The sequence below is a fragment of the Schistocerca serialis genome, chromosome 11, assembly GCF_023864345.2.
Source record: "Schistocerca serialis cubense isolate TAMUIC-IGC-003099 chromosome 11, iqSchSeri2.2, whole genome shotgun sequence".
NCBI classification, from domain to species: Eukaryota; Metazoa; Arthropoda; class Insecta; order Orthoptera; family Acrididae; genus Schistocerca; species Schistocerca serialis.
The window spans coordinates 111,101,422-111,678,137 of record NC_064648.1 but is presented as its reverse complement, the minus strand read 5'-3'; the positions used below and the strand labels follow the sequence as shown (position 1 = coordinate 111,678,137).

General features: G+C 42.6%; 2 protein-coding genes and 1 pseudogene across 4 annotated transcripts; all 3 read right to left on the bottom strand.

The window, feature by feature from the left end:
• Window positions 1–47,349: 47,349 nt before the first annotated feature.
• On the bottom strand, window positions 47,350–155,068 carry LOC126426880 (GA-binding protein subunit beta-1-like). Of its 3 annotated transcripts, XM_050088925.1 has the most exons (8): window positions 155,002–155,068; window positions 140,857–141,045; window positions 138,056–138,225; window positions 137,891–137,938; window positions 97,687–97,762; window positions 77,376–77,525; window positions 69,858–70,007; window positions 47,350–47,880 (listed from the first exon to the last, which is right to left on the bottom strand). In XM_050088925.1, the coding sequence occupies exons 3-8, from the start codon at window positions 138,144–138,146 to the stop codon at window positions 47,370–47,372; spliced, it is 1,026 nt and encodes a 341-aa protein (XP_049944882.1). In that variant the 5' UTR covers window positions 138,147–138,225; window positions 140,857–141,045; window positions 155,002–155,068; the 3' UTR covers window positions 47,350–47,369. The 3 variants fall into 3 exon arrangements, with proteins under 3 accessions (XP_049944882.1, XP_049944884.1, XP_049944883.1); XM_050088927.1 differs by lacking the exon at window positions 77,376–77,525; XM_050088926.1 differs by lacking the exon at window positions 140,857–141,045 and having other exon boundaries at window positions 155,002–155,064.
• Window positions 155,069–250,217: 95,149 nt separating this feature from the next.
• Window positions 250,218–517,905, bottom strand: LOC126426813 (phosphatidylinositol phosphatase PTPRQ-like). The gene is made up of 16 exons (XM_050088816.1): window positions 517,806–517,905; window positions 492,821–492,958; window positions 466,878–467,015; window positions 447,244–447,368; window positions 435,923–436,121; window positions 410,429–410,499; window positions 404,663–404,885; window positions 385,976–386,097; window positions 371,190–371,379; window positions 364,563–364,874; window positions 331,803–332,041; window positions 330,056–330,128; window positions 286,258–286,472; window positions 269,487–269,704; window positions 269,106–269,232; window positions 250,218–250,550 (listed from the first exon to the last, which is right to left on the bottom strand). Exons 2-16 carry the CDS (start codon window positions 492,885–492,887, stop codon window positions 250,392–250,394), a joined length of 2,478 nt encoding a protein of 825 aa, XP_049944773.1. The 5' UTR covers window positions 492,888–492,958; window positions 517,806–517,905; the 3' UTR covers window positions 250,218–250,391.
• Window positions 517,906–569,754: 51,849 nt separating this feature from the next.
• Window positions 569,755–569,872, bottom strand: LOC126427490 (5S ribosomal RNA; annotated as a pseudogene).
• Between the last annotated feature and the right edge of the window lie 6,844 nt (window positions 569,873–576,716).

Genomic DNA, 576,716 nt, shown 5'->3' with positions numbered 1-576,716 from the left:
TTTGTTTCAGCTTTGTTATCTAAGTAATACAAAAATATAGCATTCCATTTTGCAAAAAGTAATACAGTTGAAATGGAAGTCCATTTTATCATTTAAAATCCTGTTTGAATATGCTACCAAATTTTACTGCATTGATCCTGTTGAGGAATTCCATATTCTCATATTGAGCAATAGGACTGTTAAAATGAAAGAGTTATGTACCAAAATTTACACTTCAATATGAGGAGTACGATTGTAAGTTTCTGAATTAAGGGTTCTGTTCTTACTTGAGTAACAATGACTATATTTCTCATTTCAGCAAGTCGTTACTGTAAAAACTACATACAGTTCTATTATTACTAAAATAAAAGATCCTCCAATAGAAAATTTGGCAGAAATCTGCAAATTAGTAGCCAGACTGAGCATTGTAACAAAATTATTATAAGGAAAATTAACACAATTTAAAATCTATACATTTTCAATGCCAGTCACGACCAAAATTTATCATGTGTGTATGAAGGACGAGAATACGTAAACAACAAGTAAATCAACAATATTCATATATTTAAAAGCCATTGTAATACTACAGATAGAAACACATTGTTGTGTTGCAAGAACCATAACGACAAAAACGTTCTAACCTCACTAGCTGAAAGCATTTGAAAACTGAAAAATGCCCATCACTTAACAAGTATCTCAGGTTGATGAAATGACAAAATGTAACGAACCACATGTTTTATATCAGCAAGAAAAACACAGGAAACCTAAAATTGACGAGAACAGTAAACATTTCGAAATATAATACAATCATAGTGAGAAATTTCTGAACATGTCGCATTTAATCACAAAAAATATACACTGTTTAATCTACACAATAGATACAATTAAAAAGAAGACAAATAAAAACAAAGCTATTTAAAAGAAAGATCATTTGTTGTAGTTACTTATTACATTAAAAATGTGCACTTGATTATGTTCAGAATCTAGTTATAATGCCCAGAGCTCTTTCAAATATCCTTGTGTTCTGTACAAACAATTGTAATTACTATTTAATTCTAAATCAGGTAGTATTTTCCAATTTATTTTTGTCCTCCTTTAACACAGTATCAAAAACTAAAGAAATAAATAAGATTTGAAGTATAAAACCAATCTTCCTTACATAATACCATGTACAGAGCTTTGGAACACACACAAATAAATACAGCTCCTAGCTTGACAGTAGAGTGTTAATATGAAGTGTAAACAAGCATGATAAATAAAATTAAACAAATGGCAGCTTATTACAGCCTGGTGCCTGAGTATGAGCATCGTACAAGTTGTGAATCTGACGACTGTTCATGTGCTACTATCGCTGACAATAGCCCCTAAGGAAGTTGGCTGATGGATGATGAAAGCACAGGTTGATGACAGGGTTTAATACACTCACACCTTTTCAATGAACTTTAAGATAAGAGGTCTGCCCACTCTGTACAGTAAGATGAGCAGCAATCTGTGGTAAATATGATGATGGAAACAATATGGTACAGACTCAAGTGTCCAAAACCACACAATTCAGCTGACACTGTTGAGTGAGAGTGCTCAAAGCATATAAGGCCTTATACTCATAGGTTGATCCAACAACACTGTCAATTACAATAGCAATGAAAATCGCACCATCAAAATTGGATTGCAAATCAATGGAAATGTGTCACCTTTTCAGATAAGCAACACTCTTTGTTACACCAGGTCAATGATGGAGCTGAGGTACACCATTAATGAGATGAATGGTTGCTCGCAATATGCGTAAGACTACAGAAGCAAGAAGATGGAGGCAGTTTATGCTGTGGGTGACATTTGTCTGGACTACTATGGAACATGTAGTTATAACTGAAGGTACCATGACAGCTGTGAAATACACGAACATTACTGCAACCAATGTGCCACTTAATCCTTGAAGTCCTCCCTGATGGTGATGGCATCTTCTAGGAGGATAACTGTCAAAATGTCAAAGAACCGCACTAAAATGGTTTGAGACAAACACGGATGTCCTGGCCACCCAATTCACCTCATGAGAAGCTGATAAAACACATCTAGGCTGCTACTGGGCACCAGCTATGTATTCACAAATCACTGGCCCACAATTTATGGTAATTATGTGAATTTTTTGGAGAAATATAGTCCAACATACTACTTGAAACCTAGCGAAGAATTTTTGAGTCCACATCACTCTGAAGCACTGCTGTATTGCATTGGAAGGTTGAGTAAAATGCTACTATGCAGATGATTACAATTTTTGACTTATCCCTGCATATCTGCCATTATCAATCATATTGTAGTGGAGGATCAGCACAGAAAACAGATACACTATGTGATCAAAAGTATCTGGACACCCCCAAAAACATACGTTTTTCATATTAGGTGCATTGTGCTGCCACCTACTGCCAGGTACTCCATATCAGTGACCTCAGTAGTCATTAGACATCGTGAAAGAGCAGAGTGAGGTGCTCTGCATAAACTCACGGACTTCAAACGTGGTAAGGTGACTGGGTGTGAGTATTGGGACAAAAGGGTTTCTACACACCAAGTACCATTATCCAAGATGACGGTGAGACATCATCCAAGATGGCAGTGATGACGTCATTCAAGATGACGGATTTTGGCGGGAAGTTTGAATTTTGGCAGGAAGAAGGTCAGTTGGGCTACCTCCACTTTCCTAACACCCCCCCCCCTCGAAAAAAAAAATGACGGGAAGTTCAAATTCCAACAGGATAATGCACAACACCCCAGTTATCCCTACTAAGCAAAGAAAATCGCGGGAAGATAGCTCACTTGGGCTACCTCCACTAACCTAAGTCACTTCTTCCTATGAACTGACATCAAATTTGAATTTTGGCGGTAAATAAAGCTGACTTGCATATAGCTGTGTAATTAGGCCCAATCTTTGTGATTAATTGCATAATTGGGATCGATCTTTGTGTCAGTTTCCTGACGAAAATAAATAAAGTACACTAACCTAACTTTCCTCTCCTTTCCCACACCTGGACCAGTTCAATATGTTGGGGGAGAGGGGGGGACACTTGAGCTTTCCATCCAGTAGAATCAGGTTCTGAGTCGCAGAAAGGGCACAGCCATTTTTAATATCCTGTCAATTCCAAGCCCCCCGGGGGGTTTAATTGTGTTACGGGGTACACTTGAGCTTCCGCCCTAGAGGATAAGGGTTGGAGTCCTAGAAAGGGAATTGCCAATTCTATTTTCCAATCAATTCATAGGTGGGGGTGGTGTGGGTTGTCAGCACAGCCCTGGGACAAAGAAATTCCCGCCAAAATTCGAAATTCCCACCAAAATTCTAAATTTCTGCCTATAGGGCAGGTTGGTGAAGGGGGGAGGTGTGGGGGAGGGAAGGGGGGAAGGGGGAGGTACTGGAGCACACATGCAGCTTGGAAAAACATGAGATGTCATCTGGAGGCGTTGGTGGGCGTGGTCAGGGGAAGGGTGGGTGGGAGCAGCATGATTAATTGGTCAATTTAATTAATTTGCATATCAACTTGATATCAAAATTGCGCTCATAACTCCACTATACAACTACTACTGTATTCGCGCATGTTAGTATTAGCACACATATAACCCAGTTAATTAGCTTAGTGGACAGTTACAATTTTGCAACATCAGGGTTGTTGGGATTGGTCTCAGATTGGAGGACATCTAGAGCTTATACTGCAGGGATTTTTACACAACTGTCCAGCTGAACCCAGACTTTTTTCCTCTCTGGGGAAGTTCGATTAAGTGGAAATAAATATATTGTAGTAAACCTTAGTTAAATTCATCAAATGAGGACTGGTGCATAGATAGTTCATTCGTTCTAGTCCATTAAAAACCCAGAGGCAAGTGTGGTTAGACACTATACTATAAACTTACAGTATGTTCCAAAATTATCTCCCCAACTTTGATCATGTATAATTCAGAAGTGGAAATAGTTATACCGGTGCTGCATAATGTTCACACACACCTAAAGGTGATTTTTTTTCCTTATTTCCCCCCTCCCATTTGGCCACCTCCAGCTTTTGGCACAGAGTGTGGTATGGTTTGGTACAGGCCAGACCTGACGTCCAGGTCCTGCAGAACCTACTAAATTTCTTTTGTTTGGGCGAGACCTGCAGGAACTGCGAGCTCGCTTCAGAGCAGCAACAGCACACGTGGACGGTGGCACTCTCACCTGGGCATTCTGTGTGTTACGGGCGGCTCACGCATGTGAGATGACGATATGAGGCACCTGTTCCCCCCCCCCCCCTCCTCCTCCCTCCTCACCCAGTCACCTAACCCGCCCGTTTTTTCGTGACAGTCACGATTTTTCCATCTGCAACGTATTTTTTTCAACATTTTTTCAAAATTCATTTGAGACACCTGTTTGCCTGCCGGTGTAGCCGAGCGGTTCTAGGCGCTTCAGTCTGGAACCGCACGACCGCTACGGTCGCAGGTTTGAATCCTGCATTGGGCATGGATGTGTGTGCTGTCCTTAGGTTAGTTAGGTTTAAGTAGTTCTAAGTTCTAGGGGACTGATGACCTCAGAAGTTAAGTCTCATAGTGCTCAGAGCCCTTTAAACCATTTTTGGGACACCTGTTTGTTCCAGCTTTAACGGTTACAAAAGGATTTATTCCAGAGTAGATGTTTATTACAACTGTATCAGAATTTTGCTCCTGAAAGGGCATTTTTCCAAATAAGTAATGTATGGAGCAGTGAGTAAACATTTCGTTTCAGAACCTACGAAAGCAATGTTTTTGACTAGTGCGATGGTTCAAATGGCTCTAAGCACTATGGGACTTAACATCTGAGGTCATCAGTCCCCGACACTTAGAACTACTTAAACCTAACTAACCTAAGGACATCACTCACATCCATGCCCGAGGCAGGATTCGAACCAGCAACCGCAGCAGCAGTGCGATTCCGGACTGAAGCGCCTAGAACCGCTCGGCCACAGTGGCCGGTGACTAAATTATCACCCAACTTGAGTTAAATGTTTCCATATGCTGTTGAAGAATACAGACAAGCTGAAGAAAATTTACAGCGCTGATAAATACAGTATGTCTGGTCGCTGTCCTTCATCTTGGAAGGTGGTAATAAAATACAAATGAATATATTTTCGTAACAAGTGAGAGTGATGGTTTGCATTTATAACATTTTTGACGTATCAGATTTTTAATGTGTTCCGCACTTGTCTACAAAGTAGGTGACCTTAACACACTGAACTGTGTCAAGCGTCTACTAGAACTTTCGGTGTTATCAACATTATGCCGCAAACCGTACGTTTGTCTCCCTCTCTCTCTCTCTCTCTCTCTCTCTCTCTCAGTTTCTGAAATATTTATGTAATCGAGGATATAAGGGTAGTTTTGAAACACTCTTCTTTATTGAAACTATTAGAGACCGGCGACAATGGGCGATCGCATGCACCGCCGCGCTGCCCCGCTCGCCAAGTAACCGAATATTGTAAACATCACTTGCCTTCTACTCGTTGGCCTATATGAAAAGAGACTAAATTTACGTTCATATTCGGTTCTACAAATGACTTCTACGCTTGTTCTTTAACGTCTGTACAAAGCGCTTTCACAGGTCCGCGTTGCTCTCGCGTGTGATTTGATTCGCTTCTGCTGGTCGCTAGGAGGTGCGCGACCGCTAGCGTTGGCTGCACTGAAACGCCAGGAAGGAAACAATCCCTCTGTCACGTCCTCGCTCCCCGCCGTATATGGGCATATCGGCCATCGTATCGTCTACAGCGACTGTGTGCCCGGGACAAAAATCGTATTTGACCCAGATGTCCGGGGTTTTCGAAGTTTTTGTGTGGTGTCGGCAATTCAAGTGATGGCAGGCCTACCCCAGTAGTAGTAATTGAGCTTAATTAGTTACGCGTTAATGGCGCTGTGAAGAACTTAATACACAACAGTATATGAATCAGTTTTAAACGATGAAAACAAAAATAAATCCACGCAGCACATAATTAAACGAACGTGTGTAATGTTTCTCTTGACGCGATCGCCGCGCGGTATTAGCCGAACGGTCAGGGGCGCTGCAGTCATGGACTGAGCTGCTCGTCCCAGCGGAGGTTCGAGTCCTCCCTCGGGCATGGGTGTGTGTGTTTGTCCTTAGGATAATTTAGGTTAAGTAGTGTGTAAGCTTACGGACTGATGACCTTAGCAGTTAAGTCCCATAAGATTACACACAGAATTTTTTCTCTTGACGTCTACATACCCCCTGAGATAAGTCTTCACTTACCTCTTGGGATGACGGTTCAATCCCGCGTCCGGCCATCCTGATTTAGGTTTTCCGTGATTTCCCTAAATCGCTCCAGGAAAATGCCGGGATGGTTCCTTTCAAAGGCCACGGCCGACTTCCTTCCCCGTCCTTCCCTAATCCGATGACTTCGCTGTCCGGTCTCCTCCCCCAAACCAGCCAGCCAGCTAGCTCTTGGGGGTAGGGCCACCCTCTGGCGCTATAATGTAGCACTGCTTTAGTTCAGCTAGCGAAAGCACAGCAGGCTGGTTTCACTCAGAAAAACGGATAGCTCGGTCAGCGAAAACGCTAAAGAATGGTTTCAGCTGACAGAATGAATACAAGCGACAACCAACAGAAAAACTACTGACTTTTCACTTGAAAAGAAATTCTCAAAAAAGAAATTCCTGGAGGATGAAAACGGTGCGCCAGACCGAGACTCGAAATCGGGACGTTTGCCTTTTACAGGTAGGTTGTCTGCAGACTGAGCTACCCAAGGACGACGCAAGAATCTGTTGCTAGGACACTCGCCCGCAAAAGGCAAAGATCCCCAGTTCGAGTCTCAGTCCGGCACACAGTTTTAATTTGCCAGGACGTTTCATATTACGGCAAACTCCACTTCAGAGTGGAAATTTCATTCTGGAAGAATGAGTAATCCAGTCAATATTCAAATCTACAAGGGTGCCGAAACTTTTCATTCGGTTGCACCCACCGACTAATTTCAGTCAAAAGAATGAATGAATAATTCAACCGATATGTAAAAGTACAAGCGAATGAGTCGATTGTATTCCAACTGAATCGGTTGTTCTCATTCGGTTGTTCCCAGCAGCATCGTCCCTTTCATAGTAATTGACCCCTGACTTAGAGCTCATATTCTGCTCACGCCGCATGACAAACATCAACATATTCTACTTTGCCGGTGTAGTGGAGTTGTCTGCTTTTAGTTGGTGTGTGAAGATTACGCTTTAGTGGGAATGGCGGCGGTATATGCGATAATATTTAAGAGGAAGCATGCTTTTTAGACTATTTCCTGGCGAGTGTCAAATTTGAGTCACGGAAGTCAGACCGCAACTAGGAGAAACATTTCCTTTGCACAGTTTAAAGATACAACCGTTCTCCACTTCTTTAGAGGATTTGATTTTGCGTTTCTATGCACTGCGTGCTCGCGTCTGCCATGTTGCCGGCCCTCTGAACAATATTTCCTCCGCGCGGTTTGAGGCGCCTTGCCAAGGCTCGGGCGGCTCGCCCCCTCGGAGGTTCGAGTCGTTCCCAGGGCATGGGTGTGTGCGTGTTGTGCTTAGCGTAAGTTAGTTTAGGTTAGACTAAGTAGTGGGTAAGATTAGGGACCGATGACCTCAGCAGTTTGGTCCCATAGAAGTTACAACAAATTTCCAAATTATTTCCACTTCATTGTTCACATCTCGGCTTCGCGTGAGATAAGAAACAGTCGTGCTCCCATTCGTTGTTGTGTGTTCTTGTGAGACAGTGCCCGTAACATAATTACCTGCTTTGTACTTGTGTGAAAACATGGTTTTACTGAGAGTACAGTGAAGCGAATTTCAAGAAAATATAGAGAAACTTCGTGTCTCGTATCAGCAAAAAGTTCTGGCAGGCGACAGAAGTTTGTATTGGACGAGTATACACACGGAGTCATACGGATTAAAATCCACTACACCTGTGTGGAAAGGCAGTCTGCAGCAGTGGCAGCAGTGTTCGAAAAGTTGAAGGAGGATTTTCCTGATATCAGTGTAACAACCCTTTGGCGTGCTACTCGAAAATTGGGCTTCAGATACAAAAAAGTTCAACAAGAAACCTGTCCTGATGGAAAATAACCAAGCAGCAGGAAGAAGAGACGAGTTATTGCGGGAAGTAAGACACATGGGCTACATTGGACGGACTATTTATTACACTGACGAGAGCTGGCATGGAGCAAGTCATTCCAGAAAGATTTGTTGGCAGGGACAAAAAATGGCTTAGGCATCAGAAAATGTATACGGTTATCACAGAGGAATTGTTCGTGTGGAATGGCTGGAACAGAGGAATTCAAACACTGTCCGTTTCTGGACGGATTGTAATGTGCCACATTGGGAACGAAAATGAGTTCGTGGAAAATGCTGGCTTATTTTTAATGGGCAGAAAGGGACGTGCAGATTATCATTCTGAAAAGAATCCTAGACACTAGGAAGAGTGGTTTCGGGGCGTTCTCGAAAAATTACCGAACACATTGTTTTAGAAGAGGTTGCATATCGCATAGTGGTAAATGCAGTATCACGAAATCCACCTACTAAATGGAGAAAGGTTTCTGTTACTGAATGGAAGAAAAGGAGTAATGTAGAGCTGCCATCTAATGTTACACTGTCCGCAGCTCGTGGTCGTCCGGTAGCGTTCTCGTTTCCCACGCCCGGGTTCCCGGGTTCGATTCCCGGCGGGGTCAGGGATTTTCTCTGCCTCGTGATGACTGGGTGTTGTGTGCTGTCCTTAGATTAGTTAGGTTTAAGTAGTTCTAAGTTCTAGGGGACTGATGACCACAGATGTTAAGTCTCATAGTGCTCAGAGCCTAATGTCACACTGTATGAGGAATTTACCTACTGGAGCATGCGCGACCGCGCTTAAGGACGCAGGAAGGGTGATGCGATCACTGGACAAGGAAACTGAACTTCTGTGGTTGCCTGTGGCGGACTGCGAACTGAACGGCAGTGAACTTATTTGGGCATTTGTCAAGAACAAAGTGGAAAAGTGGAACAAGAATTTTGAAATGTGTGATACTTTGCAGTTGTGTCGCTCAGCTGTTGAAAGTGTCCCCCCGAGGGTCTGGAGGAATTCAGTTGAGTCACGTACACAAACTTGAAAACAGTTATGCAGAAAGAGCCCACTGCCTTGACATAGCAAGAGAACCGTTGCTGAGCCACGTAGACGACTGCAATAGCAGCAACGAGACCTCAGCCAACAGAGAAAGTGATTAAGGTCGGTCTTATTTATCGTTCTTTACTCCAAAATTTATGCGACGTAATCGACTTTTCCACTTACTGTTGAGACGTGCCACAGAAACGTTGATTACTGTGAGCTGCTCGCACACGGAGCACTTGCCTGCGGTTCCCCGCATTATTCCCGCCTGCCCTCAGCGAGAGCTGGACGCGGCCGCGCTGCACTGGGACGCGACCACGGAAGCCGGCGCTCTCCGCTGGCGAGCAGCCGCCTACGGCGCACCACAGCAGAGGCGGCGCGCCGGGGCGGCGACCACGAGGAGTGTTCGTTAGTAGAGACATGTGATGCAACCAGCAAAAGCTGACGTTTCCAACATCAGTGCCTTCTCCGTCACAATAGCTACAACGGTAAGAACACTCGCAGCGTCTTGCGTTTGATGTTGTAGCGGTGAAACAAGTAATCAGAAAATAACGAAAATTAGCATGTAAATAGAACAAAGTTGTATGTTTAAAGCATGCAAAGAAATTTTTCTCCTAATTACGGTCCGATTTTCATGCGTCCTTGAAGTTTTGACTCGTGAAAAGAAGCTAGAGAAATCACTGTCTCTTAAACACAGAGTGTTTCACGAAGGACTTGACAACTTTAAAAATACATATAAATTTATTGAGAGAAGGTATAGAGCTGGGTTTAGTGTTATTTTGTAAGGAAATGCGTCAAGTCTCGTTACCTTAAACTAACAATGTAGTATGTACCTTCCGTTGGCTATTCCGCACACATCCCATCAGAAGTCAATTTCTTCCCAAATTCGCTGTAGCATTGCAGGTGTAAATTGCTCAGTGGCTGCGTAATTTCTTGCTCCAAGTTCAGGTAGAGAAGCCGGCACAGGAGCTACAAACACGATACCCTTGATGAACCCCCATTTAAAAAATCGAGTGGTGTCAGGTCGGGGGAACGTGGGGGCCATGAAATTGGCGCACCACAGCTAATCTATTGACCTGGAAAGCGGACGCTGAAAAAATCGCAGATGTCAGCCAGGTACTGGGGTGGTGCACCATCTTACATGTAGTAAAAATTTCGTTCTTGGTAATTTTCATCAATCTGTGGTATCAAAAATTGTTGTGTTATCCAGTTACACTACCCCTTTGATGGTTGTCTCACGGGGCCATACACTTTGTTGTTGCTCAGTGCTCAGTAAACGTTCAGTTTAAGTCAATCACGAACATGTTGCAATGTTTGATCTGGATTTTCAGTGCCCCACATCCTACAGTTATGTGTGTTAATCTTGCCACTCAACTGAAAAGTCGAAAGATGATTTTGGGCAAGAAATGTTCATCTTCACATAATCGATGTAACATATCTGCACAGAAGTTCCTGCGAGCAATTTTATCAGTGTCTTTTATTCCTTGTACGGTTTCATAGTCAAACGGCTCCTCAACTCGCGCCAAACGGTCGTATGTGAGAACTGCAGTTCACGATATGCGCGCCAGGTCGATTTCGCAGCATTGTTCACAAAATGTTGCCTCACTCGCTCAACGACGTCGTCAGATGTGCTTGGACGACCTGATGATTTCCCATGTCTTACCGAGCACCCTGTTTCTACAGCACATTTATGCCACTCATAAACTGAAGGTCTACTAGGAGAATCTTTAGCGTACTTGGTATGGAAAGTACACTGAACTGTTGTCGCCCAATTGGATTCTTCAAACCAAAACACACAGGTAGGACGCTCAGGTCCAGTGAAGGCAACCATCTTTAACGCAGCTGCCGCTAGAGCAGTGCATTTCAGCACTAGCGAAATACTCAAGGCAAAGTTGATGTATTTCCATACAAACTGACACTACAATGACCTCTATAAGTACTATGAATTTTTTCTCAAAATTGTTCTCTTTGGAATACCCTATGTATCGCTCCCGTTTCAACTAAGATGTAACATTCATGCACAAAACAAAAATAGATATTTCCACGATTCCGAGAAGGTGTAACACATCGATGTTCGTGGATCCGTGGGAACAGAATAGGAGCTCAGTCTGGGGTGAATGACAGTGGAAAGGGTAACAGTCGTCCGCCGGCAGGGACGCCAGGGGTCGCGCACTCGACTCCCCGTTACGCGGAGCAGACGACGTCACGTGGCGCCGCCTGCCTGGGGGTGGGGGTGGGGGTGGGGCGAGGGGCGTTCCGCTGTGTCCGGCGGCCGACGCGGCTCTGCCTCCCACCCCCGGAGTCGAGGGACGCAGTACCAGTGTTTACTTGTGTGTGTGTGTGTGTGTGTGTGTGTGTGTGTGTGTGTGTGTGTCGAGGTGGAACAGCGGTTCTGCCCATTTGCTCGTCTGTGCTGCTATGAAGACAATAAATAAGCGAATAAATAAAATACTGAAAAGAATACTTGATGTGTGTTGTTAACACTGGTTAATACGAAGAAAAACTTACTCTTACATTAAGTAACTGTGTGACATGACGATATTCACGTAACTGCTATAATTATTTATGGATCAATAAAGAAATTTAACTGGAATGATCACTACTACTACTAGACGTCAGATCCACCAGCTGCGTGAACAACTCTTTTTGCATTTGTATTTATAATCCCAAACATTTTTGAGCACGTTTTTGCTCCCGTCACTGGGTACTGTTTATTCGAATCCGGATGTTTTCAACTGGCAACTACGCTACGAACACTGGGTCTGCAGACAGTTTCCGGCTGCCGTTGTCGTTGCCTCAGTGTTCCTCCACTGCTGCGTCACGCAGGACCCTCCGTAGTCTGACGCACGCTGGCAGCGCGCCACCTGTTTATCACTGAGCGACCAACGCAGAAAGCAGAACCATCTGCTGGTGGCCTACCAGACAGCTTCCAGCGGCACAAAAAATTTGGTCCACAAAACTTCGTGTGATTACTGAGCGAATTCAAAAATTAAAAATGCTGTCAACACTCATTAAGTGATATAAACTTATTTTAATAGTTCAACGCGGAAATGTGTTACAGTCAAAAACCAATTGTCCTCTTGAGGCAGTATAACTGCCACGACTTTCTTCATCCAGTATTTGAGAATGACAACTTAGCAACTCCCAGCAAACTTTACACACAATTTCAAACCTTCTTTTTACAGAGACTGACCCCCTCCTCCCTCCCTCCCTCCCGCAACACACCCAAATTTACAAAAGGAGAGAACTTTATTGCTTACTGAATTTTCGCTGTTCCTGCAGTAAAACTTAAACATCAGAGATACTATTTTCAATTTAGTGGTCTATTACCGGCTCTGTTAGCAGCGCAAATGCAACACTCAATGAACGTGCAAACTTCTATCCTCTTACCCATCAATGCGGTGGGGATGCAGTAAAGCACCAAAGAAACTGCTATAGACATGCGTATTCAAATGCAGATATATGTAAACAGGCAGAATACGGCGCTGACGTTGACAACGCCTAAATAACACAACTAGTGTATGGCGCAATTGTTTAGATCGGTTACTGCTGCTACAACGGCAGGTTATCAAGATTTGAGCGAGTTTGAACGTGGTGTTATAGTCGGCGCACGAGCGATGGGACACAGAATCTCTGAGGTAGTGATCAAGTGGGGATTTTCCTGTACGACCATTTCACAGGTGTACTGTGAATATCAGGTATCTGGTAAAACATCAAATTTCCGATATCGCTGCGGCCGGAAAAAGATCCTGCAAGAACGGGACCGATGACGACTGAAGAGAATCGTTGACCAATGACGACTGAAGAGAATCGTCGACGTGACAGAGGTGCAACTCTTGACAAATTGCTGCAGATCAATGCTGGGGCATCAACAAGTATCAGCGTGCGAACCATTCAGCGAAACACCATCGATATGGGCATTTGGAGCTGAAGGCCTACTCGTGTACCTTCGATGACTGCACAACACAAACCATTATGCCTCACCTGATCCCATCGACACACACATTGGACTGTTGATGACTGAAAACTGTTACCTGGTCGGACGAGTCTCTTTTAGAATTGTACCGAGCAGATGGATGTGTACGGGTATCGAGACGACCTCATGAATGCATGGACCTTCATGTCAGCAGGGGACTGTATAAGCTGGTGGAGGATGCTCTGTAATGGTGTGGGGTGTTTGCAATTGGAGTGATATGGGAGCCCGCCCCCCACCCCGATATGTCTTGACACAACTCTGACTGATGACACGTACGTATGCATCCTGTCTCATCCACTGCATGCATTCATGTCCATTGTGCACTCCGACGAACTTGGGCAATTCCAGGAGGACAATTCTACACCCCATACGCCCAGAATTGCTAGATTGGCTCCGGGAACACTCTTATGAGTTTAAACACTTCCACTGGTCACAAAACTGCCCAGACATGAACATCATTGAGCATATTTGGGATGCCTTGTAAAATGCTGTTCAGAAGAGATCTGCACCCCCTGGTACTTTTACGGATTTGTGGACAGCCCTGCAGGATTCACGGTATCAGCTCCCTCCAGCAATACTTCAAACATTAGTGGGGTCCATGCCACGTCGTGTTGCGGCACCTTTGTGTGCTCGCGGGGGCGCTACACGATATTAGGCAGGTGTACCAGTTTCTTTGGTTCTGCAGTGCATGACGTCATAAACACCGAAATGCATGAAAAACATGCTTTTGGTTAACGTAGCGCTCAGATTCCCCTGGCTGTCTTACCTAGTGTTTCATAATGACGCGACGTATATACCTTGAGTATAATTTCAAATGTTTTCTAAATTTTTTGTCACTTACGTGCTTACAGCCGGATATTTGACATATTAACTCACTTGCAATGTAATGGGAAGCTTAAAGCTGTTTTATACATGGAAGTGGATTCTTTAAAGAATCGGAGGTTTGGTGGTTACACACTAAGACAGACAAACTGGGATGAAGTGCCTCACAACACGTTTCACCCATACATGTGATCTCACGAGGTTGTCTATGTTCAGCTATGAGAATGGACTCGATAAGGAACCTGAGGTATCAGTATTCAGTATCTAACATGCATAACACTGTGTGAGTGTTGTATGAGTGACGGTTTCACTGTCATTTAAGCCCTCAACAGATCGTTACATGACAAACGTAAAACTAATAACATTTGGATGAGCTAACTGACTGCGTATTTGCATATGAAAAAGTACAGTAACAAATGAACCTGTAACAAGGAATACCTAAGCTATCTGACTACGTTTTTGAACAAGAATTTGGAAGTGATACAGAATCTGGTTTGTGAAACGGAATTTACTGGATTAGAGTACATGACATGTTGAGGTGTGTCAGTGTCTCTGTTTGGGCCCTGAGTTTGATCTCACCCCTATAGATGACTGCCTTTTTCCATGTGGTTTACAGCAATTCACAGCAGCAGCGGCTGCAGCTTATTGTCACTAAGAATCAATTTAATAAAACTGAGTTTGCTTGGGTTTTGTTAACTACTAAATAACTTGCAATAAGGGATTTCACAAATTAAGTCTATTTAAAAACTTTAGAAATCATCGTGACCAATAACAGACAATGACAACTAAATATCAATAATGGCTGAGTGCCAGATTAACGAATTATTTCGATTTCAAAGTTACATTAACATTGAATAATCACAGCATATTTATCAATTAGATGTGGAGAATAATTGTTATTATTCGGGGGATAAGGAGGTTTCTTTTTAACTCACAAGAAAAACGTGGGATTGTTGCAAACTCGGTCTAACAATCAGGAGCCTAACCCTGCAATTATCCTTTACACTATGCTTGTGAATTTTACCCTGAATTCCATTTTCAAGCGTAGTTAAGCCATCTAATTCTCTCCTGGCTATGTAAATGAAAGGGCAGCGTGACACGTCTTCTGTCTCTGAGCTCTCCAACCACACTACTACTTCCACTCCCGCAGACAGACCTCGTCTCACAACAATTCTTAGAATGGCGCTCCCGTGTTTCGCCCTCAGACTGTTACTATCGATATCTGAGTGCTTATTTATTTCCAATCTTACACGACGCAAAGAATAGCGTTAAGTTGGCTATATTGTTTTCAATGTAATGGAGAGCTCTGACACACTTCCTACAGCTTGTGGTTGTTCAGGCATTTTTAGAAACTGATGAACACAGGTGACTCAGTGGTCCAAGTATAGTGCATAATTTGGATATAACTGGGCCGAAGACCCGAATGCCCACCATTGTTTCACTATCATTCACAACAACGCCCACTGAACGGAAACTATAAACCAATTCACTGAACACATATGTCATCAGTTGCTAAACGATATATTGACCACGAACTGTTTACAATTGCCGCAAAAGGGATCGACTTAGGAAACAAGAGCAGGTGGCATTTGCAGATGGACAGTCGTCTTTGACGTTGCAGTGGCCATCAGTACATGGCAGAAGATCATTAAAAAACCTCGCGTCTCTCCAAAGTTATGACTGAATGAACAGCTTTGTCATGTACCCCATGGCAACGCCAGTAAAGACACACACATACACACACACCCACACACACACAGGACGATCAAATGGTGAGTGGTCTGCCGTCCCACACTCGACAATGTCAGATTTGGGCTTCTCTGACTAATCAAAGGAATATGTACTGATTTGTAGCCCACACAGTCAGACTGGTAGATGAATGTAGACAAAAAATACCGGAGACACAACAAAATTTTGGTCGAGACTGGAGCACTGTATTTCAGTGTATAATTCTGATAAGACGGTAAAACCTGGAAGGCTGGTTGGACTGTCTACATTGTAAGATGGCAAGAACTATGCCCCTTACATGAAGTCATTAAAGATCACCTAACTCACGCTGAGCACACAGTAGGGCCGAACAAAAATGACTGACAAGGCACAATGCATCTTGTAGAGGGTATAGTATTGACGTATTGGAGTAATTAATGTTGGGTGATGGTTTTAAAGTAATTCACACAACATGAAAACTTTGTGGAAACACGTCGATTTACTTGAGGCTAGTTTATCCCTGGGAAGTATAGAGATTTGACCATAGCCGGCTGGGGAGCAGTGAAGGGTAAGCAACAATAGGCAGCTTAGGGTAGCTCAAGCTCTGAGAAAGCTGTAACAGGGCGCAGCCTCCAGCTGCCTTAAGATGAGTGACAGTGAGTGGGTGGTTGATCCCATGCTGGTGTACCGGGAAGCAGATGTGGAACTTGTACGCCTGTTGATAAATGTCCGTCATCCCATTTTCAGTGAAACATGCGAGAAAGCAATGCAAAGCCACGGTGGAGCAGTCAACAGAGGCCAAAATATGCGTGTTCGTGACTATAGCAACTTCACACTGAATTCACACTCCACAGAGTCAGAAGTAAATCAGGTGAAGAGCGACAGAATGAAATACGCCGGCCTCCAATGGGAACATAGGACCAAGGAATTTGACGTACTCTTCTGGGAGTCAGAAGTCCGAAAAAATTGGTGTTTTGTGCAGACACTAACCTTGATGGGTGGCCTGGGAGGAGCTAAATAGCAGAAGTTGAGAAGAAGGGAAATTTTGTGGGCATTTGTTCACTTCCCAGAGCAGGCATTGGTCGGCGCTGGGCAGCGATGCATAATTAACACGAGTTGCGCTGCAATTGGCGTAAGTGATTTTTCTGGAGGGGAAACAGAGGTGAAGAGTGGACTGGGTGAAGTCTCCGTAGAGGTCTTCCGTTCCCAGCTTGCCTAGAGTGCGGACATGGCGTGCTTTACTCACCTTGCCTGAGAGAGAGTCAGCATCTCTGCAGTTAGCAAATAGAACGACTGAGCTTGGAGATAGAAAGTTTTGGTTCAGCTATGTACTCAGCAAGATAGCTAGGAGTGAATAGACGAGCACAGTCTTGCAGCACCACGACGCCAGTCGACATCCTCACAACGACGCTTCCCCGCCACGCTGAATTCGGTGATATTGCACCCACTCCGGCTTGAATTAGGCCACATTAATTTGTTGGATCACGTCGGCAAAGTTTCCATGAGGATTTCATGGGCCGTGTGTTAGGGAATTCTTCTCGCACTTCGCATTACACCTGGGTCAGTCAATAGGAATTAATTTTGATTTATCGCGCTTTACTCCACGTAAATGCAATTTATTACCACTGCCTGATAGGAGGGTCATTTAGTGTGATGATGGAAGGTTGGGAGTTAAAATAAATTTGTGATAATCGACTGCATCTGTTTTCAATCAAGTAGTTGAAATCCCAAGCCATTTCCTTAATTAATTTTATGTTCAACCTTTGCATCTGGTGTTCAATTGTTGAATATAGCATCAATGTGCACCCGTTTTTAATTAAAAGTGATCAATTCTGAATCAATTAATGAACACTGCCTCTGCGGTTTAATCAGGAGTCACAGGGCCTTATTACTTTCTTTACGTTATCTGATATTGCGGCAGTTCTGCACTCTCTGTTGATCTGTTAGTCAGTTAGCTGGGGTGAACACACACCAAAACCAGATAAGTGACAGGTGGTGCGTTACATATGGCTGACCCATGCCAGGATACGATACTTCGGGTTTTGCTAGGAAGTAGTCTTGAAAAAGCAAATTTTTCCACATGATCCATTACTTAGCAAATTTTAATTGAAACACGAGTAGCATTAGTTACAATAAGTTACATTGTCTTCTTCATGTGCTGTCCTTTCAAATTGACATTTATAGGTGCCTGTGCAATGTATTTGTGATTTGTTGGAGTACTTATGATGTGCAGTGACGTAATCAGCCGATGCTGAGCACACAGAACACAATAATTGGTACTAGCCTTTTTGGGGGAATGCTTCATCAACCGTTTGTCGGGTCACTGCTCACACCCAGTGCATCAGTTTGTGTCCTGATATATGTTTTGCATTACCTAATTATTGAGAGTAAGGGGTACCTTGGTTTTGAGTTTTCGTGTAACATAAAAGTGCAAATGATAACGAGGGGAAAAGCCAAGACAACGGCAGAATATAATCAGATTGTTACTCGGGAGAACGTGGGTGATAGTAGGGATAGCTCTACCGATGAGCGTGACGAACGAGAGCTGCAACTTCGTGACACTGGGTCTCATGACTGGTTTAGTCCGCTGAATAGCAAGGACGTTGATTCAGGCAGTAATACTGAGGGTTCGGGGAACGCAGGGAGTACTGGATTAATCCATAAGTATGGAAGATCCAGCCTAAGAAGCCAGAGTGATCCGACAGGGGTGCGAAGACGGTACTTGTCTAGATATGGAAGGGTTCTTCAGAACAGAGGAGAAGTAGCATTTTCAACCACAAAAGGACGAGGATCAAAATGCGGCTACTCTCAAAATCATTACGGACCTGTTGCAACAGATGCAAACTGTGAACTTAGAGCTGAGCGCCAACCTTAATGCTGAAATGAAAAAGGCGAATACGGAGCTGAAAGAGCAGAGCGCCAACCTTAATGCCGAAATTAAAAAGGCGAATTCGGAGCTGAACTATAGGCTCACAGAAGTTCATAGGGAAGTAAAAGAGGAGGTAAAGAATCTCGGCGTCAAAATAGAGAAAGAGATTGCCATCATCAAACGAATGGCAATTGAAGCCAGATTAATTGCGAAAGGTGCAAGGAAAATAGCGAGAGAAACTCGGGACTCCACGCAAAGCACGGCAAAAGTAGGAAAGGTCATGTTATCAAGGCTACAGAACCGGATAAAACGCGCTGAAGAAAAGCAACAAGAGCAACTGGACATAAGGCCTAACGAGATGTTGAAAGAGGAGATGGCGATATTAAAAAGAAATTTAGAGGACGAGGTAAAACGTCTCATTACAGAGACATCAGGAAAGGAGAAGGGTGTAATTACTGCGTCGACTGAATCGCCACTTGTTGGAACACAGATAACTGCTTCACGGTGTGACGAGGTTGACACTATAAGCAACGGCAGCCACGCCTTGATTCACAGCTCTGAGGCAACGACAGAGGTAAACACGGACAGCGCACAGCAGTCCAGTGAGCACAATCGCTGTCAGCTGATTAGATGTACCGAACGACTGTCGAAAATAGAGGGGGGAGATGACGATAGCGTGTCGGAACGAATTAGTCCACGTCCCGAAGTTCATACGAATCGTAAGAACGGGCGAAATGATAACTGGAATGATGACCGGTTTGACTACAAGCATTTTGTATCAGTCCGATGGTTCCATCACTACAAGGACGAAGGTAATAGCTTGCATCCAAAAACTTTTATGGGACAATTCGAGTTATCTTTGCCCCCACACTGGCCATTGATGTACCAGCTGGATTTTGTGTGCTCCCGTATGGAGGGCGCGACCGCTGAGTACATGAGAAATGTAGCGAAGACGAGCGTCTCGTTCGAAGAATTCAAAAATTCCTTCTTGGGCCAGTATTGGTCTAAAGAAACCCAAGAAAGGATCAAAAAAGAAATTATGATTTCCAGAGATATGGAAGGGGCAGGGTACCGGAGTCCGGTCAAATTTTTAGAAAATATGACAAAAAGGAACCAGTACCTAGACAACCCATGTAGCAGTGCGGAAATCATCAGATTATGCTACATGAAACTTCCCATCTCGTATCAACAATCACTTGCCGGTCGTTGTGGTAGCGATACTGAGGTATTTAAGGGCATTTTGCGTGAACTGGAATTAGCATTTCAAGAGGAACAGGCGTGGGAGAAACGCCGACAGCGTGAACAAAATAACAACCGTCGCAATAATGGACCTCAGTGGGGTAGTAGGCCAGTGCCGAACTACAACGGCCACAATCAAGATAAGAGTAATGGAAACTCGAAAAGAAGGTACACGGAAGATGAGCGACACCCTCCGGTGCAACATAATAAATTACAAAGGACTTGGGGCGGTAATCAGTAATCGGGAAGGAACAGGAATAATAGTTACCAAAATAACAACTACGAAGAGGTCGAAGTCCGCCCTCCGAAGCCTGGTCCATCCCACCTTAACGGGCAGGATTACGAATGACTAGACCAGAGCGCGGACAGGAGTTGCAAAACGTCCGTAACCTCGGAACTAGTCAGTAACATAAACATTATCGAATACGACGATGTCACCGAGTTACTCCTCGAAGAAAAGGAAGGGCAACAAAATAAAGAAATATACCCCGTAGTCAAAATCGAAATAGGTGACTTAACGGTGGGCGCTATAATTGATAGTGGAAGGCAGCTTTCAGCGATCTCAGAAGAGGTATTTAAGACGTGTAAGAATGTGCTGAACCCACCGACTCTTGCCACACAAAAGACGAAGGTCAGGGGTGCATTACTTGGAAAGAGTATAGAAATATCTCACCAGACACGTTTAGAATTCAAATGTCAGGGACATCAGTTGACTGCTAATCTTTTTGTCATTCCTAAACTGTCCACCGATATTATCATTGGTATGGATTTCCTATCAACGAACAAAGCCATAATCGATTTGGGTCGAGGAGAAGTCACATTAGGAGAGGGTGGCAAAATCCGTCTTCGTTTCGATGAACAGACAATCCCAGGGCAGGTACAAAAGAGCTGTCTCAGACCACCGTTTCCAAACCAGGAGGAGTCAACAGGTGAAGCCGACGGCGGACAGGACAATCGAGATAGTACTTCGAAAGAAGCACAGTTAGTAGAAATACATAAGGAAATAAGCGAGATATTGCAGGGCACAAAAGGTCATAAGAGACGCAGACAAAGAAGGGTTACACAATGTGCTAGGATCGAATATTGAAGTTTTTCTCCCCAAGACGGGCTCCATAAAGGGCTATCAATATAAATTTGACGTAAAGAGGCACAAGTCGTTTCGAGTACCGCCGTACCCGATTCTGTGGTCGTACGGAGATCGTGTTTTTATCGAACTCCAGCGAATGCAGAGGGAGGATGTGATAGAGCCAGCAAAGTCGCAATACAACAGCCCCCTCAGGATCGTAGACAAAAGGAACGGGGCAATTCGACTTGTGTTAGATTCCCGTCAGATCAATATGATCATAGTTCCGGAAACCGACAGACCCGAGAGGCTCGATGAGTTGCTGCAGAAATTCCGTGAAGTTTCGGTGTCTCCCTCTCTGGATTTGTAATCCAGCTTGTGGCAAATCGAGTCGGATCAAGAATGTAGAAGATGTACGGCGTTCATCGCATTTGGTAGATGCTATCAATTTAAGAGACTCCCTTTTGGCCTGAATATTTCGTCTGCAGCATTTATAAGAGGATTAGGAACAAATTTGGATGAGGGGTTAAGGGAGAGAATAACATGTTACGTTGATGATATCCTCATTGCGGAAAAGACATGGGAATCTCACAACAATCTTCTAGGAGAAGTGATCTCCAAATTAAGAAAACATGGGGTGACGGTAAATATAAAAAAGTCCTGTTCTGGAGGAAGACAAGTACATTTCTTGGGTCATGTCATCTCAGGGGAAGGAATTATGCCAGACCCAGAGCAGATGAGGGCAATTGCAGAATTTGCAACGCCAACCACAAGGACACAGCTGAGAGGCTTTCTCGGTGTAGTGAATTTTTACAATAAATTCATATATGTAGAGGCATTGGCGACACCACAACTGTGGCAATTAACCGGAAAGAACGCGGTGTGGGTATGGGACAATGATGCAGAAAGCGAATTCAGTATGCTAAAATCAGCTCTGGCAAAGGCTCCGATTCTGTCACATCCTGATGTGGCGCATGACTTCTGTATGGCCACGGATAGCGCGAAAACTGGGATAGGCGTAATGGTCTTCCAAGAATATGAAGAAGATGGAGTAAAGATACACAAAACGATCGCGTTCGGGAGTCGGATGGTGAGTAAAAGCGAAAGAAACTACTCAGTAACCGAACTGGAGGCCCTCACGGTAGCATTGGGGTTCCAGAGGTTCAAGTACTTTTTATTCGGACGTAAGACACATGTCTATACCGATCGTAGAGCTCTGAAGTTCTTACTTACTGCCAAATTAACGCATTGGAGGCTTGCGAGATGGGTTGCTGTCCTCCAGGATTTCAATTTCACAATAGTCTACGTACTGGGACCCAAAAATGTAATAGCGGATGCGCTTCCCGTTCCCCTCTGGGGATAAGCGATTATCAGGCTGAAGAACTGGAACAAGAATATTTCTCCTTGTTCTATCTACGAAAAATGGCATTTGAAAATTATATCACAGTGACAATGCGTAATATTGGGCGAGAACAAGACAAAGATCCTGTGCTGAGAGGAATAAAAGAAAACTATAAAGACAGAACGCAAGCCAGGCTTAGGCAGCATTATCTGTTAGGAAAGGGTGTCCTGTTTTACAGAAGAAATCCGGGTGAGACGTTGTGGGTCGTGTGTGTGCCAGAGGAAGTAATAAACAAACTCATCTGGTATACACATCTCAGTTATGCTCACTTCGGACCCAGGAAGTGCTTTGAAACTAAAAAGCGTTTGTCACTTCAAAAACATGGAGAGACGAATACGCAAGGTTCTCGCGGTATGTAAGAAGTGTCATAAGGCGAAAACAATTACTGTAGCCATGCAGCCACCTCTGTACCCCATTATTCCGGAGAAATTAAGACAAACAGCGGCGACGGACTTGATGGGTCCGTTATCAACCACACAAAGGGGTTGTAGATACATCGTGGTGGTCTTAGAATTAACGTCTAAGTATGTCACCCTGACACCATTGAAAAGAGCAACCGGGACAACGGTGAGCAGGGCGCTACGTAGAGATTTCCTGGCACAGGTAGGGCCAATAGAGTATATTTTGTCAGACAATGGGCCACAGTACAGGTCGGAGGTATGGAAGAGAACACTTGAAAGTCATGGAATTAAACCTGTTTTCATATCCCGCTTCCACCCCAGTTCTAATCCCTCCGAAAGAACAATGAAGGATTTACTTAACCTTTGCAGATTGTACTGCATCTTCATCAAAGATATCCAGGAAGTAATTAATCAGATACCCCACAGCACCACCCTGTTAGCTCCAATCACGGTACTAAAGAACCGGGACCCGCCGGACAGGCTCCGTCTGTTAGTGGAGTTTCCTCCAAAAAGACGGCAGCGACATGGGAATGTCGTGTAGAAAGCCCTACAAAATATACGACGTGCAGGCAAGAAGCGCAAAGCACGCGCGGATAAAGGGGCGCGCGTACGACAATTTGTAGTTGTGGAAAAGGTACTCATGAAGACACACCGACTGTCAAACAAGCAAAGGAAGTTGCGCCACAAATTCTTCGCCGCGTATAGTGGGCCTGTGCGGGTGTGGAGAATAGCGCATGCCAACGCATTGGAAGTAAAATCCATAAAAACAGGGAAATCGCTGGGAGTGCATCCGATAGCACATGTAAAGGCATTTGTGGAATGATGAACTGCAGACTTTGTACATGGAATTGTAGTAAATATAGGCTTACAATAAGGATTTTTGTTAAAGTGTCTTGTTTGTTTGTGTATATACTGATCTTAGTGGTAGAATGTCTAATTTATATGTGCCGATATTTTGCGTTTTCATTATCAATAATGATATCTCGCCTCTCGATGTGGTGAAAGTAAAGTGCAGTAGAGTATTTTGTAAAAACACATGATAAAACAATGGAAAAACAAGTATTTCTTGGTGTACCCCTAAAAAAAAGATTTATTAGGAACTCCGTAAATTACAGAAAAGTTCCCCGTAGTTGTATCTCTGCCATTGGAGAACGTATTTAAGGGGGCCAGTCCCATAGATCGTTACGAGCGCAATCGCAGTCGAGCAGCCGACCCGAGCGGAACGCTGCTCTCTGCATCTGGCGTAGCTGCCCGCTGATAGCTCCTCGGAGTGGTCTCTAACAAGCTGCAACTGGCGTAGCTGCCAGTGACGCTCTACTGAGCGGCACGAACCCGCGCAAGCCGCTTAACGCTTTCGGGCGCTAAGTGTCAAGAGCTTCGGCACAACTTCCTGCAACTTCGGTTGTAAATCTCCCCAGCGGGACTCTCCCGTTCTTTGGTAGGGTAATCTCAGTGTCAGGGGCCCGTTCACGTCGGATAACCCCGCGCACTGTAGGCCGCTCTCTTCAACCCGCGCTCTCTTGCGCCGCGCATTGCACTCCGCGCAGATAGGTCGTAGGGACACCCCTCTTCTGTAGGAACACGATACACAGCGCTTTCGCTAAAAAGCAAATATTGCCGCTTCTTGAAAAAGAGCAAAATTGTCGTGCATCCATCCTTCCCTATCCAAATAAATAAATACTCCCGAAACAGCAAAGATGTCCGATCTTTCCTGTGCTTCCCCACCACTCACCCGCAGCAAAGCTGCAGCACAAGAGGCGGTAATGCCGGCTACTCCCGCCATCATTTCCGTCCCACTGTCCACCTTCCAAGAGCAGGTTGCCTTGAAGGATAAACAGATCGCGGAACAGCTGGAGCTGATCGCAGAGCTGATGGGCAGTGAAAACACACAAACAGAAACACCCACACCACACACACAGGCACCTGCTGAACAACAGAAGGACATGCCCCCTATTTCACCTCTGGCGGCCCAGGCACCGACGGAACCGGATCCAGAGCCGACAGAGGACACAACAAACACAGACGAAGACGGGCCGTGGCAGCAGGTCGGCCCAAGGCGCAAACAGCAGCCAACTACGCAAACAAGTGAGCCCACAAACTCACGAGGCAACGGCCGAGCGCTGCTGCCAACACCATCTACATCGAGAACAAACGACAATAACAACACAGGGACCAACACAAACAACCCTGCGACTGCAGCAACCACAAATATACAAGCAGCTACGCAGAACACAAACAACACCGCGACTGGCTTCCCACCGGTCATCATCCACAACTACGGAGACCTAAGTCTCCTAAACAAAGAATTTAACAATCAGCACAGCCCCACAACATACTACTCTAAGCTCACCGGGGAACACGCCGCACTGTACGTGGCGAACAAGGCAGACTACACAAATCTACTGGACTTTCTCAAAGAAAGGAAGGTAGAACACTTCACGTACAGGACTGTCCTGGAAAAAACACAGCAGTACGTGATAAAGGGGATAGACTCACGAACCCCGACCGACACAGTACACAATGAACTCTCTGCTCTCGGGTGGGAGTGCATTCGGGTAAACCGAATGTCAGAGTTCGGCACAGCGAGACCGTCTCATAACTACATGGCGGAGTTGGCCGACACGGCCAAATCCCGCGACCTGCTGAAGTTAAAACTATTTCTTCACATGGTCGTAAATGTAGAAATTTACAACACGCCGCGCACCCCCCAACAATGCCACAACTGCCAACGCTATGCGCACGCGGGTATCAGATGCGGTCTCACACCCCGCTGCCGCATCTGCGCTGGCGGTCACACAACCCAACGCTGCAAACTCCCCCATACAGCACTTCGCAAGTGCGCCAACTGTGGTGCTGCCCATCCGGCAAACTACAGAGGGTGCATTGCTTACAAAGCAGCTCTGAGGCGCAAAATCGCGAAACATGCGAAACCTACTGCCATCACAGTTCCAAAACCGCCCCCGCGCCCAGTAAGAAGTGGAATATCCTTCGCTGGAGTGGTCGCTGGCAGCCCCAGCAGCGCGGGACGGTCAGAGGAGCCCCAGAGCTCAGAACACGCTCAGCAAACACCCCCAGCAACAGACACACAACAGACAAGCACAACATCTGACACCACACCCGCACCGGGCACACCACACGAAACAGGCAACAACACCGCCCTAACCCCTGAGATTGCGAACTGCAGCCCACCACAGGCTACAGAAAACGCACCTACACAGGGACAACCACAGCGGCAGAGGAGGAGGAGAAGGAGAAACAGCCGCAGCACGAGGAGCACGACCACACCACAACAACCACACAGGCAACAGAACACCAACACCCACGAACACATCCCGGACACCAACTCAACAACTCACATTACACACCCACTCACCACAGAGAATACACAGGCGACCACAACTGCCACACGAACAACCGACTCGCAGGCCAGCCCTCACCAAACGCCAACACTGGAACAAGCGGCCGCTAACACGACCAATAACTCGCAAGGCCGACATGACCAACATTACGACAACATTCCAGACAATAATGGAAACATTATTCCCCGGACGCACGACCACCGAAATAGTCACGAAGATTATGGGGTGTGTCTCACAACTCTTCATGCAGTTCATGTCGGGTACGCTCAACTGGACTAGCTTCCAAGCCACTATCACACCGCTTTTCACACTACTACATGGATAATACACCACACCACCCCCGAAACGCAGACTTAAACACAATCACACAGATCCTGTTTTGGAATGCCAACGGGATCGCAAGCAAAAAAGCCGAGATGGCCGCGTTCATGGAGCGAAAGGGTATCCGAATCGCTCTTGTGAACGAAACACTGCTTACGCCTCGCAAACAACTAAACTTCCCAGGTTATTGCGTCTATCGTACCGACCGAGCGGATGGCAGGAGGGGAGGCGGCACGGCAATCATCGTACACAGAGACATAGACCACACGAACATCGAGCTCCCAGCACTTGAAAGACTAGAGGCTACGGCCGTCAGGGTCAAGTTCAACGGAGCCAACACCACACTGGTATCGCTATACAATCCTCCTAATCACATAGTAACACGCGATATCAGCACAGTACTCAACATAGCACCGCGGGTAATAGCAGCTGGAGACCTCAGCGCAAAACACCCTGATTGGAACTCACGATTACGAACCTCCAACGGCAAGAAACTGTACGAACACGCGCTAGGCCGAAACTACATTATACTTGGACCGGACGTTCCCACGTTCGTGCCTACACCCGCCCGACATAGGCCAGACGTGTTAGACATAGCCCTCATAAAGGGCATTACATGTACACTCAACCTAACGGTTGAAAACGATCTGGACTCAGACCACATGCCTGTAATACTGCACGTGGAAGAGACACTGCAGGACATCGAACCACGCAGGATGCTCAACTACAAGCGTGCGAATTGGACACTGTTCAAGGAAACGCTTGATAGTCGCATTCCTGACACACACGAAATTAACAACACACAGCAAATTGATGAGGCTGTGGAGGCTCTCACAACTGCCGTCCAAGACGCAATGACTGACGCCAGTCCATTTACAACACCAAGACAACACTCGACGGCCGTGCCCCAGGAAATCCTGGGCCTTATCTCAATGAGGAACCGCCTCAGAAGATACTGGCAGCGTACCAGGCGCCCGTTCTATAAACTGCACGTCAACAGACTCCAGGGCATAATACGGAATAAAATTCAAACATTCAGAAACGAACAATGGGGACAGAAACTCGCTGGGCTGGATACCACACGTCCTGGCGTGTGGCAGCTAGCCAGACACTTCACCAGGGAGAAACATTACATTCCCACGTTACAAGGACCAGACGGCCCAGCCTACTCCGCGACGGAGAAGGCAGAGCTTATGGCCACAACACTTGCAGCGTCTTTCATGCCGAATCTGGTTCCTTCAGACCCAGCATTCACACTTGAAACGGACCAGGAGGTTACACGACTTGTAGCCCAGCCCTCGCGCAACAAAATAAGACGTGCTAGCACAAATGAAGTCACATGGGCTATCAAGCACACCAACGCTAGAAAAGCCCCTGGGCCTGATGGCATTCAAAACCGTGTCCTCCAGGAGTTCACGGATAAAGCCGTAGAATACCTCACACACTTAACGAATGCCATCCTGACACACCAACACTTCCCTGACTTTTGGAAGGCGGCCAAGGTCCTGATGTTCAGGAAGCCAGGGAAAGACCACTCCCTCCCACAAAATAACCGACCTATCAGTCTGCTGTGCTCGCTCAGCAAGATTGTTGAGAAGGTAATACTAAAACGTATCACTAGGCATTGCATCGCCAACGACACCCTAAGACCGGAGCAATTCGGCTTTAGGAATCACCACTCGACAACACAACAACTCCTCCGCGTAGTCGAACATATAACACACGGCTACAACATGAACAAAGCCACAGGGGCCGTGTTCCTAGACATCGAAAAGGCTTTCGATCGTCTCTGGCACAACGGACTCATACGCAAACTAAGCGAAGCTGGTTTCCCGGACGGACTCGTGCGTCTCATACACTCATATCTCACTAACAGATGTTTCAACACTAACGTGCAGGATAAACAATCAACACAACACGGTATCCAAGCTGGAGTACTCCAAGGAAGCATCCTAGGGCCCATCTTGTTTAACCTGTACATTAATGACTTCCCAGCGACACGAAACACGACGTTAGCCGTCTACGCGGGTGACACAGCCATCCTCGCGCAAGACTGGAAACCATCGAACATCAACTCACGAATACAGACAGCACTCAGAACAGCTGAGCCTTGGCTGGAGCGATGGCGTATTAAAGTAAACGTCGACAAGTGCGAAGCAGTTCTGTTCACACGCAGACCGAAACTACTGCGCAAACACCAACACTGTAGACCGATAACACTACATACACGCCCAATACGTTTCCGAGAGAAAGTCAGGTACCTTGGTGTCTGGCTGGACCGGAAACTTACATGGGGGGAACACATCGAATACGTTGCCAACCGAGCGCACGCGAGGCTCAAACAGCTCTACCCAATGCTCAACAGGGCAAGCACACTGAATAGGAGGGTGTCGAGGTCCTTATACATGACACTGATTAGACCTCTGATGACGTACGCAGCTCCCGTCTGGGGATATGCAGCTCCCACACGACTGCGCCGCCTGCAGATCATACAGAACAAGGTGCTACGAATCATCAGCAATGCTCCACGCTACACACGCACCGTGGATCTTCACCATGAATACCGCCTTGATACCCTCAAGGAAGTATTCAAGAAACACGCCACACGACTATACAGGAACTCGAGACACTCAAACAATCCTTTCATCCTCACTCTGGGAAACTACGATCACAACCACAGGTGGAAACACAAGCGGCCAAAGACACTGCTAGCTAGGGCATAGCCACCTATGGTTAACTAACATACGCAAACAGCGACAAACGTCGGCAAGCCCCTGCATATCAGCGACACTGACTGGCAACTACCAGCTGCTATTAGAGCCAACCAACAGGCCACAGCAGGGACACCGACGAGCTCGCCCACAGACGCACGAACAATCTGCCAACACTTCCTCACACTGTACCTCCGGTATATGACCTATCGGACACAAGACCGATAACAAACCTAACTGTTGCAGGTTGCAGGACGCTGAACGAGGACTCTGTACCAGCGCCAGCCGCCGAGCAGCACAAACGCACAACGTCAAGGTATCGACATGCATGATACCCACTACTAACAAAGCCTATCCTTACACAACCTATCGCAGGCAGCAAGACAACCGCTACTGCTCTTGCCGCCCGACCTAACTTTCGCAGAGGTTTTTTTCCCTTGGCTCTTGCTTTGGCACTTTTTTTCCTCTGCCCTTCAAACCGCTACCCTTCGTCAGATTTCGACCAATCTGTCTCCAGATGAGCGCGTATTGGTTAATCCTAACCAGACGTATGCAGACATCGCAGTACCCACATCCTGCGACACATCACTTTAGTGAATACTAACCCTTATGCAGAGATGGCAGTAGACCTTTTGTGTTGGCCATCATGCCGGTGTGGGCGTGGAGGGGCTCCACCTCTTAAAAAAAAAGATCGTTACGAGGACGCACTGACGCATCTCGTATGCCCCTGAATACGTAAGAGGTGGACAGCTATGCGCAGTAGCGTGAATTAGCGCACCCAGTGCATGTTAATAAAGAACCGGATGTAATCATCTACAGAGAGAACAGCAGCACTGATATGCCAGAAATACTTGTTGATACCAAGATAGTGTAACAACTGAGAGTGTGAGCAGTGGTCAACTCAGCAGCCAAGGAGAGATGACATCCAGCACCTCTGTGTACGATAAAGAGGTCGGTCCTGGTCTCTGTACACGGTACAGATCGGGGACAGCAATGAAGAGGTCCAAGAAGGTTTCTATATTTGTTGCTTGCGACGTCAGGTGGAGCGACAGCCCAGATAACGTTTCGTGCGTAATGACACCAGCTTTGAAGGCCTGAGCAAAAAATAGGCTCTTGTCTGATCACGGTCCCTCCCTTGCCCTAAAACGTCTATCGAAGGAGCAATGACCTGTGGCTGAGCCGGGAAAGGTCACCAATCATAGATGCACCGATGGGGTCTTGTGCCTGTCGGACAAGATGTCAACAACGAGCTCTTAGGTGAGAGCCATCCTGCCTCAAGAAGATGCGGGCGCCTGTGGCGCCATCTCTGTAATCGATGTTGCTCTCTTCTCAGCCATTAGCCATCCCTCAACGTCTTAGTCAGAGCTAATGTCACTTCCATTCCTGCAAGAAACTTGTGCCGTGTGTGTGAGTGTGTCAGTGTGGATTCAAAAGAATAATATGCTCCACAACGAACGTACTCATTTGTTCTGTTTATGAATTATGTTATAAGAAGGTTATGATTTTATAAATATGCCATCTGTTAAAACGTCATATATTTGTCATGCCACATCTGTTTGTGTTAGAATAAGATTTCATACTTATACCTTGTTACAAATACACAACAGTGGTTGCTTAATACGCAATGATTCTTGTCATTTTACTTGTGTTATATATATATATATATATATATCACTGACAGACACTGTATCTAAAGTTAAATTCAGGGGAGAAATCTCTGAACCTTTTCTCATAAAAACTGGAGTACGTCAAGGTGACGGGCTATCTCCACTTCTGTTTAATATAGTCCTGGATAAAGTCATTAAGGAATGGGAAAAAGAATTAAAAAATCAATCCTACTGGAAACCAATCCATCTTGGTAGAACCAAAGACAACGTGGAGATATCTTGTTTAGCATTCGCAGACGACTTGGCCATACTTGCAGATGATGAAGAAATCGCCACCAAACAAATAGAGTTCCTTAAGGAATGCGCGGATAAAGTAGGTTTACAAATTTCGTTTCAAAAGACAGAATTTTTCTGTACGAAATTCCATATACACAGTTTGAACACAAAATATGGAAAAATAAATAGAGTAAAACGTTTTAAATACCTAGGTGAAATTTTGGAGCCAACCGGAGGAGAAAAAGTTGCACAGAAGATCAGACAACAGAAAATGAAGAGAGCATATGGTATGACACATGAAATATACAATAAAAAATGCATCTCCTCGAACACAAAAATCAGACACTACTGCGCAGTAATTAAGCCAGCAGCACTATATGCTAGTGAAACGCTCACACTCCACACAAAATGTGATTTAGAAAAAATACTAAAAGAAGAACGCAAAATTATGAGAAAGATTTTAGGTCCAAAATTAACAGAAGAAGGATACCGGATACAATCAAGAAGAACCACAGAAACTCTGTCAAACCTGGCAGCAGTCATAAGAAGGCGAAGATTAAAATTTTATGGACATGTCACTAGACTTCCCCCCACACGACTAACCAACAGAATTCTCACTTACATAGAAAAAGTCAAATCAACAACACCATGGATTAGCCAAGTAAAATTAGATTTACAAAAAGCAAATATTGAACTTAAAGATGTCAAAGATAGAAAAACTTTTAGAAATAAGGTGGAAAAGTGGATTGTATTGTCGGAGAAGGAAGCACAAAAGAGACCAGGAACAAAATGGACAGAAGAAAGAAGAAGAAAACATGGAGAACGAATGAAAGCAGTATGGAAGAAACGACGTCAGAAAGCTTTGCGTGATCCTTCTGGGTCCATTCGCGATAAGTAAGTAAGTAAGTATATATATGCCGTTTGCAGGAAATTCGTGAAACGAGATTTACCCTTTCAAACATCCAAATGAATCATCAAAAAGTCTTGCCTCTGATTGCACCTTTCAAAAAATAAAAGCAAAATATGTGTAGCCTGACAAAGTTCATTCATTCTCATTTCAGTCAACAGTTACCTAATGCTTCATTAAAAATCTCCACGACCAATAGTATTTAAATTTATCAAATACCCATATGCGAAAGTCCACACCTTCCCAGAGTTTCTTCAGTATTAGTAAGTCTTACCAAGGATGAAATTATGCGTACAGCAATAACCCACCAGGTCAGTCCATGTTCACCTACCATTTTTCTTTCTCTTCGTATAACAGAATTCCAGCCTGCATCACAACAAAATTTTCGTCAATATTAAACTCTTGAATAATTTATCTCAACATACACTGTCCACGTCTCTCCACCAACTGCTGAGCTAGCAGGTTTACGAAGTTTTTCTCCTTTGGTTACATTGATACATACCTCGTCCACGATGATTCATTCGCTCTGCTGCTCGAAGTAGCTTACCTACATTCTAATTTTCTTATTCATTATTAGACCTGTTCCTGCATTAACTCCGTTAATTTAGTGCTGCTGATCCCATACTGACCTGACTAGAAGTCTTGATCTTCACTTCTGTCACTACATCCAGCGTTTCAATTTCTCTAACATATCTACCCACTGAAGAGCACTAACACTTCACACTCTTACCTGTAGAATGCGAGTTTCGTTCTTCTGACTACGTCGCACTTTTCAGTAATCACAGTCTGGAGATTGGTGTGGGCGATTACTTTACCTTTGTAATATTTTAACTAAGACTGTACCATCACCATTTAAGCATGCAGTAGAGGTACATCTTCCTGGAAACAACAGCTGCTATAGTTTCTTCTCGTTTTGAGACATTCGCAGTAGCAACACAGCAAGGCCATGTTGGCTGATGTTACAAGGCAAGACCAGCCAACCATCCAGACTGTTGCCTCTGCAGCCACTGAAAAGCCTTCTGGCCTAATTAGAAGCCACATGTTAGTCTGACCTCTTCACATATACTACCACAATGTGGTTCCACGTACAGTATGGCTATGGTAGATGCACGCAAGACATTCCACCCCGGGAAGTCCACGGTCCATATAACCTACAGATTTGATCATTTATGTTTTGTACCACACTGTATACAGACAATAAGTAATAATTTGTTAACTGCCATTCTTCGTAGTGTTTTTATTTTAGTGGACAGCACACTGAAGGAGGAACAAGATACTGATAAAACCTGGAGCTAAAGAGTCTTGCGCCGCCAGGAAGAGAGAACTCTATGTACTAAGGCCCTTTTTTTTCACCCTCCAATCGCTTAGTACAGAAGCTACGCAAGCGGTGGAAAGTGGATATGCGCTGTAGGCTACGGCGCAACTCTCGCACTGCACACTCCGCCATTGCCGACCTCAAGGGCTTCAGACTGCGTTGTACTACAGCCACGTAAACATGGCTGCCGTCGTTGTTGCTCCCGCCAAGTGTGAATTACGAAGTGTAATTCGGTTTCTGCAAGCACAAGGGAACAGAGCAGCAGTAATTTATCGGAGAATTAGCAGGGTGTATGGTGATAACTTCATGACTGATTGTGTTATGTGTGAATGGTGCCGAAAGCTTAAAGATGGCCGAAACGACGTGCGTGATGAAGGGGGCCAAGGACGCAAGTCTGTCGTTACAGCCGACCTTGCTGAACGAGTTGACAGAATGGTTAGAGAAAATCGTAGGTTCAGCATAACTTCTTTGTCTATCGAAATTGTGGAAGTTTCAAAATCTGCCATACACTCTATCGATACTGAACATTTAGGCTACAAAAAACTTTGTGCTCGTTGGATACCTAAAATGTTCACTGACGCCCACAAAAGTCACCGAAGGGCGTCAGCTTTGAATTTCCTTGACTGTTATCACGATGAAGGAGACACGATTTTGAAATGAATTTTTAGTGGAGATGAAACTTGGATCCAACACGACACACCAGAACCAAAAGCGACAATCATAAAAAGCGATGCATCCAAATTCACCAAACAAACACAAAATATTCAAACAAACGTTTAACAACGGAAAGGTTATTGCTACCATGTTTTGGGACCAAAAAGGTGTGTTGCCTATAGAGCTTATGCAGCCTGAAACCACCATAGGTGCAGCTGCTTATTGTGAAACTTTATGACGTTTGCGGAGAGCTAAACAAAAAAAAAAAAAAAAAAAAAAAACAATGAGGATTGCTAGAAGGAGATCCTCAATCTACAGCGGAGTGTGCGCTGATATGAAACTTCCTGGCAGATTAAAACAGTGTGCCTGACCGAGACTCGAACTCGGGACCTTTGCCTTTCACGGGCAAGTGTTCTACCATCTGAGCTACCCAAGCACAACTCACACGCCGTCCTCACAGAGAGTTCTAGTCTGGGTCCAGCACACAATTTTAATCTGCCAGGAAGTTTCAAAGAGGAATGCTCACTTCAGGAATTGTGTTGATACATGACAACGCTCGTCAAAACACTGTTGACTCAACCCAACGGCTCCTTGAACTATTTCAGTGGAACATTTTCGATCATCCACCGTACAGTCCTGACCTGGCACCTAGGACTTTCACATTTTCCCTTAACTGAAGACTGGGCTAGGAGGGCAGCACTTTCAAACCAAAGAAGATCTTTAAAATAACGTCAATGCTCATTTGAAATCATTGGCGGCGAAGCTTTTACACGGGTACGATAGATGTCTCAATCTTTTGGATGATTATGCTGAAAAGTAACCATAAGTGTAAAAAAATTTTGGTACAAAAGTAATTGTTTTCTGTGAACTTGTCTTTTATTCGTAGCCTATTGGAGGTTGAAAAAAAAGAAAAAAAAAGCGGCCCTGGTAATTCCGTGGGCAGGCTGTAGAGGAGAAATTCCGTAATGTGCAGGGCTGCAAAATCCTCCAATAACAAAACCGAACGACGCACGAGTTTCAGATTTATTCTAACAGACACGGTGTATACCATCGACAGTCATTCATACAAAAGTTACGCGGATCGTTTGATAGGCGAGGTCAATTTTTACATCTACATCTACATCTACATTTATACTCCGCAAGCCACCCAACGGTGTGTGGCGGAGGGCACTTTACGTACCACTGTCATTACCTCCCTTTCCTGTTCCAGTCGCGTGTGGTTCGCGGGAAGAACGACTATCTGAAAGCCTCCGTACGCGCTCTAATCTCTCTAATTTTACATTCGTGATCTCCTCGGGAGGTATAAGTAGGGGGAAGCAATATATTCTATACCTCATCCAGAAACGCACCCTCTCGAAACCTGGCGAGCAAGCTACACCGCGATGCAGAGCGCCTCTCTTGCAGAGTCTGCCACTTGAGTTTGCTAAACATCTCTGTAACGCTATCACGGTTACCAAATAACCCTGTGACGAAACGCGCCGCTCTTCTTTGGATCTTCTCTATCTCCTCCGTCAACCCGATCTGGTACGGATCCCACACTGATGAGCAATACTCAAGTATAGATCGGACAAGTGTTTTGTAAGCCACCTCCTTTGTTGATGGACTACATTTTCTAAGCACTCTCCTAATGAATCTCAACCTGGTACCCGTTATTTCGTAACACATAGCAGCTGACACAGGCTGAGTTTAAACCGAGAATACAAACCAGTGTCAGGTAGCGATTAATATAAATGTACAGGGAATTTTACATCACATCAGAGACGAAAAAGCTGACAAAACGTGAATCGTGAGTCTTTGAAGTGTGCAAGTGGAGGCGGAAACCATTTCGTTAGCTGATACTCCGTTGAGCAATATACATACAAAACAATGGAAAATCAATTTCATTGGGAGTCATAGTACTTTCTTTTCAGTCCTTTTACTAGGCATTAAGGATGAATCTTTTGGTGAGTAAAATTATGATCCGTTGCCCTTAAACACTTGAAACTGAGTCACATACAATGTCAAAATATTTAAGGGCAACTGAATATAAATTCATGTACAAAAAGATTAATCGGTAAGGCCCATAAAAAGCACGCCGAAAGAGAAAACTATAATTCGCAATAAAATTACTGTAATACATTTTAACCAGCAGTGCATATCGCACAATGATTCGGACATGACATATGAAACCAACTGAGAGAACTTAGAAGGCAAGTGGACAGTTGGCAACTAACCTATAAAACCTGTAATGTTGCTCATACAATGTTTCACACTGCTACAGTAAGTTGAGAAAGGTGATGCTGTTCTATTCCTGTAACAAGGAATCGTGAGATGGACTATTTTGGTCCTGATCTGGCGAATTCTATGACTTTTCTGTATCTCTGAAACTAAGGATTCTCTTATTTCCCTATGAGAATCTCAGTTAAAACTTTGATTCTCCTATAATAGTAACTAATGATTGAAATTTGCATTACAATTTCCGTTTTAACATGAAGGAGCGAGCTGCAGACATGGATGATATGTCATAAACAACTGCAAAATTTATTGATTACACTACGTTTAATCCATTAATGGATGAAATATCCATTGGAAACAACGTAAATTTCATGCCTAAAACAAGATTCACAGGTTCTACATTCATTTAAATAACAATAGGCCTTTATATTCAGAAGCAAGACAATACGATTGACGTTATTATCTTTCTGCCGCTCTGATTTCAAGTCAGTGCACTTATGGTATGATCTGGTGAACTGTGCACATTGCGAGGTGAATGTCACTTATATTTAATTACTATGACATGATTTTTCTCGTGTTAGATACAGACATTCTTTTTTTCTTTCTTTTTAGTGTAGTCTAAGAAATGGCTTTGCATCTGTGATGTTCTGATGTTCTGTGATTTAGAAACCATATTAGGCTCTGACTCACCTCTTCATCTTCACAAGCAAAACAGTAAGCATGTACAGTTTCTGAATTTTGCTTGTGGTAGTACAATTTCTGTTCTCTGAAAAGCTCTTCCCCTCTCTTGTGTAGGGTATTATTTTTTGTCAGTGGTGTACAGTAGTGTGTAGCACTCTTTAATGTTGCTCAATGAGAAGTGAAAGTGAAGACACAGTTAATATATGCTTTAGGAAATTATTTGTGTTGAATTTTTTAGTAATTATTTTTCCCTTGCTTGATTTTGCGTTGTTCTTTGCTTATATTGCTATGAGTAGGAGACGAAAGCTCAAGCTGCCACAGTCTGCATTGTTGTCAAATTTGTTCAAGATGGCAGCTGCCCAAATTGGTCTCCTCACCTCCTCTCCATGGGGAGTAGACGTGGTAACATCACACCAATGACATCATCTCCACCATTACTCCCCCTTCCCCATTTCCCCACCCTTCACCCACTTGGGAGTTTGCGGGAAAAACACCAGATCTATGTTGAGCTACTGGAAAGGATTTAAGGCATTGTATTTATTTATATGTAGATTCTGGTCAGTTACTTTCCCTCCTCCACTTGTGAAGTGCTGGGTAAAGCTCATTGAGCTATTAGTGAGTAAGGTTTTGTATGTGTACACACTGTGTACGATTGATGAGATATAGATATCGAGCTGAGAGCACTTCAATAATCATATTACCTGTAAACATGGAGCTGTGGACTGTAACCATGGCTTCATACTTGATAGTTGGAATTCAAACTTGGCACTAGTTTGTAGGGGGAAGTGGAGGTTGGGTGACTTAGGTAAGTGGAGGTAGGCCAAGTGATCTATCTTCCCACGATCTTCTTTGCTTGGTAGCGAAGCCGGGGTGTGATGCAGTATCCTGTTGGTGTTCAAACTTGGCACCATTTTTCTGGGGGGGGGGGGGGGAAGAGTGGGTTAGGTTAGTGGAGGTTGCCCTATTGACCTTCTTCCCGCCAAAATTCAAACCTGCAGCCAAAATCCACTGTCATGGATAATGGTATGTGCATCATCAGCTGATGTCATGGCCACCATCTTGGATGATATCATCGCCACCATCTTGGATGATATCATCGCCAACATCTTGGATGATGTCACAGTCGCCATCTTGGATAAAGGTACTTTGGGGCTATGACCCTGTTGCTCCAGTACCAAGGTCACCAGTGTGTAGAAGCCTGCTCAAGATGTGTTATGAAAGCTAAAGTTGGGACATTTGGATCAAGAGCCAATGTGGAGAGAAACTTTTAAACCATTTGCTGAACCTATTGATTAACTCTCAGCAAAACTAGACAAGGAAGTTACAGTTGCAGGTTGATTAACTGTCACAGTAGTACTAGAATAGACGAAACAGTCCATGTCAGTGTAGAAAAACCATATATGTTGGACAAGCAGCCTGCAGGTTTAAAAGTAAAAACATTACAGCTATGTAATAGTGAATTTAAAAGAACATATGGACTAATGAACCTTACTTTTCTGTATCCCACAAAACACTGAAAATTATTCACCCAAAGATCTGGAGATGTATTGTGAGATAAGGGAATTGACGAGTGTACATAGGGAAGTCGGAAACCAGCACAATGCGAAACATAGAACTATTATAAAACGTAGACGTGATGCTCAATACAGCATTGGCAATGGTATTGACATTCAGCATAAAAGAGTCAGCAATCGACACATATGGTATATGAAGTACGAAGATAGCAGTAAACCTGTAAGATCGACTATGACTGCTCATGGTATCAGCTGCTGCTGGTAAAACTGCTCATTCAAATGAGCTTAGAGATAAGAGGTATAATCAAATAATAGTTCAAGAAATGCACAAACCAGCATGCAAACCAACGTTGTGGGCATGTTATGATTAAACGTTGGATAACTTATGGTAGGCTGATCTTGTAGATATGTGGGTATATTTACTTTCAAGTAATGGATTGAAGTGTATTTTAATGGGGCATTGATACATACACTAAATTCGCCTCAGCATTACCCATCAAACAAAAAAAGGGATGAATATATGTCAGGATAACCTCAAAACCGGTTCACAGTGGAGTTTTAAAACAGGTATTTCAAGGCTGTGACTCAGCAGTATGAAATACATCGCTAGTCAGCATTCACTGGCGAGTACTGTGGAATTTTTGAACAGAGCTAAAAATGCTCAAATGTGTATGCTTTTTAATCTTCACAGTTCATACAAATGAATGGATATTCTCCCAGAAATAACCATATAGTATAATCAAACCAAACATAGCAGAATATAAATGAGGCTAATTGACGTTGATGATAACAGACTCATGGAAACGGTGTACTGTCCTATGAAAACGTTAGATCAACGTAAAAATGTCATGTGGTTGATTTGGTCAGTTGGTTGGTTTGAGGGATGAAAGGACCAAACTACAGTGGCATCAGTCCCTTGTTCCAAACACAAACAAGGCTCAGAGTAAAACAACTCCCAAAGTACGTTTGGGAAAGTAAAAGGGGAAAAATGAATGTGGACCCATAACTAAAAAGAAAACGTATGATACAAACAAAAAATGGGGAAAAAGTACACCACAAGGAAAAGTAGAAGATTGTATTAAAACTATAGAGCAAATGGTCTGGGCTGGCTGATCATATGAAAAAAAGGGGATGAGCTAGCCACTCTGCAACACATTAAAATGTCCAGCCAAAAACGACAAGGCGAGATGAACACACAAATGGAAGAGACAATAACCAAGACAAACTAATTCAAAGAAAGTTTGACAGAGAGTTAAAAGGGAGGGAGGGAGGGTGGAGACCCCAGAGAGAAGGTCAAACGCCCACCCTTAGATGGTATGATAAAAACCCCTGTAATGAATAAAATGTAAAACAAAATCTGCCATTGAGGCATTGTCACCCAACACCAAAGGTAGGGTGTTGGGAAGGTTAAAAATCCGCCGCAGAGCGGTAAAATTGGACAGCAAGATGTGCATGACAGTGAGAACGGAGCTACAGCATCACCAAGATGGGTACTCACAATGGAGAAGGTAACCATGCATTAGCCACATATGGCCAATGCGGAGCTGGCAACGACAACAGATAACCTGTGAGTGGCTATACATTGTCTTCTTGATAGCATGGAGTAGATAAGCCCAGATCTAGGCTGCCATTGCAGGAGATGGACCACCGTGTTGGGGAAAAGAAGGCAGTAATTTGTACAGCGAGGCGAACTATGTATGTGGGCGGTATAATTTGCGCAGTGGAGGAACGCCAGCTTCCACAAGTAGGCTGTTCACGGGGCTAGATCAGAAGGCACCCGTCGCGAGGCAAACTCCATAGTGGTGGATGGGGTCTAGTAGACTCAGTGTAGAGGGGGCAGCCGAACCATATACCACGCTCTCATAATCAATACCGGACTGTATGAGGGCTTGGTACAGCTGTAGCAGTGTACAAAGATCAGCACCCCAGTCGGTGTGGCTCAGGCATTGAATAAGATTAAGGTGCCGCCAGCACTTGTCCTTAACTGATGAAGACGGGGAAGCCAACTAAAGCGGGCGTCGAAGACGAGTCCCAGAAAGCAGTAAGTCTCCACTACATCTAGTAGTTGGTCATCGAGGTAAAGTGGGGGTGGATGGTACAATGACGATAGAAATGCATCACGCAAGCATTTCCTCAGCTGGATGTTCAGTGAAACTACATCTAGTGAGAATAACCAGCAGGAAGAAGGAGACGGTCTTCATTGTATGGTGTTGGGTGAAATTACCTTGTTTGAAGATATGGGTCATCATCAGGATCAGGACCCTGTTTGGGCCCCCATTAAGCCACATGTGTTGTCAGGAGAGCTGTTGGATGAGTATGTTGTTAAGAGTGGTATTCTCTGTAAGATGGTGGGAGAGGCTAAGCTATGCAGGATCTGTTTTCCTGTAACTTTGGTGCACCCGGTTTTTCGTTATTTTCATGATTCGTTGGTCGGTGGCCATTTGGGTACTTATAAGACTCTCCAAAAAATCAAGGAGCATTTAACTTGGCCCTCCATGAACCGGGATGTAAGAGAGATGATATCTCAATGCCGCTGGTCTAATGTAGCCAAACGCAAGAATGCTACTCAAACGGGTTTGTTGGGTTCTGAACGAGAATCGTGTCCTACGCACAAGCTCTTTATTGATTATTTAGGACCTTTACCTCGTACTAAGACGGGTCATTGATATGTACAAGTTATTATCGATGCATTCTCCAGATTTACTTGGCTCATCACGACCCATAACGTTACCGCTGCCACCACTATTTATCATTTTACTAAAATTTTCAATATTTTTGGCCCACCCAAGCAGCTTGTTAGCGATAATGCTCCTGCTTTTCTTTCATCTCCTTTCAAGGCTGTCTGTTTTCATAACGGTGTCAGGCATATCACTATCACCCCATATTATCCCTATCGGTCTTTCGCGGAGAGAGATAACCGAAATCACAAGACCACATTGATTATTTATGATCAGAAAACCCCAAGTAAAAGGAACTCCAGTCTTCCCTTGCTTAGTTTTGCCTTTAAAACCGCCAGTCATGAAGCCTTGCGAGATACGTCCTCCTCCTTGTTCTTTTCCTATCTGGTTAATTCCCCTTTTTCAAACTTATGGGGAATTCAAGATCTTATTCCAGCCGATATTAGTCCTCGTTTTATCAAGGAAAACTGGAACTGGGCCAGGTGCAATACACTCAGAGCCCATAGTAAATAATCTGAGCATTATAATAGCAATAAAAATACCTTTAAGGGTAGGTCAGTGGATCATGTTTATGTCCGCTATTTACCAGGGAGGCAGGTGCGTGGCGGGAATCTTAGTAAATTAACTCCTAGTTTCCTGGGGCCTTGCACTATCATGTGTTTTTTAGGCGAGGTAAACCTGTTGGTCAAGGAGAACAGTTCAGGTAAGCAGTATCAGGTTCACCTTAGCCAAGTTACGTTCAGGTAGCTCAGGGGTTGAATTACCCCCATCCTGCATTAAGTTTGAGGGGGTGAGATTGAGTCGTTGCTGGCTCAGGCTATGTGCTGGATTAAACCACCGTTGCGATTCTGTGTTTAGTCCCCTGCAGTTATTGCGGTTATGCTGTTATCCTCTCCTTCTGCGGGTGGCAGCAACAGTGTGTATCTATGTTCGCACCTTGGACTATCTTTGACCTGGCGCTTATATTTTCCATCTGGCTGATGTGCGACCGGTCGGTCGGTTGGCGTGGAGCAGCCAGGAATTCTCGGTGGTGCGTTGTTTGGCCGGGCCTGCTGGCGGTCTCTATGCAGTGTCATAGTGTGAGGCGTTCTTCCCATTGCTACGAGGACCATGGATCATCGACCCAGGACACGAAAGTTGAGTTTCGATTTAACCTACCAGCAAGTTAAGACTGTTCACATTGTGTCGTTTGGAGTTCGTTGTCGCTGTTGGGGTATTCCCTTGAGCAACAACATGGTTTTCAAGTCAGAAAACTCTATTCACCCTCCGGTGGAGCATCACTGTATTTGGTTATTTGAATTGAAGTTCAGCAGTGGAATCTTTTGCCTTGTGACCGTTAACGTTCCGATTACCTGCTCTAGCAGTTGACGTAAATTTCTGGCAGTGTAGTTTCCTCATTGTGTTGTTGTTGTCCAGTACACTGTGTAGTTTGACTGCTCCATGTATGATTCGTTGTCGTTTTTCTCTTAAGGCCTTCAGCCGAGTTTAAAATGTTGTTTCACGTTAGTCCTTTGGTTTTTAAAAATTTTAATGTTGCAGAATTTTAAGTTTTGGTCCTTCAGCCGATTTCTAGTTTGACTTGTGCGTTTAAGGCCTGCAACCTAGTTTAAAGTACTGTTTCACATAAGCCCTTTGGCATTCTAAAACTTTTAATGTTGTTGAATTTTAAGTCTTGGGCCTTCAGCCGATTTTGAGTTTGAGTTCTTTTGCTCTTAAGGCTTTAAGCCTAAATTAAAGAGCTTTTTCACGTAAGTCCTTTGGTATTCTCTAAAAAAATAATGTTATGGAGTTTTAAGTCTTAAGCCTTGAGCCGACTTGAATTTAATTTGTTTGCTTCAGCCTAACTAAAGAACTATTTCAAGACAAGGCTTGCCTGTTAAATTTCTGATTATGGTTGCGTCTGAAATTACTGGCCTTCAGACATTTTTAAGTTAAAGTAGCTTTCAGCCGGTAAGTAAGTCCCAAGGATAAAAGCTGTGAGTATTTTTTTTTTTGGGGGGGGGGGGGTAATCTTGTAATGTTTGATTAAATAATAAAGTTGTATGTTTGAGTGTAGCTGACAGCCCTTATTTTGGCCCCTTTCCACAATTTAGACTATCTGTCCTGTCCTGCAGGATTAGCAGGGCGTCTCACTATTGTCTTTGTCCCATTGTAAACGTGTCAGACGAAATGGACACCCCACCATTCTAAATTGGCATGTAGCTTTTCATCAGACTGTAACAGGAGGTTGCGATGAAAATTAATTCCCGGCACCATATTGAGGCTTTTGTGGGGAGTGACTGAAAGCTGAATATCACCCAGCTTTCCAGAGGCGAGTAACGTCTGGGAGTGGGTTGGGGATGCCATCTGAACAAAATAGACCCATTGTGCATTTTGGACAGTGCTGGCACATTCACAAACTTATCCTCTAAGTACTCAATAAAAACAGAGGTTTCGTTTCGAGAAAGGGGTACCCATCAGTTTTGCTGCCTAAGTAACATGGTGAATATTGATCCTGTCACTCTCAAGCACTATGTTGCTCCCAAGGTGTTCCTAGAGAGGGGAACGAGTTAGGGTCATACTTGTCAGTGTTGTAATCAACCTTTCCATTTTTAGAGATTGACGGGGTCATTCAGTCCCCAGCAAATGATGACTTAGCCTGCTTCATTGCAAGTCATCCATCCTGATGACACCATCGTCGATCAAGGGCTCTCCCCACAGGTGCCACCCAGCCATAGCAAAGGCCACCTGGAATGATGGGTGTTGATGGGAGTTCTGATGCCCCATGAAGACAGTCACATACTCCTTGGCATACATGGGGAGTTTACAGCTGAGGCATCAGCAGTGTTTTCATGGGACCACCACCAAATGGGTACATGATGGCCCCAACCCAACAGACTGGCTACTGTGCTGGATATTAGGCGCAGAGGAATCCTATAGTGTCATGGGGTCGAAAGAGAAGAGGAGACGACGGAAATAGATGACATACCCCATAAAATGTCCTCACCCAGTTTCAAGAAGAGATGCAAAGCCATGATGACAAGAGATTCAGGAGACAGAATCTAAGGGCACTATAGATAACTTGTGCCCCCATATGATACGCACTTCTGTGGAATTTGGAAAGTGGAAGGTCAAACCATAGAATGGGACCTGAACATATGGCGAAAATGTGTGTGACTCCTTTTAGTCGCCCCTTACGACAGGCAGGAATATCTCGAGCCTATTCTAGCCCCTGGACCTGCTGGTTGAAGTGATTTGGTATTTATCTCGAAACATAAGACACCAAATGGGAAGTCTTACCTACCAAACTGCTCGAGTGAGATATTCGAAAAAATGCAAAGGATAAATACTAGGACTTACATCTTAAAGGATAGAAGTGGCACTGAAATTGACGGATGCTTTTACTCAGAGGAATAGAGCTCAGAACCACATGTATTTCTCAAAGTGCACATCACAAATAGTTGAGGAAATAAGCACTAGTTAAATACCTTAGTTTTACTGCAACAGAAAACGAATGGACTGACGATGAGGATTTGCTGTATAATGTGGTGCACAGAGGACAACCAGCACAGCAGCTTAATATGCTCAAAAGGATATTTATTATAGGAGATGGTGGTGTTCTCGACAAACTACGAGTCGAATTACACGTTCTGTGGTATGACAACAGCAGAGATGGTACAAAGTCTCATAAACGTTTTCCTCATGGTGATAAGGAGATTAAACTCCTTGCTGAGGCGTGTTTGGAACATGACACTTTATATGCAGGAGATAAAGGTCTTCCAAGCCGTCATGCTGCAGACCTTACGTTAGCCTATCAAGCCAAGGTAATAAGTGTGAGAAAAGATATTGTTCTAGGACACTGTAGTACAGAATTTTTAGTGGCTACAACGATGCATGGTAAAAGCAAGTTGGGCATGGATGTGAATTTCAAGCAAGTTATGAACGCTGCACATCGTGCTCTGAACTTTAAGAAGAAGAAAACTATGATGAAGAAGAAGAGGCTAGGGCAGATGTGTTCAAAAACTGTATCCTGCCAGCAATGTGTGCAGCGAAAAGAGCCCTGAACCGTAAAGGACTGGTTAGAGCACCAGGGTTCTACTGATACATCAGGAGGTGTTATCCCCTTCCTATTTCCTGCATTTCTGTCCTCTCAGGTCTCTCAGCGCTAATTTCACTGGCTGGTGGTGCTGCAGCTATTGCCAGAACAGTAAAGAACGCACAGAACCCCCATGAGACATAACTACATGATGGAAGTGGCAGCCATCAGAAATGGACCAGACCAGAAACCATATAAGGAAGCATTAGGGCTCTTCATAAATTGAAATAAGGCTCATTAGCTATCCTACCAGACAGGGTGCTTAGAAATTCAAACCTTCTGAGGTTTGTTAAGAAAAAATTCAGGGTTCCTAGATTCTGTGGTGTGTTTATGCAGTATATTTTACCAAAAACTATGTGGAATTTAAGATAATGTGGGAATGTGAATGTAGATATTACCAGGCCCAGGATGCAAGTGGGTGGCATATGCTAAGAAATTAGAAATAATGTCTACTAATACTATTTTGGAGAGGTGTAGCCATCAGAAGAATTGCAAAGATACTTCACAAACAGAAGACGTTTGCTCTACAGTCTTCATCGATACCAAGATATTAATACCAGTGTGGGCATCTGTGAATCATATTCCCACTACTTCTCACCAAGAAGGATATATAAGGATGTGTGTTAAACATCCACTCATCAGTTGAGGTTCAGTGGGAATATAATCTGACTTTAAAATAACGATCATCTGTATTACTGGATGTGGAGTATTGCACTGATTGGATTGGAGACGCACAGCACCATTCAGAATGTTAAGGATGTTGACAATAAACTTCATTTGGAAATTAATGATAGAAAATAAATTGCGGATATACAGCATGCTGCAGTGGATGACTGCTACCTATGGATTATGGCTCGGAGACACCCTGACAGCATCACTACCATGTTGTGCGCAATAGGCTGCATGATGCGCAACTCCACTCCCAACATCCATGGCGAGGTCTATCTTTGCAACCACAACACCATACAGCACGGTACAGATGGGCCCAACAACATGCCAAATGGACCACTCAGGATTGGCATTAGGTTCTTTTCACCGATGAGTGTCGCATGTGCCTTAAACCAGACAATCGTCAGAGAGGTGTTAGGAAGCAACCTGGTCAGGCTGAACGCTTTAGACATTCTGTCCAATAAGTGCAGCAAGATGGAGGTTCCCTACTGTTTTGGGGTGGCATTATGTGGGGCCGACGTACATGCCACAGGTGGCCGTGGAAGGCGCTGTAACAGCTGTACAATATGCGAATGCCATCCCCAACCTATAGTGCATTCATATTTGCAGCACGTTGGCGAGACATTCGTCTTCATGGACGAAAATTTGCGCCCCCATCGTGCACATCTTGTGAACGACTTCCTTCAGTATAACGACATCGAGTGGCCAGCGTATTCTCCAGACATGAACCTTATCGGGCATGCCTGGGACAGATTGGAAAGAGCTGTATATTGACAACGTAACCCATCAACCACTCTAAGGGATCTACAATGAATGGCCATTGAGGAGTGGGACAATCAGGACCAACAGTGCCTTGATGAACTTGTGGATGTTTTGCCACGACAAATACATGCATGCATCAATGCAACAGAACTTGCGACTGGGTATGAGAGGTACTGGGATGTACACCAGTCTGGACCACCACCTCCGAACGTCTCGCTCTATGATGGTACAACATGCAATGTGCCATTTTCATGAACAATAAAATGGGCGGAAATGATGTTTATTTTGATCTCTATTCCAATTTTCTTTACTAGTTACGGAACTCTTGGAGCTGTGGTGATGCATACATTTTTTGATGTGTTTATCTGTACTGCAGGCACACCAATAAATTCTGTCTGGCATCTGAATTAGTGTAGTGTGAATACTTCTAATAATATGACATTGTAACTATGGGCACAAATTATTGGACTATCTGCCCAGCAGAGACACAGGAAAACTCCTTTCTAAGCGTACTGCTTACATGGCAGTAATATGTATGTTGTGAAATTTACAGCAGTTTCACATAGCACCTTTGCTGCTCCTATCAAGTACTCTTCAGTAATTATGTGTTGTAGAGACCTGGTGTATTTTTCGGAGTCTCTTGTTTTCAAGAATGGAATCTTGCTTCTGACGACTTGCATTACTTTGTAAATATCTTACGTTGTTAATCTTGTCTGAGTTGGGTTGGGTTGATTTGAAAGAAGAGACCAAACAGCGAGGTCATTGGTCTCATCAGATTAGAGGAGGATGAGGAAGGAAGTCGGCTGTGCCATGTCAAAGGAACCATCCCAGAATTTGCCTGAAGTGATTCAGGGAAATCACAGAAAACCTAAATCAGGAAGGCCGGACATGGGATTGAACCATCGTCCTCCCAGTTTGAGGCCAGTGTGCTAACCACTGCACCACTTGAATCGGTCTCTTGTTCTGATGTTAGTGGAGTAGTTAGATGTAGATAGAAAATACAGTTACAAAGAATGTCTGCTGATTTAACATTTTGCATATTTTATTTTAAAGAGAAGGAAAAATCATGTATCAAAGCTTTATTTAGTTCACATCACAGTCGTTTGTTGGAATGCTAGATAGGATTTCTACCATCCATTGCCGCTTGTTCACTCTTGCTAAGTCCAGCGCAGTGTTCCCTGCGTCCTCCTTGGCGTCCCTATCGGCCCCTGCATCCAGCAGAGCCTTCGCCGCCTCTGCGTTGCCGTAGGGTGCCGCCCAGTGCAGAGGCGTCCTACCCCACTGATCCTTGGCATCGACGTCGGCCGAGGACGCCGCCAGCAGCCGCACCACTGCCGCATGGCCTTTCCATGCAGCCAAATGTAGAGGCGTCTGCCTCACATCGGTCCTGGCATCCACTTCTGCCCCATTCCCGATCAGACACCTCACAATATCAGTATGTCCCTGCTTCGCTGCATAATGTAGAGCGGTCCACATGGTCCATCCTCTGTACCCCACATCAGCACCAGCCCCAAGCAGTACCTGCACTTCCTCCATTAACCCCCGTGTAGCTGACTGGAGCAGCCCCCTGCTGTTCATGTCTGCAGGAAGGGTCCTGCAAGAAAGAGAGAAGTTCTCGTATTTTTCTCCATATATACACTGTTTATGAGGTAAACTATAACGACTAGTTCTAAAAACATGTCAGAACAGTGAAAACTAATGAATCTTCAAATTTTCCCCCTCTATCATATAATACAGAATAGTGGAAAAGTGCCTCTCCATTGAAGTACAGATATACAATCGCATCATCCTCACAAAGCTTCACTCACTCACCATAAGAAAGTCTTACATTCCATCACTCCACAAATTCAGATGTTACATTTTGCCACATAGATTCCTGATTGTGAATTCATATGAGCTCAGGATGCTATTGTTAATCAGTGTTGGCACTTCACTGAAAGAGATGATTAACGCAGACTCTACTTGTCCTCTACACTCAGCAAATCATCCTAATACTAGCAATTGCAACTAAAAAAATCACTTATTACCGTATTTAAATAAGATTTCCTATTGTGGGAGAAAAAATTTTGAATCTATTTACTAGAAAATTTACTGACACAGCCCCTTCAAACAGAGAAAGATAAATCACTTAACATTTCCAGGCTGAGATGCTGTGGTCTGTACCTAAGACTCTCCCCTGATGTTTCGCCTTCGACTGCGGAAGGCATCCTCCAAGAACAATTGGCGAACTGCCCAGTTGGCAGTTCGCCGATTGTCCTCGGTGGATGCCTTCCGCAGTCGAAGGCGAAACGTTAGGGGAGAGTCTTATGTATGGACCACGGCATCTCAGACCGGAAATGTTAAGTGATGACAATAACTGCCGTGAAAGGCTTCATTCTATTAGAGAAAGCTAAAATTTACCAGCAAACCTTTTAGACGAAATATTTCAGGTATGGCTATGACACTAATTCGATTCCCCTGCCCCTACACACAAACACATTTGATGGCACATGCACATGAGTCCACATGCACAGATAAACACAACTGCACAGTAACGAGCAAGCACACATGCATTCAGCACACACACAGATACACAGGCACACATGCAGATTCTCACTCACACACACACACACACACACACACACACACACACACACACACATTCTTAACCCATGTTCTTGTCGGTGCAATGCACCAGAAAGCAGCTGAGAAGTCTGCAGTTTATGAGACAAAATTAATGCTTCATCTACAGACCTGAAGTTAATCTAGAAGAAGGCGTTAGCGACCCTAATGTCGTTGTGGCTTCTATGTCAGTGGAAGTTACAAAAAAGGTAAAGAAACAGCGTAGAGGTTTCTTGTTTGGGATTGCAAATAAAAGTGTCATTAATGAATATCTTCATTGTCAGCTCCAAGCTTTCGCCGTGGGACACAAAGACATTGAGCATCTTTGGTCAGAATTTAAAGGTACTGTCCACCACGTGCTAGAGAAGTGTGTGCCTAGCAGATATGTAGGGGAGGGAAAGGCTCCACCTTGGTGCAACAAACAAATTAGGAAGTTGCTGAGAAAGCAAATTTTGCACAGTCGTTTTTAACGTAGTCACTGCCCCACTGACCAACAGAAATTATGTGAAATGAAAGCAGCTGTCAAAAGATCAATGAGAGATTATTTTAACGAATTTGAAAATATTTCATCTGCAGATTCTAAAAACAATCCCAAAAAAATTTGGTCGTACGTAAAATCTATGAAGCCACAAATAATTCAATATCTTCTCTTGGTGACAGTACAGGTAATGTAATGGATGATGGTAAACAGAAGGCCAAAATTCTAAACCTAGCTTTCAAAAACTCGTTTCGGTAGATCACTGCAGCACCTTTCCCCCTTTCAACTATCAAAAAAACACAAGGATGGCTGACATATTGTTTAGTGTAGATGGGATTGTAAAACAGTTAAGATCCTTAGACGCCAGGAAGGCACTGGACCAGACAGTATCCTTCTAAGATTATATGTTGACTATGCTACAAATATAGCACCGTTCTTATTCATCTTCTATCAGACATAATTGCAACAGAGGAGTGTTACACAGTACTGGAAGAAGGCTCAGGTCATAGTAATCAATAAAAAGGGTAGAAAATCAAATGCACATAATTAATGACTAATTTCACTGACATCGATTTGTTGTAGAATCATGAACATATTTTGTGTTCACACATAATGAACTTTTTAGACTCCGAGAAGCTCACCTGCTGAAACCAGCACAGTTTTAGGAAACAGCGGTCATGCGAGACACAGCTGGACCTCTGTGTGCATGATATACGGCAGGCTCTACATACCGGCTCCCAGGTTGTTGCCATATTTCTCGACTTTCGAAAGGCGTTCGACTCAGTTCCTTACTGTCACTTGCTGCATAAAGTGCGCTGCTTTCTACTATTTACATAAACGATCTGGTTGATGGTACTGACATCGGCATTAGACTGTTTGCCGATGATGCTGTAGTTTACAGGAAAGTAGTATCACACGAAAGTTGTGAACAAATCAGTCAGGATTTGCAAAAAATAAATGTGTGGTGTAATGACTGGCAGTTATCTCTCGGTATTAATAGGTGTGATCTACTGCTTATAACAAGGCGAAAATCCCCATTAATGTACGAGTACAAAATAAATGCCCAGTCTTCAGAAGTGGTAATATCCGTCAAGTATCTGGGTGTGACTATTTGAAATGATCTCAAATGGAATTATCAAGGAATGGTGAAGGCGATTCCTAGATTGCAGTTTATTGGTAGAATCCTGAAACGATGCAGCCCTTCAACAGAGGAAATGGCTTACAATACGTTAGTTCGTCCAGTCTTAGAGTATTGTTCGTCAGTATGGGACCCTTATCAGTTGCGTCTTATTCAAGAGATTGAGAAGGTCCAAAGAAGAGCGGCAAGATTCGTAACTAGTACATTTAGCCACCGCTAGAGCGTTACAAATCTCATAGAAAGTTTGAAGTGAAACACACGACGTGCTAAACGGAAGGGGCTGCTCACTAAATTTCGAAATCCAATCTTCGCCGAGGATGTAGAGGTTATATTATTACCACCAACTTTCAGATCCCTCAATAATCACCATTCAAAGATAAGGGTAATTAGGGCTTGTACAGAGGCGTTCAGACAGTCGTTTATTCCTCGCGCGATCGGCGAGTGGAACAGAAGGGAGGGATGGGGGATATGACTTTGGCGCGGATTGTGCACTCTGCACACACCGCTTGGTGGTTAGCGGAGTATATATATAAATGTAGATGTGGATGTACATGGTAATCTGAAATATTGATGCAAATAAACTCCAGTCTCCTGACACACTGTTGACCTCACAACGATGATGTATGCCTGCACACCATTTCATTCGCATGTGACAGCATCACTATAATGTGGCTAAGATGTGGAGCAAAATTTTTTATATGTTAAAGAAAATTAAGAACAAGTAGTTTCTCTCATTCCGCCAAGTAAGATGTTACGGCTGATAAAACCAATTTCCATCAGTCGATGCAGCACTTGCCCTCTTTTTCTGCAAACAACAAAATCATAGAGTTCACATACTCAAAATAAACCATAATACTCTGTCAGATGTGTGAGACCCTCCTTGATCTCTCCTATGGAATGAAGAAGTAGCAAATGAAAATTCTGAATTACCATAAAATCGCTAACAGCTAGTATGTGGTTCTCAGCCACGCGGGAATAGCCGAGCGGTCTTAGGCGCTGCAGTCATGGAGTGTGCAGCTGGTCCCGGCAGAGGTTCGAGTACTCCCTCGGGCATGGGTTTGTGTGTTTGTCCTTAGGATAATTTAGGTCAAGTAGTGTGTAAGCTTAGGGACTGATGACCTTAACAGTTAAGTCTGATAAGATTTCACACACATTTGAACATTTTTTTTTTATTTGTGGTTTTGATGCTCACAGTGCTACACTAAGCTTGGACTTCGGCGAGGTACTTCCCTTTCCCAGCTCCTGGTTTGTGCATCGGTTCACACATACCCACAGTTTGATGAGGAATTCTCGGAATAATGCTACTTAGAGCGGTCAAAGTCATGTCTAGAGATTCAAAGAGTCCAACAAAATAGAAGGGAGTGCACTTGTACACTTTACTACAGAACAACCTAGATTATCCACATTCAGACATTTGGCTGTCACTACTCGTATTGTAAGGAACCTGATGCAAGCTGATTAGGATTAGGGACATTGTAAGAGTCACCTCACTCCATATTCTTTCTATTAGTGCACATTTTATTATCAGCTGGTTGCCTCACTATCACTTCCAGTGCAAGAACTTTCCTGCTGCTGTACAACAGATTTTGTGGATGGCAGAGCTACTCGAATCCTGTATTCTCCTAGGGCAGTTATATATGCACATCTGTGCCTCAGTGTTTTTTGGCCATTTGAACATGGAAAACACATGTTGTCTTCAGTGGGACGAGATTCTGCGATGTGTAAGTGTTGTTGCTGGTTCCAACAGTGACGTCAAGCTGTAAAGGTGCCCTTGAGGTGCAAACTCTGGACAACATCCTGCTACATACAAGTGATCTGTGACAGGACACGGTGTGCCAGTCTGTCTGGTGAATGGCGGTCCTCGCACTGACGTCAGTAAGTATAAAGAACGACTTGTCATCCTGACGAAATATTACGCTTCCCACATGGAAATCTATTAGTTTCTCAGGAACTACTCTGCAATTTTCCTCTACGCAACATATATATGAACTTCATTAATGGCAGTGATATACTCCAAAATACTGTCTGCCTCTACATGTTACTTGCTACTCTGACACATTTTGGATTGGTGTATGTGCAGTTATTAATAGGACACTGCTTAAACTTATGATTTTGTTAGAAAAATACCACCCACATTAGGTATGGAAAGAAGTTTGTTATACATAATGTAATTTTAACTTTATGATTCTGGAAAGATGTTTATCACTTGTATTTTTATCTTAGTTTCCACCATTCTCAGAAGAAAATGTTACAGTAGTAACAGGGATTTTCTCTGCCTCGTGATGACTGTGTGTTGTGTGATGTCCTTAGGTTAGTTAGGTTTAAGTAGTTCTAAGTCCTAGGGGACTGATGACCATAGATGTTAAGTCCCATAGTGCTCAGAGCCATTTGAACCATTTTTTTGAGTATAATATTGTTTACAGTATTTCTTGTAAACACCTAGTATCCATGCAGTACCGTAGAATACAATCTATTTTATGATTTATCTGGCCCACATTGATCGAGATGTGGGGTGCGCGTGGAATAAAATGACATTTGGATGTAGTACCATGGTTGTTTTGCAGTGTTTCCTTGTTTTACATGTTATTGAGCACCATTCTTTGACCACCAACATCTGTGACTAGCAACAGTATTTGGGTTCATGATAGAGTTATTTTATTACAGGCAGTCTGGGAAATATCGTCATGCTGGCCGCTGTGGCCGAGTGGTTCTTTGCGTTTCAGTCCGGAACTGCGGTGCTGCTACGGTTGCAGGTTCGAATCCTGCCTCGGGCATGTATGTGTGTGATGTTCATAGGTTAGTTAGGCTTAAGTAGCTCTAATCCTAGGGGACTGATGACCTCAGATGTTAAGTCCCATAGTGCTCAGAGCCGTTTGAGCCAATACCGTCACGTCACACAAACTGAAGTACCATTGCCCATGTCCTGTTCCCAAATTTGGTGGACAGTGGAATAATTGCTGCTAAATAATTAATTCTACTGGTGATACATGCGATCATGAAGTATACCAGTTCGACATTATCAGATACTATTGTGTCATAGTCCTTCCTTGTTTCAAGTTTTTTCTTATGTTTATGCTCCCAATAAAGTGAAAGCATGTTTCTCAGTTTGGAAAAAGAGTGTAAGTACGAACACCACTGTCACGACAGCCAATGTTTATCAGGGACAAGGGTATCGTTGGGGAAGACTCATGGAAGTGTGATGGGACTGCTTTTGCACTCTTTATATGGGAATGATCTGACAGAGTAGCAACCTGCGACTAATTGTTGATGAGGCTGTAGTGTACGGGAAAGTGTACTCGTTTGATGACTGTAGGAGAATACAAGATGAGTTAGAAAGAATTTTTGCTTGATGTGATGAATGGCAGCTAGAAAAATACGCGTTAATGAAGATGAGTAGGAAAAAATTCCTCTAATGTATGAATATAATATAAGTGAGAATGTCTTTTGACAAAGGAACGTCTACTAAATATCTAGGCATAATGTAGCAAACTGATACGATATGAAACGAGAACGTAAGGACGTTATTAGGGATGTCGAGTGGTCGACTTCGGTTTACTGACAGTATTATAGGAAACTGTTTCTCACTTATAAAGGTGACTGTGTATAGAACACTAGCTCAACCAATTCTTCGATACTGCTCGAGTGTTTTGGATGCCCACCAGGTCTTATTAAAGGAAGTCATCCAAGCAATTCATAGGTGTGTTGCTAGATTTGTTAATGGTAGTTTCGATCAACACACAAGTATTGTGGAGATGCTTCGAGAACTCATACGGCTATCCCTGAAGCGAAGAGGACACATTTTCCGCGAAACACTAAGGAAACGTAGAGAACCACTCTTTTCACCTGTCTATGTATCGGTTCTACTACTGTCAACGTACATATTGCGAAAGGATCACGAATGAAAGCTACGAGTAGTTATGTCAACGTACATATTGCAAAAGGATCACGAAGGAAAGCTACGAGTAGTTATGGCTCTTATGGATGGATGTGTACAATCATTTCTCCCTCGCTCCATTTGTGAGCACACAGGAAATGAAATGACTAATACTACTGGAACATGGTATCTATCGCTTTGCGCCGTATGGTTACCAGTGGAATATGTATATAGATGTAGATGGATGTACATGTCCACTATATGGTACAAAGCACGCAGACACTCCCAAAAACTTACGTTTTTCATATTAGGGGCATTGTACTGCCACCTGCAGCGACCTCAGTAGTCATTTGACATCATGAGAGAGCAGAATGGGGCGCTCTGCAGAAGTCAAGGTCTTCGAACGTGGTTAGGTGATTTGATGTCACATGTATAATACGTATGTACGCGATATTTCCACACTCATAAACATCCCTAGGTCTACTGTTTCCGATTTGATAGTGACGTGGAAACGTGAAGGGACACGTACAGCACAAAATCATACAGGCCGACCTCGTCCAAGCTGTATCAGTACCACTGCAAGTACTATGACAGTAGCGGGAGGTGAAAGAACTTGGATTTCACGATCGGGAGGCTGCTCATAGGCCACACATCATGCCACTAAATGCCGAACGTCCCCTCGCCTGGTGTAAGGAGCGTAAACAAGGACGATTGAACAGTGGAAAAACATTGTATCGAGTGAAGAATCACGGTACAGAATGTGGCGATCCGATGCCAGGGTGAGGGTATGGCGAATGCCTGGTGAACGTCATCTGCCAGCGTGTGTAGTGCCAACAGTAGAATTCGGAGGGACTTGCCCCCCTTGTTGTTTTGCGTGGCATTATCATAGCACAGGCCTGTATTGATGTTTTAAGCACCTTTTTGCTTTCCACTGTTGAAGAGCAATTCGGGGATGGTATCTGCATCTTCCAACACAATCGAGCATCTGTTCATAATGTCCGGCCTGTGGCAGAGTTGTTAGACGACAATAACATCCTTGCAATGGACTGGCCTGCAGAAAGTCCTGACTTGAATCCTATAGAACACCTTTCAGATATTTTGGAACGCCGACCTCGTGCCAGGCCTCGCCGACCGACATCGATATATCTCACCAGCGTAGCACTCCGTGAAGAATGGGCTGCCATCCCGCAAGAAACTTTCATATTGAATTCCAGCATTACCGGTGGAGGGCGCCACGAACTTGTAAGTCGTTCTCAGCCAGGTGCCCGGCTACTTTTGATCACACTGTCTAGATACCAACTCATTAGAACTACAGTGGCAATATGTCAGACCGGTTGCTGAAATTTGCAGATATATTTTGTATCTTGCATCACTCTATGAAGTTATTGAAAACAAACGTTACTGAACAACATTATGAGTATAATGGAAGTCGTTATTCAAAAGCAATCACCAGAGACTAAAGCACAAGTATCCCGCTGTCCCATTGTTTCACGAGCCGAATGATTTCCTGGTTCTGGACTTCCTGTAACGGCGACAGGAGCCAGTCATACGCTGTGCCCTTCAACACATCGTCAGAACTGAAACGCTTTCAGTTTTAATTTTTCTTTTTTTATTGGACCAAACACTTGGAAGTCGCAGGCCGACTATGACCGAGGGGTAGGGTAGGTGACCAAGCTGCTGCCACATGACCTTGGCTATTACATTTCGTGTGACGTTGATGACGTGTGACTTGCGTTACCGTGGCGCTGAATCGCTCCCTCCTACAGCAGCCCAGGCTGTATGCTCTGGATGGACTTGCGTAGGATATGTAGTGTCTCACAGTACACGTCACTATTAATGGCTTTTCCGTGTCCGACGGATTCGGTGAGTACCGGACCACGAACATCGAAATAGACTGTCAACTTCTCCTTGCAACTGACGGCACAGCTTTGAATTTTTTATGGGGGGGGGGGGGGGGAGATGACGTTACATTCGCACCCCTACAGGTACCACCACGTTTTCCCAAGGTGGCAGATGCATATTTCAACTGTTTGGTTATTACAACCTTTTTCTTCTTTTCATTTGAACACTCCTCACACAAATGACAGCTTTTGTGAATTTGTGTAATTGAGTTAAAGACAACTATCTACTAGAAAGAGACGACAAGGCAGTGAACGTGTAGCTCAGAAGAATATGGCTAGCTGAAAAGATTATGGAAGGGCCCTCTTTCTCCACCTGCTGTACAGAGCATGATGAAGAAGTTTGTATCAACTGGAGAACTGGGCGTCGCTCTGGGAAGAGGCCGACACCACCACAGGTGGTTGATGAAATCGCTGGTCCCATGGCAGACAACGCTGCACACATTCCTAATCGTCAGGCAGTGCGTGTCTTGTGTCATGAAAGTTGAACATCCAGTGGTCCACTATATGGAAGGTGCTTTGAACCAATCTCTGAGCATGAAGTTCCTCTGTATGGTGAACACATCACTGTTTGGTGTGCCTTCATGGCCATACTCATCATCGGCCCATTTCTTTTTTGAATAGATTGGCGCTCAAGGACCAAAGACATGCAGTGTCACAGGCCAGCATTCCTGTGATATGCCTCGCCATCATGTTATGAACTCAACAGTTTTCACGCAAGATGGTGCCCTACCTCACATCGCTCGTGAAGTTCACCTGCTTCTCCGAAACACGTTTGGAAACGATCAAGTTATCATGCTATCGTTTCCGAATGCTTGGCCGGCACGATCACCTGATCTCACTCCCTGTAATTTCTGGTTGCGGGGCTACCTGTAGGACAGGGTTTACCAGTGGAACTTTTAGACTTGTGCTGATCTGAAGCCAAGCATTCCAAAAGCCGTAGACACCATATCTATGAACATGCTTCACTTTGCTGTTCACAATGCAATACTGTGCTTTCAGACTCTTCTGGGCACTGATGGGCACCATATTGAGCACCTTTTGCAGACATAATGGTACCAGTACGTAATGGTATGCTGTACCGTAGCAGCACATTGAAAGTGTTTTAATTCAGGTGATTTTGCGTTATTTCTCTTCTCCATGTCCCTGAAATTGATGCTACCAAGTTTGGTCCTCGTACGTTCATTAGTTTCTGTGCTATAACGAGTTGAATAGGGAAAGACTAATTACAACCACCCAGACACAAGGGATGTGGGAGTGCAGGCTGTTGACACATGGTTAATGACATGTGGACCTTTGGGTCTTGCTTAGGTAGCATAATGGCAACCGCTGGCGATAAACGGGAAATACGGGTTAGAGTCGCAGTCTGGTACAAATTTTCGTTGTCGTCATTCCATCATACATCTAATGGTTGTCCATATTCGCAACTGCAAATACATTTCATGTGTATCAATTACCTGCTAGGTCTATGACCAAAATGGGATTTAACTAATGGACGACAAACATTATCAACATCGTTATAATTTATGAGGCGTCCGGAGGCAGTGTTAATGGCAGAATTGTCACAAAAAATGCCACTTCGACAGAGATGACTACTCCCAGCAATGTTACACGCAACTGACGTGGAACTACGTCTCGAAACATAAAAAGGACCCCAGGTGTCTGGCGTGAAAGGGTACATCAGAAGAAATCTCACGAAATCAGGTTGGTAATCAACGATAAGGGATATTTTCAGAAAATCAACCAAATTTTAAACGCACGTCTAAGCGACAGAAACAAAAATAAACTATCGAATAATCCCAGGTCATGGAACTGGTCTAAACATTCGCCATCCCTACTAACGTCCCTATGTTCTCATTTCAGTTCGCATCACTTTGCGACATTGTCCCTTGATATTTAATCGACGTTGAATAACATTCTATGGTTTTGAAACGTCAAACCCAAACACCTTTAGCTGTCTAAATTTTCAGTTACTTTATTTGAGCAACCAGTTTCAGCACTACCCTTTCTCAAACAGCATCCCCATTAATACTGTGCTCTTGCATTGACACACAATTTTCTAGCTGTTATTCATCACATCAAATAAAAATTCTTTCTAAGCCATCTTGTATAATCCTACAGGCATTATGCGATGACACTTTCCCATGCACTACAGTCTCATCAACACACAGTCGCAGATTGCTGCTGTCAGATCACTTACATATAAAGAATACAAAAGCGGCCCCATCACGCTTCCATGAGGCTCTCCTAACTGTAGCCTCGTCTCTGCTGAAAACTGGCAGTGGAGGTCAACACAACTGGTCGGCTCTTTTCACCCTTCTTGTACACAAGAGTCACCGGTGCTTTATTCCAGTCCCTCGTGACTTCGATGGTGAAGAGCGATTGGCGTTAAGTGCTAGTTAATTAAAGGGACAATAAAATGTACTCGCTGTAAAATTCCATCCAGACCTGGCGACTTACTTGTTTTCAACTCTTTCAGATGATTCAGTACGGTGGGGGTGGCAATTGCTACGTCCTCCATACGGGCATCTGAGCGCCGTCAAACGACAATATGTCAATATAATCTAATATGGTCTTCCTGTGTGGCTGATATCCTGTACGCGAAATTTAAAACTTCAGCTTTCATTTTCCTCTCATTTATTGGCACATCGCACTTGTCAATGAGTAACTCGATTGAAACCCTCGATCCATATAATGATTGCACTTATTCCCAACTTAAGTCATGTTCTGTGTTAGATATTTAGCTAAGGCCTGGCTGTGGAGTTTGTTGTGTGCTTCGTACGTCGATGTTGTGACATATATATGATTTGCGACTAACTTTGGGTTGTGGACATTGCTGAGCTCTTTTCTGATCACTCTGCCATCCCTCAGCATTTTCCGAGTTTTATTATTCAACCATGGTAGGGCTTTTACATCCTTATTGCATTTATAGGCACATTTACGATTTGTACAGAAACCAAATGACAGTTATAAGAGTCGAGGGGCATGAAAGGGAAGCAGTCGTTGGTAATGGAATGAGACAGGGTTGTAGCCTATCCCTGACGTTATTCAATCTGTATTTTGAGCAAGCAGTAAAGGAAACAAAAGAACAATATGAAGTAGGAATTAAAATCCATGGAGAAAAAATAAAACCTTGGAAGTTTGCCGATGACATTGTAATTCCATCAGAGACAGCAAAGGACCGAGGAAGATAAGTTGAACGGAATGGAGTGTCTAGAAAGGGGGATATAAGATGAACATCAATAAAAGCAAAACAAGGGTAATGGAAAGTAGTCGGATTAAATCACTGGGTGGTGAGGAAATTAGACTTGGAATTGAGACACTTAAAGTAGTAGATGAGTTTAGCTATTTGGGAAGCAAAATGAATGATGGTCGAAGTAGAGAAGATATAAAATGTAGACCTGGCATTTACTAGGAAAGGGATTCTGAAGAAAAAAAATTTGTGAACGTCGAGTATAGATTTAAGTGTCAAGAAGTCTTTTCTGCTAGTATTTGTGTGCAGTGTAGCCATGTACGGAAGTGGAACATGGACGATAAATAGTTCAGACAAGAAGAGAGTAGTAGCTTTAGAAATCTGGTGGTACAGATGAATGCTGAAGATTAGATGGGTAGATCATGTGACTAATGCTGAGAAGAGTAATTTGTGGCTTAACTTGACTAGAAGAAGGGGTCGTTGGTAGGACACGTTCTGAGGCATCAAGTGATCAGCAATTTAGTACTGGAGGGAAGCGTGGAGGGTAAAAATGGTAGAGGGAGACCAAGAGATGAATACACTGAGCAGATTCAGAAGGATGTAGGTTGCAGTAGTTACTCAGAGATGAAGAAGCTTGCACAGGATAGAGTAGCATGGAGAGCTGCATCAAATCAGTCTCAGGACTGAAGACAACATTACCTCCCTTGTACGATTTACAGTCAATCTATACTTTGCTCTGATTTGTCTATGTCCGCTCAATACGGACTAAAAAATCTCTATTAATTATCTGAGCAGGATGCTAACAATTGTACTAATTCATTATCTGTCCATCTTTTTGATGAACTTCAGTTATCATTGGCGTTGCAATGACCTAATGATCGCAAGTATCTCTAATGATACGGCCCATAACGTCACACCCATCTTTAGTTTCGAGGTCTAAAATTCTTTTTCAGAGCTGCTTTAGCCTTCTCTCTACTCGGTATCAGGGACAGCCTCTGCATAGGTTTGCACTACCTCCAAGGGATACTGCTGTTTAACTGCGATTGATTCTTGAGCTTTCTACACAAGTAAAAAAGTTGTGTGCCATTTATCCTGTCTGTAGTGTCCGTGCACTGAGCACCGAAAGCGGTGTTGTGGAACTAAAATATGCTGTCAGTGACTTGGGTTGCCCTGGGTATTCAAACGTGGACCCAGACGTTCCAGAGTGGTCGAGTGGGGGGGGGGGGGGGTGGAGTATGGAGGCAATTCTTGGCAACAATCTACTGGACCCTCCTGGTAGTTGAAGGTGAAGCTGGGAGTATGCGGAGCAGCATTCGCTCCCAACATGTGCACGGACATGACCTACTTGTCACACAGCGAGTATGACTGGATAAGTGGACACAAGCTGTAAAATTACTTGTACTTCAGACATTCATTGCTGTGATCACCATTTGAATCTCATTACGTTTAGAGCCGTTCCATTTAAAAAAAAGAAAATCTGCGAATATTTTTCATCAGACTTAACGGACTTCCCAGTCCTTTCCAGTACTTCCACAAAGAACAGCACTTCAGAATTTCGAGAAGGGACAGTAACCCTCGTTGATATAGTTCGAAAATGGCCTGCAGCACTTAGCGCGTGCTCATTGGAATTTCCAGTCATGGAGAATATTATCAAGTATGGGAGCATGAAGAAATTGCCAATGGGGAGAAGCTGATGGAAGTATAGTCCCACAAGCCCGCAGCTTACAAGGAAGCCCTCAAGTGCGACTTCGCAAATTCAATCTTTAGAAAGGCTCATTTGAAAGCGTTGTGTTAACAATGACTGGAAAAATATTAGCTGATAATGCCACATCATGTGCATCAGGAGGGAGACAGAAATTGACTGAGCAGGAGGTGCTGACACCAACCTTTTACAGGGTGTGTGTATTCCACAAAATGGAAATAGTCGACATTCAAGAAATATTAAAAGCAAACCATTAACTTCCACCACTAGCAGCAAATGAAAAATGGTGTGCCACAGTGACCGCAGAGGTTCACACCATTACGATTTAAGGCGAACTCCATGGAAGTTGCAAACTGTGAAGAATGTTCAGCTGGGTATCCAGTCTCAAGGAATGCATATCGAATCATATTGGTGTAACCTGGTGATGAGATCTGATGGGCTATGATGACATGTGACCGAAAGTGAAACAGTGTGTCTAGGAGCTTATCGTGGAATTGGCTATACTGCAGACAGTGTGATAATATGTTTAACAGGCTCAGAAAAAACAAACATCCAGAGGCTGTATTTGTTCATCTTGCATTGTCAGACACTTTTCAGAGTGGATACTTCGCGCTAAAGGAGTATGATTATTACACGCAGACCAGGGGTCACACAAAAGCCAGTTATTTTGACCAGTTATTGGATAATAGCAGTGCTCATACCATAGTTGTAGTACTCTTACGCCCATTTTCCCTCTCTTGCTTGGTGTGACGTAAATTTCCGTGTTGCCCTTACAATATCATGCGAACGAGAAAGAATCGCAGGGGGTTTAACTCCTCCAACTTCTGACAGCACAATACATAACTTTCCAGAGTATCTACCATCGAAATTAGCAGTCGACATAACTGAATAAGAGTCTGTTACGGTATTTGATATTGATACAACACCCTTGGTACTTCCAGTTTCCAGGGTTCCTTTCATACACATATCCAAATCCCGAGTGGGCAGAGTTGAAAACGACTTCCTCGCTGAACGATGCGATAAGTTTATCTCATCCACAAATTATTGGGCCAATTTCGCAGTTTGCTGTGCATCGTCAAGTTGACACTTTGCATGAAATTTCGTTATCTTATGTCTTTCATTTTGGTAGCACTCTTTAACATTATGAAACCTCCACTGCACGAAAAGAACTAATCAGAATGGTGCAAAATGATTACAGGATCACTGAGAAAAGAGAAGTAAATTTATAATGAAGACAGAACAACATTTCGTCACAAGTAACAAAATCCACATAATTGTGCAAAATTGTGTTGTACGTTATCTCAGTGTTGATATATGCCACAAGGGGACGTTGAATAATATTCTGTGGTTTTAAAATGTCAAACCAAAACACATGTAGCTGTCTAAATTTTCAGTTATTTTATTTGAGCAAAAAGTACATTGCACCATCTTCAGGACCCCTGACTGACGTATAGGAAGAATCTCATCTCTGGATCAGTCAATACATAGTCCAACATTCATTGACTGGTAACCGATATATATATATATATATATGGTGGTCCATTGTTCGTGACTAGGCCAAATATCTCACGAAATAAGCGTCAAACGAAAACCTACAAAGAACGAAACTTGTCTCGCTTGAATGGGGAACCAGATGGCGCTATAGTTGGCCTACTAGGTGACGCTGCCATAGGTCAAACGGATATCAACTGGGTTTTTTAAAATAGGAACCCCCATCTTTTATTACATATTCGTGTAGTACGTAAAGACATATGAATATTTTAGCTGCACCACTTTTTTCGCTTTGTGATAGATGGCACTGAAATTATCGCAACTGAAAATATGTATCCTACCTCCATGAAAATGTTGATTAGAATACTTTGAACAAATCTGATTTTTGGTAACAACACTTCCCCTTCATGTATATACTTGTCCTTACCCAGTGTCTTCATTTGCATAAACATTCGATACATATAATGCACAAATCTACTCCTTCCTCTCTGTGTCCACCTCTTCTTCCCCCATTTCTCCATCCACCCCATGCTTCCACCTCAGCTGTCTCTGTCTTTACATATCCCACTCCCCCTTCCTGCCCATCCCTTTTGGCCTGTCTCTTCCACCATGTCTCTCTCCCCATGCCTCTGTCCATATCTTTTTCTCTCTTTCTCTGTCCTATTCCTCCTCCACCACACTTTTTCCTGTCATCTCCTCCCCCTCCCCTCCACCTATATCTCCCTCCTCAAATCTCTGACCATCCTGTCCTGCCCCTTCTCTCTGTCCATTTTCTCCTTCCATTTCTATCTCATCCTCCCCCATGCACCAGTCATTCTCCTATCTTTTCCTCCCTTCACTTCCTCACCTCATCCTCTTCACTTCCTACAGGTCACTTTTCACATCGGACTCCTCCTCCTCCAATTTCCATCCATCTTCCGTTGCTCCAACTGTCTCTGTTCCCCTTTTGCCCCTCTCTGTCCCCATACTCCTATTCCTCTCCCTGTATGTCCACTTCTGACCTTTGCCTTGCCCATCCCCTATTAGCGTCATCACTGTCTTTCTCCTACTGGCCCTCTCCATATCCTTCCCCTCCTATGTACACATGAAACCTTCCCCAGCAAGTCTACCCATACATATACCCCCTGCAAAACACATCTATAAAACAGGAAAATATTACAGTAGCCTACTTGTCAGGACTTGACAACTATTTTTGTGCTTGACATGTAGGTTGTTATGTTAAACAGACCGATAAAATCAGTTGTACCATTCCAATAAAACATATCTGTCATGTAGGGTAACTGTTCCCTGCCACCTACGAGTAGACTGTACTGCAAAGCAGGTCAGTAAGGCAGGCTGAAATCGTCCCTATACAACATACTTGTCGTGCAAGGCAGGCAGTATGCCAGAGATCAGGAAAAACACCTCTTAAACCATATCTTGGTTGTTATTGGGGGTGTGAGGTTATAAGCCCCGCAGGGTCAATACTCCAGATGTGTGCTGTTTCAGTGCCACATTAGGTTGGATTGGAAACGGGGTTTTGAAGGATATCCTGGACATATATACAAATTCTCTGATACACACACACACACACACACACACACACACACACACACACACACACACATATATATATATATATATATATATATATATATATATATATATATATATGTGACTCTTATTAAAAATATATGGTCTATGTCCATCTGTATGTTTAACAGAGGATCATGAAAAAAATTGAAGTAAAATATATGTATGTATATTGTAAAGTGTGTGTGTGTGTGTGTGTGTGTGTGTGTGTGTGTGTGTGTGTGTGTGTGTGTGTGTGTGTTTGTATGAGTGTGTGTGATTATGTGTGTGTGTGTGTTTTTGTGCACCCACACATGTGTGTGTGTACGAGTGTGTGTTCTTGCTGTGTTGTGTAAGCAGAATGATATGGAAGTAGTATGATGTCCAAATCAGTGTATTTATTAAAATTAAAGTTTGGGTTCTGAATGTATCTATGAATAACACAGTTATATTGCTCCCCTAATGAGGGTGCTTGGTCTAAAAAAATAGTTACAATGCATCCTCTAAAGAAGCCGTTCCCATGTTTTCTATTTTCCATTCTGAAATTTGTAAAAATATTCACGGCCTTTGCCGTATCACTACCCCTATTACATTTTTTTAAACTGTCGATGTTTCACAGTTCATCTGTAAATAAATTTGTTCTTCCACCCAAATAATCTAAATTTCACACAATGTCACAACTAGGGATTTAGTTTTACTTGGTTTGTACTCATAGTTATAAAATTATATTTAATTTTTCTCTTTAATGGCAGTTTTTTAGAGTTCGTATTTGCTATTTATTTTTAAATTGGTTGGTTTAGGACTTCCATGTCCTGTGATGTGTATATAAGGCCTTCATAGGTCCCTACAATCGTCTGCTACCCACAAAGTGGGATGTCTTCATGTTTTTCACCATGTACTTATGTTATTCTTATTAGTATCATACCTGTCTAGTAATTCCCGACACAAGACCTTCTCTGCAATCTGTTTTTCATGTTTTGTCCTACGTCTTTGTATTTTCTGCTCTAACTGTGTTACTTCCTCCTCTGATTGTTCTCTTGTCGTTTTCTTCAGTTCTTGATAACCTGTTTTGGTTGCTTCCTACACGTGTCACTCAGTCTTTATAATGGGGTTTGTGTGCTGTTAAGTTCTCCCATGTCCATATCCTATTTCTAATTACAATCATCAGATTTATTTCCCACTTTGTTTTCTGTCACAATGTCTACTGAGATTCTACTAAGTTCCCTTTTACTATGTGCTAGACGTTTTCAAGTCTTGTATTGGACAGCATGTAGACTTTGTTTACATATGTGACTGTGTTTAAGGATATGCATTTTGCTGTGACATCTTACTTTCAACTGTTTCTGTCATTTTTCATTTTTACAAAGTAGTCCTGGCTGTGTTCATTTTCTTCGATATCTTCTGCGATACTGGCTTCTTGCCGCTTGTTACCATGCATCTGATGTTGTTTCAAACGTGTCAAGTTTATTTTATGCGGCATATTTGGAAAATACTGGCTACTATAAGACTCCTTCTGCTGTTATAATTTCAACTTAAGGAGAGCCAGATCGATGAAAATGACAGAATTAAGGTTTTGTGGTTTTCTTCCATTATAAAATTATTTGGTATTTACTGAATAAAACAAATCAAGTTTACCCTTCTAAGTGAATTCAAAGTGTGTTTTTTATCGCTGCAAAGTTGATGCACTGCGTAAACGGTTGTAGCTACTTGGTGTGTCATCTCTGGCGGCACCACTCGCTTGCTACAAGCAGGGTATCTTTCCAGAATTAGACAGTGTTTTGTTTTCAACGTTGTATGTCTTTATCTCTGTGACAAGTGACTGCTAATATCAGTAAACATAAACGCTATACTGTGTGTGTTGACTTGTGGAGTTTGCTTTGTGTTGTTTAGCTGTTCATTTTTGCGTATTTCATGAATTTTGCTCTTACCTGCTTTACGTATTTGGTTTGTGGATATCAATATGCCCTGTTTCAGCAACTGAGTGTTTAAGAAAAGGCACAATGAGTGGAAGAAGAAATCTTTTGTCGTATTGAAAGGAGATGCTGCTCAGACTGTTTCACCGACTACTCCAAATTTATGTGATAGAACTACTTCTTACGAGAAACTTCGTGACAGCAAAAAAAAATTGAAAACTGTTAAAGAGACAGTAATGACGTGAATGAAATAATTAACATTTCCTTGCTCTCTAATGTTTTGAAACATTACATATTATGCCAAGTTTGCAAAGAAAGAGGACTGGAATTGAAAATAACTTCACACATTGGCTTGGCATGTAAACTGTTATTGAAGTGTAACAAATGTGCTGCAGAAGTTTCGTTTTCTAATTATAACAGTATTCCTTGTAGTGGTAATAGTGGAAAGACGGTGTATGATGTAAATGTTAGGCTAGTGTATGGCTTGCGTTGCATTGTCAAGGGCAGTGCTTCAGGGACAATGTTGTGTGGAATTATCAACTTGCTAAAACCGCCAACCTAGTTTGGACTTTATAATGAATTGGTGGGATCTTCTGCAGAAGATATTGCTGAAGCAACAACGAAGAAAGCAGTTGAAGAAGCTGTGACAGATAATGGGAATTGTAGAGATTTAACTGTTGCTTTAGATGGCTCATGGCAACGTAGAGGTCATAAATCTCTAAATGGTATTGTGACAGCTACCAGTAGAGACTGTTGCAAACTAACTGATGTTGCTATTCCCTCAAAACGTTGTAGATGTAAGGCCAATACCAAGGACGAATTTAGCGAAAGTTGTGAAGCAAATTTCCATGGCACGAGTGGAACGATGGAAGTTGAGGGAGTGAAAGCAAATTTTTCCAGATCACAGGGGTGGTATAATGTACGATACACTAAGTATCTAGGAGATGGTGACTGTAAGTGATATAGAGCTGTAGAGGAACTCAAACCTTATGGCAATCAAATTCACATTAAAAAACAGGAGTGCATAGGGCATGTGCAGAAGTGCATGGGGGCTCACTTGTGTAAACTTTTAGGATCCCAGAAGCTTAGTGATGGTAAGACCCTTGGAGGAAGAGGGACTATGGGTGTGCAATTAGGCAAAATACAAGAAGCATTGAGCATATGAGGAGAGCAGTGTGGGCATTATTGTTTTTGATACTGTATCAACAAATGAGCACCCACAACATGTACTGTGCCCCATAGGTGATGACTCATGGTGTAAGTACCAATCAGGAAAGGAATATACCCATAAAAACAGTTTGCCAAATGCTGGAATTGATGTAATTAAGGCCATATTCAGAGATTTATCACAGCCGAGTTTATTGGAAAAGTGTTTACATGCGAAAACACAAAATCCAAATGGAAGTGTAAATAATTTAATTTGGATTAGGATTCCCAAAAGAGTGTTTATACAGATAAAAACATTGCATTTTGGAGTGTATGATGCAGTGGTAACATACAATGAAGGAAACATTATCAAATGGTTCAAATGGCTCTGAGTACTACGGGACTTAACCTCCGAGGTTATCAGTCCCCTAGAACTTAGAACTACTTAAACCTAACTTTCATAAGGACATCACGCACATCCATGCCTGAGGCAGAACTCGAACCTGCGACCGTAGCGGTCGCGCGGTTCCAGACTGAAGCGCCTATAACCGCTCGGCCACCCCGGCCGGCGAAACTTTATCAAATGTGATGTGATGAAACGTTTAGGTTTCCAACCAGGACACAAAGCCATTTCGATAATGGGCCTAATTGCTGAACAAAGACTAAGAGGTGCAGGAAGAAGAGACAAAAGCATGCAGCAAAACGGAGGAAACGAACACTGAAAAGGAAACTAACACTGAAAAAAGACGAGGATGCTGGTAATCCATCATATGGGGCAAGAATGTATTAAAAAACTTTGGAAGCCATTTTCGTAACTTTAAAATTTCCATCTTTGAAGAACATTTTCTCAAAAACTGCTGAAAGCATGTCAGTGAAATATATACAGAATATTGTTTGCTTCTTTTCCTTCATTTTTATAACAAATTGTAAAAAAATATTGTATAATTCAAGAATTGTAGTACAAAACGTGTAAAATTTTAGAGACAAAAATATGCATCTGCTTTTTAAAAAATTGTAAAACCAAAACAAATAAATATTTCGTAACATAGCATTATAAATTTGTAGAGAAATATTCACTGAACATGTAGTCCAAATTTCAGACCAATATGTTTAATTCTTTTAGAAAAAATGTTCCTTCTATTTGCTAAAATTAACATGCAGGATATGGATCATTCCATCTCCCCATAAGTGTCCTGCATCTTTGTTGATTATCAATAGCATTTGTTAAATTCTGTTGTCTACCTATGCGTATGAATCTTTTAAATGGACATTGGACCCACGGCTTGCTCACATAAGAGGCTGACCATCTTAGTTAATTAATGTACAAAATCCTTTAATCGCTGTACAGAAAGGAATATGTTTTCTTAAGTCCACTCACACATTTCTGGACCTATGTTAGTACTATCCAAGTGCCAGTTGTACTGCATTTGAATTTAACATTAACAACAATGGATGTGAAGTTGTGTGGCAATCCTATCAATTCACAGTCAAATATCGGTATTTTTTCGTACAGTCAAATACGATGAGTGAAGAAACTGTACTCAGTACACGTGGAAATCCCCGCTATATTCCGGAACTGGGGAAGTGTCCACTGCTGCACACATCTCTACTCATCAACACATGCAGTGGGTGTGTCTGAATTTCCTAATAGTAAGGAGGAGACCTCTTAACCACAACTGCACAGGAGCACACCTACAAAATGGACTCAGTCTGTCATCGAAGCTGATATGTCCATGAAGGCTTTCCGAACACTACCATCAGAGGTTCTCACACAAATCTCTCACAGTAGGGTTAACCACTATCCTCTCACTACTCAACTGTAGTAGTGTTGCTATTCGCATTATGGTGTGGATGAACTTCTGATTGTAGTGTCTAGGAAACAAAGGTGTAAGTTTAAGTGACAGTAGAAGTCTGAGCTAGGTGTGGCCATGAGGTGAGGTGGCCTGTTTACTAAGATGACTATTTGTGATGAGCAAGATATCTCAGTGTGCCACAAATTTTCAATGTTCACTAGATGTGGAAGTGTCCAAAGAAGCCGTTTAAAGATAAATATACAGTACTGATACGAAATTTGAACAGACACCCCACAATATAACATATCCTTATTCCCCACTACATAGTAATTTCTGTCGTTTCCTGCTTACTGGTGTATTCCTTCATTATTTATTTTTGAGGACCAACACAGAAATAGAATTCCATTATTTGTTCCCATAAAGTCAATGTCTCGTGCAGATCCAATGTGTAAAAACCCTATTCCACACCCATTCTCTACAGAATTAATTTAGAAGACAAAAAAACATAAACTGAAATAGAAACTACTTCTTTCACACCGGTACATTCATTGTCTATGGAAAAGAACTTTATTTTATAGCATCTTCCCATATAACCGCAATGAGTGAATCACACTTGTAATCCAAAGAGTATGCTCAGGATCACTTTGACCCACGCCTACTTGAACGTCATAAGTCATGAAAAGATCAACTTTTCCTCAGAACTATAACATCTGCTGCATGGAAAAAAATACAGTAAAGTTAGATCTCAATCTTTTACCATAGTACTTGATTCATGTGTGGTGACAGAACTAACCGTAAGCGAGAGACGTCAGGGTCATCAGGTGGGGGGATCTCGCAGAGGGGCGGGAGCGGCGCAGCGGTGGCAGCAGTCCGGTTCTGCTCGCTGCAGTTGCCGTGTGGCTGGGCGGTGGCCGTGGTCTCGCCGTCTGCGGTGGCTGGCGTGCTGCACAGAGGGACATGACGTGGACACGTGATAGCATGTTCACGTGGAGGCTGGAGCACAGTTTAATACAGACAATACTGGTGAAGGATCTACAACACAACGACAATAACTGCATCATTACCTAGAATGACTTAGCACTGAGCTAATCACTTCATTCACAGCTTCTCCTGAGTTACCCACACCAGTAATTTACATTATGTGATCAGAAGTATCCGGACACCTGACCGAAAATGACTTACTAGTTTGTGGCGCCCTCCATCAGTTATGCTGAAATTCAGTATGGTGTTGGCCCACCCTTAGCCTTGATGACAGCTTCCACTCTCGCAGTCATACGCTCTGTCAGCTGCTGGAATGGCAACCCATTCTTCATGGAGTGCTGCACTGAGGAGAGGTATCGATGTCGGTCGGTGACGCCTGGCACGAAGTCGGCGTTCCGCAACATACCAAAGGTGTTCTATAGGATTCAGGTCAGGACTTTGTGCAGGCCAGTCTATGACAGAGATATTGTAGTGTAACAACTCCGCCACAGGCCGTATATTATGAACAGGTGTTAGATCGTGTTAAAAGATGCAATTGCAATCTCTGAATTGCTCTTCAACAGTGGGAAGCAAGATGGTGCTAAAAACATCAATGTAGGCCTGTGTTGTGACACTGCCACGCAAAACAACAAGGCGTGCAAGCCCTCTCCAAAAAAATACAAACACACCATAAGAGCATCGACTCCGAATTTTACTTTCGTCACTATAAAGTCTGGTAGATGACGTTCATCGAGCATTCGCCATACCCACACCCAGCCATCGGATCGCCACATTGTGTACCGTGATTTTTGTAACTCCACACGACGTTTTTCCACTTTTCAGTCGTCCAATGTTTACGCTCCTTACACCAAGCTTTGTGGCATTTACTGGCGTAATGTGTGGCTCGACCATGAGATCCAAGTTTTCTCACTGTCATAATACTTACAGTGGATCCCGATGCAGTTTGGAATTAGTGTGTGATGGTCTGGATAGATGTCTACTTGTTACACATTACGACCCTCTTCAACTGTCGGTGGTCTCTGTCAGTCAGCAAACGAGGTCGGCCTGTACGCTTTTGTGCTGTACATGTCCCTTCACGTTTCCACTTCACTATCACATCGGAAACAGTAGACCTAGGGATGTTTAGCAGTGTGGAAATCTCGCGTACAGACGTATGACCCATGTGACACCCAGTCACCTGACCATTTTCGAATTCTGTGACTTCCACAGAGCGACCTATTCTCCTCCCTGACGATGTCTAATTACCACTGAGGACGCTGATATGGAGTACCTGGCTGTAGGTGGCAGTAAAATGCATATAATATGAAAAATGTATATTTCTGGTGATGTCCGGATACGTTTGATCACATAGTGTAGTATATGAAGGAACAGATTGTACGAAACTAAACAGAAATGAAGATAACGTACAAGAGAACAATTACACTGAAAGATACAACTAATTGAAACCATACTCCCTGAACACCTAACACCAATAGACGTACAGAAATTAGAACGACAGAGATAAATGTACTGAATGTGGTACTACACTCCTGGAAATGGAAAAAAGAACACATTGACACCGGTGTGTCAGACCCACCATACTTGCTCCGGACACTGCGAGAGGGCTGTACAAGCAATGATCACACGCACTGCACAGCGGACACACCAGGAACCGCGGTGTTGGCAGTCGAATGGCGCTAGCTGCGCAGCATTTGTGCACCGCCGCCGTCAGTGTCAGCCAGTTTGCCGTGGCATACGGAGCTCCATCGCAGTCTTTAACACTGGTAGCATGCCGCGACAGGGTGGACGTGAACCGTATGTGCAGTTGACGGACTTTGAGCGAGGGCGTATAGTGGGCATGCGGGAGGCCGGGTGGACGTACCGACGAATTGCTCAACACGTGGGGCGTGAGGTCTCCACAGTACATCGATGTTGTCACCAGTGGTCGGCGGAAGGTGCACGTGCCCGTCGACCTGGGACCGGACCGCAGCGACGCACGGATGCACGCTAAGACTGTAGGATTCTACGCAGTGCCATAGGGGACCGCACCGCCACTTCCCAGCAAATTAGGGACACTGTTGCTCCTGGGGTATCGGCGAGGACCATTCGCAACCGTCTCCATGAAGCTGGGCTACGGTCCCGCACACCGTTAGGCCGTCTTCCGCTCACGCCCCAACATCGTGCAGCCCGCATCCAGTGGTGTCGCGACAGGCGTGAATGGAGGGACGAATGGAGACGTGTCGTCTTCAGCGATGAGAGTCGCTTCTGCCTTGGTGCCAATGATGGCCGTATGCGTGTTTGGCGCCGTGCAGGTGAGCGCCACAATCAGAACTGCATACGACCGAGGCACACAGGGCCAACACCCGGCATCATGGTGTGGGGAGCGATCTCCTACACTGGCCGTACACCACTGGTGATCGTCGAGGGGACACTGAATAGTGCACGGTACATCCAAGCCGTCATGGAACCCATCGTTCTACCATTCCTAGACCGGCAAGGGAACTTGCTGTTCCAACAGGACAATGCACGTCCGCATGTATCCCGTGCCACCCAACGTGCTCTAGAAGGTGTGAGTCAACTACCCAAACCGTCATCGAACCCACCGTTCTACCATTCCTAGACCGGCAAGGGAACTTGCTGTTCCAACAGGACAATGCACGTCCGCATGTATCCTGTGCCACCCAACGTGCTCTAGAAGGTGTAAGTCAACTACCCTGGCCAGCAAGATCTCCGGATCTGTCCCCCATTGAGCATGTTTGGGACTGGATGAAGCGTCGTCTCATGCGGTCTGCACGTCCAGCACGAACGCTGGTCCAACTGAGGCGCCAGGTGGAAATGGCATGGCAAGCCGTTCCACAGGACTACATCCAGCATCTCTACGATCGTCTCCATGGGAGAATAGCAGCCTGCATTGCTGCGAAAGGTGGATATACACTGTACTAGTGCCGACATTGTGCATGCTCTGTTGCCTGTGTCTATGTGCCTGTGGTTCTGTCAGTGTGATCATGTGATATATCTGACCCCAGGAATGTGTCAATAAAGTTTCCCCTTCCTGGGACAATGAATTCACGGTGTTCTTATTTCAATTTCCAGGAGTGTATTTTCATCAGATGATGGTTTTAGCTTGTGTGTCATAGATGGGTCTGTAGAACACACAGATGGTCAGATCTTAGTTGCTACATATCACTTTGTGTTATTCCATGCCTGGTATCTAAAGGAAACAAAAAAATACATCTAAATTATGAAGAAACCAAAAATAAAAACTGAAAAGGACATATTCTGCCAGACACCTAGAAAGACGACGTCGGTTTTGATCGAATGATGGTATGTGCCAAATGGTGGATATTGGATGTACTGTTAATGGTTTCAGTGTCTTCAGACGGTATATAGCTTTGTGGCGTAGCTAATAGTGTGCCATCTGAGTGTACCCTATAGCAATGAATGCTCCAGCCAGAAGGCGCAGAGTGGTGCAAACGTTTTAAGCAAGCCGGCAATCATGCCACAGAGACACACTTGTTCTCTCTGCAGCTAACTGGGCGAATTTGGGTCAAATTGTGGGCTTTGAGTGGCGGGATTGTCCTTTCAGAGAACTGTCACATAAGTTGGCCATATGGTATCAATTGCATACGATGCAGATATCAGTAGTCAGCTGAATATTCTGACACTCATAGATGAAGTCTTGGAAGGCCATGTGGCACAGACACCTGTCTGGATCATAGTATTGTAAGGGCAGCAGTGGCGGATCATACAGCTAACACACTACAGATAAGAGATCTTGTGAGGCCATGTGTGTCAACACTTGGTGTTGTGAACTGGTTATTTGCAGTGGGACTGCCGACATGCACAACTCTCGTCCATCTTTCATTTGTGAACACCATTGACATGCATGACTCGACTTGTGCTGTCGAAGGATCATTTGGAACATGGAATGGCGCAGATGTTATGGTCTAGGTTGTGACATGCTGCAATTCTCGTTCACCTTAGGCAATTCTGAAAAGGGCGCTACTCAGCACTCAGTACTAGCAGAATGTTGCTAGACCTTTTCTTTTTCCATTCTTGCATCAGGAATATGTTGTGTTATTCCAACAGGACAATGCACACCATCAAGCTGCCTGTAAATCTCAACATGCTAAGTTTTGTGTTCTGCCCACTCATCCAGTTTAGGGTGGCTAGGAAAGCCGCTTCCTCGGATCACTAGACAATCATTGAAGGAAATCATATTAAGGGAATTCATTATAAAACTTACGAGATATTGACGTCTCACAAGCAAGGGGCGAAAGACGAACATAAGCAAACTCTTCAGTATACACAGTTCGTAATGCAAGTGAACAAATACAGTTCTTAAGTCACTGCTGTAGTGTTCGCACGTCGGCTCAACTTCAACTCGGTCTGCGACCAGGCGGAGCGGCGCTTGTATTCTCCTCGTGTATAGGGCGCTCCTGTATCAGTGCCGTACGGCCGTCAGCGTGCTATTGGCTGACGCCGTCTAACAGCCCTCTCTGCCATAACGTTCCTGGCCGACGTGCCGGCGCTTCATATTACGCCGAAACGCTCTGTAAGACACGGAGCAACTTCCCTGCCAGCGTAGTCCCCAGACAAATCTCCTATTGAGCAAGTGTGGGATATGATGGGACACGAAATGAATTATGAGACTCGTCAACTAACAACTCTGACAGTACTACGCGAACAGGTCGAGCTGGCGAGGCGTAACATATCCCAGGACAGTATTCGCTATCTGTTCGATTAACTGGACGTCAGCACCTACATTGGTGCTGTGGAGATTAAAACCATGTAGAAATGTGGGTGTTTCACGCTGGTCGATACCTGGTACCGTAGGGCTATCTGTGTTATTGACCTTTAAATCTAATCATTTCATATACTCCATATGCACTGTTGCAACAATAAAGCTTGAGCGAATTAGAAACTTCTTAAATGGTGCACTATTTTTTTCAGCATTAAAACAGTGATGTATTATGAGACTACATTAGCATATATGACGTCATTTCTTGGGACTACTGGTTGCGTAGAATGTGGTGAAGGACATCCGAGTGCTCTGAGAACATAGGAACTGGCTAATTAGGCCACTTTAAAGCGACAACTGCATATCACATTACATCTTTATCATAGTACTTTAATACCACATGACAACGTGGGTAGGCAGCAAATAAACAGGATCCCTTCAAACCATGACGCACAGATTTCGCATAATATAAAACAAACAAGGCAATAATTTGTTTTAAATGTAAAGAGTAAAAGGCAGTTACTCAATTTTGAAGGAAAGGTATGACATTGAGTGTCGAAACTGAACGCTATTCACTCTATGAATCCAAAGAGCGATGTAGAAACAAAAAAATGAGTAAGTAAATTGTTACCAGGCTCCTATTTCAAAATTCGTAATGCGCTGTCAGACAAAATGTGACTTCCTTCCAGCATAAAATTCAGTCATCAGTTGCAAATATATTTTATGGTGGTTTACAGGTTTCGATAAATTAATTTGTCATCTTTTGAAGCGTATAAAATTAAGGATACCATAAATCTTTAGAACTTGGCTATATATTTATGTGAAGCATAAAATGTGTTTAAAATAATCACACACAATATGCACATTTCTAGACTTACCATGGCAGTATGCTTCTATGAAGGAGAAATTGACATCTGCTAAAAAGACATTAAGTAAGTTTCTGTAATACTAAAGTTTTAAACATGGCTGCGTGGTCAGAGACTGTTTTCAAAGTAAAATTAAAGCAATAAAACCCATCGGTCGCAAATATTAAGTCTTTTGACCTAATTCCGGCACTACCAAGAGTGCCTTTATCAGAAGTAAAACACTCAAACTGGCCTATATCATAAGTACAAACATTATGGGAAAATCGTTTTTGTATAAATGTAAGTACTGACTAGCAGTACAAGAAAGAAACAGTACTTACATAGCATGTACAAAATTAATATGAAGCGATAAAGCTTTAGTCACAAAATTTTTTAAGAAGTATTTTTCTGTAATATACTTTTTATGCTTCTCATAAATGTAGGGTCAAGGTCTAACGATTTATAATATCACTAATTTTGTAGCCTTCTGAAGATAAAAAAATGATTTGTCTGAACTGGTAAACCATAATGAAACTTATTTGCAACTGATGGCTGAATTTTATCCTGAAAAAACAATGCTACACAATCACAAATAAATTAAAAATGAAAGTGATGCATCAAGAAGACTTGGTGCGATGTCAATATAACTTCATACACATACACACCATCAACAGGTATGTAAATAATCATGTGAGTGGCAGACGGCTGAGAGAGAGTATTACTGTTGTTCAATTTTTAGCATTGTTTCCAGGCCGGATAAGGTAGAATAGTGGCATAAACAGCGCCCTCTCTTGAGCGAACTCTGAATGAGATGGCGATGTCGAGTATTCACGTGAAACAGCATTATCCGCAACTGAGGGATTTTAAAGAAGCTTTATTGCGAGTCTTCACTTGCCTGGCTACTCGAATCCTACAATATCCAGATTTTGGGCCATTAGAATGCAATGAGGCCCCGTGTCAAACTGCATGGGGGCATCAGGGCAGGCATTGCCGTCATCATGGATCAGATCGACCATGTCAGACAACAAGGACGTAGCATCGCTGAATGAACACAGTTTTAATCTGCCTAGATGTTTGATATCAGAGCGCAATCCAATGCAGAGTGAAAATTTTATTAACATCCTTCAGACTGTGGCTAAGCCATGCCTCTGCAATACGCTTTCTTCCAGGAGTGCTAGCTGGTCTTGCAAGTTATGCTGGAGAGCATCTGTCAAGTTTGGAAGGCAGGAGACGAGGTACTGGCGGAAGTAAAGCTATGAAGACGGGTTGTGAGTCGTGCTCAGGTAGCTCAGACCATAGAGCTCTTGTCAGCAAAAGACAAAATTTTTTTTTCTCTTCTTTTTTTTTAATGTGTGAAATCTTATGGGATTTAACTCCTAAGGTCATCAGTCCCTCAGCTTACACACTACTTAATCTAAATTATCCTAAGGACAAACACACACTCATGCCTGAGGGAGGACTCGAACCTCTGCTGGGACCAGCTGCACAGTCCATGACCGGAGAGCCTTACAATGCACGGCTAATCCCGCGCGACAGACAAAGTTTCTGAGTTCGAGTCTCGACCTGGTACACAGCTATAATCTGACAGGAAATTTCCACACCCACATTTCACTGAGTCTAATGAAATATCCATTTTCATAACTGGTCATGGCCCACATGCTGAATCAAGAGAAAATGGAGAATCAAAGGTATGACACTCAAACTTGAAACTGAACAAGTTCCAATGTGAAGGTATAAAACGTGCACGTATGGAGACAGAGCTCACTGCAGGCGAGAGACGGTGGTGTCACCAGCTGCAGGGGTGTTGTGGGCGGTTGTCGTCGGCGCAGTTGCGATAGGAGTCCTGCTGTGGTCGCCGTGGTCGCTGTGCGGCAGAGTGCTGGCTGCCAGCGTGCTCTCTGGGGTGGCTGGAACACTGTACAGAGACAAGCAGTGAGTGGAGGTGTACTCATGTGGAGGGCAGGTAGCAGCCTCCCATACACAGTGCTACTGAGGGCTTGTCCAAACACAAAAAAATACAACACATGGTGTGAACGACAATAGTCGCTCCACTAAGATGTACCATTGAGGTACAAGAAATGATTATATGATATTTTTGGCTGGGAGGCCCCATCTGGGGAAGTTCAGCCGCTGAGTGCAAGTCTTATTTCAGCCGACGCCACATTTGGTGACTTGTGTGCTGGTGATGAGGATGAAATGATGGCGAGGACAACACAAGATCCAGTCCACGAGTGGGAAAAATGTCCAAACCTGCCGGGAATTGAACCTGGGCCCACTGCATTGTAGGTATACATGGTACCACTGAGCTAAGCAGTTGGACACCGTTGAGGTAATCAGTTCACACATTTTTCCTCCTGAATTTCCCATACCACCAGCTTACCGTATTAGACCATAGTATGTACGAAATAAACCACAGATAAACGGTATACGCAAAGGTCTATACTTATGCTCCACTGATATAGCAAGTACTGGGCAGCAAAGTTCGAATGCGTATCTGCAATATGAGCAATATTACAATGCCTGTAGCCTTTAAATATACTTCATGTGATACTATCAAATAATGGAAAATGTGGGATGGAATGTAACACTTTCATGAGACAGAAAGTAGCTACTCGCCATATAGCAGAGACGCTGAGCCTCAGATATGCACTACAAAAAGACTCTCACAATTAAAGCTTTCGGCCATTGGCTTTCGTCAACAATAGACACACATATGCATACACACACAATCATGCTAACACAACTCACAAACACGACTGCAGCCTCAGGCAGTCTCCCTGCCCATGGCCTCCTCCTTTCCCCCACCCAGTCGCCACTCCCATCATGCACTGGTGCTGCCGCTGCCAGTGTGGCCTCAGATGCGTGAGACTGCAGTCGTGTTTGTGAGTTGCGTTTGCGTGACTGTGTGTGTATGTGTATGTGTGTCTGTTCTTGACGAAAGCCAATGGCCAAAAGCCTTAATTGAGAGAGTGTTTTTGTATTGTATATCTGTGACTCAGCATCTGTGCTATATAGCGAGTAGCTACTTTCCTTCTCATGATATTGTTAATGTGATATTGTGATCATCAGATGGTCTATGTGGGTTCTGTGTTAGACACCTGGCTGTTAGAGACACGGATGTTAAACAAGGCAGAGAACTTCTTGTATGAAGCTATTCTTATGAAAAAGAAAGATACAGAATTGATTTACGCTGCCCAACGAGAACTCTCACTAAGCAGGTGAACATTGAGCATCAAATGACTGTTAAGTCGGATGAGTATTTGAGGAACTTCAGTAAGGTAAGCTCAGGCTGTGTATGCCTGGTAACTGACAAGAGGGTGTCACTCTGCTGAAATTAAATATTCTGTTTCATTATTGTATTCAGTGTACTTGTACTATCAGACTGTGATTGAGGGATTTCCTGGAGGGGGAAGGAGTCAATATGGTAGAAATTAATGAGGAAGAGGTTATGCAATACAACTATCAAAGCACATTTCAGTAAGGGCATATGAAACAACGATTGCACATAAGAAATCCTTAAAGTAATCTGTGAATTTTGGCAGTGGAGATAGACGCTAATGTCTGGGATGTGAAGTATAACCACTGAAGAAAAAGTGTAGTGTGTGTGTGTGTGTGTGTGTGTGTGTGATTTTTTTTTCATTACTTAATACAGTGAAATGTCATGCGGCTAGGGTCTCCCATTGCGTGGACCAGTCGCCTGGTGTAAGTCTTCTTAGTTGACGCCACTTCGGCGACTTGAGCGTCGATTGGGATCAGATGATATTGATGATAAAGACAACACAATATCTAGTCCTTCAGTGGAGGAAATCTCCGACGAAGCCAGGAGTCGAACCCAGGCCCCTCAGCATGTCATTCTGACGCACTGACTCCTCAGCTATTGAGGCGGACAAATAATGTAGAAAAATTGGGCTATGAATTGACGATTGACACGAAGTGGAGGCTATGATAATTGAACGTTATACGAGACATTGATGTTATGATAAGCAGATGGGCTCCTACCATGCATTAGTGTGTGAAGCCTGAGGCTGTGGTTAAGTTGATGGTTAGGAATACCAACACATATTCTATTTAATTTATTAAGTGCTACTGTGACCAACACTTCTGAATACTGCAAGCATAATAACTACAGGTAATGTGTTGGTGTACCAACTCAGAGTCGTCACCAAGTTTCAGAACACCCACACACACATCTGCTGCTGCTGTCACATTGGGTGGCACTTTGGCTAGTATGACTGTTGCGCCTCTGAAACGAAGCTGCCTGCTGTTGAGTGACCACATGAGGTACTCACTCCATCAGCTTTCAACCAATAGCTACCATGGACGGCGTCTACGCCGCCGGATTACATTGATTTTCCATGTCTGCGTCATCAACAGCAGCGTGTACCCTGTTCGGGAGTTGTGAATCCTGGTTTATCTCTTTGCATGCACAGGAAATGCTCAGTGGCCCTGATCATCAGAAAGGCTCTGGTTATGGTTCAGAAAACGTTTGGCGTTGCCTACCTATGACCAGTTGAATCGCTTAAGGTGGAATCTATGTACCAAACGTTCAGCGCAAGAGTCGTTAGTCCATCCCCTGAAAAAGTGAAGTCAAATAGTGTGTTCAAATTTGACCATATTGCAGTGAGAAATCAGAATGAAATCAGAAAATATTTATTCTTTGCTCATAGACGCTAGTTGATATACTGAATTTCAGCCAGACATACTCATGGGTCCAAAAACATTTGATCCGGGATACTGCAAACCTTTCAGGTAGGACAATCTGAATTTCAAGTACGTTTACTAAACTCATGAAGGGCCCGACATGTCATTTGCTGAAATGTTGGGATTGATACGATAACTCTCAATATGATTTTCTGATTATTGATATACTGAAGAAACTTAAAGAGTGGCGATATAGACAAAACTTCGACGAGATTCTGTATGAAAGCTAGTGTACCAAGCTGTAATCGTGTCGCTATACTGTAGGCTATGTTCAAGTTTGCATGGCTGCAGTGTGCTCATCAACAGAAAAATCGAGACCTTCAGTGTCAGATTAGGATAACTGCATCAAGGCAGCAGCTCTGAAAGGGGAATCCCAGCCGAATGACAGACTCCACTCAAGTGAGCAAATAGTCAGCAAAAGGTTAGCGGTATTGGAGGACATTATCAAGGCAGCAGCTACAACAGTTGAGTCCAATGGCAGAACCCCACAGTAAATAAGTTGCATTCTGTCTCGAAGTTTGATCTGTAGGCAACAGGATACCAACGAAACCCATGGTCCTATAAGTGTTGAAAGCTACTCGCCATAAATTGCGTCTCTGGGGATAGCTGGATAGTGAAAAGTGTCTCTCTGAAACGTTTAGACCCGTAACCGGAAGTATTTAAATGTTCTTGGTGGTGGTGGCGAATTGTGGTAGTGGTAGTAGTAGAAGAAGAAAGAGAAGTAGGAGAAGAAGAAGAAGAAGAAGAAGAAGAAGAAGAAGAAGAGGATGAGGAAGAGGAAGAAGGTGTGGGCAGTCGAAATCATCCCTGTATTTAGGGAAAGCTACATATCAGCTTAACGAAGAACACCTTAAAGACAAGGGTGTGTGAATGGACATCTGGTTTAGTGGACCTAAAACCATCAAACCTTTTAAAGTATTTTCTGAAAGAAAACTATTGCTGACATATTACGTATGATTACTGTACAAAAGCGAACACCCCAAAAAGACCATTAAAAATCAGAAACAATAGGATATACATTAACATTAATAGACCAATGTTAAGCAGTGAATTTCACGTAGGGCATGCCTTTGACATTCAGCATAAAATTCTGAACACATTACCTCTAGAGTATATGTATTACAATGATCCTAACGAAAACATGTATCGACTCCGACTACGGACGGCATCAGCAGCAGCGAATACAGTGCACACGAATGGAATATCCATCATCTCAGAGCTACGAGAAAGTCGCATTGCTGAACAATAATAGTGGAGACAGTGATCCGTAAACTTCACGAGTGCTATCGCAGAATCTTCCAGTGCAGAAGAGCTATAGTACATAATTTGGATAATCTATGACAGGCCGATCTCGTGGATGCAACAGCAAACTCATGAATGAATGCAGGTTGAAATATATCTTAATGATCACAGATATGTTCCAAATTTTCCTGGGCAGCTCCTCTGAAGGCAAAGAGAGGGAGTAACGAGGTGCAGGCGTTTGAACAATTGCTTCAGAACTGTAGGAATTGGTGTCCACACAAACTGCAGAATGATCACACAGGTGAATATTACAATAAGGACATCAAGCTGGTAATGGAGCGATAAGGGATAAACCACTATTCAACATTCTCCCACATGAAAGCGAGGTTTGGAGAGCGTATGAACAGAAACAAGCGCCTTGCCTCAGTGGCAACCGCAGTTCCCGTAAGATCAACGAAGTAAAGCGCTGTCAGGTTGGGCTATCTCTTGGATGGGTGACCATCTGGTCTGCTGAGCAGCTACTTGACTGAGGAGCGACTTGACTGAGAAGTAGTTGCTCTGGCATTATAACCTGATAACGGCTGGGAGAGTGGTGTGCTGACCACATGCCCATCTGTATCCACATCCAGTGACGCATGTGGGCAGAGGATGACACGGTGGCCGGTCGGTATTATTGGGCCTTTATGGGCTGTTTGTGAGGAGCTAACCATTAAGAACCATATGTGGATGGCTTGCACACATGTCTAGACACTCTCCAACAAATTATTGGAGAGTATAATCTAACTGAAGACAGCTGTCCATCCACGTGATAGTGGACTTCTGAATATATCATACAAGAGGATTAAGGTGGTGGATCCACGCAGTCAGAAAGTCATAGTAGGTGATATAGTGCTTATTTCAAAATACAAAATTTTGTCTCAGAAGTCTTACTTTCCTAGCTGCTCAATGGTGACCTTTACAGTGTCCAGAGCACAGGGAACAAATGTTAGAACACACACCTTAAAGAACGGCGCTGGTGAAGAAACTGCAGGAAGTTTTTACACAGAGGAATGGCACAAAAGATCCGGGGTTAAATGAACTGAGGTACACACCTCTTCTGGAAAACGTATGTTCTTCCTAGGCATCATAGCTATGTTGTATGTAAGCATTCAGCGCCTCAGGTGGGTGAGGGGACTGTCACGCGACTGGCTCCCAGGATCAAGGTGGCCACCAGGAGTATCATGGTAGTGTGTGGGCAGTACTCTTCAGGTAGTAGCCAGCTCTTGGCTGGGGCCCAGACCAGCTCAGAACTAACCTATGTTAGCTGCTTGCATGCATAAGACTCTCCAACTAGTGGTGGCTGCTATGCAGTTGCCAGGTTGTGACCACTGCTCATTGCTTCTACAACCTGTGGAGTATTTTATTCGCCACCGGGTGCTAGGTAGCTCACACAGTGCGTTATACTGTGCACCCCTACTGAAACATACCACCACCAGTGCTGTGTGAAGGCTACGCCCATGACACAAGCGTGATAGTGCTGCCACAATGTGGTGGGAAAATAAACTATTCTCTTGCTCGTCGGATACTGCAGACAAATTCTGAGTCACCCATACCTATGAAAGTAGGAGTCAATTCGACGAGGCAGTGATATGTTCCTGGAATGGGTGGTACTCACCTACTTGACAGGTGTCATCTCCTCAGAGCTACTCATGGGTGGCTCTCAACTCGCTATCCCTCCATTCCTTTCTCTCATAATGTATTGAGCAAGCTGGTTAGTGCTTCTCAACAGTTACTGTCCTTTCATTCTTTCATACTGCTGTCACAACCGCTCTTCTTCAACCTAGACCTTTTCAGCATTATGAAGCACTGTGTTGCTGCTTTCAACATAGGTATACAAAGTAATTTCAGCTCTCATCTCTGTGTATGTGTGTGTTACCTTCTTTTATAACTCCCTATCAGATGGCAAGTTTCCTTCTCCTCCACCCATTGCAGTTCTGAGCATCCTGTCGCCTATGTTGAGTGCCATTGCATTTCAGGATCTGGTTAGGCAGCTTTGCACTCGTGAGGAAGGCTTCTGCTTAAATTCTGGTTCATGTGAAAGTGATTACGAGTTTCTCTCCCCTCTCTCCATGTGTGTATGTGCACAGATGTCTAACAATACGCTTTTTATTTCTGCCTTTTGCAGAAATCTTGAGTCAGATCAAGGAATTGGGGATGGATCAAATCTCACAGCTGAGTCCAGTAACAATTGGGTTGACTCCAACTCAGTGTACCATTCTCGTTAGTGATGAAAACAACAGGCAGGAGACACCTTCTGAGCCCACCCCATAATCCATGACACCAAACTTCGAATACCACAGATATGAGCAGAAGTTCTCCTATCACCCAACAAAAAAATTGCATTCTTGCACTGCTAATGGTATGTTTTCTTGTCTTCTTGTAGGCGCACTCAACAATGAGTACCAGGTGAATTTGTTCACCTTTTTCATCAACATTAGCTCATGGAGCATAATGTTGGCCATCAAATAGAGAATATATGAAGTAGGTGTCCTCATTCTTCTTCTATCAACAAACACAACTGCATGCATTGATTACTAATGTTAGGTGTTCTATTCTCTGTTTGCTGGTGAACTCGATGCATGTGTCGAGGTTGACCAACTTTTGTTGGATTGTATGGAGGAGGTGCTGTGTGGAAGACTTGCACATGTAGCAGCAGCAGACCCACTGACGATGGTGCAGGTGGATCTGGCTGTGCAGCAGCCTTGCCCACCATATGTGTTCCAGCAGTTCTCCCGCCATCCATGATGCAGCCTGGCCTGTTGTGAGACACTAATAATTTTGAATGTATGTAGAAACAGTATAGACCCATATATACTCTTTTTCTTGAAATTATGTATGATAATTAATATTGGTTCCTCCTTCTGTCTTTGTATGTGATATGTGGGAGAGGTAGTGTGGTGGACATGTGCGTCAAACAGCAGCTGATCGACCCATGATGTTCCAGCATGCTCCATAGCTGCCCATGACGTACCCACAGCACCAGCAAGAACAGCTGCATCAGTAGCAGCTGGTCATTGCATCAGCAGCCTGCCCCATTGATGACTGTGGTGATGTACTTATGACTGACCACGAGGCAGAGGCATTCCAGGACTAGTGACATCTGTGGTGCAACACTGGCCCTCAAAGTTCCAGACCTGCCTGTCGAACAGCAGTTCAATTCTGGCCTGTTTGCAATTATCTTGAAAGCGCTCTCAACGACCTTGCCCATCTCGCAAGCATCACCACCAGAGATCGCCGTGACACCGAGTCGCGTCTAGTAGCTGCAGTACTCACATCTGTGCTATTAAGGATTAGAGAGTAGATAGTACTGGCGTACTTCACTACTCAATGATCACTGGCACATTTCGGAAATTATCTCATCTGCTGAAACTGACCATCTGAATGTGAGCTCCCGAGATCCTGCCACTTTCCTTCGTGCTTGTCAAATAGTTTTGGAAACAGAGCTCCCTGGATACATCGACAGTATCCCGCCATTAAGTGCAAGGCAGTTCTGTAATGTAAGCTGACGCACTCCCTGAAACACGAAATGGTTTTGAGGAGAGCAGCGTCGTCAAAATATGGAGGTGAACTGTCATCGTATCATGGGGTGAGTCGGTCGCAGAGTAGTTCAGAACTTTTATAAGAGTGTTATGAGGAACCTTTTTCCTGAGATGTAGGGAAGGGGGTCTGGTGAGGCACCCAGCAGCGTACTCCACCTAGACTTTTACTCACATGGCTTTGTTCCAAGTATTGGAGGTCCAGTTACAACTCTTTTCCAAAAGATGTAGCTGCTAAAAATGCGTGCTTTTATGTCTGGAATACTGCCAAAGGGGATGTATATTGCTTTACATTGTCGCTTATGGCCAGCAATAGAAATTACCCTAGTCATGTATATCATTCGAATACATACAAAAGATATAATGTCCCCTGCCATCATAGTGTCCACAGCATTTTCTGTAAATCTGTAGGACATTCCAAAATTTGACATCCAGAATTTCAATTATGCGATTCATGTGTGCACCCTTGGAGATAATAACCCAGAAATGAGCAGACCTTGAATAACAATTAAGTGAACACTAAAGCAATGGGACGACACTACTTCTTCAAGTTAACAGGTAAATGTTCCAGATGCAGAGACCTGTCTCTAATCTCCGAGTGCAATTTGGATAAAACACATGCCACACTTGTTTCTGCCCACGTGTAGAAACACTGTGGTACACTACATTTCTGCCATAGATGTCTCAAGTCATTCACCAGGGGTGAATATCTTGAAAGACACTTCATTGACTCCTCAATCCATGAACTGGTACACGTGGAAAAACCTACTGAAGACAAAAAGTTCTTAAAATGTAAGAACGACCACCACCAGGAGCCATGTCCCTTAGTTATGTACACTGTTCTAGAGTGCCTCTTAGTTCCTGTGACACAGTCTGAAGGCGATCCCCCTGCCTTCCATACCATCTTCATAGAATGGCTTGTACCATATGCAGCTGCATAATACATTGCATGCATGTACGACTGTAGTCCCAACAAATTCAAATGTATGTTGGGGAAAATCCTTCGAGATAGTTGCTCGCTGAGCTCTAAGAACTTATGTGGAAAGCTGATTATGCCTATAGTGACAACGTCCCCCATGACCAACTCAGAGTAGAACGATCCGTAGTATGTCATTTGATTGCTGTATTTGTGGGCTGCTGTTTGATAGAGAAGAGGTATCTCTTCATCGTGGCCATTGTCACCTAACAGGGAAATTCAACACACGCATCTGGAAGTACCAGTTGCCATGGCAAATACCCATCTTTTTACACTATTTGATTGGGTATGATAACCACTTTCTGGTTCAGTACTTGGGTGATTTCTCGTTCAAAGCTGATAAGGTCTATGTCATTCCTGACACTATTGAAAAGTACATCTCATTTTCAAAGAGAATCATGCCAAGAATAATGTTTTGCTTCCTGGATTCACTTTACTCCATGCATCGGTCTCTTTAGAAACATACTGATACAATGCATTTTAAGGATAAGCATATCACCAGAGCCACAGATCCAGATGATCGAAGTTTCACCTTGTGACGAAGAAGAGTGGGTTTCTGCATAAATGGTTCAAATGGCTCTGAGCACTATGGGACTTAACATCTGAGGTCACCAGTTCCCTAGACCTTAGAACTACTTAAATCTAACTAACCTAAGGACATCACACACATCCATGCCCGAGGCAGGATTCGAACCTGCGACCGTAGCGGTGACGCGGTTCCAGACTGAAGTGCCTACAACCACTCGGCCACAACGGGTGGCTTTCCTCATAAATACTTGAATTCGATGGCGTTCTGTATGCTTTCATGCACAGCGGTAAGGTAAGGTGGGCAACAGAGGCAGACGTCAGCCATTGACATAACAAAGTAGGACGGGAGCAGAAGTGGTTAGTGTACAAGTAACACAGCAAACAGAATATTTACTTAACTGTGTTTTCCCCAAACATGCAAAGACTCATTACAAATGGTGGAATAAGATATAGCGTTCAGCTCGAACAATAGCAACAACAGTAATTTGGGAGTTGTGACTTGGCGGAATCGGAGTGGCATCCCTAACGAAGAGGCTCCTAGTGCGAGCAGGCTGAGCCGCTGTCACTAGCCATCCCGTATTGCAGCCGCAGAGAGCGCTCGACGTATGAACACATAGCTCACTGGCCGCGATGGCTGGGTCCACCAGATTCCACAGGATCAGTATTGGCGTCAGACAGTAACTTGAAATTCAGTTGCTGTGACCCCCATGATGTACTGATACGTGGTATCACCAATGGAGAGAATCAATGAAACCACATTGCCAACTCAGCCGCATTCTCTAGTGAATTAACAAGCATTATCACAACGGATGTGGAGTGTGAGTACAAGGCTAATAATTGGCTGGAGTTTGGAGTCACTGATTTAAACGAATATGCCAGTTGATGCGGAATGCTGCTCATGGACATCTTCAAGAAGTTCTGAAATGTACGCATACTGCCTTCCACTTGATGGCACCTGGGCTTTCGTGGGATGCAATGTTAAGGAAGATGTTTGTCAACATTGTTCTGGTGACCAATACTGATATGTTGCTCTTCTTAAAATATGGTATTCACAGGGGTGAATAACCCATAAATGAGTGAGGTGGAGTACAGGCCATCTGGTAATTTAAGTTACAATCTTTACCAGGATCTCAAGCATCTATATGAACAATCCATGTAACGAAGTATACCATTTAAAGGGTTCCAGTGGCTGTCCAAGCAGAAAATGGATAGTTTCTACATCTACGTGATTACTCTGTTTTCACAATAAAGTGCCTGGGAGAGGGTTCAATGAACCACCTTCAAGCTGTCCCTCAAACGTTCCACTCTCTAACGGCGCGCGGGAAAAACGAGCACTAAAATTTTTCTGTTTGAGCCCTGATTTCTCTTATTTTATCGTGAAGATCATATCTCCCTGTGAAGGTGGGTACCAATAGAATGTTTTCGATGGAGATAACTGGTGATTGAAATTTCATTAGAAGATCCCGTCGCAACGAAAAACGCCATTGTTTTAATGATTGCCACTCCAGTTCACGTATCATGTCTGTGACACTATCTCCCCTATTTCGCGATAATACAAAACGAGCTGCCCTTCTTTGTAGTTTTTCGATGTCATCCGTCAGTACCACCTGATGCGGATCCCACACCGCACAGCAATACTCGAGAATAGGGAGGAAAATCGTAGTGTAAGCAGTCTCTTTGGTAGACCTGTTGCACCTTCTAAGTGCTGTGCCAACGAATCGCAGTCTTTGGTTTGCTCTTCCCACAGTAGTATCAATGTGATCGTTCCAATTTCGGTTATTTATAATTGTAATTCCTAAGTATTTAATTGAATTTACAGCCCTCAGTTTTGTGTGACTTATCGCGTTATCGAAATTTAGTTGATTTTTTTAGTGTTCATGTGAATAACTTGACACTTTTCTTTATTTACAGGCAATTGCCACTTTTCGCATCATACAGATATCTTATCTAAATCATTTTGCAGGTCATTTTGATCATTTGATGACTTTACAAGACCATAAATGACAGCATCATACGCAAACAATCTAAGACGGCTACTCAGATAATCTCCTATGTCGTTAATATAGATCAAGAACAATAGAGGGCCTATTACACTTCCTTGGGGAACGCCGGATATGACTTCTCTTTTACTCGATGACTTTCCGTGTATTACTACGAACTGCGACCTTTCTGACAGGAAATCAGGAATCCAGTCGCACAACTGAGGCGATACTCCGTAGGCATGCGGTTTGGGTAGTTTGGTTACAAGTCGCATGTGAGGAACCGTGTCGAAAGCCTTCTGGAAATCTAAAAATATGGAATCAAATTGACATCCCCTGTTGCTAGCACTTATTACTTCATGAGTATAAAGAGCTAGTTGTGTTTCACAAGAACGATATTTTCTGAATCTGTGCTGACTATGTGTCAATAAGCATGAGATCCATGAAGCTGATGATGGTGGTGAGGGGTATGGTCTAAGGGTAGAGCTGGAGTATCCCACCAGTAGTCATGACGAGCACAATGACTTTTTGCTATGTATGAAGAGCCTGGTCCCACGAAATGGCTCCATCCCGAAGCTTTTGACAACGCTGGGGACAAATTCCTTCTATTTTTCCATATAGAAAGTTCCAGCAATGTCTCAGGATCGGATGGAGCTTGTTAGTATCAGCCAAGGAATCTGCTTCAAGCAGTATCCCTGGCTGAAGGAACACAATGGCAACTGATTCTGAGAAAGTCAAATTAACGAATAATTCGGTTTTTGGAAAAGCTTTGGAAAATTTTAGAAAACACTGTGAAATTTATTTTGTATGCTGGTGAGCTGATAGCCTAAGAGGTTACGTCACCATGCCAAATTTTCAATGGACCACCATCTTCAGTGGAGGACTGAGTAAATGACCAAGATTTCAGTGCTCTTCACGAAGCCTGTCTGTATCGGTATGTGTTCTGGACCTCTCGAAACTTCACTAGTCCCGTGTTCACTAAGACTTTGCTAACCAAAAATTCTCCAGTTCCAACTTACTTTATCTGGATACAGAGCGTTTCGCTACTGGTGAAAGTCTGTGATCCATATGAAGCTAACAGGTGCAGCCATGAAGAATTTGATACTTCTGGATACATGCACAATAATTCTTTAGAAATAACACCACAAAACAAGAAGATTATCTTCCTGAAGACGAGGCGAATCGTTTGTAGATCGTGGAGTTTATGGGGCTCGGATCCTGCATGTATGCTTATCACGTAGGCACCCAGAGGTGTGCTTTGTGTATGCATTATGAAGTGTCAAGGGCTCTCACATCTGAAGATTACAATGAGTGGCTTCTTTGTGTGTGCCTGTTTTTCTTAACCAGCTGGTGCTTGTCCATGTTTCTCCTGTATACAGCGTAAACATACCAGAAACCATTAACTAAATACCAAATATATCGTACACCGAAAATATATTGTACATAGAAAGAGCGGATTCACTGAAATGTAAATATACTGAAAGAAATGCTGGATATATGGAATGTACTGATTATATGGAAAATGTAGAATCCAAGTTCTATCATTAATGCAGGTGATAGCCAAAAGTCATCAAAAATAGCACTTTGTAAATAAAAATTGTGTGTCCATATACACTCCTGGAAATTGAAATAAGAACACCGTGAATTCATTGTCCCAGGAAGGGGAAACTTTATTGACACATTCCTGGGGTCAGATAGATCACATGATCACACTGACAGAACCACAGGCACATAGACACAGGCAACAGAGCATGCACAATGTCGGCACTAGTACAGTGTATATCCACCTTTCGCAGCAATGCAGGCTGCTATTCTCCCATGGAGACAATCGTAGAGATGCTGGATGTAGTCCTGTGGAACGGCTTGCCATGCCATTTCCACCTGGCGCCTCAGTTGGACCAGCGTTCGTGCTGGACGTGCAGACCGCGTGAGACGACGCTTCATCCAGTCCCAAACATGCTCAATGGCGGACAGATCCGGAGATCTTGCTGGCCAGGGTAGTTGACTTACACCTTCTAGAGCACGTTGGGTGGCACGGGATACATGCGGACGTGCATTGTCCTGTTGGAACAGCAAGTTCCCTTGCCGGTCTAGGAATGGTAGAACGATGGGTTCGATGACGGTTTGGATGTACCGTGTACTATTCAGTGTCCCACGACGATCACCAGTGGTGTACGGCCAGTGTAGGAGATCGCTCCCCACACCATGATGCCGGGTGTTGGCCCTGTGTGCCTCGGTCGTATGCAGTCCTGATTGTGGCGCTCACCTGCACGGCGCCAAACACGCATACGACCATCATTGGCACCAAGGCAGAAGCGACTCTCATCGCTGAAGACGACACGTCTCCATTCGTCCCTCCATTCACGCCTGTCGCGACACCACTGGAGGCGGGCTGCACGATGTTGGGGCGTGAGCGGAAGACGGCCTAACGGTGTGCGGGACCGTAGCCCAGCTTCATGGAGACGGTTGCGAATGGTCCTCGCCGATACCCCAGGAGCAACAGTGTCCCTAATTTGCTGGGAAATGGTGGTGCGGTCCCCTACGACACTGTGTAGGATCCTACAGTCTTGGCGTGCATCCGTGCGTCGCTGCGGTCCGGTCCCAGGTCGACGGGCACGTGCACCTTCCGCCGACCACTGGCGACAACATCGATGTACTGTGGAGACCTCACGCCCCACGTGTTGAGCAATTCGGCGGTACGTCCACCCGGCCTCCCGCAAGCCCACTATATGCCCTCGCTCAAAGTCCGTCAACTGCACATACGGTTCACGTCCACGCTGTCGCGGCATGCTACCAGTGTTAAAGACTGCGATGGAGCTCCGTATGCCACGGCGAACTGGCTGACACTGACGGTGGCGGTGCACAAATGCTGAGCAGCTAGCGTCATTCGACGGCCAACACCGCGGTTCCTGGTGTGTCCGCTGTGCCGTGCTTGTGATCATTGCTTGTACAGCCCTCTCGCAGTGTCCGGAGCACTGGGTCTGACACACCGGTGTCAATGTGTTCTTTTTTCCATTTCCAAGAGTGTACATATGTTATAAAGAAAATATTGTTGATGAACTAGAACAAACAATTGATTGTAACCCAAAAATACACTGCATGTACGACACAGAAACAAAAGTTTTCGTGATAAGCTGTCAGTTAATTTGTTATACCATCGTTATTATTTGCAGACCCTTTTAACTAGACTCTTGCAGCTGAACTACATACAGGAAACTTTTAGTGATGATTTGCTGTTGTTTGTAACAAACCTGCACCTCTCCACCATGATGGTCAGATATCGAATGGAGACAAAGGTCTACACACAGTTGAGCTAGTTATAAAGGATGATAAGGGAGAGGACGAGGAGAGCTCGAATCTTATTGGTCCATTGTGCTCCCACTGACAGAGAGATTTCAGACCTATTTTACGTCATGTGACCTAGTATCGAGTCCATTTGTATAAGGAGTGTGGCTACGGTCATGTGATGTCACGATCTCAAACATAACTCACACAGTTGGCTAAGTGGTGCCTCTGGGTGCCTTTGATCAATTCCTGGTGGTTCCTCAGAGTGGAGAGGGTGGGGCAGTGAGAAACCTGAGTGTATAACCTGACACCAGAAGTCCTTATCAGTGTAACCTGATACTCAAGGTGAAAGCTGTCTGGAACATACACTGGAAACCTACTCTCATTGACAAGAGCTGCCCAATGACATTTTGCTCATCTACTATTGTTAAAATTACGTAATATGATACTTGTTCCGCGTTCAGTGATGGTAACACAGAGACAGACTAGGATCTGATGCAGGTTGCTTCTCCAAAAACATATTGAAGACGATTGATAATGTATGTACTGCTAGGGTCCAAATATCAGTGAAGGGAACACCAGAAGAATCATACTAGAAGAAAAGAGCTACATAAAGACTAAACTATCCAAATGTATGGTTATGGTCAACATTAACATATTTGTTTCTGACATAAACATTGCATTTCATGAAATTATCGTTTTTCAGTGCGTAAGGAACGTTTTATGCTAAACCGTTATGGATAAGAAGATGAACTTTAGTACAGAATTTATATATGTTATAACACAGCTCTTGTGGCACAAAATTTTTCAAAGTGCGTTATTTTCAAATACATTTAAATTCTTGCAAAATAAAAATTACTGTATCTCTTTCATGTAAACTTAAAAATATTCTGAGAGTTCAAAGAATGACACTAAAAATACAGTACATAGATTTTTTTATCTAATTACTAAGAATGACTTACCACATTTTCAAATGGACAACAATAATATCATTTTAAAAATATTCCTAATGCCATAACACGTACTCTGAAACTACCAAGCAACGTTCTGACCAACCCATTCCACAAAAAATTTAGAAACAAAATCCAGATTATAGACAATTCACAATGACATCTGCAAAATTTAGTTCGATTATCTCTCAAACAGTTAATGTTACAGTAGCTTGTATGTGGGCACCTGTTTTCTCATACATCCACCCTTATGAGTGTATGAATACAGTGGAACCTGTCTTGCTCATTTACTGTGTCATAGGAGCTCAGCTATGGGCCATGTCATAATCGATATTATACAAGTTTCATTAATTGTGTCTATACGTTTGGATGGTTGTGTGCTAAAGTAAAAATTTGTGTTATGGACTAATAATGTAATTCATCTCTTCCACGAATCATGTACTTCGCCATTGGTGGGGAGGCTTGGTGCCTCAGTGATACAGACAGCTGTAACATAGGTGCAACAATGACAGAGGGTATCTGTTGAGAGGCCACACAAACATGTGGTCCCTGAAGAGGGGCAGCAGGCTTTTAAGTAATTGCAGGGGGAAACAGTCTGGACGACTGACTAATCTGGCCACGGTATATCAACTAAAAAGGCGTTGCTGTGTTTGTACTGTGAATGACTGAAAGCAAGGGGAAACTCCAGCCATAATTTTTCCCGATGCAGCTCTGCTGTATGCTTGATCGATGATGGCATCTACTTGTGTAAATTGTTACGAAGACCAGTAATCCCACATTTGGATCTCTGGATGGTACCTACTCAGGAGGATATCGTTATCAGGAGAAACAAAATTGGCGTTCTATGGATCGGAGCATGGAATGTCAGATCCCTGTGGCGGAGTGGTTACACGACAATAACATCCCTGTAATGGACTGGCTTGCACAAAGTCCTGACATGAATCCTTTAGAACACCTGTGCCACGTTTTGGAACGCCGAATTGGTGCCAGGCTGCGCCGACCGACATCGATACCTCTCCTCAGTGCAGCACTCCGTGGAGAATGGGCTGCCATTCCTCAGGGAACCTTCCAGGACCTGATTCAACGTATGCCTCCGAGAGTGGAAACTGTAATCAAGGCTAAGGGTGGGACAACACCATATTGAATTCCAGCATTACCGATGGAGGGTGCCCGGAACTTGTAAGTGATTTTTAGCAAAGTGTCTGGATACTTTTGATCATATAGCGTAAGTGTAAAAGAACGGACTCTGAAAATTACGACCATTAACACTAACATCAGTTGGCTGAAGAATCCATAACGTGTTCTCGGCTGGAATACAGTAAATTTCCTTGAGAGGGGGAAGCTTCTGTCTATAATTCAGCAAGGTTTTAGAAAGCATCGCTCTTGTGAAACTCGGCTTACCCTCACTTACACGAGATCGTGCGAACAATGGATGACGTGAAATGGGCGGATTCCATAGAAACAGATATCCGTAAAACATTTGACACGATGTCACAGTGCCGACTGTTAACGAAAGTACAAGCACACAGAATGGGTTCCTAGGTATATGAGTCACCTGAAGATATTTTAAGTAACAGATCCCAGTACGTTGTCCCCGACGGCGAGTTTGAGGCTGTGATATTGTTAGGAGTGTACCAGAGAAGCGCAATAAGGCCGCTGTTATTTTCTATGTACATAAAAGATCTGGCAGACAGGGTAAACAGCAGTCTGCGGCTGTTTGGTGCCGATGATGTGGCATACGGGAAGGCGCCGTCGTTGAGTGACTGTAGGAGGAGACAGGATGACTTAGACAAAATTTCCAGGTGGTGTGATGAATAGCAGCTGGCTCTAAATGTAGAAACACGTAAGTTAATATACACTGCTGGCCACCGTAAATGCAGCACCAAGAAAGACAAGAGGTAGCACAACAAAATTTATTTTGTAGATAACATGTTGACCAAGTATCAAATGATTACGTTTACAGACGTCTGTGACATGTGGTTCCTGCCAGAATCAGTAGCCAGAGTAGCCGCCATTGTTGGAGATCACCGCTGCCACGTCTCGGCATTGAGTAAAAGAGACGTTGGATGTGTTCCTGGGGTACAGCAGCCCAAGCAGCTTCCACACGTTGCCAAAGATCATCTGGTGTGGCAGCTGGGGATGTAATCTGGGTCACTCGTTGAGCAACCATGGACCACATATTTTCTATCGGCGAAAGATCCGGAGAGCGAGCCTGCCAGGGAAGCAATTCAATCTGATTATTGACGAAGAACCTTTGGACAATGCGTGCCACGTGTGGTCGCGCATTATCCTGTTGAAATATGGCTGTGGCCGAGCCCTGAAAGTAAGGAAGGACAACTGGCTCCAGCACCTCGGATATGTAGCGCCGGCTATTTAAAGTACCGGCAATGCGTACTAGAGGCGTGCGAGAGTAATATCCAATGCCGCCCCATACCATAATACCCGGTGCAAGACCAGTGTGGCGGTGCATAATACAGCTGTCCAGCATCCTCTCTCCACGGTGTCTCCACACTCGAATCCGACCATCGTGGTGCTGTAGACAGAAGCGTGCCTCGTCAGTAAAGACAACGTCATTCCATTCTGCCGTCCACATCCGTCTGTCATCACACCATTGGCGACGGAGACGTCTGTGGTTCTGCGTCAATGGTAGACGAAGCAATGGACGTCTTGCGGACTGACCACTCTGCTGTAAACGGCGTCGAATGGTACGCGCAGACACTGGATGATGCGTTACAGGCGCAATGTGCTGTGCTATGGTTCGGGATGTCACTGAGCGATCCGTTTACTGCCATGCGCACAATTTGCCTATCAGGACGTGCAGTGGTGCACCGAGGTGAATGCGATCGACTACGTCGGTCCGTCGTACCCTCCTGCATCCAACGGTCACATATCCGCATTACAGTTGTTTGGTTTCGTCCAACACGACTAGCGATTTGTCTGTATGATGATCCAAAATCTTGGTAAGCCACTATCCTTCCTCTGTCGAACTCGGATACTTGATCAAAAGATGTCCGCTGTTGTCTACGAGGCATAACTGATCGTCTTGTGAAACAACCACAAGGTAAACACACGTGCCGAACGTATACTCGTCGAAATCGCCAAGCATTAAATGGCGCTATGAGGTGGCGCCACAGGCGCGCGTGATGTGCGTCTGCGCTGAAATTATAATCAGTTGCATATCTCATCGCTGCAAACCCATGGTGTAAATTTCACTTGATTCGGTAGCTTCCTTCAGGGTGTTGCATTTACGGTGGCCAGCAGTGTAGATGAGTAGGACAGCCAAACCCATAATGTTCAATTATAGTAGTAGCAGTGTTCTGCTTGGCATGGTTACGTCGATTAAATATCTAGAAGTAACAAATATGAAGTCGAATGAGCATGTAAAGAGTGTAGTATGGAATGCGAATGGTCGACTTTGGTTTACTTGGAGAATTCTAGGAAAATGTGGTTCATGTGTAAAGGAGGAGTCTAGTGCGACCCATTGTTGAGTATTGTACGAGTTCTGGGATACACACCAGGTCAGATTGATGGGGGATGTCGAAGCAGTTCGGAAACGGTCTGCTAGATTTTTTACCAGTAGGCTCAAACAACAAGCAAGTGTTATGGAGTTGCTTCAGTGTGACCGGATTTAATTCGACTACATTCCATTATCATTGTTTAGCTTTTGTTAATGTTCATCTTATATCCTCCTTTCAAGACACTGTCCATTCCGTTGAACTGTCTTCCATATCCTCTGCTGTGACTGAATTACAATGTAACTGGCAAACCTCAAAGACTTTATTTCTTCTCCATGGATTTAAATTCCTACTCCCAATTTTTATTTGTTTGTTTCACTGCTTGCTAAATATACAGACTGAATAACGTGGAGGATAGGCTACAATCCTGTCTCGCTCCCTTCCCAACCACTGCTTGCCACTGGAGCCTAATATACCTCTAAAAAGCTATACCTAAATCCCCAATACTCGTAGGAGAATACAACTGAATTTTGCTTATGAAATTGCACAAATGCACCTACTGAGTGAAAGAGAAATAAGCAACACACCAGAAATGTAGTTATGATGTGGGAATAGTGATTATTCTGACTGCCCAGTTTATAAGACACAATAAGACTTCCGCACATGACGGTTTACAGCATGGCAGGATATTTTAAGTACGTTACTGGCCTCTATGCAGCCTGACAGAGCACACTGCTGAGTTGCTGGCACTGGTACTGGGTGAAGGACCTGTCCTCACCTTCGTCCTCTCTCTGCACAGCAGGATACCGTTGATAGACATCAAACTGTCAGCGGTATCAGAGATGGCAAACAACAATAAGTTCTAGTCTTCATACAAATGGTCTACAGTGCCCTACACGGGCCACAGAGGGTGGAGCTACACATTCGTGAGCCCTAGCTGCTAACTGTACACGTTACTGTGTTTGCTCTGTTTCTTTGGTTCCACTTCTGGAATGGTTCCTTGTGTGACCACTGCCAGTGCACTTTTCCTCACATGCTTCCCGCGAGAACCAATATAAGAGTGCCTTGAATTTATGCAATTTAACAGAAATCATGACAGCAAGTAGGGTCGAAACAATTTATGAAGCTACGAGAAACTCGGCTCTTATGTGACATTCCTTAGCTAACTTATTTGGTAATGTACACACTTCAATTTCGACATTCGATAAGCCTATTATGAGAAGTCACTTGAAGCATTATGAGCTATCAGAAAATGGCCATGAATGATAGTGTATTTTACAGCACAGACGGACCTAAGGAAACTGAGTGTCATACACTGCAGGCTTCAGAATAGCACACACACCTAGAACTGGGCAACACAGGCGAGTGCCTTCTCACGTGCCTACCTGGTTTCTGTTGCTGGCTCCAGTTCCATGGCCGCGGTGTCCGTAACCTCCTGAGGTGACGCCGTCGGGGGCGATTCTGGAATACGGCGTCACAGGGCAGTTCTTTGTCAGTACACAGATCTGTCCACACTTGTGTGAGCTACAGGCAGATCTATAGCAAGCAACAGTTGGCAGATGTTGTCCATCAAAATGCAATTACAGAAATATCCTTGCGGCATGAGATTGATTCTATATATAAACAGTTGGAAATCTTTAATAATATCACTTAAGGAATTTCCTATTTGTTTATACAAAAAGCCCTGACTTTCTTTCTACTGTTGCTTGCTCAGAAAGTCTTCCTGAATAGAGGTCTAGCATAATTCTAAAAACACCAGATCGAACTGCTGCAGTATTTTATTGAGCTATCCTCCTGAAGTCAATAATTACTTAAGAAAACAACAAAATTTTATGACTAGAGTCGGTATTATTCTGCTTTAATTGCTAATACAGAATGTTTTCATGAAGGGAATGGTTCACATAGGGTACTAATCATCTGATACTAAAATCTGGAATATCTTTCCCGAAAATATTATGTCCATGTAACAGATATTGTTAGGCTGCAACTCATTCTATACACATGTGTGGCAGTCCAATATGACAATGCCCAACCAGGCATAGGACGACAAGTCAGAGCCAGTCATAGTGAATACGACTTCCTTTCAAATAACATACTTGCTTTCGTTTTGTAACTGATATCGTGCCACCACTGTGTTGTAGATGTTACAGACAACAAGATAATTCTCACTGACATCACTTTTCAATCACATTTCTCTTCTTGCTGAATGTATTCTCAGTCGAGTCTATTATGTCCACTTTACTTGGTCATGCTGATCCTCTAAATGAGATTACAAACCACTTTTCATTTAGAACAATTACTAGAACTAAAAATTCTGAGAAACAACCAAGCCCTGGGGCACACAACACTTCCGCCAAACTTACAATAGCTTGAGAAATGCGAACCACGTATCTCTTAAATGCTCGTACCTGTAACACGTATGAAAGGGGAAAACTGCCAACAGGTTTTGAAGAGTTCTGAAAATATCCATCCTAAAGAGAAGTATGATTTAAAACGCGAAATCAGACAAACGCCCAGAAAGGGCTTTAAGTCTTGTGTGAAGTGGATGGTGTCTGTGGGGGTAATTGTTTCAGTGTAACTGTGATGCCTCTTCACCGTTTCCATTTGCTTACCCATACACAAACACCATCTCGGCTTGCTCCTGATGTGGATGCCGGACTACTCTGCTGCTTACAGTACGCTGTGTCAATAACACAGCCTGCAACACACAGGGAATACAACAGCACGTAATCAGAGGGACATCTTCCATTCGTCAGCACCACCTAATGTGACAACGATGCATTTCCGGACATATGTCAATAGGATTTTTACCCTCCATTTCTAGTCAGGGATCCGTCCTTACAACTTGATGGTTTTATTAACGTTCACCATATATTTACACAGTAATCCTACCAGAACGTTTACCTTCAATAGTTATTTTTAATCTATGCAAAGTGGGGGCACTTAAGAAAGTAGTCGAGCAGTTAGAGGTAAATGTGGAAATACAGAAGAAAGGAACAGATACGCTGATGACACACAAGTTTTATCCGAAAGTGGTCTAGATCTCGGCTGTATCTTAAATAAAAAGAATAAAGTTACGAGTAAGAACTACTACACGATAATAAATGAGTAAGTGATGGTCTGTGACAATGGATGACAAACCTGCGTTCGAGTACATGTGCGTGACAGGCTATTGCAATGATTCGTTTATTTAGTTAGACAAAGAGATCACTAGTGGTGCGCAAAACAAAGATCAAATAGGCAGAACTGCCCACAAAACAATGACTTAAAGGAAGGAAAGTATTTAAACGTAGCGGCCAACAAATCGGAAACAGTTTTCTGCAAAATTGTATTTGGAGTGTGGTATTGTGTCACACTGGGACCAGAGCTCTGGCAACTGTGGAAAGGAAGGGACCGGATTCGTCTGAGCAGGGGTGTTGCAGGCGTATCCTAAAAATAAAATGGACTGATACAGTAACATTAAAAGAAGATCAGAGGAGGTGGTTTTATGTAATCAGTATGTATTATAAAAGTAAACGTACAAAGTGCGTGGCGTTGAAACTCAGAAACGGGTCTCGGACCGATCAGGAGAGTTATATGGTGTGGTAGCCGTCTATCCGCCATCCATGAAGGAGGCTCCCATTTTTACCTGAAGGGCGAGGTTTTGAAGATATAATGGCTGGGACGTTCCGCCATATAGAAATTTCTAGAACATTCCTGAACGTTCGAGAGTATTCAAGAACGATACAGAACATTCGAGAGTATTCGAGACGATTGCACAACACTGCAGAATGTTCCACAATGATCCGAGATGTTCTGGAATCTTCAGGAGTAGTATGGCAGATTTCAGAATGCTCGGGAACATGCTGGAACCAGTCAGATCACTGTGGAACATTCCATAACACTCTGGAACGTTATGGAATGTTCTGGAACACTGTTGACCGTTCGAAGGCGCTTTGGTATGTTCTCAAATTCGGCACTGGTGGGGCTACACATAAAGCTAGACCTGTAGTGGGTTTCAACGTCAGGGAGGAACATCAAACGTTCGGCAGTGAGTCGATACACATCGACAGTGAAGTGTGAGTAACTAAACTCATACAGTGATTGAATATAAATAGAAAATAAAGTGTGAAAAGTGTGTAAAACTACGTAACGTATTTGTAAAGCAGGAAAAATGTCACATGATGTATGAAATTATAGTTTATTGCTTCTTTACTAACCACTGTATTGGTGACACACCTCGCAGACAGAATGCACGTAAGTAGTAGGGCAACAAGGACCTCGCTCCACATTGCGGGTTGCCTACATCAGGGACAGGTATACACTCAGAGGCAAACCTATTGTTCTGCTTTGATTGACAGGTTATTAACCTGTTGTTCTCCTTTGATTGATGTCCTTGTTGCCTCGCTATTCACATACAGCACTGGAAGTAACTGAAACATTATATCAGTGTATGACACAACTTAGGAGACATAACATCAGAAACAACGAGATACGTGAAAAACTGCCGCACCATGCATGAATTTAGTAGTTTGTTACTACTAACTCCATTCGCAACACATTGCGCACACCATATTCACATGTTCCGCTCAAATTATGCCATTGTACGACAAATGGTTCAGGCACTGCATGGTATACACGATATGCACAGCTGTAAACAAACACCTTGGTAGCTCTGGGTTTCTCTGCTAGTGCTGTTGTGAAATGGAGTTCAGGCTGTGGGCTATCTACTGAGACATGAGAGGCTGCTAAAACTGATAACACACAGATATATGATCGAACTAAGGACCAGAGGAAGACTACAGCTGAAGTACATGGATCAAACTATAAAAAATGTCGCCTGCAACTCCAAGATAGAAATGGAGAAAAGGGCAGTAAGATGGGAAGACTGAGATTTGCTGTTGTCAGATCTTCAGACTGAACACTGAAGACTTGTCATATTCTAGGGTAGGCAACTTAACAACAAATATTGCTACACTTTACCATTCTCAGTTCCCTGACCAGCTCCAGAGCATCATACATCTGTATTTCAAACTCTTTAAGCCACTTCATATTAACATGTATGTCTCTAGCATCCATATTGTTCTTTACTACAAGCCACATTCCATTCTGGCACGTTGCTTTCCCCTTTACTAAGTCATTAACAGCAATTATAATTTAACAAGAAGTGTGATTTTATCCTTTATGTACAGTGTTTCACATCAGAAGCGAGACACTCAGCATCACTCACTGCACACTTTTCTCTGTAGTCAATAACTACAGCTGCAATCAGGTGTGAATGCACCCGCTTTCTGCTCTTACAAACACCTGTCATGAACTTCAAGAAAAAAAAAAGAGCACTGCATAGTTCCAAAACTATGCTGCGTTCCCATCTGAACACATTATTTATTGAATTAGGAAAGTGCCTCATAAAAATTCATAAAACTGATTTCCTGTTTAATATTGGTGCTTACACTTTGAGAAATTTTTGACACTAACAATGAGTGCCTAATATTACTTTGGTTGTCTTTAGAAAAGAATGCACAGATCTCTCTAGTTAATGGTTGTGGTACTATAATCAATATCATGCATCCATAAATTATTGTAAAGAGTTTTATTTATCTGGGACATAAAAAAAGAGAGAAAGGATAATTAAATTACACTGCTGAAAGACACTTCCAGAATTGTGACAAATCTCTGCCAACGCTTACCCCACACAAAAGTAATATTGTCATCAATCCTGAAGATTCATAGGCAGGATTCCCTCATCCATACTACAAGAAAGGGTAAGCAACTGACCCACTTCATCCTGAACCATGAATTTTCAGCACCAGGCTGCTGAAATGATATAGGTCATTCAAATATATCCACACAAATACGTAGTGTTCATTGCACGTGAGATACTACACAAACTGTGAACCTTGTAGGATATTATAATGATGGTGAAAAATGCTTAAAGTGGGTAGATGTTGACCAGCTCTCGTGTAGTGGCGTTGGTATACCCTGGAGGGCATGAACCCACTCATTTTGTGAGTAGTAGTGCCGCAGGAACTTCGACAAAATATTTTTAGTAATATTGTACTGCAGTTTTCCTTCGGAGGCAGTCAATCACAGAGATGTGGAGGGCAAATGCAAATGAAGTTCTCATGCATTGAGAGGGTCCATTACTTCATTTCACTTACTACAACACCAAAGTAAATGTACAAAGAACTTGTACAGCTTGAGTCCACTTATCTGTGTGGTTTTGCACTCCCTCTGGTGTGAATCGACTCACTGACTCAGTTGGCGAAGATGTTATTTAGCCATTGTTTCATCTCATGGGGCAATCTGGCCCAAACCCCCAGGATAGTGCCAATAGGATGAGGTTCACATTCGAAATGGTTCCATACATCTGCAGACCTTGCTGGCCACTAGAGTGCCTCACATCTTGCAGACATTTCGCAGAGACACATGTATGGCTGAGCATTGTTTAGTTTAAAAGTGGCATCATGTTACATATGACATGTGAAACGTAACACACGAGGTGACAGAATGTCTGTCACGTACCATTGAGCAGAGTACTCACAATCACCACCGGTCATAACCCAAATTCATGAGCAATAGCACTACACACGTTGGCACAATGTGTAACACCTCTATGTGCCTCCAAAACGTTGGAATAATGAAACCTCTACCCAGGTCGCTGCCGTACTCGCTACCAATGGTTTCCAGGTTCTTACAGAGCTGTGATAAATTGCTAAACACCACACAATGCCATTCACTAGCCAGCTGCAAATGTTTCCCCATGGCAGCACCACTCCAGATTCAATCATTTGTGTTGTCATGCTGATGGCATCCTATGCATCGGACGTTAATTCTGTAGTCTTGCTGCAGCTAGTCTCCAGCCAATGATGAGGGATGACAGAATGTCGCAGAGTCAATTACGTTTGCTCTGATGGCAGGTGCAGATGTGAAGAAGTTACAATGTACTTGTTGCACAATATGGCAATCGTCCACTGTGGTGATCAGACATGGTCAAACGAACCTTTCATGATGGGTACGCCTGCACTTAGGTTCCCATGGAGTGGGTCACTGTCCCAGCAGAACGCTCCACGAGTCTGGATAATACACAATAAGATAAGCTGGCCAAATGGAGATCAACACTGAGGCCCTTTCCATCTCTCTCAGTAACTAATAATGCTGGTCCACATGCGCACACAGCGTCTCCATGTCAGTCAGAGTGATCAATCAACATCTTACACGTTAATCCACATGATGCAGCCAGCTAGGCCTTGTAACCACACAAAACAGAAGCAAGTGAAATACGCTCAGTGGCCATTCCACTTGTCACAGAGAACTGCAGCTCTAATCATTTAGATACCTGCAGATGTCGTGTACATTCTTAACATTGCTCTTACATCTCATATCTTCTGGGAGCTTCACTTTTTTTCAGGGAGTCCATGACGACTTTTATGGAGTTCATTACTTTGCAGCATTTTAAGACGATGTGTCATTAATACATGTTGTAGTACGTATCAAATTTCTGTAATAGATGAGCAAAAGTATTCATATGTATGAAAGGCGATTCAATAATGAAACAGGCACATTGGTCTGGGAAAACAACTGTTAGTAGGACATGTTTCGTACTTTTATGGCTACAATTTGCCATCACTAGGATGAAACCAGATCAGCTAATGTTTCAACATTGTTTTGTTTATAACCTCAAAAATACATTTCAAGATGGAGAGTTCGTTTGAGACGTCCACATTAGTTGAACAACGTTCGGTTATTCGTTCTTAACTTACTGAAGGCGAGAAACCCCTGAATACATACCACAGAATGTCTTACGTTTATGCTGAAGGTTCTAGATATCATGCAAATTTTTACAAGGCGATAGAGCAGTTCAAAAATGGTCGCGACTCAGTGACTGACGAACACCACTCTGGCCCACCAGTTGCAGTTTCAACTCCTCAATTGAAAGTCGAACTGATGACATTATTCGTGCCGACCGCCGCGTGACTGTGGAAATAATAGTTGATAAGGTCCAAGACAGTACAGTTACAGTTCATAATATTATCTGTAACAAGCTGAAGTAACGCAAAACACGTGCAAGATCGGTCCCAAAGGAGTCATCGCGGGTACGCTAGGAAACAAGGTTGAGAGTGCACAGAGCTAAAGGAACGTTATGAAACGCGAGGTGCGCACTTCCTTAACAAATTTTAACTTGTGATGAAACTTGGGCTTACTACTATGAGCCAGAACCCAAGCATCAGCAAGAAAAGTCATGTTGACGGTGTTTTGGGATGCTGAAGGTCCAGTTTTTTGTGATTACCTCGAAGCGTACAATGAGTGGCCAGTAGTACTCGAATTTGAAACATCGTGAATCCAGCCATGAGAGAGAGACGACGTGGATCTCAGAGGAGAGGTGTGATTCTCCATTAAGACAACGCACACCCTCATTTTGCTCAGGTAATCCGTGACACCATCGACTAAATGGGCTGGGAAGCACTGCCTCATCCCCCTTACAGTCGTGATTTAGCACCTAGTGACTGCCATTTGTTTGGTGCAGTGAAGGAGGCATTACGTGGAAAGAGATTCCAGGAAAATTAGGATGTGAAAAAGTTTGTGGGAAGTTGCTTCAAACATCAAGATAAAGGTTTCTTTGCAGCCGGAATAAAAAAGGTTGTAGCCCGTTGGAAGAAGTGCATAAATGTTCAAGGACGTTATGCTGAAACGTTTCGTTTTCTAAAAATAAACGCTTTTTCCTCCGGCCCAAGTTGTCTCTTTAATTATTGAATGACCCTCGTCTGTCCACTTTGTAACTGTTCCCCATTCTTTGTACTCCAAGTACACATAATCAGTGGCTGCAGTGTTGACCAGTCATGGAGAGACTGGAGGTGGAGAGACGAATCCACCGCCGGCCGCGGTGGTCTAGCGGTTCTGGCGCTGCAGTCCGGAACTGCGGGACTGCTGCGGTCGCAGGTTCGAATCCTGCCTCGGGCATGGGTGTTGTGTGATGTCCTTAGGTTAGTTAGGTTTAAGTAGTTCTAAGTTCTAGGGGACTGATGACCATAGATGTTAAGTCCCATAGGGCTCAGAGCCATTTTTGAACGAATCCACCCACTAATTCGTGACGACAGAGGAGCAATTTTCAGGTGGGCAGAGGCAAATGTGCCAGTGCAAGCCGCTGTGACTTAATGGAATAAAGTTGCGCCGTCTATTGCCGACACAAGGAATGAGGGAGGAGAAACATGTGACTGCCGGCAGGGCCTTCAGGAACGAGCCAGCTCAGGTGTCTCGTAACGGTGCTGCCCAGACGTCTAACAACATGGCCGACAGGGGAAAGTATGTAGCAGCACACCAATTTGTGCGGCTACATGTTCGCTCTTCTCAATACTGGTGGTCGGCTGGAGACACACAACACCGCACCAGACACATCTATTTGAAGAGCCGAGGCTTGTGCCAGGTGTGACAACACAAACAGGGGGCGCTTGGGCAGGTGACGCTTTCTCGTCTGCCTCTCGCTACTGGGTGATGAACTTTGGCGCTTGGACGTTTAAGCTGCTGGCTGATGGCCCAGCCTCGTTCGCTATGGCTTTCCCCAGGCGCCTGTACACTTACACCCGTGATCGCTTGGTTCGATTACTGTCAGCCCATCATGCTTACAAGAAAGCTTAAACGCTGCTCCCGACCAACAACAGCGAGCAATACTGCACCCTTAACACCCAACTCCATGTCACAACTGTTTGATCCCTACAGAGATATGGAAGGAGAATTATATACCTCATAATTTAATTACGCTGTGTGATCAAATGTATCCAGACACCACCAAAAACATACGTTTTTCATATTAGGTGCATTCTGCTGTCCTCTACTGCCAGGTACTCCATATCAGTGACCTCAGTAGTCATTAGACATCGTGAGAGAGCAGAATGCGGCGCTTCGCGGAACTCACGGACTTCGAACATGGTGAGGTGATTGGGTGGCACTTGTAGCATACGTCTGTATTCGAGATTTCCACACTCCAAAACACCCCTAGTTTCACTTTTTTCGAAATTATAGCGAAGTGGAAACGTGAAGAGAGACGTACAGCACAAAAGCGTACAGGCAGTCCTCGTCTGGTGGCTGACAAAGACCGCCAGCATCTGAAGAGGTTCGTAATGTGTAACAGGCAGACATCCGTTCAGACCGTCGCACAGGAATCCCAAACTGCGATAAGGGTCCACTGCAAGTGCTATGACAGTTAGACGGGAGGTGAGAAAACTTGGGTTTCATTGTCGAGCGGCTGCTCATGAGCCACACATCACCCCAGTAAATGGCAAACGACCCCTCTCTCGGTGTAAGGAGCGTAAACATCGGACGACTGAACAGATGAAAAACGTTGTGTGAAGTGATGAATCACGGTACACAATGTGGAGATCCGATGGCACGGTGTTTGTATGTCTAAACCCTGGTGAACGTCACCTGCCAGCGTGTGTTGTGCCAAGAGAAAAATTCGGAGGCGATGGTGTTATGGCGTAGTCTTGTATTTCATGGAGGGGGCGTGCACCCCTTGTTGTTTTGCTTGGCACTATCACAGCGCAGGCCTACATTGATGTTTTATTTATCTTCTTACTTCTCACTGTGGAAGAGAAGTTCTGAAATGGTGAATGCATCTTTCAATCATAATTCACGGCTTGTGGTGAGGTGGTTACACGACAATAACGTCCCTGTAATGGACTGACCTGCACAGAGTCCTGACCTGAATCCTATAGAACACCTTTGGGATCTTTTGGAAGGCCGACTTCGTGCCAGGACTCACCGACCGACATCGATACCTCTCCTCAGTGCAGCACTCGGTGAAAAATGGCCTGCCATTCCTCAACAAACCTTCCAGCACCTGATTGAACTTATGCCTGCTAGTGTGGAAGCTGTCATCAAGGCTAAGGGTAGGCCAACACCATATTGAATTCCAGCGTTAGCCATGAAGGGCGCCACGAACTTGCAAGACATTATCAGCCAGGTGTTCGGATATTATTGATCTCGCAGTGTGTGTCAGGAGGCCGCAAACAAGGCTACTCTATAGGCAAAAATTAAAGGATATATTCAAGGTTCTTCTCTTTTGTTCATTTTCTACACCTATGAACAATGGTCTATGTGGTTAGCAAAGACGAGCTAATGGGCTGAATTTCTTCTACATATGAACATTCTAAACTTCTGCGAATTTTTTGAATTTCTGTAGGATATAATTATGTACAGCATCTGGCCATATTCCTGGGTAAGGAGCCCTATGTTAATACATATTATGATATGCCCAGCAAATAAAGTGAAATCAAGAATTCAGCTGAATATTTGACAACTTTGTCTCGATTCTCTACAGTATCAATGGACTGAAGCATTGTCGCTTCATCCGGCATTTCGTTATGAATCTGGAAATTGATGGCAGTGATTCATTATGTTTGGCTGCTGATGGACAATAAGCCGTAGATGATTTTTGCAAATCTATGCAATATTTAGGAAAAATTTGTGAATTAGTTCGTCTGTTCGCTGCTGTCATTTTACAGAAGGTTGTTCACAATCTGACACAATGTGTGGATTTATCAATTGCCATTGTCCAATTCCATATACCAAACAACTGGTTTACAAGACGTTCAGTACATGCATCAAGTTGTACACACATATTGGTCTTCAAAGTCTGTTTCAGCAGGTGTGCGATAAATCTGATAATTTGTGATAATGCCGTTTATCAGCTGTCGATGAACACTGTGTAACAGGTAGAATTTGTCAAAACTCACCACAGAATAATGCGGGTACACAAGTTAAAAGCTCTTTATTTACACTCAGATGTTTCACTATACGATGCAGTGCTTACAGTGGTTTTTTGTAGGCTGCATTACATTTTTCCCGTATAGTGGGTAGACATGATTGTGGTACTTTACCTATAGCAGAATATTTGTTAATACTGCATGGGGATGACTCATGCATTTGCATATAAAATTGATATTTCGGTACTAAATGGGCTATCTGGCCAAAATCTAAAACAGATGCTGCAATTTTAGATGATTTAATAACCATGGCAACAGCGCGTGGCGGCCCTGATGGTCACCCACCCGGCCACTCCCGACAGCGCTCAACTTCGGTGATCTGACGAGAACTGGTGTATCCACTGCGGCAAGGCCGTTGCCCCCTGTTTAGCAATAATTGCAATTAACAACATTCTTAGAGACGACCTAATGCATCGATTCAGTGCAAATTGGGGTGTCCTGCGACTGCGTTATCTTATTTGCCAAGTTATAATTTGTTTGCTGATGTGTCCTGAATGCATTAGGTTGGCAATTCAAAGAAAATTAGTGTCTTACGAAACATACCGTCCCTTCACAATGAGAAAAATGCACTTAACGTGTATTTTTTGTTTGTGAAGTACACGTGATCATCGTTTCCAAGGTCCACTCCCAAATGAACAACTGTTTGATGTCGTTCATGGATTTAAAAAAATAAAATACGTCATTCTGTCTCATTGCTACTGACGCAAGCCCCAGCTGATATTGGCCAATTTCGCTGATGGATGCTGTTGCATTTCCCATCCCATCCCATCGCCACCTTTCTTGACACGTCTGCACATGCACTTGAGCCACTTCACCGAATAGCATTGTTCGATTTTGGTGTGTATTTTGTATGTATTTGTGAGGAACGGTAAACACGATACATCTCCATTCTTATGTAATTCAGCATCGTTGTTTCCTAATTTTATAGTGATGGCTTTTCCTCCATCTTTAGCTGATCGTCGGTGTCAGAGTGGATACCAGATATTGCATCTGATAGTCCGGCAGTTAAGTGTGTTGGGTTTCATTTCGTGTATTTCTCATCAGACATGCTTGATGGACTATTTGCTGAGTGAGTCACATGGAACACATATCATAATTTGGTAACGACCTAGAGTAACCTAGTTTTTGTATGTCTGTTCATCTGATTAGAGGTTTTAGAGACTTTGGTCATTCACTTATGCAATAAAATGGAACACCTACAGCAATCCTTACGATGTTATTTATTAAATGAATACTACTTTCGGTGCTCCAATACATCGTTTCCAGGCCTTAACTGGCGCTGAGCGAGTTAACTCCAATGGCATATACGATTCATCAGTGGGATACATTTATGACTACCTGTAAGGACGATGTCATGTTCGCAGTTGATAGTTGGAGACACAACGTCGCTGTTGCAGGTAGTCTGCGAAATCCAGTTTATAGATGTTTCCCATTGATGAATCTTGTATACGAATGGTGTTAAGCCCCTCAGCTTCAGTTAAGGCCAAAAGATAATGTTATGAAGCACCGAAACTGGTAATCATATAATAAATGACATCATAAGGACGGTTACAGGTTCGCCATTCTATTATGGAAAATAGCCGAATTCTGGATAAATGTAGACAACTGGTACACCTACTGAGATGATTTGACCAATATGATCTGGTGGGTGAGTTTTCTATCAACCAAGTCAAAATGTATGCTAATGGCAACCCTCTCTTACGCCACTCAATAGAATGCATCCAACAGCGTCTTTCCATAAACGCGATCCTTTGTAATGAGATCGATTGAAGATTTCAGTGGTAGTTTGAGCACACGTTCTGAAACATCATGACGATTAAATGATGCCTGTCCACTTAATGAAAGTTCTTTCATTTCATTAAAAGTAGAATTGCATGTGACTATAATGAGAAAACTGGGCTGCTCTATGCGCGAACACGTGTCATTGCATGTTGTCCATTCTCACTCACTTGCAGTTCACTCCACGTAGATGTACGCTGCTTAGCTCAGTGGTAACGTGCTTGCCTTCCATGCAGCGGGGCCAGGTTCGATTCCCGTCCGGGTTGGAGATTTTCTCCGCTCGTGGACTGGGTGTTGTGTTATCCTCACCACCGGCACGTGAGTCGTCCCGTGCAGCGTCGACTGAACAGAGACTCGCACTCGGCGGCCGAACCTCCCCGGATGTGGCCTCCCGGCCAGCAGTGACGCGTAGACGTGGCTGGTAGTGTGGCCATTTTTCTCGACTTTTGAGTTTCACATTGAAATAGTGATTTCATGGGATTCATGTTGATGTTGTTAACAACATTGAAAGACCTAACACACTGATACGACATGTCAGAAGGTAAGGTCTAAATTTGAGTGGTGTAAATAAATAACTTTGGTAGAACAAAATCAGCGTACTTGTTGTTCAACCTTAAATAACTTTTTCGTCCAAAGACGACTATGTTGTCTTTTAAAAAATTCTACACGACTGTGAACTCTAATCGCAAGAAGTAGAAAATATAGCTGTTAGGAATTATTTTCAGGGAGAAGAAAGGAAGATTATGGTTCCACATTTCGTCGACAGTGAGGTCATTATGGATGGAACACAAGCTCGGATTGTTTGAAGGACAGGGAAGGAAACTGGCTGTGCCCTTTCATGGAACCATCGTGGCATTTCTCAGGAGACATTTCGGTAAATCACAGAAAACCTAAGTCTGGATGGCTGTACGTAGATGTGAACGGTCGTCGAACTTAATGTGTATTCTTTTCAGAATATATATTCAATAGAGTGGAAGTCAGATATGGATGGTAAACAGTACACGCGCGAAGAGAACAGGAACTTTCCAAATTAATGGTACAGAAGGACGCTAAAAAAAAAAAAAAAGGTCGTGTGACTAGGGCCTCCCGTCGGATAGACCGTTTCGATTCGACGCCACTTCGGCGACTTGGGCGTCGATAGGGATGAAATGATGATGATTCGGACTACATAACACCCAGTCCCTGAAAGGAGAAAAATCTCCGACCAAGCCGGGAATCGAAGCCGGGTCCTTAGGACTGACATTCTGTCATGCTGAGCACTTTTTTTTCATTTTGTTCGTTATTGATCGTTGTGTTTGGTCGTTGCGGACGTCGCGAGACATCCTGTTCAAGTTCGGTGGTTGATCCTTCCACAATTTTTTTTTTATATTTCAGAGGCCAACCGGCTCTCTGATCGAACACGCTGAGCTACCACCACTCAGCTACCGGGGGCGGACAGTAGGATGCTGAAGATTAAATAGGAAGATAGGATAATTCAGCAAGAAAAGCAGAATGGAATCAAAGAGGATTTTTTGGGTACAACTGAAAGAAGAAACATGTTGATAAGACACAGTCTGAAGGATGGGGCTGTAGTTAAACTGTCAGTTGAAGGACCGCGTGGTTTGAGGCGCCATGTAATGGATCGCGCGGCCTCTGCAGCCGGAGGTTTCAGTCCTCCGTCGGACATGGGTGTGTGTGTTGTTCTTACATAAGTTAGTTTACTTTAGTTTAAGTAGTGGGTAAGTCTAGGGACCGATGATCTCAGCAGTTTGGTAGCTGGGAAATTCACACATTTCTACATTTGATGATAGTATACGGATACTTGTGTCTGTAGCAAGCAGACCATATGGAGAAGTAAGTTTCATCTCACAATGCTATTCGTCAGCTAATACACGTAGCAGTTCATTTGCAGGGGAATTAAGAGAGGAAAGGAGTGAACGGTCATCCTAGACACTATCATCACAGCATTGGTCACTTCGTTTTTCGTAAAATCCTTGGAAGATTTTGTATTTTTCGATAGTTCAGAGACAGCCGCTAAAGTGGGAACTGGAATAATGAGCAACTGCTGAGTGTAACCAAGCTAAAACTAGCAATGGGCGCTAGATTGTATGATATATACCAAGAAAATTTGAGGAAAATGCAATCGTTAGTGTCACAGTCTTTTATGCTAATAAATCACAGTAGCTTGGAAACATAGACCATCTCTCTATTGTAAAATCCAGCATACAGCTAACAGAACTGCGGAACATACAACAATGTTAGAGTTTATTTACGTTTTTCGTAATTCACTTCTCGTGCAATGACTGAATGGGGCCCCAAATGAAATTATACAAATTGATCTTGGATATCAACATTTGGCCTCGTTATCGAGGAAGTTTCTGTAAGAGTGTGCAAAAGTTTAACAGGACGAACAGGATGCTCCACTGAGCAGTTTCCGGTAGCGAACTGGGGCTTGCAAGCATGACATCGACGAACAAGATTCTGTTGCACGCTCACAAATATCTCTGGTGTGTCTCGAATCACATCACAGGCAGCTACTATTCTGGCAATAATCCATCTCCGTATCCACTGAGGTCTCATATGCAAGTGACTTTAGATGTCCCAATTGGAAATAATAAGGGGGATTCAGGTCAGGTGACCTCGCAGGCCATGAGACAGGACCTCACCTTCCAGTCCAGTGACCAGTTGAGAGGGCTGCAGACATCCACACTGGAGTGGGGCAGTGCAACATCATGTTGTACCCACATCCCCTCAAGAACAGCCAAGGGGCAATGTAAAAACGATACAACAGAGCCACCTTACGGATAAGTTAAGTAAATAAAACCTGCATCATGCATCCTAGTAATCAGGATCATCCTCGTTTTCTTGAAGGAAATAATAAATGAACATGTAAGTAAACAACACAGTATATGTAAATCTGTACTCATGTTAGTTGTGAATAGTGTGGAAAAGAGGAATGCTACACAAACCGATTGAGAAGTTTATTTCCACATCTCCTTTAGCTGGTTTATCCAACTCCATGTTCCCTACCTCAAATTGTACAGTGAAGCATTCTCTATGTACTGTTACATTTTTACACGCTCTTATGGAAACATCCTGTATTTTGTGACATCTCCATGGTATTCTGGGTGTCGAGTGAAATATTACAAGAGCTTTCCACTTTAGGGCGATCAATAGACGTACTGACCAAACCAGCCGATAGATAATGAGACAATCAGCGACGAAATTTTCGCGTTGAAATAGACTTCAGAAACGGAAACGAGCCAGCTACTATGAGAATCCAACGTAAATTAGCTTTCTTTCAATGTGGGATTATTTATTAATGCAGATAAACTATAGCAGAATGATTCCAGAATGAGATTTTCACTCTGCAGCGGAGTGTGCGCTGATATGAAACTTCCTGGCAGATTAAAACTGTGTGCCCGACCGAGACTCGAACTCGGGACCTTTGCCTTTCGCGGGCAAGTGCTCTACCAACTGAGCTACCGAAGCACGACTCACGCCCGGTACTCATAGCTTTACTTCTGGCAGTACCACGTCTCCTACCTTCCAAACTTTACAGAAGCTCTCCTGCGAACCTTGCAGAACTAGCACCCCTGAAAGCACAGCCTGGGGGATATAGCAGAATGACTTAAGTTATATACAGAAAGGAGAGAGACTTTTTATGAGATAACTACGTATGCGACTGTTGGCATTGAGACAATGAGAAGTCACGGATAAGAACCGAGTGAAAGAATAGCCACAAAGCAAGAAAAACAACGCTACGTTCTGTCAATCCCGTTTCATTAACCACTACCGCCGCCAGTGCGCACCATCCCTTTGCCTCTTGGACTGCCTGCCTCCTTTGGGAGTAGCAGGACTGACGTCACCGTGTAACGAGAGGCTTGTACGTGCCCAGTTCTGCAGGGCACTCTGCCTGAAGGACATGCTGTGCTACGAAATCAGACGTTCCACGCACTAGCCTATCGTCGCTGTGCAGCTGGCGAATACTAAGTAAATCATCAACGTACGGTGTGCTGTCCCAGCTGCCGAAATCTCTCCATAAATTTTTCAAAATGGATGCACAAATTCCTTTAATTTAAACATTTAAGTTTAGACTGGCAACAGCGTCCCAACCCTTTTTTAATAGTATTCTAATGCCATATTAAGAATAAATCCTTTCTGCACTCTCAACTTTCTGAGATATTATTTGTGGAACTTAATGACATTTCTTTTGACTGCTGTTTGCGCAAAAGGCATACCTAGCTTAAATTGACTTGAAATCTGATTAGCTGAAATTCATAGACAAATGACATCTTCCCCTTCAGAAAGCTTCATTTACACTTATTTACTGGCAAGTCATAGTAGCTGAATCTTAAGCAAATGAAACATTTTTTTTTCTTTTTCTTCCGTCACCAGTCTTGTGATTGATGAAAAGTGATAAACAACGAATTCCACTCCGGTGCCAACCTTTTTATCTCAGATTACTAACTGCAACCTACAACCTCAATTATATGTTGGATGTAATTTTCACCATCTACAGCTTCCTCTAGTAACATGGAAGTTATTCCCTTATGTCTTAAAACATTTCCCATCCTCCTGTCACTTCTTCTCGTCAATGATTTCCATGTATTTCTTTCCGTGCCGATTCTGCAGGGAGCCTCCTCATTCTTTACCTCATCAGTCCTGCTAATGTTTGACATTCTTCTGTAGCACGACACCGGAAATGCTTCTGTTCCGGTTTCCTCACAGTCCACCTTCCACTATCATAAGATGCTGTGCTCCTAACATATACGAGGTGTGGCTAGAAAAAAACCGGACTAGTACTGGTGAAACAATAAAACGAATGCAATAGGGCTGAAAGTCGCGTGGCCTGTCACGTGACTCTCGCTCCGCCTACTGCTCGAGTTTCATCTGCCTCCTGCACTCAGTCTGCCCGTGGCGTCTGTTTTAAGTAGTTGACGTTTTGTCTGTGCGTCGGAAAATGTTGAGTGTACAGAAAGAACAGCGTGTTAACATCAAATTTTGTTTCAAACTAGGAAAATCTGCAAGTGAAACGTTTGTTATGTTACAACAAGTGTACAGCGATGATTGTTTATCGCAAACACAAGTGTTTGAGTGGTTTAAACGATTTAAAGATGGCCGCGAAGACACCAGTGATGACACTCGCACTGGCAGACCATTGTCAGCAAAAACTGATGCAAACATTGAAAAAATGGGTAAACTTGTTCGACAAGATCGCCGTTTAACAATCAGAGCAGTGTCTGAGTTAACAGGATTTGACAAGGAAAGTGTTAGGCAGATTCTTCATGAAAGTTTCAACATGAACAAAGTGTGTTCAAAAATGGTTCCAAAGTGTCTCACAATTGAACAGAAGGAACGTCGAAGAATGATTTGTTCTGACATCCTGGAAAACATTGAAAGTGATCCCACCTTCTTACAAAATGTTATTACTTGCGATGAATTGTGGTTTTTTACTTACGATCCCGAAACTAAACGCCAATCGATGCATTGGAAAACTCCTGGTTCTCCACGACAAAAAAAAAACACGAATGTCAAAATCGAAATTCAAGGCAATGATGATTGTTTTTTTTTTTTTTACATCAAAGGGATTGTGCACATTGATTGGGTACCAGAGGGACAAACAGTGAATCAGCATTACTACATTAGCGTCCTGGCTACCCAACATGAGCGAGTACGGAGAAAACGGAACGATTTGTGGAGAAAAAAGTCATGGATCCTTCACCAAGACAATGCCCCAGCTCACAGTGCGTTGTCAGTGAAGACGTTTTTGGCAAAACATAACATTCCCATCTTAGATCATCCACCCTACTCACCTGATTTGGCCCCCTGTGACTTTTTTCTTTTCCCTAAAGTCAAGTCAGCTTTGAAAGGAACTAGATTTGAGACTGTTGAAGCAGTAAAAGAAAAAGCGACGGAAGTAATGTATGGACTTACCGAAAATGATCTGCAGCATTGCAGCATTGCTATGAACAGTGGAAAAATCGTATGGAGCGGTGTAGAGACCGAGGAGGAGAGTACATTGTAGGAGATAACATGAAATTTTAAATAATTGTAAATAAATGTTTTTTCCAGCATCAGTCCGGTTTTTTTCTAGCCGCACCTCGTATTCTTAGAAATTTCTCCTCAGATTAAGGCCGGTCTTTGATACTAGTAGACTTCTCTAAGCCAGAAATGTCGCGTTTATCCTCCTTGCTTTGTCCACCATGCGTTATGTTGATGCCCACTAGCATAATTCCGTAACTTCGTGATCCCAAATTCTGGTGTTAAGTTTCTCGTTATTCTCATTTCTGCTATTTCTCATTATATTCCTCTTTCTTCTATTTTCTCTCAACCCATATTTTGTTCTTAATTTTGTACTCGCTAGACTATTCATTCCATTCAACCACCCCTGTAATGTCTCTTCACTTTCACGGAGGATAGAAAAGTCATCAGCGAATATTATCACTGATACCGTTTCGCACTGAATTTTAATCCTGTTCTTGAATTTTTGTGTTATTTCCCTCATTATTTCTTCCATAAAAATATTTAAGAGTAGTAGGGACGAAAGTGTTAGCCCCTTTTTAATAAGATCGCTTCGTTCTTGGGATTCTGTTCTTATTCCTCACTCTTGGTTTATGTTCATATTGAATATTATCCGCCTATCCCTATGATGTATCCGTACCTTTCTTAGAATTTCGAACACTTTACGCCATTGTAACCCATCGAATGCTTTTTCCAGGTGGACAAATCCTATCGACATGTCGCGATTTTTCTTCACTCTTGCTTCCGTTACAAACCACAGTCTCAGAACTGCCTCTCTGTTGTCTTTAACTTTCCTAAATCCAAACTGACCGTCCGCCTTATTTGACCTTAAGTTGTCCAGAGCTCTGTAAAAGTCCGATTGATACCCCACCTCTTCGCTATCGCCTCAGGTCTCTTGTTCTGTCACGTCATAAGAAAACTCCTCCCCCTCATAGAGGCCTTCAGTGTACCCTTTCCACCTATTCGCTTTCTCCTCTGCACTTAACAGTGCAGTTCCTATTGCACTCTTAATGTTTTTAATTCAATCGAAGACTGTGTTGATTTTTGTATAATCTGTATCAGTATTACCGGTAATCATTTCTTTCTCGACTTCTTCACACTTTTCTTGGAGCCATTTCGAGTAGCTTGCTTGCACTTCCTATTTATTTCATTCCTGATTCATATTTCTGTATTTCTAGGTTTCACTTATCATTTATGTAATTCCTTCTTTGATCGATAAACTGAATTATTTCTTCTGTTACCCATAGTTTCTTCACAGTTCCCTTCCTGGTTAAATTTTTCCTTCCAGCTTCTATGACTGCTGTTCATAGGGATGTCCATTCCTGTTCAACTGAGCTGTCACCTGAGCTATTGATTGTCGCAGAATCTATAGCCTCAGAGAATGTTAAGTGTATGTCTTCACTCCTTAGTACTTTCGTATCCCACTTTTTTCGCGCATTTATTCCTTCCTGAGTAGTATTATAAGCTTCATCCTATTGATCATGATAGCTAAATTGCGACCTGGCTATGCTTTACAAGCCGGTATCGGACTACAGACATGTCTGCCTGACCATGTTGTAATCTAACTGTCATCTTCCTATGTTTACCAACCTTCTCCAAGTACATATCTTCCTCTTGTGATTCTTGAAAAGAGTATTCACAGTTACTGGCTGAAATTCATTGCGGAACTCAATTAGTCCTTCTTCTCTCTCATTTATATTATCAAGCCAACATTCCCCTGTAATCACTTCTTCAACTAGTCCCCCACAATGGCAGTCCAATCCCTCATTAAATATTACACTTTATCTCCTTTTATGAACAGCATTATTATTATTATTATTATTATTATTATTATTATATGCTTCCTCTGTCTTTTCTTATTCTGCTTGCGACGTCGACATGTGTACCTGAATTATTGGTGCTGGTTTGTTGTCAATTCTAACGACAACAACTGCATCACTCAACTGTTCACAATGACTCGTTCGCTGATCTACCATCCTATTCATAACGAATCCTACTCCCATTATTGCTTTTCCCGCTGCTGTTGACATTACGTTACACTCTAAAAACCAGAATTCCCTGTTGTTTTTCTATTTCACTTCACTGACCCTCACAATATCTAAACCGAGCCTTTTAATTTTCTTTTTCAGGTATTCTACCTTCCCTACAAGGTTCAGACATCGGACACTCCACACCTCGAATCCTGGAATGTTAACTTTTAGTCGGTAATTCAACCTTTTTCTCATGGTCACCTCCGCATTGGCAGTCCCCTCATCAAGATTCGAATAGAGGGACTAGTGTGGAATCTGTAACGGAACTGAAATGATGGTGGGCTGACAGTAATTTGGAGCCTGCGCGTCGGAAACGGGCGCGCTGGTGTGAGACTGCCAGGGAGTGCACCCTGATGCCATCTATTGGCGAAACTGGGAATTAGCGCTGTCTCAGACAATGCGCTAAGCTATCGGAGTCAAATGTATTCTTTTTCTTGGTAATTATAAGCTATTACTGTATGATTTAATGTTATAAAGCGCTAGTAGTAAATTATTATGACTGGTATGAACTCCAGGGTAATAAATATAAATATTCTTAAATACTAAATGATTTCGGTGAAAAGGTGGTAGGGGAACGCCCCCACTCTTGGTGATACGAGCGTAGCTAGAGGTAGCTGGAGACACAGGGACTGAACAATGGAATGGCCTGGGGAGTGTTGACGTGAGCGGACGTGCATAACTGTGCTCACGCAAAAGTGACTGTGAAACAGCGAAAAGGCGAATATCGTCGCCGTTCGGTGGAGTGGAACGCGACGAATGGTTGTCGAAGCCGTCTCTATGCCACTGGGGCTGATTGTAAGAGTTCCTGCGCCCAGATTTCATGGCGGACGTGCAGTAGCTTATACGAGTGCTACAGCTCGTAGTTCCAGCCGCCATTAAGGGCCTGAGGCGTGAAGAGCTGCGTTAGCCACCTGCATCTCACCACCAGCACCGACACGTCTACCCAAGGCAAGACTGCTTGAAATTGTTAAGTCGAACTTTGTATACATGTAAAAGGAGAATACCAGTTTTCTTTTGTGCAAGTGCAGAGGACAGAATATAGTAAGGAGTAAAATTACGACGCATGTTGTTCATTGTAAAGTGTAGTAACCTGAAACATAGTGTAGTGAAATCAGACTGAGGCCACCATCGCCTCTTTCATTTACAATTCGTTTGGTTGTAGAATACTTTAGCGTTTAAGAATGTAGAAAAGAGCAATGGTCACACCAGAATGAGTCGCCTATTTATAGTTACTTAAATTTTTCTGAGTAACCTTTCAAGTAAAGTCACTTAACTAATTCTATAGCAATTGTCCAAAGAGTAATATCCCAAAATCATTAAATAAGTTGAAGGGTAGAAGTTTGTTAACCTAAGTTGCTTAAATTGTCTTGGTGGTAATTACCAAGCTAACTCACAGAAATTGAGAGAGTATTTGCTTTGTAGAACCACCTAGAATGATCAGAAATAGTAATATTCAGAATTAAGTTTAAAATTCAACTCAAGCCGTTTCACTTTGAAACGAGCCAAAAAATTGATTTATTCTTTTGCTCCTTCAGAGCTGGCGACCGTAGTTATAAGTATTTTCAGGAGGATTCGACGGTAAGTCTGCTGCTCTCGTCGTGCTGATAGGATTATCTACTGCTGCTAGCAGTGGTGATTGGATACATAAGCTCACTACCAAGTTAAGTGGGTCAGGTAGGCAGTGTTACCGTGTGAACTGTAGGGCACTGTAGGCCGTGGATCGAACCCGTTCAATCATCACAGCTCTTTGAGAAATAGTCCGGTTAGGAGTGTACTAATCCAATAGGTAAATACTGGCGAGTAACGGTCAAAAATGTATACGCAAGTGAATTTAGCAAGGTCCATGTAGCACCTAGTTAATGTGGTGTAATGGCGAGGGTAGGAGTGGAGTAAAAGTGAGCTGAGCTTGTGGCAGCTGTGCTGTCTTCAAAGATTAATAACGCCAGAATTCACTACTAACTCTTACCATTAGGGCTGAGCTATTTACGGTTAAAATACGTAGCAGTAAGCGCAAAGGCGTGACAGCTACAAGTCCGTATTGGCTTTATACATACGGAAGTAGGAAGCGGGTCATTCTGTCAGTGAAGGGGTTAAAACAACGGAGTCACTTGAGAACATACCCCATTTACTGATGGAAAGATTCGGCGGTTCGGTCGCATGTGGCGACCGTGACAGGACTTACCAAGTTTGTAGAATAATGGCTGCAATAAAAGTGTTTTATATAAACTTGTAGTTTCAAGAAAATTTTAAATTTTAAATTCTGTTGTAGACAAATATACCACAATTGGTAAGTTCAAGACGACAACCTGCAAAGCAGCAAAAGAAAGTCCAATAGTAGGAGTTAAACAAGTAATACTTGGTTTAATCAACATTTCAATTAGGCACGAAATACAGCAGCGTAAGATGGAGTCGAATAGTAACAAGCAAGACGAAAACATTAGAAGGTCAGACCCAGAATTAGGGACCATAGATACTGTTGTAGGGTTGGAAAATCCTATAGATGATTCCACACCCACAAAACAGGAGCAACGGGAAGTGAAACCAAAGGTAGTGAAAAGTGAACCCAATGTATCTATGGATGCAAGTCACAAGGGAGAGGATATGGAATTAACAAGTTTGTTAAATAGTATGATGGCGCAAATTCGAGAAGGGAATGCTAGTTTGAAAGCAGAAATGGCTAGTCATATATCCCAACTGGATGAAAACCTATCTGGTAAAATAAAAGCCAATTTAGATATTTTGAATACGCAAAGCCAACGTATCACAGAGGTAAACAAATCAGTAAATAGCATTAGGGCTGAAATAACAAATGTTCAGAGAAAAGTCACAGAAATAGAGAAAAGATTTGATATCGAAATTCAGAAAATAGAGAAATCAGTGGAACCTTTGGTTAGTGAAAAATTAGAACCGATAATTGAAAGTAAATTACAGGTGATAGTACCAGTTGTAAAGAAAGAGATTGTTAAAGAAACGGCAGCTGATATTGAAACACTGCACAATACCATGTTGAGTTTTGATGCCTGTGTGCAGGAGCAGGAAAATACACTGCGTAATGAGATAAAATTGTTAAGTCAGCAAGTTCAGAATCAAACGTTTCTTAACTGTAGTGGTATCCCATTGGTAATGCAAAAATCGGAAATACTGAGTAGGGAGGAAAAATATGATCCTCAAAAGAAACAAGGTGGATGGCATCCAATGGATTTTATAAAAAATTGTGAACGTGTCTTACCAACAGACATGTCAGAAAAAGAAAAAATTAATTTAGTAATAGACGCTTTAGCAGGTCATGCTAAACGTTGGGGATTGAATTTGGATATCGACAATTTGAAGTTTACAGACTTCAAAGAAAAGTTCCTTGAGCAATTCTGGGGCACACAACAGAGGGATAGGTTGTGGAGAGAATTCGTTGTCGCCAGAATGCCAGAACATGGGCGTGGGCTCATGAAAGAATACTGTGAAGGATGGTTCAAGCGTTTGGAGTATCTTAAAGATCGTAGATCAGAATCGGAGATAGTGTGGGAGTTGTGGAAAAAGCTACCTGACGATTCAAAGCGTTATGTAGGAGGCACTCATCGAACATTCGATGAATTTTTAGAAAAAATCGAGAAGGAAGATAGGTGGCGTGAAACTAGAGAGTTTCGAGGTTTCAGAAATCAGAATGGAATAGTAAAAGGTGGTAGGAATGAACCGCAAATTAACATGATGGGAGGAAGAGGTCGAGGAGGTAGCTCTCAGCGAGGGAGAGGACACTATCAGGGAAACGGGATGCATTATCAAAATCAGGAAAACTAAATACCGCGCAGGTCAAGGGCCTAACGCGCGCGGAAAGAAAGAAATGGCCCAAATATAGGGAAGATCGGAGTAGTCAGTACTATAGTAGGATAGTGCGTCGTTCGCCTGAAGAGCAGTTACATAAACGAAACTTTGCGAAGTATAATGCAGGGATACAAACAGAGGAGAGAGAGCAGGGAGGAATTATTAAGGGAAATGAAGTAGGAAAAGAATATCGGTCGGATGTGAAGGCTCACGTGAATGAAATAAGTACAATTCGAGGTCAGAGTGACGAATTGATGAAGGAAGAGTCAGAGGAGGCGTTGTTTGTCGGTAGGGATGGCAACTGTGCAGAGAGGCAGGGGCAAGGTAGGAGTGATGTGACTTATGGTAAAAGGTTCGTACGAATAGTCGACGAATCGCATCGAGAAGTAATTAAAGAGGAAAGGGTGAATAAGAAAAAGGGGCATAGTGCAGAGACGCATGCCGATTCAGAAATTACCTCGTATGCAGAATATGTACATCAGCTCAAAAGCCAGCCAGCACAATTTGAAAGATCTTCCACTCAAGTGATTACTTTGGACCCGAATATGACAGTGTTAGAGAGCCATACCGATTATGATGTGTACCTAGTGACAGCAAGAATACATGACTGTGATGAAGATTCTTTTAAAGAAATTAGAGAAAGTGTATCTAACCAAGAGAAAGAGTGTTGTGATCCCTGTAGTACTGAAGCAAATGAGTTGAGTGAGACTGGAATTCCATTAGTAGGGGAAAATAATGAAAGTAAGAGTGGCGAATGCACTATCCAACAAAGTGAAATTAGAGAAATGGATTATAATTTGCGAGAATTATTTGAATCCGAAGAAGGTAATATTTCTAAGGAGGAGGAATTATCGTCAGAATCATCAGAAAGCATCCAGGGAGAAAAATAAGTAGAGGAAGTTTCCGATTCTGCAACCGAGAGTTCAGGCATGACAGATTCGAATGAGAACGAGATGGCATTAAAGAGCCTAGACGAAGGACTATTGGAAAAAGTGGTGAAAGAATTTAGGATGAAAAGGAGAAAGAAACCTCCAGATGGAATGGTCAGTATAAAAACCGGAAAAATAATATGGCAAGACTTGGCGGTGGAAAAGGATTTATTATGGGAAGATAAAGAAAGTATGAAAGAGGACAATAGGATGCAAACAATCCTGCCCATTAATGTATGTGGGTACGATTTATATGTATTGTTGGATACGGGTGCTCAAATAAGTGCTATTTTGCAGGCATTTTTTGAGATGATCAAAGAGCACAAGGAGTAGTCATGATGCCAGTAACAGGTGTTAAAGTGATAGGGGCGACAGGGAAATGTAGTAAACCTGTTAAACATCAAGTGATGATGGAATTTAAGATAAAAAACAAGCTATTTTCGAATGCATTTTTAGTAGTTCCAGAGCTCAGTGCCGAGATCATTTTAGGCATTGACTGGTTAATAAAACAGAAAGTAATTATAGATTGTGACAAAGGGATAATTGTTTGTAAAGTTGATAGTGCGGTATTAGAAATACCATTTGAATCATCTAGAGTAATGGAAGAGAACCAGCTGAGATGGGTAGAATTTAGAGATGATCATGATTCAGGAATAGGTCAAAAATTCGATTGGTGTCTGGTGAGGCAGATAGTTGAAGATGGAAATAAGGAGACACTCCTTCGAAATGTAGTGGATAAAACGGAAGGACTATCTGATGCCCAAAGGGAGGATCTATGGCAAATTCTGAAAGAAAATCAGGAAGTATTTTCGGACAAACCGGGACGAGTGATAAATTATGAGTACTGCATGGAGGTAGAGGAGCATGAACCTTTCTTTAAACCACCATATAATGTACCCGTGTCTAAGAAAGAAGCAGTTCAAAAGGAAATAGATAAAATGGTTTCATGTGGGGTCATTGAACGGAGTTCTAGCCCATATAATAACCCACTGGTGATAGTAGGTAAGAAGGATGGAAGTGTACGAATAGTGATAGATGCTCGTACTCTGAATAAAGTAGTGAAGAGGGAGTTGGATCGTCCAGAGAACATAGATAATTTATTGCAGAAGTTTAATGGTGTAAAGTACATGACTAGTTTAGACCTAACTGCAGGATACTGGCAAATCCCATTAAGTGAGGAGTCTACAAAGTACACGGCATTTTTATTCAATGGCAAATGCTACCATTTCACAGTGGTACCATTTGGCCTAAATACTTCCGTTTCAGTGTTCATTCGGGCTTTAGACAAAATTTTAGGGAGTGATATTAGTTCGCTAATCACGCTTTATGTAGATGATCTGTTAATTGCTACAAGGACATGGGAAGGGCACATGGAGTTATGCGACAGGGTGTTCAAAGCTATAATTAAAGGAGGAATGACACTGAACCTGAAAAAATGCGAGTTTGTGAAGAAAGAAATAAAGTTCTTAGGTCACATAGTAACACCAGAGGGAATTGAAAAGGATCCCGATAAAGTCAAAGCAATAAGAAATTTTCCGGCTTCCAAGAATAAAAAACAACTAAAGTCGTTTATAGGACTTTGTTCCTTTTATCGTAAAAATGTGGATGATCAGGTGTTCAATAGCCCACATCTGAACAACCTCCTTAAGAAGAACAGTGTGTATATGTGGACTGAGGAATGTGAAACAGCATTCAACCAGCTAAAAGACAATTTGGCTAAAAACATAAAGTTATGGCACCCTGACCTGTGTGAACCATTCCACATGGCAACAGATAGTTCAGATTATGGATTGGGAGTATCCATATTTCAGGAGGTAATGATAGATGGGGAAAAAACTCATAGACAAATAGCATTTGCGAGTAGAACCATGTCTAAGTACGAAAGAAACTATACGGTTTCAGAGAAGGAGGCTTTAGCTATAGTATGGGGTTTTAGGAAATTTCAACTTTTCTTATGGGGGCATAAGACTGTGGTCCATACAGACCACAAAGCTTTAATATTTTTGAAGGACTGCAGATTGTTACATAACAGGTTGACCAGATGGGCGCTGTTTTTACAACAATTTGATATAGAGATCAAGTATGTTAAAGGGAAAGAACATGCAGTACCGGATGCTTTGTCGAGATTACCGGAAGGATGTGAGACACTAGAAAGTGTAAAGAATATGGAAGATGTTTTTGAGGTGAATTACTTCAAAAAAGCGGAAGGAAGAGAAAAAATTAGGGAAATATGTCGGAATATGCGAAGATATCAAAGTGATGATGATGCACTCAAGTCGGTAAAGGTCAAGTTTGACAATCCGGACGCAACTAACATAAGGGCTTCATATAAAATACATAAAGGTGTACTGTATCTTCAAAGATTAAATAATCCAGGGAAGTGGAGAGTATGTTGGCCAGAACAACACACTGAAGTGCTGATAGATTATGTTCTCTTGGCATATGGCCATTGTGGTGCACGGAAGTGTACCGATAAGTTAGATGAATGCATTACCTTTAACAACATGACACGAAGGGTAGCACAGAGGATAAGATCTTGTGATCTATGCCAAAAGGCGAAAGTAACAAATGCAAGTAATCAAGGGCCCATGCAATCAATAAAACCTGATGAAGTAGGGTTTTGTATACATATTTGTAGCAGTTGAACTTTTCTCAAAGTATATAAAGCTATATCCCTTGAGAAAAGCTACTGCCAGAGCTGTGTATGATAAAATGGTGTGTGATTATTTTGTGAAAGTAGGGAAGCCAAAGAGAATACTATCAGATAATGGTGTTCAGTTTTGCTCAAAAATGTGGAAGGATGGGATAACTGAGAAACAGGTAGAAGTGGTACATATCTCAGCTTATCACCCATCAAGCAATCCAGCAGAAAGATATATGCGTGAGATAGGTCGGTTATTTAGGACATACTGCCATAGTAACCACAAGAAGTGGGGCATGTATGTGAGTGAATTCGAAGAAATCATGAATTCATTAACAAACGAGAGCACTGGATTTACTCCAGAAGAAATCCTGAAAAAGACGAGAAGTAAAAGTCTAGTAGAAAACCTACTAGAATTTACAGATAGAGTTGAATTAGATTATGATAGTAAAAAGAACTTAGTAAAAAACAAGATGAGAAAACAAGCAGATGCGAGAATTCGTCGTCATGACGAAAAAGTAAGGAATCCTAAATTCAAAATAGGTGATCTCGTTCTTGTAAAAACACATGAAAAGTCAAGTGAAATTAATAACGAGATCAGCAAATTTAAATATATATATAATGGACAATTTAAAATAGTGTCCATACCCAATGTGAATGCTTATTATTTAGAGTACCCATTAACAGGCAAACGCCTGGGAGTAAGAAACACAGTGGATCTCAAAAGGTATGAGCCCCAAACTCTACCAGATTGAAAATAAATATATAAATAAATATTAAAGAAAACCAATATGTAAATAGTTTTGTTTCTTTTGTTCTATGTGAAAGGTAAATGTTCACTAAAATATGTTGCAGTATTCTAATGAAACTTCTAGTTTAAGTAGAGAATAAACAGACTGGGAAAGACTGAGCTTCTAAGAAAGCCTTAATAGATGTGTAAATAAGTGTTGTGGAAGAGGTAGAAAAGCGAGGAGGTAAAGCAAAAAGGACGGGCTATAAAGTAATAGGCGCATAACGTGTGTTTTACTTGCCTGAGATAAAAGAAGTGTATTTAAAATTTTTGTAAAAAAGATGTTTAAAGTGTACTGTGTTTAGATGTAAGAAAATTGTAAAGAATATATGTAAATCATTTATGTAATGTTTAGCAGGAGAGACAGAAGGAATTGGTATTTAATTTTAAATAAGTAATATAAGTACCGAGGTGTATCAGTAAGAAAGGGAAAACCCTTGGTAAAAAGCTTAACGAAAATTTCAGATTCATTATAGGAGAGCCTTCTTATTGAATTATCACTGTTAGATACTTCAATAAGAAGTGGGGCATGTGTTACGGAATTGGAATGATGGTGGGCTGACAGTAATATGGAGCCCGCGCGTCGGAAACGGGCGCGCTGGTGTGAGACTGCCAGGGAGTGCACCCTGATGCCATCTATTGGCGAAACTGGGAATTAGCGCTGTCTCAGACAATGCGCTAAGCTATCGGAGTCAAATGTATTCTTTTTCTTGGTAATTATAAGCTATTACTGTATGATTTAATGTTATAAAGCGCTAGTAGTAAATTATTATGACTGGTATGAACTCCAGGGTAATAAATATAAATATTCTTAAATAATAAATGATTTCGGTGAAAAGGTGGTAGGGGAACGCCCCCACTCTTGGTGATACGAGCGTAGCTAGAGGTAGCTGGAGACACAGGGACTGAACAATGGAATGGCCTGGGGAGTGTTGACGTGAGCGGACGTGCATAACTGTGCTCACGCAAAAGTGACTGTGCAACAGCGAAAAGGCGAATATCGTCGCCGTTTGGTGGAGTGGAACGCGACGAATGGTTGTCGAAGCCGTCTCTATGCCACTGGGGCTGATTGTAAGAGTTCCTGCGCCCAGATTTCATGGCGGACGTGCAGTAGCTTATACGAGTGCTACAGCTCGTAGTTCCAGCCGCCATTAAGGGCCTGAGGCGTGAAGAGCTGCGTTAGCCACCTGCATCTCACCACCAGCACCGACACGTCTACCCAAGGCAAGACTGCTTGAAATTGATAAGTCGAACTTTGTATACATGTAAAAGGAGAATACCAGTTTTCTTTTGTGCAAGTGCAGAGGACAGAATATAGTAAGGAGTAAAATTACGACGCATGTTGTTCATTGTAAAGTGTAGTAACCTGAAACATAGTGTAGTGAAATCAGACTGAGGCCACCATCGCCTCTTTCATTTACAATTCCTTTGGTTGTAGAATACTTTAGCGTTTAAGAATGTAGAAAAGAGCAATGGTCACACCAGAATGAGTCGCCTATTTAGAGTTACTTAAATTTTTCTGAGTAACCTTTCAAGTAAAGTCACTTAACTAATTCTATAGCAATTGTCCAAAGAGTAATATCCCAAAATCATTAAATAAGTTGAAGGGTGGAAGTTTGTTAACCTAAGTTGCTTAAATTGTCTTGGTGGTAATTACCAAGCTAACTCACAGAAATTGAGAGAGTATTTGCTTTGTAGAATCACCTAGAATGATCAGAAATAGTAATATTCAGAATTAAGTTTAAAATTCAACTCAGGCCGTTTCACTTTGAAACGAGCCAAAAAATTGATTTATTCTTTTGCTCCTTCAGAGCTGGCGACCGTAGTTATAAGTATTTTCAGGAGGATTCGACGGTAAGTCTGCTGCTCTCGTCGTGCTGATAGGATTATCTACTGCTGCTAGCAGTGGTGACTGGATACATAAGCTCACTACCAAGTTAAGTGGGTCAGGTAGGCAGTGTTACCGTGTGAACTGTAGGGCACTGTAGGCCGTGGATCGAACCCGTTCAATCATCACAGCTCTTTGAGAAATAGTCCGGTTAGGAGTGTACTAATCCAATAGGTAAATACTGGCGAGTAACGGTCAAAAATGTATACACAAGTGAATTTAGCAAGGTCCATGTAGCACCTAGTTAATGTGGTGTAATGGCGAGGGTAGGAGTGGAGTAAAAGTGAGCTGAGCTTGTGGCAGCTGTGCTGTCTTCAAAGATTAATAACGCCAGAATTCACTACTAACTCTTACCATTAGGGCTGAGCTATTTACGGTTAAAATACGTAGCAGTAAGCGCAAAGGCGTGACAGCTACAAGTCCGTATTGGCTTTATACATACGGAAGTAGGAAGCGGGTCATTCTGTCAGTGGAGGGGTTAAAACAACGGAGTCACTTGAGAACATACCCCATTTACTGATGGAAAGATTGGGCGGTTCGGTCGCAAATCTTTTGCCACAGGAGAGATCATCATGACGCTTTTACAGTTACAGTCCACATGTCATGTGGATACAAATTACGTGTCTTTAATGTGGTGGTTTCCGCTGTCTTTTGCGTTGTCATACCGTTGATAATTGCTGATTCCTCCGCCTTTTAGGAGCAGTTTCCCACCCCAAGACCAGAGGGCGCTCTGCACCTGTTTTATGCGCCCCTCCACCTACTTTGGCAGTGCTGGTGGCAGGCAGGGTGACTTCTCATCCCAGAAGTCTTCAGCCTCAAGTTCTGATGAGTTCATTCATAATTTAAGCAGTGGCGACGCTCAAACCCTGGTTCCAGGACATTTTAACTACTAGTCAAAGTGGCAACCCTACCTTTTTTCCAGTGGAACTTATGTAGCCTCTAAAGGTAGGGGTTGGGGCAAACTGGTCAGGGGTTGCAACACATGGACTGGAGGCTGTGTCCTGTTCCGTCATCCAGGGACCACGGAGGAGCGGAGAACGAGGAATATGAGTATGAGACACGCCAAGCAGACACGTTGTCACAGGACCATGTGCAGCAGGAAACAAAGAACGCGAGGGGGAGGGAGCATCAGTCCTTCACACTCGTTGGGATGATCTATGTGTACTAGCTCGGATGAAAACATTACAATGGTCGTAGAATAACCGGTACTATGAGTGGAAAGCAAATGGGTGAACTTCTCATTGCACTAACACGCCAACTCCGAGATGCGTTAAGTAAAACACTACAAACAATAATTAGAAGAGAGTCTTCTGTATTTGGGATTGTGGGCAACTGCACATGGAAATTCCAAAAACCGAGGACCTTTTTCTTGCCATCAGCAAACAAGTAGTAAACTGCAGGTCCACAAATCCACGTCACGGAATTTGTCTTCGTTTGTGGAAAGTATCAAAAGTCCTGAGAGAGGAGGGCTTTTAGGGGTGTATGATCAGGAGTCATACGGGCAACAGGGGACAACACCTCTCGCACCAAGAACAAGAAACCTATCACTGATATGGACACCAGGTGGTGCTCGTCCACGTCAAAAAAAAAAAAACAGGCGATAAAAAAGGGGGTGTCTGCAAGGTGAATCGTCTGAAGGCCTCATTGGCACACTTGTGCATAAGGTTCCAGGAAGATTTCACATCAGTGGCTAGATGGTGAGCGCATACCGATCGCCATACGGCACGCCAGTCGACGAGGGGATGCTTCACCTCAGCCCTATCCGGCGTCCTGTTCTGCTGGAGACGTATGAAGGCATAGCATGCCTCTCATACAGTGTGTGTAATGGTGATGTTTGGTTTGTGGGGCGCTCAACTGCACAAAGATCAGCGCCCATACAAAGTCCCAATTTTTACACAGTGCAAGTTTTACACAATCGAATCTAGCCACTGTCACGAATGGTGATGATGATAAAGAAATGATGAGGACAACACAAACACTCAGTCCTCAGGCAGAGAAAATCCACAACCTGGCCGGGAATCAAACATGAGACCCCATGATCCAGAGGCAACAATGCTAACCACTAGACCATGAGCTGCGGACTGATCCAGTGTGTGTGTGTGTGTGTGTGTGTGTGTGTGTGTGTGTGTGTGTGTGTGTGTGTGTATACACAGTCTGTAACACTGAAGTCACGCCATTGAACAGTCACCACAATCTTGAAGGCAGCAAGAGCAGATAAATACGAGAACTGTCGGGTAATCCTTTTAACATTTCACGCATCCGAGCTTCTGACAAGGATAGCATACATAAAAATGGAAAAGGATATTGAGGCTGTGCAAGATGGCGATCAGTTGGGCCAACATGGCAGGTGTAATATCGCAGATGGAATTGGAAGCCAGAGTTATGAAAAAGTCAGGGTACTTTCATAGGATTCTACAACCTAGAAAAAGCTTTCGGCATTGTGAAGTGTTGCTAAATATTACAAATACTAGTAAAACTATGTCTGAGATATAGTGAAAGATGTATAACATATAGTATTTACAAGAACCAAGCAGTTGCTGTACGAACAGAAGACAATGGGAAAAGGACGGAGAGTGTACAGCTAGGATGCAGTATGTCTTCGCTACTGTTTAATCTGTACATCGGTGAAGCAATTACGGCAATAAAATAAGGGTCGATGGGCAGGATTAAAATTCATGGTATCAAAGATTAAGTTCGCTGATGACGTTGTTATCAGAGAAAATGAGGAAGAATTGCAGGGTTTGTTGAATATATGAAGTGTACACAATACGTGCTGAGCTTGAACAAAATAAGGACGTACTGAGGCGTAGCACCTTTGCATCGCACCTACAGCAGTCAGACGAGAGCAGACAGGTTCATACAAATGGCGAGTCACAGTTCTACCATGACACGATAAAGCAAATCTGTTTCTTCCAAGTAGAAACGGCTGTGGACGAATGGTGTCAGCATGAAACAGGTTATGAAATCTGAAGCAGTATAAACAGCGTATTTTGGAAATGAAACTTTATCATCTGCGAATGTTGTATCTTTCATTAAGTACTGCTGATCTAATGTTTTTAGCTATGCGTCTGAACGAGGGTGTGAATGCGAAGTAATTTAATAAATGAATGACTTTTAATCTATTGACTAAGTAGAAGCTAGCGTGTGAATTGTAACTGTATAGACAGAATGAATGATACTCCCAGGGGAATTCGTAAAGTGTAATTCGCCAGCATGCGAGGCCAGAAACTTCCGTCATAAGAAGGCACCCTCACTCTGCTGCCGGCCTTGTTAAATAGGGCGGAGAAACAGACAGAGGATCGAGGCACTCTCTTGTCCTTGCCGTGGGAAACTACCCCTAAGGGCGGAAGAATCCGCAATGATCAACGGCATGAAGTTGCAGGAAGGAATGGAAGCCACAGCATTAAAGACACTTATCATGTGTCCACAGGACAAGTGGCCTGCAATTGAGAAAGTGTCACGATGGTCTCTCCATTGACAAAATATTCCGCAATAGTTCCCCTCTCGGATCTCCGGGAGAGGACTGCCAAGTGGGAGGTGACCACGACATAAAGACTAAACTACCAACTAAATGATAGTGATCTACGAATCGGGGCATGAAATGTCAAAAGCTTGACGTGGCAGGGAGGCTAGAAAATCTGAAAATGGAAATATCACGGCTCAATCTGGATGTAGTAGGGATCAGTGAATGGAAATGGAAATAAGACAAGGATTTCTGATGAGATGGGCATAGGATAATATCAGCAATAGCAGAAGATGATATAACGGGAGTAGAATGCGTTATGAGTAGGAATGTAGAGCAGAGAGTGTGTTACTGTGGACATTTCAGTGATGGAGTTCCTCTCATAAGAACCGACAGCAGACCAGCACTTACGACGATAGTTCAGGTATAGACGCCGATGTCACAAGCTGAAGATCAATAAGTATATGAGGATATTGAAAAGGTATACAGCACATAAAGGGAGATGAATATCTAATAGTCAGAGGGGAATTGGAATACAGTTGTAGGAGAAGGAACACAAGGAAAGGTTTCGGGGAAATACGGGCTTGGGACAAGGAATTTGAGAGGAGAAAAACTAATTGAGTTCTGTAACAAATTTCAGCTTGTAATAACGAATACTCTGTTCAAGAATCGCAAGAGAAGGAGATTTACTTAGAAAACGTCGGGTAATACGGGAAGATTTCAGTTAGATTACATCATGGTCAAACAGAGACTTCGAAATCAGATACTGGAGTACGCAGGAGCAGATATCAGAATGTAGTAGTGATGAAGAGCAAGCTGAAGCTTAAGAGCTTAGTCACGAAGAATCAATACTGAAAGAAGTGGGATACAGAAGCAGGAAGGAATGAAGAGACACTCGTAAAGATCTCTAAGGCTATAGATACAGCAATAAGAAATAACTAAGTAAACAGTAAAGTTGAAGAGCAATGGCCACCTCTAAAAAGTGCAATCACAGAAGCTGGAAAGAACAACATAGTCACAAAGAACATGACTGTAAACAAACCCTGGATGACAGAAGAAATACTTTAGCTAATCGATGAAATAAGGCAGTACAAAAATATTCAGGTCTACAGAAATGCAAGTCGCTGAGGAATGAAATAAATGGGAAGTTCAGAGAAGGTAAGATGAAACGCTTGCATGAAAAATGTGAAGAAATCGAAAAAGAAATGTTTGTCGGAAGGAAAGTCAAAACAACATTCGGTGAAATTAAAAGTAAGGATGGTAACATTAAGAGTGCAACGGGAATTCCACTGTTAAATGCAGAGGAGAGAGCTGATAGGGGGAAATGGTCCATCGAAGGCCTCTGTGAGGGGAAAGATTTTCCTGTTGTGATAGAAGAAGCAGGAATCGATTTAGAAGAGATAGAGGATCCAGTATTAGAATCCAAATTTAGAAGAGCTTTGGAGGACTTAAAATCAAATAAGGGAGAGGGGATAGATAACATTCCATCAGAATTTCTAAAATCACTCGGGGAAGTGGCAACAAAACGGCTATTCACGTTGGTGTGTAGAATGTATGAATTGGGTGACAGACCATGTGCCTTCCGGAAAAATATCGACGTTATTCAGAAGACTGCAATAGCTGACAAGTACGAGAATTATCGCACAATCAGCTTAACAGCTCATACCTAACTGACGTAGTATTTGCAGTAGATCCTGATGCAGTTAGGAATTCCTGTGTGATGGTCTGATTAGACGTCTGCCTACTACACATTACGACCCTCTTCAACTGTCGGCGGTCTCTGTCAGTCAACAGACGACGTCGGCCTGTACGCTTTTGTGCTGTACGTGTCCCTTCACGTTTCCACTTCACTAGGACATCGGAAACAGTGGACCTAGGGCTGTTTAGGTGTGTGGAAATCTCGCGTACAGACAGACGTATGACACAAGTAACACTCGATCACCTTGACGACGTTCGAAGTCCGCGAGTTCCGCGGAGCGCCCCATTCTGCTCTCTCGCGGTGTCTAACGACTACTGGGGTCGCTGATATGGAGTTCATGGCAATAGATGGCAGCAGAATGCACCAAATATGAAAAACGTCGGTTTTTGGTGGTATCCGGATCCTTTTGATCACGTAGTGTATTTGTCCCCAAGAACTATCTCAGATTCCAGTAATACCATTCTGTCGGTCCCAATCTTTTGTCAGTAAACGCCCAGCACTGTACCATTAGTGTATCATGAGCTAGTGACCTAGAAACCCCTCTCACTGAATGAGAGTGTCTGTGCCGTCAGATTAGGTTCTTGCATATTTGTGGGTTGCGTTGTGTGTCACCTTTTGTTTTCGATTTATGACAACAACCTGCTGACAGGTGCTGAGTGTAAATTAAACTAATGCTTACAGAGACACCAATAGGGTAAACGAAAATTGATCAGTTACGGTCCCCAGTAACTTTCTTTCCTGTTTCCTAACTTCTTTGCCATTAGCGTCCTTTCGGTAGACACATGTAAGATCAAACTACTTTCAGTTTCTCTGTAGCGATAAAAACGTAGACGAAACCAAAGTTAGGTATAGTAATGAACTGTTACAGGAGGTAAAAAGCACGAATATCATATAACTCAGATTACAAAGGAACTTGATGACTTGTGTTTCTATCGTTATTGAATAGACATTCATAAAGCTGTCTCTTTTGCTTCTGCAGTTGCCGTATGTGTTATGTAAGTAATTTTAATCAAACTCTTCTCTTTCTCGAGTAATCTTGGTTCTTGAGGAAAATATAGCCAAAGACCTCATGCTGCAAGTAGTTTATTGTAAAGTTGGGCATACTTACCGCTGAATCACAGTTCATAGCATTTCTCAAGAGGATTAGGCAAACGAACACTACTGAGTCACAACGATGCTAACTGCTTTGGTTACACAGTGACTCAAGGCAGTTACTGCACCACGCAGTCGCTCAACGGCACTGAGCAAAAATGGTTCAAATGGCTCTGAGCAATATGGGACTTAACATCTATGGTCATCAGTCCCCTAGAACTTAGAACTACTTAAACCTAACTAACCTAAGGACATCACACAACACCCAGTCATCACCAGGCAGACAAAGTCCCTGACCCCGCCAGGAATCGAACCCGGGAACCCGGGCGCGGGAAGCGAGAACGCTACCGCACGACCACGAGCTGCGGACAGGAATTGAGCACCAAATTACTTTCTTAAGACAAGTCCATTATTCTCGCTCCTCTTTAAATTATTTTTATCTTCCCTTGACTTACTACTACTATTCAACGTTTCTGTTAGGTAGAATTTGGTCTGGACCGTGCCGATGATTATTGCAGCTATACATTTATTATTATTCCAATTTTCCTATTTTGCTTCAGTAATCAGCACCCTCAGTCCATTCCAGACAATATGTTCCAATGTAATTACCTACAACAGTTCAGGACATGTTGACGTAGTGTAAAGTTAGAGAAGGTCCCTATTTTCCTCTGGGAGCTGGGGGAAAGTTCGTAAGTCTTCTGTATGAATAGCTGGCGTGAACAAGTCAACGCCAGAAGGCAGCCTTCCTTCAGTACTTAAAACCGAGTGCCCTGATTGGCCCTGCGGAGCCCCCTGCAGAACTTTGCACAACTGTGTGGGACTCCTCGCCGCTCAGAGGGAGCCCAGGGGCGACAGCTGTTCGCTCTGTCCGGCCAACCTCGTTGGCTGAGCGCGCCTCGCTTTCTGAACAGGCGCCCGGGGCTGGTGAGGTGTCGGCCCTCCACAGAGAAATGACTCTGGACACTGCGTGCGGGACGGGTCTGCGAAATTTCTGGCCGGACACACTCAGACACAGACAGCCGGATGGTACACTCATTTCCATTGGAGCGTGGTCTTAGACACGAAGTCAGGTTAAGATTTTATAAGTTAGGTCATATTTGCACAGGGTAGGATGAGGACTCTAAGGTGTACGGAGAGTGATTAATTTTACTTGTTTTCTCTTTTGCACGTGAAGTTTGTTTTTTGTGGAGGTTAGAATTATGTATTCGCTTTGTTGCGTAATCTTGTAATTAGTGGCGTGGACGCTATGAAACTGGTTACTAATTACGCGCCATTTATCTTTCTAGTGCAGCTGGCCAGCCGTAGTTCCTGTTTCGTTTGTGCGAAATTCAGGGCTGAAGGTTTTTTTTCCCTTGCGTGGTTTCGGATGTCACGCAGTCACTGGCCATTCCAACGCTGACTGTAATTGGCGTTACTGGAAGGACCTCTGGCCCACATGTCTATCCAATCCCACTAGGCACATACCATATCTATAATTGTTCATTTCTGTGGCCATAATGTCCATAGTTGCATTATAACTCATCAGAGTATTTTTATTGTGTTGTTGCAACTGAACACATTGATTTGTACTTACGGTGATTTTCGGTTGATTTCTCTCTTACATCGGGAAATGCCGTATGCTAACACATTGTTGGTTTTATGCGTTAGATATTGATAATTTTGGTCTTATTTTTAGATGTTTTACAGCACTATACATTTCTTATGGTTTTCGCTACCCATTTATATGCACGCATCTTTGTAATGGCAACGACAGAACAAAAATACCCTCAACAAATCAATAATTCCTGGCATTTACTGGCGATTGAGAACAGGCGTTGTTAATTTCCGTGTCTCTGTGATCTCCATATGAGTGGATAATCGTAGGTTTACTCTAATGTAGAGGCTATCTGTCCACAGCTCCAGTGCTAAATTCACGTGGTCCATCCCTGCTTTGGTGTATGTAAGGAAATAAAGTGGAATACACCCGTTCCTAACATAACTTTTTGTATAGAAATAGTCGATGCCAAGTAACTTGTATAGTTGAACAGTATCTCAGCTGTTTAATTAAATGAATTTCATATGATGTCAGGCTAAAATGCATGGAAGTGAAACATGGACGAGAAGAGAATAGAAGCTTTCGAAATGTGGTGCTACAGAAGCATGCTAAAGATTAGATGGGTAGATCACATAACTAATGAGGAGGTACTGAATAGGATTGGGGAGAAGAGGAGTTTGTGGCACAACTTGACTAGAAGAAGGGATCGGTTGGTAGGACATGTTCTGAGGCATCAAGGGATCACCAATTTAGTATTGGAGGGCAGTGTGGAGGGTAAAAATCGTAGAGGGAGACCAAGAGATGAATACACTAAGCAGATTCAGAAGGATGTAGGCTGCAGTACGTACTGGGAGATGAAGAAGCTTGCGCAGGATAGAGTGGCATGGAGAGCTGCATCAAACCAGTCTCAGGACTGAAGACCTCCACAACAACAACATGTCTTTGTGTATGGCGAATCCGTTACAAAGCTTTCTAATAGATATATAGTTTGATAATCGCAGTCGCCTTGCCGTTTAAAATTGTCTACTCCCCTTTGGCTTAGAGAGTGTTTGATTATCCTGGAAGCTATCAAAGATTATGCCAAGTGAATCTGAGTAAATAATACGTCGCTACAAGGTCGGCCGTATCTTCGCGTATCTCTTGCGTTTGCTTGGTAGTTTTTGTTCCTTTTGGTTCGATCACTTAGTTGGTTTGTTGCTTCAATAAATCGCGATCCCGTATGCCACTTGTCTATGGTAATGGGACACCCGTTCCCAACACAACCTTTTTTTATAGAAATAGTCGATACCAAGTAAATTGTATAGGTGAACAGTATCTCAGCTATTTAACTAAATGAATTTCATATGATGTCAGGCAAGAATGCATAAAAAGATATTAACTTGTTACACTCTGCATGTACGGTTAAAATTATCCTTTCTCTTAGAAACATTTGAAATTACTAAATATGTGGCATACCTAAAATTCATATTATTAATTGCACAATCTAACGCTAATTATTAAATTTATTTCTGGATTCATTTATAAAATAATGTTATAACTTACTAATGATTATTCCTTTCACAAGAAAGTATGTAGACGCTTTTGCTTTGTAAACTCTTTGGAATATTATGAGTACCGCGGAATTTCAGGAGTAGTGGGTATGTGTGTGATGGAGGCACACGTATTTCTTTTATGGTCGGCACTAACAACGTAATTTGGATTATTAAGTGGAAATTGTGAAGACAGTGTAATATTGAAAAATGCGACAAAGAATAAAATTCAAGTTATCTTCATCTTTTATTTAGTCATCACGAACCAACAAAGCAAGAGCAAAATTTCGGCCTCAAGAATGTACCCTAGACGCAGAAACTGGAGTCAACAACAAGAGAAAATGAAGATAAGTAAAAAGTTTTTATTTTGCATATCTTACGTCTTTCGAAGTTTTGAAACTAATGAGAACACTAAGAAAAATTAATATAGATATGTGGGAGAGTAAGATTACAACATGCAGTGAACAATTTATCCACCCACGAGGCGAGAGAGGACCAATGGAACCCCACTCGGTGTAGTAAACTACAACCCCATTTCCTGCTGCGGCTCCGTAAGGGTTTGTATATGAAAAAACAGAGCGGAGTTCGTCGTGAAATTAATATGTCCCCCTTTTGACGTATTTACGAATAATGGGAACGTAGCTCCGGTACTTACGTGGATCGTCAGTTCTTAAACGATCGACTGTGGCCTCTGGAACGTATTCTGAAAAATAAATTGATAAAATTTCAGTGGAAAAATAGAACATGTATTTAATCAGCTAATATAAAATTATTGGTCATTGCTATACCGAGACTTCCGTCAACTGCAATAAAACGTTACCTGTTGTGTTGGACTCTGGGTCACTGAAGTCGGTAGCTCTGACTACCGCCATTAAAATGTAGATTAGCCAAATACTGGTTCTGTAGATCATAATGCCGGGATAAAGTTGCTATGTCAAATAAAAAACTCCCTCAAAATATCTTCATAAGATTTTCAGACTGCTGAAGAACCTGTAATTTTATGAATAAATGAGTTAATTTTCTTTCTATATGGTATAATACACTTTAACTTGTGTAAATTAATGTTTCACTCCGACTAGGAACCTTATCACTCTACAAGACTCATATAACTTCGTCCTGTATATATAAGAGATGGGGTGGGGGGGTGTCTTGAGTATAGCAGCAGCTTTTGCCAGCTAAACGAGCCTTGGGCCGATAAGGACATGCCAGCACGCACTTCCGAGCATGGTGCTGGGTGAAACTAAGTACTTGGGAAACTTCATAGCGGCAACTGAGTGCTGACTCGAATTATTATTTCACCGTACATAGTTTATGTCTCGAGAGGCCACAAAATGATCGTCATGGATGTAAGATTATTTTAAACTATTGTACGCTATGTAATCAAAAGTAATCCGACACCTGCCTGAAAATGACTAACAAGTTCGCGGCGCCCTTCGCCGGTAATGCTGGTAATCAATATGGTGTTGGCCGACCATTAGCCTTGGTGGCAGCTTCCACTCTAGTAGGCATACGTTCAATCAGGTGCTGGAAGGTCTCTTGGGGAATGGCAGCCCATTCTTCACGGAGTGCTGCACTGAGGAGAGGTGAGGCCTGGCACGCCGTTGGCGTTGCAAAACATCCCAAAAAGAATCCATAGGATTCATGTCAGGGCTCTGTGCAGGCCAGTCCATTACAGGGATGTTATTGTTGTGTAACCAATTAGCCCTAGGCCGTCCATTGCGAATAGGAGCTCGATCATGTTGAAAAATTCAATCATTATGCCCAAATTGCCCTTCAACAGTGGGATGCACGAAGGTACTTAAAACATCAATGTAGGCCTGTGCTGTAATAGTTCCACGCAAAACAAGATGGGGTGCAAGCCTCCTCCATGAAAGACAAGACCACATAATAACATCACCGCCTTAGAATTTTACTCTTGGCACTACACACGCTGGTAGATGACGTTCATTGGGCATTCGCCATACCCACACTCTGCCATCAGATCGCCACATTGTCTACCTTGATTCGGCATTCCACACAACGTTTTTCCATTGTTCAAGCGTCCAGTGTTTACGCTCCTTACACCGAGCGAGGCATTGTTTGGCATTTACCGGCGTGATGTATGGCTTATGAGCAGCCGCTCGACACGAAATACAAGTTTTCTCACCTTCCGCCTGTGATAATACTTACAGTGGACCCCGATCCAAAAAAAAAAAAAACAAAACAAAACAAAACAAAAAAAAAGGTTCAAATGGCTCTGAGCACTATGGGACTTAACTGCTGAGGTCATCAGTAGTGTGGGACGTCACAGATGGTATTTCAGCGCCAAAATCTGTGTGCATACTGTACGCTCTTTGTGCCACTGGCCTGTTTCCGTTTTTAGGAGTTTCGTCGTTCCGGTTTCGGCAACAGCCGTTCTCGGTAAATTTTTGCAGTGATGTCACGAAAGGTAATTCTGAAATTAGCATCTAGGCCGATAGGTAAACGCGAGAGTCAACACGAACATTCTCTGGGTGCAGAAAGTGTGGCTTGGTGTAATGGAACTGAGCTCAGGCTCACGCTTTAACTTTGTGCACGACTTGTATTCTGAAGGCAGTTTCTCTCATGGACTTTAAAGCACTGCAGCTCTCTGATTATGAGACTCAAGACAGCATCGTTTGCTGCATCTGATGGTCATGGTGGTGATCGGGGCGCGACAGTGGTTGGTGCCAGTATGTTCCAAAAAGCGGCGAGAGAAACTGCGATCCTTCAGGAGGTCGTATCTCGGAGTTCTGTTAATCACAATCGATCCAGTGTTTTAGGTAGCCCTAGGCCTATCTACCGTTTGCATATCTGTCGGAAGAACGCGCATACTGTAGCTATCTTACAGTACAAAAAAAAAAAAAAAAAAAAAATGAAAGCTCCGTCCGAAGAGGCCATGAAGGCCCAACAGTACCGATCGGCAGCCATGTCACCCTCAGACCACAGGCATCACTGGATGCGGATATGGAAGAGCACGTAGTCAGCACACCGCTCTCCCGGCCGCATGTCAGTTTACGAGACCGGTTCCGCTACTTGTCGATCAAGTGGCTTCTCAGTTTCCCTCAGCGCTTGGTAGACCGGATGGTCACCCGTCCAATTGCTAACCCTGTCCGACAGCGCTTAACTTCGATGATCTGACGGGAACCGGTGTTACGACCACGGCAAGGCCGTACGCATCTTACACTACAGGGTCCAAATTTAAACATTACGCACTTCCTCCAGTCCAGGCAAACTGAGCAAATGGGTTGGTTATTTTTGCGCCGGTCGTGCACTAGGATGTACCTTAGGTAGCTTTTAAAAAGACGATTTTTTCAAGTGCAGTTCCTGAGCAAACTCTGCCAAGCTATGATTTTTTGAGCACGGTAAGTATCAATTGGGGGATTGCCACTTCTATCAAGTTAACAAATTCAATAAAATATTTCTAGTAACATTTTTACTTTTTTAACACATCATAAGCTGGGCATTTTCGATGAACAGTGGTTATCAAGCAAAGCACCCAAAAAATGTAAAACAAGAGACTGTGTTTAAACCTTCTATTAAGAGTACTTATTTATGGCTTATATGCATCAAATTATATAAATGAGGGGAAGTACATACATAACCTTTCCAGATTGTACTGACCTGCAGAATTCTCTTTTGTATAAGCAGGACACCGTATTACAGACCAGCAGGAGAAAGCGCCTGTCAGAGCAGAAAAAAGGCGAATATGTTCCCCTTTAAAAGACTTTGACGCGGAGTGGGGAGCCAGCTGCATGAACCTGTGTTCCTCACCAAACGCTTTGGCATGAGAACATGCTCGGGGTTTTTGCGCTGAAACAGAGTAGCAGAGAGATATTGCGCACGTAAGGGAGAGGAGGCAGTGCCAGTGAGGGACATAGAGGAAGAATATAATGATGGTGGAAGACAGAACATGGCAGGGAAAGAGAAAGACAGATTTATGAAGGCGATAACAGTGGGGAAGAATGAGATATTGATGGTCAGTGAGAGACTGCGGCAATAAGACAGATGGAGAGATGGATGGAGAAAGAAACAGTGGAAGCAAAACAGAGAGGAGACAGTGGAAATGAGAAATACAGACGAGTGGAGACCATACACAGCGTTGGAAAGGGGCAGGGTGGGAGGGGGAGGGTTATGTATAGGGAAGGGTACATTTTGAATTGAAATTTGAAACACGTGAGTGAAATGAAAAAGATAGGTTCAACCTTCCAGAAAATTTGAACTTAATTAAGGGGTTCATATACTCTCTCAAGAATAAAAGCTCTTCTGTTTTTGATGGTGTTTACAAAAGAATACTAAAGATTTGTTCCCATTTAATAAGTTTGGTATTGTTTGAAATATGTAATACATCACTGATTCAATGCATTTTCCAAGAGAGACTAAAATATGCCATATTTAAACCGCTCTTTAAGAAAGTTGATAAGAGAAACGTCAGTAAATCCCGACCTATTTCACTGTTGACATCATTTTCCAAAATTTTTGGGAAGATGATGTATTCTAAAAACGTATATCTCACATTGGCAACAATAATATCCCAAATAAATCACAGTTTGGGTTCCATAAGGGTTGCTCTACTGAGAATGCCATTTCCATGTTCACACAACAGATATTACACGCATTAGATAACAAAATAGTACAGACAGGTATTTTCTATGAACTATCCAAGCCATTTGATTGTGCGAATCATAGTATCTTACTAGATAAATTGAAGTTTTATGGGATTGATGGCATAGCCAACGAAGGGATCATGTTATATCTAACCAAACGAATGAAGAAATTCAATGAACGGAATCAAGGGACACAATTCTGATTGGGGAGAAATCACATATGGAGTTCCCCAAGGCTCAATCTTAGGTCCACAACGGTTTCTCATATATATAAATGATCTACCAACTAACGTAAACAAGCAGATTAGCTCTTTTTGCATATGACACCAGTATTGTAATCACTCCCAGTATCCATACAGAAATAAAAGAAATGGTGAACGAAGTTCTCAAAAGTATTACTGACTCGTTATCAGCGAATGGCGTCAGCCTGAATTTCACAAAGACACATCATATTCAGCTCTCCACCTCTAGGGCAACTGCATCAGTGATAAGTGTAACACATGTTGAAGAAATAATACATAGGGAGGAAACTTTAAAATTCTTAGGTGTCCATATTGATGAGAATTTAAATAAAAAAAACACATTTTGGAACTCCTAAAACAACTTAGTTTGAGCACATTCGCACTTAGAATCAGGGCAAATTTTGCGGAGAGAGGCATCAGTAAGTTGACACATTTCGATTATATTCATTCTGTAAAGTCATATGCAATGACTTTCTGGGGTAACTAATCTTTAAGAAAGATCTTCATTGCCCAGAAATATGGTGCTAGAGTAATTCGAGATGCTATCTAAAACTTTCGGGACTGGTGCTGCCATCTGTTGAAAACTTTCCCTTTGGACTAACGGTCACCATCACCCTCAAGTAGTTGCCATCCGCACGTACACACCGGTCCCAGCGCTTCTGCTATGGGTGAAACGTTTTCTGGAAGTCCTGTTCTTTGAGGGTGTTTATCACCGCCAGCAATGCTTCTTGAATCCTCTCAAGAGTGTCGAACCGACGGCCTTTCAGCTTGAGTTTCAGTTTTGGGAATAGCGCGAAGCCACAAGGTTCCAAATCTGGCGCGTACGGTGGGTGGAATATAACCCCCATGTTGTTTTTGGCCAAGAAGGTCCTGGTGAGCAAGGACGTGCGACAGGGCGCGTTGTCGCGATGCAGCAGCCAGTTCCCTTGACGCCAAAGTTCGGGCCGTCGTCGCTGCACGTTTTCACGGAGCCGTCGCAAAACGTCACAGTAGTACTCAGAATTCACTGTTTGTTTGGGTGGGTCGAATTCTTTGTGCACAATTCCCTTGTTATCAGAGAAAACGATGATCATGCTCTTCACTTTGCTCTTCACCTGTCTCGCCTTTTTGGGTCTTAGAGAGCCCGGGCTCTTCCACAGGGACGGTTGTTGCTTCGTCTCTGGGTCATAACCGTAAATACAGCTCTCGTCGACTGTGGCAACCCGTGAAAAGAGGGTTGGATCATCAGATGCGGTCTGACGAAGGTGCTCACTTCAACACGCTGTGCCTTCGTAAAATCTCCACACACCAAACAAAAAGTATTGTGGAAATCAGTGTGGACACGCAACACGTCCCCCCACCTAAATGACACTCTGCACGCTGACTCATCAGATATGCAGCCCTCACTACCTAGTTGTGCAAAGATATACTACTGCTATTTTCCAGTTGGCAGCACCAGTCCCGCAAATTTTGGATTCCACCACGTACGTGGGGCTCACCTGTGATTTTCTTCTAGACATGCCTTTAAGAAGTTGGGCATTCTGACTACTGCTTCACAGTATATTTATTCCCTGATGAAGTATGTTGTAAATAATCCTCTACAATTCAAAAGGAAAAAAAGGTGTGAAACGGGGGCATCACGTTACAACAAAAATTTTTGACGACTTACCCCGTGATATAAAATGTCTAACAGATAAAATTTGAAAATAAATTGAACAAGTTTCTCCTTGACGACTCCTGCTATTCCGTAGAAGAATTCTACACCTACATCTATATCTACATCCATACTCCGCAAGCCACTGACGGTGTATGGCGGAGGGTACCTTGAGCACCTCTATCGGTTTTCCCTTCTATTCCAGTCTCGTATTGTTCGTGGAAAGAAAGATTGTCGGTATGCCTCTGTGTGGCTCTAATCTCTCTGATTTAATCCTCATGTTCTCTACGCCAGATATACGTAGGAGGGAGCAATAAACTACTTGACTTTTCGGTGAAGGTATGTTCTCGAAACTTTAACAAAAGCCCATACAGAGCTATAGAGTGTCTCTCTTGCAGAGTCTTCCACTGGAGTTTATCTATCATCTCCGTAACGCTTTCGCGATTACTAAATGATCATGTAATTAAGCGCGCTGCTCTCCGTTGGATCTTGTCTCTCTCTTCTATCAACCCTAACTGGTACGGGTCCCACACTGCCGAGCAATATTCAGGCAGTGGGCGAACAAGCCTACTGTAACCTACTTCCTTTGTTTTCGGATTGCATTTTCTTAGGCTTCTTGCAATGAATCTCAGTCTGGCATCTGCTTTACCCAGGATCAACTTTATATTATCATTCCATTTTAAATCACTCCCAGATAATTTATGGAATTAACTGCTTCCAGTTGCTGCCCTGCTATTTTGTAGCTAAATAATAAGGGATCTATCTTTCTTCGTATTCGCAGCACATTACACTCGTCTACATTGAGATTCAATTGCCATTCCCTGCACCATGCGTCAATTCGCTGCAGATCCTCCTGAATTTCAGTACAATTTTCCATTGTTACAACCTGTCGATATACTGCAGCATCATCCACAAAAAGCTTCAGTAAACTTCCTATGTTATACACAAGGTCATTTATATATATTGTGAAATGCAACAGTCCTACGACACTCCGCTGCGGCACACTTGAAATAACTCTTACTTCGGAAGACTTCTCTCCATTGAGAATGACATGCTGCGTTCTGTTATCTAGGAACTCTTCAGTTCAATCACACAATTGGTCTGATAGTCCATATGCTCTTACGTTCTTCATTAAACGACTGTGGGAAACTGTATCAAACGCCTTGCGGAAGTCAACAAACACGGCATCTACCTGAGAACCCATGTCTATGGCCCTCTGAGTCTCGTGGACGAATAGCGCAAGCTGGGTTTCACACGATCGTCTTGTTCGAAACCCATGCTGATTCCTACATAGTAGGTTTCTAGTCTCCAGAAAAGTCATTATACTCGAACATAATACGTGTTTCAAAATTCTACAACTGATCGACGTTAGAGATATAGGTCTATAGTTCTGCACATCTGTTCGACGTCCTTTCTTGAAAACGGGGATGACCTGTGCCCTTTTGCAATCTTTTGGAACGCTACGCTCTTCTACAGTACACCGCTGCAAGAAGGGGGTCAAGTTCATTCGCGCACTCTGTGTAAAATCGAACTGGTATCCCATCAGGCCCAGCGGCCATTCATCTTTTGAGCAATTATAATTGTTTTTAATCCCTCTGTTATCTACTTCGATATCTACCATTTTTTCATCTGTGCGACAATCTAGAGAAGGAACTACAGTGCAGCCTTCCTCTGAGAAACAGCTTTGGAAAAAGATATTTACGATTTCGGCCTTTAGTCAGTCATCCTCTGTGTCAGTTCCATTTTCGTCACAGAGTGTCTGGACATTTTGTTTTTATCCACCAACCACTTTGACATAAGACCAAAATTTCTTAGGATTTTCTACCAAGTCAGTGCGTAGAACTGTACTTTCGAAATCTTTGAACGCCTCTCGCATAGCCTTCCTCACACTACATTTCGCTTCGTGTAATTTTTTTTTTTGTCTGCAAAGCTTTGGCTATGCTTATGTTTGTGGTCAAGCTCCGTTTGTTTCCGTAGTAGTTTTCTAACTCGGTTGTTGTACCACGGTGGCTCTTTTCCTTCTCTTACGATCTTGCTTGGCACATACTCATCTAACGCATATTGTACGATGGTTTTGAAATTTGTCCACTGATCCTCAACACTGTCTGTACTTGAGATAAAACTTTTGTGTTGGGCCTTCAGGTTCTCTGAAATCTTCTTTTTGTCACTTTGTCTAAACAGAAAAATCTTCCTACCTTTTTTAATATTTGTATTTTCGACTGAAATTACCGATGCTGTAACCGCTTTATGATCGATGATTCCCTGTTCTGTCTAACTGTTTCAAATAGTACGAGTATGTCTGTCACCAGAAGGTCTAGCATGTTATCGTCACGAGTCGGTTCTCTGTTTAACTGCTCAAGGTAGTTTTCAGATAATGCACTTAAAAAAAATTTCACTGGATTCTTTGCCCCTGCCACCCAGTATAAACGATTGAGTCTCCCAGTAAATTAAAATCTCCACCCAAAACTATAACATGGTCGGGAAGTCTACTCGAAATATTTTCCAAATTTTCCTTCAGGTTTTCTGCCACAACGGGCTGCTGAGCCAGGAGGCCTATAGAGACATACAATTACCAGGTTTGAGCCTGCTTTTCCCGCGACCTTCACCCAAATTATTTCACATTTCGGATCTCCATCAATTTCCTTCGATACTATTGCACTTTTTATCGCTATAAACATGCCTCCCCCTTCAATGTGCAGACTGTCTAAATTTGCAATCTGTAAAAGGTTAATGGTAGGTATTGCTAACTCAATCTGTATTTCCTTGTTTTCATTTTAGTGGAAAAAAGAATTATATGGTGATGTTTAGAGTACGAAGAGATGTACAAATTGATTTGCAGAATGAATGTAAAAGGAGTCGTACCACATCATCACGATTTATCGTGTAAAGTGATCCATGGAGCATGAAAGTTACTATCTATCGAACTACTGAGGTGTGATGAAGACTGTGGCAGTGGGAACGAAAGACAATTGTGTCTCCTAAGTGATGTAGGAGACACTGGCTGTGGGAAGCAGTGTAAATCAATGGGAGGATAGAGGAGCCTAGTCAGAGGAAGACGCTGAGTATGTAGGTATAGCTACAAAGAATGACTGGGTAGGAGGACTGAGGTATCAAGGGATAAAAAATTTCGTACTGGATGGCAGCGGAAATGAGTTCGTGCGCTAAAATTTTTGAAGAGGAAGGCGGGATGAGGATTGACGCAGGTGCTTCAACACTTTTCTGAGAGGATCTTCTAAAGCGGAAGATAATACCTTAGTTATGCTCTGAAAGGAGTATTTTATTGCTAGCAAACAATAATGATTAATATTTGCACCACGTATGGTAAAGGAAGACCTCAGATGGAAAACAAGTTCTAAGCAAAGCAGAATGGTGGAAGTAATATATAGGAGATTTATACAATGGCGATGTACTGGAGGGCAATATTATGGAAATGGAAGAGGATGTAGATGAAAATGAAATGGGAGATATGATACTGGGTGAAGAATTTGACAGAGGAGTGAAAGACCTAAGTAGAAACAGGACCCCAGGAGGAGACAACATTCCATTAGAACTACTAATAGCTTAGGGAGTACCAGCCATGACAAAAGTCTTCCATCTGGTGAGCAAGATCTATGAGAGAAACATTTATGACACAAGCGAAATACCCTCAGACTTCAAGAAGAATATAATACTTTCAATCGCAAAGAAAGCAGGTGTTGATAGGTGTGAAAATTACCGAACTGTTAGTTTAATAAGTCACCTCCAAAATACTAACACGAATTCTTTACAGAGGAATGGAGAAACTGGTAGAAGCCGACCTCAGGGAAGGTCAGTTTGTATTCCGTAGAAATGTTGGAATACGTGAGGCAATGCTGACCCTACGACGTTATCTTAGAAAATAGATTAAGGAAAGGAAAATATACGTTTCTAGCATTTGTAGATTTAGAGAAAGCTTTTGGCAACGTTGACTTTTCAATTCTGAAGGTGGCAGGAGTCAAATACAGGGAGCGAAAGGCTATTTACAATTTCTACAGAAACCAGATGACAGTTGGAAGAGTCGAGGGGCATGAAAGGGAAGCAATTGTGGAGAAGGAAGTGAGAAAGGGTTGTAGCCTATCCCCGATGTTATTCGATCTGTGTACTGAGCGAGCAGTATAAGAAACAAAAGAAAAATTTGGAGTAGAAATTGAAGTTCAGGAAAAGAATAAAAACTTTGAGGTTTGCGCATGACATTGTAATTCTGCCAGAGACAGCAAACGACCTGGAAGAGCAGTTGAACCAGATGGACAGTGTCTTGGATGGAGGACATAAGATGAACATCAACAAAAGCAAAACGAGGATAATGGAAAGTAGTCGAATTAAATCAGGTGATGCTGAGGGAATTAGATTAGGGAATGAAACACTTAAAGTAGTACATGAGTTTCGCTATTTTGGGAGCAAAATGACGACAGTTGAAGTATAGAAGATATAAAACGTAGACTGGCAATCGCAGGGAAAGCGTTAATGGAGAAGAGAAATTTACTAACGTTGAGTACAGATTTGTTGGGTTGTCCTTTCTGAAAGTATTTGTGTGGAGTGCAGCAGCATATGGAAGTAAAACATGGACCATAAGTAGTTTACACAAGCACAGAATGGAAGCTTTCGAAATGTAGTGCTACAGAAGAATGCTGAAGATTAGATAGGTATATCACCTAACTAATGAGGAGGTTGCAAACAGAATTAGGGAAGAGAGTAATTTGTGGCAAAACTTGACTAGAAGAAGGGATCGGTTGGTAGGACATGTTCTGAGGTATCAAGGGATCAAAAATTTCGTACTGGATGGCAGCTTGGACGGTAAAAATCGTATAGGGAGACCAAGAGATGAATACACTAAGTAGATCCAGAAGGAAGTACGTTTCAGCAACTACCTGGAGATGAAGAAGCTTGGACAGGATAAATTGGCATGGAGACCTGCATCAAACCAGTCTCTGGACTGAGGGCAACAACAACAGCAACATAGTAAAGAAAATGTGCTTCAGGACTTTCGAAAGAGTACACAAGGGTTTTCGTAGTTAATACTTTGAGACAGGAAGTCTGCATGTACATGCCCCACTTTTAAGCTGTACTCCTGCGTTTAATTCATTATTATATATTAAGAAATTTTATTTGCATGCTTACTAATGTGAGGCAGCTTTCACTGATACTTGCATAATGTCAGTAAACATTTATCAGATTCGTACTGTTATCCTTTGGTGTTAGACAACATTGTTAGCCACACGGGAATTTATCTTTTCCGTCCACTGCCTCATAACTTGGCTTACTTGCCCGTGAGTACAGAGGCGAGCCAGCCGGCAGTGGACGCCGTGCGTTCGCCCACGGCGCCTCTGTTATTCCGCACGCGCCACGTTTAGGCGCTGCACCCAGGCAGAGGAGTGATACACAGGGTGATTCACGAAGATATGCAAATACTTAAATATGTTACTCTACAAGTAAAACCAAACAAAAAAATTCATATAAACATAGGTCCGCAAGTGTTTAGTTACAGAGTTACGGCTAATAAAAGATTTTGCCTGAAATCTAGCAACTTCACTAATATGGAGCCATCGCAAAACTCTATGAGGTTAAAATAAAGCACGATTTCCATATATTTTGTTGATATTGGTCTGGTGAATCTAATGAAACATGTCCCAGACGTGTGCCTGCAGTGGTTTTCCAGAACATTCAGAGAAGCAAAGACTATTACACAAGTAAATTTGTTCACTTCCCTGAAACGAGCAACAAAATCCGTTCATACCCGCGCAGCTAAATGCATTGAACTCGGTGTAGACATTTTTGAGCATTTATTGTGGATTTATTGTGAAATTGTATGTACACTGTACAACTTCGTTAACACGGAGCTTTTGTTTTTTTCCGGTTTAACATGAATTCACGTGTGCTACGGTATTAATACAAGCAGATTATCTGATACATTCATATAGTTTTACTCAACGTTATTACCTTCATTTTTCCAAATTTATATTTTCTACAACTTCTGTTGAAAACTTTGTGCAATTATCTGGAATTTAAAAAAACAAATTGGGCCAAGTAGTTAATAAACTAAAAGTTTTACGAAATTGCGTCTTCTCTGGATGTTCTGGAAAACCACTGCAAGCTCACGTCTGGGACATGTTTATTAGATTCACCAGACCAATAACAACAAAATAAGTGGAAATCGTGCTTTATTTTAACCTTGGACAGTTTTGTGATGGCTCCATGTTAGCGAAGTTGATAGATTTCATGCAAAATCTTTTATTAGCCGTAACTCCGTAACTATGTGCATGTGAAATTTTTTCTTTAGTTTTACTTGTAGAATAACATATTAAAATATTTGCCTATATATGTCAGCATGGCAGCGTGGTTACATATTCCATCTACAGCGCCAAATATTCGTGTAGCCAGTCCTTCATTTTATAAAGATTCACAGGCTCGGTTTTCAATTTTGTCTATAAAGTTAATTAACCAATTTTCGTCGTCTATATGTATCACGCTATAGCGCTACGTTTATAACTTCTGTTATGAAGAGCGTATCCGTTGTCTGTGATAAATGACGGAATGGGGGGGGGGGGATTCCCATTCATTTTGTGGATGGAGATTATGAAGAATTGTTTATTTACTATCAATATACCACTTCCAACTACTTATGATAAGATACCTACTAAAATAGATAGCTCTAGAATAAGGACCAGATTACCGTCAGATGCCGACCTGCTACCATGTCATCCTCTGACATATGCCAACACTGATTACTTCCTCACAGTGGCAGCGAGCCCTGTACAGACGCATTTGATTTATTTGAGAAGACACTGCTTTTCCGCCAACGGACTTTAGTTTCAAATGTGGAGAAACTAGGGAGATAAAAAAGTCATCAGACCACCAAAAACAGAAATTCTGTTGGATATGACCGAGTGTTTATAGGTTCATCACATCACTTAAGGTTAATAATAATGATGGCCTGATGGAGTTTCTGCTGATTTGATAGGATCACCCCTTAGCTATTTATGTAATCAACGAAGTGGTGCTTACTTCCTGACAGAGTTAAATGTATTATAGGAATAGCGATCTATAAAATTACACATAGCCAGACCATCTTTAACTATTTGCCTGTTTCACTCCTTCCACTCTTTTCAGAATTCTACGAAAAAGTGGCTACGAAAGAGTAGTGACGCTTTTAATTGAGCAGGACTCTTTAACTGCTTCACTGTTTCACTTTGAGGACTTCTCCACAGAAAATGGGATGTAAGGTGATTCATTAGCTAATGTGGTAATTTATCTTGTTGGTGTATTTCGTGACCGGGTGAAAATCTCCGATCGTGAGGAACACAAAGTTCTACTTGGCATCTACATCTACGTAATTAATCTGATATTCACAGTAAAGTGCCTGGCAAAGGGTTCAATGAACCACCTTCAAGCTGTCCCTCTATCGTTGCACTCTCGAACGGCGAGTGGGAAAAACGAGCACCTAAATTTTTCTCTGCGAGCCCTGATTTCTCTTATTTTATCGTGATTATCATTTCTCCCTATGTAGGTGAGTTGCAACAGAATGTTTTTGCTATCGGAGGAGAAAACTGGTGATTGAAATTTCATGAGAACATCCCGTCGCAACGAAAAACGCCTTTCTTTTAATGACTGCCACTCCAATTCACGTATCATGTCTGCGGCACTATCTCCCCTGTTTCGCGATAGTACAAAACGAGCTGCCCTTCTTTGAAATTTATCGATGTCATACGTCAGTCCCACCTGATGCGGATCCCACACCGCACAGCAGTACTCCAAAATAGGGCGGATGAGCTTGGTGTAAGTAGTCTCTTTAGTAGACCTGATACAGCCTTTGAAGTGTTCTGCCATTGAATCAGTGTCTTTGGTTTGCTCTACCCATAATATTATCTATGTGATCGTAACAATTCAGGTTATTTGTATTTGTAATCGCTAAGTATTTAGTTGAATTTACGCCCTTGAGATTTGTGTGACTTATCATGTAATCAAAATTTGGTGGATTTCTTTTAGTACTCATGTGAAATTTCTCACTTTTCATTATTATTGAGCTGTGTTGTAAGTCTAATTCCTCTTCCATATGTCGAGTTTGTCATTCGTATCGGAAGTCATAAGGTGTTACAGTCATGAAACTAACCTCTGACTGAGGGGGAACACGACGTGTGAGTTCCGACAAAGGCCGGTGCTGGGCCCACTCTCGCTCTTAATCTCCATGAATAACCTTGTAGAGACTCTAGCGTGCGGTTAAAAAACTACAGCTCGTGACCCAAGCACACTAATCAAGAATCCAAACTCAGCCCCATAAAACAAGGATGACAGCCGAATATCCGGTTCACAGCTGGCAGTTTGTGAGTCTTAATACCACAGTGAGTCTCATTATGCGTTTCCAAACAAGCAACAGTGACCTACTTGCAGCAGTATCAGTCGTTAATGCTCACAAACCAAATGAAACAGTTTCTGTAAAATTCCTTGGTGTCCAAATCGGTAACAAATTAAAAAGTTGTCAACGAACAGAGACAAACTGATCGAGAACATCTTCGGCTCTCAGAAGCACCTCGCACCCTACTGACCTACAGGCAGGGACCTTTACTCATTTTGCCTCTTGTCACATTGATTTGGGGTAACGTCTCCTGGTGCACTGCACCTAAAGCAGATAAAGTGTTTATTCCGCGGAAGTGGACAGTAAGATTATTGCGGCACGTAGATAATCTTGCTTAACTCTTACAGTTCTTTCACTACTTCCGAATACGTTTATTGTAGCCGACAATTACAATCGGTTTTACCAGAGCACAGGGCGATTCCAAAGACTGCGCAGAAACTGTAACAGGTGCCACAGTTTTTTCGTCGGGAATTGGAGATACGTACACGAGGCTTTTGATACGCCCTTACAAAATTAAAAATAATTTTTGGGGGTCGTCAGATGTGGAGAGCGAGGTGACCATGCACCTGGACCACCTCTACCTGTCCAGCGTCTGAGTTACGTGGAACTGAGTGCGTCACGTACATCAAAGGAAAATGTGCTAATGCTCTTTCTATCCGCCATTTCTGCAATGCACAACATTGTCGACTAAACAGTACACTGCTGAAGTTCAGAGGCATTTTCATTGACTGTCTTGTTGTTCCTGAAATTCCATAGCCTGAGATTTACTTCCAACTGGTTAGGTTGTTTCGTTTTGGCTAACCGGTCAGCTCCTTCGGGTTGTGTGCAGTCTTTCAAATAACTGTACATAACGTAATGAATTCTACGTCCAACTGTCCACAATATTCTTTCTTGTTTTAGCAAAAACATTTATCAGTCCTCAGTGCCTGAAGGTCGGTCAACTGGGAAATAGGGCTTACATATACTGCCACTTTGTGGAAGAAGCTTGCTGCAAGTTTCCGCTGCTCATACTGTTTCAATCTAGGGTAAAATTAGTTCAGACAACAGCTTTGAAAACATACAAGATGCGACGACAGTAAATATTGGTAGTAATGGCACTGTTAAAATTATGCTGTAAGAGTAATCTGCTATTGTGCGTAACTCGTGTGAACCAATACAGGAAGGCATCAGACGAGCTGTTGCGTTCCAGGTCATGGAACATCGCAATAACCAATCAAGATAAAGTTCCTTCTAAATGGTTGAAATGGCTTTCACCACTATGGGACTTAACATCTGAGGTTATCAGTCCCCTGGAACTTAGAACTACTTAAACCTAACCTAACCTAAGGACATCACACACATCCATGCCCGAGGCAGGATTCTAACGTGCGACCTTAGCGGTCGCTCAGTTCCACACTGAAGCTCCTAGAACAGTTCGGCCACAGTGGCGGGAAAAGTTCCTTCTCCTTCTTCCTTAAGTGACCAATGAAACGAACTATCTTTTTAAAATTATAACGTAATGGCATGCGCAGCGAACAGTAACAACAAAATATAAGGGACACGGCATAGCTAGAGCGTTGCTAGTGGCCGAAACGTTGGCTTCTCTCCAGCAGCAGTAGTTTCATCCATGATGACGCGGTACCACACCTAGAAAACGTTTATGTCGACAGACTCTGGCTTCAGAAGCCTATCCAATTATAACTGTATAATGAGTCTGTCCTCTAACATTACCTTTTTTTTATATATAAATAACGGACACCTTGCGTACTATCGATTCTTGCATAGGTTAAAATTATCTCAGCTGTTTCATTAAAAGAATTCATATGATTTTGTATACGATGTAGTCTATGTCAGGCTACAATATTATTTTAAAAATAACTGAAATTGCGAAATTTGTGATATGCTTAAATATTATTAAATGTACAATCTAATACTAGATGTTAAATTTATTTCTAGATTGATTTAAAGAATAATTATATATTTTAGCGAGGATTATTCGTTGGTGCAACACTCCGTCGTCAGGCCACGAGTGGCCTACCGGGACCATCCGACCGCCGTGTCATTCTCAGTGGAGTATACGGATATGAGGGGTGTGTGGTCAGCACACCGCTCTCCCGGTCGTTACGATGGTGTTCTTGATCGAAGCCGCTACCATTCGGTAGAGTAGCTCCTCAATTGGCATCACGAGGCGGAGTGCACCCCGAAAAATGCCAACAGCGCATGGCGGCCTGGATGGTCACCCATCCAAGTGCCGACCGCGACCGACAGCGCTTGACTTCGGTGATCTCACGAGAACCGGTGTATCTACTGCGGCAAGGCCGTAGCCATTCTTTGGTAAAGAAAGTTTGTAAATTCTTTTGCTTTTTTAAACTGTTTGGAATAATGTGAGTACCGCAGAATGTATGGATTGGTGAGCATGCCTCCGATGGAAGAAGAAGTCTTTTGTCACCAACAATCCCGTTATTTTTTTTTCTAATCTAAAAAATGTATAAACGGTGTGATGTTGAAAGATGTGACAAAGAAGAAAATCCAAGAATAATACAGGCAAATCTTCATCGGCTATTTAGTTATCAACAATCTACAAAATCGAAATTCCAGTTGCAAGAATGTACCCCTAGATAAGACTTTGAGCCATCTACAACAAAAACGAGATAATGAAGATAGGTAAAGATAGGTAAAGATAGGTAAAGATAGGTAAAGCTCTCGAAGCTTTCGAAATTTGGGCAAAGACAGATAATTTTAATACTGATGTGTGGGAGAGTAAGATTACGAAGTTAAGAGAGACAGAAAAAAGGACTCGGTCCTTCCTTTACTTCCGCGCATTTTCACTGTGGCGGCTTTTAAGAATGAGGAACACTGATGACAGGAGACTAGGAGGCTGAGTTAAGTGAGGGGCGCGACGCGTCGCACGGCGGCGGCAGAAGTGCGGCGGAGACTCACCGGAGGCGTGCAGCGGCGTCGCAGCTGGCGGAGCAGTGGCGGGCGGCGGCGGCGGCTCCCGCCTTCTCTTCTGGCCTCGCGCCCTGGCCGCGGCTGGGCTGGGCCCGGCTGCCGCCCCCCCCCCCCCCCCCCACTGAGCCAGTGGTCACCTCCCTCCTCCGCCCCCTTCCCCACCTGGCCCCCTTCCCCCATACACACCCACGCCCGATCCCAACAACGAAAGATCTGCAGCCGTTTGACGTCTCAAGTACTGCCGCGCAGCGCCTCACACGGAGGACGTGGGGGCACCTTCGTAATCGGGACAAGGGGGCACCTTCGTAATCGCGACAACTGCGCCGCTCCTCTTTCTCAGCTCGCGGCCTCTCTTGACCCGACTCCATGACGGTCACGTGCTTGCACCCGACTAGCTCTTCATCCTGCTGGTCATTCTCTCCTCCCCCTCTGAAATACTCACTCCGGACAAAAAACTCGTAACCTCAGGTGACGTCACGCTCATATCGCGCCTCTAGTCTCGACAGTGCCCTCATTTTCGTGAAGAATAGAGTCCACGTCGTTTCTGAGGCGTGCCGTATAAATGATAATTGGACCTGTAGAGCTACAGGAACGTGTGTGTTAACAGCAGTTGTCATCTTTAAAGGTGGCAGCGTGTACAGCATAATAATCAACAAAGCTGCAGAGAAACGGCGAAACTTTGACAACGAAAATGTTTAAATAAACGCCGTGGTTAAAGTTCACTGCAACCTCAATAAGTAGGCTCGAGTAAGAAGCACCTTGAAGCTTCACACAACCACTTCCATCCTGAACTGAATCCTCTGTAACTGTTGTTGTTGTGGCCTTCAGTCCAGAGACTGGTTTGATGCAGCTCTCCATGCTACTCCATCCTGTGCAAGCCTCTTCATCTTTAATGCAACACACATCCTTGTACGCTTCCCTCCAGTACTAAACTGGTGATCCCTTCACGCCTCAAAACATGTTGTACCAACCGATCCCTTCCTCTAGTCAAGTTGAGCCACAAATTCTTCTCCCCAATTTAATTTTGTACGTGCTCATTAGTTATGTAATCTACCTATCTACTCTTCATTTTTCTTCTGTAGCACCACATTTCAAAAGTTTCTGTTCTCTTATGGTCTAACTGTTTCTTGTCCATGTTTCACTTCCAAACATGGCTAAACTCCGTACAAATACTTTCAGACAAGCATTCCTGACACTTACATGTATGCTTGGCGCCAACAAATCTCTCTTCTCCAGGAACGCTTCCCCAGCCAGTCTACATTTTGTATAGTCTCTATTTCGACCATCATCAGTTATCTTGCTCCACAAACATCAAAACATTTCTACTTTAAGTGTTTCATTTCCTGATCTAATTCCCTCAGTATGACCGGATTTATTTCGACTACATTCCATTATCCTCGTTTTGCTTTCGTTTATGTTCATCTTATATCCTTCTTTCAAGACACTGTCCATTCTCTTCATTTGCTCTTCCAGGTCCTTTGCTGTCTGTGACTGACTTACAATATTATCGCCAAACCTAAAAACTTATTTGTTCTCTATGGATTTTAATCCCTGCTCCAAATTTTTCTTATCTTTCCTTTACTGCTTGATCAATATACAGGTCGAATAACATCAGGGATAGACTACAACTCTGCTTCACCCCCTTCTCAACAGTTTCTCCTCTTTCATACGTCTCGACTCTCATAGCTGTCATCTGATTTCTGTCCAAATTGTAAATAGCTCCCTGTATTTTACCCCTGCCACCTTCAGAATTTGAAAGAGACTATTCGAATCAACTTTGTCAAAAGCTTTTTCTATGCCTATAAATGCTAGAAACATAGGTTTGCCTTTCCTTAACCTATCTTCGAAGGCAAGTAATAGAGTCAGTATTGCTTCGCGTGTTCCGGAATTTACACAAAATCCAAACTCATCTTCCCCAAGGTCGCCTTTTACCAGTTGTTCCGTTCATGTGTGTAAAAAATTTGTGTCAGTATTTTGCAGCCATGACTTACTACGATAATTTTCGCACCTGTCAACACCTACTTTCTTTGGGATTGGAATTCTTATATTCTTCTTGAAGTCTGGAGGTATTTCGCCTGTCTCATACATCTTCCTCACTAGATGGAAGAGTTTTGTTGTGGCTATCTCTCTCCACGATATTAGTTGTTCTAATGGAATTTTATCTACTCCTAGGTCCTTGTTTTTACTTGGGTCTTTCACTGCTCTGTCAAATTCTTCATTCAGTATCACTTCTCCCATTTCATCTTCATCTATGTCCTCTTAAATTTCCATAATATTGCCCTCTAGAACATTGCCCTTGTATAGACCCTCTATGTACTCCTTCCAACTTTGTTTCCTTTCTTTGCTTAGGACTGGTTTCCCATCTGAGCACTTGATATTCATACAAGTGGTTCTCTTTCCTCCGAAGGTCGCTTCAACTTTTTTGTAGGTAGTGTCTATCTTATGTCTATCTTACCTCTAGTGATATATCCTTCTACACCCTTACATTTGTTTTCTAGCCATCCCTGCTCATCCGTTTTGTACTTCCTGTCGATCTCATTTTTGAGATGTTTGCATTCCTTTTCGCCTGCTTCATTCACTGCAGTTTTATATTTACTTCTTTCATCAATTAAATTCGATATCTGTAAGTAGTGGCTTGAATTCGGAAGAATGATAAGAAGATCGCAGTTTGATGGCACATCGTCACAGAGGTCAATGGAGGCGTGTGGGTTTGCACTAAAGCCTCATTGTGCCCTCGACACCTCGGCACCAGTAGACAAGATGTGAAACTGTGACTTGTGGGAACATATTACACACCTCCAGCCATCTACAGCTCAGCATCTGTGTTGTTTGGCCTGCTGAAGATCCACAGTCTAATAGGGTGCTTGGTCCCAACTCCGTTGCATACGCTTCTCTTGGCAAATATCGCCCGGACACGTTGCGATATGGCCATGTATTCAGTGACGGAAGCTTTCCTTTTTCGATTTGAAACCATCTGTAGTTGACAAGCTGTGGCTTTTGTCGTTGGCCCTAGCGATAAAACTGTTTTTATGACACACCTGCTAGTTGTATTTCTTTTCATATCGATACATTGGACAGCACATGTTCATAGACCTACAAATCGGGGAACTTCAGGCAAGGTGTGGTCAGATTTTAAAGACACCTCCAAACATAATAGCACCTATGTTTTCTTGTGTGAACTGCCCATAACCCGCGATATACTTCTATACAAAGCTACCCTCCAGAAAAGTACCTTTCAGAAACTGCTTCACAAATGTATCTTTTCCAGAAGTACTTTTCACGCTATTCCAATTACGAATTTGGATCTTCTCTACTTCGGCTGTCATCACTTATTTTGCAGCCCAAATAGAAAGTCATCTACAACCTTTACTGTTTCAATTCCTAATCTAGTACCCTAAGCATCGTTTGATTTCATTAGACCATATTCCATTACCCTTATTTTACTTTTTTGTTCATGATCTTTTTAAAATTTCTCCTCAAGACTGCATCCATTCCATTCAACTGATCATACGTTTCTACATTCCTCTGGAAGCCAAACTGATCTTCCCTGATGTCGGCTTCTACACTTTCTTCCATTCTTTTACAAACAATTCATGTCAGTATCTTACATCCATGACAGCACACTGATGGTTTGGTAAAACTGAAACCTTTACTTGCCTTATGTGGTACTGGAATTATTACATTCTCATAGATGTTATAGATCTTGTACACCATGTGGAACAATTTGGTCGTGTCTGCTCCCACAAGGATCCCAAAAACTCTGAGAGAATGGTGTCTACTTCAGGGACCTTGTTTACATTTAAGTCTTTCTGTGCTCAGTCAAATTCTTCTCTGAATATCGTATGACCCATCCTATTTTTGCCACTTCCTCTACTACTTTTCCCTTATATTCCTATGACTACGTGCCAACTATTCACCTAGTTGCGCTTTTATTCCACCTCCATTACACAGTCAATAATGTTGTAATTCAGCTTTCCACTCACATCCGTTCTCAGATACTTTTGTTTATTTTCCTGTCTGTCTATTATTTCCCCGCCTGCATCTGTCCTCTGTTTCAGTATATCATTCTTGATTTACACTGTTTTCTTTTCGATATTGTGATTGTACATTTATATCCCAGTACAATCGATTCTAAAACCAAGTCTCTAATTTGCTCGAAAGGTGATTTCATTCGTTGTTGACGTTTAGTTGGCCTAGAAGAAAGCAGTACCAACTCTTCAATAATATGAAGGTCGTTTTGGTATATTCCGTTCCATGCATTACTTATTTGTCTGTCTTGCCGTTGTCAGGACACGACAGCTTCCTCTGTGGTTGCTGAAGGCAGTCCAGGTGGTTGTGTGGTGCAGACCTCCCTGACTGGCATCTCTCGCTCTCTGCGATTCAGCGTTTTCCGCTGTCCTGATGAACTGCAGCGCTAACTGATGCGCTAGAATGGTCCTATCTACATCTACATCTACATGGATACTCTGCAAATGAAATTTAAGTGCCTGGCCACCTTCACAATTCTCTGTTGTTCCAGTCTCGTATAGCGCGCGGAAAGAACGAACACCTGTATCCTCCCGTGCAAGCTCTGATTTCCCTTATTTTGTCATGATGATTGTTTCTCCCTTTGTAGGTCAGTGACAAAAAAATATTTTCGCATTCGGAGGAGAAAGCTGGTGATTGGAATTTCGTGAGAAGATACCGTCGCAACCAAAAACGCCTTTGTTTTAATGATGTCCACCCCAAATTCTGTATCAATTCAGAGACACTCCCTCCCCTATTTCGCTATAATACAAAACGTGCTGTCCTTCTTTGAACTTCTTCGATGTACATCGCCCCTCCTATCTGGTAAGGATCCCACACCGCGCAGCAGTATTCTAAAAGAGGGTAGACAAGCGTATTGTAGGAGTCTCCTTAGTAGGTCTGGTACAGTTTCTAAGTGTCCTGCCAATAAAACGCAGCCCTCCCCACAATATTTTCTGTGTGTTCTTTCCAATTTAAATTGTTCGTAATTGTAATTCCTAGGTATTTAGTTGAATTTACGGTCTTTAGATCTGACGGAAGTTTAACGGATTCCTTTTAGCACTCATGTGGCAGAACTCACCATTTTCGTTAGTTAGAGTCAATTACCAATTTTCGCACCATACAGATATCTTTTTTCTAAATTCCTCACTATACTAACACTGACTGGATCCTCTCCTTCACTCTCAAGGGTGCTCAGTGCCCCTCCTATCTGGTAAGGATCCCACACCGCGCAGCAGTATTCTAAAAGAGGGTAGACAAGCGTATTGTAGGAGTCTCCTTAGTAGGTCTGGTACAGTTTCTAAGTGTCCTGCCAATAAAACGCAGCCCTCCCCACAATATTTTCTGTGTGTTCTTTCCAATTTAAATTGTTCGTAATTGTAATTCCTAGGTATTTAGTTGAATTTACGGTCTTTAGATCTGACGGAAGTTTAACGGATTCCTTTTAGCACTCATGTGGCAGAACTCACCATTTTCGTTAGTTAGAGTCAATTACCAATTTTCGCACCATACAGATATCTTTTTTCTAAATTCCTCACTATATTAACACTGACTGGATCCTCTCCTTCACTCTCAAGGGTGCTCAGTACAGGTTTCGTTGAAACCGAGTCTGATACTTTCGTAAAATGTGTGAACGCCAAGAAGTGTTAGCCCACAGTCATTAGATTAGTCTACATTTAAATCTACGACTTGCAAGTGCTCCACTGCCCTCCATTCACTTCTACAGTCAGCTTGTTATTTGGCTTCTTTGGCTCTGAGCACTATGGGACTTAACATCTATGGTCATCAGTCCCCCAGATCTTAGAACTACTTAAACATAAGTGACCTAAGGACATCACACAACACCCAGTCATCACGAGGCAGCCCGCCGGGAATCGAACCCGGACGCGGGAAGCGAGAACGCTACCGCGCTTTGGCTTCTTTAATGTTGGCTTTTCCTTTTTCCATGCATTCATCTACATCTACATCTACATTTATACTCCGCAAGTCACCCAACGGTGTGTGGCGGAGGGCACTTTAGGTGACACTGTCATTACCTCCCTTTCCTGTTCCAGTCGCGTATGGTTCGCGGGAAGAACGACTGTCTGAAAGCCTCTGTGCGCGCTCTAATCTCTCTAATTTTACATTCGTGATCTCCTCGGGAGGTATAAGTAGGGGGAAGCAATATATTCGATACCTCATCAAGAAACGCACTCTCTCGAAACCTGGACAGCAAGCTACAACGCGATGCAGAGCGCCTCTCTTGCAGAGTCTGCCACTTGGTTTCCAGAAAGGTTTTTCAACAGAAAATGCCATAAATGCTTTCACCAGTCAAAATTAGAATGATCTGAATAACCGAATACCACACATTGGGATTTTGTGTGATCTCTCAAAGGCTTTTGATTGTGTAAATCATGAAATTCTTCTAGAGAATCTCAAGTATTGTGGCATGAGTGGGACAGTGCACAAATGGTTTAATTCGTACCTAACTGCAAGAGTGCAGAAAGTTGAAATAAGTAGTTCTCGTAACATGCAAAGATCAGCACATTCCTCAAACTGGGGAACTATCAAGAATGGGGTTCCACAAGGGTCAGTCTTGGGTCCTTTGTTGTTCTTATTATATATTAATGACTTGCCATTCTATATTCATGAAGAGGCGAAGTTAGTTCTCTTTGCTGATGATACACGTATAGTAATCACACCTGACAAACAAGAATTAACTGATGAAATTGTCAATACTGTCTTTCAGAAAATTACTAAGTGGTTTCTTGTAAATGGACTCTCACTGAATTTTGATAAGACACAGTACATACAGTTCCATACAGGGAATGGTATGACGCCATTAATAAATATAGACTTTAATCAGAAGCATATAGCTAAGGTAGAATATTCCAAATTTTTAGGTGTGTCCATTGATGAGAGATTAAATTGGAAGAAACACATTGATGATCTGCTGAAACGTTTGAGTTCAGCTACTTATGCAATAAGGGTCATTGCAAATTTTGGTGATAAACATCTTAGTAAATTAGCTTACTACGCCTATTTTCACTCATTGCTTTCATATGGCATCATATTTAGGGGTAATTCATCACTGAGGAATAAAGTATTTATTGCACAAAAGCGCGTAATCAGAATAATAGCTGGAGTCCACCCAAGACATCCTGCAGACATTTATTTAAGGATCTAGGGATATTCACAGTAGCTTCTCAGTATATATATTCTCTTATGAAATTTGTTATTAACAACCAAACCCAATTCAAAAGTAATAGCAGTGTGCATAACTACAATACTAGGAGAAAGGATGATCTTCACTATTCAAGATTAAATCTAACTTTGGCACAGAGAGGGGTGAATTATACTGGCACTTAAGTCTTTGGTCGCTTACCAAATACACTCCTGGAAATGGAAAAAAGAACACATTGACACCGGTGTGTCAGACCCACCATACTTGCTCCGGACACTGCGAGAGGGCTGTACAAGCAATGATCACACGCACGGCACAGCGGACACACCAGGAACCGCGGTGTTGGCCGTCGAATGGCGCTAGCTGCGCAGCATTTGTGCACCGCCGCCGTCAGTGTCAGCCAGTTTGCCGTGGCATACGGAGCTCCATCGCAGTCTTTAACACTGGTAGCATGCCGCGACAGCGTGGACGTGAACCGTATGTGCAGTTGACGGACTTTGAGCGAGGGCGTATAGTGGGCATGCGGGAGACCGGGTGGACGTACCGCCGAATTGCTCAACACGTGGGGCGTGAGGTCTCCACAGTACATCGATGTTGTCGCCAGTGGTCGGCGGAAGGTGCACGTGCCCGTCGACCTGGGACCGGACCGCAGCGACGCACGGATGCACGCCAAGACCGTAGGATCCTATGCAGTGCCGTAGGGGACCGCACCGCCACTTCCCAGCAAATTAGGGACACTGTTGCTCCTGGGGTATCGGCCAGGACCATTCTCAACCGTCTCCATGAAGCTGTGCTACGGTCCCGCACACCGTTAGGCCGTCTTCCGCTCACGCCCCAACATCGTGCAGCCCGCCTCCAGTGGTGTCGCGACAGGCGTGAATGGAGGGACGAATGGAGACGTGTCGTCTTCAGCGATGAGAGTCGCTTCTGCCTTGGTGCCAATGATGGTCGTATGCGTGTTTGGCGCCGTGCAGGTGAGCGCCACAATCAGGACTGCATACGACCGAGGCACACAGGGCCAACACCCGGCATCATGGTGTGGGGAGCGATCTCCTACACTGGCCGTACACCACTGGTGATCGTCGAGGGGACACTGAATAGTGCACGGTACATCCAAACCGTCATCGAACACATTGTTCTACCATTCCTAGACCGGCAAGGGAACTTGCTGTTCCAACAGGGCAATGCACGTCCGCATGTATCCCGTGCCACCCAACGTGCTCTAGAAGGTGTACGTCAACTACCCTGGCCAGCAAGATCTCCGGATCTGTCCCCCATTGAGCATGTTTGGGACTGGATGAAGCGTCGTCTCACGCGGTCTGCACGTCCAGCACGAACGCTGGTCCAACTGAGGCGCCAGGTGGAAATGGCATGGCAAGCCGTTCCACAGGACTACATCCAGCATCTCTACGATCGTCTCCATGGGAGAATAGCAGCCTGCATTGCTGCGAAAGGTGGATATACACTGTACTAGTGCCGACATTGTGCATGCTCTGTTGCCTGTGTCTATGTGCCTGTGGTTCTGTCAGTGTGATCATGTGATGTATCTGACCCCAGGAATGTGTCAATAAAGTTTCCCCTTCCTGGGACAATGAATTCACGGTGTTCTTATTTCAATTTCCAGGAGTGTAGTATCAAAAGTCTGACAGATAACCAACAAGTATTTAAGAAGAAATTAAAAGAATTTCTGAATGACAACTCCTTCTACTCCATAGAGGAATTTTTAGATACAAATTAAGAAAAAAAAATATATTTAAAAAATAAAAAAATAAAAATCAAGAAAAACAAAAAACACAAAAAAATAAAGTTGTTATATTAACTTAAGTATGTTGTTAAATTAACCTAATTATGTCATGTATTAGAAAATTCGACTCGTTCCACATCATTACGAAATATCGTATTCATGATCCATGGAACTAGTATTAATCTAATCTAATCTAAACATCTCCGTAACGCTATCACGGTTACCAAATAACCCTGTGACGAAACGCGCCGCTCTTCTTTGGATCTTCTCTATCTCCTCCGTCAACCCAATTTGGTACGGATCCCACACTGATGAGCAATAATCAAGTATAGGTCGAATGAGTGTTTTGTAAGCCACCTCCGTTGTTGATGGACTACATTTTCTAAGTACTCTCCCAATGAATCTCAACCTGGCACCCGCCTTACCAACAATTAATTTTATATGATCATTCCACTTCAAATCGTTCCGCACGCATACTCCCAGATATTTTACAGAAGTAACTGCTACCATTGTTTGTTCCGCTATCATATAATCAAACAATAAAGGATCCTTCTTTCTATGTATTCGCAATACATTACATTTGTCTATGTTAAGGGACAGTTGACACTCCCTGCACCAAGTGCCTATCCACTGCAGATCTTCCTGCATTTCGCTACAATTTTCTAATGCTGCAACTTCTCTGTATACTACAGCATCATCCGTGTAAAGCCGCATGGAACTTCCGACACTCTCTACTAGGTCATTTATATATATTGTGAAAAGCAATGGTCCCATAACACTCCCCTGTGGCACGCCAGAGGTTACTTTAACGTCTGTAGACGTCTCTCCATTGATAACAACATGCTGTGTTCTGTTTGCTAAAACCTCTTTAATCCAGCCACACACCTGGTCTGATATTTCGTAGGCTCTTACTTTGTTTATCAGGCGACAGTGCGGAACTGTATCGAACGCCTTGCGGAAGTCAAGAAAAATAGCATCTACCTGGGAGCCTGTATCTAATATTTTCTGGGTCTCATGAACAAATAAAGCGAGTTGGGTCTCACACGATCGCTGTTTCCGGAATCCATGTTGATTCCTACATAGTAGATTCTGGGTTTCCAAAAACGACATGATACTGGAGCAAACAACATGTTCTAAAATTCTACAACAGATCGACGTCAGAGATATAGGTCTATAGTTTTGTGCATCTGCTCGACGACCCTTCTTGAAGACTGGGACTACCTGTGCTCTTTTCCAATCATTTGGAACCCTCCGTTCCTCTAGATACTTGCGGTACATGGCTGTTAGAAGGGGGGCAAGTTCTTTCGCGTACTCAGTGTAGAATCGAATTGGTATCCCGTCAGGTCCAGTAGACTTTCCTCTGTTGAGTGATGCCAGTTGCTTTTCTATTCCTTGGACACTTATTTCGATGTCAGCCATTTTTTCGTTTGTGCGAGGATTTAGAGAAGGAACTGCAGTGCGGTCTTCCTCTGTGAAACAGCTTTGGAAAAAGGTGTTTAGTATTTCAGCTTTACTCGTGTCATCCTCTGTTTTAGTGCCATCATCATCCCGAGTGTCTGGATATGCTGTTTCGAGCCACTTACTGATTTAACGTAAGACCAGAACTTCCTAGGATTTTCTGTCAAGTCGGTACATAGAATTTTACTTTCGAATTCACTGAACGCTTCACGCATAGCCCTCCTTACGCTAACTTTGACATCGTTTAGCTTCTGTTTGTCTGAGAGGTTTTGGCTGCGTTTAAACTTAGAGTGAAGCTCTCTTTGCTTTGGCAGTAGTTTCCTGACTCTGTTGTACCACGGTGGGTTTTTCCCGTCCCTCACAGTTTTACTCGGCACGTACCTGTCCAAAACGCATTTTACGATTGCCTTGAACTTTTTCCATAAACACTCAACATTGTCAGTGTCGGAAAAGGAATTTTCGTTTTGATCTGTTAGGTAGTCTGAAATCTGCCTTCTATTACCCTTGCTAAACAGATAAACCTTCCTCCCTTTACTTACATTCCTATTAACCCATATTCAGGGATGCTGTAACGTCCTTATGATCACTGAGTCCCTGTTCTTCACTTACAGAGTCGAAACGTTCGGGTCTGTTTGTTATCAGTAGGTCCAAGATGTTATCTCTACGAGTCGGTTCTCTGTTTAACTGCTCGAGGTAATTTTCGGATAGTGCACTAAGTATAATGTCACTCGATGCTCTGTCCTTACCACCCGCACTAAACATCTAAGTGTCCCAGTCTATATCTGGTAAATTGAAATCTCCACCTAAGACTAAAACATGCTGAGAAAATTTATATGAAATCTATTCAAAACTTTCTCTCAGTTGTTCTGCCACTAATGCTGCTGAGTCGGGAGGTCGGTAAAAGGAGCCAATTACTAACCCAGCTCGGTTGTCGAGTGTAACCTCCACCCATAATAATTCACAGGAACCATCCACTTCTACTTCACTACAGGATAAACTACTACTAACAGCGACGAACAATCCACCACCGGTTGCATGCAATCTATCGTTTCTAAACACCGTCTGTACCTTTGTAAAAATTTCGGCAGAATTTATCTCTGGCTTCAGCCAGCTTTCTGTACCTATAACGATTTCAGCTTCGGTGATTTCTATCAGCGCTTGAAGTTCCGGTACTTTACCAACGCAGCTTCGACAGTTGACAATTACAATACCGATGGCTGCTTGGTCCTCGCATGTCCTGCCTTTGCACCGCACCCGTTGAGGCTGTTGCCCTTACTGTACTTGCCCAAGGCCATCTAACCTAAAAAACCGCCCAGCTCACGCCACACAACCCCTGCTACCCGTGTAGCCGCTTGTTGCGTGTAGTGGACTCCTGACCTATCCAGCGGAACCCGAAACCCCACCACCCTATGGCGCAAGTCGAGGAATCTGCAGCCCACATGGTCGCAGAACCGTCTCAGCCTCTGATTCAGACCCTCCACTCGGCTCTGTACCAAAGGTCCGCAGTCAGTCCTGTCGACAATGCTGCAGATGGTGAGCTCTGCTTTCATCCCGCTAGCGAGACTGGCAGTCTTCACCAAATCAGATATCCGCCGGAAGCTAGAGAGGATTTCCTCTGATCCATAGCGACACACATTATTGGTGCCGACATGAGCGACCACCTGCAGATGGATGCACCCGGTACACTTCATGGCATCTGGAAGGACCCTTTCCACATCTGGAATGATTCCCCCCGGTAAGCACACGGAGTGCACATTGGTTTTCTTCCCCTCTCTTGCTGCCTTTCCCTAAGGGGCCCCATTATGCGCCTGACGTTGGAGCTCCCAACTACCAGTAAGCCCACCCTCTGCGACCGCCCGGATCTTGCAGACTGAGGGGCAACCTCTGGAACAGGACAAGCAGCCATGTCAGGCCAAAGATCAGTATCAGCCCAAGACAGGGCCTGAAACCGGTTCGTCAGACAAACTGGAGAGGCCTTCCGTTCAGCCCGCCGGAATGCCTTTCGCCCCCTGCCACATCTTGAGACGACCTCCCACTCTACCACAGGTGAGAGATCAGCCTCAATGTGGGCAGTATCCCGGACAATCACAGTCTTAGTCCGATCGGGGGATGCGTGGGACGAGCTGGCCGACAAACACCCATCCGGACCCCCACAGTGATGCCCATTGGCAACAGCCTCAAGCTGTGTGACCGAAGCCAACACTGCCTGAAGCTGGGAGCGAAGGGATGCCAACTCAGCCTGCATCCGAACACAGCAGTTGCAGTCCCTATCCATGCTAAAAACTGTTGTGCAAAGAACGTCTGAACTAATCTACAGAGAGCGCAAACCAATCGACAAAATTTGAACGGTTATTAAAATACAAGATTGGCTAGTAAGTGCAGAAATGCTGCTACTTGCGCACTGTTGACACACTGCTCGGTGGCGGAAGGAGACTACGCGATTTTACACTACTCAGGTACAAAAACGCGATGCTACAACTCTCAAATACTATAATACGCCCGAAATTTATGAATTAAGCAATGCAAGTACCAAAAACACGCAAAGAAATTAAGAATTAAACTATGTAACGAATGAGTGAGCCAGGAGTATACGACTTGCTGCTGCAGCTGCTTATCCAACGGCGGCAGGGAGCATTGTGAATATCTAGCAAATTGTGGAGAGTCAGCTGGTACGTTAATAAATGTTTATGCTCGACTGTATCGATCTTTTTAAAGTTAAGCAATTAGACCATTGCTGCAGTATATAGGGAGTCATCTACTCCATAGACATTGTGTGCTTACGTTCTTTAGCATAAATGTTTTGCGATTTATGTTGACCCATCATCATTTCTTGGCGGTTTTTGTTTCTTCACACCACGCATATAGTTATCCAAACCATCTGAGGCAATATGGGCACTGTAGCAATATTTGATTAGCGATTTAATGTTGTCATGTTACATAACCAACAACGATTTTTCATTTTAGAGCACTTAGCTTTAGGAATACGAAGATGCGTAATGATTTTGACACACTGAACTACATTTTAGACTGATCTGAAGACGGCTCGTCAGTGAACCGAAACGGGTAATCAATAAAGAACATTTGCGACCTTAACGTAGCATTTTTATCCACACATGTGTACATCAACAGATCGTGTATCTTCCTCTTGACAACGTCATAGAATAACAGTATTTTTGATTCGAAAATATTGTTTGGAAACTTCCATTTGTTACGAGGCTAATATTACTCACTCAAAGAAAACAAGTGAGACCTAGGCCCCTTAGCCTGTGCATTTCAAAATATCATTTGTTTTCAAAGAAAAATAAAATCAGCGCAAAGAAGAACTGTTTACAAATCAGCAGGTTATTGCATAAACATAACACTACAGCATCCACTTTCAGTTTGTAAGTCTATTACTTGAACTTGTCGGGGAATTTCACAATTCGACCAAATCGGGTAACTTTCTTTGGTGACACTTGGAGGTGCATGTAACTCATTCACAGATGATGTGCTGCGCATGTTATCCTGTTGATCACTGGCGTTTGACGTCACAAGAACGTAGCCAGATTTCACTCAGTTAGGTGGGATGTTCCCTTTCATATCCTGACTTTTTAGAACGAAGTACCCTGTTTTCGCTCCAGGACTTCGTAGTGGCCCTCGTAGGGAGGCCCTAAATTGGCTTTAACTTTGTCATTCCTCCCAAATAGATAAGTCACAGCTGCAAAATACTAACGCCAATTCTTTACAGACGAATGGAAAAACTGGTAGAAGCTGACCTCGGGGAAGATAAGTTTGGATTCCGTAGAAATGTTGGAACGCGTGAGACAATACTGACCCTACGACTTATCTTACAAGAAGGATTAAGGAAAGGCAAACCTACGTTTCTAGCATTTGTAGACTTAGAGAAAGCTTTTGACAATGTTGACTGGAATACTCTCTCTTTCAAATTCTCAAGGTGGCAGGGGTAAAATAAAGGGATCGAAAGGCTATTTACAATTTGTACAGAAAACAGATCGCAGTCATAAGAGTCGAGGGACATGAAAGGGAAGCAGTGGTTGGGAAGGGAGTAAGACAGGGTTGTGGCCTCTCCCCGATACTATTCTATCTGTATATTGAGCAAGCAGTAAAGGAAACAAAAGAAAAGTTCGGAGTAGGCATTAAAATCCATGGACAAGAATTTGAGGTTCGCCTATGACAATGTAATTCTGTCAGAGACAGCAAAGGACTTGCAAGAGTAGTTGAACGAAATGGACAGTGTCTTGAAAGGAGGATATAAGATGAACATCAACAAAAGCAAAACGAGGATAATAGAATGTAGTCGAATTAAGTCGGGTGATGCTGAGGGAATTAGATTAGGAAATGAGAAACTTAAAGTAGTGAAGGAGTTTTGCTGTTTGGGGAGCAAAATAACTGATGATGGTCGAAGTATGGAGTGTAGCCATCTATGGAAGTGAAACATGGACGATAAATAGTTTAGACAAGAAGAGAATAGAAGCTTTCGAAATGTGGTGCTACAGAAGAATGCTGAAGATTAGATGGGTGGAGCACATAACTAATGAGGAGGTATTGAATAGAATTGGGGAGAAGAGGAGTTTGTGGCACAACTTGACTAGAAGAAGGTTCTGAGGCAACAAGGGATCAGCAATTTAGTACTGGAGGGCAGCGTGGAGGATAATAATCGTAGAGGGAGACTAAGAAATGAATACACTAAGCAGGTTCAGGAGGATGTAGGCTGCAGTAGGTACTGGGAGATGAAGAAGCTTGAACAGGATAGAGTAGCATGGAGAGCTGCATCAAACCAGTCTCAGGACTGAAGACCACAATAACAACAGATGTTTACTAACGCGTATTGCTTGCTTCACCTCGTGGGAACATTTTGAAGGGCGTTGTTTATCGATATTTTATCGTAACTGAGAGGTGTTTGGTGGTATGTCTATGTCTTGTTTGCTTCCCGACCTTACAACGAAATTCAATTGGAAATTGTCAGAGTCATGCCACGTAGCATCTCAGCAGCTGTTGAGTTATTTTCGTCTGTCAAACACCAACTCAGCTGTAGAAGAATTGTGGGAATCATGTCATTCCATTTATTTTTACTATCTGCTCTGGCAGCTGCCTTCAGCATTCGATGAGTGTTCTATATTTCTCCATCTGATTGTGGATGGCATGCTATAGTTTGCTTTAATTTACTATCACAAATTTTAGCAAATGAAGAGAATAGCTTTGACTAAAATTGTGCTGCTCGGTCACTCACTGTTTTAGTTATGTGCTGATCCAGAAGTTATAAAACACTCGTACCACTATTCCTGCTAGGACATCAAACAGTGGAGTAACAGCTGTCCATTTCACTGAACCGTTCGGTGGACGTTAAATGGTTCAAATGGCTCTGAGCACTATGCGACTTAAGTTCTGAGGTCATTAGTCGCCTAGAACTTAAAACTAATTAAACCTAACTAATCTTAGGACATCACACACATCCATGCACGAGGCAGGATTCTAACCTGCGACCGTAGCGGTAGCTCGGCTCCGGACTGTAGCGCCTAGAACCGCACGGCCACTTCGGCCGTCTGGTGCACGTTAAGCTGTATATGAATTCTTCTGAGGGAGCCAGTATGCCCATCATATCGATGTGTTCCAAGTGAAACTAATAGCCGAGTGACACGCTTTGGTGCATTCATCCCCTATTTTGTATTTAATCTGTTTAAATTCTTTAACAAAAGTTTCTTTTAAAGAATTATCCCTCAGTGCCTGTCTTACTACCTGCTTCTGTGCGCTCTCGATGGCAGATCGCACCTTGCTGTCAACTTCTATAGTCTTATGTTCTATCCATTCTAGTACGATTTCGCCCATTTTTGGACATCTTGTTTGATGTTTGACAAACAAATCAGCAAGTGAGTTATTTAAAAGGAGACTAAATACTAGGGTGTGTCACCCAGTGGTAATACTGAAAAACTTTAAATTGCTGAGAGTTACACTATGTGATCAAAAGTATCCGGACACCCCCATAAACATACGTTTTTCATATTAGGAGCAATGTGCTGCCATCTACTGCCAGGTACTATATGTCAGCGACCCCAGTAGTCATTAGAAATTGTGAGAGAGCAAAATGGGGCACTCTGCAGAACTCACAGGCTTCGAACATGGTGAGGTGATTGGGTGTCACTTGTGTCGTACGTCTTTACACGAGATTTCCATATTCCTAAATATCCCTACGTCCACTGTTTCCAATGTGATAGTGAAGTGGAAACGTGAACGGAAATGTACAGCACAAAAGCGTACAGGTCGGCCCCATCTGTTGACTGACAGAGACCGCCGAGGGTTGAAAAGAGTAGTATTGCGTAAAATGCACACATCCACCCAGACGATAACAAAGGAATTCAAATCTGAATCAGGATCTACTGCAAGAACTATGAAGAAAGGCGGGAGGTGAGAACACTTGCACTTCATGGTCGGGCGGCTGCTCATAAGCCACACATCACACCCGTAAATGCCAAACAACGCCACTTTTAGTACAACGAGCGAAAACAATGGACAACTGAAGAGTGGACAAACATGTGGCGATCCGATGAAAGGGTGTGGGAATGGCGAACGTCCGGTGAACCTCATCTGCCGGCGTGTGTAGTGCCAACAGTAAAATTCGGAGGCTGTGGTGTTATGGTGTGGTGGTGTTTTTCAAAAATGGTTCAAAAAATGGTTCAAATGGCTCTGAGCACTATGGGACTTAACATCTGAGGTCATCAGTCCCCTAGAACTTAGAACTACATAAACCTAACTAACCTAAAGACATCACACACATCCATGCCCGAGGCAGGATTCGAACCTGTGACCGTAGCGGTCACGCGGTTCCAGACTGTAGGGCCTTGAACCACACGGCCACCACGGCCGGCTTTTTGAAAAATCAAATGGCTCTGAGCTCTATGGGACTTAACATCTGAGGTCATCAGTCCCCTAGAACTTAGAACTACTTAAATCTAACTAATCTAAGGACATCACAGACATCCATGCCCGAGGCAGGATTCGAACCTGCGACCGTAGCAGTCGCGCGGTTCCGGACTGAAGCACCCAGAACCGCTCGCCTACCGCGGCTGGCGGTGGTGTTTTTCATGGAGGGGGCTACCACCCCTTGTTGTTTTGCGTGCCACTATCACAGCACAGACCTACATTGACGTTTCAAGCAACTTTTTGCTTCCCACTGTTACAGAGCAATTCGGGGATAGCGGCTGCATCGTTCAACACGATCGAGCACGTGTCCATAATGCACGGCCTGTGCTGTAGTGGTTACACGACAATAACATCCCTGTGATGGACTGGCCGGAACAGAGCCCAGACCTGAATCCTATAGAACACTTTTGGGTTGTTTTGGAACGCAGACTTCGTGCCAGGCCTCACCGACCGGCATTGATACTTCTTCTCAGTGCAGAATTCCGTGATGATTGGGCTGCCATTCCCTAAGAAACCTTCCAGCACCTGATTGAAGGTAAGCCAGATAGAGCGGAAGCTGTCATTAAGGCTAAGGGTGGGCCAACACCACATTGAATTCCAGCATTATAGGTGGAAGGCTACAGAAGAATGCTGAAGATTAGATGGGTAGATCATATAACTAATGAGGAGATATTGAACAGGATTAGGGAGAAGAGAAGTTTGTGGCACAACTTAACTAAAAGAAGGGATCGGTTGGTAGGACATGTTCTGAGGCATCGAGGGATCACCAATTTAGTATTGGAGGGCAGTGTGGAGGGTAAAAATCGTAGAGGGAGACCAAGAGATGAATACACTAAACAGATTCAGAAGGATGTAGGTTGCAGTAGGTACTGGGAGATGAAGAAGCTTGCACAGGCTAGAGTAGCATGGAGAGCTGCATCAAACCAGTCTCAGGACTGAAGACCACAACAACAACAGATGGAAGGTACTCGAACTTTTAAGTCACTTTCAGCCAGGTGCCCGGATACTATCGATCACATACTGGACGAATGTTAGTTGTTGATTCATCGCTCTGTAATAATCCTTCACTAGGGTTTCCTGCTGTTTAAACTTGAGGTATGAGGACTAGAGGGAACTTTCTCGAGTTTTTCATAGCTCATTTGAGCATCTGCTATCTTATCGTAATCAGTTGGTGGAACGGTGGTCTGATCATTTAATATTAAAGACTACGACCAAGGTGTGGACAGGGCCAAGGAACTGATATATCAGACGTGATTTTACACACAAATAATTTATACATAACATACAATACGTAACACCAATGACGTAAATCCTGCTTCGATGCTTAAAATTGCCCAAAATGGGAGGGCCACCACTTTCGAATTGGAAAGGCTTTAATTTAAGAAGCTAAAACACCAATTTTAATTTTTTTAAATTATAATAGTACAACACATAAGTAAGCGCTAAGTGAACGCACTCTTAAATCTTTAATTATTAATCACAAAGCGTGGGATTTACCAAATTTAAATTCTCATTGCAATATAAAACATAAATACATGAATTCATAACACAGCATGGCTTCAAAATTTCTATCTGGACGACCTATGGTCCTAGAACTTTCGTATTACATTCCAGCCAATCACATTAATAGCTTATAAACACGGTTGGTAAAATAAAAACGTTTGCACTATAATCAATTTTAATAATCCATCATCACTCAAAAAACAACATCAGAAGTTCGATACGGAACATGTAAGCCTGTTTATACAATCTTTCGGACCAAAATAGGCACGAGGGCCACCATAACAGAAGTGCGCTGGTTGCTTTTAGGATAGATGCTCCCATTAGCTTAATCACTGAGCAGATATTTACTTAAGCGACAGGTAAGATAGTTAATGCAAATAGAAGGTACTTCTAAAGTTCTTTTTTCCTTCCTCCCTTTTAACAAGGGGGTTTTAGTAAGGTGGAAATTACACATTGAGGAGACGCAATAGCGATCTAGCGGGCCCGCCTTCACGAGGACGCCCTGGGACTACACACGTACTAAACTAGCGGCGTATCCGCTGTTCGAGCCAAACATTATCAACACAGTTCCATATTCCTGACACCCAAATAGTCGGGATCCTAACAAAACCAAAATCCCAAGAGCGTAAGATCCAGCATAGCTTCAGAACAGATCTTACTTAAGGCGGTTGCCTTCACAAGTACAGGTATCAAAATGAAAACAAGAACGTCTATCAACATTCCCTAATCAGCACAATGTTCTTCTTTAGGTCCTTGTAGCGCTTGAAACGCTGACATGCCAATGTTAACAAACCTCTAAGATAACATCCTCCAACTGACAAGCCGAAACCAAAGTGAACCCTTATCAGCTCCGTGACAGGACTCGAACCCCCACCCCCACTACTGTCAGTGCTACTCACTTGGAATAGATACAGCGCAAATAGTATGGCGGACACATATACCCAGGGATTAACAGAGCAGTAGACTGAAGTAGAATTAACCTTAATAATACAGCACTAGATCTTGGGAGACAAGGAACTAACTCCCCACCCGAAATTCTGCAACCAAAGGGCGGGAGGATGAACTACCAAAACATAGAAGTGCAAACGTACACAAACAACTACCCAAAATACAGCACTACACCGGTTAGCAACGATGCGTGGAGGAATCTGCACTGTCAGAACTGCACCAGTGAACAGAACAGAGGAATGCCACAGCGGTGGCAACAAGGCGGGAAAGACGACTGGATGAACTCAATCCCAAAGGACGATCAACTTTAAACATTCACACTTAACTTCTTTTCTCCTTTCCTTCGGCACACTTCGTCGTTTGTCCGGGACTGCCATGCACAATTATGAGCCGTCCCCAGTCCTCCCGGCAGGCATCGACCCAGCCGAACTGCTCCCGGACTCAAACCCTCGCCGAACGGCGGCTCCACCGCCCCATGATGGTTACTGTTTGTTTGCCTTCGTCGACACAGGCGATGATTAGACAGCCATCCACCTCCCGCGGACAACCAGTGAAGAGCGGACAGACACTACGGGCGGGAGTTCAAACGAAAGGGCTTCTTAAAAGACCAACCCTGAACAACTGCGGAAAACGAAATAGAAGCGAAGCAATAAAGAACAGCAACGAGATGCTAGAGCCCGATCGCGCCCAAACGCTGTCGATTACCAAAAATATTGGCTCCACACGACGCTCAGGAAATGAGCTGTGGAAAGATGGAAGTACACACTGCTCAGTTGGTACTGTTTCTTACAGTCTGGATAGGTTTTCAGTCACAAGACATTGTTCTCTAGAAATGTGTCTGTTTTCTTCGGCAAAATGTCGTACGAACAGTAGGAGGCGGAACTGCACAGCGATTGCCTTATCGTTTCGTTGTCCAAAGGCATCCATCAAAGAAGTATGGTCGATATACGTTGCAAGTGGACGCCTTTACGGAAGTATTTAATAAATCTTATTGCCATTTGCATGATGAGAATTTTCCTACCGTATGTTGAATATTCCATCCGGGATGGCGAGAACTTTTTGGAGTAGAACCCAATAGCTTCCCATTTACCTTCTGCGTGTCGCAGCACTACACCACGTGCAAGACCTCGAGCATCTGTAAATGATTCGCTCTCCATACTAGGGTATGATGAAACGACTGGGTTTGGAGAAACGATTTTGCACTTCTCGAACTGCCTTATTGAATCCTCTGCGACTGAATGCTTCTTTTGTCGTATTTATTGCTATTCTTCAAGTAATCGTTTACCAGATGTAGAAGTATGAAACCGGAATATCCCTGTAGATGGTGCTATCAGTCAGAGGAGGGCCCTTGAGACAGCGTCTGCAGCGCCATCTGCTTCCTGTAACAGCTGACGACGAATGTCAACATACAGTAACCCAAGTTCCGTACATCGGTATCTGTTTCAAACTCGTAAACATGCTTATTTTTGTGCCTACGAACTACGATTTGCCGACAGCGTCGGTTTTTTGCTTTCATTTGACGAAAACTGCTGCAGAATAGCGTCGGACGCTTGTCGCAGCTTTCGGCGAACATGCTATTGCGGAAACACAGTGTTTCGAGTGGTTAAAACAACTCAAAAGTGGTGATGTTGAGGTGAGAAACGACGATCCCGGGAAACCACCGAAAACGTTCGAAGAAAACGAATTGCAGGCCTTATTGATTGAAGACGATACTCAGACTCAACAGGAACTCTCGGAACAAGTGAATGTGACGCAGAAGGCGGTCTCTCTTCGGTTGAAAGGGTGCAGAAAGTGGGAGAAGGCGATGAAAGAGAGCAAGCAACTCGATAGTCGACTTGTGAAGTGCTGCTCTCCAGGTACAAAAGAAAGTAGTTTTCGAATAGCGACAGGTGATGAAAAATGGATACTAAGCGTCGTAAATCCTGGGTGAATCCAGGCAAACCGTCAATATCCACTGCAAGACGAAATCGCTTTGGAAAGAAGACAACGCTCTGTGACTGGTGGGATCGGGAGGGTGTCATCTATTATGACCTCCTAAAACCTCATGAAACTGTTAATACTGATCGCCACCAACAGAAAATGGTCGATTTCAATGGAACATTACGTGGAAAAAGAGCGGAATCTGAAGAAAGGCAACATAAAGTCACATTGGTCAACGAAAAATTTTATTTATTTATTTATTTATTTTGGCGTGCGATTTATAGCCTGCCGGACAGGTGAGAGAAATGTATAAACAGCAATGGAGATTATTTTGAATAAAATATTGTTTATCACATTCGAGCAACAGACGTGTAATTATTGGAACGAAATTCCGAGTTCATACTTGTGCACCTGATGTAGCAGCTTGATTTTTTTCGACATGTTAAAAACGCCTCCGGCAAAAATTGAATATGCGAAGGAAGGAAGTATTTGTGATACAGTTGCTACAAATCAGAAATTAGTTACCACTTGTACTCGTTTTGTGTCTGGTTTGGTACCTCCGGGATCAATCACAAGACCTAAAAGATAATTTCTTGGCCTCCAAACACAGATCTTGCAATAGTAATAATTAAAGCAAAATAGTTCAATTGTCCTAACAGGATAGTTATGTGCTGAGCGTATTTTTCTCAGGAGTAGAGGATATCACTATAGCCTCTAAATATGCAAGATTGAAATCTAAATATCTTCTAAATTCATTACGTAGTCTCAGAAAGGTACCGGCTCCACTCCTGATGCGAAATGGCATGAAACTGAACTCATACAGTCCAAAGGTGTGGTCACAGCCCTCTTTTCCTTATCACTTTCATTTGGTGAGTATGGAAAACGCTTCGAAGAGATGGAGTTGTCTTGCCTATAGGGATGGAATTTAAATCATCTGCAGTGGAAACAGGGTAGCTGTCATTAATATGTACACCATCCAGCATTTGTACCCTGTGCCGCGAACTAGTTCACTAGGCTTTAGAAGGGTGAAATATAAACTGAAGAGTCTAAGAAACTGGTACACCTTCCTAATATCGTGTAGGGTGCCCGCGAACGCTGAGAAGTACGGCAATACAACGTGGCTTGTACTCGACTAATGTCCAAAGTTGTGCTGGAGGCAACTGACGGCATGATTCTTGCAGGGCTGTCCATAAACCCGTACGAGTACGAGGAGGTGCAGATCTCTTCTGAACAGCAACAGCGAAAGCGTTCCTGGAGCCGTTCTGTAGCAAATCTGGACCTGTGGTGTGTTGCACTGTTCAGCTGGAATTGCCCAAGCCCGTAGGAATGCAGAATGGACATGAATGGATGCAGGTGATCAGACAGGATGCTTACGTTCGTGTCACCTGTCAGAGTTGTATCCAGATGTATCAGGGGTCCCATATCACGCCAGCTGCACACGCCGCACACCATTACAGAGCCTCCACCAGCTCGAACAGTCCCCTGCTGACATACACGGTCAATGGATTCATGAGATTGTCTCCATACTTGTACACGCCCGTCCGATCGATACAATTTCAAAAGAGACTCGTTCGACCAGGCAAGATGTTTTCAGTCATCAACAGTCGAATATAGGTGTTGACGGTCCCAGGTGAGGCGTAAGGCCTTGTGTCGTGCAGTCATCAAGCGTACACGAGTGGGCCTTTGGCTCCGAAACCCCATATCGATGACGTTTCGTCGAATGGTTCTCAAGCTGACACTTGTTGAGGGCCCAGCACTGAAATCTGCAGCAATTAGCGGAATGGTTGCTCTTCTGACACGCTGAGCGATTCTCTTAAGTCGTCGTTGGTCCCGTTCTTGCAGGATCTTTTCCAGGACGCAGCGATGTCGGAAATTTAATGTTTTACCGAATTCCTGATATTCACGGTACACTCGTGAAATGGTCCTATGGGACAATCCCCACTTCATCGCTACATCGGAGATGCTGTGTCCCATCGCTCTTGAGCCGACTATAACACCACGTTCAAACTCAATGTTGATAAACTGCAGTTGTAGCAGCAGTAACCGATCTAGCAACTGCGCAAGACACTTTCTGTCTTTTGCCGACCGCAGCTCCGTATTCTGCCTGTTTGTGTTTGAATATGCATGCCTATACCATTTTTTTGCCTCTTCAGTTAATTATGATTCATTAGGAACTAGAATTCTAGTTCACCAAAATTTAGTTTATGTGGATCTAACCTACCGGCTTTTGAGCACACTGGCGGGCCAGAGCTGGTTGTGATATGATGATTAATATCATTCTTAATTTCCTCCTCCCCCCCTCCCCGGTGTAAAGCTGGGTTTCGTCAGATCAGGAAATTCTTAAGTAGTTCACAGTACTACAGTTACCATAGAGTGAAGTAACGGAATCAGACAAACCAACTGCATACTGCTGTTAAGCCACGTGCAACTGATTAGTGCTGGCAGCTAATATTTTCCCACCAGGTCAAAGCCAAACTCATAAAAAATGTCTCCAGCGATTATACATCTTTTTGTGTTGCCTACAATAAAAGGATACTTCAAACTGCATTTTAAACCTTAGTCAAGATTTGATCAATCATACATCCGCAGCATAAAGTTCGTAGCCAGACTTTTTAATCCCATCCTGGGACACGTTGGTATAACGTAATCGCCAGCACCGCTGTCAAGCAGAACACGCAACCCTATCGTTTTATCTCTAACAATCAATCGATTTCGGCGGCTGGTAAAACCGCTACGGCAGAACACTCGGCCGCCGACTGGAGTTTCCCTCACTTTTCCACTGGAGAGGTCGACCACACTCCTCAGGTCTGCAGTTCGAGCTACTGCGAAAATCAAAACAGCAGTACTCTCCTGAACTGTTGTACCTCTGATTGCTGTGGTCTCTGCTACGAGAATGTCGTCGCGATTGACACTGTCGATCCCTAGATCTGCATTTTACAACTTCAGCTTCAAGCTCATCGATCTTTACCAGAAAATCTTTCACTGATACACAGAAGTCACACAACGCAGGGAACACTTCGTTGGAGATGACTCAAGTTCCTGGATGCTTCGCATTTCCATCATCAGACCAGCCATTTGCGCTAGTTTGTCCACATTTTCTTCGGAAACTAATATAATACAGGGTGTATCAAAAGGAATTATCCGATCTGGCACGTCTGTATTTCTGAAACTAATAAACATATACAATGAATTCTGTTTTACGACGAACGGGAAACACAGAAGACTTTTTAAATATCTTTACACAGGTGTTCAATATGACCCCCTTGAAATGCTCGGCATTGTCAATGCAGTATTCAAATTACTACCATACTTAAATTACTCCCACACTGCTGCGAGTATGTCTTTAGTTACAGCTGTCCACAGCTGCTGTTATGCGATGTCTCACTTCATTCATTGTTGTTGGTAACGGAGGCAAATAATAAAAAGAGTCTTTTATACACCCCCGCCAGAAATAATCACATACAGTCAGATCCGGTGACCTTGGAGGACAGTAACGCAAGGCTGAATCATTTGGTTCAGTGCGACCGATCCATCGTTCAGTAGTCCTTTGATTTAAAAATTCCGGCACTTCCACATGCCAGTGTGGCGGTGCCCCATCCTGCCGGTAAATGAAGTAGTCTGAATAAGTCTGCAATTGAAAAAAAAGACAGTTCTCAATCATATACGGATGTGTTTCTCCTGTAATAATGTTCTCGACAAAGAAAAATTGACCGTAGACCTATTCCCATGAAACTTCACAAAACGCATAAAATTTTGTAGAGTCCCTCTCATGTTGTACAGCTTCATATTACCACATTATGATGTTTCACCTCCAGCTTTAAACGCAATATTACCTCGTCACTAAACACTAAGAGTGGAACAAAACTGTCATCCTCCATCTTGCCGAAACGGAAATTACAGAACTCCACACGTTGTTGTTTGTCACCTTCACGAAGAGCTTGCAATAGCTGAATTATATATGGTTTGATGTGTAAACGTTGACTCAACACACGCCAGACGGACATCGGGGTACGTCGAGCCGCGCGGCGAACGGTTTTCTGCGGACTCCTTGTGAAACTATGGAGGATGCGTTCAACGTCCGCGTCAGACACTCGGGGACGGCCCGGCGATTTGCCTTTACACAGACAACCTGTTTCTCGGAATTGTTCGTGCCATCGTCTAACGCTCTGTGCTGTAGGAGGATCCACACCATACCTAGTCCGAAGGCCAACCTGAACACTTATTACTTACCTGCACTGCGCAAAACGTAGAACACGAAACGCTTTCTGTTGTCCTGACACCGTTTTTACTAGAACTGAAGTAGGCGCACACCCCTGCTAGCCGGTCGCTGAGGCCGAGCGGTTCGAAGCACTTCAGTCCGCGTTGCTGCTGTGGTCACAGGTTCGACTCCTGCCTCGGGCATGGATGTGCGTGATGTTCTTAGGTTAGTTACATTTTAGTAGTTCTAAGTCTAAGGGACTGATGGCCTAAGATGTTAAGTCCCATAGTCCTTAGAGCCATTTAAACACAGCTGCTGCCGTGCGTGAACCATGTAAAACTCGATAGCTTGATTTTTCCTGCAGTATGTTGTTCATGCACATCGTACATATCTCAAATAACATAATAGTTATGATTTTTTTAAATCTGATGATTCTTTCTCATACACCCTGTATTTCGTACACAACCACGAAGTTTGCCTAGCCACAAAGTCTTAAAAAATTTTATCTGGAACATTCGTTCCTTCATAACCTTTCTTTCTTCCAATAAATTTACAGGGTTTCATGTCACCAACAATAAATTCGGTAGCTAGTTTCTTAATCTGAAGGTCTTCACTTTCCGGAAAAATCACCAACAGTCTTTCTTTAGCTAAAGCATATTTGTTGCTTTCGTAACTTGTCATGAGATCCCGTATGGTTTCAAGATTTTGGGATTCAAACTGTGCCAACAAGTAATTGAATTAAGTTGCTTTATTCTGGATTCCCGAAATTGTGAATTGTGCCTCAGACTGACAAAACTATATATCAGACTTTTCAGTCCATAACTGTGGAAGTTCCACAGCCGCTTATCCCACATCTATCTTTGTATCACTGTTTGGGATATTACTGTTTCATTTATAATCCTTCACATTCGTTTGCGGCTTAGAGGAACGCAAACCACCCCACCTAGGCAAACGCCATGGTTTGTTTAATCACGTACATTTCATACCACACTGTATAGGGACACAATGTAATCCTTTTGCCGCGTAGAGTGGCTGTGTGGTCTGAGGCGCCGTGTCACGGATTGCGTGGTCCCTGCCGCTGGAGGTTCGAGTCCCTCCTCAGGCAAGGGTGTCTGTGTGGTTCTTAGCGTAATTTAGATTAGGTTAGTTTAAGTCGTGTGTAAGTCTAGGGACCGATGACCTCAGCAGTTTGGTCCCTTAGGAATTCACATCCATTTGAACATTTTAATTTTGTAACACTTTGTTAATTGCTGTTCATTCTTCCTTATATTTTGATTTTAATCTGCAGTAGTATATTTCCTGAAGCAGATGTTGTGTGGGGTACAACGATGTTGCTAGGCAAGACTACTGCTGTACATCGAGTCAAATTTTCGTCCAAAATAAGTTAGGCTAAGATTAATCTGAAGCACTTTTTATGAAATATTGTATAGTTTTGTCAACAGTGAACCTGATTCTTCTAGTGGTTGTAAAGCTGTTTCAGCTAGGTGCATCAGTTACGTAACGAGTGGCTGATTTCGTAAATGAGTATTGTAACAGTGGTTAGGAAAATCGACAGAAAAAGTTTACCAGTGTTATTAACCATTTTCATTTGAATGACTGGGCTGCCGAAAAGATGAAAACTGAGTCGGATCAAATCCGAGGGACTGCAGAATGTCTGCTTGCTGGAATGAAGCTGCAGGCGTATGGGGTCCTGGACACCTAGTGACGTCAACACAGAAGATGGCGAAGGATCTGTAGGTGTCGCAGTTGCCCCTTATCAGTTAGGGGACTGGCACTACAGTCAAGCAAGGTGGGCTGCCGCCCTCCCTTCTACAGCTCATATCAAAACAAAGCCAGTGAATGTAAACGTCATCACTTTCCCCATAAACACGTCACTACTTTGTGAGTATTATGTGACAGAGGTCCACCAGTTGGAAGCAATGTTACTGAGTGTAACACACGGCAGACGCGGCACGCCAGCATAGTCGGACCGGCAGTGTGGACAGACAGCTAGGACAGCCCTGGCCATTACCTATGCTGCCTCTAGCCCAGTAGACACTTTCCGTAGTCTTCTGTAGAAATTTATATCTTATGGGGCGTAACGGCACTTGGGAATTGTGTTGTGTAGTATTGTGGTTCCAGAATGAGTTTCTCACTCTGCAGCGGAGAGTGCGCTGATATGAAACTTCCTGGGAGATTAAAACTGTGTGCTGGACCGAGACTCGATCTCGGGACCTTTGCCTTTTGCGGGCAAGTGCTCCACTATCTGAGCTACCCAAGCACGACTCACGCTCCATCCTCACAGCTTTAGTAGCTGCCTGCTGCCTGTGAAAGGCAAAGGTCCCGAGTTCGAGTCTCAGTCCGGCACACAGTTTTAATCTGTTATTATTTATCATTGTCTTGTAACTTTTATCTAGCTTTTGCCACCACAAGAATTATTGTGTTTCTTGTTGTTCTCGAGTTTGGAAATTAGTGTACGCCAAGAAGGCATTTTAGTTAAATGAAGTGTGTTCATTGTTGATTGTTAGTTCTTTCCTGCCGACTGCAGGACACTACACTTGGTGCCGTGACGCAAAGTGTCTGAGTTTCGACCGAGAGCGCGTCCAGATAAATGAGTAAGGGGAACTTTAGGTCGCGTAATCCAGGACATTCTGGCCACACAAGAGATGAAGCAGCAGAGATAACAACTGCCGAAGGACTTCGAATTCAGCAAAATGAGGAGAAACCTGTTTGTCAGGTAATACTGTGTTAAGGACAGTACACACGACCAGATTCAACATAAAAGTTTATCTAGCAAAATCGGCTCAGGCGCATTTTGAAAAGACATGTACGAGAAAGAGGAACTGGCAATGCTATCACATCGTGAAGCCTATCGGAATGTATAGAGGAATGTGTTCCACGCCGCACAACTGCACCAGCCGCTGCAGCTCACTGTGCAGTCGACTGGGACATCAAACACACAGCTACTCTGGAGCTATGTTTCGAATTCTCGTAAGACTCCATCTTTTTTTTATTTTTTATACAACCGTTCTCTAGTTTTCGTCATATAAAAGCAGGACATCACTTTTTCACATGACAATAGCCTATCACTTGACAGTGGGATCCATTAAACTCCTAGCATATGTTTACTAAACACGCAGTGCACAACACTAACTAGTCCTGCCAAGTCCACGTAGGGTGTCGCCCGGGTTGAATACGTTGATAGGTTTTTGGTGCTGGGTATATCCGATAACCAAGCTGCTGCTGCTCCTGCTGCTCGAGCGTGTGGTGCAGTGCGACCTCAAAGGCGCCATCCCGACAAGAACGTATTTAATAGCGCGGAGCAAGGCCTTCGGTAATAAGGTCGTTGAAGGACTAGAGACGCTCTCCTGACAGAGAAAGCAATTCTCGAAACCGTTCACCAATCACGACCCAAAGTATATCTGTTTAAAAAAGCTGATAAAAATTCTGTTAACACAATTTTAAGAGACAGTCTTTGCTCGTTCCGATCTGCTCATATAAGTGTAGAAAAGCTGTGGAATGTCTTTAAAGAGATAGTATTGACAGAAACGGAGAGATATATATCACATAAATTAATAAGTGATGGCACTGATGCCCCATGGAACACTAAACGGGTCAGATCGTTGTTGCAGAAACAAAGAAAAATGCATCCCAAATTTAAAAGAACGCAAAATCCCCAAGATTGGCAAAGTTTTACGGAAGTTCGAAATATAGCGCATACTTCAATGCCAGATGCTTTTAATAATTTCCTGCCGGTCGAAGTGGCCGTGCGGTTAAAGGCGCTGCAGTCTGGAACCGCAAGACCGCTACGGTCGCAGGTTCGAATCCTGCCTCCGGCATGGATGTTTGTGATGTCCTTAGGTTAGTTAGGTTTAACTAGTTCTAAGTTCTAGGGGACTAATGACCTCAGCAGTTGATTCCCATAGTGCTCAGAGCCATTTGAACCATTTTTAATAATTTCCACAACGAAATTCTGTCTCGAAATATGGCAGAAAATCCAAAGAGATTCTGGTTATACATAAAGCAGACCAGTGGCAAGACGCAATCAGTACCTTCACTGCGCGATGACAACGGTGCAGTCGCCGATGACAGTTCCACTAAAGCTGAGTAATTAAACACGGTTTTCGGAAACTCCTTCACCAAAGAAGACGAAGTAAATATTCCTGAACTCCAATCAAGAACAACTGCCAAGATGAGAAACATAGATGTAGATATCCTCGGTGTAACGAAGCAGTTTAAATCAATAAAGGCCTCTGGTCCATACTGTATACCAGTCAGGTTCCTCTCAGAGTATGCTGATAAAATAGCTCCATATTTAGCAGTTATATACAACCACTCGCTCACAGAAAGATCCGTACCTACACACTGCAAAATGGGTCAAGTCACACCAATACCCAAAAAGCGAAGTAGGAGTAATCCGCTGAATTAAAGGCCTATATCACTAACGTCATTTTGCACTAGGGTTTTGGAACAGATATATTCGAACATTATAAAGTACCTCGGAGAAAACGATTTATGGACACACAATAAGCACGGATTCAGAAAATATCGTTCTTGTGAAACACCACTAGCTCTTTATACTCATGAAGTAATTAGTGCCATCGACAGGGGATATCGAATTGATTCCATATTTTTAGATTTCCAGAAGGCTTTCAACACCGTTCCTCACAAGCGCCTTCTAACTAAACTGCGTGCCTACGGAGTGCCGTCTCAGTTGTGGGATTTCCTGTCAGAAAGATCACAGTTCGTAGTAATTGATGGAAAGTCACGGAGTAAAACAGAGGTAACATTCTGTGTTCCTCAGGGAAGTGTTATACGTCCTCTATTGTTGCTGATCTATAATAACGACATCTGAGTAGACGCCATAGATTGTTTGCAGACAATGCTTTCATTTACGTCTTCTAAAGTCATCAGATGATCAAAACGACTTGCAAAATGATTTAGATAAGTTATGTGTCGGATGCGTAAAGTGGCAATAGACCCTGAATAAAGAAAAGTATATAGTTAGTCACATGAGTAGTAAAAGAAATCAGCTAAATACTTAGGGATTACAATTACAAATAACCTAAATTGGAACGATCATATAGATAATGGTGTGAATAGAGCAAACCAAAGACAGCAATTCATTGGCAGGACACATAAAAGGTACAACAGGTCTACTAAAGAGACTGCCTACACCACGCTTGTCCGCCATTTTCTGGAGTACTGCTGTGCGGTGTGGGATCCGCATCAGGTGAGACTGATGGCTGACATCGAAAAAGTACAAAGAAGAGCAGCTCGTTTTGTATTATCGCGAAACAGGGGAGATAGTGCCACAGGCATGATACGTGAATTGGAGTGGCAATCATTAAAACAAAGGCGTTTTTCGTTGCGACGGGATCTTCTCGTCAAATTTCAATCACCAGTTTTCTGCTCCTATTGTGAATACATTCTGTTGGCATCCACCTACACAGGGACAAATGATCATCACGATAAAATAAGAGAAATCAGTGCTCGCACAGAAATATTTAAGTGCTCGTTTTTGCCGAGCGCCTTTCGAGAGTGGAACGGTAGAGAGACAGCTTCAAGGTGGTTCATTGAACCCTGGGCCAGGCACTTTATTATGAATAACAGAGTAATAGCGTAGATTTAGTTGTAGATGTGGATGTGTCGAAATTGGCTCAAGGATATGGCTGGGACTTACCCGAGATACATCAAAGTGTTGCACGATGAGGAACCGCATCTATATCACTACACGTTAACTCAACACAAGCGACCAGAAAACCGCATTTGATGAGTAGAGTTTTGTGAATGACTTTTTTACAAATGGAAGATAAGGAGTGTTTTATAAATAACATCGTATACACTGACGAATCTACACTATCTAATCAAAAATATCCGGACACCTGGCTGAAAAAGACTCAGAAGTTCGAGGCGCCCTCCATCGGTAATAGTGGAAATCAATATGTTGTTGGTCCACCTTTAAACCGTGATGACAGCTTCCACACTCGCAGTTGTACATTCATTGACATTCTGATAGGTTTCTTGGAGAATGCCAGCCCATTGTTCACGGAGTGCTGCGCTGAGGAGAGGTATCGATGTTGGTCGGTGAGGCCTGGCACGAAACTGGCGTTCCAAAACAATCCAAAAGTGTTCTACAGGACTCAGGTGACGCCTCTGTGCAGGCCAGTCCATTACAGGGATGTTATTGTCGTGTAGCCACTGCTCCACAGGCCGTGCATTATGAACATATGCTCGATCTTGTTGAAAGATGCAATCACCATTCCTTAATTCGTATTGACCAGTGGGAAGCAAGGAGGATCTTAAAACATCAATGTAGGCCTGTGCTGTGAGGTTGTTTGGTTAGTTGTTTGGGGAAGGAGACCAGACAGGGTGGTCATCGGTCTCATCGGATTAGGGAAAGAAGTCGGCCGTGCCCTTTCAGAGGAACCATCCCGGCATTTGCCTGGAGTGATTTAGGGAAATCACGGAAAACCTAAATCAGGATGGCCGGACGCGGGATTGAACCGTCGTCCTCCCGAATGCGAGTCCAGTGTCTGGCCTGTGCTGTGAGAATGCCACGCAAAACTACAAGGGGAGCAAGCGCACTCCATGTAAAACACTACCACACCATAACATCACCGCTTCCGATTTTTATTTTTGGCACTACGCACGCTGCGTAGTTCAACGGGCATACGCTGTACCCATAACCTACTATGGGATGGCGACGATGTGTACCGTGATTCGTCACTCCACACAACGTTTCCCCACTGTTAAATCGTCCAATGTTTACGCTCCTTACAGCCAGCGAGGCGTCGTTTGGCATTTACCAACCTGATGTGTGGTTAATGAGCAGCCACTAGACCGTGAAATCCGTTTTCTCACCTCCCGCCTGACTGTCATAGTACTTGCAGTGGATCCGGATGCAGTCTGCAGTTCCTGTGTGATGGTGTGGATAGATGTCTGCCTATTACACATTAGGACCCCCTTCAACTGTCATCGGTCTCTGCCAGCCGCGGTGGCCGTGCGGTTCTAGGTGCTTCAGTCCAGAACAGCGAGACTGCTACGGTCGCAGGTTCGAATGCTGCCTCGGGCATGGATGGGTGTGATGTCCTTAGGTTAGTTAGGTTTAAGTAGTTCTAAGTTCTATGGGACTGGTGACCTAAGATGTAAGTCCCATAGTGCTCAGAGCCATTTCATCAGTCTGTGTCAGCCAACAGAGGAGGTCGGCGTGTACGGTTTTGTGCTGTACGTGTGCCTTCGCATTTTGACTTCACAATCACATCGGAAGCAGTGGACCAAGGGATGTATAGGTGTGTGGGAATCTCGCGTGCAGACGTGTGATACAAGTGACATCCGATCACCTGACCACGTTCCAAGTCCGTGAGTTCTGCAGAGCTACTCATTCGGCTCTCTCAAGATGTCTAACGATTACTGTGGTCGCTGCTATGGAGCACCCGCAGTAGGTGGCAGCACAATGCACCTAATATGAAAAACGTATGTTTCTGGAGGTGTCTGGAAACTTTTGTTCACTTAGTGCATCTTCACCTGTGAAGATATTTCCAACATCCGAAACAGCCATTACTGGCCGGAACGCAACGCACGTGCCGCGTGTGAATGTGCCCTTCAGCCACGCTTTGGCATGAACCTGTGAGCTGGAATCGCGAGAAGAGTGCTTTTGGGCGCATACCTATTGCCGGACAAGTTGATTGCGCCCCTGTATTGTACGCTTCCTTATAAGACTTTGCCTGACGCATTAGAAAATGTTCCACTTGGTGTTCGGCGACAGCTCTGGTATCAGCACACTTTGCAAGGAATATAAATAACTATTTAAACGAAGCATTCCCAGGGAAACAGTTTGGTCACACAGGCCCAATGTTCTGACTTCCACGTTCCTCGGGTCTCAATCGATTATATTTTAGTGCGTGGGGACACTTAAAGAAATAAGTTTATAGCACTCCACCCATGGACGTACATGACCTAATAGCTCGCACGCATGCCGCTTTGCCGATGGTGAATATAAGTGTGTTGCTTAGGGTACAGCAAAGAACGATCTAGTGAGTGGCGAAGTATTTTAACTTGTTAGATGGTCACTTTGAACATCTTCTCTAAAGTCTATGTTGCTCACATGTGTACGTACTGGCTCAGTAAAGGCTGGGCGTCAAACGTAAGGAATGGTAAATATTATTGAGTGTTGCATGGTGTGCACTCTAGTGTCACCTACCTATCGTGTCTTGCTCTACCTTACTGGGTACAGACCATGTTGATGTGTACACTGTTATTCCTTATTTGCTTTATTTGAGTCATGAAGAAAATAAAGTGGTCCGTAAGAAGTTCCTGTTATCTCCTGATGTTTAAACAAAGGTTACAGAAACACAAGGGAATACGCAAGGTACCGCATTTTGAAGATGTGAACTGGATACAGTTTGATACTTTAACTGAAATGAAGAAGAAGAAATGTCTGGCGCGAATGCTACTCGAACGTTAGCAAGTCTGCATATCCGTTTCCCACGCCATTGTCTCTGCTCACCTTTTTTCTTGCGCCCCGCCCCCCTCCCCACCTTTGGTTGATTGTTGTCGTATTTTTTTTTTTTTTTTTTTTTTTTTTTTTTTTTTTTTTTTTTTTTTACAGGCGGAAATCAGCCCTCTGAGCCATCACGCTGAGCTAACCAGCCAGGATCTGAGCTGGTGGAACAGCAGCTCCGGCACAACGAGTAGCTCATGCTCTCTTTTCTTGGCCATGGTTCAAATCTGCGACCGTAGCGGTCGCGCGGTTCCAGACTGTAGCGCCTAGAACCGCTCGGCCACTCCTGCCGGCTCTTGGCCATGCTGCACGCAGTTACAGCATTGGCAGGAACTTGGTTTCTCAAATCGTATTTCTGTTAAACCTACTGTCGGGATTAGGTTTCGCTAGGTACACCTTTGCCTTGACGTGGGGTGACAAATGGCGTGCCTACCGCCGAAGTACGCCATTTCTTCCTTCACTATGTTAACAAAAATAGTAAATTAATTCTATTGAGAATGTTAGTTTTATCTTTTGTGTGCTTTTAGTGGGTCCTATTGATTAATATTTTATAGCATGAAATTATTTTCCGTTGTTCTTAAGTAATTCAACCAGATGCAATGTTGGAATGTTTTAACACAAAGGTAAATTATATCATTTGACATTGATGCTGAGTGCATATAGACAATCCATAACATGTTTCCCTATTCGGTACCTAACCACATATGTAAAAACCTAAGATAACTTTGGGGGCTGGAGGACAAGGTGCCACTAACCTACAATGCTCCTTGTAGGCTGCTTTGCGCTGGAATAATGAGCTGAAAAATAAGTAACAAGTAGTAGCGCGATGGACGGTTTTGGTTCTGCTCAGGCGGATTCAAAGATTTCTATGTGTCTCTCCAAATGATGATTCACTGAATCCTTTGTAAGAGAATCTCCATAAAAATATTTATTTTTCCTACCACAGTAATGATTTAAATTTGAATCGGGTAGTTTACTAGGGTGGCATGTGATGAACTACTGAAGATTAACTGACTACAATACAGATTAACGAAATGAAAGAGAAGGAAAATACGAGTACATTGATCTCACACACAAAGTTTAGACCCATTTTATGTTTATATAACATCACAAATGCTCAACACATGTTGAATATATTCAACTTTCATTTAAACAAGAAATTATATCAATAAATGAAGCAGATACAGTATCTTTTTTCAAGTCAGTTTCCGTATAGTGGGCTGTTATTAAATGTATGCATTAATAGGTCAACGTTATTTTTGTGTACCTAAGGTCTCGTATTTTTTCTCGTGTGGGGAACTTTTTCTTGTTGTTTATTTTGGTCCAAGAATCTAACTGGTATATGTGATTATGTGATATTCTGTGGTTCAGTGGATCGGTTAGTCTATGAGTTGCTGTGGTAACTGTGTAAAGAAATAACAGTAGCCATTTATACATGTGGAATTTGTCTTGTCAAAGATTAGTTTCTTAACTTCTTCACAGTCTGTGATCTCTATAAAAACCCATATTTGGTCTAAAATGTTTCCTTTTGTTAGTGATGTAATAGTATGCTGCAATATTTTTATGTTGTGTCAAGCAATAATAAGGGAACTGTAGCTAGAGCTAATTATTTCCGTTTTGGAACTGCAATAAGTTTTTATTCCTTTTTCTCCTGCTATATTTTGCCTCGTACCTTTCTTAGGGCGCTAAGATTTCCCTTTAGCTCAATTAGAGCGGCGTATTGCAGGCCATTTATGGCTGTACAGTGTCTCTAATTTAATGAAGTTTGTGGAAACCTAGGTGGGAGATCTGTTTTTGTACTTTTGTGCGTGAAGCCTTCGAAGCAGATAAATCTCTTTACTATTAGATTTAATAAGGAAAGAATTAAAGTCGGTGTCGCTATTTTTAAGAATTAGTGGTGAATTTTACTGGTTAATGACCGGAATAGTTTCTGATTAGGATTACTCGCTGTCTCGCATAACTTTTAGGGGTTCCGTTAATCTAGTGCTGTCCGTTTCCTCGTGTCATTGTCGGTAGAGAGGAGCTGTGATTTTGTTCTTTGCTTGTCTAATCCGTGAGTGGTACAGTATGTGGTTCTCATTGTTACTTCATTTTGAGTTTTCCACGTTCTGTTCGTTTAGTGCTTTTTCTTGTATTAGTTGGGACAGTGTCTGTCAGTAGGCTATTTCCCCTTATCATTACTTTTTAAGTAGCGTTAGTGTTCCTTGAGTACAGTTTGTGTATTTAAATTATTGCAACATGTGCTGGATGTTATCAGTCTCTGCCTGTTTTGCTGTGCTCTACTTCAGTGGTTAGGGTGTCACTCCGTATCAGTTCAGGAATGCGATTGAAGGAGAGGGAAAGTTGATGATGTTGATAGTTCGTCAGTTGTTGAACAGAAACGTTATAAAAATGATACAGAGTTAGTAAAAATGTTCAAATGTGTGTGAAATCTTATGGGACTTAAGTGATAGGTTCATCAGTCCCTAACCTTAAACACTATTTAACCTAAATTATCCTAAGGACAAACACACACACCCATGCCCAAGGGAGGACTCGAACCTCCGCCGGGACCAGCCGCACAGTCCATGACTGCAGTGCCTCAGACCGCTCGGCTAATCGCGTGGCACAGAGTTAGTAGAAACCGTAAATATCGCAGTGAATTACATGAACAGAGAGCAGCGAGAGCGTTCTTCACTTGTTCGGCGCTGCCACTAGTTCACAACTGGATCTCTCGCCAACTGGTCCGACGATTTCAAATCATAGAGCGCATGGTCCAGCTCACTTGTTATCATTGAATGGCAATACTGGCGGAACGCAAATGAGTGTATGGGTTGTGCAGTATGTGGACTTGTCCGTTGTGATTTTATTTTTTTAGAAAAATTATGAATTACTGTGCTGGTAAACCTCTTATGTTATTTGATTTACAAACAGCTGAGCAAAACTCAACGTACTCAGACAGTTTTCTCTTTACTTGTTCTGATCATCATTAAACTGACACACAATATTTTTAGCGCAACGCAATCTGACTTTCAATAATCCCTACAAAAGAATGGGTTTGAATAACAATAATCTATACCTTTCATGATTCACTTACGTTACAAAAATCTTCGTTACTCGAACTACTGCAATACAGCGAGCGCCAATACTGCCAGCTAAATAAAAGATTCTAACTACTGAAGGCACTAACTACTGATAGGCAAGGTTAGCGAGTGAAAGATTTTGATAGAGAACAAACAATGTATCAACCTTGATAATGTTCAAAAGTCATCATATACATATCAGTTCATGACATCTAGTCTTACAAATTTCCTTTTTCTGACGGACACACGTCTAGATCGTCCACTCTCAAAACTCCGCCATCTCTCTCCCCACATCCACCACTGCTGGCGGCTCACCTCCAACTGCTCAACGCTACGCGCTGTTAACAGGTAACTGCCCAACACTACAATAGCGACTATTTCAACAATGCCCTCCAGCCACAGACTGCACACATCACAGCCAGTGATTTTCATACAGAGCGTTACGTGGCGTTACCAACATAAAAAGCTAAACAGCCTACTTACATCTACATCTACACATACACCTACATCGTACTCCGCAAGTCGCCTAGTGAATGGTCTATGGCGGAGGGTACTTTCGGTAGCTCTACTTCATCCCCCAACCCACTCGCTAACAGTGCGTTGGAAGAATGATTGTCGGTAAGCCTCGGTATTGCCTCTAACTTCTCGAATTTTCTAAAAAAAATGGCTCTGAGCACAATGGGACTTAACATCCCCTAGAACTTAGAACTAATTAAACCTGACTAACCTAAGGACGTCACACACATCCATGCCCGAGGCAGGATTCGAACCTGCGACGGCAGCGATCGCGCGGTTCCAGAATGAGGTACCTAGAACCAATCGGCCACTGCGGTCGGCTTGAATTTTGTCTTTATGGTCAATACGTGAGATGAATGAGGGGGGAAGTAATATGTTGTCCGACTCATCCTGAGAAGTGCGGCCTCCAAATGTCAATAGCAAAACCCTCTGTGATGCGCGACGCCTCTCTTGTAATGTCTGCCAGTGGAGTTTGTTTAGCATCTCTGTAACGCTCTCTCGGAAGCTAAACGACCCCGTGACGAAACAGGCCGTTCTTCGTTGGATCTTCTCTATCTCCTCTATCAGTCCTACCTGATAGTGATCCCAGATAGATGAACATTACTGAGGAATCGAGCGAACAAGTGCCATATAAGCCACTTCTTTCGTGGATGAGTTACATTTCCTTAAGATTCCTCCTATGAATCTTAGTCTGGTGTCTGCTTCCCCCTCCCCCCCCCCAAATTGTTTAATATGGTCATTCCACTTAAGGTCGCCCAGGATAGTTACGTGTAGATATTTTACTGCATACGTTATCTCCACCTCTTTGCCCTCAATAGTGTAGCTGTACGGTAGTGGATTTCTTTTGTTATGTATGCGCAATGTGTTACATTTATTAACTTTCAGTGCAAACTGCTAGAGGTTGCACCATCCATCAATTCTCTGCAGGTCGTTCTGCACAATTTTTACTGTTTTCTGGTGTTGCTACTTTGGTATGGACAACAGCATCATCTGCGAATAAACTTAAAGAGCATCCGACGCTTTCTGCTAGATCATTCATATATATTGTATACAGCAACGGTCCTATCACCCTTCCCTGTGGTTCTCCGAATATTACCTTTAAATCTGTCCATTTAGTTCAGTTAAGAGCGACGTGTTGACTTCTGTCTGGAAGAATGTCTGGAATCCCATCTCAGGTCTGCTCCGATACTCCATAAGCTCATATTCCTATCATTAAACGGCAATGCGAGACGGTGTCAAACGCCTCACTGAAATCGAGAAACACGCCATCAACCTGAGCGCCGTTGTCCACTGCGCTGTGGATATCATGGAGGAACAGAGCGAGCTGAGTTTCGCTGGATCTCAGTTTCCGGAATCCATGTTGATTTTCCATAGAGGAGATGTGCGTTTTCCCAAAACGTCGTCATTCTTGAGCATAAAACATGTTCCATAATTCTACAACAGATTGACGTCAGCGGTATAGGTCTGTAATTGTTTGGATATGTCTTACGGCCTGTCTTAAAAACGGGAACGACTTCCGTCAAGATGGGCTTCGTGGGACGAGAACAATTGAAACAGAGAAATACAGACAGAAAAATGGGACAATTATTGGTTTCGACTTATAACCAAGTGGCTATTAGATAATTTGTTTAAACGCAGAGAAAAGACACAGTGGGGTGTTACCAAACTAAATGGCAAATCGAAGTATTTATCTACAAAACTACACGCACTTGTACATGTTACACAACAAATCACCAACTAAAAAGAAGCACTAACAAAGTAAACATATCTGCCTTCCGACTGTTTGAACTGAAAGCTGCAGTGAATAGGTAATTGTATAGAGTTAGTATATTTTAAATTACAAATATAAGACTAAGATTACCAAAATGTAAAACTGATTGTGAGAAGAAGCCTTTTGTATGACAAGGTTCTCTAAAGCGAATATCAAACGATCTGCTCTGCTGGCTTATGTAAGACTTTGGACAGAGGATGACAGACTACCGGCCGAAATACTAAATGTATTTTTCCAAAACTGTTTGACAGAGGAAGACTGCACTGTAGTTCCTTCTCTTGATTGTCGCACAGATGACAAAATGGTAGATATCGAAATAGACGACAGAGGGATAGAGAAACAATTAAAATCGCTCAAAAGAGGAAAGGCCGCTGGACCTGATTGGATAGCAGTTCGATTTTACACAGAGTACGTGAAGGAACTTGCCCTCCTTCTTGCAGCGGTGACCGTAGGTCCCTAGGAGAGCATAGCGTTCCAAAGGATTGGAAAAGGGCACAGGTCATCCCCGTTTCCAAGAAGGGACGTCCAACAGATGTGCAGAACTATAGACCTATAACTCTAACGTCGATCAGTTGTACAATTTTGGAACACGTATTATGTTCGAGCATAATGACTTTTCTGGAAACTAGAAACCTACTATGTAGGAATCAGCATGGGTTTCGAAAAAGACGATCGTGTGAAACCCAGCTCACGCTATTCGTCCACGAGACTCAGAGGGCCATAGACACGGGTTCCCAGGTAGATGCCGTGCTTCTTGACTTCCGCAAAACGTTCGATATAGTTCCCCACAGTCGTTTAATGAACAAAGTAAGAGCATATGGACTATCAGACCAATTGTGTAATTGGATTGAAGAGTTCCTAGTTAACAGAACGCAGCATGTCATTCTCAATGGAGAGAAGTCTTCCGAAGTAAGAGTGATTTCAGATGTGCTGCAGGGGAGTGTCGTAGGACTGTTTTGCTATTCACAATATGAAACGTCCCCTTAGAACAATTTATACTGTGCTTAACCTGACACACAATATTTTTTAGCGCAACGCAATCTGACTTTCAGGAGTCCCTACAAAGGAATGGCCCTGACTAACATTAACCTGTACCTTTCACAAATCACTTACCTCACAAAAATCTTCGTTACTCAAGCTACTGCAATACAGCGAGCGCAACTACTGCCAGCTAAATAAAAGATTGAAACTGCAGAAGGCACTAACTACTGATAGGCATAGTTAGCAATTGAAAGATTTTAATAGAGAACAAACAATGTATTTACCTTAACAGTCATAATGTATACAGCAGTTCATGACATCCATTTTTACAAATATCAAACCTCCGCCATATCTCTCCCCACATCCACCACTGCTGGCGGCTCACCTCCAACTGCGCAACGCTACGTGCTGTTCACATCCAGCTGCCGCTGCCAAACACTACAATGGCAGACAACAATGCAAACTAGCCACAGACTGCACACAGCACAGCCAGTGATTTTCGTACAGAGTGCTACGTAACGTTGCCAATAAGAAAACATAAACAGCCTACTTACATAGCCCCCATGCTCGCCACAAAAAATTTTACAAATTGTTTTGGGCAGTGGCCAATAATGATTTGATAAAATTTTTCATAATTACAATAACAAAGATATCAAATGCACACACTTATTGATACAATGTTGGTCAAAAGCTAAGATTTTCTCACAGTCCCATAAAGACAGTCCTGATCATTCATCACAGTATTAATTACCATTTTATGCACAAAGTCTGAGCAGTAAATGGAAATGCACACGGAAGTACTGGATTTCCATGCAGTCTAGTAGAAGTAGTGTTGTCCTTCCAACGGAAAGACAATGCTGACTCTTGACATGCAGACAGGTAACGGGCCACAACAGAGCAAACCCACAGCAGATTCAGTCGAAGTTATGAAGAATATTGGTAGGTAGGTCATCACAGAGTAGACCCCACTGTAGTCATGGTAGAGATTGTGATATTGGTGGGCCACCAGAGGTGCAGACCCACTGTAGTCCTGGTAGAAATAATGGGATTGGTGGGTCATCAAAGATGCAGACCCACTGTAGTCCTTGTAGAGATGGCCAGCAGCCATCCGTTGTGACTGTGCAGGTGCACAATCACCATCGAAGGGTCTTGCGGATAATATAGCAAGTCCATAACCACCACTTGTGCACTCACAAAGTTTTTGGAATTGTCCTTAGAACCAGCAATGCTGTTATCCAGTCCCTTGCTGAATAATTAACACACGTGCAAACACTAACAGTCCCTACTTCTCACATAGTGTCCATATAGTATGACCAACAGAAACGTGTGCAGTGAAATGGAACTTACAAGTTACTTAAGTTGATGAACTGGTGTCAATTACAATTCTATAACACAAGAATTCAATAACAAAGGTACAAAACACATCATTAAAACATAACAATACAGATAACATTTGTAGTACAGGCTTTACAAAAGAATTGAAATAACATATACATCAGTGTTACAGGAATTATGACATAAGTAAATACATAAAAGATCAGAATAACTTTTGAAACATCAACTTTACACATGAGCATTAAAACAAAACAGAATAAATAATGTCTAAGCATATTTACAAGGTAAATAACATATTATTAATGCCAATTATATTTGAGGATAACAGTACTCCTCATCATAGTGAATGTAGCTTAGTATTAGAAGAAGAAAAAATTCTATGAAACTACACAGAGACAGGAAGAAAACAAATACACAAGGGTACACAAACACATAGTGGGATAATACAAAAGGAAAGGACAGGGTTCGTTTTCAGTGTAACATTTGGTACTGTAGTCCAACCCAAAACTTCGTTCCATAGATCTTTCGTCTTATTTCGATATTTGCTCCAGCCAAAAAAATCCTATCCAAGCATGCTTTCTGTATTTTTCTCGTATAATCTCTCAGCACATTTCTTCAAATTCATCGCAACTCATTCTCTTATAGGCTATCCCCTCTTAAGCTAACTTAAATCTACTGAGCTCTGATGCTAAACTAAGTGACGAGGCAATGCAGCAGCACACAACATATTAACATGAACAGCAATGACAAAAAAATGGAAAATTGCAAAGGAAGCAGCAGTAAATCTAAAGTAACAGATAAAATGCAAATTTACAACTAATATGAGCCAATGTGCAGCAACAAGAAAAATAAATCAGTAGTAAACTAGCTTAACAGAGTAATACAAAGTGAAATTTAGTAGCACTATGCCTGGCAAACAGCCACAACAAATGCAATAATTTATATCTAAACATGACAAAGCTCAAGCAGAAAAAATTTACAGTAAAAATGGCCATGTCTAATACCTATGTCACATCTTAGTGTCTATGTAATTAAAGTGGTGCACCACAAATTATTCTACAAAATAAATTACCAAGTACTTGAAAAGAAAATTCTGTATGCAATTCCTGTGAAATGTTTTTGTGCTCCTTTGTTTTCTTTTTTTAAGTACATTTTTTTTACTGGATCTGTAGGCATAAAATATTTACATTAGTACATCTATAAAATTTTAACCAATGCTGCTGCAGCTAGAAACTTGATATTAAACAAAACAAGTAAATAAATACATAAAGCAAGCCATAAAGCATTTTTATCAACTAGCAAGACAATTGCCGTGAAATGTTTCTCATCGTTTCATTAGGCATTTTAGTAAATATCATAAATTAAGAGCTCCACAGTATAACCATATGTTTTCACGTTTGAGCGTGTCGTATTTGCGATGCTTTCTACAAAGGAATGTCAATGGCGAGGATAATAGCCTCTTTTCTTTTTCTCCACCTAATGGCTTTCTTTTGTCAGACGACTACCTCTCAGCTGGGCGCCCAAAACACATTACGTCAAGGTCACTTGCCTTTCTTACTGAAATATTTACGACAGCAGTTTCTGCTACAGTGGCAGTCTCATATAAAAAAATTCACAGGTTGAGAATTTGCGTTACAAATGTGTAGAAACAAAATCCTATTGATATAACAGTGTCCAAAAAATTTACGTCGGCATTGTGGTACAATCACGCATTTACACACATTTCATAACTCTTAAAGTACGATTCTTGGTTTCCAACATCCTTTTTCACATGTCAGAGTCCCTAAGCACTACTCATTACTCTTTACCTTGTTACACACATATACATATTCGTTGACACTTCTTCAATATTTCATCATAAGAAATACGTAGCATAATCAAATTCCTCATATACGGTAGCATCATCTTATTGATCATAAACATACCTCAACAGCATAATACACATCGTCGTCGTAAAAGTATCATAACACATAACAGCTCAGTCAATTCTCAAAATCGTCGTAGCTTCCTCCAATAATTGCAAAACCTAAAAAAAATTCTCTGCTCATTTCAATAGTGTCATCTACCTCAATCGTATTTTAAAAATCGTGATCCCATACCAAATATATCATTCAAAGCTCTCATAATATCACAATGGTTCCGAGAAAATATGAACAGTTCACAAAGTACAGACAAACTACAATTTCGTAAGTGTGACGTTATTCAACGGTGTAATTACATAAACATCTGTCACTGACATAGGAAAATATATGTTTGTCTCTCTCAGTTAAATAATCAGATAGCCGTGTAATTTATGTGTTAGAGAAATATGGTACCGATGTGCAAAGTTGTATAAGCAAATATCACATTACCTAGGGCTCCTTGTGCTTGCCAAACACATGGTACATAAAGTAGGCGTGTACCCCCCTGAGGATTAATGTAATTATACCCTCAAGTGTTATAGATTACAGCAATGGAATGAAATGTATCATGGAAAACTTTCTTAGTAATTCAAAAATCTTGAAAAATAAATGGTTTAAGTACAAAATTAATCTCTCAAATGCGTGTTCTGTAGCGCTAAATGTGAGTCTTGCTGTGAGATAATTCTGTGGAAGTGTCGTAGTTATCGTCCTCTGTAGGCAAAGTTCTGCTGAAGTCAATGTACTTACCTCATCATAAACGAAAGTGAAATGCTTTGCGTGTAGATATCGTAGTTATTACGTACCTTACCGTGATCAAGAAAGTACTATAATGTAACGGATTGTTGTGCTACGGAAAAGGCTGTGTCATCAGTTTCGTAAGTACGTTTTGTGGCTGCCAGCGGTGTGAGTCATTGCCTACTGTCTCTTTGTTGGCGCGCGTCGTTATTGGGATTTGGAGACCTAACTTCTACAAATTCACCGTGATGAGAGGGCCCTGCCCTGTTTAATTCCCGCCAGTTCTGATGCAATTCAGGTCTGTCGTTACGATCTAATCGTCTGTCGTCATGTCGGTAGATTCCATAGTTTCTTTCTTGTCGGTCACATGGTGGATAATTTCTCCCTGAGTCGTAACTGCACGCTGGACCGTTGCGTTTAAAGTTATTCTGTCTCCCTTGATAATAATAGTTTTGGTTCCCATATTGTCTGTCTCTGTGATAGTCATTACTGCGGAGAGGTGATCTTTCCCTGAAATTATTACTACTCTCCCAACGGTTGTCATACGGGTGGCGTCTGTTTTGATCACGATTTACGTTGTAAGAATAGCCTTGTCCTGTCCATTTACTATTTCTGTCATTGCGGAATCGTGACAGATGTGACCTGTAATTGTTGTACTCCTGTTTTCGCGTTCCGCGATTGTCAGTGTCAATTTCCAGTTCTTGTAACAGTCCCTGAAAAGCTTCAATGTCGTCTTTGCAACGTCCTGCTAAAATAATATGTCGTAAATGTTCAGGCAGTTTGATTAAGCAAATGCGGATGAGTTCTGAGGGGCTTTATGGGTTTGAAAGATACTGATTCTTATGCAACATGTCTTCAAAATATTTCATAAGGCTGGAAAATTCAGGTTGTTCTAAACGTTTCATCATTATGATGCTATGTTCTACTCGGTCTTGTGTAGCTTGAGACCAATACGCTGAGAGGAAGGCATGATAAAATTCTCCTTCACTGTGACAATCGTGAATGGCCGATCGCATTCTTACAGCTGGTTCATTCTCCAAGTAGCCACACATAAATTCTAACCTGTGCTCCAATGACCAGTTGGGAGGAAAACAATGAGAAAATTGATGAAGCCATGCTTGTGGATGAATGTCGTTGTCAGAATTCTTAAATGTTTTGAATTTACGTGTAGTAATGAACAGCTTATAGTCGAAATCATCGTGTCTGCAAGTCGCACATCACTCATTGTTACTTCGTTTCGGCAGTTCCATCTCAAAATCCAGTGCGCCTTGCCAATTTCTTTCATAATTTCCGAAGTGTCATGTGTTATTATTTTGTGGTTGCTCCGTATTTCTATGTCCCTCTTCCCGTACTGGAGCGCGAGTGTCCTCTGAAATATGTAATTCTTGTATTACCTGTGTCAACTGATCTTGTACTTCCCGGATTTCTCTTTTGTACTGTGTATTGATTTGATTTTGATTTTGTTTGAATTTTCTAATTTGTTCATACTCTTCTGTGTCAGTGAAGGCTACGGGTCTTGTGTCATTCAGATCATCATCTACCTTTGTAGATAAGTTATTGACCTGATCCGAAAGTTCGGCTACTTTCTCCGATAGTGAACACATTTCCTCAGTGTGTTTTTCTGAACCAAGTTTCAGAGTGACCATTTGTGTTGAAATCGAATCTACTGTGTCCTTTAAGCTTTCCTGAGTTTTTGCAAGTTGCGTAACCGAATCGGTAGATGCAACTGAGTCAATTTTAGCCCACAAGGTCTCATGATTTTCATGAACAATGGTTTGCAGTTCTTTTATGGCTGCTTCGTCATTCTGTAATGCATTTTCATGCCACGAAAAAATAGGTAGAAAATGCTCACAAATTTGTGTTTTTACGTCATTACAGACTTTTTGACATTTCGATTCAATGTTATGTAACTCAGTAGTTAAATCTTCACGAGTGTGTTCAAGTGTGGTGTCTAACTTCCGAAGATTTTGTTCCATTGTGTCAAACTTTTGTAGATTTTGTCCCATTTGCTGCATTAATTGTAATAATTATGTATTAGTGTCTGGAATCTGTTTCTTTATGCTTTTTGGCAGTGCATTTTCACCGGCAACATTCACATTTTGACAAGCAGAAAATGTGTATTGACTCATTTGAGAAAACGGTGAGGACCCAAAACCTAAGTCTACAGTATCTGCAATATTGTGTTCTGTCATTTCGGATTCCTGAGGCGAGCTGTTGCCAACCGATCGATCGATAATGCTTCTTTGTTCACTACCTGTTTCACTGTCTACATCATTATTTGCCGCCCGCTCCATTTCTCTATGCACAATTACCAAATTACTACTTCGAATGTCTGTTAATTCACTACCTAGTGGTGCTGATAAGCTACGCTCCTCGTCACTATTATTTCTCAGTTTACTTTGAAGCCTACTGTTATTTTTTCACACGCCATTATTGTCATAATATTTCACACGATAACACAGAAAAGCACAATTTGAAGAGCAAAAATAAGAGAACACATTAACATAGCACTGAAAATAATATCTAGTTAATTGCAAGTGCAGCTGCGAAACACTTGGTGGAAATCTACATGCATGCCACAACTGTTTTACTGTACAACAATGAAAGGCAGCAACTACATAGGAGATTCTCTCTACAATTACGCGCTAGCAATAAACAAAATCTACACTAATTACACAAACTACAAGAAAAAATCAGAAGATTCCAGTGAGGTATCCTCGGCTAAGGGTCGACATATGAAACGACCCCTTATGATAAATTGTATACGAGACTGTGCTTAACCTGACACACAATATTTTTTAGCGCAACGCAATCTGACTTTCAGAAATCCCTACAAAGGAATGGCCCTGACTAACATTAACCAGTACCTTTCACAAATCACTTACCTCACAAAAATCTTCGTTACTCAAGCTACTGGAATACAGCGAGCGCAACTACTGCCAGCTAAATAAAAGATTCAAACTACAGAAGGCACTAACTACTGATAGGCATAGTTAGCAATTGAAAGATTTTAATAGAGAACAAACAATGTATTTACCTTAACAGTCATAATGTATACAGCAGTTCATGACATCCATTTTTACAAATATCAAACCTCCGCCATTTCTCTCCCCACAACCATCACTGCTCGCGGCTCACCTCAAACTGCGCAACGCTACGCGCTGTTCACATCCAGCAGCCGCTGCCAAACACTACAATGGCAGACAACAATGCAAACTAGCCACAGACTGCACACAGCACAGCCAGTGATTTTCGTACAGAGCGCTACGTAACGTTGCCAATAAGAAAACATATAGCCGGCCGGAGTGGCCGAGCGGTTAAAGGCGCTACCGTCTGGAACCGCACGACCACTACGGTCGCAAGTTCGAATCCTACCTCTGGCACGGATGTGTGTGATGTCCTTAGGTTAGTTAGGTTTAAGTAGTTCTAAGTTCTAGGGGACTTATGACCACAGTAGTTGAGTCCCATAGTGCTCAGAGCCATTTGAACCATTTATGAAAGAAAACATAAACAGCCTACTTACAAATATACATATATGACCTTGTGGATGACATCGGAAGTTCACTGAGGCTTTTTGCGGATGATGCTGTGGTATATCGAGAGGTTGTAACAATGGAAAATTGTACTGAAATGCAGGAGGATTTGCAGCGAATTGACGCATGGTGCAGGAAATGGCAATTGAATCTTAATGTAGACAAGTGTAATGTGCTGCGAATACATAGAAAGAAATATCCCTTATCATTTAGCTACAACATAGCAGGTCAGCAACTGGAAGCAGTTAATTCCATAAATTATATGGGAGTAGGCAGTAGGAGTGATTTAAAATGGAATTATCATCTAAACTTGATGGTGGGTAAAGCAGATGCCAGACTGAGATTCATTGGAAGAAGCCTAAGAAAATGCAATCCGAAAACAAGGGAAGTAGGTTACAGTACACTTGTTTGCCCACTGCTGGAATATTGCTCACCAGTGTGGGACCTGTGCCAGTTAGGGTTGATAGAAGAGAGAGAGAAGATCCAACGGTGAGCAGCGCGTTTCGTTATAGGATCATTTAGTAATAACGAAAGCGTTACGGAGATGATAGATAAACTATAGTGAAAGACTCTGCAAGAGAGACGCTCAGCGAAAGCAAAGAGAGCTTCACTGCAAGTTTAAACGCAGCCAAAACCTCTCAGACAAACAGAAGCTAAACGATCTCAAAGTTAGTGTAAGGAGGGCTATGCGTGAAGCGTTCAGTGAATTCGAAAGTAAAATTCTATGTACCAACTTGACAGAAAATCCTAGGAAGTTCTGGTCTTACGTTAAATCAGTAAGTGGCTCGAAACAGCATATCCAGACAGTCCGGGATGGTGATGGCATTGAAACAGAGGATGACACGCGTAAAGCTGAAATACTAAACACCTTTTTCCAAAGCTGTTTCACAGAGGAGGACCACACTGCAGTTCCTTCTCTAAATCCTCTCACAAACGAAAAAATGGCTGACATCGAAATAAGTGTCCAAGGAATAGCAAAGCAATTGGAATCACTCAACAGAGGAAAGTCCACTGGACCTGACGGATACCAATTCGATTCTACACAGAGTACGCAAAAGAACTTGCCCCCCTTCTTACAGCCGCGTACCGCAAGTCTCTAGAGGAACGGAAGGTTCCAAATGATTGGAAAAGAGCACAGGTAGTCCCAGTCTTCAAGAAGGGTCGTCGAGCAGATGCACAAAACAATAGACCTATATCTCTGACGTCGATCTGTTGTAGAATTTTAGAACATGTTTTTTGCTCGAGTATCATATCGTTTTTGGAAACCCAGAATCTACTATGTAGGAATCAACATGGATTCCGGAAACAGCGATCGTGTGAGACCCAACTCGCTTTATTTGTTCATGAGACCCAGAAAATATTAGATACAGGCTCCCAGGTAGATGCTATTTTTCTTGACTTCCGGAAGGCGTTCGATACAGTTCCGCACTGTCGCCTGATAAACAAAGTAAGAGCCTACGGAATATCAGACCAGGTGTGTGGCTGGATTGAAGAGATTTTAGCAAACAGAACACAGCATGTTGTTCTCAATGGAGAGACGTCTACAGACGTTAAAGTAACCTCTGGCGTGCCACAGGGGAGTCTTATGGGACCATTGCTTTTCACAATATATATAAATGACCTAGTAGATAGTGTCGGAAGTTCCATGCGGCTTTTCGCGGATGATGCTGTAATATACAGAGAAGTTGCAGCATTAGAAAATTGTAGCGAAATGGAGGAAGATTTGCAGCGGATAGGTACTTGGTGCAGGGAGTGGCAACTGACCCTTAACATAGACAAATGTAATGTATTGCGAATACATAGAAAGAAGGATCCCTTATTGTATGATTATATGATAGCGGAACAAACACTGGTAGCAGTTACTTCTGTAAAATATCTTGGAGTATGCGTGCGGAACGATTTGAAGTGGAATGATCATATAAAATTAATTGTTGGTAAGGCGGGTAACCAGGTTGAGATTGATTGGGAGAGTCCTTAGAAAATGTAGTCCATCAACAAAGGAGGTGGCTTACAAAACACTCGTTCGACCTATACTTGAGTATTGCCCATCAGTGTGAGCTCTGTACCAGATCGGGTTGACGGAGGAAATAGAGAAGATCCAAAGAAGAGCGGCGCGTTTCATCACAGGGTTATTTGGTAACCGTGAGAGCGGAGATGTTTAACAAACTCAAGTGGCAGACTCTGCAAGAGAGGCGCTCTGCATCGCGGTGTAGCTTGCTCGCCAGGTTTCGAGAGGGTGCGTTTCTGGATGAGGTATCGAATATATTGCTTCCCCCTACTTGTACCTCCCGAGGAGATCACGAATCTAAAATTAGAGAGATTCGAGCGCGCACGGAGGCTTTCAGACAGTCGTTTATCCCGCGAACCATACGCGACTGGAACAGGAAAGGGAGGTAATGACAGTGGCACGTAAAGTGCCCTCCGCCACACACCGTTGGGAGGCTTGTGGAATATAAATGTAGATGTAGTTGTAGATGTCGATGTAGCTCTGTACGGGCTTTTGTTGAAGTTTCGAGAACATACCTTCACCGAGGAGTCAAGCAGTGTATTGTTCCCTCCTACGTACATCTCGCGAAGAGACCATGAGGATAAAATCAGAGAGATTAGAGCCCACACAGAGGCATACCGACAATCCTTCTTTCCACGAACAATACGAGACTGGAATAGAAGGGAGAACCGATAGAGGTACTCAATGTACCCTCCGCCACACACTGTCACGTGGCTTGCGGAGTATGGATGTAGATGTAGATGTGGATGTAGACAGGCACTTTAGCGAACATACTAATCCAGTGGTAAAACAGCCCTGGGATCTCGTTTTAAAGAAGTGTGGACATACAGTAGGGGCGCATAGATTAACATCTAGGTAACATCCTGAAGGATTCCATTTGCATAAACTTCAAGAGGTTAAATGTTTAAAACATTTACAACAGACGGAAAATGAACTAGCGATTCCCGTAAACGCTTTTCTAAATATTTTTTGACCTGTTATGTATATTTCCCCTGTTTCCCTTTTTTTGCCTTCCTCTTTGTTGAGTTAAGTTCTGTTACTGGCAGAAACGTTTCTAATAATATCTGTTTTATCGGCTATTAAATACAGACAGGGTCGGCACTAGGATTTTCTGGCACTGGGCAGACATTCTTAAGACTATACCTTAATATTTTTACACTCCTGGAAATTGAAATAAGAACACCGTGAATTCATTGCCCCAGGAAGGGGAAACTTTATTGACACATTCCTGGGGTCAGATACATCACATGATCACACTGACAGAACCACAGGCACATAGACACAGGCCACAGAGCATGCACAATGTCGACACTAGTACAGTGTATATCCACCTTTCGCAGCAATGCAGGCTGCTATTCTCCCATGTAGACGATCGTAGAGATGCTGGATGTAGTCCTGTGGAACGGCTTGCCATGCCATTTCCACCTGGCGCCTCAGTTGGACCAGCGTTCGTGCTGGACGTGCAGACCGCGTGAGACGACGCTTCATCCAGTCCCAAACATGCTTAGTGGGGGACAGATCCGGAGATCTTGCTGGCCAGGGTAGTTGACTTACACCTTCTAGAGCACGTTGGGTGGCACGGGATACATGCGGACGTGCGTTGTCCTGTTGGAACAGCAAGTTCCCTTGCCTGTCTAGGAATGGTAGAACGATGGGTTCGATGACGGTTTGGATGTACCGTGCACTATTCAGTGTCCCCTCGACGATCACCAGTGGTGTACGGCCAGTGTAGGAGATCGCTCCCCACACCATGATGCCGGGTTTTGGCCCTGTGTGCCTCGGTCGTATGCAGTCCTGATTGTGGCGCTCACCTGCACGGCGCCAAACACGCATACGACCATCATTGGCACCAAGGCAGAAGCGACTCTCATCGCTGAAGACGACACGTCTCCATTCGTCCCTCCATTCACGCCTGTCGCGACACCACTGGAGGCGGGCTGCACGATGTTGGGGCGTGAGCGGAAGACGTCCTGACGGTGTGCGGGACCGTAGCCCAGCTTCATGGAGACGGTTGCGAATGGTCCTCGCCGATACCCCAGGAGCAACAGTGTCCCTAATTTGCTGGGAAGTGGCGGTGCGGTCCCCTACTGCACTGCATAGGATCCTACGGTCTTGGCGTGCATCCGTGCGTCGCTGCGGTCCGGTCCCAGATCGACGGGCACGTGCACCTTCCGCCGACCACTGGCGACAACATCGATGTACTGTGGAGACCTCACGCCCCACGTGTTGAGCAATTCAGCGGTACGTCCACCCGGCCTCCCGCATGCCCACTATACGCCCTCGCTCAAAGTCCGTCAACTGCACATACGGTTCACGTCCACGCTGTCGCGGCATGCTACCAGTGTTAAAGACTGCGATGGAGCTCCGTATGCCACGGCAAACTGGCTGACACTGACGGCGGCGGTGCACAAATGCTGCGCAGCTAGCGCCATTCGACGGCCAACACCGTGGTTCCTGGTGTGTCCGCTGTGCCGTGCGTGTGATCATTGCTTGTACAGCCCTCTCGCAGTGTCCGGAGCAAGTATGATGGGTCTGACACACCGGTGTCAATGTGTTCTTTTTTCCATTTCCAGGAGTGTATTTGAAACATTGGTTTTTTGAATAAAATCGGAGAACTTTAATGTAAAAAAGTCAAACAACCCTCCTTTTTACGCAGCGTTTTTAGTGCTCGGAGTTAACGTTAATTCGATACTTCACAAATCTATACCTTCTTTCCAGCTTTTTAAAACGCGATCTCTTTCATAATCCCATTACAACATAATGAGTATACTGTGACCCTATTGCGACTATACCTGGCTAATTCCAAAAGCAATTTTTTTTGACAACATTATAATTGTCAAACAATTCTCAACTCTTGCGAGAATACTAAATGATCGTTCTGCCTGGGCATCAGTAAGAGACAAAATGCAGAAAATGTGTAAGAGTGCCATTATATTGAGAAATATGTTATTAAAAGTGCGCCTGTGAAGTGCATTGAGCAGGCGGAGAGGGACAAGTGGATCAGGCATAAAATTAGTTGCGCAAAGCTTTTCTATCTGTATAATATCTTTCCATATCCTGCTGATTACTGTCTACGCTGTACAAGGATGTCATGTGTTGTACATACACTAACAGAGCAGACTCGGCCAAGCGTATGCAGTTTTATAAAAAACCACGTGTGTCCATCGTGTTCTCTATGGCAGCATACCTTATAGCTAAGTTTCCTGTAACTGTGTCTAGGAAAACGTTGAAAACATCTAGTTTAAAACTGACCTTTGGGGTTAATTTTTTATCTTCATCTGGTGTCTCAACTACAAAGCATTTTCTTTTGCCTTTCCGTTTCTCTGTGCCGTGAATCATTACATTGAATTCAACCGATATTACAATATTTTCCGCTATCTTGCAACTTTCTGCATAAATAACATCCGAAGTGTTTCGCTATTTATTTAATTCTTTCATTTTGCTTTTTGAGTCATCCGTCTTCCACGAATATCTCTCCTGTGCCAACCTCTTCATCTCAGAGTAGCACTTGCAACATACGTCCTCAATTACTTGGTTGATGTGTTCCATCTCCGTCTTCCTCTCCAGTTTTTGCGCTATACAGCTCCCTCTAGTACCATGCAAGTCATTCTCTCACGTCTTAATAGTTGTCCTATCATCCTGTCCTTTCTCCTTATCAGTGTTTTGCACATATTTCTTTCCTCTCCGATTCTGCTCAGTACCTCATCATTCCTTAACTTTCCAGTCCACCTAATTTTCAACGTTTGTCTGTAGCACCACATATCAAATGCTTAGATTCTCTTCTATTCCAGTTTTCTCACAGTCTTTGTTACACTACCATATAATACTGTGCTCCAAACGTATATTCTCAGAAATTTATTCCTCAAATTATGGACTACGTTTGATGCTAGTAGACTTCTCTGGGCGAGAATGCCCTTAAAACAGTGCTTCTGATGTCCTCCTTGCTCTGTCCATCACGGGTTATTTTGTCGCCTACGAAGCAGAATTCTTTAACCTTAAGTACTTCGTGACCATCAGTGGTGATGTAAAGTTTCTCGCTGATTTCATTTCTGCTACTTCTCATTACTATCGTCTTTCTTCGATTTACTCTCAGTTCACATTCTGTACTCGTTAGATGGACCATTCCATTCAGAAGATCATGTGACTTTTCTTCACTTTTACTCCGGATAGCAATCACTGATATCCTTTCACCTTGAATTTTAATTCCACTCCTGAACCTTTCTTTTGTTTCCATAATTGCTTCTTCGATGTACATATTGAACAGTAGGGGCGGAAGGCTACATTCCTGTCTTACACACTCTTTAATCCGACCATTTCGTTGTTGCACGTCCACTCTTATTATTCCCTCTTGCTTCTTGTACACATTGTGTATTACCCGACTCGCCCTATAGCTTGTCCCTGTTTTCCTCAGAATTTCTAAGATCTGGCACCATTTTACATTGTCAAACGCTTTTTCCAGGTCGACAAATCCTATGAACCTGTCTTGATTTTCCTTCAGTCTTGCTTCCATTATCAAGCGCAGCGTCCGAATTGCCTCTCTGCTGGCTTTAATTTCCTAAATCAAAACTGAACTTCATCTAACGCATCCTGAGTTTTCTGTTCCATCCTTCTGCACATTATTTTCTTCACCAACTTTGGATGCATGAGCTGTTAAGGCGATTGTGCGATAGTTCTCGCACTTGTCAGCTCTTGAAATCCTCGGAAGAGCGTCTTAATATTGGCCCTTGTTACGTCTACCGTGGCTTCCTTTCCGTGAAGTGCCACGTTACTTATTTTTATTGCAGCTAATAATTTGTGTAGCATCGAAGACTCCGAGACACATTGAAATGATTCCCAGTACTTCTGTATGCTCTCTAGTTCAGTATGTGCCTCCCCAGTCAAAGATAAAAACAATTTCAACCGACCTTTGGAATCTTGGAAAATGCTTAGCAAATGAACGCACAGGATCCGTTCGTCCTGACTTACAACGTCTACCGTCGTTGCAGTCGTGCTGGTGGTACTAGCAGTGGTACGAAGTGCCCTCCATCACGCATCGTGTGGCGGCTTGCGGAGTATATGTAGATGTAGACCATCTCGTTGCTGACGTGCCATAAAGAACGCTCCACTGTTCTCTTTTAAAACTTTACCATTTGGGGACTAGAATGAAAAGAAATTATGTTTATGAAACAGTTCTGAAAAAAGTGACTACATCCATGCAGCTCTCCTCAGCGTGGATGCTACGTAGATTTAATGAATGAGCGCCAAAAGGAGCAAAAATTGCCAACGTAGTTTCTTTTAATGTGTGAGCTTGAGCTCCCTGACGGGTGCGCCTCTCACAGCTCCTATGTCATAAACCTGTCCACGGTAGTCTGAAACATGCAAGCCATAACGTTTCAGCTCGTCGCAAATCATCTTAGGGACTCACTGAGTAGTCTTCTTGTCACAGTCAACGAAGTCGAGGAAATAGTCTATAACCCTGTATTGATTTTCTTTAGAAAAGTCAATGTACCGCAATATAAAAAAATTTTACTCTTTTTTCACTTCATCGGAAGTCGCCTGTACCATAAAAGGAAGTTATTTATTACGTTTCACCTACGTTTAAATAGTCTGTCGAACAAAGTCTCCAGGTATTTCAAAAAATTTGTTAAGACGCCTAAAGAATTATCGTTGCGACGATCTCTTGGTGATCGTCGAAGTGACAAGTTTTTGGGCGTCTTGAGAATTTTGATCGAGTTATGAGAGGGCATTTAAGACAGATAATAAAGTGCCGCAACAAGAAGAAAAACAGATTCGAAACTAAACCTGTTTCTGCGACAGGAGAAACTGCTTCGATTACGCAATGCGACATTTTGGCCCGGTGCTGCTCTTCTCTGACAATATTTTGGTCTAATAGGTTGACAATGTCTGAATTGCTTAGTACCGCATTTTCCATCGTGCGCCATTCTAGTTACCAGTACAACTATTTGCCATGAGCGCTACTTTCACGTCCATTCACTTTTATCTCTTTCTAGCCTCTTTATAAGACCAGCCGTATCCTAGAGCCAATTTGACACATATACATCTGAATCTACGTGATTACTATGCTATTCATAATAAAGCGCCTGGCAGAGGGTTCAATGAACCACTTTCAAGCTGTTCCACTCTCGAAAGGCGCGCGTCAAAAACGAGCACTTAAATTTTTCTGTGCGAGCCGTGATTTTTTTTTTTTTTTATCGTCACGGTCATTTATCCCTATGTCGGTGGGTGCCAACTAAATCTTTTCGCAATCAGAGGAGAAAAATGGTGTTTGAAATTTCATGAGAAGATTCCGTCGCACGGAAAAGCGCCTTTCTTTTAGTGACTACCACTCAAATTCACGTGTCATGTGTGTGTCACTATCTCCCCTGTTTCTTGATAATACAAAACGTGCTCCCCTTCTTCGAACTTTAACGATGTCATCCGTCAGTCCCATCTGATGCGTATCCCACACCGACCAGCAATACTTCAGAATAGGGAGGACAAGCATGTTGTAAGCAACCTCTTTAGTAGACCTGTTGCACCTTTTAAGTGTCCTGCCAATGAATCGTAGTCTTTGGTTTGCTCTACTCACAACACTATCTATGTGATTGTTCCAATTCAGGTTATTTGTAATCGTAATCCCTAAGTATTTAGTTGTATTTACAGCCTACAGGTTTTGTGTGACTTATCGCGTAATCGAAATCTAGGGGATTTGTTTCAGTACTCATGTGAATAGCTTCACACTTTTCTTTAGTCAGGGTCAATTGCCACTTTTCGCACCATACAGATATCTTATCTAATTAATTTTGCAAGTCTTTTTGGTCATCTGATGACGTTACAGGACTGTAAATGACAGCATTATCTGCAAACAATGTAAGAGGGCTACTGATATGTCGTTAATATAGATCAGCAACGATAGAGGGCTTACAGCACTTCCCTAGGGGAACGCCGAATATTAATTTTGTTTTGCCGGCCAGAGTGGCCAAGTGGTTCTAGGCGCTACAGTCTGGAGCCACGCGACCGATACGGTCGCAGGTTTGAATCCTGCTTCGGGCATGGATGTGTGTGATGTCCTTAGGTTAGTTAGGCTTAAGTAGTTCTATGTTCTAGGGGACTTATGATCTCAGCAGTTAAGTCCCATAGTGCTCAGAGCCATTACTTCTGTTTTACTCGATCACTTTCCGTCTACTACTTCAAACTGTGATCTTTCTGACAGGAAATCACGAATCCAATCCCACAACCGAGGCGATATTCCATAGGCACTCAGTTTGTCTAGAAGACGCTTGTGAGGAACGGTGTCGAAAGCCTTCTGGAAAACTAAAAATATGGAATCAATCTGACATCCCCTCTCGATAGCACACATACAGTACCACGCCGGTTTTTCTCAGTTCTAAACAAACCAGCCAAATTTTGAAATTCCCCCGTTTCTTTAAAATGCGCCCGGACTCACTTAAAGGGAAAGGTTGATTACTTTTTCGGTCCTGTGCCAGTCTTCGGTGTCCGCTAAGGTGCTCGCCTAAGAACTTCTTCTTTCGCTGCGTTGTTGAAGCGCTTTTTTTCTCTGCACACACAGACACTGTAATCGGAAAAAGCTGCATACTCTCCGTCCACCCATAGGTTAAATCGGGTTCAGTTTCCTTTCCGACGTTACAGATGCTGCCAAACAACTTCGATCCTGAATATCAGCATCTGCAAAAATTTTGAAAAATTGAGCATAAACAGCATTGTCATCTGATTAGCTTAAGCTTAGCTTTATTTACAGCAGATGCTTAAAAAGACGTCCCTCTGTGGTAAGAATAGGCCGACATATCCCGAACACCTCAGCGAGCACTCGGCGACTTTCGGCTGCCGAAACCTGGGAAGTGGCTAGCCGAACCCTGTCTTCCAACTCTTAGAGCTTGTGGAGATTTGTTGCTTACGCCTCCCAAAAGATAAAAATCACACAGTGTTAGATCAGGAGAACGAGGAGACCAGTCAACCAACCTATCGTCAAAACCACCTCTCATTGCTGTCATATAAGCATTGGCGATGAGTGGTCTTGCATTGTCCTTCATTAAATAACAGTAAATCTCTTCGTTAGGTGTTAGTTCACGAAAAAAAGGATGCAGTGTATCGTTCACATACACTATGTGATCAAAAGTATCTGGACACTGCCAAAATCATACGTTTTGCATATTAGGTGCATTGTGCTGCCACCTACTGCCACGTACTCCATATCAGCGACCTCAGTAATGATTAGCCATCGTGAGAGAGCAGAATGGGGCGCTTCGTGGAACTCACGGACTTCGTACTGGTCTGGTGATTGGGTGTCACATGTGTCATACGTCTGTACTCGAGATTTCCACAGTCCCAAACATCCCTAGGTCCATTGTTTCCGAGGTGATAGTGAAGTGGAAACGTGAAGGGACACGTACAGCACAAAAGCGTACGGGCCGGCCTCGTCTGTTGACTGCCAGAGACCGACAACAGTTGAAGAGGGTGGTAATGTGTAACAGGCAGACATCTATCCAGACCATCACACAGGAATTCCAAACTGCATTAAGATCCACAGCTATGACAGTTAGGTGGGAGGTGAGATAATTTGGATATCACGGTCGAGCGGCTGCTCATAATCAGACGTCACGCCGACAAATGACAAACGACGTCTCGCTCTTTGTAAGGAGAATAAACATTGAACGATTGAACAGTGGAAAAAGTGGTGTGGAGTGACGAATCACGGTACACGATGTGACGATCCGATGGCAGGGTGTGGGTATGGCGAGTGCTCAGTGAACATCATCTGCCAGCGTGTGCAGTGCCCACAGTAAAATTCGGACTCGGTGGTGTTATGGTGTGGTCGTGTTATTCATGGAGGGGGCTTGCGCCCCTTGTTGTTTTGCGTGGCACTGTCAAAGCACAGGCCTAAACTGATGTCTTAAGCACCTTCTTGCTTCCCATTGTTGAAGAGCAATTCAGAGATGGCGATTGCATTTTACAACACGATCGAGCACCTGTATGTAATGCACGGCCTGTGGCGGAGTGGTTGCATGACAATAACATCCCTGTAATGGACTGACCTGCACAGAGGCCTGACCTGAATTCTATAGAATACCTTTGACTGATCTGGAACGCCACCTTGGTGCCAGGGCTCACTGACCCACATCGATACCTCTCCTCAGTGCAGCACTCCGTGAAGAATGGGCTGCCTTTCCCCAAGAAACCTCTCAGCACTTGACCGAACGTATGCTTGCGAGAGTGGTAGCCGTCATCAAGGCTGAAGGTGGGGCAACACCATATCGAATCACAGCATTACAGATGGATGGCGCCATGACCTTGTAAGTTATTTTCAACAAATTATCCGGATACTTTTGACGCATAGTGTACCAGTCAGAACGTATTGTTTCGTGGAAAGCGTTTGGGCCAATAATCCGTCTTGCACTAATTGGGTATCACACTGCTGTTTTCACGTCATGCAGTGGTGGCTGATGTATTGCGTCAGGATTTTCAGAGCTCCAACGTCGACTGTTCAAAGAATTTACGTACCCAGACAAGTGCAGCCATGTTTCATCGGAAAAGAAAAACATCTTGGTATCAGCTTTTCTATCGTACACAGACTGTAACAGCCAGGTGTCATAACGACGACGGGCAACAACACTTCCTCGGTTGACGCACTGCCGTTATTTTGTATGATCTGAGTTTCAGTTTGTGCACAGTTCCGCGAGCAGATGCTCTCGACACAACCAGTGGAAGCGCCGAACGGAGCGGAGATTTTCTCGGACTCCTCTCCAACGCCTCTCCTATCTCGTCTAATTTACTTTCGGTTAAAATGCCTGGTTCTTTGGCTCCTCGTTTGTGTAAGTCAGATTCAGTCTCTTGAAATTTCTTCACTAATCTGCGTATCGTCGAGTCATTGGGGACACTCACACTGGGAAATTTTCGCATGAATTCGAGCCGACATTCCACACACGATTGTATTTGCATAGCGCAACAAAAGATACATTCGTTGATCTTTGGTGTGTTCCACACCGATTGGAAATGCGACTACAAACTCAAAACAAAACATCAGAACACTGAGTCGCAGAGTACAGAAGACACAGTGTTTCTGTTTGATGACCGGGCCCAGTGATATACCGGCAGGGAGAGGCCCGGACTCAGCGCCGCTGCAGCAGTGACGTCCTGGAACAGGATTTTAAGCGATTGAGCTTGGCCAAAGAACTCAAAAGAAAACACCAGTACACTCAGTCGCACTGCGTAGGGAGCAAATCTATAAATTACTGTGCTAAAAATTCAAATGATTAACTACAAAATTTGAGTTATTTCTAGACATGAAGCATAAAATGTATGAGCTCATTCATTTTTTCACAAATCAAATAAAATCTGGAGTTTCATACACCTATAAATAGGGTTTGTATGCCGTGCAAAATTCATGGAAGTATCTCACTTACTTATGAAGGACACTATACCTATAGCAACAAATGCAGCAATGCAAAGAGAAAAAATTATGAAATTTTACATGCAAAAAAAATTATTTTCTTACGTTTTTGAACTTCCACTGCTATGAGTGTGAATTCTGAATTGTTCCTCGTCATGCTGACAAAGTTTTATGAATATATTTGTAAAAGTAAGTACAGTGGAAATTAAATAGTCCTGTGGTGCCTCTCCAGCTCCAAGTCGGCCCGTTTGACGTCCTACCCCCTCCCTCAATCAGTAAATATTTTAAGCTACACATGTTTTTTATCCATAAGGTAGAACTGTCTCAAAAACACTCGACAATGATTCGACTACATAGCGGCAAGATTTCAAGATAATGGCCGGCCGCGGTGGTCTCGTGGTTCTAGGCGCGCAGTCCGGAACCGCGCGATTGCTACGGTCGCAGGTTCGAATCCTGCCTCGGGCATGGATGTGTGTGATGTCCTTAGGTTAGTTAGGTTTAAGTAGTTCTAAGTTCTCGGGGACTGATGACCACAGCTGTTAAGTCCCATAGTGTTCAGAGCCATTTTCAAGATAATGCAAAAATTAAGAACGTGCTTCAGGTTTACACAAATGTAAAACTTCGAACACAGACAATTAGGAAGCGTAGTTTGCTGTTACTGTAATACTAATGAGTCACTTTTACAATCAGCAAACTGAGATAGCTGGTTGTGGTCACCTACAGGGATACGACGTAGAACAATCTGGTCAGTCGTAAGTGAAGCCAGAGCCAGTCTTCGACGCAGGAAACTGGTGTAACAGAGAAAGGGGCCTGCTTAGGCATACACATGAGATCCATTGTAGAATGTTGCTGGAGAGTGCTTGACCCATTTCAAAAAAAGACTCACCAGGGGCACTGAACGTATAGAAAGTAGGGGAGCACGAACAGACACATGAGGGCTCCAGAACAGGCTGACAAGGTAATCCCGAAAATCACCAACCGGTAGACGCTCGAGATTAGCTACACGCACACGGTCTCGTCTTAGCCAACTTGCAAAGTTTCAGGAGTCTACGGATATTCTTGACGCACCTAATAATCGCTCCCATGGATACTGCAGAGACAAAGTCTAAGCGCAGCAGGCGCGCAGACACTTAAGCCCAGTCCACAGTGTTTCGTCAGATCCGGCAATCAGAGCGCAGGTGTCTATGCACTGAAGCGCCTCTCCGTACCTATTCAGCTCACTTATTACTATGCAACGTTTTCGCATCGCCGTCATGATGGATTCATAATAAATCGAAATGAAACAGTTACGTGGGCCGAGGGTTAAATAGAGAGCAAATATATATGGCAAGACGTCACAGTATGGAATGTCTGTCTATTACATTACACAATAATATAGCGGAGTGTGCGCTGATATGAAACTTCCTGGCAGATTAAAACTGTGTGTCGGACCGAGACTCAAACTCAGGACCTTTACCTTTCACGGGCAAGTGCTCTACCATCGTTTTTCTTTTCTTTTTCTTTTTTTTTTTTTGAATCGTTATTAGTCGTTGTATTTGTTAGGGGCGAACGTCCTATGACGCTTGTTTCAAGTTCATAGTTAACTCAGTTTTTTTTCTTTTTTTAATTTTATTACAGAGGGCACCTGCTATCCCTCTTACCGAACATGTGAAGCTACCGCGCCGGCTCCATTTGAGATACCCAAGCAAGACTCACGACCTGTCCTTACAACTCGTCTCCTACCTTCCGAGCTTCACAGAAGAGCAAAGGTCCCGAGATCGTGTCTCTGTCTGGCACACAGTTTTAGTCTGTCAGGAAGTTTGTTATCGGCGAACATTCCGCTGCAGAGTGAAAATTTCACTCACGAAACATCCCCCAGTCTGTGGCTAAGCCGTGTCTCCGCAATTTCCTCTCGTCCAGGAGTGCTAGTTCTGCAATGTGAATGTGGAAATGGTAGTTGATAAGGTTCAAGTTAGGACAGGTACAGTTCATGACATTATCTGTAACAAGCTGAAGTTCCGCAAAGCATGTGCAAGATGGGTCCCAAAGAAGTTGGCATGGCTACATAAGAAAACAAGGTTGAGAGTGTGCCCAGAGCTAAGGCAACGTTATGACGGAGAAGGTGGTCACTTTCTCAACAAAATTTTAACTTGTGATGAAACTTGGGTTCACTATTATGAGCTACAATCAAAAACACAAAGCATGGAGTGGAAGCCCACCAACGCACCTGTCAAGAAAAAATTCAGAACCCAACCATCAGCAAGAAAAGTCATAGTGACGGTATCTTGGTATGGTGAAGGTCCAGTTTTTTGTGATTATCTCTAAGAGAAGCGTACAGTGAACAGCCAATACTACTTGGATTTGCTTTTAAACAAGGTGAAGCCAGCCATGAGAGACAGACGTCGTGGATCTCAGAGGAGAGGTGTGATTCTGCAGCAAGACAACGCTCAACTAACCCGTGAAACCTTCGACAAAATGGGCTGCGAAGTACTGCCTAATCCCCCTTACTCTCCTGATTTAGCACATAGCGATTTCCATTTGTTTGGTGCACTGAAGTAGGCATTACGTGGGAAAATGTTCCAGGACAACGAGGACGTTAAAAAGTTTGTGGGAAATTGGTTGTAACATCAGGATAAAGAGGTCGTTGCAGCTTGAATAAAAACCGTTGTAGCCTGTTGGAACAAGTGCATAACTGTTCAAGGGGAATATGTTGAAATGTAGAAAAAGTATTGTTTTGTAAAAATAAACGCTTTTTCTTTATACCAATTTTTCTCTTTAATTATTGAATGATCCTCTTACAACAAATGCACTAAAGAGCCTACAGTACCCTCGTACATCCTCTGCAACAATGCTGTTGTGCGGTATGCGTCCTTACAAGACGGGATTGACGGAGGAGGCGTCGAGAAAGTTAGAAGAATGGCTGCTGCTTTCTTTATTTTCACTAAACGCGGGAGAGCGTAGCGGCGTTGTAACGAGAGATTTCTCTCCAAATTTCTGTTGCAAATGCGAGAATGTTTTGAGGAAACCTAGATAGAGAGAAATGAAATACGAGAATTTAGAACGTGCACGGAAAGATTTAAAGGTTCATTTTTTCCCGCGCGCCGCTCCAGAGTGGTACAGAAATAGTGCAAGAGTGGTTCTGTGGGACGTCTACCAGCACTTAGGCATGAATAGCAGAGCAGTGATGCGCACACAGGTGGCTGGCGAGGCAGCGGCGGGCGTGTCAGAGCCGCAGACTGGCACGCCGCGACTCGCTGCGACTCAAGTGGAGCTCGTTACGACTCGTCTGGACGCCAGCGGCGGCGTGGGAAGCGGACGGAGCCGCGGTGGCCACGGCAGAGTGGCTGAGTATGGGCCGGGGGGGGGGGGGGGAGTGATGAGGAGGGCAAAGAGAGAGAGAGAGAACCCCAACACAGAAAGAACAGAGAAAGGAACGTGGCGATGGGCAAAACAGGTGTGAACTTGCTGTGTAGACCGAGGCGTCTAATCAAGATGGGGCATATATACAATCTACATCTACATTGTACTCCGCAGGCCATCTAATGGTGTGTGTCCGATCCCTCCAACTCTGTTCCACTCGCGAATACTGCGTGTGAAGAATGGTTGTCGTTAAGCCCCTGTATTGGCTCTAATTTCTCAAATTTTCTCCTCGTGGTCAATACGCGAGATGTATGTAGGGGCAAGTAATAAATTTCCGAATCCTCAAAAGTACTGTCCCGAAATTTCAATAGTAAATTTCTCCGTGATGCACAACGCCTCTCTTGTAACGTCTGCCAGTGATGCCTATGGCCAGCTAAACGATCCCGTGACAAAACTCGCCGTTCTTCATTGGATCTTCTCTGTCTCCTCTATCAATCCTACCTGATAGGGATCCCAGATAGATAAACAATACTCAAGAATCGGACGAACAGGCGCCTTACAAGCCACTTCTTTCGTGGATGAGTAACATTTCCTTAAGATTCTTCCGGTCAATCTGAGTCTGGCGTCTGCTTTTCCCACTATCCGTTTTATACGGTCATTCCACTTAAGGTCCCTCTGGATAGTTACTCCTAGATATTTTACGGCAGACGATGTCTCCACCTGTTGCCATCAACAGGGTAGCTGTACAGTAATGAATTTCTTTTCGTATATATGCGCAATAAGTTAAATTTGTATGCGTCTCAGTCAACAGCCAGAGTCTGCACCATTCATTAGTTATCTACAGGTCGTTCTTCAAACTCATGCTATCTTCTGACGTTGCAACTTTGGTATACACAACTGTACCATCTGCGAATAGCCTTTAAGAGCATACAACATGTTGAGTTCCGTCTGGAACAAAGTCTGGAATCAAGTCGCAGGTCTGCTCCGAGACGCTGTAAGCTCGTATTTCTTTGAAATTTTCACTCTGCAGCGGTATTTGCACTGGTATGAAACTTCCTGGCAGATTAAAACTGTGTGCTGGACTGAGACTCGAACTCGGGACCTTTGCCTTTCGCAGGCAAGTCCTCTACGGGTCGTGAGTTGTGCTTGGGTAGCTCAGATGGTAGAGCACTTGCCAGAGAAAGGCAAATGTCTCGAGTTCGAGTCTCGGTCCGGCACACACTTTTAGTCTGCCAGGAAGTTCGGTATTGCTTTCATTAAACGGCAGTGCGCGACGGTGTCAAACGCCTCACTGAAATTAAGGAACACTGGATCAGCCTGAGCGCCATCCTCCACTGCGCTGTGGATCTCATGGAGGAACAGAGCGAGCTGAGTTTCTTAGAAACTCTGTTTGTGGAATTCATGTTAATTTGTGTAGAGGAGATGTCCATTTTTCGAATACGTCATAATGCCTATTGCCCGAGACTGAATGGAATATAAGAAAATATTGTTAGGTTCACACACTACCCACCACACCACTGACTTGCAGTTTGATTTAACTTCTGAAAATTAACTACTCAGCTTTTTATTTCTCATCATTTTAAAAACAGAACGTTTAAAAAGCGCTTTCTTTAAGAAAAATACTGTGCGTCAATGAAACTACACGCCTCTAAACTTCCTTACGAATTAAAGATGTCTGTGGCATCTGCAAGATCTTGAGACCAACGCACTTTTCGCTGCAGAGTGGAAATGTTTTCAGCGCCTGTTATTCAGTTAAAGTTATTCAGGGTGATGGCAACCAGCCGTTTATGTACTTTTGCACGGTTTATTTTAGTGATTTGGACGTATTTTTCCATTATGTCCACCTCCTGATGCTGCACTTGTTTCAGTACAATTTATAAACTTATACACGGAAACACCCTGTGTAAAGCGCGTGGCTGCAATTGTCAACATACAGACTAGGGATTTAGCCGGCCGGACTGTGGCCTAGCGGTTCTAGGCGCTACAGTCTGGAACCGCGCGACCGCTACGGTTGCAGGTTCGAATCCTGTCTCGGGCATGGATGTATGTGATGTCCTTAGGTTAGTTAGGGTTAAGTAGTTCTAACTTCTAGGGGACTGATGACCTCAGAAGTTAAGTCCCATAGTGCTCAGAGCCATTTTTTTTAGACTAGGGAATTTTTACATTGTTCTAGGGAAAACCAATCTTATAATTTATTTAGCAATCACAGCCGTGGTCGCATGTAAGTTGTTACTTTTCATTTGTGGATGACCGATTTCGATCCATTTCATAGGTCATCGTCATATCTATATTCCTAAGTGGTAGCAGGGATCGCTTGCGTGTTCTCAACGCCAGCAGGGGCGGTTATGCTCCATCGCTACTACCACCAAGGAATATAGAACTGATGATGATCTCTGTAGTAAATCATCCACAAATAAAAAGTAACAACTTATCAGCAACCACTAATGTGTCTGTTAAGTAATATAGTAGGGAATTTCCGTGTGTGCTCAGTGTGCGGCCTGTTCAAGTTTGAACATTTAGTGCTTCCTCCCAAATATGGATAACGGCAAAAGAGGCGCTATACACAGTTCATCAGGACAAGCTCCCGTAGCTGATGGCTTTCTGCTGACGATTCCGATACCTCACTGAAACACCAGAGGACGGGAATAACCACCCTAAACTGGTAGTGGAGAAGCAAAAGAGCTTCTTAAAGGTATTTTTAGAGGATTGCGGTCTCCCTTATCGATCTGTACCTCAGTTTTGGTTCCAAAGTTTATTTAGGTACTACATTTTGCAGATTGCGGTGGCGTTGGCTAATATACGTTATGAGCTCTCTCTCTCTCTGTCTCTGTCTGTCTCGAAATGTTGGTTGTTGTGACAAATTGATGTACATAAAAATGGCTCTGAGCACTATGGGACTCAACTTCTTAGGTCATCAGTCCCCTAGAACTTAGAACTACTTAAACCTAACTAACCTAAGGACATCACACACATCCATGCCCGAGGCAGGATTCGAACCTGCGACCGTAGCGGTCTCGCGGTTCCAGACTGTAGCGCCTAGAACCGCACGGCCACTCCGGCCGGCAATTGATCTACAGCATTTTAGTTTTGAGTTGGCGAATCAAGCAAATACGAAAAACAGCGGTTGTTGGACCTGATAGTCCACGGATTACGTTGTGTCTATGTGTGACGCACTGTCCTCTGTGAAGAACTGCATTGAAGCATAAGTATACAACATCCACCAGGCAGGCGCGCGGGGTGGCAGTGCATGCTGAGGTGCCTCGCTGTGGTCCGGGTCACGTCAGAGGTTTCAAGCCTCCCTTGGGCTTGGGTGTGTGTGTGTGTGTGTGTGTTGTCCTTAGCGTGTAAGACTAGTGACCGATGACCTCAGCAGTTAGGTCCAATAGGAACTTACCACAATTTTCCAAATTTTCCTCCACGACTGTGTTCGGTGTCACCTGGATGTAATGCACTATGTGAAGAAAAGTATCCGAACACCCCCGAAAAATACGTTTATCATAGTAGTTGCATTGTGCTGCCACCTACTGCCGGGTACGCTCCAAATGAGCGACCTCAGTAGTCATTAGACATCGTGAGAGAGCAGAATGGGGCACTCCACAGAACTCACGCACTTTGAGCGTGATCAGGACATTGGGTGTCACTTGTGTCAGACGTCTGTACGCGAGATTTTCACACTTCCAAACATCCCTCGGTCTAGTGATTCCGATGTAATGGTGAAGTGGAAACGTGAAGGGACACGTACTGCACAAAAGCTCACATGGCGACCTCGTCTGTTGAGTGACAGAGATTGCCGACAGTTGAAGAGGGTTGTAATGTGCAATAGGCAGACAACTATCCAGATCAACACACAGGAATTCCAAACTGCTTCAGGGTCCACTGCAAGTACTATGACAGGTAGAAGGTGAGAAAACTGGTGTTTTATGGTCGAGTGGCTGCTCATATGCCACACGTCACGCTTGTAAAGGTCAAACGACGCCTCACTTGGTGTAAGGAGCGTAAAAGCTGGACGATTGAACAGTAGAAAACGTCGTGTGGAGTGACTAATCACAGTACACGATGTGGCGATCCGATGGCAGGGTGTGGGTATGGCGAATGCCGGGTGAACGTCATTTGCGATGGTGTGTGGTGTGGTCGTGTTTTTCACGGAGGCGGCTTGCATCCCTTGTTGTTTTGCGTGGCACTATCACAGTACAGGCCTACATTAATGTTTTTATCACCTTCTTGCTTCCCAAAGTTGAAGAGCAATTCGAGATTGCTATTGCATCCAAGAAAAATACGACCACATCATAGCACCACCGCTCTGAATTTTACTGTTGGCAGTACACACGCTGCCAGATGACGTTCACTGCGCATTCCCCACACTCACACCCTGCCATCGGATCGCCACATCGTGTACCGTGATTCGTCGCCACACACAACGTTTTGCGATTGTCCAATTTTTACGCTCCTTACACCAAGCGAGGCGTTTTTGCCATTTATCGACGTGATGTGTGGCTCATGAGCAGCCACTCGATCATAAAATCCAAGTTTTATCACCTCCCGCCTAACTGTCATAACACTATCAGTGGATCCTGATGCTGTTTGGAATCCCTGGGTGATGGTCTGGATAGATGTCTGTCTGTTACGCATTACGACCTTCTTCAGCTGTCGGCGGTGCCTGTCAGTCAACAGACGAATTCGGCTTGTACCCTTTTGTGCTGTACGTGCCCCATCACGTTTCCAAGTCACTATCAGATCGGAAACAGTGGATCTAGGGATATTTAAGAGTGTGGAAATCTCGCGTACAGATGTATGACACGAGTGACACCGAATCGCCTGACCACGTTCGAAGTGCGTGAGTTGTACGACGAGACCCATTCTGCTCTCTCCGCTGAGGTTGTTGATATGGAGTACCTGGCAGTAGGAGGAAGCACAATGCACCCAATATGAAAAACGTACGTGTTTTGAGGTGTCCGGATACTTTAGATCACGTAGTGTACATGAATTACATACGTTCGTTCTTTTTCCGTGTATCCAGTCTGTGGGGAGCCGAAGTAATATACACATCTAGAAATACTCGTACGGATGGAAATTTAATGTTAACCAGCTCGTACCAGAGAAACGAGGAAATCATTCCAGGCCTGACACGCCGTGCTGTAGAAAAGATAACGGACAGCGGCATTGGTAGCCCGCCTTTGCATTTCGGCAACTTCTTTCATAATTCGCTTATTTATTATGTGGCTCACTAAATACAAATTTGTAAAGAATTATTTTCGTCTCGTTCTTGTACAAGATTTTCTTATGAAGTATTGCTGTAACAGAATTAGCCACAGTGGCGGCTTTTGCACAGCATGTCGGCAAGATGGGTACTTAGCCATTCTGCTGTCTCATTATAGAATCCATCTCGTCGTTCGTAGCGGTAAATTAATTTTCTTCAGTGTTCGTGTATTTGGTTGTTGTTTTTATAAGCGTAAAATTCTTTTGATTTGTGCAAATAATTTTGAACTCTTGTGGTTTATTGTGTGATTATGACAAAAATTAGAAAGTGTGAAGGCATGGATGCAAATCAGGAAAAACAAAACCAGACTCCAGTCGGTGGGGACAATCCCGTCGAGCCACCTCAACATAAGGCAGATTTTGATACAGTTATGTCAAAATTTGGAGAAGAAAATGAAAATCCCGTGTTTGAGGAAGTGGAATTAGAATCGCAAATTTGCGAACAGGTCATACCGACAATAGAGTCAGTTTCCCCATGAGACGATTTGATAGCTCAAATTATGCGAGTTCCACGCAATTTGTCAAGTAACAAAGTTTAGCTGTTGCCAAAGAACAATATGAATATTTTCAGCAACAAAGTTTAGTTATTGCGAAAGAATCAGAAGAAATCAAAAATAAACTTAAACAACAATCTGACGAAACTGATAACAAAGTCAGAGAACAATGTGAAAATTTGAATAGCACAATATCGCAATCGCGAAACATCACTGCAAAATATTGGATCAAAGTTCGATGTCGTAGTGGAAGATATAAATACACAGATCGCTACGCCATTGGATGAGGTCAAAACAGATATTTCAAATTTGACTAAGACGTAGCGCGAGATACCTGGTATCGTAAATAAATTGTCAGATGATATCACAAGAATAAAGGACAAACAATTCTAAAAAGAGACTAATGTATCGAGCCTCACTAGCGAGGTAAATGAGTTCTTGCTTGAGCACAGTCAGAAGGTGACAACACCTAACTGCTCAGGGAGAAAAATATGACAGAGGATTTTAGGAATGGATTTCCTGAATACCGAAATAAGAAACACGTGCTGCGGTGCCAGTCGTAAGCGAGTAAGTTGTGTCCGAGCCAGGAACTGCTGGCGAAACTATTCGCATAGAACTTGTCTAAATATGGAAAACGTTAGCAGAAGATTACCACAATAGTGCGTTCAAATAACCGACGTCAAAAAGCAGATCGAAAGAGTTGTTAACACGTCGAATGACATTATACATATGCCCATGCACATGCCGCAAACGTATGGGAATGTAGAGATGAACAACCCACAAGTACAAAAAGAAACAGGATCTTATGGCCCATGTGCAGGATGCAGGTACGATTCTGCCGGCTCAGAACCGACATTTGCAGCCGTGCTTTTGGGAGAAAGCATTGTCAACCACAGGAAGTTTCGTGTGTTTATTCCAGGAAAACGGTTTACACACCCGGTGATTGACCATGTGATCAAAAGTATCCGGACACCCACAAAACGTATGTTTTTCATATTAGGTGCACTGTGCCGACACCTACTACCAGGTACTCCATAACAGCGACCTCAGTAGTCATTAGACTTCGTGACAAAGCAGAATGGCGCGGCCCGCGAAACTCACGGACTCCGAAAGTGGTAAGGTGATTGGGTGCCACTTGTGTCATACGTCTGTACGCGAGATTTCCACAATCGTAAATATCCCTAGGTCCACTGTTTCCTATGTGACAGCAAAGTGGAAACGTGAAGGGGCACGCACAGCACACAAGCGTACAGGCCGAACTCGTCTGTTGACTGACAGTTGGAGAGGGTCGTGATGTGTTATAGGCAGACATCTACCCAGACATACACAGGAATTCCAAACTGCATCAGGATCCACTGCTACTACTACGGCAGTTAGGTGGGAGGTGGGATAACTTGGATCTCATGGTCGAGTGGCTGTTCATAAGCCACGCGTCATGACGTTAAGTGTCAAACGAAGACCCACTTTTTGTAAGGAGCATTAACATTGGATGATTTAACAGTGGAAAACGTTGTGTGGAGTGACGAATCACGGCACACGATGTGGCGGTCAGATGGTAAGGTGTGGGTATGGCGAATGCCCAGTGAATGTCATCTGCCAGTGTGTTTAGTGCAAACAGTATAATTAGGAGGCGGTGGTGTTATGGTGTGGTCGTGTTTTCCATCGAGGGGGCTTGCACCCCTTGTCGTTTTAACTGGCACTATCGCAGCACAGGCCTACATAGATGTTTTAAGCACCTCCTTACTTGCTTCTTTTGAAGAGCTATTCGGAGATGGTTGCATCTTCAACACGATCGAACACCTGTTCATAATGCACAGCCTGTGGCGGAGTGGCTACACGACAGTAACATCCCTGTAATGGACTGGCCTGCACAGAGTCCTTGCCTGAATCCTGTAGAAAACCCTTTGGGATGTTTTGGAATGCCGACTTCGTGCCAGGCCTCACCGACCGTCGTCGATACCTGTACTCATTGTAGCACTCTGTGAAGAATGGGCAGCCATTCCCCAAGAAACCTTCCAGCACCTGATTGAACGTATGGCTGCGAGAGTGGAAGATGTCACGAAGGCTAAGGGTGGGGCAACACCATATAGAACTCCAGCATTAGCGCTGGAGGGCGCAATGAACTTGTAAGTCATTTTCAACCAGGTGTTGTGTTCGGCTACTTCTGATCACATTGTGTATGTGGACACATTGTGCTCCTGTTAGATGTGAATTACGAAGGTTTGTTGTTGTCTTGGTGTTCGGCGGCTGTATGTGTAGAGCAGTATAATTTCGACTGTATGGGCTTATATAACGCTATGTAGACTTGTTGTTCTTCCTGGTAAATGGAATCACAAAGGTTTGTTGTTGTGTTTTGCTGCTCCGTGACGAGAGACACGGTCGTGGCGTTAAGACGCTGCAGGCGCCCCACCCTCCTCTGATAGAATGCTTACATCTGCATCTGGCCAGCGTGTCACTGGCTCAGGTGTCAGCTTGCTGTGGCATCTGACTTTCATGGCAGCCTTTGCGAGAAACGAATGGCTGCAGTGTCACCAATTCGTTCACCAGGATAAAATAGCGGTATCAGTTTTTTAGTAGTTGCTGCAAAAGCTAAGCTGCACACGGTGCACTTCCTGGCTGACTGGTTATCTGCGTAAAGTGCACTCGAAGTTAGATTATGGATCATTATATTTTAGAAGTATCCATAAACTTGTTCATTTTTCTGAATTTGGAAAGGTGTTTGTCCGTGGCCAGTTACAGTACATACGAGGGTGGTTTGAAAAGTTCTCGGAATCATCACGAGAGGTCAGCGCTAGCGCAACGAGTTACTCACGTCACACTCATTGGACTGTTGCCTGTAAACACGTGCCACGTCAGTGCTCTCGGAAGAGAGCTGTGGACATGACGTGGCTCTGTTGTTGTTCCCGCGTAGTAATTTGCGAAGAGATTCGAGCAGTGATTAAGTACTTGGTAAGGAAACGTGTGAAGGAAAAGGACATTTTTGCAGATTTCCAGAATACACTGGGGGACTCTGCTCCTTCATATGCAACTGTTGCCAAGTGGACAAATGAATCTAAATCTGGCCGGGAGAGCTTACATGATGGTCCGCGCAGTGGCCGGCCAACATGTGTCACTGCTCCAGGAAACATTGCAAAAGTGCACAAAATGGTCACGGAGGATAGTCAATTGAAAGTGCGTGAAATTGCTCACGATTCCCAGATGTCATCTGAAAGGGTATATCACATTTTAACTGAAGAATTAGAAATGAACATATTATCTGAAAAATGGGTGCCCTGACTCTTGACGCTGGATGAAAAACGCACAAGAATGAACATATCGAAACAACGTTTGGCATATTTTAGGAGAGACGAACAAGATTTTTTGCACCGGTTTGTGACCACAGATGACACTTGGGTGGAACTACTGTATCCCAGAGACAAAACAACAATAAAAGCAGTGGAAACATGCTGATTCTCAGGCAGAAAACAAAGCAAAGACAATTCCTTCGGCGGGAAAGGTCATGCCATCAGTGTTCTGCGATGCGAAGGGGATTATGTTTGTAGATTATCTCTCCACTGGACAAACAATTACTGCTAACCTCCTGGACAAATTGCAACAAAACATACGCGAAAAAAGGCCATGTTTAGCAAGGAAGAAAGTCATATTCCGTCAAGACAATGCGCGCCCGCACACATGTGCCGCCGCCATGGCAAAATTACAGGGACTAAGGTACGAATTGATGCCACAACCGCCTTATTCATCTGAAATGCCTCTGTCAGACTTCCAACTCTTCCCAATACTGAGAATTTTTCTTGGTGGGCGAAGATTCACTTCAAACAAAGAATTCATAGCTGGAGTTGACAACTATTTTACAGCCCTACAGGAAACTCATGTTTGAGATGGGATAAAGACACTGGAACATGGTTGGATCAAGTGCACTAATCTACAAGGAGACTACATTGAAAAATAAAAAAAAGTTTCAGTGGTGTAAGTGCTTTTTTTCTATTCCATTCAGAGAACTTTTCAAACCATCCTCGTAGCACGAATAAAAGTATGTATGTTCACTGCCATAAGAGCTCTTTTTTTACGGTTCATGCATTTCACTAACCTAAGACCTACAGTGCGCAGACGAGTGTCTTATTACGTGTTCATTTAGTCACTCGCACAAGGTAACAATTTTAGATTTACAGCACGCATTCGATACTGCCTGAAGCATGTCGCACTGTCGTCGATGGCGGAGTTTACCGGCCAACATTTATGCAAGCACTACATTTTCATAATTACGAGTTTTTTTATGAATTGTGTATGTGTTTTCTAGCATCCCGTCGATACCAACACACTACGTCAACTGTTTAATCATTTGTCTCTTCGCGGCACAGCTTGACGATGGTGAGTAGTGCTTGCTTCACTTTGGTAGCAGATCGCCTTTGACAGTCAGTTCTGCCCTCCGAAAGTGCGTTTTTCAAGGCTGTCAGTCCGAATTCACTTACACAATTGTTTGCAGAGAATTTAGTCTCTTGGTTCCTTCTTGGTCATTCTGACAAAGTTTTATGAATTTATTTGTAAAAGTATAGACAGTGGATATTAAAATGTCCTGTGGTGCCTCTCCTGCTCCAAGTCAGCTCTCATGACGTCCTCCCCCTGCCCCTTCCCATTAAGCTTTGCGAGCAGTTAGGCTATTACATTACCTGACTGGATGCCGATCGTGTTTCTGTTAACCGTTCCATTTTTTGTGCAACTTAATTCTTTTCTCGCTGCCTCCATAGCAATGGACTGCCTCTTTAAGTGTTGTGGTTGTTGGAGCAGTGACTTATTACAGTGTAATTTGTTGTCAGTTTCCACCACAGATTGGATAGGAGCACGCTCTGTGTTACGGCACTATTGTCTGAGTAAAGTGACTTGACAGCTGAACACCTGCCACTTGCCGCTACAGTGTTTCCACGTCGGCAGCCGGCAGCTGCTCCCTTCTAGGCGACACGCCAACACAGCGGGTAACTCCACAAACACTGTTAATGTGTAACACAGATCCATGTTGGAATTGGCTGCTGCGAGGTTTGATGGAAATGAAAGATGCTCTGTGGACAGCTGATTTCAAACGACTAAGGATTAAACTGAATTTACAACCGTGGCCTAACCTAAAAACACCCTTATAATGTGCAATGTAGCCGAAAAAACGGTGGTCAAAACAATCTGCAGAAGAACTAAAATAACTGTAGCTCTGTTCGTGGCGATTACAGCTAACGTCTAGGAGCAAAGTCACGACAGAAAAATTTGTTTTAGGCTGAAAGTAAACTGTAATTTCTCCCTGTCATTGGCTACCTGAAACTGTCCTCAAACTGGCTACACGAGTTGCTGTCCTTGTTGACACTTGATTACAGATGATTGGCGACAGAGGTAGGTTACAAATGAAAAACAAATCATAGGAAAGAAAAGAAGTTCCTTGTGAGTATTGTTTACAATATTGTGTAATGTATTATGTATGCAAACGTCATGTGTAGTAACAACAATGACACGGTTTTCAATGAATAAAGGTAAAATTTTCAGTCACATTGCTATGGTTATCGTATTTTAGTCAACTGTGATACCTCACGTGTAACATCACGGAACTTGGCAACAGCGCCTCCTTGAAGTCAGAGGACAATGGCGTAGGTTAAAGTGGCGAGTTGGTAGCCTCTTGTTACCAGGCTCGAATTCTACTGCTTCTGTTGTAAACAAAGAATTGTTAGTATGGGAGGACAACGTTAATCACAACGTTCAAAGTACCCACAGTATTTTAAATACTTGTGTATGTGGCTCCCAGTCCTCAGTGGAGAAGGCTATGAGAAACGGTGTACCCCATTCCCTGTCATAAATAAACCTTTGTTTGAGGATGAACTCAGCCTTAGATTGTTAATCGTTTTGTAGTATTAGCAGTGCGGTATTCCTAGATTTTCACCTCAGGTCGATCTAATGATTTCCACAGCTTCAGGAACACAACGTCATACCTCTAAGGCAAACAAAAATGCTGGGCTATCAGACGAAAAGATCGAAATGGCCCAGATTGTGCAGATATTGTTTGTAAACCTTTTCCTACCCGGAGAGTAAGCTGTTGTTATGGGGTAAATCTGTGAACGTTGCTGCTTAAGATGTTTTAAGATTAAACTAAATTCCTTCAACTACAACACTGCCGCATTTCGCCGGTTAGAAAGGAAAAAGCCCACTGACCAGAAAACTAATCTTTCACACTGAAAGGAGAAACGAGATGAAACATTTCAGGGGGGGGGGGGGGTCATGTGACTTTTATAAAGTCTACAAGTTTTATGCATTGCTTAGACTCTAGATTGCTGTTGCGCTGTTTTTACAAAGCCCAGTAAGTCAACTGCGTATTTACTGGTTACGAAGAGCAGTTGTAAACAGTTTTTGCTACACAAAGGGTTGGGTTGGGTTGTTTTGGGGAGAAGACCAAACAGCAAGGTCATCGTTCTCATCGGATTCAGGAAGGACGGAGAGGGAAGTCGGCCATGCCCTTTCAAAGGAACCATCCTGACATTTGCCTGGAGCGGTTCAGGGAAATCAAAGAAAACCTAAATCAGGACGGCCGGACGCGGGATTGAGCCGTCGTCCTCCTGAATGCGAGTCCAGTTTGTTAACCACTGCGCCACCTCACTCGGACACAGACTTTGAATTTCTAGTTGGTGATTAAGTGTAAGGCCTGTGAGTGGGACCCGAAGACGTTGAAATACTTTAATACACTGTTCAAGTGGACACTACAGTTAGAGTAACTCGCCGACAGTGTGAACTTGGATGTCGTAATACGGGTTTATTGCAACGAAAACAGTTGATCTTCAGCACTATTTTCTTCCTTGTACTACTTGAAACAGGTGACGTCAACCAAATCATCAGGAGAGAATGACAGCGAGACTTATCAGCTAAGTTGTGTTTACCGCCCGCCAGTTTTAGTATTTTACAAGCGTCGTTGCTAAGAACAAGTTTATGAAGTAGTGCAGCGCTATTTCAATTATCTAGTAACGTCTTCGCCAGTTAATTTAGATTTATGTAATCTAAGAATAACTGGAGATATTCGGTAACTTAAAAATATTCCGTAGACATGGAAAGAACTAAATAACTATTTGTTACGGTCCACTTTCCACAAAACGCCGCAACAATTTTCTGCGAATTAAATATTTATCTTTTCACTGGCAATTGCTTCTTGAAGTGACCAAGAACCATTAAATGCTTCCTTCAAGCGTGCTTGTAGTATCAGCAGAATGAAGAACTCAGTAGAGATGATGACACCTTAAACTGAAGTTATAGGGAACTTGACACTCTGCAATGGTATTTCTCGACCTAAGAAATTTCTCGAAACCGTGAAAATTTCAAAATGGCTTCGAATCTTGGCTATAATGGATAAAAGAGATTTTACATCCCGTTGACACGAGACTACTATAATTTACGTGTCAGAAACCTAAAGATGAACAACCAGTTAATAAAGAACTGGACCTTTCCTCCGCGTCTAATTTCTTAGCTATGTGCGTCATACGTTATGACACAGTCATCCACATAACACCTGTGGGGTTAGATGGTCTGCAGGAATGCTTTTAGTACCTAAGTTTGGAGGTATGGGTTCCATTGCCACTTGCGTCTTTCGCTTTAAAAACACAAGAACGGGTTTTCTTCACGTCTAGTAATGCCAAGTGGAGAACGTCACGTTGCACCATCGTTCTACATCCTCATTATGAACGTCACATCTCTTCGTTACCAACTGACGCAGAACCGGTTTAGTTTAGGCCATAGCAGAGGCGCAAGTCGCAGTAAACAGAAACTCTGTCGTCAGTCAGCTTGCTTACACTAGATACTTTATTTTATTAACGAGCCAGTAGTCACATCAGGTCCTAGGGCTGTTACTTTATTCTAACATGTGGCATTGAAAGTTTGATGCCAGACTGGAAGTCGAATCCGGATCTCCTCTCTCATGCCGTCCAACCCACAGGTTCTAACCCTGGTCCAGCATAAATATATTCGTGGTTTCATATCAAGCCCAAACATATGCACACCAAAACACAAGTGTAAATAACTTTCATTTTTAATGTCTCTTCATGTTTTGTCAACAATATCGATAGGGGTTGTTATTTCTAGTCACACATCCCTGCATCCCATTCTCTGTTAGCAAACAATTCATGGATAGAAAACAACGGCGGTTGATGCTGTGTTCAATTCTTGGTCAAGCAAAAAAGTTGTATCATTATTTCAAATTCGAATATCTCGCAGCTAGTGAAAAATTCCGATATCTAACCTCTGATTTTATATAGTTATCAGTCTGATTTTGAGCTGGGTTCGAGCCCACATCCCAAAATTTACATCATAGCATTTCGTTTTAAACAAATGAAAACTTTGTCATTTGAAATTATATTACATCTTTTTCATGGTTGGTTCACAGGTAGATAAGGATCTTGACAGGACTCCAGGGAGAACACAGAAAGTTTCAAGTTCAGACTTACTAACTGATACAGGTGGAAACTGTACGTCTCTTAATGCCTGGTCACCAATGACGAGCGTTCCTGTGATAGAGTTGCAGTCAGGCACGAAGGTCTTGGTTGGTTACAGTATCTATGGGTAATTGGTTTCAATCTAGATCCAGAACAAAAAAGTTCGTGATGTTGTTTAAAGTTCAGACATATGGACAAATAATAGCTCTGTCATGAGTACAAGAAAAATGCAGCTGAAGTTAAACGTTTCCATAGAGAGCTCTCCGGGATTAATCGCGTTTCTTTAACGACGTTTCAGATGTGTGAGAAAAGATTTCAAAGAGCAAAATTTCATCGAATTGTCAGAAAAGTTGGGAAGTCCAAATATTGTCTCAAAATTACTTGTTCTAAAAAAATTTAATTTTGCCTAGAGATTGCTGGAATGATTTGCATGACAGAGTTGGTAAACTCAAATTCTAATGAGTGTGGTAATGATTTTGAAATGTCACTCACTGTAATGAAATTAAAAAATCGTGTGGCACTGTTGGCTGGGAGGTCCCATCCGAGGAAGTTCGGCCCCTGAGTGCAAGCTTTATATCAGTCGACGCCACACTGGGCGACTTGCGTGCCGGTGATGAGGATGAAATGACGATGAGAACAACACAACAGCCAGTCCATGAGCGAAGGAAATCTCCAACACAGCCGGGAATCGAACCCGGACACGCTGAATGGGAAGCACGCACGTTACCACGCAGCTAAGCAGGCGCACCGCTTTCTGTAATAAAATGACTCGATAGGCGTTAAGGACGTCTCATCTTGAATGACTCGTTTGCTAGTATTTGCTACATCGTGGTGTTCATTTCCACGTGGAGTTTTTATCTTAAAGAACAGTGTTCTCTAAAGATCTCTTCTGGTATCATTTTTGTATAGTCAAAGGTCTGTATTTACTTATTTACATATTTAGTTATTTATGAGGGCAGTTCAATAAGTAATGCAACACATTCTTTTTCTGAAACAGGGATTGTTTTATTCACCATTGAAATACACCAGGTTATTCCCCAATCTTTTAGCTACACAACACTATTTTTCAACGTAATCTCCATTCAATGCTACGGCCTTACGCCACCTTGAAATGAGGGCCTGTATGCCTGCACGGTACCATTCCACTGGTCGATGTCGGAGCCAACGTCGTACTGCATCAATAACTTCTTCATCATCCGCGTAGTGCCTCCCACGGATTGCGTCCTTCATTGGGCCAAACATATGGAAATCCGACGGTGCGAGATCGGGGCTGTAGGGTGCATGAGGAAGAACAGTCCACTGAAGTTTTGTGAGCTTCTCTCGGGTGCGAAGACTTGTGTGAGGTCTTGCGTTGTCATGAAGAAGGAGAAGTTCGTTCAGATTTTTGTGCCTACGAACACACTGAAGTCGTTTCTTCAATTTCTGAAGAGAAGCACAATACACTTCAGAGTTGATCGTTTGACCACGGGGAAGGACATCGAACAGAATAACCCCTTCAGCGTCCCAGAAGACTGTAACCATGACTTTACCGGCTGAGGGTATGGCTTTAAACTTTTTCTTGGTAGGGAAGTGGGTGTGGCGCCACTCCATTGATTGCCGTTTTGTTTCAGGTTCGAAGTGATGAACCCATGTTTCATCGCCTGTAACAATCTTTGACAAGAAATTGTCACCCTCAGCCACATGACGAGCAAGCGATTCCGCACAGATGGTTCTCCTTTGCTCATTATGGTGTTCGGTTAGACAACGAGGGACCCAGCGGGAACAAACCTTTGAATATCCCAACTGGTGAACAATTGTGACAGCACTACCAACAGAGATGTCAAGTTGAACACTGAGTTGTTTGATGGCGATCCGTCGATCATCTCGAACGAGTGTTTTCGCACGCTCCGCCATTGCAGGAGTCACAGCTGTGCACGGTCGGCCCGCACGCGGGAGATCAGACTGTCTTGCTTGACCTTGCGGCGATGATGACACACGCTTTGCCCAACGACTCACCGTGCTTTTGTCCACTGCCAGATCACCGTAGACATTCTGCAAGCGCCTATGAATATCTGAGATGCCCTGGTTTTCCGCCAAAAGAAACTCGATCACTGCCCGTTGTTTGCAACGCACATCCGTTACAGACGCCATTTTAACAGCTCCGTACAGCGCTGCCACCTGTCGGAAGTCAATGAAACTATACGAGACGAAGCGGGAATGTTTGAAAATATTCCACAAGAAATTTCCGGTTTTTTCAACCAAAATTAGCCGAGAAAAAAAATGTGTTGCATTACTTATTGAACTGCCCTCGTATTTACACGCCAAGTTCTGGAGGACCCAGTAGAGGAGCAAATCTCCAAGGTCATGGAACGTGTAAGAACATGAAATTACAACATAAAAGTAATAACAGATAAAAATAAAATGTTTATGATCCCAAGAAAGGTCAAGCCATAAGTTCAAGTAAACGCAATCAGCAATACCACATAAGAATCAGCTTAATTTTTTAAGGAACTCCTCGACAGAATAGAAGGAGTAACACATGAGGACACTCTTTAGTTTGAATTTGAAGCCGCGTGGGTTATTGCTAAGATAGTTCAATTCTTATGGTAGCTTATTGAAAATGGATGCAGCTGTATACTGTACACCTTTCTGCACAAGATTTAAGGAAGTCCGAACAAAATGCAGGTAGATTTCTTTCGAGTATTAACTGAGTGAAAGCTGCTTATTCTGTGGAATAAGCTGGTACTGTTAATGCGAAACGACAGTAAGGAATATATATATACCGAGAAGCCAGTGTCAACATACCCAGATCACTGAACAGGAGTCAACAAGAGGTTAGCGAATTTACACCACTTATTCCCCAAACCGCCGATAACTAAGCCAAAAATATACTTTTAGTGTGGGAAGAGTTACCCCAAAATATAATACCATACGACATAAGTGAATGAAAATAAGCAATGTAAACTAATTCACTTAGTTCAGATACTGTTCGAATAGTAAAAACGTCAGAATTAAGTCTTTGAACAAGCCCCTGGGCTTTCCACGACAGTTTACTATCTATCTGAACACCTATAAAATATAACTATTTAGTTTCACTAATCATATGCCCATTGTGTGAAATTAAAAAGTCGTGTTTGTTGAATTGTGTGTTGTAAACTGTAAAAACTGAGTTTCACTGTGATTTAGCTTTAGTTTATTTTCTATAATCCAAGAACTTATGTCATGAACTGCACTGCTACAAACCGAGCCAGTGTTGCACACAACATTCTTTACTACCAAGCTAGTGTCACGAGGAAAACGAAATATTTTAGTTACCCTTAATACTAGAGGGAATATCTTTTATATAAGTAAGGAACAGGAGTGGCCCCAACACTGTTCCCTGGGGCACCCCCCCCCCTCCCCATTTGACTCAATACTGCAGATAGATCAAATGACCTGTTATAAAGCTACATTTTGTGGGCTGTTTATAAATCAGGCGAAACGCAATCCAAGTCTTTTGGGTATGATAGTATATTATGTAGGTCTGATAGAGGTTTTGGAGGATTGATGATATCATTTAATCTTCAGTCTTACAAGCTGTCGCTGTCACTTTCCAGTTGGGTGGGTTATACTAACGAGGAGAAAGGGACAAGTGGCTTAGCCAGATTTTCCAGAATATTAGTTCAGTGCAAGAGGAGTCAAAATAAACGTCCACATGTCTCCGCTTATCTGTTGCCTATATACCAAGGAAACGCCGGTCACAGTTTACGATGTAATTTATACAGGGTGGTCCATTGATCGTGACCAGACAAATATCTCACGAAATAAGCGTCAAACGAAAAAACTACAAAGAACGAAACTTGTCTACCTTGAAGGAGGAAACCAGATGGCGCTATGGTTGCCCCGCTAGATGCCACTGTCATTTGTCAAACGGATATCAATTGCGTTTTTTTGAATAGGAATTCCAATTTTTATTACATATTCGTGTAGTACGTAAAGAAATATGAATGTTTTAGTTGGACGACTTTTTTCGCTTTGTGATAGATGGCTCTGTAATAGTCACAAACGTATAAGTAAGTGGTATCACCTAACATTCCGCCAGTACGAACGGTATTTGCTTCGTGATACACTACCAGTGTTAAAATGGACCGTTTACCAATTACGGAAAAGTTCGATATCGTGTTGATGTATCGCTATTGTGATCTAAATGCCCAATGCTGCTCGGTATCCTGGACGACCTCATCCAAGTGTCCGGACCGTTCGCCGGATAGTTACGTTATTTAAGGAAACAGGAAGTATTCAGCCACATGCGGAACGTAACCACGACCTGCAACAAATGATGACGCCCAAGTAGGTGTTTTAACTGCTGCCGCAGCTAATCCGCACATCAGTAGCAGACAAATTGTGTAAGAATCGGGAATCTCAAAAACGTCGGTGTTGAGAATGCTACATCAACATCCATTACACCCGTACCATATTTCTATGCACCAGTAATTACGTGGCGACGACTTTGAACGTCGTGTACAGTTTTTCCACTGGCAACAAGAGAAATTACGGGACGATGACAGATTTTTTGCACGCGTTCTATCTAGCGACGAAGAGTCATTCACCAACAGCAGTAACGTAAACTGGCATAATATGCACTATTGGGCAACGGAAAATCCACGATGGCTGCGACAAGTGGAACATCAGCGACCTTGGCGGATTAATGTATGCTGCGTCATTGTGGGAGGAAGGATAATTGCCCCCATTTTATCGATGGCAATATAAGTAGTGCAATGTATGCTGATTTTCTATATAATGTTCTACCGATGTTACTACAAGATGTTTAACTGCATGACAGAAGGGCGATGTACTTCCAACATTATGGATGTCCAGCACATAGCTCACGTGCGGTTGAAGTGGTACTCAATAACATATTTCATGACAGGTGGACTGGTCCTCGTAGCACCGTACCATGGCCCGCACGTTCACCATATCTGACGTCCCCGGATTTCTTTCTGTGGGGAAAGTTGAAGGATATTTGCTATCGTGATCCACCGACAACGTCTGACAGCAAGCGTCAGAGCATTGTCAATGCATGTGCGAACATGACGGAAGGCGAACTATCCCTGTTGAGAGGTATGTCGTTACTCGTATTGCCAAATGCATTCAGGTTAACGGACATCATTTTGAGCATTTATTGCATTAATGTGGTATTTACAGGTAATCACGCTGTAACAGCATACGTTCTCGGAAATGATAAGTTCACGTTGGAACAACCGAAATAAAATATTCAAATATACGTACGTTCTGTATTTTAATTTAAAATTCCTACCCGTTAGCAAATGTTCGTCTAAAATTGTGAGCCATATGTTTGTGACTATTACAGCGCCACCTACCACAAAGAGAAAACAGTGATACAACTAAAACATTCATATTTCTTTACGTACTACACAAGTATGTAATAAAAAATGGGGTTCCTATTTTTAAAAAACGCAATTGATATCCGTTTGACATATGACAGTGGCATCTAGCGGGCCAACCATAGCCCCATCTGGTTTCCCCCTTCAAGCTAGACAAGTTTCGTTTTTGTAGTTTTTCCGTTTGACGCTTATTTCGTGAGATATTTGGCCCGGTCACGATCAATGGACCACTCTGTATACATTGTGAAGCATAATAACCTCAGCCTAAGTCGTGTCACGGTGGCTGGCATCGCGTGTTCTTCTCGTAAGTGTGTTCTACTGTTGTTATTTCTTTCGATAATTTCGAAATCAGATTGTGTGATTAAATTGATAATAGAGATATTAATACTTGCATAACAAAGCATAGATTCAGTATATCAGGACATAGTTCTTCCCTTCCCTTCCCCTCCCATCCCATTCCACCCCCATCCCTTCCCAACACAACCCGTCCTGTCCCGTCGAATCCCGACCCATCCTGTCCTGTCCCGCCCCGTCCAATCACGTCCCATCACGTCACATCACTTCACGTCACTTTACTTCACTTCATCGCACTGCGCCGTGCTTTGCAGCGTTGCGACTCACTGCACATCACTGGGTCGCACTTTACTTCACTTTGCTTCACTTCACTTTGCTTCCCTTCACTTTGCTTCGCTGCACTGAACTGCACTGCATTGTACTTTGCTTCACTTCACTGCACAGCACTTTGCTTCACTTCACTGCACTTCACTTCACTTCACTTCGCTGCATTTCACGTAGTGCAATAGTTCACAAGACAGTTGACCGCTTACAAACCTACTGCCTGCTGCAAGTTCAAAGCCAGGAAGAACAGACAACGAGACCTCTAGGAGTCCCAGCATTTCAGCCCATATGAGTTGTCACGCCAGCTCCAATTATACAGCCTAAAACCAGGCTGCCAAACGGAAGCTGATAGCACATAAGCTACAACTGAAAGACGCAATAATCTTCACTGATGTGCTGATTTTATAATGAGATTCACGTCTCTGATGATTTCAGTATGTTACAGAAGAAGAAGAGATCGTTGGTGGCCAGGAACGATGGTAACTTGCCCACTAGTGACACATTCTGGCACCATGAGTGGACTGTCGTTGTGTGACCGCATAATCCACCAGCAATCGTAACATCATTCATTCCTTTTTTTTCCACGGCTTATGGTGGCGCTTTCTTTCCTTTACACTAACGATTCGCTTCAATAGATCTCATCAACTGTGTCGCAGAGGAAGATGTAAGGACAACATGGCAGGTCCACATCAAGGAAATCCTTTCTTAGCGGCGACGGTAGAGACTTTTGTGATGATCACCTGGCCATGTCGGGTGTGGAGAGGCCCCACAATAGAGGGTCAGATGACAAGAGGGGGGGGGGGGGGGAAGCTAAAGTCGTGCACTAAATACAGGAGAAAGGTAGGCCTTTGTGTAAGTTGCAAGCAAGAAAGAGAGTTCGTGAGAGAGAAACAGTGTGTACTACACATCCTGGTTTTATTCGTCACAGAGATAGAGTGGCCTATTGTGCGGTGTTGCTCAAGAATTAAGGATCCTCTACAACTAGAGGAGGCAGCTGGCGTCGAAAGAATTCTGCAATGCTCTGTACGATCCTATAAAGCTGTCACCGAACATCCACAAGAGATGTAGCTCACAGGACAGTTGTTTGGCCAAATGTTGCGTATTGCTGATCAGTGTGGGAGCGTTGCCAAGTTTCACTATCAGGAGAGAAAGAGGAGATCCGACGTAGATCGGCACTGGATAGTTTAATCGGCGCGAGAGCATTACGGAGTTGCACAACAAGCATTAGCAGCAGACACTACAAGACAGGCATTGTTCATATCAGAGAAATACCTAGAAAGTATATTCCAGCGAGCCATATTGCTTCATCCCATATACATTTCGCAAAATCGCCGCAAGGAGAAGAATGGTAATTAGGAGGTTTACTGACAATCATTCTTCCTACTCGCCAGTCTGCTATGGAGCAGGGAAGGGAGGTGCAGGTAGCACTGGCAGATATACCCTCAGCGACAGTCTGTAAGCTTACTTTCACATTAACATAAACGAAAGAAGTAAGTAAAAGAGAGAGTGACTAAATCGTCCCATCACCAGTTTCTATGACACTTATAGAATCAATACAAATATAAAGATATAAATCCTCATACAATAATATGAATAAAATTTTTAAAAAATTCCAGAAAAATCGGTTTTCAGACAAACGAGATGAGTAGTAATAACGATATGTCATTCACTATTAAGCAGAGCACTTGGGGCCAAAGTGACAGCTCAAGAAAGTCTACTAGAGCCCATCCCTTCCCTTTCCTTTACTCCCCTTCCCTTTCTTTCCCTTCCCTTCCACTCCCCCACGCCTTCCTCTTCCCCATACCTTCTCCTACCCCATGCCTTCCCCTTCCCTTGCCTCCCCTTTCCCATGCCTTGCCTTGCCTTCCCCTTCCCTTGCCTTGCATTCACCTTCTCATGCCTTTCCTTCCCCTTCCCTTGCCTTGCCTTCCCCTTCCCTTGCCTTGCCTTCCCCTCCCCTTGCTTTGCTTTCCCTTTGTCTTGCCTTCCCCTTGCCTTGCCTTCCCCTTACCTTGCCTTGCCTTCCCCTTCCCTAGCCTCGCCTTCCCCTTTCCTAGCCTTGCCTTACCAATTCCTTGCCCTGCCTTCCACTTCCCATGCCATGCCTTCTCCTTCCCTTAACTTGCCTTCCCCTTCCCCTTGCCTTTCCTTCCCCTTCCTTTGCCTTGCCTGCCCCTTCCCTTGAATTGCATTCCCCTCCCTTGCCTGGCCTCCTTCTTCCCTTGCCTTGCCTTCCCCTTCCCTTGCATTGCCTTCCCCTTCCCTTGCCTTACCTTCCACTTAACTTGCCTTGCCTTACCCTTCCCTTGCCTTGCCTTCCCCTTCCCTTGCCTTGCCTTCCCTTTTGTTTGCCTTGCATTCCTCTTCCCTTGCCTTGCCTTTCCTTTCCCTTGCCTTTTCTTCCCTTGCCTTGTCTTCCTCTTCCCTTGCCTTGCCTTCCCCTTCCCTTGCGTTGCCATCCCCTTCCCTATCCTTGCCTTATTCTTCCCTTGCTTTGCCTTCCCCTTCCCTTGCCTTGCCTTCCCCTTCCCTTGCTTTGCCTTCCCCTTCGCTTGCCTTGCCTTCCCCTTCTCTTGCTTTGCCTTCCTCTTCCCTTGCCTTGCCTTCCCCTCCCCTTCCCTTCCTTCCCCTTCCCTTACCTTGCCTTCCCCTTGCCTTGCCTTCCCCTTCCCTTGCCTTGCCCTCCCCTTCCCTTGCCTTGCCTACCCGTTCCCTTGCTTTGCCTTCCCCTTCCCTTGCCTTGCCTTCCCCTTCCCTTGCTTTGCCTTCCCCTTTGGTTGCCTTGCCTTCCCCTTACTTTGCATTGCCCACCTGATGCCTTGTCTTGCCCTACCCTTGCCTTGCCTTCCCTTACCTTGCCTTCCCCTTCCCTTGCCTTGCCTTCCCCATCCCTTTCCTTGCCTTCCCCTTCCCTTGCCTTCCCCTTGCCTTACCTTCCCCTTCCCTCACTTTGCCTTCCCCTTCCCTTGCCTTGCATTCCCCTTCCCTTGCCTTGCCTCCCCGTTTCCTTGTCATGCCTTCCCTTCCCCATGCCTTGCCTTGCCTTCCCCTTCCCTTGCCTTGCCTTCCCCTTCCCTTCCCTTGTGTTCCCCTTCCCTTGCCCTGCGTTCCCCTTCCCTTGCCTTCCCCTTTCCTTGCCTTGCCTTCCCCTTCCCTTGCCTGGCCTCCTTCTTCCCTTCCCTTGTGTTCCCCTTCCCTTGCCCTGCATTCCCCTTCCCTTGCCTTCCCCTTTCCTTGCCTTGCCTTCCCCTTCCCTTGCCTTGCCTTCCCCTTCCCTTGCCTTGTCCTCCCCTTCCCTTGCCTTTGCCCTCCCTTGCTTTCCCCTTGCCTTTCCTCCCTTTCCCTTGCCTTGCCTTCCACTTCCCTCGCCTTGGCTTCTCCTTCCCTTGCCTTGCCCTCCCCTTCCCTTGCCTTGCCTTCCCCTTCTCTTGCATTGCCTTCTCCTTCGCTTGCCTTGCCTTCCCTTGCCTTGCCTTCCCCTTCCCTTGCCTGCCATGCCCTTCCCTTGCCTTGTCTTCCCCTACTTCTCGTCCCTGTGCCTTGCCTTGCCTTGGCCTTGGCCTTCCCTTTCCCTTCCCATCTCCCTGTCGCTCTGCCCACTCCACAGCGGAGAGGCAGTCATCTGTATATCTGCCAGTTGTGTATCTGCCTGGCAACGCCTCATCTCTGCGCGACGCAACCCACACAGCAGCAGCGGCTGGCGGGGCGCCTCGCATCAGGCAGGAGCTGTGACAGGTGTCCAGACTGCCGCGGCTGATATAGCATGAAGAGTACAGTGGAACTTCGTCTATCTTGCAGTCATCAATCTGTATCGCTAGTTCATCTGGAATGGACATCTTTCTTTTTTAAGTACTGTAATTGTATTCAGTACTCTAGAACGATAACGGAAACAAATGTCGATGAGAGTCATTATCTAAATTCAGCCAACGATAATATAGAGATCCTGGCATGGAGTCACTTAACAAGTGACCACTGTACTGCTCCTTGTGAGTAAAAATTTTCTCAAAGAGAATGAAGATGGAAGAGCCCATGAACAAAATGTTAGATCCGTGGCGAACGACGGTTAGAGAAGTATTCTTGAAAGACATTGCCGCTGAATTTCGTGATGGAATTTCAGTGGTGTCACGGCGGAAGGATAATCTATCACCGAACTTCTGTGAGTCCACTGTTCCAGTTTTGACACTGGATAAAGAGACTGCTAGCAATGTCGGATCGTCGTGGTTCGTTGCAGTATTTCTAGACATTCCAGTATTCCCATCCACAGGTGTTAAAGACGTAAATGACTGGCAGTGAAATGGCAGCGAGCCTGACTACGCTATGATTTCATCTGACGAAATTACCGCCGGTTGTTAGTCTACAGTCAATGACTAATGTATATATGAAGATGGCATCTGTTCTTTCGGACACGTCCGATGCCATCTTCATACATATGTAGTGAAGGCTCACTGGCCATTTGACCATCTTCTTCTGTGCTGATGCGAAGTCAGTGCCCGAACTCTTACGAAAATCGGCAGTAAAGCCGCGAGTAATGAGTATAATGGGCAGGGGCACTATGCATTTAGTGCAGGGTAATAAGTTGCGAATGTGGGTCTCACGGCAGGCGTGTCAGAGGTAAGTCCTTGCAGTCGCACTATCCTCTTTGTCCTCAGTGGCTCAGGTAGATAGAGCGTCTGCCTTGTAAGCAGGAGATCCCGAGTTCGAGTCCCTGTCGGGGCACACATTTTCAACTGTCCCTGTTTACTTATATCGACGCCTGTATGCAGCTAGGGGTATTCATTTCGTTGTAATGACGAATGTGATGACGGGTTAGCTAATCATGTCCTTGGGAAGAATACAGAGACAAAACGCAATTGGCCACAATAATCGTTGGTTTCAAACCCAGACAGAAACGACTTTGGATAAACTAATGCAGGTGAACTGCACAAGTGATCGTGCTGGACGTAAACGACCTAATACTTTGGCTCAAGATATTCTATAAAAATCACTGTTTTGTTTTTGATATCTATTCAAAATTTTTGTAAAATAATATGTAATCTGCGTTTTTATGTAAAACAAATGTGTAGTGGATGTTTATGGCATTTACCGAGTGTCGAAATAATTCCTCCAGAATTGCTGGTCATACGAACTTGGACAATGTGGATGACCTATCGCTCTATCCTGTCTTGATGGACGGATTTCCAACTCTATGCTTCAATCAACTTCCAGTTAACAGTCTCACACAAAAATTATGTATAACGAAAGTCTCATATTTCGAGCTACTTCCAGTAACAGGAGACTAATGAAAATGACTACAAAACCTTTACTGGTAACTTATTTCAGTTTACAGTTTGATGTAGTATAATGCTAGAAGTATTTCACTGACGTTAGTAGGATAACTTCTATTCGCATGATTTTCTCTCTTCTTGTCAACAGTGACAAAAATGAAACCGTTTACTAAACAACCCGAACCGCAGAGTACTCTAAACCTCCCCAATTCCACAAGGGAAAAACGGACCACCCAATTAACAAGTAACAACCTTCCCATGAGTGGGCAAACAGAGAAGAATGGTGGGACGACCCCAAAACAAAGCGGCTGGTGACCTCACTAAGAAAACAAGTAGAATTTAAGAAGTAAATGAAACAACATATCTCCAATCACTTTTCTAATAAACTGCGATATCTGGCGATGACCTGGCGCAGCACCCCCAACGCTCTCCCGAACCATCCGCTGCCAGCCGCTTCAACGGACGCAGGAAGGCGCGCCGCTCTCCCGTCTCAAGGCGTCGCAGGTCGCCCCGGCCGGCCCGATATCGTGGTTTCGCTCCTGTTGCTCTCGTGTGAACCGCGAACGCATTACCCCTTTCTATACGGCGCTGCCCACTGGACTCACGTGGGGACCTCACATGCACCGACGCTCAAGGCGGACAAAGTCACCTTGTGTCTCACTGCGCGACCGACCAACCGACCGATCCAACCGCCAATGACCATTGAACGAGCAACTCGACCAGACTGGCGGCCTAACGCCAGGCTCAGATGCAGGAACTCAGCCCCGACTGGGCGACCACTCGCTGAGTTCTGTTACTGGCGGAGTGGCAAGACTCCCATTTTCTTGCTTTAAAGTTTTATCCAAACGACAGACGTACTAGCACTCCGACGACAGACATACACTGACTGCCGCACAAATGCAAACGAGAGACAGACCAGCATATGGTGACGCGAGACTGACCTAGCCTCACTCCGACTAACCCCTCTACCGAGCTCATAGCACCCATTAAATGCACGTGAACAGGCAACTTTTCCGCTTTGCCACCAGAGGGAGACACAAAAGCTGCGATTACCGCAGCGGCGCCACCGCCAGAAATGGAGGGCGACTACTTCACACAACGCGCTGCAGCGCGCTCTTCAAACAGATTTTTTTTTTTTTACCAAGGCTCAGATGGTATGACCATAAATAGAAGGAGAAATGAAATGTGTTATAAGAGAAAGTCGGACAAATAAGGGACTCCTCCCAATCCTGTAAAAACGCAAATGGTTTCAGCTAATTGGTAAATTACAAAACTCCAGAGTAAGTGACCGTGCAAGAGATTGTAGCAGGTGACTGAGTGTGCTTTTACCACGTGCTGATTTCATGGTAGAGCAGAAAGAAAGCAGTACTTGGTCACAAAGTTATCAGCAGACGGTATGCGACGATGTAAAGTAGAGTAAATTACTATACAGGGTGTCCCATTTACCTTCAACACTCTAAATAACTGTTGTCCAGATGAAAATTACAAAATGTTTCAAGCAAATGTTCTTTAGACGTCAGTGGAACATCAATCAGCATGATTTCCTACGTTGGAGCTTTGTTTTTTTACAGAGGTATGAACAGCGGTATGATTCACTGAATCCATTCACTGAAACACAACGTTATTAATTACATAGCACAACATTGACTTGGAGCCCGTGATTAGAAACTCGTCTACTTGCTGGAGCTGTCGGAAAATAAATGCAAACCAAGTAGAAACATAACACAAAACTGACTGACTCTCCTGTACCACTGCCCTGGAGTAGACCATTCAAAGATGCTCAAAGGGGTGACCCTGTACACCAATACACTGGTGAACTTGTTGAATGGAAGAATTATTTACTGCTTCCAATGTTGCCTGCTGAAGAGAATTACAAGCAAGCACGATACGTTCCTGCATGTCCTTTGGAACTGTTGTTATATCGCGATAGACAACGTCTTTAATGCATCCCCAAAGAAAAAAGTCCAGAGGATGTAAATCAGGAGACCTAGCAGGCCAAGTAATTGCTTCTCCTCGACCAATCCATCTTGCAGGATACCTTCGCTTCAGAACGCGACGCGCACGCAAGGCATTATGTGCTGGACATCCATTGTGTTGATACCACATAAGCATTCTGGTTCTTAGCGGCACTTCATCCAGAAGAGGAGGAAGAATTTGGTCGAGGAAGTTGGCATTCGCTGTGCCGTTTGGACTACCATTGATAAAATAAGGGCCAATAATTGTGGTACCAAGCATCTCGCACCAGTCGTTAACCCTCCGTTGACGCTGATGTTCCACCTGTCGAAGCCATCATGGGTTGTCGCTGGACCAATAATGCGGTTTCCTTGTATTTACCTGTCCTTTGTTTGAGAAGGAACATCATCGGTGAACAGAACATTGGAGAAGAAGTTGGCGAGGATTTGCTGCTGTGCCTACTGACAGAATGTACACAATTCTGTAAATCATTCCCATGCAATTCTTGATGTAGGTGTACATGGTAAGGATGGAACCGGTGACGTGTAAGACTGGTTTTAGGAATGCCAATCTGGTGTTCAAGCAGTCGTGTGCACACATGTGGATTCATAGCAACGGAAGCGAGAACAGGAACTTCGGCAGCTTCGTCTGTGCAAGTGCTACGACGGTTCCGTTGTCGTGGGTTAAACTTCCCGTTTCCTGAAGACGAGAAAGCATCCGTCTGGAAGGTGGGTTCTTGTCAGGATATGGCTCTCTGTACAGTTCCGCTGCCTGCGTGGCAGTTCGCCTACTTTCAACAACAATAACAAGAACAACAATAAAAGAAACGTTATATCCATGCAGTTTGTAGGAAGGACAGCCTTTGCTGTATACCTACTCTACACAACAGTATTTAACAGGACTAAACTACTATACTAAATGTACCCGTACATAAGAAAACAGTATTGGAATTACTGTTCTGCTAACTTACATTCCCCATTTCTACCTTCTCTTCGTTGGTGTACATTCTACTCACAAAACCCTTCAACTGATGGTAAATGATGGAATGACGGATGTGCATTCTACTTATGTTTACATTTTTCCTCTGTCAACGTCAGCACATGGATGTGTTCCATTACGCCGAGTACTTGCATTAAGCACTGGGAGCGTCAACGTCGGTGTTGTATTATGTAATTAATAATGTTGTGTTGCAGTGAATGGTACACTGTGATACATTTCTGAATAGGTCTTTAGAAGAGAAAATGAATTACCGAATAAAAAATTAAGGGTGCTAATTAAAAAAGTCATACCGTTGTTCGTATCTTTGTAAAAAACAAAGCTACAACGAAGGCAATCATGCTGATTGATGTCCCCCGACGGATAAAGATCATTTGCTTGAAACATTTTGTAATTAGCATCTGGATAAACAGTTATTTAGGGTGATCAAGATAAATGATACGTCCGGTATACCCGCCAGGGAGATCCAGACTGTCTCAGATGTGTGATATGAAGTTATATCTACGAGGGACAGGTGCGGAGGAATGCCGGTGGCCTTCCTCGCCACACTATCCTATTTTCAGAGCGCAGGATTTCACTGAGTATACTATGTATGTCATCTGGGTACAGTTACCGCAAATGCCAGGGTAATCCCAAAAGTAAGGTCACCTATTTCTTTATAAGTACATAGACATGTTTATTTCTACAATGGTTTATATCAGTTTACTGCTTGAAAATATGGCTGTTTTTCGACATAATCACCATTTCTGTCGATGCATTTTTGTAGACGCTGTGGCTGAAGCGCTGGGCCCACAATTAACGCTGACACTGAAAAAACTCAAACGGGCAATTCAGAACTGGAGAAGAGGAATGTTGAACAAGGGAGTACACATTCTCCATTACAATGTTCGCCCATATATCGCTCGGCAAAACGTTGCTCTCCGGCAACAGTTTCAGTGGAACATAATCACCCACCCACCCTACAGTTCTGGCTTGGCCCCCAGTGACTATCACCTGTTCTCTAGGTTAAAAGAACATCTGGCCGGAAAGCGTTTCAGCTCCGACGACGAGGTGAAAGAAGGGGTCCAAAACTTTCTGCACAGCATGACGGCGACCTGGTATGACACGGGCATACAAAAACTGCCACAGCGTCTACAAAAATGCATCGACAGACATAGTGATTATGTCGAAAAATAGCTAAATGTTCAAGCTGTAAACTTATGTAAAGCACTGTACAAATAAACAGGTCTATGTACTTATAAAAAAATAGGAAACCTTACTTTTGGGATTACCCTCGTATCTACAACAGAGACAGTGAAAGGGGAAGGTGTTTGTCAATCGGTTGCTACCAGCGCCCTGAATGAGATTATAATTGCACAGAAGGGACAAATTAACACAGAGCAAACGTTTCAACACATTCAGAAGATACGAGCACTGAGTCACGACGACAGGAATCTCGTCTTTAGGTAATCCTGGTCCTTACCTGTACAGTCTCTGTCCGTCTACAGCAGAGAATCATCCACCATACCCCAAATGCAGCAGATACTGACTGAGTCGGTCACCACTACGACTTAAGTAGACGTTAGTGTCCCCAACTACACGCTCTATGATCTAACGAATTTACAAATTTAGGAACAGCCTGAGATCTAGTGGACTGGATCTTCTGAGAGAGGAAGAGAGTTGCACCGTCTGTCAGTCCATGGCTGTAGCTGGGCAGACCAGCTCGCTACTTGCAGAATCGTACTGCCAGACCAGAATACTGCTGAGGCAGCATGGTGCAGGACTTCATTCCACTGCACTAGCGAGCTGAATAACCTCATACCTTGACCTGATGTTACCCTGCCTCAGTCCATATATGGTCTGAGGTGGGATCAGTCACAAGAAAAGCTGGGAAACTGGTCACAAACATTGACAGCCCAGTATTAGCAGGGCACTGTCTTTGACTGCTGCTAATGCCAAAAAGTACTCCAGGTCAGCCAATAACCTGAAGTGGGTGACCCAGTCTCAACCAACTGCTACATTTGCTAGCCACTGGCATACAGACCTCTCCTACATCAGATGCTGCCAAGACCTGAACTAGAGCCGTCAAACCTCAGGGTAACACCAACTAGCTTCTGGGTATCAACAGAGGGCCTCGGCTTCAGAGGCTACTCACCAGCGTGCCTCACATCCGAGCTACCGACCATCCAATGCACAGTACACATGCTTTGCTACCACAAAAAATTGCTGGCACACTACTGGACGTGCGTGTATCACTGGACTGTTGTGCCACCACTTGCCCACGCTGTTGCCCCGCATTGAAGGCCTAACCTATCATCACTTGTCACCAATGGGTAGCACATCCAGTACTTCGATAGCCGTGCCATATCGCCATCTGTTGCAGCGTCACTAGTGGTTATAATGCACAGCTATTGTAATGCAAATTATATCTACTGGGATATTTATTAACAATTTAAATGCATCTGTGACGATCTTGATGTATTACAAAGTTCCTCAATTATGCAGATTATTTTGTGTTATTATATCTGCTTGGTTACTGTATCTCTCGCCACCATTTGCAAACATAAGTGTTCAGTCACATTTCTTGTTGCATTGATATGTTCCTTCCCAGTCCTGCTGTGAAGAGAATTTTGCCCCAAATGTATGAACATAGCCTTCTACTGCCTGTAGAATTCACCTGGTGGACGTCCATTTATGTTCAGTGTGTTGTTGAGGTCTAATTGCTGGATGAACTCCACTTTTTAGTTTCATATATTGACATTTTCAACGTGGATTTACTTAGAATCATAAATTCATTACATTCATGTTCCTTATTATGAATATCACTAATGTGTTGGCTGTTTTTATTGTGTGATACCCTTGACCACTGAAACCAATAAAATGTAGTGTGCTGTGAGCAGGATTCCAAGGATGAATGAATAATAAAAGGGTAATTTTCTCAAAAATTTTATTTTCTGTAAGAATAATAGGATGAAGGTGAAAGATTGTTTAACAACTATTTTAATCCACAAATTAAAGATCCATATAAATGTTATAGTTTCATCGATATTGCAAGAATATGGTTTTGACTTATAACACTGATGCTAAATTCTTCTCTCTTCCATTTAAACTTCCGTTTCCTCTGTTATAAAAATGTCCATACTTCGGTTTCCCATGTATTCTTGAATCAATATAAGGGCATATTTCTGGAATTGAATTTCTGTTGATACAAATCCCATTTCCTTTAAATGGAATGTGACAACAGATTGATTCTCTACTTCTTCCTGAAATATAAGCAAAGACACTTAAATTTATTTCACGCGTGAACTGTTTTGGAGATATTCTAGTGTCTGTAGAGTACCAAAATAAGTGACAATGGTAAAAGTATGTAAGTATAAAAACAAACTTATAAATTAAATACTTAAAGTATCCCAATAATTCTTGGTTTTTTATTTATAGCGGAATAATTGATAACAAAAAATATATACTCCTCATTATGTTATTATGAGGCAAGGAAAATTAAACTAAAATTATCAGTTTTCTCACGAATTATATGACACACTGAAGAAACAAAAGTGTGAAGTGTGTGATATTGAGTTTCTACTCATGCGTTTTCCACGTTCTTGAAATGGAATGTGTGTTTTACTGTACTTAATTTATATTACAATAACAAGCTGATAAAGCAAAAAACTGTGATCAGCTGATTGACATCACGTTTGTCCACCTTTGAAGAACACTACAGCTGTGTGGCATGAATTCAGGAATTCGTTGGTAGGTTTGCAGACGCCTTGCCACACGTCACGTAGACGGTGTAACCATGAGCCGCTGGTTTGTGTGTGTAGAGTTGATGCCCTATAGCGTCCCAGATGCGTTTCACAGGTGCAGCTCAGGTTAATTTTGGTGCTCAATATGTCAAAGTATAATCGCTATCATCCACTCAGAGAAAGAAGACCAAAAATGGAGGAATATTGGAAAAATTCTTGTAGTCGCAAATTTTTGTACAGTGGTAAGGGTAGAGTGTCATGAACATCATACTAAAAATCCCCACAAGTGGGATGTGAGCATTGGGGTTGGTGGAGCTAACTGTTTTTATGTTTTTCTTGAAGTGAAAATCTTTCTCAGTACAAAATTACATTATGTTAAATATCCTACAATAGAGGTCCCATTTAGTTTTTGTCTAGGACTTATCGTTCCTGCTGTCCCGATGATGAAGGAACCACAAATTATCAAAAATAGTTTTAGAATGGAATAAAATTAGTGTGTGCTGTATAATGAAAAGAGTTAATAAGAAATATTAGACTGTGTACCATATACACGTGCAGAAGAGCCACACTGAGGGATAGATTTTGTTCTGGGGATGCAACAGAGTGGAGGGGGTGAGGGTGGAGGGTGGGTGGAAGCGCAGTGTGGTCACACAGTACCATCCATCATTGGTCTGCAAACTGAAGTGCGATGTGATTATTCCCCATGCCATTATCCCACTACGTCACAAGAAGCAACTGCAGGATGTTTCTGAAGATTATGCATACTCACCACAGTACACCTTATGAATAACAGGCAATGCAGTGCGCAGACATGTGTGGGCTTGCTTACCTCCCACAAAATGTGTTAATCGACGTGGAATACAGACATGAGTTACTAACAGTACTAACGCAACAAACGCATATCGCATAGAATACAGATATGAGTTACTAACAGTACCAACGCAACTAACGCATATCGACAGTCTCTCCGTAAGTCTCTGTATACTGTTCTACAGTCTAGAGGAACAATTGATTCTTGCCAGCCTGCACGGTGGCTGAAGCATTCTTCCAGGAACGTCGGCTTCCTGCACCATCAGCAGCTCTCACTTTTCATTTTGTGGACAGGCTGTATCTCCCCAACATTTCGTGTCCAATTCCCTTATGCGAATAGACAAAATAACTTCAGTGAGCTCGGGTTTATATAGTGGAGATATTTTAAGTTTATTAAGTAGATAGTTATTTGTTAAGTGAGTCTTTACGTAAAAATACGTTGCTATAAACAAAGACTGAGGAGAGTGTAATTTCTACGTGTGATGTGGTCTGTGACTTTCGTAGCGTTCGTGTGAAAGGTAAATGTGGTACCTGGCTGCTATCTATCGTTGAGAGCTTATTGTAAAGCCATGTAACTGCGATATATTTATTTATTTATTTTATTTATTGATTTATTTAACCTGGCAAGATTAGGGCCATCAGGCCCTCTCTTACATCTAACCAGGCATTCTACTTATTTTACATTCATATGTTTTAGTAGGCATGTTAAACTACATCTAGTACAAATAGTGAAATAAACAATTTGAAAGGTACACCTGGAAAAATAAATACATATAGAGTTTATATTCTTAGGTCACAAGTACTGTTATAATTAGACATTATTGAAGAGACAGATTTTAGATAGGAGTGCCGGCAGCAGGGAATATGAGGGAGACTCATGGTGAAGGGAGGAGAAGAATAGAGACATGATGAAACATAATGAAGGAAATATAAAGGAAAAGAAGATTGCGTGGCTAATAGAGAAAGATGAAGAGGAAGGTATCTCAGGAGCAAGATAGGAGACGCTAGCTTTGCTTTTTGACAGATGAGGGGATTGTCCTTGTACATTAATTTTGTGGAGAAATTTGTGAGGATGATAGAAGGAAATGCTTCAACTTCTTCTTAAAAGCAGCAGGAGATCAAATTTAGCGCAAGGTAAGGGGCAGTTTGTTCCAGAGGCGGACAGCGGCAACTGAGAAGGAGTTTGCAAAAGTTTTTGTTTTGTGAGTGGGCACAGTTAGGATACCAAATAAGAGTGACCTCGTGTTTCGATTGTGATGACATGACAGGTTTTTAATCTCTGAAGCAAGGTACTGGGGTGCTTGCGCGACGAGGAGTCGGTGGAGTAGACATAGAGTGTGGTTGTCACGCAATTTGTCCGGCCGCAGCCACCCTAGCTCGGAGTATGAAGCACTAACATGATCATATCGGCGAATGTTGCAGGTGTAACGCACACAGGCATTCATGGTTAGCTCTAGCCGTCCTTTGTTTTCACTACTCTTGCCTTGTTGAATCACATCACAATAGTGGAGGTTCGGTAGAACGAGTGCTTGCACGAGCTGGCGTTTCAAGTCCTGTGGAAATATGTTCCGAAACTTTTTGAGAGCATAGAGACAAGCCGACGTCTTTCGGCACACTGCGACTGTATTCTCCGCCCAGTTGAGATGCTCATCCAAAGTTACACCCAAGTTCTTCACTGTTTTCTGATATGGTATTGGAGTACCGTCGAGCAGAATAGGAGGAGGCCGTTCGCGGAAATCTGAACTTATTAATTTCTGATGGGCTATTAAGATTACTTGCGTCTTTTTTGCATTTAGTTTAAGCCCCAGGTTTTTCGCCCATCTCACTACTGAAGACAGATCATCATTCATCTGAGCGATTGCAGTGTTTACATCTTCAGGTCTGATGCTTAGGTAGAGCTGGAGGTCCTTGGCATAGAAATGGTATATACAGGAGGACAGAACCGACGAAATATCGTTGACATATAAAGAAAACAAAAGTGGTCCTAAGACTGATCCTTGTGGCACTCCCGAGGAAACATGTTTCCAGGAAGATTTTTCATTTACGCAGACAACACATTGCTGTCTGTCTTTTAAGTAGTTTTCAAACCATCTCATTGCACCATCAGAGAAATTAAGCTGTTGCATTTTTCTGAGCTATATGTCAAAGTTAACAGTGTCAAAAGCTTTGCTGAAGTCCAGTAGTGTCAATATTGTTGCCTTTCGATTGTCGATGGCATATTTCAGGTCATCAGTTACTTTAATTAGAGCAGTGCTTGTGCTGTGATGTTTACAGAAACCGGATTGAAATTTGTCATATAGGCTGAATTCATGCAAGTGTTCAGTGAGTTGGTCATGAACAATATATTCAAGTGCTTTGGAAACAGTAGGCAGTATGCTAATTGGTCGGTAATCACTAGGCAGTTGCGGGTATTCGATCTTAGGGATGGGTCGAAATAGGCTTCTTTTCCATGCAGTGGGATATATTCCGTTCACGAGGGAAAAATTAAATATGTCAGTTAAGACAGGTACTAAGATATCGGCAACACTCTTAATCATGGTTATACCGATACTGTCGTTGTCTATTGCATCAGAAGAGATTCTCATTATTGCTTTTCTTGCTGTATTTGTTGTTACATGTTTTAGATGGAAGGTATCGTTGTTAGTTATCCTGTTTGGGGATTCTTGTGGACGGTAATTATCAGCTGTGCTGGTATTCAGAGGTGCAGAGAAGAATTCATTTAATTCGTTAGCTGACACATGAAAAGTAGTTTCCGATTTTGCCTTTCCGACCCCCAAGCTACGGAGATTCTTCCATAGAGTCGTGGGCGTCAGATCGCTGCATACAAGGGAGCGAGCGTGCCTGATTTTAGCATTGCGAATACATTGTTTCACTCTGTTCCGTAGCTTTCTATATTCTTCGAAACGCTCGGGTTTCGGATCTGCCTTGAAACGCCTGTGGGCAGCATCCCTATTAGTCATCATTTGACGTAATTCAGCTGTCAGCCATGGAGCAGGAGATTTTCTTACACGGATTGTGCGCACAGGTGCATGTTTGTCATAGAGGGCAGTGAGTTTATCACCAAGTTCATTAATTTTGCCATCGATTGTGGGTTTTCTGATTATTTGATGCCATGAGATTTCTGAGCAATCGGCTGTTAGAGCGTCAAGGTCAATACGTTTCATGTTCCTACAAGTTATGTAACGCGATTTGATCCTTGGGGGCTGCACTGAGTAGGCCAGGAATATTACATCATGTGCTCAGAGGCCAGGGGCCGATGTTTGACCAACATCTCTTACTTTGTCAGTCTGTTTCGTTGCGATTACGTCTATAAGAGTTTGAATGTGCGCCGTATGGTGTGTAGGTTGTAATGGAAGAATGTTCATGCTATTGCAACTAAACAGTTTTCTTAGGTTTGTTGCGGAGGGAGTGTCTCTTAGGAGGTCTATGTTCAAGTCACCCATTACGATGACATGTTCGTATTGACACTGAAGTGAATGTAATTCCGACTGGAAGGAACCCATTGAGCTTATTTTTGGCGGCTTGTACACGACGCCAGACAAGAATTTCCGACTTTGTATATTTATTTCAATGAACATGAATTCAGCCTCTTTTTCTTCAGCAGGGTTTGATGTACATAAGACTTTCGCTTTGAGATCTGTTCGTATATACGCGCCGACCCCGCCACCTCGCTTTTTTGATCTGTCTGCCCTAAGAAATGTGTACCCTGGGAGGTGAAAAGATGCAGAGGATATGTGTGGTTTCAACCACGTTTCGGATAAGAGGATTACGTGGTAGTTTAGTTGGTTGAAGAGGAGGCTAAGTTCTTCGTAATGCGCAGGTAAAGACTGGATGTTGCAGTGAGCTGCTAAAAGCTCTGACGCGTTCCGCCGAGCAGCCTGGAGTAGGGTGGCAGACTGGTTTGTCCCTTTGTTAGGCACTACCTGCCGCGAGGGGCACTGGCCGCTGCTTTCGCCAAGTGACATAACACAGGGGTGTCCGAGATTTTGCACGCCCTGTTTGTGACACCGCGAGTGCCGAAAGAAAGGCGCCTGCTAAAGATTTCCTGAGGTTGCGGGAGTATAGAAAATGGATTAGTGGTATTCTGTGCAAGGAGAATATGACCAAAATAGTGACGGCTGTGTGTCACTGTGTATCCTCTGTCGTACGAGGAGAAATGTAATTAGCATATTTGAAACAGCTTAGGGTGGAAATAAGGGAGAAGGGAGTGATTTAAGAGGCCGATGCTGCCAGTAGAGAGAAGTAAGCTTAGTAATTAATAGATTATCGTAGGAAGCTATAATTAAATTGAAATTTACTAAAGTGATACTGGTAGTGATTATCGTAGGAAGCTACAATTAGATTGAAATTTGCTAAAGTGATACTGATAGTGATTTTTGTTATGAACAATTTAAACCGAAGAGATGGGTGATTAATGAACTAAAGGAGAGACTAATAATTGCATAGAACTATTTCAGAATGGAAGAGAATAAACTGAGAAAATGAAAAAAGAATTAGCAGTAACTAAAATTAAGTAATGGTTAGAGCTACAGACACAAAAAAATAGTGAAAAGTTAATACAGTTACAAAAACAATTAGTTGAAGGTACAAATATGGGTATAATTAAAAAATTAATAAAATTACAAGACTATATCTGAGTATTGGGGCTGTTACAATTGCAAATGGTGTTAAGTTTGCACTTTTGGCTCGAGTAGCTTCACTTAATACTATTCAGTTCTGTCATGTTTGTGACTGTCTTCTTTCCAGCTGCTGTCTTAATGATTACTCTGCCATCCTGAGTCCACTTGGTGGTGAATTAATGAACAACCAGCAAGTTAATCCAATTCTCTCATCATTAGTTCTGTTCCTGGCAGACTGCATACATCCATTCAGAATTCCCAGCAAGTGCTGAGTGGGCTCTACTAAGTCGATCCACAAACTGCACAGTCATAGCTCATCTTCCAAGGTGTATGTGGATATGTGTGGTATAATGGACTGATCTTATTGTAATCTTAGAATAGTAATCTAGTGTAATGCAGTGCTTGACTTATTGTCATCGCGATTGTGTATGATGTCGAGTGGCAAGGGCAGCAGGTGGCCTACAGTAATGTTCTCATAGTCCATAGCTGTCATAGTGCCTTTGATTACTAGCACACCTCCTGTGCAATCCCAGCTGTGTGTTCTGCATAGCATAATATAGCCCCAAATGACCTGCATCTGTGGTGCTGTGCACCCTTCAAGCAGCTGCAATCTGGCTAATAGCTTATCTTGGCCTGACGGTCCAGTTAGTATGAGAAGATACGTGACTCAGTTGTCCAGATGACACGTCTCCATTTATCTGAGGTCCAATGTCGATGATCTCACTCGCACATGAAATATAATGAATGATATTGTTGGGTCAACGTGATAACATTTAGAGGTCGTTCCCAGCAAAACCCCTTGTTCAGCAGAGTGTGCTGATCAGTTTGCACCTTCACCAGCATTGCCCTCTGTTGTCAGATCTGCTACTGATCACCATGTAAGATGATTTTCAGAGTGGGCGACCCTCCAATCTCAGTGGCGTGCACTTCCAACATCAAGCTTTCTCTTTCCTTCAACCAATATCTGTAGATTCGCAAACGCGTGACCCACCCCAGTAGCTTCCTCATTTCTGAGATGCTGCTCGTTGCCCAGCTACTGGTCATGACAATCTTTGATATGGCAAAGTCACTTACGTCAGTGGATTTCCCATATCTATGGCCCACATCATCACTCGACGATTGCTTATTCTTCCCAGCTCCACTTATAAACGGTATGTTTTCTAACTGCAAAAAGTACTAAGAAAGCCGCCAGCCGCTATCCACTATCGCGCTGAGCAACAGTCATGGTGTTTTGTCCTGTCGTTGTACATTATACAAAAAGATATCACTAGACCAAGTTACCAGACTTGGAAAAAATGTCTTCTTGTAATGTCTGACAACTTTTGTGCTTTGGTGGTGTTATATTTATCAACGATTTTCACATCTTGATTTTAAAGAAAAGAGGACATTCCACTACAGGGTAACATTAATAACAACTACAGCCGGCAAGTATGGATGCCTGATTCGAAAAGAGGAAAAATATCCTATGAGCATGAGACCGGAAAGCCTATGTTGCCATGGTACACGGCGCTAACGAATGGCAGTTGCTCTGACCATGGGAATTGTCTTCCTTGTGCGTTGCAGACTGTCCGATTGACGCAAGGCACTGTAAGCACCAGGATGGTCCGGTACTGATATCAGGAACAGGCCGAGATGGTATGTGTGTATGGCAAATCAGGTGAAAACAGTCGACAGGCAGCACAGCTGTACCAAAACAAGTACCCTCGCAGGCACCAACATTTTAAGCGCCTTTTAAGCGTTTGTGTGATCATAGGACCTTTCAGACAGACGAATATGCTGGGAGGCGGCAAACTGTGCATACACCAGATTTGGAGGACCGGGTTCTACAAGATATTGAGATGAACTCTAGCACAAGCTCCAGGCAAGTGGCCCAACAACATGGTTTCCTCAATGACAACCGCTACTGTCCCCATCACCTAGCCTACGGAATATCAGACCCGCTGTGTGGCTGGATTGAAGAGTTTTTAACAAACAGAACACAGCATCTTCTCAATGGAGAGACGTCTACAGACGTCAAAGCAACCTCTGGCATGCCACAGGGGAGTGTTATGGGACTATTGCTTTTCACAGTATATATAAACGACCTAGTAGATAGTGTCGTAAGTTCAATGCGGCTTTTGGCTGATGATGCTGTAGTATACAGAGAAGTTGCAGCGTTAGAAAATTGCAGTGAAATGCAGGACGATCTGCAGCGGATAAGCATTTGGTGCATGGAGTGGCAACTGACCCTTAACGTAGACAAATGTAACGTATTGCGAATACGTAGAAAGAAGGATCCTTTATTGTATGATTATATGATAGCGGAACAAACACTGGTAGCAGTTACTTCTGTAAAATATCTGGGAGGATGCGTACGGAACGATTTGAAGTGGAATGATTATATAAAGTTAATTGTTGGTAAGGCTGGTGCCAGGTTAAGATTCATTGGGAAAGTCCTCAGAAAATGTAGTCCATCAACAAAGGAGGTGGCTTACAAAACACTCGTTGCACCTCTACTTGAGTATTGCTCATCAGTGTGGGATCCGTACTAGGTCGGGTTGACAGAGGAAATAGGGAAGATCCAAAGAAGAGCGGTGCGTTTCTTCACAGGGTTATTTGGAAAGCGTGATAGCGTTACGGAGATGTTTAGCAAACTCGAGTGGCAGACTCTGCAAGAGAGGCGCTCTGCATTGCAGTTTAGCTTGCTGTCCAGGTTTCGAGAGGGTGCATTTCTGGATGAGGTATCGAATATATTGCTTCCCTCTACTCATACCTTCCAAGGAGATCACGAATGTAAAATTACAGAGATTCGAGCGCGGACGGAGGCTTTCCGGTAGTCGTTCTTCCCGCGAACCATACGCGACTGGAACAGGAAAGGGAGGTAACGACAGTGGCACGTAAAGTGCCCTCCGCCACACACCGTTGTGTGGCTTGCGAAATGTAGATGTAGACGTAGACCAACGACAAGTAGAACGATTATCAGCATGGATTTCCCTCTACAGGAAGGACTTTCCCAGTGGTTTTTGCACCAGATCGTCACCATTACTGGATTTCAGTCATCAGTCCTCTTTACTGATGAAGCAACCTTTAGCAGAACTGCCATCATCAACCTGCATAATAGTCATCCCATCAGCATCGGTTCAGCTTGAGTGTGTTGACAGGAATTCTAGGCGAACACATACTTGGGCCAGTTATTATTCCACAACGCCTCGATGGAGGAATGTACCTGGGCTTCTTCGAAATGTGCCTTTGGCAACATGACAGGTTATGTGGTTTCTGCGTGACAAAACACTACCGCATGTCCGCATTACAGCTCACCGACACCCCAACAGCATCGTCACCGGACTCTGGATAGGACACAGAGACCCTGCAGCACCGCCTGCTAGATCACTGGACTTAAAGCCGACAGGTTTTTTTTTTTATCACTGGGGCCATCTGAAAAGCGTCGTGTATGCTGCACCGGTTCCTGATGTGCAGTCCCTTCAACAGAATGTTCACAGTGCGTATGTCGCAGTTCGGTGAGAGGCTGGCACGTGTCAAATGGTACAGCAATCCATTATTCGACGTGTGAATGCGTGCATGGCGTTAGAACCACTTTCAAGATCTGTTGTGACGTGGATACGATGCAGCTCTGCACTGTGTTTTCGGACAATTTGTTGTCGTTGCACGAACACCGTCAGTTTCTGGACACATGTTCCTAGGACATTTCTCCTTCTATCTCCAGTCTCTTTGTCGGTTTTCTGCATACTGACCGTGTGTACATGTAACAGTAGCGGCCATTAAAATTGTTACACCACGAAGATGACGTGCTACAGACGCGAAATTTAACCGATAGGTAGAAGATGCTGTGATATGCAAATTATTAGATTTTCAGAACATTCACACAAGGTTGGCGACGGTGGCGACGCCTACAACGTGCTGACATGATAAAATCTTCCAACCGATTTCACATACACAAACAGCAGTTGATCGCTGTTGCCTGGTGAAACGTTGTTGTGATGCCTCGTGTAAGGAGGAGAAATGCGTACCATCACGTTTCCGACTTTGATAAAGGTCGGATTGTAGCCTATCGCGACATTGCTGCTCGCGTTGGTCGAGACCCAATGACTGTTAGGAGATTACGGAATCGGTGGGTTCAGGAGGGTAATACGGAACGCCGTGCTGGAGCCCAGCGGCCTCGCATCACTAGCAGTCGAGATGGCAGGCATCTTATCCGCATGGCAGTAACGGATCGTGCAGCTACGTCTCGGTCCCTGAGTCAACAGATAGGGACGTTTTCAAGACAACAACCATTTGCACGAACAGTTCGACGACGTTTGCAGCAGCATGGACTATCAGCATGGAGACCACGGCTGTGGTTACCCTTGACGCTGTATCACAGACAGGAGCGCCGGCGATGGTGTACTCGACGAAGAACCTGGGTGCACGAATGACAAAACGTCATTTTTTCGGATGAATCCAGGCTCTGTTTACAGCATTGCGATGGTCGCATCCGTGTTTGGCGACATCGCGGTGAACGCACTTTGGAAGCGTGTATTCGTCATCGCGATACTGGCGTATCACCCGGCGTGATGGTATGGGGTGCTTTTGGTTACACGTCTCGCTCACCTCTTGTTCTCATTGACGGCACTTTGAACAGTGGACGTTACATTTCAGATGTGTTACTACCCGTGGCTCTACCATTCATTCGATCCCTGCAAAACCCTACATTTCAGCAGGATAATGCACGACCACATGTTGCAGGTCCTGCACGGGCCTTTCTGGATACAGAAAGTGTTCGACTGCTGCCCTGGCTAGCACATTCTCCAGATCTCTCACCAACTGAAAACGTCTGGTCAATGGTGGCCGAGTAACTGGCTCATCACAATACGTCAGTCACTACTCTTGATGACGTGTGGTATCGTGTTGAAGCTGCATTGGCAGCTGTACCTGTACACGCCATCCGAACTCTGTTTGACTCAATGCCCAGGCGTATCAAGGTCGTTATTACAGCTGGAGGTGGTTGTTCTTAGTACTGATTTCTCAGGATCTATGCACCCAAATTGCGTGAAAAGGTAATCACATGTCAGTTCTAGTATAATATATTTCTCCAATGAATACCCGTTTATCATCGGAATTTCTTCTTGGTGTAGCAATTTTAATAGCCAGTAGTGTAAATTACTTTTAGAAAGCAAGAAACACTGCACTTGTGGGATTGATTAAATAAAGAAGATTGGGCTATATAGATGGAGAATTATGTTTCGTCAGCAAAATGTTCAACAAAGAAACGCAAACGGAATTTATTTTGCCATCTTGTCATCAGTGGGAAACTGTGTACATTAGAACATCATACAGTTACCTGCAACCTTATCCCAGAACTTGTCAAGCAATAGCTGCAGTCAACAAGCCTCCATTTGGTGCATGATCAGAGAAACTTTCTATGCCACTGTCGTGCTTCCCTTTTCCTGATTCCTTCCCGAACGGTATACAGAAGAATGGATGTCGGTATGTTTCCGCATAAGTTCAGATTTCCTTGATTTTCTGATGATGGTAATTTCATGAGCTATGTATGTGAGGAAGCAATACGTTGCCAGATTCTTTTTCAAATATATCCTCTCAGAATTTCATCAGTAAACGTTTATATGCCTCATAACGTGTGCCAGTGAAGATGATGAACGTTTTCGTGAGCTTCTAATGTTTTTCAACTGGACTTTCGATCTTCTTTCGATTTTTCTCTTCTTTTATAATCCTTAAAGGCTCGCATTTTTCAGAATACAATACTTTACTTTTATGCAATTTATTGACTTATGATACACGTAAGTAATGCATTAAAGCTATATGTGATCTTTGGCACTTAGATGCATATTTTAATTTTTTTTGTGACATTGAAATTCTCTCTTCTGAATTCAAGCTGAGCAGCCCCAGCTCCTGTTCTTTCCATCAGCTGCCAGGTATTATCTATCGGTATGTCAATCGGCCAAGAAAATAAAAGCCAGTATCTTTTCCCTGCCCAGTATTTATTCTGCATCTAGAAGCATGGATCATACCCACTCGCCCATATAATTATGATAGGCTGCCATAATTTGAGGACGTTGTGCTGAAATGGTCTTCTTCCCATGTGCAGAGTATCATTTTAAATATAACACATGTTCCACTCTATGAGAAGTCGATGCTTCAGCAACTGCTGAATTTTCCGCCCATTCTGTTACAATAACGCCATCATCCTTGTAAGATGAAGATTTAAAAATCCCATTTGCATTTCGTTAGCTAGCTCTTCCTTTGGAGAAATGAGGCAAGATTTGAGAACTCTGTTTTTTTCTAATAGTTCCCGTCCCTCCATAAACTTGTTCTGCTGGGAAAGTCAGAACATCAAATCCCCAGAAGAAATTCTGTGGCACTAGCCTTACTTCCAGTGTTAAATTTTCTACATCTAAATGAGTGAGGTGGCAGCATTACCAAACTGTTCTGCTTTTGCATTAGGCGACTTTTCTTGATAAAAAGAAGAATTTACAAAACATCCAGAAGTGGCGGACCAAACGAAAATTTGTATTCAAATCGTTTCCGCCTGATAAGTTGCTAGCAAGTGGGTCTCTCAAAATATTTTATCATCGATTCCTCACAAGGCTGATGTTGAGAAACAAAGAGTTTATTACATTTGTCTCTTACTCTGTCAGTAAAGGATCTGTTTTACCACAACTTGACCTTTCCAGCAAATTTATTACTTTCACTACAGTGTAGGTATCTGAGTATTTGTCCTTCTCATCGAATTCCATACAAGCTCGTACCTTGTGTCCACACTGGAAACGCTGTGTAGCCACTTACTGACGAGAGGGTTACAACTATTTAGAATGACGATGCCGAGGAAACACATTATTTCCTGAGACGCTGTGTGAGGATTTGGGAAGTTCTTAGAAAGTGTGCGGGTGTTTGACCCTTCGACTAGGAATTGTATGAGATCATCATCAGAAAGTAACTCCCCACTACACTTGTCAACACATGTGCAAGAGCTTCAGTCAGGAAAAAGTTCCAGTTTAGAAGTTAATGCACCATAAGTATAAATACAGGTTTTCTGCTTATTTCCGAATTTCTCAAATCTGCTTCTGTTTTTGAATCTATCAGACTTAATTTAAGCTTTGGCCTGGAGTTGCCGATGGTTGAGAATGTCTGGTTTTCCCCCTTCATTGTCATCATCATCATCTGAGTCCCCATCCGTCGGAACTGCTAGATCAGGGGGACTATGTACGTTCCAACTGTCTGGGGGGACAGGATGTCTAGGACATCCTGCTCAGTCAGACCTGGTTGCAAACATTCCGCGATACCTTTGTTACGAAACAAAAGAGAGATAAGAAGCGAAATCATTTTTGACGCTGCCACCTGCCCAGTCTGTGCACATGGACCTGACTGAAAAACTCAGTTTATAAACAGAATGTAAATTGATGGATAACAACTTCTTTCAAACCAAACCCCCAATATACATATTTAGATCTACTGCAAACAGTTTCACCCGGAAAAACAAAGAACTTCTTCATAAAACAGTACTTACTTAACATCAGTATGCTACATTTCTGTTGTTGAACCACTACCTATAATACAGGCTGTCACAAACACAATGGGAATGCTAACAATGAAGTGTGAAAACTAAGAATGTAGAAATCAAACCTCTCTGACAAGACTACATTGTCATCAACGCTAAAAATAATTGTGAGCTGACAGTGAAGAAAGAACAAAACTATTCAACATTTGCGTCAATATGGACCTGACCGCTCAACCTTTTTGTAAATTACCTCTTCCACAGATCAAATAATTTTGCTTGTGATCTTTCAAAGAATCTTCCTGGCACACGTTTTGTGCGGGTGTTCAATTTAAGATCACCCTGTATGCAAAATCCAAGTAATTTCGTGGCTGTTTCTGTTTCCTGTTATTTTTCATCACGGTTGTACATTTCACGAAATTTTCTGCGAGTACAACTTTCAGATATACAAGCACATCACCTGTGAGTAGCCATATACAGCTTCAGTCATTTTCCACAATCGATGTGGCTGAGCACACGTCAGTACACATTACGGGGCGGCGGGTAATTATGGGAATTATATAAACTGATTCGACGCCTTTTTACGAGAGCCTGGCAACTATTTTTGTGGTCAGCTAGAAAGCGATGGAGAACATACTGACCATAGTTTCCAGCCTGCACATCCACATTCTTGTCCAGCCCACTGAAAGAAATGTTTCTATTCTCTTTTTGCTAAGCGGGATCAGGACTATCATCATAAATGAAATTTTAGAGTTCTAGTTTATACTTATAGTTGGTAAAGTTTCACACACATAACATTGTCAATGCCATTATGTTCATACTGACAGTAGATCTTTGTTTCCTAAACAGCACTATTAGCATTTCAGAGGCGAGCTCTATGGTAAATTGCTACCATATTGTCTTTCGCCCTGACTACTGATACTTAATTAAATTAAATGCTCGCCACAAAAGTGGAAGATAATTTCCCCATTTGCCACGCGAATTTGTAAATATCACGGACGGCACACTAACAATTACATTGGCGACAATCTAAGCGATCCAGGACGGTGTACAGTCCTCGCGAGTTATTACAGAAAATCAGCGTTTTACAACAGCGCGCAATACGGCATTCGAGTGACATGGATCGTACAGTGGCTGGGTGCGAAGTGAAGCCTGTCAGGCTGTATTTGTATACGTGGCGCAGCGGACGGCCAAGGGAACACCTGCTGTCATCCGCCCTATGCACACGGCAGCAGTTACTAAACGGCCGCTTTCTCTGACACATAATCTTTATTAATGTAATTATGAATTGATTTAGAACATCTTCATATTTGCCTGCATGTAGGCACGTTGATTGAAATTACAGAGAAAGTTTCAGCTCGATTGCTTAAAAACGTCGCCTTCTAGAAGTTTTAGAGCGGAACTGACAGCAAAAAAATGGTTCAAATGGCTCTGAGCACTATGCGACTTAACTTCTGAGGTCATCAGTCGCCTAGAAAGAATTAATAAAACCTAACTAACCTAAGGACATCACACACATCCATGCCCGAGGCAGGATTCGAACCTGCGACCGTAGCGGTCGTTCAGTTCCAGACTGCAGCACCTAGAACCGCACGGCCACTCTGGCCGGAAACTGACAGCAGATCCTTCCATATGAACTATAAACTTAAGAGACCTTGTACTGGTTGTTATTAACAGTACGGCCCTGAAATTTGTTATATCTTCATTATTTAATAGGTTTTATCATGTGCAATAAACAAAATTTTCTAGCATTACAATTACAGATACTTAATCTACTACAAACGGGTATGTTTTAGTTACGAATTTAGTTTTCATTAAATTATTCGAAAACTATTAGCAGTAGCTTAATGTGGTCACGTAATTATTATCTTTAAGTTGAACTCAAACCTTACCCAAATTTGTACATTTCTAAGTATAATATTTAGCGCCTTCAATTTTTCTTAAAAACGTGGATTCTGACCACAATTTTTATTTAATCAAATTTAGACTTGCACCAATTAATTATGACCAATTTCTTGCTTCATAGCTTTATTGTTTAGCGCCATTTAATTTTTTCTTAAAACGGTATATTTATGAAAACTACTGATCTTTTCACCCACACACTTGGCATTTAAAACATGATTACATTAACATATATCTTGAAAAAAGTTTGAAAACGGCAGTTTTAACTTTTAATTTCGTTCTTAATTATGACGCAATACTTGTGTGCTACGCGCAGACGCTTTATGGTGACGTGGCGGTACTCGCAGTGAATTGTGGTGAGTCCCGGCACAATCACTCGCCTCTGCATCTCTTAAACGATACAGCCCTTGTTTCGCTACAACATCTCACTAAGCTGTGTACAAATTCCAGCTGTAGCAGCCTCCTTTACTGGCAGCCCTGTGCTGCCGAACCCAGGACCCAAGTCAGTCGGACCCCACTGTCAGACTGTGTACCTTAACCTAATGTGTGCTAGACGGGACAACACTGAACGCCAGCCATGATGGCAGCACACTTACGGACTTAGCCACATTTCACCAAACGAGGCCAGCCTGCAGCTCGGGAGTGCTCACTGCAACCAAGCAGCACCACGAGCGTCGGTTTCTGGGGGTGGAATAAATATACCGATGGTATGGCTGCCACTGGCAAACTGTTGGGCAACAACCTAGTACCTACGCACCACACCGCCGCAGCCAAGTCCCAGGTGGAGAGCTGAAGGCCTTCCTGACCACTAGGAGCCTGGACCCACCATCCTCCCTGAAGCTCAATCACGATTGACCTTAGAAAATTGAGTCAGAAGCCTTGTTGTCACTCCTACAGCTGAATCAAAGACCTCGTCTCCAGCTGCAGCATACAGCATCGAATTAGATAAGGCTGACTGGATTGACTGCACTGTATTACTGTATTTTTCTCATGTTCCCCATGCAAGCGTTATGACTGGCAAATGGCAGCACTGTATGGCACACTTCGTTAAGCCAGAGGAACCTGTCGATTTGTTACAGTTTTGGAAAAATGTTGATGATTACACTAGCATGAGTCCCGTAAGACGCACACAGTACAACTTAATGGGACAGAGTGCACTGTGCACAGAGCTAGCATCAGTTAAGTGTTAAATATGACAAAAATTTGTTCCTTATGTGAAACAGTAAACTGAGACAAGATTTCTCAGTATTACACATAAGATATAGAAGTAATGTTTTAACATTGCAGTTGCCTATGTTTTTGTTGTTGTGGTTGTTGATATCATTGTTGTTCCTATTTCGTTTTTCTGTTGTATTTGTTACATAGATATTCCACAGTGCCAGAATGAGAAACATAGGGGGTTACCACGTGGGAAGCAGTGCAGTCTTTGGTCTAAAAAATGGCTGAAATGAAGGCAAATAATATAGAACTACATAGACAGTGGAATGCTGTAAGTGAGGATAGGGCTTCATTCGGTTTGACCAGTTCCACACTCGATTCAGTCCGTGGGCGGAGAAAATTCCCCGACCAAGCCGGGAATCGAACTGGGGCCCAGAGGATTGACAATGCATCATGCTGACCATTGAGCTGCTGGAGTCGGACAGTATGATGAGTATCTACAACAGTGACGATTGTGTTGTGGAGAAAACACGTATTGATTTAAGTAGCTATACTCCCAGATTCTCATTCGAACTGCAAAAAAATTTCTTTTCATTAGAATATTGTAAACAAAAAATATGTACTTTCGGTAAATTATGAATCCGAGAGTTACAAGCGACAAAGCAAAGATTACACCTGTAACTGAAATGTTGTTAAATTGAGACTGACTTTCAGAAGACTGTTAAAATAATGATATGTCTATAAAGATTCTATTAGGGGATATTTTTGAGTGTCCTCCTTCAAAAGTTTACACTAGAAGTACAACTCATAATATTACTGATTTCAATGAAGTCTTATTGGGGAGACTTTTTAGTGACTGTGTATTAAAATTATCAGCAGTCACTCATTTTTACTGATATCTTCAAGGTGGTTACATAATGGGTTCAAGTTTTCTACATAAGATGTGCACAATATGGACATAGTGGCTGTTGTAAAGCATTCAGTATGACTTCCTTTCCTAAGGTTTCCAGCAAAGTGTGTTTTTAAATATTGGTGAGTTTTTCGTTCCACATGTCTGCTCCACAGAGCTTACCTATATCCATTAACATGTAACATGTCTGCAGCCATGATGTCAAGTCTTCAAACAGGCAGAGTTTAAAAACTGTAATTTATCAGTGTAAGTAACTATTTCCATAGTTATATTTCAATTATTTTGATACAAAAGGATAGCTGATATTTTATAATAACTGAGTTCCAACTGCCCGCCAAATTCTTGTTACTGCTGAAAACTTTTAAGATGTAGACGTTTGTTTAAGTTCTGCTTGCAACTATATGTTTTTCAGAAGCTTTCTGAGAAACCTAGTTTCTTTTCTAACGTATCATAGACTACATTTGGTTCTGCCCTATTTCTTGTAAGATGTTGGTGCTCTGACATTTCTAATCACTAGTAATTTACCACAGAATACAGTGCTGATGGATGTAATGTGTGCTCGTGCAGTATAAATTTACTTTAGTGTTATAGGGGAGATTCAATAAAAGGGAGAGAATAAGATACTGTTGAAGTATAAAACTACTTCTATAAAATGACACCAAGAAGAGCACTGAATTCAAAGTTCTCAGGTGACAAGCAGATTTCCATACTCAGTGTCACATACGTTTCTACAGGACACATCACAGAGAAGTTTAGGACTTGACATAGACATGGATTCACAGCAATATGTTGCAACATGTGCACCTATCTCTACCAGGCCAGCATGTATCTAGAAACTACTAGGAATTTAACTAACTCATCTATATCAAAATACCACTGACACATCACATGTGACTGTCTTTATCTGGGTAGATTGGTTTCAGAAATGTTAAACTTACCATCATGTTCACAAATGTAGCTTTTAAAACCGACTTTTAAGTAATTATGTTTTGTTATGTATTTGACACTTCTCTTCCTTTCATTATCAGTGATGGTGCAACCTTTCTTTATTACTTTTTTCATATATTTCAGAAAGACTTGAGAAGTAAAGACGTTCTTTGGAAATGTATTTTGGAAATTCTGCCTAGTGTGTATAATTCAAACATGGGCAGCCATTCATAACAGAAGGCAAAGGGAAAATCACTTACCTGTGTATACTCTGATATGAGATGATAATTTTCATTAAATCTTGACTGCAATAAAGTAGCTAAGTCGTTGTCTTCCAATGGCTGCTGTGTACTTGAGTCTCTGGTCAGGTACAGGAGGATGTATGTCCTGTAGGGAGTAAGGGAAATCCAAAGTTACATTTCTCATATTACATTAGAAATACGAGAGTTACCAAACATTATGCATTCTCAACCATACGATTTTAGCATTATATTGAAAACTACAGTCTGTGTAATACTTTATAAGCTGCATTATTATGTTTAATTCAGTTTTCATGTGTGAAAACATTATGCTTCATGTCAGAAGAACTATGGCATCATCTAGTGCAGAAAACAATCCATAAATTATTCTTTTCTTGTTACCTGTTGACACCATTAATCCTGTCAGCAGCATGAATCTGCAAGGTAACTACATCAGGGCTGTAGCTACCACTTTCTGTGTTAACTACTGTGAGTGCATTCTGTGGCAAAATTGCTTTTGGAGGATAAGTGTGGCCTATTATCCGCGATTCTTCACCCAGAGACACCGTCTTCGCAGAAACGGCCACGGAGTATGTCCTGGCAGCTGACAAACCTGTAATCTGAGAACGAATACATTTGAATGAAAATAATATGATAGAAACCATTCCAAATGGAGTATTATGCTGTTTTGTTGTGCACACACAACACTGCATAGGATATCAATGAATAAGTTTACAACGAGGCCTGGAGAAGATAAATCTGAACACAGAACATCTTCATTGTTGCTCTCGTGTTCTTCGCACCAGATACGAATATACGATGACCGGAGACAGAAACAAAAGGAAAGAGCGGAATAAGCGGAGAAAAGTCACATTAATAAAGAACTGTTAGTGTCAGATGTATATAATTTTTGTATTTAAAGTGCAGAACTGAAGGAGCCACGTCAGAAAAAAATGGTACCTTGCTTTAAAGTGAAACATTATTTGGTGGCACATTTTTACATTAAGTTATGGGCAAATGTGTAAAATTAAAAACTCACGCAAAGAATAGCATATGGACTAGAAAGTGAAATGTTTCTATATTTCCATAACAAAATTTTACATGGAAGAAAATTATATATTATAGAAATATATGAAGTTATATTCCTCAAAAACACTAATTAGAAATGAAAAGACTTGTCTGTCTGTATGATCCACTGAAGAATATCAAAATAAATTTGTGAAACTAAAATATATTTTTTATCGGCCTACAGGTACCACATATAGAAAGTTAATGTACACTACAAGCTATGAGTTTTCTGGATCTGTAAGACTGTGATTATGATCATGATAATCTTTTTCATTATATCCATCTATTTTCTTTGGAATAATAATCTGAAAAAACTATTTAGTGCCTGTTTACATTAGTAGCTGGTTAGTATCGAGACTGTGCTTTGCCCTTACATGTACACCATAAAAAACGTTTGATTGGCTACGCAAAACAAACATATTTGACTGTTTCTTTAAAGAACAGAAGAGAAACACTATCTGTTTTGAATTTTAATTGTAATGTCCAGGAAGTTTTGCTTGAAAATTATGAATTACTTAGGAATCGAGCAGACAACTCACCGAATGGCAGAAGTGCTGCATTGTCGATAAGCACACAAACAAAGGGTACAGAGCTGTGATGGCTTTAAGAATGCACTTCCTTTTTCTAGCTCTAGGGAAAACATCCACATGAGTGCACAACACAAATGTGCACAGATGTCTCCCTACATTATGCTCAATCGACTGCCAGCTCTTTACTGGCCAACAGTAAGTATATTGGGGTGTGGTGGGGGTATGTGGATGGGTGAGGGGTGGAGACAAGTGGGAGGCTGGGAGGGAGTTTGGGGAAGCATCTAGCGGCTTGTGGGAGAGTGGGGAGACGTCTGTGGGCTACCTAGGGGTGCAGGTAAGACAGCTGGTGTCACGATGCTGGCAACATGATTTCATAGACTAGGGAGTGAGATAACAGCACACATTTAGTTGATGTAGTGGTACTGGGTGGGGGAGGGCATACGCACAAACACCCACACTTACACACACACACACACACTACTGGGTGGGGGTGGAGGGGCACCGAGTTACCTTTCCTTTCGACCAGAAGATTGCAGGATCGAAGAATGTGCTGTAAGGATAGCTCCCATCTTCACAGCTCAGAGAATCTGGTGGTGGTGGGGAGGATCCAGATGGCATGGGTTTTGAAGTTGTCATTGAAACCTCGCATGTTGTAGCACTGGGTGGTCCAGCCAGTTTTTGCAGACAATTTGGTGGTGGCCATTCATTCTATTTGACAGCTGCTGTGTTATCAGACCAATGTAAAACACTGTGTAGTGTCTGCAACAGAGCTGGTATACAACATAGCTGCTTTCACAGGTGGTACAGGCTCTGATAGGGTAGGATAAGTCTGTGATGGGACTGGAGTAGGTCCGGCTGAGTGGCTTCCCAAAGTGGTTTTCCTCCACCTACGCAATCTCCACAAAATCCTAGCCCATCCCTTTGCCACTCCCATCCCTAGTCCCCTGCCACAAGGATTATACCGCTGTGAAAGGTCCAGATGCAAGACCTGGTTAATCCACTCACTGAGTACAGCTTAGTACAGTACTGTCAGAGGTTTATCCCAGCCCATGAGAGGTCAGACCACTTGTGAAAGCAGCCATGTTACATACAAACTCTGCTACAACTACTGCACAGCGTTTTACATTGGTATAACAAACAACCAGCTGTCAACCAGAATGACTGGCCGCCGCCAAACTGTTGCCAAAAACGAGGTACACCACCCAGAGGCACAACATGCAGCAGAGCACAATATATGGGATTTCAATGGCTTCTTCACAACCCATGCCATCTGGATCCTCTCCATCACCACTAGCTTTACTGAATTGCATAGTTGTGTGTGTGTGTGTGTGTGTGTGTGTGTGTGTGTGTGTGTGTGTGGTGTGTGTGTGTGTGTGTGTGTGTGTGTGTGTGTGTGTGTGTGTGTGTGTGTGTGTGTGAGACAGAGAGAGAGAGAGAGAGAGAGAGAGTATACACCACCCTGTGTCCCATTACCTCCACCAAATTTGTCCCCACATCAGCTGATTGTGTACTGTTATCTCTCTGCCTAGTCCATGAAAGTGTATGCTCAGCCTTCTGCCACCTGGCCCTCTACCTGCACCCCTAGGTATCTTACAGACTCCTTTCCACTCTCCCACAAGTCGCTTGGCACTCCCTCGACCACTCCGTGCCTCTGGACTCTCTCCATCCCTCACTCCACCCTACTGCACACCTCTAACTCGGCACAGTCCACTCATCGTGGGCCAGTGAAGAGTTGGCTGTCGGCTGAGCACAATGTAGAGGCAGAGGCATGTGCAGGTGAGTGAGTGTGTGTATGTGTATTTGTGTGCATGTTTTTTTCCTTCATCTAGAAAAAGGAAGTGCATTCAAGAAGCTAGCCAAGCTCTTGTTTGTGTCACTATCGATGACACAGCACTTCTTCCTTTCGCTGAGTCGTCTCCTTTATCCCTAAACAATTAGTAACTTTTTATTTTCATTAGTTATACTGTATTCATTGATCACTCTGATAATTCACAGAGGAAGTTATTTAGCATCTAACAACTTTCTATACATAGGAAAGTTGTAAAGTATGAAATGTACGCCCTAAATATACTTGAGACTAATTTATCATTCAATATTAAAGATAAACACAATTTCCATAGACACCAAACGTATTAAAAATTTACGAAGTTATTCACTTAAGGAAACTCTTTACTTGTATTAGCATTTTCGATCTTCACTATGTATTCCGAGTGTATATTCTCTCTTAAACTAAGTTACATTGCCACTAAACACTTACAGTGCTTCTAAACTACTTGTTTTCATTTATTTCGTGTAATTTGTCACATAATATACTGAGGAATGGGGCAGCTGCATCAGGAACGCGGTTTTCATAGTTCAGAATTGTGACATTATGGGTAGTTGCCTCATGGAGCCTTCAGCTAACAGAGGCGGCGTTAACTATGTGTTTAGTTGGTGGCTGAGAAGGGCTGGCTACACTAGCACAGAGTGCTGCTGGATGTGGGAATTTTACGGGTGGGTCCAAACAGGCACTGGTGAAGCGGTTGGAGCACACACAATGGCGACTACAGTGAACGAAAACATAAGATGGATATTGCTTTTCCATGGGAACTACGGTACAGGCCTCATTAAGAAGCTAACATAAAAGCAAATACAGCATAAAAATTGCAGCTGTTAGGTGAGCTCATTCTAACTTAATGCATGATTCAATGATAAGCAAGTTACAACAGTTAATTATGAATACTACACAGTACAACAGAAATTAATAACACTTAAACCACTGAAGTAATCACAGCATATGAAATATTTAACAAAAAGTGACAATGTCAGCACAGACTACAACAGGCCACGTTCCAAATTCTCTATGTCTCTCAAAAGTTACAGACTATTTTATAAAAGTCAAATACGCATATGTGCGAGAATCATAAATCCTTCACAAGCTACAGGTAATAAGAAGGCCATCATAGTTCCTCATCTAATCGCACCAGTTAATGATTGTTTAGATTTAATGATTAGATTTACTTTAAATGAATATGTATGTAGAAGGTCATTAACAAAAGTTGTATTAAATTGCTGTGGGAGTGTGAATATAAAATGTAAGACTTTTTGATCTAAAAACAAGTATCTAGAGGGCACGAGGGTTCATTTTCTTGTCTGGACATTTTTAATGTAATTTAAATGCAACTACATCATACTGTAAAATCAGACACTATCGCACTCATGACTTCTGTCAACAGTTTATGTGGTAATGTGTCACTTTTATAATGAGAGGTCACAAACTGATCACAGTTACTGTAATAATATTCGTCTAACCTCTGTATATAAAGGGCCATGTTTCGTCTGGCCCACTCACTCACTGACTCATTATCGAACAGACCAAGCCTCTAACGATAGAAACTTGAAATTTATAGAGGATTATGATTTTTTACTGTAGACATCGCTTAAGAAGGTATTTTTCGAATTTCCACTACTAAGGGAGTGAAAAAGGGACAGATATGTTTTTGAAAATATTTTCTATTAACGCAATTTTGAGGCCAGATCTATGAAAACTGGTATTCGGTTTCTTGGTCAGAAATAAAGAAATACGTTTGTTAGCATTATTGAAAATGTAACCACATATGGGGTTGAAATGCTAGGTGAATTACTTTTTGAAAATAAATAGTTGTAAATGAACTACTAAAGTGTTTTTAAAGCTACATCTATGCACACTGGTATTTAACATCGTGGTTACAAGTAAAAAAGTGTTTCTGGAATTTTGACCCCTATAGGGTTTGAAATAGCAACCAAAGAGTTTCATGAAATATTTCATTATGGACACACTCTCCAAGCTAAATTCATGAAAATTTGCATTTGACTTCTTGGGTAGACAAAAAACTACATGTATCACTGTTTTAGGAAATTCAACTGGTATGTGGGTGGAATAAGGGATGATAGTGGAAATATCTTATTATGCTAACATTCTTGTAGCTAATTCTATGAAAACCTGTGTTTGGCTCCTCTGTTAGAAACAAAAAAATATGCATGTCACTGTTTTTGGAAATTGAGTCCCTAAGAGGGTGAAATAGGGACGTGAAATGTTTTATGAAAATATTTCGTTGTGAAAGCATTTTAAAGCAAAATGTAGGAAAACTGCTGTTTGACTTCTCAGTTACAAATGAGAGAAATAGGAATTCACTGTTTTTGGAAATTTAACCCCTATATGGGTGAAACAGGGAAGGAAAAACTTTTTGAAAATGTGTCGCCATTAAGGCAATTTTAAAGATCGAGCTATGATTTATTTTCCCAGAGAGAATTAAAAAGTACTAACTTCAGAATTTTTGGAAATTAAATGGCAAGGGGGTAAAATAGGGGCGAAAGTTGTTTTGCATATGAATAATAAGTAAGGAACTATTAAAACATGTGTAAAGCAACTGGTATGAAAAGTGGTATTTGATCTTTCAGTTAAAAATGAAAAAAGTAAGCCGGCCGAAGTGGCCGTGCGGTTAAAGGCGCTGCAATCTGGAACCGCAAGACCGCTACGGTCGCAGGTTCGAATCCTGCCTCGGGCATGGATGTTTGTGATGTCCTTAGGTTAGTTAGGTTTAACTAGTTCTAAGTTCTAGGGGACTAATGACCTCAGCAGTTGAGTCCCATAGTGCTCAGAGCCATTTGAACCATTTGAAAAAAGTACGTGAATCAGTGTTTTTGGAAATTTGACCCTCCAAGGGAGTGAAATAGAGGATGTAATGTTTTGTGATATTATTTCATTATGAAAACGTTTTCAAAGCGAAATTATGAAAATTTGAAAATGGATTTTGTGTTGTATATATAAAGTAACGTGTTTCACTGTTTTAGTAAATTCATTCCCTTGGGGGATGAAAATATTTATAGTATTAACAAATATTTATAGCTAAATCTATGAAAACTGGTATTTGACTTGTCAGTTAGATGTAAAGAAACAGGTTAGGGGGATGAAAGTTTCTTAGGAAATATCAACACGAGGCTTGTCCTCACTACTAATTGATGCAAAATTTCGGCTCCATTTGCTCCCAGGCAGACTCATGACGTTATATGTTTTGAATACCCCATTTGTATTCGGCCAGTGTCCGTTTAGTTTCACAGCGGCCTCTTACTGCTGAAAATTATTCGCATGTCTAGTGATTTCTATGGGGTTTCTTTACGGTGTTTCATAATATTTGCTTGTGGCTGCCAGTACTTGGGTGTTACCAAAACGAGTCCCGTGGTCTCCTTGTCACAAAGCATGTTCCATAAGAGCTGCTATGACAGTTTCTCCCCTTCTACAATTGCTTAGGTGAGGTTGTAGCTGCTTTATGACCGATCTTTTAGTTGTGCCAAAGTATACGTCTCCACAACTGCGCAGTATCCTGCAAACTCCGGCTTTTTTCAGCGGTTTGGGAGCACCCTTGGCCGAATTAAGGTGTTCCTGTATCTTCCGGATGGATTCGCAGATTACAGCGATATTTCATTTACTCACCATCTTTCCTGTGCCGTCAGTAATGTATTTTACGAACGTTAGGAAAACTTTGAACTACGCAGACACCTGTACTTCGTTATGACCTTCTCATGTCTATCCTAACGTCTTTGTTATTTCTGCATACGGATATTCGTTATTTAGGAATGCATTGGTGAGATACTAAAATGATGTTTCCAGCAGATCTGGTTCACAGATGTTCCTCGCTCTATCCACCGACGTTTCTGTAAAACATCGCTTTTTGTTGTGGATGATGGTTTCAATCCCAGGGTAGGAACGGTCGATGGACATACAATTTCATTTTACAGTGTGAGCCATGATTCCATCTTCTGTCCAGAACCCATCCATCTACCTCCTACTCCACACTGAATTGAATATTTGGATTAAAACCATTGACATGCTCACGAAAACAAATCATTTCTACAGAATGAGATTTTCACTCTGCAGCGGAGTGTGTGCTGATATGAAACTTCCTGGCAGATTAAAACTGTGTGCCCGACCGAGACTCGAACTCGGGACCTTTGCCTTTCGCGGGCAATCACTAGGTCAATTAATCCACTTCCTGTATGTCTGAAGAAATAATAAATCAATAACCTTACTGTGATAGTGGGCCAAATTCCAAAACTGTTTCATTGCCGTTGTCAGGAGGGAGAATGATAATACTGTTGTCCTCATCAAGGTGTTTAGGAGCATTCTTCTCGCCCACAGTTATGTTACTTTTAGGAGCTAATACTCTTACTGCTTCTATACATATTTCATCAACTGTTACCGGATCCACTCTACGAGTGCAATTTCTTCCGTATGTGAATTTGACAGACCAATGGTAAAATTTCCTTCCTGGCAAGTACAGATATCTTATAGATAAAGAGTATTCGGATAAATGGATAAGTGTAGGAAATGTCGAAATGCCATAAAGTACGATTAAGTTACAAGTTATCAAATTTCTTCTCCTATTAGACGATGTCAAACGCGTTTTCCCATAGTACCATGCAATAATCTGTCAATTTTGTCAGAGCCATCACAATTTATTATCCCGTAGTGCCTCACAATAATCTATCCATTTTTTTGCAGTCACCAGTACACAGTTTATCATTCTAAGGTTGTTGTTGTTGTGGTCTTCAGTCCTGAGACTGGTTTGATGCAGCTCTCCATGCTACTCTATCCTGTGCAAGCTTCTTCATCTCCAACTACTGCAGCCTACATCCTTCTGAATCTTCTTAGTGTATCCATTTCTTGGTCTCCCTCTACGATTTTTACCCTCCACGCTGCCCTGCAATACTAAACTGGTGATCCCTCGATGTCTCAGAACATGTCCTACCAACCGATCCCTTCTTCTAGTCAAGTTGTGCCACAAGCTCCTCTTCTCCCCAACTCTATTCAATACCTCCTCATTAGTTATGTGATCTAACCATCTAATCATCAGCATTCTTCTGTAGCACCACATTTCGAAAGCTTCTATTCTCTTCTTGTCTAAACTATTTATCGTCCACGTTTCACTTCCATACATGGCTACACTCCATACAAATACTTTCAGAAACGACTTCCTGGCATTTAACTCTACACTCGATGTTAACAAATTTTTCTTCTTCAGAGACGCTTTCCTTGCCATAGCTATTCTACATTTTATATCCTCTCTACTTCAACCATGATCAGTTATTTTGCTCCCCAAATAGCAAAACTCCTTTACTACTTTAAGTGTCTCATTTCCTAATCTAATTCCCTCAGCATCACCCAACTTAATTTGACTACATTCCATTATCCTAGTTTTCCTTTTGTTGACGTTCATCTTATACCCTCCTTTCAAGACACTGTCCATTTCGCTCAACTGCTCTTCCAAGTCCTTTGCTGACTCTGACAGAATTACAATGTCATCAGCGAACCTCAAAATTTTTATTTCTTCTCCATGGATTTTAATTCCTACTTCATACTTTTCTTTTGATTCCTTTATTGCTTGCTCAATATACAGATTGAATAACATTGGGTATAGGCTACAACCCTGTCTCACTCCCTTCCCAACCACTGCTTCCCTTTCATACCCCTCGACTCTTATAACTGCCATCTGCCTTCTGTACAATCTGTAAGTAGCCTTTCGCTCCCTGTATATTACCCATGCCACCTTCAGAATTTGAAAGTGAGTATTCCAATCAACATTGTCAAAAGCTTTCTCTAAGTCTACAAATAATAGAAACGTAGGTTTGTCTTTCCTTAATCTTTCTTTTAAGATAAGTCGCAGGCTCAGTATTGCCTCACGTGTTCCAACATTTCTATGGAATCCAATCTGATCTTCCCCGAGGTCGGCTTCTATGAGTTTTTCCATTCGTCTGTAAAGAATTCGCGTTAGTATTTTGCAGCTGTGACTTATAAAACTGATAGTACGGTAATTTTTACATCTGTGAACACCTGCTTTCTTTGGGATTGGAATTATTGCATTCTTCTTGAAGTCTGAAGGTATTTCGCTTGTCTCATACATCTTGCTCACCAGATGGTAGAGGTTTGTCAGGACTGGCTCTCCCAAGGCTGTCAGTAGTTCTAATGGAATGTTGTCTACTCTGGGGGACTTGTTTCGACTCAGGTCTTTCAGTGCTCTGTCAAACTCTTCACGCAGTATCGTATCTCCCATTTCATCTTCATCTACATCCTCTTCCATTTCCATAATATTGTCCTCAAGAACATCGCCCTTGTATAGACCCTCTATATACTCCTTCCACCTTTCTGCTTTCCATTCTTTGCGTAGAACTGGGTTTCCATCTGACCTCTTGATATTCATGCAAGTCATTCTCTTTTCTTCAAAGGTCTTTTTAATTTTCCTATACGCAGTATCTGTCTTACCCCTAGTGAGATAAGCCTCTACAGTTCCGCACTGTCGCCTGATAAACAAAGTAAGAGCCTACGGAATATCAGACCAGCTGTGTGGCTGGATTGAAGAGTTTTTAGCAAACAGAACACAGCATGTTGTTATCAATGGAGAGACGTCTACAGACGTTAAAGTAACCTCTGGCGTGCCACAGGTGAGTGTTATGGGACCATTGCTTTTCACAATATATATAAATGACCTAGTAGATAGTGTCGGAAGTTCCATGCGGCTTTTCGCGGATGATGCTGTAGTATACAGAGAAGTTGCAGCATTAGAAAATTGTAGCGAAATGCAGGAAGATCTGCAGCGGATAGGCACTTGGTGCAGGGAGTGGCAACTGACCCTTAACATAGACAAATGTAATGTATTGCGAATACATAGAAAGAAGGATCCTTTATTGTATGATTATATGATAGTGGAACAAACACTGGTAGCAGTTACTTCTGTACAATATCTGGGAGTATGCGTGCGGAACGATTTGAAGTGGAATGATCATATAAAATTAATTGTTGGTAAGGCGGGTACCAGGTTGAGATTCATTGGGAGAGTGCTTAGAAAATGTAGTCCATCAACAAAGGAGGTGGCTTACAAAACACTCGTTCGAGCTATACTTGAGTATTGCTCATCAGTGTGGGATCCGTACCAGATCGGTCTGACGGAGGAGATAGAGAGGATCCAAAGAAGAGCGGCGCGTTTCGTCACAGGGTTATTTGGTAACCGTGATAGCGTTACGGAGATGTTTAATAAACTCAAGTGGTAGACTCTGCAAGAGAGGCGCTCTGCATCGCGGTGTAGCTTGCTCGCCAGGTTTCGAGAGGGTGCGTTTCTGGATGAGGTATCGAATATATTGCTTCCCCCTACTTATACCTCCCGAGGAGATCACGAATGTAGAATTAGAGAGATTAGAGCGCGCACGGAGGCTTTCAGACAGTCGTTCTTCCCGCGAACCATACGCGACTGGAACAGGAAAGGGAGGTAATGACAGTGGCACGTAAAGTGCCCTCCGCCACACACCGTTGGGTGGCTTGCGGAGTATAAATGTAGATGTAGATGTAGATCTACTTTACTAAATATATAAATCTTCTTGTATCTCTTAGTTGACCTCTCTAATTACGAACTACCTAACAGTCACTGGCACTAGTCTCAAGACAGAAATCATCTAAATGGTCTGCTCTACTTGTTGCCATTAGAGGTAATAGGAGGGGGGTTTGAAAAGCTCTCAGAACGGATTAGGAAAAAAATACTTACATCACTGAAACTATTTTATTTTTGAATGTAGTCTTTTTGTAGATTAATTCACTTGGTCCAGCGATGTGCCAGTGCCTTGTTCCCATCTCTAAAATGAGTTTCCTCCAGGCCTGCAAAATAGATGTCAACTCTGGCTATCAGTTCTTCGGTCAAAGTGAACCTTTGTCCACCAAGAAAGTTTTGCAGTTTTGGGAAGAGATGGAAGTCTGACGGAACCATATCAGGTGAATAAGGCGGGTGTGGCAACAATTCGTACCTTAGTTCGGGTAATTTTTTCATGATGACGGCACATATGTGCGGGCGCGTTGTCTCGATGGAAGATGACACTCTTCCTTGCTAAACGTGACCTTTTATCGCTTATATTTTGTTGCAATTTTCCCAGGAGGTTATCATAGTAATTTACAGTAATTGGTTGCACAGTGGGGAGTTAATCTACAAACAGAATCCCCTTCGCATCCCAGAACACGGATGCCATAACCTTTCCTGCCGAAGGAATTGTCTTTGCTTTCTTTGGTGGAGGAGAATCAGCATGTTTCCACTGCTTTGACTGTTGTTTTGTCTCTGGGGTTTAGTAGTGCATCCAAGTTTAATCTGTATTCACAAACCGGCCCAAAAAATCTTGTTCGTTTCTCCTGAAACTGTCCGAACATTGCTCATATATGTCCATTCTCACGCGTTTTTGATCCAGCGTCAAGATTCGCGGCACCCATCTTGCAGATAACTTTCTTACTTCTAATTCTTCAGTTAAAATGGGATATACTCTTTCAGATGATGTCTGACAAGCAAGAGCAGTTTCTCGCACTTTCAATCGGCGGTCCTCCGTGAATATTTAGTGCACTTTTGCATTGATTTCTGGTATATTGACACATCTTGGCCGACCACTGTGCGGATCATCATCGAAGCTCTACCGAAAATTTTTAAATGCATTTCTCCACCTGGAAGCAGTTCAGTGTAAAGGAGCAGAGTCCCCCAATGTATTCTGTAAACCAGCATGAATGCTCTTTGCTTTCATACCTTTCTTTACGAAGTACTTAATCACTGCACGAATTTCGATTTTACCATCTTCGCAAATCACTACGTGAGAACAACAACAGTGCCACTTCACCGCCACACATCTCTTTCGAGAGCACTGATGTGGCACGTGTTTACAGGCTACAGTCCAATGAATATCACGTGAACAACTCGCTGTGCCAGCGCTGACCTCTCGTGATGATTCCAAGAACTTCACAAACCACCCTCATACATTTTCATCATGAGGCGCTACAAAAGTATGTGTTCTAAGTAACTTTCAAATAAATCACCTAGGTTATTAAGATGTCCACTTATTGAAATCATCCTAACCAAATGTTGGATGACAAAAGAGTCCTTCAGTGATGAGAGCATTACTGGGGAAAATATATGCTAGTGAAGTTGGTTTTTCATTAAACGTTTTGGCTACACATGAGGATATATTCCTAGAACTTTTCGAACGATCCTCTTCCATTTCCATCATGAGGCGCTACCAAAGTATGTGTTCTAAGTAACATTCAAATTAATCTTCTAGGTTATTAGCATGTCCACTTATTGAAATCATCCTAACCAAATGTTGGATGACAAAATAATCCTTCAGTGATGAGAATATGACTGGGGAACATGCATTCTAGTTACATATGTTTTTCATTAAACGTTTTGGCTACATATGAGGATATATTCCTAGAACTTTTGTAACGATCCTCTTCCATTTCCATCATGAGGCGCTAACAAAATATGTGATCTAAGTAACTGTCAAATTAATCACTTAGGTTATTAGAATGTCCACTTATTGAAATCATCCTAACCAAATGTTGGATAGCAAAAGAGTCCTTCAGTGATGAGAGTTTGACTGAAGAACACACGTTCTAGTGACGTGGGTTTTCCATTAAACGTTTTGGCTACATATGAGGATATATTCCTAGAACGTTTCAAACGATCCTCTTCCACTTCCATCATGAGGCGCTACCAAAGTATGTGTTCTAAGTAACTTTCAAATTAATCACCTAGGTTATTAGGATGTCCACTTATTGAAATCATCCAAACCAAATGTTGGATAACAAAATAGTCCTTCAGTGATGAGAATATGACTGGGGAACATACATTCTAGTTACGTATGTTTTTCATTAAACGTTTTGGCTACATATGAGAATATATTCCTAGAACTTTTCAAACGATCCTCTTCCATTTCCATCATGAGGCGCTACCAAAGTATGTGTTCTAAGTAATTTTCAAATTAATCACCTAGGTTATTAGGATGTCCACTTATTATAAACATCCTAAACAAATGTTGGATAGCAAAATAGTCCTTCAGTGATGAGAATATGACTGGGGAACATACATTCTAGTGAGGGGGATTTTAATTAAACGTTTTGGTTACATATGAGGATGTATTCCTAGAACTTTTCGAACGATCCTCTTCCATTTCCATCATGTGGTGCTACCAATGTATGTGTTCTAAGTAACTTTCAAATTAATCTTCTAGGTTATTAGCATGTCCACTTATTGAAATCATCCTAACCAAATTTTAGATAACAAAAGAGTCCTTCAGTGATGAGAGTATGACTGGGGAACATATGTTCTAGTGACGTGGGTTATTCATTAAACGTTTTAGCTACATATGAGGGTATATTCCTGGAACTTTTCAAACGATCCTCTTCCATTTCCATCATGAGACGCTACCAAAGTATGTGTTCTAAGTTACTTTCAAATTAATCACCTAGGTTATTAGGATGTCCACTTATTGAAATCATCCTAACCAAATGTTGGATAACAAGAGTCCTTCAGTGATGAGGGTACGACTGGGGAACATACATTCTAGTTACGTATGTTTTCTGTTGAACGTCTTGGCTACATATGAGGATATATTCCTAGAACTTTTCAAACGATCCTCTTCCATTTCCACCATGAGGCGCTATTAAAGTATGTGTTCAAGTAACTTTCAAATTAATCTTCTAGGTTATTAGCATGTCCACTTATTGAAATCATCCTAACCAAATTTAGGATAACAAAAGAGTCCTTCAGCGATGAGAGTATGACCGGGGAAAATACGTTCGAGCGACGTGGGTTTTTCATTGAAGGTTTTGGCTACATATGAGGATTTATTCAACCATGAGGTGCAACCAAAGTATGTGTTCTAAGTAACTATCAAATTAATCACCTAGGTTATTAGGATGTCCCCTTATTGAAATCATCCTAACCAAATGTTGGATAACAAAAGAGTTCGCCAGTGATGAGAGTATGACAGGGGAACATACATTCTAGTGACGTGGGTTTTTTCAATAAACGTTTTGGCTACATATGAGGATATATTCCACCTTGAGGCGCTACCAAAGCATGTGTTCTAAGTAACTTTCATATTAACCACCAAGGTTTATAAGGATGTCCACTTATTGAAACCATCCTAACCAAATGTTGGATAGCAAAAGAGTTCTTCAGTGTTGAGAGTATGACTGGGGAACATACATTCTAGTGACGTGGGTTTTTCATTAAACGTGTTGGCTACATATTAGGATATATTCCTAGAACTTTCCGAACGATCCCCTTCCATTTCCATCATGAAGCGCTACCAAAGTATGTTTTCTAAGTAACTTTCAAATGAATCTTCTAGGTTATTAGCATGTCCACTTATTGAAATCATCCTAACCAAATGTTGGATAACAATAGAGTCCTTCAGTGACGAGAGTATGACTGGGGAACATACGTTCTAGTGACGTGGGTTATTCATTAAACGTTTTGGCTACATATGAGGATATATTCCTAGAACTTTTCAAACGATCCTCTTCCATTTTCATCATGAGGCGCTACCAAAGTATGTGTTCTAAGTAACTTTGAAATTAATCACCTAGGGTATTAGGATGTCCACTTATTGAAATCATCCTAACCGAACGTTGGATAACAGAAGAGTCCATCAGAGATGAGAGTATGACTGGGGAACATACATTCTAATTACATATGTTTTCCATTGAAAGTTTTAGTTACATATGAGGATATATTCCTAGAACCTATCAAACGCTCCTCTTACATTTTCATCATGAGGCGCTACCAAAGTATGTGTTCTAAGTAACTTTGAAATTAATCTTCTAGGTTATTAGGATGTCCACTTATTGAAATCATCCTAACCAAATGTTGGATAGTAAAAGAGTCCTTCAGTGATGAGAGTATGACTGGGAAACATACATTCTAGTTACGTATGTTTTCCATTAAACGTTTTAGCTACATATGAGGATATATTCCGAGAACCTTTTAAATGCTCTTCTTCCATTTCCATCATGAGGCGCTACCAAAGTATGTGTTCTAAGTAACTTTCAAATAAATCGCCTAGGTTATTAGGATGTCCACTTATTGAAATCATCCTAACCAAATGTTGGGCAACAAAAGAGTCCTTCAGTGATGAGAATATGGCTGGTGAACATACATTCCTGTGACATGGAATTTTCATTAAACGTTTTGGCTACATATGAGGATATATTCCTAGAACTTTTCAAACGGTCCTCATCCATTTCCATCATGAGGCACTACCAATGTATGTGTTCTAAGTAACTTTCAAGTTAATCTCCTAGGTTATTAGGATGTTCACTTATTGAAATCATCCTAACCAAATGTTGGATAACAAAAGAGTCCTTCAGTGATGAGAGTATGAAAGGGGAACATACATTCTAGTGACGTGGGTTTTTCATTAAACGTTTTGGTTACATGTGAGGATACATTCCTAGAACTTTTCAAACGATCCTCCTCCATTTTCATCATGAGGCGCTAACAAAGTATGTGTTCTAAATAACTTTGAAATTAATCACCTAGGTTATTAGGATGTCCACTTATTGAAATCATCCTAACCAAATGTTGGATAACAAAAGAGTCCTTCAGTGATGAGAGTATGACTGGGGAACATACATTCTAGTGACATGGGTTTTTCATTCAACATTTTGGCTACGTATGAGGATATATTCCCAGAACTTTTCAAACGATCCTCTTCCATTTCCATTATGAAGTGCTATCAAAGCATGTGTTCTAAGTAACTTTCAAATTAATCACCTAGGTATATTAGGATTGCTACTTATGGAAATCATCCTAATCAAATGTTGGATGACATAAGAGTCCTTCAGTGATGAGAATATGACTGGGGAACATGCATTCCTGTGACATGGATTTTTCATTAAACGTTTTGGCTCCACATGATGATATATTCCGAGAACTTTTCAAACGACCCTCATACATTTCCATCATGAAGCGCTACCAAAGTATGTGTTCTAAGTAACTTTCAAATTAATCACCTAGGTTTATTAGGATGTCCACTTATTGAAATCATCGTCATCAAATGTTGGATGACAAAATAGTCCATCAGTGATGAGAAAGTGACTGGGGAACATGCATTCTTGTGTCGTGGGTTTTTCATTTAACGTTTTGGCTTCACATGAGGATGTCTAGTTGTCTGTAGAAGGATCCATCTGTCCGCCTGCGCCGACTGATCGTACTGTGTTTTGCACAAACAGTCTCAAATGCAGCTTCAATGTCTGTCTCAAAGGACAAGCATTTTTTATCTACTGTGATGGATGCATTATATCCATTTTCTATTAGATGATCTTTTGGATATACGATTAGATTTACTCTACAAATAGCATTGCTGTAAAGTTGAGAAAGCTTTCTATACCTAGCGTTACGTGAGTTCCACTGCTCTTTAGGAGCGCTTGAAACTTTGTGGCTTTGTTTGGGATGTAACCGATAGACAAATAAATAACAAAAGTCGTCCAGTACTGAGAACTAGCTCACGTGATGTTGTTTTCACCTAACGGTTTGAGGGACTCTACCCTCTCTACACTGTCATTTCCTATTGACCAAGAGATCTGAGATTGCGTCTTTTGTATCCTGAAATTTTATTTTCTTACTTGAGTATGTTAGTAGCTAGTTAGTAGTTAGTAAGAGGCAATTCCCTATTCCTAAAGTATTCGTCAATTATTTTAGTTAGCATTCCTTTAAGAGACCATATGAAATAGGTTGTAACATTCGTCCATATACCTCATATTGGTAAGAAGGTTCCTCTGAAGATACACGATAATCTTGCAATGGGATATCATCACAACATTCATTAGAATTAACTTGTGTGTCAATCTGTTCAACAATTATGATAAAAGACCTCAGCTGTCCATTGATGTTATCAGGCATGCCCCACTCCACCAACATGCTGTTCTCTGTTGCGTTGATTATTCTCAGATTTACTGGTGGGGTGGAAGCTGAAAAATAGAAAGAATTACAATGAAAAAAGTATTTAATTTTTTTCACTGACGTTAAATCTGCTAACAAAAATTAGGAACTGAATACATCTAGTCCAACGAATCTGGTTAAAGTAAAGGCGGGCTATTACAAAAATTAGGTGGTCCATTTTTTAAATGGGAAATTTTATTGAAGATTAACGACTCCAGGAAGCATAATGCAAATCTAATATAGTTACCCGAGATGAAGGAGCAACACAGCATGTAAAATTCAGTTTAAAAAGTAAATGCAAAGCTCATGAAGACTGGTATCTCAGTGCAATGTCGCAGACTCTTGAGAAGTTGAATTCTATTGTCATGCCAAAGTATTTAATGAGAATCGTATAATTCAGGTAAAAGTGACTCATTCAGACGGTTAAGCACACGTCCAGACAGCAGAACTTAGTACACTGTTTCCAGGATTCGCAGAGGCACGCTGGTTCCATACCGAATTCGCCCAGCAGATAAACGGCGAGGGCTAGTGTGCTAGCCTATCTGGATGTGGTGGCTTTTAGGCGGTTTCCGACGTCCGATTACGTGAACACTGGGTTGGCAGGCACGTCCCGAACATATGATTCGCAAACATTTCAAAACCTGTTCTTACACTTTCACATGGGATAACGCTAGAAGTAGATGGGAGGGTTACAGAACCCACCGTTATAGGGGAGGGGGGAGGGACCCATCCAAGGGACACCAGATAAGGCCAGGTAAAAGAAGAAAAAGAAGAGAAGGAATTTAAGAAGGTTGAGTGGCCCAATGAAACATGCTTCTCTCCAGAAACCGCATGTATCGAATTTTAAGAAAACATTTAAGAATAATTACTAGTTATACAGAGACCTGAAAGTCTAGGATCTGATTCACGCCATCAGTGTAAAATACAAACTATATTCAGAATATCAAATGTATTCCGAACAAATTATGGGTAAGTCCTACTATTTATACATGAGTTACATGCCCAATAAGCGCTGGAGAGAGCAAAGGAAACAGACCTGTAGAGGAGCATTTCTCAACTTTTCAGTGATCCTGAACCAATTTTCGGTGGCAACTTTCATCCACCTCCCCCACCCTTCTTCCTCAGAAGATAACGATACACAATGTATTTTGAGTATTTTACACGGAAGTCACAAAGGCACGAACCCTACATATTAGCAAGGATATGTAAATTCATTGCTATTTAGCAGCGCTGATCCACTACGTTAACAAACCCAGAATCGATGGACCTCCGTTCCTCCTTGCCTTACAAGCAGTGCATGGAAAGTGGCTGGATTACGTCAGGGCAGTGCGTAGTGCAGAGGCTAAGTATCACGGCTGCTGCCTTCGAAAGACTCTGCTGCGCAAGCCAGGCCTGTTGTTGTTGTTGTGGTCTTCAGTCCTGAGACTGGTTTGATGCAGCTCTCCATGCTACTCTATCCTGTGCAAGCTTCTTCATCTCCCAGTACCTACTGCAACCTACATCCTTCTGAATCTGCTTAGTGTATTGATCTCTTGGTCTCCCTCTACGATTTTTACCCTCCACGCTGACCTCCAATGCTAAATTTGTGATCCCTTGATGCCTCAAAACATGTCCTACCAACCGATCCCTTCTTCTAGTCAAGTTGTGCCACAAACTTCTCTTCTTCCCAATCCTATTCAATACCTCCTCATTAGTTACGTGATCTACCCACCTTATCTTCAGCATTCTTCTGTAGCACCACATTTCGAAAGCTTCTATTCTCTTCTTGTCCAAACTGGTTATCGTCCATGTTTCACTTCCATACATGGCTACACTCCGTACAAATACTTTCAGAAACGACTTCCTGACACTTAAATCTATACTCGATGTTAACAAATTTCTCTTCTTCAGAAACGATTTCCTTGCCATTGCCAGTCTACATTTTATATCCTCTCTACTTCGGCCATCATCAGTTATTTTACTCCCTAAATAGCAAAACTCCTTTACTACTTGAAGTGTCTCATTTCCTAATCTAATCCCCTCAGCATCACCCGATTTAATTTGACTACATTCCATTATCCTCGTTTTGCTTTTGTTGATGTTCATCTTATATCCTCCTCTCAAGACACTGTCCATTCCGTTCCACTGCTTTCCAAGTCCTTTGCTGTCTCTGACAGAACCAGGCCTATGCGAGTCATTAGTAACTACTAAACGTATTTTGAATGTGGTGCTTAGAAGTTAATTCTTTAATGCACTGTGTAAAACTGACACAAAACCATTTATAAGTGCATTATACACTATGTGATGAAAGGTATCCGGAAATCCCCCAAAACATATTTTTTTTCAAATTAGGTGCATTGTGATGCCACCTACTGCCAGGTACTACATATTAACGACCTCAGTAGCATTAGATATCGTGAGAGTACAGAATGGGGCGCCCCACGGAACTCACGGACTTTGACGTGATAGTGAAGTGGAAACGTGAAGGGACACGTACAGCAGAAAAGCGCACAGGCCGACCTCGTCTGTTGACTGACAGAGGCTGTCATCTATCCAGACCATCACACAGGAATTCCAGACTACATCAGGATCCACTGCAAGTACTATGACAGTTAGGCGGGAGGTGAGAAAACTTGGATTCCATGGTCGAACGGCTGCTCATGAGCCACACATCACGCTGGTAAATGCCGAACGACGTCTCGCTTGGTGTAACGAGCGTAAACATTGGACTGCTGAACAATGGAAAGCACTGCGTGGAGTGACGAATCACGGTGCACAATGTGGCGATCCGATGGCAGGGTGTGGGTATGGCGAATGCCCGGTGAACGTCACCTGCCAGCGTGTGTAGTGTCAACAGTAATATTCCGAGGCGGTGGTGTTATGGTGTGGTCGAGTTTTTCATGGAGGGGGCTTGCACCCCTTGTTGTTTTCGCGTGGCACGATCACAGAACCTGTCTACATTGATGTTTTAAGCAACTTCTTGCTTCCCAATGTTGAAGAGTAATTCGGGGATGGCGACTGCATGTTTCAACACAATGAGGCATCTGTTCATAATGCACGGCCTTTGGCGGAGCGGTTACACGACAATAACATCCCTGTAATGGACTGGCCTGCACAGAGTCCTGATCTGAATCCTATAGAACACCTCTGGGACGTTTTGGAACGCCAACTTCGTGCCAGCCCTCACCGACCGATATCGATACCTCTCCTCAGTGCAGCACTCCTTGAAGAATGAGCTGCCATTCTCCAAGAAACCTTCCAGCATCTGATTGATCGTATGCCTGCGAGAGTGGAAGCTGTCATAGAGGCTAAGGGTGGGCCAACACCATACTGAATTACAGCATTACCGATGGAGGCGCCATGAACTTGTCCGCCGTTTTCTCCAAGGTGTGTATTAATGTGATGTGCATTTCTGTTTTTATTATGTCAGAACATATTTTGCTTCCACCCCTTATAATAAGTTAATAAATTTTTGAGTTGATATTTTTGTTGTCAATAAGCTCGCACTGCCCATCTAGAGTTACGACAGCCCCCTAGAGGAAGGGACTGACCGCTTGTGAATCGCTGCTGTAGAGTATGGGTGCCCTGGTAGAGTTGTCATGTTTGTGGATTTACAGCAAAAGCAAATTGTCTTGTCTGTTCTGCACACACCACTGCTAATGGACGAGATGGCAGTTGGAATCCGCCCAAGGAGACGCAGGGAATCTTGGCAGTCCTCCTCATCAAAGATACTGAGTGACTAACTCACGCAACGACCTATGATGGATTGTCTTACACCGAGGTAGACGAACTCCACTGGCCTGCATTGGACGAGTCTGAGCAACACAACCTCCTAAACCTCCTATGAAACTTCTTGTCAGATTTAAACTGTGTGCCGGACCGAGACGCGAACTCGTTTTCTTTGTCTTTCGTGGGCAAGTATTCTACCAAGTGAGTTACCCAAGCAGGAGTCAGCTTCAATTCTGCCAGTACCTCAGGGTCTTACCTTCCAAACTTCACAGCAGCTGTCCTGCGAACCTCGCAGAACTCACATTCCTGGAAGAAAGGAGTGTGACAGTGCTGAATGTCGATTATCAAGACAGCAGGTTCATGGAAACAGAAAGTCATAAAAACAGCAATTACACAAGTTTGTTTAACTCTTGGCGGAAGTACAGTGTACCGCAAGTCACAGGCTGGTCCCAGTAAGAGACGTGTGCTGATCTCAGCACGCAGCCTCGTGGAACTGACACTATTTAGCATGTCCACATCGAGCTGAGGCGGCAGCTGAGGCTAAGTTATATTGCCGGCACTCCAGATAGGTAATCGGGACGTCGCTATGGCAGGGTCTGCAGATGTGAGTCACATTGGGAAGTAGTTGAACATGCAGAGTTGAACCAAGGACCCCTGAGGAGGGTGCAGTGGAAGTGGTTTGCAGGGGTGAGCCTACAATATCAGGATGTACTCACACAACTCAGGTGGTGACTTAGCCCAGGTGACAAACATGAGCCACCCAGTAGACACACTGAAGTCAGTTGAAGCCGACTGAAAGGAAATCCCCTGGCTAGAAGGTAGCAGTTGGCCACCGAGCGGCATCAGGCCCAAGTCCTGCATATAGTTCCACAGGTAGCAAAGGTGGTGTCTAATAGCAGCAACAGCTGGAGTACCTCTCGTAACTACCTGCAGGTGGTGACAGTCGCTGTATAGCTGAAAGTGGTGCAACGTGCGTTGGTTCACACCCACCACTGTTTTGCCAAACCATCACTTAGGCCACAGAAGTGACCCACTGTCCCAATCAATGTCAGCACTGTCACCGTCTGCTCCTGTGCTTTTGCTGCGTCAGTGGGCTTCAGCACCTGCTGTGGACTTTATGGTCAGATATGTAATACCTTGCCCCAGTGTGAGGGCCAGGCAGCACCTCTTGATATATCAGTATAGGCTACTGTTGGCTTCTTGTGTAAGTATGCCTCGCTGGGTCGCATCTAAATCACTTGTCTACGGCTTCTTACGTCAGCCCTTGGTGACATTTTCTGCTAACCTGGTCAAGTTTTCAAAACCAAGTAAAAGGGGCTGTGGTGCGACGATGTTATGATGCTTACGATTTACAGTGATAATTTGTTAAAGTTATCACTTTATTTTTCTGTCTATGTTTCTTCTGCAATGAGGTGATACAACTGACGCTAAGGATAAGAAACCATTCTAAACCTAAATCTCTGCCGAAAACCTCTTTTAATGCTAGTATCCATATCTGTGTACTCATATGTCTACATCAACAGCGATGTAGAGGACCCAGGTTTGATCCCAGTACTGTAAGAGATTTTTCATTGCTGGGAGGACAGGAATGGGGTGCACACCAAGTGAGGGGCTACTGGAAACCAGGTCACAAGAACTGACAACAGCCGGTAGAACAGTCGGTCAGGATGTCACAAAGCACATACGTGCATGTAGCCACTTTGTCGTTCATCATGATATGTTTCAGCCTCAGACTGTGTCATTGATGTTACAGTTTTGAGACTTTCATGTCTAAAGTGTGGGTCCCCACGCCTTGTTGAAGTAAAATCAATTATCCTTGAGAACCATGTTCCAGCTGAGTTGAACACAGAGTTTTCTATACAAGCCTTGGAAGGTCGAACGGCACCAACCGACTGTTACACTATGCTCCACCGAAAGGTGTCACTGGATGTTGATGAGGAAGAGCACACTGTTCTCCCGGCTGTTGTCAGCTTTAGTGTCTTTGTGTATGACGCTTTTGTTCACAATATATCTCCTCAGGTTGAGATCTTGAAAGACGGACAGAAAAAACTTATTATATTCTTCTGACTGACCTCCTTTGGTGTGTTACCAGTGTATGGAATGTATACTGTTGTTATGGGGCCCAAGTGCTTGTGTTGTTTCATTAAGAAACCAAGTTTTGACAAAGAGTGCTATCTTTCTACTTTCTATATTTGTAACTTTATTCCTATAGAATCAAAGAGCGCTCGCTGTACGATATAGTTTACCAAAGAGAAAAATATGCAGTAATTTTAGAAGCATTTAATGAATTTGAAATCAAGGTGCTGTGCCCCATATTATCAAAATACCTAAATAGTTTTGAGCACTAAACGAATGAATATCTATTGATATGCCTACTGATCGAGGTGTCACCAAAATAAAATAGAAAAAATTGTCATTTAAATACGAACTTACGTCTTTCAAAGCTGTCATACTGAAGAATGTCACATGACCAGCACATGAATATAGAAATGAAGTGGCTTTGAAAAGTTACTGAAAACATTTGATTGAGGAAATACAGACGCATGTCACATGGACCTATTTTACTCTATACTGACAATACGGAGAAACTTAGCTGTCCTCTATCAATAACCTAGTGTAAGGCACTACGGCTACAGACAATCTCGTGTGACCCCAGAAAAAAATGCCCCTCATTGCTGCCTTCTCTCACTGCTGTCAAACTGTGACACAGGGTATTTTGTATCTATGAGTAATGACATTTTTTAAGAGCAGCAAACTCTTGTGCTAAAATTTGGGACTGTTATTAACCGAAGCATAGTCAATAAAAAGTACACTGATAGAATACTGGAAGAACTGTGCCACTGGCTTTCTACTGAACAGAATATAGTAGGCTATACGCAGTCTTTAATGGAGAAATAACGTGAGAAGCAGAAGTAACATTCTGTATGCCCTGAAGAAGTGTGATAGATCCGTTACCGATTGTGTTAGCGATATAGGCGTCCATCTTAGTGCTAGCAGGAACACTTAACTCTCTGAGAATACTCAAGGAATATGCTGTTGTAAGCGAGGAAATCACATCATTAGAAAAATCTCATGAAATGCAGCGAGATTTGAAGGTGATCAGCGCTCTGTTTGGAAGCCGCCAGCTGACATTCAACACAGAAACACACAATACTATGTACTTAAATAGATGAAAAGACACGATAACTTCTGGGGTCGCAGTATATGACCCACGTGTCAGAAACATCAAGTATCTATGAATATAAGCCCAGAGCAATGTAATATAGCGCTGGCATAATAATCTAGATGTGGATAACGTAGATGCTAGTCAGATACTTATCAGCACAAGCTACGGAAGCGTAATGCATCGACGAATGAGGCTGCCTTCAGAACCTGGATTCACCAGTTTTTAAGAATTTTTATCTGTTTGGAAACCTGAGCCGGCTGGGGTGGCCGAGCGGTTCTAGCGCTACAGTCTGGAACCGCTCGACCGCTACGGTCGTAGATTCGAATCCTGCCTCGGGCATGGACGTGTGTGATGTCCTTAGGTTACTTAGGTTTAAGTAGTTCTAAGTTCTAGGGGACTGACGACCTTAGAAGTTAAGTCCCATAGTGTTCAGAGCCATTTGAACCATTTGGAAACCTCACCTGTTGGATTATGCGAAGACGAACAGAAGATTCAAATAAGAGCACAGTATTGTTTGGTGAGCGCTTGCATCGTAGGAACCCTGAACTGATTCTATTGAGAGATGTATTAGTTCCTCTTGCTTACACTTCCGATGCTGAGCCGTTTAGTCTAAGTGGAGAATGTACTCAGATTTTCTGACAGTATTTCTTCCCAGACATCTGTGAATGGACAAAGAAATGGAACGTGGTTCTGGTGCACTGTGCACCCTCTGAAACACATGGTACATTGGCTTGCAGTATACAGGCGTACATCTAGAGCATAGCAGCTGCCAGCGTCCACACGACAAAGGACCGAGCAAGACAACTGAACCAGCCCCTTACACTGGCAATGAGTTCAATAAGATCATTAAGGTACCGGGAGGGCCTATAGTTTTCCCACCCAGCTCCCACGACTACGTTGACGTAAAATACAGTGGAGTACTGTCATCTTCACATGTGAAGCACTGTTTTACTTGCAGTATAACTAACGCTAGAACGGCGGAAGGGGCCAAAATGATCCCTGTCATACGGTTTTGTTGATGGTAATATTCCAATTTGTTTACTTCGTTAATGAAATTATATGACTTCCTCTAATTTTTTTCTCCTCTCTCTGAAGATGTTTTAGTATTTACAAAATATTTTAATTTTTATCTTCATTTCATTCAGTATACCTAGAACGGTGGAAGGGGTCAATTTGAATGCACTGTAATTTATCCTGTATATAAGTAAATTATCCAACAATAGAGTGGAAACAGTGAGCTGTAAGTCAGAGAAGTTGCCCCTCATTGTTGCAACTTGGCACGTGTACATTCCAGTCGGCCACAGCTTATGTTGTGTCACTCAGGCAGTCTTTGCCCGTGAAACACGTTTTCGAACATGTATCGTCAGCGTGGACTTTCTGATGGAGAAGTGTTACATCTCTTAGAGAATTCCAAAGTTGAATCGGAAATTGGCTTCACTGATGAAGATGATGATATTGTACACAAATGAAGAGGAAGACATCGTGAAGTAGGGGCGATAAGTGGAAGAGGATTCAGATGCTGATATACGTCAATCATCACCTCCTTTCACCACATAAGGTACAGTTAGAAGCGTCTCCAAAGATGATTGCAAGGAATGGAACTGTGTGGGAGATTGGAAATTATTCGTCTACTGGAAGGCGGTCAACTGTGAACGTTCTGAATGAGAGAGGAGGTCCCCTGGTTATGCTTGCCAATGAGTAGACAGCTCTGTCATCAGTGCCTTCCGTCTGATTTTTGATGAAGCTATGCTACATCTCATGAAGAACTACACACAATCAAATGCTCGAAAAGTACTAAAAAAATGTCTTGACTGTATCCTTGAGGAATTGGAGAAACAGATAGCTATCATGTATATCCGGGGTGTATTGTGCACAAAAGGTATATCTGTGGATGACCTCTGGTCACAATCTTGGGGGCCTGTTTTTATCAAGGACATTATGCCACGGACCGATTTCAGGAGCTTCTCAGAATTCTCCGTTTTCATGAAAATTCAACCTGGACTGAAAGCCTTGCACCCAACAAATTCGCTCTTGTATCTGAAATTTGGGGGAAGTTAATTGAAAACAGTATTAACGCTTACCACCCATTGACCAAGCAAAGCAAGATGCAGGTTTACTCAACTCATGTCCAACAAGCCAGACAAATATGGCCTCATATTATGGTTGGCTGTTGATATAACGACAAAGTATATATTTAAAGCTTCCCCATACCTCGGCAAAGAGGACACGCATAGAGACAACCAACCATTTTGAGAGTATGTCCTTCTGCATCTCATGGAGTCATTTGTAAATCAAGGAAGAATTGTGACCAGAGACAACTTCCTTACGTCTCTTCAACTTGCTGAAGAACTCAAAGAAAAGAAAACTTCTGTAGTTGGTACAATGAACAAGATCTGCCATGAAATACCCGATGAAGTAAGGAAATCGAATGCTGAAATACACTCCATCACAATACTGCCAATACTGGCAACACAGACCATACCTTGACTGTATACCAAGGGAAGACGAATAAAAATGTCATTCTCTTCAGTACGCTGCTTGCTGAAGTAGCAATAAGCAAGGAGGGAAAGAAAAAAATTGAAACCGCGAAGTTCTACAATGCAACAAAGTACAGGATGGACGTGGTTGATCAAATGACTCATAAATATACCACAAAGGTTGCATGTAGAAGATGGACAATGCATGTCTTCTACAACATACAGGACATGGGGGCAATAAATGCATGTGTTATCTATAACGTAATAACGAACAAGGAAATGAAAAGAAAGACGTTCATACTTGTCCTGGCAAGTGAACTCAAGGGAACGAAAGAGCAAGAACATTAGGCAAAGGAAGAGTATACGGAACTGAAATCACCTAGAAAGTGGAGGAAGTGGCAAACCAGCCTCTGCAAAGGCAACAGGACCAGCAAAAACTGTGTAAAGTGCCACAAAGTCGTGTGCGGAAAATGTGCACGTAAAACCTGTGCTAAGTGCTTCTAGTAGCTTAAAAACGACTTAAGTGAAAAGTAAAACAGAGGAGTTTGTGAAACGTATGTGAGAGTAAAATGGACCAAATATACTAAACGTGTCTAGAAGGTTCTACGAATAGTTAATAAATCAAAATCTGTAGTTAAGAAACTTGTTAGCAATAGGAACAATAAATTTGTATGCTACATTGTTGTTCAAATGAATTAGTAATTATTATTTATAATTGTAAATAATTTTTGTAATTACTAGAAATAAAGTATGGATTAACAAACACTAAGAAAAGTACTTGTTTAAGCCAAATATGAAAATATTTCATGTGGGGTCAAAATGACCCCTTTCCGCCGTTTTAGGAATGTCAGAAACCCCGCCGTTCTAGTGTTGATCTGGAGAGAAGCCAGGAGTCTTGCTCAGCCCGTGCAGCCACTGTATAGAACACGTTGAGGTGGCAATACACTAAAATCGGTGATTGTTGTCATTAGCACGAATGCTTCACAGTGTTCTAATTCGGAACCAAATGAAACATCTTGGAACACAGTTTAACAACTGCCTTTTCTCTACGTTATAAAATAATGATGTTATCTCTTGTCCTTCAGCTGTTGATTACTTCGAGGAGCGCTATAAATCTGTATACAGGGTAACAGATGTTGTCATTTCACTAACGCACTGGATCCTACACTGGTCATACAGAGTGTGGTATGTTTGTCACTTACTCAGCGAGGATCCAGTTTCTTCCATGGTAGCTTCTACATAAAGGCAAGAGTACCAGTAAGGTAATCATACACTGTGTAATCAAAAGTATCCGGACACCTAGCTGAAAATGACTTACAAGTTCGCGGCGCCCTCCATCGATAGTGCTGGAATTCAATGTGGTGTTGGCCCACCCTTAGCCTTGATGACAGCTTCCACTCTCACACGATCAGTCAGGTGTTGGAAGGTTTCTTGGGGAATGGCAGTCCATTCTTCACGGGCTGCTGCACTCTGGAGAGGTATCGATGATGGTCGGTGAGGCCTGGCACGAAGTCGGCGTTCCAAAACGTCCCAGAGGTATTCTACAGGATTCAGGTCAGGACTCTACGCAGGCCAGTCCCTTACAGGGATGTTATTGTCGTATGAACACCACAGGCCGTGCATTATGAACAGGTGCCTGATCGTGTCGAAAGATGCAATAAAAATGGTTCAAATGGCTCTGAGCACTATGGGACTTAACTTCTGAGGTCATCAGTCCCCTAGGACATAGAACTACTTAAACCTAACTAACCAAAGGACATCACACATATGCATGCCAGAGGCAGGATTCGAACCTGCGACCGAGGCAGGCTGCGTAGTTCCAGACTGTAGCGCCCAGAACCGCTCGGCCACTACGGCCGGCGAAAGATGCAATAACCGTAACCGAATTTGCTCTTCAACATCGGGAAGCAAGAAGGTGCTTAAGACGTTAATGTCGGCCTGTGCTGTGATAGTGGCACACAAAATAACAAGGGGTGCAAGCCCCATCAATGAAAAACACGACCACACCACAACACCGCCGCCTCCCAATTTTACTGTTAGCATTATACACGCTGGCAGATGACGCTGACCGAGCATTCGCCATACCCACACCCTGCCATTGGATCGCCACGTTGGGTGCCGTGATTCGTCACTCTACACAACATTTTTCGACTGTTCAATCGTCCTATGTTTACTATCCTAGCACCGAGTGAGGCGTCGTTTGGCATTTACCGGCGTCATGTGTGGCTTATAAGCAGCTGCTGGACCGTGAAATCCAAGTTTTCTCACCTCCCGCCTAACTGTCAAAGCACTATCAGTCGATCTTGATGCAGTTTGGATTCCTGTGTGATGGTCTGGATAGATGTCTCCCTATAACACATTACGACCCTCTTCAGCTGTTGGCGCCCTCTGTCTGTCAGCCGACGAGGTCGGCCTGTACGCTTTTGTACTGTACGTGTCCCTTCACGTTTCCACTTCACTATTACATCGGAAACGGTGGACCTAGGGATGTTTAGGAGCGTGGAAATCTCGCATACTGACGTATGACATAGGTTACATCCAATTACCTAACCACGTTCGAAGTCTGTGACTTCTGCAGAGCGCCCCATTCTGCTCTGTGACGATGTGTAATGACTACTGACGTCGCTAATATGGAGTAGGTGGTACCGCAATGCACGTAATATGAAAAACGTCTGTTTTTGGGGGTGTCCAGATACTTTTAATTACATAGTGTATAAAGGTGTCATGAGTCCTTAAAGCACTCCATCTTGAGACCACAAATCCGACCGCCATGTCATCCTCAAATGAGGATGCGGATAGGAAGGGCGTTTGGTCAGCACACCACTCTCCCAGTCGTTATGATGGTGTTCTGTGACCAGAGCCGCTACATTTCGCTCGAGTAGCTCCTCAATTGGCATCACGAGGCTGAGTGTACCTCGAAAAATGGCAACAGCGCAAGGCAACCCGAATGGTCACCCATCAAAGTGCCGGCCACGCCCAACAGCGCTTAGCTTCGGAAATCTGACGGGAACCGGTGTATCCATTGCAGCAAGGCCGTTGCCTTTCATGTCTCACTGCTATAGTGTAAACGTTCACAGGACCAAGGCGACAAGTTCTGGTGATGAACTGTAACCTTCATTAGAATTGCCGCACGGGATTAGCGGAGCGATCTAAGGCGCTGCAGTCATGGACTGTGCGGCTGGTCCCGGCGGAGATTCGAGTCCTCCCTTGGGCATGGGTGTGAGTGTTTATCCTTAGGATAATATAGGTTCAGTAGTGTGTAAGCTTAGGGACTGATGAACTTAGCAGTTAAGTCCCATAACATTTCACACGCATCTGAACTCAGCACATTTCTTCATTAGAATTTTACAGCTAGCTTACTAATCTAAGTCATATAGTTTTAGAACACGGTGTTCGCACATTGGTAAACACATATGGGAACTATGCATTAAGCACAGTGAATTAGAATTTCCGCTGTGCAGAACAATATAATATAAGAATTTATTCTTTTCTAAATGGTGGGAAAAGTTATACAGTGTGCTATAGACTGCCTCGAATAGTAGCCAATACAGGTATATCAATGGTTTTATCACACCTCAATGCACTCATACGTCCAAAAATATTACTTAAAACAGAGCAAAGTTAACCTGTAACATTCCTAACACATTGTTAACAGAAATACTGTACTGAAGGTATACAGCTGCTAACACATAACATACTAGTTGTGTGAATCACAAATCCTAATGCCATTCTGTCTCTTGTTCTCTGTCTCTCAATTGACATTCACGAATTTTGCACACAGATTGTGCACTCACAACAATTATCGTTTCGAAAACGGAATTATCTAAGCTGCATTATGTGGCTTGCAAACTACAGTTCTATATTCTGTAAAAAAAAATTCGTTCAGACGCATCATCGATCTTGAATCGCACTGTCTTCAGTGATGAGTTCCCCTTCTAACTGAGCCCTGGTGACCTGTGAAGACGTGCAGTGGGAAACCAACCTGACTCGCCCTCTGTAGTGCCCAACAGGCAGGGCTGATGGTCTGGGGTGCCGTTTCACTCCGTAGCAGGAGCCCTTTGGCGGTCATCCGCGGCGCCCTTACAGTACAGCGGTAAGTAGGCGATAATGATGCGCCCCGTTCCGTTGCCCTTCATGGTAACACATCCTGGGCTACACTTCAGCAAGATAATGCCAGTCCACATACGGCGAGTGTTTCTACGGCTTTTTTCCATGCTCGGCAAACCATACGTTAGCTAAAACGGCCGCCAGTTCACTTCACAATTATGAAGTTTTTGGAGATTTTCGGGCAGGGCCCTTTAACCAGGTCAGGATGCTGACGCTCCAGCCCGCCAGTTGGGCAAAATTTGGCACTGCATCCCTCAAGAGGACACCCGAAAATTCTATCAGTCAACGCCAAGCTGAATAACAGTTTCCATAAGGATCTGAGATGGGCCAAGGCGTTTGCCTTGCTCCGTTTGTAAAGCTCTTTCCCTTGAATAAATAATCTAGTTTTCCTGAAATTGTAATCAATTGCCTGTCTGTACATGTACACTACCGGCCATTAAAATTGCTGCACCAAGAAGAAATTCAGATGATAAACGGCTATTCATTGGACAAATATATTATACTAGAACTGACATGCGATTATATTTTCACGCAATTTGGGTGCATAGATCCGGAGAAATCAGTACTCAGAACAACCACCTCTGGCCTTGATACGCCTGGGCATTGGGTTTGGATGGCGTCTACAGGTACAGTTGCCCATGCACCTTCAACACGATATCACAGTTCATCAAGAATAGTGACTGGAGTATTGTCGCGAGACAGTTGCTCGGCCACCATTGACCAGACGTTTTCAATTGGTGAGAGATCTGGAGAATGTGCGTCCAGGGCAGCATTCCAAAATTTTCTGTATCCAGAAAGACCAGTAAAGAACCTGCAATATGCGGCCATGCACTATCCTGCTGAAATGCAGGGTTTCGCAGCGATCGAATGGAGGGTAGAGCCACGGGTCGTAACACATATGAAATGTAACGTCCACTGTTCAAAGTGCCGTCAATGGGAACAAGAGGTGACCGAGACGTGTAAGCAATGGCACCCCATACCATCACGTCACGCCGGGTGATACACCAGTATGGCGATGACGAATACACGCTTCCAATGTGCGTTCCAAGTCGCCAAACACGTATGCGACCATCATGATGCTGTGAACACAACCTGGATTCATCCGATAAAATGACGTTTTGCCAATCGTGCACCCAGGTTCGTCATTGAGTACACCATCGCAGGCGCTCCTGTCTGTGATGCAGCGTCAAAGGTACGTGCAACCATGGTCTCCGAACTGATAGTCCATGCTGCTGCAAATGTAGTCGAACTGTTCGTGTAGTTGGTTGTTGTCTTGCAAACGTCCCCATCTGTTAACTCAGGGATCGAGACGTGGCTGCGCAATCAGTTACAGCCATGCGGATAAGATGCCTGTCATCTCGACTGCTTGTGGCCGTCGGGATCCAGCACGGCCTTCTGTATTACCTTCCTGAACCCATATTCTGCTAACAGTCATTGGATCTCGACCAACGCGAGCAGCAATGTCGCGATTCGATAAACCGCAATCGCGATAGGCTTCAATCCGACGTTTATCAAAATAGGAAACGTGATGGTACGCACCACAACAACATTTCACCAGGCAACGCCGGTCAACTGCTGTTTGTGTGTGAGAAAATGGTTGAAATGGCTCTGAGCACTATGGGACTTAACATCTGAGGTCATCAGTCCCCTAGAACTTAGAACTACTTAAACCTAAGTAACCTAAAAACATCCACACAACCATGTCCGAGGCAGGATTCGAACCTGCAACCGTGGCAGTCACGCGGTTCCGGACTGAAGCGCCTAGAACGGCTCGGCCACCACGGCCGGCTGTGTATGAGAAATCCGTTGGAAACTTCCCTCATGTCAGCACGCTGTAGGTGTCGCTACCGGCTCCAATCTTGTGTGAATGCTCTGAAAAGCTAATCATTTGCATATCACAGCATCTTCTTCCTGTCGGTAAAATTTCGCGTCTGTAGCACGTCACCATTGTGGTGTAGCAATTTTAATGGCCAGTTGTTTACATCACATGTAGCGATTTCCATCACATTCGGACAATTTCTTCGTGGTGTGTCTTTCTTTTAGTCTTAGTGTCTAGATCTTACTATGTGAACGTCCACATTTGTATATTAGCACGAATTAAATGTATAGTTTCACAGCGCTTCAGGGAGCAGGTCAGGCGACGCCAGGAGAATGATAAAGGAGCGACGAGGAAGATTAATCCCTCTTAAACGTAAGCCGCACCATGAGACATAGCGACGACGCACCACGGGAGAATTTTCCGAATGGGATGGGAATCGTTAGAACTAAAGTACGTGCACAGACCGCTTACAGGACGCTAGTGCGACCTGCTCTTGAGTACTGCTCGAGTGTTGGGGACCCGTAGAAAATCGGATTACAGGAAGACGTGGAAGCAATTCAGAGGCGGGTTGCTAGATTTGTTACCACTAGGTAAACGCAAAGGTTCAATCTAGATACTGCAGGGATCAGTGAAGTGAAATGGAAAGAAGACAAGGATTCCTGGTCAGATGAATATAGGGTAATATCAACAGCAGCAGAAAATGCTACAACTGGGATAGGATTCGTTATGTATATGATTGTAGGGTAGAGATTGTATTACTGTGAACGGTTCAGTGATAGGGTTGTTCTTATCAGAATCGACAGCAAACCAATACCGATAACGATAGTTCAGATATACATGCCGATGTCGCAAGGTGAAGATGAAGAAATAGAATAAGTATATGAGAATAAAGAAAGGCCAACACAGTTCGTAAAGGGATATGAAAATCTAATAGTTGTGGGGGACTGGAATGCAGTTGTAGGGGAAGGAAAAGAAAAAAAGGTTACAGGAGCGTATGGGCTTTGGACAAGGACTGAGAGAGGAGAAAGACTAATCGAGTTCTGTAATAAATTTCAGCTAGTAATAGCGAATACTCTGTTCCAGCCGAGTGACACGGGAAGATTTCAGCTAGATTACAGCATGGTCAGACAGAGATTCCTAAATCGGATACTGGACTGTAAGGCATCCCACGGACAGATATAGGCTCAGATCACAACGTAACAGAGATGAAGAGTAGGCTGAAGTTCAAGACATTAGTCAGGAAGAATCGATACGCAATGAAGTGGGATACGGAAGTACTAAGGATGTCAAGATACACTTGAAGTTCTCTAAGGGAATAGACACAGCAATAAGGAATAGGTCAGTACGCAGTACAATTGAAGGGGAATTGACATCTCTAAATAGTGCCATCACAGAAGTTGGAAACAAAAAACATAGGTACATAGAAGGTAACTTCGAAGAAACCATGGGTAACAGACGAAATACTTCAGTTGAACGATCAAAGGAGGAAGTACAGAAATGTGCCGGGAATCTCAGCAATACAAGTCGTTGAGGAACGAAATAAATGGGAAGTGCAGGCAGGCTAAGACGAAATGGCTACATGAAAAATGTGAACAAATCGCAAAAGAAATGACTGTCCGAAGGACAGACTCAGCATACAGGGAAGTGAAAACAACTATAGTCGACATTAAATGGAAGGGTGGCAAAATTAAGAGTGCAACGGAAATTCCACTGTTAAATGCAGAGAAGAGAGTGGATAGGTGGAACGAATACATTCAAAGGTATCAGGCGGAAGATTTGTGTGGTGTGATAGAAGAATAAACAGGAGTCGATTTAGAAGAGATAGGGGATCCAGTATTAGAATCAGAATTTAAAAGAGCATTGGAGGACTGAAGATCAAATAAGGCAGAAAAGGTAGATAACATTGCCTCAGAATTTCTGAAACCGTTGGGGGACAAAACTCACGTTGGTGTGTAGAATGTATGAGTATGGCGACATACCGTCTGACTTCCGGAAAAATAGTATCCACACAATTTCGAAGACTGATAGAGCTGCAAACTGTGAGAATTATGGCACAAGCAGCTTAACAGCTCATGCATCCAACTTGCTGACAAGAATAATATACAGAAGAATTGAAAAGATAATTGTTATATTACAGTCAGTTTGGCTTTAGAAAAGGTAAAGGAACGACAGAAGGAGTTCTGTCGTTGCGGTTGATAACGGAAGCAAGACTAAAGAAAAAAGAAGACACCTCCATAGGATATGTCGACCTCGAAAAAGCCTTCGCCAATATAAAATGGCGCAAGATGTTAGAAATTATGAGAAAAGAATCGGGAATCTCAATAATACATCAACATCGATTGCACCTGTACCATATTTCTATACACCTGGAATTGCATGGCGACGACTTTGAACGTCGTGTACAGTTCTGCCACTGGGCGCAAGATAAATTACGGGAAAATGACAGATTTTTTACACGCGTTCTGTTTAGCGACGAAGCGTCATTCACCAATAGCGGTAACGTAAACCGGCATAATATCCACTATAGGGCAACGGAAAACCCACGATGGCTGCGACAAGTGGAACATCAGCGACCTTGGCGGGTTAGTGTACGGTGCGGCATTATGGGAGGAAGGATAATTGCCCCCATTTTATCGATGGCAATCTAAATGGTGCAATGTATGCTGGTTTGCTACGTAATGTTCTACCGATGTTACTACAAGATGTTTGACTGCATAACAGAATGGCGATGTACTTCCAACATGATGGTAGGGAGAGGCGGGTAATATACAACATGTACAAGAGCCAAGAGGGAATAATTAGAGTGGACAACTGAGAACGAGCCGGCCGGGGTGGTCGAGCAGTTCTAGGCGCTTCAGTCTGGACCGCTACGGTCGCAGGTTCGAATGCTGCCTCAGGCATGGATATGTGTGATGTCCTTAGGTTAGATAGGTTTAAGTAGTTCTACGTTCTAGGTGACTGATGACCTCAGATGTTAAGTCCCATAGTGCTCAGAGCCATTTTGACTAAGAATGAAGTGCTCGGATTAAAAAGGGTGTAAGAGAGAGACGTAGTCTTCTGCTTCTACTGTTCAATATGTACATCGAAGAAGCAATGATTGAAATAAAAGAAAGGCTTTGGAGTGGAATTAAAATTCAGGGTGAAAGGATATCAATGCTACGATTCGCTGATGACATCGCTATCTTGAGTGAAATGAAGAAGAATTACGTGATCTTCTGAATGGAATGAACAATCTAATGAGTACAGAATATGAATTTACAGTAAATCGAAGATAGACGAAAGTAATGAGGAGTAGCAGAAATTGATGGTGAAGAAATACAAGTTAAGGAATTCGGTTACCTAGGCAGTAAAACAACCAATGACGGTAGGAGTAAGGAGGACATCAAAGCAGACTCGCAATGGCGAAATGGGCACTCTTGGCCAAGAGAAGACTAATAGTATCAATCATAGGCCTTAATTTGAGGAAGAAATTTCGGAGAATGTACCTCCAGAGTGCAGCATTGTATGATAGTGAAACATGGACTGTGGCTAAACCGGAACGGAAGAGAATCGAAACATTTGAAATGTAGTGCTACAGACGAACGTTGAAAATTAGGTGGACTGATAAGGTAAGGAACGAGGAGGTTCTGCGCGGAATCTGAGAGGAGAGGAATTCGTGTAAAACACTGATGAGGAGAAGGGACAGGATGATATGACATTTGTTACGAGATGAGTGAATCACTTCCATGGTACCAGAGGCCGCTGTAGAGGGCAGGAACTGTACAGGATGACAGAGATTGGAGTACATACAGGGTGGTTCATTGATAGTGACCAGGCCAAATATCTCTCGAAATAAGCATGAAACGAAAAAAACTGCAAAGAACGAAACTCGTCTAGCTTGAATGGGGAAACCTGATGGCGCTATGGTTGGCCCGCTAGATGGCGCTGCCATAGGTCAAACGGATATCAACCCGGTTTTTTTTTTTCTAAATAGTAGCCCCCATTTTTATTACATATTCGTATAGTACGTAAAGAAATATGAATGTTTTACTGGGACCAGTTATTTCGCTTTGTGGTAGATGGCGCTGTAGTACTCACAAACGTATAATTACGTAGTAGCACGTAACATTCAGCCACTGCGGACGGTATTTGCTTCGTGATACATTACCCGTGTTAAAATGGACCGTTTACTAATTGCAGAAAAGGTCGATATCGTGTTGATGTATGGCTATTGTGATCAAAATGCCCAACGGGAGTGTGCTATGTATGCTGCTCGGTGTCCTGGACGACATCATCCAAGTGTTCGGACCGTTCGCCGGATAGTTACGTTATTTAAGGAAACAGGAAGTGTTCAGCCACATTTGAAACATCATCCACGACCTGCAACAAATGGTGTTTTAGCTGCTGTCGCGGCTAATCCGCACATCAGTAGCAGACAAACTGCGCGGGAATCGGGGAATCTCAAAAACGTCGCTGTTGAGAATGCTACATCAACATCGATTGCGCCCTTACCATATTTCTATGCACCAGGAATTGCCTGGCGACAACTTTGAACGTCGTGTACAGTTCTGCCACTGGGCGCAAGAGAAATTACGGGACGATGACAGATTTTTTGCACGCGTTCTATTTAGCGACGAAGCGTCATTCACCAACAGCTGTAACGTAAACCGGCATAATATGCACTATTGGGCAACGAAAAATCCACGATGGCTGCGACAATGGAACATCAGCGACCTTGTCGGGTTAATGTATGGCGCGGCATTATGGGAGGAAGGATAATTGCCCCCATCTTATCGATGGCAATCTAAATGGTGCAATGTATGCTGGTTTGCTACGTAATGTTCTACCGATGTTACTACAAGATGTTTGACTGCATAACAGAATGGCGATGTACTTCCAACATGATGGATGTCCGGCACATAGCTCGCGTGCGGTTGAAGCGGTATTGAATAGCATATTTCATGACTGGTGGATTGGTCGTCGAAGCACCATACCACGGCCCACACGTTCACCGGATCTGACGTCCCCGGATATCTTTCTGTGCGGAAAGTTGAAGGATATTTGCTATATCGTGATACACCGACAACGCCTGACAACATGCGTCAGCGAATTTTCAATGTACGTGCGAACATTACGGAAGCCGAACTACTCGCTGTTGAGAGGAATGTCGTTACACGTATTGCCAAATGCACTGAAGTCATCATTTTGAGCATTTATTGCATTAATGTGGTATTTTCAGGTAATCACGCAGTAACAGCATGCGTTCTCAGAAATGATAAGTTCACAAACGTACATATATCACATTGGAACAACCGAAATAAAATGTTCAATCGTACCTACGTTCTGTATTTTAATTTGAAGAACCTATCTGTTAGCAAGTGTTCGTCTAAAATTGTGAACCGTATGTTTGTGACTATTACAGCGCCATCTATCACAAAGCGAAAAAAGTGGTCCAACTAAAACATTCATATTACTTTACGTACTACACGACTATGTAATAATAAGGGGGGTTACTATTTTCAAAAACGTAGTTGATATTCGTTTGACCTATGGCAGCGCCATCTAGCGGGCCAACCATAGCGCCATCTGGTTTCCCCCTTCAAGCTAGACAAGTTTCGTACTTTGTAGTTTCTTCATTTGTCGCTTATTTCGTGAGATATTTGGCCCGGTCATGTTCAATGGACCACCCTGTATAGCAAATATTTGAGGACGTAGGTTGCAAGAGCTACTCTGAGATGAAGAGGTAGGCACAGGAGAGCAATTCGTGGCGGGCAGCGTCAAACCAGCCAGGAAAAAATGAAATATAAATAAAAAATGGGTGTCGAACAACATGCAAGTGTTTCGGAATCACCGGCGTTTCAAGCTGACTGCGGAACGATTCAAGTATCGCCGGAAGTGACAAGTAGACAGGACGCCCTCCACCACACACAGCACGGTATCTTCCGGGGTATGTATGTAGAGAAACCAGGAAAACAACGTTAGGAAGGAAGTTCATAAGCCAAATTTTTCTGTATCTTCTGCGGACCATGTCCGATAAGGTGAATTATTCACGATAACATTGTGGACACTGAATGCATCGAGAGCCGAAAATCGAAGGGACGACGACACATTTCCCACATCAAATGATTTATGGATTAAAGAACGTATGAGAACGTACAAAAAGAACATACAAGAAGGTGGGCTTGAAACATAGGAAAGGAAAACTAATTCATGTCTGAATAGGAGAGAAATTTTGATAAATTAACGCTTGGGTGCTGAAAGGCGAGAAGGATGAAAGCGTCGTATGAGCTAGTGGGTGAATTTGACCTATCAGAATAGTTAGGCGCCAGTAGCGGAGTATTTCGCACCACGATTGCTGGTAGCAAGAAAGCGTCGAGACGTGTGTATTTCCCGCCCCCGATGGAGGACAGTGGCACTTGCTTTCTTCGTAAGAGAGCCAACAGCGGGATGCACTGAGCCGTTAACGGGGAGAGTTAGGGTACAGACGCGCCGCTTGTGGTGCACCTCTGTTGAGTCCGATTAACGGAGGGTGCCGGGTTCGTTTGTGTTCTCATCATACTGTTCACAGGAAGTACAACTGACGTATGGAGGTAATCCGTTTCTTAAATTACACTGAAGAGCCAAAGAAACTGGTACACCCGCTTAATATCGTGTAGGGCCACCGCGAGCACGCAGCACGACGTGGCATGGGCTGGACTAATGGCTGAAGTAGTGCTGGAGGGAACTGACACCATTATTCCTGTAGCAGTTCTGGACATGTGGGACGTCGCATTGTCGTGCTGGAAATGTCCAAGTCCGTCGGAATGCGCATTGGACATGAATGGATGGTGGTGATCAGACAGGACGCTTACGTACGTGTCACCTGTCAGAGTCGTATCTAGACGTATCAGGGGCACCATACCACTCCAACTGCATACATCCCACACCATTACAGAGCCTCCACCCCACTGACATGTAACGTCCGTGGATTCATTGGATTGTCTCCATACCCGTACACGTCCATCAGTTAGATACAATCTGAAACGAGCCCTCGTCCGACCAGGCAACATGTTTCCAGTCATCAACAGTCCAATGTCAGTGTTGATGGGACCAGGCGAGGCGTAAAGCTTTGTGTCGTGCAGTCATCGAAGGTACACGAGTGAGTCCTCGGCTCCGAAAGCCCATATTAGTGATGTTTCGTTGAATGATTCGCACGCTGACATTTGTTGATGGCGCAGCACTGAAATATGCAACAATTTGCAGAAGGATTACACTTCTGTCACGTTGAACGACGGTGTTCAGTCGTCGTTGGTCCCATTCAGGGAGGATCTTTTTCTGGCCGCAGCGCTGTAGGAGATCTTATGTTTTAGCGGATTCCTAATATTCGCGGTACACTCCTGAAATGATCGTACTGGAAAATCCCCACTTCGTCGCTACCTGTGTCCCATCGCTCGTGCGCCGACGTTCAGACTCGCTTAAATCTTGATAACCTTCCAGTGTAGCCCAGGAACAGATCTAACAACTGCGCCAGACACTTGTTGTCTTATGCAGGCAATGCCGACCACAGCGCCGTATTCTGCCTGTTTATATATCTCTGTATTTGAATACGAACGCGTATAACAGTTTCTTTGGCGCTTCAGTGTATAACTGTAATGGAAGAAGAGACTTACAGCCCGCGGAGGAAACTAATAAGTAAAGAGTAATACAATTTGAAGAGAGTGAAAGGTAATGTTGCGAGTTCACAGGCAGATAGACAGGTTTATGAAATATATACTTAGTGACTTGCGGATGATTATAGAGTGTTGCGTATTCGTCTGTCTTTCTACCCTGTGTGATGTATGTTTGGGTTGTATAAAACTATCATCATTTACTATAACCACCATTGTGCATTCACAATTCCAAGAACAGGAGTGACGAGTGTAATCGCAAAAGTTAATAGGATGTCTGGTCAAAGAAAGGAGTATACAAACAAATATGCTGCGTGCACCGTAGTTAGTCTTACTGTTCATGCCTACATATTACATTCATTGCATGACCGAGATGACACAAACCTCAAGAGAAAATGGATTTACGTGCGATAAAAACTAACAACATGACTAATGACATATACTCAAGCACTTCCAGTATTAGAATAAGTAGTTAGTATGCAACAATCCGATCGTGGGTATCAATCAGTTGAGATTATTCATTTATAACCGGTCAAAGAAGCTTTATCCGTTACTGATGTGTCAATGACGACCGATTTGTTAATAGACTGAAGGCGCAAGAAATTATCGCTATGATCTTGCAGGACAAAAGTTTATTTGCGTACGCCGCAGGAATGAGGTATCAATTAGCGAATATACACTACTGGCAGTTAAAATTGCTACACCACGAAGATGATGTGCTACAGACGCGAAGAAATTTAACTGACAGGAAGAAGATGCTGTGATATGCAAATGATTAGCTTTTCAGAGCATTCACACAAGGTTGGCACCGGTGGCGACACCTACAACGTGCTGACATGAGGAAAGTTTCCAACCGATTTCTCATACACAAACAGCAGTTGACCGGCGTTGCCTGGTGAAACGTTGTTGTGATGCTTCGTGTAAGGAGCAGAAATGCGTACCATTACATTTCCGACTTTGATAAAGGTCGGATTGTAGCCTAACGCGATTGCGGTTTATCGTATCGCGACATTCCTGCTCGCGTTGGTCGAGATCCAATGACTGTTAGCAGAATATGGAATCGGTGGGTTCAGAAGGGTCATACGGAACGTCGTGCTGGATCCCAACGTCCTCGTATCACTGGCAGTCGAGATGACGGGCATCTTATCCGCATGGCTGTAACGGATAGCGCAGCCACGTCTCGATCCCTGAGTCAACAGATGGGGACGTTTGCAAGACGACAACCATCTGCACGAACAGTTCGACGACATTTGCAGCAGCACGGACTACCAGCTCGGAGACCGTGCCTGCAGTTACCTTGACGCTGCATCACAGACAGAAGCGGCTGCGATGGTGTACTCGACGACGAACCTGGGTGCACGAATGGCAAAATGTAATTTTTTCGGATGAATCCTGGCTCTGTTTACAGCATCACGATGGTCGGATCCATGTCTGTCGACATCGCGGTGAACGCAAATAGGAAGCGTGTATTCGTCATCGCCATGCTGGCGTATGACCCGGCGTGATGGTATGGGGCGCCATTGGTTACGCGTCTGGGTCGCCTCTTGTTCACATTGATGGCACTCTGAACAGTGGACGTTACATTTCAGATGTGTTACGACCCGTGGCTCTACCCTTCATTGGATCCCTGCGAAATCCTACATTTCAGCAGGATAATGCACGACCGCATGTTGCAGGTCCTTTACGGGCCTTTCTGGATACAGATAATGTTCGACTGCTGCCCTGGCCAGGACATTCTCCAGATCTTTCACCAACTGAAAACGTCTGGTCAATGGTGGCCGAGCAACTGGCTCGTCACAATACGCCAGTCTCTACTCTTGATGAACTGTGGTATCGTGTTGAAGCTGCATAGGCAGTTGTACCTGTACACGCCATCCAAGCTCTATTTGACCCAATGCCCAGGCGTATCATGGCCGTTATTACAGCCAGAGGTGGTTGTTCTGGGTACTGATTTCTCAGGACATATGCCGCCAAATTGCGTGAAAATGTAATCAGATGTCAGTTCTAGTATAATATATTTGTCCGATGCATCCCCCTTTATCATCTGCATTTCTTCTTGGTGTAGCAATTTGAAGGCCAGTTGTGTAGATCGGATAAGTAATCTTACAAAGATAAATGTATCTCGGAGAAGAACGTTACTTTTACTCGGCGTAACTTCATGAGACTAATAACTGACTAGAAAATGTTATTTCTCAAAACAATATGTACACTCCGTGGCGGCTGTGAAATAATCGAGGACGTTTGCAGCGGCCCCGGTGGCTGGCACGGGAAGGCCACTCGCAGCCATGACGTTACCAAAAGCACGCTCCAGCGCACCACACGCCGCACTTCACTGCATTGACGGCAAGTGAACACTGTCGCTACAAGCGAATAGTTATACAGCACGTTAAATGAGGTTCACCACCCAACTGTATTAAACAATTTTCTTGACCGATAAATGATGTAAAGAGTCATGAACATTTTGTTCATTTTGCGTCTTGTATTTATAATGTGGAACAATGCAGCGTTGCTTAGGGACAAACGTCACACCAGCGACGGAATGCGAACAAGATGATAGCACAGCTCACCGTCCGGCTAAAGGCGAAAAGGCGACCTCAGCTCACCTGCCAATGCTGGAACACGAAGCGGCTGAGGTAGATTCTATCTCGATGTACTACAGCAGTTCGATCCACGAACGATGCGGGTTCGCCCATGTCGGGGCACGCACGAGGATTGGGTTGTTGACGATTCCAAGCGACAGTTGCGTTGCGCGCATGCGCGTGCTTTCTCTTTGAAGAAAGCGTATATCCTGCTAATTATGTCTCTCCTTTACTGCTGTGGAATGTATCACTTAACACCACCTTCAACGATGACAATCCGCAAGAAGTGGAATAAAAATCCGCAAAACGACTCGCTACTGTCATGTTTAACGCTCGCATTAGGTACAGCATTCGGAGCAGAGCGCACAAAATATTACTGAACGCTCTTTGGCTGTCGGAGAATGCGTGATGGAGGTCCGCAGAACAAGTCTAAACTGGACCAACATCGTTTTTTTGACTCCAGCTATAGATTGCTGTGTTGCAGTTGTCAAGGACGTCCAACCCTGACGGTGTGTGCCACATCACATCACGGCCGAACAGAAGCAGTAATTGGCTGAGTACAAAAGGTATTTGTACCCAGTGACGCTAATTGGCAATTATATGAAAACAATTCACCATACAGTAATCCTTCTTGGAACATGCATACTGACGTCTGACAACAAGGTCCAGTGGGAACATTTGAGAAGTCAGTTGAGTTACCTACACAAGATTATACCGCTTCAATAAACAATGAATTTCGTGTGTAACATTTACCTTGCACTTTTACATTGTTGTACGCATAATATGCTCTACAAGCGACAGAAGTATGATTGCATACACGTTTTAAACATTAATAATTTTATTCTATTCGCTTCTGCATGAGATAATGAACATTAAGGCAACTCACTGCAGCATCACTGTTCACGAAACAAGCGTAAAAACAATTTACGTGTGTTTAGTGGCGTAATTAGGATTCTGATCATGCAACAGGTCTGGCAGTCATTGACAATACAAGGGTGTACACTGAAAGAGGTTGAGAGAAGAACAATGTTTATTGCATGTAGGCTACGGACATGAACAATATCATTACATAGTCCTATGACTAAAAATGTATTCTCTGACTAGTCAACCAAAGGAAACGTTAATAGAATTTCATGAATCGTGTCGTCCCAGATCACGTAAGAAACAGATTGACCATCCTTACGGCGGAACAGGCAACCGTAAAAATAGTTTTCCCGTCGGTCAACAGATGTCGCAGGCGACGCTACAATGGTAACTGACCTGTCCATGTCGCGGAATTGGCAACGCTGTATCTTCGGTGACGTGAATGACGCTGATTTGTGTTCGGCTAGAGCGCTGCGCGCGAAATGCATTCGTCACTCAGCTGACTGTAGACCATGATCGGCTATGGTTTTTCCCGAGTTTTCAATCGAAGAATGTAGATTAGTTCCTGTAATTCCACAAACCAAGTTTATTTCTACTGTAGCGATACTTCTCACAATCATATGCGAAATGAAAAGTAATACACAATCTGCTCTCACGCAGACGTGTTACTATAAACAGTGTTGTCTTCGAGTGAAAGCTGTGTGAGGATTATTAGCGCACAGATAAAAAGAAATTAAAATAGGCAGCGTCTATAGTTTGCATGCTATGCTCGTTCTCTTCTATCCTCCTCCCTTCATTCCAGTATAAACGTTTGTTCACATGTATAAACGAATGGAACTGAACATTGGCGAATTATCTATGAATACTCATTTGCAGCAGTGTAAACGAGGTTTTACACTCGTTCACTTCGTTCGCTCTAGTATATACCAGGATATAGAGGGACCGATGACCTAGCAGTTAGATGACGTCTATTATTCATTTATTTCACTGTTGCGATCTCAGTTCTAGAGCCATGTTCAAGTACCAAGGGAAATGTCTTGTAAGGTAATGCTTCTTAAATTGTTTACCAAATGCTACCACACTATGCTTTGCGTTTTGTTATCCATATCTTATATTGGTTTCAGATTTCACATTGCACACAAAAATGCCTCTACAGCCAAAATTACGATAGTGAAGTGAATAAACAGTTAAAAAAAAGTCCAAATCGAAGCAAAGATTTCATTTAAAAATTATATGATATGATTCTTGTACAGGAAGGGCTGCCACGTTATATCAGAATATAAGATCGACAAAATTTAGATAGGATCGAATGCTTAGGGATCTTTATTAATTCTTACTCGTAACTAATTTATAGATTTACCTGAATTTAAAATCCACTCGTGTAACCTTTCTTTATTTTGGACGGGAATCTGAACATTTTCAGTTCAGGATTTGTCGGTCTACTCCTTCCACAGTTGATATACTCGCAGGCCCTCGGCATGACGACTCGATCCACTACCACCGGTATGTCAGAAACAGCTGTACTTCACAAACGCCAAATAGTGGAAAGCTGCACACGTTTGGCCGATGTTGCCACATATTTCACAGAACTGAGTGCCATCTAGTGGTTGATTCCACAAGTAAGGATGTGACGCTGCTGCCGCCTGGTGGCCGTTCCCTGACAAGGGTTGCCTGCTAGACCAAGCGATTGGGCAATCTGTTTCTTACGTGATCTGGGGTGTCGTGCTTCCACAAAACTCTGTGAACATTATTCGATCCATAATCTCGTTGTTTCTCATATCGAACTTTGAGTCAAAGCTATCCGTGTGTTGAACAGTGCATGTATTTCTGCTCTGATATAGTGCAGCTTATCATTTGATTTTTCCTTGATGATTTTCTTTCTTTACAGGGACATATTTAATTTTTTTGCGTGAGCGTATATGTGCTTCTCTATGAATATACACTCCTGGAAATGGAAAAAAGAACACATTGACACCGGTGTGTCGGACCCACCATACTTGCTCCGGACACTGCGAGAGGGCTGTACAAGCAATGATCACACGCACGGCACAGCGGACACACCAGGAACCGCGGTGTTGGCCGTCGAATGGCGCTAGCTGCACAGCATTTGTGCACCGCCGCCGTCAGTGTCAGCCAGTTTTCCGTGGCATACGGAGCTCCATCGCAGTCTTTAACACTGGTAGCATGCCGCGACAGCGTGGACGTGAACCGTATGTGCAGTTGACGGACTTTGAGCGAGGGCGTACAGTGGGCATGTGGGAGGCCGGGTGGACGTACCGACGAATTGCTCAACACGTGGGGCGTGAGGTCTCCACAGTACATCGATGTTGTCGCCAGTGGTCGGCGGAAGGTGCACGTGCCCGTCGACCTGGGACCGGACCGCAGCGACGCACGGATGCACGCCAAGACCGTAGGATCCTACGCAGTGCCGTAGGGGACCGCACCGCCACTTCCCAGCAAATTAGGGTCACTGTTGCTCCTGGGGTATCGGCGAGGACCATTCGCAACCGTCTCCATGAAGCTGGGCTACGGTCCCGCACACCGTTAGGCCGTCTTCCGCTCACGCCCCAACATCGTGCAGCCCGCCTCCAGTGGTGTCGCGACAGGCGTGAATGGAGGGACGAATGGAGACGTGTCGTCTTCAGCGATGAGAGTCGCTTCTGCCTTGGTGCCAATGATGGTCGTATGCGTGTTTGGCGCCGTGCGGGTGAGCGCCACAATCAGGACTGCATACGACCGAGGCACACAGGGCCAACACCCGGCATCATGGTGTGGGGAGCGATCTCCTACACTGGCCGTACATCACTGGTGATCGTCGAGGGGACACTGAATAGTGGACGGTGCATCCAAACCGTCATCGAACCCATCGTTCTACCATTCCTAGACCGGCAAGGGAACTTGCTGTTCCAACAAGACAATGCACGTCCGCATGTATCCCGTGCCACCCAACGTGCTCTAGAAGGTGTAAGTCAACTACCCTGGCCAGCAAGATCTCCGGATCTGTCCCCCATTGAGCATGTTTGGGACTGGATGAAGCGTCGTCTCACGCGGTCTGCACGTCCAGCACGAACGCTGGTCCAACTGAGGCGCCAGGTGGAAATGGCATGACAAGCCGTTCCACAGGACTACATCCAGCATCTCTACGATCGTCTCCATGGGAGAATAGCAGCCTGCATTGCTTCGAAAGGTGGATATACACTGTACTAGTGCCGACATTGTGCATGCTCTGTTGCCTGTGTCTATGTGCCTGTGGTTCTGTCAGTGTGATCATGTGATGTATCTGACCCCAGGAATGTGTCAATAAAGTTTCCCCTTCCTGGGACAATGAATTCACGGTGTTCTTATTTCAATTTCCAGGAGTGTATTTACAGCAACTGGCCTAGAGGCTCATTCTGAGACACTTAGAAACGGGTTTATACGAAATGCCTACACAACGGAGAAATTTTGAGGTGAACTGTCAGCGGTTTTGCAAGTTGTACAGCTCTGTAGCCTTACCATAGTTTACTGCATGTTTCTTTTATCTGGAAATAATTGTAATCTATGTTGAACATGTTAGCGTTACATTTTGTGTGGTAAAAAAAAAATCACACTAGCTACAATGTTTTACAAACTTGCACTCAAATTTTGTCACACAGTCTCAGAATTTTCCAATATTTTTTAAGACAAATGTTGTATTCTATGTGCATGTATGTTCAAAGGATACTCTGTTTTTAAGTGTGTTTGATATATAGTGTGTTTATTGTGAATAATGTTGATAAGTATAATGAAATTATAATTATACATTAATAACTTCAGCTGCTGATGGGCGTTGATACATAGGGTGTAAATTTTAAGTTGCCAAAGTAGAATAAATCGAAAAATAAACTTCACACACAAAATGTGTAGAATCCAAGGTTAATTATTTTCGAGGGGGACATCTGCTGGTACTAAAATTAGCCCGCCATCCCAGCCACCGTGGGCTTGGGGCGGGAGGCAACTTTAAAATTTCAAGTGGGAACCCTCATTTTTTATTGTAGAATCAGATTCTTCATAAATAAACTAAGTACATTTTGTCTTAAACATTTGTTTTGATTCTCGGTAGTTCGCGCTGTAATTCAAAAAAATCCATGTTCTCTTTTTTGTGTGTCAAATGTTACGGATAAATAAAAAATACTTGTTACTCGCTAGAACAAGCACTCTCCCTTTCTCTCAGAAGGGTAGGGTTTGAGAGAGAGGAGTTACAGTTTTACAAATGGTGACCCAAATATTTGGTTTGACATTTATAAACACGCAAAAATGAGAACATGGATTATTTTTTAATTACAGCGCCAGCTACCAAGAATCAAAACAAATGGTCCAGACAAAATGTACATAGTTATTTACGTAGAATGTGATTCTGCAATGAAAAATGGGGATTACTATTTGAAATTTTAAAGTTGCCTCTCGCCCCATCCCCATGCGCTGGGGTAGCGGGCTAATTTTAGCACCAGCAGATGGCCCCCTCGAAAATAATCAACTTTAGATTGTACACATTATTTTCGTGTGAAACTCATTTTTCGACCTATTCTGGTTTGTCAACTTAAAATTTACACCCTGTTTATCAACGGAGACAGGTAGAAATGTGTTCACCAACAGGGACTCGAACCCAGTACCTCCTGCTTACATTGCAGACACTCTACCCATCAGAGCCTCCGAGGGCACAGAGGATAGTGCGGCTGCAGGGACTACCTTGCGCACGCCTCTGTGAGACCCACATTCTCACCTTATATGTCCACACACTACATTCATAGTATCCCTACCCCACACAATTATTACTTGTGGAAGGCACTCTTACCTAGTCCCGTAAGAGTTGAAGTAATATGTGTGCATTCGCACAGAAGAAGAAGAAGGTGAATTTCCAGAACTATATACTTATATGGATCTGGTGTTTGTTCTTTCGGACATGGCTGAAAGAACAGACACCATATCCATATAAGATAAGTATAATGTCTAAAAGTAAGAAGGATCAGGATCAAAATATAGTAAATGTGAATTTCTCATAAATTTTCATTCAATTGACCTGCAGAATGAGTGGATTTGTGCAACAAGGCATCCTTCAGTGTATGACATTCTTAAGGAAATATCAGTTCTTCAGGATGTTGCAAAAGCATTGTAACCCACTTGATAAACGAGGGAAGGGAGATGATATGCAACAGTTTTTACAAAGCTGCTCTGTAACCTTATTAATAAACAATTATTCTAATGAGGAGAGCCAATCTATTTAAATTATGAACGCTTTATGGGAGTAATCTAATGGCAATGATTGCATGTCTAAGTCGTAATCTCCCGTAATTATGTATGGTAACGGGTCGTTTTAGAGTTTTCCTGCAACTTGGGGATTCAATGAATGAAGAAGAAATCTGGGGTGAGCGCAGACAATAAAAATGTTTCTGGTGACAGCAAGTTGTCGGTCAGATATACGCCAGGAACAGAGTGGTGTTTTCTCAACAGACACGAAAGCTCCGTGCAGTCGCCGTGGGAACGGCAGACCAAGAGGGAATGCCTACAGCATCCCTGAATATGGAAGTTAATAGGAATATAAAAAAAGGGAGGAAGGTTTATCTGTTTAGCAAGAGTAATAGAAAGCAGATTTAAGACTACCTAACAGATCAAAACGAAAATTTCTGTTCCGACACTGACAATGTTGAGTGTTTATGGAAAAAGTTCAAGGTAATCGTAAAATGCGTTTTAGACAGGTACATGCCGAGTAAAACTGTGAGGCACGGGAAAAACCCACCGTGGTTCAACAACAAAGTTAGGAAAGTACTGCGAAAGCAAAGAGAGCATCACTCCAAGTGTAAACGCAGCCAAAACCTCTCAGACAAACAGAAGCTAAACGATGTCAAAGTTAGCGTAAGGAGGGCTATGCGTGAAGCGTTCAGTGATTTCTAAAGTAAAATTCTATGTACCGACTTGACAGAAAATCCTAGGAAGTTCTGGTCTTACGTTAAATCAGTAAGTGGCTCGAAACAGCATATCCAGACACTCCGGGATGATGATGGCATTGAAACAGAGGATGACACGCGTAAAGCTGAAATACTAAACACCTTTTTCCAAAGCTGTTTCACAGAGGAAGACCGCACTGCAGTTCCTTCTCTAAATCCTCGCACAAACGAAAAAATGGCTGACATCGAAATAAGTGTCCGAGGAATAGAAAAGCAACTGGAATCACTCAACAGAGGAAAGTCCACTGGACCTGACGGGATACCAATTCGATTCTACACAGAGTACGCGAAAGAACTTGCCCCCCTTCTAACAGCCGTGTACCGCAAGTCTCTAGAGGAACGGAAGGTTCCAAATGATAGGAAAAGAGCACAGGTAGTCCCAGTCTTCAAGAAGGGTCGTCGAGCAGATGCGCAAAACTGTAGACGTATATCTCTGACGTCGATCTGTTGTAGAATTTTAGAACATGTTTTTTGCTCGCGTATCATGTCGTTTTTGGAAACCCAGAATCTACTCTGTAGGAATCAACATGGATTTCGGAAACAGCGATCGTGTGAGACCTAACTCGCTTTATTTGTCCATGAGACCCAGAAAATATTAGATGCAGGTTCCCAGGTAGATGCTATTTTCCTTGACTTCCGGAAGGCGTTCGATACACTTCCGCACTGTCGCCTGATAAACAAAGTAAGAGCCTACGGAATATCAGACCAGCTGTGTGGCTGGATTGAACAGTTTCTAGCAAACACAACACAGCATGTTGTTATCAATGGGGAGACGTCTGCAGTCGTTAAAGTAACCTCTGGCGTGCCACAGGGGAGTGTTATGGGACCATTGCTTTTCACAATATATATAAATGACCTAGTAGATAGTGTCGGAAGTTCCATGCGGCTTTTCGCGGATGATGCTGTAGTATACAGAGAAGTTGCAGCATTAGAAAAGTGTAGCGAAATGCAGCGGATAGGCACTTGGTGCAGGGAGTGGCAACTGACCCTTAACATAGACAAATGTAATGTATTGCGAATACATAGAAAGAAGGATCCTTTATTGTATGATTATATGATAGCGGAACAAACACTGGTAGCAGTTACTTCTGTAAAATATCTGGGAGTATGTGTGTGGAACGATTTGAAGTGGAATTGTCATATAAAATTAATTGTTGGTAAGGCGGGTGCCAGGTTGAGATTCACTGGGAGAGTCCTTAGAAAATGTAGTCCATCAACAAAGGAGGTGGCTTACAAAACACTCGTTCGACCTATACTCGAGTATTGCTCATCAGTGTGGGATCCGTACCAGATCGGTCTGACGGAGGAGATAGAGAAGATCCGAAGAAGAGCGGCGCGTTTCGTCACAGTGTTATTTGGTAACCGTGATAGCGTTACGGAGATGTTTAGCAAACTCAAGTGGCAGACTCTGCAAGAGAGTCGCTCTGCATCGCGGTGTAGCTTGCTCGCCAGGTTTCGAGAGGGTGCGTTTCTGGATGAGGTACCGAATATATTGCTTCCCCCTACTTATACCTCCCGAGGAGATCACGAATGCAAAATTAGAGAGATTAGAGCGCGTACGGAGGCTTTCAGACAGTCGTTCTTCCCGCGAACCATACGCGACTGGAACAAAAGAGGGAGGTATGACCGTGGCACGTAAAGTGCCCTCCGCCACACATCGTTGGGTGGTTTGCGGAGTATAAATGCAGATGTAGATGTACAACGTTTAAGGTCTATGAGAGCAGGAGTAGAACACGACGCACTCAGTGTGGGAGACACACATTGGGGGTCAAACGACGTCACAGATGTTTAAATGTTGATGTTTAAATGTTGTAAGGAAGCCTATGATTGGCTCGCAACAGTTAATTCTGTAGTAGCGGCGGAGACTCATGAGTCTGGCATGTGGGCGTTTCTATTGGACGAAACACGTAAACAAGCATATAACACGAGTGCACTTCTGTCTGCTGCACGACTATAGGAGTGTCCTGAACAGAACTGGTTAACCACACCAGTTTCGTTACAAGGAGGAAAGTTGCTGCAGTTGTTATAAACTTTTCGCTGGTCGGAACTCGGAATGTACACTGCGACTGGCTCTGGGATTCTGGCACTGACAGTGCAGCTACAATTTGTGTAGCAGCTCATCACTGAGGCTGTAGCTGGACTTAAGAAACTTTCAGCGTCATCTGCAGGCATCTCCTGCACCCAAGTACCAGCAAAGTTGTAGGCACGGGCCCAACATGTGTATATCATGACGGAGGGACTGCAAAGTTAGTTGTTTCAAGTGAAAGTTTTGTTCTTCTGAATTAATTATTAGCACCAAGTAGCTGCTTCTGGTATGTGCTTAACTGAGAGAATCAGTGCACATTTGTAATTTTATGGCTCTTGTCTTCAGGCTATCAATTAAGTCTGCAATTTTCATATCTTTCCAACTCAAATTCACCAACGTGTGCCCATATCTGTCATACATGTTTTTGCATCATTTTGCACTTTTATAATTATTTGTATTGGTATTTCAGTGGCTAGAAACAAAGTGATATACCTAGAAACAAATCAGATTGTTGTAGTGACTTTTAGTTCCGTTTAGTAACAGAAACCTTGCTCAATATTTCTACGTGAGCTGAGATACACATATTTGATGATCAGTTAGGCCATCTCTGTTTAATTCAAATAGTCAATTAGCTAAATATGGCGCGACTTTGCTTTTTAATTTCACATGATCTCATGGGCAACTGTCGGTTCACTGTACAGGTCACTGGGTTCCAGTCTCATAGCATCTGTGGGTTATGCTAAATTCTCAGCTGACAACTCACAGTATATTAAAGTGAGAAATTAAACAAATGAAGAAGGGAAGAAACTATAAGGTAGGAACATTGAGAGAGAATTTCATGAACACTTAAATTCAGCACGATCTGTTTGCGAATACACACATATCAAAACAAGTTTTGCGTCACCTCGGTTCCCCGAACTCCGGAACCTGCACAGAGAATTGGAATAGAGACCAACATAAACTTCATTTCCGCCCTTCGTTTTGCGCATGAAAGCCACAGATTGGATGTTGTACCACTGTACAGAAAGGCCTTCAGAGGTGGTGGTCCAGACAGACTGCTGTACACACCGGTACCTCTAATACCCAGTAGCACGTCCTCTTGCATTAATGCATGCCTGTATTCACAAGTTCATCAAGGCGTTGTTGGTCCAAATTTTCCCATTCCTTAAAAGCGATTCGGCGTAAATCCCTCAGAGTGGGTGGTGGGCCACATCGTCCATAAACAGCTCTTTTCAGTCTTTCCCAAGCATCCCAAGTATAATCGACAGGGTTGATGTCTGAAGAACATGCAGACCACTATAGTCGGGCGATGTCGTTATCCTGAAGGAAGTCATTCACAAGATGTGTACGATGGTCTCGCGAATTGTCGTCCATGAACTCGAATGCCTCGCCAGTATGCTGTCGAAACGGTTGCACTACCAGTCGGAGGATGCCATTCACATATCGTACAGCCCGTTACGGCGGCTTCCATGATCACCAGCGGCGTAAGTCAGCCCCACATATTGCCACCCCAAAATAGCAGGGAACCTTCACATTGCTGCACTTTCTGGACAGTGTGCCTAAGGCCTTCAGCGTGACAGGATTGCCTCCTAACACATGTCCGACGATTGTCTGGTTGAAGACATAGGCGACACTCATCGGTGAAGAGAACGTGACGACAGTCCTGAGCGGTCTATTCGGCATGTTGTTGGGCCCGTCTGTACCGCACTGCGTGGGGTCGTGGTTCAAAGATGGACCTCGCCTTGGACGTCAGCGGTGAAGTTGTGCATCATGCAACCCATTGTGCACGACGTCCTGTGGCTGCATGAAGAGCATTATTCAATAGACTAATAACTGACTAGAAAATAACAACAGAACTATTATTTCTCAAAACAATATGTACGCTCCGTGGCGGCTGTGAAATATTCAATACCGATTGCAGGTTGCTGCGTTGCTCCGAGGCATAATCCGTAAGGAGCGGTCATCCACTGCAGTAGTTGCCCTTGAGTGGCCTGAGCGAGGCGTGTCAGCGACAGTTCCTGTCTCTCTGTATCTCCTCCATGCCCGAACAACATCGCTTTGGTTCACTCCGAGACGCTTGGACACTTCCCTTGTTGAGAGCCCTTCCTGGGTCAAAGTAACAATGCGGACATGATCGAACCTAGGTATTAACCATCTAGGCATGGTTGAACTTCAGAAAACACGAGCCATGTACCTCCTGCCTGGTGGAATGACTGGAACTGATTGGCTGTTGGACCCCCTCCGTCTAATAGGCGCTTCTCATGCATGGTTGTTTACTTCTTTGGGTGTGTTTAGTAACATCTCTGAACAGTAAAAGGGACTGTATCTGTGATACAATGCCTGCAGTCATCGTCTGTATTCAGGAGTTCTGGGAACTGGGGTGATGCGAAAGTTTTTTTGATGTGTGTATAATCGTATGGTACCTTCCACAGTAAGAGAAAGTTGTTTGAGATGTCTGTGAAATTTCCTTGCCATCAAACTAATATTCAACTGTACTTATATCCTATTAATTAAGCGTGTATTCATTAACTGTTACTATTTCTTGATAAAACGACTCTAATTTGCTTCTACTATATTGATCTTCAAAAATGGTTCAAATGGCTCTGAGCACTATGGGACTTAACATCTTAGGTCATCAGTCCCCTAGAACGTAGAACTACTTAAACCTAACTAACCTAAGGACATCACACACACCCATGCCCGAGGCAGGATTCGAACCTGCGACCGTAGCAGTCTCGCGGTTCCGGACTGCAGCGCCTAGAACCGCACGGCCACCGCGGCCGGCTATATTGATCTATTTGATGCACTTATATAAATGTTATATGCACTTATATAAATGTTACAAACGGAAATTCGTACAAAAAGTATATTGTAATAATGGAGCATGAGTGTGGGTAAACCTTTAGCATCATGTCCATTACCAATCTGTGGGATTTATATATTCCTGACCTGAAGGGATTTTCTTTTATTCCTTAGTTTTCCAAAATTTGTAACAAGGTTTTGTGAGGATGTATAACGTTATGACTGTGTCTTTGGGCATCTTTGGATTATGCTTAGGGGAGTTGAAGATAGCGTGACGAATGGCGTAATATGTGACCTTTATATCTGAGAAAAGTACTCAGAATACTACGTAAATGATTAAGAGAAAATCTGATGCGCTTACTAATCATTTGTCATCATAAATAAGTGTTCATGTGAAACAAATACTTTTTATGTAACTTTTGTTTTCGAAACGTTTTATCACTCTGGTATTTAATGTAGTAACGAGTGACGTGAAACATTACAGTTCAGTTCCTGCTCCTCCGCGCCGACACCTGACAGCGAGAAACGGCATTTAAGAAATAATTGTCTTGTGCTGTGTATGCTAATAGGAACAGAAGAGGCCCTCATAAGTGGTACAACACTATGCATCCTCTATCTCGCACTTCACAGTGGTCGGCAGAGTATGTGTGTAGATGCAGATGGTAGGCATTGTTTAAATGAAAGAGAGATTATCTGACCTGGGCTACTGGTATGGTTCACCTCTGTTTTTCACATTTCACGAAGATGTTCAGAAAGCAGTGTGTGTGGAATAGGACCGAAAGCCAATATTGGCTGTCTGATAGAAAATAATGTTGCAGGAATTAATAAGTCTACACAGATTATTTCCTTAGAAAATAATGTTGCAGGAATTAATAAGTCTACACAGATTATTTCCTCCACTTCTACATCTACATCTGCATCTACATGGATACTCTGCAAATCACATGTATGTGCCTGGCAGAGGGTTCATCGAACCACCTTCACAAATATTCTCTATTATTCCAATTTCGAACTGTATACGGAATAAATGTACATTTATGTCTTTCCGTGAGAGCTCTGATTTCCCTTTTTTATGACGATGATCACTTCTCCCGATGTAGGTCGGCGACAACAAGATATTTTCGCACTCGGAGGAGAAAGGTGGTGACTGAAATTTCGTGGAAAGGTTAATCCGGAACGAAAAACGCCTCTGTTTCAACGATGTCCACTCTAATCCTGTATCATTTCAGTGACACTCACTCCCCTATTTCTCAATAATACGAATCGTGCTGCCCTTCTTAGAAGTTTCTCGATGTACTCCGTCAGTCCCATCTGGTAAGGATCCCACACTGTGCAACAGTATTCTAAAAAAGGACGGACTAGCGTAGTGTAGAGAGTCTCCTTTAGTAGGTCTGTTGCACCTTCTCATTTTTCTAGCAATGAAACAGAGTCTTTGGTTAGCCTCCCCCGCAATATTTTATGTGTGTTCCTTCCAATTTAAGTTGATCGTAATTGGAGTTCATAGGTATTTGCTTGAATTTACGGCCTTTAGATTGGACTGCCGAAGGTTAACGGATTCCTTTTAGCTCCCACGTAGATTGCCTCACACTTTTCATTATTAAGGATCAATTGTAAATTTTTGCGCTGTGCAGATATATTTTCTACATTGTTTTGGAATTTGTTTTGATCTTCTGATCATTTTATTAGTCGATAAACATCAGCATCATCTGCGAACAACCTAAGACGGCTGCTCATTATGTCTCTCAAATCGTTTATATAGATAAGGAATGGCAAAGGGCCTGTAACACTAAGTTGTGGAACGCCATAAATTACTTTTGTTTTACTCGATGACTTTGCGTCAATTACTATGAGCTGTGACCTCTCTGACAGGAAATCGAGAATCTAGTGGCATAACTGTGACGATATTCCGTAAGCACGCAATTTCAATACATGTTCCAAAACCCTTCTGCATAACGACGTTAATGATACGGCCTGTAGTTTAGTGGATTACTCCCACTACAATTCTTGACAACTGGTGTGACCTGTGCCAATTTACAGCTTTTGGGTACGGATCTTCCGTCGAGCGAACGGTTGTATATGATTGTTAAGAGTGGAGCTCTTGTCTCAGTACATTATGAAGGAAACATAACTGGTAAACAGTTGGGACCGGAAGACTTGCTTTTGTTAAGTGATTTAAGTTGGTGCACTATTCTGAGGATATCTATTTCTAGGTTACTCATGTTGGCAACTTTTATTGATTCTTCGGTGAAGGAATTTCGGAAAGCTGTGTTTAGTATCTCTGTTTTGGCAGCACTGTCGCCGACAGTATTTCCATTGCTATTGCGCATTGAAGGTACTGATTGTATCTTGCCGCTAGCATACTTCACATACGACTAGAACCCCTTTGAATTTTCTACCATGTTTCGAGAAAAAGTTTCGTTGTGGAAAGTATTATAAGCATCTCCCGTTAAAGTCCAGGCTAAAGTCCGAGCTCTGTAATAGATCGCCACTGTTGGAAATTTTTGGTCCTTTTAAAGTTGGCATGTTTTTTCATTATTTCTGCGACAGTGTTCTGACCTGTTTTGTGTACCAAGGAGGATAAGCTCCGTCTTTTGTTGAATTATTTGGTATGAATCTCTCAATGCTGCCGATATCTTTTCTTTGAATTCAAGCCACATCTGGTCTACACTTATATTATTAATTTAGAAGAAGTGAAGATTGTCTCTTGGGAAGACGTCAAGTGAATTTTTATCTGCTTTTTTTGATCAGGTATAATTTTCCTTCATTTTTGGAGGACGTCGGGGTTACAATATTCAATCTCTCCACAACAACCCTGTTTTCATAATCAGTGTATCCGTTTTGATGCTTGTTATTAGCTCAGAATTATTTGTTGCTAAGAGGTGAAGTGTGATTTCACAACCGCTTTGCATTCGCGTGGGCTCATGAACTAACTGCTCGAAACAATTTCCAGAAAACGCGTTTAGCAAAGTTTCAGATGATGTTTTATGAGTACCTTCGGGTATAAACATGTATTTTCGCCAACATATCGATGGGAATTACAAATCACCACCAACTATAACTGTGTGAGTCGGGTACATGTTTGATATCAGCCGGCCAGAGTGGTCATGCGTTTCTAGGTGCTACAGTCTGGAACCGCGTGACCGCTACGGTCGCAGGTTCGAATCCTGCCTCGGGCATGGATGTATGTGATGTCCGTAGGTTAGTTAGGTTTAAGTAGTTCTAAGTTCTAGCGGACTGATGACCACAGCAGTTAAGTCCCATAGTGCTCAGAGCCATTTGAACCATTGATATCAAACTCACGTTTTTTTTAACTGTCAGTGATTGAATCATCTCAATCGGGAAGTCGGAAAAGGGAACCAATTATTATTTTATTCCGGTTGCCAACGACGACCTCTGCCCATACTAACTCAAAGGAACTTTCTTCTTCTTTTTTTTTTGATAATGTGGGGCCACAGTCAAAATGTATTTCTTTAAAGTCAGTACAGCCATTAAACGGTTGTTTATTTACAGTGTTACATTTCCACTTACACAATCAAGATTTCGGCTTCAAAGCACCATTGTCAAGTATTTTCTGAAACTAGGTTAGACAATAACAGTGAAATACATAACAATCCTTATTTGTAATGCTTACTTACAAGTGTTATAAACTGCCAAAGATGGCATATTGTGGTATTAAAATACACTATTAGACACATTTTCTAAGAGACGATATTTCTGATAGAGCCTTTTTTCATTACTGAGTACTCCGTCTTGACTGAATGACAATTGGCTAAGTGTCAAATTGTCTTGGTCAAAGAAATTCCTGTTACAAGTAGAGGACCATTTTCTTTTAGTTTTGGGACTCCTGTGTTATTTGCACTTATTCCTAAGTAATGTTCTGACACATGTAACAGGATTTACATGCCTGATGATATGTACACCATAAATATTGCTTCAAACCTCACTGGTTAATTAATGAGTGAGTAGAATAAGTAATTGCACTGTATTGTATAATTCAATTGCGTCAAAATTACACAACTTATAGTTGGCCACGTGTTAATTTCACGTAAAAAGCTGTATATTTACCCACCGAAATGTACTTTAAACAACTTCAATGGCTAGCTGGACTTTTATATTTATGGATGCAGCAAATATTATTGCGAAGTTTGTTATTGTTTATGAGCAGGGAACTTTATTGTATACTAAGATAAACAGGTACTGCAAAGATGTAACAACCACCAAAGAAAATAAATTGTTCCTAACCTTTCCTGTCGTACTGGACACTGAGTCCAAAAACTAAAAAAAAGTGTTCAACTGCTTGTAACAGGAATTTCCTTGAACTAGACAATTTGTCACTTAGCCAACTGTCATTAAGTCAAGATGGTGTACTCAATAATGAAACAAAGTAGTTGGCTCTGCCAGAAATATCGACTCTTAGCCAGCGTGTCTAATAGTGTATTTTAATATAACAGTATGACATCTTAGGCAATTTATAACGCTTGTAAGTAAGCATTACAAATTTGGATTGTTATACGGTTATATCACTTGTTATGTATTTCACTGTTATTGTCTAACCTGCTTGCAGAAAACACTTGATAACGGCACTTTGAAGCCAAAACCATGATTGTGTACATGTAAACGTAACACTGTAAATAAACAACAGTCTAATGGCGGCACTGACATTAAAGTCACAGGAACTATCTACTTCAATTGTGTGACAAAAACTACTTCTAACAGCAACAAACACGCCACCGCCAACTGTGTTTAGCCCATCCTTACGGAACACCATTAGGTTCTTCGTAAAAGTTTCGGCTGATCTTATCTCCGGCTTTTTCCAGGTTTCAGTGGCCATAACGATTGGAGCATCAGTGCTTTGTATTAGCATCTGGAGTTCCAATACTATCGCAACACAGGTACGACAATTTACAACTGATATACTGTTGGTTCCTGTACCTACGATCTTCCTGTGTTCCGCCTGCACCTTTTGGGACTGAAGCCTTTTTGCGTTTTCTCGAGACCCTCTAACCTGAAAAACCACCCAGTCCACGCCACACAGCCCATGATACCCATGTAGCCACCTCCTATGTACAATGGACATGCGATCTATTCAGCAGAGTCCGAAACACTACCACCAGGTGGTGGCAGTCGAGGAATCTGCAGCCTACATAGTCGCAAAACCGTGTGAGCCTCTGATTCATACCCTCTACTCAGCCATGCTTTCATCTCGCAAGAAAGCTGGGCGGCTTTTACAACTTCTGTTAGCTGCTCGAAATCAGAGAGAATCTGTTTCGATCCAAAGCGAGACACATCACTGGGACCAATGTGAGCCACCAGCTGCAATTGGCTGCACCCTGTGCTCTTCATGGCATCCGGAAGGACCCGTTCCACTTCAGGAATGACTACACCTGTAGTGCACATGGAGTGCACATTGGCTTCCTTCCCTTCTTGGCAGCCACGTCCCTAAGGGCCCGAGAACGCTCCTAACACTGAAATTCCCAACTATCAGTAATCCCACCCACTGTGAATGTCCAGATCGTGCAGGCTGAGAGCTTTCCTTCGAAACAGGATAGGTGACTGCATCTGGTTGAGTGACAGTGTTAACCACAGAGACCTGTCCTTAGACTGACCGGGGAGGTCTTACATGCGGCCCTCTGGGAGTCTTTCACCAATTGCCACGGCCTGAGGTGACCTCTCACTCGACCACTGGTGAGAGGTGAACCTCAGTGCAAGCAGTAGCTGGACTAGGCGACAGTGAGGACCGATCGGAGGACTTGCATGTGCTGGAAATCAGTTGGATTCCCGCAGCCTGGCCATAACAATGGCACACATCCGCTGCAGATTCAAGCTGTGTTACCAAAGCCATTACTGCCTGGAGCCGAGAGTGAAGTGCCACCAATCTGACTAGCATCTGCACACAACAGTCACAGTCCCTGTCCATACTACAGACCATGGAAAACTACACTATACAGGCAAACTCAATAGCGACACGTGCTGCCGAACTCTACTGTAGACCCTGACCAAAACTCAAGAACTGTGTCCAATAAATTACAATAATACACAGAGATTCAAAAACCGAAATACCGAAGACTCTGGTAAGACTAAATAATTCGTTCTTGATTAGGAACTTATAATATGTCACAAGATCGGTTTACTTTCCACTGCAAGAACTGTGTATATTAGGTATTAAATTAACATTCACAAACTCAAGAAACTGAACTATCAAAGCACACAGATGAAATTATACAATTCACTACTCGTTAGGAACTCGCAAAAGTCACAGAATTGGTTACTTCCCTGTTGCCGCTTCTGTCTGGGCCGATTGCTGTTGTCGGACTGATACATCATATGAGAAATGTCACATAAAGAGTAGCAGTATGCTTAACTTCAATTCAGATGTATATTCTAAAATAGAGGCTCTCAATATTTATCTATAATTAGCAACATTATCATAAGTGTCATTAAAAGTATTGCAGTAGTGTGGCAATAAATCGTCATACCCCCTTCTAAAGTGACAGCTTCCACTGCAGTAGGTTCTCCATCGATGCTCACTTCTTTATTACGGGCCTGGACCTAAATATAATAGAAAATTTTCTTGTTATAAAAATGAGACCTGAAATTTGAAATGTAGTAACTGTAGCAGAGGTATACATATTCTCTCTCTCTCTCTCTATCTCTCTCTCTCTTACTCCATCTCTCTCTCTATCTTCCTGTCACTATTCAGCCGAACCCGAAACACAACCACCATATGGCGGCAGTAGAGAAATCTGCAGCCTAAACAGTCGCAGAAGCGTCTGAACCTCTCATTCATATCCTCCACTCGGCTGTTTCATCTCGCAAGAAAGCGTAGATATACATATACACTCACACACACTCAGCAGTGTACAGAACACTTTTTCAATACAAATTCCTCCAGTAACAAGAGACAGTCAAGATGGAGTACGTTTGACCCTTTTGGCTATGTTTCTGATGTGTTCTACGTACTAGTACAAAACAATTGCAGAATGAACAAAACTACACACAGTGGTGAAACCATTAGGTTGAATATTTATGTGCTCTATGCTTTCAATATCAATTTCATCCTAATTCACAAAACTTTCATGAATCAAAACGAGTGTACTGATATGCCTGTCTTGAAGTATTTCATCTTATAAATAAATGGGAGCAACATTTACTTGGATCTAAAGGACGAGAAAATGACCCATTGCAATCACAAATACATTAGTTATTCAAGAAAATATTTGTGTTTAATAGAATTTTCGGAATAGTGAGAACACATGACAAGCTCTTAATAATACAAACATCAATTTTTCTCACTTATGAGAACTGAACACATCAGTATTTTCAACGCAAATGAAACAAAAAATATTGGTCGTGTGATAACCCAGATTTTAAATGTGACTAGGTAATCGAAGAATATAACCACAGTTGCAACAGAATTTCATTGGAAATCATGAGTGATTTTGACCTCATATTACCCTATTTTCAAATGACATCGAGTACATGTCTGTTTCTGAAGAACAAAATATTTGAAGTTTGTCATATAATTAAGATTGTGCATTATGTCTCTTTGTGATAACTTAATACAAAACTCTCGACTGTCAGCTTTTAAAATAAATTGACTGTCAGCTTTTACTATAAATTGTGATCTCCATCACAAGAGACCTGTTTCTTATCTACTAAACTCTGACATATGAGTAACTAGTTTACACTATGTGTGTGTGTGTGTGTGTTATTTTTATTGTGTAAATATTGAAAAAATCTTAAGAAATATTTATGCAAAATACAGATACAAACTTGTTGATAATTAAAAATCAGATCACAAACTTTACTGATGTGATCTAAAGAAATTATTAAATGCTGCAAAGGAGGTCCCTTATACTTAAATGCATGATGGTAATACGAAAAACATCACTGATGAATCTGCTAGGAAACCACTATTGTCTGTTAAATTTCTACTTTGCAGATTATAAATTTCATATATGAAAATCGCAATATATTGATTAATTTCAGAAATGTATTAATGGGTAAGGTTGAATATAATATCGAATATTAGTTATAAATTTTGTGTTATCAGCAGCAGACTTTGGTTTCACAGTTTTTACTTGTAGTAATAGGTACAGCTGTGAGAGAGAAAAAGAAGTGTTGCGATAATGTTGGACAATTTTCTAAAGATGTTTTGTCAAACTCTTTTTAAAGATGAACTTATGTTTGGCTGAGTCCATAATAATAGTACAGTCTTATTACCTCAAAGTGGTATTTCTTTCCTGGTGATAGACCAGAAACAGTATAACAGTAAAGATCAATCCAAGCACCACAATATGTTGGTTCTGTTATAAGTTTCTTTTTATAGCCGCTGCCATCTTTAGAATAAGTGATAATAAACGATTCAATATCCCCATACGTGTTGACTGGTGGTGACCATCTCAAGCCAACCATTCTGCGACCTCTCTTGTAGACATTGAGGGATTGCACTGCATCAGGAGCTGGAAGAGGAGAATAAAATCAACTGTGTGAAAATAATAGAGCTCTGCTAATACAGTGAACTTCTATACTTCGAATCTCATGCACTCCATGCCTCAAAACATAATTGTTATGATGATGAAAAGCCAAATTGTAGGTCTATCGAACGATGTAACGATTATAAATCTAAAAACCTGTGGTTAATTATTAAAGAAAAGCTAGGTAGTCAAGTTTGTGGAAGTGTATCTACACCAGGTGCTGACAAAACGAAAGGGTTAAAACTGAGTGAGCAATCAGTTTTAGGAACTGCAAGCTCATATGGGAGAAATAAAGAAGATCAACTAACGTCTCTTAGGAAAAAACTATTTGATCATCGCATATCTCAAGCTCATGATATAGCGAACAAAATCCAGACTAACACAGAAAAACATATCATTCATAACCCAGTTTCTTCCATTGTAAAGGAACAACAAGTTGTTACTGAGTGCGTATTTCACACAGCTTATAAGCAAGCAAAGTTAAATAGACTGTTTTATGAGTTTGAGACAGAAATTGATCTCCACATTAAAAATGGTTTGAATATGGGCCGAATACTACATTCCAATGTTGCTTGCTATATTATAATGCTTCATATTTCTGACCACATGACATCATATCTAATAAGAAATTTAATAAAGAATGACTCCCAATTTTCACTTCATTGGATGAAGCCACTTCTCTTTCAAACATAAACGCTTTGATTGTATACTTTGGAACCTTGTTTAAAGGAATGGAAAACCCCATGACGCTTTTTGAGCTAAATGACACCACAGCATCTGGTATCTTGAAAGAACTTTTAAAGCAGAATCACTAGGTCTAGGCTATGACTTTTTGAAATACCATTTAATCGCTTTGACTTGCGATGGAGATTCTGTCATGTTAGGAAAAAAGTCTAGCCTCACAAAGCAGGTGATGGAAATGTTTCCAAACATTCATCACAGTAGAAGAAGTGGTGGGAATTAATCACTTTAAAATATTAATGGATAAAGTTAGAAACATTCTCATCTGCTCTCCGTAAAACAGCATTGAGCTGCCAGTTGTTAGAGGTTTGGAACAAGAAATTTTATAAATCAGTCGTGTGCCTGACACTCGTTGGGTGGCCTCCAGTTTATTGGCAGCAAAAGCTGTACGGAAAGATTACATCAGTTTTTAGAAGCATCAGAGGACGAGAAACGGGACTCAAAACATGGGGCTTTGTAATACATTGTCATATACATCTTTTGTTTCCAACCTAGCTGTAATGTATGATGCCTCAGAAGAGTTGGTCGATCTATCGCTACAGCTTCAAAGATCAAGTGTAAACCTTGTTCAAGCTCACAACGACTTTTAATAAAAGTGTTATCAAAGTCGGGTTGATGCAATGTGACAACATGCAAATGTATCTAACATTGCACTGGAAAATATGAACTTTCAATGTGTCGAACTTTATGTAAGATTTCTGCTAAGCAGTTTTATCGCAGCTTGACAAATAATTTGTCATCCAGGCTGTTGTCAACAGTGAATGCATCTGAAAGCTACGATGTTGTTATGAATGACATGAATATCATTCACCCCAAATTCTGGCCTAAAAACATATCTATCACTTATGGAGAAAATGAGGTTTCTCGAATATGTGAAAGATTTAAGATTAAGAGCCCTTGTGAAATAATAAAGGACTTCAGGGAGTACAAATAGGTTCTAAAACCAGTACTAAGCGGAGAAACACCAACTATTCTTGTACAGCCACCAACGTTCAAAAAATTCTTATCGGTAATAAACAGCATTGCAGTGTCGAGTGCGGAGTGTGAACGTGGCTTTTCTCCAATGAACTTATTTATGACACCACTGAGATCTTCACTCTACATCACCACTGTTTGTAGTTTATTATGCATCAGACGTCTGGGACCACCTCTAGCTAGATATGAACCTGGGCATCATGTAAAGTCTTGCCTGGCGAAAGGATATCATTCTTCACTTGCTACACAGTCAAAAGCACGAAGTGATAAAGTGTATAATGAAGACAATATCGTGTATGTGATTGATTGTGTATGAAATAATTTCGCAATGCATACTTTTTTCCTTCGTTTGAGCCACTGAATAAGAACTCAGATAAAACTATGAGCTCAGTTAAAATTCAAAATGTCCTAAAAAGGTACTTTTTAACAATATTTGTACAACGTATATTCTACATAAATGGACTGGTCATATGCCACTGACTCTTGTCAGAATAACAGATGTTTGTGATTTTAAGTTAATATGCTATGTTGAAAGTGTAATATAATTTAAAGGGAAGAATTTAAACAAAGTTACATACCCTTAGGTCAAAGATATATACTGCATGTTGACAGGACTTGTTATTTTATGAGTGAAGGGCAATTAAATTCATATTTCAGACTACAAAATTGTAATCTCAAAATTAGCGCTGAATACGATTTATTATTAATGTGATATTCTTGATTTGGTAACATTTGTAGTTCATCATAAATGAGTTAACAGGTCGATACTCAATCTGACCGATTCAGTTTATTGGTCATTAGCATTTTAATTGTTGAATGACAAATCGAGCCAAAAATTTACTGAGATGTGGAATTCTTAAAGTTCTGCACTGGTGCTTCAAACAGTGTAACAACTTCATGTAGCCCACTGAAGTAAAATTGTTAAATAATGGTTTAAAGTACAAGGCATTTTTTATATACACAGTATGTTATTGGAAATGAAAAAGTAATTTTAACAGAGCTAGAATGTAACTCAAGAAGCTTTGATATTTTTGTAAAATATTCGTCAAAGATGGATGATTGTTGTAAGTGTGACCTGGATTGAAATAGTCGACTTCGCTGTGAAGCTGATTTTAATTCAAGTGCGTGTTTGCTTTTGTAATAATTCTCTCCCAATGGGAAATGCGTTGACTGAATTTCCTACAAGATGTATTATAGGTGTAAAACTTTTTTCGGTCAGATAGTAGCAAACGTGTTAACATTTATGATAACAGGTCCCTTTTGACTGTTTGTGGTTCAATAAATAAATATTCAGTTTGCAGCGACTACTCATGAAATATGTTTTTCTCAGTTAAACACAGTATGGACTTACAGCACAGAACAAATCTGTCATCTGTATGACGAGTTTATGATTTTCTGATTATTATAACGTAATGTGTAGCGTCACAGAATTTCCCAGTTTAATGGTTAGTTCTGAATCAAATTGGTCATTTTTTATCAGATCTTTCTTTGATCGCTGTTGCTAACAACAAAATCCCACGATCCTTGAATTTTCATAATTGTTTTCCAGTAACTAATTTCTGTATATATTTGAGTAAATTATTTTTGTGTGAATCTGTGCTATAGACAGAGGAAGCATTTCCTTGGTTATGCTCACTGCAGGAAGCAAAATATTGAAATATTTAAATTGCATGGCATTTTCCACAACTATTGTTTTCGTTTAGAAACAATACCCGTTGGTGCGTATTCTATGGTCAGGCTTATTGTAACTTAACTACATTACAGTTTTGTTACAGAAGTAATTTTATTTAAACTAATTTCTGTGGGGTCATAATAGCCTGTGTTCTGTGTTTACAATAATGTATATTCAATAGCGCGAGCAGAACAAAAGGTAATGTTTATTGAGTAATTTGGTAGACAGTACTGGCAATAGTTGAATACAATGTTTTGGCGTCGAGCAGCGTCACAACAGCAGTGAGGCGTACGTTACATATAGATTCAGAATTACTTTCCAAATTACAATGCTTAGCCAGTTTCACTAGCATTTTCAAGCGCGCTTCATGTTTTAGTTTGATTACAGAGAAATAATCAGTAGATGCAGAAAGAAAGAGACGGAACTGAGTTCCTGAGTCAAGTGCAGAAGGCCTCTCTACACGAAGCGGGCCTCTGCGCGCCCGAGCGTTCAAAAGGCACGGATCAGCACGCCAGCCACCACTGGCAACGTGTGCTGCTGTTCGTGTGAGCGGTTTTAGTGCCGCCGCGACCTGCTTTGATGCTGCCGCCATTGTCGCAACTATGCTGAAGCTACGTGCCGATTGTCCATATGCGGCGACCTGCTGCTTGGCCCGGTCAGCAGCGCCACGAAGTAGAGTTGTTTCAAGGCCGCCAAAAATTACAAACAACAATAGTGGTTTTTCAGGTCAATTTTTACACGTAGAGTCTCATGTTAAATTAACAGTAAAGACCTTTCTCTTAGGCTAGTAACATAGAAACTACTTAATTATTCTACGAGTTTGAAAGGAAGTCATAGATATTTTTATTCTATTAGTAACATTTTACATTTAGAAGCGAATTTATTTATTACCTGTGTAAATAAAACTTGTGACTTCTTTTTCACTCACTATTGTGAAAGTTTTACATACTGTATAGTCTTTCCCCATGGCAGTGTAACATGATGTGGGTAGGAGAGGAAAGGAGAGGAGGAAGATTACAGCAGCCTCAGGTGGAGGAGGGGGGAGGGGGAATGTTTCATCTTTATCTGGCATTGTTATCAACTCAGCCGCGATGCAACGATCAGCTGCTACGGTACGAAATGCATACGGAACTCACGTTTCGTGAAGACGTGGGAAATCGGAATTGTACGAGACCCAGATGGAGCAGGGTACGAGACCCAGATGGAGCCGAAGTGGCCGTGCGGTTAAAGGCGCTGCAGTCTGGAACCGCAAGAGCGCTACGGTCGCAGGTTCGAATCCTGCCTCGGGCATGGATGTTTGAGATGTCCTTAGGTTAGTTAGGTTTAACTAGTTCTAAGTTCTAGGGGACTAATGACCTCAGCAGTTGAGTCCCATAGTGCTCAGAGCCATTTGAACCATTTTTTGCCTTGTTGATTGATACTGAACACACGTTCATAGAGTAGCTACAAAGCAACTGTTCGAACGTTGCGGCTCGCAGCATTTGAAAACATGATGTCATAGTCATGAAGACTATCGACTTGTGCCAATACGTATGAAGGAGGACTATGGAGCAAAGTGACACTGGTATGGTGGCAGGCGGTGGCAGCTGTTGTTTATACTGGAACTTTGTGGTGTTATGTTCTTGATTATAAGATAATATGTTTTAAAAACCTGAACTTCAGACCAGTATTTTCTATAAAATGATTTCTCCTTGAAAAACGTATCACAAATCTCGCTCTGTGGCCGGCAGGGGCCGGGGAAGGGGGGGAGGAGTGGTAGAATGGGGCGCGTCCTAAAACCTAGAAGTTAAGAAATTGAGCACTAAAGTACAGCAAAGTTGGGTGTGATTTTCAGTCTTTTTTTACGACTTTTCGAATTAGCAGAGTAACTGTGCGGTGATACTGACGGATATGAACAAGAAGGAGAAACCTCTCTGCTGCTCATTTGTATTCCTAGAGCATGTCCTCAGTTTTCGATTACCAAACAAATCTACTATACTCGACGTAGAATTGCATACACTCTTGCAGGCAAGACATCAGATGGGATGTATTCATCCTCAGGAATGGCTCGTCATATCCGACTCCCTCAATGTCCTCAAATCCATACAATGTATATAACTGGCAAAATACGAGGGTGGTATGGAAAGTTCTCGGAATCACCATGAGCGGTTCACGTGGTATTCATCGGACTGCTGCCTGTAAACACGTCCCACGTCAGTGCTCTTGGAAGAGAGCTCTGGCGGTGACGTGGCTCTGTTGTTGTTCCTGAGCAATGATTTGCAAAGATGGAAAAAATCGAGATTCGAGAAGTGATTGAGTACTTCGTAAAAAAAGGTATGAAAGCAAAGGACATTCATGTCGATTTCGAATATACACTGGACGAGTCTGCTCCTTCATATTCAACTGTTGCCAAGTGGAGAAATGAAATCAAATCTGGTCGGGAGAGCTTGTCCAAAATATGTCACTACTTCAAAAATCATTGCAAAATTGCACAAAATACTCAAGGAGCACCGCCGATTGTAAGTGTGTGAAATTGCTCACTCTTGACAGATGTCATCTGAAAGGTTATATCACATTTTAACTGAAGAATTAGAAACGAAAAAAAATTATCTGGAAGATGGGTGTCATGACTCTTGACATTGGATCAAAAACGCTTGAGAACGGACATATCGGAACGATGTTTGGACCGTTTTAGGAGAAACGAACGAAACTTTTTGCGACTTTTTGTGACCAAAGATGAAACTTGGGTGCAATACTATAACCCACAGAGAAACCAACAGTCAAAGCAGTGGAAACATGCTGATTGTCCGCCACCAAGAAAGCCTAGACAATTCCTCTAGCGGGAAAGGTCATGACATCTGTATTCTGGGGTGCGAAGGGGATTCTGATTGTAGATTATCATCCAGTGGGCAAACAATTACTGGAGAATATTACGCTAATCTCCTGGACAAATTGTAACAAACGATATGCGTAAAAAGTCCACGTTTAGCAAGGAAGGAAGTCGTCTTCCATCAAGACAATGCGCGCACGCATACATGTGCCGTCGCCATGGCAAAATTAAACGAATTAGGGTATGAATTGTTGCCACAGCCGCGTTATTCACCTAATATGGCTCTGTCAAACTACCATCTCTTCCCAAAACTGAAAATTTTTCTTAGTGGACGAAGATTCACTTCAAACGAAGAACTGAAAGCTGGAGTTGAGAACTATTTTGCAGGCCTTGAGGAAAGTCATTTTCGAGATGGGATCAAGGCTCTCGAACATAGTTGGACAAGTGCATTAACGTACAAGGAGAATACGTTTGAAAGTAAAAAAAGATTCAGTGACGTAAATACATTTTTTCTATTCTGTTCTGAGAACTTTTAAAATCACACTTGTATTCCCAGCACACCAAAGATTCGTTGCTCTGCCTATGCTGCTGACATTTTTCTGCAACAAAGCGAAATGGATTACAATATAGCAGACACGAAAGCGTGTATTCAAAATACTGAGGTTCAGTATATGGTCCCCACCAAAAGGTTATATCCCAATACTTGCGGTATACCCTCACTTTTTTGTTATCAAATGAGTCGCCAGACTGGTAAAACCAACTATTCCAGCAGTCTTCATGCAGTATTACTTTAACCATGCCAATATCTGATTGAAGATATGGGAAGAGAGAGCATCTTTGGCCCTCAAAAGGTGTTAAGTACTGGCACAGCACAACATGCGGGGAGTTTTGGGATGGATGAGGAACAAGCTGGGCAGTGGAACACGGCAGCACTGGCAGAGTGCAGAGGAATGTGTGGAAGAGATGGTCGCTGTCCTGAACATGGACAAAGTGAGACAGAGCTTCACGTGAGGGGCATCCCATATGGCTGTTCCTCCTCCTGTGCCAGCGGCCTGTGCTAGTGAGACTGCCTGTCCACCCGTTGTCGCCCATCGTCTTCACTGCTGCATTCTTAGGGGTGCCGGTTGAAAATGGCGAGCCTCTTTCTACCACCTTGTGTTTGAGGTCTCTCTAACATTGCGACATCGGGTTGTCTATTCCTGGGGACAGTGATTTGTCATATGAGGGGTCTTTCTCAATCGGTCTTTACCTACATTAAGCTTTTTTGTTAAATAAGCACCACATATATATTGTTTTTCTGGAATCTAAGACTGCTTCAGTTACGATGTTCATTGATATGTGCTTGCGCCCGTTTGTAAACTTTGTTTGGCAGCACCTCTTATCCGAGTTCTGAGAAACTTAAATCGAAATTTGTTGTTGTAACTCATGGGTCTTATTTTATTAAGAGAGAAATGCTCAGTAGTTGTCTGGTACTCTGTAATAATAACACAAGTGCAAGACAAATGATTCTTGCTCTGTTTTAGAAAGTGTGTTTGCTTTGTCTGTATACAAATGAAAGTGTAAACTAGGGGTCACTAGCATTCCCACTTGTGTGTGTCCTCTTGTGGACCAGTACATACATGGTATTTTTTTAAAAAAATGTCTTTGGTAATTATTTTGTTGGTCATCCTATACATGCCTCAGTTGAGATGATAATGATCTAATTTACTGAAGGCCTTAAAAAGAAAAAAGAAAATATGGTTGATCTCTTAAACATCTTTCTTGTTCCTTCATCATTGCAATTCGTTGTGCTCATTGCTGAGTGTCATGACCCGTGAACCAAGCGTCTCCATCTCGGACGGTTGCCAGCGTCCTTACTGCCTGCTGAAGATCTATCCATCTGCTCACTGCTCTTTCTCTTGGTCTCGTGCCCTCGAACTTTCGTTAGAAAATTATTTTCTCTAGATTTTCTTCATCTCTTCGCACAATATAGCCAAAGAACTGGAGAATTTTTTCGGTGACTCGAAAAGAAAGGCATCTGGAGATATCTGGTTGTTCAATAATGGACACATTTGTTCTTCTTTCGGTCCACTTTATGTGTAGCACTGTTTGTCTCTGGCCTTGAGTGTCCATGTGTTTCAACCATAAAAGAAGACAGAAAACACGAGTGTTCAACTAGTTGGATCTTTGTCCTATTTGTTATTGCTCTGCTCTGCCAAATCTTGGTGAGCTTCTTCATAGTCACTCAACCTAATGTGATCCGTCTTCTTATCTCAACTTCACAACTTCCAGTGCTGCAGATGGTTGAACCAAGATGGGTGAAGGAATGTACGATTTCCAGTTACTTTAATCAGCCTGTGAGCTGGATCTATTCTTCTCGATCAATTATCATGAGTTTGGACTTGCTGAGGTTGATGTCTAATTCATATGCTAAACTAATGTCCTTTAATCTTGTTAGTAGCACAGCAAGTTCAAGTTGGCTAAAAGCACAATGACATCAGCAAAAGGAAGGTCACTGATAGTTTTCTCACCAATTGAGATGCCTTTGGTCCAATCATCAAGAGCCTTCCTAATGACATTTTCTGCATAGATGTTGTACAGTTCTGGGGATAGGACACAACCCTGTCACACACATTTCGGTACTCTGAAGGAATCCGACGTGTCAGCGCTTGTCTTTATAACTGCAAAGTGATTATTGTATAGACCTTTGATCAGTGCTATCAAGTGGAGTGGGACACCAAACTCTGTGAGCACCTGCCACAGCTTTTCCCAAACAACACAGTCAAGGCTTTCCTATGGTCAAGGAAGCAAATGAAAACAGGAACACAGAACTCTCGCGATTTTTCTATTGTCTTATTTGAGGATCTGTTCACAAGTTCCTTTCCCTTCAAGAACACCTGCTTGTCCTGTGGCTTGTTCCTTACTGGGCCAGTTTTCTTTTAAAGAGACATTGTATGTCCTATGCTGCCAATGTTAAATTATCGAATTTTGTGACCCATTATCTTGGAAACTTTTTAAGACACCGACTTACGATTTTCGATAATTATTGAATGCACATTTATAGATACACTGAACTAGAATTATTGCGAAAATTGTATTGTGGGACATGTTTATCTTTTTTTTCTAAACACTCAATGTCTGACAGAATTTTGTAAATAAATGAACATAGGAACAAAACAACTCAGAATATTTAATTATTCTTGCTCCATCTGTTTTTGAATCTCACACTTGGCATGCTGTGAAAATTTCATGTGTCTACCATCAGTACTTTTTAGAAAATGGGTAATTTATTGGAAGTAGTTCAGAGATATTGAGGTTTACACAGACTTACATTTCTGCATCTTTAATGCACTACAATTGCCCTGGCCCATATTCTCTGTCTTCTTCAGTGTTACAACAGCCCATTGCTTGCCTGCTCCTTTTCTTTCTTGCTTCTTTTGTCATTTGCTGAGTAGCTAACTCTGCTTCATGTACAAGAAGCTCATCCAGTTCCCACAGTCCTTTAGCTGTGTTCTGTCCAAATCTTAACCCCAACTTCTCCAGAACCTTACGTCTTTCATTGTTTCCTCTATCAAAAGTTATTACAGCATCAGACACTGCTAACTTTAGCGTCATAAGGCCAACAAATACATTTTTAGGCACATGGTGCCACACAACATTGTTGAGGGACTCATTCACAGTCTGGGTCTTCCCATGTAAACATTTCTTTAGTAGCTCAGGGTTTGCCAAATCTCTGTAAATAGGTTTGATTGCCTCCATTACTGCTGAAGGAAGAGAATGTTTATGTGTAAATTCATTCAGTGTGCCATAAAATCCAGCTTGCCTATATTTACACCAAGTTTTTGGTAGATACAAAGCATGACATGTCTTCTCATAGGTTGACAGTCAATATATGAAAGTGCTCCACACAGCCCTTTTCATCTTCTCTAAATTCTCACAGTTATTTCTAATGGCCTTCTCATAATATTCCTGTAATTCATCAATTACTTTGTCCGTTAGTCTTCCAGCACATTTTATTGTCTTATCATCAGACAGTTTTGTGTTATCTAGCTTGGTTTTTGGTTTATGCAGCCATGTTCCCATCCTTTCCGTGACATGTCCTACACACACACCACAAACACAGTTACACTTTATCTTACATAACTAAGTGTGAAATGCATCCACCCAACTCGTTTCTAAAGTTACTTTCCTTTTCTATGCACTAGGGGGCGTGTTCACTTCAGAAACATTATTGTGGTTGCCTTCACTGCTAGCACACGTGTTTTCAAGTACTTCAAAAGAAAATGCATGTCTCACATATCTGTTACCCGCAAATTTGCGTTTCTTCAAGTTACTTTTACGCTTAGTCATTTTATTTACAAATAAAAGGAATTGACGTTACCTTACTGCAGAAATAACCGATAATTACACTACTTAAAAAAATAATACCAGAAACAAAGGAGTGATTTATTCGCAATGCCAACTCCTGAGACGCGGCAGTAGACACAAAACGAAGCAATTCACAGCCTTCTAGACTGTGTAGGTCTCAAGATATGACTGCTCAACTGTGGCAGTATATATGCAGCTGCGAAATTTGACACATGTCAACATTCAAAATATTATTTGAAGGTCCCACAATTGTCTGATTTTAATGTATTATACACCAAAATATTCGGTAAAGTCCCAAGTACATTATGGAGTAGAAAACAGAAAATGTCAAATTTCTCAAATTTCATGTACAATGTCCCCTTAAAAGAGTTCTGACTGCGGACTACAATTGATTTCTTGTGCTTCTGTTGAAATCTCTTTTTTAAATTTTTAACATTACATTTACTTTCTGAAATTTCATGGTTTTAAAATCCTTTGGAATGTCCCTATGTGGCCCATATGAGTATATGGTTAAAAATTAGAAAGAAACCTCTGTCAGGAATTGGTAATATTGGATCTATAATGTGACTGTTCTCATCCTTTCATTTAAAGTATTTCTTTGTCATGTGGTGTTATTACCCATATGTACAAAGTGAGTGCTGTGAGAATAAAATTGTTTACTGTTTTTAGACATGTAGGCGCAATGGCCACCACTGCCAGATCTCTGTGTCCTAATATTTTAGACACATACATTACATACAATCGAGATGGCTGCGACTAATATACTAGCTCCTATGTCTGTACCCATACGTGATACAAAATATTAAATCGTGCGACGACAAGTCGAACGCAAAACGAAGTAAAATAAAATTGTAAAACTGTACATGATTGAAAATATCACACGGGGACTCTGAAAATGCGCGTGTAATTAATAGGCAGAATGGTAATTTGTAATGAAATGAAATAATAACGAAGCAAAATTCTCGATATGATAACTGTGTAGAATGTGCATAGCAACATAATTGTTCTTTTACTCGCTGGTGGAACAAACCAGCGTTATTGCATAAACTCTCTGGTCTAGCCTTGAAGAAAACGAAAGCTACAGCGGCCATTTCGCATTGTAAGTTGTTAGTTTTAAAGAATATATTGTAATTTATGCTAATTGCGCATTTTTCTTTCATGTATATCGTGGCCTTCATGCAGAAGTAAAAATTAGGTTTATTTTTCAAATTTTCTATTACGCTGGATAAACGAGAGGAACGGCCGAACAATAGGCCATTCTTGGTAGACGTCTTACGTAGCAATAATTCCATTATAATTTCATAGCGTTCCATCATCATCGGACGCTTTAATAGACTCAAAATCATAATTAGTAAAAAAATAAAAAGAAAGTGCATAAATTAATATATTTCATATTAAAGTAAAAACCAAAAACTTTCAGTTCAGTATAATTCGGTTCTAGGCGCTACAGTCCGGAGCCGCGCCACCGCTACGGTCACAGGTTCGAATCCTACCTCGGGCATGGATGTGTGTGATGTCCTTAGGTTAGTTAGGTTTAAGTAGTTCTAAGTTCTAGGGGACTGATGAGCTCAGAAGTTAAGTCCCATAGTGCTCAGAGCCATTTGAACCATTTTTTTTCAGTATAATTGGCCGCTTCTCAGCAAAACAGATCATTTCGTTTAAAAAGGAAATACTTTATTTAACTCAAAGGTTTCTTTTCATAATTTCCCTACGGTAAAGCTATCCTGCAGCAATATTTTAATGTGATGACAAGAGATATAATCCCTGAGACTACATCTATGTTTTTGTCTCTATGGATGCATCGCATTGACATCAATTTTGCAACAGACTTTAAAATCGTCTCCCGCAATGCTATATTGACAAGGCAGTGAGTCGCGTGCTGTTAAATAATCAGAGTTCAGAGAACTATTTTACGAAAGTATAGATTCAGGTCCCTCATGTTATCATCATTCTTTCTTGTGTCTGCTCCCCCAAATAAGTGCTCTATTTACGCTATTGCCAGGCGTAAATAAAGTTAGGCATTGAGATTTTCTTACACTCTTTTCGTCATATCCGTCGAGGACACCGTAAGTAAACTTGAGACGGTGTTCGAACCTGGATCTCCCCGGTTTTAGCAGACAATTGGAAGAATGTGGTAACGTTTTCAAGCTTTTGTCAAATGTTTGACTTAAGTAAGAATGAACTGTGTTCTAACATTTGTCGGGTCGTCACAGTGCATTTAAATAACTTATCACCCAGTAACATTTTTCTAATCTGTAACTGTAGCATTAAGGCTATAGATTATGTTTGAAACAACGCACTTTAACATTAATGAAACAAATAACCCCACAATCTATGTCACCTAATTTATTGGATGAATGAATGTGATAAAGTTGGAATCTGGTTTCAAGCATTTTTTTTCTTTATGAGTTTGTTTATTTTAAGCATATTTGTCACGGAATATTTCAGCAAGAGGGCTAACAACTCCGCTGCTGAGTGCATCAAATCCACGTCCGCATAAAACCTTTGCGATTCATACAAAAATTGAAATAGGGCGAAAATTCCGCTAGGAATGGCTGACATTCTTCGGAGGATCGAGTTTTTCTGACGCTACCACAAACCGAGTGCAGTTACCTTTACATTTATAGGTAATTCCGGAGCAGTGTCGTATATTTTGGCATTTCCTGTTTTCCTTTCCTAGTATGTTTCATACTCCACAAAAAAGAGAATCGGAAAAATGTTCTGTTTCATGCAGCAGTTGTGGTATCAAAATCGAGTGAAGCATTATGTGACTTTGACCAATAAGGATTACGTCACGCAATTTGAAAACCTTTAGTAAATGTTTAAAAACTCAAATTAGGACTACATGCTAGAGAAGGACTTAAACCTGGATTCTTGTCTGTTGCAGGTGCTGCTTGTAAAACAATCAAAACTGTGTGACGAATTTAAAAACAGCGGATACTGAGGTGTGGAGGGAAATATTCATACACAACCATTAGTATCTGAATGCTCCTAAATGTGCCGCACAGCTTTTGTCACATACTCTGCCATATACTTCCATCCACGGTTCACATAAGCCACTATGGAATCTGGAAAGGGTTATCCGCCACGTAAGACCGAAGGTACGCCTTGATAACCACTTGCAGTGGCATCGCCCACCATAGCATAGAAGGTCGATATTGGGTTTGTCGTGCGGCACACGGTAGTGGCTTCACAGACAATTTATTTATCGTAGAGCTCATTGCAGAGTGAATGACACCCTATGGTGACAATGTTCTCAGACAACCATCATAAATCTAAAGAAAATAATGTTCCTGCTTCTAACTTGGATGATCTAGTTGATGTTGATCATTTAAATGAGAAATATCACACCTACTTTCATTGTCACAGACGAAAATGTAATCCCAGGCAGGTGTTAGCATTGTAGGTAACTGCCGGTTTTCATTTAATTGAGAACCTTCTCATCTAATCACATGTGAGTGAGTGTGTCCCGCTCCGGACCTACTCATCTCTGGAAAATTCAGCCATCCATGATCAGAGGGAATGAAACCCAGTGCATGTACAACAGTAGCTAACAGCGCCAACCACTCTACCACACATGTAGTCCTAGCAGGTAAATCGCACTACTCTGGATGAGCTAAACTCAAGCATTGAGTCCAATAGAATCACCTTGAGCATTTTGTACGACCACTTTCCATAATACGTGTGGCTGTGCAGAAGGTGGCCAACACGGGCAATGCGTCAACAAGAGGAGGAGAAAATGATGGCGTCCTACGAACTTCAGCTTTGTCCTTGCTGGTGCCCACCTTATTTTTTCTGTTACAAGCGATCAAAGACAATATGTGCGTACAAGCCCAGAGACCGTGGATAATATCTAAAAGGAAATCTTTGTATGTAGTGAGTTACAAGCAAATTTTTTTCTTACTATGTAACGGTGTTATGTGCCGATACTACGGCCGTCAGACTTCTGTAAAATGAGTACTCCTGTGGATGCTCACAGAAGATACAGTATGAGATCAAAAGTATGCGGACACCTGGCTGAAAATGACTCACAGGTTCGTGGTGCCCTCCATCGGTAATGCTGGAATTCAGTATGCTGTTGTCCCACCCTTAGCCTTGAAGACAGCTTCCACTCTCTCAATAAAGGTGCTGGAAGGTTTCTTGGGAATGGCAGCTCATTCTTCACGGAGTGCTGCATTGAGGAGAGGTATCGATGTCAGTCGGTGAGACCTGTCACAAAGTTAGCGTTCCAAAACATCCCAAAGGTGTTCCATAGGATTCAGGTCAGGACTCTGTACAGGCCAGTTCATTACAGGGAAGATACTGTCGTGTAACCACTCGGCCACAGGCCGTCCGTTATGAACAGGTGCTCGACCGTGTTGAAGTATGTAATTGCCGTGGGATCGCCACATTGTGTACCGTCATTCGTCACGCCACACAGCGTTTTTCCACTGTTTAATTCTTCCAATGATTACTCTCCTTACACCAAGCGAGGCGTCGTTTGGCATTTACCAGCGTGATGTGTGGCTTATGAGCAGCCGCTCGACCGTGAAATCCAAGTTTTCTCACATCCCGCCTAACATAGTACTTGCAGTGGATCCTAATACAGTTTGAAATTCCTGTGTGATTGGCTGGATAGGTGTCTATTACCCATTAGGACCCTCTTCAACTGTCGGCAGTCTCTGTCAGTCAACAGGCGAGGTCGGCCCGTACGCTTTTGTGCTGTACGTGTCCCTTCACGTTTCCACTTCACTATCACATCGGAGTGGGCCTAGGGATGTTTAGGAGTGTGGAAATCTCGCGTACATACGTACGACGCAAGTGACACCCAATCGCCTGACCATGTTTGAAGTTCGTGAGTTCCGCGGAGCGCCCCATTCTGCTCTCTGACGATCTCTAATGACTACTGAGGTCGCTGATTGGAGTACCTGGCAGTAGGTAGCAGCACAATGCACCTGATCTGAAAATCGTATGTTTTTGGGTGTGTTCGGATACGTTTGATCACATAGTGTATATGAGTAAGTAATATAACGCACCATGAGCAACTTTTGGTTTTTCATAATATCATTGAGTACTCATTTTTTATTTCATATTAAGCCTTTGTTCATTTTTCCTTTACTCCCAGTAACTATAAGAGATCAAAGTTATGAGGCTAGCAGTTTAAACCATTCTACAACAAGCAGAAATTAACGTAATGGCAATATGAGAAGATGAAGTCTCATACAGCGGGGTTCAGAGTATACAGGGTGTTCGGAAATTTCCGTCTCAAACTGCTCGGACATGTAGATGGGAGTGACTAAGTGATATTCTGAATAGGATCCCATGTCCGCAAATTTCATCCAGCGACGCAACACAGCGTCAAAGCTAGAGTAACTGACGCTTGTCAGTGTATTTACATTTGGCGTGATTACGTGATAACGTTACAAACTTCCTAGGATGATAGAGAAGGATAAATGTATCAATATCATGTAAGAGTCCCCGTACCGGAAGTGAATGAGTCTAAAGTTATAAGTGAAAACAATAATTCTAATAGCTCTTACAGTGGAATACATGTATCGCTAATGTTGTGTTTGTTGTTTCTAAGATTTTAGGGCAGAAAACTTTCGGACGTGATAGTATGGACCAAAACAAGGAAAAAGTGTCTAGTAAACGTTTTGTCAAACACGCATACCTCGTCAGTTGTGAGCACTTGCTCTTCTTCACTAGTGTGAAAGACATCTCCTCTATTGAATATGTGCTCATAGCTCTTATGTTAAGCATTTTGGAACCCTTGTTTGCTGTAAATTTTTTCCCTGATTTTGGTCCATACCTCCATGTGTGAAAGTTGCGTGCCCTACTATCTCAGCAACAACTGTACCAGTGCATGTACTCCACTGCCAGGGATAACATAACGGTTTTCGCTTGTAAATCTCGACACGTTCGCATCCGGTACAGGGATGCTTACCTCAGATTAACACTTCTGTCCGTCTCCATCATCCTAGGAAGCTTTTAGCGTCTTCACGTAATCACCCTGTACATACATTCATTTACAGGCGCCGGCGCCTATGACTTTTATGCTCTGTAGCGACGTTGCATTACGTTTCCGGACATGGGTCCCTATTACAAATGTTATGTATTCACTCCCCCTCTACAAGTCCTAGGAGTTCGTAAACGGAATTTCCGAACGTCCTGTATAAATGTTAACAATTTCACCGACACAATTTTGCGGTATGTCCACAAACATTGGTACGATTTCCCTTTTAAGTCTGTTTACGTCACACACTTGATTGAAATAAGTATATCGTTGGGCACATTTCCTTTATAAAATAGTGTGTTATTGTTGTGGTCTTCAGTCCAGAAACTGGTCTGATGCAGCTTTATCCTGTGCAAGCTTCTTCATCTCCCAGTACGTACTGCAGCCTACATCCTTCTGAATGTGTTTTGTGTATTCATCTCTTGGTCTCCATCTACGATTTTTACCCTCTACGCTGCCCTCAAATGCTAAACTGGTGATCCCTTGATGTCTCAGAATACGTCCTACCAACTGATCCCTTCTTCTAGTCAAGTTCTGCCACAAATTCCTCTTCTCCCCAATTCTGTTCAGTACCTCGTCATTAGTTACATGATCTACCCATCTATTCTTCAGCATTCTTCTGTAGCACCACATTTCGAAAGCTTCTATTCTCTTCTTGTCTAAACTATTTATCGTCCACGTTTCACTTCCATACATGGATACACTCCATACTAATACTTTCAGAAACGACTTCCTGACACTTAAATCTATACTCGATGTTAACAAATTTCTCTTCTTCAGAAACGCTTTGCTTGCCATTGCCAGTCTACGTTTTATATCCTCTCTACTTCGACCATCATCAGTTATTTTACTCCACAAATAGCAAAACTCATTTACTACTTTAAGTGTGTCATTACCTAATCTAATTCCCTGAGCATCACATGATTTAATTAGACTGCATTCCATTATCCTCGTTTTCCTTTGCTCATGTTCATCTTCTATCCTCCTTTCAAGACATTGTCCATTCCGTTCAAGTGCTCTTCCATGTTCTTTCCTGTCAGTGAAAAAATTACAGTGTCATCGGCAAACCTCAAAGTATACACTTCTTCTCCATGGATTTTAATTCCTACTCAAAATTTTTCTTTTGTTTTGGTTACTCCTTGCTCAATATGCAGACTGAATAACATCAGCGACAGTCTACAACCCTGTCTCACTCCCTTCGCAACCACCACTTCACTTTCATGGCCGACGACTCTTATAACTGCCATCTGGTTACCGTACAAATTGTAAATAGCCTTTTGCTCCCTGTATTTGACAACTACCATCTTCTGCATTTGAAAGAGAGTATTCCAGTCACCATTCTCAAAAGCTTTCTCTATGTCTACAAATGCCTTTCCTTAATCTATCTTCTAAGATAGGTCCTAGGGTCAGTATTGCGTCACGTGTCCCAAAATTTCTATGGAATCCAAACAGATCTTCCCCGAGGTCGGCTTCTACCGGTTTTTCCATTCGTCTGTACAGAATTCGTGTTAGTATTTTCCAGCCATGACTTATAGTTCGGTAATTTTCACTCTTGTCAATTCTTGCTTTATTTGGGATTGGAATTATTGTATTTTTCTTGAAGAATGATGATATTTTGCTTCTCTCATAAATAAATAAATAAATGGAAAAACTGGTAGAAGCCGACCTTGGGGAAGATCAGTTTGGATTCCGTAGAAATATAGGAACACGTGAGGTAACAGTGACCATACGACATATTTTAGAAGCTAGATTAAGAAAAGGCAAACCTACGTTTACAGCAATTGTAGACTTAGAGAAGGCTTTTGACATTGTTGACTGGAACACTCTCTTTCAAATTTTGAATGTGGCAGGAGTAAAATACAGGGAGCGAAAGGCTATTAACAATTTGTACAGAAACCAGATGGCAGTTATAAGAGTCAAGGGACATGAAAGGGAAGCAATGGTCGGGAAGGGAGTGAGACAGGGTTGTAGCCTCTCCCCGATGTTGTTCAATCCGTATATTGAGCAAGCAGTAAAGGAAACAAAAGAAAAATTCGGAGTAGGTATTAAAATCCATGGAGAAGAAATAAAAACTTTAAGGTTCGCCGATGACATTGTAATTCTGTCAGAGACAGCAAAAGATTGGAAGAGCAGTTGAACGGAATGGACAGTGTCTTGAAAAGAAGATAAGAGACGAACATCAACAAAAGCAAAACGAGAATAATGGATTGTAGTCGAATTAAGTCGGGTGATGCTGAGGGAATTAGATTAAGAAATGAGACACTTAAAGTAGTAAACGAGTTTTGCTATTTGGGGAGCAAAATAACTGATGTTGGTCGAGGTAGAGAGGATATAAAATGTAGACTGGCAATGGCGAGGAAAGCGTTTCTGAAGAAGAGAAATTTGTTAACATCAAGTATAGATTTTAATGTCAGGAAGTCGTTTCTGAAAGTATTTGTATGGAGTGTAGCCATGTATGGAAGTGAAACATGGATGATAAATAGTTTGGAGGAGAAGAGAATAGAAGCTTTCGAAATGTGGTGCTACAGAATAATGCTGATGATTAGATGGGTAGATCACATAACTAATGAGGAGGTACTGAATAGGATTGTGGAGACGAGGAGTTTGTGGCACAACTTGACTAGGGGAAGGGATTGGTTGGTAGGACACGTTCTGAGGCATGAAGGGATCACCAATTTAGTCCTGGAGGGTAGCGTGGAAGGTAAAAATCGTAGAGGGAGACCCAGAGATGAGTACACTAAGCAGATTCAGAAGGATGTAGGTTGCAGTAAGTACTGGGAGATGAAGAAGCAGCAGAGGATAGAGTAGCATGGAGAGCTGCATCAAACCAGTATCAGGACTGAAGACCACAACAACAACAACATAAATTTTTCTCACCAGATGGTAGAGTTGTGTGAGGGCTGTTTCTTCCAAGACTATCAGTAATTCTAATGGAATGCTGTCTACTGCCCAGCCCTTGTTTCCATTTAGGTCTTTCAGTGCTTTGCCAAATTCTTCATCCTACATCATATCTCCAATTTCATCTTCATCTAAGTCCTCAGAAGCATCATGAAACAGTTATCATCATCATCATCATTTTCTTTGGGTCTTAGTCCCACTGCAGCGTGGGGTCAGCAATGAGATAATGGCGATGTTAGTGTAAGATTTTGGCCAGATGTCCTTCCTCTCGCCACCCCGTACCCGTCTGGATGGAATTAGTGTACCCCAACTGTCTGTGTCTAGTGTAAGCCACAAAATAGTTCAAACGTTTTTTGTCCCCGAGTTGTGTAACTGAGGCGGACCGTGGGGTCCAGCCCGGTATTCTCCTAGGGAATGTGGAAAATCGCCTAAAAACCACATACAGGCTGGCCGGTACACCGGCCCTCGTCGTTTATCAGCCGGGTGGATTCGATCCGGGGTTCGCGCGCCCACCTGAGTCCAGGAAGCAGCGCGTTTGCGCCCTCGGCTGACCTGGCGGGTAAACGTCATGGAACAGTACCAGCTACTACACATCCACTCCTAAAGTAATAATCAATACACTGTGAACGAACTGACTGATGTATTATACACTCCCATTATTTCAGCAGGTAAGAGAACATAGACAAAGTTTGGAAATGTTCAATAATGAATATATAGGCAAATGACATGCAGGAGGGTTCTGTGCAGTTCCAAGCACTGCATTTGATAACAGAGAAAATAGGTATACTAATCAGCATTGGAAATAGAAAATTCAATAGCAACGCTAAAGACACCCAGTAAAGACAAGAGCCAACACTAGCAAACATATCTAGAGTCGAAACCGCAGATTACTCTGGAGGATGGACAAGTGATCTCAGCGAAGCTTTAGTCTTCGAACAAAGGAAAGTGAACTAGATAGAAGGGACTATGCTTGTTGAAAAAACGTACGCCTTCAAACATCTGTCGACGAATACCAAACTGAGACACGGTAAGACAGCAGTCAGAGCGTCAGTCTCCTATGCAGCAAGCTGCCTGTCTCTGAGCAGAAAGACGCCAGTAAGAGTTGTCGAATTACCACAAAGGCTGTTCAAGCAAAAGATTGTGGGGCCTTGGATCATGTCTGATGTAAGACGACTGCATGGACCTAATCGTGTTCTCTACCTCACCAGTGGGATCAGACAAAGGCGACTAGTTTGCTATGGCCACGTGTACAGAATTAATCTCCACATACACTACTATAACGACTTCTAAATAGCCAAAAAGATTAAAGGCACAAAATCCCTGTGGGTGAAACAAAATTGAGGAAGACCTAGCTGAACTTCACTGTAAGGAAGACTTAGTAACTGACATTGGTGGCTATCATTTAGCTATTGAAACCAGGTCATTCCTTACATAAGTTACGCTCACTGATGTCAGGAAATGGTCCGATGGGAAAATGAGGAAATACTAGGCCAACAGAAAAGCTCAAGCTACTTTAACCTTTAATTCTTAACATGCGGTCCGGCAGATCTCCAGCACGTTTAGCTTATTAAAATTTATACGAACAAAGTTGGCAACATTGCCTGACGTCTATCAATGCTCTCTCACATCTGTTTACTTCCCATCACTAGTTTTCCATCCTTGTGTTGCTCATTGTTGGTAGCGTTTGGCAGTTATTTAGTGCCTTGGGAGTTCCTAGACCCACATGTCAACACTTCCATTGCAAGACAGTGCCAACAAGCAGGTGTAAATTCGCATACTCAGGCTTTCGTGTCGGTCTGAAACTTTTGAATTTGGAATTCTCATAAATTGATTTTATTTTTGTAACACACGATGGAATAAGACGCTTCCAGTTGCTCCATGGAGGAGGTTTGTGATGAAGATACCTCTGTAGATGGATTGTCTTCTGATACTGTGTCAGACTACTGTATCGAATATGAGCATAATACCACGAGTGAGCAATCTGCGGATTCATATGGTGCAGATTTAGATGTGTCTACTTTTTTCATAGATCACAACAAGGGCACAATATGGAGGAAGATTCCTGCCAATCAGGGAGTAAAAGCTAGAATGAGCAATGCCAGAACTCATGTTCCCGGAGTGAAGGGATCGCAAAGACTTGTAAATCTCCCAGTGACTGTTTGTCTGCGCTATTAGATACCACAGTTATTAGTACAAACATAAAAATTGACAAAGACAAGCAAAAGAATAAAAATGACAGGACTGCGTATTTGATTGATGATACTGGATTAAAAGCCATCACTGGACTTTTGATTTTAGTCAACATTTCCTAACAACAATCACTTGTAATCGTTTCTAGTTTCTTTTGAGGTGCATGCGGTTCGATGGCGGACACTCGACCACAACGTAAACAGCAAGTGAACCTGGCACCAATTCGATTTATATTTGAACATTTCATACGCAGATGCAGAGTCAATTACAAACCTTCTGGGTATCTGACATTAGATGAGCATCTTGTTCCATTCAGAAGTCGCTGTAGCTTTCGACAGTATTTTCCGATTAATCTGACCAAAATGGCCTCAAAGTCTTCACTCTAACAGATGTACACTATTTCCATGGAGATTTACATTGGAAATGAACATAATGGCCCATACAAGTTGTCCACCTCTGGAAATGATATGGTTATAAGACTGGTAGAGTGACATAGGTAGGAACATAACTGGAGAGAACAAGCTTTCTAATCTTCCTCGTATCCTAAGATTGTTCGAGAAAAACCTAACATATAGGATAACAGTATGAAATGAAATCGTCATAATGTCTGAACGGATTGCGTTAGGACGTTCAAACTGCATGAGTGACCGCGGGGCATGATGGGAATTAGAACGCGCTTGCGCACGCTACTTGTTGTTGTCGGCCACATTCATTCAGATGGGTTCGTCAATAAGCAAAATTGACGATCGAGAGGTCTCTTCATCCAACAAGTAACTGTGTTGTGTGCAGTCTCCAGTCACAGAATAATCGATGCGATAGTCCTCGATGGCACCATGAACACTAAACGGTATGTGACGGTTTTGGAAGGTGATTTAATCCTTATTATCCAACGTGACCCTGATATCGACCAGATGTGGTTCATGCAAGACGGAGCTCAGCCCCATCGAATCAGAAGAGAGTTGGTTGTCCTGGAGGAGGACTGTGGGGACTGCATTCTGGCTCTGGGGTACCCCAAGGACACTGGAATCGGCCTCGATTGGTCGCCATATTCTGCGGATCTGAATAGGTGAGACTCTTTCTGTGCGGCTATATTAAAGACAAGATGTACAGCAATAACCCCAAAACCATTGCCGAGCTGAAAACAGCCATTCAGGAGGTCTTCGGCTGCGTCGATGTTCCGACACTTTAGCGGATCACGCAGGATTTCGCTATTCGTCTGCGCCACACCATCGCCAATGATATCAGGCCTATCAGACATGTGATAACCTAAATCCGAATACATGTAGTGACATTTACATGTAGAATAAAATGCGTGCACGCCGTAGTTTGTAACTAACTGCACATGTCGCTGTAACCTTCTGACGAAGTTCCTCCAGCGTGCGTGACTTACGTCGATAGAGGTTATCTTTCCCAGTTCCCCACACGTAAAAGTCCGAAGGTGATAGATCTCGTGACCACGGTGGTAAATCAATGGGCCCTCTTCGTCCAGTCCAAAGCCCCAGAAAATAGTCACCCACGAAAGCTCGTACTGCTAGGAGGTAGCGTTGTGGCGCCCCGTCCTGTTGGCAGAAGACCTCGTCATCAGCTCCATAAAGTGCACGTAAATCTGGCAAGATTGATGTACGTAACAGTTCCAGATACACTTATCCAGTAACAGCACCATCAAAGAAAATGGGTCCTACTAAGCCCCTACGTCCACACTACACAGCAACCCCTGGTGAATTGACCGCTTCATCCACATAAACAGCGAATTTTCCGGTGCCCAGTACACACTTTATGCCGATTCACGGTTCCATTATGTTTAAACTGTGCTTATCACTCCACATTACCTTCGTCACAGATTGTTTGTCATCATTTACCATTGCTGATACAATTCGCAAAATTGCACTCGGCCATCAGGATCGTTATCATTAATCGGCTGCAGTAATCGTGGAATGTAAACTTTCCACTTTGCAGCTTTCAGAATTCTTCGTACACTTATACTGCTAACCCCCACTTCATGTGCACATTGGGTAGCAGACTTCCATGGAGAATTAACAAACGTTTCCTACACGAGAGACAACGTAGCAGGACTTGTAGCTGTACGCTGTCTTCCTGATCTTGCTTTCTGAGTATCACAAATCGTTCCACGCAATTCAAACTTGTCAATGATGCGTTTAATTCTTAGGCGGGTGGGCGGTTCTGTTTCAAACTCCCACCTTCATTGACGTTGCACTTCAACGGCGTTATCAAACATGAAAAACCACTAAAAAATATAAATGTGTGACTGCAGCCTCTGGTTGTGTACACCGCTCGCCAGGTGCAAGTCTTTCGATTTGACGTCACTTCGGCGAATTCAAAATACATTTTCGTTGCTCTAATGTCAAGCATGCACCAGCCATCTTGTTTTCTCAATACCGAGATGAGAGTACTAACATCTGTTGAGGCGAAGACTATACTACAACACATTGGTAACTCAAATCGAACGACAATATCGATATCTCGGTAGAACCTGACAAAGAGTGTATACATTTTCTCTGGCGAACTTTGTAGTATAATAATTGTTACCCTGTATGTCGGTGCGCTGAAAACAAAAGCGAGGGGCTCCTCCACAATTTATGGCTAAGAAGAGAGATGTGAAATCCACAATGTTTGACTTTCAAAATGATTTCACTTCGCTCCCCTATGCCCCAAATAAGGATACAAATGTACTGTCAATTTCTTCTCTGCACCTTGAAGATACGTCAATAGACTCTAAGTCGAGTGTAAACAAGGAACCAAACATAGACACATTTTACAACGACAGAAAAATGGGGGCGTAGGGGGTTGATATAATTGGGAAGTCGTGTGCCACATACTCAACTGTGAGGAAGTGCAGTAGATGACAATATTATTTTGCATAATTGATCTATATGGAATCAATAGCATTGCAATTTTTAGAAGCAATTACGCTGAAAAAAAAATTACAGGGAAGGATTTTCTTTGGGAAACGGGATTCAGTTTGGTGCAAAACCAGCTAAAGAAAAGGGCAATAACGGATTGCTTACCCAGCGAAATTCGCCAAATGGCAGCAAAAATGAGTTAATCAACATCAGTTCTCAATGACGAACCAGCACAAGAAGCGTCAGCTGCGAATAGAGGGTGCATCACCTGTCCTAGGAATAAGGATGTAGAAACTCGATTTACTTGCCATCAGTGAGGAAAGCGTGTCTGCATGAAATATTTGCTTACTGTCTGTGATCAGTGTATAAATGGTAATTGTAAAGAACTGTCAGTAGAGGACTGTTGAATCATTGAATGCTCAGTTTATATTGCCTAAGTGTAACTGTAGGTATTACCTGTTTTCTAATTTAATGGAATGCATCATTTGTTCAAATAAGCATTAACTGAGTCAATTTCATAATTTATACTGTTCCCTTCACATTATTTTGTGTTAAGTAATCTACTTATTAACATGTCTTGGGAAACCACTGGACCCCACGTTACCACTTGTGTAAATAATGCCACCTTAACAAACGAAGGTTTTTGGTTACAATACGTGGCTAGAAGAAAATTTTCGTGGAGTTTACTAATGTTGTGCAGTAAGGTGTCAGGGGGCCGAAATGAAAGTGAGTGTATGGCGACGTTGGCCGGGAAGTCCCTATTCGGCTAAGTTCTGCCGCCGAGTGAAAGTCTTACTGCAGTCGACCCCCACAATGCGCGACTTGCGCACCGGTGATGAGGATGCAATGATGAAAAAGGACGACACAACACCAAGTCCCCGAGCGGAGAAAGCCTCCAGCCCAGCCAGGAATCGAACCCGGGCCCGCTTGCGTGGGAGGCGAGCACGTTACCACCCAGCTAAGCAGGCGGACAGAAGACAGACACCTTAAGTAGCTTTTGGGTCGTGAACAATGGCAGGCGAGGGGCGAGGGGTCCCGAGGAAGCCTGTCACTGGAGGAGAGGCAGCGAGCAAATTTCAAGCGGCACACGCTTTTAGAGTAATAAGGAGTACTTCTAGGGTTAAATTTAACACTAGAAGTACCGGACTTCGCCGTACCCCTAGTAGTACCATGTGGATAATTTTTTACCCACAGTAGAGAAACATCGTTTCTTTAGTATTTGAGTGGTGTTTCGAGAGTCTTCATGTTGACAATACATCTCTAAAATGAATAGTACACTGTCAAACATAAATTTCCAGAAGTAAACATTTTTCTTTATTTTAAATGTTCCAGAAGAAATTCCACAATCTTTCACCAATCGTCGTTAAAACCAGCAAGTAAAACAATGCTATAGTGGTTTTCTTTATAAAATCATATTGTTTGTGTATTAATAGTATTTTATTTTCATAGAAAAATAAGGTAAGTACCAAACATTTGTGAAAGATTCTAAAATGTAGCAGGTGACAAAATTCTCTGCATGTTTTCTTGCTTACTGCTATCAAAGAACTGAAGCAATAGAACAAATATCTTCAACCTATAAATATTATTTGGAAATATTTAAGAACAAGGAGTTGACGGAATTGCCTAAGGTGGGATTCAGACATTCGACAAGAGCTTTTGCTCGGCAGCTTTTTCACGCATACTTGTTGTACTTGAAGCGTAAGCTTGATATTTTATTTCCCTTTTGTTGTTTGCAGGAAATCTGAATTTGACAAGATCTTCTACTTTCATATTGGCCAGTGCCGGTATGGAGTGCCTTAACGGGGAGATTGACTTCTGTCTGCAGTTTGTAAGAGGCAGCAAGCTCATCTGCGACTCTGAGGATAAAGTCCTGAATTTGACAATGCCTTTTCCATATTGGCCAGCGCCGGTATCGAGTGCCTGTCTGCAGTTTGTAGAGGGCAGCAAGCTCATCTGTTGCTCTGAGGGGTCGTGCGGTAGCGTTCTCGCTTCCCACGCCCGGGTTCCCGGGTTCGATTTCCGCCGGGGTCAGGGATTTTCTCTGCCTCGTGATGGCTGGGTGTTGTGTGCTGTCCATAGGTTAGTTAGGTTTAAGTAGTTCTAAGTTCTAGGGGACTGATGACCATAGATGTTAAGTCCCATAGTGCTCAGAGCCATTTGAACCATTTTTTTTTTTTTGCTCTGAGGATAAAGTTCCGACGTGAAATCTACTTTGAGGTAAGGAACCTAAAAAACTGTTTGAGCGCTGATCATGGCAAGGTAATTGAACCCTCTGCCAGGCACTTTATTGTGAATAGCAGAGTAATCGTGTAGATGTTCATGTACATGCCAAGTAAGTGGACACTTAAGCCGTTAGGTTTCTGAAGTGGCTTGTTGCTGAAACCACTATTACTGTCATTAATCTCTTTCTCGGCATTGATAGCAGCAGAAAGTTCAATAAGTCACATTATAAATTTTGGTCATTATTTATAAGAGTTTTGCCACTAGCGTTCAGAGGACTAAGTATTTGATTTGGAGTTCAACTAAAGCAGTATTCTTAGGTTTGTTTGAATCAGATACAATACCTGGCTATGCCTTAGGGTGAGACCCCTGCTGCTTGTGAGACAAGGTACCACGTCTGCTTCCTTCTAGAGCCTACAGTCGAGGTATGTTCACACTTTTCTGCAGCTGGGAGTTGGACAGCTGGGCTGGCATTGCTTATTTACATTTATTCCATTGGGAGACTCGTGATGTCAGAGCTTATTAGGCAAATTCTCTGACCACTGAGCCTTTCAGACACTGTGGTCATCACAAGAGCACGGACTACCCTAGCACACTTCCCCTCAGACCCACATTCCCAACTTGTCCACACATGCACGACTAATGTAGTGCCCCTGGCCCATTATCCTGATTACTCGCAACAGGTCTGAATCAACAGACACCACATATATACAACTAAGACAATGACGGCCAACGTTCTGTTCAGTGTGACTTCCATGAGTATTGATGATGGGCAAGGAGCACCACATGTAGTGTGTGGATAAGTTGAGAATTTGGGTGTGATAGAAGTGTGCTGATGTAGGTCATGCAGATGTCATGTCCAGTGTGTCTAGCTGGCTTAGCAGTCAATGTGCCTAGTATGCAGAAGACAAGGGTTCAAATCCACATTCGGTTCTAATTTTCAACTTTCCTCATTAAATCAATGCATCCTCACAGCCAATGTCTGCAATCCCTTTGTGTCTTTATTCATAGTGTCTTAATTCACAGTGTCTGCTGGATCAAAATATTATCCCTCTTTCGGACATGTCCTGAACAACAGATACCACATGTATGCAGTTAAGGCGATGATGGTGCATGATTCTTTCAGTGCAAATGCACACTATGATCGAACTCTTATGGGAATCAGTGAACTGCCACGAGTAATGAGGGACACAACATTAGTAATGTGGCGATGACCACTGTGTATGGCTGGCATATTGGTCAGAACATCTGCCCAGTGAGCAGGTAACCTGGGTTGAAATACTGGTCCGACACAAATTTTCAGCTTTTCCCATGGGTTTAAATGAATTCTCACTCGCATGCAATGTCTGTAATTTCTTTGTGTTAATTCATACCTGCCGCTGGGTAAGAATTGTATCTCTTCTCTCAGACATGCTGTAGAATTGTTACTAGCGTGAGAATGGGGATATCAGATGCATTCATTTGAATCAAAGCCAGTGACCCACCTGCCAAGACTGTCTAGCTGAATGGTCTCTATGCTTAAAATATTTTGGCAGTTGCAGGGAGCTCGCAGCTTGTGCAATATAAATAGTCAGTCAGGCAGCCCATGCAGGAATAGCAATCGAGTCATTAGTCTTCTGCCACAGGGATGATATCTGAAAGTGTAACATGTTTCTTCAGTTGGAGTTTACAGGTTAACAGTGACAGACACGCTTATTCTTCCAGTATGGAAGTTTGCAAGAATTCACTATCGTGTTCCCATACTCTGATGTGGAGCGCTGAGGTTTATTGTACTTCAGCTAACTGCATGTGATACAAGATGTGGATACAAGAGACAGACAGTACACGATACAATTAATGTTAATAATTCGCTTTTACAAGGTATGTCAAAGTGTTTTCGTTTTGGTATAGCACTGGACGTGCACAGCTTTGAACAGTCGGCTGGAGATTTCTTCAGATGAATGGAGGAACCAGTTGGAGACATTGCACTGAGTGATGGCAGAGTACATTTTCCAATTCAGTGGTCACAGCCTGATATCTTTAAGTGGCAACTAGATTCCTACAAGGGCTACATCGTTGGTGTAGGAGTGGTGAGTTCTTAAAACCTCCCTATGTGGGTCAAAGAGAGACTGGAAACTCTTATTACGACTACTGTGCAAATCAGGCAGTATCAAGAATTGATGTACACACCCTGATAAACTTAACGTGAGCGCTATAATATGAGACTTGATTTAACTCGCATGCCAGACATTACAGGGGGTACATGGTATCCAGAAACAGAGGAATCTGAAATTTTGTGTAAGTCCAAGCCACCATGCAGGATGAGGAGATGCATGTTTCGCTAAGAAAATCTACTTGCTGTGAACCACATGATGCTACGAAACGCTCCTGATCCAAAATTTTAAAATTAAATGTTAAAATTGCTACACCAAGAAGAAATGCAGATGATGAACAGGTATTCATTAGACAAATATATTATACTAGAACTGACATGTGATTACATTTTCACGCAATTTCAGTGGATAGATCCCGAGAAATCGGTACCCAGAACAACCACCTCTGGCCGTAATAACGGCCTTGATACGCCTGGGCATTGAGTCAAACAGAGCTTGGATGGCGTGTACAGGTACAGCTGCCCATGCAGCTTCAATACGATGCCACAGTTCATCAAGAGAAGAGACTGGCGTAATGTGAAGAGCCAGTTGCTCGGCCACCACTGATCAGACGTTTCAGTTGGTGAGAGATCTAGAGAATGTTCTGCCAGGTCAGCAGTCGAATATTTTCTGTATCCAGAAAGGCCCGTAAAGGACCTGCAACATGCGGTCGTGCATTATCCTGCTCAAATGTAGGGTTTCGCAGGGATCGAATGAAGGGTAGAGCCATGGGTCGTAACACATCTGAAATGTAACGTGCACTGTTCAAAGTGCCGTCAATGCGAACAAGAGGTGACCGAGACGTGTAACCAATGGCACCCCATACCATCATGCTGGGTGATACGCCAGTATGGCGATGACGAACAGACGCTTCCAATGTACGCTCACCGCGATGTCGCCAAACACGGATGCGACCATCATGACGCTGTTAACAGAACCTAGATTCATCCGAAAAAATGACGTTTTGCCATTCGTGCACCCGGGTTCGTCGTTGAGTACACCATTGCTGGCGCTCCTGTCTGTGATGCAGCGTCAAGGGTAACCGCAGCCACGGTCTTCGAGCTGATAGTCCCTGCTGCTGCAAACGTCGTCGAACTATACGTGCAGATGGTTGTTGTCTTGCGAACGTCCCCATCTGTTGACAGAGGGATCGAGACGTGGCTGCACGATCCGTTACAGCCATGCGGATAAGATGCCTGTCACCTCGACTGCTAGAGATACGAGGCCGTTGGGATCCAGCACGGCGTTCCGTGTTACCCTCCTGAACCCTCCCAGTCTGCTAACAGTCATTGGATCTCGACCAACGCGAGCAGCAATGTCGCGATACGATAAACCGCAATCGCGATAGGCTACAATCCGACCTTTATCAAAAGTCGGAAACGTGATGGTACGCATTTCGCCTCCTTACACGAGGCATCATAACAACGTTTCAGCAGGCAACGCCGATCAACTGCTGTTTGTGTATGAGAAATCGGATGGAAACTTTCTTCATGTCAGCACGTTCTAGGTGTCGCCACCGGCGCCAACGTTTTGTGAATGCTCAGAAAAGCTAATCATTTGCATATCACACATCTTCTTGCTGTCGATTACATTTCGCGTCTGTAGCACGTCATCTTTGTGGTGTATCAGTTTTAATGGCCAGTAGTGTAAATTCGACGCCACATTGGGAGGCATGCACGCCGTATGGGGATGAAATGATGTTGAAGATAGCATAACACCCAGTCCCTGAGCGGAGAAAATCCCCGACCCAGCGGGAATCGACCCTGGACCCGTAGGATGGCAAGCTGTCACGCTGACCACTCAGCTATCGGAGCGGACAGTACAGAGATATGTAAACCACAAGGATACGTCGCTATGGTCGGCAACGCCTACGTAAGACGACAAGTGTCTGGCGCAGTTGTTAGATCGGTTACTGCTGCTACACTGGCAGGTTATCAAGATTTGGACGTTGTATTATAGTCGGTGCACGAGCGATGGGACACGTCATCTCCGAGGTAGCGATGAAGTGGTGATTTTTCCCGTACGACCATTTCACGATTGTACCGTGCTTCTCAGGAATCCGGCGAAACATCAAATTTCCGATGTCGATGCGGCAGCAAAAAGATTCTGCTAGATCGAGACCAACGACGACTGAAGAGAAACGTTCAGCCTGACAGAAGTGCAACTCTTCCTCAAATTTCTGCAGATTTCAATAGACTGTTGATGACTGGAAACATGTTGCCTGGTCGGACGAGTCTCGTTTCAAATGGTATTGAGCAGATGGACACGTTCAAGTCTGGAGACAACATCATGAATTCATGGACCCTGCATGTCCGCAGGGGACTATCGAAGCTGGTGGAGGCTCTATAATGGTGTGGGGTGTGTGCAGCTGGAGCCGTATAGGACCCTTGACACGTCCAGATACATCTCTGACACCTGGTACTTACGTAAGGATCCTCTATGATCGCTTGCATCCATTCATGTTCATTGTGCATTCCGACGGACTTGGGCAGTTCCATCAGGACAATGCGACACCCCACACTTCCACAATTGCTACACAGTGGCTCCAGGGACACTCCGCTGGCCACCAAACTCCCCAGAAATGAACATTATAGAGCAGGTCTGTGGTGCCTTGCAAGGTGCTGTTCAGAAGAGAACTCCACCCCCTACTAATCGTACTGATTTATGGACAGACCTGCAGGATTCGTGGCGTAAATTCCCTCCAGCACTACTTAGACATTAGTCGAGTCCGTGCCACGTAGGGTTGTGGCACTTCTTTGTGCTCGCGGGGGCCCTACACGATATTAGGCAGGTGTACCCGTTTCATTGGCTCTTCGGTATAGATACTACTGAAATATCTCTTCCGTAATAATCGTTTCCGGACATAATATAACGGCAAATTCAAGAACGAAATGATAAGTTTATCATCAGAATACTGTTCTGGAATGCAGCTGGGACCAACGCTATTCAAACAACGGTAATAAAGCCGTTCCACTGAGCTTCCTTTCAGCACAGTGTAACATTTAAGGCCATCACCAGGGAAACGCATTGAAAGGATGAATGAATACTGATTTGAATAAACTTGATTCTGCGAGGAGCAATGACTAAGAGTTAATTACTCTCTCCATACGGAAGAATGACTCTAGTCATAGTGTGAGAATCTCATACGCTAAAAACTGGTACCCAGATGAAAAGAACAACACTCTACACAAACAATAATCACAGTTACTTGAAGATTCTTCAGTTGAGTATCGTAAGGCACGAAATTTGCAAGATAAGTTCGCTTCACCGTACATAGGCGTTGGTTTTCCCATCCCTCCCCCGATACCACCCACTTGTATGGCGAATCTAGTGTCCACATACAGCTCACGTAGCAGCCTAATTGTTCACTGATCAGAATGTATGTTTTTGACACTAACTTTTGATTTGTTGAAATCTTATGCCTCAACAAAAAGTTCAGGAACTGAGGTTATGAAACAACTGGTTAATGTGTTTTCTCATTACACTCTTTTGTAATTAAGAGTAACTACGGGATCTATAGTGATACGTGGATATGAATCTAAGATAGCAATGTGGTGCATATGAAACTATACATTTTGGTCATGACGTATTACTTCACTCATTCATTACCACTGCTACTACTGCCATACTACCACTCTCCTAATTAGTCTTAAGCGATAGTCCACTCACCTGTGCTGGTGGTACAGAATGGAATTATCAGCAGATCTGAGAGACCAGTTCCGGCCGAGGTCACAACGCTAACGTAGACCTCGTAGCAGTGGCTGGGCGTGAGGCCTGAGAAGTTGACACTCTGGCTGTTTTCGGGAACTGTCCCCTGTCGCATAACGTCTGCCGTGCTATTCTCGACGAGCGAATAAGAGTAGCCGTAAATATAGCCATTAAGAGCAGAGCAGTCTTCAGGGGGCTTCCAATTTACCGAAACGCTTGTATTCGCTACAGCAAGTATCGGGTGTTCAGCAGCAGATGGTTTCACACGCGGTGCTGAAACAGGCGAAGAACTTAAAACAACAACGCTCAGACAACCAGTGAAAATTAGTACTGTATTCTACAATGGTAGTGTAGCTTATAATGAAGTGCTGCTTAAGCATTCAACACATGTTTGAAGGGGACCTGGACCTGAAATGACTGAAATTTTCGAAAACATTTTTTGTCGCCAATTGAAAGACAATTTTATCCCGTTTCAAAAAACGTATTTTTTAAATCTACATTTCAGTTGTTGATTTGGTCTTAAACGCTCTATGAACAAATGTCTGCAAACCAGCCACGCTGATGCAATAGGCAAGGAATATCACCATAAACATTCCTTGCCTGCCACAGTCATCGAAAGAATAAAGCCAACATACAGGGACCCTGCAGAAAGAATAAAGCCAACATACAGGGACCTTGCAGATACAAAATCACTTAGTAAATGTCTACATGGCCGTACACAAAACCTCAGTTTCAACAGCAGTGTGTGGCAACGAGTATCAAAAACAGTGTTTGTTGGATGGACAGTACTCAAAGTGGGTGTGATGGATGCTGTCATCTGTTTCAATGATGGTGTAATCAGCAGGACAAAAGTAGTGGACAAATTACGCATGCAGCTGGGAAATAATATAATAGCTGCTCTGACTACTATAGATCGTCAGTGACCAGTTGAAGATGAAAGGACTGTGGAAGCCACCACTAAGGAGTCCAGAGTAAGCAAAAGGATCCTGAAGAAGTCTACAGAGGATAAAGAAGCAGCTGGCGAGCAAGATTATGCTCCTGGAATGTTCTGAAATAGCCATACGATGAGTCAAAACCGTTGTGAACATTCTTTTCTCATTTTCTCGTAACTACATTTTCAGAACATTAGGTACATATAACTTCATAGTCATTTTATCCATGTTCACCAAATTTCTCTCAAGTAAAGACTGGGATATTACCTTTGAATTATGCCTAACATATCGCAGAAATGATCTATGTTTGTCATTCTGTATCTAATTTTAGCGGTATCTTTTTGACAAAATAGTAATGTGATATAATAAGGATTTTTCTAATTCCTCAGATACACTCCAGACTACAAAACGAGAGGCGTAATGTGTTCCTATGAATGTTGACAGTAGCCCGCCACAGTTTGAATGCTATTAGACTGATGATGGACCAAAAAATGGTACCAGAGTGGGAATGTGTATTATAAAAGGATGCGTTAGACCAAATACTGTAATTCTTAAACTATAACAGATATTTTAATAAGTTTCCCTTTACAGCTTGAATTAATTTCATTCATTGTCGGTAAAAAAACCACAACTTCCTCCGCACTGTAGATCAAGAGTAATGTGCACTGAGAACGGGCTAAAGAAATGCACTCCGTTCGCGTCCAGGTCCCCTTAAGTGAATTCACTTTCGACGAAATGAATCTGAGGTAAATTTTAACAAATAAATGCGATAGCAAACCTTTCATCGCCTGTAACCTGAAATAAAACCTCCCAGCAAAATTAGTGTGTTCAGTAAACCCTCCAAAAGTAATTATCTGATCTGTGAAAAATTTTTCAGTATGTTGGGGCAACTTAGAAAACGTTCTTTAGCTCTTAAGTGGAAAAAAGCTTAGGTAAAACGTAGCACTGTAAATGTAATTTCTTATGTTACACTCAGGAAAAACTCTTTTTAATCTTCCAATCTTAGGTAAACAATCGGCTACAGGGTGTTGCTAGGAGAGCGTGCAACAATTTAACAGGACACTGAGGATCCTCTACTGAACAATTTGAGATTGGTAACCTGGGATCGGAGAAGCCAGCTTAAGGAGATGTGGAAGTAGACTTGTCTGCCGCTTTGTCAACCATTACTGTTTTCCAGATTAATTTCATCTGGTCCCATGAATGGCCACCCGTACTTGAGGTTCGTGCAGAGGTCCACCTGAGTTGTTGGAGAACATACGATTGGTGGTTCGTGGGAGGATGTGGACACAACATGACGGCGCACCGCCTCACTTCAGTGTGGATGCCGGCAACCATCTCATTGCAGGAGGTCGTATTCCATGGCCGGCGAGGTCACCTGACCTGAATACCGCTGATTATTTCCTATTGTGATGAGACCCCAGTGGAAACAGGGGTGGAATTAGTTGCCAGAATTGTAGTTACCTGTGATGTGATTCGAAACACCCCAAGGATATTTGTTCGCCGATGTCATGCTTGAACTGAGATTGACGGCCATCAGTTTCTGCACATTTTGCAAGATACAAGACAAATGATATGTTCATTGTGCCAATGATGGTATTTCCAGTTAACTGTGACTAATGTAAATAAAAAAGTATACAGTAATGTGTTTTTATTCCCATTATGTCCTTAAGCTGGCTTCTCTGACCCCAGAATTCTCTACCTCATATTGTTCTCTTACACAACCACCCCCTGTATGTGTCATTTTAAAGTGAGAAATATTCTTACTGCGGAATACATTCAGTTTCCTTTAATAAAATTTCGTAATTATTTTCGCATTATTTAAGGGCAGTAGCAACGTGCTATCCCGACACTGTTAAATTTAGTGACTTGGCTTCCCTGTATTTCAGGAAGCACTGTAGCCATTGACGTGAAACTTTCACAGGACATTAAACTGTATGTTCTGAGTCTACTCAACTTCAACAATTGCTTTTCAGCCACTGCTTTCGGAAATACAGTTTTTAATTAGTTAAAATTTTGTGTACTTTTTTGTTTATTATCCTAAATAAATTTAATTTTACATAACATTATGTTCTTCTTTAAGTTCAGTAGACTCAGGATATATCTGCTATTACTCCCTGAAAATTTCAATATTCTACTCGAAATGGTTTCTGAGATTTAGGGGAAAATGCAACACAAAATGTAATTCTTCAGGAATGGCTTATAAAGTTTCAAAATACTGTAACTCACTTGATATATGATTAATCTTTTTATTTTTAGTCGATCAGAAGCACCATGCACCATACTGTATATCATCCTCTTGATCTTTTTCCAAGTTTCATCTTCTTTTCTTCTTTCTGGACTCCTTAGTGGCCAACTGTGGCGCATATTCTGCTTTATCAGTGCGAACCTTATCCATCCGTTCAAGTTCTCTGAGGCAGTTTGCTCCAGGATTAATTCCCATATGCTGTACCACTTTCATCCTACCAATGATGCCATCATTAAAAGCAAGAACAGCATCACTCACCCCCCACTTTAGTGCCTTCATTCCACAGTATCTGGAGCAAGACTATGACAGAGAGTTCTGTAACGCACAACGTTAATTCAAGAACTACTTCACACCGACACTTCACGTATACTGTGAGTGGAGCCCTGATTATTGAACTCAAGAACATTTTCAGGACACTATATTCTTGTCCCTGCCACCCTGACATGTACACCTTGACTAGTTCCACATTACTCAACAGACTCCTTCTTCATTCGATTTAGGGACCACGACGAATGAACGAAAAAACGAGCAATGAGCAATTATGATAGCTTATAAAATGTTGTCAGCAGACAGCGTATAATCAGCGATAGCTGACTGCAGATGCACTGAAGCGCCAAAGAAACTGGTACAGGCATGTGTATTCAAATATAGAGACGTGTAAACAGGCAGAATACGGCACTGCGGTCGGCAACGCCTATATAAGCTAACAAGTGCCTGGCGCAGTTGTCAGATCGGTTACTGCTCCTGCAGTGGGTGGTTATCAGGATTTAAGTGACTGAACATGGCGCTATAGTCAACGCTCGAGTGATGGGACACAGCGTCTCCGAGTAGCGATGAAGTGGGGATTTTTCCTGTAGGACCATTTCAAGAGTGTACCGTGAATATCAGGAATCCGATAACACATCAGATCTCCTAAATCGCAACGGCCGGAAATAGATCCTGCAACGACGACTGAAGAGAATAGTTCAACGTGACAACGTGCAACCCTTCCAGAAATTGCTGCAGTTTTCAATGCTGGAACATCAACAAATGTCAGCATGTGAACCATTCGACGAAATATCATCAATATGAGATTTTGGAGCCGAAGTCCCACTTGTGTACCCTTTTTGTCTGCACGAGACAAAGGATTTCGTCTCGCCTGTGCCCGTCAACACCGAGATTGGACTGTTGATGACTGGAAACATGTTGCCAAGTCGGACGAGTCTTGTCTGAATTACGGGTATGAAGACAACAGCATGAATCCATGGACCCTACATGTCAGCAGAGGACTTTGAAACTGGTGTAGGTTCTGTAATGATGTGGGTCATGTGAAGTTGGAGTGATATGGTACTCCTCATACGTCTAGATATGACTCTGACAGGTGAAACGTACGTAAGCATCCTGTCTGGTCATCTGCATCCATTCATGTCCATTGTGCATTCCGACGGACTTGGGCAATTCCTGCAAGACAATACCACACCCCACTCGTCCATATTTGCTACAGAGTGGCTCTAGGAACACTCTTTTGAGTTTAAACACTTCCGCTTTACACCAAACATCCCAGATACGATCATTATTGGGCATATCTGGGCTGCCGTGCAACATGCTGTTCAGAAGAGATCTCCACCCCCTCGTACTCTTACGGATTTTTGGACAGCCCTGCAGGATTCATGGTGTCAGGTCCCTCTGGCGCTACTTCAGACATTAGTCCAGTGCGAGCCAGGTCGTGTTGCGGCACTTCTGCGCGCTGATGGGGGTTCTACGCGACATAAGGCAGCTGTATCAGTGTCTTCGGCTTTTCAGTGTAGCTCAAAGCTAGAAATAATGAACTCAAGAGAAAGTCCAAAAAAATAGTAGAAAACTGAATAATAAGAAAATATATAATCCTCTTATATTGATTTTGTGTTGAAGAATTTTTTAAAATTTTATCTCTGCGTGTTGAGTGATGTTGCACCACTATCGAGTTCAAAAATCTGTAAAAGCCTTGAGATGACCCTTTCTATGACCTGGCCAAAATTTCATGCTGTTTCGTGTCTCTTCTAGTGCAGGAAACGACATTTCTGACCAATGAACTGGGGTACACTGTAGAAGTAAAACCAAACTAATCTACTGCATAAACGTGCCACGTGTTTCGCTTCTGCTACAATCGTCCACAGTCTGGTCTGTGCACAGAATAAAGGTGTATTTCGAAGCTGACCGACATTTGCATTTTGACGTGGGGTGAAATGTCCTGCTTGTGACATATATAGGTCAGGTATACAAGAGTCACGTACGTGCTGTACCGGTGAGGAAGGAAAGCGCTGTCGAAGATTGTGCTCCTGGGTGTTCAACAGTTGGATAGGGGTGTGTTTGGGGATGCGGAGGATATAATATTACAAAATGCACTTTACTAGTGGTGTTCAAAAATTCGCTTCTTTCTTCACTACAGGGTGCTACCTAAACCACCCTTTAAACAAAGCGAATGAAACAATTTATTGGAAACAGCATGACAAACAAAGAATGTAAACTACACAGCAGATGCTATGACTGCAGGATTTCCGATCACTTTCAACAATGTAATATCAGAACAGTCTAAACCTGTGACTTTCTAGAATTACAATAATTACTACAAATACATGAGAGTTCTGCATTGTGTTCCATCTTCCATGAATGCAAGTATCTCCATTTCCTCTCTCCTAGCCCCATTCCAGCGTCTGTGGACAACAATGAGTCTGTCCACTTCGATTTTTCATATTCCTTTTTCCGTTCTCCTGATTAATCACAAAGCTTGTAGACTATACATGGTGTGGCAGGTATAGGGGCATATATTTCTATTGGTGGCTGAGGACAGTGCGCTAAACCACGTTACATCAGTATTTTCGTCACTGGGATACTAACCGTTACAGTCATTACAAGTCGTCTGTTTTGTGTTTGTGTAGTAGCTCCAACTACATGTGGCAAGAGCAATCCATTAATGCTCATTCTTCCCTAGACAATAGGTCAGGCGTCCAAGCCTGGACAGTCGGACGCAAAACGGATAGTCTATACTGACAGGTGTAGTCCACTTCATAGTGCAGCTGCGATCGTGCAGAAAGCGTTAGGTCCTAGAGTTTGTGACGTGTTTGTGGGACGACTGTTCGACACACAGAAATAACAATCAACACACTCATGTCTGACCACATTAAGGTATCACATACCAAAAATATCAAATATCTGCAGTTATACCCGTTACAATGAAAGGTTTCCTCTGTCACACTTGTTATAATATGGATGTAAATATTTGCATTAAACTGTCTAATATAATAAAATGAAACACTAATGCTGGTTGGTCTGAGAAATGTTATTTAGGAAATACAAAATTTAGAAATTTTCCATTAAAAAGATATTACATTTGATGCTCTGACTGTATTTATGACTCCATTAATTATACCTAAAATTCAAACCTCTTCATACCTGCATGTGCTGTTGAAGCATTGATAGCATAACTCCACGATGTGAGACCAGCAGGGGATAATGAAGTTATTTCTATTTGGTACAGAGCATGTGGCTGCAGGTGATCAAGTACAGCTGAAGTTGTTGATACTTCAACAACTCCAGACGATCTGGCGCAGTCAATGCCTTCACATGCCAGTAGATAAGCACACTGAAAACGGTGAATGAAATCTTGTTATGCACCAAATTGTACAATAAAAGTTTGTTTATACATACTAAATAAATATTATGTTGCTTACAGCTCCATTAATTTTGAACATTACACACTCTATTTTCAACAGAGGTACAATGTGTCATAGTTAATTTTGAACCTCAGTTTATGTAAGAACGTTGTAGTTTGATAGGAGTGACTGCTGCAGTGAACTTTGAGACCATAGATGTGAGTGACGCCTCTTAACATAAGCAGGGTTGAGAAAAATTTCCAGACTTTAACAACAACAGCAGGAGAAAATACTTGAATGTTACTGGCAGATGATGTAAACCTTAAATCGACATAGAAACTGTTATATCCATATGAAACTGTCCACATCCGTTAGATAGGTACACTTAATCAGGTTGTTTTTGTTTCGTTCCTCATATTTCATAGAAGCCAACATAAAAGACTACATTCAGAGAATAAGTCAAGGGACGCATTAACAAAACAGAGGCAGCTGTTAAAATCTAAATCACTACACCTTTATTTAGAATAATACTCTAGTATATTATTGTATAGTGTATGTGTCTACAAAGAATAAAAAAAAACTCCGTCTCCAAGCCACAAGTGGTCCACCGGGACCCTCCTCAGTTGAGGATGGGGATAGGAGGGGCGCGTGGTCAGCACACCGCTCTCCCAGTCGTTATGATGGTTTTCTTTGACCGGAGCCGCTACTCTTCGGTTTTCACATACTAATAACAAGAACACTGCTACTGTGAGTTTTGCTTTTGATCTGTCATTGATAGCTTAACATCTTCTTTATCACAATGATAAATGTCATAGAACAAAACTGAGAAATTGAATGAAGAATTTTGTGGTACACAGTATCAATTTGTAGGATGGCAATGGCAAGGAAAGCGTTTCTGAAGAAGAGAAATTTGTTAACATCCAGTATTGATTTAAGTGTCAGGAAGTCATTTCTGAAAGTATTCGTATGGAGTGTAGCCATGTATGGAAGTGAAACATGGACGATAAATAGTTTGGACAAGAAGAGAATAGAAGCTTTCGAAATGTGGTGCTACAGAAGAATGCTGAAGATTAGATGGGTAGATCACATAACTAATGAGGAAGTATTGAATAGGATTGGGGAGAAGAGAAGTTTGTGGCACAACTTGACAAGAAGAAGGGATCGGTTGGTAGGACATGTTCTGAGGCATCAAGGGATCACCAATTTAGTATTGGAGGGCAGCGTGGAGGGTAAAAATCGTAGAGGGAGACCAAGAGATGAATACACTAAGCAGATTCAGAAGGATGTAGGTTGCAGTAGGTACTGGGAGATGAAAAAGCTTGCACAGGATAGAGTAGCATGGAGAGCTGCATCAAACCAGTCTCAGGACTGAAGACCACAACAACAACAACAGTATCAATTTGGAATAACTGTATTTACATTCGGTGGCAGTAGTTGAGTATGACATCAGATGATGAATAGCATTATTGTACATGTTCAGTGACAGTCATGAGATGAGTAGCTTGAATCTAGCAGTAGTAACATTTTGATTGATCAAATTAGGCATTACTTGGCGGATGAACCTCAGTAACAGAGAAGAAAACTTTATTTAATTTTATGTGAGGTGATAATGGTTTTGATGGAAGAAAATGTAGTTATTTCTAGAAAATTGAGCAGAAGGCTACATGGAAAGAAGAGATAGGTGGAATGCTGAAAACAATATTTGATGTAAGCAATATCTGGTGACTACTGCAATAAAAGAGATTTTATAAAAATATTACATTAACCATCACCTTTCAGGTTGCAGTTGCATGTGGTCTTTGCTGTTACGCTTTTTGCTGACCCTGTCATGGGCACATAGTCTATGGCATCTCACTTCATGTAACTGGAACAATGGCAGACTGCGGCCTCTGACTTCAGACTTTGTGACTCCTAGCAAACTGCATTTTTTGAAGTTGGTGACTGTCCTGATAATTTTCCCCTTCTACCAAAACCACCTCATGGAATCAATTCAGACAGATCAGAGTCACCTTGTTGCGTCAATCAATAGCCCAAATTATATTATATGAACAGTTATCCTAGTTCCTAAATCACAGTTTATATATTGATTATGAGGTTAATTCTACCCAGCTCCACTGTACCTTCACTTCTAGCCTCTTGAAGCTCATGATCGGGTTCGCCACAATGGAAGATACTTCTTCCATCTACCAACTGTATACTGGTTTTATTGGAGCTTTTTGTTTAAGAAAATTGGTACTTCTAATAAACTGAGCAGGAAGAAACAGCTAAGAAGAGACAAGAGTAATGATGAACATTCGATGTTCAATAGTAAGTCATTTATGTAAACAAAACGAGGCTGGGTCCAACATTGAAACTTATGGTACACCTTATGAAATATCTCCGTATTTACATTAGAAGCTTGCAACATTCTCTTCTTTGAGGTGTTTCGTTCCTATTTTTGGTCTCCTGTTTTTAATATATAACTTGACTCGGCACACAGGGCTGTATCTGATGACATAGTACAGTGGGTTCATTAACAACATTTTGTGATCAGTGGCACCGTATGCGTTTAATAAATTTAGTAAAATCCCAACAGTTTTCCTTTTGTGTTAGTAACACCTGTGGGATGCTGTATGGGTTCATATACAGGGTGAACGTTAATAAAGCCGACAAACTGTAGGGACGTATTCCTGACTGGAAAAAGGGGAGAAAAGTCCTTTTTACATGTGTCCAGAAAGGCATCATTGCTATCGTAGATGGCGCTGACAAATGGCAGTTCCTCTGACCACGTTCCGTGTGTTCCTTTTGTGTTGTAGGCTGTGTGATTGACGCAGCGCAATGAAAGGAGCAGAATGGACCGGTATTCATGTCGGAAAACAAGGCGAGATCGAGTTTGTTTACAACCAACAGATGGAAACGGCCTAGAGGCAGCACAGCTACAACCAAACAAGTACCCTCACAGACATACACCTCATTACACATCACTTGAGGTCCTTTTCGAATATTTGTGTGACAATGGGTCCTTCCAGACACCAGATTTGGAGGACTGGCTTCTACAGCATATTGAGACGATTCCTAGAACAAGTTCCAGGGAAGTGGTCCACCAACATGATGTAAGCCACAGTGTGTACTGCATGACAACCATTAACATCCCTATCACAGGCAGTCCCACGGAGGCCACTTTGAAAATTCTTGTGACAAGGTTACGATACATCTCTGTACTGTGGTTCAGGACGATCTGTTGTCATTTCATTAACACTGTCCATTTCTGGACACATGTTCACAGGATATTTTTAACTCCATTTCCAGTTGGAAAATTCGTCCCTACAGTCTGTCGGTTTTAGTAATGTTCGCCCTATATGGTAATATGTGTGGATTTATTCTTCCTGAACCCACGGAGAGAATCTGCTATAATTTGATTTTTCTCCAAAAAATCAGTCAATTCTCGATTGAATAATCTTCAGTGAAGTGTACAAAACTGTACTTAACGAATGATATAGGTCTTCAACTTTGAGCATTCTTTTTCACATTTCTCTTAGTGCAATAATTCTTGCTACTTGCAGGAAGAAAATGTACCTGTCATTAGAGATTAATTTAACATATTATATTAGAGTGGTTCTTTATGGAAAACTCAACCATTTCATCAATTTCAGATGATGAACAGTTGCTTGGACTGGTGCTTAATATAATTCCACTATCATTATTTTTTTTATAGAATATGGAGGCTAAGGGAGATTTTATTATACTTTGTGTATTGTCTGAGGTGTTGCTGACATTTTGTAGAAGTTACTTCAAATGGCTCTGAGCACTATGGGACTTAACAGCTGAGGTCATCAGAGCGCTAGACCTTAGAACTACTTAAACCTAACTAACCTAAGGACATCACACACACATCCATGCCTGAGGCAGGATTCGAACCTGCGAACGTAGCGGTCACGCGCCTAGAACCGCTCAGCCACACTGGCCAGCTGTAATTACTCTACAGTACTGACATAGTAACTTATCGCATACCATATTACATTCACTTTATTTGTAGATACTATTTCATAGCAGTCACTGACTATTCATTAGAATTGTGTGATATACGTTTTGTGTATTTTTGACAAATTTCTTAATGTACCTCTCTGGGAACATGGTAAGGTTAAACATTTCCATACGAAATGTTAATTCCTGTTCTTATCTGTGACTTCCTTTTAGATTCATTTGATCTGATGTGCTTCTGAGTAAGAAGGAAAGTAATACGGAAATAACGCCAGAATTTATTTAAGAGAGGTCTCAGTATGTAGCCACTATCATCTACATTACATACTCCCCACTTTGTACTGATTGTAAATGGCTCGAAGTTCTTATACTTTCGCTGAAATTTTTACGATTTTTATATATTTCTTGTTGTATTTAAAATGGAAACATTTGAAGGTACATTCCTTGGGCATAATTGGTCTTTGTATTCTGCATACACAGGATCCATGGACTGCAAAAAACTGTTTGTAAGCATCTTGTCTAAAGTTGTTTTGGAACAGTTTTCCCACATTGTGAGAAATGTTACTGTTGCTTTCAAAATTAGTAAGATCAGTGAAGCAGTAGAAATTCTGTAACTTCCCTTGTTGTTTTAATATCATCAATTAACGTAGCCACAGCACATTTTTTAATGTTAACAGTATTTCAGGACATTTCACAAATTTTTTAACGTTGCTACTTGGGGAACGCAAGCAATAATTGTTTTGAAGTCTAAAATTTTGATAGCAGATAAATCGCAATCTTTGTCTTGATTTAAATATCATAACTAACCGCATTTTCAATGTAATACATAGTTTTTTTGTAAATCGGCATTATTTTCACCTTTATGACTTTCTGTGCAATAACACACAGCTAATGTGTAGGTTGGTTTACTCAGGTAGCTAATTTGCACTGATTTTATTAATTGTTTACTAATGCATATAGCATTTATATTACTCAAGTCATTTGTAAATAACTGCTCAAAATTTGCAAGCTTACTAGCGATCAACTACACACTCTGTTTATATAGATAAAATTTTTTTATCTCTCTTTCTTGATGGAAGTTCATATTAACATTATTGTATAACTGATGCAGTACATTGGTTATCTGTGATAACTCCTTTATGGCATTCTCTTCTGGCATGTATCTGACCAGGAAACAAAATCAATCATAAAAGGTGGAACTTTCTTTATTATTGTGGAACCTCATGTCTTCTCTCATATAAGCCTATGAATTTTATATAACGTTTCGTATACAATTTATGCGGTGTGTGCTAGCTGGAAATGCTGAGTTTCTTTCTATGTCTATTCTACATTATGGGCTGGGGGTAAATGTTGACAATCTTCTGATTCTTTTACTGCACTGTGGGCTGCTGGCAAACGAAGTGTTTCAAGTACACAGAATTCTAGTTACAAATGGAGACATCATTTTCACATTCCTTGTGTATCATATATTGCCTTCAAATTCTTATTTCTGTTATTGAATTGAGACTTTCTCGGCAAGTTCACTTTCTAAGTAATGTACTTTAACATGATGAGCCCACAACCAGAAGAAAATTCTGATGTTCCCAAGAAAGATCACTTGCATTGTTTCTCATGAATTGATTACTTTAGTAACAAGTAACTATTTGCACAATTTTATCGAAGAACGAAACTTGATAACTCTTCCATGCAACATACTTAACCGGACTGACAATGTGACAAATCAAAAAGTATTTACTCCAGTACCATGAGGAGACCAAGAATAAACTTGCAAACATTACGCACAATACACAAAAAAAGAGCAAAGATGAATAATTAACTCTCAACATTCCTCTTTAAATATTTTTCTTTCTACTTCTCCAATTAGTTTATAAGTCCCAGGCGTAAACAGTAGCCACATCAGCAAGCTGATGGGAGTTTCTAACATCTCTTAATTTGACAGTATTTTCAATGTGTCACTAAATGAACTTTCCTGCAAATTCGCTATGCTTCTGGCCTCTTGTCACCATACAATGTTCTATATTGGATTTAATCTGTAGAACATGAACTTCTTACGAGTTACTCTGTATTCAACATTTACGTGACAGCCTGTTTGATTCAAGCTTGAAATTCGAAGTCTTCTTGAAGACATAATCTACAACATACATCACTGATCAATGAGGCAGTGACTCAACATTTTGCTTAAGCTGTCAAACTTTTAACAAGGCTTTGCTTTTATGCATACCAGGTAGTGCGTCCCCATTGCATGGTGGGAAATCCATGGGCATTCAGTTGATATATTTGCTGGGGATGTCCCTGCAGTCGCGCTTATTCATCTGTGTCCTCGGTGGCTCAGATGGATAGAGCATCTGCCATGTAAGCAGGAGATCCCATGTTCGAGTCCCAGTCGGGGCACACATTTTCAGCTGACCACATCGAGGTAAATCAACAACACCTGTCGGCAGCTGAGGGTTTCAGTTAATCATCATTAATTTATTATTTTGTTTATTATCAGGATCACATTATCCTTAGTCTTCAGACTCTCTATTACATCAGACAGGATTTTCACTTTGATAATCAGAATATGCCTAGTCAAGCTGTGTTGATCCTCCATCAGATAATATGCCAGACCTTTTACTTCCTCCATTTAGAATCAGCAGGGGCTAGCTGTGTGAAGCTCCATTACAGATTATGACAAACTTTTTAGTTAATAGTGCTAGTAAAAATATTTATCGCTAATTTTCCAGTGAATCAACATGGATTTATTATGAGTATTCAACGTATTAAGCTATTGAACAGCAAAACTGATATTCAGATGAGATATTATTGGGAGGCACCACAGACTGCCTATAGCTCTTTGATATGGTTTATTGGATTTTGATGGCTCTTCATAAGCAATATTTTCTTTATCTGTCACCATTCAGTGTTCTATATTGGTATTAAAATGTTGACCTCTGACTCTTAGTCCTATATTCGTATATTTAAATTGATTACAAAACCTTTCTATGACATTACTTTAATTTCTATTCGCAGATATGACTGAAATGTGCTGTTAAATGTAATTTCAAACTTTTGCTTCAACTTGTTCAACACTTCAGTGGTACTGACTGATAATCTCTCAATAACTAATCAACTATCAACAAACAAAAGGCTTCATGGTAATAGATACAACGATCATCAGCATAAGTATTTAAATTTCACAATGTCATCAAAAAATTTGAGACTTTCCCATTTCACAGTTTTGGAGCTTGTCTTATGCCATATGAACTGTTCTTCAGATTGCAAATTCTATTTTTACTGTTCATAAATCTATTAGGTTGATTCATGTAAATTACTATCTGCAGGTAAACGTATAAAAACGTTGTCTTAAAATCAGAAGTTCTCGTTTTCGATTTATTTGTGACTGCTAGCCAAAGAACTAGTCCAAGTTATTTACTACATGCTACAGGATTGGAAGTTACTAAACTGTCCAGATTGTCCTCCAGCTCGAAAGATCTTTAAACTAGTTGGAGTTTGTAATGACTGTCTAGGTTTTGATGCAACATCCAGACACACATTTTACATTCATTGCACACTTAATGAAACTCTTAGATTTCCTACTTCATTATGCATTGTGTTATGACATTTTTTGAGGCATTTGAGGTAGAAATGTCAACAACTTCTCCTACCACTCTAAAGCTTGCATTTTTACTGTGTTGCACAAGATCCAGTTCATAGCCTTAATACCTGACAGGCATGCTAGTGCTTCATCAATTTAGTTTCAGTGAGGAGAATATATTTTGAGTGACATAATCAGAATGTTCAGTGCAATGTTCAGGAACATCATGGAGAGACTCACCAGACAACTGGTTTCCTTAAGTATGTAGTAATTTGCTCCTTGTTTGTCTCATTAAAATCTTAACTTCAGTGAGTTGCGATTGACCTTGAGTTCTTTTGTGAACTATTTCTTATAAGAGACAACAATGTCTCAGATAAATGGATCCTGTATAAAAGTGTCACAGTCATATCCAATAAACATTAATTTCTTTGACTTATGGTCGACCTTGCTTCATATGGAATGTTCAGTCAGTACTTGAAGGCACATTCAAAATTTCTCAACTTAGTAAGACCCATTTTACATGAAAACAAAAATGCTGTGAGACCTTTCCCAATTCTTGAACTAATTCCATTCTCATTTAGGTAAAGACTGGATATTTCACCGCTTCAGCCACAAATCCTAATTCACGTCATGGGCATGTATTGCTGATCATGCTGCCTCAATAATTTGGGCTTCGCCCTTTCAAGTTAATTAGTTAGTTAGTCAGTTATGTGTTCTGTGGAGCATTTTGCATGATAGACTGTAATGATGTGGAACAAATCATTTGGGGGTACATTCACATCACAAATTAATTTGTATATGTGGTTACATTATGAACATTATTAAGTTTTTTCTTTTTTACAAAAAGAAAAAAAAAGGAATATGGATATGAGTCAGTAATTCCTACCCACATTACAGTAATAGAAATTCTTCAACAGAATAGATAGAGTTGTCAAGGAGAAACTTTCTCAGTTCGTTTTCAATTTTATTTTGCTGTCTATCAGACATTTTATATCACTAGGTAAGTGATAAAAATTTTTGTTGCAACATGACACACCCCGTTATTGTCCTAAAGACATCCTTAATGAGGAGTAATGTCTTTTTTCATCTGGTGTTTTAATTATGATCAGCATTGTTCCTTTTGAAGTGTAGTGAATTATTTACACCAGAAGTCGTGAGGGAATAAATATACCTTGAAGTAGCAGTCAGAATGCCCTACTCCTTAAACAGATGTCTACAAGACATTCGAGAATTAGTACTACATATTGTTCTTAAAGCACGTTTTTCCGAAAATACACAGAAGTTGTCAGTTTACTGATATGTGGCTCCCCAGGATTTACAATAATTCCAGGTGCAAATATGGGTGATCTACGTTGTTTTAGGATTTCCAAAATGTGCTTTTCCCAATTTGAATTCACATCAATATTGACACCTAAGAATATTGAAATTTCCACCTTGTTTATTATATCCTCCCATGTGTTACTCTCATCTTTGGTATTGTAACCTCAGATCTGCAAAACGGAATATGTCTTCCCTTTAAAACTGAGGGTGAGACCATTCACAGGAAGACAGTAGATGATATTTTTAAGAACCTGCTTAAACATTTCTTCCATTTCTGTATGTATTCTTGGATTGATCAAAATACTAGTGTCATCTACAGAAAGAGCCAGTTCTACTTATTGTGAAGATCTGAAACTTCCTGGCAGATTAAAACTGCGTGCCAAACCAAGACTCAAATTCGAGACCTTTGCCTTTTGTGGGTAAGTGCTCTGACCTGTCTGCGAAAGACAGTCTCAGTCTGGTATACAGTTTTAACCTGCCAGGAAGTTTCATATCAGCCCACACACCATTGTGGAGTGAAATTTCATTCTTGAGGAGGAAGATCGTTTACATATATGTATAACAGTTATGGACCAAAGACTGAACCTTGGGGAACCTCATACGTGATTTCTACCTAGTCAGAAATATGTCCCCAAATTATATTGGTTGAATTACTAAGTACAAACTTCTGCTTTGTCTCTGTTAGATATGACATTAGCATTGGCTGGCTATATCATTAAGCCTATGTTGCTGTTGTTGTGGTTTTCAGACCAAATACTGGTCTGATGCATCTTTCCATGCTGCTCTATCATGTGCAAGCTTCTCCATCTCCCAGTACCTACTGCCACCTGCATCCTTCTGAATTTACTTAGTGTATTCATATCTCGGTCCCCCTGTACGATTTTTACCCTCCATGCTTCACTCCAGTATCAAACTGCTGATCCCTTTGTGCCTCAGAACATGTCCTACCAACCGACCCCTTCTCCTAGTCAAGTTGTGCCACGAATTTCTCTTCTCCCGAATTTTATTCAGTAACTCCTCATTAGTTATGTGATCTACCCATCTAATCTTCATCATTCTTCTGTAGCACCACAATTTGGAAGCTTCTATTCTCTTCTAGTCTAAACTGTTTATCGTCCATGTTTCACTTCCATGCATGGCTACATTCCACACAAATACTTTCAGAAGAGACTTCCTGACACTTAAATCTATACTCGATGATAACAAATTTCTTCAGAAACACTTTCTTTGCCATCACCGGACTACATTAAGCCTATGAAACATCAATTTATCTAGGATAATATGTGATTCACATAGTCATGTTATTGTTGCTAAGGTCCGATACGATTCTAGAATGCATCATCATCTCAAAAATTCAGAAAAATGATGTCATCCTTAATGCTGAGGCATATACATGTTCGTCTTAATGTCAGTAACTTCCCATTTATCTAGAAGCTTCGTAGTGTGAGCATTCTTTGATTTCATGCTTGCTGTGTCTAATAAATACATAATCATTCCATGCATTAATAGAATCAGTGATCCGTGGTCTAGGGGTAGCGTCTTTGATTCATAATCAAAACGTCTTCTGTCCCAGGTTCGATCCCTGCCACTGCCTAAATTTTGATAAATAATCGCCAAGACTTCCGGCATAAGAAGTCAGCCTCATTCTGCCAACGGCCTTGTCAAAGAGGGCGGAGGAGTGGATAGAGGTTCAAGGCACTCTCTTGTCCTAGGGGTGGGAAATTGCCCCTAAAGGCGGTAGAATCAGCAATGATCAACGACATGAGGATGCAGAAGGCAATGGAAACTACTGAATTAAAGACATGTAACGTGTATCCACAGGACATGTGGCCTGTAATTGAAGAAGTATCATGATGATCTCTCCATTGGCAAAAGATTCCGGAATAGTCCCCCATTCGGAAGTCTGGGAGGGGACTGCCAAGGGGGAGGTTACCATGAGAAAAAGATTGAATAATCAACGAAAGGATAATGTTCTACGAGTCGGGGCGTGGAATGTCAGAAGCTAGAACGTGGTAGGGAAACTAAAAAATCTGAAAAGGGAAATGCAAAGGCTCAATCTAGATATAGTAGGGGTCAGTGAAGTGAAGTGGAAGGAAGAAAAGGATTTCTGGTCAGATGAGTATCGGGTAATATCAACAGCAGCAGAAAATGGTATAACAGGTGTAGGATTAGTTATGAATAGGAAGGTAGGGCAGAGGGTGTGTTACTGTGAACAGTTCAGTGACCAGGTTGTTCTAATCAGAATTGACAGCAGACCAACACCGACAACGATAGTTCAGGTATACATGCCGACGTCGCAAGCTGAAGATGAACAGATAGAGAAAGTGTACGAGGATATTGAAAGGGTAATGCAGTATGTAAAGGGGGACTAAAATCTAATATTCATGGGCGACTGGAATGCAGTTGTAGGGGAAGGAGTAGAAGAGATGGTTACTGGAGTATATGGGCTTGGGACACGGAATGAAAGAGGAGAAAGACTAATTGAGTTCTGTAACAAGTTTCAGCTAGTAGTAGCGAATACCCTGTTCAAGAATCACAAGAGGAGGAGGTATACTTGGAAAAAGCCGGGAGATATACGGGAAGATTTCAATTAGATTACATCATGGTCAGACAGAGATTCCGAAATCAGATACTGGATTGTAAGGCGTACCCAGGAGCAGATATAGACTCAGATCACAATATATTAGTGATGAAGAGTAGGCTGAAGTTCACGACATTAGTCACGAAGAATCAATACGCAAAGAAGTGGGATACGGAAGTACTAAGGAATGACGAGATACGTTTGAAGTTCTCTAACGCTATAGATACACCAATAAGGAATAGCGCAGTAGGCAGTACAGTTGAAGAGGAATGGACATCTCTAAAAAGGGCCATCACAGAAGTTTGGAAGGAAAACATAGGTACAAAGAAGGTAGCTGCGTTGAAACCATGGGTAACAGAAGAAATACTTCAGGTGATTGATGAAAGGAGGAAGTACAAACATGTTCCGGGAAAATCAGGAATACAGAAATACAAGTCGCTGAGGAATGAAATAAATAGGAAGTGCAGGGAAGCTAAGACGAAATGGCTGCAGGAAAAATGTGAAGACATCGAAAAATATATTATTGTCGGAAGGACAGACTCAGCATACAGGAAAGTCAAAACAACCTTTGGTGACATTAGAAGCAACGGTGCTAACATTAAGAGTGCAACGGGAATTCCACTGTTAAATGCAGAGGACAGAGCAGATAGGTGGAAAGAATACATTGAAAGCCTCTATGAGGGTGAAGATTTGTCTGATGTGATAGAAGAAGAAACAGGAGTCGATTTAGAAGAGATAGGGGATCCAGTATTAGAATCGGAATTTAAGAGAGCTTTGGAGGACTTACGATGAAATAAGGCAGAAGGGATAGATAACATACCATCAGAATTTCTATAAATATTGCGGGAAGTGGCAACAAAACGACTATTCACGTTGGTGTGTAGAATATATGACTTTCGGAAAAGCATCATCCACACAATTCCGAAGACGGCAAGAGCTGACAAGTGCGAGAATTATCGCACAACCAGCTTAACAGCTCATGCATCGAAGCTGCTTACAAGAATAATATACAGAAGAATGGAAAAGAAAATTGAGAATGCGCTAGGTGGCGATCAGTTTGGCTTTAGGAAAAGTAAAGGGACGAGAGAGGCTATTCTGACGTTACGGCTAGTAATGGAAGCAAGGCTAAAGAAAATACAAGACATTTTCATAGGATTCGTCGACCAGGAAAAAGCGTTCGACAATATAAAATGGTGCAAGCTGTTCGAGATTCTGAAAAAAGTAGGGGTAAGCTATAGGGAGAGACGGGTCATATACAATATGTACAACAACCAAGAGGGAATAATAAGAGTGGACGATCAAGAACGAAGTGCTCGCATTAGGAAGAGTGTAAGACAAGGCTGTAGCCTTTCGCCCCTACTCTTCAATCTGTACATCAAGGAAGCAATGATGGAAATAAAAGAAAGGTTCAGGAGTGGAATTAAAATACAAGGTGAAAGGATATCAATGATACGATTCGCTGATGACATTGCTATCCTGAGTGAAAGTGAGAAAGAACTATATGATCTGCTGAACGGAATGAACAGTCTAATGAGTACACAGTATTTTTTGAGAGTAAATCGGAGAAAGACGAAGGTAATGAGAAGTAGTAGAAATGAGAACAGCGAGAAACTTAACATCAGGATTGATGGTCACGAAGTCAATGAAGTTAAGGAATTCTGCTACCTAGGCAGTAAAATAACCAATGACGGACGGAGCAAGGAGGACATCAAAAGCAGACTCGCTATGGCAAAAAAGGCATTTCTGGCCAATAGAAATCTACTAATATCAAAGGAAGAAATTTCTGTGGATGTACGTCTGGAGTACAGCATTGTATGGTAGTGAAACATGGACTGTGTGAAAACCGGAACAGAAGAGAATCGAAGCATTTGAGATGCGGTGCTATAGACGAATGTTGAAAATTAGGTGGACTGATAAGGTAAGGAATGAGGAGGTTCTACGCAGAATCGGAGAGGAAAGGAATATGTGGAAAACACTGATAAGAAGAAGGGACAGGATGATAGGACATCTGCTAAGACATAAGGGAATGACTTCCATGGTACTAGAGGGAGCTGTAGAGGGCAAAAACTGTAGAGGAAGACAGAGATTGGAATACGTCAAGCAAATTATTGAGGACGTAGGCTGCAAGTGCTACTCTGAGATGAAGAGGTTAGCACAGGAAAGGAATTCGTCAATATGTGTGGCCTTTGGATATACTAACTATCTATATCACTTTTAATTACTATTGCTGTCTTACATTTGTTAGGTTTTTTTAATAAATACCATCTTTCATTTGCAACCTCGTATTGTTACGATACTATTTTTGTCTTCAGTTTTTAAAACCGAAATGTCTGCATTCACAGTCTGAACACAGCTTTTAAGTAATGTTTGTGTGACACAAAACAAATTAAATGTTATATTCAACACATATTAAATACTTTTTAGAACTACATCATACCATTGTGCACCATAGAAAGCCTCTAATGAAGCACCTCTGAATCGAGTTTCTTATAATTTATTGGTATCACAAATCAACACTTTAGTATACAGAATGAATTTTCCCTCTTCTGTGGAATGTGCACTGATTTGAAACTTCCTGACAGTTTAAAACTGTGTGCCAGACCATACTCAAAGCCCAGAACTTTAGCCTTTCATGGGCAAGTCTACCAAGTGGGTCACTCAAGCATGATACATGGCCTGTCTCCAGTGTTTTAAATCCGTCAGCACCTCACGCCTACCGTTATTTCACAGCCTCCTAATCAAATAGGTAACTCTAACCAAGCAGTCACATTTATTGCACATTTCTTCATAAATAAAATTTTATTTGTTTTCTGTTAAGGTTTAAGTGGAAAATTTTCTCAGGAGGACCAGTCGATGAGGAGGTTGCACAAAACATTACGAAACGAGTTATATTCCTCTCTTTAACAACAGAAGAAAGGAAAGTCACAAATATTTTATTGAGGTAGCGACAAATGGACGAATAGATCTCTGTTGGCAAAGTGACCATTTAATAAGAGTAAAGAACAGCATTACAAAAGTTTAATGTCCCCTTCTATTAGATGAGTGTGATATTAATTTGGTGAATGGTAGTGTGGAACCCTAGCCATGATTATTCTTCAGTCATTATTTTCATTCGTGTTACATCAAATAACTGGTAGTTTTTTTTACATACCTGATATGTGACTTTGTATCGTAGTGACTTGTCTTGTGAATTTAGCGGAGGCTGCCATGTAACATTCAGCTGTCTGCCAGACACCAAAGGCACTACATTCACAGCTCTCACACTTCCTGGGGCTGGAACAGAATAATCCTTATAAAGCAATCCAGTAAGAAGAAAAGAGTAAGGTCAGAAAGTATATATAACGATTTGTTGATTATGAACCTTTTCTTGTTGATAACTGTATGCACTCTCTGTTATAATTATAAAAAACAAATGATTCATTATTAGCCAATCATACATTATAATCTCATCACACGAAATTATATTTCACACAAAAATATTTTACGAGCATTTCCAATTGCATATGTGTTTGTTACGTGTTGCTTGATATCTGATACAGTTATAGGTTTACCCTTCAGCTTTTTACTGTCATTTAAGTTTCTACTACGATTAGGTCTACAGTTCAGTACAAAAAAAGGAAGAATAACAACAACAACTCATTTGGAAACGTCACACACACTACATAATATGTATTATAGACATCACTCAATCTCAAAAACTTGTAATATACGTATAGTAACGTTTTCTGGGATATTACTACATAACCAAAGAACGTTGTGAGGCATTAATTATCTGGACATCCCACTGAACATGGTCTGATATTTATTACTTTATTAGCTGAGACAAATCTTTTTCAGTAGACATATTTTAAACGAGGAACTGCATATAATGTTTTTATGTGTTCATAAAAAAATCTGAAAGTATATCATTTATTGGTAATCACAATTTAAATTGCAATCTGTGCTCACATGATACTGATAAACTTGTGTATGTAATTTACATAAGTGCATGCATTATGTGTAAGTGGAAGCAATTTTATAGAAAGATGTAAACAGATTTCTTTTAAAAACATGTAGTTAGGCAACAGTTATATATGCATATGTAATTACTTTATGGATTTTTTCTTACATGATCGACGCCTTTTTCCATGAGGTGGCTGTAGCTATCACCCTATGCTTTGCCTTTTGCGAACTTCAATTCTCAGCATTATTATTTCTTTATTCAGTATACTTATCGGCACATACACTGAAGCACCAAAGAAACTGGTATAGGCATGCATATTCGAATACAAGGACTTGTAACAGATAATATGTGAGGATGTGGTCGGCAACGCCTATATAAGAGAACAAGTGTCTGGCGCGGTTGTTAGACCGGCTACTGTCATTATAATGGCAAGATATCAAGATTTTAGTGAGCTTGAACGTCACGTCGTAGTCGGCGCACGAGTGATGGGACACAGGATCTCCGAGGTAGCGATGATGTGGCAATTTTCCCGTACGACAATTTGATGAGTGTACTGTGAATATCAGGAATACGGTAAAATATCAAATCTCCGACATCGCTGCGTCCGGAAAAAGATCAGGTGAGAACGTCACCAACGATGAATAATGAGAATCATTCAACGTGACAGAAGTGTGACTCTTCCGCAGATTGCTGCAAATTTCAGTACTGGGCCATCAACAAGTGTCAGCCTGCGAACCATTCAACGAAAGATCATTGATATGGGCTTTCAGAGCTGAAGGCCCACTCGTGTACCCTTGATGACTGCACGACACAGAGCTTAACGCCCCGCCTGGGCCTGTCAACATTGAAGTTGGATTTTTGGTGACTGGATACATGTGACTGGATACATGTGGTTCAGGCAAATACGGTTTTAAGAAATGATACTGTGATAAGTCTGAAATGAAAAATTTATAGTCAATTTGTGTAACCAATTTTGAGCTAAGACAATGAAACAAAGACATTTAATTCAAAACGATTAAGGAAACTTAGTACACCACAGCAGCAATTGCCCTGTCTGTTGGATGTTAGTAGAAGAGTGAAGAAAATAAGCAAGTGAATAAGAAAACTTACTGAAGGAGTAGATAGGATTGTGATGATTGTGCATATAAATTGAAATGGAGCTGAACAAGACACATAGTAGCTAGATGAGTACTAAACAGATCAACAAAGGTCTTTGTTGGATTCCAAGAAACAAGAAAATAGAGAAATTATCCTAATGGAAGAAGGATAGATAAGAGAAAACACACAGGTCCAGCAAGCACGCATATAAGTATAAACTCTATTTCTTGGAGAAGTCTTGGGGAGGCCTCTATCCGTCATTGGACACGAAATGCCTAAGATGATGACGATGATGAAGTCAGTGCTGAGTTGCATCATAAAACAGGAAAAAACGGACCAAACAAGTATGTTTTGAACTAATTCTGTAAATCAATAACAATGTGGAAAGATGTGCAGACTTGTAGAATTGAGAGTAGGTGACAAAAATATTGTATTATTGTAGCAATGAAATATAGGTCACTGATATTGGAAGAGTTGCCTGCGATTTCAGTTCGTATTATATTACAGCGACTGGTAAATTAGTGCAGCAGAGATTTTGCAACCCATCAAACACAATATCACAAGTACATTCAGGTACTAATGTTAACAATATATCCTTATTTTTCAGACTAGTGCGAACAAACTCTGACATATCATAGTCACTGATAATGAAACATCAAGTTAATTTTGATCACTTACAGGGTAAACTCCTATGGTGTTTCTAACATATAGCGTGTGTATGTGTTGTAGCCTAATGTTGTACCCGCAATAGAATTCTCACGTATACAAATGATCAAAACGGCCCTGCTATTGACAATCTACGCCTACAGACTTGCGTAAAATGAAGCTTGGTATTGTGGTTTTACTTTGCTTCATTTTAGCAATCAAACCAATTACTGCTATTGGGATGCTACTATAATGAATCACAACTTGGATACCATAAATGATTTATTGTCGAGAAATATATAGAGTTCAAAAATTCTGTAAATATGGTAGATCCCGCCCTAAATGTAATTTCTAGATTGGCGGAACATATTTTTCACTTTCCTGGGACCATGTCCCGCTTTATTAGATGGACACGAAGTTGCCTGTTACTGATTAGCGGTGAGAAACGGAAGACGTGCACCTTGACAGACACTTTCGGAAAAAGCTCAGTTGACAAGCAAATAGAACTCAATCCATTTACTGTGAGTGTTTCCCTAACAGCCTAACTCAGGAGCTGATGATGATGTCGCTGTTTGGTTTGTGGGGCGCTCAACTGCACTGGCATCAGCGCCTGTACGAAGTACAAATTTTTATAAAGCCCAATCTAGCGACTGTCACGAATGATGATGATGATGATGAAATGATGAGTACAACACAGACACCCAGACCCCAGGCAGAGAAAATCCACAACCCAGCTGGGAATCGAGCCTGGGACCCCGTGATCCAGAGGCAGCAATCCTCGCCACTAGACCACTAACTGCGGGTGCAACTCAGGAGCGTGCGTCACCTACTGAAGCACCAACGGCATTTACACAGCCGCAACGATTTGCTCATGTAGCTGCGGTGCAGAAGAGGTACATGGCGTACATGTAATTCTCTGCCTGGACAGTGGATGCTATACGCTGTCCACAAACGTCCAAGGATCAAATTTCGTCAGTGCAAGACATAACACAACTCAAGATTTCTGTTTCCTCACCAGCGCGAAACAGAAATCCGACCCAAGCATTCTTTCGTAAAGATGCATTTCAATGTGTGTCAGACTTCGCAGAAAGGTAAAGATTCATCACTCTACTAAAATGAATAACAACTCTGTTCACAAAGGAACGTCTTCACACCTCCTTGTGTCACAAGCAGAACGTCTCAAAATGTAGTCCCCAGGTTCTCCGCTGCAGCTCTTACCTGTGAAGATTATAGGTTGATCCCCAGAGGGAAGTATCTTCGATCAGTCTACACAGGAAAGTGAGTTCACGCCATATGCCCTCTTTCTCTGGGAACTTGGCGTCTATACCTGCGCTCACACGACGAATCCCAGCGGCCGTTACAGAAACATTGCCACAACAAGGGCATGAATCTGCCAACCAGTCGCCTGTAGCTCATACTCCATTCAAAAGATCTTTTGGAATTTGGTGCTTTTTGATGGGAAGTGTGCCTCATCACTTCCCATGAGAAGATACTTCCCATATCCGCTGATGACTGTTGCCTGTGACCCTGCACATTCCTTCACATAAAAAGTATGTGTTTTCGTATTGTTCCGACCCCAACGCTCTCACCGGGTACAATATTCTGAAATCATTTTTCGGATCACCAGACGGCAACCTCCCACCTGCACCGTCCACTGTACAGGATTTCTGTTGCGTCAGCGTTGTAAACTGCCACCTCCCTAATTTCCCCTCCCCCTCAGGGTACTAAATATCTGGCTCTGCAGAACACCACTAATCCCAACCCAGCCCTTCTGTAGCCAACAGCAGCTTCTAAGGAACGCATTGTCCACGTCGACCTTTTTGTTAGCACCCATCTCTAATTAACTCCCAGACAAGCAGTACTCCAGTAATTCATCGTATGTGGTGGTAGCTAGCATCAGTGAACGACATGATCAATAACCCGATTGTTCGTCGTAAACAGTGCTCTAGTGAACAGAAGACACAAAGAAACTGGTACACCTGCCTAATATCATGTAGGACCTCCACGATCACGCAAAAGTGCTGCAACACAACGTGCCCTAGGACTGTGAAGTAGTGCTAGTGGGAACAGACACCATGAATCCTGCAGGACTGTCCATAAATCCGTAGAAGTACGAGGAGGTGGAGATCTCTACTGAACAGCACGTTGCGAGGCATCCCCGATACGCTCAATAATGTTCATATCTGGCGAGTTTGGCGGCCAGTGAACGTGTTTAAACTCAGAAGGGCGTTCCTGGAGCCACAATGTAGCAATTTTGAACGTGTGGGGTGTGGCATTGTCAAACTGGAATTGCCCAAATCCGTCGGAATGCACAATGGACACGAATGGATGCAGGAGATCAGACAGGATGCTTACGTATGTGTCAACTGTCAGAGTCGTGTCTAGACGTGTCAGTGGTCCCATATCAGTCCAACTGCATTCGCCATCAAACACTACAGAGCCTCCACCAGCTTCTCCAAATTTTTGGTTACATGTCAGTATTACACCAATTAATTTTCAGGTCTACTTGAAAACTCGATGAAATATAGTCTTTCTTTAGTTTTTGTTGTTTATGTGTCCAAAATCATAACTGTAGAATCTCATCATTGACATCAAAGCAGTTCAGGTATGTTTCAGTAGCACATACACATTCCATTCATGATTTTGAGAGCTGAAAGGAACAACTCGTTCTGTAGATCATATTTTCCCCTGCAGGTCAGACAAGGTGTGTAAATTTAGCAGGTCACTGTTAAAGGTGATCATTTTAGCCAGTATGGAACGATTCTGATTTGCACTTGTTTGTGTTTGTGCACGCCTGATCAGTAGAATGGCACCGGTTGTCACTAAATGTGTCTGAGACACATTTTGTAGCAATCTTATCTGTGTAGGCTACATTTTAAACAATTGTGAATAGATATTTACACACTGGCACATGTACCTTTTACTATTTAGAGACTGGAAAAATTACTTTTGCAGTTTTTCAGCCTAGTATTGGCCATGTTAAGTGCATCATTATTGCCTAGACGCAGTCCATCAAGGGTTACATATGTCGAACGGTTACAACATTGTAGAAGATGTTCTTTGTCCTGAACTTCACCAAAATCGCATATATTTTGTGATTTGTCCTTGATGCCACTTTTAATTATGTCTTACAGATCTTATAATTAAATTTTCCCCGAGACATTAAAGTCTCATCTTTATCTACGATAATGGTGGAAGCAGGAGAAATGAATTAAAATTTTTGCGACAGTCAGGACCTGAACCCCGGTCTTCTAGGCAGACACGCTAACCTTTACACCACCACAACACTGTGGTCAACATTGCTGCACGAATTACTCAGATGGTTTGCCCTACCCAACACCAACTCCATATCTGCAGTTTCTTTTCCCCCTTACATAATCACTATTGCCAGGGCTCTCCTGAATTGGAATAGCATCCCAGAGTTGGACGCAATGGGGGAAGTCCTGTAGCATAGGTGATGTCATAGATCTTATAGATCTTGTATAGCTGAGTTTCTAAAGTTGCCCCTCTTAGCATACAGGAAAAACTGGGAGAAGCCTCACGACTCTGATCAAAGACCATAATGATGCCATACAGTTCGACACATGAGGAATATAAACCTGAGAGTGCTCAGGAAATGTTTTTGAAACTAATAATCGCAATAAATGAACAATATAGTAAAATAATTTGGCTAGAGGAAAGAACAATAAGATTGATCAACAGTCTGGTAATATTAGTCACAAAACTGAGCAACAATCCAGTAACAGCAGTCAGAAAAATGATCAGCGGTACAGTAATATAAGTTGTTTACCTAGTGACTCAGTAGTTTCAAATATGAAGTTAATGGACATATTGAATTACAGGAGTCTAAGTTAAAGCAAATTTTGGTATACATTTACATAAGTTTGGTAAGAAATCTGAGGAAAGGATTTTTCATGTTGAGACAAAATGTGAGAGGTCCGCAGAGGATGTAAAAATCGAATTAAGAGAGGGAATTAACTGAATAGTTCGAAATAGAAAATGAAGGTCACATACATTAAATGGTGATGTGTAAAAAGTAATGAAAAAGGTTACTATAGTAGAATCGCTAAGAAAAGGTAAATAAGTACAGTTTGAAAAGAATGTGTGTGTGTATGACTGAATGAAATAGAAGCTATCCTACATCAGCTGTCTCATGCAGTTAATAATGTAGAGGGTAGTTTGTATGAGCATGATTGTAGATTGTCTGACATAGAAAAGAACAGCTGAATAATCACTGATGATGGTGAATGTAATTTTGCAACTGAGTCATCTGAAGTCGCTTATATAACAATTAGACAGTTCTTTTTTTAATTTTATCCTGCTGGTAGTGTTAATCGAAAAATTTTTTGAAATTATTTTGAGACCCCTCTTCTTTCCCTTTCAACCCTTCTGCCTGAAGAAGGAGCCACTGGCTCCGAAAGCTTGCCTAATTATGACCTTCTTTTAGGTGTGTGTGTTCTGCTGTCGCGTGGTAAGTAGATTTTTTAGATATCCAGTTGCGTTACATTGTCAAAAATTTATTGTTCTCGTTGCTACATTATTTATTGATAGAAAAGATAGGTTTTATTACTTAAAATTTTAGGGGAAGCAGGAACTTGGGAAATTACTGCTACTGAACAATGTGATACTTAGAAATAATTTAAGAGTGGTTTCCCAATGAGTATTTTGGCAGACAAAAGTAAATAGAAAACGAAACTGCTCCCATACTGGCCATGAAGGCCCAACGGTACCGACCGGCCGCCGTGTCATCCTGAGCCCATAGGCGTCACCAGATGGGGATATGGAGGGGCATGTGGTCAGCACACCGCTCTCTGGGCCGTATGTCAGTTTCGGAGACTGGAGGCGCCACTTCTCAGTCAAGTAGCTCCTCAGTTTGCCTCACAAGTGCTGAGTGTACCCTGCTTGCAAACAACGCTCGACAGACAGGGAGGTCACCCAACCAAGTGCTAGCCCAGCCCGACAGCACTTAACTTCGGTGATCTGACGGCAACCGGCGTTACCACTGTGGCAAGGGCATTGGCAGACAAAAGTAAATGGAGTTGCAAAATATTTTGTACACTGGACAGAAGTTCAGTCACCAGTGGATAAAATTTAATTAATTTTTTGCTTTAGTGGGCAACGTATTTGTTTTATGTTAGTAATAAATAGTAACCAGAGCAGACCATAATGGATTTCGGTGGCACGTTACCCATTAGATGGCATAACAAAATTATTTCAACTGCTACAGATCAAATTCGAAAGATTGTGAAATATTTTGGAAGGGCGAAAAAACTGACGCTGGACGAAGAGCAAATAAATCCCCATTTCAGGTCCCAGGGAATTTCAGAAAAGAGAAACAACGTTAAGTAATAATGGACTAAACGTCATCCAAACACTATGTGGGAAATTCAGTTTAAAAGTGATGCTTTTAACTCACCTATGCAAAAGTTTGTTGTTAGGAAGTAAGTTTTGTTTCAGTAAAAGATGTTTTCGTAAACAGATTTAACAGTTTTCAAAAAGAGTATGAATTTGTAAAATATTGGTATTTCGAAAATATTTTTGAACTACGTTGCTTGTCTAGTTTGTAGAGCTGTAAGATATGGGAATATAGATATTGATTCGAAACTTAATAAAAGAATCAATAAAAGCAAGTCTTCTGGTCCAGACTGTACACCAATTAGATTCCCTTTGGAGTATGCTGATGCATTAGCTCCATACTTAACAATGATATACAACCGTTCACTCGACGAAAGATCCGTACCCAAAGACTGGAAAGTTGCACAGGTCACACCAATATTCATGAAAGGTAGTAGGAGTAATCCACTAAATTAAAGGCCCATATCGTTAACGTCGATATGCAGCAGGATTTTTGAACATATATTGTCTTCGAACATTATGAATTACCTCGAAGAATACGGTCTATTGACACACAGTCAACATGGGTTTAGAAAACATCGTTCATGTGAAACACAACTAGCTCTTTATTCACATGAAGTGCTAAGTGCTAAAGACAAGGGATTTCAGATCGATTCCGTATTACTGGATTTCCAGGAGGCTTTTGACACTCTACCACACAAGTGGCTCGTAGTAAAATTGCGGGCTTATCGAATATCGTCTCAGTTATGTGACTGGATTTCCGATTTCCTGTCACAGGTCACAGTTCGTAGTAACTGACGGAAAATCATCGAGTGAAACAGAAGTGATTTTAGGCGTTCCCCAAGGTAGTGTTATAGTCTCTTTGCTGTTCCTTATCTACATAAACGATTTGGGAGACAATCTGAGCAGCCGTCTTCGGTTGTTTGGAGGTGACGCTATCGTTTATCGACTAATAAAGTCATCAGAAGATCAAAACAAACTGCAAGACGATTTAGAAAGAAATATCTGAATGGTGCGAAAAGTGGCAGTTGACCCTAAATAACGAAAAGTATGAGGTCATCCACATGAGTGCTAAAACTTCGGTTACGCGATAAATCAGTCTAATCCAAAAGCCGTAAATTCAACTAAAGACTTAGGTATTACAATTACGAACAACTTAAATTGGAAAGAACACAAATAAAATGTTGTGGGGAAGGCTAACCAAAGGCTGCGTTTTATTGGCAGGACACTCAGAAAATGTAACCGACGTACTAAGGAGACTGCCTATACTACCCTTGTCCGTCCTCTTTTAGAATACTACTGCGCGGTGTGGGATACTTACCAGATAAGACTTACGGAGTACATCGAAAAAGTTCAAAGAAAGGCAGCACGTTTTGTATTATCGCGAAATATGAGAGAGAGTGTCACAGAAATGATACAGGATTTGGGGTAGAAATCATTAAAAGATGGAATCTTCTCACGAAATTCCAAGCTCCAATTTTTCCCTCCCAATGCGAAAATATTTTGTCGACACCGACCTACATAGGGCGGAACGATCATCACGATAAAATAAGGAAGATCAAAGCTCGTACGGAAAGATATATGTGTTCATTCTTTCCGCGCGCTATACGAGATAGTAGAGAATTGTGAAGAAGGTTCGATGAATCCTCTGCCAGGCACTTAAATGTCATATGCGGAGTATCCATGTAGATGTAGATGTAGACTTTATGTATGATTTTTGTAGTTTGAGACGTTCAGTTTTGACTGCCGTTTACATAGTTCTTCAATTTTGCTACAAACATTTAAGAAAAGCAGGAAGTGAATTGTGTGGGGATTTTCATTGGCACTTAGGACAGGGGGAGAGGTCTCCTCAGTAGCCTGGGCTCCCTACAGAGCACTCAAAAGCGGACCTTATGTCTTTTCTACGCTGCCTTCCTCTTTCCAAGCTGTCGTGTTCACATGCTTCCACGTGTGGGAAAATTACACACCGACCTGTAAAATAATACTCATTTCCCATACTCCGATCTACCGGGTGATCAAAAAGTCAGTATAAATTTGAAAACTGAATAAATCACGGAATAAAGTAGATAGAGAGGTACAAATTGACACACATGCTTGGAATGACATGTGGTTTTATTAGAACCAAAAAATTACAAACGTTCAAAAAATGTCCGACAGATGGCGCTTCATCTGATCAGAAGAGCAATAATTACTATAACAAAGTAAGACAAAGCAAAGATGCTGTTCTTTACAGGAAATACTCAATATGTCCACAATCATTCCTCAATAATAGCTGTAGTCGAGGAATAATGTTATGAACAGCACTGTAAAGCATGTCCGGAGTTATGGTGAGGCATTGGCGTCGGATATTGTCTTTCAGCATCCCTAGAGATGTCGGTCTATCACGATACACTTGCGGCTTCAGGTAACCCCAAAGCCAATAATCCCACAGACTGGGGTCTGGGGACCTGGGAGGCCAAGCATGACAGAAGTGGCGGCTGAGCACACGATCATCACCAAACGACGCGCGCAAGAGATCTTTCACGCATCTAGGAATATAGGGTGAAGCGCCATCCTGCATAAACATCGTACGTTCCAGCAGGTTTTTATCATCCAGGCTGGGAATGATGCGATTCTGTAACATATCGGCGTACCTCTCACCCGTCACAGTAGCAGTTTGGCTGTCCAACGCCTTCTGTCGGACATTTTGTGAACTTAGTTTTTTTTTTGTTCTAATGCAACCCCATGTAATTCCAAGCATGTGTGTCAATTTTTACCTCTCTGTCTACATTATTCCGTGGTTTATTAAGTTTTCAAATTTATACTGCCTTTTTAATCACCCTGTATATGATATTTTATAGTCTTCCCGACTAGCGTTGTAGCATTCTCAGTTTCGTGCTTGAAGTAATTTGGGAGAAATTTAAAATTGTCTAAAAAATAAAATTTACAACTTCCCATTACAGTCAACATTCAGACACTACGATACTTATTTTTAAAAATGCGTACTTCGTCAACAAATAGTTAATTAAGCAGTATTTTGTTGAAGAGTGTAAGTTATGTAATGTTTCGAGCTTTCAAAAAGTAATGTGTCCACATCAATATTTTGATATGTCACGCTGTCAGAGTGAGTGACGGTATGTCACATTTGAACTTTGAAATACATGGTATGATGTGTTTATGGCCAAGTAGTTCGTAGAACCAAAATCTTTACTCATGGCGTTAAGACAAATGTACAGAGTGGTCATTAATAAAAACGACACACGCAGCTATGGGTTCCTAATTGGAAATGGAGGAAAAAGTGTCCTGTGAACATGTGTCTGGAAATGGACGGTGTGCGTGCTACGGCAACAAATCGTCCGGGAACACAGTACAGAGCTGCACCGCATCCGTGTCACGAGAGATGTTTGAAGTGTCTTCCATAGGATGCAATGCACGCGTCCACAGGTCGCATCATGGACTGCTGCACTCTTTCGCACGTTCCAACCTCTCTCCTAATTAGTGTTAGAGGCGTCGCGGCGGACACAGTGTTGAAGCGTCAGCACATCGGGAACTGATTCAGCACACACAATGCTTTTCAGATGCCCCCAGACGTAAAAATCCATGGTGTTTACGTCAGCTGATCCAGCAACGCCATGCTACAGGGCCACTGTGTCCTATCCAATGTCCGAAGAAAATGTTCTTCAGATGTCGACAAAGTGTAATGCAGAAGTGGGTTTGTGCTCCGTCATGCAAAACCCACATAACCTATCGTATTGCCTAAGGCGCACCCTCAAACAGCCTAGGCAGACTATTCCGGAAGAAGTCCTATTACGTTCCTGTGTCGAGACGTTGTGGAATAATAACCGGTCCAAAAATGTGGTCGCCAAGAATCCCCACCCGCACTTTGCTGCCGAACCGATGCTGATGGGGTGCCTCAACCGTTCCCCGAGGACTGTCCGTAGTCCAAAGTCGACGATTATGCAGACTGATGATGGCAGTCCTGCTAAAGGTTGCTTCTTCGGGAAAGACGACCGATGCCAGAAGTCCCATAACTCAGATGGTCTTATGCGAGAAATATCGATTAAATAATTGCCAGTAGAGGGAAATCAGCCTCTGATAATCCTTGCACTCGTTGCAGGGGACAGGGACAGTAGCCGTTGTCATGCAGGGTACACATAACTGTACTTTGGCTTACACTGTGTTGGTGGGACACTAGCCCTGAGCTTGTAATAGAGTTCGTGTCAATACCCTGTAGAACCTGGTCCTCCAAGTCCGTTGTACGCACAGTCCTCCACGTTCATATGTCCCAAAGGACCCGTGATCAAATATACGCCCAAAAAGGGCTTGAAATGTTATGTGCTATAGTTGGTGTCTGTGAGGATTACTGTTTTAGCATAGCTCCCTCTCTACGATTCCCATCTGCTTTGCCCTATGGAATCACAATCTGTGCTTGTTCCCGGCATGAATATCAGACCATGCTGCAGTCACACAGCCTGCGACATACGGGTACGAGGAACACGTGGCACGTGGTCAGTGGAACTGTCATTCGTCAGCGCCAGCTACAGTAGCAACGACGCGTTCCCAGACACATGTTCATAGGACCTTTTTTCCCTCATTACCAGTCAGGAATCCGTCCTTTCAGTTTGTCGGTTTTATTAATGTCCACCCCTGTACATGAGACTTATCCCAGTTTATTCACTTTTCGGGAAATCGCCGTTAACAAGCAGAGTGGTTCATAAAATGATGGTTATCGGGTGGCAAAAAAGCTTTTACAGAAGATAAGAGATTTTTGCGACTTTCTTCCGATGAGCTTAAAAATTACACTTGGCGTGGTATGTAACCATAATTCTCAGCTTCAGATATTGGTGAACTGTGCATTATTGAAAGTCTATATTGGAAATGATACACACCGTTGAACTTTCTTACTGCTGATTGACTCTTTAATAGTCGTAACTGGTAGAGAAATCTGTACTTATGGTGGCTGCTATTAAATGGGTGTGATATATACGTGAATGCGATAATCCTAACAATAGGCAGATAGTTATTTTTGGCGAAGAATTGAGTGTTTGGGTGGACTTTGTACTCTTAAAATGACAATACAGGACAAACTTCTAGTGAAGACCTTGTCTCATTTCAGTAGTTTCAGGTAGATCTGTGATAAATACCCCATGTAAGTAGGCTGTTTAGGTTTTTATGTTGGTGACGCAACATAGCGCTCTATATGAAAATCACTGACTGTGCTGTGTGCAGTCTGTGGCTGGTTCGCATTGCTGGAATTTGGTATTGTAGTGTTGAGCAGTTGGCTGTTAACAGCACGTAGCGCTGCGCAGTTGGAGGTGAGCCGCAAGCAGTGGTGGATGTGGGCAGAGAAATGGCGGAGTTTTGAGAGCGAATGATCTGGACGTGTGTCCATCAGAGACAGTAAATTTGTAAGACTGGATGCCATGAACTGCTATATGTATTATGACTTTTGAACACTATTAAGGTACATACATTGCTTGTTCTCTATCAAAATCATTCTTTTGCTAACTATCCCTATCAGTAGTTAGTGGCTTCAGTAGTTAGAATCTTTTATTTAGCTGGCAGTAGTGGCGCTCGCTGCATTGCAGTAGTTGGAGTAACGAAGATTTATGTGAAGTAAGTTGGTCAGGGCCATTCTTTTGTAGGGATTATTGAAAGTCAGATTGCATTGCGCTATAAATATTGTGTGCCGGTTTAGTGTTGATCAGAATAGGTAAAGAGCGAAATGTCAGAGTATGTTCAGTTCTGCTGAGCTGTTTGAAAATCAAATAATGTAAGAGGTTTATCAGCACAGTAATTCATTAATTTTTCTAAGGGGACGTTTCATATGTCGACCCTTAGCCGAGGATACCTCACTGGAATCTTCTGATTTTTTCTTGTAGTTTCCGTAATTTCTGCAGCTATTGTTTATTGCTAGCGCATAATTATAGAGAGAATTTCCTTTGTAGTTGTAGTTTTTCATTGTTGTACAGTAAAACAGTTGTGGCATGCCTGTAGATTTGTACCAAGTATTTCGCAGCTGCCCTTGCAATTAACGAGATATTATTTTCAATGCCATGTTAATGTGTTTTCTTATTTTGCTCTTCAAATTGTGCTTTTCTGTGTTATCTTGTGAAATATTGTGACAATAATGGCGTGTGATAACCGTAATACTAGACTCCAAAGTAAACTGAGAAATGACAGTGAAGACGAAAGCAGTGTGTTAGCGCCACCGTTTAATGAATTAACTAATGTTCAAAGTAGTAATTTGGTAATTGTGCATAGGGAAATGGAGCGGGCTGCAAATAATGGTGTAGACCGTGAATCAATTAGTGAACAGGGAAGCATTATCGATCGATTGGTCGGCAACAGCTCGCCTCAGGAATTCGAAATGACAGGACACAATCTCGCAAATACTGTAGATTCAGGTTTTGGGTCCTCACCTTTTTCTCAAATAAGTCAAGACACATTTTCTGGTTGTCAAAATGTGAATGTTGCCGGTGCAAATTCACTGTCGAAAAGCATTGAGGAACACGTTTCAGACACCAGTGCATTGTTATTACAATTAATACAACAAATGGGACAAAAGCTTCAAAAGTTAGACACAATGGAACAAAATCTTCAAAAGTTAGACACGATGGAACAAAATCAGAGACAAACACAGCAAAAGCTTCAAAAGTTAGACACAATGAAACAAAATCTTCGAAAGTTAGACACAATGGAACAAAATCTTCAAAAGTTAGATACAATGGAACAAGATCTTCAAACGTTACACACCAAGCTTGAACAAACACCTGAAGATTTAACTACTGAGTTACATAGCATCGAATCGAAATGTCAAAATGTCTGTAATGACGTAAAAACACAAATTTATGAGCATTTTCAACCTATTTTTTCGCGGCATGAAAATGCATTACAGAATCACGAAGGAGCCATAAAAGAACTGCAAACTATTGTTCATGAAAATCATGAGACCTTGCGGGCTAAAATTGACTTAGTTACCTGTACCGATTCGATTGCGCTACTTGCAAAAACTCAGGAAAACTTAAAGGACACAGTAGATACTCTGAAAATTGGTTAAGAAAGACACATGGAGGAAATTAGTTCATTATCAGAGAAAGTAGTCGAACTTTCGGATCAGCTAAATAATTCATCTACGAAGGTAGATGATAATCTGAATGACACAAGACCGCTAGTCTTTAAAGACACAGAAGAATGCGAACAAATTAGGAAATTCAACAAAATCAGAATCAAATTAATACGCAACACCAAAGAGAAATCCGGGAAGTACTAGATCAGTTGACACAAATACAAGAATTACCTATTTCAAAGGACACTCGCGCTCCAATACAGGAAGAGGGACTTAAAAATACGGAACAGCCGCAAAATAATAACACAGGGCACTTAGGAAATTATGAAAGAAATTGACAAGGAACACCGAATTTTGAGATAGAACCGCCGAAACGACGTAATAATGACCGACATGCGACTCGCCGACATGATGATTTTGAATATAAGCTATTTATTACTACACGTAAATTCGAAACATTTAAGAATTCTGGCAACCACATTCATCCACAAGCGTGGCTTCATCAACTCTCTCATTGTTTTCCTCCCAACTGGTCGTTAGAACACAGGATAAGAATTAATGTGTGGCTATTAACAGAATGAACCGATTGTAAGAATGCGATCGGTCGTTCAAGATTGTCACAGTGAAGGAGAATTTTATCATGCCTTCCTCCAAGCATATTGGTCTCAAGCTACTCAAGATCGCGTAATACGTAGCACCATCATGATGAGACACTTTGAACAATCTGAATTTTCCAGTCTTGTCAAATATTTTGAAGACATATTGCACAAGAATCAGTACCTGTCAAACCCATACAGCCCGTCAGAACTCATCCGCATTTACTTAATAAAATTGGCTGAACATTTACGACATATTATTTTGGCAGGACGTTGCAAAGACGACATTGAAGCTTTTCAGGGACTGTTACAAGAAGTGGAAATTGACACTGACAATCGCGGGTCCCGAATACAGGAAAACAATCATTACAGGTGACACCCGTCACAATTCCGTGACGACCGAAACAATAACTGGGCACGACAAGGCTATTCTTACAACGCAAATCCTGACCAAAACAGACACCACCCGCATGACAACCACTGCCAGAGTAATAATAGTTACAGAGAAAGATCACAATTCCGTACTAATGACTAACACAGAGACAATCAGAGAAACAGGCAATATGGGAACCAAAATAATTATTATGAAGGGAGACAGAATAACGTCAGACGCAACGGTCCACCGCGCAGTTACGATTCCGGGAGAAATTCTACACCACATGACAGACAAAAAAGAAACTATGGAAACTACCGACATAACGACAGACCTGAATTTCATCGGAACTGGCGGGACTCAAACAGGGCAGGGCTCTCTCGACAGGGTGAATTTGTACAAGTTAGATCTCCAAATCCCAATAACGACGCGCCAACAAAGAGACAGACAATGACTCGCGCCAGAGGCAACCACGTGCGCTGGCTGGCTCAGAGAAAAATAACATAGATGTTAACCATGAGAAAAATTTCAGCATTCCTTACCGAAGTATACAACATGATAATTGCTTTGAAATTGAAACTCTGCACTCTAGAAAGGGTAAAAGATAGCACCACATATAACAAGTAAAACCATTTATTGAAAGATAATCTCATTTTTAACTTAGTCTTTGCTACAAAATTTTTTGCTTCACGCTACTGGTACAATTTGTCACACTTAGAAACTGTTAACATGCAACAATGTTTTGAAGTTAGATATCCAGTCTAGAAGCTGGGGAAGAATGTTAAACAGAAATTAAGAATGCATTGTTATAGTGAACGGACGACACAGTGTTGTTATTTGTACAATCTTGCTTGTTAGTTGCACAATTATGTAACGACTATAGGGCTCACATATACAACATGCGTGAGCGCATTGTCAACGCATGTGCGAACATTACGGAAGGCGAACTACTCGCTGTTGAGAGGAATGTCGCTACACGTATTGCCAAATGCACTGGGGTTGACGGACATCATTTTGAGCATTTATTGCATTAATATGGTATTTACAGGTAATCACGCTGTAACAGCACGCTTTCTCAGAAATAATAAGTTCACAAAAGTACATGTATCACATTGGAACAACCGAAATAAAATGTTCAAATGTACCTACGTTCTGTATTTTAATTTAAAAAACCTACATGTTACCAACTGTTCGTCTAAAATTGTGAGCCTTATGTTTGTGACAATTACAACGCCATCTATCACAAAGCGAAAGAAATGAACTAAAACATTTATATTTCTTTATGTACTACATGAATATGTAAAAATATGGGGGTTCCTACTTTAAAAAAAACGCAGTTGATACCCATTTGACCTGTGGTAGCGCCATCTAGCGGGCCAACTGTAGCACCATCTGTTTCCCTGGTTTCCGCCTTGAAGCTAGACAAGTTTCGTTCGTTGTAGTTTTTTCGTTTAACGCTTATTTCGTGAGATATTTTGCCTGGTCACGATCAATGCACCACCCTGTATAGTGTCTGCATTACTGAGCGACTATCCTAGAACATAGCACCAGTTGAAAGTTGCCTACATAATGGCTTCAAGGGGCAACAAAAATTAAATGTTGAGTGTTTCACATAATTGTTGATCCACTTTAAAAATTTAAAATGTTGTCATAGTCTATTAGTTAACAGGTACAGTCTCATGTTAAAGGTTTAATGAATTAAGTCAAGTTTTACAGTGTGTTTGTCTTGAGGCAGTGTAAATGATAGTGTGAAAATACCCTGGATTTTTCATCCAGTACATAAGAATGAGAGCACTTAGTGATTTTCAATAAACTTTAAACTGTATTTCAAACTTTTTCTAACATTTTCCACACTTAGCTGTGATATTTAACGCATTAACTCGTTTGTAACATAATCAGACGTTTGAGGCTGTTTTATACATGATAGGGATGTTTATTGTTTCTTTCTAATATGTGATTACCCAGTACAACAATCGTTCTAAATTAGTCATGATGACATTAATTGCACCTAAAAGCTTGAATGTATAAGTTGCAAAGTTTCAGTTCAGTTAAATACAGTATACGCATTAATAATGCTGGTATACTTCATAACATAACAACTTTGTCTGGAAAGCAGACCTTCTTTTCTATAATAAGTATTTACATCAATTAAAAACACTGTCAAATAGACTGCAGTTGAAATAATGTTTAGCAAATACTTCCTCTATAGAAAAGAACGAATGCTGTGTTAGATTTCGTATAATTTTCTTTATGTAATTTTCACTATCGTGAACAACATTCAATACACATAAATTTGCATTCTGAGTGAACTCATCCATTTACGTCTTGTTATTAAGTCAAGAGATAGGAAGTTATCATACTTAAGCCATCCTTTTTCTACATTAGATTCATCTTTTCTGAGCTATCATAAGCACTTAGTAATTTCATTTAAGGTGTGGTACTGTCATTGGTATGGCTTAAAGTTTAGAAAAATACATTTAGCCTACAATAGAGTGCCCTGAACAATTACGAAATCCCTCTGTGGATTAACACAGAATGCTGGACTGGAATTTAAACCTGGAGCAGCGTCTTCCATGAATGCATCTTGCTCACTCAGCCTTTAGTATAGGGATTACTTTCCTCCCCTTTCACAGTCCCTCCACCATATGTGTATATCTTAGCCATACTTCTGTCGTTTCTATTGTAAAACTTGTTAAATAAGTAACACCATTCCACACAACATAACCTAGTCTGAGAGTATTACAAATCGTACAGAGAAAACACAAAGGCGTCTTCCTTACCATCAGGCAGGGCGTGAAGTGTAATCTCTACAGGCAGAGTCTTCTTGCCAGTCACAGTTTTCCCAACTAGCTGGACGCGATAGCTCGTGTCGGGCATAATATTTGATAGTCTCTTGCTGCCGTTTTTCTCAGTTACGAGATATTTAAGATGCTCACTTCCAGAGAGAACAGATAGCTCAAATTCCACTATTTCACATAGTAATGATGTCTTCTCATGTTCATACTGTTCAAAAATTAAAATATCTTAATATCAGATGCAATCAAACATTCACAAAGTCTCTAACGAGTGATAACGTGCACAAAATCAAGAAATGGGAAAGGACAACTGAATTATAAAATGTTATAATGTTATGCCAAGGCACAAGTCAATAGGAGATATGGGAATAAAAATATTGATTACTGATGTTCTAACTGCCAAGTGTAGAAGTATGAATCTGGAATTTGGTTGCAGTAATTCAATTTCTTCTAATTAAAACCGATAAACAATATTTTATTCAAAAGATTCTCCATTGCTACTTATACATTTCTCCAACCTGTCTGGCAGGCTATGAATGCCATGCCAAAGAAACAGCTCTTCTTTTGAAGCGAACCAGTCAGCGAGCCTTTTTCGTACATTTTCATACGACTTGATGCGTTGTTCAGCGAGAGAGTCTCCCAGTCCCAGTGATGCAAACAAATGATAATAGGACGGAGCCAAGTCTAGAGAATAAGCCGCATGCCCTAGTACTTCCCAACTGAACGCTTCGATCGTTTCCCTGACTCGTTTTGCTGTGTGTGATGGGGCATCATCATGGAGCAATATGACTTTGTGTTGCCTTTTTCCGTATTCCGGTCGTTTTTCAGGTAATGCTCGAATTAAAACATCCATTTGCTGTTGGTAGCGATCAGTGTTAACGGTCTCACGAGGTTTTAGCTTCTCATAACAGACGACAGCCTTCTGATAGCACCAAGCACAGAGCATTGTCTTCTTTCCAATACGATTTGGTCTTGCAGTGGATGTTGATGGTTTGCCTGGATTAACCCATGATTTACGACGCTTAGGATTCTCAAAATATATCCATTTTTCATCATCTGTCACTATTCGATGGAGAAACGACTATTTTGAATCTACCGAACAAAATTTCACAAGTGATTTTCGAATTGTTTGCTTTCATTCAATTAATGCGGAACCCATTTTCCCACTTTCTGCACTTTTCCCATAGCTTTCAGCCGAAGATAAACTGCTTTCTGCGTCACATTTAGTTATTCCACGAGTTTCTGTTTGAGTATCATCTTCATCCAATAAGACCCTGCAGTTCGTTGTCTTCGAACTTTCACGGTCGTTTCCCGGACTCGTCGCTTCTCATATCAAGATCACCACTTTTGAATTCTTTGAACCACTCCGAACACTGAGCTTTTCCAAGAGCACGTTCGCCGAAAGCTTCGACAAGCATTCGATGCTATTCTGCAGCAGTTTTCTTCAAATGATGACAGAAAACCAACGCTGTCTGCAAATCGTAGTTCGTAGGCACAAAACTCGACATCTTGACGGGCTTGACACAGACACCGATTTGTGGAACTTGGGTTACTGTGTTTCGACATTCGTCGTCAGCCATTACAGGAAGCAGATGGCATTGCAGACACGTTCTCACAGGATCTGCACTGACGGCTAGCACCATATATAGGGAAATTCCGGCTTCATACTTCTACACCTGGTACACTATGAAAAGCGTCATAAATCTGTATTAAGTGATAATCATGGATGAAACTGTGTTCTTTGAAAGCTACAAAGCAATTAAAATGATGATAATTCATAAATATAACAAAAATTATATATATACAGGGCGTCCCATTTATCTTGACTACCCTAAATACCTTTTTGTCCAGATGCAAATTACAAAATGCTTCAGCAAGATTGCCTTCGTTGTAGCTGTTTCTTTTTTTTCGAAGATATGAACAGTAATTTGACTAATTTAAATGACGTCTTGTATTTTTTATTCGGTTTAGAGCATTAACATTATACATTAATTTAACGACCCTCTGACATCAATGTAATGACACTTACTAAATTTGTTTTTCAGAGGTTTAAAACAAATTTTATTTTGCACAGCAGAGAAAGCTTTGTAAGCAGGAGGCAACGATAGGAAGAATTTTGTGCGTGGGAGCACACGTGTACACTTGGTTTCAATGATGTACCCTGCTGTGAGTGGCACAAGACGGATGTTGTTGTTGTGGTCTTCAGTCCTGAGACTGGTTTGATGCAGCTCTCCATGCTACCCTATCCTGTGCAAGCTTTTTCATCTCCCAGTACCTACTGCAACCTACATCCTTCTGAATCTGCTTAGTGTATTCATCTCTTGGTCTCCCCCTACGATTTTTACCCTCCACGCTGCCCTCAAATACTAAATTGGTGATCCCTTGATGCCTCAGAACATGTCCTACCAACCGATCCCTTCTTCTGGTCAAGTTGTGCCACAAACTTCTCTTCTTCCCAATCCTATTCAATACTTCCTCATTAGTTATGTGATCTACCCATCTAATCTTCAGCATTCTTCTGTAGCACCACGTTTCGAAAGCTTCTATTCTCTTCTTGTCCAAACTATTTATCGTCCATGTTTCACTTCCATACATGGCTACACTCCATACGAATACTTTCAGAAATGACTTCCTGACACTTAAATCTATACTGGATGTTAACAAATTTCTCTTCTTCAGAAACGCTTTCCTTGCCATTGCCAGCCTACATTTTATATCCTCTCTACTTCGACCATCATCAGTTATTTTGCTCCCCAAATAGCAAAACTCCTTTACTACTTTAAGTGCCTCATTTCCTAATCTAATTCCCTCAGCATCACCCGACTTAATTATACTACATTCCATTATCCATGTTTTGCTTTTGTTGATGTTCATCTTATATCCTCCTTTCAAGACACTGTCCATTCCATTCAACTGCTCTTCCAAGTCCTTTGCTGTCTCTGACAGAATTACAATGTCATCGGCGAACCTCAAAGTTTTTATTTCTTCTCCATGAATTTTAATACCTACTCCGAATTTTTCTTTTGTTTCCTTTACTGCTTGCTCAATATACAGATTGAACAACATCGGGGACAGGCTACAACCCTGTCTTACTCCCTTCCCAACCACTGCTTCCCTTTCATGTCCCTCGACTCTTATAACTGCCATCTGGTTTCTGTACAAATTGTAAATAGCCTTTCGCTCCCTGTATTTTACTCCGGCCACCTTTAGAATTTGAAAGAGAGTATTCCAGTCAACATTGTCAAAAGCTTTCGCTAAGTCTACAAATGCTAGAAACGTAGGTTTGCCTTTCCTTAATCTTTCTTCTAAGATAAGTCGTAAGGTCAGTATTGCCTCACGTGTTCCAGTGTTTCTACGGAATCCAAACTGATCTTCCCCGAGGTTGGCTTCTACTAGTTTTTCCATTCGTCTGTAAAGAATTCGTGTTAGTATTTTGCAGCTGTGACTTATTAAGCTGATAGTTGTTAATTTTCACATCTGTCAACACCTGCTTTCTTTGGGATTGGAATTATTATATTCTTCTTGAAGTCGGAGGGTATTTCACCTGTTTCATACACCTTGCTCACCAGATGCTAGAGTTTTGTCAAGACTGGCTCTCCCAAGGCCGTCAGTAGTTCCAATGGAATATTGTCTACTCCAGGGGCCTTGTTTCGACTCAGGTCTTTCAGTGCTCTGTCAAACTCTTCACGCAGTATCGTATCTCCCATTTCATCTTCATCTACATCCTCTTCCATTTCCATAATATTGTCCTCAAGTACATCGCCCTTGTATAGACCCTCTATATACTCCATCCACCTTTCTGCTTTCCCTTCTTTGCTTAGAACGGGGTTTCTATCTGAGCTCTTGATATTCATACAAGTCGTTCTCTTATCTCCAAAGGTCTCTTCAATTTTCCTGTAGGCGGTATCTATCTTACCCCTAGTGAGATGGGCCTCTACATCCTTACATTTGTCCTCTAGCCATCCCTGCTTAGCCATTTTGCACTTCCTGTCGATCTCATTTTTGAGACGTTTGTATTCCTTTTTGCCTGTTTCACTTACTGCATTTTTATATTTTCTCCTTTCATCAATTAAATTCAATATTTCTTCTGTTACCCAAGGATTTCTACTAGCCCTCGTCTTTTTACCTACTTGATCCTCTGCTGCCTTCACTACTTCATCCCTCAAAGCTACCCATTCTTCTTCTACTGTATTTATTTCCCCCATTCCTGTCAATTGCTCCCTTATGCTCTCCCTGAATCTCTGTACAACCTCTGGTTCTTTTAGTTTATCCAGGTCCCATCTCCTTAAATTCCCACCTTTTTGCAGTTTCTTCAGTTTTAATCTACAGGTCATAACCAATAGATTGTGGTCAGAGTCCACATCTACCCCTGGAAATGTCTTACAATTTAAAACCTGGTTCCTAAATCTCTGTCTTACCATTATATAATCTATCTGATACCTTTTAGTATCTCCAGGGTTCTTCCATGTATACAACCTTCTTTCATGATTCTTAAACCAAATGTTAGTTATGATTATGTTGTGCTCTGTGCAAAATTCTACCAGGCGGCTTCCTCTTTCATTTCTGTCCCCCAATCCATATTCACCTACTATGTTTCCTTCTCTCCCTTTTCCTACACTCGAATTCCAGTCACCCATGACTATTAAATTTTCGACTCCCTTCACAATCTGAATAATTTCTTTTATTTCATCATACATTTCTTCGTCATCTGCAGAGCTAGTTGGCATATAAACTTGTACTACTGTAGTAGGTGTGGGCTTCGTATCTATCTTGGCCACAATAATGCGTTCACTATGCTGTTTGTAGTAGCTTACCCGCATTCCTATTTTCCTATTCATTATTAAACCTACTCCTGCATTACCCCTATTTGATTTTGTGTTTATAACCCTGTAGTCACCTGACCAGAAGTCTTGTTCCTCCTGCCACCGAACTTCACTAATTCCCACTATATCTAACTTCAACCTATCCAATTCCCTTTTTAAATTTTCTAACCTACCTGCCCGATTAAGGGATCTGACATTCCACGCCCCGATCCGTAGAACGCCAGTTTTCTTTCTCCTGATAACGACATCCTCTTGAGTAGTCCCCGCCCGGAGATCCGAATGGGGGACTATTTTACCTCCGGAATATTTTACCCAAGAGGACGCCATCATCATGTAATCATACAGTAAAGCTGCATGCCCTCGGGAAAAATTACGGCTGTAGTTTCCCCTTGCTTTTAGCCGTTCGCAGTACCAGCACAGCAAGGCCGCTTTGGTTATTGTTACAAGGCCAGATCAGTCAATCATCCAGACTGTTGCCCTTGCAACTACTGAAAAGGCTGCTGCCCTTCTTCCGGAACCACACGTTTGTCTGGCCTCTCAACAGATACCCTTCCGTTGTGGTTGTACCTACGGTACGGCTACCTGTATCGCTGAGGCACGCAAGCCTCCCCACCAACGGCAAGGTCCATGGTTAATGGGGGGGGGGGGGACAAGACAGATATATGTGATGAATAACTATGCACTTAGCTGTCCTAATTTTGACATGCGGATACATGTCTTTTGGTCTGTCGTGTATCTACTAGTTCATGAGAAAGAGGATTTTTACTGCCATTATTTACAATGACCTGTTTGTCGAGATCTGAAGATTTTAACTTTGATTACCGAAACCAGTTGTCTGGAATAAATATTATTAGCTGTCTTGGTAAAGAAGTTTGTCTTCACTGATATAAGTTGTTGTTTATTCAACAGATGTTAGCTGTATACTTACAGACCATTCCAAGAGAACACTAGTTTGATCTACATCTCTTGCAGAAAATTTGTAGTCACCTCGTACGGGATCTATAAAAGGAAAACAAAATTAAAAAGAAGCATCATTAAAAAATTACAAGTTTGAGTCTGCACACTGTTCATAAGAACATCATTATAACGAAGAATACAGTAATTGTTATTGTGATGCGTAACTCTAAAGGGATAGAAAAAAATGGGATTAAAATTTAGAAACTATAGTCGTGTCAAATGCCTATTAGAATACGATGACAGTTATGAATGCAGTAACTTTTATTGTCAAACAACAGACTGAGTAAAGTGCGGAATCGTGAACTGTCTAACGGTATAGTATTGAAAGTAGGGCTCACAAGCTAGCATTGTACAAACAGATTGTTGAAGAGAGCAGTGCGATAAATAATGCCACTGACAAACACCAGGACATTGCTTCCTTTGTAAAATTTTAAATGTGACATCCACTCCAAAAATGTAACAAGGATTAAACTACGTCCGCCTTTAGAAGTGGAATGAAGAGGAATCTGGAATGTTAATAACCGGCTAGCGCAGTGACGTAGTAAACAAGTGACAAACGGCGTAAACTACATGACGAGTATAGCGTCATATAATTGTCGATGTTTTGAAGCATAAGCTACAAATACCGTTTTGATTACGAGAATGTACTGCATCTGGAAACTTTAGTTCAAATTACAACTATTATGATGGATCAGACACAAAAAGGTAAACATTTCTTGTAAATAAAGCAAATCACAAATCGTAAAGACAAGTTCAACAACTGTAATAGGCATCACGACCCACTGAATGAACTAAAAATTCGTTGATAGAATGAAGGCTTTCATGGCCAAATGATATTGCTGCCGGTAAACCATTCGCGATATGAGGTCGTGGTCCACAAAAACCTCCTTTTCCTAACGTATCGTCCAGAAGTCCGATGGGCATCTTCTGAACTTTTACTAAAAATCTAACGGATCAGATCGGAAAGAGCGGTTTTTAAACCAACAAAGGAAAGGTCTGTGAAGATAAACGCCCTCCCCTGTTAGCATTGGCATATATAAATGGCGCGTACATGTTGGAAAGTTTATAATTGTAAAGACCGAGAGATGCGAGTAAAGGTACACAAAAGTCTTTTCCGAGTAGGGGAAATAGACAAATCGGGTGTAGCACAGCATGCTCTTCAGCCAGGAAGTCACGAAACGAATTTTTCTGGAACGTAAATATTATGTACGACGTTAAACTATTACCCACGGCTATGTAGAGAAGCCATCGAAATTTATAAACGTAGGGATAATTACAACAGGAAAGAAGAGACCATATATACTTAGCGACAAATGGACAGTAGCTCTGCAGAATCACTAAACCGTTTTTTATCTTTGGCAGAACGACAATCGACAGTTACGGTTTGTCTTTGACAAAGATCGTCTCCGCTTATCATGTGTAACTCCGATCGTGCCCCTTTCCTACTCTACATATGTCGCTCCTAGACGTCCGACCAGCCAGTCGGCAAAACTCACCGGAGGCACAAAGCCTCCAGCGCAGTTCTAGACGAAACGCTAGGGCTGTGCTTGAACACGTCTCGAACTGTTCGAATAGTTAACGTCTACTGACTTTTGTTTGCACTATCACAACATGACTTAGCGTTTTCAATGCGCTGTGGGTTTTAGTAATAAAAATGACTGTGAAACATCGACTGAAATGAAAATGCGTGACAACGGCAACAAATAAATAAAAATATTAGTTATGATTCTGTCCAACTCTCGAGCTTTCGATCATCCCCCCCCCCCCCCCCCCGCAATCAATCTAGTGAGAGCTAGTGTAATATCGCCAAGACAGATCTCGCAGCTGTAATTCATTATCGCGATGAAAATTAGTGTCACTTTTTTACTACACAATTCATTTGTTCGGCATATAATTACTGACCAATGGTCTAAACTGTTCCATCTGAATGTTGCCGTCTTGTGTTCATGCCGATTAAAATCTGGTAACGTTTTTATGTGATATTGTAATATGTGAACAGGGACTCAATTGCTAATTTAAAACATATAATTACCGCTCCTCATAAACAAATAAAATATTGTACCGGGTTCAGTCAAGTAATATTTTCTGGAATACAATGTCTGTAACCTTCGCTTAAAATCAGTATAAATGTATATACTTCCTTACATAGCGATACTTTACGGGAACTCATATTCTAAATTTGTTTAAACACGATAGGAGTTTGTGCAGTGGTAGGATTTGGAGCAGCTTCCTCCAGTGTTTCAGGAAATTGTCTAATTTGAAGCAGAGCCACATCTTATTGTTGTGCTAGTCCGGAGTTTCTTGCGAATATCTTGGACTCGCGCCGCGCTTCTCAAATGTCAAGTGGTTGTTCGATACTGTACCGAACGCTGCAGCATATTGGGAAATCTCGAGCCCGTTAGAATGCGAGTGGCGTTTGCCCCGGCCTAAGAAAATTAGAAACAGGAGAGTTCCGTGGACCATGACCTTATGCTCTGACAGGTTTACCGGAAGTAAAAAAAATATTTATCGTAAGTAAATCTTAAATAGCATCAGAATACAAATCTTAGCTATATAGCTCAAGTGGAGACTGCGATACATGCTTAGTATTATTATGTACATACCAATAGTAAATCGAAGAAAGTATCACAACAACAACTATTTGTCAGAAAGGATGCGAATCGAGTAGTGTAAAAGAAGCCCGTCAGATACAGTGGGGAGCACGATAAATAGTACGAATAAAAAGGTATTTGTGAAGATAAAAGACTGATAAATTGACAGAATATTGTAATGCCCTACGAAATATAGGAGACAGTAATTTGTTTCTCATGCACAGCACGGATTAAAAATATTATTTGGCTCGAAACTGCTTCTCATACACAGCACGAATTAAAAATATAATTTGGCTAGAAACCATCGATGATTATGAGTACAAATAGCGCTATATGGAAATGCAGTTCCATAAGCTCACTGAACCCAATGTGAGACATCCGTCACTACTAAGTCACTGGTCGAAGCCTACAGTTCGTATCTCAAATGCCTCTACTTCAGCTTTGAGAAGCACATTACAGCCGGCCGGAGTGGCCGAGCGGTTCTAGGCGCTACAGTCCGGAACCGCGCGACCGCTACGGTCGCCGGTTCGAATCCTGCCTCGGGCATGGATGTGTGTGATGTCCTTAGGTTAGTTAGGTTTAAGTAGTTCTAAGTTCTAGGGGACTGATGACCTCAGCAGTTTAGTGCTCAGAGCCATTTGAACCAAGCACATTACAGCTTCACTTCCTAGAGAAGCAACGGGGAATGTTCACTGCGAAACATCCAGAGCTCTTGCTTGCCCAGGTACCCCACTGCAGAGGACCAGCCACACAGATGTCTTCTGATGCACAAAAACCCAGCCAGCTGGCACTGCCAGTGCTGTGCTGCCAACTTCATACTTGACTACAGCAAGAAAATCATTAAACATCTGAATGATGCCACATTAATATGACAATAAAAAGTAGACCGTTGATGAGAAATAGTGAAAAGAATAAATGTAATCACTTAGTTTATAGTTGAGGTTATGAGAATTCTGCAGAGTCATTAACATAAATAGTAAAATGTGCAAATCAATAACGGACTAAATGCCAAAAATCTAATTTCGAATTATTCAGTTATTCTTTTTTGTTTTGACAAAAACATTTTAATGAAAAACCTCAACAATACTCTTTAACTGTTGTCTACTGTCCGCTTCCTTTTGTCAACGAAAACAAATACTTTATACCGAAAACCGCAATAAGAAGTCGAGGTTACGTGGAACAACACATTCGGAATGTCAATGGAACAAAAGTAGTACACGGTTATTACAAAAAAGAATCTATTCATATAGCTACATATTACTATTCAAGATATCGTCTGTACATTATAAGTAATTGTTTAGAAGAAATGGTATTCATCAGCATTTAAATACATTTTTTATGTGTATCAGGCATTTTATTTCCTTGGGTAAACTAATTGTTTTACAGCGACGATTTTGACAACACAGACTGCAAAATTTAAATTCACTCGAATTCTGCAGCTGTTACTTTCATTAATTTGTTCCGGGAGTAATTCTTATCTGTGCGAGGAGCCATTATAAAATATTATGCATATTATGCACTTTAAAATCAGTCACAGAAAATGAACAACACGTGACTTCTATGTGCCTAATGATTATAATTACTTCACGCGACAAACTAATTCAAACAGTTCGTTGAACTATTTCGGCGTTTCCCCAGTTCAAGTTTTCATCAATATGTGCAACCAAAATCTTCGAACCCTGACACTACAGAAATGCATGACAATTTTCTCTTTTTTCCGAAACATGTATTTAGGCGATTTGTGCAAAACAAAACACTGACTTGTACAAGAAAGTAATTTACTACATTCTTTGCTGACCCCTCATTACTCCTGAGACTTTCACGGGTAGAATCGGAAAATAGGATGAGAGAAGTGATACTGGCCACATAGCGTAACCTCTGCTACAGTCTGTATCGTGGCTTGTAAACCATTAATGTAAGTGCAGTGAAGCGTCAGATAAACTGGTAGGGCAAGGTGGGGTAGATCCGACTGTGTGGGTAAACCCGTCCGCCCTCTATTTGTGAGAAACGGCAAAGCGGAGCGATTTCGCATTAGTGTTACCATGTAGAGCATTCGAAATAACGAAAATGTCACCTAGACAGCTTTGCCGCATTTGACATTTAGACACCCAATAGAAAACAAATGCGTTTTCGATTATTTCAATTTAATTTTTGTGCAAATTGCATCACTAGATTTACCTTATTGATCGCAAAACAAATAGTTAGCGATTTTGTAGTGCATTTAGTGACCTATTCTGTGTATGTATCGTTTTTTGTTGGAAATTTCGTGTAAATCGTTTCAATGAGTAATTCCGACCGCATATTTTTTTATCGTGTATGTGTATGGAATTACTTATTTATGGAAACAAAGTGAATTTTTGTCTATTTTTAGGAAAATGGTACGAAATAGCGAACGAATAACGGCAAAGTGCAATCAAAACGATATTGGCCGAGCAGTTGCTGCAGTGGAAATGGGAATGTCTTTAGGAACTTTTGATCGCGATTTTAACATTCCGAGATCGACATTGCTGTTGCACCGCCGTGCGATGAAATCGTCTTTTTTCAATTGAAATTTACATTCATTCAACTTTCAGTACATTTTGTACTCTAAACATTGCTATTTTTTTGGATTCATTTTGTTCATTTATGTAAAAAACATAATTGCTTATAATTATTTCCCAAAAAAGCATTGATTTAGAACTATTTATGTGTGTAAATCAGCCAAACAAATAGGGGATCGGATTTAACTCACCATTTCTGCAAATGGAAAAAGGACGTATCTTAAAATACTGATATGTCAAAAACTGTTGATGGTATAACAAAAATATTTTGCAAACAGTTGCTCCTTCATATTACCTATAATAATAACGTATGTGAAGATAAGTTCCAACCTCGGAAAAGCGTTTTACAGCCACAAGAAAGTACTAGGTCAGATTTACCCCACCTTACACAATAGGCATGTGTATCCAAATACAGAGATATGTAACAAGGCAGAGTACGGCGTTGCGGGCGGCAATGGTTGGTTGGTTGGTTGGTTTTGGGGGATTAAAGGGACCAGACTGCTACGGTTAACGGTCCCTTGTTCCAAAACGTAAAAACACTCACAATGAACATAAACGGACAATGGAAAAATGACAGACGACACCGGACAAGAGAAACTTAGGCAAAGACCAGACAAGACGAACTAAAATCACACAGAGTATGACGGTGGTTGGCCGACCATAGAAACAAAAACGGAAAAGCCAACCACCGAGAAACATATTAAAATTTCAGACTAAAATCGTAGGCCATAGGCCAGAATCAACACAAAAGGACAAACACTTACAGTAAGCGATAAAAGCCCCCTGCCCGAATAAAACGCAAAACTAAGTCCGCCATGGCAGAGTCATCTGTTAAAAGGGCAGGGAGCGTTTCAGGCAGCGCTAACATCTGCCTGAGCACAGCTAAAAGGCGACACTCCAACAAAATGTGGGCAACAGACAAAACGGACCCGCAGCGACATAGAGGGGGGGTCCTCTCGGCGCAATAAGTGGCCGTGCGTCAGCCGAGTGTGCCCAATGCGCAGCCAGCAGAGGACAACAGACTCCTCGCGAGAGACCCGCATGGATGACCGCCACACAGTCGTCGCCTCCTTGACGGCACGGAGCTTGTTAGGGGTGGTCAGACCGCGCCATTCAGCGTCCCATAGCGCGAAAACTTTGTGGCGTAAGACTACTCGCAAATCAGTCTCCGGGAGTCCAATCTCCAGGGTCGGTTCACTGGTGGCCTATTCGGCCAGGCGGTCAACATGTTCATTGGCGGGGGATACCGACATGACCAGGGGTCCACACAAAGACCACAGAGTGGCCGCAATGGGCAGGAGCATGAGGGACTCCTGAACAGCCATCACCAGACGAGAGCGAGGGAAACGCTCGTCGATAGCTCGTAAATTGCTCAGGCAGTCGCTACAGATAACGAAGGATTCATCTTACCAGGAGTGGATATACTTTAGGGCACGAAAGATGGCGACCAGCTCAGCAGTGAAAACGCTGCAGCACGCCGGCAAGGATCGTAGTTCGTAACGGTCCCCTAGAGTTCGAGCATAACCGACCTGACCAGTAACCATCGAACCGTCAGTGTATACAACGCCAGAGCCCTGATACGTGCCTAGGATGGAATGAAAGCGGCGGCGGAAGGCCTCCGGAGGGACTGAGTCCTTCGGGCACTGTGACAATTCAAGCCGAAGGCAAGGGTGGGGCACACACCTTGGGGGTGTACGCAGAGGGGCCGGAAAGGAGGCGGAACAGGGAAAACCCCAAGCCTTGAGAGAAGGTCTAGGGCGCGGTCGGCGATCGTACAACCCGACTGGGGCTGAAGTTCTGGGAGATGGACGACTGACAATGGGAACAGGAGACGATAATTTGGATGCCCAGGCAAGATACAAACATGGGCAGCATAAGCAGCCAGTAAATGTTGGCGCCGTAACCGCATTGGAGGGACACCTGCCTCCACAAGTATGCTGTCCACAGGGCTGGTCTGGAAAGCAAGTCGGATTCCGCTGTGAAGGATTGGGTCCAGCACCCGCAGTGCAGAAGGGGATGCTGAACCATAAGCCAGGCTCCCATAATCCATACGGAACTGGATTGATGCCTGGTGGAGCTGTAAGAGGGTAGATCGGTCGGCCCCCATCTGGTGTGGTTCATGCATCACAGAGCATTAAGATGCCGCCAACACATCTGTTTAAGCTGCGAATATGTGGGAGCCAAGTCAATCAGGCATCTAAAACCACACCCAGAAACCGATGTGTCTCCACCTCAGCAAGAGGTTCGACGTCAAGACATAGCTGCGGCTCAGGGTGAACAGTGGGTCACTGGCCGAAATGCGTAATGCAGGTCTTGGCAGCCGAAAACTGGAAGCCATGTGCTACCTCCCAAGACTGAGCCTTGTGGATAGCGCCCTGCAGCTGACGATCAGCAGCTGCAATGCCATTCGAGCTATAGTAAAGGCAGAAGTCGTCAGCATACAAGGACGCTGAGACAGACATTCCCACCGCCGCAGCGAGCCCGTTAATTGCTATTAAAAACAGGCAGACACTTAAAACAGATCTCCTGAACTCGGGAGGAACTATGAGAGGCCGCGACTTGCACGTGGAAGGTACGATGCGCCAGAAAATTGCATATCAAAATCGGCAGCGGACCCCAAAGACCCCAATCATGAAGTGTAGAGAGGATGTGATGGCACCATGTAGTATCATATGACTTCCGCGTGTCGAAAAAGATAGCGACCAGGTGCTGACTGTGGGCAAAGGCCGTACGGATGGCTGACTCCAGGCTCACCAGATTGTCGGCGGCAGAGCAGCCTTTACGCAACCCACCCTGAGACGGAGCCAGGAGGCCCCGTGACTCGAGTACCGAACTCAATCGCTGGCTCACCATCTGTTAGAGCAACTTGCAAAGAACGTTGGTGAGGCTAATGGGGCGGTAGCTCTCCACCTCCAAATAATTCATGCCAGTTTTCAAAATGGGGATAACAATACTTTCCCGCCATTGTGACGGAAACTCACCCCCAACCCAGAGACGGTTGTAAAGGTCGAGGAGCTGTCGCTGGCAGTCCACTGAAAGGTGTTTCAGCATCTGACAGTGGATGCGACCTGGCCCAGGAGCTGTATCAGGGCAAGCAGCTAGGGCACTGTGAAATTCCCATTCACTCAATGGAACATTGTAGGCTTCAGGATGGTGGGTGCGAAATGAAAGGCTCCCACGTTCCATCCGCTCTTTAATGGAGCGGAAGGCCAGTGGGTAATTTGCAGAAGCGGAACTTAGTGCAAAATGCTCTGCCAAGCGGTTGGCAATTACGTCGGAGTCAGTACAAGCTGACCATTCAATGAGAGCGCAGGGACGCTGACAGGGGTCCGATAGCCATACAGGCGTCGAATCTTGGCCCAGACCTGCGATGGAGTGACATAGAGGCCAATGGTGGACGCATAACGCTCCCAGCACTCCTGCTCACGTTGGCGGATAAGGCGGCGGGCTTGCGGACGCAGACATTTTAAGGCGATGAGGTGGTCTATAGAATGATGTCGCTTGTGATGCTGGAGCGCCCGCCAGCGATCTTTAATCGCTTCAGCGATCTTAGGCGACCACCGGGGCACAGTACTCCGCTGAAGGGTCGCAGAAGAATGGGGAATGGCAGATTCTGCGGCAGTAACGATGCCGGTGGTGACCGAGTGAACCACCGCATCAATGTCGTCATTAGAAAGAGGCTCAATAGCGGCGGAGAACAAGTCCCAGTCAGCCTTATTCATAGCCCATCTGATAGGGCGCCGAGAAGAGTGACACTGTGGCAGTGACAGAAAGATCGGAAAGTGGGCACTACCACATGTCATGCACACTCCATTGGACGGAAGGTAAGAGGCTAGGGCAGCAGATCGAAAGAACGATGGCGGAGTTCATGCCATGCACCACTCTAAAATGTGTGAAGGCAACATCATTTAAAATGGAAAGATCGAGCTGTGCCAATACATGCTCAACCGTGGCGCCTCGACCTGTCGGCACTGACCCACCCCACAGAGGGTTATAGGCATTGAAGTCGCCCAGTAACAAGAAATGTGGCGGCAATTGGGCTATCAGTGCAGCCAGGACATGCTGCGCAACATCACCATCCAGTGGAAGGTATAGACTGCAAACGGTAACAGCCTGTGGCGTCCACACCCGAACAGCGACAGCCTCTAAAGGTGTTTGTAGAGGGACAGACTCGCTGTGAAGAGAGTGAAGGACATAGATGCAGACACCTCCAGACACTCTAGCATAAGCTGCCCGGTTCTTATAATAACCCCGATAATCACGGAGGGCAGGGGTTCGCAATGCTGGAAACCAAGTTTCCTGAAGAGCAATGCAGAAGAAAGGGTGAACACTGAGAAGTTGTCGGAGCTCAGCTAGATCTTGGAAAAAACCGCTGCAGTTCCACTGGAGTATGGTATTGCCCAAGGCTGAGAAAGGCGTGAAGGGACTGGGAAGGCAATTTACGCCGCTTGTTCACTCACTGCAACCAATTCAGTACCCATGCGAGTGACATCCATGGCATATGAGGGACCGGCGAGATCAACGTCCTCAGCCAACGCCAGGATCTTGACCTCATCCTCAGATGCAGAGCTCAAAGGGTGCCACCACAAGTCCTTTGGCATTAGAGGTCTTTCTCTTGGATGTCTCTCACTGAACCTTGGGTTTCACTGGCTGGGAGGCCTTCCCCAATTCAGTCTCCAGGACAGAGTAGGATCGAGAAGCCCTATGACCAGCCGCTGGTGCGAATTTATGCCATTGTCTGGCATCATTCTTCCTGCTGGTGGAAGCGTGGGAAGTGAGGGACCCAAGGGACCCCATACGAGCGAGAGTAGCCGAAGAAGTTGGACGCTTCTCCGGCTGAGAAGTGGGGACGGACGTACCTGATGGGTGGGAGGGTGTTGCTTCTGAGGTAGGTGTGCAGGAGTAACCGGGGGGAAGAGCCCCCCTCGGGCAAGGGGGCAGAAGGAGTTGTACTGCTCGTCGATCCGGCCAGAATTCTCGAAACCGATGGGGCTAACACAGTTGTTGTAGCAGTGGCGTAGGAAGATGTCATTTGCACAGGGTGTAGTCTGTCGTATTTTCTTTTGGCCTCAGTATAGGTCAGTTGGTCCAGGGTCTTATACTCCATGATTTTGCGCTCTTTGTGGAAGATTCTGCAGTCTGGCGAGCAATGTGAATGATGCTCTCCGCAGTTGACACAGATGGGAGGCGGAGCGCATGTATTGGGATGTGATGGGCGTCCACAATCTCTAAATGTGAGGCTGGAAGTGCAGCGGGAAGACATATGGCCGAACTTCCAGCACATAAAGCACTGCATCGGGGGAGGGATATAGGGCTTGACATCACATCGGTAGACCATTACCTTAACCTTCTCCGGTAATGTATCACCCTCGAAGGCCAAGATGAAGGCACCGGTAGCAATCTGATTATCCTTCGGACCCCAATGAACGCGCCAGACGAAATGTCACCTCAGCGCTCTAATTTGGCGCGCAGCTCGTCATCAGACGGCAAAAGAAGGTCTCTATGGTAAATAACTCCCTGGACAATATTCAAACTCCTATGGGGTGTGATCGTAACAGCAACATCCCCCAACTTGTCACAAGCAAGTAACCATCATGACTAGGCAGAGGATGCCGTTTTTATCAGTACTGACCCAGAGGGCATTTTGGACAAGCCCTCCACCTCCCTAAACTTGGCCTCGATGAAGAACTGAGGCTTTGTGGATAGAAAAGACTCCCCATCAGCTCTCGTACAAACTAAGAATCGGGGCGAATAACTGTGACAGCCATCCTGAGATGCTCCTCCCACGGCATGGCCAGGGAAGGGAACGTTTTCGGATCGTACTTCTGAGCATTAAATTGAGACCGAGAATGCTTAGACACTGCTGGCGGCTGGCTGCCAGTGAGAGATGATATACCACGCTTCAACGCGGGTCATCCGCCATGATGCCGCCTACTTCCACCAAGAGCCCTCCCCATGGGCGCCACCCAGCGTCAGCAAGAGCCACCTGATAGGATGGCCATTGCCAGGAGTCCCGATACCGCAGGAGGATAGGCATCTACTCCTTGGCATACGTGGGGAGTTAACGGCGCAGGCATCAGTAGAGCTACAACCAACAGGGTACATGGCGACCCCACCACAACGGACTGGCTACCGTGCTGGATGTTAGGTGACATGTGGTCCATGGTCACCGTCAGTGCAGAAGTGGCACCCTACAGCGCAAAGTGGAAAGTGCACGCAGGAACGTATCCATGCTGAAGAGATGAAGAGCGGGCAGGACTGCTATGTAACGACGATTAAGTTGACGGAAGGGCTGATCGCAAGATGGACACAATGCACCAAGTAAGGTGCCCTTCCCCAATCGGCTCGCTCTTCGGAAGAATTTTGAGGTATGGAGGTCAAACCCGCTGGGGACCACCACATAAAGCCTTTTAGTCGCCTCTTACAACAGGCAGAAATACCGCAGGCCTGTTCTTACCCCCAAACCCGTAATGGGCGGGGGGGCGGGGGGGGGGGGGGGGACGGCAACGTCTGTATAAGGCAACAAGTGTCTGGCACAGTTGTGGGATCAGTTCCTGTTGCTACAATGGCAGGTTACCAGGATTTAAGTGGGTTGGGACGTGTTGTAACAGTCGGCGTACGAGCGACGGGACACTGCATCTATGAGGCTGGGATGAAGTCGTTTGGTTCAAATGGTTCAAACGGCTCTGAGCACTATGCGACTTAACTTCTGAGGTCATCAGTCGCCTAGAACTTAGAACTAATTAAACCTAACTAACCTAAGGACGTCACACAGATCCATGCGCGAGGCTAGATTCGAACCTGCCACCATAGCGGTCGTTCGGCTCCAGACTGTAGCGCCTAGAACCGCACGGCCACTCCGTCTGGCGATGAAGTCGGGATCTTCCCGTACCACCATTTCACGAGTGTACCGTGAATATCAGGAATAAGTAAAACATCAATTCCTCGACATCGCTGCGGCCGGAGAAAGATCCTGCAAGGACGCCTGATCAGCCGTAACATTATGACTACCTCCCTAATAGCCGCTAGGTTCACTGTTGACACAGATAATAGATGCGATGCATCTTGGAATGAAAGCCATGAGAACTTGATAGGTCGCTGGAGGGAGTTGGCATCACATCTGCACACACAAGTCAATCTATTCCAGTAACAGATGTTTTCGACCTGGTTCAGATCGAGTTGGGTGACCAGCACCTCAATCGGAGCTCGCCGCTGTGTTCCTCGAACCAGTCCATCACACTCGTCGCCTTGCCGCATGGCGCATTATCTTGTTGAAAAATTCCCCGGCCGTCAGGAAACATGATCATCATGAGGGGATGTACGTGGACTGCAACAAGTGTACGATCCCCTTGGCCATGATAGTGCCTTGCGTGAACTCCACTGGACCCACCGACGGCCACGAGAACACGTGAATGTTCCCCAGAGCATAATGGAGCCGCCGCCAGCTTGTCTCAGTCCTGCAGTACAGGGGTCAAGCAGCAGTCCTCCTGCAACACTACGAATTCATCAGACCGTGGAACAGTCTGCCACTGTGCCACCGTCAAGTGCCCATGGCCACTCGCCCATTTCAGCCTTAGTTGCCGATGTTGCGGTGCTAATATTGGTGCATTAACGGGTCGTCGGCTGCCGAGGCCCATCGTTGGGAGTGTTCGATGCACTCACTGTGTCTTCAGACACACTTGCACGCTGCCCAGCATTAAAGTCTGATGTTTGTTCCACCACAGTTCGCCACGTGTGCTGTTCCTCTATCCTGTTCAGCCTACGAAGCCGACATCTGTAACGAGGGATGGCTGCCCAACCCCACGACGTCTATATGTTGTTTCACCTCGACGTCATCACTTTTTGAAGACACTCACCACAGCACCCCCCGAACACCCGACCAGTCGTACAGTTTCCGAAATGCTCGTGGCGAGCGTCCGGGCCATATCAATCTGCCCTCGTTCAAACCCAGTAACGTCGCACTCCTTCCCCATTCTACACAAGGGCAGCACGCTCACTGGTACCACATGTGACGTGTGTGAGTCTGACTAGCAGTCATTCGTCGCCAGGTGACACTGCTATTGTCTGGGTGGGTTTATATCGATAATAGGTCTGTGATCGTAGTGTTGGGGATCATCAGCGTATACTCCGAATACAAACACTGCTTTAATTCCTCTTTCGACAAATCTTTAAGGAGAGGTTTACTATCTTTTGGTTCAAAAAATCGTTTCTTTCTAAATTGCATTTTTGGATCCATGAAACAGTTTAGAATCCACCCCTGAAAAGGTTTTTCCGAATACGGAACGGAAAAGTTTGTTATTCGTGGTAGGACTAAAAAATGCACCTGCCTGAAATCGGCCTTTTTCACGCATGAGTTTTTTTCGGGATTTTCGACTTTGTAGCCCCGAAAAATTATTCTAAGTGCTTGTCCATGATTGCAGCTTATAAAGTGATCAAGGAGCTTACGACCTGCTAAGGCGTGGCAATCCGACGGCATTCCATTTCGGTGGAACAGATGAAGAAGGCCATTTGGGCAACGTATTTCCAAAAGTGTTCGACGGATGACCACCCGCAACACCGAAATTGTCCGGCTGGGGAAAATAGGTGGTACAAGTGGCGCATTGCAGGGGCTACTCGATATCTGCAAGAATATCAACACCACCAGCCGCTCTCCAAAGAAGTTCAAATAGTGATTCATCCGATCTACGAGGCCCTTACAGAGGACGAGTTATTGTACTGGTGCTTGGGAGGAAACACACGAAATTCAAATGAAAGTTTGAGCGCGTGTGTTTGGAAGTTAGCCCCCAATCATTTGCATTCTGGTGCGAAGACTGTGCAGACTGCGACTTTCTTGGCAGTGAGCAGCTTCAACGAAGGGTGTTCAGCAATTCTGCAGACCACGTCACCCTGGGACTCTATTCGACGCAGTTCGCTAAGAATTCGGACGACCACTAGATCCAAGCGGCCGAAAACCGCTTGTCACCGGCCGTACGAGCGGCTCTGGAGCAGCGCAGGATGACCCAGATCGAGAAGAACGCCCTCTATTAGGGTGAGGAAGGACTAGTTTATGGACTCGGAATAGCAGATTGAAGGTACGTATTTATATGTAGTCAAACTTCAAACGCGTTTTTCTCGAAATGACTTTTTTTTTAATTGAGCGGAATGGTAACTTCAAATCTACTGAACCGATTAGCGTGATTCTTTACATCCGACGAAGCTAACTAAATTGTCTAGGTGTTGTACCAGTTTAATTGCGATCCATCAACTACAAATATTTTTATTTGGCTGACGAAGTCGAAAATCGATTAAAAACCCTATTTTTTTCAAATGGCCGCCATTTTGTTTCCTATGGTCCAAATACATCTACATCTACATCTACATTTATACTCCGCAAGCCACCCAACGGTGTGTGGCGGAGGGCACTTTACGCGCCACTGTCATTACCTCCCTTTTCTGTTCCAGTCGCGTATGGTTCGCGGGAAGAACGACTGCCTGAAAGTCTCCGTGCGCGCTCGAATCTCTCTAATCTTACATTCGTGATCTCCTCGGGAGGTATAAGTAGGGGGAAGCAATATATTCGATACCTCATCCAGAAACGCACCCTCTCGAAACCTGGCGAGCAAGCTACACCGCGATGCAGAGCGCCTCTCTTGCAGAGTTTGCCACTTCAGCTTGCTAAACATCTCCGTAACGCTATCACGGTTACCAAATAACCCTGTGACGAAACGCGCCGCTCTTCTTTGGATCTTCTCTATCTCCTCCGTCAACCCGATCTGGTATGGATCCCACACTGATGAACAATACTCAAGTATAGGCCGAACGAGTGTTTTGTAAGCCACCTCCTTTGTTGATGGACTACATTTTCTAAGGACTCTCCCAATGAATCTCCACCTGGCACCCGCCTTACCAACAATTAACTTTATATGATCATTCCACTTCAAATCGTTCCGCATGCATACTCCCAGATATTTGACAGAAGTAACTGCTACCAGTGTTTGTTCCGCTATCATATAATCATACAATAAAGGATCCTTCTTTCTATGTATTCGCAATACATTACATTTGTCTGTGTTAAGGGTCAGTTGCCACTCCCTGCACCAAGTGCCTATCCGCTGCAGATCTTCTGCATTTCGATACAATTTTCTAATGCCTCAACTTCTCTGTATACTACAGCATCATCCGCGAAAAGCCGCATGAAACTTCCGGCACTATCTACTAGGTCATTTATGTATATTATGAAAAGCAATGGTCCCATAACACTCCCCTGTGGCACGCCGGAGGTTACTTTAACGTCTGTAGACGTCTCTCCATTGATAACAACATGCTGTGTTCTGTTTACTAAAAACTCTTCAATGCAGCCACACAGCTGGTCTGATATTCCGTAGGCTCTTGCTTTGTTTATCAGGCGACAGTGCGGAACTGTATCGAACGCCTTCCGGAAGTCAAGGAAAATAGCATCTACCTGGGAGCCTGTATCTAATATTTTCTGTGTCTCATGAACAAATAAAGCCGCATGGAACTATCGATACAGTTATCAATGGAGAGACGTCTACAGACGTTAAAGTAACCTCTGGCGTGCCACAGGGGAGTGTTATGGGACCATTGCTTTTCGTAATATATATAAATGACCTAGTAGATAGTGTCGGAAGTTCCATGCGGCCAGGTAGATGCTATATTACTTTAACGTCTGTAGACGTCTCTCCATTGATAACAACATGCTGTGTTCTGTTTGCTAAAAACTCTTCAATCCAGCCACACAGCTGGTCTGATATTCCGTAGGCTCTTACTTTGTTTATCAGGCGACAGTGTTGAACTGTATCGAACGCCTTCCGGAAGTCAAGGAAAATAGCATCTACCTGGGAGGCTGTATCTAATATTTTCTGGGTCCCATGACAAATAAAGCGTGTTGGGTCTCACACGATCGCTGTTTCCGGAATCCATGTTGATTCCTACAGAGTAGATTCTCGGTTTCCAAAAACCACATGATACTCGAGCACAAAACATGTTCTAAAATTCTACAACAGATCGACGTCAGAGATATAGGTCTATAGTTTTGCGCATCTGTATAACGACTTAAGAGAGGTACAACTCGTAAAGAATCTTATGTACTTCGCTAACGTCAACTCAATTTAGTTTTCAGATGAGCCGGCTCACCTGTGACATACCGCGTGTGGGCATCTACATCGAAATTTTGTTTAGTTCCGACGGCACTTTCACCGTTGCTCTTCGACATTTCCAGTCGAAAAAATTTCAGTTTGTAGAGGAAATATCAATGACCACTGTGACCACATTTGACATTGATATCTATAACACGTCCCAAGAACAAAATTCTCAAAGAACATGCTTTTTTCGTGGCAAAGATAGGAAACGTCCCCTTAAGCAATACCAGAGGAAAACCAATAATCTTGCGTTAAATGAACCAACTTCAATGGCAAGCATTCGGGCACAGACAAATTATCCACACTTTATTACCGTCGGCGAAATCATATAAAAATCCTGAATTTATCTTTCCTGTCAAGTTTGTGATTATCGGTTTTTGATTTATTTATATTACGTTTTTATTTAGCGGTAGCTTTGTTTAGCTTCGACTTTGAAGTTTATTCATTATCGCTCGCGGTAGAAATTGTAAATGAAACCTGAAGATAGCAGCTACAAAACTGTTACGATTTACGATAACCTAAAAACTAGTGAGACTCTTTAATTTCACTTGTAGAACCTTAGAGCCTGTAACGGTGCACAAGTGAAAGGTGGGTGTCCAACTGATCACGTACGAAATTCACAGAAATCATCACGCGTTAACGCTCTTACCGCTGTACTGGCCGCGTCTCCGTATTCACCAGGGAGCATCCAAAAATAATTTTCTGAAACTCCTACAGCCGTATTCGGTGTCTACAATATCAGGCAGATCACTTTTGCGTGACAAGAAATACTCTTCACTTTTAAGCTTAAACTACTGTATTCACGTAGCTATTGCATTCGTTTGTTTGCAAAATATCATCAGTTTGACAGAATTAACGTCGCACAACAGGCACATTAACATCGACATACTATAATAGCTACCGCAACAATAGCCTCAAATTCCGAATCAGACTAACACGATACAGCGCCCGCTGTCTTTCGCGTCAAGATAAGCGTGATGATAATATAATGGTTGCATTCTATTCCGCTGTCACAGAGCATAAGTTAAAGATTTTTCTCTTCGCATCGAAACATGTATATAACGCAACAATTAAAAAAACATTTATTTAACGGAAAAATTGGCATATTAGAATGATGCCGAAACCTGCTAAAACCCTAAAGAAATCCCAGCTCATACTGATATCGTATTACCTCCAATAGCTGACAAACGTTTTCAAACCATAACTAACAAAATAAAATAGCTTGTAGAAGACAACAGTATCATTTGGGCATATTACACTCAAAAGCCAAGGACACAGGTACACCTGCTTAATACTGTGTAGGGCACCCGCAAGCATGCAGACTAATGTCTGAAGTAGTGCTGGAGGGAACTGACACCATGAATCCTGCAGGGCTGTCCATAAATCCGTAAGACTACGACGGTGTAGAGGAGACCTCTCCAGAACAGCACGTTTCCAAGGCATCCCAGATATGCTCAATAATGTTCATGTCTGGGGCGTTTGGCGACCAGCAAAAGTGTTTAAACTCAGAAGAGTGTTCCTGGAGCCACTCTGCAGCACTCCTGAACGTGTGCGATGTCGCATTGTCCTGGTGCCATTGCCCAAGTGCGTTGGAATGCACAATGGACATGAATGGATGCAGGTGATTAGACAGGATACTTACGTACGTGTCACATGTCAGAGTCATATCTAGACATCAGGGGTTCCATATCACTCCAACTGCACACGCCCCACACCATTTCAGATCTTCCACCATCTTCAACAGTCCCCTGCTGACATGCAGGGTCCATGGATTCATGATGTTGTCTCCAGACTCGAACGTGTCCATCTGCTCAATACCATTTGAAACGTGACTCGTACGACCAGGCAACATGTTTCCCGTCATCAACAGTCCATTGAAATCTGCAGCAATTTTCGCAAGGGTTGCACTTCTGTCATGCTGAACAATTCTACTCAGTGGTCGTTGGTGCCGTCTTGCAGTATATTTTTCCGGCCGCAGTGATGTCGATTACCGGATTCCTTATATTCACGGTACACTCGTGAAATGATTGTACGGAAAAATCCCTACTTCATCGCTATTTCGGATATGCTGTGTCTCAACGCTCGTGCGCCGAATATAATGCCAAGTGCAAAGTCACTAATATCGTGATAACCTGCCATTGTAGCAACAATAACCGATCTAACAACTGCGCCAGACACTTGTCCTATATAGATGTTGCCGACTGCAGTGCAGTATTCTGCTCCAGTTTCTTTGGCGCTTCACTGTAGAATGATTTCGAAATCTGGAAAACCCAAAAGCAACCCCATCTCATACTGACGTCTTATTACTCCCAATAACTGACAAACCTTTTGAAGCAATAACTATCAGGCAACAAGAGCTTACTGGAGAGAACAGCACTATACCATATGAAGAAGTTCACTTCAGAAACAGTCACTGTGCCGCTAATCCACTATTAAGAGTAACTAACAAAGCAGGACAAGCCTGCAACTTAGCAGATGTGACAGCTGCCTTCCGTATAGACATGGAAATCTCCATTGACAAGGTATAGCATACGACTTCATACCTGAAATAGTACAATTAAGAGGTAACCTCATTGGAAATGGTTGGGTAGTAGTTCAGGCTCAACAATCATCGTATTTCATAAATCGGGAGTCCCCCAGGGTCCCCTCATCACCCCGTTGTTATAAACGACATGTGAAACTGACATCCCAAGACCCAGGTGATGCAATAAAGATATTGCTTACTTGTGACATGGGGCCGGCTACAGTGCAGTCAGTGAAGAAACAAATTCGAAACATGATTAGGTAAACCAAGCGAGATGGCGCAGTGGTTAGCACACTGGACTCGCATTCAGGAGGGCGTTGGTTCAATCCCGCGTCCGGCCACCCTGATTTAGGTTTTCCATGATTTCCCTAACTTGCTCCAGGCAAATACCACGATGGTTCCTTTGAAAGGACACGGCCGACTTCCTTCCCAGTCCATCCCTAATCTAATGAGACCGATGACCTATCTGTTTGGTCTCTTTCCCCAAACAACCGAACCCCACCCATGATTCGGTAAATGGAGAATCCAACAAGAACTTATCCTATTTACAAAAGAAAAACTTACTAATTGCCAGCAACAGGTCCCCCAAAAACTCAACGTTGGACTCTGCGAACAAAAAATTAATGCCTCAAAAATGGTTCAAATGGCTCTGAGCACTATGGGGCTTAACATCTGAGGTCACCAGTCCCCTAGAACTTAGAACTACTTAAACCTAACTAACCCAGGGACATCACACACGTCCATGCCCGAGGCAGGATTCGAACCTGCAACCGTAGCGGTTTCGCGGTTGCAGACTGAAGCGCCTAGAACCGCTCGGCCACACCGGCCAGCTCACGCCCGATATACCCGCAGCAAACACTTCACACATTACTAACTTGCACTAGTTATTCGTATCGCCTTTAGAAGGAATCGCCTTATCAGATCACTGTTCAATTAGGAAGTGCCCGATTCCTCGGCGTGGCGCTGCTTAAATAGTTCTCGAATGATGGCGCTGGATCTAGAAGGTGTTTGCATCGTCGACACGGGATACGGAACATGCAACGCCATATGTGAGACGACCTTGTTAACATAAACTTGTTGACGTAAATAAAACTAACTGAAACTGCATTTACATGTTGCGCTAACAGATGGAGTTACTTCAGTGCTTGAGCCAAGCTCGTTACAGAATTTTTCAAAATTGGGACAAAAATTGGGTATCGTCAGGATGTCGGGACAAGAAGGTTCATATCAGTGATGGTCCCGATACATCGCATATCGGGATAGATGACAACAACCTTAGGTAGGGGTCATGCACAGCTGGGCTGCGAGCTGTGATGTCACTGTGGATCCAGCCCCCATCCCCCGCCACACCACACTGCACTGAAGATAATAGGCACACAGCGCGCATATGTTTAGCTCATACTCAGGTATGAATGTAATCGAGATTTTCCAAATTTTGGTATATTGTTGCAATTATTATTATCATAAACTTTATATTAGTTACAGCATCTTTTTCTATAGTAGATGAAGTGGTAGTGTAATGCTTCCAAAGGATGTCAACCTGTTTCACCGTCTCGGATGGCATTGCTGTTTTACCTGCGGGAAGACGCTCACAAAACCTAGGGCCACATAGCCCTGTAGTATGGAGAAACCTCCTATGCCAGTCTAAACTCTTTAACTGTGTTAATAGGCTCTCTGGAAAGTTATGATACAACTTTTATTACTTTCTTCGTTTTCTGTCTTTGTTCAGTTTCAGTTTGAAGTTATTTTCTTGCTGATAGCACTCATTCTAATGAAAGTGCGTGTCCATATGAAACATATTAAAACAGAGAGAAATCTTTGTAAGAAGGGCAGTGTGAAGTTGCAACCTTTGGAATATCTTCAAATGACGAATTAGTACACAGAAATTTCACAATCATTTATTGTTGGCAGTCAGAAATAGAGCCCTGAATCACTTTTTGAACAAGTTTTCATTTGAGTTACTCATCACTAAATCGACAGCTACGATGCTGCAAATCTCAGTTCTTTTGAATAAGGTTTTTTACTTCTGTTCCTATAATTTCTAATTGTTGGCACAAGCAAATGTTTTTGCATTCACAACAGTTTTTGTTTTCACAGTTAACATTTAGTCTAGTAATAATTTCTTCATTAGTTGGTAATCTACTTACCTGTAAAAATATCTTCTACTTTTTTGCTTTGGCTTCGTTTTTGTGCCCAAATACTTCAAACATTATTTGGCTCATTACTACTCTCTAAAATAGTACCGAAGTGTGCTGGATTTAGAGATGCAACAGCATCAATCTTCAACTTGCGATTCGAACAAATATTCAAATCCCTTTCATAAAACTAATCAGTAAAAGCACTGAGCAGATATGAGCATTCTCAACTGTGGCATAACTCTACACTCTGTCGCCAGTCAGTAATGACACTTCACAGTGCCGGAAACACTCTTGTTTTCGCTCGTAAACGCAATTACAACAGAATACGCTCCGGCAACTGCGAGCTACTGAGCGCTGGTTGGGTTCACTCTGACGTCAGTGGCGCAGCTCACTATTGCGCATGCAGCTCGTCACCCCTACGGCGTCTTCTGGTATCTGCGGTCAACGCCTTTCATCTACTCAAACCATCACACTAGCATCGAGCTCCGGCTGTCGCGCCAGACCAACGATGCTGGTAGCAGTTGCCTGCAGGGCAGCACGACCAGCACAGCCGGCGCCCACGTGCACTGCGAGCAACCTGCGCTGGTGATGGCCGAAACCTGATGTTATGAACCAGCTGCAGGGGAGCTTGCCAATACAGTGCCAGGTACACTGACCAGCCGCAACATTACGACCACCGACCCACTATGGATATAAACCCGTCCAGGTGACGGGAACATAACCTAGCGAAGAATTATTGCTAGTCAGACACACGTATGGAGTGAGTGTGTTTTCTGTGTGTAGAATAAGGAAGACACACAATGTGTCTGAGCTTGACCAAGGTCAGCCTGTGAAAGACTCGGCACGAGCATTTTGGAAACTGCACACCTTGTCAGGTTTTCATCAGATGTTAAAGCTGGGCAGAGTACAAGTGTGTCTGAACACACAGTGTATCGAACACTCCCAACGATGGACCTCCACAGCTGACGAACCCTGCATGTGCCAATGTTAATGATTGAAATGGGTGCACGACCACCTGCACTGGATGTTGACGCATGGTCAGAGCATTGCACGGGTATGATGAATGCTGATACCTTCTTCACTTTACCAATAGGAGAGGGCAGATTCTGTCATCTTCCAGGGGAACAGCTCCTCGACATCTGTACTGTGGGATAAAGATAAACTGGCGACGGCTCCATTATGCTCTGGGGAGAATTGTTATGGGAATCAATGGGTTCAGTGGAGCTTGCGCAAGGCACCATGGCGCCCAAGGAGTATCGTACACTGCGTGCAGACTTATGCCCCTTCATGACGATCATGGCCAGGAGTATGTTGGGAGTCATTTGAGGAACACTATGACGAGTTCCAATTGATGTGGTCGCCCCCCCCCCCCCAACTTGCTTGAACTCGATCGAGCACATCTAGGATGCGATTGAATGTGGCGATAGTGCCCAGCGTTCACCTCCCCAGGATTACGTGAATTAGGTGATTTGTGTGCACAGGTGTGCTCCACTGCTTCTACACGCCCAAGTGTCGCAGCTGTTATCCATGCCAGAGTTGGACATACAAACTATTAGAGAGGTGGTCATAATGTTTTGGCTGATCGGTCTAGCTTCCATATTTAATCACATCGTTTGCATTTTGGTTTCATTGATAGGGGACAGTGTCAGTACACGATGTTGCTTCATACTACCATAATTTGTTGTTATTTTATATTGTGACTGATCCTTAATAGAAATTTTTCTATTGGGCTTTTTCCTTATAATATGTTGCTGCTTTTCACAGTAAAGTACTCTCCATACACGGTCTACTACACTGAAGAACCAAAGGACCTGGTATACCTGCCTAACAACGTGAAGGGCTACCACGAGCATTCAGGAGTGCCAGAATACGACGTGGCAATGACATGACTAATGTCTGAAATAGTGCTGGATGGAACTGACACAGTGTATCCTGTAGGGCTGTCCATAATTCCATATGAGAATGGGGGGAGGGGGGAGAGATCTCTTCTGAACAGTATGTTGCAAGACATCCCAGATATGGTCAATAATATTCATGTCTGGGGTGTCTGGTGGCGAGCGGAAGTGTTTAAATTGAGAAGAGTGTTCCTGGAGCCAATATTCCCGATGTGTGAGGTGTCGCATTGTCATGTTGGAATTGCCCAAGTCGTTCGGAATACACAGTGGACATGAATGGATACAGGTAATCAGACAGGATGCTTACATAAGTGTCACCTGTTAGAGTCATATCTAGACGTATCAGGGATCCCATATCACTCCAACTGCACATGCCTCACACATTACACAGCCTTCACCAGCTTGAACAGTCCCATGTCAACCAGCAGGGCCTTGGATTAATGACGTCTCCATACCAGTACACGTCGATACAATTTGAGACGAGACGCGTATAACCACACAACATGTTTCCAGTCATCAACAGTGGAATTTCGATGTTGTCTGGCCCAGATGACATGTAGAACCATCTGTCATGCAGTCATCATGGTTACACGAGAAGACCTTTGGCTCCAAAAGCCCATATCGATTGAATGGTTTGCACGTTGACACTTGTTGCTGGCCCAGCATTGAAATGTGCAGTAATTTGCGGATGGGTTGCACTTCTTTCACGAACGATTCTCTTTAGTCGTCATGGGTCCCGTTCTAGCAGGAAATTTTTCCGGCTGCAGCGATGTCGGAGATCTGATGTTTTACTGGATTCCTGATATTCACGGTACACTTGTGAGATGGTCGTACAGGAAAATTCCCACTTCATCACCACCTCGGAGATGCTGTGTCCCATTGCTCGTGCGCCGACCACTACATCACGTCCCAACTCACTTAAATCCTGGAAACCTGCCATTGTAGCAGCAGTAACCGGTCTAAAAACTGCGCCAGGCACTTGTTGCCTTGTATTGGCATTGCCGACTGCAGCGCCGTATTCGGTCTATTTACATTTCTCTCTATTCGAATATGCATGCCTATACCAGTTTCTTTGGCACTTCAGTATAACACGACGAGATGGGTCAGTCGCACTACCGAGACCAGCCGTGAGAAGATCGACACCTCATCCAAATGGCATTGCAGGACAGATATGCGTCCTTGCCTCTGACGCAAAGGTGGAACAGTGTAACATATCGTACGCTATCGGGAGTGACAGCCCGTCGCCGTTTATTTCGACATTGGTTACGTGCGCATCATGACTTCGCTGCCTGTGTGTGACGAATGTGCAGAAACAACCCTGAGACGAGTTTTGTATGGAACGGCGTCACTGGAGACTGGAATGGACTCAGATAGTGTTTTTGGACGAATCCAGGTTCTGCTTGTTTGAGAATGATTGGCCGCATTTTGGTTCGCTACAGACAGGGGGAGGATCACTGTGAATGCATTCGCACAATACATAGAGAGCCAACTCGAGACCTTATGGTGTGGAGGGCTACTGTGTACAGCGACAAATCACTATTGGTGTGTGTTCGTGGCACTGTAACCCTTGTGACTGACGTGAATTACGTAGCCATACCCTCTCTGCACAACAGTCCAGACTCCATTTTTCAGCAAGACAATGCACGACCACATGTTACTGGAGGAAATGTGCCTTCATGGTGTCACAGGAGGTCAGCCTTTTGGTCTAGCTCGCAAGATTACCAGTCGCCCATCGAAAATGTGTGGAATATGGTAGCCGGCTACTGTGGCTGAGCGGTTCTAGGCACTTCAATCTGGAACCGCGCGACCGCTACGGTCGCAAGTTCGAATCCTTCCACGGGCATGAATGTGTGTGATGTCCTTAGGTTAGTTAGGTTTAAGTAGTTTTAAGTTCTAGTGGACTGATGACCTCAGATGTTAGGTCCCACAGTGCTGAGAGCCATTTGAACCATTTTTTTGGGATATGCTGCAATGCCAACCACCACAGACGAACCAGGTGAATGCAGCATGGATGGCTATACCACAGGACTCTATTTGCGCCATATACATGTTGATGCCATCACGCATGGAACAAGTTATCAGTGCCCATGGTGGATACATGCTGAACTGAGGAGACTAAAATGCTAATCATTTCTACAGACCATAATATGCACATGTCCTGGGAAAACCAACGTTCTGTCTCTAGTCGTTCGACGTGTCTGCTGTTTTTTCTGAACATGAGCGTAAATAAATTATAATGTCCCTGGATTATAGTCCACGCCAGAGGGGAGGATTCATCACTGACCAAAGCTCTGCTCTTCGAATTAGGAGAAATGTTTCTTCGATTTCAACATCAGTATAATCGACCCCACATTTTACTAAACTGTACGGATTCTATACATGGGTAACGTTCATGCCTTTGGTGTTTCTTATGGTAAAACGCTTAGTACAGATTAGTGCAAGCAATATCTCTTAATAAGTGAAGAAAAAATATATTTGTTATTGGTCAGCATGTAAAGAAGAATCAGATGCCCTGTTACGTTAAATGATTACTCTGTCTATATTGGGAAACAATATAATGTCTATGAATTCAAGCTGAGATTTCTTCAGACAAAATACATGTTTATAGAATAAAGGAAAACTTTTCCCTTGAAACCTACCTGTGCACTTAGTTCTTGCTTTATTTTTTGGCACATCATCTTGGTAACTACCACCATCCTTATCAATGAGAATAACTCTGGTTTCATAAACTTTCCCAGGGAATAACCCCATGATTTCAAATTCGGTCACGATTCCAAGTTCTGTTTCATTAGGAATTAATCTTGGAGATAACTTTGACCAAACATTTTGTTCCTCTTCCTGCAAGAAGAATAATATAAAATTTCTAAGTCAAGACTTATACAGTGCAAATTAATTTCGTTCACACTTCAAATTCAGAGTTTCAAATGCTTATTACGCTTACTCGTGTCATCATTGTATATTTGGCCATGATGACAGAAAAATGTCTACTTAGCTGGCAATATGATTACATCTGCATCCACATCTACATGGTTACTCTGCAATTCACAGTGAAGTGCCTGGCAGAGGGTTAATCGAACCATATTCAAGCTACTTCTCTACCGTTTCACTCTCTAACAATGCCTCTGAAAACCAACGCATATATCTTTCCGTGCGAGCTCTGATTGCTCTTATTTTATTATGATTATCGTTCCTCCTTATGTAGATGCTGACAACTAACCATTTTCAGACTCTGGAGACAAAGATGGTGATTGAAATTTCATGAGGGTCCTACCGCAGCGAAGAACGCCTCTTGTTTTAATGACCGCCACCCCAATTCCTGTGTCATATCCGTGGCACTCTGTTTCGCGTTAACACAAAACGTGCTGCCTGCATTGAACTTTCTCGATGTCCTTCGTCAATATTATATGATGGCGATCTCACAGTACACAGCGATACTCCAGATGGTCGACAAGCGTAATGTAAACCATCTCTTTAGTAGATCTATTAAGTGTTCGAAGTGTTCTGCCAATGTATCACAGTCTTTGGTTTTGCTGCCCCAACGCATTAACTATGTGATCGTTCCAATTTAAGTTGTTCATAATTGTAACACCTAAGTATTTAGTTGAGTTTATAGCCTTTAGATTTGTGTTATTTATCGTGTAACCAAAATTTAGCGGATTCCTTTTACTAGTCATATGGATGTCTTCACACTTTTCATTCTTTAAAGTCAAACGCCACACCGGGCAAGATGGAGCAGTGGTCAGCACACTGGACTCGCTTTCGGGAGGACGACAGTTCAGACCCGCGTCTGGCCATCCTGATTTAGGTTTTTCGTGATTTCCCTTAATCGCTTCAGGCAAGTGCATGGATGGTACCTCTAACAGGGCATGGCCGACTTCCTTCTCCATTCTTTCTTCATCCGATGGGAGCGATGACCTTGCTGTCTGGTCCCCTCCCCCAAAATCAACCAACCAAGCAACGAAATACCACTTTCTGCACCATACTGATATTTTGTCTAAACTATTTTGATCATCTGATGACTTTAGAAGACTGTAAATGCCAGCATTGTCTGCAAACAATCTAAGAAGGCTGCTGAGATTGTGGCCTAAATCGCTTATGTAAATAAGGAACGTTAATGGAGACCTATAACACTTCCCTGGGGAACGCCTGATATTACTTCCGTTTTACTCGGTGGCTTTCAGTTATGACGAAATGTGACCTTTCTGACAGGAAATCACGAAACCAGTTCCCAACTGAGACGATACTCCATTGGAAACTGATCTGATTATAAGTCGCTTGTGTGGAACGCTGTGAAAGTTGCACTCAAAACAAGATCATTCAACAAAGTACCAACACAACTCGGATGTAAAGAAATGTCAAAAAATTATCATCAGTGACTGATAGTGTGAAGCAGTTGTTTGTGAAGGTTAATTTAATGTATTCTTTAAAATAATATATGTCAAGAAGGATAGAAGGTAATAGTCCAATGATCAGTGCTGTTTTGGCCCAACAGTCTTCAATGAATACCACTTATGGAATGCGTAGTGACACTGCTCAATAATTACGTTTATTTCAGTCCAAATAATAAAAGAAGAAATAAGTACCTCAATGAAATTGTAGCTGAAGCCTGCTTTTTGTAAATTTTGAGGAAAACCAGTATTTAGATACACAAACAATTTAATTCCTTAATAAACGTCTTGGAGCGTTTGTAACGCAACAAACAAACAACATGTGTGGAGGTAAATTTTAAACAAATGTGACAAAATAGGCTATTTATCTCATACAGAATTACAATGAGCCAGGAAGAAAGATCTTCGAATAACCCAGGAGGGTGGTAATTACGACGAGTTCCTCCAAATCGCTTTGCTTCTTTGGCACCTGATAAAGATTAATACAGCAGACAATCACAGAAACCAGCAGAGCTACAGGTGTCCTACAGGCTGGTTCAAGAGATCTTTCTCGAACTTAGGGGCCTGTTGATGGTACGAGTACACAAACACATCCATATGAGGCACAGCTTTGTTATTGTTGCGGTCCTCAGTCCTGAGACGGGTTTGGTGCAGCTCTCCATGCTACTCTAACCTGTGCAAGCTTCTTAATCTCCAAGTAACTACGGCGACCTACATCCTTCTTAATCTGCTTAGTGTATTCGTCTCTTGGTCTCCCTCTACGATTTGTACCCTCCACGCCGCCATCCTATACTAAACTGGTGATCACTTGATGCCTCAGAACATGTCCTACCAACCGATCCACTCTTCTAATCAAGCTGTGGAACAAATTTCTCCCCAATTCTATTACCAAATCATTAGTTACAAGATCTACTCATCTAAACTTTAACGTTCTTCTGTAGCACCACATAATCGAAAGCTTCTATTCTCTTCTTGTCCAAACAATCCATCGTCCATGTTTCACATTTATACATGGCCACATCCCATAAAAATACCTTCAGAAAAGACTCCCTGACACTTAAATCTACACTCGATGTTAACAAATTTCTCTTCTCCAGAAACGCTTTCCTTACCATAGCCAGTCCACATTTTATATCCACTCTACTTCGGCCACCATCAGTTATTTTGCTCCCCAAATGGCAAAACCCATCCACTGCTTTAACTGACTCACTTCATAATCTAATTCCCTCAACATCACCTGTTTTAATTCCACTACATTCCATTATTCTCGTTTTGCTTTTTTGATGTTCATCTTATTTTCTGCTTTCAAGACACTGTCCATTTCGTTCAACTGCTCTTACAGGCCCTTTGCTGTCTCTGACAAAATTACAATGAATGTTATCGGCAGACTTCAAAGCTTTTATTTCTTCTCCATGGATTTTAATTCCTACACCGAATTTATCTTTTGTTTCCTTTACTGCTTGTTGAGTATACAGACTGAATAACACCGGCGATAGGCTGTAACCCTTCCTCACTCCTTTCTCAACAACTGCTTCCCGTTCATGCCTCCTGACTATTATCACTGCCATTGCCTTTCGCCCCTTGTATTTGACCCCTGCCACAGTCAGAATTTGATAGAGAGTATTCCATTAAACATTGTCAAAACTTTCTCTGAGTCTACAAATGTTAGCTTTGTAGTCAGTACATACCGCTATTTTAAGACACACAGCAAAATCACGAATTACTTAAGCACCCTGTGTACAATGAATGATTCGTTTTCTGAAACGGTTTAGAGGTGTTCGGATTTTTCTGTTACATGTGCCTCAGATTTTTTTCTTTTTTTTAACTTTCACTTCGCTTGTGAAAATTCTTTATCTCTCGCATACTCTTTACTGTCAGTCGATTAATAAAGTGGCAAATTTAGGTTGGGTAGATTAACAGCAAACTTTCAACAAATTCTCTCTTACAGTTTTTGGAAGCTTTCTGCCCTCTGTAAGTATGCTGTATTTTTATTTACGCCTGGTGGGCAAAGCATTGCTTTCGTACTGTTAGTCGTGGCACACACTGGCTGGCGAAGACTGTGAGCTGCGACGCGACCAGTGAGGTGAAATTAGAACACTCGCCCGTATGGTGTCTGTTTATAGCTTGTGAAGGTTGCTGCAAGTGGCGTGAAATTCTCTGTGGCTCCGTATGGAATCCATGCCACAGTTGCCTTCCAGGAATCCTTGGAACAGTTCGCAGTCTTGTGTGACTATGGGTAAGGAAGGTGAGCTGCCAGACTGACATGTAAATAGCAGTGGTACTAAGGCCGTCTGGCTCTCCAGACATGGCAACAGAAAAAGGGAAGTTGCAGTGGGCCAGCTAAGTTACCTGCTCGTTTCGTAATTGTTCTATGTTAAGGTTATTTGCAATTGGTTAATCAAATACTCGGTTTGAAATATGACTTATTTTGAGTGTTATCTGAGACTGGAAGTACTGACTGTTAACTGACAGTAGATTAACTGGTTTAACCAAATGTTGTTATGAGTGCTGAAGTATTGTTTAGACAAAAGAAAGTTTTCGGTTGTCAGTTGACCTGAGCCAGCTAGTGGTTGGTATTAGTTAGCAATACAACCGTCAAATTAAATTGGCCATCTTAATGAAAGCTGTTAGAATAGTTTTGATTGAGCATTCAGTTTTAAAAATTGAAAATATTTCGTTATGGTAACTGATTTTCTTTTTGTCAAAGGGATTGCTTTAATTGTACAAAAGATTATTAAAGTCGGCAGTTTTGGAAAGTCAGCGAGGAGAAGGCGTTAGTTAATGATGCAGTTGTAGTTTATTGATGATGATCTTTATACTAAAAGAAGATTTTCCTTCAGGGTTTCAACTTTGAAGGTTTTTAAATACGTTATGATTATGTGGCCGCGCGGGATTAACTGGCCTGTCTCAGGCGCTGCAGTCATGGACTGTGCGGCTGGTCCTGGCGGAGGTTCGAGTCCTCCCTCGGACATAGGTGTGTGTGTTTGTCCTTAGGATAATTTAGATTAAGTATTGTGTAAGCTTAGGGACTGATGACCTTAGCAGTTAAGTCCCATAAGATTTCACACACATTTGAACTCTTTTTTTATTATAATTGATTATTAAATTAAATTATAACGATCAAAATAATTTGGTGAAACTTCAGTCGTATATTTGTGGCCCCAATCAACCTGCAAGAGCAAGGAAAAGGTTCAGTAGCACCACAATTTGACAATTGAGAACCATTAATTGTTTGACTTTACACAGTTTCCTATAAAGCTCACAAAACTTGAAAAATAGTTTGAGCTCATTTTTATAATAGGAGAGTTCCTGATAGCTTCTATCCTGGTTAGTAGTTTTATCCTCTTAATAGTAACATAGCAATCAGAGCTCACACGGATATATTATGTGTTCGTTTTATGTACATGCTGTTCCAGAAAGGAACTGTAGAGAAATAGCTTAAAGGTGGTTCGATAAATCCTCTACCAGGCACATAATTATGAATTGCAGAGTAATGACGTAGATGAGTGTGTTGATGTCCTTGAAAGATTGAGTGACGTCATACAGGCACAACATACAATACCTTGGTTTAATGCATCATAGAACTCTGGGCTGATGTTGCTACCATGTTCTCAAAATACTCTTCAATCTGAATAGAGTTTGGCAGTACTAGTAACGCCCAAGTAAATGTGATTTTTGGTTCGGTGCCCAGGCACTGCCATTGGTACAGTAACCACAAGAGCCCCATCATCTGGTACTCATTTTTATTGTGCCTTTGCCAATGTATAGGACAAATAATTCTTCCGTTAGTGACTTGATGTAATGCAGTACTTGGTGCACCCCTTTGTACACTCATGAGTCAGTCCTACTAGAAAATTGGCAGTGCGTAATAGGAGTTGCTGGTAGTTGTCGATCTGCTGAAATGGACCTTGTAATTCCTGCAGTGTCTATGCAGGGAGTGACAGCCCTAGCCGAGGAGCCCATGAATCCATTTATCTGTTTAAATATTTCAAGATGAGATACGAAGCCCTATGATGAATCCTACATTGCATTACCAGTTGCACAGCTCAGTCGTCTGTTTCTTATGCAGGAAATGAACACTTACTTCAAAGATTCTGCAAGACAGTCAGCAATAAAAAAATTCAAAAATATTTCAAACAATTATTATGTGTTTCATTAAGAAAATTACTGGAATTGAAAACCAACAAATACAGAAGACCTGTACGTTCTCATGTAAAATACAAATTCAAAATTATAAATTTATCATTCACATGTATAAATAAAATACAGATAAAACTGGCTCCTGTTCAACAAGAAATTAGTGTACTGTATAAAAAAACATCACATTACTTTTCAAGCAGACAAGAGACCATATAATTAAACAAATAGTCCTACATTGTAACTAACAATATTACGAAAAGTATAGATGCTACTCACCATATTGCAGAGATGCTGAGTTACAGATAGCTTTCGGTTAACAAGGCCTTGGTCGAAAATAGACAAAACATACACACACACAGACACACACACACACACACACACACACACACACACACACACACACATACACAGAGAGGGGGAGAGAGAGAGAGAGAGAGAGAGAGAGAGAGAGAGGGAAATGGAACTTATACATGCATGACCACAGTCCACAGTCTCCGGCAGTTGATGCCAGACTGTACTGTAAACAAATACACACCAGTATAATATAGTTGACCTGTGTCTTATATAGAGGTTTTGTAATAATTTTGTCCTATTATTATCAATTAATGTTCTTTTTTAGAAATTATATTGATTCGACATGGATGATGAAGTAAGATGTTGACACTGAAGAACATACATATTCAGGATATACATGTTCCATTCAATAAGTAGAAAATTCAGAGCCTAAAGAGGGGTCTGACAAGGAGCTTACGTATCACAAAAGTAATTTAGAGCACTCCTAGAGAAAGCTATCTATCTCAGCATTGGGAAATTCAGGAAGAAATTGCATTACTGGAACGTAACTCAAATAATTTCACTTCGTCTTTACTGTAGACAAACTTCAGCAACAAATTAAAAAACTTTGAAAGAACACCTTCACACTAGTTACAACCAGATCAAAATAATATGCGATCAACAGAACCAGAAGAAAATCATACAAACTTGCGATAAAATCATAGAACAAGTTTATCAACTTTTGTACTTTGAGGAATGACATGATGCACAGAAAAAGAAATAAATGGTGGGAGTTAATCGACTGGGAATGCTTTTAATAAATGAAACTAAATCGAAAACTAACCAAATAATGTGTCTGAAAAAGTAAGGCTACACTCTGAGCTGCCATTCCTGACTTACAGTAATGTGACACGGACTTTTCATCTCAAAACTGTTCATGAACTGAGGGAAGTTTAAGAAACAGTGTGGAGAAGCCTCTCAAATATTTGCAGCAAAGAGAGACAGGAAAACAAACATATAGGTCTGGGAAAAACAGAGTTCTGATTAAGTAATTATAATGACAGTGAAAATGAAACAGTGATGGAGAAGACATGCCATAAAATGAGATGAACAGAAACAATTTGATGAAGAGAAACGAAACTTCCAAAAGACTTCTATGCTATAGTGACAGAAGACAAATGGGAATATCATTGAATGTTTTGTGTGTTTACGTTGGTAATGAAGTAATATAATACGAAAATGGATTTCAAAGTTAGCAACACTGACAGTAAATGTTTTGTTCACTCTATGACAAACAACGGACGTGGTGTGAAATTTGGTTACTTGTAGCTTTAATTATAATTGCCAATAAAATTGTGTTTTTAGCTAAACTACATGATAAGCAAGTTTGCTACCCCATGTCACTAACTAAAAGTTCACTATTTGCGTATAAGTTAACGTAAGTTGCATTTTTGGTAATTTGAAATGGAGTGTAATGCTTCGGAATTTGGGTGACGGGGGGGAGGTGCAGGTGAATAGAAACAGTAATCGTCAGCCTTTCTCCTTCCTTCATAACAAGACCAAGAATTGGGTGGAAACGAAGAACCACATGCCACTGTTTGCAGCCCAAGAGATTATGCTGTGATTGAAGTATGTGGAAGTAAAATCGTTATTTACAGGCCACAGGTTACGTTTCTGTTCCTTTCTGAAAACGCAAGGCTGATTAAACATGTTTATTTCAAGAGCAAATGAGTCACTTTTTAGTCTTGGAGGTATTGTTTGAAAGCTGCTTGTTACTTCTTATAATACAACTTGTAGCTTCAAAGACATCGTTCTTAAATGCCAGTGGCTTAGTGTATTAACAAACAAACCAAGTTTGTTGTTGTTGTGGTCTTCAGTCCTGAGACTGGTCTGATGCAGCTCTCCATGCTACACTATCCTGTGCAAACTTCTTCATCTCCCAGTACCTACTGCAACCTACATCCTTCTGAATTTGCATAGTGTATTCATCTCTTGGTCTCCCTCTACGATTTTTACCCTCCACGCTGCCCTCCAGTACTAAATTGGTGATCCCTTCATGCCTCAGAACATGTCCTACCAACTGATCCCCTTTCTAGTCAAGTTGTGCCACAAACTCCTCTTCTCCCCAATACTATTCAATACCTCCTCATTAGTTATGTGATCTACCCATCTAATCTTCAGCATTCTTCTGTAGCACCTCATTTCGAAAGCTTCTATTCTCTTTTTGTCAAAACTATTTATCGTCCATATTTCACTTCCATACATGGCTACACTCCATACAAATACTTTCATGAACGACTTCATGACACTTAAATCTATACTCGATGTTAACAAATTTCTCTTCTTCAGAAACGCTTACCTCGCCATTACCAGTCCACATTTTATATCCTCTCTACTTCGACCATCATCAGTTATTTTGCTCCCCAAATAGCAAAACTCCTTTACTACTTTAAGTGTCTCGTTTGCTAATCTAATTCCTTCAGCATCACCCGACTTAATTCGACTACATTCCACTACCTTCGCTTTGCTTTTGTTGATGTTCATCTTATACCCTACTTTCTAGACACTGTCCATTCCGTTCAACTGTTCTTCCAAGTCCTTTGCTGTCTCTGACAGAATTACAATGTCATCGGAGAACCTCAAAGTTTTTATTTCTTGTCCATGGATTTTAATACCTAATCCGAACTTTTCTTTTGTTTCCTTTACTGCTTGCTCAATATACAGATTGAATAGCATCAGGGAGAGGTTAGAACCCTGTCTCGCTCCTTTCCCAACCACTGCTTCCCTTTCATGCCCCTCGACTCTTATAACTGCCATCTGATTTCTGTACAAATTGTAAATAGCCTTTCGCTCCCCGTATTTTACCGCTGCCACCTTCAGAATTAGAAAGAGAGTATTCCAGTCAACATTGGCAAAAGGTTTCTCTAAGTCTACAAATGCTAGAAACGTAGGTTTGCCTTTCCTTAATCTTTCTTCTAAAATAAGTCGTAGGGTCAGTATTGCGTCACGTGTTCCAACTTTCTACTGAATCCAAATTGATATTTTTCCATTCGTCTGTAAAGAATTCACGTTAGTATTTTGCAGCTGTGACTTATTAAACTGATAGTTCGGTACTTTTCACAGCTGTCAACATCTGCTTTCTTTGGGATTGGAATTAGTGTATTCTTCTTGAAGTCTGAGGGTATTTCGCCTGTCTCATACATTTTGCTCACCAGATGGTAGAGTTTTGTCAGGACTGGCTCTCCCAAGCCCGTCAGTAGTTATAATGGAATCTTGTCTGCTCCCAGGGCCTTGGTTCGACTTAGGTCTTTCAGTGCTCTGTCAAACTCTTCACGCATTTCATCTTCACCTACCTCCTCTTCCATTTCCATAACATTGTCCTCAAGAACATCGCCCCTATATAGACCGTCTATATACTCCTTCCACCTTTCTGCTATCCCTTCTTTGCTTAGAACTGGGTTTTCATCTGAGCTCTTGATATTCATGCAAATGGTTCTCTTTTCTCCAAAGGTCTCTCTAATTTTCCTGTAGGCAGTATCTATCTTACCCCTAGTGATATAAGCCTCTATATCCTTACATTTGTCCTCTAGCCATCCCTGCATAGCCATTTTGCACTTCCTGTCGACCTCATTTTTGAGACGTTTGCATTCCTCTTTGCCTGCTTCACTTACTGCATTTTTGTATTTTCTTCTTTCATCAATTAAATTCAGTATCTCTTTTGCTACCCAAGGATTTGTACTAGTCCTCGTCTTTTTACCTACTTGATTCTCTGTTGCCTTCACTATTTCATTCCTCAAAGCTACCCATTCTTCTTTTACTGTATATCTTTCCCCCATTCCTGTCAACTACTCCCTTATGCTCTCCCTGAAACTGTGTACAACCACTGGTTCTTTCAGTCTATCCAGGTCCCATCTCCTTAAATTCCCACCTTTTTGCAGTTTCTTCAGTTTTAATCTACAGTTCATAACCAATAGATTGTGGACAGAGTCCACAGCTGCCCCTAGAAATGTCTTACAATTTGAAATCTGGTTCCTAAATCTCTGTCTTGCCATTATATAATCTATGTGAAACCTTTTAGTATCTCCAGGGTTCTTCCGTGTATACAACCTTCTTTCATGACTCTTGAACCAAGTGTTAACCATGGTTAAGGTAACACATAGTTCTTAAACATGATGTCAGCGACTTCGTGTATTAATAAACAAATCACTGTTATAAATTTAATATTACAGTAAAGTAAGCCATGCGGGATTAGCCGAGCGGTCTCAGGCGCTGCAGTCATGGACTGTGCGGCTGGTCTCGGCGGAGGTTTGAGTCCTCCCTCGGACATGGGTCTGTGTGTTTGCCCTTAGGATGATTTAGGTTAAGTAGTGTGTAAGCTTAGAGACTGGTGACATTAGCAGTTTAGTCCCATATGATTTCACACACATATGAACATTTGAACAGTATATTGATCAGAGATACTACAATTTTTCTTTGGAAAATATAATTCATTGGATATTTTTATTTCTTGGATTAACTGAGGCTTTTTTGAACCAGATAAGTTTGGATCCTTATTGTTCGAGATCCAAAACAGATTTTGTCATGACCTGTTCACACAAAAAATGAAATAAGTTGTTTCTACCTACCCCTCTCTGTTGTGTGAACAGCAAGTTTTTCATTTTTTAATGTTATGAAAGCACGAGCTAGGTCTCAAGTCTAATAATATGTTTAATGTTTGGCACGAGACCTATAATTCCATATAATTTTGATTTTCGTATTTATTTTAGAAATTATCATTTTTTTAAGTTGAAAATTTCTTCTGTCCACCCTATTTTGCTGTACAGATGGGAGTTGCAGCAAGTTTTTCCTGTGTACGAAGCTGTACAAAAAGAAGGAAATGGTGTCCAGATGGAAGGTGGTCTGACAACTACAGGAAACACATAGGGTCAATGTTGATGTGAATAGCTGATGACTGTAACTAACAGAAAATCATATAGGCAGCTTATGTCCAGCCATGGACGTCAAATTGCTGCTGTTGGTGATAATGATTTTGATGCAGTTTAAAATTCTCATATGCCTGTTCATCAATATAAACTAAATCAAGCATCATCATGTCTTCAAATAATTTGATTCTATAAATACACAACTTTTTATGTCAAAAAATTCATTTTCAGGCTCACCTTGTATTGCACCTGATATAAGATGGGCTCCCCTTCTCCTTGTACGTCTCTCAATGGTATTCTTATCTTCAATGAATTGTAAGTCACTTCCACAATATGTGGCACATACTTTAATACTTTGTAGGCTGGAAACAGAAAACACAATGACAAATTAATCAGAGGCTTCGAATTGGTTTATAAGTGAATGACTACTTTTAATCCAAGTGAAGTAGGGCACTGACTCTTACAGGCCAGTTTATGACTCATTAAAAATATCATTCTGGGTGATTTTAGACAAGAGACTTATTTTGAAATATCAGATATTCTCAGTTTCAAATACCTTTTACGAACTTATGATCTTTAAAAGGATCACCAACATCTGAACGTGTGCCTTCATTTTCGTTTTTGTTAATTATTTACTACAAAGGGTATTTGGTGATAATAGAGGAATAGAAAGTTACATAATGGCTAAAATAGTAACAGGGGTGTGAGAGATGCCAGTGACATACTATTGTCCTGTACACGTTTCTGAACATAATGATATGAAGTGAGGGGAATCATAAATTGGCGCAGAAGAGCTTGTAAAATAAACAGCTGGAATATTGCAGTTCATTGATGCGAAACACATCTAAATCCAAATTTAGATTCGGCTGCGTTATTTGATTTTAATCGAGAAGAGCATCAGAATTCAAGGACAGAAGCATCAGCAGTGTTCGACTCATGCCGTACAACGTGGCAATGCTTGGCTGAGGCAGATGCAAGCCTAAGAAATCGGCAGAAGTTAGGTCCCAGAGAGGGGCGAAAGAAAGGCGTCTCCAATGTTCTGGAAGCTGGGTCTGGGAACACTTCTGTCGAAACTAAAAATTAAGATGTAGTTTGGAGGGAAGACAGCCCTTGGCAGCAGCAGGTCCCTGTGCTGTGGGGTGGGGAAAAGATATCGTCCTTCCACAAAAAAAAAAAAAAAATAAAGTAAAATAAAATACAACAAGATGTGTGACACATATTGAAACATACTGACACATATTGATTCTGAAATTATCATAAGAAGGGCTCCGAGTGAATATAAGTGCTTGTTGCTGTTATGACTCATACAAGGAGTTTTATTATAAATACTAGGAAAGGTGCTGTATCTTACGTCACACGTTAAAAAAAGTTACAAAATGGAGTATTGTCTGCTCGTTGGAAAGAGAATGTAATGGGTGTTGGCTGAGGTCAGGCATGTACCTGATGGCAACTGAACCTCAGTGGTACACTAAGCTTATGATGCAAAGTATAACCATGCACAGTCGTGCGGAAAGTGACTGATTCATGCTCAAAAGTTATATTATTAACTGTGAGAGTAACTACAGATATTGACGTATTTAGATCGTATCACCAACGCTTATGTCGTGTTACTACATCATGTATCACATCGTTACTCGTAAGTAGGGCTACACACATTAGGTTACTGTGTGTGTACTTAGTTTTGTGGTAGATAGTCACTCATGACTTTCTGTGAGGCGTGGTTCTAAGCGCTATCAGCGTTACCACACTATACGGTGGGGCAAACAAAAGTGACCCGTACAAGTTGGAAGTGAATGTACGCATATAACAACACCATGTGAGGTGCACACCATGTCTACACCTGCCACGTGATCGACACCAGTTCAGAGCATAGTGTGGACTATGTCAGTGTGAGTGGAGTAGTGCAAAGGGGATGATGGTACTCACAGTGGAGCAGTTGGTGTTCATTGTGAAAAGTTATGTGACAGCAAAGTCGTGGAAAAGGTGTGGTCAGTTGTTCGTTGACAAATTTAATGGTGTCAAAGAGCCTGCAATGAGTGTCATGCAACGCTTATTCCGAAAACGGCGTCAGAAATGGTTCCGAAAAAAAAAATCAAAATACATTCTGAAACGTGTCACACACCATAAAATGTGGCTGTGGTCCTCCAGAAAATGTTTCAGAATCCTACCAAATCAGCCCAACACCTGTCGCAGGAGACCCACACATCAAATTGATCATGTGGTCGGATAACCCACCGGGACATCCTCCACATGTATCCCTAGCAAGTGTGTGTTGTTCATGCATTAAAGCCGGCAGATGCTCCACAGCGCCTCCAGTTTTGCGATTGATTTTACTGTGATAACAGGGAGTGACTTGACATGGATCTGTTATTTATGTCTGATGAAGCCTGGTTTCACCTGAGTGGTTATGTCAGCTGACACAATCATTGGTTCTCGGCAGCTGAGAAACTGCATGATGTCCACAAAACACCATTGCATGATCAGAAATATGGGGTTTAGTGTGCAGTGTCTGCACACCGCTTTATTGGACCCATCTTGTCTCATCAACATTTTGAAACCATTTGTGGCAGCGTTAAGGGAGGAGGAAAAGACCTACAGCTACTTCCGACCGGATCAAGCAACTCCCCATACATCTGGCCGAACCTTTGAGCACGTTGAAACTATGTCTTCACGCCTGACATAACTGTTAGCAGAGTTCAGTTGGGTCGCTGTTGTAGTTGGTCACCTGATCAGCCAGTATTCGATTACTTAGTGTGGGAAAGCCACAGGCCTAAGATGTATCACAAATACCCTCATGGTTTTCAAGAACTGTAGCACAATGTTTCTGATGAGACTGCAGCATTTCCAGCAGTCCAAGTTCCGCCTTCAGCAAATTGGCGATCAGCGCCAAAAAGTGCCAAGAGAAGATTGGTGGTCACTTTCAATATCTGCCATAGTCAGGTCAGTTCTGCATTTCCTTTGCTGTGTTTCTCTGTACCCTGAAATATTGTTCTCCAGTACACTTTTATTTATCCCACTCCGTATAAACTCCCATGTATCAGCATTACTTTTTGTTTGACATCCTATGGCGGTTGCTCGTTCGTCAAAAAATTCGGAAAAATTACTTTCTGTTGATGGCTTCCGTGAAGACTCCAAGAATTCTAGTGCGCTCTACTTCCAGCTTTCATTTGAAACTGATGTTGATAGAAGCCAATTTCGTTGGAAGATATGGAGCTTCAACAGTACAGAGTAGGTGGGGAGAAATGTACGCACTGTCAAATCTCGGTTACCAACGTCTAGGTTGCAGCATTACTAGTTCCGCAGTGCTGTAAGGCGAAGAAGCTCAATGTCTGAGCGAGAATCAACAAATGCTTGTCGTAAGGTAAGATGTGCTCTGTGTTTCACATTGTCACTGTAAGTTTTACACAACTTTGTGATTTTTGCATGCTGATTGAATTTGTTTCACCTTGTTAATTTAGTACTAAGACCTTATGAAGTTACTATCCACTAAATCATAAAAAATTAATTGTTGTTAAGGCGGGTACCAGGTTGAGATTCATTGGGAGAGTCCTTAGAAAATGTAGTCCATCAACAATGGAGGTGGCTTACAAAACACTCGTTCGACCTATACTTAAGTATTGCTCATCAGTGTGGGATCCGTACCAGATCGGGTTGACGGAGGAAATAGAGAAGATCCAAAGAAGAGCGGCGCGTTTCGTCACAGGGTTATTTGGTAAGAGTGATAGCGTTACGGAGATGTTTAGCAAACTCGAGTGGCAGACTCTGCAAGAGAGGCGCTCTGCATCGCGATGTAGCTTGCTCGCCAGGTTTCGAGGGGGTGCGTTTCTGGATGAGGTATCTAATATATTGCTTCCCCCTACTTATACCTCCCGAGGAGATCACGAATGTAAAATTAGAGAGATTCGAGCGCGCACGGAGACTTTCAGACAGTCGCTCTTCCCGCGAACCATGCGCGACTGGAACAGGAAAGGGAGGTAATGACAGTGGCACGTAAAGTGCCCTCCGCCACACCCCGTTGGGTGGCTTGCGGAGTATAAATGTAGATGTAGATGTAGAAATACGGGGGGACGGGGGGGAGGGAATTAGCTCAGGTTGAATATTTACAAGTTTGCAGAAATTAAACATATGGTAAATCAAAGTCTAGGGCAAGTGTACATGGCCCTCAAGCACCTACTGTCCTCACCACACGCCTCTACTTCATAGATTCCTTCATATCTACCAGTGAGTCCTCAATTTAGAACATCATCTTCTTCAAGTAGTCACACAAAACCGTCAGATATCATACCTATTACTCAGATCGAAAAAGCAAGGAACCGATCTGGGAATCGTTTGAAATCAACTCTACTAGCATTTTTCGACAGAACCTGAAATAGATGATAGTGGCACGTCCACAGTGAATACGCATATACAAAAAGGTGATTTTCTTGTTTCCAAAGTGTTTGGGAAAGACTCCTTCATACAGACTTTATGTGACCAAAATCACAGAGGTCAATAATCAAGCGCAATGTGAAGTTTCTTCCTTTTTGTTAAGGATCCCTATAACATTTCATTTAATCGAGAGACCGGAAGAAGTCTTTCCTCATAAGCATGACATCATGCAGAAACTTTCGCAAGTACCGCAGTCTAGCTCAAGTAGATTCAGAGATGCAGTTGGATGTCAAGAGGATCTGAGTAGCTATAGTGCATTATTATACTGTTGATATTGCTCAACGATGTCTACCATTTATTCACGTTTTTCTACTAGATATTTCTATCTGAGCTCATGTATTACTCCATATTTACACGTATATGTTGATTTTTGAATGTTTATTATGTAATAAGACGTCGTGTCTTTCGAAACGATGTTCTAACGTCAATTCTCTCAAATTAAACGTTATTTCAGGACTTTTTTCCCTCAAGGTGTCAAGAGTATTCACACACGTACACTTACGTCTCTCGATGGGGCAAGTATATGCGTTGGTATACCCTTGGAAACTTCCGATTTATGGATAAAGCAAGAAATATAAAATTTAGAAGACCAATACATGCTTTGAGTATAACAAAATTTAGTGTCTTTGGCTTACTTCAGGCACATCCCGCAAAATGTGCCTACACTTACCGCCACCTAATCTTGCCTGTTTTTATCAGACTCGTTTGTTACTTATTTTATGGATTTGTGAGTGTGTCTGCATGAATTCCTAAGGGACCAAACTGCAGAGGTCAATGGTCGCTAGACTTACACGGTGCTGAAACTATCTTACACTAACTCATGGCGACGCAAGATTGCCGTGCGGTCTTAGGTACCTTGTTACGGTTCGCCCGGCTTCCCCCATCGGAGGTTCGAGTCCTCCCTCGGTCGTGGGTGTGTGTGTTGTTCTTAGCGTAAGTTGGTTTAAGTTAGGTTAAGTAATGCGTAAGCCTAGGGACCGGTGATCTCAGCAACTTGTTCCCATAGAGCTCACAACAAATTTGCAATTTCCTAACTTATGCAAAGAACAACACACACATCCATGCCTAAGGGAGGACTCGAACCTCGTACCTCCGGTGGGAGGGTTCTCGCAATCCGTGACACGGTGTCTCTAACCGCGAGGCCACTTCGCGCGTATTATTTTATGGACAACGAACGTCTTCCCAGGCTAGTGACGGAATTCAAAGGTTGTGCGTGTGCTAACAGTTTGGTACAGAGTCAGAACCTGTTGCATGACAGATGCGGAAACTGAGTTTGGGCACGCTACATCGTTGCTGATGTGAGGCGAATAACATTAATCAACAGGTGTGCCCACTATTGCGCCTGACGATGTGTGCCAGTAACACCACCACACCGCTCACACAGCTGGACACAGTTCTTTTCCACAAGCACGCTGCTTGTTTTCTCCTTTACACGTGTCTCGCTGAAATAGATGCGCAAATATTCACTGAAGGTGAAAAAGGTTAGAAATACACCTGAAATGAGTGCTGAAAATACAAGCCACGACCGTGACTTGATCCTCACCTACCAACTTTTTGCGAATTATCTCCTTACAAACAGACTACCCGCACATTCGACATAGAGTGGGCCATATTCGTAGACACACTCAATACTCCGATTTAAGCGCTTACATCTTACAAGGGGTGGGCGGAAATATGGCATTGCATGAAAGCACAACGCACTACCGTACCTAGTAAGTTATAGAATAACCGTTGTCATTCAAAACAGCTTCCAGGCGTCATGGAATGGGTAAGTAAATGTCCCGGCCGGTATTCGAGAGGATCTTACACCATTCTCCGTGCAAAATAATGGCAAGTTCTGGTATATTGCGTGTCTATGGAATATCGCCCCATTTATGAGATTGGATTCGTGATTTACTGTCAACAGAGTCACAGTTCATAGTAACAGACTGAAAGTCATCGAGTAAAACAGAAGTAACATTTGGTATTCCCCAAGCAATAGGCCCTGTGTTGTTCCTGATCTATATGAACAGTATAGGAGACAATCTGAGCAGCCCTCTTAGATTGATAGCAGATGACGCTGTCATTTACCGTCTTGTAAAGTCATCAGATCATCAAAATGAATTGGAAAATTATTTAGATATGATACAGAAAAATGCTGAAGATTAGATGGGTAGATCACATAACTAATGAGGAGGTACTGAATAGAATTGGGGAGAAGAGGAATTTGTGGCACAACTTGACAAAAATAAGGGACCGGTTGGTAGGACATGTTCTGTGGCATCAAGGGATCACAAATTTAGTATTGGAGGGCGGCGTGGAGGGTAAAAATCGTAGAGGGAGTCCAAGAGATGTATACGCTAAGCAGATTCAGAAAGATGTAGGTTGCAGTAAGTACTGTGAGATGAAGAGTCGCGCACAGGATAGAGTAGCAAGGAGAGCTGCATCAAACCAGTCTCAGGACTAAAGACCACAACAACAACAACATCTGAATTGTGCAGAAAGTGGCAATTGATCCTGAATAAAGAAACGTGTGACGGTATTCACATGAGTACTAAAAGAAATTCGCTAAATTTTGATTACGCGATAACACACACAAATCTGAAGGGTGTAAACTGAACTAAATACTTAGGGATTACAATTTCAAATAACCCAAATTTGAACGATCACATACACTACTGCTCATTAAAATTGCTACAACACGAAGATGATGGGATACAGATGCGAAATTTAACCGACTGGAAGAAGATGCTGAGATATGCAAATGATTAGCTTTTCAGAGTATTCACACAAGATTGGCGCCGGTGGCGACATCTACAACGTGCTGACATGAGGAAAGTTTCCAACCGATTTCTCATACACAAACAACAGTTGACCGGCGTTGCCTGGTGAAACGTTGTTGTGATACCTCTTGTAAGGAGGCGAAATGCGTACCATCACGTTTCCAACTTTGATAAAGGTCGGATTGCAGCCTTTCGCGATGGCGGTTTATCGTATAGCGACATTGCTGCTCGCTTTCGTCGAGATCCAATGACTGTTAGCAGAATATGGAATCGGTGGGTTCAGGAGGGTAATACGGAACGCCGTGCTGAATCCCAACGACCTCGTATCACTAGCAGTCGAGATGACAGGCAACTTATCCGCATGGCTGTAACGGATTGTGCAGCCACGTCTCGATCCATGAGTCAACAGATGGGGACGTTTGCAAGACAACGGTCATCTGCACGAACAGTTCGACGATGTTTGCAGCAGCATGGACTATCAGCTAGGAGACCGTGGCTGCGGTTACCGTTGACGCTGCGTCACAGACAGGAGCGCCTGCGATGGTGTACTCAACGACGAACCTAGGTGCACGAATGGCAAAACGTCATTTTTTCGGACGAACCCAGGTTCAGTTTACAGCATCATGATGGTCGCATCCGTATTTGGCGACATCGCAGTGAACGCACATTGGTAGCGTGTATTCGTCATCCGGCGAGATGGTATGGGGTGCCATTGGTTAGACGTCTCTGCCACTATTTGTTCGCATTGAGGGCACTTTGAACAGTGGACGTTACATTTCAGATGTGTTACGACCCATGGCTCTACCCTTCATTCGATCCCTGCGAAACCCTATATTTCAGCAGGATAATGCTTGTTGTACATGCCTTTCTGGATACAGAAAGCACATTCTCCAGATCTCTCATCAACTAAAAACGTCTGGTCAATGGTGGCCGAGCAACTGGCTTCTCACAATACGCCAGACACTATTCTTCATGAACTGTGGTATCGTGTCGGAGCTGCATGGGCAGCTGTACCTGTACACGCCATCCAACCTCTGTTTGACTCAATGCTGAGGCGTATGAAGGCCGTTATTAAGGCCAGAGGTGGTTGTTCTGGGTGCTGATTTCTCAGGATCTATGCACCCAAATTGCATGGAAATGTAATCACATGTCAGTTATAGTATAATATATTTATCCAATGGATACCTTTTTATCATCTGCATTTCTTCTTGATGTAGCAGTTTTAATGGCCAATAGTGTAGATAACGTTGTGGGTAGTGCAAACTAAACACTGAAATTCACTGGTAGAACACTTAAAAGGTGCCACAGGTCAACTAAAGAGACTGCTTACACCACGCTTGTCCACCCTATCATGCAGTATCACTGTGTGGTGTGAGATGCGCATTGGGTAGCACTGACGGATGCCATCGTAAAAGTTCAAAAAAGCCAGCTCGTTTTCTACTGTCGCCAAATAGGAGAGTGAATTGGAGAGGCGATCAGTGAAACAATTTCAATCACCAGTTTTCTCTTCTGATTGCATAAATATTCTGTTGGCGCGCACCTACATAGGGAGAAATGATCACCACGAGAAAATAAGAGAAATCAGGGCTCGCACAGAAAAATTAAAGAGCTCGTTTTCCACGCGCACCGCTCTAGAGTGGAACATTATCAAATAATGTAGTTCATGATATAAGTTCGTGGCTTGTGGAAAATAATTTGATGCTAAATCACAGTAAGACTCAGTTTTTGCAGTTTCTAACCCACAATTCAACAAGAACTGACATTTTAATCAGACAGAATGGGCATGTTATAAGCGAGACGGAACAGTTCAAGTTCCTAGGCGTATGGATAGATAGTAAGCTGTTGTGGAAAGCCCATGTTCAGGATCTTGTTCAGAAACTAAATGCCGCTTTATTTACCATTAGAACAGTATCTGAAATAAGTGACATTTCAACACGAAAAGTAGTATACTTCGCATATTTTCATACGCTTATGTCATATGGTATTATTTTCTGGGGTAATTCTTCTGATTCAAAAAGGGTATTCTTGGCTCAAAAACGGGCTGTTCGAGCTATGTATGGTGTAAGTTCGAAAACCTCTTGTCGACCCCTATTCAATAGTCTGGGAATTTTGACATTGCCCTCACAGTATGTATTTTCTTTAATGTCGTTTGTTGTTAGCAATATTAGTTTATTCCCAAGAGTTAGCAGCTTTCACTCAGTTAATACTAGGCAGAAATCAAATCTGCATGTGGAATGCACTTCCTTGACTCTTGTGCAGAAAGGAGTGCAGTATTCTGCTGCATCCATTTTCAATAAGCTACCACAAGAACTCAAAAATCTTAGCAGTAGCCCAAACACTTTTAAGTCTAAACTGAAGAGTTTCCTCATGGCTCACTCCTTCTATTCTGTCGGGGAGCTCCTGGAAGAGCTAAAAAATTAAGCAAATTCCAGTGTTACATTCTTGATTTTCTTTATTTAAACTAACGACTTGTCGCCTGAATTTGTTTCTTATATTTATTTTTATCTGTTTCTACAATCGTGTTATAATTTCATGTATTGACTCGTTCCATGACCATGGAGACTTCTCCTAAATGTGGTCCCACGGAACAATAAATAAATAAATAAATAAATAAACAGTAGAGAGGCAGCTAGAAGGTAGTTCATTGAACCCTCTTCCAGGCACTTTTTTGTGAACAGCAGAGTAATCACGTAGATGTAGATGTAACAGTGACTGAGGTGGATAGTAATCACGTTCCTTCTTCCCAAAGCACACCACAGAGGCTCAGTACTATTACGACCTCGTGACTGTGGCGAGGTGACCAGAGGAGACGCGATATTTTATGCTCGGGCTCACAAAACCAGTCCTGGAGGATGCGACCTGTGTGGACAGAGGCCCACTGGGGAACTAATATTGTACCGAGGGGCGGATCTGATCAAGCAAAATGGTCATATGACCCTTGGCACCCGGTAGTCACGGGGCACACGGAATACCACGATATGGCTGCCCAAATCGTCGGCGACCCGCCGCCATTTGTCATTCTCGGCAGTCTGCGTTGTATCCTTGAGATGGCGGACGAAATCCAGTCAGAAGTTAGAAATGCTTAAAGCCTTAATCTCAAAATTTCCCCTTAAGCGAAAACATTGCTTCCTTCTGCCTTGAAAGGTTATGGTGATATATTTAAAAATTTTGACATTTAATTGTGGTCTTCAGCCATTTGTATTGCACTTTGTATTTGTTTGTCGTATATACATTTGCCTTGAGGCTGTCCGAGTAGCTGTGATATATATTTTATTTGCAATTTTAACTGCATGTCTTCAGTTAATTTAAATTTATCTTGTTGCTTTCTAAGATTTCTTGCTGGAGACCTTCAGGCATGAAAGAATTGGATTTTGAAATGTGTAGTTGTAAACGATTGACTATGTGCCATTTTATTTGAAAGGTGTTATTAAATTACAATTTTGATGTGAAACTGACCGACACCTTATTTGGCCCTTTGCACAATTCTAATCACCTGCTCGGCCCAGCAGGTGTAGCGCGCGTTTCACTATCGTCCACGTTGTGACTTGGCGGATGACTCAGTTGCTCTTTCTCTGTATGCCGTATACACGTTCGATAGGTGTCTCTTCAAACACGTTGCACTTCGGCTACCTCACTTATGCAAACACCCACCACACGAGCACAAACAGTTTGCCCACTTCTGAATTCACTTACCTCCGATATAGTGCACTCAGTATGCAGTATCCGGACCAGAGCGCGACTGACATTTGTGGTGAACTGAGGACAATGCGCAGCAGGCTCAGGTAGCATCGGCATTAATTTTCAAGCCTACATTTCTCGCGCTGATGCCATACTTTTGTATGACTCCTATATAATGGAACAAGTATCCCAGCAACCACGGTCAGGGACAGCAAGCGACTGCAGATAGGAGGTCTTTCCTAATGCACTTCACTTGGTGACATGTATACACTGAAGAGCCAGACGAATTGCTACATCTGCCCAATATTTTGCAGGGCCTCTGTGAGCATGAAGAAGTGCCCAACACGACGTAGCAACAACTCGACATATGTCTGGAATAGTGCTGGAGGAAAGTGACACCGAGAATTCTGCAGGGATGTCCACAAATCTGTAGGACTACAAAGGGGTGGAGATCACTTTTGAATAGCACGTTGCAAGGCATCCCAGATGCGCTTAATAATGTTAATGCCTAGGGCGTTTGGTGACCAGCGGAAGTGTTTAAACTCAGAAGAGTGGTCCTGTAGCCACTCTGTAGCAATGTTCGACGTGTAGGGTGTCGCATTGTCCTGCTGGACTTGCCCAAGGCAGTCGAAGAGCACAACGGACATGATCGGACGCAGCTGATCAGACAGGATGCGTACGCACGTGTCACTTGTCAGAGTCGTATCTAGACGTATCAGGGTTCCCGTATGATTCCAACTGCAAAATCTCCAAGCATTACAGTGGCTCCACCACCCTGAGCAGTCCCCTGCTGACTTGCACTGTCCATGGATTCATGAGGTTGTCTCCATACCTGTACGCGTCCATCCACTCGATACAATTTTAAACGCGATTCGTCCGACCATGCAACATGTTTCCAGTCATCAACTGTCCAATGTCGGTATTGACGGCCCCAGACGAGGCGTAAAGCTCTGTGTCTTGCAGCCATCGAGGGTACACGAGTGGGCCTTCTGATCCGAAAGCCCGTATTGGTGATGTTTCGTTGAATGGTTCGCACACTGACACTTGCTGATGGTCCATCATTGAAATCTGCAGCAATTTGCGAACGGGTTGCACTTGAGCGAATCACTTCAGTCGTAGTTGGTTCTGATCTTGTAGGATCATTTTCCAGCTGCAGCGATATCAGAGATTTGATGTTTTACCGTATTCCTGAGATTCACGGTACACTCGTGAAATGGTCGTACAGAAAAGCCCCATTTCGTTCCTACCTCGGAGATATTGTGTTCCATCGCTCGTGTGCCGTGTATAACACCACGTTCAAACCCTCTAAAATCCTTATAAGCTGCCATTGTAGAAGCCGAGTCAGACATCAGGAACCCGGTTTTTAACTGTAAGACATTTCCAGGGACAGATGTGGACTCTGAGCATAATCTATTGGTTACGAACTGTAGATAAAAACTGAAGAAATTGCAAAAAAGGTGGGAATTTGAGGAGATGGAACCTGGATAATGAACCAGAGGTTGTAGAGAGCTTCAGATAGAGTATTAGGGAAAGATTGACAAGAATAATGGAAAGAAATACAGTAGAAAAAGAATGGGTAGATTTAGAGACGAAATTGTGAAGGTAGCAAAGGATAAAGTAGGTAAAAAGACGAGGGCTAATAGAAATCCTTGGCTGACAGAAGAGTTATTGAATTTAATTGAGGAAAGGAGAAAATATAAAAATGCAGGAAATGTTGTTGTTGTTGTGGTCTTCAGTCCTGAGACTGGTTTGATGCAGCTCTCCATGCTACTCTATCCTGTGCAAGCTTCTTCATCTCCCAGTACCTACTGCAACCTACATCCTTCTGAATCTGCTTAGTGTATTCATCTCTTGGTCTCCCCCTACGATTTTTACCCTCCACGCTGCCCTCCAACATTAAATTGGTGATCCCTTGATGCCTCAGAACATGTCCTACCAACCGATCCCTTCTTCTGGTTAAGTTGTGCCACAAACTCCTCTTCTCCCCAATCCTATTCAATACCTCCTCATTAGTTATGTGATCTACCCATCTAATCTTCAGCATTCTTCTGTAGCACCACATTTCGAAAGCTTCTATTCTCTTCTTGTCCAAACTATTTACCGTCCATGTTTCACTTCCATACATGGCTACACTCCATACAAATACTTTCAGAAATGACTTCCTGACACTTAAATCTATACTCGATGTTAACTAATTTCTCTTCTTCAGAAACGCTTTCCTTGCCATTGCCAGTCTACATTTTATATCCTCTCTACTTCGACCATCATCAGTTATTTTGCTCCCCAAATAGCAAAACACCTTTACTACTTTAAGTGTCTCATTTCCTAATCTAATTCCCTCAGCATCACCCGATTTAATTTGACTACATTCCATTATCCTCATTTTGCTTTTGTTGATGTTCATCTTATATCCTCCCTTCAAGACACCATCCATTCCGTTCAACTGCTCTTCCAAGTCCTTTGCTGTCTCTGACAGGATTACAATGTCATCGGCGAACCTCAAAGTTTTATTTCATCTCCATGGATTTTAATACCTACTCCGAATTTTTCTTTTGTTTCGTTTACTGCTTGCTCAATATACAGATTGAATAACATCGGGGAGAGGCTACAACCCTGTCTTACTCCCTTCCCAACCACTGCTTCCCTTTCATGTCCCTCGACTCTTATAACTGCCATCTGGTTTCTGTACAAATTGTAAATAACCTTTCGCTCCCTGTACTTTACCCCTGCCACCTTCAGAATTTGAAAGAGAGTATTCCAGTCAACATTGTCAAAAGCTTTCTGTAAGTCTACAAATGCTAGAAACATAGGTTTGCCTTTCCTTAATCTTTCTTCTAAGATAAGTCGTAAGGTCAGTATTGCCTCACGTGTTCCGGCATTTCTACGGAATCCAAACTGATCTTCCCCGAGGTCGGATTCTACTAGTTTTTCCATTCCTCTGTAAAGAATTCGTGTTAGTATTTTGCAGCTGTGACTTATTAAACTGATTGTTCTGTAATTTTCACATCTGTCAACACCTGCTTTCTTATGGATTGGAATTATTATATTCTTCTTGAAGTCTGAGAGTATTTCGCCTGTTTCATTCGTCTGTAAAGAATTCGTGTTAGTATTTTGCAGCTGTGACTTATTAAACTGATTGTTCTGTAATTCTCACATCTGTCAACACCTGCTTTCTTATGGACTGGAATTATTATATTCTTCTTGAAGTCTGAGAGTATTTCGCCTGTTTCATACATCTTGCTCACCTGATGGTAGAGTTTTGTCAAGACTGGCTCTCCCAAGGCCGTCAGTAGTTCAAATGGAATGTTGTCTACTCCGGGGGCCTTGTTTCGACTCAGGTCTTTCAGTGCCCTGTCAAACTCTTCACGCAGTATCGTATCTCCCATTTCATCTTCATCTACATCGTCTTCCATTTCCATAATATTGTCCTCAAGTACATCGCCGTTGTATAAACCCTCTATATACTCCTTCCACCTTTCTGCTTACCCTTCTTTGCTTAGAACTGGGTTTCCATCTGAGCTCTTGATGTTCATACAAGTGGTTCTCTTATCTCCAAAAGTCTCTTTAATTTTTCTGTAGGCAGTATCTATCTTACCCCTAGTGAGATAAGCCTCTACATCCTTACATTGAGTAGTCCCCACCCGGAGATCCGAATGGGAAGAGTAAAAAACTTTATTGCAGAATTGTGCACAGCTTTTTGTGCTAAAGACAATCTTAATGTGGAATAATGAACGTCTTTTTTCCATCTCGGAATTGTAATTAAGCACGTTTTTGTCCTTTTTGAACAATAGTGATTTATTTGCAACAAACATCACGAGGGAATAAATATAATGTCAAGCAGTAGTCAGAATGCCCAACGTTTTAAACAGATATCTACAAGATGATTGTAGGTGAGCACCACATATTATTCTTACAACACGTTTTTGTGCAATGTTGACTTACTTCCTCAAATATGACTTATCCCAGAACATCATTTCACGTGACATTGAATGAAAATATGCAAAATATTTCTACATACTGATTTGTGTCTCCCCAAGATTTCCACTGAACTAAGCGCAAATGTCACTGAACTAAGTTGTTTAACCAGTTCCGAAATATGTTTGTTTCAATTTAAGTTCTCATCATCTGTTACACTCATCATTGTTGCAGTACCTCTAGATGTGCAGAACTGAATGTGTTGTGTCTTTTTAAAACTGAGGGTGAGACCATTTGCAAAAAACTAGTTAAGAACGCCGTTTACCATTTCTCCTGTTTCTGCGTGTAAGCTCAGAGTGATTACAATACTAGTGACATTTGCCAAAAGAACTTATTCTGCGTGTTCTGCATTAGACGGAAGAGCGTTTTAATGTATGAGGAACAGTGCTGAACGTAAGATTGAACCTTGGGGTACCCCATACTGGATTTCTCTCCAATTGGAATGATTCCTGGGACTATATTGTTTGAATTACTACACACAACTTACTGCATTACTTTGGTTAGATATGACATTAGCCGTTGGTTGGATTCATCATCAGCCCCATAAAATATCATCTCATCTCGGAGAATACCACGATCCACTTCTTACAGAGGTTGCAGAAAATACCCGCTGGCGCTATTTTATTATTTAATGCTTGTAAACACGTGATATATGTATATGTAATAAACTGTTAAGATAGCCTTCAACGAGTCTGAGGCTGGCACTAAGGAAGCAAAAATTAAATGTAGAACTGATATGAGTGAATTTTACCTGAGTGAAGCTTTTGATATGTTATACAAATTACTGGTACACAGAGCATCATACGTATATCAGTTGTCTTACTGGGCGCATACAGTCACTCAATATGTATAAAAATAACTTGCATATTTGACTATTTGCATATTCTGAACCGTTTTGAGCACTCCATCAACAGCTGGAGGAAGTTGCCCCCAACACTATGTAAGAGATGCACTTCTTTTTGCTGTACACTGCATTTGTCTACAAGAGAAATTTTTAAAAAAGTTCTAGGCAAAGGTAAATATTAAGAACAATAAACAACAGAACAGAAAGTCTTCATGCACTTTAACGAGAAAATAACTGATAGGAGTGCATGAAAAGGCACAGTTATAGGTAAAAAGGGCAGGGAATTAATAACAAGCTACTTCTTATATGAAATTCACCATCAATTACAGAGACCACTCGTCCTGAATTTTGCGGGACAGTTCCACATTTTGATATATTGCCCCGAGCAGGCATGGGCCGGGGTATGTCCGCAAAATGTATTGTAGACTTTTTTTTTCATTCTTTTCACTTATGTATCCAGATTGCAGATAATTAGTCGTCTTATGTTAGTCATCTCAGCTTTTCGATTGTTCATTCAGTTATTGTACTTCTAGTCTATGCCACACACATTAATTTAATACGAGGGCGGTTCAGAAAGTAACCTCCGATTGGTCACAGTGCGGGTTGTGTGGGGAGTAGCGACGCCATCTGTGCGTTCACGCACTCAACAGGTCAGTCGGCATCAAGCCGTGGTCGATTGAACGTCGTACCTGCGCTAGTTTAGTTTTTGTGGCAGTTTGAAATGTGTGCTGCAATAGAAAACCCCGCCAAATGTGAAGTGCGTGCTGTCATAAGGTTTTTTACAGCCAAAGGATATTCTGCAGCAGCTATTCATCGTGAGCTTTGTGCCGTGTACGGACCAAGAGCTATGAGTGAAGGAGTTGTCCGTGAATGGGTACGTTTATTTAAAAGTGGACGAGAAAACGTTCATGATGAAGAGAGGAGTGGCAGACCATCATTGGTGACTGACGAACTCGTTCAGACAGTTGATGCAAAAGTTAGTGAAAATCGACGTTTCTCAATGTCGGAGTTGTCTACTGGTTTTCCAAGATTTCTAAGACTCTCTTGTACGAGATAGTGACAGCAAGATTGGGTTACCGTAAGTTCTGTGCACGATGGGTGTCCAAAATTCTTACCGACCACCACAAAACTCAAATAATGGCCTCTGCATTAGACTTTCTGTCACGTTATGAGGACGAAGGAGAACCATTGTTAAACAGAATCGTGACCGGTGACGAAACCTGGATTAAGTACGTGAACCCTGAGACAAAAGAACAATCAAAGATGTGGGCACATTCAAATTCGCCTACCAAACCAAGAAAAGCCTCGCAAGATTTTTCTGCCAGAAAACTGATGGCAACGGTGTTTTGGGATGCCAAAGGGGTCTTGTTGGTTGAATTCATGGAACGTGGTACGACCATTAATCAAGACGTGTACCGTGAAACAATAAAAAAGTTACGACGGGCTATACAGAACAAACGCCGTGGTATGCTGACTTCCGGTATCGTTTTTTTGCACGATAACGCCCGTCCTCACTCTGCTCGCAGAACAACGGCCCTTCTTGAGTCCTTCAAGTGGGACGTTATCAACCATCCACCTTACAGCCCAGACCTGGCGCCAAGTGATTATCACCTCTTCATGCATTTGAAGAAATGGCTCGGGTCACAGCGGTTTGATGACGACGAAGGGCTCAAAGATGCGGTCACAGGCTGGCTCCAGGCACAAGCGGATGATTTTTATGCAGAAGGAATTTCAAAGCTTCTGAAGAGATACGATAAGTGCCTCAATCGATATGGAGACTATGTAGAAAAATTGTGCAAAGATGTAGTTGTAAGATGTATATATTAAAATATTTTTATTTAACTTGGTGTATTTTTTTAAATCAACCGGAGGTTACTTTCTGAACGGCCCTCGTATGTTATAATCTTTGATTGTCAATGAAAATGGAAATTTCAGAAAGATAATACGGTTCACAAGGAGACAGTGGCAAAAAGGAGGGGAAAATCGGGAAGTACTTGTAGAACTAAAAGGCATTTATGTGTATACAATTTCAAGTGGGAAATGAATGCACCATTCTTGCCATCATGTCCAAGAACTGATTCAAAGCAATGTGTAAAATGTGCACTAACACATTTAGTGTTGGTCATGCAGCCTTTAATGACATAAGTAAACATGCAAATGATCAAGAACACGAAGAGACTGTGAGCATCTCAATCAAGAACAAGAGAATAACTTCTTTTTTTGAGTCTAATTCTGAAAACAGAATGCATTAGGATAAAGTTACAGCTTCTGAATTGACCAAGGTGTATCACAATTTCTACACAATGTGCCTTCCGTTACTACGTTCGTAGCTCAAGATTGGTCCCTACGATATTTCCAGATGTAGAACTGTCTAGGAACATTTCTTTGGAAAGAGGAAAAGCTACAACAGTAGTTACCAATTCCCTTGCAACCTTCTCAGTAACTCAATATATTAAGGACAGAAATATGTTTTACACAACAGCAAGCGAGGCCCCTAATCATGGACACACTAAAATGTTCCCAGTTATTATTAGGTATTCCTGTTCCAGTAAAGGTGTACATGTGCTGGTCGACTACCATAGTGACAATCCTGTCTCTGCAAATGCTATTTTCGATCAAACTGAAGGCAGATTAACAATGCACAATTGAAGCCTCAACAACATTCCTTCATATTATGTTGATGGCACACGTATCAATTTTGTGAATAAGCATTCAGCATTTACTCTCTCAAAAAACGAACATAATATTTTAATCCCAGCAAGTTTCTCAACTCATAAAATTCCTAATGCGTCTATGTTTACATTTGATGAAGTTCAGCTTTTTGATTTACAAGGTTTTGTTACTAAAATTTATAATTATTTCTCCCATAAAAAGGAGTAAAGGGTTTGAAGGAGTCTTTTTTTTATTTTGTGATACTCAATACATTGAACTGTCAGCTACTACAATACTTTGCCATCTCTGTATTTCTACGAAATTAATCAGGTCAAATATGTTCGTAATTAATAATCCTACAAAAAAAAATGGACCCGCAAGTCGCTGAAGTATTTTCAGTACTGGTTTTTGCGTTAGGCATCATTAAAATTTTTTTTGTGGGAAACGTTATTCTACGAATATGAGAAGGAAGAGAACATAACTACGAATTTCATTTCACGCCGTACTGTGTCCGTCAAAATTCTGAAATATAATTTTTTTGTACACCTGCAGAGGAGGTAATCCTACCATCCATGCTCAGTTACGACTTTATGTAGAAGTTGCCCACTTTTGTCCCACATTCTACGGTATTGTAGTGAGGAACTGTATGAACACAGATTGAAAGTAGGAATAAAACTGAACAACACTGGCCTACAGGCAGGAAACCTAATGGAAATTTGCTGTCATAATCAATATATGCCCACAGATATTCATATATAAGAGGGCAGTACTAAAACCTGGAGTGTACAGCACTTCCTGTCGTGTTCAATCTATACGTGGTCACTCAAAATTGAATACTCAATGCAATATTTTCAGATATGATAGCCCATCTGTAGTAGGGTTGTGTTATGTAGTCTCTAGACACAAACTAAATGTCTCTGAGCATTAACATGTAGAAGTTCTCATGCATATTTTCAAAGCAGTTATGAAATATGTACGAGTATCACCCATGAAATTTTCCGTTGTCGCCGTTGTGAAACTGACAAAATTGCTAAGGGCCCTTTGTGAAACTTTGCAACCGTTTAACAGTAATCAAGGTTAGCTCAAGGCTTTGTGGCCGCAATGAATCTTACATAATGCCAAAAACGTACAGCCAGGATGAGGGAGTAATAACACAAAGACTAAGAGGCAGGAGCACAAAGTGTAATGACGTCATGGACATACAGAAAAATCCTGTAATGCTTATTCATTTATGATGCAAGATCTAACTTAAACTGACAACTGCATCGCACATTTAGTGGCAGTTTTAACAGGAAACAACCTAAGGAAAATGTAGTGAGGACGATAACTAATTATTCCGTCATTAGTAAATACAATCTCTTTTCGTGTTAAATACATTAGCTTTTTACTAATTTCTAGAACTACTATCATGGTGAAAGGAAACCATTAGCTAGATTGAAGTGTGAAACATCACAATAAAAAGTCATAGTTATGCCGTACGGAACGGTCCATTCGACAGGTGCAGAAACCGGTGTTTTGACATTTATACTTACTCTGTTTACAATACGGTGGATAGAATCCAGCGGAGCATCCAGAGCGACACATTCCAGTGTACCGATCACAGGTTTCACCATATTTGCATTTCCCACACTTCTGCCGGCAAGATGCTCCATACATCCCCAAATCACATGCTAGAACACATATATAATTTTAAAAACAGTTATTGTTTGGATTGACGTCTGTAGGCCAGAAAACAGTTCTTCACCAAATATCAAAAACAGAAAAAAATGCGGTCATATTTTACGGCACTATAGATTAATAGCATGATATTTGTTTATGGTCAGCCAGTTCCAGCAATAGTTTCACAGTAGTTGTGAAACTATTGCCTGTATGACAGAAGGCACATCGTATGACATCAGATTGCATCTAGATTAGCACATAGTTTAAGGATGAGGGGATTCATGTGGTTTATTGCCACAGTTTGACATATTTAATTCACTCCTGAAGAAGTAACTTGCAGTGGAAAGGTAGGATTATGTGTTAAATGTGCCAGGTGAGTGAGGGAATAAGGGTCCTAGAGGGGCAAATAATTTTTGCAATTTGTTTTCAAAAATTTTGTAGAAGGTGAATTTATGAGGTACCACAGAGCTTCACAAAGCCAGCGACTGAATACCTGCGTGGACTGATCGGTTGGTTGGTGAACATCAGAAAACAATCAGCAGGTCTGGAGAGATGTCACAAGTGCAGGTGTCGTGCCAGAACAACAGGCCAGTCGCCCTTCTATGGTCCACACTGACTGACGTAATTATTTTCATCGTGCCTGGCCACGAAAATTGCTGACAATATCGGAGTTAATGATTTCTAATTAAAAGGTAAGAAGCAGCGAATGTTTTGCTTTTGACAGAATGTAAACAAAATATTGCGTTCAGAAACTCACTGTATTTCTCTTATTTGATGAGGGGATTCGTATGCTAATGCGATGAACTTATTTCAGTTGAGTACAAAGCGGGTTTTCTTTTCTGTTTAATGATGCTACGTGAGTTTGAGAGAACTATTTACTCTCATAATTAAAGCTGAGAACTCCTTGATTTTATTACGCGGCCATGGCAGCAGAGTACTATTGCTGCAGGAAGCAACCAGACAATATGCTTTAGGTTCCCAGTATGCCATTTGTAGTGGCTGCTTCAATAATCACTGGTTTTATGACTCGTCCCTAATGTGGTTGGGCAACGGCTTTGCGGCAGTGGATATACCGGTTCCCGTCAGATCACCGAAGTTAAGCACTGTCGGGCGGGGTGACCATCCGGGCCGCCACGCGCTGTTGCCGTTTTTCGGGGTGCACTCAGCCTCGTGATGCCAACTGAGGAGGTACTCGACCGAATAGTAGCGGCTCCGGTCAAAGAAAACCATCACAATGATCGGGAGAGCGGTGTGCTGACCAGACGCCCCTCCTATCCGCATCCTCAGCTCAGGATGACACGGTGGCCTGAAGACTGAGTGAGTGCTAATATGGTAGCCTCACCTGAGCCAGTTTGACCAAACCGATATTTTTACAGAATATCAGCGCTGACAACTGATGGTTAGAATTTTCTCAGTTGAACCCACTCATTCAGTCAAATAGCACAACCGGCGCAAACTTGAGTAAAAGAGTGAATTGATGGGTAGGATTGATCTGGATACATCCATGAAACGTGAGTTGGGTAATGGAAGGAAGTGAATAGACAAAAACTGAGGATGGAAGTCAGAGCTTGAGTGCAGGTGTAAATGGACATAGGCTGTGGTAGCTGAGCAGAGATGAAGGGGCTAGCGCACAGCTCACTAGCGCGAACAGGTGTTTTAGACCAGTATGAGCAGTGAGTACCGCGACAACGACGTCAGTTGATGCAAATAAGGTTTTAATGTGGAAAATTGAGTTTCTTTTCCATAGCACAAGCAGCTACGCTGATGTCCAAAATTAAAGCAACAAAAACCTATTTGCCAATCCTCTGCCTAATTCACAGTATAATCATACAAACTCCAGAATGTGATTTTCACTCTGCAGCGGAGTGTGCTTTGATATGAAACTTCCTGGCAGCTTAAAGTTGTGTGCGCGACTGAGACTCGAAGTCGGAACCTTTGCCTTTTGCGGGCAAGGGCTCTACCAACTGAGCTACCCAAGCACGACTCACAACCAATTCTGCCAGTACCTCGTCCCCAAGGTGAGGACAGGTCGTGAGTCGTGGTTGGGCAGCTCAGGTGGTAGAGCACTTCCCGCAAAAGGCAAAACTTCTGAGACCTCACAGCTTCTATTCTGCAGGTACCTTGGGGACGAGGTACTGGCAGCCTTTGAAGCTGTAAGGACGGGTCGTGAGTCGCGCTTGGGTAGCTCAGCTGCTGGAGCACTTGCCCGCGAAAGGCGAAGGTCCCGAGTTCGAGTCTCGGTCCGGCACACAGTTTTATTCGGCCAGGAAGTTTACATACTATCAAGAGATGCCCATACTATCGTGTTCTCCACAGAAGAACTATGTAAGAGAGCATTTTCTAAGTATTGCAGAGAAGTTACGGCAAAAATTCCTCAAAAAAATATAAAACCTGTAAATAATGTTGCACTAAATACAATGACGTTACTTTAACCACAGAGAATGACGTCAATAAAACTGTTCAAAAACTATAAAATAAAAAGTCACTAGGCTTACATGAAGTACCAAAGTGTGTACTGAAATAATGCATAGGCATAATATAAGGCCCCTTAACAAATATAATAAATGAATCCTTCACATCAGGAACATTTCCAGAGCAGTTAAAACAGGCAAGAGTTGTACCTTTGCTTAAGAAAGGTAATGCGGAATATATAGAAAATTACCGGCCCATTTCGCTGCTGTCATCATTCTCTAAAATAATAGAAGCAATTATGAAAGATTCATTAATTAATTAAGTGAATAAACACAACCGTTTGAGAGAATCACAGTTTGGTTTCCGAAGTGGCAAAAATATGGAGTCAGCCATAGTATAATTCACAAAAGTTGTACTTTTGCTCTTGATAAAGATTACTGTGTCACAGTAATATTTTTGAATGTTTCTAAGGCGTTTGATGCTGTCGATCCAAAGATTATATTAATTAAATTAGAAGCATTAGGAATAAAAGGGGTAGCTATTGACTGGTTTCGCTGATACCTAACAGATAGGGTACAAAGAGTAGAGATAACATATACTTCTAATTGATCCAACCAATTAGTAAAACGCTTAACAGAACCAAAATATATTAATATAGGAGTTCTGCAGGTAGCATAGTAGGTCCAATACTGTTCCTGATATACATCAATGATTTTCCCAATAGTCTTACTCTTGGTGGAAAAATTGTCTTTGCTGATGACAGAAATATTACAGCCAATGAGAAAACAAGAGAACTCCTTGCAGAGATAGCAAATGAAACTCTCAAGGAAGCTTATGACAGGTGAATAAGCAATAAAGTAACATTGAGCATCAAGAAAACTAATGCCATGAATTTCAGTTTGAAGAGGAAAAATTACAATGAAATGTAGATGGCCCCTCCATAGACTGCGTAACAAATGCAAAATTTCTAGGAATGAATATTGATTCTCAGTTGAAGTGGTGTGAACACACAAAGGTACTTGCAAACAGAATGTCATCAACATGCTATGCCCTTAGACTCCTATCGTCAGTGTGTGACATGCAGTGTCTTTTAGTTACATATTGTTCTTAGCTATGGAATTCTTTTTTGGGGAACAAATGCAAAAAATATGAACACAATTTTCAAAGTCCTGAAAAGAGTCATAAGAATAATAACTAAAAATACTAGTCGAGCTCATTGTAAAGATCTGTTCAAAACACTGGGGATTTTAACTGCTCCATGTGAATAGATTTACCAGTCAGTTGTACATATCAAATATAACATTGGTAATCACTGCACAAACAGCTCTGTCCATGACCGTGCAACAAGAGATAGGCTTCATTTACAAAGAAAAAATAAACATAAAACTCAAAACAGCATTTCTGCCAAGGAATAAAACTGTACAATAAATTACCAAAAGCGATTAAAGAAACTGCAAAAATACACTTAATTAAAAAGGCAGCTAAAAAGTACCTGTTACACAATACATTTCATACATTGAAGAATTATTTAGCTAAAACAGAATAGGGGTTTGGTAAAAAATGTTATACAAATAAATAATGATAATAATGATTATAAAATATCCAAAATTCCACATAACACCTTCAATTTATGTTTTCTTCATTCTTTTTCCTTTCTAGAAATACTTACCCCCAAGCTATGTGTAGCACAATACTAATACCTCTAACTCTTAATGAGCTCAACATCTCACTCATTATGGAGGGATGCTGACTCAGTTTTTCAGGATAGCAAATGGGAAGTTGCTGTACAGAAAATGCCCCAGAGATCACAAGTGTGTGTGTGTGTGTGTGTGTGTGTGTGTGTGTGTGTGTGTGTGTGTGTGTAGTGAGTCAAGTGTTATGAAACAATGTTTGTATAGTGTGTGCAGTGACCAGTGACTAATAGTGAGATATGAGTGAACAGTGCAGCATTACATTATTTAATAAATTATTTATAAAAAAGGATTGTATACCAGGAGTAAATCTAATGATGGTCTCTAACTAGAAGTCTTTAAATATATGTGTATACGAATTAGCTTATTTAAATTGATCTAAATTTGTAAATACTTTGACATGTCGTATATCCTTGTAAAATGAGATCTACAGATGAGTAAAGCTACTACTACAACTACCAGACGTCATTTCGGTCAACAGACAACCGTGCCCACTATGTCGTCAGGGGACCTATCAAATGGAACAGTGTTTGCCGGATAGCCCCACATCCACACTCACTGTATACGCAGTCACAGACCGTGCAGTAAGGCACGCAGAAGACGCCTACCAGACTCTCTTCAGTGGAGGGTCGTATAAACAATGGAAAATGAACAGTCGCAAATCGATGTGGCCCGATGGCTTAACGTGAATCGAACTGTTGTTTCTCGGATGTGGCGACAATTTATAGAGACCGAAACTATTACCGCGACAGCCGTGGCAGGGCTGACCACGAGTGACATCAGAAAGAGAGGACCGTTATTTGGCTGTAAGGGCGCGACGGTACCACCTCAGTACCGCGCAGCAACTGGCATCTGACCTCGCAGCATCCACTGGAGGTGTTGTGTCAAAGGCAAGCGGTGTACTGAAGGCTTCGGTAGAGTGGCCTTTAATGTCTGAGACTTGCTGTATGTCTGCCTCTGACTCATCTGGAGTCATCAAAATGCCTCCACAGTCGAACAGTGGGACAATGTTCTTTTGAAAGATGCGTCCAGATTTGGTCTGGAGAGTGGTTCTCGTAGGATTCGCATCTGAAGGGAATGTGGAACACGATTTCGACGCCTGAACATGGTGGAAAGAGACCGATATCGAGGAAGATCTGTAATGGTGTGGTCAGGGATTATGTTGATCACTCGAACACCGCTTTATGAAATTGTGTGGGTGAATCAGTAAGATTTAACTGCTGTCAGTTATTGTGATGAGGTCTTGGGAGCTCAAGAGCGAGGTCCTGTGGACCCAGATGTCGACTGATGGAAGACAATGCTCGACTTCATAGAGCACGAGTGGCTGATGTTTTCTTGGGAACAGAAGATACTGCACGCATAGTGTGGCCTGCTCGCTCTCCCAACTTGAATCCCACGCAATCTGTCTGGGATTCGCTAAGGAGACGGGTTGCAACGAGTCAGCACCCACCAACAATTCTCCAAGCTTGCGAGCTGCTGCACATGGGCGGTTTGCCTCAACATGACACCGATGACGTTATCCACAGCACGCTCCGTCATTGTCAGCCCTGTATTGCTGCCAGAGTTGGCCACACCCTATAGTGGGCATATTAAACGGGTATCAGAATGTGTGTGGAAATGTGTTAGGTTACAAAAAAGTGAAGAACATCTTTGTCTACTGTTGTGCACGTTGCAGTTGTTTTCTATTCTGTACATTGCCGGCCGGAGTGGCCGAGTGGTTCTAGGTGCTACAGTCTGGAACCGCGCGACCGTTACGGTCGCAGGTTCGAATCCTCCCTCGGACATGGATGTGTGTGATGTCCTTAGGTTAGGTAGGTTTAAGTAGTTCTAAGTTCTAGGGGACTGATAACCGCAGCAGTTAAGTCTCATAGTGCTCAGAGCCATTTGAACCATATGAACTATTGTGTACATTGTTTGTACTGTATCATCAGTCTATACTGTTTTGTGGCAAAATAGGAGCAACCTTGCAAAAATTTCTGTTTATTGATTTCATTCTGGACACAAGTGTAGTATTCTGGATTTGTAATTCTTTAAGTGTCTGTTTGTCATTTTATGTGTTATATTATGGAGTGTTCGAGCCCTTAATCGTGTTAGCAGGTTTCAGAATTTCAGAATGGGAATGAAGAGACAATTAGCGCCATTTAGAACAGAATTTCTGTTCAGGCAATGGACAACTCGTCAACACAAAATTAAACATGTGCAACAATGAACAAGAAATGCAGGGATGCAGGTGAACTACGGTGAGCATCATAGTGAAGAGATCTATCGCAGCAAATACAGGTCAAGAGCCAAAGCATACGAAAACTGCGCAATTGTACATTTTCACTTACTCCAGAGATGACAGAAAGATAGGAAAAATGTCAGATAAAATCTAAGGGACTACTTGGTACGGTAAAATAAATGCAAATTTGTTTGTCATGAAGGACTGTAGATCGGTAGGAGGAATAGGGTGATTAAGACACAGATCAGAATTTAACCTGTAGGAGTCTCTTAACTTTTGTGTAGTAGACAATGAGTGGTTTAACATGGTTGTGGACGCTTAACTGCTGAATAATTGTTTTAAGATGCATTTTTTCAGATATTACTGAACGGAGGGCACGGCCACACTGATCTACTAGGCATGTATGCTCTTGGAACTTTAACAGTAGATTCCGCCCATACTAAATGGATCTATAACAAAAAGTGCTGCTCTTCTTTGTATCTTCTGTATTTCACTATCCATCCTATACCGTATGGGTCCCACATTGATGAGCAGTATTCAAGTTTTGATCGAATGATGGATTTGTTAACCACTGACTTTGTTGATGCACTACATTTCCTCAACATTTTTCCAATGAACCTCAGTCTAACATGTGTCTTACATCTGAGTAAATTTAAGTACTGGTTCCGCTTGAAATCGCTCCGACGCGTGTTGTTATTGTGGTCTTCAGTCCAGAGACTGGTTTGATGTAGCTCTCCATGCTACCTTATCCTGTGCAACCTTCTTCATCTCCGAATAGCTGCTGTTCCCTACATATTTCTCAGTCTGCTTAATACATTCATCTCTTGGTCTCCCTCTATGATTTTTACCCTCCACACTGCCCTCCAGTACTAAATTGATGCCTCAGGACATATCGTACTAACCGATGCCTTCTTCTAGTCAAGTTGTGCCACAAATTATTCTCCCCAATTCGAATCAGTATCTGTACCCATCTAATCTTCAGCATTCCTCTGTAGCATCACATTTCGAAGGCTTCTATTCTCTTCTTGTCCTATTCATCGTCCATGTTTCACTTCCATATATGGCTACATTCCATACAAATACTTTCAGAAAAGACTTCCTGCACTTAAATCTATACTTGGTGTTAACAAATTTCTCTTCTGAAACTTCTCATTCTGTGGCCAGTCTACACTTTATATCCTCTCTGCTTCGACAGTCATCAGTTATTTTACTCCCCAAATAGCAAAACTCATCTTCTACTTTGAGTATCTCATTTCCTACATTACATTATACTCGCTCTGCTTTTGTTGACGTTCATATTTATCCTCCTATCGAAACACTTTTCATTTCGTTCATTTCTTCTTCCAGGTCCTTTGCTATCCCTGACAAATTTACAATGTCGTCGACAAACCTCAAAGTTTTTATTTCTTCCCATGAATTTTAATTCCTGCTCGAAATTTTTCTTTTGTTTTCTTTACTGCTTGCCCAATATACAGATTGTTTTAAATCGAATATAGGCTACAATCCTGTCTGACTTCTTTCTCAATCACTGATTTCCTTTTGTGCCCTTGACCCTTATAACTGCTATCTGTTTTCTGTACAGATTGTAAATAGCCTTTCGCTCCCTGTACTTTGCCCCTGCCACCTTTAAATTTGAAAGAGAGTATTGCAGTCAAATGCCAGAAACGAAGGTTTGCTTTCCGTAGCCTATCTTCTAAGATAAGTTGTAAGATCAGTATCGTCGTATGCGCACTCTAGATATTTTATGGGAGTAACAGCTTCCAACGGTTGTTCTGCCTAGGCATCCGCAGTACGTTACATTTGAAACTTCCTGGCATATTAAAACTGTGTGCCGGACCGAGACTCAAACTCGGGACCTTTGCCTTTCGCTGGCAAAAGCACTTGCCTCTGGATGGCAAAGGTCCCGAGTTCGAGTCTCGGTCCGGCAGACAGTTTTAATCTGCCAGGAAGTTTCATATCAGCGCACACTCCGCTGCAGACAGAAAATCTCGTTCTGGATACGTTCATTTGGTTATGTTGGTGGTCACCTGCAGCAAGTGCCAGTTGTCTGCAGGTCATCCTGCATTTTGCCAGATTTTTCGAGTGTTGCGATTTCTCTGCATGGAACAGCATAACCGCGAAAAGCCTAATGAAATTCCTGACGTCATCTGCTAGGTCATTTACACAAAGGTAGGCCTGCGAATTTTTTATTCTGCTCTCAATATCGGTTGAGTTGTGACGTATAATGCGTGTTACTCGGTCGAATTCCTCCTTCGCTGACGCATGTTGGAAGCCTCTGCCGCTAGAGGGATCCGAATTGTAGGGTGTGACATGGCGGTGTGTGACGTTACTGTATCGGTGCGTGACCGACTGCCTGGCTGAGTGGTAACGTGTCTGCCTATGATGCAGCTGTCCCGGGTTCGATTCTCAGCTGGGTTGGGAATTTTGCCTGCCTGTGGACTGGGTGTTGTATTGCGCTCGTCGTCATCTGATCATCACCGACGCGCAACTCGCCCAATGCGGCTTCGCCTGAAATAAGACTTGCAACCCGACGGCCGAACTCCCCCTGATGGGGCCTCCCGGCCATCAACGCCACGCGAACATTTCATGTCGGTGCGTGAGGAACGGCGTGCTGCAATCGCGTTTGTAACCACAGAACATTTCGTCCACGCGGGGAGCACGCTCCCCTTCAGCATTACAATGCCCGACCACACTAGAGAGCTGGGACGTCTGAAGAAGCCAAGCGCCTCGGCTCCACTGTCGTCCACGATCCCCCGTACACTCCTGACTTGGCCCTGTACAATTCTCATGTGTTTACAAAACATAAAGGATACCAACGATGACTTCACTTCGATAGTGATGAAGCTGCGGATTTAGAGGTGGGGTTGCGGTTCCGTCAACAAAGTGTAACATTCTACAGTGAAACACGTCCCTGTTTGGGAGGAATGTGCGAAACAACCGGGTAACATTTTCAGAAATATGTAGACATGAAGAATGAAGATATAAGATGTTAATAATTTATTTTAAGATAACAAAGAGCCCCAAGAGGTTTCACATAAAAAATCCAGAGACCTTACTTTCCAACATTTCCTTGCATTTACACTACTGGCCATTCAAATTGCTACACCTAGAAGAAATGCAGATGATAAACGGCTATTCATTGGACAAATATATTATACTAGAACTGACATGTGACTACATTTTCACGCAATTTGGGTGCAGAGATCCCGAGAAATCAGTAACCACAAGAACCACCTCTGGCTATAATAACGGCCTTGATACCCCGAGGCATTGATTCAAACAGAGCTCGGATGGCGTGTACAGGTACAGCTGCCCATGCAGCTTCAACACGATACCACAGTTCATCAAGGGTAGTGACTGGCCTATTGTGACGAGCCAATTGCACGGCCACCATAGACCAGACGTTTCCAATTGGTGAGAGATCTGGAGAATGTGCTGGTCAGGGCAGCAGTCGAACAATTTATGTATCCAGAAAGGTCCGTACAGGACCTGCAACATCCGGTCGTGCATTATCCTGCTGAAATGTATGGTTTCGCAGGGATCGAATGAAGGGTACAGCCAAGGGTCGTAAGACATCTGAAATGTAACGTCAACTGTTCAAAGTGCCGTCAAAGCCAACAAGAGGTGACCGAGACGTGTAACCAATGGCAACCCATACCATCACGCCAGGTGATACCCCAGTATGGCAATGACGAATAGACGCTTCCATTGTGTGTTCACCGCGATGTCGCCAAAAGCGGATGAGAGCATCGTGATGCTTTAAACAGAAACTGGATTAATCCGAAAAAATGACGTTTTGCCATTCGTGCACCCAGGTTCGTCGTCGAGTACACCATCTTAGGCACTCCCGTCTGTGATGCAGCGTCAAGGGTAACCGCAGCCACGGTCTCCGAGCTGATAGTCCATGCTGCTGCAAACGTCGTCTAACTGTTCGTGCAGATGGTTGTTGTCGTGCAAACGTCCTCATCTGTTGACTTAGGGATCGAGGCATAGCTGCACGATCCGATACAGCCATATGGATAAGATGCCTGTCATCTCGACTGCTAGTGATGCGGGGCCGTTGGCATCTAGCGTTCTGTATTACCCTCCTGAACGAACCTATTCCATATTCTGCTAACAGTCATTGGATCTCGACCAACGCGAACAGCAATGTCGCGATACGATAAACAGCATTCGTGATAGGCTACAATCCGACATTTATGAAAGTCTTAAACGTGATGGTACGCATTTCTCCTCCTTACACGAGGCATCACAACTGCTGTTTGTGTATGACAAATCGCTTGGAAACTTTCCTCATGTCAGCACGTTGTAGGTCTTACAACCGGCGCCAACCTTGTGTGAATGAAAAGCTAATCATTTGCACATCACAGAATCTTCTTCCTGTCTGTTAAATTTCACGTCTGTGGCACATTGTCTTCGTGGTGTAGCACTTCTAATGGCCAGTAGTGTAATTGTCAAGGTAATGGTGCCGTAACACTCCCTTTGGGCAAGCCCAATGCTTCTTTCAAATCTGAAGACGCCTCTCCATTCAGAATGACATTTGTGATCTGTTTGCTTGAAACTTTTCAATCCAGTCACACGGTTGGTGTGATATTCTAGACGCTAGTATTTACTTCATTCCTCATCAGTGGAGAACTGTACCGAACGTCTTCCGGAAGTCAAAGAACACGGCATTTAGCTGAGCGCCTGTATTTACAGCTGTGTGCGTCTCTTAGTGTAATGATTATAAGAACTATGATATCTAGAAGCAGTCAATTCCACCGGCAATATATAGCAGTAGGGGCCATATCAGAAGCAGGGAAAAGAAATTATCAGCTGGTTACACAGAGCCGGCTTTTCCCAACGCTATAAGCCCATGGTCTAGGAGCAGCGTATTTGATTCGTAATCAAAACATCCTCAGTTCTGTTTTCGAAACCCGCCACTACATAAACTTCGATTTATAATCAACATTGGCGGCCGAAGACTTCCATCGTAAGAAGACACCTTCATTCTGCCAAAGGATGAACAGGCAGTCTCTTGTCTTTGGGTTGGGAAACTGCGCCTAAAGAAGAATCAACAACGATCAACGGTATGTAGAAGCATAAGGCAACAGAAATAACTCCATTAAGGACACAACCTGTATCTGCGTAACACAGATACTGCCTACAGGAAAATTAAAGAGACCTTTGGAGAAAAGAGAGCCACTTGCATGAGTATCAAGAGCTCAGATGGAAACCCAGTTCTGAGCAAAGAATGGAAAGCAGAAGGGTGGAAGGAGTATGTAGAGGGTCAATACAATAGAGGGTCTATTGTTCTTGAGGACAATATTATAGAAATGGAAGAGAATCTAGATGAAGATGAAATAGGAGATATGATACTGCCTGAAGAGTTTTACGGAGCACTGAAAGACCTAAGTCGAAACAAATCCCTGGGAGTAAACAACATTCCATTAGAACTACTGACGGCCTTGGGAGGGCCAGACCTAACAAAACTCTACCATCTGGGGAACAAGATGTGGGAGACAGGCGAAATACCCGCAGACTTCAAGAAGAATATAATAATTCCAATCCCAAGGAAAGCAGGTGTTGACAGATGTGAAAATTACCGAAGTATGAGTTTAATAAGCCACAGCTGCAAAATACTAACGCGAATTCTTTACAGACGAATGGAAAAACTGGTAAAAGCCGACCTTGGGGAAGATCAGTTTGGATTCAGTAGAAATGTTGGAACTCGTGAGGCAATTGTGACCCAACGACTTATCTTACAAAATATATTTAGGAAAGCCAAACCTACATTTCTACCATTTGTAGACTTAGACAAAGCTTTTGACAACGTTGACTGGAAACTCTCTTTCAAATTCTGAAGGTGGCAGGGGTAAAATACCGGTAGCGAAAGGCTATTTGTGGTTTGTACAGAATACAGCTGGCAGTTACAAGAATTGAGGGGCATGAAAGGGAAGCAGTGGTTGGGAAGGGAGTCAGACAGCGTTGTAGCTTATCCCCAATGTTATTCAATCTGCGTATTCAGCAAGTAGTAAAGGAAATAAAAGAAAAATTATGAGTAGGTATTAAAATCCATGGAGCAGAAATAAAAAGTTTGAGGTTGCCCAATGACATTGTAATTCTGTCAGACACAGGAAAGGACCTGGAAGAGCAGTTGAACGGAATGGACAGCGTCTTAGAAGGACGATATAAGATGAACATCAACAAAAGCAAAACGAGGATAATGGAATGCAGTCGAACTAAATCGGGTGATGCTGCTGGAATCGGACTAGGAAATGAGACACTTAAAGTAGTAAAGGAGTTTTGCTATTCGGAGAGTAAAATAACTGATCATTGTCGAAGTAGAGCGGATATAAAATATAGACTGCAATGGCAAGGAAAGCGCTTCTGAAGAAGAGAAATTTGTGAACATCGAGTATAGATTTGTCAGGAAGTCGTTTCTGAAGGTACTTGTATGGAGTGTAGCCATGTATGGAAGTGAAACGTGGACGATAAATAGTTTGGATAAGAAGAGAATAGAAGCTTTCGAAATGCGGTTCTACAGAAGAATTCTGAAGATTAGATGGGTAGATCACATAACTAATGAGGAGGTATAGAATGGAATTGGATAGAAGAGAAATTTGTGGCACAACTTGACTAGAAGAAGGGATCGGTTGGTAGGGCATATTCTGAGACATCAAGGGATCACCAATTTAGTATTGGAGGGAACTGTGGAGACTAAGAGATGAATACACTTAACAGATTTAAAAAGATGTACAGATTTAAAAGGATGTAGGTTTCAGTAGGTACTGGGAGATGAAGAAGCTTGCACAGGATTGTGTAGCATGGAGAGCTGCATCAAACCAGTCTCTGGACTAAAGACTACAATAACAGCAACCTGTATCTACAGGACATGTGGCCTCTAATTCAAAAAGTGTCATGATGGTATATGCATTGGCAAAAGATTTCGGAATAGTTCCCCATTCGGATCTCCAGGAGCGGCTGCGAAGAGGCAGGTGATCATAAGAACAAGATAGAATAAGCGTGGAATGTCAGAAACTTGAACGTGGCAGGAAAACTAGAAAATCTGAAAAGGGAAACTCAAAGGCTCAATCTAGATATAGTAGGTGTCAGTGGAGTGAAGTTGAAAGAAGACATGGATTTCTGGTCCGATGAGTATGGCGTAATATCAACACCAGCAGAAAACGGTATAGCGGGAGTAGGATTCGTTATGTATAGGAAGGTACGGTAGAGAGTGTGTTACTGTGAACAGTTCAGTGATTCTTATCAGAATGGACAGCAAACCCACGCCGACAACAATAGTTCAGGTATTCTTTCCGACGTCGCAAGCTGAAGGCGAAGAGATAGAGGAAGTATATGAGGATACTTAAAGGGTAATGCAGTTCGTAAAGGGAGATGAAAATGTAGTAGTCATGGGTGTCCGGAATGCAGTTGTGGGAGAAGGAATAGATGAAATAGTCCCAGGGAATGAGAGAGCAGAAAGACTATGCAGTAATAAATTCCAATTGGTAATAGCGAATACTCAGTTCAAGGACCACAAGAGGTGTTGTATCCTAGCCAGTAATGCCAACCGAGCCCGCTGCCAAAAGGTTGGCAGCATCAAAGTTCGGACGCCGTCCGCATAAGCAGCGCCAGCGAGACAGGAAATCGCCGCAAGTCTGCACGCGCCACCGCTGGCTTCTGGCTTCTTAAGCGCTGGAGTCGCGAGCGCTAGGAAAGTTCTGTATTCGCCGCTCAGTTGTATACTCGCCTCCGAATTGTGCACTTGGTAGTCAGTTGTGTGTTCATCGCAGCAGAGTTGTTGTTTGTCGTCAGCCGACGCTGACCTAGCCGCTCCGACTCGAACTAGACAGATTTCTGTAGACACAGAGTTCACTATTGTGTTACTGTATCTTCACTAATAAAAGATAAGTACCGACTTTTATTTAATATGAGTGTTTGGGCTTTCATCTTTCTGTTTACTGTTCCAGCGGACCGGTCGGCCCGCTATTAAAAGTGTGGCGGTGACTTCGTAAGCCATTTCTACAGCCAAGTGTTTGTCGCTACGACCACCGCCACAAAACTGGCGACGAGGACGTCCGAACTCGTGTGCAGGGCTGGTTCAACTTGTTCTTGTTATACTAATTATAGCGATAAACTTTTGGGGGCTGGTTTAATTTGTGTTCACTATGTCTGCCGAATTACAACAGTTGATCTTGTTACAGAGTCAGCAAATACAAAGTCTGGTGGAAGCAATCGCCAAACAAGCGGCTAATCCTCCAACACAAAAGGAACAAGCACAGGCAGCACCACCCTTCCGTGCTTTTGATGCGGCACGAGAAGAATGGCAAGAATATTTCGCGCAGTTGCAGGCGCACATGACAGTCTACAAAATCACAGGTACTGAGCGGCAGCTTTCTTTAATTTCCACTGCAGGCGTGGAAATCTATCGACTACTTCGTAAGTTGTTCCCGGAATCCCAGCCAGAAGCTTTAGACTATGACGTTGTTGTTAACAAGCTTGCTGAGTATTTCGAGTCGCGAGTTCATGTGGCAGCAGCCAGATTCAAGTTCTTCAGATTAAAGAAGCTGCCACATCAATCTAATAAACAGCGGTTAACAGATTTACGGGGCCTCACCCGTCAGTGCCGATTTAATTGTGTGTGTGGAGCTTCCTACAGTGATGTTATGTTACGAGACGCTATTACGCGAAACATTGCAGATTCTCGTATTCGTGCTGCTATCTTAAAGTTGCCTGACCCGTCATTAGAGACTGTGATGAACATCATTGAAGCCCAAGATACTTTTGACTATGCTGAGTGTGAGTTAGATCAGCCATGTATTTCTCAAATTGCCTGTGCTAAGCAAGTTATGTCACGCCCGCGGCCCCACCGGCAGAGTCAGGCTGTAAACACTAGCCGGCCGCGTCATGTTAAACACATTCGTCAGCCGCGTGTGCAAAATGATAAAGTTAAGTCTTGCCCTAAGTGTGTTCTTGCTCATCCTCGTGAACGTTGCCCGTTAAGAAACGCGGTTTGTCACTTTTGTCAAAGGAAAGGACACATCCAGACTGTTTGTTTGCGTAAACGCAAGAACAATTCTAGTGCTGCCCAGCCCATGGATATTCATGTTCTTCAAAGCCAGCCCGCCCAGAAGGTCGCGTTTAAAGACTCTTCCAAGGTTCGTGTGGGTAATAAACTTGTTCGCAATAAGCCACCCACCCAGCCCTCTGCTATGCGACCCAAGCGTACTTCAAACGCTGTAAAAAGTAATGTACAGACTGCAAGTGAAGCGGGAGTTGTTGTTCCACCCGCCCAACCCACGAGTTGTCGTAAGCAGCGGACACGCGCTAACCGCGCTGATTTTGTGTCTTCCGCCTCCACTGCACCGATCCAGAGACAGTGTAATAAACTATTTGTGAAGCTACGCATCCAGGATAAGACCTTCAATTTTCAATTAGACACTGGTGCGTCTGTGACTCTCATAAATAGTGCTACGTATGCGGCTATCGGCCGCCCTAAACTTTCAGCGGCAAAACATTCTTTGGCTACTTATAGTGGCGAACAAATTCCTGTGTTAGGTGTATGTAGCGTGCCAGCCACATTCCGTGGCCATACAAAAACAGTTTCATTCACAGTGCTCCGCGCTACAGACAGTGTAAACATTTTCGGATTGGACTGTTTTGACTTGTTTGGCCTTTCTATCCAAGACAATGTGTTGCAAATTAATTCTGTTGTTGTTCCTCAAGACAGCATAACCGATTTGTGTAAACAATACAGTGACATATTTAAAGACGAACTAGGTTGTGCTGCGAACTTTGCCGCTCATATTACGTTCAAAGATAATGCTCAGCCTCGATTTTGTCGTGCTCGTCCAGTGGCTCACGCCCTCCGGGCACCTGTAGAAGATGAACTTCGTCGTTGGCAAAACAACGGTGTTATTCAACCCGTTTCAGCGAGCCAGTGGGCTTCTCCCTTAGTTATTATAAAGAAACCGTCTGGCAAGTTACGTTTGTGTGCTGATTTTCAGTCGACAGTTAATCCTCAGACTGTCATTGATTCTTTTCCTTTGCCTAGACCAGACGAGCTGAGGGATAAGTTAGGGGAAGCTCGTTTCTTTTCCAAAATTGATCTCCGTGAAGCATATTTGCAATTGCCCCTCGACGAGCAATCACAACAGTATTTTGTCATAAACACGTCGTTGGGGTTGTTCCGTTTTCTGCGTTTGCCTTTTGGTTGTGCGTCAGCTCCAGCTGTTTTTCAGCGTTTTTTGTCACAACTTCTGGCTAATGTGCCATCGTGTTGCAACAATTTAGACGATATTGTTGTTTCCGGTCGGACGCCTGCTGAACATTTCCGTAATTTGGAGTGTTTGTTTAAAGTGTTGTCTCAGGCAGGCCTACGTTGCAACATCGATAAATGTTCATTTTTCCTTACGGAGCTGGAGTATCTGGGACATGTTATTAATGCTCAAGGCATTCATCCCTCCCAGTCACATTTAGCAGCTATTCGTGATTTGCCCGCCCCTCGCAATCTGCATGTATTGCAAGCAGTTCTTGGCAAATTGACATATTATATTAGGTTTATACCTAATGCATCACAGATTGCTGCACCGTTGCATCGTCTCCGCCGTAAGAATGTTCCGTTTGTGTGGTCAGCTGATTGCCAATCAGCCTTTCAGCAGCTTAATGAGGCTTTATTGAATGATCGTTGTCTGGTCCATTACGACCCTAACAAGCCTCTGGTGTTAGCTTGTGATGCCTCTTCTTTCGGCCTCGGTGCTGTGTTGTCTCACCGAGTCGGTAACACCGAACGTCCTATTGCGTTCGCATCTAAATTGCTAAACAAAGCTCAGTGTAATTATAGCCAATTGGACAAGGAAGCGTTGGCTATTGTGTTCGGTGTCACAAAATTCCATCACTACCTCTATGGTAGACCATTCTATTTAGTAACAGATCACAAGCCTCTGACGTCACTGTTTCATCCGTCTAAACCAGTTCCTCAGCGGACAGCTCAGAGACTACAACGTCGGGCTCTTTTGTTATCACAATACCAGTATGAGATACTGTATCGCCCTACAGCTCAGCATGCAAACGCTGACGCGCTTTCTAGATTGCCGATTGCTGCGGATGATGTCTTCGATTCCTCCGAAGACTCTTGCCATCAGATTGACGCCGATGAGCATCAATCCCTCCGTGATTTTCCGATTGATTATCGTCAGGTGGCACGTGAGACAGCTACGGATACTCATCTGAGTTTACTATTACGTTTTGTTCAACGTGGTTGGCCGTCCACGGCAAAGGACATATCGGATCCTGTGGTTCGTCGCTATTATCCGCAACGTCATCTGTTGTCTGTTTCGCACGGAGTTTTGCTGTTACGCACCGAAATGACCAGCTTCGTGTAGTGGTTCCCCAAGTGCTCCAATCCAAGGTCCTCGACTTGTTGCATCAAGGTCATTGGGGAGTGGTCCGCACCAAGCAGCTTGCCCGCCGTCATTGTACATGGATCGGCATTGATAAGCACATTACGCAGATGTCTACAGATTGTTCGACGTGTGCCGAACACCAAGCTGCTCCGCCTCAACGCTATTTTGAGGGGGCACGCCCTGCCGGTCCCTGGCAGCGAGTGCATATTGATTTCGCTGGTCCATATTGGAATTCTCGTTGGCTCATCGTGATAGATGCATTTAGTAATTTTCCGTTTGTTGTGCCCATGCAGTCTACAACGTCTGCACAAACTATACAGGCGTTGACTTCAATTTTTTGTATTGAGGGTCTTCCAGAAGTTTTAGTGTCTGACAATGGTCCACAATTTACCTCTGCTGAATTTGAAAGTTTTTGTTCTACCAATGGCATTCGCCATGTTCTTACTCCGCCGTTCCACCCTCAATCGAATGGTGCAGCGGAACGTTTTGTACGCACATTAAAGGATCATATGGACCGCCTTCGTGCTACGCACTCTCGTCAGCAGGCCCTCATCACGTTCCTGTCGTCGTACCGGACCACGCCACGCGACGGCCCTTCGCCTGCGGAGCTTCTCCACGGCCGTCGTCATCGCACCCTACTACGGTTGTTGCACCCCCCGGATCGACCCGCCGCTTCTGAGCATCGCACGCGTTTTCAGCGCAACGACGCCGTTTTTTTCAGAGTTTATCACGGTCGCCGTCGTTGGGAACGAGGCACCGTGATAAGTGTCCAGGGTCGCGGTTTTTATACTGTTCAAGGTGCTACTGGGGTGCACAGGAGGCATCAGAACCAGTTGCGCCGCGCTGGCCGCCCGGATTCTGCCGCTCGTTCTTTGTCCACAGATTTGGTCCGCGGCGGGTTCCAGCCGCGCCTTCCGACTTCGCTGCCGTCCCCAGGGCAGCAGCAGCAGCAGCAGCCGTCGCCGCTACCACGCCGACAGCCCGTCCCGTTGATGCCTCCCGCGCAGCTTCAGCCGGGAGCGCCCCGGGTGGTCGCTCCGGCGCCTGCGGTCCCTCTTCAGTCGCCACCGCCTTCAGAGCTGATGGACGTCGACCCCTCAGCCGGGCCGCCTTCCCAAGCGGTGGCTGTGCAGCCTGTCCTGCAGCCGCTTTCCTTGGACACCCCCAAGGAGTCTGACACCGCAGCGCCTTGTCCGGCGCCCACTCAGCAGCCGTCGACGCAGCGTCAGGAGACGCTGCCTCTCTTCGTGGGTCCCGACGCCCCGTCGCGTCCAGTACCAGAAGCTGCGCCCGTGGTCACAGGCGTGCACCCTGACCTCGGTTTTCAGTCGGTGTTTCCCGAGGCCCCTCGCAGCCAATACTGGGGTGCGGACCGGGGACGACCACCGACAACAGTCTCCGCCCCAGTCTCTTCTGCTACGCCTGCGGCCAGACCCATCCCCCGCCGTCGACGCTCGCCACGTCATTATTCAACGACGGTGCGGCGATTTGGGGGGGAGGAGTGTTGTATCCTAGCCAGTAATGCCAACCGAGCCCGCTGCCAAAAGGTTGGCAGCATCAAAGTTCGGACGCCGTCCGCATAAGCAGCGCCAGCGAGACAGGAAATCGCCGCAAGTCTGCACGCGCCACCGCTGGCTTCTGGCTTCTTAAGCGCTGGAGTCGCGAGCGCTAGGACAGTTCTGTATTCGCCGCTCAGTTGTATACTCGCCTCCGAATTGTGTACTTGGTAGTCAGTTGTGTGTTCATCGCAGCAGAGTTGTTGTTTGTCGTCAGCCGACGCTGACCTAGCCGCTCCGACTCGAACTAGACAGATTTCTGTAGACACAAAGTTCTCTATTGTGTTACTGTATCTTCACTAATAAAAGATAAGTACCGACTTTTATTTAATATGAGTGTTTGGGCTTTCATCTTTCTGTTTACTGTTCCAGCGGACCGGTCGGCCCGCTATTAAAAGTGTGGCGGTGACTTCGTAAGCCATTTCTACAGCCAAGTGTTTGTCGCTACGACCACCGCCACAAAAAGAGGAGCAGGTATACATGGAAAAGGCCGGGTGATACGGGAAGATTTCAGTCAGAGTACATCAAGGTCGCACAGAGATGCCGAAATCAGATACTGGATTGTAGGGCATACTCAAAATGAGATATGCACTCAGATCACAATGTAGTAGTGATGAAGCGTAGGCTGAAGATTAAGAGATTAGTCAGGAAGAATCAATACGCAAAGAAAATGGATATGGAAGTACTAAGGAATACTAAGGCAATACATACAGCAATAAGGACTAGCTCAGTAGGCAATATAGCTGACGAGGAATGGACATCTCTAAAAAGACAGTCACAGAAGTTGGAAACGGAAATATCAGTACAAAGAAGGTAACTGTGACGAAACCATGTGTAACCGAATAAATACTTCAGTTGGTTATTGAAAGAAGGAAGTACAAAAATGCTCAGGGAAATTCGGGAATACAGAAATACAAGTCGCTGAGGAATGAAAAAAAAAATCAGTGCAGCTGGTCCCGGTGGAGGTTCGACTCCTCCCTCGGGCATGGGTGTGTGTGTTTGTCCTTAGGATAATTTACAATGACAGTAGAATGTATGAGTCTGGCGACGTACCATCTAACTTTCTGAAAAATATCATCCACACTATTTCGAAGACTGCAAGCGCTGACAAGTGCGGGAATTATCGCAGAATCAAATTAACAACTCATGCATCCAAGTTGCTTATAAGAATAATGTACAGAAGAATGGAAAATAAAATTGAGGATGTGTTACATGACGATCAGTTCGGCTTTGGGAAAGGTAAAGGCATGAGAGAGGCAGTTCTGTCGTTGCGGTTGATAATGGAAGCAAGACTACAGAAAAATTAAGACACGTTCATTGGATTTATCGACCTGGAAATATAGGCATAAGCTATAGGGAGAGACGGGTAATATACAACTTGTACAAGAGCCAAGAGGGAATAATAAATAGTGGACGACCAAGAACCAAGTCCTCGGATTAAAATGGGTGTAAGACAGCGATGTTGTCTTTCGCTACTACTCTATCATCTGTACATAAAAGAAGCAATGATGGAAATAAAAGAAAGGTTCAGGAGTGAAATTGAAGGTGATTGGATATCAATGATACGATTCGCTGATGACATCGCTAGACTGAGTGAAAGTGAAGAGGAATCACAAGATTTGCTGAATGGAATAAACAGTCTAATGAGTACACAATATGGATTGAGAGTAAATCGAAGAGAGACGAAAATAATAAGAAATAGCAGAAATGACAATACCGAGAAACTTAATATGAGGATTGATGGCCATGAAGTAGATGGAGTTAAGGAATTTTACTACATAGGCAGTAAAATAACGAATGACAGACGGAGCAAGGAGGACATAAAAAGCAGACTAGCACTGGCATTCCTAGCCAAGAGAAGTCTAGCAGCATCGAAGATAGAACCTAATTTTAGGAAGAAATTTCTGAGAAAGTACGTTTAGAGCAGTGCATTATATGATAGTGAAACATAGACTGTGGAAAACCCGGAACAGAAGAGAATCGAAGCTTTTGAGATGTGGTGCTACAGACGAATGTTTAGAATTACGCGGACTAATAAGGTAACACATGAGGAGGTTCTGTACAGAATCGGAGAGGAAAGGAATATGTGGAAAACACTGACAAGGAGAAGGGACTGGATGACAGGACACCTCTTGAAACATGAGAGAATGACTTCCGTGATACTAGAGGCAGTTGTAGAGGGCAAAAACTGTAGAGGAAGTCAGCAAATAATTGAGGACGTATGTTGCTATTCTGAGATGAAGAGGTTGGCACAGGAGAAGAATTCGTGTTGGACTGCATCAAACCAGTCGGGAGACTGATGACCAAAAAAGTAAAAAAAAAGCAAAACAAAACAAAGAAGCAAAAAAAAAGGCACGCGAGCGAGGTGGCACAGCGCTTAGCACACTAGATTCGCATTCGGCAGGACAACGGTTCAAACCCGCGTCCGGCCGTCGGCCATACACATTTAGGTTTTCTGCGATTTCTCTAAATCGCTCCAGGCAAATGGCGGGATGGTTCCTTTGAAAGGGCACGTGCGATTTCTTTCCCCATCCTTGCCTAAATCCCAGCTTGTGCTTCATCTCTAATGACGTCGATGTTGCCGGGACGTTAAACCCAGTGTTCCTTGCTTCCTTTCTCGCTTCTTCACCATATTAATTTGTAAATATTTCTTAATAACACAGACATAAGTTAGCGATAATTTGTTATTGATGAAAACCATATATGAACAAGTTCTCAAAAACAATTCCATTTGATTGTTAGTAAAAAACTGTGAATAATAATAACATGAAATAAAATTAAAAACGTTTTCTATCGTATACACCTGCCACAAATTATGTTATTATTTCAAATTCGTAGCTGAATCTCCCAGATGAAAACGTTATATTTGATGGTAACCGTGCACAGGTCTTTAAGCTTTTCGTATAACTACTATCATGCATCAAATCTGATTACACTCGTGATAGTATTCATAACCGATATGATGTAAACAACAGTTTTTGGTATGATTATGAAATTACTCGAAGAAATAGCAACCCACTTGGCCGTATTGTGTTGATTTACACTTACGGATTAATGAATTATGCTGGAGATATAATACGCCTTCCACAATATTGATCGAACAATTGAGCGTGTAACACGAATTGCATTTCGTGACACCAACTACTGGTCGTGCTGATAATGCAGCCATTATCGTGCAGCGGATGTTCACACGTAACCAACTGGGGTCCCTGATTAGTCTGTAACTATCTCTCAAAAAACGGACGATACAAGATTCTGCAATCTCGTTACATGCGACAACTGGTTTCTCTACAGTACTCAAAAGGCTACATGTACTTTCAGCGAGACGAAGCACCGTACTGCCGCTAGTAAAAGTTGTCATAATGATGCAAAGAACAGGCAGAGGACTCGATGGCCTTTGTTTCTTCTCCAAAGACCACATGTCCAAAACCTTGTTGGGGTATGTAGGTCACCTTGTAGCAAAATGTGCAAGTCTTGGAGACGGACAGGTGCCACGGCCGATTGGCTGGTCACAAACCATGATGGTTCCTGAATCAGTTCCGCAAACTTGGGGAGTTCGTGCCCTGAGAAGCGGATGCTGTCACTACTGAGAAAGAGTCTACATCACGTGTCCATGATCACGTAGTATATCAGTTAGAGTAAATCATATCAATTGTAGTCAACTCTTTCACCAAAGGAGACGAAGTAAATATTCCTGAATTCCATTCAACAATAACTGCCATGGTGAGAAACATAGAAGTAGATATCCTCGGTGTAGCAAAACAGCTTAAATCACATGATAAAGGCAAGGCCTCAGGTCCAGATTGATTGTGTAGTGGGACGCGAAATTGAAGCGTCACCCATCCACCAGAGTCAGCCCAGTTTTCAGGTGAATGTAAGTTTAATTTATTGTTTTGTTTATGTATTTTGTAATAGTTGTAATGTTTGTGAATTATCTAAAGTTTTGTATTTATTTTTATGTTTCATGTACGGAGAGGGCGGCGCAACGAACGGAGACAGCACCTTCACTGCCGGGACCTGAGAGAAAATTGCTGGCCACTATACGTCGCGGGTCGACAGCCAAAGAGCAACAGAAGATCCTGAAACCGAGTTGTTGTGTCGTGCTTCTAAAAACTGAAAAAATAAGAATTTGTAATGTTTGTACAACAATGACCTCATAGAAAGTTTAAACATGTTGTACATGTTCAGTCCTATCTTGTGAAGGCTCAGGTTCACGTCTATATGTAGTATATAGGAAGATAACAAACTATTGTGTACTACAAAAGTTTGAATACGTGTTCCGAGAATTTATTTGTGAAGAATTATATTAAGGAAGAAGCATTACTGATTTAATTGACAAGATTATTACTTTTGACAACGTTCATCGCGAGTTTGAGTCTTAAAAGTTAATTCAATGTGGTTTTAATATTTATTAAAGCAGACAACGTGCTTTAATATAATGTCTGAGAAGAAACAAACGACATCTAAATCGAAAAAAGTTTGCGCAAACCAACTGGACTGAGTGACGTAATTCTGCGCATACGACTCAAATGATGATGTTTTAATTAAAGTTTCGTTCAAGAATCATTCAGAGACAACTTTAAAAAGAATTTAAATAATTTTGAAGTGTTTTGTAACTGACGTAGGTGACGAAGTCTGCACATGGTCATATGTCAAAAGAAAATCATCTATACAAAACCTACGTCGTTACTACAATTGCCAGACGGGTTCCTCTCAGAGTGTGCTGATACAATACCTCCAATTATGTGGAACCTCTCGCTCATAGAAAGATCCGTACCTACAGACTAGAAAATTTCTTAAGCCACGCCAATACCCAAAAAGGGTAATAGGAGTAATCCTCTGAATTACAGGCCTTTATCACTAACATTGGTTTCCAGTTGGGTTTTTGGATCATTTACTGTGTTCGACGATCATGAATTAACTCGAGGAAAACAATTTATTGACACATTGTCAGCACTGATTCATAAAACATCGTTCTTGTGAAACACAACTAGCTCTTTATACTCATGAAGTAATAAGTGCTATCGAAAGGGGATGTCAAATTTATTCCATATTTTTAGACTTCCAGAACGCTTTCGTATGGAATATCGCCTCGGTTGTGCAACTGGATTCGTGATTTCCTGTCAGAAAGGTCACAGTTTGTAGTAATAGACGGAAAGTCATCGAGTAAAGCAGAAGTAATATCCGGCGTTCCTCAGAAAGTGTTATAGGCACGCTATTGTTCCTGGTCTATACTAACGACATAGGAGACAATCTGAGTAGCCCTCTTGATTGCAAATGATGCTGTCATCTACCGTCTTGTAAAGTCATCAGATGACCGAAACGACTTGCAAAATGATTTAGATATCTGTGGGGGGTGAAAAGTGACAATCGACCCTGATTCAAGAAAAGTGTGAATTTAATAGTATAAACCTTCTAAATCTAAAAAAGTCACACAAAACTGAAGGCTGTACATTCCACTAATACTTAGGGATTACAATTACAAATAACCTAAATTTGAACGATAACATAGATATTGTTGTGGCTAGAACGAACCAAAGACTGCGATTCATTCGCAGAACACTTGAAGGTGGAACAGGTCTACTAAAGAGACTGCTTACAGCACGCTTGTCCGCCCCATTCTGGAATATTGATGTGCGGTATGGGATCAGCATCAGGTGGGACTGACGGATGACATCGATTGGAGTAGCAATCATTAAAACAATGGCGTTTCTCGTTGCGACGGGATATGCTCATCAAATCTGAATCACCAAAACAAAATTTTCCTCTGCGATTGCGAAAACATTCTGTTGGCATCCACCTACATAGGGAGAAATGATCATCACGATAAAATAAGAGAAATCAGGGCTCGCACAGAAAAATTTAAGTGCTCGGTTTTCCTGTGTGGCGCTCGAGAGTAGAACGGTAGAGAGACAGCTTGAATGTGGTGCATTGAACCCTCTGCCAGGCACTTCATTGTGAATAGCAGAGTAATCACGTAGATTTAGAAGCAAGCTGCACAACCAGTTTCTGCCAGCTACTTAGAGTAAATGAATGTGACAATGTGTCTTTATAGGAGCATCACCCGTGTATGTGTTTGTGTGTGTGTGTGTGTGTGTGTGTGTGTGTGTGTGTGTGTGTGTGTGTGTATGTCTGTGTGTGTGTGTGTGCCCATGTGAACATATGCCTGCTTTCACGTTTGCCAGCATCAGTCCATACGGCGTGCAAACAGTGCTTTACTTGGATATGGAGCAGCTATGAGAACAAAGCCATTACAAATTTTACATATTATCTGTCTACCAGCTGGATCAAACTTAACAGTGTCTTGCTATCTGCCGTACACTGATACAGATTGCGTATTAATACTCTGCAGCAGCTGCTACACTTTAAATTTGTTTGTGGAAAGCAAGTCTCACTTGAAATTATATAGAAATCTCAAAATCTGTCAACAGCATGAATAGAAACAATCAGTTAGAAACAGAGTCGTAAGTCAGGAAAACCTATTGGCGCATTGACTCGTAAATACAGACACGGATTAACGTGTGAAATAAAGCTTAACACAGTACTTACGTGTATCACATTTCGCTCCTTGCAAGCCTGGTGCACATGAACACAATTCTTTAGTGCAAAATATCATCCCTTCACATGCACTACTCAGAAATGAGCAGCGTTTTGAACAATTGTCTCCATATCTGTTTGGTCCGCAACCTAGGACAAAATACAAAAATTAATTTATATCCACAAGTCTAAGTAATCCATACGTATTACAAAAATGTATGTATGTAAGCAAGTATTTTTCACATCTCCTCCTAAACCCCTGCGTCGATTTCAACAGAACTTGATACCAATATCACTTGCTGTCTGCAAGGAAGCGCTGTGGGTGCAAGCGACACCTACCTATCAAAGGGGTTGATGTGAAGGTGAGAAAGAGGTGTACGTCACATCGTGCGTATAGCCAAAATTTATTGATTCAGTATTAGAGAATGAAAGCACATAGCAACTTCTAACGAACTTTACACGTTATTTAAAACCTTCGTGAAACTATTTATCGCCGAAGCCCGCACACAAAATGGTAAAAGGCAAAAGCTTTATCGCTTACTGCATTTTCGCTGTACATGCAAATAAAAAAAAATTAAAAAAATAGCCGTATCAGGCATGACGTCTTAATTTATTAATTCTTTAGTACCAACTGTATTCGCGACACATTTTGCAGCTAATATTCACATATACACTATGTGATCAAAAGTACCTGGACAGCTGGCTGAAAATGACTTACAAGTTCGTGGCGCCCTGCATCGGCAATGGTGGAATTCAGGATAGTGTTGGGCTACCCTTAGCCTTCATGACGGCTTCCACTCTCGCAGGCATACGTTCAGTCAGCTGCTGGAAGGTTTCGTGGGGAATGGCAGCCGATTCATCACGGAGTGCTGCGCTGAGAGGTATCGATGTCGGTCGGTGAGGCACGGCAAGAAGTCGGCGTTCCAAAACATCCCAAAGGTGTACTAAAGGATTCAGGTCAGGGCTCTGTGCAGGCCAGTCCATTACAGGGATGTTATTATCGTATAACCACTCCGCCACAGGCCGTGAATTACGAAAAGGTGCCTGATCGTGTTGAAAAATGCAGTCGCCATCCCTGAATTAGTCTTCAACAGTGGGAAGCAAGAAGGTGCTTAAAACATCAGTGTGCTGTGATAGTGCCACGCAAAACAACAAGGGGAGCAAGCCATGAAAAGCACGACCACACCATAACACCACCTTCTCCGAATTTTACTGTCGGCACTACACACGCTGGCAGATGACGTTCACCGGTCATTCGCCGTACCCACACCCTGACATCGGATCTCCACATTGCGTACCGTGATGCATCTTTCCACACAACCTTTTTCCACTGTTCAATTGTCCAATGTTTACGCTCCTTACACCGAGCGAGTCGCCGTTTGGCATTTACCGGCGTGATGTGTGGCTTGTGAGCAGCTGCTTTTGATGTTCTCCTTGCTCCATCTGTCATTGGTAATTTTTCTGCCTAGGTAGCAGAATTCCCTAACTTCATATACTTCGTGACCATTAATCGTCATGTTAAGCCTGTGCTGTTCTCATTTCTGCTACTTCTCATCACTTTCGTCTTTCTTCGACTTACTCGCAACCCCTACCCTGTACTCATCAGACTGTTCATTCCATTCAGCATAACAATGTTATACGAATCGTATCACTGATACCCTTGCACCTTGAATTATAATTACACTCTTGATCCATTCTTTTACTTCCACCATTGCTTCTTCGATGTACAGATAGAACAGTAGCGAAGACTACATCCCTGTCTTATATCGTTTTTAATCAGAGGACTTCACTCTTGGTCGTCCACTCTTATTATTCCCTCTTGGCTCTTGTACATATTGCATGTTACTGGTCTCTCCCTATACCTTACCTATTATCATCAGAATTTCGAACATCTTGCACCATTTTTCACTGTCGTACGCTTTTTACGGGTCTACAAATCCTATGAACGTGTCTTGATTTTTCTTTAGTCTTGCTTCCATTATCAACCACAACGTCATAATTGCCTCTCAGGTGCCTTTCCTAAAGCCAAAGTGATCGTCATATAAAACATCTTCAGTTTTAACTCTTATAGTCGCTTAAGAAAAGCCTTAAAGGGGCGATGATTTTTGTCGGGCGAGGAAGTAAGCGGGCAACAACGCAGGTGTTCACGCAGAAGGACACGGGGTTTTGCCAAGAGAGTGTCTTCAACATGGAGCATCGACGGGGTCATTACCTGAGGGTCCAGGCGATTTTACTTGAGTGGCATGCCAATTTTGGACTGTAGAGCGTCCGAACAGGAACTTTTTGGTCGCTACATTACAATTTGCCAATACCGATTTAAACTAACGGTTTGTCGACACCACTGTCGGCTATCGCCTACCCCTGCTTTAGCCAAGACCAACTGTTATACATTGTTCGCCTTATTCGAGTTCAAATGCTTTTTTGCTAATCAGCTCAGTTCTTCCTTGTGCTTGAATTTAATGTAAGTAGTGCTGTTCATTGCTTTTTGTGTTGTGTGCTGTTCTGATAGTTTCCAACTCTGAATAAGTTTGTAACAAGAAAGAAGACGAAAAGCAATTCTGATTCGTCCACTCGCATTATGGTAAGTTAAAATACGCATGCACCAGTGGCGGATACATATGGGGGCGTGCGTGGCGCGCATCCACCCCCTCCCTCCCCTTCTTGCGGGGCCGCCAGCATTACCACCCTCGCCGCCCCCGTCAGTCTACCCGCACGCTATTCGTTCGTTTCTTTCGGCAGTCGACTCGACTGAATCGACTTATCGAGTAGTAATACTTTCCTATGTAGCACGCGCGTCCGCGTCATCGTATTTTATACGTTTCCGTCTGGCTCATAGATAGCTAACACATACCTACGAGAAAAGTCGCGGCCGTTCTAGTGATCTCGATACGTTATTCTGCCTGGCACTTCTTCGAGAAAAGTCGCGAATATTCTATTGTTTTCTTGTACAGAGAACGTTCGATACGTTGCTTTATAAATACGGACTATTCGTCCAACAGGAAGCTGGTTTACATTCAGAAGCAGAAATATGAAGACTGAAGAATGAATAAGTAAAAAGTCCTAGTTGTAGCAAGTGCTAGTGTGAACATTAGTCAAGAGTGAGAGTGATCAGTTGATTGTGAGGTATTAATTATAGTAATTCATAGTAATTTGAAGTGTGTGGAGAAATAGTACAATACCTGACGATTGGAGAAGCGGACACATTGTTCCCATCTTCAAAAACGGCAATAAAAGACTTTGCAAAAGCTACAGACGAATAACCCTTATGAGTCACACAGCCAAGATTTTTGAAAGAAGTTTGCTAAATCGAATAAGTGAAAAGATAGAAAAGGAGCTGAGTGAAGAACAGCATGGGTTTATGAAAGGAAGAAGCACGATCGACTAGATATTTTCTATCTGTCAACTGATGGAAAAAAACTTGGGAGTATTACAAAGAGGTGATAATGGTTTTTATAGACATAGAAAAGGCATATGAGTCAGTTAACAGGGAAAGACTCTGGGAAGAAATGAAAAAGATAGATGTAGATGCTGGATACATTAATGTAATAAAGACAATGTAGAGGGGACACAATTGTAGAATTAGAACACCATTGGGGAACTCTGAATGCTTCGAAATAAGACAAGGACTTAAGCAAGGAAGTATTCTGTCTCCTGCACTTTTTAATGTTGTGATGGAGGGAATGAATAGCGCAGTTAAAGATATAGTAAAAGAAAGAGACGAAATGATGATTTTTGCAGATGATATGGTAATATGGGGTGATAAAGTTGTAGATGTATAGTTACAACTTAATGTGTGGAAGGAAATGATGAAAAGGTATGGAGTAAAAATAAATAAAGATAAGAGTGAACTAATGGTTTTTGAAAGAGAGAAAGGGATCAACGGAAATATTACCTTGAATGGAGAACCCCTCAAAGTGGTAGAAAGTTTCACTGATTTAGGGAGTGAATATCTAGGGATGGAAGAATAACTAACGAAATTAATAGGAGGTTACAGAAGGGAGGCAATTTCTAGCAAACAATTAAACATCTGATTTGGAATAAGGAGGTTTCCGAAAAAGGAAAACTTCTGATGTATAAGAATTATTACTTCCCTATTTCACCTATGGTGGAGAAATATGGACAATGACAGAAAGGGACTGGAGCAGACTGCTTGCAGCGGAAATGAAATTTCTCAGAGCAGTTAAGGGAAAAACACGAATGGACAGAGTAAGGAACGTAGAGATTAGAAAGGATCTTAAACCAGAAAGTATGAGATAAGAAATTGAAAGAAAAGAGATTAAGATGGTATGGGTATGTTAAGAGGATGCATGGGCAGAGACTCCCCAAAAATATGGAAGAACTAAAGATGGATGGGAAAAGACCAAGAGGGCGCCCAAGAACACGGTGCAAAGCGGGAGTGAGTATATGTGTGGAAGGGAGAGGTGTGACTTGGCAGCAAATGGACAAAGAAAAGTGGTGGGAGGACCGAGCCATGTGGAGAGGACTCGTCAGCACCCAGACCCGGCAGTAGCTGGAGCGGGATCCGGATATGGACAGATAGTAATTTCTCAGTAAAAATATTGCTGCGAGACTCGTAACGGTATTTTTACTAATAACGTAACACGAGTTAGGTATAGGAAAAATGTTCAAACGTGTGTGAAACCTTATGAGACTTAACTGCTTAGGTCTTCAGTCCCTAAGCTTACAGACTACTTAACCTAAATTATCCTAAGGACAAACCCAAGGGAGTACTCCCACCCAAGGGAGTACTCGAACCTCCGCCGGGACCAGCTGCACAGTCCATGACTGCAGCGCCTCAGACCGCTCGGCTAATCCTGCGCGGCGTGTATGCGAAACTATAGATGCGTATACCTCCGGTAACAGTGACTTTCGAGAAAATTCTTAAGAACCCATTGTTACTACATAGGAACTCTATCGAATGAACTAGAACGGAATCGACAATGTAAATTGCCTGACTTTCTGTCCTATTGACAATGTAATTAACCAATATGCCAGGAAGAATAGGAGCATAGAATTCATCATTTAAGGAAGAGAACCACAGCTGTAACTTTTTTATAACATAAGATGGCATTCTCTTGTATATGTGTAGAATCAATGTAAACAAAAACTTTATTTAACTTTACATGCGTCTTGATTAATTTTTACTAGGGTAAAAGTAAATGTACCTCAAGGTATCTTTAGCGCCCCCCTTTGAGGATGTTCTGTACCCGCCACTGGTATGCACTACCATAATAGCCTAATTAAGTATGTACAGCAGTTTAATGTTAGCGCTCGACACGTTATTTGGAGACTGGTGGCAGTCTGTGTATGCAGTATTTCAATATTCAGTAGAGCGATAAACAGCACTACAAATAATACTAAAGTCAGTTCGTAAAAATACACTTGGATCTGCCTTTGTTGCCCGGAAACGTCACGGCTCAGCAAAAACGTCGCCCAAACGGCGATTGTTACATTTCTTTAAAAATATTGCTCATATTTCTATCATTACCAGCCCAAATGGTAAAATATTGATCGGTCTTATTACCCAGGTGGTACTAAAATTATGAAAACCGGTTCCGATACGGAGCTTTTGGGAAAGGGATGTGTGATGGCAGCACACTCTATAGTTCGTTCGTTTCCAGAATATTTTCGTAGTGGTCGACCTGCATCCCGCCCACTTTAGTTCAAATCTATTTACGCTCTTGTAATACTATAATAACTGTACAAGAATTTCTTGCACAATCAAATTTTAAAATATGAATGCATTTATGTCCAATCAAATGACAGAACATGCACAACTGAAGGAGAAATATGCAATTTCAGAATTACATCTTTTGTTGTGATCCACCTTATTTTATTTGAAAACAATACGCGGCAACCAGTTTTTCGAAATTCCCCACCGACCAGGGTAGCTCTGCACCTTGAGGCGTGTAGCTAACAGTCCATAGATTCCGGAGCAGACGTGGGCCGAATGCATCCACTGGCAATCTTGAAAATGGTTTTCTGTGGTTTATCATTTTCAACTTAGACAGGTACCGGTGTCGCCCCTTAGAATAGGCCACAGTCAATTCCTTCCTAATTCCGTTCTTTCCTGACAGATTCTACTTTCCTTAAAGATGCAGCCTCTCTGCTTAAACAAAAAGAGATGCGTCGAAGGCGAGCCGAACATCTGTTCAGAGACTTTTTGGAGCTAAAAATATTATTTACGAGGCTCATTCAATATTTAAAGAGACAAACTGGTATGGAGAAAAAGCGTTTATTTTTACAAAACTGTACATTTTCTGCTTTTCAACATAATCTCCTTGAACATTTATGCACTGGTTCCAACGGGTTACAAGCTTTTTTATTCCAGCTGCAAATAACTCTTTATCTTGATGTTCAACCAATTTCCCACGAACTTTTTTTCACGTCCTCGTTGCCCTGGAACCTCTTCCTACGTAAGGCCTCCTTCAGTGCACCAAACAAATGGAAATGCGTTAGTGCTAAATCAGGACTGTAAGAGGGATGAGGCAGTATTCCCAGCCCATTTCGTCGATAGTTTCAGGGGTTAGTCGAGCAATATGAGGACGTGCGTTGTCTTGCTGGAGATTCAAACCTCTCCTCTGAGATACACGTCGTCTCTCTCTCACGACTGGCTTGTTAAAAAGCAAATCCGAGTAGTACTGGCTGTTCATTGTAAGTTTCTCTTCGAGATAATCACCATACAGCACTTTCAGCATCCCAAGACACCGTCAACATGACTTTTCCTGCTGATGTTTGGATTTTGAATTTTTTCTTCACTGGTGTGCTTGCATTTCGTGCATTGTCTTTTTGATTCTGGCTCATAATAGCGAACCCAAGTTTCATCACAAGTTAATATTTTGTTCATAAAGTGCTCACCTTCCCTTTAATAACTTTCGTTTAGCTCAGTGCACACTCTCAACTTTGTTTCCTTGTGTAGCGGCGTCAGCTCCTTTGGGATCCATCTTGCACATGTTTTGCGGTACTTCATATTGTTACAGATAATGTTATGAACTGTACCAGTACTAACTTGAACCTTATCAACTATCATTTCCACAGTCACACGGCGGTCGGTGCGAATAATGTCATCAGTTCGACTTCCAAGTGAGAGACTTGAAACTGCTACTGGTCGGCCACAACGGCGTTCGTCAGTCACTGAGTCGTGACCATTTATAAACTGCCCTGTCCACGTGTAAAAATTTGGACGATTCGTATCGCCTTCACCATAAACTGTAGACATTCTACAGTATATATTCACTGGTTTCTCGCCTTCAGCAAATAAAATACGAATAACAGAACATTCTTCAACTAATGTGGAGTATCAAGCCGACTCGCCATGTTGAAATGTATTATTCAGGGTATGAACAAAACAATGTTGATACATCAGCTTATGAGGGCTCAACCCAGTGACCCAATTTAAGGCCATAAAAGTACCAAACTTTCCCTGCTAATAGTTTTTTCTCCAGAACAATTTGTCTCTTTAATTATCTAATGACTCTTGTTCGTTCGAAGGCGGCTTTCAATCGTCAAATGGTTCAAATGGCTCTGAGCACTATCGGACTTAACTTCTGAGAGCATCAGTCCCTTAGAACTTAGAACTTTATACACCTAACCAACCTAAGGACATCACACGCGTTCATGCCCGAGGCAGGATTCGAACCTGCGACCGTAGCTCCTAGAGCCGCTCGGCGACTCCGGCCGGCCTATGAATCGTCATTTTCTACTATGCATCTGTGCATAAACTTGCCTCACTTGTGGGACGCCCATATACAGTGTGGACGAAAGTTGTGTCACAAGATTTTAACCCTGGATACCTGACGCCAGTAGGAATAAAAATGACTTATGTTGCGTAGGTCGACAACGCACAATTTTTAAACTACGGAAACTAGGCGTTCCGATTGGCCGTTGGAGTGCCCTGTTGACATTCGTCGGTTGACGGGCAATGGTGTGGCTGTCGGTTCACACATACAAACGTCCATGGCCCCATCACTGTCCCAACGTGATACACACACATTCGTGGTCATGTGCTGTCCAGAGCATCCGGCAACATGGCAACCCTGGGGCCAATTGGAGCGCTTGGCGCAAAGTTTCCGTAGTTTAAAAATTGTCCATTGTCGACCTATACAACATAAGTAATTTTGATTCCTACAGGCATCAGCTATCCAGGGCTAAAATTTCCTGACACAATTTTTCTGCACCCAATATTATGTCTAAGTTTTACTACAAGTATGATATTCTACTGTGAAATGTCTCATTCGTAATATCCTTCCAGCAGTGAAGCCAGACGTCACAACTCTAGCGTATGTGTAAATAAACGTCATACAAAGCGTAGGTTATTAGTAGCCGAGACCGTTATCATGGATAAATACAAACTGATTTATCACATTTCATACATTAGAATGTAGTTCAAAGTAACACATGACTCAACGTTAAGTTCCCAAAACTTTAGCTCACAGAATCTGTGTACTACGTTTTAGTTTGTAAATAAATATGATTGCTATAGTTTCAAGTTGACATTTGGAATAATAATTTAAAAGAAAGTCTTGATCATTCAAGGAAATTGACCATTTTAATGAAGTGAAAGATATTAATAAAATTTTCGTTTGAATTTAGGAACTTTGGATGCTATGACGTGCTGAAGAAACTCTAACTTTGTTTTAGATAACTTGTAAATTTGAATATGAGATTGTACTAGCGAAAGACAGCTATTGTTAAAAGAAATTTGATCCCATTTGACTTTATAAGTTATTCAGCCTAACATTAAGACTCTCCTGCTCTTCGAAAGTGAAAGTTATATTAGAAGACTGACTAGGGGAAGGCCTTAGACACGGCCAACCGATTCGGCTCAGGTCGCTTGTGTACAACCTAAAACGAAGTACGGTACTCTCAGAAATTATGGCTCAGCACCTGCCCGATTTTAAGAAAACCTAGTCGGCACAGTAGCTCAGTGTGTTCGATCGGAGGTTTAGCTGCCCTCTGTCATAAAAAAAAAGAAAAAAAAGAGTGAATCCAGCAAGAACGAACTAGAACGGGTGACATGGGACATGGGACCCCGAACAAAGGCAACGAAAAAAATTAGATGATTAAAAAAAATAGTGCAACGGCTAAGGTAACTGTGTGGGAAGCGGAGAATCCGGGTTCGAATTTCAAGGAAACGTAGCGGATGTTATCCTTCTCGTCTGTATATTTCCTTATATCAATTGACAGGGATTGGAGGGTTAATAGGCTAAGTGAATCAATAGGGAATGATAAGAAAGTAGGCAAATAAATTTGTCAGACCTTTGTTTCTTGTAAACACTGGAAAACCTGAGGCAATACTTTTTCAGATGCTGTGTACGAATGCGTTAGTCTTTTTTCTTTACAACCATATGCGACAAGGATTCGTTCTTCGCCCTTATACGATAACGTGCGTCGAATGTTCACCCGATACTTGCATCCTGTTTGATTGCTGTTGATCACGTAATCTCGATTAAAACCGGTCATAAGTGACGCCGTGATCAAAAGATCCTCCACTTTCTGTATATCTTATATATTTTCTACCTCCTTGTGGGAGACGTGTTTAGAGACGTGTCGTTGACGATTTTTTATTCCGATTGAACTTTCTTGCCCAAGATAATGATGCAGCAAACGTAAAATCCTTGTCGGTCGTATACTGAGGCGCTGCACCTGATGCCCACTCCTGGATTATTCCCGTTGTTAGATTCTCGTTACGACGACGATATTCGACAAATCGGTTGTTATGTCCACTTATTTATCGCCTGACATTCGTCGTATCTTGTCCCTCATTTAACAATATCATTTTCCCACAATTTTAGGTCCTTCTTCCTTTTCAGGGCTGTTGTTGGTCTGTTCTTTTGCAGTGTTTGTAAGTTCCAATTTGGATGATTCCTGGCTAGCGCTAGAGCCTTTACATTTGCTTCAAGAGGTTATAGTGCCGTACTTCAGCCGTTTAGTAACCGGTTCGTAATACTTATCGGGAACAGGTGAAGCACATATTGCCTGCGACGTGGAAATTTCCAAAGTGTTGTGACCAGTTTGCGATTCACTAGTTGTGATAGCTTCCACTGAAATCACCTTCTGCTTCGCCTTCATGGTATAGTTCATCAGTACCAACAAAAGTCATTTCGTTCGTCAGATCCAAAAATCGCTCGATAGCCGCTCCTATCAACCTGGAACGCCACGAGACAGAACTGCCTGCTTCGGGAAGTCCATTGATAATACATTTGTCTTGCAACACTTTTACAAACGAAAACGCAGCGTCGGTAACTTCCCGCTTGCCGTCGTCTGTGTTAGGCTCCCAACTATAAGTTTCAGCTCTGGTCGATTATGCAACTGAAAGATATGGCACAACAAACAAAAACTAGTTACATCGACATAAACAGGAAACATTATTGTTCGTTGTATTTGATCGTAGCGGACGTCACATGACATCCGTTGATCCCTTCACTCAGCTCTTATTACACAGAGGAGCCAGCCTCTCATCGAACACCCTGAGCTACTGTGCCGGCTTATCGATCCCGCCAATTTTGAGTCGATTGCTCGTCACAACCTTTAGGGGTGATTTTCACAATAATGGGAGGGGGGAGGGGCAGAGGCGTTGGAAGAGATGGGAGGCGGGCGGACTGTTCTGCCAAAATATCTTAGTCCTTCCTTCGTTTTAGGTTGTACACAAGCGACTTGCAAAACTTGAGCCGAATCAGTGGGCCGTGTCTGAGGCCTTTCCCTTGTGAACTGCGTTTTGTTAGCGAAGAAGCAATACACTGATTCAAAATTTTATTCGTTTGAAGTTATCCTATAGCCAAATCTAATACTTTTTTAACAAAAGCCGACCGGAGTGGCCGTGCGGTACTAGGCGCTACCGTCTAGTGCCGAGCGACCGCTCCGGTCGCAGGTTCGAATCCTGCCTCGGGAATGGATGTGCGTGATGTCCTTAGGTTAGTTAGGTTTAAGTAGTTCTAAGTTCTAGGTGACTGATGACCTCAGAAGTTAAGTCAGAGCCATTTGAACCATTTTTTTTAACAAAAGTTTTTCTTGCGTAGTTTAAGAGGCCAAGTACCATTAGTATGAATACCTCTCAAAGGAATTATTACATAAACTAAATAAATAAATGAATTTTCAGAGTAAAATGAAAAACGTTACCTTCTTAAGAGCCTCTTTAACAAAGCCGCCACCCCCGCTCCCCCTCCCCCCCCCCCCTTCCCCCACGTACTTGACCAGGTCTGTACGGTAGTTTCTCGCAGTTGTCGGCGTACATCCATAGTATTGTAGAATGCCACCAACCCTAGTCTGGAAGTATTTTTATATTTACAAGGTATGTAGGAGTCAAGTGCAATGCTTCATTTGCTTTGGGAGATTAGAGATTTGCCTGCCATTTTTATGAAATTATAAAAGAGGAAGGAAATTGCGGTTACACTAATAAATTAAAAAGTTATCAACAATTCACTCATAGTATACAGTGGAAATAGAAAGTAGCTGATCTGCTGCCTGTGTCTTTACAACATGTCTCCACCTGCTTGTAGCCCATGACAGTGGACAAATTAACACTCCAATAGAGGCTTTCTCCCCAGTTTCCGCCCTTCAGCACTGACTGTTCGTAATTCCCAAATAGTGATATGATTCTTGAGAAGAGTTTCAAAAAATTATAATCAGTAAGAGAATACTTTCAAAAAATAGAACCAGTAGCAGAATACCGGTGATTTTTTGTGATAGAAGAATAGCAGATCAAGTAAGTCTTTTTTCCGATTTGATTTAACATTTTGCCTTTGTACCTTGAGCGTCATTGAGACAAAATTCTTCAGTCTTTCTTCGATTTCTAGATTTATTACACGAAATAATGAGAACAAAAAAAATCGAAAATCGGCTATTTGAGAAACCGGTTGTGTTGCAGGGGTTCAACAGGTTAAACTGGCATTTGAAAAAAAAAAAAAAAAAACAATTTCAGCGAAAACTAGTTGTCTCAGCAATAACCGCCAACCCTAGTAGCAGAAGTCTGCGAGTGATGTTGTACAGAGTACAGCGTTTATGGGCTTGTAGAAGGCTCATGTACAAGACTGGTAGAGTGGTGCCAAACTCAACTTTATCTTCACTTTCCACCGCCCACAGTGAACGGAAATCAAGTTACTTTACTTTCACTTTCGAATTCCTGTCTCTGTGTTGTTGTTGTGAAAGGGTACAGTACCGCCCGACATTGAAAATGGGTACAACATACTTCATTATTTTGGTCAGAACAACATATTTTTTTTGTAAAGCTAACTCAATTTCAATTAATACAGCGAAGCCGGATACCAGTGTGGGAAAGAATGAGAATTTATTTATTTAATTGATCACATGTGCACTCCCACAAAGTAAATCCCTACATCCAGTTTGGTGAGATCTGTGAAATGAATGAATGTATGGTCGTCTGCCAACCGCAGATAGTGAATGTGAATATATGATCATCTTTGAGACGATCGTTTGGCCACCTTTGGTGGGACCAAAGAGATGAAATGTACCAGAGCTTTGAGCGCCTGAAATGTGGCTGACCAATACGATAGCAAGGTGCTTCCCCCACCTCGACAGAGATGGGAGAGGTCCTCGAGAACGGCCATGTTTCAGCACTCTGCCGCTGGATCTTGTGCTGTTAAGACCTGTTTTAGTTGTGCTCCGTAATGACGAAAAAGTGGAGACATGGTATGCATGTGGAATATTTAAGAGTAGTTTGAAATAATAATTTCTCTATTTCAGGAACTTTTGTGGGGAGAATTAAATGTCAGGCAGGTAATATTAAAGGGATTGTAGTAATCTTCGGAAGTGGCCAACGGTCACAATGAAACCACGTGTAGCAATAAGTTGAAATACTTCCGTGTGCTTAAGTTAAGCTGAATTACTAGCGTGTGTACAATAAGTTGAAATATTTAAGAAATAGCGTGTGTACCATAAGTTGAAATATTTAAGAAATGGCGTGTGCAGGACTTGAAATTAGAGACGAGTACTTCCACATGGTGAGTACTGTGTGAGTCTCAATCTGTGTATGAGACAAAGGATAAAGGGAAGTACTCGTCCATGGTATCAGTTGAGGACTCGCGTGTGTGATGTTCTTAATATTACTTTGCATGATATGATTCCGTGTGACGCTAGATTTAAACTCTGAGAGAGAATCAAGGTGAGTCAGCCGTCTATCCAGCAACGCCACTTGGCTTGCATTGCACAGGAAGACGTGCAAATATCTCCAGAGTTCGTAGTAGGGAAGTGGAATTATGAAGTGGGGCAGTGTCGTGTGAAACTGGGATAAATACTGATTGAAGTGGGAAAGCTGAAAGTGATAATGTTGTGACTATTCTGTGTAGTATTTCATGTTGTAGTGTGGTGTATGTCATGTAATTTGGGTATGTGTGGTTTGCATGGGAGAGTAGCGAGGTAGGTTCAAAAGATTAGTGGGTTATGCTTGTTCCTTCGGTACCGCTCGGTCTGGAGGAAAGTTTCGTGATGATGATTGTGAGAGTCGAAGTGTGAGGTATAATAAAAGATCCACCATCCTATCCAGAAAGTGCACTGTAGCGTTAAAAATAATTAAGAGACCATAATATAGAGATTCACCATTGTAAAGCCATGCCCACTGGGCGGAATTTCTCATGTGTTATTGTTGTAGGTTATAGAATTTGTGTGTTTAGGTTAGAGAATTTATCGGAATAAATAAGATGGTGAAAAGAAAAATATTGGTGACTTTTCCTTCGAATTGTATGTTGTAATAATGTCCCGAATTTATAATGTGTGCGCCATTCATATTCAGTGCGGTGGCCACGTGTCGATAAAACCCGTTAAATAAAAGACAAAAAGAAAATGTGGTATTGCCAGTGCGTAGTGTACAGTCAGAGTTCTGTAAATTACTGATAGTCAGAAGCGTGTTTCCGTTGCGTATTATTCATATAGGAGGATAACTTGTAACTTAAGTGTGAGTACTAGAGTTCATGTTACTCGATAAATAAGAATGAATCCACTCGCTTGGCAGACCACTCATCTTGCAGGCCTGACTGCTTGATGCCACAGTATGAGCAAGGCATGTAGGTGCCTCTCATAATTTCGACCCTGCCAGGATATATTTTGCCAGGATATATTTTGCCAGGATATTTTGCTGTTAGGGTTTGCTGTTAAGATTTTTTTTATGGAATGTGTTGTGATAGCGCTAAGAAATAAAACTTTTTTCTGTTTGTAATTTCTTTCTGCATTGGTGAGGATCTTTTATTTTTTTATGTAGTTAATTGCTATATCGCCCAGGGCTGGAAGATCATTGTATAATTTTTTTGCGTAATGTCCGTGGTAACTAGGTTGCAGTCGAAAAGTGTAGTCACCATGGAGAATAGCGATTCTGGGGTGAACGTAGCAGTGCAGCAGGAAGTAACTGCTGATCATGGGCTAATGAGAGAGAACGACAAACACTCAGAAGGGGCTAAATTGTTCAGTGGACCGCTGCTAGGTGATCCTTTTGAGCGGCGGGCTTTGTTCACAATCGGGGGCTTTTCCCGATGACGCGGGCGAGCCGGGACTAGGCCAGGTGTGCGGTGAAAGTGCAGCTACCCTTAGCGAGGCTATGGTTTCTCAGGCGAACGAGGTGAGCGCGTCGAAAGTAGCAAATGACAATGTTTTTACAGAGGATGGATAGGGAGGTACAAAGCTTGACATGCATGTCTGTTAAAAGGAATCTGCCAGGAACGGCTAAATAGTCGATGATAATCGATTGGTAAACTCATCACCATGCGGTTAGCAGACGACCATACATTCATTCATTTCACAGATCTCACCAAACTGGATGTAGGGATTTACTTTGTGGGAGTGCACATGTGATCAATTAAATAAATAAATTGTCATTCTTTCCCACACTGGTATCCGGCTTTGCTGTATTAATTGAAATTGAGTTAGCTTTACAAAAAAAAAAATGTTGTTCTGACAAAAATAATGAAGTAAGTTGTACCTATTTTCAATGTCGGACAGTATTGTACCCTTTCAGTTATTGTTGTGGTCTTCAGTCCTGAGACTGGTTTGATGCAGCCCTCCATGCCACTCTATCCTGTGCAAGATTCTTCAACTCCCAGTGCTTACTGCAACCTACATCCTTCTGAATCTGCTTAGTGTATCCATCTCTTGGTCTCCCTCTACGATTTTCACCCTCCACGCTGCCCTCCATTGCTAAATTTGTGATCCCTTGATGTCTCAGAACATGTCCTACCAATGGTCCCTTCTTCTTGTCAAGTTGTGCCGCAAACTCCTCTTCTCCCCATTTCTATTCAATACCTCCTCATTAGTTATGTGATCTACCCATCTAATCTTCTGCATTCTTCTGTAGCACCACATTTGGGAAGTTTTTGTTCTCTTCTTGTCTAAACTCTTTTTATCGTCCACGTTTCACTTGCATACATGGCTACACTCTATACAAACGACATCCTAACACTTAAATCTATACTCGATGTTAACAAATTTCTCTTCTTCAGAAACGTTTTTCTTGCCATTGCCAGTCTACATTTTATATCTTCTCTACTTCGACCATCATCAGTTATTTTGCTCCCCAAACTTTAAGTGTCTCATTTCCTAATCTAATTCCCTCAGCATCACCCAGCTTAATTCGGCTACTTTCCATTATCCTCGTTTTGCCTTTGTTGATGTTCATCTTACATCCTTTTTCAAGATACTATCCATTCCATTCAACCGCTCTTCGAAGTATTTTGCTGTCCTTCACTGAAGTACAATGCCATCGGCGAAACTCATAGTTTTTATTTCTTCTCCATGGATTTAACACCTACTCCGATTTTTTCATTTGTTTACTTCACTGCTTGCTCAACATACAGATTGAATAACTTCGAGGATAGGCTACAACCCTGTCTCATCCCTTCCCAACCACTGCTTCCCTTTCATATACCTCGACTCTTATAACTGACATCTGGTTTCTGTACAAATTTTAAATAGCCTTTTGCTTCCTGTATTTTACCCCAGCCGCCTGTCTCTGTATCTCTCCATAATACTTCGACGTGTAATTAAATGACGTTTAACATGCATGTCTTGATAGTGTTAATGGGAGTGTGTACCTCCCATACATACAGCGTTAAACATGCAATATTGATGACCCATTTTTTCAGAACCTTCGACAATTAGGGATCGGAAATTTTTTCAACTACAGTTTCACTCAGGCAGGGCTTTCATGATTCTAAGTCAGTCCATCCGTTGGAAGGTCGGGAATGATAGCGAGTTGCTGTAGTACCCTAATTCTTCTCTTATTATCACCGTTAAACGTTATCACAGCGTCACAAACACCCAAGCGTAGAGTCGTCATTCCTACAAAGACTTTTTTTGTATGCGGGTCAAAATGACGTTATTGAAAGACTCATTCGCGTTTTGCGTTCGACCATAGAGATATTTGGAAAGAACTTCACGATGAGTTAACTGTCTAGCTTTCATCACTGTAAATGGTACGCTATTTTTGTGCCAGAAGTGTTCCTCCGTACCAGCTGCCTTAGTTTTGCGGTACTTGCACCATGAATCAGCACGAGGTGGGCACAGACCATGTATAGGTGTATCTTCAGGGGATGATTTGAGGAAGAATGTAGACCACACTGCTCTGTTCATCCCTTGTAGGTCACATGTTCTGTTTCTTATTGCCACTCCACAATATTGCTGGAGTTCATCAATGTTTTCGTCTGTAAGCCTTCCTTTTTGCCAGTTGGAGTCTCCACAAAATGCATGTGTAATGTCGCTGTTTCATTTTACACACTGCATCCAACCTCTTAACGTGAACATGAATTCAAGGAATAAATACCTGTAAACCACAATCTTTTGGAGTGAGTAGTTCCGGAGATAGAGTACTTTTACACTTGCACTATTAACTCTGAAATAATAAAAACTATACTTCCTATTGGAATTAATCGTTATATGAAGCGGCTAATTATTCTTGAGAGAGCAAATATTATTAAGAGATAAAAATCGGGAAATGTCACTTTTTGACCAATTTCGCCTCACATACTCAACGATATCTTTTTCTGTTACTTGTATTGTCAGTTCCATCGATTGTATTAAGGCCAAGCTAAATTTTCAAATCCCTCCTAGTAGAATGCAGTAGAATACACAACCGATAGTTTAACGAACCATTCGACAAAAGTAGGGGAAGAAAGCGTGTGTCGTAAATCATACTTGTCATCAAGGCACTCGCTTGCTACCGGTGTGTGCTTCACAAAGTGCTCTAAATGGAAATTTCTCTTCGGGATCTGAGTTTCTCCTGGCGTATAAAATTTTCAAACAACTTACGGGAATTCAGCCAGGTACAATTTACAGCGACCGCCGATATTTCGACGGGAGTAGACTACACCCCGCCATTTTGAAGGCACAAACTGAAACCGACAGGCGATGTACAAACAAATTTTAAACCTCTGTTCTTGGAGTGATTCAGGAGAGATAACACACAGACATTGCCACCAAAGATAACCAGAGGTATCGATAGTGAAAGACTACGAACTGGCAAGCGAGGTAGCGTTGACTCTGTTCTTCTGTTTTTTGACGAGGGAGAGAACACGATTCCAAGCAGAGTTTCAACAAACGCATCTATCGCGGTTTACATGGTTGCTCGTTAATTTAACCTCAGCAGTCTCTTTAATAACACAGCCCCAATAGCTGGACGTGTACGACAATATTTCGGTGTTGTTATATAGCAGAGGATGACCAGTATCAAAACAATGTACGGCAGTAGCAGATCCACCTGGCTGCTGTAACCGTGTGTGCCGTTTATGCTCGGTACATCGTTCCTCCACTGTCCTGATAGCCCGACCAAAGTATTCCATGCCACAGCTACAAGGAATGCAATACACACCCGCCTTAACAGAACCTTAAAGCACTCTTATTTTAGATGGAAGTCGGAAAAACACATTTCACATCGTATTTCCGCAAAATACGACCGATCTTGATGGAAGTGCTTCCTGCGAAAGGGAGAAAGGCAGTAGACTTAGGTGTCGACTGAGTATTATCATCAGTCACCCGATGCACAGCCGGTCGATAGCACAACGCACCTTCAATCTGTCTTTCACTATAACCATTTTGACGAAATGTAGTTTCACGCTGGGCCAGCTCAGCTGGCAAACTGCAAGTGTCGGGAATGGTATGTGGCCTGTGTACCAAGGTACGGAGTACCCCTTCACGCTGGGCAGTATGGTGACAACTATTAGCCTGTAAATACGAGTCAGTGAGAGTACGTTTCCGGTAGACTACATGTCGCATTGGTCCCTCAACCATTCCTCCTAACGTCAAGAAAGGGAAGGCAACCATCCTCTACCACCTCCATCGTAAAGTGAATGTTCGGGTGGATCGAGTTCAGAAGGGCTAAAAGGGCATTCAAATTCTCCCTACCATGAGGCCAAACAACAAAAGTATTATCAACATATCTGTAGAAGTGGGCGTGTTTCAAAGGCGCGGACTCCAATGCACATTCCTTGAAGTCTTCTGTAAACAAATTTGCAGTCAGAGGAGACAACGGGCTACCCATGGAAACTTCATCTGTCTGCTCGTAATACTGGTCATTGAATAAAAACAGTAGTGGATGTCAACACTTGTCGAAAAAGGTTAGTTAATTCAACACCAAACCTAACCTCAATTAACCACGGCGAATCACACAGAGGAACACGAGAGAAAGAGAGAGTCCACTTCAAAACTTACTAAAATATCAGTCATTCAACCGCATTCCCTCCAAATGACGTAAAAAATCAGCTGAGTTCCTGATATGATGTTCACACCGACCAAATTGTGGGCTCAACAGAGAAGCAAGATGCTTTGCTACACGATATGTCGGAGCGCCGATATTGCTCACTATATGACGGAAAGGATCTCGTTCCTTGTGTACTTTCGGAAGACCATATGACCTAGGGGGAATAGCACTATAGGCGTTAGGACTCTTGAAGGTGTCCCATGACAAACCATTTTTCTTCAGCAGTCTGTTCATATTGCTCTCAACACTTTTTGTGGAGTCACCATCGATCCTGCAATACGCTGTCAGATAATAAACATTGCATCTTTGGTACCTAATCCTGTTTGTTTAAGACAAACGTGGCATTGCCTTTGTCCGAAAGTAAAATGACAATGACAGGATCATCTCCGAGAGACCGTAATGCAGCCCTCTCTGTTGCTGTTACATTACCTGTCCACCGGAAAAGCGTCTAACTTCTTTCAGCTATGCCTTAACATAGCTTCCCCTCTAACTACGAGGTGCATTCAAGCTCTAAGGTCTCCGATTTTTTTCTCCGGACTGGAAAGAGATACAAACATGCGGATTGTTTTAAAATGAGGCCGCGTTCATTGTCAATACGTCCCAGAGATGGCAGCACCGTACGGCAGATATAATTTTCCGCCAGCGGTGAGAATGAGAACTGTTTTAAATACTTAAAACAGCGACGTTTTCCTTACTTGAACAGCGTGCAATCGTTCGTTTTCTGAATTTGTGTGGTGTGAAACCAATTGAAATTCATCGACAGTTGAAGGAGACAAGTGGTGATGGAGTTATGGATGTGTCGAAAGTGCATTCGTGGGTGCGACAGTTTAATGAAGGCAGAACATCGTGTGACAATAAACCGAAACAACCTCGGGCTCACACAAGCCGGTCTCACGACATTATCGACAAAGTGGAGAGAATTGTTTTGGGGGATCGCCGAATGACTGTTGAACAGATCGCCTCCAGAGTTGTCATTTCTGTGGGTTCTGTGCACACAATCCTGCATGACGACCTGAAAATGAGAATAGTGACATCCAGGTGGGCGCCACGAATGCTGACAGACGACCACATGGCTGCCCGTGTGGCATGTTGCCAAGCAATGTTGACGCGCAACGACAGCACGAATGGGACTTTCTTTTCGTCGGTTGTGGCAATGGATGAGACGTGGATGCCATTTTTCAATCCAGAAACAAAGCGCCAGTCAGCTCAATGGAAGCACACAGATTCACCGCCAGCAAAAAAATTTCGGGTAACCGCCAGTGCTAAAAAAATGATGGTGTCCATGTTCTGGGACAGCGAGGGCGTAATCCTTACCCATTGCGTTCCAAACGGCACTACGGTAACAAGTGCATCCTACGAAAATGTTTTGAAGAACAAATTCCTTCCTGCACTGCAACAAAAACGTCCAGGAAGGGCTGCGCATGTGCTGTTTCACCAAGAAAACGCACCCATACATCGAGCTAACGTTACGCAACAGTTTCTTCGTGATAACAACTTCGAAGTGATTCCTCATGCTCCCTACTCACCTGACCTGGCTCCTAGTGACTTTTGGCTTTTTCCAACAATGAAAGACACTCTCTGTGGCCGCACATTCACCAGCTGTGCTGCTATTGCCTCAGCGATTTTCCAGTGGTCAAAACAGACTCCTAAAGAAGCCTTCGCCGCTGCCACGGAATCATGGCGTCAGCGTTGTGAAAAATGTGTACGTCTGCAGGGCGATTACGTCGAGAAGTAACGCCAGTTTCATCGATTTCGGGTGAGAAGTTAATTAGAAAAAAATTCGGAGGCCTTAGAACTTGAATGCACCTCGTACAGCACATGAAACAACACCTATCCCTCCTATTCCGTGAAATGCAAAGCCACGTCCGAACTTACCAAACCCCTCATGCCTGAAGTGTCATGAAATTCATGATGATTGTGCTCCAAAACATCTACCCCACATACCCTTCACGACATTTCTCACAGTAATCTCTCCATCTCAGCACCCAATTCACTTACCTCCACAACCATCCACCTCGACATCTTAGTTTAAACTCATTGTATTCACCATCCAAGTTATCATAGAGTGATTACACTACAACATTCTATTCCATAACGAACATTCTCCTCTAAAAAGGAAAGTCCCCTTCATACACTCTCCATCCCAATACAAAATCCATGGCTTCCTATTTAATGAATCCTTATACAAAACCTGTCAGACCATCCGAATCTTTCTGTGTACTGTGGACGTTCAGATAATCGCATTCTAGTGGCAAAAGGTGAAGTTGCAATCGGTCACCAGAAGAAAAACCCTGTTTGACCACAGCCCTTATGAAATACTCCCACTGAATATCTTATCTTTACTATCTTCTTCAAAACCTTAACAGTTATCTGTAACACTACATAAATCCACCTACTCACCCCATTTCCTGTGACTTCTTCATCCATATTGACCAAACGTCTCAAACCTGTGTGATTGCTACTGACTCAACATCTGCAGTAGATCCTCTGCTTGATTGCAGCATTCGGTTACACACCGCGTCCAAGGGGACATTCTCTCGACTCCCCAGTGCACCTACCCTTAGGACACTACTCTAGTTGTCTCCTGACTTCTCTCAACCTCCTTGGACGCCTCACTGCAGCAGTCCCCAATCCATTTGAAAGTGACCACCTACCTGTTCAGCTCACCATCGCTTACACACTGCCTCTAGCCCATGCACCAGATCCCAACCTCTGTCGCAGTGTTATCGAAGAATACTGCCACATCAACGGAAACGTCTACCAGGAATTCACAGATATGCATATTGGAAGCCACACAGAACCTGCCACCTACCAGATTATATTGATCCCACCCCACCCTTCTTACAGTTCTTTTCAGATGCTATATCAGCCAACATTCCCACAGATATCATGTATCCTTGTCACCCTATAAGCTATACTATTCCTCCAACAATCCCATCACTCATACCATTCCTTCCTAGGGACTCGTAACTAGGATACCACACCATTGACATGTACAGAAAAACACTAGTAACAAAGGGAGCTTGACAAGTCGGCCATAGCGGAGCATTCCCTAGGAAATGGACATAAAATACATTTCAAAAATAGAAAAGTGTTGGTTCATGCGTCTACATATTGGGACTGCGTTATTAAGGAAGCGGTCGATATACGTTTAAACAACAACAATTTCGACAGAGACCAGCGATATACACTCAGCAGGGCATGAGGGCGGGCGGTAGACATCGAAGAGAGCAGACACAGATGCGCGGCGCGAGAGCGGCATTTTCAAACGTGGCGCCTGCCCCTGGCGCCACCTGACGTCACCGAAGCTGCTTCGGACAAAAGCTCCCCCAGCTGCCCTGGTCGACATAAGCGCGCGCGTCACATTGGATCGATCTGATTGGCTCCTGATGATGTCATAATGCCTTTACAAGCGAGAAACCGTAGCAGCCACGGTGGTCAGTGAACTCCTAAAGACGATGGCGGAGATGGCCATCGAAAGCTCGAGGATTTTATTCGAATTGACGCGGCTGGAAAACCGAGGACGTTTCGTTCATGTATGCCGTCTTGAAAGATTCCGAGGACACATAACTTATTAAATTCAAAGAATATCGGCACTGGCCCCAGAATTCTACCAGATTCAGTGGTACACTCCCCATTAACGCTCCCAAGTTTGGAAAACATTCCATTGACTCACTGTGCACTCTTCTACAACATCAACCAATACCTGACAACCTAAACAAAGCTGATCACGTTGCAACCTATATCTCCAACATCTTCTTCATTTATGATGACTCACATATTGATTACTCACCATTTCCTGCAATTTGTGAATGCACAAATACTATTGCCCCACCCCTGGCTCCCTGTTTCCACCACTTCAACAACATATCACAAACAGAACTGAATGTACCTATTATTTCGCATGACATAAAACAAGTCATTGTTGGTCCTCAACACATGACCTTTTGACACCTAAAACAATGCTCCTCCCTTTTCTCTCCACACTTACATCCATTTACAACATGATGGTCTCTGCAGGTTACCGTCTTGAACTGTGAAAAACCCTCAAAATCTCACTGTTCTGCAAGCAGCACAAACCCCCTAACTATGCATCTTCTTACTGCCCTTTCAGCCTGATTTGACTGTCCAGCAGTGTCTCTAAATCCATCTTCTGACCCACCTGTAAACACCTGAACACTAGAACTAACCGGGCTTGCATCCTGCCATATCCTCTGATCACAAACTCCTGTACCCCACTCATTTCTCCTGCACTCAACTTAAAAAAATCGGCAATGTAGGTCTCCAGCGACTTGGAGAAAGACTAGGACTTTGTATGGCATCTGGTCTCCTTTTCTAACTTCGGGCTTTTACCGTTAACTACATCTGACATACTGTATCCCGGCTTTGTAATTGCCCATTCTTGGTCACTATTGACAGTACCAATTCCCACACAAGCTTTATACCAATGAAACGAGAAAGTTTCAAAGGTTTTGGCAGGCGGCTGCGGGCGGGTGGTGATGGTTTCAGAAGCGGCTGGTAGAGTTCGCACGGCAGTAGGGCCGTACTTTTTAGAGATAAAACGACGTTCCACCTCAGTGGAAAAGTCAACAGGCACAATGTTCGCATATGGGGTTTGGAAAAATCCACATTCACCGTTGCAACAAGAAATAGACTGAAGTGTTCTGTGCCTTAGCCAGTACAAAGGTTTACGGACCACTTTTGTTTGCAGAAAGAACTGTAATGGCAAGCACATACTGGGACATGTTGGAACAATGGCTGTTCTCTCAAGTTGTGCGAGTTCCCCAGGACTTCAGTTTCCAAGAGGATGGAGCTCCGCCCCGTTGGCATCGTGACGTACGAGGCTCCCTGAATGACTCCCTTCCTCAGTGTTGGATCAGTCGCAGGGGACTCGAGGACCCGGCTCTGCACTTCTGGCCACCGAGATCTTCTGATCCCACAGCCTGCGACTGTTTCTTAGGAGGTTATGTGAAGGAAGCTGTTTACATCCCGCCTGTACAGACCACTCTGAACGATGTGTGGAACCGGACCACAGCTGCCGTGCACTCAGTAACAGCAGATACGCTTAAGCGTGTGTTGGACGAGTTTGGTTACCGTACAGCCAATGGTGGCCACATTGAACGTTTATAGCATTTATCACATTTCTAATTATTATATAATTGTTAAAAACTAATTAATTATAAATTATTGAAAATTATTAAATCTATTATACTGATATCAAACATAATGAAACAGTACCTTGAAAGTTCCTCTTTTCATTGGTATCAGGCCTGTTCATTTTGTATTTGTACTTGAATAAATGGGAAGTTCTGAAAACGGGTCCATCATTTAGAATGACGCTGCATTCTGAATGACAGCCCATGTCCGGAAACGTACCGTTTGCGTTCTACGACAGTTTCAGTACATATGTGTATGGTGTCCGCATCTGCTGAGGGGAACAGAAAAGTGGCAGAGCTGGTTGTGCTGGTATGCAACAGGGTAGACGGTGATGTGGGCAGTGTCTGTAACAACGTTGCTGGTCGCCACATCGAGCTGCTGTTGTAATGCATCAGTACTGTAGTGTATTTACAGTGTGCTGGGTTTTTTTGTTTGTTTTTGTATAATGTTAACATGTAATGTGTAAGTGTTACACAGACAAATGTACTTAAGTGATAATGGATGTTTCCTTATGTTTCCTTTCTAATTCTCAGGCAATAACTGTACCACGTCACGCCTAATGCAGTTCCTCATGCAGAAATGGCTGATTTAAACATTTGAATTTATACCGTCTTAGAACGGTAACGATACCTTCCCAGACGTGGATTCCTGTTCAAAATATTATGTAGTCACTGCCCTATACAAGCCCTTGAATTTTGTGAGAGGAATTTCCAAACACCCTGTAGAGGTAAGAACTTCAATCTAGCACTCATACGTGTGTTAAGGCACCAGGAAACAACTTCCATTGATGAAACAGAAAATGCAAAAAGAAAGAAAGTGGTGCAACTGTGTAAAAACTGTTAGTAGTCTTGCAGTAGGTATGCCTGACATTGTTCAGTATGTTAGATTTACGTAAATCTCGCACGCTTGGTCGCCAGAATGCCTAACTGGAAATGAATGTATAACAACTGAAAGTAAATACTGCAAGCATACTGTACTTAATTATGGGCTTCACAAAGTCAGTCAGCACTTGATAAAAACTCTAAAATTGTACCATTTATTCACAGACTAATGTAATTATAAGATACATACACACACACAGTCACAAACACACACTCGAATTATCAGTGCAATGATACACTAAGAATAATTTTAAAAAATTCCTACCTTCCTCACAGTAGACGCCAGTAAAACCTTGTGGGCAGGTGCATGACCTGGTTGCAACGCTCCACACACCACCGTTGCGGCAGCTTTCCACTGGCCCTGTGGAAAGATTACAAACACTACTTACATTTGGCTGAGTACTTTTAACTGATTTCGAAAATAGTGGTTCCAACAAATTTAAGGTGTTACTTGGCATATAACGTACACAAACTTCGTGGAGCGAGAAAGGGTTTCAATCAGTTTGGCAACATGTCCCACTCAGGAAGGCTTACACTATATGATCAACAGTTGTAAGTAGGCTGTTTAGGTTATAGGAAACAACGGAGCACGATGTGAGATAGTAGATAGTTTAGCCTTTTGACAAAGTTTACAAACAGACAAGACTCTTCGAATTCTCTTTTCCATATTGTCAAAATAACAAGTCGTCCGAAGAATATAACATTTTCGTGGTGCAAAATGTGCGTAGCTGAAATGAATGTACCAAATGAGCTCATTAACAAAATCGTCAGGAATGCAAAGTACTCATAGCTTGTCATCAATAGTGCAGCGTTTGAAGAGTATGTTGTTTCTAACCAGATAATAATGCTGAATCTGTGTGTCTTTTGATGCCGTTTACTTTTGATGTCTTTCAAAATCGGATTATAATCTTGTTCATGAACAATGTCCTTTAAAGATATGGTGATGAAGTTTTCAAAGGCGACTTTCTGAATGTAAAGAATACTGAAATATTCCTCGAGGTTGCCTTCTGTGTTACTTTTCTCAAGCCCAGCCGGTGCGCGTGACAGTGCGTCCGCAGCAATTTTCTCCTTGCTGGGAATGTAGACTATTGTGAAGTTGAAATCTTGCAGAAACGGTGCCCAATGTTTTAACCTGTCGTGATTTAATTTTGAAGACATAATAAATTGTAGTGCACAGTGATCACTGTATACTTTTACGTGCTTAACAGAAAGAAAGAAACGGAATTTGTTCAATGCCCAAACGATAGCTAAAGCTTCTAATTCAGTAATGGAATAAATTTTTTTCGGATTTTGTTAGCACTCGTCTAGCAAAAGCAATGGTTTTCTGAACAGTAGCGTCATTTTCTATGGCTTTTTGAAATAAATGGGCACCAAGACCGACTTTAGAAGTACCCATGCTAAGGCAGAAATCTTGTGACAAATCTGGATGAGCTAATATTGGCACGTTAAGTAGAGATTCTTTCAAAGAACTGAATTCCAATTGTGCCTATTCGTCCCACTTCCAAATAGTATTTTTTCCAGTGAGAGGACAAAGTTTTGGTGTAACTAGAATTTGCATGTTCAGTAAACGACGGTAAAAATTTATGATAACTAGAAAACTGAGGACTTGTTCTTTTTGTGGATGGAACTGGAATGGCTCTGATTGCTTCTAACTTTTCAGAGCCAGCTGAATCCCTTCAGAAGAGATAATATGTCCCAAAAACTTTACCTTTGTTCCACCGAATTCAGACTTTTCCAAGTAAACTGTAATTCCAGATTCTGCAAAAATATGTAACACGCTGTTGAGGATGCGATTATGTTGTTCCCATGAGGCTTCTGCTATCAGAATATCGTCCAAATATAAGGTAATGTAAAGTTTTAAGAACTCAGGTAATATGGAATTTAGCCCACGAATGAAAGCTGCCAAAGAAATGTTCAAACAAACGCCTAAACAAAGAAAAGCTGTGTATTTTCTACATTCTGGATGAAGTTCGATCTGATAATAGCTGGATCTGAGATCAATGGAAGACAACACTTTTACACCATTAAAATTTTGAAGAAGTTCTTCCAAAGTTTGCGGCCTGTCTGTTTCAGGAATGATGATAGTATTGATTTGTCTCGAATCTAAGACAAGCCTGATCGATCCATTTTTCTTCTCAACAAACATGTAATGGATCGTTGTATGAGCTTACTGCAGGCTCAATAATTCCCTCGTCAAGCATAGATTGTATTTCTGTTCTAACACAGTCCCTATAATGTGCCTGAATTACGTATGGTGTAACACAAAATTTAGTATGCTCACGAACACGAAATTGGTATTGAAATCCCTTGATTATTCCTGTTATGTGAGTAAAAACTGTGGAATGTGCCTGTAAAATCCCAAAAAGGTCCTGCCTATCAGTGTCATTACAATTCTCAATTGTTTGAATTTTATTCTGAATTAACTCATTAGTATCAAATACGCCGTCGATATCATACCTGTGAATACTTGCAGAGTGATTGTTAGTGTCAAGTTCCGTCGAAAATTCCGAACTGTTGTCTAACAGAAGGTAAAGCCGATTAATTTCCTCGTCATGGTTTGAGAGCCAATCTTCAAATTTCAAAGCTATTGACTTACTTTCTTTCTCTAAACTTATTTCAGCATCGTGAACGTTTAAGATTGCTTTGTATTCATTCAAAAAGTCTACTCCCAATATATTTTCCGTCGACAATAAGGGAACAATAAGAAAGTTCATGTGAACAGCGCGTAGCGTTGCGCAGTTAGAGGTGAGCCGCCAGCAGTGGTGGATGTGGGGAGAGAGATGGCGGACGTGTGTCCATCAGAGAGAGTGATTTTGTAAGACTTGATGTCATGAACTGATATATATATCATGACTTTTGAGCACTATTAAGGTAAACACATTGTTTGTTGTCCATCAAAATCTTTCATTTGCTAACTATGCCTATCAGTAGTTAGTGACTTCAGTAGTTAGAATTTTTTATTTAGCTGGCAGTATTGGCGCTCGCTGTATTGCACTAGTTTGAGTAAGCAAGAGTTTTGTGAGGTAATTGATTCATTAAAGGTATTGGTTATTGTTTGTCACGGCCATTCTTTTGCTGGGATTATTGAAAAGCAGACTGCGTTGCGCTAAAAAACATAAATAAATAAATGAAATAAAATAAAATAAATATTGTGTGTCAGTTTAGTGTTGATCAGAATAAGTAAAGAGAGTAATGTCTGAGTACGTTCAGTTTCGCTCAGCACACTAAAATATCAATTTCTCTAAGGGGACATTTCAAAGTATCCAGACACCTGGCTGAAAATGACTTACAAGTTCGTGGCCCCGTCCATTGGTAATGGTGGAATTCAATTTTGTGTTAGCCCACCCCTAGCCTTGATGACCGCTTCCACTCTCGCAGGAATATGTTCAATCAGGTGTTGCAACGTTTCTTGGGGAATGGCAGCCCATTCTTCACGGAGTGCTGCACTGAGCAGCTGTATCGACGTCGGTCGGTGATTCCTGGCACGAATTAGGCGTTCCAAAACATCCCAAATGTGTTCTATAGCATTAAGGTCAGGACTCTGTGCAGGTCAGTCCATTGCAGGGATGTTATTCTCGTGTAACCACTCCGCTACAGGCCATGCATTATGAACAGGTGCTCGATCGTGTTAGAAGATGCACTCGCCATAGCCGAATTGCATACGTGACAATGATGGCGATGGCAACTTTAATTTTGTTCATACACTAGGCTCAAATAGTGCTGTGAGATCCCGAAGTATCAGAGAGTACCACGTGATAGATTCCTTACCTTCAGGGGGCACTGCACGATGTGCAGGTCAAGTGTGTTCACCAGGACCAATCTCCTACAGAAAGTGCCTCAATAGACTGAGATCTGAAGTTTGCAAGTGAAAGGTTGATTAGACAACGTGGTGCTACACTGATGAACTCATATTCAGTGTGACAGTAGAGAAGACTGCTCATCACATGCCTCGTTGTTAACTGCGCCGCGGCTGGCTCGCCTCATACTTTGTTTTCTTTTTTCTTTTATCATTCTTTGCAGTCCAGTAGTGTCTTATTTCTTCCTCGGTTACCGCCATGACGTTGCTGTCTTCTCTCTGTGAGTGGCAGCAGCAGCGTGAGTCGGTACTAGTACAGCTGTACTATCTCTGGTGTGGCCGAAATATTTTATGAGTGTAGCAGTCGGTCAGTTGGGGCAGAGCACCGAGGAAGTCTCTGTGGCGGATAGTCAGGCCGGAGCCGCTGGCTGCGTGCACGCGCGGTTGGAGTTGTGCATCGCTTCTTGAGAGGGTTACGAAATTCGTCGCCCACAAATCCTGGGCACTAAATGTGGTGTCACCGACAGACACCACACTTGCTAGGTGGTAGCCTTTAAATCGGCCGCGGTCCGTTAGTATATGTCGGACCCGCGTGTCGCCACTGTCAGTGATTTCAGACCGATCGCCGCCACACGCAGGTCTAGAGAGACTTCCTAGCACTCGCCCGAGTTATACAGCCGACTATGCTAGCGATGGTTCACTGACAAATTACGCTCTCATTTGCCGAGACGATAGTTAGCATAGCCTTCAGCTACGTCATTTGCTACGACCTAGCAAGGCGCCATTACCAGTGACTATTGATTGTAATACATGTACCTTCAAGAGCGATGTTCACCAATTATGGATTAAAGTTAAGTACTCCAGAAGCTACGTACATATTTTACTAGTCTCAACTCCTTTAACTGTTCCAGACCTCACGTCAGCCTACGTGAGTTTAGACGCATGCATTTCGGCCTCCTCTAGCAACACGGTGTTGGCTCTTCTGCCAACACTACACTAAAGCTGAGCGCTCACTTAACCTACTATCAAGCAATCCTGCTATCATATCTCTTCGTGTGATCCTGGTTGTCACATTCTGGGAGATCCCTACGAGCAAAGCCGGCCGCGTTGGCCGTGCGGTTCTAGGCGCTCCAGTCCGGAGCCGCGCTGCTGCTACGGTCGCAGGTTCGAATCCTGCCTCGGGCATAGGTGTGTGTGATGTCCTTAGGTTAGTTCGGTTTAAGTAGTTCTAAGTTCTAGGGGACTGATGACCACAGCAGTTGAGTCTCATAGTGCTCAGAGCCATTTGAACCATTGAACCTACGAGCAACAACGTCTGTACATTGAAGTCAGATAGAATTGCAGCCATCTTCCTGTGTCGTGTTTAACTTAATTTAATTCATTCCTTCATTAATGAAGAGCACCAGTGGTATCTTCTGCCTAGTGGCCGTTGACGTTACGTGGACCTGCCCTGGTCGTTGACATAGTTTGTGGCAGTGAATTTTCCTCGTCGGGTTGATGCTGTCCAGCACAGCGTGTAGTTAGACAGCTGAGGTGTGTTGGTAGTTTTGGGCGTTTATTCTGACTTGGCTGGATTGGTCACCAGTATCCAGAACGTTGTGCTATTGACATCGTGTTGTCGTTTTGCTGGTGGGATGGATCAGAACTGATCTTGTTGATTGGTTCGCTGGCTTTCGGTTGGGTTGCCTTCCAATTAAGAGGTTGTCGGTCTAGCTGCCTGTCTCAACCTAAACGTGCGATAGTGTCGCCATCACACGCCGACCCTTGGAACTTTCTGAGCGCCGCTCCTTATGTGTTACATAATGATTTCCTTTTTAGTCTTAAGTACTCTGTGTGGCCTTCAGCCGAGTTTCAGCCAATCTAAATTAAAATTGAAAATTAAGCCGTAAATTTGTTTCAAGTTGGTATGTGGCCTTTAGTCGAGTTTTCAGCATTTTTCAATCAAAAGGTGAAAACTTTTGTCTGTGATTTGAGCCGTAAGAAATAATTTCTAGTTTGTATGTGGCCTCCAGCGAGTTTTCCTGGTTAAATTAAAAACTGGAAATATCTTTGTCTTGGCTTTAAGCCATGAGATTGTTTGGGTTTCGTATGTTGCCTTCAGCCGAGTTTTACGTGAAGCATTTTAGGATAAAGCCTTTAGCCTATTTTAGTTGAAATTTAGAAGCTCTTCCCTTTAGGCCTTAAGCCGTAAAATTGTTTTCTGCATGGTGTGTGGCCTTCAGTCGAGTAATAATCTCTCTTAAATTAAAAATTCAAGATCCTTGTCTTGCCCTTAAGTCATAAGGTTGTTATTCTTTAGAATGAGGGCTTCAGCCGAGTTTTACACGAAATATTTTAAGAGAACGCCTTCAGCCTTTTCAAATTGAAAGCTCTTCTTACTAGAACCCGTTGAATTATTTTGTTGATATGCGGCCTTCAGCCAAGTTTTCAGCCTATTTAGAGTAAACATAGAAAATCTTTGTCTTCACCTTAAGCTGTAACACTGTTCTTGATTAATGTGAAGCCTTTAACCGAGTTCTACGGGAAAAAATTAAGCTATGATTTTGAGCCTATTAATATTGAGGATAATTTTTTTTTTCTAAATAAGTGAAACCTCCAGAAGAACTCCTGTACCTCAATTCCTTGCTTAGGCCTTGTGTCTTGGATTTTCGATGTGGCCTTCAGCCGATCTAAATTAAATCAAAGGAGGTCTTTCGTTAAAACCTTGAGAGTTTTTGATTCTTGCTGGTGTGAATGTTTTAAGAAATAAAGTTTATATGTTAAGTGCAACTCACAGTAACTTATTTCTGTCCCTTTCCACAAGTATGACCTATTCCGGTCTGTCCTGCTAGCCCAATGATTTCACTGACTGTGTCCAGCCCTGGCACAGAAGATGAACTTCAGCAAGGAATAGAAAACGCTTTGAAAATGACCAAGTTTAGCGCTGAAGTAATATAATCATAGCTGTTTACGAATATGCTGTGAGTGATTCTGGTATGAGACATAAGTGCAATGCAGATAGTTAAGGGAGACGAAAATAAAAATTGTGATAGTGAATTTGAATTCGACAGCAGCAAAAGGACGAGAAGGACAAATAGGAGAACACTGATTGCGGGACTGCAGTGAAATAGGAAGATAGCTGGTAGGATTTTGCACGGAACATAATTTAATTACTTCTAATATTTGGTTTTAAGAATCACAAAGGAAAGCGTATACATGGAAGAGATCTGGATACACGAATGTTTCAGACAGATAATTCGAAACGAACTTTAAGCCGAAAAACATTCGTAGGGGCAAGTATGAACTCTGGCCACAATTTATTGGTTTTGAACTGCTGACAGAAACTCGGGAAATCGCAGAAATTTCCGAAATTAAGGACATGGGATTTGGACTAACAGAATGGTCCACGGTTGTTTCAGATCTTCAAAGGGAGCATTAAGAAACGATTGACTAAAACATGAGATACAAATGCAACGATTGACGAACTGGTAGTTTTGCGAGATAAATACTGAAGGGCAAGAGGAAATTTTTGAAAAACGCGCGAGTTATTGAACGTAAATGACGAAAGGAGACAATATAACGTGCAGAAAATGCACTATGCAGGCGTAAATGAAGTGAAACTAATAAGAAGCGCAAAATTTTAAAGCAGACGTGGTTAGACAAGAAATGCGAGCCTGTACAAGCATGTGCGATTGTGAAAAATATGGGTGCCACCTACTGGAATATTAAAGAGATCTCTAGAGTGAAGAGAAGGACTTGTATGAATGTTAGCTCATGTGGAAAGCCAATTTATGCAGAAAAGTAGAAGACTGGATGGTCAAAACATAGAGGGTGAGTCACTAACTATTGCCACGAAGTATAACTCCGAAAGTATAATAGGACCTGAAAAATTTGTGGGACAAATGCTGCATAGGGAAACGGGGACCATTATATGACGTTGGTTTTTTCTTGCTAGATGGGGTCGCTTCAGAGATATGAAGGTCAATTTTGTTTTTTAAATAAGATGCTGTAGTTTGGTACTTATTTTCTGGAAGAGCATAGAGGCTATCGAGACGAATCCAATGATATGTAACAGTAACATCTTTCAAGGTCAACGAAGGTCACAAAGGTGGTGTGAACGTCCATTTACAGAAGGTGTTCGAAGTGATGGTGATTGGTATCAATGCAGTGCTGCAATCTTCTTGTCATGGACTGAGTGGTAATCCTTACGACATTGGGGCTTATGGAAAAATATGCTCTGATAATTCTCTCTCGCATATCTTCAGGTATAGTTGGAATGTCTTTATAAACAATGTCTTTTACGAATCCCTGCAAGAAACAATCCAGAGGCGTCAGGTCTGGCGAACGAGCCGGCCACGACACATCTCCTCCGCGTCCAGTGCTACGACTTGGTAATTGTCCCTGCAGCTCATTTTTAGCTATCAGCGAAAAATGTGCCCGACACCCATCGTATTGATACCAAATTCTCTTCCTTGTTCCTTAAGGTAGTTCTTTCAATAACAGACCTAATATTTCTTGCAGGAAAGTGGTGTACTTTCTACCATTAACATTTCCTTCGATGAAATAGGGGTCTATAATTCTGTCCTCCAGAATTCCGTACCATGCATTCACCGACCACGGTTTTTGGTGACCAACCTGCAGCAGCCAACGAGGATATTCAGTTTCTTAATAATGAATGTTATGCAAATTGACATTCCCTTGGTTCGTGAATGTAACCTCGTCAGAAAATAAAATCAAATTAATAAATGTGTCATCCCTCTGAATATGAAGTAGAGCCCATCGCCAGAATTCAATGCGACGCATACAATCCGTACGAGTTAATTCTTGGTGGAGACTGATACGGTAAGGATGACATTTATGGCGATGCAGAACACGAACAACACTACTCTGGCTCAAGCTCCCTGCGATTTGACGTGATCTAACACAAGGATCTCGAATTACAGTGGCAAGAGTACCAATTTCCGTTTCCTCGTTAGTAAATTTCCTTTGTGGGATTTGTTTCCGATGCTTTAAAGATCCAGTTGTTCTGAATTTTTCACATACACATTTAAGTGTATGACATGTAGGTGAGTATGTTGAGAATATTTCTCATCGTATAAGTCTCTAGCTCTCTCTGAATTTCGCTTGGCATTCTCTGTAAATGAGAAGCATATCGACTTGTTCTTCGAAGGAATACATAATTCACATTCGCTTGATTCAACGATACTAATCTTGCTATTAGTGTTGTATTGCGAAACCGTCGAATGATGTTTACAGGTCAATGGACGTTAGATGGATACGCCGTACGAGAAAGAATTCTCAGAGCATGTGCTTCGATAAGTGCCGAAGTGATAAGGAATGCCACTCAATCGATGATACGAAGATTGCAGCATTGCGTTGATACCAGTGGTCATCACTTCGAACACCTTCTGTAAATAGACGTTCATGCCACCTTTGTGACCTTCGTTGACCATCAAAGACCTTACTGTTACACATCATTGGATTCGTCTCGATAGCCACTGTCAGAAAGTAAGTATCAAACTATAGCATCCTATTTAAAAAAACAAAGTCGACCTGCATATCTCTGACGCGACCACACCTAGGAACAAAAAAGCAACGTCATATTGTGGCCCCCATTGTCCCATGCAACTATTGTCCCTCAAATTTTTAAGTTACTAGGTGGTCCACTGATCGTGACTGGGCAAAATATCTCATGAAATAAGCGTCAAACGAAAAAACTACAAAGAACGCAACTCGTTTAGCTTGAAAGGGGAAACCAGATGGCGCTATGGTTGGCCCGCTAGATGGCACTGCCATAGGCCACACGGATATCAACTTCGTTTTTTCAAATAGGAAACCCCATTTTTATTACATATTCGTGTAGTACGTAAAGAAATATGAATGTTTTAGTTGGACCACTTTTTTCGGTTTGTGATAGATGGCGCTGTAATAGTCACAAATATATGGCTCACAATTTTAGACGAACAGTTGGTAAGAGGTAGGTTTTTCAAATTAAAATACAGAATGTAGGTACGTATATATGGTTCTCGGACGAGACGTCGTATGTCATAGTGAAAACTCCACAATATTTCATCAGTGCAACTGGCCGACATCTTCAGGTGCGTCGAACACACTGTTAAAGCAGGACCAGTGCTCTCTATTTATGCCAGTCTTAGGCAGGAATTGCGCATGCGTGGAGGCACCAGATTCGATGGCTAATAGCGACGATATCAACCAATAGGTGGAAAGACAGCAACGAGTATACACGAGTGGGCCTTCGACTCTGATAGCCCACATCGGTGATGTTTCGTCGAATGGTATGCACATTGTCACTGGTTGATGGCCCATCATTGAAATCTGATGCAGTTTACGGAAGGGTTGAACTTCCAAACGGCTCTGAGCACTATGCGACTTAACTTCTGAGGTTATCAGTCGCCTAGAACTAATTAAACCTAACTAACCTAAGGACATCACACACATCCATGCCCGAAGCAGGATTCGAACCTGCGACCGGAGCGGTCGCTCGGCTCCAGACTGTAGCGCCCAGAACCGCACGGCCACTCCGGCTGGCGGTTGCACTTCCGTCACGTTGAAAGATTTCTTCTGCCGCCGTTGGACCCATTCTTGCAGGATCATTTTTCGACCGGAGCGATGTCGGAGATTTGAGGTTTGACGGGATTCCAGATATTCACGGTACACTCGTGAAATTGTCGTACGGTAAAATCCCTATTTCATCGCTACCTCGAAGATGCTGTGTCCCATCGCTCCTGCGCCGACTATAAGACCACGTTCAAACTCATTTAAATGTTGATAAACTGCCATTGCAGCTGCAGTAGCAGATCTAACAACTACGCCAGAAACTTGTTGTCTTGTATAGGTGTTGTCGACCGCAGCGCCATATTGTGCCTGTTTACGTATCTTTGAGTACGCATGCCTACACCAGTTTCTTTGTCGCTTCAGTGTATAACGGCTGGAACATTTCTCCAGAGAAAGTTATCCATATATCTCTCTCTAATATGCTCCGCACTTGTGCCACTGTCACTAGGGTAAGCATAGGAGCTCTTTGCACTGTACAAAAGATTGTAACTTTACATACTTCGCACAGTGTTTCCTACCACACAACACTACATTCTCTAAAGTGTTAGTCCTGATATCAGAGAGGCCATGGAAAGAGTGATGCCACTTCTCCATAAAACTGAAAAAAAGAAATGTGAGAGGACCTCTCTCACTCGGGTCCATACACACACAAGCTAAGGAGGTGCTGGGTGGAGCGTCGCCACTGCAGTACGTGTCGAAGGCGGCTTGCCCCCCCCCCCCTATCCTGATTCAAGTTTTCGTGATTTCCCTATATCGTTCAAGGCAAATGCCGGGATGGTTCCTTTGAAAGGCCACAACCGACTTCCTTCCTCGTCCTTCCCTAGTCCGATGAGACCGATGAAGCCGCAGTTTGGTCTCCAAACAACCCAACCCAAACCCCTTAAACTACATTCAAACCCCCGCATGTGGATAAACAAGATGTTGCGGTTACAGAGCTAGCATAATCCTGACTGGCGGCTGCGGTGGCCCACCCCACTCTCCCGCATGCATCTTACCCGCCTGCCGCACAGGGAGAGATAAGCGATGGCCCATTTATGAGCAAAATCCCTCCATACATACTTCGGTTACAGGAAAAGGTCTGACGGATGTACGCCTATGTACTGTAGAGGGCCACACGCATGAAATCGCATCCCTCCTAGCAAAAAATGGTTCAAATGGCTCTGAGCACTATAGGACTCAACTGCTGTGGTCATTAGTCCCCTAGAACTTAGAACTACTTAAACCTAACTAACCTAAGGACATCACACACATCCATGCCCGAGGCAGGATTCGAACCTGCGACCGTAGCAGTCGCACGGTTCCGGACTGTGCGCCTAGAACCGCGAGACCACCGCGGCCGGCTCCCTCCTAGCAGTATGCTTGCAATTGCCAGTCCAGCGCATGCATGTGTCCAGCACCATCCCAAGCCCTGTATGGGGCTCTGCTCCCATGTCGCAGTGCAGTGCGGCACATCAATCGGTCACCTTTTACAGAATGCATAACACTACGCTGTCTGTAATTATCTTATTTATTCTGCTATCGGTTTCGCTTCTAAACCGTCATGAACGGCAGAAAAATTATCAAAGATGTATCACATGTCATACGTGCTTTGACGTAAGTTACCGCTACAAACCATGACCGCCAATAAAAAAAAAATTGTGACTAGATCAAAATACACTACTGTCCATTAAAATTGCCACACCAAGAAGAAATGCAGATGATAAACGGGTATTCATTGGACAAATATATTATACTAGAACTGACATGTGATTACATTTTCACGCAATTTGGGTGAATAGATCCTAAGAAATCATACCCAGAACAACCACCTCTGGCCGTAATAACGGCTTTGATACGCCTGGGCATTGAGTCAGACAGAGCTTGGATGGCTTGTACACGTACAGCTGCCCATGCAGCTTCAACACGATACCACAGTTCATCAAGAGTAGTGATTGGCGTATTTTGAGGAGTCAGTTGCTCGGCTACCATTCACCAGACGTTTTCACTTAGTGAGAGATCTGGAGAATGTGTTAGCCAGGGCAGCAGTCGAACATTTTCTGTTTCCAGAATGGCCCGTACAGGACCTGCAACATGCGGTCGTGCATTATCCTGCTGAAATGTAATGTTCGCAGGGATCGAATGAAGGGTAGAGCCACGGGTCGTAACACATCGGAAATGTAACGTCCACTGTTCAAACCGCCGTCAATGCGAACAAGAGGTGACTGAGACGTGTAACCAATGGCACCCCATACCATCACGCCGGGTGATACGCCAGTATGCCGATGACGAATACACGCTTCCAATATGCGTTCACCGCGATGTCGCCAAACGCGGATGCGACCATCGTGATGCTGTAAACAGAAACCGGATTCATCCGAAAAAATGACCTTTCGTCATTCGTTCACCCAGGTTCGTCGTCGAGTACAGCATCGCAGGCGCTCCTGTCTGTGATGCAGCGTCAAGGGTAACCACAGCCACGGTCTTCGAGCTGATAGTCCATGCTGCTGCAAACATCGTCGAAATGTTCGTGCAGATGGTTGTTGTCTCGCAAACGTCCCCATCTGTTGACTCAGTGATCGAGACGTGGTTGCACGATCCGTTACAGCCGTGCGGGCAAGTTGCCCGTCATCTCCACTGCTAGTGATAGATGGCCGTTGGGACCCAGCACGGCGTTCCGTATTTCCCTCCTGAACCCACCGATTCCATATTCTACTAACAGTCATTGGATCTCGACCAACGCGAGCAGCAATGTCGCGATACGATAAACCGCAATCGCGATAGGCCACAATCCGACCTTTATCAAACTCGGAAATGCGATGGTACGCATTTCTCCTCCTTACACGAGGCATCACAACAACGTTTCACCAGGCAACGCCGGTCAGCTGGTGTTTGTGTATGAGTAATCGGTTGGAAACTTTCCTCGTGTAAGCACGTTGTAGGTGTTGCCACCGGTGCCAACTTTTGTGAATGCTCTGAAAAGCTAATCATTTGCATATCACAGCATCTTCTTCCTGTTGGTTAAATTTCCTGTCTGTATCACGTCATCTTCAAGGTGTAGAAATTTTAATGGCCAGTAGTGTATGATAGCACATTAATAAAAGGACAACATGTAATGTCACATCACACTGCAGATGGAGAAAAATACCTGACTGCTGTCTGTGGCCATGTGGCGTACTACTTTAAGAAAAATAAATGCGCAGCAGATGTAATCGGAATTGGCGGTAGCAAGTGCTCGGTTTCTTAATGTATGACTGTATGTTGCATGCAAGGATGATGCCATATATCAGTAGTGTAATAGGGGCATCTCTGAGAAATTCGTAAGCATGCAGCGGGAATGCAAGAAACCGATCTAAAGCTAAACTGGTTAATGTTGAAATGGTGCTTTATAAATGACTGTTAGCTTATGGATTGGGTTAAAAATCGAGCTTTTTTTTTACAGAATGGATATGTGCGATTACCTAACGTCTGACAGAATAGTTTACATCTCTCTCCGCTTCTAAGAAAATGGTTTTTAAGCTCTGATTTACAACTATGGAAATGGACTGTCCGAGTTTCCTCCTGCCTAATAGCAGATCGATCGGTGAATGGTGTGTAGGCCTGAGATTACCTCATTCATTTCGCAGAAATGCGAGAACGACTCACCCTTTTTTGAAATTATTTTAGATATCATTCGTCAGTCTGATCTGGTAACGAATCTGTACCACTCTGAAACAGTCGACAGAAGAGGTGAATAAGGGTGGTACGTGGCATTCTTTCTTTGTATTGATTTTCTGTATCTTTCAAGAAATGTGGAAATAAAACTGCCTCCCCCCCTGCACTTCAACATATTCTAGACACATTACTTCGTTTCCGTTTCTGTGTATTTACAAGACGAAATAGGTCAAGAAGTGTCGAAAACTGCAGACGAAAAACAGACACACTCGATGACTCCTAGGAGTGATTCAGTGTATATCTCATGGTACGACACTGAAGCCGAAACGAAGGGAGAGCGATCTGCCGTAATTGGAGCTTAACTGGAAACACGTTCTGGCGGAATGAGGGAAAGTAAATACTGCAGTATTCAAACGGCGACTGTACTTGAATTCTGTAAGACATAGGTGTCTCGTGCCGCTGTCTAGGGATAGCATCTTTGATTAGTTATCAAAGGGTCGTCGCTTCTCGGTTCTAACCATTCCACTGCTTAAATGTTGAATAAAAGTAATCAGTAACGGCCGCTGAAGACTTCCGGCATGAGAAGTCACTCCCATTCAGCCGACAGCCTTGTGAAACGGCGCGGAGGAGCGGACAGAAGTTCAAGGCACTCTCTTGCCCTTGATGTGTGAAACAGCCCTTAGAGACGGAAGACTCAGCAGTGACCAGCGGCATAATGGAGCAGGAGGCTATGGAAATCACTGCATTGACGATACATAATGTATATCCACAAGACATGTTGCCTGTAATTGAAAAAGTGTCATGATGATTTCTCCATTGGCAAAGGTTTTCGCACTACTCCCGCATTCGGATCTCTGGTAGGGGACTGCCAATGGGGAGAATGAATAACCAACGAAAGGTTAACGTTCTACGAAACTGGAAATGTCAAAATTCGAAAATGCTAGGGGAATTAGAAAATCTGAAAAGGGTAATGCTAAGGTTCAAAAAGGGTCAGTGAAATAAAATGGAAGAGAGGCAAAGATTTCTAGTCAGATAGTGCAGGATAATCTCAACAGCAGCTGAAAATCTATAACAGGACTTAGATTCGTTATGAATAGGAAGGTGAGTTACTGCGAACTGTTCAGTGATCAGAAAGGCAGCAAACCAACACTGTCAATGATAGGTCTGATATACAAACAGACGCCCCAAGCTGAATAAGAAGAGATGGAGAAAGTATATGAGGATATTGAACGAGAAATTCAGTATGTAAAGGGACATGAAAATCTAAAAGTCGTGGAATTGGAAGGCAGTTGTAGGGAAATGTGTAGAGGAAAGGGACTGTGTCTGTGATACATTACCCACAGTCGACGTCTATCTTCAGGAGTTCTGGGAACTGGGGTGATGCAAAACTTGTTTTGGTGTGTGCATCTTTCCCCTAGTTATTTGTGCTTCTACATCCTTACCTTGACCCCCCAAACGACTTTGCATTTTCCACCAATCTCATTTTTCTGACGTTTGTATTTCCTTTCGCCTGCTTCATTACTGAGTCTCCTGGATATCCAAAGATTTTTACTAGGCCTTGTAGTTTAACCTATTTGAACCTTTGCTGCCTTCACTATTTAATTTCTTAAAGCCAACCATTCGTCTCATACTATATTCCTTACCCCTGTTTCAGTAAATCGTTGGCCAATGTTCAACAACCTCTGATTCTTTCAACTTGTTCGGGCTCCAACTCCTTAATTTCATTCCTTTTTGCAATTTCTTCAGTTTTATTCTACAACTCAATAAACTGTGGTCAGAGTCCACATGCACTGCTGGAAAAGGCCTACTATTTAATACCTGGGTCTGAAGCCTCAGTCTTATCCTTTTATAATCAGTCTGGAACCTTTTGACGTCTCCAGATCTCTTCCACGTATACAACCTTCTTTCATGACTCTTAAACCAAGTGTTAGCGATGATTAAATTATTCTCTGTGCTAAATTCTACCCGGCGGCCTCATCTTTCATTCCTTTAGCTCACTCCATATCCTCTTACTACTTTTGTTTTTCTTCGTTTTCCTACTACCGAATTCCAGATCCGCACCACAACTAAATTTTGCTGTCCCCGGACTATCTGAATAATTTTCTTTATCTCGTTATACATTCATTGTATCTCTTCGTCTGCGGAGCTAGTTGGCTTATAAACTAGTACTATAGCGGTGGGATTTGACTTGATGTCTATCTTGGCTACGATAATGCGTTCGCTATGCTGTTGGTACTAGTTTACCCAAATTCAAATTTTCTCATGCATTATTAGACATAGTCCTGCACTAACTCTCCCACATCACCCCAATCTAATTCTGTATTTATGGCACTGTGCTCACCCGACAAGAAGTTCTGTTCATCCTGCCACCGAAATCCTGCCACCTCATCTAACTTCAGCCTAAACATTTCCCTTTCTTAATTATCTAGCTTACTTGCACAACTAAGGGATCTAACACTCCCTGCTCTGACCTGTAGATTGCGAGTTTTGTTTTCCCTCATGATGAAATCCTCCTGAATAGTCCCACCCCACAGATGTGAAGGGGGACTAATTTACCTGAAGAATATTTTATCCAAGAGGAAAAAAAATGGTTCAAATGGCTCTGAGCACTATGGGACTTAACGTCGGAGGTCATCAGTCCCCTAGAACTTAGAACTACTTAAACCTAACTAACCTAAAGACATCACACACATCCATGCCCAAGGAAGGATTCGAACCTGCGACCGTAGCAGTCGTCCGGTTCCAGACTGAAGCGCCTAGGACCGCTCGGCCACAGCGGCCGGCGAAGAGGACAACACTTAACCAAAGAGTAAAACTGCATGTCCTCAGGAAAAATTACGGTCGTAGTTTCCGCTTGCTTTCAGCCGTCCGCAGTACCAGCACAGCAAGGCCGTTTTGGTTAATGTTACAAGGCCAGATCAGTCAACCATCGAGACTGTTGCTCCTGCAACTACTGAAAAGGCTGCTGCCCCTCTTCAGGAACCACACGTTTGTCTGGCCTCTCAACAGACACCCCTATAGTGTGGTTGTGCATAGAGTACACAATCTGCATTGATCAAACACGTACGTAGCATTGTTTGATGGTGGAGTTTAGTTATGTTATGGAAAATAAACTCAATTTTTGACATTAAAATGTTAATTACGTTAACCGACTTTGCTGTGGTGCTCCGCATTGCGGAAACTGATTTAAAGCAGCTCTCCATGCTAGCGTTTTCTGTGCACCTGCACTCAAGCCTTCATCGGTTTTTAGCAATTCTCTTCCTTCCAGTACCTAACTGACGAGGCTTTGACGGTTCAGGATATCTCCTGTCTACAGATACATCTTGTCTCACCTACGTTTGCGTCATTTCTGCTACTTCAGTGACTGACTGGCATCAACTGCGAAAATTCCAGCAATCAGCTTTGGGGCTGAAGGTCCCAGATATTATCTGCTAGCTAAACTAGCTCAGGAGAGTCAATCGTACAAGGGACGCAGTGTAAAAATCCCTGATTATTGACACTGAGCCAGAAGAAAAGGCGTACTGGGCCCCTAAAATATACCGTCTGACAGTGTTTCCCGACCAGCTTCCTACGACATTACTGCTTCGCTGCCCTGGCCGTGTAATAAAGTCGAAGAGTACTTTGTGGTAATTCCAAGAGTGTACAATTCTCCCATTGTCACATAGCGTCACCAAACGGAAATGGAAGCCTGTCGTGCACAGAAATTCAATTAAGGATATAGCAATAGCACACACATCCGCTCACCAAATAAGTGAATAACAGTTAATCCCATAGCAGAACATACTTCCAATGACAACACATTTGTCACACCTTGAATTTTAACCGGAAAGTATTCCACTTTAAATTTCAGTATAGTCAGGACTTACACTAAAATGTCGCAACGAAAGGAATGAAATCAATCAGTACTGAACACAGAACACGAATGTCGCCTGCAAGGGTTCCATCGAATCTTGTTTTGCTGCGCGGGGTAGCCGAGCGGTCTTGGGCGCCTCGTTACGGTTCGCGCGGCACCCCCGTCAGAGCTTCGAGTTCTCCATAGGATATGGGTGTGTGTGTTGTCCTTAGCGTAATTTAGTTTAAGTTACTGAGCCGTGGGCGGCTCGCTGTCGTGCCGTTTATTGCTCGTCATCTTGTCTTTATGGTTCTGTCGCCTCGTTTTTTTTTAATCGATTTACTGGCGTCACTAGGTTGCTGGTTTGCTTGCCCGTCAGTGGCAGCAGCAGCGCTTATCGATAAGTGCTCTGTCGTACTATCTCTGGAGCGACCGCTAGTATTTCCGGGTCGTCGTGTGCCTGGAGTTCAGTCGGGGACGGAGCGCCAGTGAGGTGGGGACAGCCAGTGCTCGCCGACCGCTGGCGACACACACGAACTGTCCGACGGAGGGAGACTGGAGTGGGAGCGACCGTCGGTTGGTCGTTCGGTCGGTCGTCTCATCGGTCGACGAGTATTTGGTCTTTTGACCGTTTCTGGGGCTCGTCAGTTGGCCATCTTGCCGGACGTGGGTCGGTTCTTTCCTTCTGCGGAGATGTCGTGGCCAATGGGCAAGGGTTACCTCTGCATGGGTGGGTCCGAGCCAGTGTACCCGGGTCGCCGTGTCTTCGAGTTCCGAACGGACATCGAGTTGAGTCGGGTTGAAGCTGCAGTCAGCTTCGGATAGCCAAGACTCGTCCCCATACTCATAACCTGACTGGGAACGACCTTGGTTGGTCGTTCGGTTGGTCGTCTCATCGGACGACGTGAATTTGCTCGCCGACCGCTTATGGAAACTGTGAGTGTGTCACTTGTCATTGCTCCTTGTAGCTCCAGGGTGACTGGTTTCAGGATTGTCGGAGTTCTTGGTGCAAGTGTTTATGTGGAACTGTGTGTAGCTTCTGTGATTTCCGCTGACCAGATGAATGCTGACTGCGTACTGGAGTAGCCAGTTGGTCGGCTGCAGCGAAGATGTCTCCACGGAGTGAAGGGAATTGACTGGGTTGTCGGTTGGTTCTTCAGCCGTCCCTAGCCCGTGCTGCTACCCGATTATTTAGGGTTACGCTTGGCTGCCTGTCTCGCCTAAATTGTTGTTAGAGTTTCCTCCTCAGGCCAACCCTTGAAACACTTATGAGAACCACTGTTCTGCTGTTGGTGATTGTGATTTTCTTTTGTCGCAAGTACTGTGCCAGGTCTTCAGTTGTGTTTTAATTTTGTCTGTGATGTGTTCAGTATATGGCCTTCAGCCAAAACTCATGTGAAGTATTTTAAGATTACACCTTCAGCTGTGTTTCATTTAAAATTCTTGTTTCCTCTGTATTTAGGCCTTGAGCCGCGTTCGTTTTAAAATCTGTGGCTTTCAGTCCGAAATGTGAAAATTCCTGTCTGTAAGGTTTCTCTTTAATTGTCTTGAAAGCTTAAAATGGCCTTCAGCTGTAGTGTGTAAATGCTTATGTTAAGGTTTGTCTTTAACTATTTTGAATAATTGTTTTGGCCTTCAGCCGTCAAGATATTTCCAGTTTTCTTAAGTTGGTTTTCTGTTGTACTGTGTAAATGCTTGTCTTAAGGGTTCCCTTCTATTATGTTGAAATATTATTGGACTTTCAGCCGAGGAATTAATTTAAATTTTCCTTAATGTGGCTTTCAGCCGAAATTTTTAAATGCTTGCCTTTTATGAATTTCCTTTACTGACCTGAAATATTATTATGACCTTTAGCCAAAAACATATTTTAATCTTATTTAAGTAATGCCTTCAGCCATTTGTCTTAATTCTTGTCCCTAAAAAGGAAATATTTAAGGATATTTTAATCTGACTTAAGTAACGTCTTCAGTCGTTTCTCCAAATCCTTGTGTTTTAAAAGAGATTATTCAAACTATATTATTGAGAAATTACTTGGGCCCTCAGCCGTGAATTGATCCTTGTGGTTTTAAAGGGAAAACTGTGCATTGTGTTTTAGAGGAATAAAGTTGTGTGTTCTTGTGTAACTAAAAGTCACTGATCTTGTCCCCTTTCCAAAACCTGATCCCCTCTGTCCTGTGAAACCAGATTTCAGTTACATTAAATAGTGTGTAAGTTTAGGGACCGATGACCTCAGCTGTTTGGTCCCGTAGAACTTACCACATATTCCCAAAGGAAAAAATATTGTTCTAGCACAATGAGAGTATCTGCAGACTATGTCCTGTCCTGCTTATTGTCCGATCGGCTCCAGCGCCCATGCATCCTCCATACAGGTACTCAGTCATCGATGTTGTGATGCTGTGTGGTCACTCAGACACTCAACACGTAGCAAAATGTCCAAAAACAACTACTGAATGATTACACACCCCCTTTCAACTCCTATCTCCTCGCTCAGCAAGCACCTTTAACACTTCATCCCAGTTTTCCACTTTAAATCAATACATTACAGGTGAATAAGATCAGCGAATCTTAAACAATGTAATTAGACAATTATATTTGTCCTCCCACTCCTCTCCCTCACCACCGGGAGTTACCAGAATGAGTTTTTCAGTCTGCAGCGAAGTGTGCTCTGAAATTTCCTGGCAGATTAAAAACGCGTGCCGGACGGAAACTCGCACTCGGGACCTTTGCCTTTTTCGGGCACATGTTTTACCAACTGAGCTACCTAAGCACGACTCACAACCCGTCCTCACAGCTTCCATTCGGCCAGTACCTCGTCTCCTACCTTCCAAACTTCACAGAAGCTCTTCTGCGAACCTTGCAGAACTACTGGAAGAAAGGATATTGTGGAGGCATGGCTTAGCCACAGCCTGGGAGATATTACCAGCATGAGATTTTCACTCTGCAGCGGAGTGTGCGCTGATATGAAACTCCCTGGTTCTACCACTTGGCAGAGTACTTCCCCGCTGCCGAGTGGTTCTAGGCGCTACAATCTGGAACCGAACGACTGCTATGGACGCAGGTTCGAATCCTGCCTCGGGCATGGATGTGTGTGATGGCCTTAGGTTAGTTAGGTTTAAGTAGTTCTATGTTCTAGGGGACTGCTGACCTCAGAAGTTGAGTCCCATAGTGCTCAGAGCCATTTGAACTTCCCTGTGAAAGGCAAAAGTGCCGAGTTCGAGTCTCGGTCGGGCACACAGTTAGAATCTGCCTGGAAGCTTCAACTCGAACTACATTTTTTGAGTAGATAGACTATTAAATAGGATAATACCCAATAACTGTCAGAAAATACTTAACAAGGAGCAGAATTGGAAGAATATGTGGAGAAAGTTAGTCCAGAAATTCACGCATTTCATTTTACGAGATGAAAAATTTGTCTGGTAGTGTTACGAATTTACTTCTCCAAATCACATTAATGCAACGGCCTTGCCGCAGTGGATACACCGGTTCCCGTGAGATCACCGAAATTAAGCGCTGTCGGGCGTGGTCGACACTTGGATGTGTGACCATCCAGGCCGCCATGCGCTGTTGCCAGTTTTCGGGGTGCACTCAGCCTCGTGATGCCAATTGCGGAGCTACTCGGCCGAGTAGTAGCGGCTTCAGTCAAGAATACCACCATAACGACTGGGAGAGTGGTGTGATGACCCCACACTCCTCCTATCCACATCCTCCACTGAGGATGACACGGCGGTCCGATGGTCCCGTTAGGCCACTCGTTGCCTCAAGACGAAGTGCAATCACATTACTGAGAGCACCACCTATAACCGACGCCAACATGCGACAACCACTCTCAGACGACAAGTGACGGCACTACCAGTGAAGCACATCAGCAGCACATGGAAAAAGTGCTGTTGTTGTTCCAATGCGGAAACGGAGAGAGTCATCTGACGTCCAAAACGGCATGACCATTGGCCTTTGGACCAAGGGTCGAAGCGTTTCCGATATGGTCAACTTTTTAAACAGCTCGTGCGCCGTTATGTTTTCAAGCACAATGTGTATGACAGAATGGTGCTATCTTAAACAGGTGACGAGGCAACTATGCTGCAATACAGGCCATAGATGACAGGGGTGATGATGATGATGATGATGATGATGATGATGATGAATATGATGATGATGCTTGGTTAGTGGGGCACTCAACTGCGCAGTCATCTGCGCCCGTACAAAGTCCCAGTTTCTTCACAGTCCAATTTTCTTCACAGTCCAATCCAGTCACAGTCACGAGTGATGATGATGATGAAATGTGAAGACCAAACACCCAGTCGACAGGTACAGAAAATCACCAATCCGGCAGGGAATCGAACTCAGGACCTTGTGATCCAGAGGTATCAACGCTAGCCGCTAGACCAGGAGCTGCAGACCGAGGACAGGGATGAACGACGGCTCCAGAGATGTGCGCGGGCGGACAGACGTGTTAACGACTGCCCAACTGACCACCCAGATGAAGCAAGGGTCTACCAATGGCGTCTCCTCAATGACCATTTAGCGAACGTTGATCTGTAGGATCATGGAACCATGCTTTCTGCTGTTCGTCGCATAAAAAGAATAGATTTAGCACTCCAATATGGCAACTCAGATGTTCACTGGGTGGCGAAAGGTGATCGTTTCAGTTAAATCACGCCATCGGGCACATGGCCATATAACATTATTTCTTTATGGTTCACTTAGGTCTTTATATTTTTTGTTCAAAATCTTCGCTTTTTGCTACTATGTTTTCTGTATATGTAAAATAAAGTGTACTATACTGGAGATCGAAGTTCTTTGAGTTATGTATGTAAAATACAATGTAAATTGTTTATTAAGTTAAATAACTTTCAGATGGCCTTATGTACAGTATGTGATCAAAACCATCCGGCCACCTGGCTGAAAATGGCTTCTACGTTCGTGGCGCCTTCCATCGGTAATGCTGGAATCCAGTATGGTGTTGGCCCACCCTGAACCTTGATGGCAGCTTCCACTCTCGTGGGCATACGTTCCAGTCAGGTGCTGGAAGGTCTTTAGGGGAATGGCGGCCCATTCTTCACGCAGTGCTGCACTGAGGAAAGGTATCGATGTTGGTCGCTGAAACCAGGCCAGTCCATTACAGGATGTTATTATCATGTAACCACTCCGCCACAGGCCGAAAATTATGAACAGGTGCTCGATCGTGTTGAAAGATGTAATCGCCATCCCCAAATTGCTCTTCAACAGTGGGGATGCTTAAGACATTAATATAGGCTCGTCCTGTGATAGTGACACATGAAACAACAATGGGTCCATGAAAAACACGACCACACCATACCGCCAAGGCCTCCGAATTTTACTGTTGGCACAATACACGCTGGCAGATGACGTTCACCGAGCATTCGCAATACCCACATCCTGCATTGTCTACATCTAAATCTACATCTACATGGATACTCTGCAAATCACACTTAAGTGCCTGGCAGAGGGTTCATCGAACCACCTTCACAATTCTCCATTATTCCAATCTCGTATAGCGCGCGGAAAGAATGAACACCTATATCTTTCCGTACGAGCTCCGATATGCCTTATTTTATTGTGGTGATCGTTCCTCCCTATCTAGGTCAGTGTCAACAAAATATTTGCGCATTCGGAGGACAAAGTTGGAGATTGGAATTTCGTGAGAAGATTCCGTCGCAACGAAAACCGTCTTTCTTTTAATGATTTCCAGCCCAAATCCTGTATCATATCTGTGGCACTCTCTCCCATATTCCGCGATAATACAAAACGTGCTGCTTTTGTTTGAACTTTTTCGATGTACTCCGTCGGTCCTATCTGGTAAGGATCCCATAGCGTGCAGCAGTATTCTAAAAGAGGACGAACAAGCGTAGTGTAGGCAGTCTCCTTAGTAGGTCTGTTACATTTTCTAAGTGTCCTGCCATTAAAACGCAGTCTCTTGTTAGCCTTCCCCACAATATTTTCTATATGCTCTTTCCAACTTAAGTTTTTCGCAATTGTAATACCTAGGCATTTAGTTGAATTTAGGGCTTTTAGATTAGACTGATTTTTCGTGTAACCGAAGTTTAACGATATCCTTTTTGTACTCATATGAATGACCTCACACTTTTCGTTATTTGGGGTCAACTGCCACTTTTCGCACCATTCCGATATTTCTTCTAAATCGTTCTGATCTTTTGATGACTTTATTAGTCGATAAGCAACAGCATCATCTGCAAACAATCGAAGACGGCTGCTCAGATTGTCTGCCAAATCGTTTGTATAGATAAGGAACAGCAAAGGGCCTATGACGCTACCTTGGGGAACGCCAGAAATCACTTATAGTTTACTCGATGACTTTCCGTTAATTACTATGAACCTTGACCTCTCTGACAGGAAACCGCAAATCCAGTCACATAACGGAGACCATATTCCATAGGCATGGAATTTCACTTCAAGCCGCTTGTGTGGTACAGTGTGAAAAGCCCTCCGGAAATACAGAAATACGTAATCGATATGAAATCCCCTGTCAATAGCACTCAACACTTCATGTGAATAAAGAGCTAGTTGTGTTTCACACGAACGATGTTTTCTAAACCCATGTTTACTCTGTGTCAATAGACCGTAATTCATAAAGTTCGAACACAACATATGTTCTAAAATCCTGCTGCATATCGACGTTAACGATATGTGCCTGTAATTTAGTGGATTACTCTTAGTAACTTTCTTGAATATTGGTGTGACCTGTGCTACTTTCCAGTATTTGGGTACGGATCTTTCGTCGAGCAAACGGTTGTATATAATTGTAAAGTATGGAGCTAATGCATCAGCATACTCCGAATAGAACCTAATTGGGATACAGTCTGGACCAGAAGACATGGCTATATTAAGTGATTTAAGTTGTGTAAGTAGGCTGTTTAGATTTTTTTATTGGTAACGCCACCTCTGTATGAAAATCACTGGCTGTGCTGTGTGCAGTCCGTGGCTGCTTTGCATTGTTGTAATACTCGCCATTGTAGTGTTAGGCAGCTGGCTGTGAACAGCGCGTAGCGTTGCGCAGTTGGAGGTGAGCCGCCAGCAGTGGTGGATGTGGGGAGAGAGATGGCGGAGTTTTGAAATTTGTCATGAACTGCTATATTTATATATAATGATATCAAGGTAAATACATTGTTTGTTCTCTATTAATATCTTTCATTTGATAACTATCCCTATCAGTAGTTAGTGCCTTCAGTAGTTTGAATCTTTTATTTAGCTGGCAGTAGTGGCGCTCGCTGTATTGCAGTAGCTTGAGTAGCGAAGATTTTTGTGAGGTAAGTGATTTGTGAAAGGTATAGTTTATTGTTAGTCAGGGCCCATTCTTTTGTAGGCATTATTGAAAGTCAGATTGTGTTGCGCTAACAAAATATTGTGTGTCAGTTTAAGCACAGTCATTTGTAATTGTTCAAATGGGGACGTTTCATATGTTGACCCTTAGCCGAGGATACCTCACTGGAATCTTCTGATTTTTTCTTTGTAGTTTGCGTAATTAGTGTAGATTTTGTTTATTGCTAGCGCGTAATTGTAGAGAAAATCTCCTTTGTAGTTGCAGTCTTTCATTGTTGTACAGTAAGACAGGTGTGGCATGCATGTAGATTTGCACCAAGTATTTCGCTGCTGCGCTTGCAATTAACTAGATATTATTTTCAGTGCTATGTTAATGTGTTCTCTTATTTTTGATCTTCAAATTGTGTTTTTCTGTGTTGTCGTGTGAAATACTGTGACAATAATGGCGTGTGAAAAACGTAATACTAGGCTCCAAAGTAAACTGAGAAATGACAGAAAATGAAAGCAGGGTGTTAGCGCCACAGAGTAATGAATTAACTGATGTTCAAAGTAGTAATTTGGTAATTGTGCATAGGGAAATTGAGCTGGCGGCAAACAATGGCGTGGACAGTGAAACAATTAGTGAAGAGGGAAGCATTATCGATCGATCGGTCGGCAACAGCTCGCCTCAGGAATCCGAAATGACAGGACACAATTTTGCAAATACTGTAGATTCAGGTTTTGCGTCCTCACCGTTTTCTCAAATGAATCAAGACACATTTTCCGCTTGTCAAAATGTGAATGTTGCCGAAAAGCACTGAGGAACATGTTTCAGACACCAGTGCATTGTTATTACAATTAATGCAACAAATGGGACAAAAGCTTGAAAAGTTAGACACAGTGGAACAACCCCAGAGACAAACACAGCAACAGTTAGACGCAATGGGACAAAATCTTCAAAAGTTAGACACCACACTTGAACAAACACGTGAAGATTTAACTAGTGAGTTACATAACATTGAATCGAAATGTCAAAAAGTCTGTAATGACATAAAAACACAAATTTGTGAGCATTTTCAACCCATTTTTTCGCGGCATGAAAATGTATTACAGAATCACGAAGCAGCCATAAAAGAACTGCAAACCATTGTTCATGAAAATCACGACACCTTGCAAGCTAAAATTGACTCAGTTGCATCTACCGATTTGGTTACGCAACTTGCAAAAACTCAGGAAAACTTAAAGGACACAGTAGATACTCTGATACCTGTTTCAGAAAAACATACAGAGGAAATAATTTCACTATCGGATAAAGTAGTCGAACTTTCAGATCAGTTCACTATCTTATCTACAAAGGTAGATGATGATCTGAATGACACAACACCTGTAGCCTTCACTGACACTGAAGAGTATGTAGAAATTAGAAAATTCAAACAAAATCAAAATCAAATCAATACACAGTACAAAAGAGAAATCCGGGAAGTGCAAGATCAGTTGGCACAAGTAGTACAAGAATTACGTATTTCAGAGGACACTCGCGCTCCATCACGGGAAGAGGGACTTAGAAATACGGAAAAGCCGCAAAATAATAACACAGGGCATTTCGGAAGTTATGAAAGAAATTTTCAATGTGCACCGAATTTTGAGATGGAACGACCGACACGACCTAACAATGACCGATATGCGACTCGCCGACATGATGATTTTGACTATAAGCTGTTCATTACTACACGTAAATTCAAAACATTTAAGAATTCTGGCAACGACATTCATCCACAAGCATGGCTCCATCAATTCTCTCATTGTTTTCCTCCCAACTCGTCGTTAGAACACAGATTAGAATTTATGTGTGGCTACTTGGAGAATGAACCAGCTATAAGAATGCGATCGGTCATTCACGATTGTCACAGTGAAGGAGATTTTTATCATGCCTTCCTCTCAGCATATTGGTCTCAAGCTACACAAGACCGAGTAAAACATAGCATCATGATGATGAAACACTTTGAACAATCTGAATTTTCCAGTCTTGTCAAATATTTTGAAGACATGCTGCATAAGAATCAATATCTTTCAAACCCATACAGCCCTTCAGAACTCATCCGCATTTGCTTAATGAAATTGCCTGAACATTTACGACATATTATTTTAGCAGGACGTTGCAAAGACGACATTGAAGCTTTTCAAGGACTCTTACAGGAATTAGAAATTGACACAGACAGTCGCGGGATGCGAAAACAGGAAAACAATCACTACAGGTCACATCCGTCACAATTCCGTGACGACAGAAGCAATAACTGGACACGACAAGCCTATTCTTACAACGCAAATCGTGACCAAAACAGACACCACCCATATGACAACCACTGGCAGAGTAACAATAGTTACAGAGAAAGATCGCATTTCCGTAGTAATGACTATCACAGAGACAATCAGAGAAACAGACAATATGGGAACCAGAACAATTATTATCAAGGGAGGCAGAATAACTTCAGGCGCAACAGTTCGGCGCAGAGTTACGATTCAGGGAGAAATTCTCCACCACATGACCGACAAACAAGAAACTATGTAAAGTACCGACAAAACGACAGAAGTGAATTTCATCAGAACTGGCGGGATTCTAACAGAGCTGGGCCCTCTCGGCAAGGTGAATTTGTAGAAGTTACGTCTCCTAATCCCAATAACGACGCGCGCCAACAAAGAAACAGACAATGACTCGCACCGCAGGCATCCGCGTGCGTCGGCTGGCTCAGAGAAAAATAACATAGACGCTAACCTTGAGAAAAATTCCAGTATTCTTTACCGACGTATACCACATGATAATTGTGTTGAAGTTGAAACTCTGCGTTCTAGGAAGAGTAAAGGTTTACACCACATTTCACATGTAAAACCGTTTGTTGAAAGATAATCTGCTTTTTAACTTAGTCTTTGTCATAAAATTTTTCGCTTCACATTACTAATATGCTTTGTCAGACTTAGAATCTGTTAACATACTACAATGTTTGAAGTTAAATATCCAATCAAGAACCAAGAGAACTTATTTAAACAGAAATGACGAATGCATTGTTATAGTGAACAGACGTCACAGCGTTATTGTGTGTGTACATTCTTGCTTGTTAGTTGCACGATTATGGAACGACTATAAGGCTTACATACTTAGAACATTTACCAGTACTGCTAATGAGATTTTAATGCAACATTTTGGTTTACTTGAAAATACATTCTGGATTTAAAGTACTTTCTGTGAGATACCAGACGACACAGTGGTTAGTTTATGTGACAACTACACGATTTTATCACGACGCTACTAATGAGTGACAATTTACAATGTTGCTTTTGCAGTGTTTCTGTTTTATATCTGCCCAGTTTTCTGTTTTATTCTGGAAAGTAAAACATGTTTTAGTAGTAACTTTTGTGGTATAGCTACAATGAGACTGCCTTTTCCATAGCACAACAATACGTTACAGCACAGTACTTTCTTCATCATGGCAATAAGCGTAATAACTAAGATATCTGTACATAAAGCATTTCACTTTTGTTTATCATGAGGTAAGTACATTGACTTCTGCAGAACTTATCTTTCGGAGGACGATAAGTACGACACTTCCACAGAATTATGTTACAGCAAGACGCACATTTAGCGCTACAGGACACGCATTTGAGTGATTAATTTTGTACTTAAAACATTTATTTTTAAAGATATTTGAAGTACAATGATACTAAGGTTTTCAGTGATACATTTAATTTCATTGCTGTAATCTGTAACACCTTAGGGTATAATTACATTAATCCTCAGGGGGGTACACACCTACTTTGTGTACCATGTGTTTGGCAAGCACAAGGAGCCCTAGCTAATATGGTATTTGCTTATACAACTTTACACATCGGTACCATATTTCTCTAAGACAGAATTACACAGCTATCTGATCATTTAACTGAGAGATAAACTTTTTTTTACTACGTCAGTGACAGATGTTTACGCAATTACACAGTTGGGTAACTTCACACTTACGAAATTGTATTTTGTCTGTACTTTGTGAACTGTTCATATTTTTTCGGAACCATTGTGATACTATGAGAGCTTTGAGATATTTGGTATGGGATCATGATTTTTAAAGTACGTTTGAGGTAGATGACATTATTGAAATGAGCAGAGAATATTTTTTAGGGTTTGAAATTATTGCAGAAAGCTACGACGTTTTAGAGATTTGACTGAGGTGTTATGATGTTATTATTACGACGACGATGTGTATTATGTTGTTGAGGAATGTTTATTATGCTACGTATTTCTCATGATGAAATATTGAAGAAGTGTCAATGAATATGTATATGTGTAATAAGGTAAAGAATAATGAGTAGTGTTTAGGGACTCTGATTTGTGGAAAAGGATGTTGGATACCAAGAATCGTACTTTAAAGTTATGAAATGTGTGTAAATGCGTGAATGTATCACAATGCTGGCGAAAATTTTTGGACACTGTTAGATTTACAGGATTTTGTTTCTACACGTTTGCAACGCAAATTCTCGACCCGTGAAATTTTGTATATGAGACTGTCACAGTAGCGGAAAATGCTGTCGTAAATATTTCTGTAAGATAGTTAAGTGACCACCTGCACGTAATTCGTTCTGAGCGGCCAGATGTGCCAGCCGCCTTGAGAAAAAGCCATTAGGTGATAGAAAAAAAAGGGAGGCCATTATCCTCGCTATTGACGTTCCTTTGTAGAAAGCAACAGAATAATGACACGGTCGAACTTGATAACATATGATTACACTGTGGAGCTCTTAATTTATGATTTACTGAAATGCCTAATGAAATGACGAGAAATATTTTTATGTCTGTACACCTGATTATATGGTGATTGTGCACCTGCACAGTCGCAACAGATGGCTGCTGGCGTCTCTACAAGGACTACAGTGGGTCTGCATCTTTGATGACCCACCAGTACCATTATCTCTACAAGGACTACAGTGGGTCTACATGTTTGATGATCCATCAATACCATTATTTCTACAAGGACTGCAGTGGGTCTGCACCTCTGGTGGCCCACCAATACTGTAATCTCTACCAGGACTACAGTGGGTCTACTCTGTGATGACCTACGTACCAATACTCTTCAAAACTTCGATTGACTCTGCTGTGGGTTTGCTCTGTTGTGGCTCATTACCTGTCTGCATGTCAAGAGTCAGCACTGTCGTTCCGTTGGAAGGACAACACTACTTCTTCAAGATTGCATGGAAATCCACTACTTCCATGTGCATTTTCTTCTACTGCTCAGACTTTGAGAAAAACACTACTATTTTACCGTGATGAACGATCAGGACTGTCTGTATGGACTGTGAGAAAATTTGAGCTTTTGACCAACATTGTATCAGTAAGTGTGTGCATTTGATTTCTTTGTTATTGTAATTATGAAAAATTTTTTCAAATCTGTATTGGCCACTGCCCAAACCAATTTGTAAAATTTTTTTGTGGGGAGCATGGGGGCTATGTAAGTAGGCTGTTTAGGTTTTTTTATTGGTATGAAAATCACTGGCTGTGCTGTGTGCAGTCCATGGCTGCTTTGCATTGTTGTAATACTCGCCATTGTAGTGTTAGGCAGCTGGCTGTGAACAGCACGTAGCGTTGCACAGTTGGAGGTGAGCCGCCAGCAAAGGTGGATGTGGGGAGAGAGATGGCGGAGTTTTGAAATTTGTCATGAACTGCTATATTTATATATAATGATATCAAGGTAAATACATTGTTTGTTCTCTATTCATATCTTTCATTTGCTAACTATCCCTATCAGTAGTTAGTGCCTTCAGTAGTTTGAATCTTTTATTTAGCTGGCAGTAGTGGCGCTCGCTGTATTGCAGTAGCTTGAGTAGCGAAGATTTTTGTGAGGTAAGTGATTTGTGAAAGGTATAGTTTAATGTTAGTCAGGGCCCATTCTTTTGTAGGCATTATTGAAATTCAGATTGCGTTGCGCTAACAAAATATTGTGTGTCAGTTTAAGCACAGTCATTTGTAATTGTTCAAAAGGGGACGTTTCAGTTGCTTCACTACTCCGAGGGTATTTACTTCTATGTTACTAATGTTGGCAGCTGTTCTCGATTCGAATTCTGGAGTATTTGCCTCGTCTCCTTTTGTGAAGGTATTTCGGAAGGCTGTGTTTAGTAACTCTGCTTTGGCAGCACTGTTTTCGATAGTATCTCTATTGCTATCGCGCAGAAAAGGCATTGATTGTTTCTTGCCGCTAGAATCTCTTTCTATTTTCTGCCAGGTTTCGAGACAAACTTTCGTTGTAGAAACTGTTGTAGGCATTTCGCATTAAAGTCCGTGCTAAATTTCGAGCTTCTGTAAAAGATCCCCAATCTTTGGGATTTTGTATCTGTTTAAATTTGGCATGTTTGCGTCGTTGTTTCTGCAACAGTGTTCTAACCTGTTTCGTGTACCAAGGAGGATCAGCTCCGTCTTTCGTTAATTTATTTGGTACAAATCTCTCAATTGCTGCGATACTATTTCTTTCAATGTAAGCCACATCTGGTGTAAACTTATATTATTAATTTGGAATGAGTGCAGATTGTTTGTCATTAAGACGACAAGTGAATTTTTATATGCTTTTTTGAATAGATATATTTTTCGCTTATTTTTCAATGATTTGGGTATTGCAATATTCACTCTCTCTACGACAACCCTGTGTTATTTGCTGACAAGAGTTCAAGTGTGTTTTCACAACCGTTTACTAATCGCATAGGCTCATGAACTAACTGTTCGAAATAATTTTCAGAGAAGGGTTTAGCACAATTTCGGATGATATTTTATGCGTACCTCCAGAGTTATACATGTATTTTCGCCAACATATCGAGGGTAAATTAATGTCACTACCAACTATTATCATATGGTCGGGTACGTGTTTGAAATCGAACTCAAGTTTTCTTTGAACCTTTCAGCAACTGTATCATCTGAATTGGGAGGTCGGTAAAAGGATCCAATGATTATTTTATTCCGGTTGCCAACAATGACCTCTGCCCATACTAACTCACAGGAAGTATCTACTTCAGTATCGCGACAAGTTAACTACTTCTGACAGCAACAAACACACCACCGCCCGCCAACCGTGTTTAGCCTATCCTTTCGGAAGACTGTTAGGTTCTTCGCAAAAATTTCGACTGAGCTTGTATCCGGCTTTAGCCAGCTTTCAATGCCTGTAACGATTTGAGCATCAGTGCTTTCTACTAGCGCTTGGAGCTCTGGTACTTTCCAAACACAGCTACGACCATTTACAACTGTTATACCAATGGTTCGTGTATCTGCGTTTTTCGTGTTTTTAGCCTGCACCCTTTGTCACTGCAGCCCTTCTTGTGTTTTCCCGAGACACTCTAACCTAAAAAACCGCCCAGTCCACGCCACACAGCCCCTGCTACCCGTGTAGCCGCCTCCTGCGTATAGTGGACACCTGACCTATTCAGCGGAACCCAAAACCCAACCACCATTTGGCCCAAGTCGAGGAATCTGCAGCCCATACGGTCGCAGAATCGTCTGAGCCTCTGATTCAGACCCTCCACTCGACTCTGTACCAGAGGTGCGCAGTCGGTCCTGTACACTATGCTGCAAATGGTCAGCTCTGCTTTCATCTTGCAAGCAAGACCGGCAGCCTTTACCACTTCTGTTAGCCGCTCGAAACCAGAGAGAATCTCTTCTGATCCACACATCATTGGTACCGACGTGAGCAACCACCTGCAGTTTGCTGCACCCTGTGCTCTTCATAGCACCCGGGAGGACCGTTTCCACATCTGGAGTGACTCCACCTAGTATGTACATGGAGTGCACATTAGTTTTCTTACCCTTCTAGTCAGCCACGTCGTTAAGGGGCCCCCATAACGTGGATAACGTTGGAGATCCCAACTACCAATAATCCCAGTTATTCGTCACTCCACACAACGTTTTTCTAATGTTCAATCGTCCAATGTTTACGCTCCTTACACCAAGCGATCCGTCGTTCGGCATTTACCGGCGTGATTTGTGGCTTATGAGCATCCGCCCGACCATGAGATCCAAGTTTTCTCACCTCCCGCCTAACTGTCATAGTACTTGCTGTGGATCCTGATGCACTTTCGAATTCCTGTGTGATGGTGTGGATACATGACTGCCTATTACACATTACGACCATCTTCAAATGTTGGCGGTCTCCATCAGTCAACAGATGACGTCGGCCTGTACGCTTTTGTGCTGTACGTGTCCATTCACTGTCCCACTTCACTGTCACATCAGAAACAGTGGACCAAGTGATGTTTAGGAGTGTGGAAATCTCGCGTACATACATATGACACAAGTGACATCCAATCACCTGACCACGTTCGAAGTCTGTGAGTTCGATGGAGCGCCCCACTCTGCTCTCTCACGATGTCTAATGACATCTGAGGTCGTTGATATGGAGCACCCGGCAGTAGGTGGCATCACAATGCACACAATATGAAAAACCTATGTTTTTGGGGGTGTCCGGATACTTTTGATCACGTTATGCATGTTTTCTGTATATGTAATGTAGTGTTCAAAAATGGCTCTGAGCACTATGGGACTTAACATCTGAGGTCATCAGTCCCCTAGAACGTAGAACTAACTAACCTAAGGACATCACACACATCCATGCACGAGGCAGGATTCGAACCTGCGACCGTAGCAGTCGCGCGGTTCCGGACTACGCGCCTAGAACCGCTAGACCACCGCGGCCGGCTAATGTAGTGTACGAGGTGTTTTTTTAAGTAAGTACCGTTTTTAAATTTAAAAAAAGACATACTAAGATATCGCTATAATTTTATTATTACATGAAAGCCTGTACCTTAATCTACTTTTCCACATAATTTCCGTCAATACTGAGGCACTTGTCATAACGTTGTACCAGTTTTTGAATACCACAGCATCACCAATGTTTTGACTTCGTCATCGTCTCGAACACACTGACCGCCCAGGTGTTTCAAGTGGAGGAACAGATGGTAGTCACTGGGCGCAAGATCGGGGCTGTACAGAGGATGATCTAGAGTTTCCCATCGAAAAGATGTGATGAAGTCTTTGGTCTGATTCGCCACGTGCGGACTGGCATTGTCTTGCAGAAAAACGATGCCCTTGCTCAACTTCCATCGACTGTTACTTTGATTCTGGTGTGACATAGGCCAACCATGTTTTATCGGCCGTAACAATTTGGCTTAAGAAATCATCACCGTCGTTGTGGTACCGCTCGAGGAAAGTCAATGTACTGTCTTAACGTTTGGTTTTGTGCACATTCTTCTTCTACATTTTCGGTACCCAACATGCACACAATTGTTGGTAATTCAAGCCATACAATTCATGCCATACAAAACACTATGAGAAACATTAGGAAAGTCATTCCAAAAGGAGAAAACCGTAAAACGTCTACCTTATCTCACCTTATTGTCCACTTCCTGCACCAAACTTTCATTAAAGATCGAAGGACGCCCACTCAGTTGTTCATCATGCAAATTTGTGCGGCCATCATTAAATTCTCTCACCCATTTTCTTACCATTCCATCACTCATAATGTTTTCTCAGTAAACTACACAGGTCTCATGATGAATATCGATCGCTTTAAGGCGTTTCGTACAAAGAAATCTTATAACAGCCCGTACTTCACAGTCAGTGGGATTCACGATTATCGGAGGCATCTTAAACACTCAGTACACAACGTAAACAAGGAGGAACAGATTGTAATGGCGTCAGTGCGTAGATTAAGGTCCAGCCTTTCATGTAAAAATAAAATTATTGAGATATCTTAGCACGTATTTTTTAATTTCAAAACGGAACTTACTTAAAAGACACGCCTCGTACTATACCGGAAGTTGTAGTACTTTGAGTTATTTGTGTAAAATGCTTTGTAAATTGTTTATTACATTCAATAATTTTCTGTTGACCTTTTGTATTTGAAAATATTCGTGTACATACATTGTTCATGTTGATGTAAATTTGACAATTAACGAAATGGTCACGCTTAAGAGCAATGTAAGAAATAGGTGTTATACAGAAGTCAGTGGGCTTCTGTCTGAAACGAAAGTGACTCTGGGGAGTGGAAAAGGTGGTGAGGGCGAATTGGCGCGCTGCCTAGAGGAAGCGCGGGAAGTAAGTTCAAATGGCTCTGAGCACTATGGGACTTGACTTCTGAGGTCATCAGTCCCCTAGAACTTAGAACTACTTATACCTAACTAACCTAAGGACATCACACACACCCATGCCCGAGGCAGGATTCGAACCTGCGATCGTAGTGGTCGCGCGATTCCAGACTGGAGCGCCTAGAACCGCTCGGCCACCCTGGCCGACTCACCCTGTTATTTCATCCTAATCATACACCTGTATATGGTTGCTTCCTGTTGTATGATTAATCGGAGTATCCTGTTTCCCTGACTTATGAAGTGCCAGGTTAATATAAAGAGGCACCATTTAAATTGTTTTTGTGTAAATAATAAAAAAGATTTGTTAACCGTTGAAAAGTGTTATAGTAAAAGTTTGCTTACGTAAAATTCTATCAGAGTGAAGCCAATTTACTATAATCTGTTAAATGACTATACAGAATTAGTTCAAAGCGTAATAACTTTTGAAAGTAAATTCCAGTAAGAAAGAGGTTTTCTTGAAGTGAAATAATCGGTATAAAATGTGTGTGCTTTAGTATTTTAGTATTTAAGTTTTATGATTACGGAAAATGCTTTCCTAAAGGTCCCCCCTGTCCAAATTGTTTTAGCTTCTCCGAAGTTATCTACTGCGCTTTTCCTTTTTTAAAAACGTAATGTATAAGGGTGTAGTCCAACATCGTTTAAGTGGAGTTTTATTTATCTGAAGAAACAAATTAAACAGTAGCAAAAAAGTTGGAAAAATTCGTACTTCTGCTTTTCCAATACTTCACTGTTTCATTGCCTGGATTATTAGTACATGTTTTAAACCACTAAATGAACTTGGAACTGAATTGTCCTAGCTTCAGAATAATATTATTAAAACTGCATTTCTGTCTGCTGGGTAATATCTTAGGAGAAGAAGTGAATAGTCTCTTGTCCATTAGACAAAACACACGGTCAAATCCTGCGAAAAGGGTATCTATTGATTAGCTTTTCCTATAAACAGGACCATCCTCCCATAGTGTACTTTATTTGGAAATTAAACTAAATTTTGGTAAGAGGGTTCTACGTGCAACATAGAAAGGGGGTTTCCATTGTTTAGGTAAAAGCATACCAAATTGCAGTAGTAGTGGTAGGTTTATAGCCTTCACTGTGTATGGTGTGAAATTCCTTAAAGCAAGCACATTGAAACAATCATCAGAAGGCTTCAGGCTGAAGGAATGGAGAGATATGGTCTGGGGAATATTTATGTGGAATTCCCCTGAGTGATCTCATAGTGCTGCAAAACACAACACATATATGCACATATGCTTGGGTACCATGTCCTCCCCTACATGCAATTTATTTTCCCTCTACACGATGGCACCTAGCAACAGGACCATGTAACGTCTCACACAGCTCACAGTCTACAGGCATGGTCGGAGAGCAGCCGGGTGTGTTTACCATACGGCCCTGGCCACCAAAGACGCCGGATTTAGCTGCGCGGGGTAGCCGCGCTGTCTCAGGCGCATTGCCACGGTTCGTGCAACTCCACCAGTATGAAATGTAAATGAAAACACCTAGAGCCGTCCTTATCATTTTCTTATATTTTGTCGCTACCAATTTCAACGCCTCAGTGCGTCATCTTCAGGCTGTTTTTGATGCGATACGGGTTGATATGATCTCCTTGCATACCACATCTGTTGTCAGCATTACTGGTTGGAGTGCTGACACATTATCTGCGTATCCAGTAATGCTGGCAACAGATGTGGTACGCCAGGAGATCATATCAACCCGTATCGCATCAAAAACAGCCTGAAGATGACGCACTGAAGCGTTGAAACTTGTAGCGAAAAAACATAAGAAAATCATAAGGACGGCTCTAGGTGTTTTTATTTACTTATCACGATAGTAAACGGCCGTCGTCCGAGAGACGTCTTGCTAATAGGATGGACATACAAGAACCCCCCCGTCGGAGAGTTGAGTCCTCCCTCGGTCGTGTGTGTGTGTGTGTGTGTGTGTGTGTGTGTGTGTGTGTGTGTGTTGTCGTTAGCGTAAGTTAGTTTAACTTAGATTAAGTAGTGCCCAAGCCTAGGGACCAATGACCTCAGCAGCTTGGTCTCATTGTATTGTATGTTAACTGGGGACCTAGAAACGACGGAGAGGCTCCGTACCCGCGCATGCCGCAGTGGTGCACAACCCCACGACGACTACCGCAGTCCACTTCACCCCTCCGCCGCTCCACACCGAACCCAGGGTTATTGTGCGGTTCGGCCCCCGGTGGATCCCGCAGGAAACGTCTCACACCAGACGAGTGTAGCCCCTATGTTTGCGTGGTAGAGGAATGTTGGTGTACGCGTACGTGGAGAACTTGTTGGCCGCAGCAATCGCCGACATAGAGCTTGGTCCAATAGAAACATACCACAAATTAAAAAAAAAAAAGAAACCCCTCTGGATTTAAATCCAACCGCGAGTCTGTCGGACGACGTCGATCTAGATGTTCGCGCCATGGATTCTCAACCGATTGACTTAGCAAGCTACGGAACTGGAGTCGACCTGGTTCCAGATCCCTGTCGGTACCTTCTGGAATGTTGCTGACACTCTTCCTGCACGCCTCACAGCGGTCCACGCTACAAGAGGTGGTTATTCATGCTTGTGACGGGTGGTCACCCTAATGTGAGTGAACAGCGCATTTTCAGTTGAGTCCAGTGGCTTCTTTTCTGAAGTTATAAGAGATTGACAGGACTATTTATTCTTAGAATTAATGTGGAGTACTCTTTTACCTCTTGTTACACAGACAGAGTGGCGGAACATTATTTTTTAGAGCAGTAGAATCGCGTATTTTATGGTCCCTGTAAGCCTTTCATAAGCCAACGGCCTGACCATGGTGGTAGTACCAATTTCCATAAGGTCACCAAAGTTAAGCGCTGTCGGGCTGGGTCAGCACTTGGATAGATGACCATACGGTCTGCCTAGGGCTGTTGGCAAGAGGGGTGTATTCAGCCCTTGTGAGGCAAACTGAGGAGCTACTTGGCTGAGAGGTAGCGGCTCCGGTCTCGTAAATTGAGCATACAGCCGGGAGAGCAGTGTGCTGACCACGCGCCCCTCTATATCTGCATCCAGTGGCCCTTATGTGCTGAGGATGACACGGCGGCCGGTCGGTACCGTTGGGCCTTCATGGCCTGTTCGGGCGGAGTTTAGTTTAGAGTAAACATATCGTGCCAACTCAGTTTCAATAACCAGGGATTTTTATGGTGAGCCTCAAACTTTTTTTCACCTAATCAGAGTAGTAGAACTGACATTGTTGCATGTTAGTGTACAGGAGCTGATAGAATTTTCTCACTTAAACATACCCAGTGAGGCACGTAGAAGAACCGCCGCACTGGTAAGCCTGCCACGACCTTACTGGCTCCAAAGTATTTTGAGTTTGGAGGGGAGGTTTACAGTGGAAGTTCTGAACTTAGCAGTGGCGCTTTGGGTTCTAACTACACAACAGGCAGTGGACTGCTGTTGACCTCTCACTACAGTTGCGGCCGCTCTTGACGTTTCTGGCAAGCTACTCGATGCCGCCTGCCCAGATGGAGTTTCGCTGGTCGTCTGCACACACTGAGGTCATTGGCTCGCTCGTATGGACACAGCGACGAAAATGTTTCCCTGTTATCGCCAATGGACCCTGGTAACTAGCAGGAAGGAGACTTATATTGCCTCTACCAGTTATCGGGGAGAAGCGTTTGGAAGTTCGTCGCAGAGCGTGGCATAGTGACCTGTGACATGCTCTCAGTCACGTTCGACATCATTCAGTGTCTCGGTGGTCTGCTTCTCAACCGACGGAGGCATAACTTCAGCACTGGCATCTGGCTGGTCTCCGATAGTGGCGGTCACGTTCCTGCCCACAGTTAATTCACGCAATGGCAATACCGTGGTAGCGAAGCAAAGTATAAGGGTTCTCTAATATTTGTATAGAGTTGAAACAACATGGAAGAGGAGAAATCTAGTGCAATACATTTGTGTGATTATTTCCCATTAACAGAGTGGAAGGCTGGTGATAGCTCCAAAACTGAAGCTACAAAACTCTCAGAGAAGGGAAGAGGAGCCCTTCGGGAGCTCTTGTGATTCAGGTGATGAGAAAGCTCCATGTTGGTTCTGGACAATCAAAGAAATATTTAAAAAAACTAAATATCAGTTTAGACTCTAATACTATAGAATTGAAAGACAGCCATGGCTGAATTTCCTAACACACGCTTTTGTGGTGCCATTCGACTAGAACGAAGGGGGGTTAGAATCCTGGTAGTGGACGAAATTTTCGATGCCAGTATTTGGACAGCAAAGGAAAGAGAAGTGGTGGCGTAAAGTTCTTGATCACAGTCCTGAATTAAATTCTGAACCTCTCTACAATGTGTCGTGAAGTTTGAGTGTCTGACATTATTGATGATGATCCATTATTTGGATGGGGATTTTAACCTTGACAGAACCCTTCATGCTATCTGAGTAGGCTATATGGCAGCACCAGTTTTCTCCGTCTTCCTTCTCTGTTCATCATCATACAACACAAATATAACACTACACTGTACACACGTCCGATCATCCTGATTTAGGTTTCCCTAAACCGACTCAGGCAAATGCCAGAATGTTTCCTTTGAAAGAGCACAGCCAACCTCGCTCCGCATCCTTTCCTAATCCGACGGGACCGATGATCTCGCTATTTGGTCCCCTGCCCCAAACGAACGAACCAACCAACCAACCATTGTACACACAGCCTTTACATTCACCTACACTCTACAAATACACATATGTGACACCTCTGACATATCCGCAAGGAAACAGGTCTGTCTGTGTGAACGACGAAAACTCTTTCCCACAGTCAACTGAATCTACCTTGTACGATATCCCAGCTGACTGTACCATAATATGCAGAAATGCAGACCATATCTGACTCAGCCAGAGTTTTTTCACTTCACTGGAATGTACTAATTCAGCTGGTATTGATGGTCACTTTGGTAGAGAATTACAATAGTGTGCTGAGTTAATAAGACTACCCTCAGCTAAAGTAAATAGATGCAATATTTCATGACTTAGTTCGACACCCACGACTATGATCGGAAATAGTATCACATGTAGTATGAAGAGAATGTTTTGGCTGAGTTTTAGTCTTCTTCGAAGGAAGAGTGCACCATGTTGTCGTGGATGGAGAATAATCAGCAGACATAGAAGTAACCTCAGGGATCTTTGGTGCTCATGTTGCACAGTAATGACCTAACACACAATGTAATATCAGAACTTTTTCATATGCAGATACATTTATAGGCAACGATGTGCTTTCTGAAGAAAGCTGTACTAATATTCACTTAGAAGGTAACCAGATTTCTAAGTGGTGGGCAGATTAGCAACCTATATGAAATGTTCAGAAATGTAACATTATGTACTTTACAAAACGAAAAGATGTAGTATCCTGTGCGCATAATATCACTGGCTCACCAATGGAGTCAGTCAACTCATACAGATATGTGGTGGTGACAGTTTGTGGAGATATGAAATTTAATGGTCCGTAGGCGCAGTCTTAGCTAGAGCACGTGACACATGGCATGATACTATCATAATGCAATGTCTGCAAAGGCGACTGCTTAGAAAACATTCAAGTGACGTACCCTATAATACTGCTGAAGTATGTGATACACATAGAAAATAGGACTAACTAAGGATACTGAACGTAATCAAATAATGAAAGTTTAAATGGTTACAGGTTCGCTCGAATCACGGGAAAGTGCAACAGAGAAACTAAAAAATCATAGCTGGAAGGCACATGAAAATGGAAGTCATCCATCCCGTAAATACCTGGTCACTAGATTTATTAGTATAAGAATCAGTACTAGTATTAGATAAAGTGAGCGAGACTATGTAGGAGAGGCTACCGTGCTTACACCGTGCACTGAAGCACTGCAGTCTGTATGATCAGAAGTTTTTGAGAAAGTTGCCTACGATGAAAAACTGGCTCGTTTATCTGAACAGGATTGATTAACTGCGTTTAGTTCTTCTTCCTCTTCGGAGGAAACTTCACAAATGATTACTTCAAGAAATATTATTGTATTAGTTTCTGATTCCCAAAATAAATCGTTGTGGTATAACGAAATCCCTTTCGCGTTGTTGGACCATTGCTTTGTTGGAATTTTCTTTCATAACAGAGATCAGAGGGCAATATTGACATTATTGATGAAAGTGTCCTGGGTGTGTGTGTGTGTGTGGGAGGGGGGGGGGAGGGCGGTATGGGGGACTAGTGTAAGATACCATGTGGAATCACACCGTAATCAGTTTTGGGTCTATTCGTTTTCTAAAACACACAAATGACGTTACCATCATATGATAAATGGTTCAAAAGTAGTATTTTTCTGAAGGTATCGGGGTGAAGTATAGCGAGCAAAAGATTATTCACAACTCATACAGAAACCAGACTGCAGTTGCAAGAGCCGAAGAACATGAAAGGAAAGCTGTAGGTTAGAAGGGAGAGAGAGACGATTATAGCCTTTCGCTGATGTTATTCGATATATTGTAATATTATTGGGTTTCCGATGGTCGGTATATAAAATATTTGTCACAAAAGAGAAGAACAGCCATCGAGCTGTAGTTGGTAAAATGTCATATTTTTGTAATGTGCGTCCACACAAAGTCGCGCAGATGCGAAACATATGAAACATATGAATGATAAAAATCTATCATTTGTTATGTATAGTTCTAGAGACACTGTTTCATTGCAGACATGTGAATAAGTGCAGTGTAGCATCGCTACAAGTTATAATATATTTTGTGTACCTACGAAAAAATGTAAATCTTTGAACAAAGGTTTCGAAAAGGCGTGTGACGGAATGAAATACTCACACGCAAGCAAGGACATCTAATTGCAAGAAAATAATGGACAGACAAAACAAGACATTGTTGTACCACGCAATGTGTGAAAGAAATATCAAATGTATGTTTTATGTTCCTTATATATCTGTTCACGTTCGGTGGTGCGGATTCTTTTAGAATATATTGATGAGTTATAATGAAATCTTTTTCTTTCTATTCTTTTCTTTAAGTAACTCAATGTCCTTTTGGTGAGTGCTAACTATGTTACAGGTCTGCTCATTATAGCGGGATCTGGGTTGTTTTCGAGAGGCTACTAATATATTCAATCTCATATTTCATAGCCATTCCGAAAACACACATTCGTCTATCAGTTTCATTTTTTATTTTTGGTAACGTTGAAATAGGTCCCTTAGGTACGGTATTTGTATCGAAGAATCAGACTGCGTGAAGATTATCCGGGTTAAATCTCAGCCTCAAGCCGCCTTTGCGTAAACAGACATTATTCCCCTTGAGCACAATCGTGAACCGACTCAACGCATTTCAAACCTCTGCTCTCTCGCTCCGACCTGCACCAAAACCGGCTAAGAAATTCCCGTGAGTGCAGACTAGTATAAATTGCATTATCATTATTATCTGTAATATTATCTACACTACTGGTCATTAAAATTGCTACACCAAGAAGAAATGCAGATGATAAACGGGTATTCATTGGACAAATATGTTATACTAGAACTGACATGTGATTACATTTTCACGCAATTTGGGTGCATAGATCCTGAGAAATCATTACCCAGAACAACCACCTCTGGCCGTAATAACGGCCTTGATACACGTGGGCATTGAGTGAAACAGAGCTTGGATGGCGTGTACAGGTACAACTGCTCACGAAGCTTCAACGCGATACCACAGTTCATCAAGACTAGTGATTGGCGTATTGTGTTGAGCCATTGACCAGACGTTTTCAGTTGGTGAGAGATCTGGAGAATGTGCTGGCCAGGGCGATGACGAATACACGCTTCCAGTGTGTGTTCACCGCGATGTCGCCAAAAGCGGATGCGACCATCGTGATGCTGTAAACAGAAACTAGATTTATCCGAAAAACTTACGTTTTGCCATTCGTGCACCCAGGTTCGTCGTCGAGTACAGCCGCTTCTGTCTGTGATGCAGCGTCAAGGGTAACCGCAGCCATGGTCTCCGAGCTGATAGTCCTTGCTGCTGCAAACGTTGTCGAACTGTTCGTGCAGATGGTTGTTGTCGTGCAAACGTCCCCATCTGTTGACTCAGGGATCGAGACGTGGCTGCACGATCCGATACAGCCATACAGATAAGATGACTGTCATCTCGACTGCTAGTGATACGAGGCCGTTGGCATCTAGCGTTCCGTATTACCCTACTGAACCCACCGATTCCATATTCAGCTAGCAGTCATTGGATCTCGACCAACGCGAGCAGCAATGTCGCGATACGATAAACCGCAATTGCGATAGGATACAATCCGACCTTTATCAAAGTAGGAAACGTGATGGTATGCATTTATCCTCCTTAAACGAGGCATCACAACAACGTTTCACCAGGCAACGCCGGTGAACTACTGTTTGTGTATGAGAAATCGGTTGGAAACTTTCCTCATGTCAGCACGTTATAGGTGTCGCCACCGGCGCCAAACTTGTGTGAATGCTCTGGAAAGCTAATCATTTGCAGATCACAGCATCTTATTCCTTTCGGTTTAATTTTGCGTCTGTAGCACATCTTCATAGTGTAGCATTTTTAATGGCCCGTAGTGTAGTATCAGTGAGCTGGCTCTCCGTTTTGTAATGCCACTTGAATTACGTAACCGTTACGGCACCTCACCTCAACCTCTCGATACCAGCAATATTCTACTGTGTTTCTGTAAAATAGTTAAGATATTTCTGTGACAACATTCAGATTTGATTTCATTAATGTAGAGGTACTTTGATACATCGATATGTTTATATTGCAATGATATTATTCTTATGTGCATTCCTTCTTTCGTCAGTATGATCTTTCACGTACTTGTAACTCTGATTTTTGGGCGCGTAAGCGGTTATTAGAGAGTCAAGTCTTGGCCGTCATGTTCAAAGGACGCAAATTGTAGTCAGTTTATGAAATGCGTGCTTTAACAGTGAGGAAGATATTTTCAAGTATGTTTTATATTGTGAAGTGATGTTGCAACAAAAGTAGTAAAAAAGAAGTGTAACTTAAATTCGCAGTGCTGATTACTTTCTTTACATCACCATTGTCTTGAATTGCAAAAGTTCAATCTTCAAGAATGGTTTATGAAACACATCTATAAAACTTTTGAATATCGCAGAATAACACCCAGGCCTCTTTGCATCCGAGCTTGGAATCATCACTACCTAGATCTTCGACGATTGAGCCACGAGTTCACAACGAGACCAGCGTGGGAAACACGAAAAGATGAGTGCCTAGTTTGTCCATTATTTCACGAAATGACTTTATTAACTGTGCTCTAATGATACCTGCCACATAATATAACTTTGTTGTTGCCCGAAAATGCAATATTTAGCAGCGTGAGCAACACTACAATCATAATTAATTTTTGACCTTTATCATGGTAGGGTTGTTAGAGTGTGTAGAATAGTGATGGTGCACGATCTCACCAAGTCTGACCGAGAGCAGATTGTGAACGCCCGCCGGCCGAATTGGCCGTGCGGTTCTAGGAGCTGCAGTCTGGAACCGCGAGACCGCTACGGTCGCAGGTTCGAATCCTGCCTCTGGCATCGATGTGTGTGATGTCCTTAGGTTAGTTAAGTTTAACTAGTTCTAAGTTCTAGGGGACCAATGACCTCAGAAGTTGAGTCCCATAGTGCTCAGAGCCATTTTTTTGTGACAGCCCACAGGGTGCGCACGAGTAGGCTATATATCGGAAACTGGACGATTTGTCGTGTGTTCTAGCAATGCCGTGGCGAGCGTCTTCAACACGCGGCGCAGCCAAGCTGAAGCCACGTCCAGACGTCATGGGGTTGGGTGACCCCACCTTATTTCAGATGTAGGGCGCTGCGGGCTGTGCAGGCGGCGAACTGTTGGAGGAACTAACATCGAACTTTAATGCTGGGCAGAATACAATCGTGTACGAACTCACAGTGGTCCGAACACTCCTAACGATGTGCCTCCGCAGCCGACGACCCTCGCATGTGGCAATGTTAACACCGTGACATTGGTGACTGCGACTGAAATGAGCGCTTCATCATCGGCCCTGGACATTGGTGCAGCAGCAGAGCTTTGCACGGTCCGATTAATCCCGGTATCTTCTTCATCGTGAAGGTGGGAGAGCGCGAATCTACATCTACATCTACATTTATACTCCGCAAGCCACCCGACGGTGTGTGGCGGAGGGCACTTTACGTGTCCCTGTCATTACCTCCCTTTCCTGATCCAGTCGCGTACGGTTCGCGGGAAGAACGACTGCCGGAAAGCATCCGTGCGCACTCTAATCTCTCTAATTTTACATTCGTGATCTCCTTGGGAGGTATAAGTAGGGGGAAGCAATATATTCGATACCTCATCCAGAAACGCACCCTCTCGAAACCTGGCGAGCAAGCTACACCGCGATGCAGAGCGCCTCTCTTGCAGAGTCTGCCACTTGAGTTTATTAAACATCTCCGTAACGCTATCACGCTTACCAAATAACCCTGTGACGAAACGCGCCGCTCTTCTTTGGATCTTCTCTATCTCCTCTGTCAACCCGACCTGGTACGGATCCCACACTGATTAGCAATATTCAAGTATAGGTCGAACGAGTGCTTTGTAAGCCACCTCCTTTGTTGATGGACTACATTTTCAAAGGACTCTCCCAATGAATCTCAACCTAGCACCCGTCTTACCAACAATTAATTTTATATGATCATTCCACTTCAAATCGTTCCGTACGCATACTCCCAGATGTTTTACAGAAGTAACTGCTACCAGTGTTTGTTCAGCCATCATATAATCATACAATAAAGGATCCTTCTTTCTATGTATTCGCAATACATTACATTTGTCTCTGTTAAGGGTCAGTTGCCAATCCGTGCACCAAGTGCCTATCCGCTGCAGATGTTCCTGCACTTCGCTGCAATTTTCTAATGCTGAAACATCTCTGCATACTACAGCATCATCCATGAAAAGCAGCATGGAACTTCCGACACTATCTACTAGGTCTTTTATATATATTGTGAAAAGCAATGGTCCCATAACACTCCCCTGTAGACGTCTCTCCATTCAGAACAACATGCTGTGTTCTGTTTGCTAAAAACTCTTCAATCCAGCCACGCAGCTGGTCTAATATTCCATAGGCTCTTACTTTGTTTATCAGGCGACAGTGCGGAACTGTATCGAACGCCTTCCGGAAGTCAAGGAAAATAGCATCTACCTGGGAGCCTGTATCTAATATTTTCTGGGTCTCATGAACAAATAACGCGAGTTGGGTCTCACACGATCGCTGTTTCCGGAATCCATGTTGTTTCCTACAGAGTAGATTCTGGGTTTCCAGAAATGACATGATACGCGAGCAAAAAACATGTTCTAAAATTCTACAACAGATCGATGTCAGAGATATAGGCGTATAGTTTTGCGCATCTGCTCGACGACCTTTTCCAATCACTTGGAACCTTCCGTTCCTCTAGAGACTTGTAGTACACGGCTGTCGTCCCCCAGGGGAACACCTCCTTGACACCTGTAATATGGGAGGAAGAAGAACTGGCAGAGACTCCATTATACTCTGGAGAACAGTCACGTGACCACCCGTGGGTCCAGTGGACCTCGTGCAAGGCATTACATAGGCCAAGGAACATCGTACAGTGGTTGCAGACGACGTACAAACCTTCAAGATGAACGTGTTTCCCGACGGCAGCGGTATTTTTGAGCAAGATAATGCGCCATGTCACTAGACCAGCAGCATGATGGAGAGGTTCGAGGAACAAATTTGTGAGTCCCAATTGACGTGATGGCTCCCCAAACTCGCCAGAACATATCTGGGATGTGATTCAGTGTAGAGTAAGAGGTCTTCACTTCCCTCCCTGCAAATTGTGGGAATTAGGTGACCTCTGTGTGGAGATGTGGTGTTAACTCCTTACAATGCCCCATCAAGGCCTCACTGCTCTCATGGCACGATGCGTCGCCGCTGTTACCGGTGTCAGAGGTGGACGTGATGGCTATTTGCTAGGTGTTCATAATGTCCTGGATATTATAATGAATGGCCTTCCTCTGAGATTATCTTTTTTTATATAGAGATAACCGATATCATGTATACTGTCGTTTCTCGCATAGTTTAAGATTATCTCAGCTGTTTCATTAAAAGAATTCATAACATTTTGTATACAATGTATTATATTTCAGGCTGAAACGTATAAAAAAAGAAATTAATGTGTTACAATCGATGTGTACTAACAGATAAAATTAGTCTTCTTTTAAAAATAATTGAAATTACAAAATTCGTGGTATACTTAAAATTAATATTATTAATTGCACAAACCAACAGTGATTATTAAATTTATTTCTAGGTTGATTTACAAAATAATTATGTATTTTAGTGAAGATTGTAATTGGTAAAGGAAGTTTGTAAACGCTTTTGCTTTGTAAACTCTTTGGAATAATGTAATTCTTCATGCTTTCCCGGCGATCTGTTGACATCTTGGATATTCGGGAATCCAGCCGGATGTTCGCGTCGTTCTCGCACGATATTTCAACAGCGTGCCTCGCTGTCTACTTCAGGTGCTCCCTGAGACTGGTCCTTGGGTCGATCGAGTCCAGTATTTATGCCTGGGAGGAGCTGGGCGTTCCTTAATCGGTCCGCGCCGGGTCGATTGTTCCATCTGTGGTCCGCGCCCGCCAGACTCGGCTTCAATGGACCCCTCCAGTGGCGGATGTTCTGACTGCCGTCGGCGCCCGTTCTGGCCGTCCTCAACGGATGTGGTTGTCATCTGAGATGTATCAGACCCGATCTGAGATGTTGGGTACTCTATCTCCTGACTGTTACTATGATTTCCACATGTGTTTCGAGCTGGGCGCTCCCTAATCGGTTCGCGCCGCGTCGTGTGTTCCGTCTGACGTCCGCGCCCGCCAGACGCGGCTACATTGTTCCTCTCTGGTCGCTGGCGTTCCCTCCGCCGTCCGCATCCGGCCTGGCCGTCTTCTGAAGTCGAGTTCATGATTTGGGGTGTGTCAGATCTGGTCTCTAATGTCCAACACCTCGTCTCACGGCTGTTCTCTCGGTCTCCACTTCTATTTCTTGTAGAATCCCGGAGTGTCCTGCGTTGAGTTTTCACAAGCTCAAGCGCTGGATTTCAGGCAGTGCTGATTTAGTATCCCGAGTCACGGTTGATTAGATTGTCTGTGACCTTAATCTAAATGGCTTCTTTAATGACACTGTCCCAAAATCTTGAGGTCTGTGTCACAATCTTGGTGTCATTGTAATCCATTGAATGACCAAGTTCGAGACAATGCTCTGCTATGGCTGATTTAGACAGAAATAGAACACTTACGATCAGTGTTCAGCAGGAATGGGTACTCCTCTAGAGATATCCAGAAGGCACTTCAACCTGCCAACCGGCCAAAGGATCCAGAAGAAGAATCAGAAGAGGCAAAGAAGATGGCATACCTGCCATATGCTGGACCTATCTCTGCCAAGATCAGCAGGATTCTCCAGAAATATGACATCAAGAGCATATTTTGCCCACCCACCAAAATTGGGGCTACGCTGGGCAATGTAAAAGATGACCTGGGGCTATGCAAGCCAGGTATTTACAACATACCATGCCAGTGTGGGATGTCATACATTGGCCAGACCAGCTGAACTGTGGACATCAGGTGTAAAGAACACCAGAGACATACCAGACTCAGGCAGGCAACATAGTACAGAGATGCATCACATGCACGTCACAGCAGAATGTTCAAAGCGCCCTCCGTGGGATGCGATGAACGCCTTCACACGTCGCATCACGGGTGACGCACTCTTTCACTCTTTCACACATTCCACCCGCTCTCCGAAAAGCGTCACAGGCGTCGTGAACACGTTGTTAAGGGGTCTGCACATCAATAACTGGTTCATCATACACAGTGCGTTTCAGATGATCTCAGAGGTAAACATTCAGGAGGTTTAAGTCCGGTTGTCTAGCAGGACATACTTCAGGTCATGTGCGTCATATCCAGCGACTCGGGAAGATTTTGTTGAGGCATCAGCGAACTGTAATGTGGTACTGGAGTGTAGCTTCCTCGTGGAGAAAGCATCTAACCTGTCGTATTGCTAAAGGCACATTCTCAAGCAGTCCAGGCGGAGTATTCAACAGGAAGGGGAAGTACGTTCCTCCAGCGAGGAGTTGAGGAATAATAACCGGTCCAAGTATGTGGTCGTCAAGAATCCTCGCCCACACATTGATGCTGAACCGAAACTGATGGGAAGCCTCAACTATTCCTTGAGAATTTTCTGTAGCCACAGGTGACGACTATGCAGATTTATGATGGCAGCCGGCCGGAGTAGCCATGCGGTTCTAGGCGTTACAGTCTAGAACCGCGCGACCGCTACGGTCGCAGGTTCGAATCCTGCCTCGGGCATGGATGTGTGTGATCTCCTTAGGTTAGTTAGGTTTAAGTAGTTCTAAGTTCTAGGGGACTGATGACCACAGAAATTACGTCCCATAGTGCTCAGAGCCATTTGAACCATTTTGATGATGGCAGTTCTGGTAAAGGTTGCTTCGCCGGGAAAGAGGAATGATGCCATCTTTGATGGTCAGGTGCGAAAATCATCGAAAAAGTCATTCCTGTAGAGAGAAATCCGCCACAGATAATCCTGGCACTAGTAACAAGTGGTACAGATAGCAGCAGCTGTAACACAGGGAACACATAATCGTACTTTGGCTGACACCATGTTGGCCAGCCACTTGCCTGGAGCTTGCATCCTGTAGAACTGTATCCCCCAATTCTGACATATGCACAGTCCGCCATCTCCCTAGACGTTCGTCTGTCTGAAAGGACTCATTATCAAACTAATGCCCAAAAAGGGCCTGAAAAGTTGTGTGATGTGGTTGGTGTCTGTGAGGATACTTGTTTTGGTATAGCTGTGCAGCCTCTTGATCGTTTTCATCCGCTGGGTCGTACACAACACCATCTAGGCTTGTTCCCAAAGTGAATACCGGACCATTTTGGTGCTTGCAATGGGGTGCATCAATCACACAGCCCGCATCACACAAGCAACACACGGCACGTGGTTAGAGGAACTTAATTCATCAGCGCCATTTCTGGATGCATATACATAGGCAAGCAGTAAAGGAAACAAAAGAAAAATTCAGAGTAGGTATTAAAATCTATGGAGAAGAAATAAAATCTTTGAGGTTCGCTGATGACATTGTAATTCTGTGAAGGACACCAAAGGACTTCGAAGAGCAGTTGAATGGAATGGACAGTGTCTTGAAAGGAGGATATAAGATGAACATCAACAAAAGCAAAACGGGGATAATGGAATGTAGTCGAATTAAGTGTGTTGACGCTGAGGGAATTAGATTAGGAAACTTAACTTAAAGTAGTAAAAGAGTTTTGCTATTTGGGGAGCAAAATAACTGATGATGATCGAAGTAAAGAGGATATAAAATGTAGACTGGTAATGGCAGGGAAAGCGTTTCTGAATAAGAGGAATTTGTTAACAACGAGTATAGATTTAAGTATCAGGAAGTCGTTTCTGAAAGTGAAGAAGATTAGATGGATAGATGACATAACTAATGAGGAGGTATTGAATGGGATTGGGGAGAAGAGGAGTTTGCGGCACAACTTGACTAGAATAAGGGATCGATTGGCAGGACATGTTCTGAGGCATGAAGGGATCACCAATTTGGTATTGGAGGGCAGCGTGGAGGGTAAAAATCGTAGAGGGGAACCAAGAGATGAATACACTAAGCAGATTCAGAAGCATGTAGGTTTCAGCAGGTACTGGGAGATGAAGAAGCTTGCACAGGATAGAGTACCATGGAGAGCTGCATCAAACACGTCTCAGGACTGAAGACCACAACAACAACAAGAATAACCACAACATACATCGCCCCTTTTTCCTCTATTTTCAGTCATGAATCGGTCCTTTCAGTTTGTCACTTTTATTAGTATTCAGTCTGTATATTTGAAATGAGAAGCGGGACTTTTTCACAAAAGTGACGTATACACATATTAATTAGAATATATTTGATGAATTTTATACTTAAATTACTTAAATATTAGAACTGAACGGAAAAAAGGAAAGAATAATGACCGCAACTTGACTTAATTTAGTGATGACCAGTCTCATGAGCGCTGTGTAGTCTACGCTTCACGGAAATGTTCGTAGAAGATTCACGTTTGTTTGAAAATCTGGTTACACCTGGAATCGAGCTCACTGCCGCCGCCTCCTCACAAACACGCAGCCGACAAGACGAGCGAGACGATACCACAAAGCCAAACAGCTCGTAGAAAAACATGTACATTATTTCAGCAATTTAACATGTTTCGAAAACATTTGAGTTGGTTTTCTCGAGAATTTTGGGAGTTGCATCGAACTCCTCTGGGAGATGTATATTGCAGTTCTGAACTTCACGTGCCATAAATACAAAAAAAAAAGGACTGTGTGTACCATGAGAATGTTGTACCATCATAGAACAAGAAGAATTTGAAGTTTCTCATAAATCTTGTTATTTCTTCCCTACGCTCAGCACCAACTTGTAACTTTCAATAAGCAGTTTATTCTCACAAGCACTGAACATATTAAACGCTCTCTGCTGGCATTTTCCTCTATCAGTCTTCCTATCTCCGTTCTTGGTACCTACACTCCTGCAACTCTTTACAAATTACCACCTCATTTTTTTTATCTGATGGCTGCTCTTGTCTCACTACATGTACTTGTGCTTGTATAGTTTGCATTATCAGCAGCTGTATGAAATTAACGGCATTTTAGGTAAACGTTGTACCATCAGGAGTCAAGAAAAATATGAAAAATTTATTTCAAGGATCGTACAAACAATAAAAAAAAAGCACTCCGTCATCAGACCACAAATGGCCCATCGGTACCACCCGACCGCCGTGTCATCCACAGCTGAGGATGCGGATAGGAGGGGCGTGTGGTCAGCACACCGCTCTCCCGGTCGTTACGATGGTTTTCTTTGACTGGAGCCACTACTATTCGGTCGATTAGCTCCTCAATTAGGATCACGAGGTTGAGTGCACTCCGAAAAATGGCAACAGCGCATGGCGGCCGAGATGGTCACCCATCCAAGTGCCGGCCACGCCCCACAGTGCTTAACTTCGGTGAGCTGACGGGAACCGGCGTATCCACTGCGGCAAGGCCGTTGCCGTACAAACAATACCTTCACACCAATAAGTTCTCAGAGATCAAGGACAAAGTATACAAGACAGTACAGCAAACAACAAACATTATCCAAGGTTTTATTGCGGTTCCAGGTTCATCTACGTCTACATGATTACTCTGCAATTCACAATTAAGTGTGTGGCAGAGGGTAATCGAACCTCCTTCAACCTATTTTTCTACGGTTCTACTCTCTAACAGCGCGCCCGAAAGCGAGCACTTAAACCTGTCTGTGGGAGCTCTCATTTCTATTTTATCAGGGTGATCGTTCCTCGCAATGTAAGTGGGAGCCGACATAATATTTTCGCATTCGGGGGAGAATGTTGGTGATTGGAATTTCAAAGCCGGCCGAAGTGGCCGAGTGGTTCTAGGCGCTACAGTCTGGAACCGCGCCACCGCTACAGTCGCTGGTTCGAATCTCGTCTCGGGCATGGATGTGTGTGATGACCTTAGGTTAGTTAGGTTTAAGTAGTTCTAAGTTCTAGGGGACTGAGGACCTGAGCAGTCAAGTCCCATAGCATTTGAACCATTTTTTTTTAAAGATTCTGCCGCAATGAAAACCGCCTTTGTTTTAATGACTGCCTCCCTAACTCACGCATCATGTCCGTTGCACTCTCTCCCCTATTTCGCGACAGTGAAAAACGAGACACTCTCCTTCGAACTTTTTCGATGTCCTCCGTCAGTCCCATCTGATGTGGAACCTACATCACACAACAATACTCCACAAGACGGTGGACAAGCGTGCCGTACGCAGTCGCTTTAGTCGACAGCTCGTATTTTCTAACCGTTCCACCAATAAATCGCTCTCTTTGATCTGCTTTACTCATAACATTAGGAATGTGATCGTTCCAGTTCATAATTGTAATCTCTAAGTATTTAGTTGAATTTACAGCCTTTAGATTTGTGTAATTAAAACCTGTTCTATATGGAAAGAAGTTGTCACCCCATAAGGTATTCAGTATCTGTTCAAGGTAAAACAATGGTGTTTCAACATAAGGCATGTAGCAACAAAATGAGTTTACCTTTGGCTTCTAGCCCATACCAAGGATACACAGTAGCTACATGAAACTCGTAAGTGTGCACTGTAAGGGATACTTAGTACCTGTGGTCTAGCGACAGCGACTATAATTCAAAATTGAAATGTCTTCGGTCCTGGGTTCGAATCCCGCCGCTGCTTAAGTTTTGATTAATTATCAGCATTGGCGGCCGAGGACTTCCGGCATAAGAAGTCACCCCTCATTCTGCCAAGGGCCCTATCAAAGAGGGCGGAGGAGTGGACAGAGGTTCAGGGCACTCTCTTGTCCTAGGGGTCGGAAACTGCCCCTATAGGCGTTAGAATCAGCAATGATCAACGACATGAGGATGCACAAGGCAATGGAACGTAACGTGTATCCACAGGACATGTGGCCTGTAATTGAAGAAGTGTAATAATGATCTCTCCATTGGCAAAACATTCCGAAATAGTCTTCCAATTGGATCTCCGGGACAGGACTGCCAAGTCGGAGGTTACCGTGAGGAAAAGACTGAATAATCAACGAAAGGATAACGTTCTGCGAGATGGGGCGTGGAATGTTTGGAGCTTGAACGTGGTAGGGAACCTATAAAATCTGAAAAGGGAAATGTAAAGGGTGAATCTAGATATAGTAGCGGTCAGTGGGGTGAAGTGGAAACAAGACAAGGATTTCTGGTGAACAGTTCAGTGATAGGGTTGTTCTTATCAGAATCGACAGAAAACCAACACCAACGATAGTTCAGGTATACATGCAGACGTCGCAAGCTGAAGATGAAGAGACAGAAAAAGTGTATGAGGATATTGAAAGGGCAAAAAATGTTCAAATGTGTGTGAAATCTTAAGGGACTTAACTGTTAAGGTCATCAGTCCCTAAGCTTACACACTACGTAACCTAAATTATCCTAAGGACAAACACACACACACCCATACCCGAGGGAGGACTCGAACCTCCGCCGAGACGAGCCGCACAGTCCATGACTGCAGCGCCTCAGACGGCTCGGCTAAAGGGCAATACAGTATGTAAAGGGATATGAAAAGCTAATAGTCATGGGAGAGCAGAATGCAGTAGGACTGGTAGGAGTAGAAGAAAAGGTTTACAGGAGAATATGGGCTCGGGACAAGGAATGAGAGAGGAGTAAGACTAGTAGAGTTCTGCAACAAGTTTCAGCTAGTAACAGCGAATACTCTGTTCAAGAGTCACAAGAGGAGGAGGTATACTTGGAAAAGGTTGGGTGATACAGGAACATTTCAGTTAGATTACATCATGGCCACATAGAGATTCAGAAATCAGATACTGGATTGTAAGGCGTATCAAGGAGATCACAATTATAGTAATGATGAACAGTAGGCTGAAGTTTAAGACATTAGTCAGGAAGAATCAATACGCAAAAAAGTGGAATACGGAAGTACTATGGAAAGACGAGATATGGTTGAAGCTTTCTAATGCTATAGATTCAGCAATAAGAAATTGATGAATAGACAGTGCAGTTGAAGAGGAATGGACATCTCTAAAAAGGGCCATCACAGAAGTTGGGAAAGGAAACATAGGTACAAAGAAGTTAACTGCAAAGAAACCACGAGTAACAGAATAAATACTACAATTGATATGATTGTCGCAAGAACAGACTTAGCATACAGGAAAGTCAAAACAAGCTTAGGTGACATTAAAAGCAAGTGTGATAACATTAAGAGTGCAACGGGAATTCCACTGTTAAACGCAGAGGAGAGAGCGGATAGGTGGAAAGAATACATTGAAAGATTCTACGAGAGAGAAAATTTATCTGATGTGATAGAAGAAGAAACAGGAATCGATATAGAAGAGATAGGGGATCGAGTATTAGAATGAGAATATAATAGAACTTTGGAGATCAAATAAGGCAGAAGGGATAGACAACATTCCATCAGAATTTCTAAAATCTTTGGAGGAAGTGGCAATAAAATTACTATTCACGTTGGTGTGTAGAATGTATGAGTCTGGCGACATACCATCTGACTTTCGGAAAAGCGTCATCCACACAATTCCGAAGACGGCAAGAGCTGACATGTGCGAGAGTTTCTGCACAATTAGCTTAACAGCTCAGGCATACAAGTTGCTTACAGGAATAATATACAGAAGAATGGAAAAGAAAACTGAGGATGCGCTAGATGACGATCAGTTTGACTTTAGGAAAGGTAAAGGCACGAGAGAGGCAGTTCTGACGTTACGGTTAATAATGGAAGCAAGACTAAAGAAAAATCAAGACACGTTCATAGGATTTGTCGACCTGGAAAAAGCTTTCGACAATGTAAAATGGTGCAAGATGTTCGAAACAATAGGGAGAGAAGGATCATATACAATATGTACAACAGCCAAGAGGGAATAATAAGTGTGGATGACAAAAAACAAATTGTTCATATTAAAAAGAGTGTAAGAGAAGGATGTAGTCTTTCGCCCCAACTGTTCAATCTGTACAGCGAGGAAACAACGATGGAAGTAAAAGAAAGGTTTAGGAGTGGAATTATAATTCAAGGTGGAAGAATATCAATGATGCGATTCGTTGATGACATTGCTGTGCTGAGTGTAAGTGAAGAAGAATTTCATGATCTGCTGAACGGAATGAACAATCTAATGAGTTCAGAGTATGGATTGAGAGAAAATCGAAGAAAGATGAAGGCAATGAGATATAGTATAAATGAGCAAAGCTAGAAACTTAGCATTAGGATTGATGGGCACGACGTAGATGAAGTTAAGGTATTCTGCTACCTAGGCAGAAAAAGGACCAATGACGGACAGAGCAAGGAGGACATAAAAAGCGGACAAGCAGTGGCAAAAAGAACATTCCTGGCCAAGAGATATCTACTAATATCAAATATCGGCCTCAATTTGTGAAAGAAATTTCTGAGAATGTACGTCTTGAGTTCAGCATTGAATGGTAGTGAAACTTGGACTGTGGGGTCAGCGCGACGGATTGCCGTCCTATGGGCCCGGGTTTGATTTCCGGCTGGGTCTGGGATTTTCTCTGCTCAGGGACTGAGTGTTGTGTTGTCTGTACCATCATTTCATCCCCATCCGGCGCGCAGGTCGCCCAATGTGGCGTCAAATGTAATAAGACCTGTACCAACGTGGCCGAACCTGCCCTGTAAGGGGCCTCACGGCCAATGACGCCAAAAGCTCATTTCATTTCCATGGACTGTGGGAAAACCGGAAAAGAGGAGAATCAAAGCATTTGAGGTGTAGTGCTACAGAGGAATGTTGAAACTTAGGTGGACCGATAAGGTAAGGAAAGAGGAGGTTCTGTGCAGAATCGGAGAGGAGAGGAATATGTTGAAAACTTTAACAAGGAGAAGGGACAGTATGATAGGACATGTGTTAAGACATGAGGGAATGACTTCCATGGTACTAGAGGGAGCTGTAGAGGGCAAAAACTGTAGAGGAAGACAGAGATTGCAATACATCCAGCAAATAATTGAGGATGTAAGTTGCAAGTGTTACTCTGAGATGAAGAGGTTAGCACAGGAGACGAATTAGTGGCGAGCCGCATGAAACCGGTCAGAAGAAGGGAGTGGGTAAGATATGCCATATGAGGTCCCAGATAGTAACTGTGACATTTATGATACAGAAAAACTCTATCTGTCAGTAATGATGACGTGGAGTAAGTTGAGCAACATTTGATTGGGACAGCTACTCGATATCTTCATGTGACCGCTAATAACCAGTAATTGATAATGTCAACGCTATAACGCTCCTTTATTAGTCATGCCTGGAAGTCCAGCAAGGACGAGAAAGTGACTCCCATGGAGATGAGTGTTGTGTGTCCACAGCCCCTCACTGGGAACTGAGGAGTGGCTTTCCACACAAGGGATGCATAGCCAGTGATGCTGCCATGTATCACTATGGCCGGGAGCTCAACCAAATTGGTAGCTACGTTAGTGCTGCCTTATAAGTGGAGATTTTTGTTTCTGTCGATGGAGCCTAACAACAGGAAGCAATACATGGTAGGAATCCCGAGTCCTTATTGATAAGGTCGCCACCTACTTTGTCAGTACTGAGCGTCGAACACATGGGCTGCAGAAGAGATTCCAGTGACAGTGTGATGAAGAATCAATGTAGACGGCCAAAGCAAAATCGCAGCACCAGCGACCATGCACTTTGATTTCTGGTAGGGGGCTCTGAATACCCTATCTTCATTCATCTGGAAGCTACTCTCTCATGGATTTACGACTTCGTCTTGGCCTCCATAAGGAGTGCGCAAACGTATGGATAATGGCAGTTGCCCCGTACCAGTAGTGCGTAGAAGCAATTGCCTCAAAGAGTCGAGCTACTGCCAGGAAGATATATTTACACAATACCGATTTCCTGACAGACCCAATATCAATTGATCAATCGGGAAAGTCGAAATTTTACTAATTTTGTTTAACATATTCATCTAATGTGATGCATTTCATGACTATCTGACACTGTTGAATTCTTCCCATAGAGTAGCAACGTAATGAAAATGCACGACTATGTAATAAAAATACAGTCGGAGTACGTCCATATGATTACAGGACTTGACGACTGATGTTAACAAGCAGTTGCAACATTAATTTCGTATCGGAATCTGAAGGAATATTGTTGTTGTTGTCTTCAGACCAGAGACTGGTTTGATACTGCTCTCCATGCTATATCCCGTCCAAGCTTCTTCATGTCCCAGTACCTACTGCAACCTACATCCTTCTGAACCTGTTTAGTCTATTCATCTCTTGGTCTCCCTCTACGATTTTTACCCTCCACGCTGCCCTCCAATGCTAAATTTGTGATCCCTTGATGCCTCAGAACATGTCCTGCTATCGGTCCCTTCTTTTTGTCAAGTTGCGCCACAAACTCCTCTTCTCCCCAATTTTGTTCAATACCTCCTCATTAGTTATGTGATCTACTCATCTGATCTTCAGCATTCTTCCGCAGCACCACATTTCGAAACCTTCTATTCTCTTCTTGTCTAAATTATTTATCACCCATGTTTCACTCCCGTACACTCCATACAAATACTTTCAGAAACAATTTCCTGACACTTATATCTATACTCGATATTGACAAATCTCTCTTCTTCAGAAACGCTTTCCTTGCCATTGCCAGTCTACATTTTATATCTTCTTTACTTCCAACATTATCAGTTATTTTGCTCCCCTAATAGCAAACCTCTTTTACTGCTTTAAGTGTCTCATTTCCTAATCTGATCCTCTTAACATCACCCGATTTTATTCGACTACATTCCATTATCGTTGTTTTGCTTTTGTTGATATTCATCTTATATCATCCTTTCAAGACACTGTCCATTCCGTTGAACTGCTCTTCCACGTCCTTTGCTGTCTCTGACAGAACTAGAATGTCATCGCCAAACCTCAAAGATTTTGTTTCTTCTCCATGGATTTTAATTCCTACCCCAAATTTTTCTTTTGTTCCCTTTACTGCTTGTTCACTATACAGATTGAATAACATCGGGGATAGGCAACAACACTTTCTCACTCCCTTCCCAACCACTGCTTCCCTTTCATGCCCCTCCAGACTTATAACTGCCATCTGGTTTCTGTAGAAATTGTAAATAGCCTTTCGCCTCCTGTATTTTACCCCTGCCACTTTCAGAATATGAAAGAGAGTATTCCAGTCAACATTGTCAAAAGCTTTCTCTAAGTCTACAAATGCTAGAAACGTAGGTCTGCCGTTCCTTAATCTATCTTGTAACATAACTCTTAGGATTAGTATTGCCTCACGTGTTCCAACTGATCTTCCCTGATGTCAGCTTCTACCAGTTTTTCCAATCGTCTGTAAAGAATTCGTGTTGGTATTTTGCAGTTGTGACT

Coding starts and splice junctions, on each gene's coding strand:
- LOC126426813 (XM_050088816.1), bottom strand. CDS start 492,887: ATGATATTTTGCACTAAAGAATTGTGTTCATGTGCACCAGGCTTGCAA. Junction 436,122..447,243: donor TATATCAGGTGCAATACAAG/GTGAGCCTGAAA, acceptor TTCTTCTTGCAG/GAAGAGGAACAAAATGTTTG. Junction 250,551..269,105: donor TCATATCAGAGTATACACAG/GTAAGTGATTTT, acceptor CTTATATTTCAG/GAAGAAGTAGAGAATCAATC.
- LOC126426880 (XM_050088925.1), bottom strand. CDS start 138,146: ATGATCTACAGAACCAGTATTTGGCTAATCTACATTTTAATGGCGGTA. Junction 97,763..137,890: donor TTTAAGAACTGACGATCCAC/GTAAGTACCGGA, acceptor GCCGTATTCCAG/AATCGCCCCCGACGGCGTCA. Junction 77,526..97,686: donor GAGCCAGCAACAGAAACCAG/GTAGGCACGTGA, acceptor GTCTCTGTACAG/TGTTCCAGCCACCCCAGAGA.